Genomic DNA, 412,922 nt, shown 5'->3' on the forward strand with positions numbered 1-412,922 from the left:
GCTCCATCAGTGCAGTCAAAGCAGAGAACCAGGTAAGAGAGCTCCTCTGCACTGAACTGAGTGAGAGCCAACAACAATCCTACTCTGCACAATATCCCCACCAAATTAATCCTTAGTAAACCACCATTTAACCTTAGTAGTCACTGGCCACAATCCTGTTTCCAAAAATGGGCTTATAACAAATATGATCTATATTTTAATGGCTTTTCAAGAAACAATTGCAGCCCTGAATGTGCCATTGAATGTAAATATGCATGCCTCATGGATTACATGTAAATGTGCTAGAGCTCTGGAACCCACAAGTACAGACATCATGCTGTTTTTCAAGTCTGATACTTAAAAGTTAATTTATAAATGCAGGTTATAGGCTTGAATGTTTTACAATGGACAGTTATTATGACAGCAGTTTTTAAATCAATAGCATAATCTGGCCTTTAGTGTGTGGTGCTCTTTTAAAACGCCGTGTAATTTTGAATTTAAAGGTGGTGTGGTCTTTTCACACGAATGTCCTTGCATTTCATTACAGAAACACCCGCTATTCAGATAAATTGAATTTATAGATAAGATGGCACTTTCTTCCCAGTGTCTATAAGACACCTGTGTATCTCAAAAGGCATTTTCTTTTGACTGTTTGCAAAATAATTATGGCTTTAAAATTATTGTTGCCACTTCCTGGATTTGAACTGGCCTTATACCTGAATTTGGTATGTATACTTGAAAGGATCTGCAAGGAAATGTATATAGTGACAAAAACACCAGGACTTAACAATAGTTGACTTTCTAAAGGATTTTCATTTAAAGGAATATTCCTGAAAAAATAGTTTTGACCTGTCCATCATTTATATATAAAATTGTGGTTATAGTATAAAAATTACAATGAAAGTTAACTGGTCCAGTCTACAAACATTAAAATGCAGTTTCTTTATTGTGTGGATTAAATTACTCTATAAATGTCTGTCAGTGGCAGTGCAAATTTATGGATTCATTTCAGATTATTTTTGTCTTGGTAGAGGAACTTGGCAAGGCTGCCCTCTCCCACCTTTGCTTGTCCTGGACCATTAGCAGCCGCATTAAGAAAAGAGTTTGATTTTCCTGGTATTGTAGCGGAGGTGTGGTGCATTAACTTTTACCCTACACAGATTATTTATTTTTATTTGTCTCTAACCCTAAAAGATCTATCCCTAGCCTCCACAGATTGATTAACTCTTTCTCCAAATTTTCGTGATACAGGGTGAATTGGTCTAAATCGGAGGTACCGTCTCTAACAACATATTGCCCTACCACGGCTTTCCAACCTAGCGCCTTTCAATGACCAAAACAAGGCATTTGCTATTTAGGCATTTTATTGGCAGCAAAGAAGGTTAGAACTTATTTCTCGTGTGATGGGAAGGTCAATGTTATAAAAATGTATTGTATCCACAAATTCAATTATTTACTGCAGTTTCTCCCTCTAGAAGTTCCTCTTTATTATTTTAAACAATTTGATAGAATATCGAAGTCCTTTATTTGGAATGATATATGACCCTGAGTTTTATTACTATGCTTTTAATCTTAGACACTTTGCCCATTGGTCTCTTCAGAGAGAGCCCCTCTCTGGTACAACATTGAAAAAGCTGCCCTTGCTCCAATTTTACCATCGCAAATATTTATATTAAATTGCCAAGAGAAGTAAAAGTGCATCCCATTATTTCACACTTAGATTCAGTATGGGCAAAGGTTTCCTGTATGTTCAGTTTTGATATTTAGCTAAATGTTTCCTCAAGTATATGGATGAACCCCAAATTATGTATTAACAAGTCCCCCTTTTGCTGGAAAGAATGGATAGAGAGGGGTGTTGCTACACTTGGTGACCTTTATGAAAACAGAGCTTTAAGATCATTTGAAAATATAACACAGCAATTTGGGATTTCTAGGTCTCAATTTGTCAAGTATTTACAGAGGCACCATCTACTTTGTACTTTTTGTGTGGTAGTACACAGCCCCCTAAAGCTGCAGACACTCTGTATGGTGGTCACAGCCTTTGGAAAGGAGCATGAAGCTTAAGTGTATTATTCCTCATTGATTAAGAGTCTTGGTGATGGGGCCTTAACAGCTCTTAAGAGATTATGGGAAAGATATTTTAACTTGGTACTGGAGGATGGGGAGTTTGAAAGAATTTAAAATAATGTTAAAACTATGTCTAGGGATGCAAGGGTATGCCTGTAAAGGGATTAATGGAAAGGAGTTGGCGAGAACAGGCTTGAGAATATAAATAATATTTTAATAAAAAATGTAAACATAAAGACAAAAAAACAAAGGTGTCAGTCAGCTGTCCGTAAATTTCTCTCTCTCTCTCACACTGCAGCTTCCAGTCGGCCTTTATCCCTCTCTGAGGCTTGATTAGGGGGCGGGTGTGCGCAATCACAACCTGGCCCCGCCCTCTGCCCTGTCACATTCCTCCCTCGCTCTCTCAGGCCGGGTAGCCCCCGGCATGACGTACCCCCATACGCATAGTTTCTACTGGACTCCCTTTCGATTTTTTAGGCTTGGTTTAAAAGATACACCTACCTGCTTGCGATGTCAGTTGGAGGATGGAGACATTGCCCATGCTCTGTGGTTCTGCGCAAAGATTCAAGAATTCTGGTTAAGAGCCCAGAATACTATTTGTGAGGTTTTAGATACACAAATTAAAATATGCCAGATAAGACAGATAATTCTTCACCATCAATTAAAGAATGGTTCACTGAATTGGGCAGGGTGGTGGCATTTGAAAAGATGCCAAATAAACAGATTAGATGCAAATGGTTATAAATGGGACAAAACACATGACTTTTCTGGAAGGCTCTCGTTGAGGACAATGTGGAGAGAAACCCTTTTTCTCTCTTTCTTCATGTTTATATATGTATACTCAGGCTTGGACCACTGGAATGTTTGTTTGGGGTTGGGGACTGTGTATGCTTTATTCTGTATTGTGTTTGAGAATCAACCAATAAAAAAACACTGTTTCAAAGTTAAACCACAAGACGTAAACATCATGTGTGTTAACATGATTTTAATATGATTAAATCGCTTGCTAACCTTATCTGTGTACATTTATATCCAATATTACAAATATGTCATAATGACAATGTATATTGTGTCTTGTGTTGTGTAACAAGATGTGTAAATTGTGTTAAGTGTAAATCAGATGTTTATTTACTTGTCATACAGCTATGTTGCATGAAACTGCACCCAAGTCTTTCACCCACTGTTGCACTTGTGTATATGGTTGAGTGATAATAAAAAGAGATTTGATTTTAATTTGATTTGATATGAACTCTTAAACTGAATTAATGCTCATGATTAAAATGCTTTGATGTCCTGTTGATTATAACAATTGTTAGTGAATGTATTCAACTCATCAATAGGCTGAAGGGACAGGGGTAATCCAGCCCCCTCAGTAGATCACATATAAACTGCAATCCAGTACAGATTACAAATTACATGTATTACTTGCATTATATTTTTCAAGTAATCTAATCTGATTACTTTTGGATAACTTCTGACCTAACTGTTGTTAATTTAATATCACATGCATTTGAGTAGGATCATCTATACCACTTTGACAATTATTCATATATTAAGAAATTGTTTTTACTGAATCAAAATATAAGAATTGAGATAATGTTTTTATGTTTTACTTGCTATTTTTCTGAGTGAAATAACACTTAAAACAAACAAAAAAATAAATAAAAGAGTAATGGAACACAAATGTTTGTCCAAGATGGCAAAAAGATAGTGTGAATTATTCTTAATTAAAAAAAAAAATATATATATATATATATATATATATATATATATATATATATATATATATATATATATATATATATATATATATATACTATTGTCTTTTGGGTTTAAATAATTGTTTTCCAGACTACCATCTGCTTCATTCTAAATCACGAACAATGGAAATTAATTGGTCAAAAAGAAGGTTCAGAGTTTTATATGTGGGATCTTTTAAAATTGGTTTATTTAACAACAGTTTAAAGTATTAAGCAAGCTTAAACATGGTTGTGGTGGCAACACTGCCAATTACACCCCAGTTTTTGCTCTTTGTAGCCTTGCAACAAACATCAGCTGTCAGTCTCTTCCCACTCATAACCCACGGGCATCATGAACGTGAACACTAACTAAAAGAGCAACACACCCTCCAGCAGTCCTTGGGCACAGCTTTATGTGTGTGTTCCAATTATGGCATGCAAGCACATCTCTGACTGCAGCTGAGGACGTAATTCGATGTGCGTGTATGTAATGGCATGAGGGGTGGGTTAGGCAATTTAATGCACAATTCTGTTTCTAGGTCAAATTCTGCCTCTTTTCAGAACATAAGACTTGAGAATATTTGTTCCTCCTCATCAAACTTTTGGAAGTTTAAATGTGAAATATTTTATATTTTGTATTATCATTGAACAGAATAAACAAATGTTCCACCAAGTAATGTAGATAATTAGCCTAACTGTATCGACTTGTGCTTTAAAGGCATAGCCTCAGTCATTTCATTTTTGGATGAACTATCCTTTAATATAGAATTGAAATGATGTGCGCTCACAGGCATGCTTATTTAAAGGCTATTTTACAGCCGCCTCAAATGTGGCTCATATAATCAGAATGTAGTCTGGATTATCAGTTTTATTATATGGCCTCAGAGGCCACTTCACCAAAGTTTTACTAGCAAGTCAGTCCACTGTCTGCCATCTTTGGAATGTTCTCAGGAAGCTATTTCCAGTCATGTCAGTGCAACTCCTATCTAATTGAATAAAATAAATGGTTAGTCAATATTACGATCAAAGAACATATTTCAAATCAGCAATAAAATGTTATAATATTGGAATCATAAATTGTGCTTCTTTACATCATATTACGCCAAACAATATAATTTTCTCGTCTTGTATAGCTAATGTGCATGCACGTTAGTGAGTTGATTGACAGGTGAAGTTTTTATTAAAAGTTAATTGGCTCTTTTACCTGTACGGTAGGACTTCCATCTACATCCATTGACTGTTTGGGAGTTCCAATTTCTCGCATTCATTTAAATAGAAGTTATTTAAATGAATAAACAAATGTATACCCCACGCAGGTACATCTGCTAAACAGTCTCTGGTAATATCCATGGGTGGTTATTGTCACCTTGCTGAGCTGAAACGTGTTGTGAGAGAGTTGAAGGTACAGACACTGGGTGAGAAATGAGGCAAGTGTTTACTCTCCCCAGAGCACATGAGACAAGGAGGGGCCATAAAACCATTTGATGCCCTCAGCAGCAGTGGCAGCAGGCTCATGACTCTACCACATGCAGCTGACACATCATCTAACCTCTCTCGCAGATCCTTGACGACAGCGTCCCTCATGACTAACTGACACTTGTGGTCAACAGCCACTGTGTAATTGTTGCCGAATACAAAGGCTATCTAAGGGATCGGGAACTCAGCAGGTATGTTCACATCATGATGGAACATAATGGACATCAGAGTGTTGGGTGGGATCAGAGGGTTGTGGAAGGTATTTAATGCACTATAAGAGTAAAGCCAATGAATTGGCATCCTCAGGTTCAAAGGGGTGCACTATTTTAATGTTTACATTTAATATCACAGCACTGCTATTTAGCTAAACGTTAAAGCACCACAGAAAAAGAAATGATGTTTGTACGAGTTGTGCATTTGCATGGAGTCTGAATTGAATGTGATGACATAACATTTTTTATTGACACAAGACTTGGTTTTTGCACGCAAAAAAACAGTGACCAGTGTAGACTGATTCATTGGAGCTGGTTCTATTAATGAATCAGTCTTACAGACTCACAAGTTATCATTTGAATCAGTCTAATATATGACACAGTGAGTGCGTTTACATTAACACTGAATATGCTTAATAAGCCGACAACCTTTAAGGACATGCAAATGCTTATTATATTGGGAAAAGATCATAGAATGTTGAAGCAAAACCTGATCAGTACACAAACATTTTTGCCAATTACTCTGATTTCACTCAGCATGTAAACACCTTCGGTTCTTCACAATCGGAAGAGTGCAGCCTAGTTAGGCTGGATATTTCAGTGCCACGTCATGAAGCACCGTTGAAGGCTGTCTCAATTGTAAGGACACTTGGAAGCAGCTGGCCAAATATATGCCCCATGCAGGTGGCATTCAGTGACCCACAATTCAGATTTTCTTTTAAAGAGTATAACAGAAAACAAATTATGGATGTGTGCCCTCCTAGTAGCTTCCTCCATTTCTACAAAGTAGTTGTAGTGGTTCACAAATAATTTATTTTCTAAATATTCATGCCGTGACCGTGGAGGATGGAACTTTTATGACGTAGCCATGCGCACAAGACTGTCTCATTCTAGCACTGAATGCTGAGGAGGAGTCTAGCCTACAGCCTCAGAAGGTGTGGTCTATGAAGGACACAGCCTTCTAGGCTGCAACCTTTATTTGAGAAGCACCCCTTTACTGTTGGTGAATTTCCGAAGTAATTTATATTCGGGAGGTAAGTGATACCTGATTGGATGATTCAATAATATTAACCAGGAAAAGGCTACATGATTTGTCGGAGAAACGATAACCCTACCCCTAAACATAACCCTAACAAATCACATAGTGCTTTGTTCATAAATTTACATTTACATTTATTCATTTGGCAGATGCTTTTATCCAAAGTAAATATGACTCCTTCCCCTGCCATCCCACTTATCGGAAATGTGCTTACTGGCATTCTGGTTGATTATTCAATGTGCATATGTCTGATAACATTTTGATGTTAAAACAGCTCATTCGATTTTTTGAAAATTCCGTTTACATAACCTTACAAATTTTCAGGTTATGAAGCATAATCTGAGGTTATGAATGTAGGCTACTGTAATAACACACTCAAAACATCTTATTACACCTTTGCAGATTTAACATCAACAATAACTACTAGAGACCCTCATCTTTTCCACTGCTTTTTAATGTTATTTTCCAGTTGAACTATAAAAGGCAAACTCTGTCAAAGAAAAAAGTTCCCCAAGGGACTCATATACTGGCACTACACCACTTCGGCCTTTCATAACCCTGGGATATTGATCTTTGCTGGTGCTGTCATCATGCTCTGCTCTGCCATGTTCTATGATCCCCCGTTTGGAAAGAATCCTGGCCCTCTTGACCTGCAGTATGTCTTGCCGCAAAGAGCTCCGTTGGGGTTTACGCAGGCGGCCAGAAGCAGGATGATTACCCCAGGGAGCGAGCACTTTGTTTGCTGTTGGAGTCTAAGGAGGAAGAGTTTTTGGTAGACAGACACTAATTAACATCTGTCTTCTGAGGCGGGTGTGCAGTGTTAGATAAACCTTGGGGGTGCGACTGGCAGGGGTCAGAGAGGCTTGACCTCCTTTTTATTACACACAATATGTGGATATAAAAATCACAGCAGCCCCAAAAAACATCAAGGCTTAGGGCTCATGAGACTCCATTTAAAACAGCATAGCAGGTGCAGGGTCAAAGATTTAAAATGATTGGTTTGTTTGAGCTGTAATCATAATTTGTTCTGTACTTTTAGGTGGCATAGACACACAAAGAAGATGTAAGACACACAAAGTTGGATGCCATTTATGGTGAAAAGTATCACAATGGCAGAGAACGGCTGCTGATTTGGAAGCTCAGAGAGTTTTATGTATTTGAAAAGTGCAAAAGTGGAATGAACTACCAACTTTCACGTAAACAGCAGAGTTCAGTGCAATCTTCAAAAAACAGCTAAAGATATTCCTTCCTAGAGCACTTCATCAATTTTAATATAGTGGCACTAATTCTATTGCATTCTGCTTTAGATTCATTGATTCAGTTAAATTAATATATGTAAACACAATTAGTACAGATCTTTTGGGATGAGAGGAATGCATTGATACATTAGTATACTACTCATTTAGTACCATGTTATATATAATTATTACCATAGTATTACCACCTGATACCATCATTGCATCACATTACATCCACTGTATGTTTTGGTAAGGGTCTGATGTCCTCACAGATATCCTAAAATAGTGTCCCCACACTTCTTCAAATGCAATAAGAACTGAATTTTTGAATTGTGAAAAAAAAAAAAACAGTTTTACTCTTCTAACTTAGTCATAATTTAATATCTAAAAATGATTTGTAACTCAGGAGTAGGACCTTTATTTGCACTGTAATACAATTAAAACCCTGTTCATTAGCATTACTTAAAGGGTTAGTTCACCAAAAAACTGAAAATTCTCTTATCATTTACTCACCCTCATGCCATCCCAGAAGTGCATTATTTTTTTTCTTCGGCTGAACACAATTGAAGATATTTAGAAGAATATTTCTCAGCTATTTAGGTCCATACAATGTAATGTGAATGGGTGCCAAAAAAAAGTACTCCAAATGAAGCGATTTGATAGGTGAGGATGAGAAACTGTTCAATATTTAACCTAATTTTTATTTATTTATTTATTTTTTTACTATAAATTCTCTTCCCGGCTCAGTTAATTTCCACTTAATCATTCTCCTTCTTCTGTTTTTTGGTGATTCACATCCTTCTTGCATATCGCCCCCTAATGGGCAGGAGAATATATGACCAAAAATGACAATTCTTTCACGATTTACTCACCCTTATGCCATCCCAGGTGTGTATGACTTTAACAAATTAAGATATTTAGAAGACTATTTCAGCTCTGTAGGTCCTCACAATGCAAGTGAATTGGTGCCTGAATTTTGAAGCTCCAAAATCCACATAACGTCATCATAAAAGTAATCCATACTCCAACTTTAGTGGTTAAATCCATGTGTTCAGACATGATATGATAGGTGTGGGTGAGAAAATTTAATATTTAAGCAATGTTTTCTCGTAAATTCTCCTCCCTGCCCAATACGGGGCGATATGCATAAAGAATGTGAATCACCAAAAACAGCAGGAGAAAGTGAAAGTGAAGGAAAATGGACTTAAATATTGAACTGAATACAAAGTCATACACATCTGGGATGGCATGAGGGTGAGTAAATGATGAGAGAATTTACATTTTTGGGTGAACTAACCCTTTAATTGACCTGTTTCTCACCCACACCTATCATTTCATGTCTGAACACATGGATTTAACCACTGTAGTCATATGGATTACTTTTATGCTCCCTTTATGTGGATTTTGGAGTTTCAAAATGTTCACACACATTCACTTGCATTGTGGGGTCCTACAGAGCTGAACCTTTCTTCTAAATATCTTTTTGTGTTCTGCAGAAGAAAGAAAGTCATACACATCTGGGATGGCATAAGCATTTTCATTTTTGGGGGAACTATCCCTTTAACACTGTGTGCTGACGTGAATGAAAAAGAGACCTATAGACCTTATGCCCATTGTGCAAAGGTTCCACGGATTGTTCCTGGCAGACAGCAGATGCCCTAACCCACCCTCATCCTGATCCTAACCAAATGGAGCCTGTAGGGCAGAGGAGCCTGCAAGGAACAACAAATGGCACCTTTCCCCCATTGTGGAGAATTTACAAAGGTGATGCTGTACTTTTCATAACACCATCCAAATTATGCTTCCACAAATTTAGTTTTTATATAAAAACAACAAGAGAGACAGTAGACAGTTTCAAGTGAAACATTATTCAGGGCATCCCGTCTGTTGTTCAGACGAGAGGATATGGTGTATATATGATGCAATGACATGATGCATCTAAGTCAAGAGTAGCACCACATCCCAAGAACTATGGTATGAGCTGTGTGGGAGGCTATTTCTGTCATGCCAGTGCAGCTCCTATCTACTTGAATGGAGAAAGAACAAAATCTCAAAAACAATTGGTCAAGATTACGATCAAAGAACATATTTCAAATCAGCAATACAATCTGACAATGCTGGTACCATAAACTGTGGTTCTTTACCTCGTATTACGCTAAAAAACGAGCTAATACTCATGCACGTTCTGGAGTTGATTGACAGGTGATGTCTGATTGACAGGTGATGTCTGTATCTAAAAGGTGATTGGCTCCTTTCTACATTTGTTGACCATTGAGTCCTCAGAGCTCCTTGGTTGAGCATTCCAATTTATCCCATTCAGTATAATAGATGTGGCCCATCTGTCTGCTAAATAATCTCTGAACCCTGTTCCATTTGTCCAGACCTTTACAGTGGGTGGTAAACATCACTCATCACCATAGCAACAGAGGCCTTTCTCCCTCTTTGTTATCAGTCAATGAATGGTTTTCTTCGTCTGACACCTTCTAGAAGGGCAATTTTGAAAATGTCCAGGGAGGGGGCAATATTTGAGACAGAGAAACACAATGAGAGTTTGAAAGAAAGAGTGAGATGCACAGAGCAAAGAGATGCCTATACTCTGCAGTCAGTCTATCAGTTTTCTATTATTTCTGTGAGATTTAAGCTGAAATACGGTTACCTGCATCTGCTCATCTATGCCATGAAATGTTGAATCGATGGCAGATGAAAAAAAAGTACAAGTAGAAGTCAAAGTATGCCCACCTCTTCAGACACTACTACACCCCTGGGTGTTGCTATGCTGTTGATAAGGTGTTCCCAGTGTTTTTTTTAGCTGGTTGCTAGGGTGTTGTGTTCTGGATGGTAACAAGGGCATTGCTATGCAGTTGCTAAGGTTTTGAGTGTTTTGGCACTGTTGGTAGGGTGTTGCTATGTGGTTATTAAGGTGTTCCAAGTGTTTTTACCAGGTTGCTAGGGTGTTCTGGGTGGTTGCAAGGGCATTGCTATGCGGGTGCTAAGATATTCTAAGTGTTTTTGGCACTTTGTTGCTAGGGTGTTGCTATGCAGTTATTAAGGTGTTCATATTGTTTTTTTAGCTGGTTGCTAGAGTGTTCTGAGTGATTGTAAGGGCATTGTTATGCAGTTGCTATAGTGTTTTGCATGTTTTTTAGAAGGTTACTAGGGTACTCTCAGTGGTTGTAAGGACATTGCTTTGCATTGTTAAAATGGTATGAGTGTTTTTGGCACTTTGTTGCTAGGGTGTTGCTATGCGGTTACTAAGGCATTCATAGGGTTTTTAGCAGGTTGCTAGGGTGTTCTGGGTGGTTGCTTGAGTGTTGATATGCTGTTATTAAAGTGTTCTAGGTGTTTGTTGCAGGCTGGTGTTCTATGTGGTTGCTAAGATATGGTTTTGTGGTGTTCTGAGTGGTTTTTGGTGAATGGTATGAATAAAAGTTACATTTGTAGGTTTATGACAACACAGAGACCCCAAGTATGAGCAATTAAAAAATGTGATGCTTGCCTTAGTTTAAGCTAATGAATGACACTGAATGTTGATATTTAGGTGCCCCTCCCCCCATTTATGAGAGACCTGACATCGTTTATGGATTCTTCACAAGCCATATTCACTTTTCAGTTCTTTTTGTATGACACAGTTCTTTTCTGTTGCCCTATCATCCTTTGCACACCATTGTTTCAGAGACCACATTTACCAGTGAGTGGCCTGATTCACTCTCCCTCAATCATTACATTTCTCCTTTATCATTTGCACTGTGAAGACTTTACAATTTCCCCTTTTAAGTTCCACGAAAGAAAGAAACATTAATATGGTTTGAGGTGACAATGAGGGTGAGAAAATTATGACAGAACTTATTTCTGGGTGGACTATCCCTTTAAAAAGCTCTCATCACATCAGGTTACCTCTCATCAGTTGAGGCAAATATTAGCTTTTGCATGTTTTATGGCATTTTAATACAGCCATCAATACACTAATATTATCAATGCACTCCAACTTCTAGCCTGGAGGATGAATTTGCCCCTGGTAACCCGCTGTCACATTGTATAATTTCTTCATTCCCTCTAATGGTGTCGGTGGATGTTTATTGTAAAAGACTGCCTGATTAGTGATTAACATGTTTACAGGGGAAAATGGGTCCCGGCAGCAAGGCAATAAATGAATCCAAATTCTCCAAGACAAATGGCACAACGGCTGATGTCTTTTTAACAATATTTGCAGTGTGACCCCTCTCTATAGGGGGAGGAGTAATGCATAAAATCATAAAAACTGACTGAGTGCATTATAATTTTAATGCTGTTGGCCACAGATGAATGCGTTCAAAATCAGACCATATCAGACAATAGAGTTACAAAGTCATTGTAAGAACCTAATAGCTCCCTTGTCAGTTTAGCATATGCTGAAACATGGGGAGGCAGGCAGTGTCTCTGTTGAAGTTACTCTCTTGATCAGCATTAGAGGTTATTGATTTGTCATCCTTTTCTTAACCTCTCTAAGGCATTATCATGCATTTATCATGAACATTAGACATATGAGAACTCCTTGTCTGCAGGTTTTTTGATACAAAACTTATTGGTGAAGACAGTTATGTAACAAATGTTTATTAATTGGTTGTTACACACATTTATTCACTGTGTATATGCTTTACAGTGTTCTTCGCAGAGTCCAAAATCTTTACCCCGGTCACTGGCGAGTGAATTAAGAACATATTCTGGGCTTGAAATTTTGTATAATTATTATTTTTTTTTTATTTTATCCCCTTTTACTCCCAATTTGGAATGGCAATTCCCAATACTTAATAGGTCCTCGTGGTGGCGTGTTGACTCACCTCAATCCAGGTGGCGGAGGACAAGTCTCAGTTGTTTCCACTTCTGAGACAGTCAATCCGTGCATCTTATCAACTGGCTCATTGTGCATGACACCACGGAGACTCACAGCACTGGAGGCTCATACTACTCTCCTAGACTTACCACACACCCCACTTAGAGCGAGAAACACTCATCGCGACCACAAGGAGGTTACCCCATGTGACTCTACCCTCCCTAACAACCAGGCCAATTTGGTTGCTTACAGGGGTGGAAAGAGTACAGAAAAATCATACTCAAGTAGAAGTACTGTTACTTCCCAAAACCTGTAGTGTGAGTAGAGTAAAATAAGCTGTCCTAAAAACTACTCAAGTAAGAGTAAAAGAGTAGCTCATTTAAAAGTACTCATGAGTAGTGAGTATTGAGTACCGAGTTGCAAAACCTATTATAATGAACACTGTATGCCAACTTTTAAAATACATCACTTATCTATGATAAACACTACATGAATCTGCTTCCAAAAAATAAAAGGGAGACAGGATAACAGAAATGAAAAGATTAAAAAGTTATTTTCAATACACTGATCACCATTTTAAATCATAATGTATGAAACAATTACATTAAAATCAGTTTATGTGTAGGGTCTAAATTTCCCTTAATGCCAACAGAGCATTATTGTTGTGCATAAAACATGTTCAAACAATGCAAGGAATGCAAAAAAATGCTAAATAAGCAGGATCACTTGGCACATCATATCCTGCACAATAGAGGAGGTAGAGCAGACATGGGAAAAGTTGTTTAGTTGTTGGAATAATTCACCAAAAAATGAAAATTCTCCCATCATTTACTCACCCTCATGCCATCCTGGATGTGTATGACTTTCATTCTTCTGCAGAACACAAAACTAAGATTTTTAGAAGGATATCTCAGCTCCATACAATGAAAGTGAATCGGTGCTAAAATATTGAAGCCCCACAAATCACATAAATCAGCATATAAGTATTTTAATCCATGTCTTCAGAAGTGATATGATAGATGTGGAGAGAAACAGATCAATATTTAATTCCTTTTTACTATTAATTTTCCTGCCTGCTCAATCTCCACTTTAACTTTCACTTCTTGTGTTTTTGGAGATTCACATTCTTCATGCATATCGCCACCTACTGGGCAGAGAGAAGAATTTCTAGCAAAAAAAAAGACTTAAATATTGATCTGTTTCTCACCCACACTTATCATATCAATTCTGAAGTCATGGATTAAACCACTGGAGTTGTCTGTATTACTTTTATGTGCTTTAGCGTAAACATTTTGGTAATACTTCACCTACATTGAATGGATCTACAGAGCTGAAATATTCTTCTAAAAATCTTAATTTGTGTTCTGAAGATTGAAAGTCATGGACAGATGGCACAAGGATGAGTAAATAATAAGATAATTTTCATTTTTGTGTGAATCATTTCTTTCAGTTGCACATGGGGGGGCCACAGTGTCCTCCTTTTGAGATACAATGTTCAACTTTGATTTAGTTCTTGTATATTTTAAGCCCATCAATAGTTGTGTTCTCATTCTAATGCATGGTGCACAAAAAAGACGTTTGTGACTGGTGGAATATTCTGCCTGAAGTATTGCTCTGAAAATGTTGATACTTTTCTATCTTTATAAAGGCTAAGCATAATTATAAATAATTTTATCATCTCTACTTTCCTGGTAATTTATTATACCAATTAACACACTCTCTAGATCTGGGGTCAGTATTAGTAAAAAATTTATTATTAAAAATTTTACTTTTTTATTCTATTACATTAAGACTTTTAAAGCTACTCAAGTTATTCAGCCAAAGCAGAGAGTGGTTTTCTCGTTTCCTTGTTAATGTTGTTTGATTAATAGACTTTATATGACATGGCCTACTAGACGGTGCTCAATTCGGTTACATGTACACTTGTGACTTGAACATGTGACTTGAAGTCCAACATTTTGATGCAAATATGCATATAAGTGTATTTGACCATTTAGGCGCATTACCACATTAGCACTCAAACATTAGCTGCCTGTCAATCAAACAACACGCAGCTACAGACGTCAGGAAATAAAAAGTCAATCTTTTATATTTTATCTAGATCAACCAACCAGTGGTGCTCTTGCTTTCGCGATTGATGTAATGAACACCCTTGTTCTAGATTTAAAACATAGGCTAAATATAGATATCTACTCAAAAGTTTGATTGAGGACATCTCTCTTTTTTCCGATAAAAATCTAGATCATTTTATTGCCCAGCCCTATTGATAAAATTGCATTAATCTCTCACAGCAGCCAAATAATCTCAGTGATAGATAGTTCATTTACAGGCTACGTTATAGACACACAGAATATAGGAAGAAGAAATATGAAATTTACCTCAATATGTTTCTACAAATTAGAGGCAGGATTAATGCTGATATCTGCTTGAGCAAGTTAAACTCTCATGACACGATCAAGCAATTGGCCTTTTTCACTGTGAAAAGCCCTTTCAGGTGCGGCCAGTTATGTTCAGCTGTAAACTGTGCTTCAGGCATTCTCCACATCCATAACAGTTGGTGCCAGATCTGTAGCTGCCGTTCAAGTTTTTTACATGTGATTTGATTTGACAGGTGTCACGAGACTCTCCCTAGCCAATCATGTTGATAGATTAAAAAAAATCAGGACAGGGATGTAACGAACACAGATGGTGGGAAAATAGCGCAGTAAAAGTACAGTTATAGCACTTAAAATATATAAGTAGAAGTATACAATTTTTAAACTACTTAAAAAAGTAAAATTCTTGGGAAAATAGTTATTACAGTAACGTGAGAATATGTAATTTGTTACTTTACACCCCTGGTTGCTTAGGATACCTAGCTGGAGTCACTCAGCATGCCCTGTCCTGACTCTAGGGATGGTAGTCAGTGTCAATATACGCTGAGCTACCCAGGCCTCTGAAATTTGGTATATTGATTAAAAAAATATATTAGTACCTGTGACTATTGGATTATTCAGCTGTTTTGCCTTGTATATTGGTGCCAAACAGTGCAGGTCATTGTGTTACTCGATGACGCATTCATTGGAAAAACTGCACCTGTCACAAAAATCTGTTGTTGATTGTTGATACATAGCGGCATAGATGCAGCATAACACATAAATATAAGTTCACAGTTACCGATATCATTGTAAAAATGCCCTATTTGCAGTCAAAATGTTTCAATTTATTTCACGCAAGAAAGCAACATATTACAGGGGTTTATCGAGATAAAACTTGCAATATTCGTCTGATCACGTGATCTCAACCTGGCAGCACTCATGAATGTGCCCAGCACCATATGTAGAATAAAACATATTTTACTCCAAGACTGAAATGACTACAGACTTAAGCTCATGTGTAAATCAGTTTAAAAATATTTGTCTTTTAAAAGTTCAGCATTTGGCAAAAAGCCACTTTATTTTTGGATGCGGAAAGGTGATTGTGGCAGCGGGGGCGTGGTCAAGCGCCCGTCCGGGAGAGAAAAGCGGTAAGGGCGCTTACACCTGAGCTAAATTATGTCTAACACCTGTGTCTAATTGCAGTAGCATGAGGAGAGCGGCATAAAAAGCAACAGCAACAGAGCCTCGAGAGAGAGAACCCGACACCACGAGTAAGAAATGTGTGATGTCATTTGTTATAATTGTTAATACATATTAAAAGGAAAACCTTACCTTTGACTGGCGACCTGTCCAGGGTGTCCCCCGCCTTTCGCCTAATGTTAGCTGGGATAGGCTCCAGCCCCCCGCGACCCTGTACACAGGATAAGCGGTTGACGATGGATGGATGGATGGACCTTACCTTTGATGCCGTTTCCCGTCCCTTCCTTACTGGAAAGTTCTACAGTGATAGATCTCTGGATGGAACCTGCCCCATGGCCAATTGAGAGAGTACCTTCCTCACGTCGTTGAGACAAGCGGGACTCATGGAAATCTCAAAGAAGTGCACAATTGGGCAGTTGGAAGTATGGTATCTGGGCTTCCACTTGGGTCATGGGTATGTTTCCAAACTGATAAAACCGCAATGATTGCAGCCTGCCCGAGACCTAATTTCAAAAAGGAGTTGAGACAGTTCCTGGGGCTGCACCTGCAGGTGTTCACCCAGGTGAAAGCTGCACTTTGTGGTGGGCTGCTCTTGCATTACCCTGACTTCTCTCTCTCTAAATTTTGTTGCAGATGGATGTGTCGGACAGGGGGTTGGGGCTGTATTATCCCAGGTATTGGAGGGGGTGGTGTGTCCCGTGCTGTACATCAGTCGAAAGCTCCCTGTTCGAGAGATGAAGTACAGCACGATTGAGAAGTAGTGATGGCCCCCAGCCTGATTTGGGTTATGGGGTATGTGGTGATGTGGGTGTGGCCGAGAAACATCTGTGGAGAGTGAGACTGGGAGAAGGAGAACGGTAAGTATTGACACCTGTGGGAAAGTATCTCTAACAGCTGTTCTGTGTTTCAGTGAGAGTTGGAGGGGGATAAAAAGGGTGTCCAGACTGCCGGAGGAGAGAGAAAGATGTGTGTGCTGAAAAGCCACATTGTTTATTGTAAATAAAATAATACGCAGAGTCGCGCTTCCTCCTTCCAACAGATCCAGTGACTTGTTACAAGCCATTATCTGCCATCTGCTGTCTGAATCAGAAAAGCCTTTGCATGAGAGAGCATGGAGACAAAAAAGAAATCATGCTGGCACAATCACACCCGCAGTCACAGAACATTTATTTTCTGCGTTGGTTCTGGCCAAATGCTAAATTAAGATAATTTGTGTACCTCATTGAAGAGAGTGGGCTATCAGTGTTCTGTGTGTTTGAGTTTATGTAAATTTTTAAAGTTCACCTGAAAATTATAATTCTGTCATTTTTTGCTCACCCTCGTGTTGTTCTAACAGCTGGATAATGCAAATGACGCACTTTACTCTATGCACTTACAAAATACAATATGCACTCAGACATGTCGTGTATGAATTTTCAAAGTGTAGAATTGTTCTAAATGGAACACTTAACAGCTGTTTACTATTCGGAAGCATTTACCATTTAACAGCTGAAGGATATGACGTTTCAAACACATGCGATGTGTTACTGCTAGCTTTAGCATGTTAGCTAACCTCAGTTCAACACTTGATCTTAAACAACATATGCATACACACAGCGAGGGGTGATGCTTACATTTGGAAGGTGCTGTCTTCACAGAAGTTTTGCTAGTTGCTACATTCTCCATTATTTATTTATTTTGTCAGACCTGCAATGCAGCCAGGTAACTCCGCCCCTTTCTCTACATATGGCAAACCGCAAACGCAAAGTGCATGAAGTGCCCACTTCGTTCTGACAGTAAAAGAATTGCATCATCCGGGTACTCATATTACACTTCTTTTTGTTGCATTTTCAGTGTTCAAATACTATTCGCACTACAAAATGACGTCGATTAGTGCAGTGGTGTGCGGTTTTAGATGCAACTTCATGTCTTCTATGGAACACAAAAGGAGATGTTAGGCAGAATGTTAGCTTCAGAAAAAAAAAGGTGAATGAAAGTGAATGGTGACTGAGGCTAACATTCTACCTAACATCTTTTTTTGTAAATGATCATGGATTTGTTTTTTATTAACTATCCCTTTAAGAGAGCTCAAGCTGGGTAAGATGTTTAAAATTCACTGCATTCTTTTCCAATTCTCTTTACTTTCTCAGATTGGGTGGCCGTTTGAAGTTCTTGAAGGCTGGGCTCTGAGTGGATATGGCTTTGACCACAAGACGTCTGTGCAGAGGGTCTTATGTTCTTGTTTAAACCCAACTGATGTGACTGGGTATCCATAGCAACCGGAGGTCCTTGAGTACAGAGCTTGATAAATTCTGAGTGGAAGAGGGGCAACTGCTCTGTGTATTTGCCCCTGAAATTGATCCAATTCGCACCCTTTAGTTTCTCCTAAGCCACAGACACAACAGCTGCACTGAGGGTAGGGGAGCAGCAGGGAGGCGAGAGGCTGTCATTTCGGCGACAATATAATGAGAAAAGGCTGGGAGAGGTTAATCGTGAGCATTCTTCTGCTCCTATCAGAGTCATAATGTATTATTAAGGTAGAAGAATATGTCATAAATTGTTAGTGTGCACCGTGCCAGAGCATTGGGACAGTACTGGTACAGTGAGGCAGCCACACAATGCTTTCGGTGACATCTTTAGAGCAGGTCCTTTAACCAGGTGCAATATATCACAAGATGAATAGCTACATGGTGACGCCACAATAGCAGCTGCAGTGTATATCTTTTCCTAACCCCTTCCCATTAAATGCTACTTTCTGCCTCCCACGCTGCTAAACACTGAAGTGATTACCAGTGGAATTTAATTAGTCCCATAATTAGTATAAGGAGGAGGTGATGGAAGCAGATGGAACAAATACCAGGTGAGCCCTTTGGCCCCCTGAGAGGAGGGTTTGGGAGCACACTGGAGCCTGGGGGGCCAGTAACCGGCTTTAATTAGAGGATAAAAGCACTTGCACTGGGGCTTGGTTCCTGTCCTTCACCACTGCCCTACTCCATTTGCCTATTAACAAGTTAAGACACCTCGTTGAGTCTGTGTGACTGTGTGTGGGTGGGTGTTTTACAAGCCTGGTAGCCCTGTTGAAAAAACCAACACTGCTGGTCACCAACAAATGGGATTTTTTGTATGCTGGTACCTAGCGTGGGATTCTGGTGAGCTGGGGTGCCTACCAGGCTTGCTAACTAACTTAAAGTGGTAGTTCAATGAAAATTTTTAATTTGGTCATCATTTACTCACACACATGTTGTTTCAAACCGGTATGACTTTCTATTTGGCTGAAATGTTAACGTCAGTCACCATTCACCTTCATTGTATGGAAAAAAGGGTGCAATGAAAGTAAATGGTGACAGAGGCTAATGTTCTGCTTATTGTTTTATCCAGAAAAGGAAAGTCATGTTTGGAAACATTTTTGGGTGAACTATCCCTTAAACCAGTGGACTGCCCTTCGTCAACTAGCTTCATGAGAAAGACAATGCTTTATACCTTAATGTTTTGCTGATCCACCAGCTACACCACCACCAAACCAGCACTAAACAGTCTATTCCATCTTGCACCAGGATGGAAATTGGTGCTAGACTAAGGTAATCTTTTCAGCAGGGGAGAATAGTAGTGTCCACACTGCCCTGAGAATCCAGCGCTGATGATGATGTTTCTGTGGGTTGGCTGGCAATCAAGGATGAAGTGATGGTCCGGTGTGACCTACAAACAATGATGATTGAAGCATGGGAATTTTAAACACCAGGAAAGACTGTCATTACTTTTGCAAATATTTGTCTTTTTCATACTGACAAAATATACGTTGCACGAGTTATGAGCAGTGTTTGAACTCAACTTAAAAAAATTAAAAAGCTATTTTAGAGAGCCACTAAATGGCTGAAATTGCTAATGAATGCTATGACAGGGTTCCCACACTTTGTTGGCCAGTGACTTTCCATTACTATTTTATGACCTTTCCATTCATTTGTGATTTCCTGGATAAGGATATTTAAAAGTAATTTGGATACAGAACAAATCACCAATGAATCATTAAGCACATTTTGTGAACTGGTGTGATGATTCATTAAAATGAACAGACTCAAAAGAACATTTAACTCACAAATCGTACATCACTTTGGATTGCGACTGCAAGCAATGGATTTCGCAATAGCAATATCTGGAGGATTAAATATTTTAAAGCGTAGAAGAACTATACAAATATATATTCACTATAAGACTTTTCATGACTTCTGAGAATGTATACAATTCCATGACTTTTCCATTCCTGAAAAAACATTTAAATTTCCCTGATATTTTATTGTTTTAAAAAAGGTGCTCAATGAACTAAAGTGTCACCAAATATCAAAATGCCATACTTTAAAAAGAAGGAGGTGCAACACGCATTATAGAAACAAAAATAGAGCTTTAACTTTATTAAATTAAAAACTACATACAATTTCAGCCACCTTCAGGGCCTTTAACAGATGAGTGAGTGTGAGTGTTGCACATTAAATATTAAGGAATGCCACACATTTATTTTAATATTTTGCATGGGTTTAAAAGAAGTAGTTTTGCTTTTAAAGATGCTTTTAACTTCATCCTGAACAAATGTTATTGCAGCATCTGACTATTACAAAAAGAGACCTATTCAATCAAAATGATTCTTTTTAAAAGCCTCTAATAGCTTTCGGGGCCACTAAAATTTTGCTAAGATGTCTTATGTGTCGTCTCTGTTTTTTAGTTTTTTTGGTTTGTATGAAGGCCAAAAATTATTGATACTGTGATGGGCTGAATGAGACGTTGTGCAGATCCAATCGAAGAAGACAGTTCTGTGCAGCATGCTACTAGGTAACTGTTTTATATGGTTCCTCTCAGTTTCTTCCCTTCATACAGAACTTTATCTCAGTAGACTCTACAGCATTCTGGACACAGACCTGTGGATCTCTTGTCAGGAAACTGGAGGGTTTTGCCAATGGCAGTTTATGAAGGATTAAGTTTGCATTACACCATCATGGTGCTTTTCAATGATTGATGGGATTGTACTTTGCATTTGTAAGCTGTGATTGTATTACTTTTTCATCAGCCATCTGGATGGGAGACTTGAGTGTTTGGCACTGACGTGCGGTCTGGGTAGGCAAACTAGGCACTGCCTACCCTGCCAAAATTCAAAAATAAAATGTTTATTAAATAATAAACTTGTATTTGTATTTTTACTTTTTATTCTTGTGATTTATATATGCAATATGAGTGTTATTCCAATTGTTTAGACGTTATGATGACAAATGTAGCAGTTACGCATAATCAACTAAAAACAAATGGTAGAATAAGCAGTGCTTTTACGGTCCATTCATTGCAGACGACACGCGGAAAACCCATGTTGCGCATGCGCACTTCGATCCTGTATTCTTTAACATGTACGGCAAAAAGCACAAATCTGCTCTGCCTTTTGACGTAAATATGTTATGCCCGTAATCATCTCCGTTACGTATCAGACATGGACCAATTAAAATCAAGATATTCCTGGACATTTGCGTAGCTAACGTCATTACACCACAGCTAGCGTATGCCTAATCCCCGCCAAATTCAAAATCAAAATGACAGCACCGGCCGTAATCACGGAATTAAGAAATTTTTCCAAGCTCGATTTTAATTCCAAATATGAGTTAATTGCAAGAGGGAGGTCTACGCCAGCCTTAGATGGACTAGTACAGCAAAAGGGCCCAAAAATTATCCGATCATTTCAAACTGATTGGTATGTAAGAAAAGATTGGCTATGTGGCTGTGCTAACAATCAGCGGCTGTACTGCTATCCCTGCCTGCTTTTTTCAACCAGTCAGACTGTTTGGACTTCAGCGGGATATTGTGATTTAACAACCTGCCCGCAGCTTTAACCAAGCATGAAAAGTCGTCAGCTCACATCCAGTGTCAAATTACACTGAAAACCTTTGGAAAATCTCAGATCGACCTTGCACTTGACGAGCAAAGGAAGCTGTATATAACCTACCACAATGAAAAGGTAAAGGATTGTTGTATTGTATCTTCTGTTATAAAGATGAAGATTGCACATAAAAAAATAAGCACATAATGTTGTAAAAAATAAACAACTTATGTTCTGTTATATGTTCTGTGTTTTGACTACTGGATTTTGTATAATAATATCTAATGAAGATATATTAACAAAATCATATATATTATATATAACACATATATAAAATACATACATTTCTTGATATGCCGCGCTTGTGCGTGTTCACTGTGTGTGTGTGTCACTGTGTGTGTGTGTCTGTGATAGAGACAGAGAGTACACGATATACATCCTGATTTAAAAAAAAAAAAAAAATTTATTGACAAATAATTCATCCTGATTTGTACATTTCTTGATATGCCGCTCTTGTGCGTAACGTTCACTGTTATTACGTATTATTAGCTTAAACAATAAATCAGGTAATCTGGCTTTCAGTGCCTAGCCTCTTTAAGACATCACCGCACGTCACTGGTGTCACAGACACACACAGTGAACACGCACAAGCGCGGCATATCAAGAAATGTATGTATTTTATATATGTGTTATATATAATATATACGATTTTGTTAATATATCTTCATTAGATATTATTATACAAAATCCAGTAGTCAAAACACAGAACATATAACAGAACATAAGTTGTTTATTTTTTACAACATTATGTGCTTATTTTTTTTTTAACAGAAGATACAATACAACAATCCTTTACCTTTTCATTGTGGTAGGTTATATACAGCTTCCTTTGCTCGTCAAGTGCAAGGTCGATCTGAGATTTTCCAAAGGTTTTCAGTGTAATTTGACACTGGATGTGAGCTGACGACTTTTCATGCTTGGTTAAAGCTGCGGGCAGGTTGTTCAAATCACAATATCCCGCTGAAGTCCAAACAGTCTGACTGGTTGAAAAAAGCAGGCAGGGATAGCAGTACAGCCGCTGATTGTTAGCACAGCCACATAGCCAATCTTTTCTTACATACCAATCAGTTTGAAATGATCGGATAATTTCTGTGCCCTTTTGCTGTACTAGTCCATCTAAGGCTGGCGTAGACCTCCCTCTTGCAATTAACTCATATTTGGAATTAAAATCGAGCTTGAAAAAATTCTTAATTCCGTGATTACGGCCGGTGCTGTCATTTTGATTTTGAATTTGGCGGGATTAGGCATACGCTAGCTGTGGTGTAATGACGTTAGCTACGCAAATGTCCAGGAATATCTCGATTTTAATTGGTCCATGTCTGATACGTAACGGAGATGATTACGGGCATAACATATTTACGTCAAAAGGCAGAGCAGATTTGTGCTTTTTGCCGTACATGTTAAAGAATACAGGATCGAAGTGCGCATGTGCAACATGGGTTTTCCGCGTGTCGTCTGCAATGAATGGACCGTAAAAGCACTGCTTATTCTACCAAAAAATCACAAGAATAAAAAGTAAAAATACAAATACAAGTTTATTATTTAATAAACATTTTATTTTTGAATTTTGGCAGGGTAGGCAGTGCCTAGTTTGCCTACCCAGACCGCACGTCAGTGGTGTTTGGTCATGCAGAATCGTACACTGTAACTGAAATCCTGCTCAGAAAAAAATGTACTCTTTTTGAAGTACTGAAGCATTAAATGAAAGACTAATTCTGACTCTCAGAACATGAAAAATTGTCAAAAACAAAAATCTATTTAAAACCAGTGCAAAACTGTTATCTTTGTTTGCTATATAGAATTGAATTGAATTTAGGCAGCAAACAGGATGATTTTAATTTGTATGCTATGTAATTTATTTTATTTAATAATTAAAAAATTTATTATTTTATTTTAGTTCTACTTCCTACATAAAAATAAAATAGAATGAAATTCAAAGATATTCATATAATTGTTATAAGTTTATATTATATATATGTTTTGTTATATATATATTTTTTATATGAATTAACCATAAATATGTTTATCCTTGGTTATTGGGTATTTAGAGAAATATTAGATGATATTAATAATAAATGTTTGAAATGCCACCATAAAAAATAGTATTTAATATCTACACCGATCAGCCACAACATTAAAACCACCTGCCTAATATTGTGTAGGCCCCCTCACGCCACCAAAACAGCGCAAACCAGCATTTTAGATTAGCATTCTGAGATGATATTCTTTTCACCACAATTGTACAGAGTGATTATCTGATTTACCATAAACTTTGACAGTTCAAACAGTCTGGCGATTCTCTGCTGACCTCATCAACAAGGTGTTTCTGTACACAGAACTGCCACTCACTGGGTGTTTTTAGTTTTTTGGCACCATTCAGAGTAAATTCTAGAAACTGTTGTGTGTGAAAATCCCAGGAGTTCAACAAAAGAAATACTCAAACCAGCCTGTCTAACAACAACAATCATCCATGTGATTATATAATCAGCCAATCATGTGACAGCAGTGCAATGCATAAAATCATGCATATACGGGTAAAGAGCCTCAGTTATTGTCCACATCAACCATCAGAATGGGGAAAAAAATTTGATCTCAGTGATTTGGACCGTGGCATGTTTGTTTGTATCAGATGGGCTGTTTTGAGTATTTCTGTAACTGCTGATCTCCTGGGATTTTCACGAACACAACAGTCTCTAGAATTTATTCCAAATGGTGCCAAAAACTAAAAACATCCAGTGAGCGGCAGTTCTGCAGATAGAAATGCCTTGTTGATAAGAGAGGTCAACAGAGAATGGGCAGACTGGTGTGAACTGACAAAGTCTTCGGTAACTCAGATAACCGCTCTGTACAAATGTGGTGAGAAGAATAGCTAGAATGCTATTCTGAGATGCGGGTTGGTGCTGTTTTGGCAGGACGAGGTGGACTTACACAATATTATATAGGTGGTTTTAATGTTGTGGCTGATTGGTGTATTTCATTGTATACAATTAATTAACTTTTTAATGAATTAAATTAATTAATCATGTTATGGACCATGGTGGAAGATCTCTTTCTTTCCTAGAATGCATACATTTACTCACTATTGTATATAACATAATCAATAGATAAAAATGTTTTCATATTGATACATGTTCGTTAACAGAATATGTCACTAATCTGTTTGAGGGCTGGTTTAAATATTGTGACAGTACTGAACTTACTTTATAGAAACAGATTGAAAAAAATGCATATCAGGGATCAAATAGGCATAAATGATAAAAATGTATCAATTAAAATTTATAACAATTTATATTTTGTAATAAAACATAGATTGTTCCTGTTGTGTGAATATTTTACATTTCTTTAAATTGCAATTCAATTAAATCCTCATCCTGTTATTACAATTTAATTTCCAATTTATAAATTGAAAGGGAGCCAATTCTTAAATTCTGAATTTTCTCCACCCCTGCTGTTCAATCAAATAATGTGTCAGAATATAATAGGAAACCTGCATTCAAATATCCTCTTTCCTATCCTGAAGTGAAGAATAGTCAAAGAAAGTTTGTTCAGTAGACAAAGATCTTGACAAGTGACAGCACCTGAGGATAAACAATCAACCAACTCACTGTGTACATGCAACTCTCTACAATAGCAGGCACTGGCACCAGCCTAGGGAGACAGCGGGGGATGTAGCTCATGAGTATATCGATGTCCCCTCTATCCGTCTGTTTATCTCTCTCATCCAGTTCGGTCTCACTGCCCATGTGGTAACACACCTGCTCAGACACATGCACACACACTATGATACAGAAGAAAAAATCTGACCTATGATACATTACAGATCTGTGATGATCCACCACACTGTATGCTTGCAGGAGCAGCAGATACATGTGCAGAAACCAGTCTCCAGTGACTGGAGCAGACTTAATACATCATACATGACATGACCGCCATCTGTGCTCTCCCATTCAGCCTTGCAAAGTGTGATGAGACTAAAGATTCCTGCTGGGCTCTGCCACGTTCTGAAACCAAGCCATTAGTACCATGAAAACACAGACCAGAGGAGAGTGCTGCTTCTCTGCCTCTGTAAAAGCATCAAGGTTTGTGTATTCATTCAGAAGCTATAGATTCGCTTCAGTTTGCGCTTGCATATGATGTACTTGAAATCTCAAAGCTCTCAGAGTAGGAGATGTGTGGTGTAGAATTAGACATACATAAGGGAATTGTGGATTAATCAACAAAAGATTCAAACTATAATGACGGTGAACCTCTGTGGCTTTTTCTTATGAGATGTGGGCAGGATATTGCATTAATGAGATGGTCTGTTGTATATTGAGATGGAGTATCTAGGCTGTTTACAGTATCTACTGTATACACATATATATGTATACGTGTATACAGTAGATACTGTAAATAGCCTAGATACTCCATCTCAATATACAACAGACCATCTCATTAATGCAATATATAAATATGCAATAGGCTATATTAATTGTTGCTATGGAAAATGGTCTTTGAAATAAAAGAATGATGACACATGGTATTGTTAAGCATGGAATAAATACAACAGTCCTTTTACAGTCATTCTTGATACTATGGATTTGTAGGAATAAATGTATAGAGCTTGCAATGTCTAAATTCTAGCTATTTCAAATTCTATGAACAATTTTGGTGTGAGTATAACAACAAACAAATATATTCACTATGGAAATTTTCATGACTTTTTACAATTGTATTATTTTCAATGACTTTTCCAGGCCTTAAAATTTACAATTTTAAAATACCCTGATATGTCCATGTTTTCCATGACTATTAGAAAAGAGATAATATGTAAATAAGGGGGAACAGTATTCTTAAATTATGTAAGCCAGACTCAAATTCACATTGCCGTATTTGCACCATGCTCGAAGCACATGTTTAACACTATGCCATGGTCACAACTAAAGTTCTGCTTTTAAATATCAAGGCACTCACCTTCAGTAGTCATGGATACTCACTAGACGGAAGGCCGTAAATGTTGTACTCCCTGTCTTAGTTGGATAAAACAGGGGAAACGATGGCTGACATTGTTGGTGCCTACAACCTTTTCCTTCCAGTAGCACACGTTGATATTTACAACCTCCCATAAAAAAGAAGAGAGAGCTGAAAATGTTTGGTTACGTATGTAACCTCCGTTCCCCAAGGGAGGGAACGACACGTTGTGTCGGAGAAGCGACGCTAGGGGTCTCTCTTGAGCGCCGATATTCACCTCTGACCTATTGAAAAGGGCCAATGGGAGTTGGCAGTCAGTATTTGCATACCCCGCCCCCGTATACGGGTACTTAAGTGGGGCAAATACGGAAGTTTAGTCAGGATTTTTCTGAGGAGCCGGAAATGGTCTGGCCACAACAGTGGCTCGGTTCAGCGACATGGCGGAGGAAAGACACAACGTGTCGTTCCTCCCTCGGGAGCGGAGGTTACATACGTAACCAAGCGTTCCCCTTCTGTCGCTCTCTCCACGTTGTGTCGGAGAAGCGACACTAGGGGACCCATTCCAATCTTGCCATGTGCTGAACCATGTGCGTGAACTGCCGATACAGAGGCGGGCAGGGATTCATCCAGTGCCGCGCATCGTCTGTACCTGGCTGCACGTACCCTTCCCCAATGCCCCATAAGAACATCGGGATCCTTCTAGTTACCCTGAGAGGGGAACAAGGCGATGTTTGCCAACATGGGAACGGGCCAGCCTGGCTGGGCCTCTTTTCTCTCTATGTTTCTCGCATAGAGCAATCACGGCCGGGGCCCTTACACGCATATAGGGAAGGGGGTCTTACCCAGACCCTGCGGAGACCACACCTGCCCTTTTTCTTGGGGAGGAAAAGTGGTAGACACGTCACACGGCCGTCTTAGGGCTCGTGTGGAAAGAATGGTGCGGTGGTAGATCCAGCCTCGAAAGGGGGGAGTTACTACAGCATGGCGACCGGGGCAGCTGTAACTGCCTAAGGGAGACATGGGGGTACGCTCGTAAGGGGACAGAACCGTGGAGTTACACACAGGGGGAGTCCGAGCAGGAGGCCTTACCTGTGGAGCCTCTATACCAATACAGGGTAGCCATCAGGGTACCCGCAGTGGCTTGGGTCGGCGAGTTCCTCCGCTGAACCGCGGACCCGGAGGGCTGGGGAGGAATCGACCAGGGTCCCGACTTGGAGTGGGGCGCCCTGGGAAAAAAGGCGCAATACTTAACCTTGACGTCAGGAAAAGGTCAGTCTACGTGTTACCGAGTTTTACGGGCTCGGACCTGACAAAACACGAGATGCAACCGACTCAACGCGGAGGTTGTAAAACCTCACGAAGGTGTTGGGTGTTGCCCAACCCACGGCTCTACAGATGTCTGCTAGGGAGGTGCCCTTGGCCAGTGCCCACGAGGACGCAACACCCCTTGTTGAGTGAGCTCGGACCCGCAAGGGTAGGGGCACGGCCTGGGTGTGATAAGCCAGTGTGATGGCGTCAACAACCCAGTGGGCGAGCCTCTGTTAGGAGACGGCATTCCCTTTCTGCCGTCCCCCAAAGCAGACAAAGAGCTGCTCATAGCGTCTGGTGCTCTGTGTGCGGTCCAGGTAAATGCGCAGGGCGCGCACTGGACATAGCAACGAAAGGGCTGGGTCTGCCTCCTCCCGGGGCAACGCTTGCAGGTTCACTACCTGATCTCGGAATGGTGTGGTAGGAACCTTGGGCACATAGCCCAGTCGCGGTCTTAGGATCACAGACGTATCCGCCGGACCGCCAGACGAGGACGCCATATGCCCCAGGAGCCTCTGGAAAAGTTTTAGAGGGACCACCGTGCCTGGCTTGAAGGAAGCGAGGTAGTCCAGCACCGACTGAGCACGCTCGCTCGTGAGACGTGCTGTCATTGAGACCGAGTCTAACTCCAACCCGAGAAAAGAGATGCTCTGAACCGGAGTGAGCTTGCTCTTTTCCCAGTTGACCTGAAGCCCCAAGCGGCTGAGGTGCCGGAGCACCTGGTCTCTGTGTGTGCATAGTAACTCTCGAGAGTGTGCTAGGATGAGCCAGTCGTTGAGGTAGTTGAGAATGCGGATGCCGGCTACTCGTAGCGGGGCAAGGGTCCCCTCTGCGGCTACTCGTAGCGGCTACTCTGTCCCCTCTGCGAACTTCGTGAAGGCGCGAGGGGACAGAGACAGGCCGAAGGGGAGGACTTTGTACTGAAACGCCTGGCCGTCGAACGCAAACCATAAGAAGGGTCGGTGTCGTGGCAGAATTGAGACGTGGAAGTACACGTCCTTCAGGTCTACTGCTGCGAACCAATCTAGATGCTGAACGCCAGCCAGAATATTTCTCTGCGTGAGCATTTTGAACGGGAGTTTTAACAAGGCCCGATTGAAAACTCGCAGGTCCAGGATTGGTCGTAAGCCGCCGCCTTTCTTGGGTACAATGAAGTAAGGACTGTAGAAACCCTTCCTCATTTCGGTTGGAGGGACGGGCTCTTTGGCTAAGAGGGTCGCGATTTTCGTGCACAGGGAACTGGCATGCTTGCCGTGTACTGCGGAAAAGCGGAGGGGGGCGGGAGCAAGGCAAACTGAATTGCGTAACCGAGTCGAATGGTCCGGTGCAGCCGGCGTGATGCATTGGGAAGCGAAAGCCACGCTTCCCAGCTCTGCGCTTGGGGCACCAAAGGGACGAGTATTTTGGACGTACCCGGCGGGGCCTCGCAGCGGGGCGGAACAGGTAATGCAGCGTCGGGCGGCTTCGTTGCGGCCTGAGGCTGAGGTGCTGAGAATAGACTCAAAGCGCTTACCTTGCTCCGCACACCTGGCAGGGGGCGGGTTCGTGACTGAGGAGGAGGTCTGATGCTGGCGTCCTCTGGACTCGTCTGAACCGGCCGGCCGGGGGACAGTCGTGGGCAGGCGGAAGGAGGGATCGCCGCGTCCGGTGTACCGGGACTGTTGTAATCTGAAAGCAGATTGCCGTGAGAACGGCATTTGCGGGCCAGGTGACCCAGAGGCAAAGGAAATAGCTCTTATTGAGAATGTGGGTACCACAGCCCCGTCAGGGGTGTGGCAAATGAAAAAACAAAGGATTCTCCTCCCGGCCCTCCACCGGGGACGGAGCGGTCTTACCACCTCCGGAGCTAACGTCTTGGCTCTGGGTCGGCTGTCTCAGGAACGGCTTGGGAGCCTTCCGGGTCCTAGAGGGGGTTCGTGAGACAGGGGGTGTGCGCCGCCTGCGGGGTGCTCGACGCTGGGGCTGAGAGCTGGGCCCGGGTTGAGGCGGAGCAGGAGCTGGTTTCTTCGCAGGGGGACGCCCTCGGCGGGCAGTCGGGGCAGGGCCCGTAGCGACAGGTCTGCGGCAGGGCATGATGCTTGAGATATGGCCTCCGTCTGCTTCTTCACCGCGGAGAACTGTTGGGCGAAGTCCTCGACGATGTCGCCGAAAAGGCCAGTCTGAGAGACAGGTGCTGTCCGGTGCTGTCCAAGTGCCTGCGCTGTGGCCTTCGTCGCTCTCAGGGCGAGGTCGGTCGCTGAGCGCAGTTCCTGCAGCACATCAGGATCAGGCCAACCCCCGTGCATGTTTCTGAGTGCTTTGGCCTGGTGGACTTGCAGGAGTGCCATCACATGCAGGGCGGAGGCAGCGCGTCCAGCCAAACTGTAGGCCTTCGCGTTGAGCGAGGATGTTGTCCTACAGGGCTTGGATGGGAGTACGGGGCGGCCACGCCAGGAGGTAGGGCTACCGGGGCATAGATGGTACGCAACTGCCCTATCGACCTGGGGAATCGCCCCGTATCCGTGGCGCTATCCGCCGTCAAGGGTGGTGAGAGTGGAGCGGGTGGCACCTAGACGGGCGGCGAGCGGGGCTCTCCACGTAGACGTCAGCTCGTCATGCACCTCCGGGAAAAACGGGACCGGGGGGATGCGAGGCCGCGAACGGCGCGCTGCCCCCAGGAACCAGTCATCCAACCGTGAAGGCTGTGGGGAGGATGGAGGGTTCCAATCCAACCCCACGCTTACGGCGGCCCGGGAAAGCATGTCAGACATCTGAGCGTCGGCCTCAGCCTGCTGGCCCGAAGGCGGCAGTCCAGGGTAGTCCTCGGCATCAGACATCACACTCTCCGATGCAGCGGCGAGCTCATCTGCTTCGGGCTCGGGAGGATAGACAGCCTGGCCGTGAGGCGAGCCGCTATCGCCGCGAGCATGGACGGGGACCAGCGAGCGTGTCGGGGAACGGGAGGTTCGCGGGGGGCTACCCGGCGAAACTGCACCCGCTGCCGCCCCCAAATCGCCCCCAGCGCCAACCGCATCATCCTCAATCCCGTGGGAAGAAGGAGCAATGCGGGGTGCGCGACCGCAATGTGGTCATGGTCATGTTCTCGCAGTGAGAACATGAACCATCCACAAACGCCGTCTCGGTGTGATCTCGGCCCAAACACACGAGACAGCGCCTGTGGCCGTCTGAAGCGGAGAGCACTCTACCGCATCCAAGAACAACACAGGGGCGGAAGGGCATCTTGAAAAAGACGCGTTCTGAAAAGAACGTTCAACGCCGCTGTGTTTTGCTCTTTTAGAGAAATTACTCTTTTAATAGGAATTTACTCTTTTAATACACAGTGTGTGTGTGTCTGCGCTGTCGAAGCGCTCAGGGGCAACAAAGCACGCCGTGCAATGTAAAGGAGAAAGCCGCTGTTGTGCGCCGTCAAGATCCAACAGCACGCAGATCGTCAGAGGAAACAGGAACGTTTTAATGTGGTGTGTAACTCGCAGCAAACTGCAGACAGACCATCGGCTCCGAAGAAATTTTCTGACTAAACTTCCTTATTTGCCCCGCTTAAGTACCCGTATGTGGGGGCGGGGTATGCAAATACTGACTGCCAACTCCCATTGGTCCTTTTCAATAGGTCAGAGGTGAATATCGGCGCTCAAGAGAGACCCCTAGTGTCGCTTCTCAAAGTGGAGAGAGCGACAGAAGGAGAACACAAACCTTAATGCTGATTAAAGTCTTTTCACTACACAAATCATGATCCACCAAATCAGTTTCCAAATTTCCACATAAAAGTTCAAAGTAGACTGATAATCAGCATATTATAATGGAATTTGAATATGAATAAACATTTATAATCACATCAAGGTAACTCTAACAAGGAGCTAGGAAATGATTGTTCTAACTTTAAAGATTTGTCCAGCCTGCCTTCTCATTCAGAAACCTTCAAATTTCACCAGTGCACAAATTCATTGCTCCTTTATTGTTGTGCTCACCCAAGTGCAGACTTTCAAGCCAATCCTATTCTGAAAAATTCAGTTCCAATTCTAGGTCCAATTCGAAGATTAACTAACCCAGAATACTTTTCTCAGACTTCTCTTGTGGTGTGTGACACACAAGATATCTCTGTGGACTGGAGGCCAGTGGCAAGACCTGAGAGTTGAGTATAGGGTGGTTTGTTTACATTCACCAATGACTCACTTTTCATTCTGTCCAGCGGTGCAATCCAGATTAATCTACTGTATACATGTCTGTGTGTGTTTCACAAACTAGCCAATAGATAATATTACCACTTTTCAGAAACTGCTTTCCAACCCCGAAACATTCCAGTGTACTTCAGTGGGAGCTGTATTACTATATTTGTAATTAGTTTGTTGGCCCAGGGACCCGCTGTAATAACCAGTCTCCTTCCTCTAATCCTGACACCGTCATTACGGCAACCACATCACCAGGCTGAATGTCAATCACTTTCTCCCTGTACATTATCACACCGCCATTTGACAGATAAACCCCCTGTAGAAACATCAAAAGACAAACAATAAAAGTCACATTAAATACAAAGTTCAATCTTACAAACTTCACCCCGTGCTCAATGCTCTTCAATACATCCTTCCTATGACAGAAAAAATTACAATAAGTATTGTGAGGAGAGGTTGGTTTAATTTTAATAGGGGCTGAGTTTGACATGGAGAGATGTCAGCAGGGATCAGTTAAAACTGGAAAAAGCTGGTCAGATTGGGGCAACAGATAATGAAAGAGTTTCTTTAGTAAGAGCCTATAGGCAGAGCTTATTGAATCTGGGGAGTCATTGTGTGCACAAAAGTGCAGGGTCATATTCCCAAGATAAGGTGTAAGAAGGCTATAACAAGCTAGTCTGCAACCATATCTTATCTCTGACGTGTGTTGAAGGCAACAGTATAATACAGTTATGCACACAAAGAGCATAACTCAATGCCTTTGTTACACTGAAAAGTTTAAAAGAACATTGTACATAGAGAGAGAGAGAGAGATTTCTATACACAGTTCTCTTTTGTTCAACATATACTTGGTCTTCACAGAAGACTACTCATATTGCTTTAAACTCACTAAACTCTGTCTGGAAATAAATAGAATAAATTAATAAATACTGTATATGACATTTGATTGAGCAATCACAAGAGAGTTGGCAATATAGCATTGTCAAATAAAAGAAAGGACTATGCTTGCATAGTATGATGTCAACAAAAGACAGAAACTGCAAGCACATCCGACCTTTCTTCAACAGGTGCAAGAGATAGATCCGCACACTATTCCCTATTACTGATTAAAAACAACAGCAACGTTTCGATCAAGTCTGAAGAAGATCAGTTTGATCAAAACGTTGCTGTTGTTTTTAATCAATAAAAGGGAATAGTATAATAGTGTGTGGAAGTATGATGACATACTACAAACTCACATGAAGTTAGTGCAATGCATCCTGATTTAGCAAGATAAAACTGATCCATTGACTTAAGTAAGAAACAACTTTTCATGCAGAAAATACAGTAAAGTTGGTATTTCTAACATCATAGTTGTGGGAAGTAGGGGTGCGGTGGGTGCTGCAGCACCCCTGTCGGAATTGTAGCACACCGTGCTAAGTGTGGTCAAAATACTGAATGCATTAAAGAATTAATGACTATTAATTTTATTTGAAAACCATCTTATTCTGTTTTAATTTAGTTAATTAAAGTAATGACAAAAATGTTCAGGGGTATTTTTATTTCATCAACAATAACAAGGATGACATAAAAAAGATTATTTTGGTAATTAATGATTTTAATTAAAATCTTTATAAAAATGTGAGCTGAAAAAATAACACTGCAAGACATTAACAGTGCACTAACAATGTTTTCAAAAAGAATAATCAAGAAAGAATGTGTTAAAATAATCTAGGCATAGTGTTGATGATTTCCTCGCTTGTGAGTTGAGCTGGTCACCGCTGTTGTGCTGGTAAATTGATCTGTTTTAACGGGTGAATTACCTCTCTCACTCATAGGCTATGAGAGATCAATCAGCTATATCTACAACTAAAATGTAATATTTCAAATTTCATCTGCACAAACAATGACGCAAATAGAATTTAAACGAATTTAAACAATATTTTAAACTGTCTAAAACACGGAATTGAGATACAGTTCCTAAAACGATTAACAACATCCTAACTTATATAATATTCATACTAGCTAATATTTTACTATAGATAATCTTTATGTGCTATTATTTGAGGAGTTAAGGTTTTCACAAGGACAGTTTTCATATAGCCAATTATATATTTTATGATCATAAATCTAAATGTAATATTCATGGAAATGTTTCAATAAATGTTATACATTTTTCGAAATGTGTGAATAATTGGAGTGTGTATATTTGACTGACGTGTTTTTGTCAATGTTATAGCGGTTTAATAGCGTTATAGGGTGTTATAGCGCTATTTTAAATATAAGAATGAATGCTTTCTTTTACGCATGCTTTAAATTACTTAATAAGATAAGATAAGATAAGATAAGCACACTGTCAAAGAAAACATCTTGAAAAAAAGAAAGAAAGGTTTGGTAGGTTTTCAGTTCTAACATAATAGATATATTGTTCAAAATTAAGACAAAAGCATTAGGAAACACTTAAGTAATGAAAAACCACTGTATTCACACTGCTCAGACACCTTCATAGAGGTACATCCACCTTGGGACCAGTCGATTAAAAGCAATTGCCAAAATCAGTAATAAAAGTAATTTCTGTGACAAGGTTTTGCATAATTTTTTGCAGATGCCACTTGGTTTGATATTTATTTGTTTTCGAATGCAATAAAATTCATACATTTTTAAGTGTGAATTAAGTGTCCAAAAAATTACTATCTGTATTTAAATTAGATATCTATATTAAACTGCTGTGCAAGAATGAGAAAGTAATGGAATTAATTTACAACAGCAATCACTTCATCCTGATTGCGGTATAAGTAATTTGAGGCTCCATATGTATACATTTCATAAAGTGCCTTCTGTTTGGTGGTGGCTGCTTGTGATGCAGGTGTCTTATATCAGAAATTATGGCACTGTGGATGAGAGGTTGAGAACACAGGCTTTAAATCAACAATGTATGTGTGTCTGTATGATAAATGGTTGTGCTACTTTCGGTGGATACTGTATTCCAAGGCCTACTCAATCTGCCAGGCATCATGATGCATGGCAGCACCAGTTCATAGGTCCAAGTCATTCATCAGGGAATTTTATAACTGAATCCCCAGCAGTGTGTGTGTGTGTGTGTCTCATTGGGGACACTGAGAGAAGGACTCCATATCACGTGTCAGTGCCCTTGTCCCTAATAGCAAAAGGGCAGGTCACACCATGGCAGGGCAGGACCTTACCTGGTAATAATTGAGGACAATCTCTACTTAATAAAGTAAAATACATGCAGTATTCCTCTAAATCTTCCACATATTTTTCACACCCTGCCCGACAGTCTATGAGATGCTCAAGGGCACAGGTAGCCTCATCAGAACCCATCAGTCAGAGAGCTGAGATGGATACTGGAGAAAGAAAAGGGAAGGAGGCTGTGTGATTCTGCATCAAGGCTGAGTCAGCCTGATCCACTTGTGATCCATTACACTTCTCAGAGACTGTAAGAACAAGTGTGCCCCACAGTCTGTGGATGATGCTCAGGGACTAGAATGAAAATGCTCTAATGCTTTAAAGTGATGGTAAGGGCTATGGCAGTCTGCAAGGGCGGTTGTACAGTGTCTGCATGCAAAGAATGGCTCTCTTATTGCTTTGGGGAAGAACATTGAATTATTTCCTCTCTCGCACACACATACAGCATGTGTTTAACACCTGCTTCTTTCTAAAGCTGGGCAAAGAGCTCATAGCTTTCATGCATCATGTTTGCATAGAAATCTTCATCATAGGCTTTCTTTATAATTCTGGCTTGGCCATGAGAGCTCCCTCTAGAGTGGACCAGAACAAACTGGGGAGAAAATTTAAGAACTCTGATAATACCGGATGAAAATGCATTTCCTTTGTTTTGATAAACATGCAAGACATACAGTCTTAGGGCTCTGTTTTCAAGAGTGTGCAAAGCGCAATGACCGTGCGCTACGTCTTGTCCAGTTTTTGTGAGAGCACTAATTCTAATCGCAATTTTCCTGCCAGCGCAAAGCGCAAGTAGACGTGGGTTGGGGTGTTTGCACTATCTGTGGGTGTATGTGTGCAAACTGTGGGTGTATTGTATTTTATTGAAGTGGCTCAGAGACCCATTTGCTATTTTCCTGAGAAATTGGTCATTGCGCTAAGACATTTCAAAAGCAGGTCAGTTTTCAGTACTATGTCTAAATTCAGTTCCTAAATTTGTAGTTTGGACATTCCACCAGCAGGTGGTAATAGAGTTAATGTCCAAACTCTAAAAATTTAGTGGAACATCAAATTAAGTCCCTGACAATCACCGTTTTATTAAACAAAATTAGATTCATGTTAAACTATCTAAAGTTCATGGTTTAATTTTTAATTATTATTATGTTTGTATTTACAATTGTATTCATGAATATTTTGTATTTGTATTGGTATTTGTCCACCTGTTGTCGTAGAGTGATTTTTAAGTCACGGCAAAAGGGGCTGGTGGAAGAAGTTGGATAGGATATAAGGTTTGGATTTGGTATATGATTTTTTTTTTTACTATTTTGTTATTTTTATTAGATTTTTGTTTCGTTTGAAGTGTAATTATTTGAAGTGAAAATATATTTTTGATTTTAGGAAAAATGTAGGTTACATTTATTGTGTTTCAATATATTATTTAATTGTTTAAAATCAACTGGTAGATGTCAAGTGTGTACAGATACAATCGCTATTAATACTAGCCATGATTTGTGTGTCAGTAGATGAAAAATATGAATAATACTTACATTACCTATAATTTAACAGAGCGCACATCCAAATCCTGACAAGAATAACATTTTCTAAGCATATAAAATGAGCGTGTCCATATTTCTATTATTCTAATTCATTGCATACAGTCCATTGACACTACCAATTTCTTATGAATGTGCTGTCTTTGTTTATATGGCTGGTGCTTGAGGGAATAGACTATATAACAGGACGCAGATGCTGCAATAACCGGAAAAGAGCCTGAGAATTAAATTGCACTAGATCCTGGCCCAATTGCTCATTGCACGGGTGATTTCGGTAAACCCATTTGCTCTTAGACTTAGTGCATGACTGCACGAAAATACCAAAACTTCATTGCCATGTCCACTGACTTTGCACTTATGACTTATGGATTAGTGTTGCGCTTAGCACTCTTAAAATAGAGTCCAAATTAGAGTCTTGATTCTCACGAAACCTGTCAAGAAAATATCTAGTCCATTTGAATCCAAAATCAAAAGAAACAAATAAGAAATTATATTTTGCAATGTGAAAAAATTATATATTACTTAAATTGTAAAGCATATGCATCTTAGTAGTAGTCTATTTTGAACTGCCTTTCATTTTTACAGATTTTGTATAAAAAAAAACAATTATACAACAATTTTAATACAATAAAAAATGACTGTTAGGGCAATGAGAATCATCAATGACAACAATGGGAATATTGTTTTATTATTTTGGGAATGCGATAATGAAAGAAAATAATGTAACAATGCAATCTTAATTGTCCTATATGTATGCTTAATTTTCTTTAAGCAAACTATAACTTCTTTTTCTTTTTTTCTCATATTGATTTTGGGTTAAATATGACCAGCTCATTTTGATAGGTTTTGTGAGAATCACACAATTATTGTTTGATCCCAATCATTATTATTTTAAGCAAATTCTACAATAGGATGCAATTGTAGATGCAATTACACAATGTATATTCAGTTAACCTATACAAAAACTGAATTATTGATTACTTGAAAATTGATTATTCTGTTTAGAGGCTAAAGTGCAGCTAATTGTGTCACCATCACTCCCACATTAAAATGTATTCAGTCAAATTAAAATGTGCATGACTCTGTACATGAATCATGATTACTTTAATGGTTTTGCAATGTAAGCATCATAACAAATTATTCAAATACAGTAATATGTTAATGTAAGCCTACTCTATGCAAGTAATTATAGGGCAGGCTTAAAATGCAACACATATTTGTTAGCCTCAGACACTTCTTATTTTATGAAAAAAAAAGAAAAGATGCAATGAAAGTGAATGGTGAGAAAGACTCATCCTGCATAATACTGTATATCCTAATGTGTTGTATGCAAGACAGAAAGTCATCCAGGTTTGGAACAACATGAGGGTGAGTAAATTATTTCAAGTGTGAGTAGTTTTCATGTTTGGGTGAACTGCCCCTTTAAGGAGTTTTTTGTACCAATAGCTGAATCTGAGCAAGACTGAGTAAATAATTTGGGGAAGTTTTTAACAGTCGAAAGTCTCTTTAACTTGACACAGAATCTAAAACTCGTTGCTCCAGATGTACATACAAAGACAATAAAAATGCAAAATTGATTTGATTTGAACGGCCCCTAAGGCAACATGTTTATATGGCAACAGGAATAATGCCACACTGTATCTATGTGCGACTATGTTGATGACTGCAAAATATCAATACGTTAATTAATTCAAAGTCAAGTTCAAATGTATTTATGAAGCACATTGAAAAAAAACAACAATTGTTGAACAATCATAGTCACTGAAGGCTCAATTTAATATTAATGTAAGGACACAGCTCTCATTCTGAGTTAAACGCCAAAGAATAACAATATGTTTTATGGCAAATTAATCCATAGTTTGTGGGCTGCTACTCAAAAGCACGGTCAACCCTATGCTTCAAACTTGCTCTATAGGAACAACCAGAAGAAAGTGATCAGTGGACCTGTGATCTTGATGGAATGTGTGGTTATATAAGGTCAGAGAGATAGGCTGGAGCTAGCCCATTTGGTGATTTGATCACTAAAATCTTAAAATCAATCCTAAAGCCTACCGGAAGCCAGTACAGGTAAATGTGTTCTACCTTGCATGTTCCTGTTAAAAGACGAGCTGCAGAATTCTGCACCAACTGCAAACATAAGAGGGAGGCCTTTCTAATAACAACATAAATGTAAGCGCTGTGTAGTTCTAGCGGGAAGACTAGCAGCTGTACATCCCAGCCAATCACATGTAAGCCGTTGCTTTTTAAGTCTGCTCACAATCTATCACATTGCTGTTTCAGTGTGCTAACACGGCAACCTCCACCACCCCACCACCACCAGTTGAGTCCCGTCCTGCTCGGGGGTAGGCTCCTCACCCCTGCCTCCTATCTCCGGCAGGATATGACGGTTCCGAGTACAACTTCTTTGGACTGCCTACGCCAAAGAGAGACATTACTTTTCTGTTTTATATTCATCAAATAAATGTCATCTTAAATCTCACTCAAGTCTGCAAGTCTTCCTGATAGAAAGTGCATTACAGTAGTCAAGACGTGACAAGATAAAAAGCACGTATAACCCTTTCAAAGTTGTTAGATGACAAAAATGACTTGACTTTATAATCCCTTTTTATAGCCAGTTTATAATCACTGTCCATTATCACTCCTAGATTTTTTTACCGTGGGTTTCACAGATGGATGCAATGAACCTAGGTCCATATGTGGGGCCTCGCAGGCACCACTGGGTCTAAAAATCATTATTACTGTTTTACTCTCATTAGAATTTTGAAAGTTTTAGGCCATCCAATCTTTGATGTCCTTGAGACAATCCAACAATGGTTTTAAAGAGTCAGCACCTTTCAGTTTCAAAGGCAGGTAAAGTTGAGTGTCATCTGCAGAATAACAAAACAAGACACCATAATTACTAAGAATGGACCCTAAGGGGAGCACATACAGGGTGAACAGGATCGGCCCAAGAATTGAGCCCTGAGGAACTCCACAAGGAAGAGGAGCCAAAAAAAGTCACCACGGCAGACAGAAAAAAAATCTGTCAGACAGATAGGACCTGAACCACTCTAGAGCAGTACCTTTAAAACCAACACAGTGCTCCAAGCGAGTTATCAGGATACTGTAATCTACAGTGTTGAAAGCAGCTGTGAGATCTAGAATCATGAGAAGAGTGGAATCACCTGAGTCAGAGGCTAATAAAATACATTTTTAAAAGTGCAGTCTCAGTGCTATGCCGGGCTCTAAAACCGGACTGGAATACCTCTAGAAAACCATGTATTTGTAAAAAAGATTGCAACTGTACAAGTACTACTTTCTCCAATAATTTAGAAAGAAATTGGAGTTTGGAGATTGGTCTAAAGTTGGAGAGGATCGAAGTGTCCAGATTGGATTTTGAATCGATATTTGCACTACTGCATGTTTAAAGTTCAGTTATAAAACACCTGAGGCAAGACTGCTATTTATTAATTATTTGAATCTTTGGTCTAATAGTTTCACAAATCTCTTTTAAAAGGGACAACATCTCTAGGACAGGCTGAGGTTTTCATATGACATATGATTTCCCTCAAAAGAGAAAAAGATTCTGGCTCAAACTGGTTTAAAACAGCAGAGCAGGTGACAGTGATGGATGGGTCATTGGAAAGTGGTGAAATGTTAGCTCTAATGGTGGCAATCTTGTCAACAAAAAATTGGAGGAAGTTTTCACAGGTTTCTAAAGAAAAGTCAAAATATTAAAACATTTATTGATTAATTCATCTCTATATGTTCTTTCAAAATGTGAAAAATAAATAAATAAATAAACAATTAAACAAAGATAGAAAGTGTATCAGGTAAGAGTGGCTGTAATAAACAGAAAAATACAAAACTACCTTTTGGTCAATTTACAACACATGACTTCTTTCACCAAAGTTAAGTTTGCTTTAACATTATGTGATGTAATATGTTACTTTTCTCACTGTGATTATAACATAGAATATATACAGTTGAAGTCAGAAGTCATTTTTTTTTCAAAAATACAAATTCTAATCAGATATACCCAAGTTTTACATTTTTATGCAAGACTTAACTTCTTTAATGTTGACTTTCAGAATACTGAACAACAAAAAAAGTTTCAAAACTGTCAAATGACGAATTATTAAACACCTGGTTTTTTTTAAAAAAAATTGTATATTGTTTGTAATGATTATTCTGTATTTCTATGCCTGTGTATTCTCCTTTCTGATGTCATGACATGTTATAGTCTTTATTCATGTTGGACAGCCTCTGTATTGACATACTGGAATTGTAAAAAAAGAAAATTATAATAATTATAAAAAATTAAATAAAAATACAGTCACCGGTTAAACATTGTTTAACACCGGTTAAACAAGTGTAAAATGTTACCTAATGAGCTTTGCAGTGGCTGATATAAAGAATAATCAGAGGACATACAGTCTTTTCATGGTTGGCCAAAATAAACAGAAGTTTTTTATTTGTTTTTATTTTTGTGTTGTAACAAACTCACCACAAATTATTTAAATTGGCTAGTTTTAGCAATGTAGTAAAATGATTAAACAACTAATGAATATTTTGATTTAACACAGTCACTTCAAAGAAAGAGACAGGATGTTAACAGGACCAGAGAGACAGGTGATAGGGAGGTTAGGAATTCAGCAAATAATAGTGAATGTTACTCGACCAAAAGTTGTACAACTGACTTGAATATTTTCCTAGTTATATAATTACATTCCATTTAATTCCCAGGCCACCCTTTTTTTTTTGCCATTTTTTATCTAATATTGACCTTAACACATGCCAGTCTATTGCATGCTGTGGCAACACAATAACAAACACAAAGACAATGTTAAGCTTCATTTAACGAACCAAATAACTTTAAACTGTGTTTGATATAATGTCAAGTGATTTTCTAGTACCAAATTAGCAATTTTGCATGATTACTCAAGGATAAGGTGTTGAATGATGACTGCTGGAAATGGGGCCTATCTTGATTTCATAAAAAAAAAAAAGATTTCAAATAGTGATGTCCTGACTATACTTTGTGATCAGTTGAACAGCTAAATCTGTACATTTAATGTACATTATTCAAAATTTTGGCCACCAGTATATACAGTATATATACATAATTTTCCAATATGGGGGTATTTCTCCCCTACACATACAACCCCAGCCTATCCTAACTATATGAATGCCTTGCTTCACAATACTTTCTCTTCCATATTCAGTGATTTCAGGGAAATATAACTTCTTGTGCTCGATGTTGATGCATAAATGGTAATTCTATAGCAGATAATTATGACAGGCTGATGTAACAGAGAGGACTGTATCTGACAGGGTTGTGACAAGGTTTCCTCTATGTGTGACATGGTACTGTGGAGTCAGTAGAAGGCTGAGCAGATGGATCCTGTGGACAGGCAGGTCTGGAGAGGATCAAATGGTCTTGCCCCTCCTGCTGCTGAGGCCTGTCATGGACAGCTGTAGTTTCTGGTAGAGTGCTAATTATCTTTTCCACCTTATCATGCAAACAGATTTACTGAAGCACTCATAAAGTAAATAGACCTGATTCACACTAGCGCCATCTTTGATGAATGAAATGACAATTATAAAGTCCAGGGTCCCTGCTCATCTGCGTGAACTTGCCTTAGGCATTCTGCATGGAGGCATGAATGGCATGAGGACTGCAGATGTGGCAGGGCAATAAACTGTAATGTCCGTACTGTGAGATGCACTAAGACAGTGCTACAGGGAGACAGGATGGACAGCTGATCGTCCTTGCAGTGGCAGACCACGTGTAACAATACCTGCACAGGATCAGTACAATATCACACCTGCAGTACAGGAACAGGATGGCAATAACAACTGCCCGAGTTACACCAAGAGCACACAATCCCTCCATCAGTGCTCTGACTGTCTGCAATAGGCTGAGAGAGGCTGGACTGAGAGCTTGTTGGGATGTTGTAAGGCAGGTCCTTACCAGACATCACTGGCAACAACATTGGCTATTGGAAAAATCCCACCTTCACTGGACAGACAGGACTGGCAAAAAGTGCTCTTCACTGACGTGTCGCGGTTTTGTCTAACCAAGGTGATGGTCGACTTGCGTTTATCGTCAAAGGAATTGAGCATTACATCGAGGCCTGTACTCTGGAGTGGGATTGATTTGGAGATTGAGGGTCTGTCATGGTCTGTGGCGGTGTGTCACAGCATAATCAGACTGAGCTTGTTGTCATTGCAGGCAATCTCAACTGTGTGTTACAGGAAAGACATCCTCCTCCCTCATGTGGTACCCTTCCTGCAGGCTCATCCTGACATAACTCTCCAGCATGACAATTCCACCAGCTATACTGCTCATTCTGTGTGTGATTTCCTGCAAGACATGAATGTCAGTGTTCTGCCATGGCCAGCGAAGAGCCTGCATCTCAATCCCATTGAGCACGTCTGGTACCTGTTGTATCGGCGGGTGAGGGCCAGGGCCATTCTCCCCAGAAATGTCTGTAAACTTGCAAGTGCCTTGGTGGAAGAGTGGGATAACATCTCACAGCAAGAACTGCCAAATCTGGTGCAGTCCATGAGGAGGAGATGCACTGCAGTATTTAATGCAGCTGGTGGCCACACCAGATACTGACTGTTACTTTTGACCCCCTTTTGTTCAGGGACACATTATTCCATTTCTGTTAGTCACATGTCTGTGAAACTTGTTCAGTTTGTGTCTTAGTTGTTGAATCTTTTTATGTTCATACAAATATTTACACATGCTAAGTTTGCTGAAAATAAAAGCGGTCGAAAGTGAGAGGACATTTCTTTTTTTGCTGAGTTTATGTTAGTATTGGTCATTCTTAATTGTAAATTTGTATGTGTCAGACAAATAACTATTCTGTTGTCATGTTGTCTTTGTCAGCCTCATTCATATTCAGTTCAAACTCTTCACTCTCCAGCCTTTGAAAGATGGCTCCAAAATCCCAATTTACCCCTATCTTCCCCCCAGCTTGTTAGGCTGGATTTGTGCTCCATCAGACCGGTGCTCTCACCGAGATGCATCAGCCTTCTGAGACATATCTGGAAGCTTATTGATTTTGGCATATTAAGTTATGAGTGGGAGGCTGTAAATGGTGAACAGGCTGTTTCATTGTTCGAGCTGCTAAGCTGCTGTATAATTACATCTGTGACTGTAAAGCCTGCTGACTGAGTCCACAGCTGGCCAAAAGCACAGCTAGTGAAATAAGATGGTGCCTCGTGTTCTTTATGTGCCAGACCCTTGCAGGGACCCCAAAAGCACCATCTGCAGGCAGTGAAAGTTTATTTCTTCAAAGGCCCTTTGTGGTGTGGGCATGTACAGTCTCCCTGTGACATGATGTATGACAAGTCTCTTAAGGATTTTAAGGGTTTACTTCCTAGCTGTTCAGCAGTGTTTAAACTGCAGTGTCAAGACAATCCCATAAACATCCCCATGTCTCAACATCAATAACTATTTGAGTGGAGAAAATTATGCTGCAAAGATTTTACTGCCTTTAGGATGAAATTGCTGTCACACCACTTCTAATGCACACTCATCAGGGAATTGCTGTTTTTTCTAAGCTATGTGGAAAGGTTAAAGCAAATTACATGCAGGGACTGGAAAATATTTTGTTGACCAAAACAAAATAGTGATAGGTTGTGCTCTGCTCATTTGTTCGTTATTTACATATTAGTAATTTTCCAATTGAATGACCTATCAATTAAATGAAAATCATATTTTTCCATAGCAATATGACTTACTTTCTTCTATGAAACACAAAATGAGATGTTAGGCACATTGTTCTTTTCAGTCACCATTCACTTTAATTTTCCATATGTGGTGATGTGAGCGTGGCCGAGCAACACCTGTGGAGAGAAAGAATGGCAGAGGAAGAACGTTAAGGATTGACACCTGTGGGGCATTATCTCTAACAGCTATTCTGTGTTATAGTGAGAGCTGGAGAGAGATAAAAAGGGTGTCCAGCCTGCCAGAGTGGAGAGGGAGAGATGCATGCAGCAGTGATCGTGAGTGCCATTATTTATGTTATGCTGAAAAGTAAAGTCAGTTGATACCAGGGGTGTAAAGGACCACCACATGCCAAAGAGAGACATTACTTTTATGTTTTATATTCATCAAATAAATGTCATCTTAAATTTCACACATTCTTCCTGATAGAATATCTCTTCTGAAGACATGGATTTAACCACTGAAGTCACATGGATTAGGCTAGGCTACATTTATGCTGCCTTTATGTGATTTTTGGAGCTTGGAAATTTTGGCACCCGTTTACTTTACTAAAGATATCTTAATTTGTATTCTGCTGTAGAAAGAAATTCAGACACATCTGGGGTGGCATGAGGGTGAATAAATGATGAGAGAATTTTCATTTTTGTGTGAATTATTCCTTTGAAGCCCGATGTGGCCCCTGTACCAAACAAATGCTCTACCGCCTCTATTGTGCCGGACATGACGCGCCAAGTGACCCTGCTTTTTTATCTTTTCATTTCTGTAATCATGTCACCCTTTTATTTATTTTTTTTAAAAATCAGATTCATGTAGTGTTTACAGTATCATAGATAAGTGATGTATTTTAAAAGCTGTCAATCACAAACACTTCTATGGCAAACAGCCATAAAAGAAAATGTAAATTATGGTATGTGTGCTACATTTTTAAATGGCAGCATAGAGTTTTTATTATAAAGGGGAATAGCTTTCGCAACTAAGTTGCTTTTAAATGAGCTACTCTTTTACTCTTACTTGAGTAGTTTTTAGGTACTTTTACTCTGCTCAAACTACATTTTTTATGAATTAACCATACTTTTACTAGAGTATTATTTTTCAGTACTCTTTCCACCCCTGGTTGTTACACAGAAAAGTGGGAAAATAAAACTCACGTTGGATTTTTCACCTGGCTCCCGCTTCTTCCTTCAAAGCAGCAAGAGGTCTGTCACACCATACAATGAAAGGAATGGTGACGGAAGCTGTCATTCTGCCTAGCATCTGCTTTTCGTGTCATGCGAGTTTGAAACAACATGAGGGTGAGTAAATGATGACAGACTATTTCATTTTGGAATGAACTTCCTCTTTTAGGCTAATTATTTCATAATTTGTATTAAATAACTTGGCCTGCACTTAGGTTTGCAGCTCTGTAGACTGAGTATATTGTTACTGTTTGAGAGTGCGGTAATAACACTTTTTTTTTTTTACTTATAATTGTATTTATTAATGCATTTTTGTTTTTTTACTCCCAAAGTGTTTTAAAAGCCAAAGGAAAGAAAGTCAAGTGGCAATCTTCCAAGGAGAAGGTCATGCTTTGGAATAACAACAGGCATGTGGCTGTTGCACACTGTAACTAACATGCTGTGCTATTTACTTGGCATTTACTTCCACAGATTTATTCCACATCATCAATATCAAGTCTCGCTTGTTAATATTCATGGTCTTCCATACCTACAGTATGGGATGGTGCCCCATCCTGTCTAATAAATAACTTAAGACCTATGAATAATGCATTAGGAGTGGCTTACTTGCACTGTGCATTACTGTAGGTTTCCAGATCTCCATTGTAGAATAAACAGAATTGAACTTGGAGTTCTTGTGTGGCAGATTGTTGTCTTGAGATGTTTCTCTGAGCTTGCGGTGCTGTTTGTAATAGGCTTCTCCTGCTGTTAACACAGAGCTAATGACTTAATTTGACTGTGTGCTGTGTATGAATTTGTGTAGGATTAAAGAATTTAATCTCTTCATGGCCTCATTGGTGCCAATTTAAATGATTGTTCTTTATGAGTACATGTTGTCTCAGTGATCACCCAGGGAGAACAGGATTACCTTGAATGTAAAGTGGGAGGAATTTTCTCTCCCTATCATCTAGGTATTCTCCTAGGTACACTTGTGCACAGTTTTCAAGGTTGCTGGCAGATAGGCTGTTCCAAGCATCTTGGAGATCTTGGAACATATCTCTAAATATATGCTCATTTATTCTCTATTGCTTCTGTCTCTTTATGTAATCCCAGACTGACTGAGTGATGTTGAGATCCGGGCTCTGTAGGGGCCATACCTTCTGTTGCACTACTCTTTGTTTAACTTCAATGATATTGTATTTGCAAAAGTAATTTTAGAAATCTAAAATGTATATTTGCCATTGTCACACTAAAGCATCAGATATAAAATAACCATCTTAACACAAATGTTTTTGTGAAACATCTACTGTGCCTAGGACATTTGCACAGAATTGCATCTAGGGTTGGGGAGTAACGGAATACATGTAACAGGATTATGTATTTAAAATACAAATTGTAAGTAACTGCATTCCACTACAGTTACAATTTAAATCAGTGGTAATTAGAATACAGTTACATTCAAAAAGTATTTTGATTACTGAAGAGATTTCTTAAAATGTCGTTTTCCAAAGTGTATTTGAACAGCAGTGAAACCCTATTTTGATGATGTGTTACATTCATACAATTGACAGAGAAGTAAGTTTGAAGCACAAGAAATAGAAATAAACCTTGTGTAAATTGTCAGCTTTACGATAAGCTAAAATGCTATTTCTAGCCATTTTATATGCACATGTTACCAGGCATGATGATATTTTTTTATCAAGAAAATTCACATTGGATCATAATTTCTTTTTTTCTAGTAAGATCTTTGATATTAGGACAAAAATCATATTCTTGATAAAAATGTTTTTATTGTTTTCCTGTAAAAATATCTACAAATCCTTAAAACAAGATCAGTTTGATTAATCTTGTTTTAGAAACAACATTGCATAAGATATTTAGGTTTTTCAGAGAATCTGTTTTTAACATGTGTATTTTGTCTTACTGTACTGGCAGAGATTTTATTGTCAAAACAAGTGAAAACGTGCTGAAGAATTAATCCAAAGTATTTAGAATACGTTACTGACCTTGAGTAATCTAACAGAATACATTACAAATTTTATTTTACAGCATGTAATCTGTAATCTGTAGTGGAATATATTTCAAAATGAACTCTCCCAACCCTGACTCTATTGTAAATATCTATCCATCTCTCTCAGAAAGTTTGTGTTTTGCACTATAGGCCTACTCAGGGGTGTAAAGTAATTGAGTAAAAATAAGTTAAGTAATATAATTTATTAGTAGTAAATTATTTGAATTATTTTGGGGGATTTTTACTTTAATCGAGTGCCATTTAAACCAAATTCTTGTACTTTTACTTAATTACATTTCCAAATAATTGTTTTGAACTTTTTACTCCTTACAAATTTATTTAAACTTGAAAAGTACTCATTACATTTTTGCAGATCATTTTATTTCATCTTACTGGACTAATGCCACCTCTTTACTGCTTCAGACAAACAACAGATTGACAAATGGCAGAGTGTTGCATGGCGCTGTGTGTTGAAATATTTGTGCAACTCGAACGTATGTGACCGCCCAACTGAATGAGATGTATTCATTCAAATGAGCACAAAGTGTGAAACACTGACGGTTTTTGTACTAAATTTGATTCTAAACACCTGCTACTTCTACAGATTGGACACTTATACAAGTAAAAAATGATCATTCTCGTTGCAAATATATTTAAAAACAAAAGGCTTTTGTAATTAAATGTGTACATGTCATTTATTTCTACATTTGCCTTCATATTCAAATCAAATATATGAACTTACAGTAAACTCCTATTTGCTGAATTATTATTGTTGTTTGGCAACTATTAATTATAATTATAACTATAAAACCAGCAATAATGATGATGAAGATAATGATAATACAAATATAAATAATGGAATCTGAGTAAATATCAATTATCCATCTGCTCAACAGCAAGGTGTGGTAGTAAAACTTAGAAATCAGTTCACAAAACCAGCAGCATTACTAACTTTCTTCAAAGCTTCATTTGAATTTTTTTGATCTTTCTCTATGTCTCAAGGGGCTGGGTGTTCTGACATTGCAATTAGTGAGAGCCTTCACCCATGCTACGAACGTTGTGTGACTGGCAAAATCTTTGCAAAATAAAATTAGGTTGTTCAGTACACATCTCAGGACAGTTCTGTGGAGAAATGTCCACAGTGTGGAGCTAAAAGCGAGTGAAATCTTCTCTTAAACAGATGAGGTTATAAAGGTTAATGTTCTATCGAGATTGAAACTAACCTACCTCCCTACCCTAAACCTTAAACCGAAACCTAAACGATACGGTCAGAAATGCAAATGTGACATGAAAAACACAATTTCTGAAGCAACCATGTCTTTTTGTGGTGCTTCTATAACACAGCTTACTTACTCAAGTGCTCTTCAGGACTCGTACCCTGCCTTTTGTATTGCATGTGCAACAATCTATCAGTTGATAGTAAATGTAAATGTAATTGGTTATGTAATGCAAATGTTAAAATTTGTAATACGCTATAGTAAAAGTGTTTATATGTCATAAGATAGCATTGTTTGATAATCTGCCAATGTTGTCATTGTAACATGATTCTAGGACCAGGTTGCGAATACCACTGGGGAGAAATATGACAGTTGTCAGAGACAGTAAAATGGCGACTTAACAAACCAGTTGAATTTAACATCCTAACTCACACAGTCTCCTCTCTTGATTTCATTTTAGCTAGGAAAAAGTTACTTTTTACTTTTGAAGTACAAATTAATGTGAATACTTTTTTACTTTCACTCAAGTATGTTTTTGGATAGATACTTGGACTTTTCAATGAGTAAAATTTGTATTCAGTATCCATACTTTCAATTAAGTATAATTTCTGAGTACTTTTTACACCCCTTGACAACCTCCATACATGCTCATGTATTTTTCAAGTGTAGGCCTACAAGTACATGTAAATATATATATATATATAGTCACTCAAAGTATACTTACTGTACATTTATACATGAAGAGAAGGGCAGGCAAACAGAATCCTCTATACTGTGCTGCCAAATCATAAACTGAAATGCAGGAGAGTCTTAAATTATTCAGTTACAGAAAGTCTCCCCATGCACCGTTTAGAAACACCTCAGGGGTGAAATCACCCCTAGTGCTCACATTGCTACACCATCAGAGGGTAGCAGGACTCCAAGTCATGGAAGGGGACATCAGGTCAGAATGAAACATGACTGGAAGTGGAGTTCTTAAGTCATAACATGTGACCTTTTCTTTTTTTTTTTTAGGATTGTCTGCGCTGATTTTGAGTGAAAAACTGAGAATGTGGAATGCATGAAATGCAGCTGAGAAAGCTTAATTCTTGTTCTCGTAGCTGATAGCATAATCAAATTAGTCAAAATATTTAATAAACAAACATGCACATGTAGAATATTACAAATAATATTCATTCAGATTATTCACAAATCTGCAGAGCTTTTTTCACTCTCCTCTTTTCTCCCCAATTTGGAATGCCCAATTCCCAATGCATTTTAAATCCTCTTGGTGGCGTAATGACTCATCTCAATCCAGGTGGCAGAGGACGAATCTCAGTTGCTTCTGCGTCTGAGACAGTCAATCCGCGCATCTTATTACATGGCTTGTTGAGTGAGTTACCGTGGAGACATAGTGCATGTGGAGGCTTCACACTACTCTCCGTGGCATACACGCACAACTCACCACATGCCCCAAGAGCGAATTATGGCGACCACGAGGAGGTTACCCTATGTGACTCTCCCCTCCCTAGCAACTGGGCCAATTTGGTTGCTTAGGAGACCTGGCTGCAGTCACTCAGCACACCCTGGATTCGAACTCGTGACTCCAAGGGTGGTGGTCAGAGTCAATACTCGCTGAGCTACCCCCCCATTGAATATTTGTGGTATGTTTAGCATGTGCTTGTTATTGTTTTGAACTTATCAAAGAAAGTCAATTTTCATTATGACAAGACCTAGTATGGTCTTGTGCTTCTTTTTCAGTTCTAAAAAAAAACAAGGCTTTACCATTTTTCTGTTGTAGTCTAGGGATAGTTCACCCAAAAATGAATATTCTTGCATGATTTACTCAACCTCCTGGCATCCTAGATGTGTATGACTTTCTCTCTTCTGCAGAATTGTATGGACCTACAGAGCTGAAATATTCTTCTAAAAATCTTCATTTGTGTTCTGCAGTAGAAAGAAAATCATACACATCTGGTATGGCATGAGCGTGAGTAAATGATGAGAGACTTTTCATTTTAGGGTGAACTATTCCTTAAATGGACCTTAGCTAAGGTAGACACAATATTTATTTTTATGCAAATGAAACCAAGGCTGTTTAATACAACAATAAAACATCTAAAAAATTTCTTTGCAAAACGTTTCCATAGGACAAAAAATTTGGAAAAAGTGGGTTGTGACAATATTGCACAACAGTCTGGTTCTGGAAGTAAAAACACCATTCATTTTGTCCATAAAAATCATAATTGATTATTCACCATAACTTATAAACCTATAAATACAGACCTACTGGGAGCTCTAAGGTTGTTAATTGATTGCATATGTATATGCTTCTTTGAAGCCATCAGTCCAAGTTATTTCAATTTAATATTTAAAAATCTTGTTTCATACTGGAATTTCTAGTGAAGAACTACACTACCAGTGATCCTGAACAGAAAAGATCCACCAGTCGGAGAATAGTGTCAAACAAACCACATAAAAAATGAATTAGTATATGTTTTATTAACATTAACTAAGATGAATAAATGCTTTAAAAGTAATGTTCATTGTCAGTTCATGTTTAGTAATGTTGACAAATGGAACCTTTCTGTAAAGGTTCTGTTGTATTTCAACTAAAAAACAAAACAAAACAGAGCTAATACTGATTTGCCCTAAATCTGTCATCAACTGGAGGGAGACTATATTAAGCCCTCGTGGCTGTACAAAACCTTGGTGTAATTTTTGATTCCTCAATATCATTTGATGCTCATATTACAAAGATTGTAAAGACAGATTTTTTCACCTTAACATCTCCTGCATTTGCTCCTATCTCACCCACCAGGATGCTGAAACCATCACAAATGAATACATGCCTTTGTGACATCCCATCTGGATTATTTCAATTCACTTCTCATTGGTCTTTTTACAAAAGCTTTCAAATGACTACAATGTATTTGGGGGGGGTTCTTCTAGTACAAAGACTTCTGAAAAAGTGGGCGGTCACTGTTGCACTTTATTAGATGTGACCTTGGACTTGAAGACAGCACAATCTTTTTGAATGGACTATTTTTCTAGCCTCATTTTCATTTTGCATTAAATAAAATGTGTATCTACCTCACTGTGACTAAGGTCTATTTTGTGTGTTTTATACAGATGTGTCCAGCAGAGCTGTATCACTGAACCAGTAAACTCTTTGAACAGTCAGGTTTATACTGTCAGGTTTGTCCTAGACTCTTTAGATAATTTAGTAGATCCAGCACATACTGACCTCAAGGAACCAAGGCTACTCTTTGAGGGCAGTCTGAAGTCTTCTGTAGAATATGACCACAACATCGACTGAGCAGAAAAAGTGTGAATCTGGTCCCTTCACCCCGAGGCACTCCTATTTGCTCTGTTGAGCGCTGCCCTTTAACTTTTGATGTGAGGTTTGTGTCTTGGTGCATTGCCGGTTGCAGTGAGAAGCTTAGGGTCACTATCTACTCACAGATATATTGTTGGAATAAATAGGGGCTTAGAGAAAAAGCAAAATATAGTCTTCTGACAGTTCAGTGCTGTAGCCTGTGAGAGCGATGGGTTGAGAAATGCAATCATGCACTGCAGTTTGTCTTATTTTATTGCATCCCGAGGGAGTTTTGCTTGAATTCATTGCGCTCCAAAATTAATACATTTTGTGATTTTGAAAATATCTGCCAAATGTTGTTTTAAAAGAGTTCAGTGAGAGAAAGTACTTTTAAAGGAATGGATCACCCAAAAATACTAATTCTGTCATAATTTACGTGCCCTCATGTTGTTCCAAACCTGTATGACTTTCTTCCATGGACACAAAATGAGATGTTAGGCAGAATTATATCCTCAGTCACCATTCATTGTCCTTGTTTTGAGAATGCAATAAAAGTGAATGGTGCTGAGGCTGTAAGTTCCATACATCTTGCCTAACAACTTTTGTTTGAAGTTAAGTACTGTAAATGTTGAAAGTATTTTCATTTTTGGGTGAATTCTCCCTTTAAGCGTAGACAAATGAAGAGATTTTCTGGAGCGTGATAGTCTGATGTGTGCTTCTAGACCTTATAACTTATTGCTTCGCATAGCTAATTTAGAAATGAATGCATTGAAGTATAGGACCTTTGTGAAACACATACGTTTGTGCTCTAAAGTTGCAGGTTCAGTGATTTTTGTTCATCCCCATTCCATCTTGCATTTAATTTCCTACTCACTGTGTTTTCTTTTCTTTTTTTCTTTTTTATATTGGCCAGAAACCACAAACATTCCATGTGCGACAATTTGTTCTTTAGGACAGATGTCGCCATGGTGCAAGGCTTTCATTTCCTCTCAAGCTAGATGCTTTATGCTTGCCCCTGCATTTATGTGTGAGACAAAGCACGTAGCTAGAATGCTTGATAGATTCCTGCCTAGTCGGGCTGAATGGCTGCTGGGTCTATGGGTTCTTTGTAGCCCAATCCCAGGCTGGTTAAGCCTCATTCTGTACTGACGTGGCCACTGTGCACATCGCAATGCACCATGGGACTGGTAGCAACAGACCAATCTGATAGAATAGAATTTAACAGCTAGTTAAGGGCACTAAGTTTGTTTATACCTGCTGCAGAGTATTTAGGAAATATACAGTGAGGCCTTGAGGCTTTTATTTATGTCAGAATTATTTGTGTATTTACAATTTGAGTGCTGGTTCACTCATTCAATACAGATTTAAGATATATTCATGAACCGTTGCCTTACAGAAATTTAAAAGTGCATCATTTAATGTAGCTGATCATGGGATCAGCACATAAATTCAGATTCAGATCTTTTGATTTAGAATTAATTTGTTAACCAGTGTTCCAAAAAACAGTGTTGGTGTTAAATTGGTAAAACTTTACAATAGTGTTCCATTAGTAAACATTAGTAAACATGAACTAAGAATGAACAATAATTTATAGCATTGAACTAAGTGCAAATAGCGTCAGAAGAAGTGTAAATAGCAACCAAATACATAATCTTTACATTGAATGCAAATAGTGTCCGATGCTATTTGCACCCCAAATTAAATAATAACATACAGTATAGGGGCATCACTGCAATGTGTTTGTTGTATTTATTTAGATTCCCACAGACACCCTACACCAACCCCTAACCCTAACCTTCCCTGTGAATTTGTTAACATTAATAAATGTACTATAAACTAACATGAACTAACAATGGACAGTTGTATATTTTTTAACTAATTAAAACTAATAAATGCCTTGCCTTAGATGCGCTGTCTTGTCAGGCACTTCTCACGCACCTTACAGTCTAGCTGATCCCACAAAAGCTCAATGGGGTTAAGATCCATAACACTCTTTTCCAGTTATCTGTTGTCCAATGTCTGTGTTTCTTTGCCCACTCTAACCTTTTCTTTTTGATTTCTGTTTCAAAAGTGGCTTTTTCTGTCCTTGTTAGACTGTTGTGTACACCTTTGATTGAAATCTTCAGTTTTTTTGTTGTTGAAGGAATTGTATAGCCTTCATTCCTCAAAACAATGATTGACGGATGAGTTTCTAAAGAAAGCTGTTTCTTTTTTCGCCATTTTTACCTAATATTGACCTTAAGACATGCCAGTCTTCTGCACACTGTGGCAACTCAAAAACAAACACAAAATTCAATGTTAAGCTTCCTTTAACAAACCAAATAGCTTTCAACTGTGTTTGATATAATGGCAAGTGATTCTCTAGTACCAAATTAGCAATTTATCATGATTACTCAAGGAAAAGGGGTTGAGTGATGGCTGCTGGAAATGGGGCCTGTCTAGATTTGATCATAAATTACTTTTTTCAAATAGTAATGGTGCCGTTTTTTACATCAATTGATCAGTTGAATTCCACTTTGGTGAATTAAAGTGCCAAATTTCCTTCTGTAACAGAAATATCTGTACATTATTCCAAACTTTTGGCCACCAGTGTAAATATATTGTTAATTGTTTGTTCATGATACCTAATGCATTAACTAATGTTACATATGGAATCTTATTTGTAAAGTGTTACTGTTAAATTACTATTTTCATGCCATCTATGCTATATATAACTATTAATGCCATTATTTTTTAAACATCCTCACTATACAACATACTTCTCAACTACCTAAAACTTTTGCACAGTACTAATAGATGTAAATAATGTATATATTAAAATAAGAAAATAAAAAAAATAGCACAAAGTACTGTGCAAACGTTTTAGCCAGTTGTGAAATATCTTGTATAGCATCATTATAAAATAATGGCATTAATAGTTTTGATTCATTAATTAACTAGATATGATTTAAAGCAATCATAAAAAAAATAATATTTGGTGTAACCACCATACTTACTCCTTGTTCTACTATTCAATTTGCAAAAGGAATTTTTGGAAAATTAACTATTTCCTATTGACACATAAGCAGAAGATAACCGTTTTAATACAAATGCTTTTGGGAAACATCTATTTTGCACAGTACTGTGTGTGTGTGTGTGTGTATATATATATATATATATATATATACATATATATATATATATATATATATATATATATATACAGTATATATAAACTAAGATAAAAAGAAACGTCCCTTTTTCAGGAGACTGTATTTTATGATAATTTTGTAAAAATTCAAATAACATTACAGATCTTTATTGTAAAGGGTTTAAACAATGTTTTCCAGTCTTGTTCAATGAACCATAAACAATTCATGAACATGCACCTGTGGAGCGGTCATTAAGACACTAACAGCTTACAGACGGTAGGTGTTACGAATGAGGCAGCGAGGAGAGAGGATCTAAATGCAGGTTTCTTTATTTAGCAAAAACAAAACAAACACAAAGGAAAAACCCTCAATGGGGAAACAAACATAAACTAAGAACTCGGGCAGGGAAACACAGATCAGGCTTGACAACATTCAACGAACGACAAGGAGTGAACAAAAAGCAGGGCTTAAATAACCAGGGAGTGATGACTGAATTAGACACAGGTGAGAACAATGAACAAAATGGCAGTGGTGATGGCAGGTGGATTCTGGGAAGTGTAGTACATTTAACAATGACAAGTGAAACCCAGGGCAGACAACAAGGGAATCGTAACAGTAGGCAAGTAAGGTCACAGTTGTAAAAATTTAGGACACTAAAGAGACCTTTATACTGACTATTAAAAACACCAAAAGAAAGATGCCCAGGGTCCCTGCTCATCTGCGAGAATGTGCCTTATGCATGCTGCATGGAGGCATGAGGGCAATACATTGCAATGTCTGTACTGTGAGACGCAATAGGCTGAGAGAGGCTGGACTGAGGGCTTGTAGGCCTGTTGTAAGGACATCAGATATCACCGGCAACAACGTCACCTTTGGACACAAACCTACCTTCGCTGGACCAGACACGATTGGCAAAATGTGCCCTTCACTGATGAGTCAAGGTTTTGTCTCACTAGGGGTGATGGTCAGACTGAATGAGTGTTTCACCGAGTCTTGTACTCTGGAGTAGGATCGATTTGGAGATTGAGGGTCTGTCATGGTCTCTGGCGGTGTGTCACAGCATAATCAGACTGAGCTTGTTGTCATTGCAGGCAATCTCAACTGTGTGTTACAGGGAAGACAACCTCCTCCCTCATGTGGTACCCTTCCTGCAGGCACATCCTGACCTAACTCTCCAGCATGACAATGCCACCAGCTATACTGCTCGTTCTGTGTATGATTTCCTGCAAGTCAGTGTTTTCCTGTCAGTGTTCTGCCATGGCCAGCGAAGAGCCCGCATCTCAATCCCATTGAGCACGTCTGGTACCTGTTGTATCGGCGGGTGAGGGCCAGGGCCATTCTCCCCAGAAATGTCTGGAAACTTGCAAGTGCCTTGGTAGAAGAGTGGGGTAACATCTCACAGCAAGAACTGCCAAATCTGGTGCAGTCCATGAGGAGGAGATGCACTGCAGTATTTAATGCAGCTGGTGGGCACACCAGATACTGACTGTTACTTTTGACCCCCCTTTTGTTCAGGGACACATTATTTCATTTCTGTTAGTCACATGTCTGTGAAACTTGTTCAGTTTAAGTCTTAGCTGTTGAATATTTTTGTTCATACAAATATTTACACATGTTAAGTTTTAAGATCTGCTCAGTTTGTGGTATAGACAATAAGTCTAGCAAAAACAGTGACAGCATGGAGCTGCATTTGAGCTATGCACACACATTTTTAATTGTTTAAGGATCACTTGATCAGGAGGAAGTTGACAGACAGAGATCTGGCGGTTAGGCTTGGATTGCTTGGGTGAATAAGGATGTCCGAAGATGCTGAAATGTTATACAACAGATGCTGAGAAAACAATGGTGTCGTGACAGTTAGCAATCCTGTTCTCGATTGTTGTGGAGAGATCTGAAACAGGTTTCATTACGGTTGAAGTAGAAAGTATATTATTGCTGATACATCCTGATAAAAGGATGATAGAAGTTTTGTTTTTTCAGATTATCGAGACAAGCTTTGTTGAGCAGGAATGAAACTAGATACACTTATCTGTGCCAGAGTACTTTGTTAGAGTAGCTCTCAAGTTGTAAATAATTTGATTTGCATCTTATACAGTACTTTCCTGGGATTGTAAACATTTAATGATGAGAATTCTCACACGATAATAGTCCAGTGTACTTCATTCCTTTATGTCTTGGCTCGTCTCCTTTGCCAACAGTGGGGAGTTTTTTACACATTATGCCACTGTATGGCAGGGTGATTGGCAGGCTGTGTGTAGATGGGAAATGAGGCCCACATCCTATCTGGACTGGCTCAGCAGTGTAGAAAAGAATCTTATTAAACCGATTTAAACCCTGAATCCTTGTATTTGTTTTGCTATAATCGCAAAAATCAAGAGAAGGGATATTGTTTTTTTAAGGTGAAAAAATGACAGCTTTTAAAACAAAATTACACACAATCAAAGTTACAGTACCCACTTTGAAGCAGACATATTTCAAGTTTGCAGAGGAGGGTAATTCTTCTGAAGTGGCATGTCTGAAGCCCTGAAATACAGAAGTCTGAACCATTTCTTGTCATTAGGCCATTGCTAAGAGCAGGCTAAGCCAAGTACTTCTGAACAGAGAACTCACATCTTACACTTGTGTTAAATAAGTCACAGGCTGCCCACATTAGTTGCACATTTGATGAATAACTTTAGCCATGCTCTATATACTATGTTCTCAGCTGAACAGCATTGAAAGCTCACTAACACTATCATGAACATAAAACCCAGTTCAATAGTTATGACCAAAGCTATGACTAAATACATCACAGGACTGCTCCCTGAAAGCATCCAGAGCTCATAAAGCCTGACATTTTTTATTTTCTTCCAGCTGTGCACGAGGGCCCAAAACTGCATCATTTTGATGACCTTAATATTTAATTTGCATGCGTTATTGTTCAGAGTGGAGATTAGTGTGACTGTATTTGAATTTTGTTAATTTAGATAAACAACAATTTGTTGCTCTTTATTTATTGCAGAGGGTAAAATATTAATTGATTAATTATCATGACAATGAAGTAAAAATCATTGACATTTAAAATTGGATAAAACTTTACACAAAAAACACAGATAAAAAGATAAAAAAGATGGTAAAAAACGTGATTTTATCACACTGAAATCATGTTAATTAGTATATTGTTTACATTTTGTGGAGTATTTTGACATTTTCATATTGCACACTTTCACTTCATTGTAAATGCCTCATTGTAACCTCGATGTTTTGCTTTTTTTTTTGCCACAAATGCTGTTGATTGAGATCCACTTGTATTGAACCCAGGATTTTAGGCTTACCATAGCAATTACTAAATTGAACTAAATGCAACTAAATCAAAACAATACAAAAAGCTTCATTAAAAAGGGATAGTTCACTCAAAAAAGGAAATGTTTCAAACATATATGAAGATGTTATGCAGAATATTATAGCCTCAATCACCATTCACTTGCTCTATTTTTTCCATTCATTGGAAGTGAATGGTGACTGAGGCTGTCATCATGTCTAAAATCATTTTCAATAATTTTCATTTTTGGGTGATGTAACGAACCCCGCTCCTCTAGTTCGCTCCGCTTCCTCGGGCTCACACGTTCGCTCCCAATCACCCCCCTCGGGCTGTCACACTCGCTCCCATTCACCAGAGTATTAGTTTCACCCGCACTCGTCCCAAGCACTAGGTTATTCGTTTCACCTGCACCGCTCGTTTTTTCCCCTATATATATCACAACCCTTTCGTTTCACTCTTGTTGGTTATTGTTTAGTTTACCCCTTCGCTTTGCCAGCTCTAGTGTTCCCCTAGCTCCCCTGTCTATTCAACTAGTTTGTCTTATTCTACTTACCTGTTATACTGATTCTGATTTCCCCGGCTTCGACCTTACGCTTTCCTCGACCACTCTTCTGTAGATTCGCCCCTTTGCCATATCCTGATTCCCCGGCTTCGACCTATCGCTCCCCATTACTACTCTTCTCTGGATTTGCCCTTTTGTACTTTTGCCTGCTCTTTAATAAAAGCAGTTTTCTTTTACATTGTGACTGTCTCTTCTTGTGTGGGTTACAGGTGAATTTACTTTAAATATTCTTTATAAAAAATATTCTTACTGTTGCATTGTATATTGCTTTAGACATGACTTTACACACACGCAAAAAGGATTTAGACATTGTTTTTTGGTGATTCACATTCTTCATGCATATCGACTTGTACTGGGCAGGGAGAAGACGTTCAAACAAATAATTACTTAAAAATCTATCTGTTTCTCCACCACACCTATCATATTGCTTCAATAGGTATGGATTAAAACACTGGAGTCATATGGATTACTTTTATGATGTCTTTGTGCTTTTGGAGCATCAACATTTTGGCACCCATTCACTTGCATTGTATGGGCTTACAGAGCTACAATATTCTTCTAAAATCATAATTTGTTTTCTGCAGAAGATTGAAAACCATACACATCTGGGATGGCATGAGGGTGAGAAAATCATGAGTAAAGAAGATGTGCTACACTGTCATTGGATCCTTGGTGACTGAACATAAACAAATGTTCAGCCACATCAGATAAGATGCTAAGACAGCTACCAGACACCTCTTACAGGACCTTCTGCCCCCACCAACTCATTCCTAAGGTATGCAATAACTGCCATAAATTCCTTCAGGACCTTCCAGATGAAAGCAATAGAAGGCAATAGAGATCTATTCATACCTTAAGTTTGGAGGCCTTAATATAAACTACAACACATCCACTCCATTTCATGCAAAGCACAGTTTATGTAAATGGCTGTTGACTGTTAACAATTCACGGAACAGACCTATTAACAGATAAACGAATACATGGATGATGACTTAACCGTTTCTTATTGTGTTTGGTCTCTATCTGTTCCACACGATGCCTTTAATAATGTGAGAGAGGTCTGGTAAAGAAATTATGCATGAGTAAATCATTAAAGACACTGTTTTAACACTGTACTTTATGCTATGCAAATGAGTTCCACACTAGGGTGGGGCTACTTCAGATATCAGTGGCCAATCACACTCCAGAATCGGAAAGGCACCAGATTTCAATCTCCTCCTACATCAGAAAGGGATAAACATGTCCCCCGGGTAGACACACCCTTGTCCTGCGCAACTCTGCACCCTTCCCACTGCATGCTACCCGCATAACCAGTGGAAGATGTCTCTAGTGCTGGACTGATCCCCCGACTGTGTGGAACATATATAGAAACTTACCAAACCTCTTTCTAGAGACCTTGGCATTAGTTTGTACCTGCAGCATATGTTTTTCTAAATTGCTTAGATAACAGTTACTTGGGGTCAGCTTGTTACAAATAATAGGTATATTATTTGTTTAATGATAAATAAGCAATACTTATCACCATTTTGCCCAAGCCATTAGGTGGTTCCCCATAAGCAGCATTCCCATACAATTCTCTCCCATTGCTACATTCAGTTCAACAGTATTGCATTTATCCATTCTGTGTACAAATCATTTATTTGTTTTATTGTTTAATTCTGTACTTTCCTTTTTGGTTGTTTGTTTATAATCCTTTAGCAGTGCATATTCGTTATTAGCATTATTAATCGGTGTGGTATTTACTCTGGCATAGCTATTGTTAATACATTTCATACATTTTATTACAACTGCGTCTTCATTTTGTTGATGATCCTAGACTCTACTAGTTGTCCAGACTCTCACAAATCCTTCAGATAAATCAGCTGACCAACTTCCTCTCGTTTACATTAATTGTAAATTATTGAACAGCTCTTTTGGGAGTGTTCTTAAGTTGTTAAGATAGTATTCTGAACTGGTGCCCCGTATTGCAAAAGGGGAGGGGTCATCTGATACACTCATAACCACACCTTAAGTGACACGTGATCAAAAATGACTGCATCATCGGTGAATTGAGTAGAAACCACTACAACAGCTGTAATCAAGAGAGCAATCACTACCTCCTTGTTAACTTTATGTCTAAACAGGTCATAAATTGAGCATTCTCACATTTACAGTGTGCAATCCTAATTACCAGTTTTAGTTTCACCACTGAGCTTGAAATAGTAATTATGACACAGAGATGGAGAGAACATTTCCTGATAAACATGAGCGGGCTCAGAGGGAAATATAGTTGATTGAAGGTGATGATGGCTTCTTATAAATCCAATAATGACCTGCAAATGAGGGCTGCATTAACATTTGGTGGCTAACATTCATAACTCCTTAGCTCTGCGGCACCACTTACCATTTCTATATTATTGCCACAAAGTCCTCTCTGTCTCTCCTCATGTATATTTCATGATTGTTGCTCTTTTTCTTACCATTTAGTTCTTCGCAGAGTGCAAATATTGGAAACTGATGAGCAGATCATTGTATGGGTAATTTTGGGAGAGGCATGTTTTCACATTTTCATTTTCTCCTTTTCTTGTTTATAGATGGAAGCGGTTCGCTTGTAATTAGAAATTATTATTCACCAAAATGACCCATTCCAGAGGGAGACATAGGGAGACAAAGCAAACAAAAATGTCTTTACAGAGTCTCTGTTGCAAGTAGGCAATGTTATGTTGCTATAATTGAAAACAGTGTGCAAATTATACAATGACTCTCAAGGGGGAGTCGACTTTTCTACAGGAACTTCTGTCTGTAATTTTCAGGGAGCAATCTGTTGAGGTTCATCTAGAGCAAACCAAATTGTCTTTTGACGCCCCTAGCCCAGTTAAGCAAGCAATAACAATCTTAAAGACTTTTTTTGAACAAAACACAAAATAATGTGTGATATATATGTAAAGTATACTGTAACTATACAGTACAATAAAGTGATAAATTACAATACTTGTCATGTTTTGTTGATGCACCATTGCAAACCTTCTGTTTACAAGCTTCTATTTTTTGCTAAGTGAAAATGCACATTCTAAATAACTTCTAATTTATCTCTTGTGGTTACTGAAACATATATATATATATATATATACAGTATATATATACAGTTTATATTGTATATATGGATTTGACGAGGAGGAGCTGCACTGAATCAGCTGATCAGCGGGAGAGCGAGATAAGGGACAGCCAGAGATGCCGCTTTGAGAGAGAGACGCACGCGGCCATGTTGCATTTGTGTCTGTGACTGTTTATATTTGTTTTAAGATAAGTTTCTGATTAAACTTTACCATGACTATTCAGCCGGTTCCTGCCTCCTCCTTGCCCATCCATGAACTGTTACAATGGAATAAACCTTATTGTATAGTCTTAAAATAAATGTAATTTATATACAGCTCTGGAAAGAATTAAGTGACCACTGCAAAATACTGCAAGTTTCACTGCAATTTCTCTGGATTTACTATTTATAATATGCGTTTGAGTAACATTTTTTTTTTATTCTATGCGTCTTGGCCTGCTCTCTACCAGTCTTTCACATTTTCTTCCAGGGTAACCTTGTATGTGGTTTGATTCATGCGTCCTTCACAAAGACGAATCTGCCTGATTCCAGGCTTGCTGAAGCACACCCAGATCATCACCGATCCGCCACCAAATCAATGTCTCGCACCCACTGTGTAATTTCCTTCTGCTTTGACAATGTTCCCCAACTCTGAGGATTGTTTTTTTTTCCCAGCAGGACAATGCTCCATGCCACACAGTCAGGTCAATCAAGGTGTTGATGGAGGATAACCGGATCAAGACCCTGTCATGGCCAGCCCAGTCTCCATACCTGAACCCCATTGAAAACCTCTGGAATGTGATCAAGAGGAAGATGGATGGCCACAAGTCATCAAACAAAGCCGAGCTGCTTGAAAATTTGTGCCATGAGTGACATAAAGTCACCCAACAGTAATGTGAAAGGCTGGTGGAGAGCATGTTAAGATGCATGCAAGCAGTGATTGAATATCAGGGTCATTCCACCAACTATTGATTTCTGAACTCTTCGTAAGTTAAACATTAGTATTGTGTTGTTTAAAAATGTATATAAACTTGTTTTCTTTGCATTATTTGAAGTCTGAAAACACGGCATCTTTTTTTATTTTGACCAGTTGTCATTATCAGCAAATAAATGCTCTAAATGACAATATTTGTATTTGTAATTTGGGAGAAATGTTGTCAGTACTTTAAAGAATAAAACAAATCGTAGTAAATCCAGAGAAACTGATCATTTTGCAGTGGTCTCTTCATTTTCTCCAGAGCTGTATATATATATATACATATACATACACTGTATATACAGTATACTGTGTATATGCTGTGTGTAATATGATAACACTTTACAATAAGGTTCTATTCTTTAACATTAGTTAATGCATTAGGTATCACGAACAAACCATGAAGAAAATATTTTTGTTAATGTTAGTTAATAAAAATACAATTGTCCATTTTTAGGTCATTTTAGTTGGGCTAACTTAACATATACAACTTTTGATATACATTTTTTGTTTTACTGTACTTTAAAGTTAACATGAATGTTGCTAACTAACGTTAACAAATGAAACCTTATTATAAAGTGTTACCATTTGTATATAAAAATAATGTGTACTTTTTAAGCCCCCTGCAAGATTTATTTTAGACTCACTAAGAGGAGACTTGGTCTCCCTCAAACCTTATTTTGCCCCCTGATTGAAAAGTTATTTGTTAGAGATGTGTAACTTCTCGTATTAAGTTAATTCTATAAAAAACATACTGCATAAAATCTGTGTATCCTACTCTATTTGGATACGGGTTGCCCGTTTAGTCAGAACAATCCTTTGATATTGCAGAGCACAATCGACAAATTCCTTCATTCGCCCCAGTCAATAGGATAGATTTAAATATGAAATACACATTGTAATACTCGAGCCATTTAATCGAAGGGACTATTAGATTATGTACGGTACAAACTTTGTATGAAGCCTGAAGTTGTTCCAGTTGCAAACGCTAGGAGCTGTCCGTGGTCCTGAAACGACACAGCTCAGTCTGAGGAGAGGTGCTGACAGCACTCCGAGCGAGCGCAGAAATGTAACATTTTCTGCCTCTCCGTTCACAATTACAAATCTTATCAGCGCTCCCGGTCTCGCGAAGCGCCCTCGCTCCTCACGTGTGCGCAGCGGAGGTCTCACGACGAGCGGAACGTTTGTATCCCGCTTCGCTTTAATTATTCGGAAAGTGTTTTAATACAAGGACATATTCTGTGAGAGGAACACACTGCCGTGAACATGAACTCGACAAGAAATTACAAACCAAGCATGGTCATTCTGACGCTGGCCGTATTTGTTTGTGTGGTGATCGCACGAGGGCAAGGTAAGAATTTATATTTTTAATTCTGGAATTTGATATACTTGATCCGCTGTCCACGCGTTTAGCGGAAGTGGGTACATGCAGCTCCAGAGACCCCGACGGTTTGAGGATTTGAGCGCGAGAGCGGTTTCTCACTTGATTGTACGTTTGTTGGTGAAAAAAAAAAAAAAGAAAAAAAAAAAAGCAGAAAGCAGATTTGTGTTAAGGATGTTATTTTAGATATTGCTCAAGTACTTTGGTTTTAGACGAGCAGAAATGTATTCTCTCATCACGCATAGCATAACAGATGGACTCGTAAATCACAAAGTCATCATGGAATTGTGATAAATCCCGCGCAGAGAATGCACAGCACAGTTCGTAGCACAGTGTATATAAAATTTCATCCACGTTTTATGTAATAGCCTACGTATTTAAGCATTTTTGTTTTAATTGGAGTTAAAGTTGTCATCTTTCATCTCTCGATCTCCTTTTTTCATAGATGTAATAATGGCTGTAAATTCTCTAATTCAGTTTTAAGAATGAAAAATTGCAGAAAACTTTCCAGATTATTTGAGATTTCTCTCAATCATAGGCAATATTCACAGCGTGATTATGTCTGACAAGGTGAAAACTTTAAGGTTCAACAGGTTTTGCTTTTTAGATTCCAGGGTGTTAAGAGTAAGGGCCATCATTTATTTACTATAATTTAGTAGTGAAATAGCAAAAATCTTAGAGTAGGTCTTTTAGGTATTTTATTTAGAAGACTAAGACATTTCTAGGGTCAGGGTCAAGTGCAACACAGAGCAAGTGTCATAAAGTGCTTGCTTAATTTCTCTTGTAGACAGAAAATACAGTCATCTCAGAATATATGTGTTAAACATAAAACCACAAACATTTGCAATATAATTCTGATGTGGATGAGGTCAAAGTCAGGTTTATTGTCATTGTAACACAATACATGCAGGCATTAATCTGTCATAGTCCATGTTGAACAAGAGTACTGTAACAGAGCAATTAAGGTGATATTGTGTATATATAACCAACAATTATTGCACATAATTATAGCAACTATTGCTCATGTTGTTAATGAGGTAGGAATCATACACTAACAGTTGTTGCAAATAATAACAGTTATTGTCTATATCATGAAGGAACATGTGTGTGTGGTAATGTAAGCTTTAGGCTTCTTGCAGAACAAACATTTTTTTATACCACATATTTGCCAGGATAAAGTTTCCAGCAAGTGACATATTTTCTTCTAATTGTAATTTAACTGAGGAGAGTGTAACAGTCTTGCCCATAATATTTAGTTTTTACTGTTGACATTTCACAGTGTTGTCCGACAATTTGCACTAATGTTGAAGAATACATTATCCCTTATAGAGCAGAAAAAGTGTATAGTGATACTTTAAAACGTTGATTTAAATTACCATACTTGGATGTCTACATACATAAAAGTATAGAACTAAATAATATAATGTATATATCATGCATGGAGCTTGAAATCACTCTGAAGCTGCCTAAAATTGACATTATTTTTCAGACATTGTCCATGTTGCATTTCATTTTCACTTGTAAGTTGTTGTACTTCACCATATGAGAGCTGTGTGTTGTTTTAACTGCTGTTTATTTATTTAATTTTCCTTCTTGTAAAAGCTCCCTTTTCCATTTGTGAGCAAGACAAGGGATAATCTTGTGTTATTTGTCAAGTGCTTCTCCACACAGTATACTTATGTGAGTTGCACAGCACAATATTTTCTTTGTAAGTATTATGTTGGGTACCTTTTTCCTAAAGAAAGAAAGAAAACAAAAATTGATTTACACATTAAAAAGCAGAGGACTGTCAATCAGATCATTTTATTGCTAGTCATGGTTCATAACTACACTGTTTTACATTTATACACCATTTCCATTAAACATATCACAGCAGTCTTGATGTTCTTCTTCCAAAAATAGAATCTTAAAATTTGTACTCACCTGTCAACCGCTGCTGCGTAGCACCTGCGTAGCAATCATCTCACAAGTCCGTCATCATTCAGGAAGAATCTTTCATTTGCAAATGTGATATTCTTCATATAGTTTTAGCTGACAGTGTTTAAATTACTCTTGGTAGTTGAGACTGATTGAATGAAGCAGAGCTTTTCCATTCTTGCTCTTGTCTTAGACGCATCCAGTCTGTCTTTACTAATTGCATCTTGTGCTGTATTGCTTGTGTATTAGTGAACAGAACGATGACCTTTTGCTTTGAGAGGTATGAATCAGTGCGATCTGATCAGTCACCTTCAGGACGGGTGTGATGAGGCTTCAGAGCTGCATTCTGAATGGCTACTTACCTTGAAAAGCACTCTGACTAATGTACAGCTCCATCATTCCACACAGAGCACAGACAGCAGGCTGAAAGCAGCGCCCACCACTCGCAAATGTATGATGAGCTATACAAGAAACCGAGGAAGACCAGTGAGTCGATTTGTTTAAGTCATCGCTGTCCAAGTGATATACACAGATGTAATATGCATTTACTCTGTGCACACACACAAACATTCACTGGTGAAGATGAATGTTCAAGGAATAGTTCGTACACATTTACTCACCCTCATGTCATTCCAAACTTGTTTGACTTTCTTCCATTGAATTCTGTTAATGCCATTGATGTCAAACCTGATTCACTGTGTGTCTTAAGGCATCAAATTCTTTTTATGCGGGCAACGGAAGGCCAGATTTTTTGTGAAGACTTATTTTTTGGTTGGTTTCTCTCAAATAGCTATGGCACAGGCACTAAAGGAATGGCTCCCTAATTGCTAATGGAGTGTTTATAGTAGCGCTGTGTGGCAGGTGCTATTTACACATAGTGCAAATATTCACTCCTTTTAGTTTTTGGGTGAAATATACCTTTAATACTGTATGTAATTTGTTTACACATGTTACATGCTTTGCTAAATAAAGTGCATTAAAAATAATACATGTTTTCAAATTAGGTCATGGTATACTCTCACACAAATATACAGAAATTTGCTAGAATGGTCTAAGAGCCGAGTAAGTAACACAGTACATTTGCTCTTCAATAGCTGTGTGAAAGGCCAGACATCCCAGGTCTTTATTGAGAGACTAAGAGTGCCAGTGATTGGTCGACTTAACCACCTTCCTAGTCGAGCCATCTGAGATCAGCCCTTGAGGAGGGTGAGTGCCACAACCTGACTCCATTACCTGAAGCACCAGGGGAGGGTTCAGCCCCACTTCCACCCACTCCAGCTTATCCGGCTCAGAGAAGCCATTAGGGTAGGACCCTGTCTTTTAGGATCAAGCAATATCACTCAATCAGTAATACATCAGTGCTCCCTTTCTCCTGTGTGTTAGGCTGGGCAGTGCTGGAAAAGAAGGATGGAAAGGAAAGTGATTGTCTGCTTGACCTCTTGACTCTGCTTGACGCATTCACTCAGCTGCAGCTTTGCAGGGGCTACAAGGTTCAGCCTCTGCTCTCCTAGTCTTCATTATGGAACTGATAAATGAGTCAGGCGTGGGTCTGAATGGCCTCCCACAGCCACACTGGCAGGCCTGCCACTTCTGTAATGCTGATGAATGGTCAGCTAGTATGGTGCTCAGCAGACAGTACTGCTGGGAGGAATCTGATCGCTGCCAGGGTGCCTGCTTCTCCCACTGTCATCACAACTGGCACGCTCAGGCTCATACACACACACACACGGAAGGTCCTACCTTTACAAATCTTAAAGGGATAGTACACGCAAAAATGAATATTCTATCATCATGAACCCACGTTCATGTTGTTCCAAACCTGTATGACTTGCTATCTTCTGTGGAATACAAAAGGAGTTGGAGGATGCAAAATGTTAAGCTCAGTCACTCTGTTTCATAAAATCATGTTCTTATACCTTCATATTTGAAAAATGATTTTTATGTGGCTTGTTGTAAGTCTTGTGGTAGTTTCCTGGTGAAATGACCACTAGATGTGCTACAACAACTTTCATACCTTTTCACACAAATAATAATAATAATAATAATTCTTTACATTTATATAGCGCTTTTCTAGGCACTCAAAGTGCTTTACATAGTATAGGGGGAATCTCCTCAACCACCACCAGTGGTAACGAGGTAAACAACAGATTATCAGTTCATAAACACTTTCTCACGCAATGCTTCCTTATCACATCAAATTGCGTGGTTGGACTGAGAGAATTACACTAGCGATGCAAAAGGCTGAGGTATGTGTCCTGAAGAGCACGAGTCGACACTTGAGGCATAAATGTCATAGAAGATCCACAAAAAGACCTGGTTGCTTTAGAAATTATTTTTCATCTTACATTTGCTTTTTTATGACACTATTGGTTAGGCTTAGCTTTAAGGTTTATGGTAGGTTTTATTGATGTAATACTTGATTAAAGCATTAACCTTTAAAACCTCATCAGTTTGGGAGAAAATATAACTTTCTTATAGTGACCTCAGTACAGCTGTGATATATGTACAGAACCATGTAAACTCATTTTGCCAAATTTTCACCAAAATCACATAATTTTCAAAAGATCAGGTTGATTTTTTTTCCACAGAAGAAAAGTAATACGAGTTTGGAACAGTATGAGGGTGAGTAAATAATGACTGTATTTTTCTTTTTGGGTGAACTATCCCTTTCTCGAAGCAGACTGCAAAAATTCTGTTCTACATGAGCTAATATTACCCTGCATACATCACTAATCCAGTTAAAGACAATTTGAAGTTCTTTTGTGGCTTCCACATATGAACATTTGTGGAGCCAAGATGATCAATGACTTTGTCAGACATCCAGAGGCCAGATGGTAAAGATGGAAAAGTACAGAGTTAAGATACTGAGGTTGAAACCACCTGATTGCCATCCTGAACTTGTCAGCCATGTATTGTAATGGAGTCAAGCTATATATAAATGAAGTGAGGGCATACAGTAGCCCTGGAGTGTGACAGAACTGAGTCTAATTGTAAGATTAATATATATATATATATATATATATATATATATATATATATATATATATATAGTATATATATGTAGGCTCCAGACAAAAAAAATTAAATTACTTAGGACCCATTGGCTCCTTAACTGAAACACAACAGCTGTTTTTAGTCACCAAATCATATAATTGTTTTATTTAAATTGTTATTCAGAAATAAGATAGAAAGCAGAATAAAAGGAACACAGTTTATAACCCATTACTCTGAGGTTTAATAAACAGTACATATAGTTGAGAAGATATCAGAATCAGCTTTATTGCCAAGTATGCTTACACATACAAGGAATTTGTCTTGGTGACAGAAGCTTCCAGACTACAACAATACAAACAATACCAAAACCAGCAGCAAGATATAGGTAATTAAAACAAAAACAAAAAAGAATAAAAATAAATAATTATACATATACGTACATACACTCACCTTCATACATACCCACATACACACACACGTAGTGCAAATCTAATACAATCTGTTATATAAAGAACAAAAAAACAGTATATTATGTACAGAGCAATGTAAGTAATGGCGGAAGTGGATATGTTGGATAATATAAATAGACTTAAACTGTGCGTTGCAAATAATTATTGCTTAATGGGGCAATTTAATTGTTCATTAGATGGATGGCCTGAGGGAAAAAAAATGTTCCTGTGTCTGACGGTTCTGGTGTTCAGAGCTCTGAAGTGTCGGCCAGAAGGCAACAGTTCAAAAAGGTAATGGGCTGGGTGAGTGGGGTCCAGAGTGATTTTTACAGCCTTTTTCCTCACTCTGGAAGTGTATAGTTCTTGAAGAGGGGGCAGGGGGCAACCAATAATCCTCTCAGCAGACCGAACTGTCCTTTGTAGTCTTCTGATGTCTGATTTCGTAGCTGCACCAAACCAGACAGTTATTGAAGTGCAGAGGACAGACTCAATGACTGCTGAGTAGAACTGTTTCAGCAGCACCTGTGGCAGGTTGAACTTCCTCAGATGGCGAAGGAAGTACAACCTCTGCTGGGCCTTTTTTACAGTGGAGTCGATGTGTATCTCCCACTTCAGGTCCTGTGAGATGGTAGTGCCCAGGAACCTGAATGACTCCATTGCTGCCACAGTGCTGTTTAGAATGGTGAGGGGGGACAATGATGGGGTGTTCCTCCTAAAGTCCACAATCATCTCCACCGTTTTGAGCGTGTTCAGCTCCAGGTTGTTTTGACTGCACCAGACAGCCAGCCGTTCAACCTCCTTTCTAAATGCAGACTTGTCATCATCTCGGATGAGGCCGATGACAGTGGTGTCATCTGCAAACTTCAGGATCTTGACAGAGGGATCCTTGGTGGTGCAGTCATTTGTGTAGAGCGAGAAGATTAGTGGGGAGAGCACACATCCCTAGGGGGCACCAGTGCTGATGGTACAGGTGGTGGAAGTAAATTTTCCCTGCCTCACAAGCTGCTGCCTGTCCGTCAGAAAGCTGGTGATCCACTGACTGATAGACATGGGAACAGGGAGTTGGTTTAAATTTGTCCGGAGAATAGCTGGGATGATTGTGTTGAAAGCCAAGCTGAAGTCCACAAAAAGGATCCTTGCGTCTATACCCGGTCTGTCCAGATGTTGCAGGACGTGATGCAATCCCATGTTGACTGCATCCTCCACAGACCTGTTTGCTCGATAAGCAAATTGAAGGAGATCCAGAAAGGGTCCAGTGATGTTCTTCAGGTGACAGAACTGAGTGTACGTTTGCATTCCCCTTTGGTCTCATCAATGTTCACACCACTTTCCTAATTTATACAAATATAAGAGATAAAACAGTTTTGTATTTAGTACTGCCCTTCAGATTCTACAAAAGCAGATATTTAAATATAAAGCATAGTACACATATATTAGTGTGTTTCCTTCTTGAGCATCAATGAGTGTTTGCACCTTGTGTAAAAGTGGGGGTATGTATGAGTCCCTCAATTCTCTTAAGTATAAAAATCTGGATCTCATATATGTGTATATATATATATATATATATATATATATATATATATATATATATATATATATATATATATATATATATATATATATATATATATATATATATATTATATACAGTGCATCCGGAAAGTATTCACAACTTTTTCCACATTTTGTTATGTTACAGCTAGGGTTGGAACGGTATGAGATTTTCACGGTATGATACCGTCTCAGAAAATATTACGGTTTCACGGTATCACGGTATACGGTATTAAACAATTACTATTATCAGTGAAAACAGAAGGGTTATTTTATTTATTTATTTTTTGAGCAAACACTTTATTATAATTGAAAATTTAAACCATTTATTTTATTGAAGTATGTGTAAAAAAGTCTCCCTTTTGAAAATAAAATAAATAGAAAAAATAAGAATGCTAACAGAATTACAATAATAAATCGAATTATAAACATGATAAAAATGATAAAACATGTTATATAACTATAGCACGTTTGTTTACATGTTAAATGAACTACTAAATGAAAAATAACATCAACTGTGTGAGCTTTTAAAGTAATGTCCTATGATTATTAATAATTTACATATACTGTAGACGGCTCCTGTCTGTACCATTAACTCAGTGCTTACCAACTGGTTTTGCTTCAGGACAGATTTTACATTGGAAATCAAGTGGCGACCCACCATAGTAAAAATATAACCTGTATTTTTATGTATCCTGGGTTGCATTTCCTTTTATGTTGCATAGTTGTATTCCTGGTTTTCTAGTACAAGGACATGCATCAAGTGACATTATTTTTGTTGTTGATGTCAACGTTTGACTTTCAGCACACAACTGAATAACACAGACTGCATGATTAATTATTATTGCAAGAGTTAGATTAACATACAGGTGCGAAGGGACTTCAAGATTTCTCAATTGCACAAATAAAAAATACATATACATATTCGTCTCTGGCTTGCTTTTGCTCGCATGTCAATGATTACCCCTCCGTGTGTCAATGATGACGAGATCTACTTTTATATTTAATTTAATAACTGAGAAGGTTTAACTGCAAAATTAGTAGCACCAAACATCACAAGCAGCTTCAAGAATAGACACGGTGTAGCTGTATAACACTTTTCCTTGAGCAGAATATTGCACTACAGATCGCTAAGTTTGTTCAAAGGAGAAAGCGAGACGTGCATGGTTGCCAGATTGCACAAAATAAGTATAACATCAGGGGGAATGTTTCCAATTTGCGTAAGTATAAATCTCAAACTGGGGGTGTTTCGTCTCTTATCTGGCAACCCTGAGCATGATAAACGCTTGTAGAGACGCGTTACGTCCCAGTGCAAGTTAACTCAAATATCCAATTAAAAAAATATATATAAAATTAAAAAAATATAAATGACCCATGGGCAACATTAAACCATGTGGAGGGCCGTATGTTGCCCATGTCTGTTTTAGCTGTTTGCGAGATTATCATTAAATCTGCCTCAGCAGTCCTAAATAGTAGATCACTTGGGCGGCCGCCAAAATATCTTCAATGGGAGAACCATGGCATTGTTCTTTCCCTGCTGTCCGCGACCCAGTCCGAATAGACCAGTTGAGAAACACTGCTTTAACTCACACACACACACACTCATGTCAGACCCCCTCACCTCGCTTCTCTCAGGCATTTTCTCTGCTGCATTTGTGTGTGTGTGTGTGTGTGTGTGTGTGAGATGCAAGTTGACGAGTCTGACAGGCAGACAACGAAGAAAGAAGATGCTCACGCGCATGTGAGATTTTTTTTCTCAATACCGTAGATAAGCAAATGTACATGGTATGATAACCGTCAATTTTCAAACCCTAGTTACAGCCTTATTCCAAAATTTATTAAAGGCATTATTTTCCTCAAAATTCTACAAACAATACCCCATAATGACATCAGGAAAGTTTGTTTGAAATCTTTGCAAATTTATTAAAAATAAAAAACAAAAAAAAATCACATGTACATAAATATTCACAGCCTTGGCTCAATACTTTGTTGAAGCACATTTGGCACCAATTACAGCCTCAAGTCTTTTTGTGTATGATGCTACAAGCTTGGCACACCTATTTTTGGGCAGTTTCTCCCATTCTTCTTTGCAGGACCTCTAAAGCTCCATCAGGTTGGATGGGGAGCGTCGGTGCACAGCCATTTTCAGCTCTCTTCAGAGATGTTCAATCAGGTTCAAGTCTGGGCTCTTGCTGGGCCACTCAAGGACATTCACAGAGTTGTCCCGTAGCCACTCCTTTGTTATCTTGGCTGTGTGCTTAGGGTCATTGTCCTGTTGGAAGATGAACCTTCCCCCCAATCTGAGGTCCAGAGAGCTCTGGAGCAGGTTTTCATCAAGGATGTCTCTATACATTGCTGGATTCATCTTTTCCACGATCCTGACTAGTCTCCCAGTTCCTGCCGCTGAAAAACATCCCCACAGCATGATGCTGCCACCACCATGCTTCACTGTAGGGATGGTGAACCCTAACCCACTGCCAAGTGATGAGCGGTACCTGGTTTCCTCCAGACATGACGCTTGCCATTCAGGCCAAAGAGTTCAATCTTTGGTTTCTCATGGTCTGAGAGTCCTTCAGGTGCCTTTTGGCAAACTCCAGATGGGCTGTCATGTGCATTTTACTGAGGAGTGGCTTCTCTCTGGCCACTCTACCATACAGGCCTGATTGGTGGAGTTCAGCAGAGATGGTTGTTCTTCTAGAAGGTTCTCCTCTCTCTACAGAGAAACGCTGGAGCTCTGTCAGAGTGACCATCAGGATCTTGGTCACCTCCATGACTAAGGCCCTTCTCCTCTGATCGCTCAGTTTGGCTGGGCGGCCAGCTCTAGGAAGAGTCCTGGTGGTTCCAAACTTCTTCCATTTACAGATGATGGAGGCCACTGTGCTCATTGGGACCATCAATGCTCAAGGATGATCAGTGGAAACAGGATGCACCTGAGCTCAATTTTGAGTGTCGTGGCAAAGGCTGTGAATACTTATGAACATGTGATTTTTAATTTTTTTATAAATTTGCAAAGATTTCAAGCAAACTACTTTCACATTGTCATTATGGGGTATTGTTTGTAGAATTTTGAGGAAAATAATGAATTGAATCAAATTTGGAATAAGGCTGTAACATAACAAAATTTGGAAAAAGTGAAGCGATGTGAATACTTTCCGGATGCACTGTATATATAACAAATAGCTGTTCAAATAGCTTTCAACTGTGTTTGATATAATGACAAGTGATTTTCTTGTACCAAATTAGCAGTTTAGCATGATTACTCAAGAATAAGGTGTTGGAGTGATGACTGCTGGAAATGGGGCCTGTCTAGATTTGATAAAAATTACTTTTTTCAAATAGTGATGGTGCTGTTTTTTACACCAGTAATGTCCTGACTATACTTTGTGATCAGTTGAATAAAAGCACCAATTTGTTTCCATAAGAGCAAAGTCTGTACATTATTCCAAACCTTTGGCCACAAGTGTATATAGTATATTTAAAATATCCTTTGTCGTTTGCAGTCTATCCATTATTTTTTCTCTTGACCTGGATATGTCATTGTCTATATTCTCCTAATTGTACTCCATGCTGTTTATAGTGTAACACACACACTCATACAAACGCATACAAAAGGATCTTAACTGACTAAAGAAGGCATCAAGATTTTTCTCTTTTTTTCGGTTTTCTCCATTATTACTATTAAAAATGGGAGACTTCACTGTGGCATGCTCATCCTTTAACCTAGAGTGTATATATGTTTGTCTTTATTGCCTGCTTTAATCACTGGTCGTGGCAGAAGCACGGGTGTAATAGTGCTTTATGTGCTTGTCCTGCCCCTTCCATAACTCAGCCAGCACTGTTTTTTAAATCACGTTCTAAGGCATTCTAGGAAGCAAATTATGGTTTACAATTTAATTCAGTCTTGTCCTTCACCAGAAAATAAATGAGTGGAAATTGGAGATGAAAGCATGCTTCATAGATTAAACCTCTTATTTAATAAATCCAGAGTCTCATCATAGCTGATTGAATTCCCAAGCCCCCTCCCCTCCCCCTATAGACACACACACCGTTGTGTGTCTAAGGTGGCGAGATTGCGTTTGTATAGATTAACTGCAGATGTTATGAGAAAAAGGGTACTGGAGCCAATGTAGACAGATTTCTTTAAATAATTTAGAGACATTCAATTTAATTAGCTTACTGTATATTAGATATCATGTTAAATTCCATTAGGTGAGTAAAATACAGTTTGTGGAATCAGCCTGTAAATATATGTTGCAAACACTTACAGATAGGCCTGCCTACTTCAGTTTGTGTTATGTCAGGTATTTCCTGTCTGTTTGTAGAGATGTGACCTTTGTTTGTGTTTAGACTTTAGACATAAAGTATGTCTTTACTGCTGTTTCAAACCAAGCTGAAGGACCCCCAAATGCTTTGAGCTGCTGATAAACAACAAACTCCCTCTAACAGCCCCCCCCCACACACACACACACACACTCCAAAAGCAATTTGCTCATGGTGATCTGATGCAATCAGTTTTGCTTCATGGCTCTGAAAAAAAAGGGAGAAAAAAAGAAAATAAACAGAACAGAAAAAAACTTCACTATTAATGAAACCACACACTCCCGAGTTCTGATGATCATGTGTGCAAACTGAAAATATACAACATATTTTTTTTTTTTTTTATGATTAACCTATGCAGTGTGCCTCAGACTCTCATCAGGATCCATTCAGTGCATGCAGGCCTTCCTTTAACCGTCTTTTTGAAAACGGTTGCTTAAAAATGATTATTATTGTGCCTATGCCTCTACCCCTCCTTTAGGACAGAAGTTGTGAATCAGGCTTTGACAGTTACCAGGTGCTGAGGGACTGGTAAAGCTTTATCATGATCTCTCTCTCTCTCTCTCTCTCTCTCTCTGCCAAAACAGTCTCTGAGGCATGCCTGATGTTTCCACAACTTTTGTGAAGTGTATATCCCAATTGCTTTTTTCCAGAGCACTGCTTTTCTCAGGTTGTGTTTATTCTCTTCACAAGCCCTTTTCCATTTTGCCATGTGTATATATACACATTTTCCCCTCTCGTGCTCCCTCCTCATCTCACTCAAGAGCTTGTCTGATGCGCTAAACATCTATATTCTGACAAGCTTCCGTTTCCATTCACCTTCATTTGAGCTCCACTTCCATTACTGTGTTGCTGTTTTTCTTAAAACAATGTCAGTACAAGATAAATATAATGACAGCATTTTTTGCATAAAGTTGATTACCAAAAGAAACAATTTATACAGTTAGTAGCAAAAAACGTGATTACAGTAAGACACTTACAGTGGAAGTGAATGGGGCCAGTACATAAATGGTAAAATACACCCTGTGTCAAAAGTATAGCCACAAGATGTAAACATTATATGTGTTAACACCATTTTAGTGTGATAAAGTGATTTTATTTGCACTTAAAATCATGTATAATGTTTACATATTATTGCTATACTTTTATACAGTGCATATTTAAACACTTATATACCGGCCCCATTCACTTCCATTATAAGTGCCTTACGCTAACTATGATATTTATTTAGTAAATGAAGGATGAATTGAAATTCTTTTTGGTTATAATCAAAATTATGCCAAGATTAAGCGTAGCTTGTCTTGAACCCGGAACTTTTCTTTAAGGCTCAAGTTGTCTACATTAATTAAACTGACATCTCAATTTGTCACATGATTATGCCTTTCCAGCAGGGAAGTTTCTGTCCACCTCTCGATCTACAGCAGTCTTGATAGCGGAAGCAGTGGCAGTTCGGGCTTACTTAGTGCCCTAGGTGAGATTGGACATGGCACCCCTCCCCCTAACACCCCTTATTTATTTAAATAAATGGCACATTCTGTTAGCATTGACACTATACAGTATATACAGTATATAACTTAAATTGCACAATTAAATTATAGAGTCTATAAATAAAGTGGCAGAATTCTTACAAATGGCTGCTACTCGGTGCTTTTACACCTAAACCATAATTTAAAATGTAACCCTCTCCTCCTAGATTTCATTGATGCAAAATCATCAATGACTTCATCATATCTTCCCAGCAATCACAGATACAAATTATTGCAAGACCACTAAGAATATCCTGTGTCATGGTGTAGCCTGCCTACATTATGAACATCCATAATCCTAACCATATAGAGCCTTTAAGGCTGAGTAGCCTGTCGGGGTACCTTTCTCCCATCATGATCTTGGAAGATCTGTGAGGGGGTGGGGTGGCACAATTTGGGCCACCTTTCTCCCATTGCGATCTTGCGAGCCAGGGGCAGGGTGGCACAATTTGAGGTACCTTTCTCCCATTGCGAAATTGCGAGCTCTGTGTGGGGGCAGCCTGGCAGGTACCCTGTCGTTCCGCAAGCAATGTGATAACAGTGACACTCGTAAGTAGGCTGCAGGACTTTAGCAGCATGGCCATTAATGTGTAAATCATGAGGCTTTACATTAAAGGAATATTCCGGATTCAGTATAAGTTAAAGGTGCATTCAGTAGTTTGGAGCCAATTTAAAAAGTTTCACACATTAACAAATGAATTGTGTTTTTGTAAAGTTTGATCCGAATGGTGTACACACACATGAGATGATGACTGCACTCATAATAGTTTTCTATAAAAAGTTCAATGTGTTTTGCCATGTTGAAATCACATGAACTAAACGTCAAAGAAGAGAATCCTCATGCTCATTGGCTTCCGCCTGTGTAGATACTCTTGGTTATGCTTAGAACACTGTTGCTTGATGATACGAAGAGCAAAACGAATCAGAATGATCTTTATTGTCAAGTATGCTTACTGTATACACACAAGGAATTTGTCATGGTGAACATACACCATGAACATACTTATTTATCGTGCTTTAGCTGCAGAGACAACAGGAGATCCAGTAACAGTACTGCCAAAGAAGCAAAAAAAGGTCTGAAGCAACTTTCTTCATGCAGGAAAACAGCAAGTACAAAAAAACTAGAGTAAACATCAGTAACGGTTAGGCATCTACATCTTCATTCGTATAGTGCAAAGTAGCTTGGTACAGCGATTGTTGTGGAATTTGTGTAAACATGACATTTAGTAAAGGGATAGTGGTGGTAGTGTAGTGGTCTAAGCACATAACTGGTAATCTTGTAATCAGAAGGACACTGGTTCAAACCCCACAGCCACCACCATTGTGTCCTTGAGCAAGGCACTTAACTCCAGGTTGCTCTGGGGGGATTGTCCCTGTAATAAGTGCACTGTAAGTTGCTTTGGATAAAAGTGTCTGCCAAATGCATAAATGTAAATGTAAAGTCAAAATAAATTTAAGTGGTAATTAGCATTTTGCCACAAATGCTGTTGATTGAGTTTAACTTGTATTGAACCTGGAATATTCCTTTAAGGGCTTTCAACACACTTGTGAAAAAAATCTCCCATGCCATCGACTAATTTTCTAGCCATCCATATTTGGCTTATACTGGTGATCTATTACTGCCCTCCAAAAGTAAAATGCAGTAACTGCTCATTTTGTCAAAATTGAGTTATGAGTGAAATCAAGTCTTATAGATTATGATCTGTCCAATGACAGATGGTTTGGATTAACTGTGATCAGATTCTGAGAAAACGAAGATTATTTTATAATCCAACTTTGGCAGGGTATTCAGAAGGCTTGAAACCATTTTTCTCTCAGTTTCAGTGTTGGTGTTACTGCGTTGACTTTGTTGGGCAGTATAGTGTTCATACATTTTGTGGCACTCAGTCGCTGGGTTTAAGTGAAGCAGTATTGATGGAAGACATGTAAAGACAGCTGCTGTATTCACTAGCTCCGATATCTGAGATTGACCCAGACCTGGACTTCACCTCTCCTTCCCTCCTTCCTATCAGTCTAATTATTCACACTGATGTGCACCGACCCTAACAATGAGGCCATCCTTGCCGGATTGTAAGATGGAAAACATAAAACAAGAACCAGCTGTTGGTGTAACATGCATGCGGTGGCATAGAGGAGCTGCAATGTAGCTGGCATCAGGTAGCGTGTCAGCATTACGGCTATTCGTTGAGGATTATGCATGTTTTTGTGAGTCTCTAAGCAAGGGCTGTGCTAGGGCTGGGCTACCGGGGTTTATTCCATGAATATTTTCTGTAAAGGCCCAAATGTTTTTTATCATCTTGTAGTGATGTCAGAAGTACTGTACAAGTGCTTTGTAACAAATTAATACTAAATCATTTAATATTTTAACAATATATTTTATTATTAAGTAATATGTATACATTTATGGCTGCCACGTAATTTTATCACGTGGCTTGTTGAGCGCATTACCGCTGAGATGTAGAATATTATACACACATTATAGTGACCATGAGTAGGTTACCTCATGTGACTCTACACTCCCTAGCAACTGGGCCAATTTGGTTGCATAGGAGACCTGGATTCGAACTCGTGACTCCAGGGGTGACAGTCAGAGTCAATACTCACTGAGCTACCCAGGCCCCCCAGATGGAGTAATATTTAGGCATGAAAAAACATACATACAGAGGAATATGCAAACTTTAAGTCACGATGAACCAGGACATTTTCTAGTTAGTACCTGTTTTAGGATATTTACAGCCTGCAACTTTCTAATCACCTGAAAAATCAACAATAAAAAATGCTTCAGACAGCCAAAAGGGTTCAATATAGTGTTTTTTTAAATCATGTTTTAAAGTAGGGCGGCACGGTGGTGCAGTGGTTAGCACTGTTGCCTCACAGCAAGAAGGTCGTGGGTTCAAACCCTGGTTGCCTCGGCCTTTCTGTGTGGAGTTTGCATGTTCTCCCTGTGTCTGTGTGGGTACTCTGGCTTCCTCCCACCATCCAAAAGACATGCAGGCTAGGTTAATTGGTGTCTCCAAAAAAATTGCCCTTGGTGTGGAGGTGAGTGTGAGTGTGAGTGTGTGGCCCTGTGATGGACTGGTGACCTGTCCAGGGTGTCCCCCGCCTTTTGCCCAATGTTAGCTGGGATAGGCTCCAGCCCCCCACGACCCTGTACACAGGATAAGCGGTTGATGATGGATGGATGGATGTTTTAAAGTAGATACTGTTAAAAGAACACATTTTCTGATTTTCGTTGAGACGAAAAAAGTTAGTGGGAACTTTCAGTTAAAGTTTCAGGAAAATTTAAAGATACTAAATAAATAAATGACTAAATATATTACATCTCACTGATGTAACATTTAAACTTTTTTTTATAAAGTGTAATATATTCCAATATGTCATCGAATGATGGCCCCAAATAGGTCTGGACTAAGCCCTGAATATCCACTGACCCTAGAACCACCCCTGTCTCTAAGGCCTGGCTCCTCCTACATATCCATATCAATCCATTAGTCAGAGGAGAGAAAACAGTGGATCAGCCACTTCTTGTCCCCCATGGATTGGCAGACTGCGTATGCCTGGTTTATTGGGCATGGTGTCTTTGGCACATGCAGAACTGCATGCTCTCTGCCACAATTAAGCCTTCGACAACCTTCCCATTCCTTCCTTGCATTTGAAGTGCCATCTCCCATCTAGGAGCTACTTCATCTAGAGCGTTCCCCAGCAGGGTGCAGCAGTCAGAGATATGGCAGGTAATCACCAGAGGAACATTCTTAGCAGAACAGGAGTGCATCTCTTGGTTTCTACCCATAAAAGGATCAAGCAGAATTCTCTTGCCATACATTTATGTGGACACTATTATTGATGCCAAATCCTGAGAGGAATAGCAATGGGGTGTACAACTACTAAATCAAAATATGACTTAAGAGATGATTGATAGAATCTCCATAAATACAGTATTTACAGTGGCCCCCAAAATAATTTTTGGATGCTTTTGGACACTTATGTGAATATCATTGCATTTGATACAAAATATAAAACTGTGGCATCTGCAAACAAATGAGGCTAGAGCTTTTCTCAGAACTAACTTAACTTTTCTTAACCACTTTTAATAGCTATTAACAAATTGGGTTCAAGTGTATTTTTTACTTGTTCAAGCAAGTTGTGTTATAGCAGAGTAATCACAAATGTTGGTCATCACATTTACTATGAACCTTTTTCAATAAATCTGACAAACAGAATGTGTTCAAAAACGTTTGGTGTTTTTTTTAAACAATATTAAAGGGATACCTGCGATGGACTGGCGACCTGTCCAGGGTGTCCCCCGCCTTTCGCCCAATGTTAGCTGGGATAGGCTCCAGCCCCCGCGACCCTGTACACAGGATAAGCGGTTGATGGATGGATGGATGGATGGATGGATGGATTAAAGGGATAGTTTACTCATACATTCTCTCATCATTTACTCACCCTCATGCCATCCTAGATGTGTATGACTTTCTTTCTTCTGCTGAACATAAACAAATATTTTTTGAAGAATATTTCAGCTCTGCAGGTTCTCACAATACAAGTAATGGGTGCAAAATATATGAAGTTCCAAAAGCACATAAGAGTGGGTTTTTAAGTCTTATATATATTTAAGGAGTGGTGGTGTAGTGGTCTAAGCGCATAACTGGTAATCTGGTAATCAGAAGGATGCTGGTTCGAGCCCCACAGCCACCACCATTGTGTCCTTGAGCAAGGCACTTAACTCCATGTTGCTCCAGGGGGATTGTCCCTGTAATAAGGGCTCTATAAGTCGCTTTGGATAAAAGTGTCTGCCAAATGCGTAAATGTAAGTCCCTTTTTTACCTTCACTTTCAAATTCTTCTTCTATTGGTTTTTGCGATTCACATTATTTGTGTATATCACCCCCTACTGGGCAGGGAGGAGAATTAATAGTAAAAAAGGACTTAAATATTGATCTGTTTCTATTATTGATTATTAATTGATAATTATTGATCTGTGACCAGGGGTGTTAAGTTTGATATGAAGACATGGATTTAACAACTAGAGTCTTATGGATTACTTATATGATGCCTCTTACAATTTTTGGTACCCATTCACTTGCATTGTGAGGACCTACAGAGCTGAAATTTTCTTCTAAAGATATTTGTTTGTGTTCTGCAGAAGAAAGTCAGTCATACACATCTGGGATAGCATGAGTGTAAGCAAATTATGAGAACATTTTTGTTTTTAGGTGAACTATCCCTTTAATATTGGTTTATATTTTTTATTTGAAACCTAACAAACTTCTTTTGTCATACGTTTGCTTAAAAAGTGTGTTTGTGCTATATTTAAATAAATTGGTTATGGCTATTGGTTAGATATTTTGTTATATAACACAATATCATTCATGTGTTTTTAAATGTGGCTTAAGTGTCCAAATACTTTTTGGGGCCAGTGTAAGTTGTCATTCACTTGGGTTTTCAAAATGTTGGATTATCTGTTAATCATGAAGGATATTATTTGTAGCGTCTTCAGAGAGGAAGAGGGAGAGGGAGGGATTTGAACTAAGCTAGCATGGTTGGTGGCAGATCTCAGAGTAATTTCCCTCCCATCACATTTAGCATTTAACATAAAGTTCCTCATTCCCCATAAAGGACTGATTGATGGCATGCCAGGGATTATGCCTAGCATGTACCCCCTGCTTAAGGATATTCAAATCGCTTTGTGCCCTTGCTCTCACAGACCCTGCACTAGCAGAATGATTTAAAGGTGATAACAAGATGTGCTCCACGGTGCAAAATATTGAACACCATCAACGAAGCAGTGACTGAACAAAATGCCTGTCAGTTAAAGCAAGTTATTAGATCACAGATGAAACCTTTCTTCTCTTAGATTTAAAGGGATAGTTCACCCAAAAATTAAGACATCTTTTACTCACCCTCACTCCAAACCAACTTTATATGACCTGTTTTCTTACAATGAACACAAAAGGAGATGTTTGGAAAAATGACAGTCTCAGTCATCATTCTCTTTCATTTCTGTCTCTCTTTTTTCATTTTTGGGTGAACTATTATTTTACATCCTTTGCTTCCAAGTCCATTACACAGATTTTCTGTGTGCACATTTCTGAATGCAATCCTTCCATAAGGTCTTTTTTACTAGTATTTGATATCCATTAAAGTGTATTTACTTGTGTATTTGTTTTGGGAAGCCAGGATGAAAAAAAAAATTGCGCTGGCACAATCCAAAGAGATGACTCATCCGTCCAACAAAGAATACATTAACAACTTTTTATAACCCACTCTGTGTAATAGCCTACCTTGCAAAGTCTATTTCTGTTTGTCTATGAGGCAGTTATTTTTCTAAGACTAACGCAATGAGTGTACTGTGGTGGAGAAAGCTTGTTGTGCGAAGCTCTAGCGAATGAACTTAGTGTAAATGTGTGGAGCTGATGTCAAGCCCTTAAGACTCCCAGACATTGCCTTCATAAAGATGAATCATGCAAATCCAGGGTGCTCACGCAGGACTCCGTCGCTGTGAATCACACTGCTCATTATTTACCTTTACAATGTTGTCTGGAGCAATGCCACATTGCACCGAAATCTAAATAGATGGATTTGGAGGGGTCGGAGATAAGACAAACGTCCAGACATACTCTTTTAACATAATATCGCACCAAAACTATTACTTTTTGTCTTATATTTTCTCTTACATAAAAAGTTAAATGTAGGTTTAAAGGTATTCAAGAGAACTGAATAAACAGACTGTCTTAGACTAGAATGCACTTGTCTACTTGTTTTCCATTAAAAATATCTAAGCATCCTCAAAACAACATATATTTACTTGAGAAGGAAAATAGCATGATATTAAGTCTGTTTTTAAGAAAAATCGAACAAAGTTTAGTGAGGTGTACTGTATGCTTAAATCAAGAAAAACAAAACTATTTGCTAGTGAAGTAAGACAAATAAAGTCGTTTTCTCTTTGATAATGCTTATTGTGGAAAAAATTGTTTTAGGCACAAATTTGTATTTATTTGACAATTTCAGTAATCATTTACTCATCCTCATGTTGTTCCAAACCTGTATGATTTTCTTTCTTTTAATGGAAAAGCAAAGGGAAATGCAGAATGGCAGCCAGAGTCAACATTGACTTTTCGTTGTATGAAAAACAGGTGCAAAGAACATCTCTCTAGTTTAGGGCACTGATCAAGGAGTCAGCCATTTCTAGGTTTCAGTTGCAAAATCGTTGCAATGCACTGAAATGTTTGCTCCTTAAAAATTCCCAGAATGCACCCTAAAAACCAGGGAGCATCGTTGCGCACTATGCTCCCTTACCAGAAATGTCTTCAGGTCTTCTAGAAGTCTTTGAAATCGTTAGAAGACAAGCACAAGTGTAAAAAATATGAAGTCCAAGCCTTACTTTCGCTTTGAAAGACATGTTGCTTGTAATGTCTTTCATCCATAATGACCATGAAAGGGGAACACTATTTTAACCTGTTGATGTACTGGAAAACAAGACAAAAATACTGAGTAAGAAAATTATATTCTGAAGTGTAGCCTGGACAGATGTGGCAAATTACTTAAATCTGATTATTTTGCCCAACTAGCTGTCCCATCATTAGTGAAAGCACTGTGACAAGAAATCTCAAAAAGCCTTGGCCACAGCGCTCTGTCTGCCTGTTATGATTCTAATGATTACAGCTGAAGTTTTTTGGCTGTAATATGCCGTGCTGTGAATATCAAGGTTTTCATGTGATGTAGTAGATAGCAGAAAATGGGAGATTGGTGAATGGTGTTATTTGCCCCTTACTGAGGTCACATTAACTCAGCAGGCAGTGAAGTCTGTGAAGGAGCAGATGCGAGACTGGAATAGAGCAAATGCTCTGCACTGTACAGCCAGCTGCAGCATAGCAAACTCTGATTGGGGCCCTTTCTGCTTTAGTGCACTTATTCATTGATTGATTGATGCATTCAAACCCAGCCGCTCATTATGGGAACTTTTTCCACTTCCTCTGTGACTGAGACTCAAGAGGGATGTGTAGATCCTGAGAACATTGAAACTTCTTGCAGGAACTGGAAAAAGAGGACTGATAATGGGCACTGTTATGATGGGTGTTGAAGCAGGACAAGACGGAAAAGAGGTGCGGATCCAAATGCGGTTTTATTGGGATAAACACATAAGAAATCAAAGGTAAACACAAATGAAAGTCCACGATGGAAAAACAGGAAACTAAAACACAATGAAACAGATTAAACACGAGGAAAAAAAACTCAAACAAAACTAAGAACTCGGGTAAGGGACACAGACCAGGCTAGACAACATTCAAGAAACGAACAACAATCGACAGAGACTACACAAAGAACCGGGGTTTAAATACACAGACAAAGTGGAGACTGAACGAGACACAGGTGGAAACAATGATGAGTGCAGGCAGTGAGGGAGGCCGGTAATTGTGGGAAATGTAGTTTAACACACAGACAGTGAGACTCAGGGCGGACAACAGGGAAAACGTGACATGGACCGGGATCGGTGACGGCTGAGATGAAAAATACGGAGTGGACAACAAGGAAACGTGAAATAATCCTGATAGTGAAACCGAGAACAAAGGGCAGACAACACAGGAACGTAACATAACCCCCCCCTAAAAGGACCGGATTCCAGACGGTCCTACCGCAAACAGAAACCCCACAAAGAAGAACAAAAACAAAAGATCCAAGGAGTGAGGGGGTAGACCCGGGGGAACACAGACAGAGAAAAGTGAGCACAAGGGGCACAGAGACAGACCAAGAAGGCACAAGGGGCACGGACACAGACCAAGGGGGCACAAGGGGCAATTAGGCAGTCCACGGGGGCACAAAGGGCAATTAGGCAGTCTACGGGGCACAAGGGGCAATTAGGCAGTCTACGGGGCACAAGGGGCAATTAGGCAGTCCACCGGGGCACAAAGGGACAGGTTTAGGAGGCCAGGGAGGTATCGACCGGGCAGGGACAGGTTTAGGTGGTCTGGGAGGTGTTGACCGGGCCTGGACAGGTTTAGATGGCCCGGGGGCTGGCCATAAGGCAAGGGCTGGTTCAGGGGGCCTGGGAGGAGGCCATAGGACAGAGGCCGGATTTGGTGGCCTGGGAGATGGTCGTGGGCCAAGGGCCGGTTCAGGGGACCTGGGAGGTGGCCACGGGACAGAGGCCGGTTTAGGTGGCCTAGGGGATGGCCGTGGGGCAAGGACCGGTTCAGGGGGCCTGGGAAGAGGAGTGGCCACTGGGGAGGCCGGCGGAGCCGCATGAGGCGGAGCCAAGGAGGACCTCTGAGGCAGAGCCGAGGAAGGTTCAGGAGGTGGAGCCGAGGAAGGCTCATGAGATGGAGCTGAGGGCGGTGGCGCCGTAGGCAGCTTTAGAGGCGGAGGCCTGGAAGGCTCTGGAGTATCTGGGAGCAGGGCCATAGGAGGCTTTGGGGGCGGAGCCGTAGGAGGCTCAGAAGGCGGAGCCGAAGGAGGCTCGGGAGTCTCTGGGAGAGGAGCCGTAGCAGGCTCGAGAGGTGGAGCCGTAGGATGCTCGAGAGGCGGAGCCGTAGGAGGCTCGAGAGGCGGATCCGTAGGAGGCTCTGGAGTCTCTGGGAGCAGAGCCGTAGGAGGCTCGGGAGGTGGCGCCTTAGGAGGCTCTGGAGGGGGAGCCGTAGGAGACCTGGAAGGCTCGGGAGGCGGAGCCGTAGGAGGCTCGGGAGGCGGAGCCGTAGGAGGCTCGGGAGGCGGAGCCGTAGGAGGCTCGGGAAACGGAGCCGTGGAAGACTCGAGAGGCTCTGGAGGCGGAGCCTTGGAAGGCTCGAGAGGCTCGAGAGGCGGAGCCCTGGAAGGCTCAAGAGGCTCGAGAGGCGGAGCCCTGGAAGGCTCAAGAGGCTCGAGAGGCGGAGCCCTGGAAGGCTCAAGAGGCTCGAGAGGCGGAGCCCTGGAAGGCTCAAGAGGCTCGAGAGGCGGAGCCCTGGAAGGCTCAAGAGGCTCGAGAGGCGGAGCCCTGGAAGGCTCAAGAGGCTCAAGGGGCGGAGCCCTGGAAGGCTCGAGTGAATTGAGGGGCGGTGCCCTGGGAGGCTCAAGGGACTTGAGGGGCGGAGCCCTAGAAGGCTCGAGAGGCTTGAGAGGCGGAGTCCTGGAAGGCTCGAGAGGCTTGAGGGACGGAGCCCTGGAAGGCTCGAGAGGCTTGAAAGGCGGAGCTCTGGAAAGCTCGGAAGGCGGAGCTCTGGAAAACTCGGGAATCTCGGAAGGCAGCGCTCTGGGAACTCGGAAGGCGGAGCTCTGGAAAGCTCGGGAAACTCGGAAGGCAGAGCTCTGGAAAGCTCGGGGAACTCGGAAGGCGGAGCTCTGGAAAGCTCGGGGAACTCGGAAGGCGGAGCTCTGGAAAGCTCGGGGAACTCGGAAGGCGGAGCTCTGGAAAGCTCGGGGAACTCGGAAGGCGGAGCTCTGGAAAGCTCGGGGAACTCGGAAGGCGGAGCTCTGGACAGCTCGGAAGGCGGAGCTCTGGACAGCTCGGAAGGCGGAGCTCTGGACAGCTCGGAAGGCGGAGCTCTGGAAAGCTCGGAGGGCGGAGCTCTGGAAAGCTCGGAGGGCGGAGCTCTGGAAAGCTCGGGAATCTCGGAAGGCGGAGCTCTGGTAAGCTCGGGGGGTGCTGGTTCTCGGACGGTCGTGGCTACTGGCGCTGGCTCTTGGACAGTCATGGCTACTGGCGCTGGCTCTTGGACGGTCAGGGCTACTGGCGCTGGCTCTTGGACGGTCAGGGCTACTGGCGCTGGCTCTTGGACGGTCATGGCTACTGGCGCTGGTACGGTCAAGACCACAGGCGCTGGCTCAGGGACGGTCGAGGCTGCAAGCGCTATCTCATGGACGGACGAGGCTGCAGGCGCTGGTTCAGGGACGGTCGAGGCTGCAGGCCCTGGCTCATGGACGGACGAGGCTGCAGGCGCTGGTTCAGGGACGGTCGAGGCTACAGGCACTGGCTCAGGGACGGTAGAGGCTACAGGTTAACGGTGAGCCGCAGACCCGCAAAGTCATCTCCACGAAGCTCCAGAGAGTGTACTCGTGCGTTGCCGGTGGCAACCGTTCCCTCAACGAGGCGTTCAGGTTGCCCCTGAAGTAGACCACCAGGGCAGAGTCCGGGAAGTCTGAGACGCAAGCCAGCTTGAGGAAGTCGCCTATGTGGTTCAACGCCGGTCGGTCCCCTTGCTTAAGACAAAGTAGCCGATAGTTGGCCTGTTGGACCGCTGGATCCATTCTTTGGTCGATTGTTCTGTTATGATGGGTGTTGAAGCAGGACAAGACGGACAAGAGGTGCGGATCCAAATGCGGTTTTATTGGGATAAACACATAAGAAATCAAAGGTAAACACAAATGAAAGTCCACGATGGGAAAACAGGAAACTAAAATACAATGAAACAGATTAAACACGAGGAAACAAAACTCAAACAAAACTCAAACAAAACTCAAACAAAACTCAAACAAAACTCAAACAAAACTCAAACAAAACTCAAACAAAACTAAGAACTCGGGTAAGGGACACAGACCAGGCTAGACGACATTCAAGAAACGAACAACAATCGACAGAGACTACACAAAGAACCAGGGTTTAAATACACAGACAAAGTGGAGACTGAACGAGACACAGGTGGAAACAATGATGCAGTGAGGGAGGCCGGGAATTGTGGGAAATGTAGTTTAACACACGGATAGTGAGACTCAGGGCGGACAACAGGGAAAACGTGACATGGACCAGGATCGGTGACGGGTGAGATGAAAAATACAGAGCGGACAACAAGGAAACGTGAAATAATCGTGATAGTGAAACCGAGAACAAAGGGCAGACAACACAGGAACGTAACAGGCACAGTCAGTTTGGACAATTGTTTGGCATTAAATATTAGTTAATTAGCTCATCAATGATTTTGTACGCCTTTGTGCTGGATCAATACAGACTATGAATAGTGCTTTTCACCATACAAATTGTTTTTTTTTCAAAGCAGCTTTACAGAAAATAGAGCCTCATTGCCCTCAGTGAGCAAGTCAAAAATGAATGTGACAATAAAACAACAGCATGATGTTAAGGTTGAAGAGGGAGGATTGGTATAGGAACAAGACTTAACTGGGAGATCCCATCCTCCTCCAGCCAAGTAAACATTACAATAATTGTACTTATGCCAAATATTGTACAGTTACCAGGGTTTCCGTTAGCCTGTAAATACCATTGTTTGACCGTTTAAAAGTCAGACAAATAAAAAAATCTGGCAGCTAAAGACGTCTGTGCTATGTAAAATCAGAGGAAAATAATCATAAAAATTAAGAGAAAGAAATTAGCCAAGGTGAGAAATGATATGACATAACCTAACGAATTTGCTATTTTAATATTTCTTTGTGAATTTTAAGAAATTGCAGTTTAGCATTTTATTTGCACGTTGTTTTTGTTTTGAAAGTTGATTTGAATTAGACACTAAATCCATGAATTTAATGAACAAACATTTATTGTTCATTTGACTTGATTGTATCATTATTATATTGCATATTATGCATAGTCTATCACTTTAAAGCTCAAAATAATCTCTGAAATTATTATTTTTTTCTTCAGTTTTATAATTCCCGGACACGTTGGCTGGCACCAAAATGTCTTAGCGGAAACTATAATACATTATACAACAGTTAGTTCTGCTCCTGGAATTGGGTTGAACAAGTGGCATTCCAAGAGTGCTGATATACAGTCCAACAGCATAGAGACGGCTCACTATTTATATCACTCCACTTCTCCATGTTTGTGGCTTTCCAAATAGGGGTGGGGATTTTTAATCATTGTTCATTTTGATTTCATTAACTGATTTGTTCAGTGACCATTTCTGGAGATTGCATATTTACTCCAGTAGGTGCCACCTTTATTGTTAAGATTGAGCCACTCAATCATTGCCTCAACTGATTTGTTAAAAACCAGATTTCACCACCGTAACGTGGAAGTGAACGAGAACATTAAAAAACAATGACTTGTTTATGAATGAATCAATCCTAATTCAAAAAAAGAGAATGAGAGCAGTGCAGATACCAGAGTTGAGCTTGATGCTTTGGTCCCTTTTGGAATTTTTTTGCTGGTGCAAAAGAAAGGCACGAAATAACTTGCAAATATTTGTCTTTCTTTCATATGTAATATATTAGTATAAATTACAACATTGTAAACATAATGATTAAATGATTACTGTGGCATGGGGTGTGTGGTCGTGTGTCAGTCTGCGGGAGAGAGAGAGAGCGGTAAGGCTTGTCACCTGGTTTGTAATTACCTCTAACACCTGTGTCTTACTATAGTGATACGGAGAGAGACATTTAAGGAACGCCAAGTGTCGAGAGAGTTTCCTGAAAGCACGACAGACGGGAGAGATATACTGTATATATATACACTTTTGTTAGAGGTCTAAATTGTTATCGACGGTCAGCGTCGATTCTGTGTGCGAGAAAAAGCACGTTAAATAAAAGGTCTGATCTCGAACCTGCCTCGTTGTCTCCTGATTCCTCCATCGCTCCAATCAAACCAGTTCACAATTACACTCTCAAAAATGACTAGAATGAGGCAGGCAATGATCTGGCTAAGTTATAGCAGGCAGGCGTCACTCACAATATCATCCTAAAAACACATTGGGCCTTCATGAACATTTCGATAATATATGGCAACATCGGGAGTAATTTACAGTACGTGTAAACTGTAGCTTTCCGAATACTTTTCCGTTGGATTCACAAATGCTTTGTATTCCCCAGATTTGTTAGTAAAACATGTGTATATTAGTGAATTCAAAACTTAAATTCATAAATAGAGTGCGCGTGCATGTTAATTAATAATTAACATAATCCACGGCCATGAAAAAGGAAGGAAAGCTTCCTCAGACTCACTAGTAAATGAGAATAGGAAGCTTTTAACATCTATGCGCACAGTAATACAATTATTATTATTTTTTAAACGGAGTGCATTCACATCTTCAAATATTGCATCTTTCCATTAAACTTTTACCCCATTGCCAAGTGCTTCTGCTGGAAAAACAGTCAGCAGAGTTGGGAAAAAACTTTACTTTGAAAAAATAAATACAAACAGCAAAGAAACATTTCTAAATACTTATAGGCTATGGTTTAAAAAGGAAACAAAGCTTTTATTATTATTATTATTAGTAGTAGTATTCATGTAATTGTTTTAAGGTTAATTTCACTTATTAATTATTAGTACATTTTTTCATTACTTATTCAGTTTGACTTCTATCAAAATGCGATTTTCACATGTCGGAAGCAGGTGTAAATTTTGTTCGTAACTGACTAACATTTTGAAAATACAAAAACTTTCATGAATCCAAAAATTAACGCCAGACCGGCTTTACGAACTATTTGCACAAAAAACTCGCTCTTCTCGTATTTTATGAATGAGGCTCATTGTGAGGTATCTCATCATTTACAAAAGCTTGTAGTGCATACTTGAATAAAGTATACCTATGAAAATAAGTAAAGTGACACTCAAATATTTGATCATATAAAAATAAAATAAAATTGATAATATGAGGTCAAATGGATACTTAAATAAAAGCAAGCTCTCTTGTATCCAATAGAAAGACAAGACAATCCTTGTCTTGTCTTCTATGAAGAAAACCCAGACAAAATGGTTGATGCTTTTGTTAAGCGCTGACAGTTCCAGAGCACAGAGAGCACGTCTAGCCTCCGATAAGCTTTTAATGAATCGAGGGAGACCAGTGATGGTCACACAGATTACCTTTGTCATCCCATGCTGTTGACTTCTCATTGTGTTAGTGGCCAGCAGCTATGGGTTTTGATCTCACATGTAATGACTTACAGTTGAAGGCCTGCCAGCCACTATTCATGAGCAGTAAGCTGCTCCAATCAATGATTTTCACCGCTGTTCAAACCCCAAGCACTACAAAGAAATTTCTTCTCACTATTTTTGTTGTTCAGAAACTGTAAAATGGCAATTGATACAGCAACACGACGAGTGGCATTGACAGGAATCACTACATTAATATTAATCTTGATGTTTGCCATTTCTTCTTTTTTTGTTGGCCTGGCAAAAGTGTAATTAATGACTAGCTGGGGGATGGCAGGTCGTGGTGGTATTTCCTGTGGGTGTAGTTGCCCTTCTGTGGGAGCCAGTCATGTTCCAAAGAAATCTCAGCTGTTTAGCCTTTGGGAAGTTCAACGTTACAGCTGCCCTATTGATCCTGCATATTGATAGACCTGACAACAGCTCTCTGTACTGAGCGAATGTAATGCAGCTATAGTGGATGATCAGATTATACAGTACCTGGAAGGTTTTAAAATAAGAATAAATATCCAGAGTTCAGATAATCCACTCAAAGTTGTATGAATGGATTGGTTTATAATTTCACAGTCTCTTGATGGAGTTAAAGGGATACTTCACAAATAAATTAAACATTTTGTCATTATGACAGAATTTATATTTTTGGTTGAACTAGCCCATTAAGGGAAATAAGTTGAATAGTGGTGTTAGCCCCCATTTGCACTTTGTTTTGTTTTTGCTGATGCAATAATTTTGAGCAGTGGATCAGGGTGACAGCAGTCAGAGTGAAATGCTTAGCTCTGGCAATACTGCACTTAATAACATCTGTGAGAGTGATGTATCTTTTCAAATAATGCCACACTGATGAAAAAAAAATAAAAATAAAAATAAAAAATACAGTGCAGCATTTGAAATTACAGAGAGAGAGAGAGAGAGAGAGAGAGAGAGAGAGAGAGAGAGAGAGAGAGAGAGAGAGAGAGAGAGAGAGAGAGAGAGAGTATGCTGCTAGCAGAGAAGTTAGAGATTGTTTTAGTGTTGTTTTTGAAATGTCCTTGAGCCCTCAGGCTTTAGGGATTTTTGGATCTGCTTTGGAGATTTTTATAATTAGTCTCTGTTGTGAAAAATGTCTTTGGACTCAGAAATGCTTTTCAGAGATTTATTTGATACTCTATGGAAATATGGCTAGTGAAATATCGATCAGACTAACCAATTCATTCTTTGTTTCATTCTCTCTTTATTTCGGAATTTCTAATGTAAAATTACTGTATTACAGTAATGTGAATCTAAGAAAAACTTTCACAAAAAAAAAATCTAATATTTATGGATTTGTTTTGTACAAAAAAAAACTAAACTAAATGGAAAGGTTAAACATCTGGATGCATTGCATGAATTTTCAAGAGAAAATGTGCCTACTTGTCATGAAAATAATGGTAAAGCTTATTTTAAGGTTTTATTTGTTAACATTATTAAATTAGGGATCATCAACTAACAATGAACAATATTACTTAAAAAAATATTTGTATTAATCTTGGTTAATGTTAATGTAAGAAAATACAATTGTTCATTGTTAGTTCATAATGCATTAACTAATGTTAACATATACAAATTTGTATTTTAAAAATGTTTCAATTAATATTAAACGAGATTAATAAATGCTGTAGAAGTATTATTAATTAATAGTTAATGTTAACTAATGTAGTTAACAAATACAACCTTATTGTAAAGTGCTGCGAAAATCATGTCAAATTGCACACAAAAAAAGCATAATAGTCGTAATAATAGGCTTCAAATGCAATATATATATATATATATATATATATATATATATATATATATATATATATTTTTTTTTTTTTTTTTTTGTGACCATTTTGTGAGTTTCAACCATATATCCAGGGTTCGAGAGTAACAGAACACATGTAACAGGATTATGTATTTAAAATACAAAATCTTAGTAACTGTATACAGTTACATAAAAATGTATTTAATGTATTTGATTACTGAAGAGTTTACTTTGCATTTTATTGTAATTTGTTTAATTTAATATTTTGTCCTTTCAGATGAAAACATTTATACATATAAATGATGCGATCCAAAGTGCATTTGAACAGCGGTTAAACACTTTCTAATGATGTGTTACATTCATACAAGCAGACAGAGAAGTAAGTTTGAAGTAAGTCTGGAGCAGAAGAAATAAACCTTGTGTAAATTGTCAGCTTTATGCTAAGCTAAAATGCTATATTGTATCATAATTTCTTTTTTTCTAGTAAGACCTTTGATTTTAGGGCAAAAATCGTATTCTTGACAATTTTTGTATTGTTTTCCTGTAAAAAATATCAGAAAATCCTTAAAAGAAGGAAAGTTTTAGAAACAACACTGAATGAGATATTTGGGTTTTTCAGAGAATGTATTTTTAACATGTGTATTTTGTCTTACAGAGTTTTTATAGTCTCTCAAGTGAAAAAAAATCTACCAGTGCTGAAGATGTAATCCAAAGTATTTAGAATACAGCATGTATTCTGTAATCTGTAGTGGAATACGTTTCAAAAGTAACCCTCCCAACCCTGTATATATCAATGTTTTCACTTACACTATAGTGCCCTGAAACTGGCTAATTACTGTTACTGCTACATATTGTGTTCAATTCTACAGCATTCCGTCGCTTATTTTGCAGGTGCACAAAATGTGGTGTTATATATTTTGACTGACATAACATCAATCATATGAAGACTTTGAGGCAGGGCTCCAGACAGTGACTAAAACGATTGCAGATGTGAACAAAAATAATTGATTTGGACAATAATAATTGATTGCCATTGGCGACAGTCAGGTTGTATGCTTTCATATGTGGTTTTGTCAGATATCATCTCGTGAGTTATTGAATACATCTTTAGAGCGCCATTGTGTCTCATGCCGCTTTTCACCCTTTCTGTTGAAGATATGAGCTCGCTGCATGCAACAACAAACACATTGCGAGAGAGTCGTGACCAGATTACCCTTTTTCATGAATCACCCGAAAAGAAAAGGCTGTGAACTCAGGAGCTCAGGTTAGCAGTTTGAATCAGAGGCTTCTTTATAATTAAAAGTCTGCATCACATATATTTACAAATATACAAATACAATTATTTATTATATGAGATCCAGCTTTTGATACTTAGGACCATTGAGGGACACATACATAACTATTACAACAAGGTGCAAACACTCATTGATGCTCAAGAAGGCAACACACTATTCTATGCATACTATACTTTATGGAAATATTCTGAAGGGCAGTGCTAAATAAAAAAAAAATGTTTTATCTCTTGTATTTGTATAAATTATAAAAAGGGTGTGTACATTGACGAACGTATCTTCTCAAATATATATACTGTTTATTAAACCCAGATTAATGGGTTATAAGCTATCTTCCTTCTGCTTTCTATTTTGTTTCTGAACAAAAATCGAAATTGAGCAACTATATGATTTGGCGACTAAAAGAAGCCATTTGTCTCCTTAATGTTACAGTTAAGGAGTCAATGGCTCTTAAGTCATTTGTCTAGTCTGGAGCCCTGTGAGGGTATGATGGCAGTATATAGATCACTGTGTTGTGTGCAGCATCCCTCCACTCCTGCCTCCTTCCTTCCTTCCTTCTTTCCTTCCACATCATGATGCTGCATCAGAGAGGATATTTTCCTATTAAGGAAAATAGGAAAATATCCCCAAGATATTCAATGCATGAACAAGTACAGTTCATGTCTGGAGTGCCTCACTGCTATGTTGTGTGTTTTAAAATAAATCCTATTACTGTCGGTTACGGCTTTTCTATACGTCAGCTTAAATAATACTCACTTTGACAGCATGGTGTAAGGAAAATTTAGAAATCTTTTCAGCACAAAGCACTTGACGAAAATGCTCAGATTGGAGGGGTGTAACGTGTGTGTGTGTGCATGATTATGAGTTGGAGAATGTTGTGCATTGGGCTTGTAACGTTGTTGTAGGCTGGGTGTAAAGGAGGATTGGAGCTGACCCTGGGCTGCCTGTGGAAATGCAGGGGGCTTAACAGTTCAGCTCACAGGGAAATTGGCCAGCTCGTTGCAGCCCCCCCCCCCTCCCCCCATTCTTGCCCCAGTAGAACCTCCATTAAACAATGTGTCCGTTGTCAAGACTTTGCCATCTCCTCTGCGACCCCCGCCAAACCCAGCCTACTGCAGTGCAGTGAGCGCCCCTCGTTTTGATTGAACTGGCTAGGAAAGGGGGGTGGCTGATGCTGTGGGGATGTCGGTCTCTCAAATGTGTACTGCACACTGGATGATCTATTGAGGCTGTGGTCCATTTTTAAGTCTTGTCAGTTTTGTGGTTGAGATTATTGGTACTTTTAGCTTTATTGCTGCCCAAAGGGTTTGTCCTGCCAGATGTGGCTCACTAAATGTCAGGGTCACCGATCTGGACTGTCTAAAATTGATGTCTAGTGTACTCACAAAGGCCATTGTACAATTTGCACCCACAGAATTCCACAGAAAGTTCTGCTGATCACCCATCATTCACAAAGTGCTATTTATTTGTTTATTTATGATTTTCATTAACTTGATAATATTTTTAGGTACTGATAACACTGTGTCCTGACCAGTGGTTAAGTAACATACTTCTAGTGATAAGTAATTTGTCTGTGTACACAGACATGGGAACAAGGGAAAATGATGTGTGAAACGACACAATCACAGCAAATCAGAACACATTTTACTTTCAAAATGTGACATTGCATTACAGTACATATCAGAATGGAACCAGGTGGTTTGGAGGGAGGTTGAAAAAGAGGGATTGGTGAAGTCACTGAAAAGAAAATTTGTTTTAGAGGTGGAGCAAGTATTTACATTTTGATAAAAGATAACGAATATATTATAAAGATATTTTGTTTATTGGATTAACGTGCACCAAGGAATCACAGTTTCAGAAACTGTCCTGCAAACTCATCAATGTCACTTTGTGACTTTGCGTTGTAGTTGCAGTCAAGTACATTTTTGGCATGATTTTGATCACTGCTGCCTGATCTGCATAATTCCTTGAATCTGCCACTAAACCAGTGCAGATACAGTCGTGCATGCAAATAAACAGTGCCTTTACTGGGCACAATTAATTCTACGAAATGTCCACCCTATGAGTCTTTCAATTATAATATATAATGTTTTTGATAATATACTGCATTGTAATAATGTAAAACATAGGTAATATGCCCTTTACCGAAAGTAAAAATCCAATACAACACCCCCATTACAGACTAACACCTTTAGTATAACACTACACCATATGTTCAGAGTTTTTCTGCCTGCACTCAAAGGAGAGGCTCAGAAAAAGCAAGTGAAAAACACTGCTTTTCTTTAAATATTTCATACCTTTTGCTTTCTGCACTGTCCTCACATGCGCACCATCTTTGCATGCTTACTTGCCACTCTACAGTGGTCATGCTGAGTGGGCCAGGGTGTTTTTAAAGCATTCAGAAGCTGTCACTAAGTGTTTTGCCTTTGTAATCGCACACATTTGCTTGTGTGCAGTGTCCTCCCAGTGCACTGTGTCATTGTACCTGTGAGAGGATGAGACAAAGCTTGTCTTTTACATAGTGATGTTGAGAGCATCTGGAGCACATGGATTTGAATCAGATAGAATGGCAGAAAGAAAATGAGGTGACCCGCTGCCCTTAAGAGTTTGCTCACTAGCCCAGAACTCCTGTCACTTAATAGAATCATGCAGAATGAAACATCTCTTCACCGATCATCTTTACCATGTACAGCCTGATGTTTTACAGATATAGAGTACAAATGCACACAAAACTGCAGAGACCCTGCTCTGAATAAAACACTATGTTATTCTGTGTAACAATGGAGGAGACCCATGTACTGTAATATGTGAAACATCAAACTACTAGTAGATGTATTTTATTCAGGTAGCTGTTACATATCTACTCAAGCATGTTTAAAACATTCTAAAATTTGAATTAACAGCTTGAAATCAAAAGCAAAATGGAAAAATCCAAATCCCAATGGAATTACAGAATTGCTCCCATTACACTGCTTTGTATTGAATGGCAGGGAAACTGCCAGGCACCCCTTCTTGAGTGGGCAGATTTTAATCAATTTGTGAAAGGCCAAGAGCAATCTTACTGAGGAGAATGAGGCAGGGCCTCCTACACTGTAGGTCAGTGGAAGAAAAGAAAGAAAGAAAGAAAGAAAGAATGAAAGAGCTGAATGTATTTCTGAGGCAACTTTGCAGCAGCTCATCTCAGCAATTGCTTCTTTTCTTCCATAAAACCGTCCTCGCCCTATTGTTTGTGGGGCAGATTAAAGACACAGTCACACAGAGTGCAGATACGACCCAGAAACTGACCCACTATGATACTTGCCCTCTTCACATTGTTTTGATTTAATGTATGCTTTAGTATAAACTGTGGATGGATTAGTTGGCAAAGCAAATGACTTGAACTACGGAGCAGCTTGAGTGTATATCGGCCATATGCATTTAATTAACAGCCTCTTCCATTTGTCATAACTGTCATTCTAACAAATCCTATTACAAGACAACAGACACTTGTACTTTTTTTAATACACTCTCTGTCTATTTCTCAATTGCTGCTACTTGTCAGGTTTAAAAAAAAAAATATTATTGCAAAAACAGTTTTCAAATAAAGCAGTGTTAAATTTGACTGTTCCATGAGATCATTGTGTGTAATGTTTAACATTTTATTTTGAGGCAATTTTATCTAATATTTGCATTTTTTCTCAATTGCTTTGTCTCAATTCTCGAATGAGAATTTTTTTTTTCTCAAAACATTAAGTTCAAATCTCTGAAAAATGTTCACACCAGATTTTAATTTCTTATTCATTTAAGCAAATTGCATATGTTTTGGCACATGTGAGCAAAAGAGTAAGTACAATTGTCTATAATTTGCACAATAACTAAATGTACATGTTTTGCTGATCAGAACTGATGAGTAGATTCTCAGTGAAATGGTCTTACTCTTCACAACATCTAAACATTCTTTCATCGTGTGAGCCATCACATGCCAAATGATCCATTAAATTATCAAAATCTGTCAGACATACATGTATATTCCATAAATATCTATGACATGGAATGTTTATGATGTCTGCTAAATCTCTGTCCAGACCAACAAGAGTGACAGGATGTCCACCAAGAAGATGGGAACTTGTAGTGTTACATACTGTGAAGAGGTACAATTTATTGTTTTTTACAGAACTACCGCTGGGTTTTGTTTTTGTTTTTTTTTGCATGGATGTCATTTTGTGGCAATTTTCTGTTCACTATATTTCACTATATATGACTATAAAAATGGACATGCAAATGTGAATTTTCTGTTTACAATATTGTACAATATTGACTTTTCCCAGTAAACTTTTACCTACTGTTGAAATCGTATCTAAAAGCTCAGTGTGATACACAATAGCGTTCAGCTGGACAAAACTGACATTCTTGTACAGTACAGTACAGTAAGCAGTCTGTGTCAACAAAATGTTGAACAAAAATTACATTTGTATATAACAAACATTTCCAGGTTTGACTGAAATGGTGAAAAAACATTTTGACCAGTACGGCTCACACAATGACAAAAAATCTTTTGGTGAAAACTACATTTTGGTGGCATTGGCCAATTTACTGACACAATAATTGGGGTTTGAAGCATGAATTAAATGTTTTGGGTGAATTATTAAATTTTGCAGACATGCACTAGAATTGTGTTGTCCCATAAACAATTGTGATAATTGCAGTTTAGAGAATGTTAAAACTGTTTAAAAAAAATTAGCCAAAGCTATTGAGAATAACTGTAATAATTTTTTTAAATGTTGCAAATTTATCAACCTGGTCTCATAGAATGAAAATTATACATTTTTGCAAACTGACTTGTACATGCCGCTTTCAACATTTTGCTGCAGTTTCCAGGTGAAATGATCACTAGATGCATAACAACAACAACTGTGTGGTTTAATCATTGTCACACACATCACGAGAACAATTGCTGATTTTGATTTTATAAATACTTGTTTTTCACTCTTTACTCATCCAATGCTATGTTATGATATCAAAACACTTTTACTTTAATGCATGATTTAAGAAACAAAACATTTTAACCCTTGTTTTACAGACCCACCTATATATATATACGTACTAATTCCTATGTTTTTAGCTCACTTGGTAGCTCACCTAGTAGAATGTTGGACTTTGACCTTGATGGCAGAGGTTCGAGACAAAACAATTTTCAGTTTTGTTCAAGGAGATTAAATTAAATGATTTGAATAACTATACAATAAGTGAAGGATAGTTTTTGGGATAAAAAGCCCACCTGCTGCAAGGCCCTTAAAAAAAACATATTGTTTTTCTTAAGTTGGGGGAATAGATTTTTTATGAAAAAGTTCCTAAGTGGGCTCACATTAACTGATTCAATCTCAGTGGATATTAATTTGTTCATAAATTACTTGAGATGTTTTGAAATGTCAAATGTGATTGAAATTAACAAGAAATTGTGCACTGTTTACACCTTGATTTGTTACTAAAAAGCATCTTGCTGTCTCAAAATGATGTGGGGTAGGTGCGCGGTGAGCCTGCTGGTATATGTTGGCACGCCTGTATATTTTGCGAGCAATGTGCTCAGGCTATCTCCGGATGTCACCACACTATAGGGGGTGTTGATCTATCTGAGACCAGAAAAAAAGCTAATTTTCCTGAGGGTGTGCCTTTAGCCCGCGGTACCCTATAAGGGGCTTTATGTCTGGGAGCGACAGCATGTCAGACAGTTCTGGGAGGTAGTAGTAGCCAATAATTTTGATGACAGGCTTTGGCATTACAGAATGACCAGAGCAACATTTGAGATCCAATGCAATAATAGGTTTACTGGTCAAGTAATTTTTTTTAGCATTTTAAATATTTTAGCATCAAATGACTTCTAGGAATGTATTTAGTTCATGTGTTCCCATACATTTTGTGCATGCATCCTTGCAGTACATAAAAAAAATTATCCACATTAAGTGATTATTGCACATTTTGCACATTGCACATTTTAGATTTTTTTTGCACATCTCAGTGTTTTTCTATCCAGCATTTTTAATGTGATAATCCAAAAATGTGCATAAAACTCTTACTTTCTGTTGCATCTCTTCACTTATTAAAATGTCATATGCGTGTGCTCGTCTGTCTATATATTGGACTATTCGTTGTTCAGCTGATCTGGTCCAGTGTTCAGGAATCATATTATATATCAGAACCACATTGTCAAAGTTAACATTGTCCACAAATTCATTAAAATATTTCACCCTGTTCTTTGTTAACACAGTGGAGAATGGGTATGCTCATGAGAGATAAATGTGCTTGATGAAGTGTGCATGCTACCTACTGAGCTGCTCTTGGCCCTGGAAAAGCAGCCTCTTGTTTTTCTGCTGGGAGCTTTTGGTGAAGACAGACAGATGTGTTGGGTTCCTGAACAATTTTTCTCTCTGATTCTCTCTGGGAATGTATTTTTTCTTGCCCTCCATGAGCTCCTCCTAGACAGGGTGAGCACAAATCTCCTCAGCTTGGCTTAATCCAGCAGTGTTGACTTAACGAATAAATAAAAAGATAAGTTCAAAACCAGCACATCCTCTTTTTTTAGCTCATTTTTTCTCCCAATGTAAACATGCACCAGACTAACGTTATCAACCGTCTGTCTGTCTGTCTACTCTGTGGATGTATTCTCTTTAACTCCTCATCTTAACTGCTTCATCCCCTCCTCTCTTCACAAGCTTTGAAATGCAAGCATCTGTAGTGGTAGACAATTTAGGGCAGTGCATTAGCAGTTCCCTGGCCTAGCCTTGCTCCTCTTAAGCCTATGTAGTCCAGGCAGTTTTAGTTCCTCCTGTGGTCCTGCCTCTGCACCCTACATAACCATTTCACCCTCTGACCCCACTCATAGTGGAGGATTATCTCTGTGCGTGGGGAGAATGCTAGAGCGAGCTGCTGACCTTGTGTGAAAAACTTTGCTGCACTCTGGCCTGTTGCTTTCACTCGAACGTGGACTTATATTTCATGCTAGTGTGGGAAGGGTTGTGTTTGTAAAGTCTGAGAAGCAGTTAATATTCTGAAGGCTAACAGCTGCCTGAGATGCGTTTCGAGGTTCTTTGTAGAGCTGTGGTTTATCCCATCCTTACTGTGGCCCAGTTCCATAATGTATTACCCCTGTTGCGGTGCACACTGTGTTGTTACAATGGACAGTAGAAATGTCTAACTAGGGGGGTTTTAAGCTGTAGATAAACCTCAAGATTTCAGAATAGTTTGATGGTTTAAGCTAGCATAACACTTTAATACAGCAGCACACCCCTGTGTCTCTCTTCTTCAGTGTAAGGGTAAAAGCACTTCATAATGAAAAAGAAATGCGTACAATGCTTAATCAGCTTGCCAACACTGTCCTCATAACGTCATTTAAATGAATGGCTTTCTGAAGAATTAAGGTAGCAATGTCAAGAGGCTCCAAACATTGCAGGTTAGTATGTATACCGGTTAGCCAGACAGTGTCCAGGGTAAATAAATTTCACACCCTCTCACCTCAGACAGATGCCAAGTTGTAAATGAAAAGAAAATTTGCAGTCAGAGGAATACTACCCCAAGAGGGCACAAAGAACCAATTGGAAAGTGGCACAATTTATAGTGCCTTTCAAAAATCTATATTTTATTTCATATAGGTAGTTTTTCATAGCTAATTCAAGGTTCTCCCCCTTTTTGACCAAATAATTTCCTTGACTTTTCATTACTTTTTCAGGCATTTGTAATTTCTGAATAAAATATTTTTTGAATATTTGGACCGGTTTGTGAGCTTTTTTTTTTTTACTAAAGGCATGTTCACACCAAATCCATGACGATTTTGTGAGATGAACCTCTGACGGAAGATCTATTCAGACCGAGTATGTAAAAAAATGAAACAAAAAACATGTCACTCCTGTCCAGTATGGAGCGCTGTTGCGGTGCTGTTGTTATACCAGTCTCCTGTCTGTACATTCAGCTGTTAGAGATTAATATACAGAAAGCTGTGAAAGCATTTATTTACATAATTTGGTATAACTGTTTCATTATGTTCTTTCCATGGTGAAGAGCGCTGTTGGATATTTATTTGCACATGTATTTTGCTACAAGTACATTACAGATGTACAGAGCCCCTAAGAGGACAGGGCGGGAATTTTTTTTCTGAAATAAGTTTCTTTCTCTTTTACTTAACCTCACAATAGTTTTGCGTTCCTTCGCAATAAGTTTTGCGTTCTCTCTCAATAGTTTTGCGTTCCCTCTCAATAGTTTTGCGTTCCCTCACAATAGTTTTGCATTTCCTCTCAATAGTTTTGCATTTCCTCTCAATAGTTTTGCGTTCCCTCTCAATAGTTTTGCGTTCCCTCTCAATAGTTTTGCGTTCACTCTCAATAGTTTTGCGTTCCCTCACAATAGTTTTGCATTTCCTCTCAATAGTTTTGCGTTCCCTCGCAATAGTTTTGCATTCCCTCGCAATAGTTTTGTGTTCCCTCTCAATAGTTTTGCGTTCACTCTCAATAGTTTTACATTCCCTCCCAATAGTTTTGCGTTCCCTCCCAATAGTTTTGCGTTCCCTCACAATAGTTTTGCGTTCCCTCACAATAGTTTTGCATTCCCTTCCAATAGTTTTGCGTTCCCTCTCAGTAGTTTTGCGTTCCCTCCCAATAGTTCTGCATTTCCTCTCAACAGTTTTGCATTCCCTTGCAATATTTTTGCGTTCTCTCACAATAGTTTTGCGTTCCTTCGCAATACGTTTTGCGTTCCCTCTCAATAGTTTTGCATTTCCTCTCAATAGTTTTGCATTCCCTTGCAATATTTTTGCGTTCTCTCTCAATAGTTTTGCGTTCTCTCTCAATAGTTTTGTGTTCCCTCTCAATAGTTTTGCGTTCCCTCACAATAGTTCCCTATCGAGAGGTCTCTCCTATTGCGTAAGTAGCTTACGCTATGGGAAAACTCCGTTTCTCAAGAAATATTGAAGTCTTTATGTAAAACGCATTGCAGCTGCACAGCAGACAGTAATGAGCGAGGCAGCTCGGTCATTGGCTGTGCTGCGGCAACTGCTCGAACCAATGACGGGGCGACTCTGAACGCGTGACCAATGGGGGCGCGCCTCGCGTTCGCGCTCAGAGCCCGCCAAAATTATCATAGCCAGGCTATATAATGGGCACCCCGTCATACGAGTTCCTTTAGATTTAATCTCCTTCAGCGAACACCTTCTCTTCGCTGGATCGTTGGAGTCTTTCGCCGTCGAAAAGCCTACAGCAGGACTGCTTAGAGGACGCCGCCGCCTTCAGCCGCCTTCGAAGCCTTCTGCTACGCCATCCGGCGCACATCGCATATCCTTTACTGCAAGCGCTCGCCCCCGCGACGCTTTTTAAAGTAAAAGAGCAGTTTTTCAAGGCGTTGTTTCAAATGCCTTCAGCCTGCGCCTCGTGCAGAGGCCCTCTTCCTGACGGAGATCGGCACGTCATTTGCACTCGCTGCCTGGGACCGGACCACGCAGAAGCTGCACTCATTCAGGGCGGATGCCCCGAATGCGACTCCCTGGGCCTCGCCGAGCTGCGCGCTCGCTTTGCCGCTTTCGCCGCAAACGAGCCTGCTTCCACCATGCTGCCACCTCTGGTCGAGCCTCGCAAGAAAAAGCGCCGCTCACAGAGGCTGCCGGAGCACGTAGACTTCGGTGACGTCACGCCGGCCCAGTCCCCGCGTGCGTCACCGCTACCAGAGATCTCCCCGCCGCCAGTCCATTTCACGAAAGCGGACCTGCACCCCTCCAGCAGAGCGGTGGGTCCCGTCTCGTTTGGCACGTCAGGGGACGACGATGAAAAGGATGACAGCTTTTCTATCAACGCTGCATCCGACGACTGGCCGGAATCGTTCGACCCCGCGCCATCGACCTCAGCGGACACGAGCGCGGGCACCAGCATGGACTCTGAGATCGTCCGTATCCTGTCCAAGGCCGTGGAAGACCTCGGGCTCGACTGGTCTTCTCCAGAAGAACCCGCCTGCAGCCGGCTGGACGAGTGGTTCCTGCAGGGGCGCCGGCAGGCCCCCTGACAGAGACCCTCTCCTTTCTTCCCCGAAGTCCACGACGAACTCACGAAGTCGTGGAAAGCCCCGCACTCTGCTCGCCTAAAGCCTTCGTTTTCTTCCTCGCTCTCCTCAGTGGACGGCGCGAGAGAAAGAGGCTACGAGGCAACTCCGCCCCTCGAGGAGGCCGTGGCCAACCATCTGTGCCCACCCTCCACCGCTGGATGGAAGGCCAAAGCTTCTCATCCCTCGAAGCCCTGCAGATCCACGTCAGCTCTCGCCGGTCAAGCATACGCCGCCGGCCAAGCTGCATCAGCGCTTCACTCAATGGCGGTCTTACAAGTCTATCAGGCCAAACTTCTCCGCACCATGGACGAGTCTGGACCTGAACCTGAGGCTTTCAAGGACCTGCGCAGCGCCACGGACGTAGCCCTGTGAGCCACAAAGGCCACCACCCCATCCATCGGCCGGGCCATGGCTAACTTGACTGTCCTTGAGTGCCATCTGTGGTTGACGTTAACGGAGATGAAGGACGCGGATAAGGCGCCATTCCTTGACGCGCCTATCACTCCGAGCGGCCTGTTCAGACCGGCAGTGAAAGAATTCGCTGAGCGCTTCACTGAGGCCCGGAAGGATTTGCAGGCTATGCATCACTTCCTGCCCAAGCGCTCCAGCTTGTCTCAGAAACCGCCTCAGCAGCAGCAGCGAGCCAGGGCGGCGCCTCCCGTCTCCCAGCCAAGGAGCAGACCTGAAAAGGACGCGTTCCGCTGGCCGAAGAAAGCCGCATGAGCAACGAGGTCCTCGGACCAAGATCACACTGAACCCGGAGCCTCGTAAGTCTTCCTAGCAATAGGAAGAAAAAGAGAGAGTACGCGTCTCGCAAAAGCCGGACTACTCTCTCTCAAACATGTAAAACATTACCCAGTCCCCTTACAGGCGGCTGGAAATGTCTAACAGCAGTCAATGGGCCAGTCAAAGAACTCGCTCACCTGCAATCAAACGCCATTTTTACGGCGACACACAGAAATCACGAAAAGAGTCATTTTCTGCCTGTGTCACTAAGGGTTCACATGTCCACACTAAAGTGCGCATTCCCACATATCAATACTGTCCAAACAGTGCCAAATACCTCCCCAGTTCAGGCTGGACGTCCCAAAAATGTAGATCGTGTGCCTATTGTCATGTATGCACCACTACACACAAGCACTGTTCCCACAGTTATACACACTTCCCCAGTAAAAGCGGGAAATACTATAAAGGTAGCGAGCGTGCCTGCTGTGATGCATGCACCCCTACACACAAACACTGTATGCATGGCCAAAAACCCCGCCCCGAGCAGGAGGCTTTATGAAAGTGGCGCGCATGCCTACTACAGTATATGCACCCCCACCCATAAGCACTGCCCATACAGTTCTAGACAGTTCTCTAGCTCATGCCATGAGCATCACAGATGCGACGCGCGAGCCAAGAAACTCCCCGCTAAGAGCGGGAAGCTTTATGAAAGTGGCGCGCGTGCCTATTACAATGTATGCACCCCCACCCGTAAACACTGTCTATATAGTTTTCAAAAATTTCTCCAGCTCATGCTGCGAGCATTACGGAGATAGCGCGCATGCCTATGATTTCACACGCACCCCTGCACTCGGCACTCAACACAGCTGCTCAGCGCGTGCCCGCGCCTCTGAGAGCTGTAAGCTCAGTGTTAGCACATTTTCTGCCTGTGTCACTAAGGGGTCACGTGTCCACACTAAAGTGCGCATTCCCACATATCAATACTGTCCAAACAGTGCCGAATACTCCCCAGCTCAGCTGGACGCTCCATAAATGTAGATCGTGTGCCTATTGTCATGTATGCACCACTACACACAAGCACTGTTCCCACAGTTATAAACACTTCCCCAGTAAAAGCGGGAAATACTATAAAAGTAGCGCGTGTGCCTGCTGCCATGCATGCACCCCTACACACAAACACTGTATGCATAGCCAAAACCCCCGCCATGAAGCGAAGACTTTATGAAAGTGGCGCGTGCCTACTACAGTATATGCACCCCCACCCATAAGCGCTGCCCATACAGTTTCAAACAGTTCTCTGTCTCATGCCGCAAACATCACAGATGTGATGCGCTGAGCCAAGAGACTCCCGCTAAGAGCGGAAGCTTTATGAATGTGGCTGCGTGCCTATTACGATGTATGTACCCCCACCCGAAAACTCTGTCCATACAGTTTCAAGCATTTCTCCGACTCATGCTGCAAGCATTTTGGAGATAGCGCGCATGCCTGTACTCTCACACGCACCCCTGCACTCGGCACTCAACACGGCTGCTCAGCGCGCACCTGCGCCTCTGAGAGCTGTAAACTCAGTGTTAGCACAAGGCAATTTGCCGGTGGGGCCCATACGTCACTGCGACACGCCCCCAGCCAGCATTCAGCCCATATCTGTGCGAGCAAAAGCCTGGGAAAAATCCCCGACATGCCGAAATGGGTTTTGAACATAATAAAACACGGTTACTCACTTCAATTCGCCACGAGACCACCCCGCTTTTCAGCGGTGGTCGAGACGAAAGTGAGGAAAGATGTGTCACATGTTCTACGCACCAAGGTGCTCAAACTGATAGAGAAGGCGCTATAGAAACTCTTCCTCCCTCTATGAGCTAGGCGGGTTTTTACAGCCGCTATTTTCTCGTCCTGAAAAGGACGGTGGCCTCCGCCCCATCCTAGATCTCAGACATCTGAACAAAGCTTTAATGATTCGCTCGTTCAGAATGTTAACAACCAAACATATCCTCGCGCAAGTTCGCCCGGGATTGGTTTCTATCAGTGGATTTGAAAGACGCTTACTTTCACATTCGATAGCGCCTCATCACAGGCCTTTTCTGAGATTCAGCTTCGAGGGACAGTTATACCAGTACACAGTACTACCATTCGCCTATCATTGGCCCCCGTACATTCACGTAAATGTATGGACGCGGCACTTTCCCCCTGAGACAGCGGGGAGTGTGAATACTGAATTACCTCGACGATTGGCTAATCATAGCACAATCAGAGGGTCAGTTAACGACGCACAGATCTTGGATTATCAGCCATCTAGAATGCCTGGGTCTGAGAATCAATTTTGCAAAGAGCGTGCTATCCCCCAGCCAGAATATCTGTTTTCTGGGAATAGTGCTAGACTCAGTGCAGATGACAGCACGCCTCTCATCAGAGTGCACGCTCTCTATTCGACGCCTTGCAACATCATTCAGAATGGCCGCGCGCGCCCCCGTCAAACAATTTCAAAGAATGCTCGGTCTCATGGCCTCGGCATCAGCTGTACTCCAGCTAGGATTGTTGCACATGCGTCCTCTCCAGCGCTGGCTCAAGAGCCGTGTCCCCACTCACGCGTGGCGCTCGGGCCACTTTTTGATCAGAGCGAATCACGGCTGTATAAAAGCCCTGACGCCCTGGAAAGCTGTCAACTGGTATCAAACCGGTGTGAGTCTGGGCGTAAATATGCGGAGAAAAATGATCATGACAGATGCCTCCAAAATAGGATGGGGGGCCCTTTACGAGGGCAGGCCTGTCTCCGGCTTTTGGTCAAACCCGGAAATATAAACTGTCTGGAAATGAAAGTGGTCGCCTTGGCTCTCAGAGCCCTGCTTCCGTACCTGAAAAACGAACACGTCCTGGTCCGAACGGACAACATGACGGTAGTTTCGTATATAAATCGCCAGGGTGGACTCAGGTCAAGCTCCCTGCACTCTATGGCCAGGGAGCTCATCTTATGGTCACAGCACCACCTGCGCTCGCTGAGAGCAGCGCATGTGCCAGGCTCCTGAACCAGGGAGTGGACATGCTGTCCAGAGACAAGGTTCTCCCAGGAGAATGGTCTCTCCACCCCCTGACGGTTCAGTGGTTATGGCAAACCTTTGGCGAGGCAGAGGTCGACCTCTTCGCCTCCAGGGAAAATGCGCACTGCCCCCTTTTCTTCTCAAAGAGCACGGACGCGCTCACCCAAGTCTGGCCGAGCCGCCCCTTGTATGCTTTTCCCCCGATCGCGATGCTACCTCAGGTCATCAGTCGGATCAGGGAAGAGAAATGTGCAGACATGGTTTCCAGAACTGATGCAGATGATGCAATCTGCCCCATGGCCGATTCCGTTGAGGCTAGACCTCCTCAGGCAGGCCAACGGGATGATTCTTCATCCCCGCCCCGATCTGTGGGCCCTCCATGCATGGCCCCTCAACGGGTTCCCGAGAACCTCCCCAGTGGAGTTTTGAGAACCATCACTGAGGCGCGAGCGCCCTCTACGAGGCGCTTATATGCCCAAAAGTGGAAAGTGTTCAGTGACTGGTGTGATACCAAGAGCTTGAACCCCAAATCGTGCGAGATACCAAGTGTACTCACCTTTTTTGCAAGAGCTGCTGGAGGCGGGCCGCACACCCTCCACGCTCAAAGTCTATGTGGCTGCCATAGCGGCGTCACACAATCCTGATAAAGGACGCTCATTAGGGAAAAACGACCTAATCATTCGTTTCCTAAGAGGCTTAGGAGGATGAATCCTCCTCGCCCCCCCTCGGTGCCGATCTGGGACCTGGCCACGGTCCTGGACGCACTCAAGAGTGCCCCGTTCGAACCTCTCCTAACCGTGCACCTTAAACAGCTCTCGCTCAAAACTGCGCTCTTGCTGGCTGGCCTCAGTCAAGAGAGTGGGCTGACCTGCACGCGCTGTCATCAAGCGCTGCTTGCCTGGAATTTGGACCTAACGACTGCAGAGTTGCCCTTAGGCCAAAGCACGGGTATATTCCTAAAGTGCTCTCCACACCCTTCAGAGTACAGGTGATATCTCTGGCAGCGCTATCGCCCCCAGCAGACGAAAGCGACGCTAATTTACTCTGCCCGGTCAGGGCGCTCAGAGTATATTTGGAACGTTCTGCCCTGTTCAGACAGACGGAAAAATTATTCGTATGCTTTGGCGGCCGCACTAAAGGTCTCGCAGTTTCAAAGCAAAGAATATCGTGCTGGAAAGTGGATGCTATAGTGCTGGCTTATGAAGCCAAGGGCCTTCAATGCCCCTTAGGCGTCAGAGCTCACTCTACGAGGAGCATGGCCTTCTCGTGGGCGTGGTCGAGTGGGATACCCATTGAAGATATTTGTGCGGCGGCAAGCTGGGCCTCACCTTCGACATTTATCAGGTTTTATAACCTACAGGTCCCCTCATTGCATTCCAACATTCTATCAGCCTGACTATAGAATGGACTGGAGTATGTATATGCTGAGTATTATCTCCTCCCTTATAGGTCCGTCTCTGACTGACTTAAAGGATTTTTTATGCATATCAGTACATAGAAAACTCAGTACATAAGATATGTGCTTGTGTTTGTACTATGAGCGCCCCACCATGGACCACCTTGGAAGGCGCTCTATACTATCCCATTATGTAGCTCGCCGTTGGCCGGCTCGTGGAGTAATCACTATGCTTTAAGGCTCAGGCATCTGCCTCTGGCTTTATAGAGCGAAGTCAGCACGCACGGCATTTTGCATGGTGTTCCCATAGCGTAAGCTACTTACGCAATAGGAGAGACCTCTCGATAGGGAACGACTCGGTTACTAACGTAACCTCGGTTCCCTGAGAGGAGGGAACGAGTATTGCGTAAGCTGCCGTGCTAGTGCTTGGTCAGTTCGCTTCAGTCGATTGAACCTAAAGAACTCTCATGACGGGGCGCCTAATATATAGCCCTAAGCGACGCCCATCTTGGCGGGCTCTGAGCGCGCGAGCGTGTTCAGAGTCGCCCCGTCATTGGTTCGAGCAAGTTGCTGCAGCACAGCCAATGACCTAGCTGCCTCGCTCATTGCTGTCTGCTCTGCAGCTGCAATGCGTTTTACATAAAGACTTCAATATTTCTCGAGAAACGGAGTTTTCCCATAGCATAAGCTACTTACGCAATACTCGTTCCCTCCTCTCAGGGAACCGAGGTTACTTTAGTAACCGAGTTGTTTTACATTCCCTCGCAATAGTTTTGCGTTCCCTCCCAATAGTTTTGCGTTCCCTCCCAATAGTTTTGCATTCCCTCCCAATAGTTTTGCATTCCCTCACAATAGTTTTGTGTTCCCTCGCAATAAGTTTTGCAGTCCCTTGAAGTAAGTTTTACATTCCCGCCCAATAGTTTTGCGTTCCCTCCCAATAGTTTTGCATTCCCTCACAATAGTTTTGTGTTCCCTCCCAATAGTTTTGCATTCCCTCCCAATAGTTTTGCGTTCCCTCACAATAGTTTTGCATTCCCTCCCAATAGTTTTGCGTTCCCTCACAATAGTTTTGCATTCCCTCACAGTAGTTTTGCATTTCCTCTCAATAGTTTTGCGTTCCCTCGCAATAGTTTTGTGTTCCCTCTCAATAGTTTTGCGTTCACTCTCAATAGTTTTCCATTCCCTCACAATAGTTTTGTGTTCCCTCGCAATAAGTTTTGCATTCCCTTGAAGTAAGTTTTACATTCCCTCGTAATAGTTTTGCATTCCTTCCCAATAGTTTTGCATTCCCTCCCAATAGTTTTGCGTTCCCTCCCAATAGTTTTGCATTCCCTCCCAATAGTTTTGCGTTCCCTTCCAATAGTTTTGCGTTCCCTCTCAGTAGTTTTGCGTTCCCTCCCAATAGTTTTGCATTCCCTCACAATAGTTTTGCATTCCCTCACAATAGTTTTGCGTTCCTTCCCAATAGTTTTGCATTCCCTCACAATAGTTTTGCGTTCCTTCGCAATAAGTTTTGCGTTCCCTCTCAATAGTTTTGCATTTCCTCACAATAGTTTTGCATTCCCTTCCAATAGTTTTGCGTTCCCTCTCAGTAGTTTTGCATTCCCTCTCAATAGTTTTGCATTTCCTCTCAATAGTTTTGCATTCCCTTGCAATATTTTCGGGTTCTCTCTCAATAGTTTTGCATTTCCTCTCAATAGTTTTGCGTTTCCTCTCAATAGTTTTGCGTTCCCTCACAATAGTTTTGCATTTCCTCTCAATAGTTTTGCGTTCCCTCGCAATAGTTTTGTGTTCCCTCTCAATAGTTTTGCGTTCCCCTTCTGTCGCTCTCTCCACGTTGTGTCGGAGAAGCGACACTAGGGGTCTCTCTTGAGCGCCGATATTCACCTCTGATCTATTGAAAAGGGCCAATGGGAGTTGGCAGTCAGTATTTGCATACCCCGCCCCCGGACATACGGGTATTTAAGCGGGGCAAATACGGGAGTTCATTCAGAAAATTTCTTCGGAGCCGATGGTCTGCCTGCAGTTGCTGCGAGTTTACACACCACTATAAAACGTTCCTGTTTCCTCTGATGATCTGCATGCTGTTGGATCTTGACGGCACACAACAGCGGCTTTCTCCTTCACTTTGCACGGCGTGCATTGTTGTTCCTGAGCCTCGACAGCGCAGACACACATACACACTGTGTATATTAAAAGAGTTATTTTCCTTAAAATAGTAAATTTCTCTAAAAGAGCAAACACAGCGGCGTAGAACGCCCTTTTCAGTACGCCGTCTTTCTGAAGATGCCTTTCCGACCCTGTGTAGTTTTTGGAGGCGGTGATTTCTCCCCACCTCTGATGGTCATAAAACCGCCTGGCGTACCTATGTTACGTAAACACGCAGGCAGCGTTTTTATGAATGGTCTATGTTTTCAGTATGAAAACATAGCCATGACAGCATTGCGGTCGTAGGCTTTCTCTTGTAGTGAGAGAGCAGCTTCAGCCGCCCGCGCCTCGCCTCCTTCCCACGGGATTGAGGCAGGCGCCGCTGGCGATGAAAACGATCTGGGGTCAATGACGGGCTGCATTTCGCCGGTGAACCCCTTGAAACCCCCGCCTCCCCGCACGCTTGCTGTTTTCCGTCCGGCTCGGGATGAGCGTGCTCTCTAATGGGTTATGTTTTCAGCCTGAGAACATAGCTGCAGCAGCGTTGCGATCTCTGCTTTCTTGTGAGGAAGAAAGCCACTTCAGCCGCCTCCGCCTCGCCTCCTTCCTACGGGATTGACGCAGGCGCCGCGAAGCAATGAAGATGATCCCGGATAATGGCGGGCTGCGTTCGCCGGGTAAAACCGCCGAAACCCCCGCCCCCTGCACGCTTGCTTGCTCCCTCACGAAGCTCGGGATAAGCGCGTCCGCCTAACGGCCTGCCGCCCGGTCCCTGGAGCTCCCGGACATTGGATGACGACATCACCACTGCATCGGAGAGCGCCACAGCGGCATCGGATGCGGATAACTCGCCTGGGCCGCCACCTCACGGGTCTGCTTGCCCAGTCTGAGCCTGACGCACGGAGATCCGCTATGCTTCCCCGGCTTGATGATTCACGGGCTGGTGTGCCGCCCACAGCCGCCCTCGCTCCTTCCCGGACGTGCACGACGAGCTGAGCGAGCCAAGCTTCCTCGCCCTCCACTCTCACTACCCTCGGCGGTAGAACGGTCCCAGACCGCCTCCCCTGCATGCCATGGCCCCTCCCTGCAACTCCACCAGGCCAAGGCACTTCAAGATTTGCACTTGGGTAGTCCTGTTCTTGACGTGCAGCAGGAACTGCACTCGGACAGGCGATGTCCACCCTCGTGGTCCAGAAACATAACAAATGGACTGGATCTGGTCGTAGTACAGGAGGTAGACAAAGCATGCTTTCTCAAAACTCTCCAGTCTCCCAGCTCCATTCGGCGACACCACCTGACGACTCCACCCAGCAGTCCTCAGTGGTGAAGAAACAGATGGAGGCCAGGTCACACGTCCTGCCCCGCTGCAAACCTGCCGCCAGGGGCCATGCCCTGTCTGCTCGCCGAGGGCGTCCTCCTGCGGCTTTCAAGGAAGAAAGGAAGTGGTGCTCCGCCATCTAACGCAGAGCGGGCCTAGCTCTCAGCCCCGCGTTGAGCTCCCCGCAGAAAGAGGACGCCTCGCCTCACGGACCCCTCGAGGACCCGGAAGGCTCCCAGGCGCTCCTGAGACGACCGACCCAGAGACTGAGACGTTAGCTCCGAGGTGGTAAGACCTCTCCGTTCCCCGGTGGAGGGCCGGGAGGAGAATCCTTTGTTTTTACATTTTCCACATTCTCAATAATAGAGCTATTTCCTTTGCCTCTGGGTCACCTGGCCCGCAAATGCCGTTCTCACGGCAATCTGCTTTGAGATTACGACAGTCCCGGTACACCGGACGCGGCGATCCCGCCTTCCGCCTGCCCATGACTGTCCCCCGGCCGGCTGGTTCAGACAAGTCCAGAGGACGCCAGCATCAGACCTCCTCCTCAGTCACGAACCCACCCCCTGCCGGGTGCGCGGAGCAAGGTAAGTGCTTTGAGTCTATTCTCAGCACCTCAGCCTCAGGCCGCAACGAAGCCGCCCGACGCTGCATTACCTGTTCCGCCCTGCTGCGAGGCCCCGCCGGGTACGTCCAAAATACTCGTCCCTTTGGTGCCCCTAGCGTAGAGCTGGGAAGCGTGGCTTTCGCTTCCCAACGCATCACGCTGGCTGCACCGGACCATTCGACTTGGTTACGCAATTCAGTTTGCCCGGCTCCCGCCCCCCTTCAGGGCGTCTGCGGAAATCACGACCCTCTTAGCCAAGGGCGCGGTAGAGCCCGTCCCTCCAACCGAAATGAGGAAGGGTTTCTACAGCCCTTACTTTTCGCGCCGCTGGGGTTGATGCATGTGAGACCACTCCAGCACTGGCTCCAGACTCGAGTCCCGAGACAAGCATGGCACCACGGCACGCATCAACCCCAGCGGCGCGACCGCCGCGGAGGACGCCATATGCCCCAGGAGCCTCTGGAAATGTTTTAGATGGACCACTGTGCCTGGCTTCAAGGAAGCGAGGCAGTCCAGCACCGACTGAGCACGCTCGCTCATGAGACGTGCTGTCATTGAGACTGAGTCTAACTCCAACCCGAGAAAAGAGATGCTCTGAACCAGAGTGAGCTTGCTCTTTTCCCAGTTGACCTGAAGCCCCAAGCGGTTGAGGTGCCGGAGCACCTGGTCTCTGTGTGTGCATAGTAACTCTCGAGAGTGTGCTAGGATGAGCCAGTCGTCGAGGTAGTTGAGAAATGCGGATGCCGGCTACTCGTAGTGGGGCAAGGGCCGCCTCTGCGACTTTCGTAAAGACGCGAGGGGACAGAGACAGGCCGAAGGGGAGGGCTTTGTACTGGAACGCCTGGCCGTCGAACACGAACCGTAAGAAGGGTCGGTGTCGTGGCAGAATTGAGACGTGGAAGTACGCGTCCTTCAGGTCTACCGCTGCGAACCAATCTAGATGCTGAACGCCAGCCATAATATTTCTCTGCGTGAGCATTTTGAACGAGTTTTAACAAGGCCCGATTGAAAACTCGCAAGTCCAGGATTGGTCATAAGCCGCCGGCTTTCTTGGGTACAATGAAGTAAGGGCTGTAGAAACCCTTCCTCATTTCGGTTGGAGGGACGGGCTCTACCGCGCTCTTGGCTAAGAGGGTCGTGATTTCCGCGGACGCTCCTGAAGGGGGCGGAGCCGGGCAAACTGAATTGCGTAACCAAGTCGAATGGTCCGGTGCAGCCAGCGTGATGCGTTGGGAAGCTAAAGCCACGCTTCCCAGCTCTACGCTTAGGGGCACCAAAGGGACGAGTATTTTGGACGTACCGGGCGGGCCTCGCGAGCGGGCGGAACAGGTAATGCAGCGTCGGGCGGCTTCGTTGCGGCCTGAGGCTGAGGTGCTGAGAATAGACTCAAAGCACTTACCTTGCTCACGCGACCCGCAGGGGTGGGTTCGTGACTGAGGAGGAGGTCTGATGCTGGCGTCCTCTGGACTTGTCTGAACCAGCCGGCCGGGGACAGTCATGGGCAGGCGGAAGGCGGATCGCCGCGTCCGGTGTACCGGACTGTCGTAATCTCAAAGCAGATTGCCGTGAGAACGGCATTTGCGGGCCAGGTGACCCAGAGGCAAAGGAAATAGCTCTATTATTGAGAATGTGGAAAATGTAAAACAAAGGATTCTCCTCCCGCCCTCCACCGGGAACGGAGAGGTCTTACCACCTCCGAGCTAACGCCTCGGTCTCTGGGTCGGTCGCCTCAGGAGCGCCTGGGAGCCTTCCGGGTCCTCGAGGGGGTCCGTGGAGACGAGGGGCGCCCTCTTTCTGCGGGGAGCTCAACGCGGGGCTGAGAGCTAGGCCCGCTCTCGTTCGTTGAGGCGGAGCACCACTTCCTTTCTTCCTTGAAAGCCGCAGGAGGACGCCCTCGGCGAGCAGACAGGGCATGGCCGCGGCAGGTTTGCAGCGGGGCAGGACGTGTGACCTGGCCTCCATCTGTTTCTTCACCACTGAGGACTGCTGGGTGGAGTCGTCAGGTGGTGTCGCCGAATGGAGCTGGGAGACTGGAGAGTTTTGAGAAAGCATGCTTTGTCTACCTCCTGTACTACGACCAGATCCAGTCCATTTGTTATGTTTCTGGACCACGAGGGTGGACATCGCCTGTCCGAGTGCAGTTCCTGCTGCACGTCAAGAACAGGACTACCCAAGTGCAAATCTTGAAGTGCCTTGGCCTGGTGGAGTTGCAGGGAGGGGCCATGGCATGCAGGGGGGGGAGCGGTCTGGGACCGTTCTACTGCCGAGGGTAGTGAGAGTGGAGGAGCGAGGAAGCTTGGCTCGCTCAGCTCGTCGTGCACGTCCGGGAAGGAACGGGGGGGCGCGGCTGTGGGCGGCACACCAGCCCGTGAATCATCAAGCCCGGGGAAGCATAGCGGATCTCCGTGCGTCAGGCTCAGACTGGGCAAGCAGACCCGTAGGTGGTGGCCCAGGCGAGTTATCCGCATCCGATGCCGCTGTGACGCTCTCCGATGCAGTGGTGATGTCGTCATCCAATGTCCGGGATGCCTGCCCGGTGGGGAGTGGAGGCTTCACCCCCAGTCGGGTTGATGCATGTGAGACCACTCCAGCACTGGCTCCAGACTCGAGTCCCGAGACAAGCATGGCACCACGGCACGCATCGGGTAAGGATCACCCCCGCCTGCCTCAAAACACTCCGACCCTGGACAGACCTCTGCTTTCTACGGGCAGGAGTGCCCCTGCAGCAGGTGTCCCGACGCGTCCTGTCACAACCGACGCCTCCCGGTCCGGGTGGGGTGCCGTGTGCAGCGACTCAAGTCGCTGCGCTCCACTCACATCCCCGGCAAGCTCAACGTGATAGTGGACGCGCTATCACGACAACGCCTGCCCGGTGGGGAGTGGAGGCTTCACCCCCAGTCGGTCCAGCTGATTTGGGAACGGTTCGGAAAGGCCCAGGTAGACCTGTTTGCCTCCCAGGAAACCTCCCACTGCCCGCTCTGGTATGCCCTAACAGAGGCTCCCCTCGGGACAGACGCACTGGCACACAGCTGGCCCTCGGGGCTGCGCAAGTACGCATTTCCCCCAGTGAGCCTTCTTGCACCGGTGCTGTGCAAGGTCAGGGAGGACGAGGAGCAAGTCACATTAGTGGCCCCCTACTGGCCCACTCGGACTTGGTTCTCGGAACTCAGGCTTCTCGCGACAGCTCCTCCCTGGCGAATTCCCCTGAGAAAGGACCTCCTCTCTCAGGGACGGGGCACGCTCTGGCACCCGCGCCCAGACCTCTGGAACCTCCACGTCTGGTCCCTGGACGGGACGCGGAAGAGCTAGCCGGCTTACTGGCGACCGTTGTGAATACAATCAACCAAGCCAGAGCCCCTTCTACCAGGCACCTTCACGCCCTAAAGTGGCGCTTGTTCGCAGATTGGTGTTCTTCCCAAACTGAAGACCCGCAGAGATGCGCTATCAAGTCAGTGCTCCTGTTCCTGGAGAGGCTGGACAGGAGGCTGTCCCCATCCACCCTCAAGGTGTATGTTGCTGCCATTGCCACCCACCATGATCGTGTAGACGGCAAGTCTTTGGGCAAGCACGACCTGATCCTCAGGTTCCTGAGAGGCGCCCGGAGGTTGAATCCCTCCCGGCCAGGCCTAGTTCCCTCCTGGGATCTCTCGGTAGTTTTGGCAGGACTCCAGAGACCTCCCTTCGAGCCGCTTGTATCAATTGGACTCAGGGCCCTCTCTCTTAAGACGGCCCTGCTGATCGCGCTCGCCTCCATCAAGAGGGTCGGGGACCTGCAAGCGTTCTCTGTCAGCGACACTTGCCTGGAGTTCGGTCCGGCAGATACGTCTGTGATCCTAAGACCGCGACCGGGCTATGTGCCCAAGGTTCCTACCACACCATTCCGAGATCAGGTAGTGAACCTGCAAGCCCTGCCCCGGGAGGAGGCAGACCCAGCCCTTTCGTTGCTGTGTCCAGTGCGCGCCCTGCGCATTTACCTGGACCGCACACAGAGCACCAGAACGCTCTGAGCAGCTCTTTGTCTGCTTTGGGGATGGCAGAAAGGGAATGCCGTCTCCAAACAGAGGCTCGCCCACTGGGTTGTCGACGCAATCACACTGGCTTATCACACCCAGGTCGCGCCCCTACCCTTGCGGGTCCGAGCTCACTCAACAAGGGGTGTTAGCGCCCTTGTGGGCACTGGCAAGGGCACCTCCCTAGCAGACATCTGTAGAGCCGCGGGTTGGGCAACACCCAACACCTTCGCAAGGTTTTACAACCTCCGCTGAGTCGGTGGCGCCTCGTGTTTTCTCAGGTCCGAGCCCGTAGAACTCGGTAACACGTAGACTGACCGGCCGGGTGGATTGCTTGCGCTCAGCCTCTTTTCCTGACGCCAAGTTAAAGTAGTGCGCTTCTTCCCAGGGCGCTCCACTCCGAAGTTGGGACCCTGGTCGATTCCTCCCCAGCCCTCCGGGTCCGCGGTTCAGCGGAGGAACTCGACGACCCAAGCCACTGCGGGTACCCTGATGGCCACCCCATACTGGTATAGGGGCTCCACAGGTAAAATAAGAAGGCCTCCGGTTCGGACTCCCCCTGTGTGTAATTCCAAGGTTCTGTCCCCTTACGAGCGGACCCCCGTGTCTCCCTTAGGTAGTTACAGCTGCCCCGGTCGCCGTGCTGTAGCAACTTCCCCTTTCGAGGCTGGATCTACCACCGCACCATACTTTCCACACGAGCCCTAAGACGGCCGTGTGACGTGTCTACCACTTTTCCTCCCCAAGAAAAAGGGCAGGTGTGGTCTCCGCGAGGGTCTGGGTAAGACCCCTTCCCTATATGCATGTAAGGGCCCCGGCCGTGATTGCTCTATGCGAGAAACATAGAGAGAAAAGAGGCCCAGCCAGGCTGGCCCGCTCCCATGTTGGCAAACATCGCCTTGTTCCCTCCCAGGGTAACTAGAAGGATTCCGATGTTCTTATGGGGCATTGGGGAAGGGTACGTGCAGCCAGGTACAGACGATGCGCGGCACTGGATAAAATCCCTGCCCGCCTTTGTATCGGGCGGTTCACGTACACGGTTCAGCGCATGGCAAGATTGGAATGGGTCCCCTAGTGTCGCTTCTCCGACACAACGTGGAGAGAGCGACAGAAGGGGAACGCTTGGTTACGTATGTAACCTCCGCTCCTCGAGGGAGGGAACGACACGCTGTGTCTTTCCTCCGCCATGTCGCTGAACCGAGCCACTGTTGTGGCCGGACCATTCCGGCTCCTCAAAAAATCCTGAATGAACTCCCGTGATTTGCCCCGCTTAAATACCCGTATGTCCGGGGCGGGTATGCAAATACTGACTGCCAACTCCCATTGGCCCTTTTCAATAGATCAGAGGTGAATATCGGCGCTCAAGAGAGACCCCTAGTGTCGCTTCTCCGACACAACGTGTCGTTCCCTCCCTCGGGGAACGGAGGTTACATACGTAACCAAACGTTCACTCTCAATAGTTTTACATTCCCTCACAATAGTTTTGTGTTCCCTTGCAATAAGTTTTGCATTCCCTTGAAGTAAGTTTTACATTCCCTCGCAATAGTTTTGCATTCCCTCCCAATAGTTTTGCGTTCCCTCCCAATAGTTTTGCATTCCCTCCCAATAGTTTTGCGTTCCCTCCCAATAGTTTTGCATTCCCTCACAATAGTTTTGCATTCCATTCCAATAGTTTTGCATTTCCTTCCAATAGTTTTGCGTTCCCTCGCAATAGTTTTGTGTTCCCTCTCAATAGTTTTGCGTTCACTCTCAATAGTTTTACATTCCCTCACAATAGTTTTGTGTTCCCTCGCAATAAGTTTTGCATTCCCTTGAAGTATGTTTTACATTCCCTCGCAATAGTTTTGCATTCCCTCCCAATAGTTTTGCATTCCCTCCCAATAGCTTTGCATCCCCTCCCAATAGTTTTGCGTTCCCTCCCAATAGTTTTGCATTCCCTCACAATAGTTTTGCATTCCCTTCCAATAGTTTTGCATTCCCTCTCAGCAGTTTTGCGTTCCCTCCCAATAGTTTTGCGTTCCCTCTGAATAGTTTTGCGTACCCTCCACAATAGTTGACAGTGATATACATATTAAATTATGTACATAAAGACAACAAAACATAAGCAGACTTTCAAAAATAGAACTAGTTTATGTTTGCAATACAAAGGGTTCATGAGATGTAACTATTTATTTTTAAAGATATAATTTTCATGGGTGTGTATCAGCTGCCCGTACAGGATGACAGTATTTGCCAATTGATTAGTGCCTCCAACACGCTGGATTGAGCAGCTGGAGTGCTCATCTCATTGGTCAGTCAGTTTTCATCGCAGTCTGAAGGGAAAAAAAAGTCGAAACACAATTATCGGCGTACAATTTGTTGGACCCTATGTGCCATAGAAATGCATTGTGTTGTACAAAAGCTAGTTCGGAATGAACATTTGTACAGAAAAACAGACTTGGTGTGAAACGTTCTCTATTCATTCAAAACAAAGGACAATTCATCAATTAACTGGCAAATAAAACACCAGTGGGACTTGTAAGGTTTTATTTTCTTTCTTTTTTTACTCTACACAAGATCAATATCTAGCACATTAAATATTTAAGAACAGAGAAAACTATTATGTATATAACTCAACTATAGAAATGTCCATGACTTTTCCATGAGTTATGAAATTGTATTAATTTTCTTTGAATTTCTAGCCCTGGAAAACACAGTTTCATAGAAATCAACATTTCTCTTGACATTTCCCGATTTTCCATGACCATAGAAATTGGACACCATTCTAATTATATTGCCAGCATAACAATTTGAGTAACATTTCACTGAATTTCTGAATTTTTTATTAATTGTCATGTCCCCAAATACTCAAATTACAGCATTTATACAAGCTGACATGGGCACTGTAAGTTTGTGCAAAACCTGAAAAAAGATCCATATTATCTGGCATGATTTGAGAATGTTCCAAAAAGCATTTGCATGCTTCAATTAAATCAAAGAAATTTGAGCTTTCATACAAAGGTAATTATGTCAATATAACAGATTTTATTATTTTATTAGTGTCCTAGAAATAGTGCAGAATGTTAAATATTTACTTTTAATTTTACATCATAAATGTTTTGTTTTTTCAATTTGGATTTGTGAATGACACTAAATGTTACAAATGAAGCTCTTGCATGTAGGGGGGAAGTGGACTGGAAAGTGCACTGAAGATGGGCCGCTTTTCCTTTGCCATTACAGAGTTCACGAAAGTCAAATGTGGTGATGTCCAAGTTTCCAAATAAGAGCATCAATATAATAAAACAAAGGGAATGACATGATAAAGTTAATGAACTTAGGGTTTGTGATATTTTCTGGCAACCCATATCTTCCTGTGAACTCAAGATAAGAATGCTTGTGTAATATCAGCAGACTCTCAGAGCTAGCGTCTATACTTGACCTTTATGCTGGAGCTCAGTGACTGTTAATTCCATTGATGTCAGAGAGCCAAAGGAGCTGGCCACAAAGAGGGAGTTGTCCTGAGGCCCAGAGAGCACTGACTCCATTATTTTAGCAATTACCAGGAGTTGTTAATTAAAAACAAAACAAAAAAAGAGGAGATTCAGCTCTCTGTAATTAAATTCCGTACAGACTGCTCACAGTGTATTAGGGCTGCTGCAAATGTATTTACACTTTAGGCGCAAATTCACAAAGCAGCAGCACCACTTTAACGCAACTCTTTTATAGAACTTTTAATGTTTGTCGCAAAGCATGCGAGTTTACTTATTTTTTCTAAAACATTACCCGTTTACATGCTAAAAGTGGCATGATGCGGGTCTCCTTTGACTTTCAGCACACAACTGAATGCCACAGACTGCATGACTGTGATAAATATTTACTGCAAGAGTTAGATTAACATACAGGTGCGAAGGGACGTCAACATTTCTCAATTGCACAAATAAAAAATACATTTACATATTCGTCTCTGGCTTGCTTTTTTCTTGCATGTCACTGATTACCCCTCTGTGTGTCAATGATGCCGAGATCTACTTTTATATTTAATTTAATAACTGAGAAGGTTTACCTGCAAAATTAGTAGCACCAAACATCACAAGCAGCCTCAAAAATAGACACAGAGTAGCCGTATTTCACTTTTCCTTGAGCAGAATATTGCACTACAGATCGCTGTTTGTTCAAAGGGGAAAGTGAGATAGAAATAGCGCACTCGCGTGCATGGTTGCCAGATTGCACAAATAAGTATATCATTAGGCAGAATATTTCCAATTTGCGCAAGTATAAATCTCAAACTGGTTGTGTTTCGTCTCTTATCTGGCAACCCTGAGAATGATAAATGCTTGTGGAGACACATTAGGTCCCAATGCAAGTTAACCAATATATCCAATGAAAAAAACATTATAAATAAATAAACACTTTTTCGATAAATGAGCCATGTGGAGGGCTAAATGAGCAATTAAACCATGTGGAGGGCCTGATCTGGCCCGCGGGCCGTATGTTTCCCATGTCTGCTCTATAAGCTACATAAACACTCTCTTGCAACTTGACAGCTCTTTATGAATCAACAACAATACCTATTGACTCATAAACAGGTCAAGGTTTTCTTTAAATTGGCCAACTGCAGAGTCCATCTTGTGGTCTTTACCATGTGACTACTTATATTATATAGTATATAGGCTACATGCAGTGACTGCCTTAAGAGTAATAATGTTATAATGAAAACAGCTGCAGTTTCTAAAAGTATGATATGCAGAGGCAAGATTTTTTTTAAAACTGTGAATATGCTGCCTGCCATCGGCCTATAAATATATATCCCCAGAGTACTCCATATGCAAAGCACAGAACAGGTATTTTGTCAAGGCTGGCATAGAAATAGCTGCAAATTGGACATGGGAATGCATGCAAGTCTAGGAGTGCTGATGCAGTGTGGAATTCTTCATCCCGCATATTAAATTAATGTACGCTTTCCAGTATTGTGGTGTAAAAATAAATAAGATCAATCTATGGCTATATCTGTAAAAAGAATGTGTACAGACTGCGGTTTTTAGATCTATTATCTGCAGTGTCTGCAAGATGTTCATGGTCAAAGCTTGTCTGAATACAAACATTCACTCCCTTTATAAACTACAAACTCACTTCATGTGGGCACCTTTGATGCTACGCTGCTGTTCGGATTGCTCATGTGAGTGTGTTTGATGGTAGCAGCTTGCATAAAATAATCATAGTGTGCATAAACTGTATTTTCAGTACAAGAAATGCATGTAAACCTCTTTCGAAATAAGAAGTTGGGGAGTGCTCAGTTCTACATAATAACCACTCTCTTTGTTGATTGCAGAGATTAGTATCTAAAATGAAAATTGAGAATGACTCTTGTCCTGTTATGTTTAGAATGATTATGATCAAGGCCTTGTGTACAGATATCCTGATTTGATTTGATTCCAATTCACAAGCTCTCTATTCGACTCCTTTTTTTTTAAATGTTTTTTTTATTAAACAGCCATCAGAATAAAACCCCCAAAATACATTTTTGTGTCCTGTGTTGTTTCTTTACAACCACAGGCTACACAATAATCAACACAACCAAAACAACTTTAAAGTAAAAGTAAAAAAATGTAAGAATTGATATTGGGATCTTTCAAATGAAGATTGAGATTAACCGAAAAATAAAAAAATGTAACCAGCCCTAATATAGTTATGACCTCATAACTAATCATCGCAAGATGTCTAATAAAACATAATGTTCCTGTTTTAAGGAATAGTTCACTTCAAATATAAATTCTGTCATTAGTTTATCACAATGTCACCTGTATGACTTTTTTAAAGGCTTCTTATTGTTTATTTGCCATAATGCAAATGAATAGTGACTGCGGTCTTTCAAATAGAAATAAATAAATCAGTCTGTCAACAAAAGATAAACACCAAAAAATATTTTAAATAATCATTGTCATTAAAAGTAATCAATATCACTCAAAGACTTTATTCCAAGTGTTCTGAATCCATATGATCACTTAACAGAACTAAACAGATCTAAATTGAAGTCACTATTCACTCTCAGATTAAATAAAATCAGTAATAAATTGCTTAAATCAAATGTCAGTAACATCAAACCAAATGTCATGTAGCACAGTTGGTTGATGATAGCCATGTTATTTGATTTGAGAGTGAATAACGACTTACATTTTATTTCACAGAAGAAAGAAAGTCATGGGTTTATTAGGGTGAATAAAATAAAGACAGAACTGTCATTTTTGGGTGAACTGTTCTTTTAACATTAAAATGCTTTTATGACACAGAAATGCATTCTATACTTATGTTTGTTTTAAAGTAGATGTTTTATGATGATTTCAGTTCATCTGAGGGACAAAAGGCCAAGTTGTCTTTGTATTTCATGCTACATTTCTTGTCATCTGGCAAACGGCACATTTAACCCTCAGCTTATTTCTGAACAGAGGACGGAGCGGAATAATGGCTGTTTTTACACACTTGCATCCAAACGGCAATTAGCCTGCATTTCACGCCATATTGGCTCAGCACTTACACATGGGTGGAGGGCTCTGGAAACACGCAGTCCACCCAGATTAGGGGGGGAGAGAAACAGCTCCATTAATTCCCCATTTCAAAGTAATTTGTCTGAAAATACAACTCATCTTACTCTCTTCATTTTTCTCATCTGTTACACTTAACAAGGAAATGGAGGGGAAGCCCCCTGGTAGTGAGCATTTTCTTTTATATGGCCTGATAGAAACTCAAACATAATTTGCTGTTTTTTTTTAGGTTGCTTTTTAGTGTGATTTGTTCTGTTTTGAACAATTCATCCAGTTTCAGACTTGCCTCTTGTTTTATATTCAATTTAGTGGTTTTAGAATGGCAGTAGCTTAATGTGATCAATACAGTGTCAACACAACTCTCCACTCCTGTCAGCATGTTTACTTTTAAATCCTGGTTATTATTTCTCACTCTACGAACATGTATACTAATACTGCCTATCCTTTTAGATTTAGATAGATCTTTTGATTACAGCTAAATCAAGGAGGAAAGGGTCCCAAGATCAGGTTCTATCAAAGTGAGATAAGCTTATTCTACAATCGAAGTGGATTTTGTGCTGGCTCCATGACATTCAAGGTAAAGCTAGCTCTTGATCTCCATTTGCCATGCTGGCCCCTCTGTGGCAAGATCAAGTTGGCCATTAGATAAAGTGGCTAGTTTTAGACAAGTGGTGAATATCACTTCATTGTATAACCCAACCCTTTGAACTGGGTTGAATTCACTAAACATTTGTGCCTCTTTGCATAGCACACCACTTTGCAAGTTATTTCAGCTAAAAACCCATGGTCCCATGGAAAACAAGAAGGCATTGTGTTTCCTCTGATACACAGGTTTGGGTCCGGTGGAAACCAGGAAGTAATTGCATTCACATAAATAATGCTAAGCATGATTCAGAGTTTGCATTTGAATTTTAAATGTGCATTTTTACTGTACTGACGGTTAGGTTTAGAGTCTGCATTGAGCAGTAAGCTTAGTAAAACATGCAGTCCTTTTGACTGTATTACGTCAATTACTCAAAATGGAACTCACTTTTTGTGCCACCCTGTGGACATTTCGCCTCAACAACACTGCCAGCTTCAACCACTGGGGCAACGGTTTTGAATTTTGCCAAGCACAGACTGATTTCAGTAGCAGAACTGTTGACTTCCTCTCGCCATATTCACAGCATGATCAGACTGCTTATTTACTAAACAATTTACTAACCAACAATTCAGTTTAAACAGAGGCAATCTGTGCTGGTTTAGTGCTATACTATGGATGTTTAAATTATGTCAGTGTCATTCTTTTCTGCACAAAAGTGACTCCTTTATATGTAAATTAAGTTTATTATAAATTGCATTCTATTTACAAAAGTCAGCAATGTTTGCTAGGAGCAATTATTATTGTACTACTGGTAATACTGAAAGCAGGCTGTAAATGTATTTTCTTTTTAAAAGGATGCTTGTGTAAAAAATTTTATCAAATGATATAGAATATATTGGGGTATACAGTGTATCCAGATGCACAGTGTATATGAGTGCACTTTTGGTATTTTAAAGAGCCCATTCAGGTGCCTGGAGTGGTGGATTGATGCAGTACATTCCCAGCAAAGCATGCTATACCACAGTTGTCTGCTGCACCATTACCTGATTTGGATAATTCCTTTAGTGAATCAGGAGCTAAACTGTTGCAGACAGCAGACAGCAGATGCAAATAAATTATACTATCAGCCTCATTTTTAAATTCAGTGAATTCTCTCACGTGTCTTTTTAACATCAGGACCACAAGATAGGTCACCACTTAAGGTTGCTGACTGTACCACTCATAATTCCCCAGAGTCAAATACATCTGAATTATTTACTATAGATCATGGAAGTGCTTATGGCTACAATTTAATTCATGAGGTGAGAAGAGATGCCACTGAATATATGAGACAGCTGACAGATCCAAGGCAGCACCTGAGGTGCAGTGAATGTGTCAAAAGCAGCTATCAGCCAGCACTAGACATTCCTCCTTGGGTCTTGAATCAGAGATGTCAGCCATCTTCAGGCTGCCCCCTCTTGGCCTTACAATGACACTGCCAGCCTATAGGGACCTACTTTAATGCTGGTCACTTACTGTCTGGTATGATAAATAATACATCTTGCCATGGATTTTAGGTGGCACAGTTGTGGTGTGGCCCCTTAGGTGTGCTACAGAACATCTGTAAGTGCTGAAAAAAATATTTAAAAAACGATTATAAATTAGACTTATTTTGTAAGTAAAATAAACAACAATTCTAAAATGCTACTTCAAAAAACAGATGCAACTGCAAATTATAGTAATACAATCTTCTTATGATATGTATTATATAAGTGTATGACACACACACACACACACACATACACACACACACACACACACACACACACACACACACACACACACACACACACACACACACATATACCTACATATAGAATAAGAATACATTATTTATGTAAAGTAATGGAGCTTATATTTAATAAGTAAGCAACAATCAATAGTTATGATTTTAAATGGCTGCATTGCTCATTAATACTTCTCATGTTTGGTGTTTTCTTTGCAGTTAATGGGTTTGGGCATTTGTTTATATTTGTTTATCGTCTAGTCATCATTATACAGTAAGAGGGACATTTGTAATAATTTTTCAAATTCTGTGAGCATGCGGTAAAAGAACCAAATTGATGGAAGTTAATTAATTCAAATGAATTCAAGGAAATGGATGCACTCAAGCAATAGGTAATGAATAAGGATATAATTACAGAGCATCATTCTGTTTAGACATATGAATCTAAAACACTGTCAGTACAATGCATATAATTAAATGGTCATTATTTATATGCTCAAATGTTACCATGTTAACACTTCCTGTGTCTTAACATACATATAAACATTAAAGACATATGTCTCAAGTTCAGTAGCTGACCACATGGATTTTTGTTCCAGACAGGACAGCTTATAAAGTCACTGACATTTACTTAGCTTCCCATCATTCCAAACTAACATGTGATGTTTGGATTTTAAATCGTCAGCCTGACATTTTGACGAAAGCTTTGGTCAGGTCCTTGCATCTAAAGTAGACAATGGAGAGTATAGCATCCATATCACACAGCTGACTGTGTTGCTGTTAAATGGCGGGCATTTAAAATATTTACAATAAAACGTATTAATGGAGTTATGTCATTTTATTTGAATTCTTAAATAGATTAATTTTTTCTTTTTTTTTTTAATCTGTTGGGTCATCATATTTAATGGCAGTCATTTTAACCCTTAAATGCATACTGTGGGTCTTTAGTGACCCGGGACCTCATTCCACCCCCTGTACCTCATCCATTTTTTTTGGAGTTGTGCCCACTCCTCTTTAGTATTCCTCAATCTTTCTCTTCTAAATAGTGTAACACACAAAACAAAATTGAAAAATAAATAAATAAAAGAAAAAAAAGTATAATGGTTTAAGTACCAAAAGTGTATAGGTTCATTAGAGACACGAGATATGTAATAGTGTCTGGGTTTTTTGTTTTTGTTTTGTTTTTTGCACTTCCATAAACTATATTTTTTGTGATTATTTCATATCTATATAAGTTTAGTCAAGTCAAGTCAAGTCAAGTGGTTTTTATTGTCGTTTCAACCATATACAGTTAGTACAGTACACAGCAAAACGAGACAACGTTCCTCCAGGACCATGGTGCTACATAAAAACAACAAAGGACCAACATAGGACCACATGAGACTACACAACGAAATAAAATACCTATATAAACTACCTATATATACCTATATAAAGTGCACGTGCAAACATGTGCAAAAAGTACAGGACAGTACAACAAATTACTGACAATGAACAGGACAATAGACAGTGCAGCGCCGACCAGTACTCAGTAGTGCAAAAAGATGACAGTTTCTAAAAATGTAAACATAACATACTATGAGATAATGTTCTATGCACATAGCAGTTATTGAGGTAGCAGACAGTTAGCAGACAGTTATAAAGTGACAGTTATTAAAGTGCAACTCAGGACACGTGTGTGTGTCAAACCAGTCTCTGAGTATTGAGAAGTCTGATGGCTTGGGGGAAGAAGCTGTTACACAGTCTGGCCGTGAGGGCCCGGATGCTTCGGTACCTCTTGCCAGACGGCAGGAGGGTAAAGAGTTTGTGTGAGGGGTGTGTGGGGTCGTCCACAATGCTGGTTGCTTTGCGGATACAGTGTTTTTTGAAAATGTCTTTGATGGAGGGAAGAGAGACCCCAATGATCTTCTCAGCTGTCCTCACTATCCTCTGCAGGGCTTTGCGGTCCGAAACGGTGCAAGTCCCAAACCAGGCAGTGATGCAGCTGCTCAGGATGCTCTCAATAGTCCCTCTATAGAATGTAGTGAGGATGGGGGTTGGGAGATGTGCTTTCCTCAGCCTTCGAAGAAAGTAGAGACGCTGCTGGGCTTTCTTGGTGATAGAGCTGGTGTTGAGGGACCAGGTGAGGTTCTCCGCCAGGTGAACACCAAGAAATTTGGTGAACACCAAGAAATTTGGAAATTTGGTGCTCTTGACGATCTCCACAGAGGAGTTTACTATCACAGGATACCTATGTCTTTGTTTATTACAAGAGAAATGAGTACTGTATTCATACAAATAAAAACAATCTTACGTTGATTGTCTGTGCAACAATGGACAATTATCTGTATCCCATACACATGTAAACATACATATTATACATGCCATTTGTTACTCAAGGTGGTGCTCATTAGGTAATTTTGACACCTCTAAAAAGCACATAATATTGATCTGTTTCTCACCTACACCTATCATGTCGCTTCTAAAGTCTTTTGATTTAACCACTGGAGTCGGATGGAGTACTTTTATGCTAACTTCTGAGATTTTGGAGCTTCAAAATGTTGGCACCCATTCACTTGCATTGCATGGAACTACAGAGCTGAGAAATTCTTCTAATAATCTTCATTTAAGTTCAGCAGATGAAAGAAAGTAATACACATCTTAGAAGGCATGATGGTGAGTAAATGATAAAATACATTTAATTTATGAGGGTGAACTCATTTAAGTGTGAATGTAATGAAATCTGTTCTAGATTTGCCCTGATTTGTTGCATTATCTGTTTGATATATGAAAAATAAATCATCAAAATAAATTTTATTCTAATATTTTCTATTAAAAAAAAACAGTGCATTTTACACTAGGGTGACCAGACTCTCCCCATTTTCTGGGGACTGTCCTGGTTTTTGGTGGTCTGTCTCCAACTCGAGCTGTCCCCGGAAATCTCCCCATTTTTCCCGAGCATTCAAAACAGCGCGCTGAGTGAAATATTACATGGCAAGAAACGTAGCCCCTGTTACAATACCACCGTTTGTGGTTGGTCTTATCTACTTGCCGACTTGTCTTTCATATTTCCAGTGTTTGGCCACTAGTGTGCAAGTAGACGTGAAGACTGCGAGTGTGTGGATGACTTTTGATTGCACGTTGGGAGACTCGTAGACTTAAAGATGTTGGTGCTGGTTGCGACAGCTGTTTTTGTCTTTTCATTCAGCTGAAGACTGAATGTTTTTGGTAGCAGTGACTGTTATTGCCAACTTTAAATAATAAATAACTGAAATTTGACACGTCTTTTCATGTATTAATACATTACTGGTTGTTGGAAGTGTATTGTGCTGAAAAAAATATGAAAGTAAAACTTTTTATAATGTTTTTATTGTGTGAAAATAATTGTATTATTTTGATTTTCAATATTTTGCACATAAAAAACAATTTAACTGTCAAATTGTGTCATCCATAACAGCTGTAAAATATTAAATATAAGCAGTTTCTTTCTACTTTGTATTTTTATAAAAAAATATATATATATTAACTTGTGTGATCCATTAATAGCTACTAATACAAACCAATTAAATGCTTTGGCTTGTCATTTATAGAAGATGACTAAAGACTGCTTTACACTATTTTTCGGTATGTGGTTTCAAACAACAAATAAAAAACATTAAATTTATATTTTAAATAAAGATGAGAAAGAAGCTGTGTTAGTAGTTGATCCATTTTAAATTTAAAACAACATTTACTAGACTGGTTATTGTATGCCACACTGGCTGATAAATTACCAAAATCACCAGCAGTTTTGTATAGAAACTGTATAGAAAGATTGGCCTTCATAATGCTGGAATTCCCACACAGACTGCACAAACTATAACATGCTGGTTAAAATAATTGTATCTTTGATCATTGTGTGTTGTGTATCGGCCCACCATCACCTCTCCCTCCCTCTTACACTAGTAATTTCACACACTGACTAAAGAAAGTGTCTTCTCACATATTTTCTCATTTGTTGTTTTAACATATACACAAAATACATTTCAAAGAAGAATATGACATTAATAACATGGAAAAATAAATAATAATGTTTAATATAATATATGCAAAGAAATATACAGTTAGTCAGTACATCACAGCATAGATTACATTGTGCCTTGCAGGATAACAAGTGACTGACAAGGAGCACCATAATGCATAAGACTTGATAAAAAAAGGGTACGCAAACAGTTATGTAAATTGTTATTATTAGACCACTAAAATTATCAAGTTTACCTCATGTGTTTAAATTTAATTTAGACAAATGCTGTAGTATTCAATAGAGCATGATACACCACATTGTAAAAATTATTTCCATGATTTGTAAACTTTATATTTCTTTGCCACATCAACTTAGATTCACAATGTGTAGATAGTCTAATGTTCGATACCCCACGTTATTTATACAATGATCAATGGAAACATTCTTGGCAACACCAGCCCAATGTTCAAGCCAAATCTACACCCTAGTTGAAATGTCCTCATTTTTCATTTGAAGAAATCTGGTCTCTATCGGGTCTCTAAACACTTGAAAATGTAAGAGTGTTTGGTGAAATTCCCATGCATTTAAAGGGCAGTCAGTTGTTCTCTAGCTAGCATTAGCATTGCTCAACTTCATGTAGCTACTTTAAATGCTGGTGTGATAAGCATGATCATCTCTGCTGCCCCTCAGGTTTGTAATATCATTTGCATCTGGAAAAAGTCAGAGAGGTAATTTCTAAAGTTATTTCTTACTTCTATAATATAAATGCTTTGTATAAAAACAAACATCAGAAATCAAGGGAACATGCTTCTACTTTTAGTGATAGATTATTATTGTCCCTCATATCAATAATCTTTGGAGAATGTCTACGTTTCACGTTATTTCTAAAGACAGTTATTACCTTATATATACCTATAAGAGAACTGCAAAGCATAAAATAAACCTCAATTATCTAGCGACACAGAATGTTATGTTAAAGGAAAGATTGTTTTGATGATAAAATTTAGCCTGGGTAGCTCAGCGAATATTGATGCTGACTACCACCCCTGGAGTCGCGAGTCGAATCAAGGGTCTGCTGAGTGACTCCAGCCAGGTTTCCTAAGCATCCAAATTGGCACGCTTGCTAGGAAGGATAGAGTCACATGGGGTAACCTCCTCATAGTCTTGATTAGTGGTTCTCGCTCTCAATGGGGTATGTGGTAATTTGTGCGTGGATTGCAGAGAGTAGTATAGTAGCCTCCATATGCTGGAAGTCTCTGCGGTGTCATGCACAACGAGCCACGTGATAAGATGCACGGATGGACTGTCTCAGAATCGGAGGCAACTGAGACTTGTCCTCCGCTACCTGGATTGAAGTGAGTTACTGCGGCACCAAAACACAATCGCTATACCAAGCTACTTTGCACTAAACAAATAAAGACGTAGATGCCTTACAGTTACCAATGTTTACTCTAGTTTTTTGCCTTTGCCGGTCTGTCTGTCTTCTTGCTTGGAGCAAGATGCTTCAGACCTTTTTTTGATTCTTTGGCAGTACTGCTACTGGATCTCCCATTGATTCCGCTGCTAAAGCACGATAAAGAAGTATGTTCTATTGTGTTCTGCCACCATGACAAATTTCTTGTGTGTGTACAGTAAGCATACTTGACAATAAAGCTCATTCTGATTCGTTTCGCTCTTCGCATCACCAAGCAACAACGTTCTAAGCATAACCAACGAGTATCTACACAGGAGGCAGCCAATGAGCATGAGGATTCTCTTCTTTGATGTTTAGTGAAACTCAGCAGGTCATGTGATTCCAACATGGCGAAACACATTGAAGGGGGTGACCAGCACCATGTAGAATAAAACACTTTTTATAGAAAACTATGAGTACAGTCTTCATCTCATGTGAGTGTACACCATTCAGATCAAACTTCACAAAAACACAATTAATGTGTAAAACTTTTTAGATTGGCTCCAAACTACTGAATGCAACATTAAGCGGGCCATTTTAGCTTAAACAGCTAAGTTCGCTTAAACACCTTAGTTTGCTAGCTAGGGTCTAGTAAAGCTATGTGAAGTCCAAAAATGGTCTGTGCACACTTCATTAACAATTTGCTGTCAGACGTGGGCACCTTCTTAATCTCTACCACTGTCCAACCCATGCCATAATTTTTGGAAATTGTACCAATACCAAGCTAATTAAATCTGCTCAGGCTGAATAGACTGTGGTGACTGCACACTTAGGAGTAAAGCATTAGGGTAAAACACACACTTATACACACATACATAATCTTATTTTGGCAGAATTATTGCCACTGATCAGTGAGCATAGCAAAGAGCTGCTAGCACAGCATAATTGTGCTAATGTAGCAGGTTAATGTAGCATCACCTCTTATGTTGCATTCCATTAAAATAAGAAATGGGATATTCCTACTTGATATCTCAGATCTCCAACTATAATTGTATTTCATTGCAATATCATCGGAAGATGATGTTTAAGGAAACAAAACTGCAATGCTCCCGTTAGCATAGCTGGTGTTTGACTCTCACCAGAGATATTTCCAAGCAACCTAATTCATAAACAATTTGCTACGCAAGCATTTGTGCTACAAGTGTACGATTATCAAAAGAGAGTATAATTTACCATGTTTTGAACACGCTTTAATATCATGCAGTGTAGAAACTTTGACTCATTTATCAATATTATTTAATACAAGTGAATGTTATAAAAAATTTGTATATCTTCCTGGGTGCTGACATGAACGGCAAAATCAGAGTTAAAAATTTCCGCATGACATTCCAAGTTGGTATTACGACTTTGCACTTTTCCTAGCAGAAAGTTGGAAAATCTGACTTTCCAAGTTGAATGGAACACAGCATTAGCATAATATGTTCCATGTCAGTGGCTCACTTCAATGCCGTCAGCAAGGGGCTGGACTGGAAACCTCCATCCTCCCCAAAGCCTTCACGGCTAGATGATTGGTACCTTGGGTCCCGCCTGCAAGTTCAATAGGCCAAGACACTCAAAGATCTGCACTTGGGTAGTCCTGACCCCGATGTGTAGCAGGAACTGCGCTCTGCTACAGCCCTTGCCCTCAGGGCCACGAAGGTCACAGCGCAGACGCTCGGGAAGGCTCGTGGTCCATGAGCGTCATCTATGGCTAAACCTGGTCAAGATGCGGGATGTGGACAAAGCACCTTTCCTCAATGTCCCTGTCTCCCAGTTTGGTCTATTCTGCGACACCATTGAAGACTTCGCCCAGCAGTTCTCAGCGGTGAAGAAACAGATGGAGACCAATTCCCATGCCCCATCGCCATACCAGCACGGGCCGTGCTCTGTCTGCTCGCCAAGGGCATCCTCCAGCGGCTTCCAAATGACAGGCAGCTCCGCCTCAACCTGGGCCCAGCTCTCAGCCCCAGCGTCGAGCGCCCCGCAGGAAGCGCACGCCCCCGTCTCCCGAACGTCCTCCAGGACCCGGAAGGCTCCCAAGTGTTCCTGAGACGGATGACCCATGGAACAAGACATTTGCTGGTAGATAGACCACTCCATCCCCCGGTGGAGGGCCAGGAGGAGAATCTTAACTTAATTTTCTTTGCCCACATTCTCAATAATAGAGCAATTTCCTCTTTCCCTGGGTCACCTGGCCCGCAAATGCCATTCTCACGGCAACCCGGTGCCACACTCCAGCAGTCCTGGCACCCCGGACGCGGACCTCTCGCCTCCGGATCCACGACTGCACCCCCCCGGCCGGCCGGTTCTGACGAGTCCAGAGGACGCCTACATGGGACCTCCTCCTCAGTCACTAACCCGCCCCCTGCCTGGTGTGCGGAGGTAGGTAAGTGCTTCGAGTCTTCTCTTAGCACCAAAGCCTCGGGATGCGCCTTTGCCTCCCGACGCCACACTACCTGCTCAGCCCTGCTGCAAAGCCTCGCCAGGTACGTCAAAAACTATCGTCCCCTTAATGCCCCTGGCATGGAGCTTGGATGCGTGGCCCTCACTTCCCAACTCGATGCGCTGGTTGGCCAGGACCATCCGACTCGGCTACGCGATTCAGTTCACCAGGCCCCCGCTTTACCTCAGTGCATGACAAAGACGCCAACACCCTGCGTATGAGACCGCAACCATTTTATTCAAAGACGTGATAGAGACTGTCCCTCCAGCAAAGATAAAGAAAGGTTTCTACAGCCCTTACTTCATCGTACCCAAGAAAGGTGGCGGCATACAACCAATCAGGCCTTACACAAACTCCCATTCAAAAAGCACACGCAAAGACACATTCTAACTTGCGTCTGGCATCATGATTGATTTGCAGCGGTAGACCTGAAGGATACTTCCACATCTCTATCTTGCCTCAACACCGACCATACCTACAGTTCGCATTTGACGGCCAGATGTATCAGTACAAAGTCCTCCCCTTCGGCATGTCCCTGTCTCCTCACGTCAGAGAGGCAGCCCATGCCCCACTAAGGGAAGTGGGCAATGTAAAAGACAATGTACTTGACTACAACGGCTGATAGGATGAATTTAAAATTATGATTTAAAATACATTTCATGTCATTTTTAAGCAAAGAATTTCAAAATGGTGTCCCAGCTTGGTCGGTTGCTTGGGGCCTCAGAAATCATAACCCGCCCCTGCCTCTTTCTCCTATCTAGTTTAGTGTTCAATGTAGTGCTCAGTTCAGTGTACGTCTGGAGAAGTCTGCAACACAAATGGAATGTTAACATTGCCGAATAACCCCTTTATCGTGTAGAGAGGACAGCTTTCTGGAGTTGATTGAAGTCAAGGTGCCCGTCTTTACAAACAAGGCTGCTGAGCTTTTACCTAACACTTTATCTATAATAGGAAAAGCCTTTTAGAGGAAATGAGAGATGGAGATAAAATGCCCTTTACAATTCAATTAATGGAGACAAAGACTGAGAATCTAATTTACCCTGGTCAAGTGCGCTGACCACCAGAAAATTATTACTTAAAGATTTGGACATCAGGTTTACTTGATGTTATCAGTTATTTGATTAATCTAATATTAAATGAAATAAAGTGCAAATATACCTAGAAAACAGCATTTCAGAAGCACCTTTTCTCTTTAGTTTTACAGATTTGTTTTTACATGTCCTCGGTGTAATGGGTGTTATAGTTTAGAATATTTTACTAGTTTTATTTATTTTTTTTATTTTTTACATCACAAAATATTATCCGCCTGTGATAATACTTTTCAATCAGAAACTACTACAGCTCAAAATAATTAAGTTTAAGTTAAAGAGTTTATTTGTCAAATTGACATCAACACAGCATTCTGCAGCACTTGCTGACAATACAATCTACTATAAATATGCAGTTTTCTCAAATTTATTCACTTTGGCATCTCCAGGGCTTGTAGATATTGTGTCAGAAAGCCTCTACCAAAAGTACAACTAGTTATTGATTTGCCACAATTTGTGCCGTGACATGATGTACTGTATATTCAGGAATTTAGTTTGAGGTCAACTACTTTCATGCTGCCTTTGCAAAACCATAGTGGAATTAGGCTATTTGTTGTCACAGCTTTGCCGCATACTGGGTCTTTGGTGTTGTCCAGAGGACCTCTCCAGATTTAAGTTCTCCTAAACGTCATAGTAGTTACCCAACTATGGTCGTAAGTTCTATCATTACCAACATAGTTCAACAATTTGGTGTTTCCTGAAACTGTAGTTCAAACAAACATTCGCAAACACCATTGCAAAGTTGTGTGGTTGGAACTACAGCTCTATACCTGTGGTTAGAAGCATATTTCCTTGTTAGTTTGCTGTTTGGACATCATGCCATTTAGCGGAGGCTTCTAAATCTTTTATTCTGTATATGTCTTTCATTCTGTCAAGACTTTGATCATGTTTAAATGAAAGACTTGTTCAGGGTTTTGCAGAGTGTAGCATTCTGAAACATAATTTAAACATGAATGCAAACGTTTAAGTGCTTAAAGGTTTTTAAGAAAAAATTATTAAACAAGCGGTTTCTGTTGGAGAACACAGCCATGATAAGGCATTTTTGGCTGCGTTCCCAATGGGATAAATCAGCCTCCGAATGGAGGGATAACAATCATAATAGATAGCTTCAAACTCAATGTTCAATAAAAATGACTTAATAAGTGATCTCTTCTGAATAGAACGTGCCCATTTGAAGAGTGCACATGTGCGTTTGTGCTCAAGCGTGTCAGGGGAACCCAGAAGTCTGATGTTGAGAGAAACACATACTGTATATTGCAGCGCAACGCATCTGTCTCATTACACGGTGCATGCCGATTTTGTGTCTTTAGCAGCTTTCTCGCATTAAACGTCTTTCTGGTGAACCTATAAATGAGCTATTAGAATTTCAAATCCCTGGAAGTTATTACTCCATCCCCTGCATAAAGTTATTAATGACAGCTTTATGTTGTTGTATTACCAACGTGGTTTGAACTATGGATGTGCGACAGTATCGGGAAACATTCGTGAGTAGCTAGTTAATTTCTACAAGGATGCATCGTACTATGGTGGTTAAGCAGTGAGTTACATCGTTGTTTGGAAAATGCACCCCGATTAGTTGTTTTACATATTAATTTGATGGCCGCTTCTTGTCTAATTAGGCCATTCTTTTTACACTGATTGTCAGAAATCAGAATTGCGAGATTGATTAAATCAGTCCACCCAGCACTGATTTTAAAATATATGAGAACTAGCCATTTTCTATATGATTCTATGTTTTTGTTTGTATTGTATTGCACATTTATAGCTTGAGGTAAGGCTTTTTTTTTTGCAAACACATTTTCATTTTTATTTTAGTTAACGAACATATTTTTTCACTGCTGGTTTTCGATTTTGTGATTGTTTTTATGAGCAATTATAACCCTGCTCAGTATATGAATTTGCATCTAATGGTTGACCGTGGTTTTGTCCATTGAAGTAAGAACAGAGCATTTGTCTTGCCTGCTATTAATAAAGCAGCTGACAGCATGATTACACAGAAGAAGAGATGTGGGCAATGACATCCTTGCAGTGTATTGTTTGTACTATGCTGTGGAGAACATTTGAAAGCACACACACATTTGCATAGACAGTAAGGTCATTGTAGCTAATTAATGAACTCTTTTTACAATGTTTGCCGATTCAATCTTCACTTATGTTTTGACAGTTTTATGTCGATAGCTGTTACTAAAATGATTATTTCCATTAACACAGCGGCACAAAATTTACTTCCTTTGACAAGGAATGTTAAGTCAATGTCAGGAATGTCGGCAGCACTCTAGATTGCATCAATCATTAACATGAAAGCATACACATGTAGCTTGCCTGCTAATCTACTTCTTGAGATGCCATATCTAGATGTCTATATACATGTACCCTCGATTAGGGTTTACACAGCCTAGTCAACTTGTGGTTTTGTTCTGTCATATATTTATTCCAAATATATTTGGAATAAAAGGGATAGTTCACCCAAAAATGAAAATTCTCTCATTATTTACTCACCCTCATGATATCTGTCACGAACTCTAGTTCCCGAATCCACCCCGCCCCTTCCAGCTCTCACACTCGTTCCCAATCACCCGAGTATTAGTTTCACCTGTACTGTTTGTATTCTCTATTTATACCCTGCCCTTTCACTTTAGCTTTGTTGGTTATTGCTTGTTACTGTCTTTGCTTTGCTAACGTCAGTGTTTCGCTTAGTCTACCTGTTTGTTTGTTCTCGTGCTTTGTTTTTGTATACTGATCTCCTGGATTGACCTTGCTCTCGTCTCAACTACGCTCCTCTGGATTTGCCCTCTGTACTATTACCAGTTTGTGATTAAACCTGTTTTCTGCAACTGAATCCATCTCGTCCAGTTTCGTCACAATATCCCAGGTGTGTATGACATCGTTGCTTCACCAGAACACATTTGAAGAAAAATAGAAAATGTCTTGGCTCAGTAGGTCCTTAAAATGCAAGCGAATGGAGATTTATCTTTTGAAGCTCCAAAAATCACAGACAGTCAACATAAACGTCATCTATATGACTCCAGCAGTCAAATTAACGTCTTCTAAAGCGATATGATCACTTTGGTGCAAAAAAAGATAAATATTTAAGTACTTTTTAATTCTAAATCAGGGCTCTTCAACTACTTTCTTGCGGGGGCCTGATTATCCAGATGAAAACTTGGCGGGGACCAAAATTGTTTCCTTATTTACCTTAGCTAACTCTTTCATCGCAAAGAGTAATGTGTTCCTTTAACCCTCTGGGGTCTGAGGGTGTTTTGGGCCCTGGATAAGTTTTAACATGCCTTGACATTTGTGCATTTTTCAGTTGCTTAAAAACATATTAATGGCTAATGTCTGATAACACTGTATTCAGCACAAACTGGGCTACAATAATATGTGAGCGACATGTATGTAGATGATTGTATCTTTGAGAAAATAATGTTTATGCATGGTTTAAAAAAATAATAATTTAAGTAATTGAAATAAGGCCATATAACACATACTAAACATTTGTCCACAAGACTTTTGAGAACTAGATCTTGTAGCCTAGTGTTTTTGCTACAACATGATGTGAAACCCATCCTGATCACTTATTCATACAAAACAATATAGTAATTTTACTTTGGTAAGACACTTTTAGTGTTAGAAAGGTCATTTGCGAGGAGGCGTGAATGATCATAAATACTGTTTGTAATTCACACCTGAGACAAAGATCCCTCCCCTGGGCCTATCAATGAGGAATGTGACAGAAAGACTTAAAGGGCACCTATTATGGCATTTAAAATGTTCCTAATATTGTTTTGGGAGTCCCCAACAACAGTTTTACATGCATGCAATGACAAAAAACACTTTCATTGTCTTATAATATGAATTTATGTTTACCTGATTTGCTCACCGACTCCCAAATGATTCGTTCAACGATTCATTTTTACAAACCCCTCCTTTGCGTGATGCTAATCTGCGGTGATAGGTCAGATGACCCAGTCAGTTATGATTGGTATACTTTGTGCAGAGATTGTCGGAAACGGAATTTTGATGATTATGGCTTACAGCTTATGAAAACCCCAAATTCAGAATCTCAGAAAATTTGAATATTGTGAAAAGGTTCAGTATTGTAGGCTCAAAGTGTCACACTCTAATCAGCTAATTAATCCAAAACACCTGCAAAGGGTTCCTGAGCCTTTAAATGGTCTCTCAGTCTGGTTCAGTTGAATTCACAATCATGGGGAAGACTGCTGACCTGACAGTTGTGCAGAAAACCATCATTGACACCCTCCACAAGGAGGGAAAGCCTCAAAAGGTAATTGCAAAAGAAGTTGGATGTTCTCAAAGTGCTGTATCAAAGCACATTAATAGAAAGTTAAGTGGAAGGGAAAAGTTTGGAAGAAAAAGGTGCACAAGCAGCAGGGATGACCGTAGCCTGGAGAGGATTGTCAGGAAAAGGCCATTCAAATGTGTGGGGGAGCTTCACAAGGAGTGGACTGAGGCTGAGTTACTGCATCAAGAGCCACCACACACAGACGGGTCCTGGACATGGGCTTCAAATGTCAAACGTCTTACCTGGGCTAAAGAAAAAAATAACTGGTCTGTTGCTCAGTGGTGCAAAGTCCTCTTTTCTGATGAGAGCAAATTTTGCATCTCATTTGGAAACCAAGGTCCCAGAGTCTGGAGGAAGAATGGAGAGGCACACAATCCAAGATGCTTGAAGTCCAGTGTGAAGTTTCCACAGTCTGTGTTGGTTTGGGGAGCCATGTCATCGGCTGGTGTTGGTCCACTGTGCTTTATTAAGTCCAGAGTCAACGCAGCCGTCTACCGGGACATTTTAGAGCACTTCATGCTTCCTTCAGCAGACAAGCTTTATGGAGATGCTGACTTTATTTTCCAGCAGGACTTGGCACCTGCCAACACTGCAAAAGTACCAAAACCTGGTTCAATGACCATGGTATTACTGTGCTTGATTGGCCAGCAAACTCGCCTGACCTGAACCCCATAGAGAATCTATGGGGCATTGCCAAGAGAAAGATGAGAGACATGAGACCAAACAATGCAGAAGAGCTGAAGGCCACTATTGAAGCATCTTGGTCTTCCATAACACCTCAGCAGTGCCACAGGCTGATAGCATCCATGCCACGCCACATTGAGCCAGTAATTAATGCAAAAGGGGCCCAAACCAAGTACTGAATACATATGCATGATTATACTTTTCAGAGGGCCGACATTTCTGTATTTAAAATCCTTTTTTTTATTGATTTCATGTAATATTCTAATTTTCTGAGATTCTGAATTTGGGGTTTTCATAAGCTGTAAGCCATAATCATCAACATTATATCAAATAAAGGCTTGAAATATCTTACTTTGCTTGTAATGAGTCTATATAATATATTAGTTTCAGCTTTTAAGTTGAATTACTGAAATTAATGAACTTTTGCACGATATTCTAATTTTTCGAGTTTCACCTGTATTTCAAAAAAATTGACATTGGAGACCTAGAAGCTGCGCTGAGCGTAACTTACACAACACACACAAATACTTATTAAGCATGCTAAAAAACACATAAAAGCAACAATTATTAATAATACTTACAGGTTGTGATTCGGAGGAGGAAGCTGATCCAAATAAACTTGGTACTGAACCTTCCTTCAGTATCAACCGGCTCGCGAATCCACACTTGAAAGCATTAAAATGACGTGAACACAGCACAAGGTTCGGGCTATACTTGTGTGGTATAGTTGTAAATATAAACTCTAGCCACTGATTCTTCACATGCTCGTCCCTGGGCAGTGAAAAAAAGGTCGCTTTTGATATGCACTTCAGAACACAGCGTCTTGTTGTCGACATGATGTTTTCAAGTTTTCCCTGGTGTCTGCGCGCGCAATGAGTGGGCACGGCCAATTTGATAATTTTTCGTCTTGACGTCACAATGAAAAGGAAAATGACTCATTGGAAAAATGATTCATTACATTGACTCAGAGTCGACTCCTACTTTTGAGAGACAATAACTTTTTTTACGGTGAACTTTCATATATAAAACTTTGCAGGATGTTTTTGTTCACATAAATCTATGTTACACACTACATGAAAGGTAATTTTCAAAATTCCATAATAGGTGCCCTTTAATGATCAAAATCAAGTTTTAAGTTAAAAGAAGTAATCAGACTTTGCAGTTTCTTTACATAAAGACTTTACTTAATTTTAGACCTACATTACCGTTTAAAAGAAGTCTCTTCTGCTCACCAAGACTGCATTTATTTGATCCAAAATCCAGTAAAAACATTGTGTGAACTCATTTTACAATTTAAAAGAGCAGTTTCCTGTTTGAATATATTGTAAAATGCAATTTGTGATTCCTTCAGAAATCATTATAAGATGGTTATTTTCTAATATGGTCATATTTAAAGTGTATTTTACTCATTTACACCTGAACACATATTTGCAAGCACAAGCTTCATTGATGATAATGAGGCAGCATAAACACTAGTTAAAATATAATCTAAACATTCATATTATTTTTATATCATATTACATATCATATTTATATCATACAGCATACAATTTAAATACCTGCTTTAGCAGAAACAACATTTAAATGTAACTAAAACATGCCTATTAGGACATATTTCAAATGTCAATACTCTGAATCCTGGCTGGCAAGTCTGGAAACAGTCCCACTAGTAAAATATGTACATGTTTATATAAAATAGCACGTCAACTAATTAAACTCGTCTTACTCGTCCGAAATGTATTCTCGGCTGGATCAAGTCTCTCTTCAAAATACAAACATTCATCGGAGTCCCGCTCTTCTTCTGAGGAAAATGTTAACTCTTTGTCACTATCCAGGAGTTTTCTCACTTGTGTATTGTGCCATCTTCCAAAGTGAATGAACTTTATGTTTTTAAGACACAGTCGGGGGCGTTTACCATTTGCATTGATCGTCTCAGCACATTACCATATGAATAGCGCCCTCTGCCTGTGGGTGTGATCACATTAGGGATAATTAGCTGAGCCAGGAGAAATTGTACATCGCTTTGTTTCATACAGATTGTATTGCAGGAGAATATTTGTTTTAATTTTGAGTTGTTTTATTTAAAAGTAGACATTTTAAGCTTTCTTTAGACAGACTTTTGGAGGGGGGCCCTTGGAGATAATTGGTCCTGGGACCTTTGCAAGTCATAATCTGTCCAGGGTTAAAACACAGCAGTCTTGACCATCAAGATAATAGGCCGAGACCGAAATCCAGACCAAGACTTTAAATGTTGAGACCAAGACACTGAGTAATGAGACCCAGACCAAGAATACATTTATATGGTCTTGAGATGTCTTGAGACCAAGACCACAAGATCAAGATCCCACCTCTGCTCTGAACTAACAAATACATTTTAAACTTTACTTTGAATAAACATAATAATTTTAACATTTTAGGGCTATTATGAAAAAAGTTATGAAAACTGTGGAGAAACTACAGAAGTTAGATCTGCTAAAGCCCTCTCACAATATCAACCCACATAAGTAAACAATGGTCATATAAAATATCATTACTTTCTCTATAAATATAATCCTATTCAGTGAGGAAAACATTAGTCCTGCAAATATTGTGACTTTGCACACAATAGTCAGTGCAGGAGCCAGATATTTGTGCAGATAATCATTGGCAAAAGAAGAACAAACTGAGTTGATGCTCTTTATGATTGAGAAGGCTAACTCACAGCTATATATAATCTGGATATTTGCAGGTTCAATTTCACATTATCACTTGTTTTTTTTACGAACCTTATAGGCCCTGAATAGATGAGCCACGGCCGTTTAACTTTTCAGCACATTTTCATAGAACGTTTAGTTTTCATATTCAATTTATCTTTTGTTGCCTAAGATGTGCATATGTGCTGACAACATTTGATTTCTATATCAACTGCGGTGATAATTTTTTACATCTGTAGATTTGACCGCACTCCACACAACCAAGCAATTTTATATAAATACATTTGATTGAAAAAGACTCTATAAAATGTTCTCCCAAATGGTGTGATCCATGTTTAGCAAAGCAGTGTTACTGTCACCAGAAGAGCTTAAACGTGCGCTCCGGTCAGCACAATTGATGACGGCTTAATGCTGTTGCATGTGGCAATGAGTGTTTTTAAACTCACCGCTTATTGCTGAGATTTGCACAGAGAGCGCTCTGGTATTTCAGATGGCAAGACAGTTTGATCATCGCTTCCAGTAAGCTTCAGGAGAACGCTTCAGCGATGTATTCATGTTGCCATGGATACAGATGTTCTCCACTCAGGTGAGACATCCAGAATGAGCACACAAGCGCACCGTTCGTGAGCTGTTCGTGAGCAGCCAGTGAAGACCAGCGGTGTTTTTTTTTTTTTACCAAATTACGCAGGTTAGTACAGAAAGTACGTTTCTAATTACTAATGACTCGTACAGGTGTTCAAAATCAGTTATTTTTTTGGAAGTCAATAAATCCATTTGTTGTGCACTTCGATTTTTAAAACTTTGCAGACTTTTTTACATTCACAAACCGCTATATAACACACTACATGAAAGGTACTATTCGAAAAACCATAACAGGTGCTCTTTAACTGCTGGTGTCGCATGGATGACATTTATGCTGACTGTCTGTGATTTTTGGAGCTTCAAAAGAGAAATTATCATTTACTTGCATTTTATGGACCTACTGAGCTAAGATATTTTTCTTCAAATGTGTTCTGGTGAAGAAAGAAAGTCATACACACCTGGTATATCATGAGGGTAAGTAAATAATGAGAGAATTTTCATTTTTGGGTGAACTATGCCTTTCAGCTAAAGTAAATAGTAGCAAGTGAAGTACTATATCATACAAGGAGACACAGAAACCTAAAGAGCCTTTCACACGATTAGGGACACATTGCACTTGAATTTGCAAATTATATTCCTCTGTTGAATATGAAACTGATCCCCCCCCTCCCACATACTGTAGAGTAATTTCACTCTTAAGGCTGTAATCAGGCGAAAGGCGTGGTATGGTGCAGCAGAGACCTCCCTCTCCCTCCTTTTCTGTCTCCACACAGATGTCTTTACACACCCCTGGAGACAGAGACGGTCCCCTGAGTCCCTTGCAGAGATGTGGATGCCCAGAGAAAAGGCCGTTTATCAAAATGCCTTCAGTGGGCCATGTCCCACCGAGACTGCTTCTGGCAGTGAAGACGCATCTGTGTTAGAGACACTCATTCACACACAATTCTTCACACATACAGAGGCACACAGGTTTTTAATTGGATTTTATTACAGGGATCTCTGACACACTTACAGTAGAGTCTAGTATGCCACCCACTCCACCATGACAGCATTGTGCCTACAACAGGGGAGTTGAGTCTTTTGTCTGTTTTTGTCTCTGCAGCTACTACAAAGCAGAAAGCACTCATAAAAGCATGTGTGCGGTTACATAGAGACAGCTTCTTGATAAATATATCCACAGAGTGTAAGGGATTGTAGATCAATCAAGCTGGGCTCAGAAAGGGTTTTAGTTCGCAAATATTTAGAGAAATTAATAACAATTAATCATGGTGATTGTGAAATGCATTGCCATCTTTTAGCTTGTTTTGTATAATTGTAGCGCTCTGTCTGCCTATGGTGGTCTGAGTCCACATTCAAATCTGGTATAAAAATAGACTTTTAATCTGAAAAAAATTTGTTTTTTAGGATTTTGGAATATGTGCGACAAAGCAATATACTTAAAAATGAGAAATGGGTCAGTGACATAATTTTTGTTTTTAATCAGATTCAAAAATGCATTAAAAATGCAATTCACACAAAAAAATACTTAAATACCCCTTATTTTGATGAACACATATTCAAATTCTGACTTCAGTCATTCTGATATTTTTTTCTGGTTCTACAGTGGTGTAATGACCTGGAGACAGAAAATATTTTTAGTCTTATTTTAAGCTGAAATGAAAAAGAAAAAAAGTAGTTTGGAATAATATTTTATGATTATTTCTTTCTTAGAGCTATTTTGTTTTAAAATATAATTCATATTTTAAAAACTTTTGTCCACCAAATCAAAGTCAGGTGGTGTAAGAAACATGGTATTGACCTGTTTTAGTGAAGTCACTTTTCCCCACAGCTGCCATATTTGTGACATCAGTGGGAGGAAACAATGGCAGTGAATGGAAAAACACCCGATGCAACAAAAACCCACTCCTGAAGTGGGTTTTTGTTGCATCTCACAGGGCAGCACAATGAAGGAATATGGAATATGTATATATATGGAATATTGGTCACAAACCTGGCGGCGCAGTTATACAGTGACATTACATGAAACAGCTCAAAGCTATTAACATGCAGGTATAGCTATATTACACATGTATATTATTTAACTATGTTTAAATAACTTTTAAAATTATATATAAAAATGATTAATTATCTTCAAAATATCATCATATTTTATCAAATTTGTACATATTACATTTTGACATGACTAAGAGCAACTTGCAGAAAATCCCATATTCATTCAGCCCCTCCAAGAAATTCAATAAGTTCATTCACTGAAGGATTCGTCAAACTGATTCAAAATTAAAACTTGTGAGCTGGTGAATCACTGTTTTAAAAGTACCAGCTCATAAGAATCATTTATCGTACTAAACCAGTCACCGTGTTTGTTGTTGAGAACAGCCAGCGAACCCAACACAATAAAAAGGCGCACTGTTTTGGTTTTATTTCACGGTGCACACTTTTTTATGTCACTACATTCAATTCAGACTGCAATTTGCAATCTTCTATCATTTCTTTAGTGATGCTGGTAATTCAGTGGTGGAGCAAAGGAAAATTGAAGCATGAAAATAGAAAGAGGATGTTTTCATAGCTAACACTGGGGTAAAAAGATTTGTAAAAATTTCTCCACCAGCCAAAGTGGCTGTGAATGCCCAATTTCACCAGCCACTTTGATTTCTTTGGCTATTCATCATAAAGGTATATAAAACACCACTTCTGAAGCTGTAGTGAATTATGATGACACACATGACAATTAATTAATACCACTGCATGTTAATTGCTTTGTATGGTTATGTATTCAGCCTGTATGTATTTTGCGTTTAGAATGCATGTAAACGCAAACTGCTCCATGGAAATCAAGCAAACTAAACTAAGAGCACCTCTTGAGATGGTCTGAAATCATTTGCAGGGTACTCATGGATGACACTGTTCTTGCAGTTGCAAACTATTTCAGATGACTGAAACAGCAGAAACAGTGAGCACTTTGCATGAGGGTGAGAAGCCCTGCATTTATGGACGGCAGAGTGCCTCTGAATACACCGTGAATCAGAAACATCCATCAACGGCTTTATTCTTTCATCTGTTCTTCAAAATATTATCAGGTGTGTTTCTTCAAACACGCGTCTTTGTGTCTGACAGCATTTCTTGTCACATGTCACTTACTTATCACCTGCCACAGAAAGAACCCATCACTGCGCATAAAATATCCACATTTGGCGGGTGCTAGTTTTGCTCTGAACAAAAGGAAAAACAAGTAATTTACTAATTTCATTTAACCAGATACAGGTATAATCACAAATACACACAATTAGTTGAAGGGATTCAAGCAATAATATTTACAAGAAAAAGAGAGAACTGCTCAGTCTTTGGCTGGAGCCTGGAGATTTAGCCTCAATAAACCATCTGAAACCAAACATTAATGCCAAGGAACTGAAACCTGCTTAAAATTAATAATAGTTCAATGGGACTACAGTGAGAAAAATTAATTGTGGGAACGTGCAGGTGAAATTATGTCACCCCAGTCATGTGTGGCGTTCGCCAAATTTTTCTCCAGTGTGTATCGTCATTAAAGCAAAATAGTAAATACAAAGAAATCCGAAAGTTCTTGTACATTTTTAATTAAAATTTTCACTCAGATTATTGCAGATGACAATAAAAAAATAAAAATAAAAATAGAAGCATTTTCTCTAGTGGTTTCAGACCTTTTGAACGCCACTGTCGAAGCACACTTTTCTGTATACTGTAGTGTCACTTACAAGGCCATTAAATAGATATTCTGCCATTAATTGCTGATATAGGGGAGACCATGTTTTTAAACAGCACAGAGAATAAATTTGTTGAGATGTTCGCAGATTACACCTAATAGCACTTTCACAGGAATTATTATGCTGCGATGACTCTAAGAGTGTCACAACAAACACAATTGTATTTCAACATTTTTAATCAGCGTTATCCTGATTATGATATGTTTAGCATAAGTAATGCTGCATATTTATGGGCATTTCATTAATAACTGCAGGTGTTTCCATCTGGGTGAAACATGAGCAGCTCCAAGCTGGGATGTATGCGAGAACAGAGTGAGAAATGAAGCCCTATTTTGCTTTCTCCACAGGCAATTAAATATTTTGTATGCTGTGGGTTCTGTGAAAGAGCAATTACTAAGACAGTGATTTGAATTGGATTTATATTCAAAGATATTTTGATATGTGAAAATCATCCAAATCGAGCAGCATCCTTTTGCTGTCCCAGCACATTTGCTTCTAAATCAAATCAGTTGAGCTGAATTAGATTTATTAGACAAGTTAGAAGCAATTTCTTCAAGATGGCTTTGGTTCAGAGTGTTGGTGTGGATCTCTTTCTTCATTCTCCCTCAAAAGCATGTGATTCTTAATAGCCTGATTGTCCACTTGCCTTCTTTTGCAGTCTGGGCTTAGTAGCCCTTCTTTTTTGTTTTTTAAATACAATTAAAAATCATTACCACTTTAGAAAATGACCTCATGTGAAGGTAAAATATAGGTAGAAACACTTCTCTGTAGTTATTTTTGGACACAAATATTTTTACTTAGTTTTTGCTTTGTCCTACAGTCGATTGCTCATTCTAAAAATCTCTCCAGTTTCCTGGCAACATGGGTTCAATTATTGTATGTGAATTAAGCATAATTTCAATGTAAAAATACTCATCTTTAGCAAGATAACATTATCAATGATAATGTACTCAAGAAGAGTGGAATCTCAAATTCACAGCTCAAGGTCAGTTGTTTTCATTGTCCCCTGGAACAGGTTCTGACAGCTGTTTGGGAGTTAATGGGGGCTTTGGAGAGGGTGGGCGAGACGTTCAAATGTGTATGTTTAGTGGAGCTGAGTTGTCAGAATGCCCCGAGTGTAATGATGGTTAGATCTGTATAACTTTGGTTAACTAAGGCAATAGTTACTGATCCTCAGATCGCTAATTCCAGACCTATACTAGACAAAACTGAGAACATAAACTTCTGACAGGGTCTAAGGTACATAACTTCCATAAACTGAGGAGCAGGTCAGTGTATCAAGGAATGAAGTACATTCAGAATTCTCAAAGTCAGTTATCTTCGGTTAGTGTGGGTGACTGACGGTGAGGGAGAGCCTGGTGTTCTCCAAACCCATATGCTGTTTTGTTGAGAATTTCGAAAAATATTCACACTTCTGTTTTTGTGTGTTACTCACTTATTCATTAGTCATTAGTCATTCCTCTTTGATACAGCTCTCACATATGTTAAATCAAAAATAGCGCCTATTGCATCGGTTGGATGCCATGATGTTTAGTCAATAGATGAGCATGAACCAGTGATGTTTGGTATTAATGATGTTGCTGATACGCAATTTCTGAAGCCCATACCAGTGTTGGAGAAGCTACTTTAAAACTGTAGCTTGCCAAGCTACAAGCTTTTCATAACTTAAATTAGTCAAACTAAAACTACATTTAAGCTATTTTAATAAGAAAATATTTGCAAATTCATAATAATCAGATTATTATTATTGATTTAATTAAATAATGTCACCTGATAGTTAGTGTGACACACAAAAAAACCTTTTAACATATACTGTAAGTTTATATAAATATTAACAAATGAAACTAGAAAACTAATAAAAATATAGAAATAAACAGTAGCCATTAACTAAATATTTTGCTTAAAAAAAAACGTGACTTCTGCCATAATCCGTTTTTTGGGTGTGCAGGGACTCAAATGAATTAGTGAATCACTTATGTGAACTAGCTTATTAACATGAACCGCCGAACGAACCGATTCACTAAAAGGAATTTAAGTTTAATTTACGCTAAATATAAGTTAACTTTTTCTTTTAACCAGATAATTTAAATGAACTCTCTGAAAGAACCGATTCACTTAAAATATTAGAATTTGTGCTAAATACGATAAATGTAGCGTTTTGTGAAGCTATACTGCTACTCGTTGGAAAAAGTAGTTATTGGAAATGAAACAATATTGTGAAAATAGCTACACCTTGTTCAGTTAGTAATGTCACTACTTTTCAGTAGTTACTCCCCAACACTGATCCATGCTGCTTTTGTAGTCCATTTCAGAGCTACTGTGGAAATAAAGATTTATTGCGAATAACAACATCAATTTTGGCCTAATTGTCTCACAAAGGGTTCAGCATACTTTGAATATAGAGTTGTTTGGATTACTTTTATTGTGCTACTATGGATTCCTATTTGGAGCTTGACAGACTATCACTAGACAGTCAATATTAACTGTATGCAAAACAGCTGCATGTAAATTATCCAAAATTCTCCTGTGTTAAAAACAAAAAAGAAATACATTAATTAATAAATCAGTGTATACAGGTTTGGAGCAACATGAGAGTGAGTAAATAGTAATGACAGAATTTTTATTTTTGGGTGAACTATATATTTAATTGTCATTACCATGGTCAGTATCTCACTCTCACATTCTCACATTTCTGGATCATTGTCGCTGACACCAAAAGCTCTTCTCTGTGTAGTCATTAGGGCAGCAGGATGTATTTTCTCCTGGATTATCCTGAAGCTGAATGAGCTGTGAGGGAAATAGAGCTAAATCCCAATAGCCCTCAGGGAGATGAGGAAATGACTAAGCTGCATTCTTATAGTTTAAGAGATCTTTACCTTATGCTTCCATCTGAGCAAGCAAAGACTGGGCTCTTCAAGGAGCAGCGGACAGCTCCAGAGGCTGTTTAATTAAGATAAATCATTGTCCAGCAGAGCCGTCTAAAGGACTTTAGTTAATACTTCAGAGTTATGGCTACACTCACACAGTCATGTGGTTGTTTGGGATTGACAGCCATATTACGCATTTGGAACAACACGAGGATAAGTAAAGTATGACAGAATTTGTATTATTTAGGTCTATCACTTTACGCACTCTAAAGCCCTCACACTCTACTGTCTGACAACCATATTTTACTCATGTGTAAATGTCACCTATGATAGGTCCACTGAATTAGGTATTTCAAACATGATGTAATCCTGGGACTCTGCCTTGGACAAAATGAGATATTTTTAATCATAGCAACAAGAAAAGTGCAACAGACACAACAATGATGGACACTTAATGTCACAATTTTTTTTGATAAAATTAATTCAAGCTGGGTGACTGGGTGATGAACATTCACAAATCCGCACCCATGCACACTTGAACACTTGAACACTCACGTCTGCAGTCTAATGCATCTTTATGCTAAGTCACTTTCCCCATTCTCTGAATTTAATCATCAGCAAAGGCTGGCTATATGAGTAAGTCATCTTAGCCTTGACCAGCAAAGCCGATTGATAAATCTGCCTCTATTAAGAGTATCTCTCAGAAGCCCCTCTTCTAATCTATCTCTCTGTATCGCTCATGGTGAATCATGACAGAAACCACCTCTGGAAAACAGAATGGGTATTACAGTAGGGGGAAAGTGCAAATGGCAGCTGAATGGAAGCCCCCAACTTCAGCCAGTGCCATCGACTGGCTAGAACCTAATGATTAATAATTTTTGTGACAAAAAGTGCCTGGGCTCTCTGGGCTTGAATGTAGGCACGGGGAGCAGTTCATTGAAATGTCAGCAGGATTAAGATGCAGAAGCTGGCTAGTAGAGCAGAGGGTGGGCTCCTGAATGGCAGAATCCTTGCCCTGAGAAGAAAATACATTTACCTTTGTAAAATAACCTAAATGTACTATTAAATATTGGGTACAATTAATCTGAAAAAAAGTATTTTGTATCCATATTTTCTTTCCAATTATAGTTATTGTAGGTTTTTAACTAAATCAATTTTAGTTACTCACAAGAAACACAAAATTAATAGTTAATAATATTTATTGACCAACATGTGTAAACATGGGTTGACTAAACAAAAATCTTTCACAGAGAATCATCTTTGAATGTTTAAATGCATAATACAGTAAAAAATATACACATAAAAATCATCTGAGCTGGCATTCAGTACTTTAAAAACTGTCCTGATAACAGTGCACAAGCCTTGTTGCAGTATTAGTCAGTTCTTCATTGTCCTCAAAATGATAGCAAAAAACAGACAGAAAGATTTCCATATCACACAGGTGTATAACAGCTTATTCTGTGTTGAATTTAAATGGGCTGTGCAACTCGCACTGTGTTTACCACTGTACATGAGGGTGCGAGTGCAATGCAGGTTCATCAGGGTTTTGCTGCTCCTGTGAGAGACCGGTGGATGTCCCGTTCTGCTCTTGCGCTGTTGCCTACGAATGCACTGCACGGATTATTCCCGATGGCTAGACCATCCTTGTATCCCAGTCCAACAGTAGAAGAATAGTGATTTCTTCATTGCTTATATGAAACACATACCTGAGCCTCAGTGAGATGCTGGCAACTTTCTGTGATTTTTTTAACAGGAGGACCAACATGAGTAGAATTCATGGAAAAACTGAAATATTCAGAAATCCATAACATGATGAACATGCATTAAAATAGTCATGTCTTTAGTGTCTAAACAGAAATGTTCTTTTCTACTTACCCGTGAAACGTCTTGGGTTACATGTGTAACCCTTGTTCCCTGAAAAAAGCGGAACGAGATGTTGCGCTGCTAAGCGCTACGGGGAACAGCTTTAGGTGTGAGCCGAGCTGAATAATGTGTGGAACACGTCAATGAACATTGACCGGTATTTATAGCCTCGGCTGATGTAATCATTAGATGCACCTGAGGCCAGGCTATAAATGGATACGTCACCAGGTGTCGTCAGATACTTCTTTTTGAAGAGCAGTCCTGGGATGTCCCAGTGCAGCAAAGCAGCGCAACATCTCGTTCCGCTTTTTTCAGGGAACAAGGGTTACACATGTAACCCGAGACGTTCCTTTACAAAAAGCTTCACTACGATGTTGCGCTGCTAAGCGCTACGGGAACGCAATACCCACGCCGCGACTTGGGGCTGTCCGGACCCCTACGGTTGTGCAGTGTACTCACAAAAACGCGAGAGGTCTCAGACATGAGCTTCAGATGTCGACTCAAGGGCATAAGAGCCCGGAGTAGCATAAACATCTAAACCATCCAATTTTGATGAATGTGTGCGGAGAGGACCAGCCTGCCGCATCACAAACTTGTTCAGGCATGAGCTGAGATGTCGACTCAAGGGCATAAGAGCCCGGAGTAGCAAAGCATCTAACCCATAAAGTTCGATGAATGTGTGCGAAGAGAACCTTGTCGCAACACAAACTTGTCATAAAAACTGATGAATGTGAGCGGAGAGGACCAGCCTGCCGCATCACAAACTTGTTCAGCATGAGCTGAGATGTCGACTCAAGGGCATAAGAGCCCGGAGTAGCAAAGCATCTAACCCATAAAGTTCGATGAATGTGTGCGAAGAGAACCCTATTGCACCACAAACTTGTCATAAAAACTGATGAATGTGAGCGGAGAGGACCAGCCTGCCGCATCACAAACTTGTTCAGGTATGAGCTGAGATGTCGATTCAAGGGCATAAGAGCCCAGAGTGCAGAACATCCAAACTAAAAAAGGCCAATGAATGTGTGCGGAGAGGACAACCTGCCGCATCACAAACTTGTTTAGGCATGGGCTGTGATGCCGACTCAAGGACATAAGAGTCTGGAGTAGCAAAACATCTAGCCCATAAAGTTCGATGAATGTGTGCGAAGAGAACCCTATCGCAACAAAAACTTGTCATAAAAACTGATGAATGTGAGCGGAGAGGACAAGCCTGCCGCATCAAAAAACTTGTTCAGGCATGAGCTGAGATGTCGACTCAAGGGCATAAGAGCCCGGAGTAGCAAAGCATCTAACCCATAAAGTTCGATGAATGTGTGCGAAGAGAACCCTATTGCACCACAAACTTGTCATAAAAACTGATGAATGTGAGTGGAGAGGACCAGCCTGCCGCATCACAAACTTGTTCAGGTATGAGCTGAGATGTCGACTCAAGGGCATAAGAGCCCGGAGTGCAGAACATCCAAACTAAAAAGGTCCAATGAATGTGTGCGGAGAGGACAACCTGCCGCATCACAGACTTGTTTAGGCATGGGCTGAGATGTCGACTCAAGGACATAAGAGTCTGGAGTAGCAAAGCATCTAGCCCATAAAGTTCGATGAATGTGTGCGAAGAGAACCCTATCGCAACACAAACTTGTCATAAAAACTGATGAATGTGAGCGGAGAGGACTAGCCTGCCGCATCACAAACTTGTCCAGACATGAGCTTGAGATGTCGACTCAAGGGCATAAGAGCCCGGAGTGGCAAAACATCCAAACTATAAAAATCTAATGAATGTGTGCGGAGAGGACAACCTGCCGCATCACAAACTTGCTGCAGAGGGAGACCTCTAGCCAAGGTTTTAGAGGAGGAGAGCCCTCTGGTAGAGTACGCCCTGAAACCTACTGGCGAAGCTTGACCGCACGCCTCATAGGCCCGGGCAATAATGAGGATGCCTCTTTGAGGGCACCCCGCCCACCAAGCCGTGGCAAACCGCAGTGGCCACATAGAACCTGGCAGTGGCGTGGCAAGTGCCCGCTGACAGTTCTTTCTACAGAAAATCCAGAACTGAAGCAAACTGGCAGTTAGCTGGTTCTGTAATAAGAAATTTAGTAGAAGGAAACGCATGCAGGCGCATTTGCGTTACTACGTTCAGCCCCTCCCGAGGAGGAGGGGGGGACTGGGCGACTCGGGGAGAAGTAGAGGAGACATTGCGCTATCAACAGAGGCGAAGAGGTCCTCTTCTGCCCTGTAAAATCTACCCAGATCAGTTCCAAGTGGAGGGAGCCCTAGCACTAGAAATGGTCTCGATAACCCCAAGAGAAACCCCCGTGAACCCCATTTGGTACCCTTAGGGGCCAGAATGAAAGGTTTCATAATTCGGACCAAGGATGAGAAGGTCCTCCCTGTTCGAATCACCCAAGGCGAGCCGTCGAGGAGAGGAATTAGCTCCGAGAAAAATATCCTGTTCGACCAGCGCAAGCCATTAATACTGAGGCAAAACCCTTGCTGGTGAACATCGCCAAGACTCCGGGAGCAGAGAAACTGGGGAAAGAAATGCATACAGACGCATTCTGGGTCATGTATGTGTCTTAACGTCCAGACCCAAGGGGCTGGGTGATTTCAGGGAGAAGTAGAGGAGACATTACGCTATCCATAGAGGCGAAGAGGTCCTCTTCTGCCCTAAGATCTCACCCAAACTTGTTCCAAGTGGAAAAAGCCTGGCATTAAAAGGTCTCGATAACCTCAGGAGAAAGCCCTGTGTCCCTCAGTTGGTACCCTTAGGGGCCAAACATGAAAGATTCCACAATTTGGGGCAGGGATGAAATATTGCCCTGTGCCTGAGATAGAAGATCCTTCCTGTTCGAATCGCCCAAGGCGAGTCGTCGAGGGAAGAGATTAGCTCCGAGAACCAAGCCCTGTTCGGCCAGCGCGGTGCTATCAGTAAGAGGCAAAAACCCTTGCTGGCGAACTCTGGGCAACTATTACCTTAGGGTGGAGTTCTTAACCCGTTGGTATTTCCTGTCTGGACCGTAAATCTGCTCCCATATACGGGCATCCAGGGATATAACTGACCTGAGTGACAGGAGCTTACCCTGGGCCCTAAGGAGAATCCGACGTGTCAGAAATACAGCTGACAAGAACGTGGGTCTCCTTGAAGATTTATGTAAGAGGCTACCGCTGTATTGTCCACCGCGCCAAGACATGGCAGCCTCAGGAGGAGGTATTTCAGGGCCAGAAATACAGCCATCAACCCGAGACAGTGACTGTGACAACCGAGCTGACTGACCCTCCTATCCCCTTAAGCTGGACGACCACTTAAGGCCGCTACCCCGCCCGTCAGGGAGGCGTCTGTTGTTAGCAGTCTGCGACAACAAGACGCACCTAGAGTGGGACCCAAGGCAGAAAACCGGGTCTGAACCACATAGAAAGGGAACGAAGCCTAAGGCGCGTAACCCTATTTAGCCCAGGGGTTTTGGCCCTTGGAAGAAATCCCCTGGCTTTTGGCCACAACAAAAACGGTCTCATGAGCAGAAGGTCCAGAGGGATCACCGTGGACGCGTTCGCCCTGAGACCTGGAAATCGTTGATACTGATAACAGTGCAACCTTGACCTAGCCTGACTTTGCTCAGGGTGATCTGAATGGACTCAATCCTAGCGGGAGACAGTTGTGCCCGCATTGTGAATGAACTCCATACGATGCCCCGATAGAGAGTGTTCTGAGTGGGAGAGAGGACGCTTTTCTTGGCGTTGAGCCTCAACCCCAGAGAAACAGATGAGCTAAGACGATGTCCCTGTGCTGAACTGCCAGTTCCTGGAACTGCGCTAGGATCAGCCAGTCGTCTACGTAATTCAGAATGCAGATGCCCCGAGTCGCAAGGAGCCAGCTACATCATGCATTGTGAATGTGCGGGTAAAAAGGGCTAGGCTGAGTGAAAGAACCTGACCCTGGAAGACTTCGCCCCCAGAAGTGAACCTCAGGAACTTTCCATATTGTGGCAGAACTTCTAAATGAAGTATAGAAGTGCGTCATAAGATCGATGGTGACCAGCCAAACGAGTTGTAGGGCTTTAGACATGACCGTCTTGACAGGCATCATCTTGGACTTGAACACCCACGGGTAGTTCAAGCTTTAAGATCTAAGCCAGACGCCACCCCTCACCCTCCATGGGAAACGGGAAGTATTTAGTGTAATAACCTAACTCTGTCTCTCTGGAAGGGGAACACATACCATGACCCCTTTAACCAGGAGATTGAGTTTTTTTTTTTTACAAAAAAAGAAATCCGGTTACTGGTAGTGAGAACACGCCGTTGAAACACGGAAAAGCAGCGAGAGAATTAAATCCTGACGCCCTTATAAGACCCACAGAAAAGAATATATCCGGCAGAAGTTTCCACGCTGCCAGGATCTCTGAGATGGGTATTATATTTTAACACTTCCTGTTGAGGGTTGTCGGGTGTTTCAGCGTCCTGAATAAAATGCAGGAACAGCGAAAACACCCAATTTTGACAGAAGCCTCTGCAACCCGAAACACCAAGAGGTGGCGGGAATGGAGGGGCTTCGAGGGGTACCGGGAGGGGTGAAGTGAAGCACGCGCCCGTCCCGAGGGAGCTACCCCTAATCTAGGCGCAAGACCGTCAGGGTTTTCTCTTACTAGAATTTATAGTCCTGAGGTCTTGCTTGAGGGCTGGCGAGGGCGCGAGACTGTCCCCAATCCCTGGGAGGAGGAGCACGACTCGCCACGCTTGCTTTTGAGCCTCCCTTCAGTCAGGACCGAGGTGGGTCTGAGGCTTGCTCGTCAAGCGCCAGAACCCACACTCAGGTCGTCCAGGAGGTCAGCCTGGTACGCCTGAAAAACAGCATAGTGTGCAGAGCAGCACCAGCCTGACCTGCTGCTTGATAAGCCCTTCCCACTAAAGTGGAGGTTGTCCTACAAGGCTTTGAGGGAGAGAGGGCTTCTTAAGTGACGATGCCGAGCCCGGGAGAGATAGCCCATAGCGTCTCTTCGACCGGCGGCATCACTGAATACCCCATGCCTCAGCACCCACGATAGTCGAATATAATGACGTCGAGGGTATGTGAACACGGGAAGAAAATATATATATTTTATATATATATATATATATATATATATATATATATATATATATATATATATATATATATATATATATATATATTTTTTTTTAGGGGTTCTCCATGAGCTGAAAAAGCTCTTCATGGAGGTTATCAAAGAAAGGGAAGGGACCCATGAGGCGTTCCTTTCTTAGACTGGAAGATAAAATCTATCCCCTAATTTGGAGCGTTTGGGGTCTTTTTTCAGTGGCCAGTCCAATCTGGCAACCGCACGAGTAACAACATCGAGCAATTCCTCCGTAGATATTTTATCGCGGACGGAAAGCTCGAGGCGGAAGAGAATCGCGATCCACCTCATGATCCGAAGAAGCGTCGGAATGCGCTTCGAGATCATGTGAAGGACCAGCTGGGTTTGGGGAGAGAGTGAGAGAAAGGGGTCAACCCGTCTCTTGCTCCTCAGCCAAATCCATGCACGAGCCCCACGAACGATCTTTTCGTGAGTGCTGACTCCCGGAAGCAAGCGAAGCGAGCACGACGCACTCTGCCTGTTAAAGCAAATCGCAGTGCTCGCACCCACCCTGCTGCAACGTGAGAGCAGCGTGCTCTTACCCCCAAACAAACAGCAAAAACTGATGTGTGTCATCTTCAGCTATAGAGCGAGAAGAGGGGAAGAGGCTTTCGTTTGCGGCTTTCAGTCATTCTCTCTATTTTTTAGTTTTTTTTTTAGAAATATATATATATAATATTTTCTAAACAGAAGAGAAAAATAGAACAACGTTCACTGCACACTGCCTAACTGATTATATCTCCTAACAGAGGAAAGAAAGTTTTGACAGGGTGTGTGAAACACACAGAAACAGAATCGCTCTGAAAAAAGAGTTTCTGACGACACCTGGTGACGTATCCATTTATAGCCTGGCCTCAGGTGCATCTAATGATTACATCAGCCGAGGCTATAAATTCCGGTCAATGTTCATTGACGTGTTCCACACATTATTCAGCTCGGCTCACAGCTAAAGCTGTTCCCCGTAGCGCTTAGCAGCGCAACATCGTAGTGAAGCTTTTTGTAAAGGGAACAAAAGCATCTTGTCTATCAATATTTCTGGCCTTGCTTGATTTGAATTACAAAAGGCGGCAAAACCTGCAGCATCAGAAATACTCTGATTCAAAATATGCACCGCATGATAAAGTAAAGCTTGATCACACTTTAATTTCAAAACTTATCTGTGGCAGGGCAGAGGGCGGGGCTGGGTCGTGATCCTAAACACTCGGTCCCTTATTAGGTTAATCAAGCCTCTGAGGGATAAAGGTCGACTGCAGAGGGTCGTATGGGAGAGAGAGATCGTTAACGGACATGTCCGTCATGTGTGTGTTTGTGTCTTCTTTTAAGTTTATCATTAAACTATTATTTACATTGAAAAGCCGGTTCTCGCCTCCTCCTTTCCATTGATCCCTTTACATTATCACATTATCTTAACCTGTGATAAAGGATTTCATTCAGCCTTTTGTAAAATGTTCCTGAACTTTGATGAACTTGTAAAGCCTTGTCAATCAGATAAAACTGATATAAAACTAGCATCAAATGTCAATTTCCAAGTATAATAAATAAATAAGTAAATAGATTGTGTCCAAATAAAAAATGTTGTCGATCCTTGCTGGATATCCGTTATTTCTGTGTCTTGCCACGTCTCTCATTGTGGATAACGCATGTGCTCATGTGTACGTGAAGGACATTTTTTGAGGCTTTTGTATGTGGTAGTTTTTAATAAAATTATTAGAGGACATGTTGTGTAATTTTATCAAAGGAAATGTACTGCTTCTAATTTAATTCTAATTAAATGTTAACTATTAATTAAATCTATCTATAATTATTAGGTAAATTGAAGATCTTATGTCCTTGGCTACATTTTTACCAATGTGTAGGAAAAGTAATTAACACCCCCCAAAATGTTATTTTTTTTCAGCACACGCAAAACAAAAGGAGACATTTTCAAAGTCTTACCATTCAACGGCTGAAAAATAATAACACATTTTTTTTTACAAATGTATCATAAAACTAGTAGAGTGGTGTTGGTGTAGTGGTCTAAGCACTTTACCAGACTGGTAATCTGGTAATCAGAAGGATGCTGGTTCGAGCCCCACACCCACCACCATTGTGTCCTTAAGCAAGGCACTTAACTCCAGGTTGCTCCGGGGGGATTGTCCCTGTAATAAGTGCACTGTAAGTCGCTTTGGATAAAAGCATCTGCCAAATGCATAAATGTAAATGTAAGTTTGTGTGAGTAACAGACTAAAATTTGAGTTGTCATTCACTGTTAATCTTCACCTTCAACCCAGTCTCATGACAAGTCATAATAATAGTATGAGATGGTGAAATTAATTTGACTTACAAAACCCTACAACTTTTACTCCCATGGTGAAAAATAAATGAACCAACGAACAAAGATTTTTCTATTTTTCATAAGTTTGGTCCCCCCAATCTCTAAACCTAACCAAGATTTTAATAGGAAAATAACTTCAGTGTATCACGGAAGAAATAAACATAGCCATTTGGAATGAGACAATGGAAGCATGTTACAGGTTATTGACCATCATCAGTCATTTGTATTGCTTAAATTAATATGATAATGAATAATGAGAAACCAAACAAGTGTTGGATAGAAGGCTTGCTAAAATTTGATGCCTGTATTGTATCGATTTAAAATGTATTTTGCTAATTGGTTAGTCTCGATGGGAATGAAAGTTGTACAAGCTAAGTTGTACGATATCTAACAATTTCGAGTCGTCATGAGACTGTGTTGTCACCTCTGATGAAAATGGCATCTAGGCTGCTTTCTTATCCAAAATTCAGAAATAGTGCTTTGCATTCCACTACTGAACACAGCAGAACCAATGCTGACTGAGGCTGTCATTCTGCTTAACATCTCCTTTAGTGTTCTACAAAAGAAAGAAAGGTTTGATTAAATGATGACAGAATAAAAATGTTTGGTTAAACCAATCTCTTTAACCGAGTATGGAGTGCAGCGTTTGGGTTGCACAAAGACTACAGAAAACAAAACATCTGCTGAAACTCACATTCACATTCAAAATAGTGCACTGCATTCTGTTACTAAACATGTGAGAACCAATGCTGTTTCGGCAATGATGACGTCCTTTTTGGAGCTTGTCCATTGTATGGGGAAATTCCTAACTTTATTTTCCAAGGAAAGAAATAACCACGTTTTGTACCACATGAGGGTGAGTAAACTATGACAGAATACATTTTTGGGTGAACTGTCCCTTTAAGAGTGCATTATTTTCAACATACTGCTTTTAAATGTTTAAGTGGGCCAAGAGGTGGATGTGCACTGTACAACCAGGGCTCCATGCCTGATTATTTTTAGCCATGTTAAAGAAACAATTAGAAAAGGAAGTGGAAGCCTGTAGCACTCACTATATATACATAATGAGATGAGACTCCACTGGAGCGGATATCCTGAAGTCATGCTTTAATGCTTTAATTAGCATAGCCAAGCAGAGACGTCCAACAAGTTATTGCTCAGTGAAGCAAAAATAGAGAAAATCGAATAATTTACACAGCTACTTATTGGCCATGTTAAGAATAAAGCAAACGTCTTGTTATTTTGTGTGGCTAAGCACAGATATGTACTTTTTTTTTTAAACAATAAGATTCTGAAATAATAATTCTCAAACAATGAGTCACAATGGAACCAAGAAAAATCACCCAACGTTGATGTGAGTATTATAAATTGTGATTATAGTTCAATGACTGCAGACTGAAAAATACCAATTGATTTTTTTCTTGCCTGGAAATATTCTCTCTCTTCACCCTCTTGGGATCAGTGATGATGAATTATCCCGTTGTTCTAAAATTTACACTCTGGTAATGGCTCATAATGAGTATAATGTTGGAAAAAGGCATGAAGTATATTGTTGGAAGTTTGGACCTTTTAATGTGGTAAGAGTTTCACATCGGTCGAGTCATTATCATTTGGGTCATGCCGTAGGGGTGTGGAGGAGATTTGCAGTATCTACCCCAGGAGGATAACCGTAAAATCCCATTAAGCCACCTATATTTCCTGAGACAAAACACTTTCCTAACTCAATGCTTTGCTCTGTTTAGGCTTAGATCCATTCGCTGTATTCACAGCAAAGGCTGAAAGACTGCACAAATGTGACACCCTTTGTTGCTTATTGTGAATTGACCACAGCAGTACATTTTGCACTAGTTTGACCTTTTAAAGTGCACAGAATTTGTTTCGAAGCAAATAATAGATTATTAAGTAGAGTTGTGCTTTGAATTGGCTCTCTTAAGGACAATTTTAATTAACTGTATTTGTTTCACTTCAGTGTGACAGGCCCTGCCTCGTCCTAATAGACTATTTAAATCTTGTTATACAGAAAAGTGTATTTAATTGCCTTTCTTTTGGCATCAACCTTGCAGTTGTGTTGAGGAAAGGTGGGCCAATTACACGGGAGCAAACGTGTGTGGCAAAATACACTGCTAGTTTCCAGTCTGACTGCAAGATTTACCCAAACTCACCCTCTCTGCCCCCCTTCTATTCAACACTTCCAGCCTATCACCGACTCTGGCATTTTATCTTGCGCTGATACTTTTGTGTGTTTATCAGTTTAGAAGGTAAATCCTATAGTGGCATGGATTAAGAGTGGATCTCCTAAAGGCTATAATTATAATTGTGAGGGAGTTGAAAGAACACAAATTTCTTCCCTCTTCAGAGGCTTTCAAACACGATCTAATACTCACCACAATAGAAAACTGCTTTATCTGACACAGGCTTTTAAGAAAACATAGAGAATGAGTTCTGATTTGAAAATGGAATTGAAAGCTACCTGTATGACTTCATCTTTAGATTGCAGTGCTGGCCTTGAGATTGTAGAATTTGAGAGATTACCCAAAGTTCAATCAGTCTACTCAAGAAACCTCTTTGATCTGCTGGTAAATAAGAGGTAATTAGGTGACTTAGTTGCTTTAGACCCCATCACTTTTTTTCATCTTTGAGTTTTTAATCTTGATCAGGAATTCACTCACTTGAAAGCTCTTAATGGTTTTTCAATATAGATAAGGACTCCGGACAGATTTTCTTCTTGTGCATCTTTTATCACACATTTATAACAAAAGGGGGAAGAAAGAAGAAAGAAATGTCATGACAATAACACTGTTTGATAAGTATTTTCTTAAAATATACAGTACCCCCATTTTCAGCTGTCATCTTATGCCTGTGATAAATTCCCAGAGATTTTTTCCTAAAATAAAATCTCACTGAGCATGTTTGTGAACGCTTGCTGGAGAGCAGCTTATCTTACATTTCTTCTCCCTCTGTGTCATTAAAAATGTACGCAGGGATTAAATAAGGCATGATGGTATACTTTCTGAGCTTGAGCTGCTGAAAATGCTTTGACTGGGTGAAATGGGAACTGTGGGATAGTATTCACCCCTGCAGTGGGTCAAGCCAGATATCTGAAAGTGCAAGTCAACGAGGTGAAGCTAAGTCATATTTAAATAACACACAGCTTAGTGACAGACGTAACCTGTCTGAGATGCCCAAGAGTTGCAATTTGGAACTCTTCCTGATTTCAGCCTACTGCGAAATAGTCATCTCGGTGGGAATTTTCGCAATCAGAAATTTTGCGTGATGAACTTCCAGTGACAAAGAATTTTCCTACGCAACTTTTGTGTGGGATTTAAGTTTGTAAATGCAAAGTCGCAACTTTGACCAGTTGGAAGTTGCTTGGTCTTCACGTTGCCTCTCTGTTGGCAGTGCTTTGTAAACAGCTGAACTAAATATATTTGCAATGGATGAGAAAATCATTTAAAAAGCGAGTTTCTTAATAGCTTAAAAAGCATAAAAAAGATGGTAGAAGTAGTTTTTGCAGGTTTCACACTCACTTCACATTTACTTTGTCATCTGTGAAATTTAGCTGTGCAAAGGTAAATGTGACAGCGCCTTTGGACATAAATGACTGTTGATGTCTAGCAATCTGCATTGGCTTTTCTCATCAAGCTTATATCGCACAATCTGACAAGAAACAATTGTAAAATACAACAAAAATCGCACATGTGTGTACCCAGCTTTAGAACGCATAGCGTACGATAGGGTTTTGGTAAGAAACAAGTCAAAATGTAAGTACTTTTTCAGTGAATTACTGAGTAAATTCTGATAGGATTTTCTTTTTGTGTGAACTATTTCTATATTAAGTTAGTTCGGCTAAGTTTTTCACCATCATAAACCTTTACTTATTAATAAATCTTAACACAAGATCACAGAACAATTTTGACCAATTAACTTAATCAACATTTGTATCTCTGTGAATTAAAAATTCTTTGTTTGAGGCATCTGTCTTGTGTTACAAAAAGCCCTCAGTGCAGAGATAATGTCTGTGATTCTCAAACAAAGTGGGAGGAAGAGAGCGAGGGGTTGAGACGGAATGCAGGAGCCTCACTATCTCACAAGCAGATTAGCACACTGTCATCGATCACTGTGTGACTTCATACATTATCTTAGCCAGCATCACTGATCCCACTCACAAACTTCACTAGATTTGATTTGCATTATAATGGTGATGCTATGACAGCCCCATAGACACCCTAGCACTGCCTTCCTCTCATAGAGGATTATTTGTTTAGTGGAAGGGTGGTACAGAGATTTCATTGGAGTAAAATAAATGTCTTTTTCAATTCTAATATGGCATCATACTGTCAGAATGGGACTATATATAAAAATTTTAACCATTGTCAACCAAAATAAGTAACGAAACATATCAAAGGAAAATTTTGATATTTAAAAATGTGCAACATTGTTTTCTGTCCATGTGATCATAAACAAAATGACCTGTCAAACACCAAAATCTATCTGCTGCTTTAAATCTACATTATTTACAGGTTTCACATAATGTCCTTGGTTTAATGTGATTGAAATGCTTGAAAATAGCTTTTAGAAATATAAGCCAGTAAAATCATCTTGTTTTGTTGAAAATTGCTTGAAATTAGAACGGCACATTTCTTTCAACTAGTGTGTGTCCATCAAAGATGATATCCACACTCTCCACTTTAACTGAATAATGTGTCTTTTAAAATCATTTTTGTTCTTTACAGTCAGTTTTTAATAAAAAAAGAAACATTAATTTAATCACACATAGCACGGATGCCATAAAGAATCATGAAATCCTCTGTCGTTAATGTGCGTTCATATGAAACATTTCTGGGATGCTTGTTGAACTGCTGCCATTATTAAAGAGACAGTGGCATTTTAGCGCTTGTTATGCAAATGGATGTATTGTAAACTCAATGTAATTGCTTTAAAATTGTACACATTATTTCAATCAGTGACAGCTTATATCATTATGCATACAATTTTGGTTTGAAATTTACAATTTCAACCAAACCATGAAATAACTTTATCATCCTACCCCTATCAGCATTTATATTGTGCATAATCTACTATGCTCTTATTACCATACCTATTTCTTTTTCCCTGAGAACAGCAAAGTCTGTCAGGGGTTCAGAAAATTATTTAATAAACATAAAATGTTCTGAAATGTTCCTGACATTGTTGAACTCCATCACAAAAAGGCAAGAGGTTGTCAGAAACAACATAATTAATTTATTTTTGGCCTGCTCGACGACATGTCTTTATAGAATTCTGTACAGCAAGAATAAACAGCCTCAGGTCAGCCTCCTTCTCTTTTAATTCTAAATGAAAAAAGAATATATATATTTTTTCTGACATTTCTCACTGAATGACTCAGAAAAAATATTTAGCTAACTGAGAAACAACCTAGTGGAAATAAGGTCCAATGACTATTAGTCACAATTTCAACATTTCCAACATATTAGACATTGTGCAGTTTTATAGAACAAGTGAGGCATATGGGTTTATTTACCCAAAAATGAAAACTCTGACCTTCATTTTGTTCCAAACCTGTATGACAACTTTCAGCTCAATTTAGCAATTCTAACCAAAATGACTGAAAACCTGATCGAAGAGCAGAAGCCATTTGGAACAAATCAGAATGTATTTGGCCTGTAATGCGGCAAACATTTGTGGCTCAATACATTATTTACAGAAGGTTTACACTCTGGCAAAGCTAATTCCACACACTTATGAACTGCTACATGCTGCTCAGGCTTCTTCATCTGCCTAGCCTCTCAGGCCTGGTCAAGTGTTGTAAGCCCCACCACAAACAGGGTAAAAGGATCATAGTATCTGCGTCAGTGAATCGAAGATCTGTGGTTGGAAGCAGCCAGGTGCTCAGCCTCAAGGCTTTCTGTAGAACGTGTCAGAGGATCTTAACAAAGATGAATTGACCCTGGTATATTGGTTCAGCTCAGGTAAACAGGGGAATTTGCATTTTACAGATTCACCCCTCCATTTGAAATAAGACATCCCACAGGATCATTTGAATCTGTCACTGTAAGTAATGATGTTCTAGAGTGAGCTGGGCCATAAATCACTGTAATGTCTCCATTCCCACCTTAGGGACAACACCCTGGTGGGGGAACAGTATCACCAAATGTATTCCTCATATTTTGATGTTTATCTTTGATGGAGTCTGGAGACAAGGGCCAAAGTGCCATTTTCGTGGAACGGATAGAAAGATTTGGATCAGGTTTTCAACATTTTTCAGGCCAAGGTACCTTTGGTGAATAAATTGTTACATTTTGTATCAAATTAAAGAGTTGCATTATATGTCTGGCCCATTATAACATGCACATTGTACAATATAAATATATGTATGCATAATGCTTACATTGCAAAGTAGTTAAATAATCATTATTGATGTACATTTAGCCTAAATTTTAGCGTAACTTCTCTTTTTGTGTTCCACAGAAGAAAGTAAGTCATATGGGTTTGGAAAAACATGAGGGTGAGTAAATGATGATAACATGATCATGTTTGGGGGAATCATCCCTTTAACAGGGAGATGGCTGAGGAAAGAAACACATTTTCCTCGCTCACTGAATTTAATGGTCTCCGCTAAGTTTGTAATGACTTGAGTTTTGCAGTGATGTGAAGTGGAGAAATGATAGTGCAACTACACGTTAATTAATTTCGTTCCTTGCAACGGTTTCTTACCTCTAGACCCACACAGCTGTCTCTAAGCCTTTACCGGGGTGTTGGTTAATACGAGAGATAATTGCTTCAATCCAAGGAGGGGGAATCTATTTACAAATCTGAGAGAAGAAATTAAAATCCTTGGAGGGGCAAAATGGCCAGAGAAGGTTAAGCACCGGTCTTATCCTCACAAACTCTGTTCTGATCCTGAGGTAAACAAACAGTGAAGGAAGAGACACTGTTCTGAATTTAGAAACAAAACAACAATTCAGTGAATACTAGGGCAGACTGCAAGGATATCAGAGTCACTGAATCAAAAATAAATGGAAAAATAAAATGACAATAAAAGGTTAAAGCAGATTTTCATTAGTTTATAATCTTGCTTTTGTTAAAGACCATTTAGATTATGCTGGCGCCTTTCGTCATTATATATCATTACACATAGTATGTCATTAAACATAGTATGTCACTTTTTATGCAAAATGTACTATTACCATTTTCAATCATTATCAGCTCATAGTTTTTTTGTAAACGAGTTTTGGAGGCTGTGAAGAGGTCCGTTGGTTGGGAAATGAGGAAACGGGTAACTTTGGATTTCAACTCAATGGTAGGACTTTAATTTAACAAACTAAAAAATGGCTTTTCAGTATAATATTTAATTGATCACACAACAGGGTAGCTTTTCAGCATTCACAGCTCAACACAGTCTTTTTATGTATGGTAGCTCTCTTCCCTCGTCTCTGGCATGATCTTTTTTATCGATCTCCCCAGTGCTTACTGCAATTAGAAACAGGTGTTAGACATTATAGCACTCAGGTGTGTTCACTCTTACCACATTCTCCCTCTCTGGATGAACACTGCTGAAGCCCTAGACGACTGAGGTGCCTGAGCACCAAATCCCTGTGCATGCACAGCAACTCTCAAGAGTGTGCTAGAATCAGTCAGTCGCTGAGGGAAAAGCTGCCTGAGCTTTCGCCGCCGAAGGGGGACGCCCTTAGCGAGCAGACGGGGTGCGGGATCTTAAGCCGTGCTGGGGCAAGATGTGCTGGATGGCCTCCATCTGCTCCTTCACCGCGTAGAACTGCTGGGCGAAGTCCTCAACGGTGTTGCTGAACAGTCTGATCTGGGAGATGGGCGCGTTGAGAATGCATGCTTTTCGACGTCCCTCATCTCGACCAGATTCATCCACAGGTGGCGCTCCTGGATCATGTACATTGCCTGCCCGAGTGCTCATGCTGTGACCTTCGTCACCTGGAGGGCGAAGGTCGGTTACCGAGTGCAGCTCCTACAGCATGTCACAGGGCTGTTAATCAGAAGGTCGCTGGGTCGCTGGTTCGAACCCCACGGCCACCACCATTGTGTCCTTGAGCAAGGCACTTAACTCCAGGTTGTTCTGGGAGGATTGTCCCTGTAATAATTGCACTGTAAGTCGCTTTGGATAAAAGCGTCTGCCAAATGCATAAATGTACATGTACATGTACGATCCACACATTCATTACTTTTTTTTACTTTAAAGTGAGTCATTAACTACTACCATTGTATTGCAAAGACAAACCAGGATATTCGTTTTTATTTCCTTTTGTGTTCCACTTAAGAAAGAAAGTACATACATTTGGAACCACAGGAGGAGGAGTAAATTATGACTGAATTTTCATTTTTGGTTGAACTACTCCTTTAAGATGCTGAATTTCGAAGGAAGTCCTCTTATGATATTTTCTCTCTAAAATGTTGAAAAGTTTAATTGGCTGAAATAATCATGTAAACCTTTAATTCCATTTAAATCTCCCATAGTGCACAAACTAGTGCTCATAGTCCTGCAAACAGTCTTTTCTCATATCATTGTTACTTGTTTGCTTCCAGACTGACTCAGCATGTCAGGGTTGTTTTCATCAGGAACCTTGAAAATCCAATATGTTTGTTATCAATCACATCACTCAAGGGCATCTTTCGGTCAGTGTATCTTGCGAATCGATCAGCTTATCAGTTCAGCTACTTTCATTTACTTCAAGCCTAACACAACTAGAGTTCATTGGTCTCCACATTTGATTCTTTAGACTGTCTCACCCCATACAAGACTTATCACAGTCTTACTGGTTTCATCTCACACTTAAAATGTCACTGTACCATTGTAAATGGGTTGTTTCCTGCACATTGAAGGCATGTATATTTTTAAAGGTAAAATACTTTCTCGTATTCCACCTTAATATGCAGAAGCATGTATTCTGTAAACCATTTGCAGGTTGAAAATTAGGTAACATTTTCATGTTTGGTTAAACTATCCCTTTAACACAGGGAGATGGCTGAGGAATGAAACACATTTGCCTTGCTAACTGTATTTTAATGCTGTCCCTATTAAGTTTGCAATGACTTGAGTTTTGTGAACTAGGTTGATAATGGTGAAAAAGTCTAAACACTGCTGCGCCATCAAAACATTTCTCTATTTGTTTGAGCAAACCTTGACACAACAATGTCCCAACCAATGGCATGAGTTTGTATGACCATTGGTACCAGGTAATAAAACAATAATTATTTTTGTATTCTGTTTTGTTACGCTAGCTATACAGAAATTACACTTCCAAGTATGGAGAAGAATGAAAGAACATTCATTAAACGTTGATTTAGTTATGTGCTTGGCTAGCAGTTTGTGGTGAACAACAGACTTGTACTCTACAAACATTATTTAATAAATCTTAAACTATTGATTTAAAATGGTAAAGAATAAGAAACATGGATGACATTTTGTTTTCATTACTCATGCTGCGATATTTTAAATCCACTCTATTATACTCTAATCTACAGCTTTAGCTAAAGTGCCTAATCCAACTTGTAGCTAAGGTCCCTATGGCTTGTGCTTATGCACAAATAAACATTTGTTTATTCAGCGGAGAGGCATATGCAATTCAGATTGATTACACAGACATAAGAAAAACTTCCAGCCCCAAAGTGATGTTGTATTTCTCCTCCGACACCTTTTCAAAAGGCATGCATCAAAGTTGGGTGGGAGACCAGGTGCTCGTACCCATGCATTTCTCATACATATGTGTTTAAGTTCTTCACTTGAAGACAGAGGTGGGTAGAGTAGTCAAAAACTGTACTCAAGTAAAAGTACAATTACTTGAAAAATTATTACTCAAGTAGAAGTAGAAGTAATAACATAGATAATTATTGAGTGAGTACTCAAATATTGAGTAAATCATTACTTTCACAATTGACATAATGGATATTAACTCCCCTATATTCCATTACATAATACACATTTAACATGTATTACAGAATTATTATTATTATTATTATTAATGAAAATTCTGTCATCATTCACCATCATGTTGTTCCAAACCCTTTTGACTTTATTTCTTCCATGCAACACAATAGGAAGATATTAGACAGAATGTTTGCCTGTTTTGAGTCACTATTTACTTTCAGTGAATGTATTTTTTTCTCTATATTTTGAAAGTGAATGGTGACCAAGACTGTCAGTCTCTAACATTTTGTATAAACTCTTTTGTGTTCCACAGAATACAGAAGGTCACACGGGTTTGGAACAACTTGAGGGATGGGAAAATATGTTCGAATATAAAATTATGGGCGAGCTATCATTTTAAAGTGTTCGTTCACCCAATAATAGTAATTCTCTCATAATTTACTCACCCTCATGCCATCCCAGATGGATTTTGATTTGCAAAGGCCCTGGGGCCAGTTATCTCCAAGGGCCAGGGCCAGCTATCTCTAGGGGCCCCCCTCCAAAAGTTGTGTGTGTGTGGGGGGTGGGGTGGGGGTTGTTTTCATTGTTGATGTGTTATTGAACGGGGGATTGCAAAACTGGATCGCACAATCTTAAAGCCCAGGCCCCTAGTGTCACTACATCGACACAAAGTCTCGATCCCTCCATCAGGGAACGGAGGTTACGACAATAACCGAGACGGTCCCCTTCAGTCACTCACTCACTCAATGTTATGTCGATGAATTGACACTGTGTTACGTGAACTGCCGATGCAGGTGCAAGCAAGCTGCTGCGTGCGTACTAGCAGGTGCATCAGTCTACACGTAGCCTCCCCCAATGCCCCAAAATACATCATATAGTTTCCCACACACCTGAGGGGGGGAAGTGACATACGTAAATAGCATGGGAGCAGGCAGCGCCAGCCACAGCCTTTTCTCTCGATGTTTTCTCTCCACAAAGTATTCGATTCGGCTGGGGCCATCTAACGTTATTATACGTGCCGGGGAAGGTGTTCTTTTCCTTTCCTATTCTTTCGGGGGGAAAATTACCCACGGAGACCACATCCTCCCCGAAGGGGAGGTAACATGTGGCAATACGTCACGTGGGCTCACCAGCCACACATGAAAGAGGCACGGTTGTAGGTCCTGCCTCAAAGGGGAGGAGCTCTACAAACACTGTAACCGGGGGCAGAAAGAGCTCTGCCCAAGGGAGATGCAGGTCTGCCGACAGTGAGTCCGTCCCGCAGAAAATACATCAGAGGGAGTTACCGGAGTAGCCAGCACCTGTGGAGCACCTATCCCTGTACAGGGCATATTAGCACACATACTGGGTCCGGCAGTAAATTCCTCTGCTCAATTTGTGAGCCACAGGGCTAGGGAGGATGGATGTCCAGGTTTCACAGGATCATGAACTCACACGGGAGGATAAGGGCACGTCATCGCCTCTCTGAGGGGAAAGGCACTATATGCAAGTGATACACCTGGCCAGCTGTGCTGTATTGCCAAACTTACCTGTTTGTACCTGACAAAACATGGGATGAAACCGGCTCAATCCAGAGATTGTAAAATCTCGCAAAGGTATTGTGTGTTGCCCAGGCCGCTGCTCTGCAGATGTCTGCTAGATAGGTGCCATTGGCCAGTGCCCACGAGAATGCACACAATCCTTGTAGATTATGCTCATATTCCCAAAGGGGTGGGCAAGGCCTGGGCCTGGTATACCAGAGCAATGGCATCCACGTTCCAGTGGACAAGACTCTGTTTTTCAGACAGTTTTCCCATTCCACTGTCCACTGAAGCAGACAAAGAGCTGCTCAGAGCATCTAAAGCCCTGCATGCGATCCAAGTAGAACCCAAAGGGGCGGGCACAGCCTGGGCCTGGTATACCAGAGCAATGGCATCCACGTTCCAGTGGGCAAGACTCTGTTTTTCAGACAGTTTTCCCATTCCACTGTCCACTGAAGCAGACAAAGAGCTGCTCAGAGCATCTAAAGCCCTGCATGCGATCCAAGTAGATTCGCAAAGCACGCATCGGACACAGCAAATACAGGACTGGGTCTGCCCCCTCCCAGAGCAGCGCTTGCAGTCTCAACACCTGATCACTGAAGGGGGTCGTGGGAAACTTGGGCACATAGCCCAACCGGGGTCTCAAGATCACGTGATCAATCGATCACTTTTTGGACCGAACTCCAGGCAAGTATCGCTGACAGAGAATGCCTGCAGGTCCCCAAACCTCTTGATGGAGGTGAGGGAAATCAGGAGGGCCATCTTTAAGGGGAGGGCTTTTGCGGGGGGTGGGGGGTGGGGGACGTGACTGGGAACAGTGCCCTGACCCGAGGTACCAATCGTCAAGCCGTGAAGGCTGTGGGGAGGAAGGAGGGTTCCAGTCCAGTCCAGCATGTCGGCTATCTGCGCTTCAGCCTCATCCTGGGCAGGCTGACCCGAAGGTGCCAGCCCAGTCGAGTCCTCTGCGTCAGATGCCTGAACGCTTTCCAATGAAGCGGCAACATCATCATCCAATTCTAGGGGCTCGAGGGAGAACGCAGGCTGGCCGTGAGGCAAGCTGCACTCACCTCGAGCCTGGATGGAAGCAAGCGAGCGTGCCGGGGGGCGGATGGTTCGTGGGGATTTACCCGGCAAAACCGAGCCCGCTGCCATCCCAAAATCGTCTCCATCACAAGCAGGGTCGTCCTAAATCCTGTTGGAAGAAGGAGCGACGCGGGGGGTGGCTGAAGTGGCATTAACTTTAAGAAATGAAAGCCGCAACCGCAACGCTGCCATGATTATGTTCTCGCAGTGAGTACATAAACAATCCACAAATGCTGCCTCAGTGTGATCGCTACCCAGGCACACGAGGCAGTGTCTATGACCGTCAGTCTTGGAGAGATATCGACAACATCCAGAAACTACACAGAGGCGGAAAGGCATCTTTAAGAAGACATGTCCTGAAAAGGACGTTAACACCTGCTATGTATTGCTCTTTTGTGAGTGAAAATTAAACATATATGAGAAATAAACTCTTTTAGGAAAGAACACTCTTTCAGACAGAAACGCTGTTGAAGCACCCAGGGGCATGGACTGCACAGCGTGCAGAGAGGGAGAAAACCCTATCCAAGTACAAAAAAATAATTTTAATTGTGGCTGGCTTGAACGCAGTGACCAGCGTGCATATATAAACTATAAACAAATGTATAACGGTGAGTGATTTCAGAAAAAGAAAGAAAAAACACCTTTATTGGTATTTGCCATTGCCAGCTTGGGAAGATGCTCATGGAAGTTTTTTTTGTTTCCTGTTCGGGCGTCATGTTCCGCCAATGGAGAGGTGCCCAAACTAGCTCTTCTGATTGGCCAAAATTCTCTGATCTCTGAAAAGTGCCCGCCTGCTGCCTCTACAAATGCACAAATCACTTTTGCTCCATATTTTACACAGACATGTGGAGCAAAAGGGAGAGCGCATGAAAAGCAGTGTTTGAGACTCGTAGCAGCAGATTCAAGCAGTTGTAGTTTTGTACTTGTGTTTGTGCAAGAAAAATATCAAAGAAAAAAAAGATATTTGTGAGAAAATATTCTACAAGTGTGCAACTCTCATTGGATGAATTCACATACTGATTTGCGGATGAGCAAAATTTGTCTGTGACTTCACATTTTTTGATGCAGGTTTGTGAATGTGTTTTGCACCATATTTACTGTAGCAAAAATGTGAGCGTATGAGTTTCTTAATTTGTGATTCGTAGAAAAGGATTTGTGCACCTGCAATGAAGAATTTGAGAAGGTGTAACTGTTGTGTTGTGTTTGTGGGAGGGAAAATAAATCTACAAGCTTGCAACTCTTAAAATAAATTTCTCTGTGACTTCAAATTTACTGATACAAATGTGTGGCTAATCACTACAACTACAAATAACACTGTCACAGGTGCTCATTTGATTTGCACCAAAATTATCTTCATAATGTAGTGTGTTACTACCAACCTCTGCTTGAAGTTGGCACTGCTTTGAACAGCATGCCAGACACAATGATGAACATACCCTCTGCTGTAGATGAGACAAGACACCTCCTTGCTGGCTCGATTTTGCTCTTGCTCTTTGCACTTCACTGCATGTCTAGACTCCAAGCATCACAAATGATGGTAATTGTGCTTGAATCCACAATATAAGATGATTTATGGTGGAATTAAATATACATCAGATCCTCTGCTTTTCCACGACTTAGGGAGTGTTTACTATAATGTGAGGATAATGCTTACATTCTTCGGATGGATTGAGTGTCCTTGTGCTTTGTTTGAATACAATCCCTGATTTTTTTATTTTATTTTACTCAAACCAGCATTCAGGGAACTTATGAAATCTCTCTCTCTTTTTCCTGTGCTCACTCTCTGTAACGACCGCCTGTGGACAAAACTCAGCAGGTGGGTGCATTTTTACCTTCATTACAAATTCTTTTAAATTGCAACTTCCACACATCCTCCTGGCAGAACTTTCTAATGTATGCTTTTTTCATTATGTGAGTGTCAGAATGTCAAACTGCCCTATCATTTCAACATCTACATGTTACATTTTCCACATTATCCTGTTGTTTGTACTTACTGTAGGCCATCCACATACAAGCGAGACTCAAGTATGCTGTATATCACATCAAGGACAAAACTAATCAAATGGTTGCCATAGGGCCCTGAATCTCAGTATTTCTGTGCCTATGCTTTTCTGAAGAATCTTGTTTCGCCCCATCTATAAAATTACTTCTCTTAAACCACAAATCATTGGCTTACCTTGGGCAGACAGCACAAAAAGTGCTAAAACAATTTAATCTACTAACTCAAAACTAAATTCCAGCCTGGAACACATAATCAACATGCTAGCGTATGTGCTCTCTGTGAAAAGGAAACTTTACACCGGCATGTCTGGATGTCTCACAGAAAATGTTTCTGTCCTTGACAATCTGTCTTTCTATTCGACTTTGTCCTTTTCCCATAAAATGTTCATGAATAAAACTGCTGGTCGTACATATGCCAAGTTTTCTGAGACAGAGTGGGAATAAAAGAGACTTATATTCGGCTGCAAAACGCACACAAGATCGGTTTAATGTGCTATGCATCTCATGAGCACAGGGGGAGGGGGGGTGTCTGAGTGAACTGGGAAAAGATTTTGAAGGGTTATATATAAAAACTGAGGACATATCGAGAGAAGATTTAGGCTTGTGGCACTGTGCCAAGGCTGTGCACCTGTATGCAACCAAACTTCAAAGTGGCATCTGCCTGTCAAGTCTCAGAAAAAACATGTTTATTGAATAAAAGCTAAAGCTGGAGAGGGGGCAAAGGTGGTTAATTATGAATCTGAGCTAATTAAATTGACTAAATGGATTTGTAACTATGTTTGATTTTTTTTTTTGCCAAACCTTGGGATCACAGCATGTTAATTTATCTAATTAGCTGTTGTTTTTATATTATTGTTGCATTGTCAAAACAAGGCCTGAATATGGCAAAAACTCCACCCATTGAGCTTGTGTTTATTAGTCTTGTGGTCTAATGCACAGGACATATTTAAAACAGAGCTTAAGTGGTACAGTTTTGTATTTGAGCAATAGATTTTCATCAAGAAATTTGTATCATTAACATCCAATAAACAACACACTGTGAAGATGATAGCTTATGATTTAGCATTATCTTCACAGTATGTTGTTTATTAGCTGTTAATGATTTGAAGTTATAAAAATAGAATCTCACAATTTAAAAAGATCATTACCGTAATGAGTGTTTTATTTAAGATTATCAGTGTCATCAACGCAAATGGTGTTCAAATCGACATTTAGGATTGATACTCTACAGGAGGTCATTGTGTTAATCTTGCAGAGAACAATAGGCATAGTTTATTGTATTTTATTGTTACAACATACATTCTGTGAAAAAGTGTGTGTGTGTCTAATGCCCCAGTATAGTCACGGGGACACTATACTGTAAAAAAGCACCGTCTTTCGGATGAGATGTTACTGATCAGCCCGGTATGCCAGATTGCCAGTCCAGCCCTGATTACACATACAAGGACTTTGTCTTGGTGACAGGAGCTTCCAGTGCACAACAATATTTTTTTTTTTAAAAACAATACAAAAACAGCAGCAAGACATAAATAATAATAAAAAACATATTATACATATACATACATACACACAGACACACACCTTCATACATACACACAAACACATACGTAATGCAAATCTAATACAAATCCGTTATATAAAGTACAAAAATACAGTATGTTATGTACAGTGAAATGTATGTAATGGCAGAAGAGAATATGTTGGATAATATAAATAGACTGAACTGTAGTGCACATAACTATTGCTCAATGGGGCGGATTTAAATGTTTATGAGATGGATAGCCTGAGGGAAAAAACAGTTCCCTTCCGAGGGAACTCGCACTGCGTCGTTGAAAACGACTCTTTGGGGAACGCTCCTTAGTGTGCGCCTCTGAATTATGAATGAAACTATTCCAATCTTGATTGGTGTTGCGTCATGACGTAACATGTGACGGCATAACCGGATGCATAAAAGTGACGCCGGTACACACACACATCAGCTTTCGCTCTTCAGCAAGCGCTCTATGTTGAAATTGTTTGTCTTATTTGGTGTTGTTTGTCTGATTTAAAAATATTATGGCCACCGAACAGTTCAAGAAGTGCGTGCGCCTCTGCCCTCGTTTCATTACGGGTAGGGACACGCACGCTTTATGTGTGAACTGTTTGGGAGCGCAGCACGCACAGGCAGCTCTCGAGGGATCTGCCTGTGAAAGTTGTGAAGCACTACCCATGAGAGTGCTGCGCTCCCGGTTGGCGTGCTTTGATGAGCACGGTCAGGCTCGCGTTCCCCACGGTTTTGGTCCCGCGTCTGTTGAGGCAGCGCTCCGATTGAGATCGCGGGGTTCGCAGCGGGATTTTGCAGATGAGAATGAGACTGCTGCGGCACTTTCTCATTCTTCGTTTGAGGATCCCGAGCCTACTGTGAGTGGTGCAGAAGCCCGCGTCGCGGCTTCTTCTGCCCATGATCAGGTCCCGATGCTTGAGCTCACTGCTTCCGAGGAAGTGGATATGCTCAGCATCGATGCGGATCGACCGTGGAGCCAAGCACGCCAGTTTTTGGCCAAGCTTATGAGGAGCTGATTGAGGTTGTGACGCGTGCCATGGCCAGACTGAATATCAGCTGGCCACAAAATGAGCAGGGAACGCAAGTTGAAAGCAAATTAGACGTGCGTTTCCTGTGGCACAGATCACAACCTCAGCGCCGGGTTTGCCGCTTTTCCCGATCTCCACAAAGATATCTAAAACGAGATCGTGGGGTAAACCGCATTCGTCCCGTATCTCCAGCCCCAGTGTTTGATTACAGACGATGTTTTGGGGGCACGGGATATGGGCTAAAACCCCGGCGCTGCCTAGTAAGCCCTGCAGAGATACATCTGCTTTAATAAGTAGGGCTTACATGGCGGCACACAATCGGTGTTGGTTTCCCGCCGTCTCTGACGCTTTGGGCCACATCAATTTCCAGCGAACGCACACCGTGCCGTTCGTGTCAAAAAACAAAAACAAAAAATATAAAAAAACAACAAGCATCAATTGTGGTCACAAGAACCGTATCGACTAAATCCTGCCGGTCTCTCGCTTCAGGAAGTCGGGAACAGTGCTCGAAAAACACCCGAGACCAGCCTCGAGAGGCTGGTTCCCTTAGTTGAAGCTTCGGGAAAGAGGTCCTACCGAGGTGGTAGAACCTCAGAGGGCTGTCCCCCCCCCGCTGCAGAGCAACCGCGGTTGCTCTCACAGCAGAGTCCTCGGGAAATCGGTGTCGGTTCCCGCCGTCTCTGATGCTTCAGGCCACATCAATTTCCAGCGAACGCACACCGTGCCGTTCGTGTCAAAAAATAAAAAACAAGCATCAATGGTGGTCACAGAAACTGTATTGACTAATCCTGCCGGTCTTTCGCTTCAGGAGGTCGAGAACAGTGCTTGAAAAACACCCGAGATCAGCCTCGAGAGGCTGGTTCCCTTAGTAGAAGCTTCGGGAAAGAGGTCCTACCGAGGTGGTAGAACCTCGGAGGGCTGCCCCCCGCTGCAGAGCAACCGCGGTTGCTCTCGCAGCAGAGTCCTCAGGAAATCGGTGTCGGTTCCCGCCGTCTCTGACGCTTCGGACCACATCAATTTCCTCCTCGAGAGGCTGGTTCCCTTAGTAGATTTTGTAGAGGCATGGAATCATCTTCCCAACATATCTGCATGGGTCCTGCATATAATAAAATCAGGGTACAGACTGCAGTTCGGGCACCGCCCCCCCCAAATTCTCTGGGGTGGTGCAGACTACAGTGGTTCCGGAGCAGGCTCAGGTGATGGAACAAGAAGTGCAATCTCTGCTGCTGAAGGAGGCCATAGAATGTGTTCCTCATTCAGACAGGAGTCCGGTCTTTACAGCCGGTACTTTATAGTTCCAAAAAGGATGGGGGTTGAGGCCGATTTTAGATCTCAGAGTTTTGAACCGGCCTTTGAGGAGGTTCAGGTTCAAAATGCTTACCATTCCTGTCATCGTGAGTCAGATCAGATCCGAGGACTGGTTTGTCACGATAGATCTAAAAGACGCCTATTTTCATGTACCCATCCTTCCATGTCACAGGAGGTTCCTGAGGTTCGCTTCGGGGCTGAAGCTTACCAATATCGGGTTCTTCCGTTCGGCCTAGCACTCTCTCCCGCACATTCACCAAATGTATGGATGCAGCTCCTGCTCCTCTGAGACTTCAGGGCATCCGCGATACTGAATTATATCGATGACTGGCTCATTCTGGCCCAGTCTCGAGAAATGGCGGTTCGGCATCGAGATGTCGTCCTTGGCCATATTCGAAGTTTGGGGTTGAGACTCAACACAAAAAGAGTGTGTTACAACCATCCCAGTGCACAACGTTTCTGGGTGTTGTGTGGGACTCGGTTACGATGCAGGCACGCATGTCTCCTGCACGTATCGAGTCCGTTCTGGCGATGGTGTCCGGGTTAAAGCTAGGCCAGGCCATCACTGTAAAGCAGTTTCAAAGACTGCTGGGCCTCATGGCAGTGGCATCCAACATTATACCTTTGGGCCTTCTACACATGAGGCCCCTCCAGTGGTGGCTGAAAGCCAAGGGGTTTTCCCCAAGGGGAATCCATTTCAGTATAATCAGAGTAACGCCGCAGGTGCCTTCGTTCTCTGCTAATATGGAAGAAACCTTGGTTCCTGTCCCTAGGGCCAGTGTTGGGAGCGCCATGTCGCCGGAAAACCGTTTCGACAGACGCCTCCCTCACTGGCTGGGGCGCTGGTCATGGACGGCCGCTTTGCCAGGGGTCTGTGGCAGGACCATCATCATTCTTGGCACATAAACTGTCTAGAGATGTTGGCTGTGTTCAGGGCTCTGAGGAGCTTCCTTCCAGACATCTAAGGTTACCATGTCCTAGTACGTTCGGACAATACATCAGTGGTAGCTTATCTGAACCAACAAGGGGGACTCAGATCGCGCCCTCTGTGCAGACTGGCGCATCAGATAATTCTTTGGTCCCAAGGAAAAATACTGTCTATCAGAGCAATGTATGTTCCGGGGGTTCAGAATCAGGGAGCAGACATCCTGTCGAGGCAGGGGCTGAGGCCCGGGGAATGGAGACTTCATCCAGAGGTGGTCGATAGGGGACAAATTTGGACCATCGGAAGTGGATCTATCTGCATCTCGAGGGACGTCCCACTGTCCATTTTGGTTCTCCCTCTCACATCCAGCCCAACTGGGGTTGGATGCCATGGTACAGGCCTGGCCGAGGCCTCGCCTGTACGCATTTCCCCCGATCGCTCTGCTCCCGGGAGTCCTGGAAAGGGTCCGCCAAGAGGGCATCAGTCTACTTCTGGTTGCCCCGATGTAGCCGGCCCGAGTATGGTTCTCAGACATAATTTCACTCCTGATAGCTCCGTCACGGCAGATTCCTCTGAGGAGGGATCTGTTGTCTCAGGCAGGGGGCACAGTTTTCCACCCTCGTCCAGAGCTGTGGAAACTGTGGGTCTGGCCCCTGAGGGGTTCAGTACCTAAATGCTGGTCTATCAGCGGGGTGGTTGAAACCATACTTAGCTCTAGGGCTCCGCCTACTAGGAGATTATATGGCCTCAAGTGGAATGTGTTCTCCACTTGGTGTAGAGAACATGAATTAGATCCAGTTAACTGCCCGGTGGCTTCAGTTCTGGAGTTTCTTCAAAATCGTTTCTCTGTGGTCTCTCCCTTCCACACTTAAGGTGTACGTGGCTGTCATTTCGGCTTTCCATGCACCACTGAGTGATGGGCCTCTGGGGAGGCACCAGCTGGTCATTCGTTTTCTCCGTGGTACATGGAGGATGAGACCGACAACCAGGTCCAGGGTTCCTGCCTGGGACCTGGCGGTGGTTCTCGAAGGGTTATCCCTGGCCCCCTTCGGACTCCTTCAGTCGGCTTCGCCCAAGGACCTGACGTTCAAGATGGCTTTTCTCTTAGCTATTACCTCTCTAAAGAGGGTGGGAGATCTTCAAGCCCTGGCAGTAACACCAGCTTGCTTGGAGTTTGCCCCTGGCGGAGTTAAAGCCATTCTGCACCCGAGACCTGGCTATGTGCCTAAGGTGCCTTCTAACACGGCACGTGCCCACGGTCCTGCAGGCTTTTCATCCTCCACCTCATGTGTCGGCAGAAGAAGAGAGGCTCCATTTGCTCTGCCCTGTCAGAGCTTTGGGCATTTACCTCGAGAGGTCCTCTTCTTGAAGGAGGTCGGACCAACTGTTAGTGTGTTTTGGGTCACCTAAGAAGGGGCTCCCTGCCTCGAAACAAACCATTAGTAATTGGATTGTTCAGGCTATTATCTCGGCCTACAAGGTGCGCAATTTGCCTTCACCTTTGGCCATAAGGGCTCATTCAACTAGAGGCATGGCGTCCTCTAGGGCTCTCTTATCGGGAGTGCCCCTCCAGGAGATCTGTGAGGCAGCCGTTTGGGCTACCCGCAGCACTTTCATCAGGTTTTATAGTCTGCACCTCCCTAGTACGCCTGGCGACGTGTGCTCTCGTCCTAGTTGAGTGCCTGAGTTCAGTTTCACTCTAGGGCAGGCCTTTTTTCGGTGCGTGGCCTAGTGGGCATTCGTTCCCCAAAGAGTCGTTTTCAACGACGCAGTGCGAGTTCCCTCGGAAGGGAACGTCTCGGTTATGACTATAACCCTTGTTCCCTGAGAAGGAACGAGACACTGCGTCGTCCTGCCACGCCCTCAATGCCTGAGAGCGGCTTGCTTCATCGCTAGGCTAATGTGTGTGTGTACCGGCGTCACTTTTATGCATCCGGTTATGCCGTCACATGTTACGTCATGACGCAACACCAATCAAGATTGGAATAGTTTCATTCATAATTCAGAGGCGCACGCTAAGGAGCGTTCCCCAAAGAGTCGTTTTCAACGACGCAGTGTCTCGTTCCCTTCTCAGGGAACAAGGGTTATAGTCATAACCCGAGACGTTTTCCATTGCTGCCGCAGTGCTGTTTAGAATAGTGAGGGGGGGTCAGTGGTGGGGTGTTCCTCCTGAAGTCCACGATCAACGCCACCTTTTGAGCGTGTTTAGCTCCAGGTTGTTTTGAATGCACCAGACAGCCAGCCGTTCAACCGCCTTTCTGTATGCAGACTCATCTTCATCTCAGATGAGGCCGATGACAGTGGTGTCGTCTGCTAACTTCAGGAGCTTGACAGAGGGGTCCTTGGTGGTGCAGTCATTGGTGTAGAGGGAGAAGAGTAGTGGGGAGTGCACACTTCCATTGGGGACAGCAGAGCTGATTACATAGGTGCTGGAAGTGAATTTTCCCTGCCTCACAAGCTGCTGCCTGTCCGTCGAAAGCTGGTAATCCACTGACAGAGAGACATAGGAACATGGAGTTGGTTTAACTTAGTCCAGAGTATAGCTGGGATGATATTGTTGAAAGCCAAGCTGAAGTCCACATAAAGGATCCTTGCATATGTCCCTGGTCTGTCCAGATATTGCAGGACATGATGGAATCCCATGTTGACTGCATCATCCACAGACCTGTTTACACGATAAGCAAACTGAAGGGGACATAGAAAGGGTTCAGTGATGTCCTTCAGTTGGGCCAACACCAGTCTCTCAAATGACTTCATGACCACAGACGTCAGGGTGAGAGGTTTGTAGTCATTGAGTCCTGTGATTTTTGGTTTCTTAGGGACAGGGATAATAATTGAATGTTTGAAGCAGCATAGGGCTTTCCCCAGTGATCTACTGAATATCTGTGAGAAGATGGGAGCCAGCTGGATAGCACAGGTTTGAAGGCACATTGGTGATACGCCATCTGGGCCTGAAGCCTTCCTCGTCTTTGCTTCCGAAAGACATGGCACACATCATCTTATCAGATATTGAGTGTAGGTTGAGTAGCAGGAGTGGGGAGGAGGGGGGTTGCAGGAGGTGTTGGTGTTTGTGTGTACTGAATGTCAGAGTGGGTGTGGGATTGGGCCTTTCAAATCTGCAGTAGAACATATTCCGGTCGTCAGCAAGTCGTCGGTCCACCACAGGGTTGGGGGTAGGAGTCCTGTAATTAGTACGTTGTTTTAGGCCACTCCACACTGATGCAGGGTCGTTACCTGAAAACTTGTTTTCCAGCTTCTCAGAGTAACTTCTTTTAACCACTCTGATTTCTTTATTCACTGTGTTCATGGCCTTATTGTACAATACTTTATCTCCACCCCTGTAAGCATCCTATTTGGCATGAGGTGGTTTCAGAGTTTTCCTGTGAACCATGGTTTATCATTGTTGAATGATAAAAATGTCCTAGTAGGTATGCACATGTCCACACAGAAACTGACGTATGATGTAACAGTATCTGTGAGCTTGTCCTGGTCTGTTGCTGCAGCTTCAAAAACACTCCAATCAGTGCAATCGAAGCAGGCTTGTAGTTCCCGCTATGCTTCATTGGTTCATCTCTTTAACAGTCCTTACTACTGGTTTTGTTGATTTTAATTTCTGCGATTTCAGGTCGGAAGAAGATAAACCAGACAGTGATCAGAGAGTCCCAAATCTGCTGGTGGGACAGTGCGATAGGCATCCATTATTGTTTTGTAGCAGTGATCCAGTATATTCCTGTCTCTGGTACGGCATGTAATGTGCTGTTTGTATTTGGGCAGTTCACGTCTGAGATATGCTTTGATAAAATCCCCAGGAATAATAATAACTGAGTCCAAGTATTGTTGTTCTGTGTCTGTGATTTGATCAGCCAGATGTTGCAGCACTCTGTTCCCACACGTGTTTGGAGCGATGTAAACACACACCAGAATAAACTAAGAAAACTCCCACAGCGAGTATGGCTTACGGTTAATAAAGAGTGCTTCCAAATTAGGAAAACACATAATCTTTAACGTTGTTACATCTGTACACCAACTTTCATTGATGTAAAAGCATGTTCCACCGCTCTTGTTTTCCCCATTAACTCCGCGATGCGATCCGCTCTGAACAGCTGAAAGTCCAGCAGTTGTAACGCGCTGTCCGGAATGGCTTCACTCAGCCAGGTTTCTGTGAAACACAGTGCAGCAGAGTTTTAAAAATCCTTATTTGTACATGTGAGGAGAGTAGTTCATCCATTTTGTTTGGAAGAGAGCAGAGATTCGCTAGAAGAATGCTGGGCAGTGCTGTTCGAACGCCGTGCTGACGGAGTTTAACCAGCGCACCGGCTTGTTTGCCTTGCCTGCGTCTCGTAGCGCGTTTAAACAACACAGCTTCACCTTGGACTAAAATGTCCAGCAAAAAGTCAGAATATTTAAAAACCGGGAAACGATTATCTGGTATGTGCTGCCGAATGTTCAGCAGTTTGTCCCTGGTAAAACTGACAGAAAAAAGATTACTAAAGACAGAACAAACAAACAAAAATAGCAAAAGAATTGGAAAGCTCCACACCGATGCGGCCATTTGCGGCACCATCATTGTCAACAGCAACCCTACTCTTTACTTCAAGTAAAAGTAGTGGGTAAAATTCCCACATTGGCCCTAATCTATCACGGCCTCCTAATAATCTCCATCCCTGAATTGGCTACACAACTCTCCTCTCCACCAACAGCTAGAGTGTGGTAGGCGTTCTTGCGCACTAAGGCTGCTGTTGATCATCCAGTGGTAGTGGTTGAGGAGATTCCCCCTATACGATGTAAAGTGTTTTGAGTGCCTAGAAAAGCACTATATAAATGTAAATAATTATTATTATTATAATTATTCATTATTATTAATACAATGATACAATCTACACACAAGTGATGCTGAGCAATGGGAACGAGTGCGATAGTCAGACGCCGCCTTTGGATCAAAGTCAAACCCCTCTCTGCATTCCATTCAACATGGCCAAATCTCTGTAATGAAATCAACATTTATATTTGTTTTTATCTATTATTTTAAGTAGTACTAACGGAAATATAAAGAGTGGAAACATGGAATTCGAATGGGAAAAAGAGTGGGACAAAAGGCAGAATCGACCAGGGTCACTTTGACAACAGTACTCATTTGCACATTTGTCTTAACACCCTACACCACTGCAGAAACATATATTGTCTAGTTTGTCACATATTCCTCAGGTTTCACCAGACTATTGGGGTGCAAATAGCTGCATATTGTCGTGAGCACTGGCAGCAATTGGGGAACGTGGTCGTGGGCATGGGCAGAGACTGGGAAATGACCTCCATGGTCGGGAGCATAGGCAGAGACTCGGGACTAGGAGCCCTCCTTCTCCTCTTCTTCCAGACATCTTGGAGTGTTGTTACAGGAACGGCTACTGGCATTGGCATGGTCGATGCTACTGGCATTGGCTCTGGGATGGTCAAAGCTGCTGGCATTGGCTCTGGGGCGGTAACCATGGCAGGCTTGGGCACTGGCTTGTTAACCATGGCAGGCATAGGCACTGGCTCATTAACCGTGGCTGGCATGGGCACTGGCTCGTTAACCGTGGCAGGCATGGGTACTGAAATATTAATTCAAAAATAATGCTAAATATTATTAAGTGGATCGCTTCAAGTGCAGTCAATATTTTGACAACATAGCCTATGGTCCTCTGAGTAGCTTGGTATTCAGTTTCTGCATCTTTGTGGACATCTTGTTGGTGTCCAGCTTCATGAGGACTTTCTGAGTGACTTCAAAGGTTAGTCTGAATCCCTTTGGATATTTCAGGCTTAGTACATAGATAACCCTGAAGAGCATGGCAAATGCTGTTGCGACAGAGGCCAACTTGTTCAGGACTTCCACTCCCTCAATGGCAATCCCAATATCTTTGGGAAAATGCGAAAGATTTTCATTTCTCTGATGACAAAGATAGCCATGGTGGGCTGACGCAGACCCTGTTTGGCCTCATTTTGCTGTGAAACATGCAAAAAGCAATGCATATTGGGATTCTGTGATCGAATGTATGACATTACTGTATTAACCAATGGATTCCACAGCTCATTTCCACAAATATGAAATTGTTATAAAGAATCCTTTACCAGGTATTCTTTGATAAGGCTCACTACCATTTCACCCAGGTAGATGATAAGATATTTGAGTATACATTCTCTTTTAGTGTTGATATCCCGCTCCTGCATAAAGACACTCACAATGTTTATTATTTAAATTGCACAATCATGTTTACTTAAATTACAATGAGACAGCGTTAGAGTAAGAGACTCTTAGGGACACCTAAATCTGTAACATCCAACTCCCTTGCTATTTCCCAGCATGGCACCTGGTATTTAGCTCAACTGGCTCTCATCCAATCATCACCACCCTCGTCTTTGTAACTCTGTATGGGGTACAGTTCTCCTTTCCTTTCTACTCTTCCTCATTCTATTCCATTCCCTTCTCTCCTCTCTTAATTCTTGCATTCTTCATGACTGGCCTTCATCAAAATTTTCTTGACAGATACGTTTCATGGTTTATTATGAAATATTATACATCATATACCTCATATTTGTGTGAGGTCTTGTACTACGGGGTGTCACAAACAGCACCAATTAGTCAACCTATCTTTGAGATTGGTACAGACACCCAGAAATACCTGATCTAGAACCTGCAGAATCTTGGTGTCTTCTCTCGAACAGTTCCTTCCCTACTCCTGATGATCACATGCAGCTAAATAGTGTAATTGTCCAACTGTTCCATGAATCCCGCTTGCAGTGGAACAGTTGTTATCCAAAGAAATTCAGCATTGATCTAGAAACGAAATTGCAAATACAAGTGAATATTAAGCTATGTTTCCAAGCAAAAGCATTAGAACATATTGCTTAAAGATCCATCAAGTCAATGCAATCCTGTAAGGTTTTAGGTATAACAAAGACTACTATTTTTGTAGTCAAGCACTTGCTATCAAAACAATCTGTCAAATTTGCACATTTGTAGAAACATCCCTTAGAGTCAGTGTACCTCTTCCACCTGGCAAATTGCTGGCCATCTGTCTATGAAATCCTCAATGCTGGGTTGCTGATCTATAACTTCTGCCTCCTGTATCCAAATGACATCTTGGAGATCTTTTCTTTTATTATTTTCCCATTATTGTTCTTCTTAATTTCTGTCAAAAGGGATATTCTCTCTTTTTCTAGGTTTTCTGGAGTCTCACCACTTGGAGCGATGGATAATAATTAGCCTCAGCTTTTCTTGGTCTCTTAATGTTCTTTGCTGGGAAGGAGACTAGATCATGAGACTTATGTTTTAGAGACTTCACTTTGAACTCATGTGACGAAATCTTGCATTTCAGCCTTTGCTTCCATCCATAGCTCTTACTGAAAAAGCCTGGTTCACTTAGGCAGTGGTGTGCCTGTGTCAGAGCCTCTGCAACTACATTAAAGTAAGCATCTATAGGATATGCTTTGTAGGTATAGATTTTTTCTGCCACTTATTCCAGTATGTCTGACAGCATTTTTGAGCTGGGTGTCACTTTAGCCTGGCTTCTTATGTACTCTGCATTTCCTCTTTGTAGTTGACACTCTGTTTCATAGGAGAAAATAGGGATGGGGAACACTTTTGGCCACTGTTCAAATGCCTTGGAGGAAGAGCTGCTTAACAATATTGTATCATCTGACCCTGTAGATGTCTTCTATGACTAAAGGATTAACACTCATTGAGAAGACAACTGGCTCTAAGGTTATCATTGAAAATGCAGAGCCTAATTGATCAACTTAACAGTTGTAAGATCCTTTAGTTCAGAGGTTGAGGTCATGTTGACAAATGTCCCAAAATCAGTGTCTTTGTTCGGCAGCCTTAGATTTCCACTTAATCTACACAAATACTTGACCTCAATAATGGCCTCTTCAACGAAGTCACGGATGCCGTTCGGTAGCTCATTTCTGACACAGTTGTCCTCACTCAAGTTGTCCAGCAGTTAAACAGGTGTGGACCTCACCATTATAATCGATGTTCACTGAGAGAGATAGAGAGAGAGATATTTAAATATTATAAAAATGTAAACTACTGTAAAGTTATGCATATTTGTGCTAAATATATACCATTATATTTATTTACAGTCAACCACAAATACTGAGAGCTACAGTTTAACCCAAATACAAAATGCAGACCTTATATTTTTATATATCTTTTGAACGTAATTATCCACATTCTAATTACGGGTCCATCAGTTCAGATGGCTCAAGAACTTTAACCTCCTTTGTTGGGGACATTGTCAGCTCATAGGCCCTGAAGTGTTGCATGTACCAGGCTTCTGAACAATGAAAAGCAACTTCTCCCTCACAACAATCATCTGGATTATTTCTGTAAATTCAGGCAGCCCTGCCAGTAAACCAAAAGCAAGGATCATTCCAGTTTTGTTGTTTAACCCGTTATAGGTGACATTTTTAGCCAGGCAAACATTATTTATGTCTGGGTGCTTCTGCTTTACAGCTATAGCAATATCCTTTTTCAAAACTTCAATAGAAACAGTTGAGATGTTTGTCACTTCCAGGAGAGGTTTAGGAAAGCCACATATATAAAGCTGTTGTGCCATATGAAACTGGTGCCTCTCTGCCAAGGACAATAACACATTTTTGAAACAAGCAGTATTCTGCACAACTCTTGTCTTATTTGCCAGATTGTGTTGTGAATGCTCTCCAGTTTTGTCAGTCGGTTCCTGTTTGTTCCCGTTCTTATTTAGTTTGTTTATTATTCTTTCTTGCCTTGTCTTTTTTTTGTTTTCTCCCCTGTGAGAGTTTTTGTTTGCATTTTAGTTTTACTAGTCTTCTGTTATATTTCTCATGCTTCTTGCCTTTCTGCATCTTGGGTCCTTCCTCTAATTCTGTGACAGAAAGATCTGGCCAACTATGGAACCAGCGGAGGCATTATGAACATTTTATTGAACTCTGCTCCAGCCCTTGAGGAATCGGCCTCTCCGAGTCTTGCCCAGTTTCCCAACACCTGCTGCCAACCTCCAGGAGGAGGAGCCTGCTGCAGACAGCCAGGAGGCGGAGTGGCTTGCTGCAAACCACCAGGAGGAGGAAAAGCCTGCTGCTGGTCAGCAAGAGGAGGTGGCTGTTCTCGTTGCCAACCACCAGGAGGCAGAAGAGCCTGCTGCCGACCACCAGGAGGCAGAAGAGCCTGCTGCCGACCACCAGGAGGCAGAGGAGCCTGCTGCCGACCGCCAGGAGGTGGCAGCCATTGTCACTGGAGTCTGTCCAGTTCTCTGAGACTGTCGTTAAGCCTGTCCAGTTCCCTGAGACTGTCGATAAGCCTGTCTAGTTCCCTGTGGCTGTCGACGAATCTGTCTAGTTCCCTCAAACTATCAATAATCTGTCCAGTTCCCTGTGGCTGTCTACGAGTCTGTCCAGTTCCCTGAGGCCAATGACATGCCTCTTCTGTTCCCTGTGGCCATCACCGAGCCTGTCCAAGCCCCCGTGTCCAGTCAAGACTTCTCCACCAGTCGAGTGGTAACGTCAGGTCAAGCTGGCTCGTCAAGTCCAAGTCCAAGTCATCATTTCCAGTCAAGTCATCTCACAAAACCAAGGCAAGCAGAAAATTCTAATCAAGCCATCACACCAAGTCAAGCTCTCAAGTCAAGCCAAGCTATCACACTAAGTCGAACCGAAATCCTAAGCTGCAATGTCAAGCCGTCCAGTCAAGTCATAGAAGTATGAATGTGATAAATACCACTCGCCTTTAAAAACTCACATGTAAAAAAAAAGAGATGAGTTGAATCACTAAGAACATTTCAGGGTTGCTGAATTGCTGATTTCACTAAAGCATCAACTTAAAACATTTAGTCTGTACAAACAAAGAAATCATTTTCAGCTGTTCGAATGACAAAAAATGCATTGGATGATCAACAGCTTTGTAATACTTTTTACAGTGCAGCGGCAGAACAGGCACAGGTTAGAAAACTTGACTTGTTAGTAACAGTAATTAAAGGGAGCAGTGTATAACAGAGCTTTAGTTCCGCACCGAGGATATAGCTTTTTATATCCAAGCTCATCCTAATTTTCTCTTGGAATGTAAAGCGGAAAGGTTTTGACATTTACCGAATTTTAAAACATTGATGCGATATAGAAGCAAAATGTCTGCTGGTTGACAATTTTACCGTCCCCACGATATTTTTATTATAATTTGTATGATGTTATCAAAAGAAAATACTCAGGGTTGTAATCGATCAACAGTCATACTAATAATAACCACCCCTGCTTGGACATCTTGACATTTCATTTGGCGTGAGGGAGAGGGCAGCTGCAGAAGTGGCACTGGGGACTGCAGATCATGTTTATTATTTCCTGGGAAGTGATTTCTTCACCCTGCCGCTTCTGGAGAGTAAACCACACATCACTTACTTTCAGCGCTGCAGCCCCATCCACTGTGCCTCCATCTCCCCTCTCTACCTTGGTTTATTTATTCAGCCTTCTTTTCCCGCTCTATCCATGATGTTCGGAACAATCCCACCGAGAGTTTTCCCTCCGTCGCTTTTAATTGAGGCTGAGGATAAGGGCACGTGCACAAACAAGAGGTGACGTGCAATCTTCCTGGTGAAACGGGCCTGTGCCAGTGTCTGAGAAGTTTTTGTGCTTATGCAATCTCTAGTTTACTGCCTCATATATATATTTTTATCTATCTATGTCCGTAACCACCACAGACCCCCTTTCATGTCTGTCTGTCTGTCTATCTATCCATCAAGTTATTAAATCATGGGATGAAATCATGAATATAGATTACTGCCATACCTTAAAACATAATGTGTTTTTCAGTAAGTAAATGTCCACAGCTGAAATGGCACTTCGGTTTTATTCCTTTCCATTAGCATAATTACTTGTAGATAGAAAACCCCAACACTTTCATTAAAAAACAAGATTACTTCAGTTAATACTCCTGACATTTGTAGCAAACATTAATGGTTCAGTGGGTTTATCGAAAGGTTGGTAAAACATTTCTGTGGTTGTTTTCGCAGAGAGACTGGCTGAAAATGTTTAAATGTATCCTTATGTAGAATAACTGCAATTATAGCAAAAGGATGAATATTTTATGTTGGACGTTTTACAGTTTGCTTCTAGCAGAAAAAGGAGCAAGGTTCCCACAATCATGGAAACAGGCTTATTTCTAAGACTTATTGTCTATCAACAATCTTTCAAAACTTGTTTTCTGAACATTTTATTAGTAATTACAAGAATATACTCCAAACATAAAACAAAAAAATTTCCCTAACCATAAAAGTACTGAGACCAAAGCATTAACCAAAACATTCAGAACGAACACACCAATATCCTATGTGATCATGTTGTATGGAAAACCTGGAAAAATCAGAGAGTCTGGTTTATTATTGTGTTTTTCAGGCCTGTAAGTCATTGAAAATCTATAGTGAAGATTATTTTTATCATAATTATTTATCATAAATCATAAATGTTAATTATTATTTATATGCTAAACATTGCTCTTGTGTAGACTATGGGGGCTTTCACACAGGGCACGTTTGCTGCGGTCCGATTCCGAATGCGATTGTTCCCGGTGCCGCCCATAGCGTTGGTCTGGATTAATACTCACTTGATTAGATCGAACCCGGTCCATTTGCGTTCATCTTACGTCATCACAAGTACGCACAATTACGAGTCACATCATACTTTCTGTTTTTTTGTTATTTTGGTGCCATTATGCACAGCAGAGTGAATGACAACTGCATATATGTGCGCTTCATGGCGTAACTCATCAGATGTCCAGGGGAAGGCAGCTTGCTGCTGCTCGCAAACAGCATTTTTTGAGGAGACAGCTGATTGCAAGGAATTCATTTGCATATGTGTTTACACTGCACTCATGCACTCATGCTCGTGTCCAAAGTGGTTATCGTCACTGTTATCTCCTATTATACCCTGTATTTATAACCTATAATAGTATTTATATATAGTATTTATAAGATGTATAGATAGACAGACAGACAGTAATTATTGTGTTGATTGTACTTGTTTGTCATTGTGGTGCCATTACATTTTTGGGACTTTTAGGAATGTGTGGATCCTCGTGTGTTGTCGAAACTAATGATGTCTTCATCGGTTAAAACGCATGCACAGGTTACTTTACTTCCTGAAAGTGTTGCGCACCCGAGTCTGAGTTGCTTTCACATTCATGCGAATCGCGCTACAGTTCCATTGCAACAAAACTTACACCACCTCCTACAGGTAGTCTCAGGTTCGGTTCCACGGTGCTTTCACATTACCGTTTTTTTATGCGAACCATGCTCTGTTTCGAACTAAATTGCCAGTGTGAAAGCACCCTAAAACTTGCTCACAAGTCATAATGTAACGATGAATGAACAAGTGAATCCTTCTCTTGAGTCGGTTCTGTTCAGTAGATTAGCCAAATGGGTCTGGTTCTGAATGATTCATATACTGTCTGAATCTAAATAATTTTTTTAAATATACTTATCCAGTAATCACAAGCGACTGAAAAGGTCATGGAAATGCATTGGTCAAAAATTGTGGCAACCATGGAGAAGACAATCTACTCTGGAGCATCACCTTTAATTTCGAGAGTTTAACTCCCTGAGTCTGATCCCCAGTGATTGTACATGCTGCGGTAAGGGCAGACTAAATCATCGATCCTGCTCTGATGACATTTGGATTACATCCATGCGAGGCCTTTTAGTGAATGTCACCAGTCTTTGCTTTTGCAACTTGCTTATTTGAAAAGTTGTCCCTGGAGCTTCATTTGTGTCAAATTAACAGTGAGTCCAAAGAAAATCCATAGAGATGAATAGGCATTTTTTCAAGGAGCCAGGAGACAAATTAAGCATAGTATATTTGACACTTTTAACAGATTGGCAGAATCAGATGCACTGAGGTGCACTGTCAATTTACTTCCAGCTGTGAGATAACATGACGCTTGATAGTTTTTGGCTACAGCATGTACGAAAAAGTTTCTTTCAGCTGAGAAATCCCTCATCAGCAGGTGTCTTGCTACCCAGGGGTGTGCAGATATCTGGAGGATAGAGGTTTGGCTGTGAGGGAATCTGTGACTGAATCAGTTCCAGGCTTGTTTTAGTTATCTAGATGTGTCAAGGAAACGGGGCCTCTCTCCTTGCGGGTGTCACTTGTCCTGCATGTCTGTCTGCCAGATAAAGCACGGCTGCCTGTCACACAACACAATTACACCTCACTGGTTGAACACCACATAGATGGGACCCTGCCACTGTAATGGCTTCTCCTCATCTCAGGATGGTAGAAGGGATTAAAGAGTAAAGATATAAAGTGCTTCAACCAGAATACTTTTAATAAGTGATAAGGTGCAAAGCTCAACAATTTTCCCCTCAGTCAGTTTAAAGCCATACTTAGGGGCTGTTCACATTGAACACATTCTTGCAGTAAAAAATCTAGATGCAGCACCATACAATAGATCGAAGGTGTCTCAGACGTGTTTTTATAATAAAGTTCTTTTTAACTTGAAATGTGTCTAAAAAACGTGCCAGTCCTGTGCTGAAAAAACAGAGAGATATGATGCAACATTAAACAGCACGGAGAGATGCAAAAATTGTGTTTGATGTGAACAACCCTTTAATCCTGATATGTGTAGAGCAATGTTGTGTTCTGCACTGGTATGGCACTGAATCCATGCAGATAACTGGCATGGTCTTGCCAAATATACGGCAGTAGTAATACTTGCCTAAGGCCACGCACTTACAGTCCTGTTTATCATTTAGCTGTAAGTCTCTAGCATGGCAAAATTTGAGCAGAAAGTTTAATCACATTTATGGGATATTTTCTTATTTCATACTGCATTTATTTCTCTCACTTCTAATCATCAGCCTTCCATAAAAGCACCCTCAGACATTGGGATTTGAGTGGTAGGAGCTGTTGTGTGTTTATTGGATTATTCCCATGGTCAATTTTCCTTTCTTCACACTGTACTGATTAAACATCCATTTGGGAAATCAAGAGAAAGCAAAACTGTGACAAGGAAAACAAAACACTGGATTAAAAAAGTTTACCATTTCTTTCTTTCTATCTTTCTTTCTTTCTTTCTTTCTCCATTTATGATGCTTATTTTCTGGATTAGTGATGTGCACGGTTACCGTTTTTAACACGAGGTTTCAAGAACGGTTAATCGGTTTTGTCGTCGGGATGCGGAAACAAAGAATGTTTATTGCAATGGAATTTCCTCAAGAACTACTCAAAACAGCCGCAAATAAATTGCACAGAAAGCGATTAACCTAATTAGCACAGTACATGGATCTTCAAATTATAAAATCTCACATTCAACTCAAACAAAAATAATCAAACTGTCACTGATCGTTTATGCGCTCTGTCCAGGCTGGCTGACATTTCCATGACGGAGCAAATGCAAATATAATTGTCATGTGCGTGGAGTCACACTTCTGTGGTTAAATATCCTCTTCGGGGTGCTTTGATTTTGAAATGGTTTAAAATCAAATGGCATTGAATTTGTCTAACTATTGTACGAAAAAATATGCACATTAGAGCAAAAGGTCTTACCATTTGTAAAGCGTGGTGAAAAACAGAATCATGTTTAATGGTGTAACAGTCACAGTCCTCTTCTTTGCAACCTGTACTTTACTTGATGTCTAAAAATGTGGCGATCTTGCACGAGATGCTGAAAGAAAAACTTTTCATGTGCAATAGTTCAACTCTGTTTTACAGAAATAAAAAAAATAAACAAAAACATTATTTTTGGCACAATGACAAGAACACTGACTGTCATAAAGAACACTTATTTCTTCAGACTGAAAAGCATATTGATCTTGTGGTTATATGGCCGGTCATTGTTGTTTTTGTTGTTTGTTTTTTGTTGCTTTCTTCCTTTTACATTCATGATCTTATATACAGTTTGAGATATTGATGTCTGTTTCTTGGAACTATAAAGAAACTTGATTCAACTCTTTACAGAGCAGCAAGTCTCACGCTCATTTTCTTCCATCCAGCAGGTTGTTGGAACCAGGAAAAAGTGCACTGTTGAGTTCTGTTCAACTTTATAACAGCAGCACTTAAATCCAGGTGGTCTTCTAGCAAAGGAGTGCAAATTACACAGCAGAAAGAAAAACAAAACCACAGGAGACATTTCTGTTGTTTAGTCAAAAGAGTTGTTTATCCTATTTTAGAAGAGTTTTTTTTTACAAGGAGACAATTGACACCTTTATGAATAACATTAGGACCCTTAACACACTGCGAAGGATTGAAAATCGGAATATATTCCATACTTTTTCACAATTATATGATTTTACCATTGTCCTTAAAAGAATGTTTTAGGATTCAGCTGTCTATCCTTGTAAAGGGATCAATGGAAAGGAGGAGGCGAGAACCGGCTTGACAATTTAAATAATATTTTTTATGAGAAACTTAAAAGACACAAACAAACACATGATGGACATGTCCGTAAACTATCTCTCTCTCCCGCAGGATCCTCTGCAGTCAACCTTTATCCCTCTCGGAGGCTTGATTAGCCTAATACGGGACCGGGTCTGTAGGATCACGACCCGGCCCTGCCCTCCGCCCTGCCACAATCCTACAGCCATTACTGTAAATTAATTTTTTTTTCTCTTTAGTTGTCATTAGTTGTCTCTTTGGTTGTCATGTCACTGGACTGAATGTTGAAATGCCAACAAATCAGCTTTGGAAATTTGGAGACATAGGCCAAATCCACAATAATCTATTTTAATTTCGAAACCTCAATTTTCATCTTTTTTGAAAGTACGCAATAACTGGGCGTATTTTCAGTTTTCTGTGGAGGAAAACAGTGTTCTAGTTTGGAAGAGAGGCGTTAATGTAGTGAAATTAATGTGCTTTCTTTTGAAACCAATTTGTGTGGATGTGGCCTTGAGAAGCTCAACACTTCCAGGATTGTTCAATATTTATGTGTGAACAAAGCCGTACAGTTGTAAACCTCTGATGCAGCAGTTGAAAATCATTATAATCAATAAATGTCATTGAATTGTACAAATGCTAAAATGAAAGAGCTTTTCTTTTAAATGTAAAAGGTAAACTGTCAGTTTTACTACAACATAATGGGTTGAAAGAGGGATAATGGCTACTGGCAGAATGAAATCAGAGGCTGAAGCTCTATCCAATGTTCATTCACACTTCCACAGCCCAACCTCCCAAACCCCTCTTCTCATCTTAGCCTAACTACAATGACTCATCTGTGCAAGATTTCCTCATGCTTTTTTCACAGCACAGCCAAAGCCTAGCTCTAATGGTCTCTGCCTCTGCAAAAGTCTCTGGAATGGTTTAACTCCTAATGGCAAGGAGAAATCGCTTTCAGTGGCACAGAGATGCTATCTCTTGGGGGCACGCCCGTCATGAGAGGCTTTGTGCGTGGGGAGCAGGTGAGGAGAGGAAAGTTGGCCACACTCTCCTGCTCTCATCTCCTCCTTTTTCTTGGAAATTAAGGACTCATGTGCTATCACACTACTATATACGCACAGAAGGACGAACTGTGCACAGAAGTCTGATATTGATTTTTTTCTGCGCTAACTTGTGGAGAATCCATTCCAAGCACTTACTTGAGCAGTTAAAGGTTATGTTCTGATGTCAATGTAATGTGTTGAAAGACTTTCCAATGTTACAAGTGCATTGTACATGGTTGTACTGAAGTCAACTTTTTAGCGCTATTAGGATTCGTTTTATATGGGGACGTTGTGCAATGTAATAATTACCGCATTTTCTCAGTGATTTTAATCTTCTGCGAAACCGTCATGTCAGTAATTTTTATGGATGTTTTATGGACTGCACATTCCCAGTGTCTTTTACATTCTAGAAAACGGCCAGAAAAAATGGCCCCTGGTTAGACTAATCCAGTGCAAAGTGACATGCTGGTGAAAAGCCAGTGAGCCCTTATAGTTTTTTTAGTTTTTCAAATGCTTTTCAAAAGACACCAGAAAATGTAAGACGCATTTCACAACCTCACATAAGACTGGCGGTTGACTATGGACTGATGCATATTTTTCTTAAGCATTTTATGCCTTTGAGTGCTTTTTTCATTCATATTTCATTCATTTCATATTTTACAGTCTTTTTACACTTTCACCCAAAACGTCTTGGTTACTGTTCGCCAGGGCCCAGGAGGATGATTGTACTCCCAGGGTGCACAGCGTGCCCTGCACCTGGTATGCCAAAGCTATGGCATCCACAATCCAGTGGGTAATCCTCTGTTTGGAGACAGCCTTGCCCTTCTGCTGTCCCCCAAAACAGAAAAAGAGCTGCTCAGAATATCTAAAGCTCTCTATGTGGTCCAAGTAAACAAGCAAGGTGCGTACTGGACACAGCAACGACAAGGCTGGGTCTGCCTCATCCTGGGGCAGTGCTTGCAAGTTCACCACTTGATTCCCTAAAAGGAAATCAAATTTGAAAATGAAAGTGCCCCTTGGGCATGCTGCAAACAACAAAAGATGCTCCTCCTGGCCCTCCACCAGGGGATGAGTGGTCTGTGTACCACCTCCTGGTTTACAGTGGGTCTCCTCACCCCTGGATCGCCCATCTCAGGGACACTTCGAAGCCTTCCTGGGGTTCTTGGTGCCAGACCGCTGGACGGGGGGCATCAGCTCCCTGCAGGAGGCTCTCTGCTGAGGCGAAGCCAGTGTTGCTGTAATAGGTGGACACCCTTGGCAACGAGCAGACGGGGTGCGAGATCTACGCGGCCTGTAGGTGGAATCACACCTGGGTCGGATGTGTTGGGAACTGCTCGGCAAAGTCCTCGACAGTGTTGCCGAACAGGCAACCTTGAGAGATGGGGCGTCAAGAAAGCAAACATTGTCGGCATCCCACATCTCTGCAAGGTTAAGCCACAAGTTGCACTCCTGCCCAATAGCTCGTAGTGAGAACATGAACCATCCACAAACACTGTCTCAGCGTGACTACGACCTATACACGTAAGACAGCGTTCATGCCCGTCAGAGGACGAGATCTTTAAAAAGATGCTTTCCGCCAGTGCTTACTCTGTGTGCAGTGTGGCTGCTGAAGCGCCCAGGGGTGTTCTCTGCACTTATCTGTGCAAGAAAGGAGAACCCTCTGTAAATGCTCCATATATCCAACAGCCTTTTGAACACTTGTAGAGGTGAATGGAATGCCAGTGGATTAGCATTCAACACCGATAGGTTCCGAAGAACAAATTTGAATGAGTGGATGCAAGCCGTCTCCTTTTATACCCGTATGTCCGGGGTTGTGGCATCTGAATTCCACTCGCCAATTCTCATTGGTCTTTTCTCAGATATCAGAGGTGATTGGGGCTCCCAAGTTCGACCCCTAGTGTCACTACATTGGCACAACGTCGAGTGAGTGACAGATAGGGAACTTCATTTTCAATGCATCTAAAACTCTTCTGAATGAATAAAAGATATATCAACTATTTAATTTTATTTTGTTTTAATTACTAATAAAACTATAATTAGCATTAATATTCTTTGAAAAAATAAGTCATAAATCAAATAATAAAATAAGCTTCTATATTTTACCTGGGTCATTTTGGGCCCACATATGCATTTAATGGGGGTGAAGTTACAGATGCGTTCTAGGGTTAAAAGGTATTTATGTATTATACCTAATAATCACACAGTAAATATTACACCAGTAATATAAGTAGTTTTATAATTTGTTTAACATTTCTGTATGTTTACTTGAATACTTGATATTGTTATTAAATAGGCCTACTGGCCAACGAGTTTTACTTGATCTTTGCTCTATTGTTTTATTTGTTAATTTGCTTGTGATTTGCTTCTTTCTACATATTATATTACCAAATTTTGTTTTGAATTATTTCTTAGTACTTAAAATTTTTTTTTACTTAATTAAGAAATTTGCTACCTGAAGTGTTAGTTTTTGCTCTGTTACCGAAATTAGTATCGTGAATCATGAAATTTCACTAGTATTGCTACTGACTTCTGAATTTTTGTATCATGAAAACCCTACTCTTGGGGAAATCAAACTAATGGCTTACTTACATTAAGTTGGGAGAGAACAAAGTATTTTAACATTGATAAAATTACATAAACCAATCACCTTTTCAAAGTCTTTTATGATAACTCTGTGCACATGTTTGCATTTGACCCAGAAAGGAGTATGAAATGCACAGAATCTGAATGCATATACAATGTAATGTCTGCTCCGAGCTGATTATCTTGTGTATGGTGACAGCAACAGCATTTATTTTGGCAAAATGGAATTACTGCTTTAGACAATTCATCAACCATCAAGATGGGGTGGGGCGGGGACCAGCGAGCAGAGGGAGCCATGGCTGCTTGATCTTCCATGAAGCTGTCAGGCACTGCTGCATTTCCATTCTCCTGCCTCCATATTTCTTCATTTAATAGGATTTCGGCCTGTCAGGATCCAGTTTGTTGCCCAGGAAACATCTTCCCCAGAGCCAGTCCCGAGGAACCCAGTTTTCTAGATCTGCAGAGGCCATTTTTGCTCTCTTTATACAGTTTATGTAGTTCTTCATGGACTTGCCACAACCTGCCAGCCCTGTCCATTTACTGAGGCATGTAAAACTGGTGATGGGACACTGTCATTACGGAATGTCCCTCTGCTGAGCAGTGATAAGTTGACCTGGAATTAAAGCTGACAGAATAGAATGGTGGTAGACAGGCTGTGCTGGTATTCATGCATAGTCCACTGTTTTTCAACTGAGTCAGTCACAGACAGTAGATCATCTCTAACGTGCTACATAGTGTTAGTTTTTGTAGCATGACTGAGGCTTCTGACTAGATGGGACACTATGGCTACTCTGTTTCTGAAATACAATTTTGGATAAATGAGGAGGGCTTTGCTTTTTTAACTTCATATCAAAATAGACCCTATTTTCCAAGAAGCTGTTTAGAGTGTATTCTTGCACTAAAAAACAAAAACAAAACAGATGCAGTGCAACAAATGGAACAAAATGCAGGAGTTGTGAGATGCATTTGTAAAAGATCAAGTACTTTTAACTTGACACAGAGTAACTGTGACTGTCACGGATGCAATAACATGTTTGGTGTGAGCGCCCCTTATTCAGCAGTGCACTTCATTTCAAAGAATAATTTATTTTGTCTTTGTAATCTTTGTAATCAAAATGTAATAACTTGCTTTGCATCTGAAATTACATTCCTTATTTGCTGATGTCACCAATTGCTCATAGTTTTTAGCCCTTCTTCTCCTTTCACCATATTGAGATATACTCATATCCTGTAGACTGTCATATATTGTCTGAAAGTTGTAAAGTGCTGCTTTCTCTGACAGTTTATTGAAAAATGTAAGTAAAAAATCATGTCCAAATACAGTGTTTATCTCATCCTGAGTTACCTTCATCTGGTTGGGTTTTGAAGGCAGCAAAGATGGTTATTGGTGGAAAGAATGAAAACTGAGTCAGAGGAAATGTGAACTAAACGAAATATTTTTGCAAAATATTTGCTTGTTTATCTCTAAAACATGCCTTCATGTCTCTAGATCATGAGGCATGAAGTTGTGGTGCCAATAAAGCCTGTCTGAAACCAGTTTTCTTAGAAGGTACCTTCATCCATCCTACATTTGTTTCACATTTAAAATCCCTGTTTTTCTCAAGTAAAGTAAAAAAGATAACATTGAATTAAAATAGATTGTGAATTATTTTTACATTTTAAATAAAAAAAACAACTCTTTAATGAGATGTACGAAATCAGTAAGACTGTGTCATTGTTTCTAAAACTCTAATGGATCATGATCATCACCACACAACTTCAATATATAGTATATTTTTTCTGGCCAGTCCTTTGAGAAGGGTTTTCTTCTGAGGTGACCCAAAATCCTAAAAGCCTCTGATATCTTCACACATTAACATCATTACTCCTATAACACAAGCCGGCATATATAAACCACTGAACTCACATCATGAGAAACTGATGATCTCCGAGAGATTTAAAGCAGTGAGAAATTTTCAGAGCTTTGTGCCTTGAGAAAAATCCTCCTTTGTTAGTATGCATATGAGAGAACTCATTCCAAATTCCATATTGAAATTCAGTTTTGTTGGCTGTTCGACACAAGTTTCGAAAAGCTTTCAAGGGATCTGTGATCATACTTGAAAATGTACCTTTGTTTTCAGACTGTGTGCTCACCCAGAGACACGTTCTTATTTCTGCCCCATTGCAGCAGTTTGACATCTCTTCAACTTTCAGAGAAAAAGCTGTTAAACGCTATTAATGATTAATGCTTTTTTCACCTACTCTTGAATATAGCTTGAATGTTTCACAGCCATTAAAAACTCATATAATGTAATGTAATTATGAGAATAAATAGTGTAATTTTAGAGTTCCCTTGATCTTCTCATTCAGGATTATGCTAAATGTCTCTTCTGTCTTGAAAATCCTTAGAATAGTTAGCTCTTAAATGTTTCAGCCTTAATTGTTGTGTCTAATGAGCAGTACTGCGACAACCACCAGCATCTTAGGCTGTTTTAACACTTTGCTTGATTGCATGTTTCGAGCCTGAGTTAGATTCTTTCCCCTCACCCTCACACTGCTGGTCTCTTCATGTTGTGCTTTTTCGTCCAAAATGGAGTATGTTTGCATCACAAATGTGAGTAACATCTTGAAAACAACTGACATCGCTGTACCAATGTGGCTAGGCAGCATGTCACGATGACTCACGAAGTTGTCAACTTCACTGTTTTATTCATGTTTTCATTTTTCTGTCCCTTTGGATTTACCAAAATACCATTTACAAGTACGGAACAGCACTTTCTATGTTTTTCTGCTGTGAGTTCATTGCAAAAGTTTAAAATAATGCAAGCTGCTTTCCAAAGCCAATTTATTTGGAGGCAAGCAGTTATAAGAAATGCATTATAACATATACATATCTGTAACAGAGAACATGCAAAATGAAGTTATATGTCACCAATAGCGGGGCTTAACAATAGGGATCTTTTTGGATAAGGATGGCCCTGTCAGGCCAGAACAATTTATTTCTTGCCAAGTAAACATTTTCACTAGTTCCATTACCATTTTTCAACATTTCATACAATATTTTTTATATTAAATTTAATAGATCTAAATTATTCTTTTTTTAATAGGTAATAACAATGGGAAATTTTATAATTATAACTCCAAATCTATGAATTCATACATTGCTGATTCTTGAGATAAAGGACAAAACATGTTTTAAATTAATCAATTTAAATTAATTTGAAATGGATGAATTTGTAGACAAAGGTCACATCTAACGAGCCATGTAAGGGAACATGTTTTTATGAAATTGCTTTCATCTGTAAATTTCATTTATTCACTTTATAACTTTATTGTAATTTGTGTTGCATCAGACACACTAAAAAGCATGCTAGTTTAATTTGATCCATCCAACAAATCTTTAATTAAAGGTGTTTAATTATCTAATAAAAGTGTTCAGTAAAGGAGTTAAGTGATAAAATACATTCTGTAAACATTTGTTTTAACACTATTCTGAAAATTCTGACGGAGTTAACAAAATAAAAATAAAAAAAATTCCATCTTAATCATATGTTGTACACTGGAGCCATTTTGTTTTTTCCTCAGTCAAAAGTAGCTTCTACAAACTAAACTAAAATGCCCAAATTATTCAAAAATTCTTAACATAAATGATCTTAATGGGAATGATGGCATTGACATGTTGAAGCTGTAAATGCAGAGACTTTACTAGGCAATGTGTCAACCAGCTAGATTACACTGCCCTGGTGATATATTTAAATCAGCAAAATTCACAACAGCAGTCAATTCATCACACAAAAACAAATGTTAAATTTGCATGGCATAAAACCACAAGTATGATCAACAAGCATAAGATGATTGGACAAGTGACAATTTCATCACCTGGCCCCAAACTCTCTCACACTGGGCCACTGGAATAGTGCTTCACTTCCACAATTTGAGACAGATTGTGATCACATTAACCAACCGTTCCAGAGTTCACATGAGCCGTACCCTAGACCTGCTTTTCAGACTGTTCTCACAACACCCAAATACTGAAGACATAATGATTTTTTGTGGTGCCCAAAAACACATTCTTTCAGCATTTGATGTTGTATTTTTAGCAAGCTTGCATCATGCTGCAAGCTTCCGTAAAAGCAGAAAAAAACTCATAACTTTGAAATTTTGGTAAACAAAACACATGCTATGTGTGCCATGACAATGATGGGATTTTGATGGTACTAGAGTCTTTTCACAGCACATTACCTCAAACATTATTTTCCATGAAACTGCTCTTTCAGGGAACATGAAAGCATTGAGGCAAAATGCAGCCGTTTAACATGAATACCCTTAAATCAAACCATTACAATAACTTTGAAAAACCATAAGGGTAATTTCCCTTTCAAATTGACAGCGTGCATATTTCTGTCTCTAAGCACTGTGCCGTTGTGTGTTTACGATGGCGTCACTGTGCGGTGAAGAGTTACAGAGCTTGTGCAGTATGATATGTGATGTGTGTAGTAAGTTTGACAGGCAGCAGCATTGTGATGCCGTTACCTCCAGCATCCCACTCCTTCACTGGCACTTTCCATCTGCCATCTGCTTGGCTAAGTTTCAGCAGCGCTAGCAGCGTGTGCTAACGTGTTTATCAGCATTAAAGTGCCTGGGCATACGCTGTCATAAGTAATGAGCTTTCAAGAGGGGTCAGACTCGTTTTTATTTGGGCCCTGTTGATTGAAAGCTGGTTTGTGCCATAGAGGTGAGGTGAGATAATTGATATCAGAAAAAACGAAAACTGGCAGCCCACGCATATACTTTTGGTGCTCTGAATATGCAGCACATGTTATGAATCTTGCAGATTACTATTAATAACGCTTTTTGTCTTATGTCAGCGTGACAGTTGAAAGGAATGGAGTTAGCTGAAATTCAGACATTTTGCTCCTTTTCCTGCTCTGGCAATTAGATGGGGCACATCAGGGCATAGGCGACATAGGTGGTTACCTATGGTACATAATGACAGAGAATCGCCGACCGAGAGTTTTTTAAAAAAATTATCAGAAGTGCACCCTCTTGTGATGACTGTATACCCATATGTTGAGCACTAGTGCTACGTGATTATATTATTATTGGATCCTTATCATATGTAGACAAGATGAGTGAAAAAATAACCAAATTATCAGGTGCACAAGGCAGGAATGGCACAAAGAAGAGGAGCAGAAATAAAGAGCAATATAAAGGTAAGAATCACATGTTAAGGACTGTTCATGTCAGCCACTGATGTTTTTATTTTAGGTTACTTGACAATTTCATTACAGTGTACAAATGAGGTACATCCATTTGCAGGACCGATAGGAGTGTTCAGGAATCCTGTTTGAGAACATTATTTTTCCAATTCTGTTTGGTGCAAGTGGCACAGAAATTGCACACTTTACTTTTATTATATCCAAAAGCAGTTAAAGTGGTAGTGTGTAATTTGTGTGGCACTTGCTTTACCAAATGCAATTCCATAAATAAGGACAAGGGTTGAGAACCAAATCTTATTCAGAACCAATTATGGTAAATGGTCTGCACTTATGTAGTGCTTTTTTAACCTTAGTGGTTTTCAAAGCACTTTACATTTTGACTCATTCACCCATTCACTATTACACTCACACACACCAATGACGGCAGAGCTGCCATGCAAGGTGCTAGCCTGCCATTGGGAGCAACTTGGGGTTCAGTGTCTTGCCCAAGAACACTTCAGCATTTGGAGTTGTGTGGGCTAGGAATTGAACCACCAACTCTGCGATTAGTGGCCAACCCGTTCTACCACGGTGACGGTGTGTAGTTAAAGATGCACAATATGTATTTTATAAAAATAAATGAATAAATTAATTATTTTTATTAAAAAGTCTGTCAACATGTCATTTGCAAGAATCAGCTCTGTTACAATTTGAAATTATCATTTGATAAGAGACTGCTAAGGGCAGTAAATACAATAAGAATTGTATTTCTTACATGAATTTGTTTCTCAAAAGTACTAAAAGTATAATTTGATGAAACCGTTAAGCAACCAGAATTGTTAAGAGGAATTTGAACCAGAATCTTTCAATTCCTTACAATTTCCATTACGACTGTTCTTTTTATTTTTTTGTTCTTTTCTTCCCAATTTGGAATGCCCAATTCCCAATGCACTCTAAGTCTTCGTGGTGGCGTAATGACTCGCCTCAATCTGGGTGGTGGATGAGGAATCCCAGTTGCCTCCGTGTCTGAGACGGTCAATCCGCGCATCTTGTCACATGGCTTTTTGAGCACATTACAGCAGAGAACTCGCGACTCCAGGGTGGGTAGTCAGCGTCAGTACTCGCTGAGCTACCCAGGCCCCCAAAATGTTTATGACTGTTCTTAAACATGTTGTCTAAACACTTCCCCTATCTTCTATTGGTTATCTCTCTATTAAGCTCAGATAATTTACTTTTTTGCCTCATGGCCCTAATATAGTCAAATAGGGCTTCGTTTCTGAGATGGGAAACCATCATCCCAGATGAGAGATTGTTCTAAATGGACTTGTAAGTGCAAAGCTCTGTATCCTCTCGAGCCCTCTAACAAATATCTCTGTTTTGAGTTTGGGTGGTGGAATGAGTTTCTGAGAGGAAGCCAAGGAGAGAGTAATGAAGTGTAAAGAGAGCGATTAATAAAAAATCAGTGCAGGAGCCCATGCCACTGTTAATCCTGATTAAAACATAAATGCTGTTTTGGCAGCCCTCTCCGAATAAACTCATTAACTTTTACAGAGCCAATGAATGAAGCATAAGAAAGATACCCATATGAGGTAGATGGCTGATCTCTGTGACCTGGCCACTGGACTGTGAAAGAAACAGAGCAGAGGAAGTGGATCCACAAAACTATTTACGTATATGATGATAAGTCATGGTTTGAAACAACATGATGTGAGTAAATGATGAAAGAATTTTCATTTTTGGCTGAACTATCCCTTAAAGAACCATCCTTTTCTATTGTGGCATTTATTGTTTGTCATCTCTTCGGCACCCAGCTTGAAGATGATTTTTAGAAGGACATCAATATTAGCGGCAGCAGTTAAAGCTATTCCATGGGGATGGATCTTTGGCAGGCCTGAAGGGTAGCAGTGGCGATGGAATGCATCATGCTAATGTGTATTTAGGAGATGGTTTTCTGGCATTAACAAAAGGTTGTGTGAGATGAGCACATTGGAACCATTAGGATGCAGTTATTTGTCAGTCCCCGATGAGCCATGCTCGTGGCACCTAGAGGCACCAAGTGTAAAATGTTGTTTTAGCAGCTGTTATTGAAGCGAAATGAATGTGCTGACTGAGACAACATGGCGTCAGGTGGCACAGACTAGCCACCTGGCAAAATCCAATGCCCTTTGAAAAAGAAAGCAGAGTAGACATTCTCATTACTCATCATGTTATAGATGCTGTGTATCAGTGTTTTTTTTAAATGCATGCGGCAGGAAATAAAGTGACATTTTTGCACCGCTTGCTTCACCAGATGTAATTGAAAAAACAATAATTTTTCATTCTTTCCCAAATGCTCCCCTGCCTGCCATTGGCCAATCAAACAGATAATCCTGCCCCAAACTGTCACCATTGGTGGAGCTAATGCTAAAAGTGCAAGAGAGCCACACAGTTTACAATTTTGGGGAAATCAACATACAGTTAGCTTACCCTATAATTGCCACTGCATAATAGAATGGGATAGGAGAAAGTAATAAAATATACATTTTATTTTATATTTATATTTTTTCATTCTTGACAAGTTTAACATATTCGGATACAAAATCCAAGGAAATTGCAGAACTATTCGAGTGCAGACAGTGTTGCGGTCTGCATTCCTATCCCTGGTTTGAAGAGAAATTGGGTCTTGTTTTTCTGTTTTGCCTTCTCAGAGTAATGAGATAATGATGGCTGGAAATTAGAGTCTAATGCCATTCAACGTCTCCTCCTGTGTATTGCCTGAAGAGGCTGATTAGCCTGTTTTCAATGGCAAAGTGTTCCAACATTCCATTGAAATGCTGCTAGTGTTTTGTGGAAACCTTTTGTGTAGAAATATAGTGAATGCTGTTTAAACCCAATTCAGAATCTTTGACACCTGCTGGCATTTTAAAACTATTGCCTAAAATGTATAAAAACTAATATGTACATGTAATCAGTGGTGTAGCTAGACCCTGGCTGATAAGGCTGAAGCCCCAGATCTTTTGTTATTAGCATTGAATATTTTTTTGTAGAAAACAAAATGTATGGCTTAATGTCCATTACATCAGGTTACAAAAGCAACAAGGTAGGCTGCAATTCTGGCTTCTAATTTAAATTAATTCAAATCAGTGAGTCCAACCTGCATTAATTGACAGTTCGCACTTTGACTGCTGTTCATGCTCAAGTAAGATGAATAGTTACGAACGCCTCCTGTGGGAGCTTTCTATTTTCTCTCACAGGGGTGCATCTTTTCTGTATCAGATGCATTGAAAAAATTATTACATTCTTTTTCAGTGTGGGAAAATAACCTGGATCTCCCACTCAACTGACACAATGTGCTTCCAGTTGCCCCACAGGGGAAGGTAAACACATTTGAACCGATGCAAAAATGTTTGAAGGGAGATGCTGCTTGTCAGTAACTTGTACAAGGTACTGGAACATTCAGAGCCAACATTCTGACTTCCCGTGTGATCATGTTGTGTGGATAACATTGCTCAGTTAATTTGTACTTGGATAAATATGACTCTAAAAGAGGTCTTTTTCTCAGGATAAAAATCTGAGTCACAGGAGACTGAGGAGCAGGAGATAGTGTGTAATGTCTGCACCACTAGCATCATCAAATGGATTCAATAAAAAGTCCCCCATCTTCCATTGGTTATACATACAGAAAGTCCTGCCCCACACTAACGCCATTAGTTGAACCAGTGTCGCTTTGTCAGCCTGGAATGGGCTGCACAAACTAGCAGATGAATGTATTTTAATAGCATAATAGAGACACAAGATTTTTAACATAAAAAAATTACACACATCTTAAAACAATAGTTAATGATAATTACAATTAAAGATGTTTCATTTGTTAATTAAAATGGTAGCATACCATGTTAACAAAATTCAGACCATTGGCTTTAAAACAAGTACTGTAATTATTATGGCAGTTACATGTGGAAAAACTTTATTAGACATCAGATTCCTCTGTTTAATGCAATGCAATAAATTCCTGAGCACACAGATGACAAGGATTGGATGCCGAGAGCAGTGACTCCCAATTGGCAGTGTATATAAAACACAGGGGAGTATCTCTCAGTCTTGCTGGCACTGGCAAATAAAGATGAAATTAAATGAAAGTATGTCTGGATTAAAGCTTGTTAAGGGAAGAAGAGCCTTAATTGCTCTGTCTTTGTACAGCCCCACAAAGACTCAGCATTGCTAATCTGTTGCTCAAGGGTGAATGTTTTCTGCATCCAAACAAAAGGCTGTTATTAAACAGGAAGACTGAAGACCTGTGTTTCAGGAAGGGTCAACATGAATTGGAACAAAATTCTCTTAGGTGTATAAGGAGACACAATAGCTGATTGAATTGGGATGAAGTTTTTTTTGTTAGAATGAAAGGGGGCCATTAATCATTGATGTTTGGTTTGTTTTTATGCTCATCCTTTGATTGGTCAGGGGGTGTAAATAGGGCATCTTTGTTATTAAAGGCATAGTTTGACCAAAAAATGAAAAATCTGTCATTATTTACTCCTCATGTTGTTCCCAAACCATATGACTTTGACATGGAACACAAACAGTCACAATATTATTGATTGACAGTCTCTGGCACCATTCACAGGCATCTTTTTCTATACAATTAAAGTGAATGGTTTTTATGCCTAGCATCAACAGAAGAAAGACAGTCATATGGGTTTGACATGAGGATGAGTAAATGAATTTATGTCCTAGGAAGAGTTGGATTGTCTGTTTAAATGAACTTGAACTTTAAAGAATATAAAAAGCATGTTCAAATTCTTGAATTTTTGAAATATTAAATTGGTGATTGGTGAAGTGAAGGATGAAACAGATATATCATATCGATGAAACACATAAATTAGACAATAAACCAGAAGGAGACAAGTCTGCTTTTGGTTGTACTTTATTCTTAAAAACTTTAACTTGACTGGATCTGTGCATTAAAATGCTGTACTGATCATCCAGTTTCTACATTCGAAAATTGCTGGATTGACTCCTACAAACCCCTCTTAGGCCCTCATGGCCAACTCTAGAGGGCTTATTTTTTAAATTATGCACCACCAGAGCAAATCCCATTTTCCGTCTGTTACCCCATCCATACCTACATTCAGCCGCACTGAGTCAGGCTCTTTTCTCTTTTCCCTTTAAGCTTTCTCAGAAAGAGTTATTTGTCTTGTATGCTAATGATGCTCATTGACAGAGGTGTGTGCAAGAGCAAGGGCATAGATTTGGCTTGAACATTGGTTTTGATTAGTGCTGTGAGGACAGCTATGGTTTGCGTTTTTATCAGGTCAGTGAGCTCAGCCAGACTCTTCAACTCCTTGACAGTTTGTTTATGCCTATTTAGGTTGCACATCAAATTTTCACCATGATCTCATCAAGGCAGCTGTGTGACATAATGTGACATATTGAGGGCTTGTACCTCAAAATGATGTCTGATGCTGATATCTTATATTCTGGTTCCTTTGTTGCATCAGTTGCGATTTTAGTCTGCTAGATGTGTCTACTCTAGGTTGGCATTGATGACTATAATGTTACTAGCTTCATAATGATGTTAAAATGCCTGTGAAAAGTCTGCCCTGTTGCAAAATTAAAAAAGTTTAGTGGGCCGTTCAGACAGAACACATTCTTGCGTTAAAAAACAATAAGCAGCACAACAAATAGAACAGAAAGCAGGTGTCTCGAGATGTGTTCATCCATCTAGCACATGTTTACTTAGGGAAACAAATGAGAAACAATGTGGATAATGCAAAAAAAAGTGTGTTTGGTGTGAATGGAATGTGGTTAGCTTGTCCTCTAAACTGTCCAAGCTGTTTGGCTGGTCTGTTTAGCTGGTCTGTTTTTGGTCACTTGGTCATCTGGTCAACCTGGAAAACCTGCTGGCTGACCAGCTGAAAACTAGTTTAACAAGGCTGTGAGACCATAAACTAGACTAAGACCCGCATACCACCTTTTAAGCTGTTTGTTTTTAGGAGGGCTCACAAAGACTGGAACTGGTGAGAGTCACTAACTCAAACATTTACCATTTTCTTCCTTAATGCACACATGTATAAAAAAAAAAAGATATTAATTGAATAATTAATTATATTTACATTTCTATAATGAGTAATTTAATGAGTAAGCAGACACTTTTTTTCCAAAGCGACTTGTTAACATGTCAGCAATTGCCTGTAGTAATAATTTATTAGGTATATTTATTTTTTTTAAAAAGTCCAAAAACTATAAAATTGTTTCTAATATACTGTACCATGAATGAAATCTGGAAAAATTAAAGCATTTGAACATTTGCGTCTGTAAAATTTTGATGTAGAAGACATTATCATTCAACCAGTCGAGGCGCTGTCCTACATGCATACACTTTGAAGCTAGAAATTTGCAGAAGGCAATGAAAATGTCTGCAGTGTGGAGCTACTTCAACATTTCAAAAAAGGACAGCAAAAACACTATTTTAAATGAGTGTTTTGCTGTGGGGGTAATGCGGTTAAGACTTTCAGCATCTCAGATTCAATTTGCCACCAAAACAAGACGGAGGATTAACTCTAGACACATCGCTGTTTACACCTGGTTGGCTAAATGCGTCTCCTGTGACCACTTGTGTTTGGATTTGGAGGGGAGAGACTCTGTTTCATGACAACATACATCAATCACTGTGTCAGTGTTTCTCCCAGATACATCTGAAATTTAATCCAAGCACAAAAGCAACATTTCAAGCAGAATTGTCTTCTTTTTTTTTTTTTTTGTGGAATACCTCTATTAACCTGAGCTACAGATGTTCATGGTTCTCATAATGCATGTTGATCTGTGAAGTTTTCATGCTTGTGTATACAGTTCCCCTTCTGTCGCTCTCTCCACGTTGTGTCAGAGAAGCGACACTAGGGGTCTCTCTTGAGCGCCAATATTCACCTCTGAACTACGAAAAAAGGCCAATGAGAGTTGGCAACCAGTATTTGCATGTCCCGCCCCCGGACATACGGGTATTTAAGCGGCGCAAATACGGGAGTTCATTCAGAAAATTTCTTCGGAGCCGATGGTCGTGTCTGCAACTGCTGCATACTACACACCGAGTTCCTGTCATCCCTCTGCTGCATAACTGTTGGATTCCACGGCGCACAACAGCAGCTTTCTCCTGTTTGCACGGCTGTGCATTCCTGCCCCTGGGCATCGACAGTGCAGATTTAAAAACTCTCACGAGTTTTTTCCCTAAAAGAGTGATTTTATTTAAAAGAGTAATTTCCTCTAAAAGAGCAAAACACAGCGGCGTTGAGCGTCCTTTTAAGGACGCGTCTTTATAAAGATGCCCTTCCGCCCTTGTGTTGTTTCTGGATCGCGGTAGAGTGCTCTCCGCTTCCGGCGGCCACAGGCGCTGTCTCGTGTGTCTGGGTAGCGATCACACCGAGGCTGCGTTTGTGGATGGTTCAAGTTCTCACTGCGAGAACATGACCATGACAACGTTGCGGTCGCGGCTTGCTTACAACCGTGAGCAAGCCACTCCAGCCGCCCCCCGTATTGCTCCTTCTTCCCACGGGATTGAGGACGATGCGGCTGGCGATGGAGGCGATTTGGGGATGGCTGCGGGTGCAGCTCCGCCGGGTACGCCCCCTCGGACCACCCGCGCCCCAGCACGCTCGTTGATTCCCGTCCGTGCTCGAGGCGGCGGCGACTCGCCTCACAGCAAGTCAGCTGACCCTCTTGCGATGGAAGCCGATGAGCTCACCGCGACATCGGAGGGCACGGCATCTGATGCAGAGGACTCCCCTGGGCTGCCGCCTTCGGGCTTGCACGCCCAGGCTGAGGCTGATGCAAAGATGTCCGACATGCTTTCCCGGGCAGCCAACAGCGTGGGCTTGGAATGGAACCCTCCATCCTCCCCACAGCCATCACGGCTGGATGACTGGTTCCTGGGGTCTGCGTGCCGCTCACAGCCTCGCCCCCCCCGGTTCCGTTTTTCCCGGAAGTGCATGACGAGCTGACGTCTTCGTGGAGAGCACCCCTCTCCACTTGTCACACCACCACAGGCTCGTCCACCCTCACCACCCTCGATGGCGGAGCGCGCCAAGGGTACGCGGCGATTCCCCAGGTGGATAGGGCGGTTGCGATCCATCTATGCCCCGGTACCCATACCACCTGGCGAGGTCGCCCCGTACTCCCTTCCCGGACCTGTAGAGCAACCTCCTCGCTGACAGCGAAGGCCTACAGCGCCACTGGACGCGCCGCTTCCGCCCTGCATGCCATGGCTCTCCTGCAGGTCCACCAAGCCAAGGCACTTCGCAACATGCACAGGGGTGGCCCTGATCCCGACACGCTGCAGGAACTGCGCTCAGCGACCGACCTCACCCTGAGAGCAACGAAGGTCACAGCGCAAGCGCTCGGGCAGGCGATGGCCACGCTAGTGGTCCAGGAATGTCAACTGTGGCTGAACATGGTCGAGATGCGTGAAGCCGACAAGACTCTCTTCCTCAACGCCCCTGTCTCCCAGTTCGGCCTCTTCGGCGACACCGTCGAGGACTTTGCCCAGCAGTTCTCCACGGTAAAGAAGCAGACGGAGGCCATCTCTCACATCATGCCTCGCCGCAAGCCTGCCGCCACGGCCCATGCCCCGTCTGCTCGCCGAGGGCGTCCTCCCGCTGACCAGAAGACAAGCTCCTGCTCCGCCTCAACCCGGGCCCAGCTCTCAGCCCCAGCGTTGAGCAAACCGCGGGAAGCGCCGCCCCTGTCTCACGGACCCCTCGAGGACCCGGAAGGCTCCCAGGCGCTCCTGAGACAACGCACCCAGAGTCCAATAAGTTAGCTCGGAGGTGGTAAGACCGCTCCGTCCCACGGTGGAGGGCCGGAAGAGAATCCTTTGTTTTTCATTTGCCGCACCCCTTAACGGGGGCTGCGGTACCCAAATTCTCAATAAAAGAGCTATTTCCTTTGTCTCTGGGGCATATGGCCCGCAAATGCCGTTCTCACGGCACTCTGCTTTCAGACCTGAACAGTCCTGGCTCCATGGACGCGGTGTCCCCGCCTTCAGCCCCACTACTGTTCCCCGGCCGGCCGGTTCAGACGAGTCCAGAGGACGCCAGCATCAGACCTCCTCCTCAGTCACGAACCCGCCCCCTGCCGGGTGCGCGGAGCAAGGTAAGTGCTTTGAGTTTATTCTCAGCACCAGAGCCTCGGGATGCCACGTTGCCTCCCGACGCCACGTTACCTGTTCCGCACCGCTGCGAAGCCCCGCCGGGTACGCCCAAAAAACCCGTCCCTTTGGTGCCCCTAGCACGGAGTTTAGAGGCGTGGCTTTCACTGCCCAACCCGTTGGCTGCACCGGACCATTCGACTCGGTTACGCAATTCAGTTTGCCAGGTCTCCGCCCCCCCTTCGTGGGCGTACATTTTTCCGCAGTACACGGCCAACATGCCCATTCCCTGCGCGAAGAAATCGCCTCCCTTCTATCAAAGGACGGCGGCTTACGACCGATCTTGGACCTGCGAGTTTTCAATCGGACCTTGTCCAAACTCCCGTTCAAAATGCTCACCCAGAAACAAATTCTATCTGGCGTCCGGCATCTAGATTGGTTCGCAGCGGTAGACCTGAAGGACGCGTACTTCCACGTCTCAATTTGCCCTCGACATCGACCCTTCCTACGGTTCGCGTTCGACGGTCAGGCATATCAGTACAAAGTCCTCCCCTTCGGCCTGTCTCTGTCCCCTCGCGTCTTCACGAAAGTCGCAGAGGCAGCTCTTGCCCCGCTCCGAGTAGCCGGCATACGCATACTCAATTACCTCGACGACTGGCTCATACTGGCTCACTCTCGAGAGTTACTATGCGCACACAGAGACCAGGTGCTCAGGCACCTAGCCGTTTGGGGCTTCAGGTCAACTGGGAAAAGAGCAAGCTCTCCCCGGCTGTCTCAATGACAGCACGTCTCTCCAACGAGCGTGCTCAGTCAGTGCTGAAATGTCTCGCTTCCTTCAAGCCAGGTGCCGTGGTCCCGCTAAAACGTTTCCAACAGCTCCTGGGGCATATGGCATCCTCCGCGGTGGCCGCGCCGCTGGGGTCGATGCATATGAGACCACTTCAGCACTGGCTCCGGACTCGAGTCCCGAGACGAGCATGGCGCCGCGGCACGCACAACGTAAATGTTACCTCTGCCTGCCGCCAGACCTTCAAACCCTGGACAGACCTTTGCTTTCTAAGGGCTGGAGTACCCTTGCAGCAGGTGTCCCGACGCGTTCTGGTCACGACCGACGCCTCCAAATTGGGTTGGGGCGCCGTGTGCAACAGGCGCGCAGCTTCAGGCCGGTGGAACCGAGGCCCGCTGCGCTGGCACATCAACTGCCTAGAGCTGCTGGCTGTTTTTCTGGCCCTGCAGAAGTTTCTTCCGTTAATTCGGCACAAACACGTCTTAGTCAGGACAGACAGCACCACGGTCGTAGCCTACATAAACCGCCAAGGCGGAGTACGCTCCCTCCACATGTCACAGCTCGCCCGTCGTCTCCTCCTATGGAGTCAGCAGCGACTGGAGTCACTGCGCGCCACTCACATCCCCGGCAACCTCAATGTGATGGTGGACGTGCTGTCAAGACAAAGCTTGCCTGGCGGAGAGTGGAGACTCCACCCCCAGTCGGTCCAGCTGATTTGGGACTGGTTCGGCAAGGCCCGGGTAGACCTGTTTGCCTCCCAAGAAACCTCCCACTGCCCACTCTGGTATGTCCGGACAGAGGCTCCCCTCGGGGCAGATGCGCTGGCACACAGCTGGCCCACGGGGCTGCGCAAGTATGCATTTCCCCCAGTGAGCCTTCTTGCACAGGTGCTATGCAAGGTCAGGGAGGACGAGGAGCAAGTCACTCTGGTAGCCCCCTACTGGCCTACCTGGACTTGGTTTTCGGACCTCACACTCCTCACGACAGCCCCTCCCTGGCGAATTCCCCTGAGGAAGGACCTTCTTTCTCAGGGACGGGGCACGCTCTGGCACCCGCACCCAGACCTCTGGAACCTCCACGTCTGGCCCCTGGACGGGATGCGGAAGATCTAGCCGGTCTACCATCTTGTGTCGTAGATATAATCAATCAAGCCAGAGCCCCCTCTACCAGGCATCTTTATGCCCTAAAGTGGCGTCTGTTCGCGGACTGGTGTTCTTCCCGAGCCGAAGACCCGCAGAAGTGCGCAGTTAGGTCAGTGCTCGTGTTTCTTCAGGAGAGGCTGGAGAGGAGGCTGTCCCCCTCCACCCTCAAGGTGTATGTCGCTGCTGTCGCGGCCCACCACAACACGGTAGACGGAAAGTCTCTTGGTAAGCACGACTTAATCGTCAGGTTCCTAAAAGGTGCCCGGAGGATAGCTCCCTCCCGGCCTAACCTGTTCCCCTCCTGGGATCTCTCGGTCATCCTTACGGGACTCCAGAGACCCCCCTTCAAGCCACTTGACTCAGTTGGACTCAGGGCCCTCTCTCTCAAGACCGCCCTGCTGATCGCGCTCGCTTCCATCAAGAGGGTCGGGGACCTGCATGCGTTCTCTGTTAGCGACGCTTGCCTGGAGTTCGGTCCGGCAGACACGTTTGTGATCCTAATGTGCCCAAGGTTCCTACCACACCCTTCAGGGATCAGGTAGTGAACCTGCAAGCGCTGCCCTGGGAGGAGGCAGATCCAGCCCTTTCACTGCTGTGTCCAGTACGTGCCTTACATATCTACCTGGACCGCACACAGAGCACTAGACGCTCTGAGCAGCTCTTCGTCTGCTTTGGGGGACAGCAGAAAGGGAATGCTGTCTCCAAGCAGAGACTCGCCCACTGGGTTGACGACGCCATTTCCCTGGCTTATCACACCCAGGCCGTGCCCCCCCCTTTGCGGGTCCGAGCCCACTCCACCAGGAGTGTTGCGTCCTCATGGGCACTGGCTAGGGGCACTGCCCTGGCAGACATTTGTAGAGCAGCGGGCTGGGCAACACCGAACACTTTCGCGAGATTCTACAATCTCCGAGTTGAGTCAGTATCGTCCCGTGTTCTCTCAGGTACCGAGCCCGTAGAACTCGGTGGCACGCCCACGATCTGACCGGGTGAATCGCTTGCATCTAGCGCCCTTCCCCCTAACCAGGGGAAACAGTGCGCCTTCATTCCCAGGAGATCTCAGGTTTGGGACACTGGTTGATTCCTCCCTAGCCCTCGTGGGTCGCAGTTCAGCGGAGGAACTCGCCGACCCAAGCCACTGCGGGTAACACAAGCTACCATGCACTGGTATAGGTGCTCCACAGGTAAGGCCTCCTTCGGACTCCCCCTGTGTGTAACGCCACGGTTCTGTCCCCTCTGGCGAGTGGACTCCCGTGCTTCCCTTAGGCAGTCATGGCTGCCTCGTTTGCCGTGCTGTATGTTCCCCCCTCTATAGGCTGGATCCACCACCGCACCGACTTTTCCACATAGGCCCTAAGTCAGGCCGCTGATGGTTTTGCCACTTAAACTTGCCTCCCCTCTCGGGTAGGCATGGCCTCCGCAGGGTCTTCTCCGCCCTGAATAAGGGCTAAGACCCCCTTTCCTCAATGCGTGTAAGGGCCCCGGCCTAAGTTGCTCTATGCGAGAAACATAGAGAGAAAAGAGGCCCGGCCAGGCTTGGCCCGTTCCCAGGTTGGCGGCCAGCACCTTGTTCCCCCCTCCAGGGTAAGGATAAGGAATCCTGATGGCTTAAATGGGGCATTGGGGAAGGGTACGTGCAGCCTGATACAGTTGGTCGTCCTGCACGTAAAGATACCTGCTCGCTCCTGTATCAGCAGTTCACATACACGGCTCAGCGCGTGGCGCTTTTATAAGTGGACCCCTAGTGTCGCTTCTCTGACACAACGTGGAGAGAGCGACAGAAGGGGAACGTCTAGGTTACGTATGTAACCTCCGTTCCCTGATGGAGGGAACGAGACGTTGTGTCTCCCCTGCCACGTCGCTGAGCCGAGCCACTGTTGTGGCCGGACCATTTCCGGCTCCTCAGAAAAATCCTGAATGAACTCCCGTCTTGTTTTGCAGTGGTAGATTGATGGGTGAGCAGTGGCGCTTCGCTGCTGCCGGTATGCATACAGGGCGAATTCGAATTTACACCTCAGATGTGATGCGATCACATGCGTTTTTGACCACATTTGTATGTGATTTTTATTATTTGATCACAAGATGTTTAAGACACCGTTTAGACCTGAATTTAGCGCTGACCACAAGTGATGAGATCACCAAAAATGCATCTTAATACCAAGTGTAAACGGAGTCTAAAACAACTCATTTAAAGCAGTAACCAAGATTTTTGGTAACATTTTGGTAATTATCCAACAGATTTAGCCAAGATAAGCTCCGAAAAGCTAAAAAGCTTATTTTTGTAAAGAAAAACTTTCCCACTTTTCTGATGAAATAACAAACTTTAGGCTTATGTTCTTAGACAGACAACTGAACTTCTGAGGTTTTCTGAGTTTTGTAAATAATTTATGTTCTTTGAGTGACACAAGTGGGCTTTATTAGAAGATGCAAAATATTAATCCTGTTAGAATGTTCTGATTCGTTATTTGTTCATTTATTGTGTATTTCTTGTAGCCTGTTATGCAGACCAAAAAATCTAATCATTTTATTGTTTCACCATGTTCATTGTTTGTTCATTGTATTGTGTTGTAAGTGTTACAATCGAGTGTGAAGTCTAAGTACTGTGTTTTTCTATAACACCAAACACATCCAATTGGTAATCCACATTGGAAATGACTGAATATTACTACAGCAATATTTGTAGTTTTGTGATTTGTACTTTTTTAATTCAAAATAATTATTTCAAAAGCAAAATGATGAACAGATGACAAAAATTTAAAGTAGTGAATAAGTAACAAAATAATAGAATCTGCTTATAGTATTTTATTAAATTGGTTGAAAATGTCCAAATTGCACATTTCTGCTTAACACCATTTGTCACTTTATACCATGACAGTTGACTTTGACTCTTCACACTGGTTTGTTAATTTTCTTTCCACAAAGTAAAGGGAAGGCAATCAATACTTTGGCAGAGTAGTGCTGTATCTCTCTCTTTCTCTCTTTCGCTCTCTCCGTTTCTCCACTGGGAGAGAATAGGTGATGCCTGCCTGAGTGCATCACTGGCTGCTCTTGGCTGCTGGTCGATAAGCTGCCACTGATAGCAGGTGTCCTTGCATTGGTCTGCCCTTCTTGTTCTTTGTCTCTGGTCATTATGGAGATGTGATAGTGCCCTTTCCACTGTGCTGTGCAAAATGGAAGAAAGGATGGGTGAACAGGACTGGAGGGGCCAGCACTGCTGTTCTGTGCCAGATGGCACAGCATTTAGCCTCAGATGTAGCACACAAGTGAACTTATAGATATCTCGTGAAGACACAAGGGAGAGTGACAGTCAAAGAACAGAGTGATTGTCAGTAGTGTATGTGACTCTAAATCATGGATCAAGACAGAGAACAAGGGAGTCTTGAGAGCTGTGATACATATAAACTGGCGGCAAAAAGTTTGGAAACATTTACAGATTTTGCTGTTTGCTACATTACTGGTGTAAAAAAACAGCACCATCACTATTTGAAAAAAAGTCATTTTTGATAAAATATAGACAGGCCAAATTTCCAGCAGTCATCACTCAACACATTATCCTTGAGTAATCATGCTAAATTGCTAATTTGGTAATAGAAAATCACTTGCCATTATATCAAACACAGTTGAAAGCTAACTGGTTTGTGAAATGAAGCTTAACATTGTCTTTGTGTTTGTTTTTGAGTTGCCACAGTATGCAACAGACTGGCATGTCTTAAGATCGATATTAGGTCAAAAATGGCAAAAAAAGAAACTTCGTTCTCTAGAAACTCATCAGTCAAATTTGAAATTGCCCCCAAAAAACTGAAAATTTCATACAAAGGTGTACACTACAGTCTTCAAAGACAATGGATAACTGACTCAAACAAGGACAGACAAAAAGAAAAGGTTAGCGTGGGCAAAGAAACAGACATTGGACAACAGATAATTGGAAAAGAGTGTTATGGATCTTCACCCCATTGAGCATTTGTGGGATCAGCTAGACTGTAAAATGTGTGAGAAGTGCCCAACAAGACAGCACATCTATGTGTTGTGCTAAAAGTGCTACAGGTGTGTGGAGTGAAACGTCACCTGAGTATCTGGACAAACTGACAGCTAGAATATTAAGGATCTGTAAAGCTGTCATTGCTGCACGTGGAGGATTTTTTATGAGAACTATTTGAATTAGTTATGAAAATTTTCTTCAAATTGTAATAGTAATTTTTCGTGTTATTAATGTCCTGACTATACATTGTGATCAATTGAATGCCACTTTGGTGAATAAAAAATACCAATTTCTTTCCATAAGTGCAAAATCTGTACATTATTCCAAACTTCTGGCTGCCAGTGTTGATTTATAGCTGAAAGATATGAGATGTATCCATACTTGTGCTACATGGTAAACCTTGGCTGTGTCACAATGGCTTATAATTCAAAAAGGTTTAGTTCTTTGTAGAATAAATTCATAATAACAAACAAATAAAATATCTAAGTTTCAAACCATCAAAGTTTAGCCTGTTAGCTTCTGCTGGTAGATGTCCTAACTACACCATCTGGAAGAATTATTCTCCATTGGTGATCACTGAAAGTATAAAAAGTGGTCATTCAAAAGATTTGTATGCTGATGAAAAGTTATTTGTATTTGTATTTTTTTTGCAAGAATAATTAAAAACCAAAATATTTCATTATATAATAGTAGATATATATAAAAAATAGGGTTTGGGGGTTTGGGTGCTCTTTATATTTCACTCAAAATGGAAAATTATGTCATAATTTTTTTACACTAATGTTGCTCCAAAACCTATGACATTTCTGTCTTCTGTAAAAGACAAATGGAAATGTTAGGCAGAATGTTTTCGACAAATATTCACCATTCACCATACATTTTCTTTAAATGGAATTCTTCAAAATGTATCCCCAGAAAGCCATACAGCTCGGGAAAAACATGAGGGTGGATACGCGCCATTGAGAATAATAATAATTCTAATACTGTTTAAAGCTTTCTCCAGGAATTACAGACATCCTTGTTTCACACCTCTGTGTATTAAAACAATGCAGTGATCATGCAGTGATCAAGCAATTAGGACTACATCTACATTAATATGGATACAACAAAGTTTTCATTTTCAAAATGCACTCCTTCCACACTGCTCTTTCCAAACATTTTCTAAATGTTGCTTGTCTACACTGAAACATATGAAAACGCTTAAATTCCCTTATTGCTCATGCGAAAAAACTGAAAAGCAATTGTCCTCGTGTTCTGTTGCTAAACACCATTTCCAAGTAAACATCCTATTGCCTTTGAAGGAATGCAATGTGAACAGTGCTACTATAACATGAGTCTCCATCTTGAATGCTCTAGTTGAATGGATGACATGACTGCGCCACATGACAACAAAGACGTTATTGTTTTTAGATATGTCCATTTTCCTAGTTCACACTGCAGTGTGAAGACAGCATTTTCAAATTTATCCAATTGAGAGAGCATTTTCAAAAAGCTCAGTTTTCCTGACAAAAACGCCATCTCAGTGTGGATGGAAGAGAAAAAGATTAGTTTTCAAATGAAAACATATTAGTGTGGACGTGGCCTAGGATACACACAGTTTCCATAATGTTTACTATTAGATTTTCAAAGAGCCTTGGGAAGAATCTTGTGCTTGCTTTACTTCCATCAGAATGCAATGATTCAGATACACTCAGTTACTTGAGAGACTCAGCAATCACTATTACTTTCAACATGCATCCAACAACACATTATTTCATTGCCCAATTCACAAAAGGTCCTTCTCAAGGCAGACATGAAAGCAGCTTTAAAAAACAGCTTGTTTCATCACAATTTTAAAGCAATCTGATGTAAACTACTGGAGCAGTCACAGTGCTAACAGAAGAAAACAGAAAATACCCAAACTGAGTCTAGGGAATGCCATTGACAGACAAGTTATTTTTCACCTTCCTAGTCTCAGTGTAGACATCAGGCACCCAGTAGAATGCTATGGAGGATGTGTTTTCTTAGACCTTTTAATGCACTGATTACTTTATCATCATATTTTATTTGTATTGGGAGACTGTGTGCCTTCTTTGTGCATTGTAGGTACTGAAAATGGCCTTTGTTATTTTTGATGAATTGTGAGAGATGTCAAACCAACTCAGTGTGCTTTGTCTGGTAACTTGGATTGCTCTCTATTGTGACAGAATAGGGCTAAAAGAGAACACTTTCTCAGCCAGCTTGAAGTTTCAAAAGGGCCTTTGAATTATGTGTGACGGGGCTGAAGATAATGAATGGTGTTGGAACGTGTCAGAGCAATGCTGCAGGATTTGTCAGGCTGGTGCCACACTGAAAAACATTTACATTGTCATTGTTAATTAAAATATCTGTGCATGTGGGTTTATTTTGTGTGTGTTTGTGTGTATGGGTTTCTAGATGTATGCTTTGCTGGCATTACTTTAGAATGGTGATGTGTTATCCAGAGTGTTCTACTTCCATGACGTTCAGTTTCAATGTTTGTTATAAATGTGTGCAAATGATGGTGCTGTGTGAAAGACAGTTTGATCACCCACAGTATAATATGCTTACTTTAAGAAATTGGAATGAAGTGATGTGTTTTGACATTTAGGTCATGTTTTTGTCTAAAGTACATATGTTAAGAAACTATAAATACATTCATATATTTGAGAAATTATTTTAAATTGTAACTACTTGGGCATGGTAAGACAGATATTATAGTTAAGTGCTTTTTAAGAGACGCTACAGTATATTGTGTGTGTGAAAATGGAGTTAAAAAAATACAGTTTTTGTGTGTGATGACCACACAGTGTGTATGAACCAAATGCTGTGGAAGCGATTACTCAGCTCCCAGCCTTTCAGTGCGTGCATGCTCTCTCCATATAATTGGAGTCTGCTAGCTGCACATGGCCAGCTCGCTGTCATTCAAATAGATTCATTATGAAGCATTGTGTCTGTGGAGTGTATGTGGTGAACTGTGAGTGGGGAAGACACGAATCAAAGAAAATCAATTTAGTGGGTGATGAAGCCCCCTCATTTCACTACTCCCCCTAATTTCCCTCATGCTCTCTGAAAAGGCTCATCAGAACTGGAATTAAATTTTTTTTTTCAAGCTTCCTCTGAGGATAAAGAGAGTTGTTTTGTATGTGTGTGTGTGTGGGTGGGTGTAAACAGATGTAAACAGATGCATTTACTTATACATGGATCTAAATCAGTAGGACATATCCTTAAATAACCTACATTATGAAAATGTGAGTTTTGTTACTATTTGTGCCTATTTGTATATATGCAAGTGTACTCCTAAATATTGACATACTTTCAGAAAACAGACCAAAAATTGTTGTGACTTGTCTCATACTTAGTAAATAAGCTATTTATTTTTCACAGCTGTGATGTGAGCCAAAGGCTATTGGCAATTTAAAAAAAGAAAGAAAGAAAGAAAGAAAGAAAGAAAGAAAGAAAGAAAGAAAGAAAGAAAGAAAGAAAGAAATGAAAAGCCATTCGATATGTCCCAGCCCAACTTCTTTTTAAATGTTAACACAGATTAAAATAAAACGAGTTTGTTATAACATTTAATAGGGCTCATGTTTTCTCTATGTTCTGAAAAGCCTTTATGGAATTGTTTATTTTTATACATGAAATAAATAGCTTTTTTTATTATTTTGGAAAACAACAACAACTGTAGTCCGATCTTTATTTATTCAGTAGAGAAAATGTTGGGACAAATAGTGCTTTTAGTCCTTTCTAAAAACCATTCCTCCACGAAAAGAAAATGCTCAGAAATGTAATTAGCTCCATTTATTTAGAATTCTGGGGTTTGTTCAAGATAAGCCCATTTTTAGTTACAATTTTTGAAATGCTCAATGATAAACATCAAAGTGCCTCTCTTGAGGCAGTTCCCCATCACTCAGTGTCAACCTTTGTGTTTCCCCTTGTTTTGACTCCTGACATTGGCTGAAAGAAGAAGGTAGAGAGAGATAGATAGAAAGAGAAAGGAAGAGAGAGCTCGGAACTCGGTAACGCGGCACAACCGACCGGGTGTTCCGCTTGCACACAGCACCCTTCACCATGTTGATCCAGTGTGCCTTCTATCCCAGGTTAGCCTCTAAGCGTTACTCCATGGATGTTCTCCTCCCTAGCCTTCTGGCCTGCGAATTCAGTGGAGCAATTCGCGGCCAGACCCACTACGAGTCACAGGTGCTCTGTACTGGGGTCGGGCTCCACGGGCTTAGTTCCCTTTTCAGGCAAACTCCCTGTGATGTATATCCTCTGTCGGCGGACCCGTGTTTCCCTTGGACAGCCCCGCTGCCCCGGTCGCAGTGCTTGTAGAGTCCCCTCTCATTGGGCTGGACCTACCACCGCGCCATTTCCCACATATGGCTTCACAACCTTCGTGGCGTGTTTGCTACATGTTACCTCCACCTAGACTGGGCAGGATGTGGCCTATGCAGGGTCTTGAAAGAATAGGACCGGGAAAGAGCGCCTTCCCCGATGCATTTCATAGCGTTAAGATATTCCCAGCCGCTTCACATGAGAGACATAGTGAGAGAAAAGGCGTGGCTGCCGGGCTTGCTCCCATGCCAGTCATGTAGCTCCCATGCTAGTCATGTAGCGCCTGTACCCCCCCCAAGGGTGCGGGGAACCTGAGGTCTGTATGTGACACCACTTTGGGGGCATTGGGGAGGGCTATGTGCAGCCGACACAGTTGCCTCTAGCACGCAGTAGCCTGCTTGCACCTGTCTCGACAGTTCACGTAACACGGTCGTGCGTGGCGTTTTTTACATGGGACCCCTTGTGTCACTTCATTCAACACAACGTCGAGTGAGTGACAGAAGGGGAATGTCATGATTACTTTTGTAACCTCCGTTCCCCGAGGGAAGGAATGAGACATTGTGTCCCTCCTGCCACAGCACTAGACCTACCACTGTAAATGGCCGTTCCTTATTTTCGGCTCCTCAGTGCAACATCCTGACTGGCACTCGCTGCCACGCTTCCCTTTATACCCTTATGTCCGGGGCGGGGCATGCAAATCCTGTCTTCCAACTTGACATTGACCTTTTCTCAGGTTCAGAGGTACGTTTGGCGTCCCAGGAAGACCCCTTGTGTCACTTCATTTGACACAACATCTCGTTCCTTCCCTCGGGAATGGAGGTTACAATAGTAACTTAAGTTACAATAGTAAGTTATAATTTACCAATGTCTTGTAAAAATGCGCTATTTGCTTTTAGCCATTATTAATTTATACGGCAAGTGATAGTGTCTAATTTCGCTCAATTATTGAGATAAAGCGAGTAATATTTGGCTGGTCATTTGATCTCAATATGCCAGCGCTTGTGGTGAGACACCCAACACCAACAAATGTAGGTAGAACAAATATAAAAATATACAACTGATTTAAAGTTGTTGATTAGAAGTATAGAATCAGTGGACCCTATTTTAAGTGCGCTAGCGCTAAGCGCAATGCTATGCCATAAATCATAAGCACAATGTCAATAGGCATGGCCATGAAGTTTTGGTATTTTCGCTAAGTCTAGGAAAAGTGTGTTCGGCAATGTGCCGATAGACTGGGTCGATTGCAATTTAATTTGGACGCTCTTCTTATTACAGTATTTAGTAATTTCCCTAAATGGATTTAATGGGTTTTAATTAGTTTTTCCACTATATTTATAGAGTTTGGACATGATCTTTATTACCACCTGCTGGTGAAATCTCCAAACTGCAAATACAGGAACTGAGTTTATACTTTGCGCTGAAATAAGATGTAGTTTTAATAAGTCTTAGCGCAATGAACTATTTCTCAGGGAAATAGCAAATTGCGCCTGGTGCCAATTTATTACCCTTCAACGCACCCACAGTTTGTGAAACACTCCCACCCATGCCCACTTGTGCTCTGCACTAGCACAAAAATTGCGCTTAATATTAGTGATCTCACGAAAATTGTATAAGACATTGTGCACGGTCATAGCATGTATAACTGCGCTTTGCACTCTTACGAAAATGTATGTAGTTCTGTCTTTAATAGTTTATAAGTGAATATATAATTATTGTTAACACTTTTCAATAAGTTTCCAGTTAAAATAAATACAATTGTTCATTGTTAGTTCATAGTGCATTAACTAAAGTTAACTAATACATCTTTTGATTTGAAAAATGTATTAGCATTTGTTGAAATTATTATTATTTTTATTAATGCATTATGTAAAGCAGTGTTCATGTTAACTAATGTTGTTAATTAATGTTAATAAATAGAACCTTATTTTAAAGCGTTGCCCCTTTATTTGCCTAATTTTTTACTTGTTATTTGAATGGGTCCCGGCAGGCTTATTGCGGTGCTGATGTGTTTGTTTCCCTGGTGCATTATTGATGCTGTACACAATGGTGAGGGAATTCTTTGCCTTGCATTCTTTTGCATTTTTTAAAATGTTCTCTATACCTAGAAGCTTGTGGTTTCCTCTCTTTCCATCTATCTCTCCATCTCCCTCTTTCTCACCATCTGTCTGTCTCTTTTTCTTAAAAACATGATACCCACACCCATTTTGCTCTCCTCACTCAGCAGTTATCAAAACTCATTTAGGGCTAGGAAAAAGAAACATCCTGCCAAGGAGACAGAAATATCTTAATCACTGCAAACAGTGCAGAGCAAAATTGAGTTAAGGATTTGCTGAGTGGTGTGTGGATAAACATCATAGAAAAGTGCTGGTCTGCTGCCTGTCAACCTTTACTGTCAAAGTCAAACACACCCTCTTCAAATCTTCTGCCACACAAGCTTGGGGTGATGAGATGAACCAATATCCCTGTGTGTTTTGAAGGGATTTAGATGCCGCCAGTGTGTAGAGTGGCTGAACAAGTGCAGATTCTATTTGATCCTAGAGGAAATACATTAGTATGTATGCAGAACATAGATATTTGTGTAGTGTCCCCTTTCATCTGCCCTGTAAACCTGCAATAAACTTGCAGACCTCAATAAACCCTCTGATGTATGAGACCTGTGTATTTGAGCTCACAATCACCAAACAATCATCCATCAACCTATTGATATAGTGAGACACTGAATGTCTTTGATTCAGACAGATTCACCAATTGTTTTTACTGGTTCTTTAAAGAAAATCACAGTAATCAATTTCTGAGTAGGGTGTCCACGGATACTACTAAAATCACTATTCGGTTATTCTGCACATGCAATAGAGAACTTCTCCTGATCCAAATCTGACGGTACTTGAAAAAAAAAAAAACAGTTCCTTATCCTTCACTCACTCGACATTGTGTCAATATAGTGACACTAGGGGTCACGCTTGGGAGCCAGGAACACTTCTGATATTTGAGAAAAGCCAACGAGAAGTTGTGTCCCTCTTGCCACAACACTGAACTACCCGTTGAAATGGTCGGGACTCTGCCTCGTCTCCTCAGCACAAACCTGAATGAGTGATTGCAAGCCGGCTCCTTTTATACCTGTATAAGTGGCATGCAAATTCCACTTGCCAATTCTCATTGACCTTTTCTCAAATATCAGAGGTGTTTGGGGCTCCCAAGCGTGACCCCTAGTGTCACTATATTGACACAATGTCTCGTTCTCTCCATTAGGGAATGCAGGTTACAACAGTAACCAATGTGTTTTTCCAAGCATGACCAAATATAACAAATTAACTGAATGATACAAACGGTACGGTGCACAAACCTACCTCTTAGTTTACAAACCTCACAAAACTGACACAAATGCTGCAATTTCTTCCTTTGAAGCATGCATTCCTGTGGAGAGCTCCCAGATCTTGCCGCATCTATTAAATCAGTATGGATCAAAACAATTAATCTGTTACACACAAATGTTGCATGACGGTCAGTCTGTAACAAAAGCAGGCAGTGATCTGAGCCATGTAAACTGGAAACGGTCAGGAGATTGCTGCTATCACTGGATAAATTTAAAGCGCTTCATTTGCACTATAATATGTAATTGGCCGCTGTTATTGTCATATACACTGTGTGCTGTATGTACATTAGTTTAGGGAGGATTGCTGGTTCAAGCCCCTCAGAAAGCTTATGATAAAAGCATCTGCTGAACAATGACTTCTAAATTATGCTCTTCTTTACAGATGTTATGTCAGAGGGAGAACTTTTTGTCTAAAATTTGCTTGACATTGCACTTTTCCCTTCAGCTGTTATCTGCAGCTATTCCTTCTGTGTAGTGTTTTGCTCGTGAAGGCTCCTATTTACATAGGAGTTCAGTGAACATACCTATACCAAGTTAAGAGAAAATGCAATAGAGGGTAAAACAAACCTCCTCCACTCCCCCGCTCATTGTGTAAAAGTTTCTAAATCAGACTCATGGTCATTTAAAAGTCAGATCCATCCATTGAAAACAGTATTGTGCAGTAAAGACAGACTGAGATTCTGTTTATACTCTACCAGCACAAATGGAGCAAATCAAACAGGACCTCTTCCCCACAGAAGATCTGACTGTCCTTCCTTAATAAAATGCAACTCTTTGGTCTTGACTAAAGTTTTTTTAGGTGAGCATGAACTTGAAGAGTTGTATGAAGTGCATGAGGTATATGGAAATGCTTTCTGCCAAGAAACATTTTGGGACTTTTTTGGGACTCAACAAAAACAATTCCCTTGACACTGAGGGCGAGTGGCATTTACATGAAAAGAAAAAGTTACACTTTTTTAAACCATTTTAAAGCTGGAAGTCCCAAAATACAACATGTCATTGCCATTGCTTTCATGATGCATTTCCATCAAGCAGGGCGGTTACTATTGTTGGATCATGCTTTTCTGTACCGATCTAGGCTTGTTGTCACGATTACAGTTTCTTCTTCCATTGTGCTGCAAAATCATGATTTTAAATTACTGACTGGGCAAGTGACCAATCGAGAGAAAAAATTAGTTTTCTCTCCTGAATATGGTTAGCTAACCATGTTGAGAAATGCGAGCTGGGAACGGTTCGTAATCGTATCATACCAAACTGTGTTGTAATGGAAATGCCACAAGTACCATTAATCACTGTGCTCAGAAACGTTCGGCTCGACCCACCAAGTTCAGGGTGGAATGGATTAAAAAATATTTCATAATGTTTGGCACATTCATTACATTGAGCATGTCTAATTTAACAACCTTTAAATTTGACATCAGTTTTTTCATAATTAATCATGTAAGGTCACAGCAAAAAAAATTATCATCTAAGTGTTCTAGTAGAAAGATACTTTTGGATTTAGTCTACATATGACTGTATCCTTAATAGATGAGGTTGAGATTAAGGGCTTCTTGCCCTTTTCTTTGCCTCTCATGTGTCATTTGCATGGATCAGAGTAATGCTTTAGCTGTCAATGTGATTTTACCCACAAAGAGGAGTCAGTCTCTCAAAACACACATCACCTCTAAGAGAAACAATGTGCAACTTTGTTCCTGACACATTCGATACAGAGAAAATATTGTTCATCAGTTCCGTTCAATTTGAGATAGCATCCTTTCTCTTCTGAATATTTCTGATTTCCACACCACAATTTGTGATTCCTATTGAAACATTGGCTCATGGGAATGTGCTTCCAATATAGCGAGCTCCAATGTCGGAAGCGGAGAAACAGAAAGAGAGAGCTATTATGGTGCAAATTAAGTATTGTGAAATAAAAACTTTCCCGGTGATCTGGCAGCCTCCAAAAGACTGGCTGATTACTTCTCACCAGGTGTATGTGGGGAGATCCATTTCCCCCACTACAATTCTTAAAACCGCTCATTAAAACAAACTGCCTGATGAAGGTTTGTTCTCATTAATTGGCAAGGGGAGGAGAGAGAGTATTCAAATGAACAATTACGGAGAAGGAGTTTATCTTTTTTCCTCCCTGTGGTGCACAGTGTATTCATAGAATCTCCAGTCATAATCAATTTAGTGGACACCTTTCCATTTTGTTAATGTGCTAGAGGTTCTGACCTTGCAGTTTGAATGCTTTGCAATTACGTATGGCTGAACCACAAAGCATCAGCAGCATAAAATCCAAGCAGTCCTCCTCTCCTTGGGTGGTATAGAAAAATAATATGTTGTAGAAAATTCTGCTGTTTGCAAAAGGGAGGGTGCCTGACTGTGAAATATTTTAAAAGGATTAAAGCTGTTTGAGCAAACATGTTTTATTATAGTTCAAAACTGACTATGTGCTTTGCTTGAATTGAATGTCTTCGCCTGGTTCTTTTATAGATTAACAATAGTGTTGCATAATGCATCGCATTATTTACAGTAATACCATAATCATGAGTTGTACAGTTTAGTAGTCCATATATCCTGATTGTAGTAGCCTAATATTCAGGCTGAACTTGTTTGTGGAAGTAGCTATATAAAAAGCAGTATAAAAAGACTCTGTCTCAACATGGTAACGGCATGCATCTGAGCCCAGTGAATGTAGGTATCACAAGACGCCTTCCAACTTGACCCTTAATTGTTCTGCGAAACTCAGGGTTTTCATTGGACTGCATTGCAATGCTGAATGAAAGTTAAGAAATTGATACTGAAGTTCCAAACTAAGCAACAAATGGAACAGAATCCAGGTGTCTCAAGACACAGGATTTGGATGGCCCCTTAAAATGGTATCCTGTATAACTCTGGTTAACAGTCAGACAAAGATATTTTTTTAAAGGACTGAAGATGTTCGAACACACAAGTTCTAAACTAACTATAGATTTTATAATGATCTTTGCTTGAACTGAATGTCTCCTCCAGGTTCTTTTATGGATGGGAGGTTAGCAGTCACCCAAAAAGGAGGTCAGCCGGAGGCAGAAGATGGGTCCAACACATACCACACTACACAGGACCCCGAGAGAGACCTGCCCCTGTTCACCACTGCTCCCCCTTTTGTTAGCCTCGACCACCATCCGCCTTATAAGCCCTTCCTGCCTTACAACCCCCGACACCAAAACCATGAGCAGTACTTTCAGGACAGCGGAGGGATGGCTCATCATCCCACAATTCCATCCGCTACAGCCCATCACCTCCAAGATCCATCCACTCAGCTGGTCCCACACAAGGACACACCTTCATTCTCTGATGTAACGACTTCCAGACCCACCACACTGGCACCATCTTCTGCTGCCCTCACGCAGCCACACATGTCCAGCGTCCAGTATGAACCTTCAGCAGAAACACAAAAGAGAAGCTCCAAGGAGCCACCTGTGTTCACGACCACAGGATCACTGACCACTGATGCTCAAACATCCAATGAATTACATTTAGATGCAGGGGGCATCACTGTGTCTTCCAACAATGGGGCCAAACATGTAACTAATAAAGAAAAGGCATCAAAAATCAAGATAGAACATTATGCTCCAAGAAGTGATGTCTCTGCAACAGCATCATCTGCGGATTTGGATGACGAGACTACCACCTCCACCATCATCACCACGACGGTTATTACAACAATGCAGATACCAGGTATTACCATTCACACCGTTAGCATGACTGATGTTGATATTGTAGGTGTAGATTTACATATACATTGGTACCAAAAAGTACTTGGACACACACAAAACCAAGTGGCATCTGCAAACAAATGGTGCTAGAACTTTTCTTTCTTTTCAGAGCCAATTACTCAGATTTATACAGATGTCCTAGCAGAGTAAACACAGTTGACTGTTGAAATGTTAAATTAAAGGGATAGTTCACCCAAAAATGAAAATTCTCTCATCATTTACTCACCCTCATGAGACTTTCCTCTGCAGAACACAGACAAGGAGTTTTATAAGAATACCACAGCTCTGAAGGTCCATGCAATGCAAGTGAATGGTCGTCAGACATTTGTAGCTCAAAAAATCACATAAAGGACACATAGAAGTAATCCATAAAACTCCAGAGGTTAAATCCCTATCTTCAGAAGTGATATAATAAGTGTTGGTGAGAAACGTCAATATTTAAGACCTTTTTAAACCAAACCTCCACTTTCACTTTTACATCTGAAAGTCACGTGGTGCCGTTAAGTATCACTTTCACATCCGAAAGGGAAAGTTAATGGGGAGATTTAAAGTAAAAAAGACTTAAATATTGTTCTGTTTTCACCCACACCTATCATATAGATTCTGAAGACATTTAAACACTGAAGTCATATGGATTACTTTTATGTTCACTTTTTGTGATTTTTGGAGCTACAGTCTGATCACCATTCATTTGCATTGTATGTACCTACAGAGCAGAGATATTTTTCTAAACATTTTTCTTTGTGCTCTGCTCTGCTGATAAGAGGATTTTCATTTTTGGGTGAACTATTCCTTTAAGTTTACCAACCAGAATGTGTCCAAATACTTTTTGTCTACATTTCTTATTAAATTTTTAATTAGTTTTATCATTTAGAACCTAACAAATGTTTTTGCTAATTGTTTTTCTTGAAATATGTGTTTGTTCCATATGTCTTTAAAATAAATGCCACTTGGTTTGATATAGTGTTATGTACTGTATATCGCAAAAACTTTCATACATTTTAAGTGTTGCCGATACTGTCAAAATACTTCTGGTGCTACAATATTTAATGACACAAATCATCTTTGAATGTCCTGCCCTGCTTGTGTCTTGGCATGTGATTTTCATGTGATTTACAGATGTTACTGAATAATTGATATTGCTGTAGTGGGGAGTGATTTAGTCTTTCATAACCAAGACAAGTATATGAATCTATATGGAGTGAGTACTCAGTTAAAGAGAGAACATATCTCATGACCAGCAGCACTTAACTCTAGAGGGAGATAAAGAAGCCAGCAGAGCAGAAAGACCTTAAGGCAACCAAAAAAATACTCTTACCTGCAATTTCATCAGTATTGTCCTTCTGAGTCTACACGATAGGGCAGGAAAGCTGACCCTGTTGATCCAGACAGAAAATGAGAAAACCTTGAAAGACAATTAAAGATAGGTTGGAATTCAATGAAGTGAGATAGAGAGAATGAGAAATAAAGCTTGTTCTTCTGATGCACTCTGTCCTTCTCTCTTTCTCTGCCGCCACCTTTTCTTATGCAGCTCCGTGCAGCAGCAATTTCACAGCGCCGGGAGGCTACATAGAGACACCACAGCCAGCCAAGAGTTGGTACAATACAAATGTGGACTGCACGTACACTGTGGCCATCTACATGGGCTATGGGGTGGAAATTCAGGTAAATTAATGTCACGGTGCTGCTGTTATTGACCTGCATAACTGATTCATTTGGAAAAACAATTATTTGATAATCCACTTCTGGTATTTTATTCTTTCAGATGTGCTGTATGTTTTGTGTTATGTAAAGGTCACAAATAACTGGTTTTACAATTACAGGAGCCATACATACACAAGCTAAAATAAATTATTGATAGAAGCCACTTCTATGACTTCTGTTCTAATCTCACATAAAATCAGATTTTTCTTTAGTGAAATCGGTATACGCTGACTGAATTTGAAAACACTGCCTCCGCAGGCTAAAGCAGTAAGTGTTTCAGAGCATATAAATAAGTGTGACATCCATTTATATCCAGGAGAGGTCGACAGATGCCACTTGTAAAAATAATTGTATTGAGCTGAACAGGATGTAAAACAGTGAAGAGAAATTCTTATTTTATTTAATCTACCCCCCAACCAAAACCCATATCTAACCCTAACCATTAGTAGAGACAAAAATAAAATGTTAGGGATAAAAATGCAATCTCCAAATAATGCTTGTGATTGTTTATACAAATGTAATTTCTTCCTCGTTTGAATGGGGATTGAACGTCCTGGTTACTTCCGTAACCTCTGTTCCCTGATGGAGGGAGCGAGATGTTGTGTCGATGTCACCCTTGGGAGCCCGAGACACCTTTGATCTTTGATAAAAGGCCAATGGGAATTGGCGAGTGGTATTTGCATGCCACTCCCCCAGACATATGGTTATAAAGGAGCTGGCACATTCAGGTTTTGTGGTGCGGAGGGTTCAGTGTTGTGGGCCCTGTGCCCAAGGAAGATGCAGTTTACCAACAAGGAATCGATTTAATGGAAGACATACGTCACATGGGGTTACCTATTGGGAACCAGCACATGCGGAGCACCTACCCCAGTACAGGGCTTAGTTAGCATGTGTACTGAGCCGGCAGTGAGTTTCTCTGCAAACTCGTCTGCCACAGGGCTAGGAGGAAGTCATCCAGGGATCACATCATGTGAACACTACTTGGAGTCAACAGCGCACATTTTCAGCTCAATGGAGGTGAAAGTTGCTATGTGCAAGCGATACACCAGGCCAACTGTCCCAGACTTACCTTTTCATTCACTTACAGGCCACATTGCCCTGTGGCCATGCTGAGTTGAGAGACATCGAAGCACTTACCTGACCACTGGCCGCCCCGCCATCGAGGGTAGTGAAAGCAGGGGAGCCGAAAGATCATGATCGGCAGTGAAAGGTGCCTCCCACAACATTGTCAGCTCCTCATGCACCTCCGGGAAGAAAGTCATTGGGGCGGGGCATGTCTGTGAGCAGCGCCGTGAACCCAGATACCAATCGGCTACCCGGGAAAGCATATCCGTCATTTCCGAAACCTCTTTGACTGGGCCCGAAGGGGGAAGATCTGCCAAAGATCTGCCAAAGGACCTGGGGGCACTCTCTGCAGTGCCCTTGTTCAGAGTTGGGAGAAAGCCGCTGTAATGTGCCATAAGGATCCAGCAGAGGTGAAATCGAAGCCGTGGGAAATTCAGCTCACTGAATCATCAATCACTCGGCTCCGAAGGGAAAATCTGAATGAGCGGTATGCACGCCAGCTCCTTTATACCCGTATGTCCGGGGGAGTGACATGCAAATACCACTCTCCAATTCCCATTGGCCTTTAATCAAATATCAGAGGTGTCTCCCAAGTGTGACCCCTATTGTCACTACATCGACACAATGTCGAGTGAGTGACAGATAGGGAACTGTGGTCTCCCATACAACTGAAGCAACACGCTAACAGTCATGCCACAAGGGAAAGTAACTGTTGTTGAGCCATTCCAGATATATAAGATGGGTGATAGGGCATGTCAGTGAGTCAGCATACTGTTGCCAATCCTAGGGTACCAGAACTTTCGGAAACAGCATGCCGACTTCACATGTGATCATGTTGTCTATGAATGACTTGAAGGATTTTACAGATTTTATTCATATTGGTTTTCTTCTGAATTGCATGATTTGTCTTGGAAGGCAAGTACATAAATATCTCCCAATAATTCAATCTTCTGAACCAAACCTAGAAAGCTGCCAAACCTAGGCAAAATCTTTAGGCATCTTAGGGGCCATTCAGACAGAATGCGTTTTTATGCTAAAAAAGCTAGACATAGTATGGAACAGAACGCAGGTGTCACAACAAACATTTTTAATTGTTGATGTTCTTTTTAAAGTGACATAGTGTCTAAAAAAACACAGCTCTCCTGCACGAGACCCTGGAGAATCAGAGGGATGTGGCATGGTGTACATCTGGGGAATGTTTAGTTAGAAAAATATTTGAAAGGGATGCAGATGGCAAGTTTCCATTCAGTTTGAACAGCCTCTTGGGTGCACTCCTGACAAATAGGCGAATTCTAAACATTAGGCAACTACTGTAAATTATGTTGCATTACAAGATACCTCTTTTTGGTCAAAAAAGGCAGCATTGCATGTATAGATTGCAGATTAGGCAATTCCCATAATGCAATCCCAGAATGCATCAATTAAAATGTTAAACCAAGATGGTGGATGAAGTTGAGGGAAATGTTAATTATTTTCATTACAGTAAAGTATCAAAAGAGAATAGCTCCATCAAATTGAAATTAACTATTCACTTAATGAATATATCACTCAATATTTGTTGTGGAGTTTCAAGTGGTTAGCTTAGCAAAGGGGTGTAAAAAGTTAAGTATGTATACTAAGTGAAAATTTTACTCAATTAAATTTATCTAGCCAAAAACATACTTGAGTGAAAGTAAAAAAGTATTCACATTAAATTGTACTGCTGTAAATTGTTTCCTAGCTAGAATGGAATCAAGAGAGGAGATTAAGCAAGAAGATGTTGTTAAATTCGATTGCTTTGTTAAGTCTTTCCAAACCTTTGTACTGTCTAAGACGACTGTCATATTTCTCCCCGAGTGGCATTATGATTAAAAGTTGGCTAACAACTAAAACAGTTCAGCAAATAAGGAGAAGAATTTCAGAGATATGATTTAAATAAATTACATGTACAAATTTAATTACAAAAGCCTTTTGTTGCTATTTATATATATATATATATACAGTGAGGAAAATAAGTATTTGAACACCCTGCTATTTTGCAAGTTCTCCCACTTGGAAATCATGGAGAGGTCTGAAATTGTCATCGTAGGTGCATGTCCACTGTGAGAGACATAATCTAAAAAAAAAAATCCAGAAATCACAATATATTATTTTTTAACTATTTATTTGTATGATACAGCTGCAAATAAGTATTTGAACACCTGAGAAGATCAGTGTTAATATTTGGTACAGTAGCCTTTGTTTGCAATTACAGAGGTCAAACGTTTCCTGTAGTTTTTCACCAGGTTTGCACACACTGCAGGAGGGATTTTGGCCCACTCCTCCACACAGATCTTCTCTAGATCAGTCAGGTTTCTGGGCTGTCGCTGAGAAACACGGAGTTTGAGCTCCCTCCAAAGATTCTCTATTGGGTTTAGGTCTGGAGACTGGCTAGGCCACGCCAGAACCTTGATATGCTTCTTATAGAGCCACTCCTTGGTTATCCTGGCTGTGTGCTTCGGGTCATTGTCATGTTGGAAGACCCAGCCTCGACCCATCTACAATGCTCTAACTGAGGGAAGGAGGTTGTTCCCCAAAATCTCGCAATACATGGCCCCGGTCATCCTCTCCTTAATACAGTGCAGTCAGCCCTGTCCCATGTGCAGAAAAACACCCCCAAAGCATGATGCTACCACCCCCATGCTTCACAGTAGGGATGGTGTTCTTGGGATGGTACTCATCATTCTTCTTCCTCCAAACACGGTTAGTGGAATTATGACCAAAAAGTTCTATTTTTGTCTCATCTGACCACATGACTTTCACCCATGACTCCTCTGGATCATCCAAATGGTCATTGGCAAACTTAAGACGGGCCTTGACATGTGCTGGTTTAAGCAGGGGAACCTTCCGTGCCATGCATGATTTCAAACCATGACGCCTTAGTGTATTACCAACAGTAACCTTGGAAACGGTGGTCCCAGCTCTTTTCAGGTCATTGACCAGCTCCTCCCGTGTAGTTCTGGGCTGATTTCTCACCTTTCTTAGGATCATTGAGACCCCACGAGGTGAGATCTTGCATGGAGCCCCAGTCCGAGGGAGATTGACAGTCATGTTTAGCTTCTTCCATTTTCTAATGATTGCTCCAACAGTGGACCTTTTTTCACCAAGCTGCTTGGCAATTTCCCCGTAGCCCTTTCCAGCCTTGTGGAGGTGTACAATTTTGTCTCTAGTGTCTTTGGACAGCTCTTTGGTCTTGGCCATGTTAGTAGTTGGATTCTTACTGATTGTATGGGGTGGACAGGTGTCTTTATGCAGCTAACGACCTCAAACAGGTGCATCTAATTTAGGATACTAAATGGAGTGGAGGTGGACATTTTAAAGGCAGACTAACAGGTCTTTGAGGGTCAGAATTCTAGCTGATAGACAGGTGTTCAAATACTTATTTGCAGCTGTATCATACAAATAAATAGTTAAAAAATCATATATTGTGATTTCTGGATTTTTTTTTTTAGATTATGTCTCTCACAGTGGACATGCACCTACGATGACAATTTCAGACCCCTCCATGATTTCTAAGTGGGAGAACTTGCAAAATAGCAGGGTGTTCAAATACTTATTTTCCTCACTGTATATATTGGCAACATGAATTATAATTTTTTCCTTAAAACTGTCGAAGTAACAGGTGTAAAATAAAGTTTAGGACAAAAACTGTCAGTGTTTCTTACTTAGTGCTCATAGTTTAATGAATACATCGCATTCAGTCAAGTGGTCACTTATGGTCTAGTCGCACAAATATTTCTATGTATCTGAAGCTCAAATCAGATCCGAAATTCCACCTCTGCAAACATTCAGAACTCCACACAGCCGCCGTGCGACACTAAATTTGAAATGACTGACCTCTGGTCTGTCATCTGTCGTTTAACTGATGCAGTGGAAAGGCAGCATCAGTCCAGTAAGACAAAAGAAAATGATCTGTAAAAATGTTGTAAGTACTTTTCAAGTTTAAATTAAATTGTAAGGAGTAAAAAGTGCTATTTTTTTCTTTGGAAATGTAATTAAGTAAAAGTACAAATATTCCATTTAAATTGCACTTGAGTAAAGTACAAGTTCCAACAAACAATACTTAAATAGTTTTAAGTGTAAATTAAGTTTTTTTTTTTTCAATTACACTCCTGGCTTAGCACATCAAACTGCATTGGAATCAACTGTAAGTGATAGTTGAGTTCTCTATTTGAGTGGGACACGTCAGTGAGCATCAGAGTTGCTGCCTGCAAAGACCATTTAAAATGCCTATGAAGACAGAAGACAGTGAGGTAGCTCAATTGGATTTGGAACAAATCCATGACACAAGCCCTCAAAAGAATCACCCATATCATCCATATGATTAACTGCAGCCTGCTTTAATAGTCAAGTCAAGTGTTTTTTTATTGTCGTTCAACCATATACAGTTAGTACAGTACACAGTGAAACGAGACAACGTTCCTCCAGGACCATGGTGCTACATAAAAAAACATAGGACAAACACAGAACCACTTGAGACTACACAGACTAAATAACATACCTATATAAAGTGCACGTGCAAATGTGTGCATAAAGTATGGGACAGTACAATAAATTACTAAATATTAACAGGACAATAGGCACAGTGAGAGACAGTGCAGCACCGACCAGTACACAGTAGTGCAAAAAGATGACAGTTTCAAAAAGTGCCAAATGTAAAAATAACATACTATGAGATGAGTGTTCTATGCATATAGCAGTTATTGAGGTAGCAGCCAGGTAATTCATAATTAATAATTAATAATTAAAGTGCAACTCAGGACACGTGTGTGTGTGTGTGTGTGTGTCAGTCCAGTCTCTGAGTATTGAGGAGTCTGATGGCTTGGGGAAAGAAGCTGTTACACAGTCTGGCCGTGAGGGACTGAATGCTTCGGGACCTCTTGCCAGACGGCAGGAGGGTGAAGAGTTTGTGTGAGGGGTGTGTGGGGTCATTCACAATGCTGGTTGCTTTGTGGATGTAGTGTTTTTTATAAACATCTTTGATGGAGGAAATAGAGACTCCGATGATCTTCTCAGCTGTCCTCACTATCCTCTGCAGGGCTTTGCGGTCTGAAACGGTGCAATTCCCAAACCAGGCAGTGATGCAGCTTCTCAGGAATCTCTCAATAATCCCTCTATAGAATGTAGTGAGGATTGGGGGTGGGAGATGTGCTTTCCTCAGCCTTCGAAGAAAGTAGAGACGCTGCTGGGCTTTCTTGGTAATAGAGCTGGTGTTGAGGGACCAGGTGAGGTTCTCCGCCAGGTGAACACCAAGGAATTTGGTGCTCTTGACAATCTCCACAGAGGAGCCATCGATGTTCAGCAGAGAGCGGTCACTCTGTGCTCTCCTAAAGTCAACAACCATCTCTTTTGTTTTGTCCACATTCAGAGATAGATTGTTGGCTCTACACCAGTCTGTTAGCCGCTGCAACTCCTCTCTGTATGCTGACTCGTCGTTCTTGCTGATGAGACCCACCACGGTCGTGTCATCGGTGAACTTAATGATGTGGTTTGAGCTGTGTATTGCTGCACAGTCGTGAATCAGCAGAGTAAACAGCAGTGGACTGAGCACACAGCCCTGGGGGCCCCAGTGCTCAGTGTTGTGGTGGTGGTGGAGATGCTGTTCCCGATCCGGACTGACTGAGGTCTCCCAGTCAGGAAGTCCAGGATCCAGTTGCAGAGGGAGGTGTCCAGGCCCAGCAGGTTCAGCTTTCCAATCAGGTGCTGAGGAATTATTGTGTTGAATGCTGAGTTGAAGTCTATGAACAGCATTCAAATATATGAGTCCTTTTTATCTAGGTGGGTGAGGGCCAGATGGAGGGTGGTGGCGATGGTGTCATCTGTTGAACGGATTGAACAATATGTGAAATGCAGTGGGTCTAGTGAGGGGGCAGCTAGGTCTTAATGTGCCTCATGACGAGGCTCTCGAAGCACTTCATGATGATGGGTGTGAGTGTGACGGGACAGTAGTCGTTGAGGCAGAACACTGAAGACTTCTTTGGCATGGGGACGATGGTGGTGGCCTTGAAGTACGATGGACGGCGCTGCTCAGAGAGATGTTGAAGATGTCGGTAAGAACATCTGCCAGCTGGTCTGCACATCCTCTGAGCACTCTGCCAGGAATGTTGTCTGTTCCCGCAGCCTTCCGTGGGTTGACTCTATGTAGAGTTTTCCTCACATCAGGCGTGGTAAGACAGAGCACCTGGTCGTTGGGAGGAGGGGTGGTCTTCCTCGCCACCACGTCGTTCTGTGCTTCAAACCTAGCGTAGAAGTCGTTCAGCGCATCTGCAAGGGAGGCATCTTTGTCACAGGCAACTGATGTTGTCCTGTAGTTGGTGATGGCCTGGAAGGCCTGCCACATGCGCCGCGTGTCACCGCTGTCCTGGAAGTGACTGTGGATTCTCTGGGTCCTCAGCAGCACAAGCACCTCCGCAGTCATCCACGGCTTCTGGTTGAAGCATGTGGTGATTGTCTTGGAGAAGGTGACATCATCAATGCACTTGCTGATGTAGCTGGTCACTAATGCTGTGTATTTCGTGCTCTGCCCGGTACGTGCCTGGGATGTTTGTGTAAACAAGTTCAAGCATGTTCGCCACTCTCGTTGCAAAGTCAACATATTGATGGAATTTAGGGAGCACTGTCTTGAGATTCGCATGGTTGAAATCTCCGGCATCAATAAACAGTCCATCAGGGTGAGCATTCTGCAGTTCGCTCATAGCCCCATACAGTTCACAGAGTGCTTCCTTAGTGTTAGCGCTGTGGGGGAATGTAAACTCCAGTTATAATAACAGTGGTGAATTGCCGTGGTAAATAAAAAGGTCAGCATCTAACAGTCACAAGCTCCACCAGCGATGAGCAGTAACTAGAGACTAGCATAGAGTTATTACACCATTCCGTATTGATGTAAACACACAAGCCACCACCACGAGTCTTACTGCACAGAGCTGCATTTCTGTCGGCACGAAACGAGGCGTGCCCGTCTAGCTGAATGGTGGCATCTGGAACTCTGTCGCTGAGCCACGTCTCCATGAAAACAAAGACGCCGCAGTCTCTAAGCTCACGCTGCGTAGTCTGCTGGAGTCGGATGCAGTCCAGTTTATTGTCCAGGGAGCATACATTTGAGAGCAGGATAGATGGGAGAGCCGGCCGGCTAGGGTTTGTTTTTAGCCTAGCATGGACCCCCGCCCTCTTGCCGCGCTTTCGCTTCCTCGCACACTGCTTACGACGTCCCCTCCCCCGGGCACCGGCATCAGGCGACGCCGAGGACTGGAGGCCTGGTCTCCGCAGCAAGCTGAGTTCGCGTAGCAACTCCTGCAGATCATCATGCAGCTTGGCTGTTGCATAAATCTTATATTTTAACAGTGTCTGGCGATGGTAGAAACGAACACCGGTTGCTCTGATGTCCATGTGCCGTAAAAGTTGGGCTAATTGACAAAAATGTTGGATCCGGAGTGGCCGCTGCGTGCTACCGCACCGCCATCTTGGATCTAAGAGAATAATAATATACAATAGCCATTACATCTCTGAACTTCCAGATGGTTTGGCCAATATATCTTGAATAGTACAGTTTGCACATACCAAATCACTGTCAACCATACAGCACAGCTGATGTGGCATTTAAGCTGAGAGGGAGAGAGAGACAGAGAGGGAGGCAAGCTCTGTGTCTCATCTCATTCCTCCTCTCCTTGTACAGACTTGTTAACCTGGGACAGTGTATAAATATCTCTTTCTTTTCAAGCAATTATTCAATGTGACCGATATTTACGGAAACCACAGAGTTCAAAGATTTCATGTTTACACAGAAAAACAAAAAAACAGATTGCCGCAAAAATGTGTTTGTTGTGAATAGCCTTGCTCTTGGGAGTGCCTTTCATCTCTGATCTTTTGAGAAAATGCCAAGCGTCACTGAAACGGGCAGCCCAGGAATCTCGATAGCATTCCTCCTCTCCTTGTACAGACTTGTTAACCTGGGACAGTGTATAAATATCTCTTTTCTTTTCAAGCAATTATTCAATGTGACCGATATTTACGGAAACCACAGAGTTCCTCCCCTAATTAATTGCTTATGGATTATCTGTCCACTTCTTTTGTTTGTTTATGGTATGCTTTAATGCCCTCCTGTTAAACTGTCTCTCAGGCAACTCTTAACTTAATTAAAGCAGCCTCATCCTTCTGCTGACAGACAAAAATAATGTCTAATTCAGACAACGCAATGACCTGTTTTGCATTAGCAATGGTCTTCTGGACTAGTTTATTCGATCGGTCATGTATATAAAAAAACGTATCGGTTACCTAACGTAACCTCGGTTCTCTCTAGATGAGGGAACGAGTATTGCGTAAGCTAGCTTATGCTACGAGAAAGATTCTGTGGCAATATCTTTTCTGAGATATTGAAGCCAAAAAATTATCCTTAATTTTTGTATCCATTGTCAACGCAGTGCGGCAGCTGCAGACCTTGAGCTCATAGGTTGCTCTGCGGCAACTGCTGCAGCCTATAGACGAGCTTGGGCGAACTCGCATCCAATGAGAGGCGTCCGCGCACTCACTGCATCAAAGCCCGCCAAAATGGGCGTGACTAGAGTGCATATAAGCGTAGTTCGTAGGCTGGAACCCTGGTTTTCATTGACTGAAGCGAAAAGTCGCTCGTGGCGCGAGCACGGCCGGCTACGCAATACTCGTTCCCTCATCTAGAGAGAACCGAGGTTACGTTAGGTAACCGATACGTTCTCTTACGAGAGGTTCTCTCGTATTGCGTAAGCTAGCTTACGCTACGGGAACCCATTGTCAACGCCGTGCGCGCCAAGCATCCACTGTATGAGCCCCAGGGAATTAAGGGGGACCCGGGGAGCCCTTATGAGTGGGGAAATAATATTTGGCCGGCAAGAATGCGGGTCATTGATTGTGTAATACATAAGCACATAGTGGGAAGGGAACGACAGAGCGGCGGTGCCGGTCTGTGTGGAATGTGACCCATCAGTGCAGCTCACCAGGGGAGCTGTAGCGTATTAAACCGCTAGTAGTTTTGCCTGCAGAGCGGGCACTTCCATATTGTAAAATCTGACAAAGGTGGAGGGGGAAGTCCATCCCGCTGCCACACATATGTCATGAATGGAAATCCCGCTGGACCATGCCCACGAGGATGCCATGCCTCTAGTGGAGTGAGCCCTAATGCCCAACGGGCATGGCAGGTCTTTTGACGCGTATGTAGCAGCAATAGCGTCCACTATCCATCTAGATAGTGTCTGTTTCGAGGCGGCGAGACCTTTGGTGCGCCCTCCGAAAGAAACAAAAAGCTGCTCAGAGCGTCTGAAAGCGGCGGAGCGCGCAGTATACAATCTCAGTGCTCTGACCGGGCAAAGGAGATTGGCGTCGCGTTCGCTATCAGGTGCTGGCAGCGCCGATAGGGAAATGACCTGTGCTCTGAAAAGGAGTACCGATCACCTTGGGAACATAGCCGTGTCTAGGCTTTAAAATGACCTTGGAGTCACTTGGTCCAAACTCAAGACACGCAGCGCTGACAGACAGCGCGTGAAGGTCTCCCACATGTTTGACTGATGACAGGGCAGTCAGAAAAACGGTTTTGAGTGAAAGGTATTTCAAATCCACGGATTGAAGTGGTTCGAAAGGGGGGGCTTTCATAGTTTCGAGGACTATAGAAAGATCCCAGATAGGAACCGATGGGGGCGCGGGGGTTCATCCTTCTAGCTCCCTGAGGAAGCGGATGACCAGCTCGTTTTTACCCCATGACTGGCCGTGCAGGGGTTCAGCGAACGCCGCAACGGCCGCCACATACACTTTGAGTGTGGATGGGGATCTGCCCTTATCCAGCAGCTCTTGTAGGAATACGAGCAGCGACGACACCCCACATGTCCGCGGGTCCAGGTCTCTGTCGGTGCACCATTTTGAGAACACAGACCATTTTGACGCATAGAGTCTTCTCGTGGAAGGGGCTCTAGCGTGTATGATGGTGTTTATTACTCCTTCTGGCAGAGCGACGGGTAGTCGTTGATCACCCACGCATGCAGCGCCCAGCGCTCTGGGTGGGGATGCCAGATTGTGCCGCGAGCTTGAGAGAGGAGATCTGCTCTCACTGGGATGGGCCACGGCGCTGTCAGTGACAGCTGCGTAAGCTCCGGGAACCATGTCTGATTCTCCCAATGCGGGGCTATGAGGAGCACCGAGTGACGCGTTTCCCTGATCCTCTGCATTACCTGTGGCAATAGCGAGACGGGAGGGAAGGCGTAAAGCGGGCGTCTGGGCCAGTCCTGGGCCAGCGCATCCTCGCTTTTCGAGAAAAATATTGGGCAGTGAGAGTTCTCTTTGGATGCAAAGAGGACTATCTCTGCTCTGCCGAATAGGTGCCATAACGTCTGGACTGTTTGAGCGTGCAGGGACCATTCTCCTGGGGGAATATTGTCTCTGGACAGTCTGTCCGGGCCGTCGTTCAGGTGGCCTGGCACGTGCGTCGCCCTCAGCGAGCGCAGGTGGCACTGGGACCAACTCAGTATGCGTTTCGTCAGATGGAAGAGGTTCCTGGATCTGACACTGCCCTGACGGTTTAGGTAGGATACCACAGATCTGTTGTCCGAACGGACCAGGACGTGGTGACCCTGAATGACCGGGAGAAAGCGCACGAGCGCGTACTCGACCGCTATCATTTCCAGACAATTTATGTGAAGGAGCTTCTCCTGAACTGACCATAGGCCGAAAACCGGAGAGCCCTCGCAGACCGCGCCCCAGCCCGTGTTGGACGCGTCTGTCGAGATGACTTTTCGGCGAGATACAGCTCCCATTGTCACTCCCCGCTGATACCATTCGACCACTGTCCAGGGCTGCAGAGCTGATATACAGGTCTGAGTCACCTTGATGGGCTGGCGGCCTGTGGCCCAAGCCCGGCGAGACGCGCGGGTGTTTAGCCAATGCTGAAGCGGGCGCATGTGCAGTAAACCCAGCTGAAGTACTGCTGCGGCTGAGGCCATGTAACCTAGCACTCTCTGGAATTTCTTCAGAGGCGTGAGGCTGTTCATCTGAAAAGATGCGGCTAGTCAGCTGAACACGGCGCGGCTGTGTAGATAAGCGAGCCGTCATTGCCACGGAGTCTAGTTCTATTCCAAGGAAGGAAATTGTCTGACTGGGCTGTAGTGAGCTCTTGGTCCAATTGACTGCAAGACCCAAACTGTTCAGATGGCTGAGGAGAACTGCTCTGTGAGACAGAAGCTCCATATGTGACTGTGCCATAATCAGCCAGTCGTCCAAATAGTTCAAAATTCGCAAACCCTGACTCCACAGGGGTGCGAGCGCCACATCCATGCACTTCGTGAAAGTACGGGGTGCTAAGGACAGGCCGAACGGGAGGACGGTGTATTGATAAACCTGGCCGTCGAAGGCGAATCTCAAGAATGGCCTGTGACGGGGATTTATCTGAATCTGAAAGTATGCATCTTTCAGATCGAGAGAAATAAACCAGTCCCCCTCTGGCGCACATGCGCAAGGAGTTTCCTGATTGTAAGCATTTTGAACGGCCTTTTTGCAAGCACCTTGTTCAAAACCCTGCGATCTAATATGGGTCTGAGGCCGCCGTCTTTCTTGGGAACAAGAAAATAACGGCTGTAAAGCCCCGACTCGCTCAGAGAGGGTGGCACTTTCTCTATGGCCCTTTTGCACAGAAGGTTTGCTATTTCTGAACGAAGCATGCACGCTGCTTCCGTGTTCACATTGGTTTCGAGCCGCGCTCTGAAGCGAGGAGGGCGGCGATCGAATTGTAGCAAATAGCCCTGTTGTATTGTGCTTAACACCCACTTGGATATCCCTGGAATAGCTTCCCACGCTTTGAAGCGTAACGCTAGAATGTGAATGGCCAATTCGCTCTGATTGCCGCACACAGAGCGCTGAACAAAATGTGTGAGCGCGTTTAGTGTGTTCATGCATGATTGCTCGCAGACAGCATGAACAGGCTGTTTTGTGAGTGACTTCCGATTGGAATGAATGAGGAAAGAGTCACATCTGTTACGTGATGCGCAAGCATAGTCATGGGCACGGGACTTACACACAGAGGAATGTTTGCTGGCCGTGTAACAGAGCGGGCAGAGAATGGGCGCCGCGTGATTCGATGGGCGCATTTATTGACTCTAGCGCTTGAGCGGTTCAGTAACCGCTTTATGTGAGCGTGCTCTGGTGGGGACACGAGACATGCAGTGCTTGTGTGCAGAAGTGAACACTGGATTGTGGGCACATTTTCTACACATAGGGCTGGTCGTGTGACAGAGCGGCCAGAGAATGGGCAGCGCTGACGCATTTGTGGGCGCCTTCATTGACTCTGGCGCTTCGAGCGGTTCAGTAACCGCTTTATGAGAGCGTGCTCTGATAGCGGCACGGGATGTGTTATGCTTGTGTGTAGGGGCGAACACTGGGTTGTGGGCACATTTTCTACACATAAGACATGTTTGCTCTTTACAAGATTTATTTGGGTCGCCGTGAAAACGGCGTTTGAGTGCAGGCAAGCGGGCAGTGTCACCGGCTTGTTGGCTGCTAAATTCACCACTGTAGTAGCCTGAGAGAAGGGGACTGACAGGGGGCAAAGCTTTGGCGGTGGTCCGGCCGCGGCGGGACTGAGCCGTCGTTTGTTCAACAAAGTTAGGAAGACTTCGGTTGCTCTGGTTTCAGCATTACCTTAAATCGAGGCCCGCGGGGGGCGGCGGTCTGCGGCCTGCGTCGGCTGTCTGAGCGCGATCGAGGGCAGCCGCCCCGTCGACGCTGAGAAGTCTGAGATTGTTGAGCTGGGCGCTGTGAAGAGGCTAGTGCAGGAGGCTGATCACGTGAGCGGCCTGCAGAGGAGCTAGCGCGACAAGGCAGAAAGAGATTCGTGGCTTGTGTGGCTTTTTGGACCTCTGAAAACCGGTCAATGATACCACTCACCGCGGAGCCGAAGAGACCGGATGGAGAGAGCGGTGCGTTGAGGAACGTAGAGCGCTCTGCTTCTCCCATGTCGGCTAGCGTTAACCACAGATGTCTCTCGGTCACAGTCAGCGTGGCCATGCACTTCCCTATAGCTCGGGCTGCAGCTTTGGTAGCGCGGAGGGCGAGGTCCGTAGCACTCCGTATGTCTGCAACCACCTCTGGATGCCTACTTTCCTCATCCCACTGCCGCAGAAGGTCCGCTTGGAGGATCTGTAGGACGGCCATAGAGTGTAGAGCAGATGCAGCTTGGCCAGCGGCGGAATAGGCGCGGCCAACACAGGCGGAAGTTGTTCTGCAGGCCTTAGACGGGAGCACTGGTTTAGACCGCCACCTCGCGGAGGGCGGGCAAAAGGTGTGCTGCTACCGCATCCTCGACCGGAGGGATGGAAGCGTAGCCCTTCTCAGTGGCGCCATCCACCGAAGCAAGAGAGGTGGAGACGTGGGATCGGACCCTGGCCGAGAAAGGCACGTTCCATGATTTGGAAAGCTCGGCGTGGAGTTCCGGCAGGAAGGGAGCGGCCCAGGTAGCGGGTGCTGCGCGTGGCGGCTCTGTAGAAAGCAGCCGTCAAGTCTGTTGGGTGCCTGCTCAAGGGGCGGTGACCACTCGAGCCCGATGCGGTCGACGGCCTGTGTGAGGAGGCGTGTTAGTTCCCCTCGACTCCGGCGCGGGTCCTGCTGGATTCCTGGGCCGAGGAGGAGGCGTGTGAGCCTGACCACTCCTCGCTGTCCGAAGCCATGATGGAACAGCCCTTATCCTCCGCTTCTTCGTCCGAGATGGCAGCAGAGCAGCTGCTCGGCGGCAACTGCGCGTCCCGGGTGGGCAGGGAGGGTGAAGGCGATGCTCGAGGGATGGGCTCCGACGAGGCAATCGCTTCTACCATTGTTTCCGGCAGCCTTTGAGAGCGGCGCTTTTTCTGCGCGGCTGAACGGAAGGCGAGTCGAGCCCGCAGGGTCGACGTCGGCAGCTCCTCGCAGAGATCACATCCGCCTTCGGCGAGGGCGAGCTCTGCATGCCCCAGTCCCAGGCAGAGAGCGTAGATGATGTGGCGGTCTCCGGTGCTGAGAGGAGCGCGGCATGAGGCGCAAGTGGAGCGAGGCATCTTAAAAAAGATGCCCGTACTCTTTTGTGAAGTTCTTAAGAACTAGCTTGCTTTTAAAAAGGATACGTCGCCGGATGGCGTAGCTCGCAGGATGGCTGAAGGTGGCGAAGACGGCCGGCTTCTTCGAGCGCTGTCCATGCTTGCTTGATGCCCTTCGAACGGCGATGCGGCTTCCAGTTCAGTGATGCGAAGAGCTTCGCTGAAGAGATGAAAATCAGGGTTCCAGCCTACGAACTACGCTTATATGCACTCTAGTCACGCCCATTTTGGCGGGCTTTGATGCAGTGAGCGCGCGGACGCCTCTCATTGGATGCGAGTTCGCCCAAGCTCGTCTATAGGCTGCAGCAGTTGCTGCAGAGCAACCTATGAGCTCGCTAGATAGCCCGCTCAAGGTCTGCAGCTGCCGCACTGCGTTGACAATGGATATAAAAATTAAGGATAATTTTTTGGCTTCAATATCTCAGAAAAGATGAATCTTTCCCGTAGCGTAAGCTAGCTTACGCAATACGAGAGAACCTCTCGTAAGAGAACCTGGTTAAGCATTCCTCTAATCTTGACTCCTCTCTGAATAAACAGTGAGACGTGGTGCGACTGTCAAAGATTTCATGTTTACACAGAAAAACAAAAAAACAGATTGCCGCAAAAATGTGTTTGTTGTGAATAGCCTTGCTCTTGGGAGTGCCTTTCATCTCTGATCTTTTGAGAAAATGCCAAGCGTCACTGAAACGGGCAGCCCAGGAATCTCGATAGCTGCGCTTCAGGAGTTAGTAAGGACACCACTCCTTCCCCTGGTGGAGGGCCGGGTGGAGAATCTTTGTTTCCCTTTTCTTTTGGTTTTGCTGCATGCCCGATGGGCTGCTGTACCCACCTTCTCAATAAAAGAACAGTTTCCACAATTTCTGGGCCCTACACTCGGTGTGCACGGCCATTGTTTTCATGACCGCCAGGCACCGTTTGGCAGGTTTGGCCCCCCCGGGCTCAGGTCCCCTGCCCCCGCGTGCCCAGCTGTGGCACAAATCCATCCCTGATGTAGTTGCCTCCATGAGGTATGAGGACGTGGCAGTGTGGCATGCAAATTCCACTCACCAATTTTCATTGGCCTTTTCTCAAAAGATAAGAAATCCCAAGAGTGACACCTATTGTCACTTAATCGACATAACCTCCATTCCCTGATGGAGGGAATGAGACTTTAAGTTAGTAATCGAGACGTTTTGAGGAATGAAGGTTATACAATGCTTGCAAATGTCAAAAAACTGAATATTTCATACAAAGGTGTATAATAAAGTCTTCAAAGACAAAGGCCAACTGGCTCTAACAAGGACAGAAAGAGATGCGGAAGGCCAGATGTACAACTATACAAGAGGATAAGTACATCAGAGTCTCTAGTTTGAGAAATCGATGCCTCACATGTCCTCAGCTGAGAGTTTCATTGAATTCTACCCGCTCAACACCAGTTTCATGTACAACGGTAAAGAGAAGAGTCAGGGGTACAGGCCTTATGGGAAAAATTGCAAAGAAAAAGCCACTTTTGAAACAGAAAACAAAAAGAAAAGGTTAGAGTGGGCAAAGAAACACAGACATTGGACAACAGATAACTGGAAAAGAGTGTTATGGATCTTAACCCCATTGAGCTTTTGTGGGATCAGCTAAACTGTAAGGTGTGTGAGAAGTGCCCTACAAGACAGCCACATCTATGGCAAGTGCTACAGGAAGTGTGGGGTGAAATGCCACCTGAGTATCTGGACAAACTGACAGGATTGTTTGGTGAGAAGTCTTTGAAGTAGTTTAAGAAGTTCTGAAAAATGTTTTCAAATTATAATAATAATTTTTCACGTTATTAATGTCCTAACTATTAATTGTGATCAGATGAATGCCAATTTGGTGAATAAAAGTAGCAATTTATTTCCATAAGAGAAAAATCTGTAAATTATTTTTCTAAACTTTTGGCCACCAGTATATATAATAAATATAATTCAGATAATTCAAATACATTACATCATGTGCTGTACTGTACTGTAGTCATAAGTGTGTTGCTTTGCTTAAACTTTATAATAAGCAGACGAGGCGTATTTGCTGGTTTAACATTCTTTACTCAACAGCTTTCACATAACACTCCCATGCTACCCGCCTGGCTACCCCCGTTTCCTTCCTGCCCGGACCACTGTGGCCTGCCGGGTAATGGAGTTCTTAACCTACTGTACTCATAACATCACATCTTTCCCCCTTTAATAAAATAATATTTACCTCTCAATAACAAAATAACATTTATCCCTGTAGAAACATAACCATCTTCAAGTGCTATTATATTTATATATATGTATATATATATTTTAACACTTACCTATACATGTAAAGAACTTTTTCAGTTTAAACGTTTTTTTTTTTTATTTTATTTTTTTTTTTTTTTAGATATAGACAAACTTAAAGGTACATGTTGCTCCTTTGTTCCACCAACTAAACCAAAGAAACTTTAGCAACTTTCGATCAACCTTTTAGGTGGCTGAACATGTCTCTTAGGTCTAGCCTGTATTTCAGCAGCTGGCGATTTCAACAGTTTAGTAGGTGTCGCAGCTGTTGGTGACACAGACACTGCTGTTAGTCCCCTGTCAGTTAGCTCTGTAGATTCAACCGTGTCCTGCTGAACCATCTCCTGAGCTGTAGTGTCCTTTTCATTCAACTGCAGTTGAAGATCCGTGCGGTTCCTCCTCAGAAACACTCCATTCTCCGTCTGGATCCTGTAGGAGCGTGGAGCAACTTCCTCCTCCACCTGTCCCTTTTGTCTCCATGTGCCTGTAGCGATGTCCCTCAGACACACCATGTCTCCAGGCTTCAGCATTGGCAGGTGCTTTGCCGTTCGATCAAACCAATGTTTTTGTTTCGCTTTCTGTTCCTCTTTTATTTTTCTGACTTTATGAGCACTTTTTGGCGTAAGCAGGTCTTCATTTATTGGTAGGTTAGAGTGAATGCGTCTACCCATCAGCATTTGGGCTGGTGATAGCCCGTTCTGTAGAGGTGTACTCCTATAGATCAGTAAGCTTTTCTGAAATTCATCTCTGTCCTACGCTTTTTTCATCATGTTTTTTCACTGTTTTCACAGAGCTTTCTGCCAAGCCGTTGGACTTTGGATAGGTTGGACTCGACGTAGAGTGTTGAAACCCCCATTCTTTGTCAAAGGCAGCAAACTCGCTGCTGGAAAACTGGGGCCCATTGTCCGAAAACAATTCACATGGGACACCATGTCTGGCAAAGACAGCCTTGAGGTAGCTGATGACTGCCTTACTTGATATTGACTGCAGCGCTCCAACTTCTGAATAGTTTGAAAAGTAGTCAGTGACCACTATGTAACTCTTTCCATTACAGTCAAATAGGTCAGTTCCAACCTTGTAGTAAGGTCTGTGGGGCACTGGATGAGTCATCAGCGGCTCAGCTTGTTGTTTTGGCCTGTGGGTGCGACAAAGTTCACATGACGCTATTGTCTGGCTGATATCTTGGTTGATTCTCGGCCAGTACATTACTTCTCTTGCCCGTCGTTTACACTTGACTTCTCCGAGGTGGCCTTCATGTATCTTTTGGAGCATTTGTTTACGTAATGATGATGGAATAACAAACTTGCTCCCCTTCAACACTAAGTCATCCACCAGAGTGAGCTCGGCTCTGCAGTTCCAATAGTCTTTTATGTTCATGGGGCAATCCTTTTTGTTTTCAGGCCATCCTTTCTGTATTGCACGCTTGAGTTCTTTCATCGTTTCGTCTGCATTTGTCTCTCTCATAATTTGTTCTGTTCTGTCCGCTGTTACTGGCAGATTTGTCACAATCATGTCCACGTATGCCTGTATTTCTGCATTGCTCTCGCTGTCCGGACGTTCCCCTTTATCCACTGCGCTAGACAAGGTGTCGGCGGTGTACATGTATTTCCCTTGTGTATATATCATGTGCACGTCATATTTTTGCAGCCTGATTAGCATGCGTTGTATCCGTACAGGACAGTCATTCAGAGGTTTGGACATGATGGACACCAGAGGTTTATGGTAAGTTTCTACTTCAAAAGCTTGACCATAGACATATTGGTGAAAGCGTTCACATGCATACATGCTCGCTAATAGCTCCTTCTCAATTTGAGCGTACCTGGACTCCGCGCTTGTCAAGGCTCTGGATGCATAGGCGACAGGTAGCCACTGCTCGTTGTATTGCTGCAGCAGCACCGCACCCAGGCCATACTGTGACGCATCTGCTGAGATCCTTGTTCTATTTTCTGGGTCATAAAACTTTAACACGGGCTCCTGTGTTAGAGTCTCTTTCAGTTTCACAAAACATTTCTCCTGCTCATGAGACCAGATCCATTCATTCTTCTGTTCGAGAAGACTCCTGAGAGGTGCTGACTGCGCTGACAACTGTGGGACAAACTTGGCCAGATAGGTGACCATTCCCAGAAAACGTCTGACCTCATCTTTGTTGTTTGGTCTTTCCATGTTGTTGATTGTTGATGTTTTTCTCGGGTCAGGCTTCACTCCCTCTTCACTGACAACATCTCCCACAAAGGTAAGTTTTTTTCACTCCAAACTCACATTTGTCTTTGTTAAGTTTCAGATTCACTTCCCTTGTCTTGTCTAACACTTGTTTCAGTCTTTCATCATGTTCTTCTCGATGCGAGCCCCAGACTATGATGTCATCCATCATGGTCTCTACTCCTGGTATGTGCTCGAAGATCATGTGTATAGTCTTATGGTATACTTCAGGTGCTGACAAAATACCATACGGCAGGCGAAGAAACCTGTACCTGCCCTCAGCTGTGTTGAACGTGCACAGTTTCGAACTCTCCTCGTCCAGCCTCAGCTGCCAGAAGCCTGACGAAGCCTCTAGTTTACTGAACCATTTAGCTCCAGCAAACTGTGCCATGATTTCTTCTCTGGTTGGTAACTTAAAGTGTTCTCTTTTTATCGCTTTGTTTAAGTCCAAGCACGTTCTCAGAGCTCCTGTTTTCTTTTGCAAAACAACCAGCGAGCTCACCCATTCAGTTGGCTCATCTATTTTCTTGATGACCTCCAATTTTTCCATGCGCGCTAGTTCCTCATTCAGTTTTCCACGCAACGCGAAAGGGATTTTCCTACAAGGATGCACAACAGGAGGCACATTTTTATCCACACATATTTTGTGTTCTCCAGGTAGACATCCAAGTCCTTCGAAACAGTCCTTATACTCTTCCATGAGTGAGTCATGATCATTTGCAGTATCTGATGTCACAACAAACACTCTTTTAACTAGATTGAGCTTTGTACATGCCTTGAGTCCCAGAATCGGTTGTGCACTTGTATCCACGATCAGCAGCAATGCTCTTATCTGCTGGCCTCTGTGTTTGAAGGTTGCGATGCATCCGCCTTTAACAGGAACTACGTTCTCCAGTGTATCCTGTCACTTTTGTTTTTATATGATGAATTTAGCTTTTTACTGTCAATTTTTTATAGTCTTCAAAAGATAACAGGTTTACATGGGCACCTGTATCTAGCTTGAATGGTATTATTGTCTCATTCACCTTTATTGGCACAATCCACTCCTCTTTTTCTGTTTTATGGGCACGCACCACATCTACAATGAACTCTTCGTCATCCTCTTCATCCTCACCAACTGCGTGAAATTTCTGTTTAAAAGCTGACTTGCAACATCTTGCATAGTGATTGCTCTTTCCACATTTGTTACAGGATTTTCCATATGCAGGACATGATTTTGGCTTGTGGCTGCCTCCACATTTACCACATTTGAATTCTTCAGATTTCTCTTTCTGTCCTTTTTGCTTGGTAAATGTTTTCCTTTTCATTTGTTCTTTATGTACTGCATGCACTGTAGTTTCACCTCTCCGAAGCTCTTTTGCTTGTGCTTGAGTGGTTTCTGCTGCTCTGCACATAGTGACACACTTGTCTAATGTAAGTCCAGTCTCTCTGAGCAGTCATTCTCTAAGTGCATTGTCCACTGTGCCACAAACAATCCTGTCTCTCACTAGTGAATCTCTCAGGGTGCCAGATTCACATGTTTTGCTTAGTATGTGAAGCTCTGCTAAGTACTGGTCAAAAGGTATTCCTTGCTTTTGATCATGGGTGAAAAACTTATACCTCTCAAATGTCACATTCTGACTAGGCACAAAGTACTCTTCAAACTGTGTCATTAGCTCTGCTAAAGTCAGATTAGCTTCATCCATCTGAAAGATATTATATATGTCCAAAGCATCTTCTCCAATAACATGCAAAAGGATGTGAGCTTTCAATTTTTCATCCTCACCCCCTGCTCCGCTTGCTGCTAAATATATATTAAATCTTTGCTTAAAACGCTTCCAATTATCAGCAAGATTACCAGTCAGTTGCATGGAAGTGGGTGGACTTAGCCTCTCCATTACTGAACGTCAGGGTATCAGGACTTCCCCAGCCCTCTCCCGTTGCTGGATGTCCTCCGATTCGGGCACAAGATCCTCTTCTACTTGTTCGATCTGTCCCTCGTCCCCCGCTTCACTTCCACTGTCACTTGTAGCCATCACACGCCGTAGCAAACTCTTTTAGCATGTTGCCGTGTTAGCACGTTACACTCACGCGATATTTTTCTTTATTTTCCGTCGTTCTCCCGCGGCAAATCTTCCTTCCGTAGCTGCTCACGGCCACTTCTGACACCATGTGTTACTTTGCTTAAACTTTATAATAAGCAGACGAGGCGTATTTGCTGGTTTAACATTCTTTACTCAACAGCTTTCACATAACACTCCCATGCTACCCGCCTGGCTACCCCCGTTTCCTTCCTGCCCGGGGCTTCCGCCCATGCCCGTCACCACTGTGGCCTGCCGGGTAATGGAGTTTTTAACCTACTGTACTCATAACATCACAATAAGCTCTGTATTTCCAGGACAAAAAATCTAGTTAAATTAAATGTACATTTGAAACTTTGAAAAACACGTTCTGAAATCCATGCATTCTGTAGTGCTCCATAGAGCTGTAATGCAGCGACTGCCTGCTACTGCATGAAGGTTAGTACATCAAGCTTGAATTGCTCTGATGGTAGGAACATTCCTTAATACTGAATTAATGTGGCTGGGGGCATGAGTAATTGCATACATTTTGTATGCATTATTTTTCATTTAATTGATCACATGAAATTAACACTTTAAATTGACTGCCCTAATCAATATACTACTTTGTTAAATATTTGTGTGCTTTTTTATAAAATTAATGTTGACCCCAATTTTCTAAAAACCACAAGCCTTTGAACACCCGCAGGCCTTAACAAATAGCCTCTCGTGGCTTATCACTTTGTTAAACCATTTCTGTTATTTATTGGCTGGAAGATAGAAAGAGATTTGCTTTTTAATGCCTATAATGCAGTTTCATTTCTTGTTCATGCTGTGTGGCCATTGGCCTTCACCTGCTGAATTCCTTTGGGAATCAGGTATTACTGGTGCCGGGTGGTTGCTGACCTTGCATGTAGAGGGCTGTGCATGAGCAGAGGACTCATCACCTGTACACACCTGACCTGCTGAGCCAGGCCAAATGGCTAAACCCTCATCAGTCTGAGCTCAGCAGAGAGAGACCAGGTCATGGCTCATTCTTCCTTTAATACTCAGATCTTGAAATTTAGTCTCCACCTCCTTTGGCTGAACTCCCTTTATTTGAAGGAAATTAGTCTTTTGAGGAAGCACAACAGCAGTAAAGCTCTCGATTTTACTGAAGTTTAAATATCGCCACTCCAGAACAACCTTATGAGGATAGCTTTTAGATTAAAGTTAAGTTTTAGTTAAAGTTTTACCTAATTTGAACTTTACACATTGTTTTTATTATGTGGTTAAGTTGAGATGAATAAGAATGCTAACAGATAACTCTCAGAGAACATGGTAGACGTCCTTGATTTTACAAGATAATAGATATTGTAGTATTTCCCATAAATTGCTGTTTGACAGTGTTGCCAAATGCCTTGGAAATTGGACAGACTTACTTAAAAAGACTTATAAAAACAAACAATGATTCTTCTAATGTCAGAATCTCACATATTTGAGCAGGAATGTACAGATGAGCGTAATGATGTTTACACTAATATTACCCGCAAGCAAGACACATCTTGTCTATTAGAACTCAGCAGAAAGAAGAGCTCGCTCTCATTCTCAATTCTGTTTTGGACAGAGACTAGATATTTAATGTGGCAGCCTGGTGCTCGGGGATCACTTCTGTCCACTCAGCCATGGCAGTTGCTATGGCTCAGGGTATTATCACTGCTTGTAAACAATTACCAAGTTAATAAGAGAGCAAGATGGCACATTGGAAATTTAATGAGTCTGAATCTTGGGGTGCTAAAGAGAACAAGATTACTCCTAGAGCTTCTTGCTATGCTTACCTTGTTTGAACTCAAAACGCTATTGAACAAACCTTATAATACATTATTCTATCCCAGCTTATTGTGCAAAGACAACTATAAACAATTTGTAGGTTGGTTTCCCTGAAAAGTGTAAACTCTGTAGCTTGGTTGCGCTATTAAAAACATTGCTGTGTTTGTTTGAGTATCCCAACCAGCACAACAAAGCAACATTGACTCAACCAATGGTGTGAGTTTGGGTTCTTTTTGCCTGATCGACTGAAGAGAGGGGTGTGTTCTGGAAACCATGGTGCAGACATTACACACTTTACCTTTAATATCCTTTTTACAAAAGTTTTATCTAACTATTGTTGAAAATGTAAATTTTTTTCCATAAAATATGTGTGTCTGTGTGCTTTACAAATAGCTAATTTCTCATGCTGATGTAACCTCCGTTCCCTGATGGAGGGAACGAGACGTTGTGTCCAAGAAGTGACACTAGGGGTCTCTCTTGAGTGCTGAATATACCTCTGATCTATGAAAAAAGGCCAAGGAGAAGTTGGCAGAGAGAATTTGCATGTCATACGGGTATAAAGGCGGGGAAATGCGTCTGTTTCATTCAGGATTTTTCTGAGGAGCCAGAAATGGTCCGGCCACAACAGTGGCTGCATCTCGTTCCCTCCATCAGGGAACAGAGGTTACATCCGTAACCTAGACGTTCCCCGTCTGTCGCTCACTTCAATGTTTTGTCGAAGAAGTGACACTAGGGGTCCAATTGGAATCACGCCATGCGCTGAGCCATGTACATGTACTGCTGACACAGGAGCGGGCAGGTACTTGACATGCCAAAATAACCAGCTGTATTAGACTGCACGTACCCTTCCCCCGATGCCCCATAAAGTCATCGGAATCCTTATAGTTACCCTAGACAGGAGCCTAGCTGGGCCTCTTTTCTCTCTATGTTTCTCACATAGAGTCAATGGCTGGGGCCCTTACACGCATCGGGGAAGGGGGTCTTACCAAGTTTCCTATTCTGTCAGGGGAAAAAGACCCTGCGGAAACCACACCTGCCCAGAGAGGGGGAGGTAAGAGTGGTTACATACACCACATGGGCTTTTAGGTCACATATGGGAAGTGGCACGGCCACTCTTCAGAGGGAGGAGTTGCTACAGACATGGCGACCGGGGGGCAATGGGAACTGCCCAAGGGAGACGCGGGTCCACTCGTAAGGGGACCGTACCGCGGAAAATACACACGGGAAAGTCCACGTAGGAGCCCTGACCTATGGAGCACCTATTCCAGTACAGGGTAGATCTGAGTACCCGCAGTGGATTGGGTCGGCGAATTCCTCCGCTGAATTGCGGACCCAGAGGGCTAGGGAGGAGTCATCCAGGGAGCCAAGTGATTGGGATCGCCTGGGAGAAAAAGCACACAGTTTTACCTCAACCGAGGGAAAGGGCGCTAGGGGCAAGCGATCCACCCGGTCAGTCCGGCAGCATGTTACAGAGTTCTACTGGCTCGGACCTGAGAAACACAGGAAGAAACCCTGAGATTGTAAAATCATGCAAAGGTATTAGGTGTTGCCCAACCCGCTGCGCTGCATATGTCTGCCAGGGAAAAGCCTCTGGCCAGTGCCCATGAGGACACAACACTCCTTGTTGAGTGTGCTCGGACCCTCAAGGGGGGCACGGCCTGGGTGCGATAGGCCAATGAAATGGCATCCACCACCCAGTGGGAGAGCCTCTGTTTGGAGACAGCATTCCCTTTCTGCTGTCCACCAAAGCAGACAAAGAGCTGCTCAGAACGTCTAAAGCTCTGCATGTGATCCAAATAGGTGCGCAAAGAATGCACTGGACACAGCAATGCTAAGGCTGGATCTGCCTCCTCCAAGGGCAGCGCTTGCACGTTCACTACCTGATCCCTGAATGGGGTCATAGGCACGTAGCCCGGTCAGTGTCTCAGAATGACGTGAGAGTCTGCCCAACTGAACTCCAGGCAAGCGTCGCTGACCGAGAGCACTTGCAGGTCCCCAGCCTTCTTGATGGAAGTGAGCGCAATCAGGAGGGCTGTCTTCGAGAGAAGGCCTTTAGTTTGACTGACTCTAGCGGCTCAAAATGGGCTCTCTGAAGGCCAGAGAAGACAATGGAGAGGGGAACAGGCATGGCTATAAGGAACCTGAAGATCAGGTTGTGCTTCCCTAACGACTTACCATCCACTGCACTGTGGTGAGCCACTATGGTAGCTACATAAACCTTCAAGGTGGAGGGGGACAGCCGTACCTCCAGCCTCTCCTGTAGGAATGAGAGCACTGATCCGACTGCGCACCTCTGTGGGTCTTCAGATCGGGAAGAACACCAATTTTCAAATAAGCGCCACTTCAGGGCATAAAGCTGCCTGATAGAGGGAGCTTTGGCTTGAGCGATCGTGACCATGACGGCTGGTGGTAGACAGTTTCGATCTTCCACATCCTGTCCAAGGGCCAGGCGTGAAGGTTCCAGAGGTCTGGCCGCGGATGCCAGAGTGTGCTCCGTCCCTGAGAATGAGGGTCCTTCCTCAGGGGAATTTGCTGTCATGAGGAGCGTGAGATCTGAGAGCCAAGTCTGAGTGAGCCAGTAGGGGGCCACAAGAATGACTTGTTCATTGTCATTCCTGACTTCCCTGAGTGGGTGGAATCTCAGGGGCAAACAGATCTACCTATACTCTGCCAAACCAGCTGGACCACCTGAGGGTGGAGTCTCCACTCTCTGCTGAGCATTACCTGACGTGACAGCACATCCGCTGTGGTGTTTAGGTTACCCGGAATATGAGTGGCGTGCAGCGACCTCAGCCGCTGCTGACTCCAAAGGAGGAGATGGCGGGTGAGTTGCGATGAGAGCGAACGCCACCCTGGCAATTTATATATGCTAGTGTCACTGTGTTGTCTTGCCATGAATCTGCGCAGGACAAAAAATACAGCCAGCAACTCTAAGCAGTTGATGTGCCTACCCAGCCGGGGCCATATCCAGGATGCCAGCAGCTGCGTGCCCGTTGCACATGGCACCCCAGCCCGACTGGGAGGTGTCCATTGTAACTACAATGCATCTGAACACCTGCTGTTGGGGGACTCCTGCCTATAGAAAACAGGTCTGTCTTAGGGCTGAATAAGTGACAACAGGAAGGGGTGAGGGTCACACAGAATGTGCCGAGCAGCGTGACCGTCTTTGAGGATGCCATATGCCCCAGAAGCCTCTGAAATGGTTTCAGTGTAACCGCTGTGCCCAGTCTGAACAAGCTCAGGCAGTTCAGCACCGACTGCGCATGCTCGCTTGTGAGGCACACTGTCATTGAGACTGAGTCTAACTCCTTGCCGAGAAAAGAGATGCACTGAACCGGGGAGAGCTTGCTCTTTTCCCAGTTGACCCAAAGCCCTAAACAGCTGAGGTACATGAACACCAGGTCCCTGTGTGCACAGAGCAATTGTCGAGAGTGCACTAAGATTAACCAGTCATTGAGGTAGTTCAGTATGCAAATGGTCAAACTATATTTCCAACAGCGTATGCTCTTTAGAGGTGAGTGGAACAGCAGTGGGAAACACAACTGCTCGGCTCCGAAGAAAAAATCTGTCTGAACAGAAGCACACTTCCCTCCTTTTATAGGGGGGCATGCAAATTCTGTTCGCCAATTCTCATTGGCCTTTTCTCAAAGATAAGAGGTAACCGAGGCTCTCAGGAGAGACCCCTACATCGGCACAATGTCGAGTGAGTGACAGAAGGGGAACCCGCTGTGTCAAAAAGGTCAATGGCATACAACAGTATTGTATGAGATGGAGAGTAGAATTGAAATTATTTCTATCGGGAAGACAAGCAGGTTTGAGTGAAGTTTAAGATGCCATTTATTTGATAAATGTAAAACAGAAAGCAATGTCTCTCTCTTTGGCGTAGGCCCCGTCCAGTGGTCCGAGGGAGTTGTGCCTGGAACCGTCATGTCCTGCCAGAGATAGGAGGCAGGGGCGAGGAACCTACACCCTGCGGGACAGAGCTCAACTGGTAGTGGTGGGGTGGTGGAGGTTGCCTGTGTTTAGCACACTGAAACAGCAATGTGATAGATTGTGAGCAGACTTATAAAGCAATGGCTTACATGCGATTGGCTAGGAATTACCTAGCTAATGATGTGATGATGTACAGCTGCTCGTCTTCCCACTAGAACTACGCTGCGCTTCCATTTCTATCGGGAAGACACGCAGGCTTGAGTGAAGTTTAAGATGCCATTTATTTGATAAATGTAAAACAGAAAGCAATGTCTCTTTCTTTCGCGTAGGCCCCGTCCGGCGGTCCGAGGGAGTTGTGCCCGGAACCGTCATGTCCTGCCGGAGATAGGAGGCAGGGGCGAGGAGCCTACCCCCAAAAAGAGAGAAAGTAGTATACTACCCCCAAAAGAGATGATCCTGTTTGGTACGATCCAGGTCTTGTGTTCATTCTGAGCAGTTTGTTCTCCTTTTTTGTTCTCAAGTATGATTTCGTCCCTGTGCATTTCCTCTTTGTCCTCGAGTGTGATTTTGGGCACTCCGTCAAGAGCCCCTGGTTGAGCAGAATCTTTGCTTTAGGCCGGCATTGCTGTGCAGTGTCTTTGTTGAAAGATAAACAACATTTGATATGAAAACCCTCCGGTGAGGGAAAAGTTGTTTGAGGCATCTTTGCCGAAGGGGACAACGTGTGTAGAACAATACGATAATGGCGACGTTGCGTGCAGTCCCTTCATTGAAAGACGTTTGATATGAAAACCCTCCTGTGAGGGAAAGTTGTTTGAGGTATCTTTGCTGAAGGGGACAAGTGTGTAGAGCCATACGATAATGGTGACGTTGCGTGCAGTCCATTCGTTGGAAGACATTTGATATGAAAACCCTCCGGCGAGGGATAAGTTGTTTGAGGTATCTTTGCCGAAGGGGACAATGTGTGTAGAGCCATATGATAATGGCGACGTTGCGTGCAGTCCTTTCGTTGAAAGAAAACAACATTGAAACGAAAACCTGGTATACCTCGAAGGGTGCCCGTAGAAGCTGGTCTGTGGAACTCCTGCTAAGCGAAGGATGGGGTCAGAGACTACGTTGAAAAAACCGGGAATGTGTCTGGCTGGGATGATGAAGTTACAGGAAATGCTCTGCCATGTCAGACGTCTCATAGGGGACATGATGGTTCGAGGAGGGCCAGCCTTTACTGATTGGAGTGACTACTGCAGAATTGTCACATGACTACGATGCATTTGTTTTTCTGGAGGTAACCCATATGACGCTGGCCGCGACGATGGGTGTGGAATAAGAAAGGCCTCTTTTAAACTTCTCTTGTAGATGTAGCTTGCGGTGTCATCGTGAAACGAGGCTGCAGTGGTTCTGGGAATGTATTTCCTATTTCTGTACTCAAACATATATTTTACCCCACATAGGGTAAATAACTATTTCATTGGAGGGTAGAGGGGGAGGTTGTTTGCTGGACCATATGATGAAGTGCTGTACGAATGGCGTGGAAGGTTTTGAAGCTTGGGTCTCAGTGTCATTTCTTTCTTCCCTCCGCTGAGCCGCATCGAGATGGGGATTGTAGATAGAGAACATTTATTAAATACATTCAATTATGACATATCTAACGATGGGATTACTTTCAAATAGAGCGTCTGGAGCGTAGGAAGCTATATTGAAGAAAGTATAATTCTGGCCATTCCCCTGTGAACCATGGTCCTAGACGGCAACCCCTGAATCCTATGGAGGGAGCCATGTCCGAGAATAGGTGCGTGTCGTCCGGAGATTCTCGGCAGCCATCGGCGATTGGTGGGTAGGAGAGGCTGTCTATGGAATGAGCTAGTGTGAGGAGGCGGGAAACGTAGGAGTGGCCTTGAGGAATGGTAAGCATGGCAAAATTGAGGTGGCCTGGTAGGGCTGGAGATTGCGTTAGGAGACCCAAACTGACCAGAGAATGACGTGCAAATAAACCTGATCCTGTCATGTTTATTTAGGGGGGAAGCTTTCATGGTTAGACAATAGTGTGTGATGTCTAGAAATTCTAGAGACGTGCTCATTGTGTTTTTTCTCTCTCTCTCTCTCTCTCTCTCTCTCCTCCCTCTTATTCCTCGAGCTGGAGCAAATTTGGTGAGAAGAATAATTGTTGTTGGCTGTAAAAGGAACATAAGAGTCTTCATGTACTCCCGGCATAGAGCCCTGAAGATGCAGTGGACAGTTTAGTTTTTGAAGGAAATGTGCCCCAAAACATACAAAAATGTGTGTATGTTTGTGCAGATCATTTTGCACAAGACTGCTTTGTGAATGTGTGTTAATATGAATCGGAATCTTCGAGAATGTGATTCTCGAGCATGGATCAGTTCCAACTGTACATGTCCCACCTTTACGACCTGAAGATGCAGTATCGCACTTTATATTTTGTGAATATTTGCAAATCTCCTTCCGAATGTGCTTGATAGCTGATTCGACGGCTGATGTGCTAAGTTACCATTGTCTCTGAAGGTATTCCGGAGACCAGATACACACACGCACGCCTATACATGTATGGCTGAATTCCAGCATTTACGCTGTCAATCATATTGGTTCGGATTAGTTGTTGCTGTAGGGGTCTGACCACGATGAGTGAATTATTTGTGAAGACATGCCAACGAATTTCTGCACTTTGATGATGCCTGAATGATAATAAAATGTAAGTATGCCATGAGATGGGAATTACTTGCTGTATGACCTGATCATAGCGAAATGCCTTACACTGGTGATAGATAATCTGATGAATAAGGGGAAGCGGTGCGGAGCCTACCGCTAGGTGTCAGAGGCGCGCCACAACAGTGGTGCTAGCGATGAGAACATGGAAGTACGTCTGGAGTAAGAAAATGCTGCATTTTATGGATCGCATAAATGCGCCCTTGGAGGCGCTCTGGGAACCTCATTCGAAATGTTGTACCGAACGAAATAAATTATTTAATGAGGCTTTGGTGAAGGCTATATTAACCCGTTGATACGTATTTGTTCGCACTCGGGAGTGACGTCACTCTGCTTACGTTTAATATAATTGCATTCTGATATATACATGCATGTATATGTAATTAATGTTAACAGATTATACGTCTTTTCGAAGGTCTAAGTGTTCGACGTTGGTATCAGATCTCTGTTGCATGATAGCAATCCTCCAGAAACAGCAATTTGTTTATTTGTGCCAGAAGTGCGAATGAAAACATGCAATATCAAAACGGGACTTCATACCTTATGTTTAACACACTGAAACAGCAATGTGATAGATCATGAGCAAACTTATAAAGAAATGGCTTACATGCGATTGGCTAGGAATTACCCAGCTAATGATGTGATGATGTACAGCTGCTCGTCTTCCCGCTAGAACTATGCTGCACTTCCATTAATCGCTGGATATCTTCTCTTGATGCACTCCATAACGGCACTGTGATACCTCATCCAAACTGTACATCTCAAAATATGGCATGTTGCAAACGGTCACAAGACACTTGAGAGCCAATGAGCATTCAACATCACTGCCATAAAACCACAGGTCATAATGCTTGAGGCAGCAATTTTGTAATTTTGTAAAGCCGATGCGGGTTGATGGTTACAACAGGCTTGACAGCGCTGTGGCGTGTGGAGACGGAGGTCATTGAAAAAAGGCTTGAATTTGTGTCTGTTCTTCACAGAAAGCAGTCTGAAGATTTGGATTATAGGTAACAAATACAGTATATGGATAGATTTCATTATTGTTTTATGGTGCTTTTTCTGGTTTAATTTGTTTTGTTTTTTAAACTCCTTTTGTTTCCCAATTGTTGGCAAAAAAAAATATTATTAAATGCTTAATAAATTATTAAATTATTACATTTTAACATTTTAAAGTTTAGTCTTGGTTAAATTGATATATTCTTTTAAAACGTTGTATTGGGCAGCAGACATTAAATAAATGTGCTGGCATTTAACTAATCTCATTGTTTATAAATTAAATGTAATTAACTGATTAATTCTATGAATTATTCAATGCAATGAAAAAAGCAATGTGCTGAAATGTCTGCTCCCTTTGTTGGTCTGGCTTTTAACACACTCTTTTTTTTAGGATGCAAATTTAATAAAGTTATATCTTTTTGATAGACACTTTCCAGTCTATTTTGCAATTCAGTGTGCGTTTAGCAACTTTGATTTTTGAATTTCAACTTTAAACAAAAATTTCTTTACCAGCAGTAGACAATCGTTCACACTGCACTCGCACTTGCACATGACCTTCTTCATCACTGGCAAATGATTGAATGCTGCTGCAGGTTTTCTTTCAATTAATTAAGTCATTATCCACTTCATTTAGCACTGTTTTTGTTCTCTGTATTCTAAAGCATCCCGTAACCATTTTACTGCATGACAAAGAGCTTCAAATAATTCTGTCCGCACGTTAGACAAATACATTGAGAATAACTGACTCAAAAGAGTGATTATTTCATGCATCGGGCATTGCTCTGATTTACGAGTCCCGCTCTCTTTGGATGTTTTCACAATGGCATACTTTCCATACTACTCTCATTGTTTTTGGCAAACACAGTTATAACAGAAACAGTAAGAGTAGTATGGTAGTAAGGCATTTAGAACACGATCTATGGTCCATGGGGGCACCACAACACGTTATTGGAACGCACAAGGCACATTTTGTTCGACACAGATTGGACATGCAAAAAAAAGTTTTGGTAGATCTGCGCCCCCGAATCGATGCTGCCATAGGTGCTTGCCTATGTCGCCTAATGTGTTGACCAGCCCTGTATTAACCCCACTGTATATAAAGCAGATTTGTTGAAAATTATTTTTCATGAAAATAATAGAACATACCCAAAATAATACATTCTGCTACATGGTATCTGAACAATGCAAAGCAAATCAAAGATCCCAATAAAGAGTATGTCAGATTCTTAGAGAAATTACTACAGTGCATTTTCTATATTTCTGCCAGCTACAGTTTTTCTGCCGAGGAGCCGTTTTAACATTGAAATAGTTATTCAAGTATCATCCATGTGCTGGCCGTTTCACGAAGGCAACTGACATTAAAATGGATGGAGTAATCTGCTTCACAATTTGTAGAATTCTGCTTTTATATTATTCATTCTCGACTCCATCGGCCTTGGCCTATTACAGTTAGCATCTCAGAGCTGCATGAGCAATTTTGTCTTTTTAACAGTGCTGTTTCCACTTCACGCTGACTCATCAGTGCAGTCATACTGTAATGCTTTCTGTGTCCAGATTGTTCTCACTTAAATAGACTCACATACAGTACATTCCCAAGTGTGGGAGTGGAAATTCAGTGCATACCATGGTTTAATATGGTGATATGGATTGGATGCTTAAACAGCACTGTTAGCTGTGAGAGGTTCAAAACTCAAGCAGCTGTCCACCAAAGTGAGAGAGATCCATAAGTCTTCTCCAGAACCATTGGTGGTGCAATGATATTGACTGAGGGTCGATATTCTCAACTGCTCTGGATTAAGTGGCTCCTCTGTACAGTTCAATAAAATATACTTCTCTCTCCAGCCTTCCTGAGCTGATAGCTGACATTTATTTGGATGTATTTGTCAACCTGGACAGTTAAACACTCAGATGACTGTTGGCAGGGTCCCTCTGCAAAGAACATTGAGTCAGTTTAACATTGACAGGTTTGCTTAAAGTCTTACAGCCACTTGCAGAGGAGCAAAAGTCTCCTTAAAGGGATAATTCACGAAAATATGAAAATTCTGTCATTATTAACTCAACCTTATATTGTTACAAACCCATATGACTTTCTTTTTTCCATGGCACACAAAAGGAGAGTGAGTAATCGTCGAAAAAAAGGAGATTTTTTTCTCCTTTGCAATCTGTCTTGGATAATTAAGGACTATTTATGTATTTCATTGGATTTTGCACGAAATAGGTGCTCATAATTGGTAAGGGTCTGAGCCGATGCTATTTTTTTTTGCTTAAAGTTTTCTTTCTAATAACCCTTTGCTTTCTAATTTTTGGGAATTACAGTGTCAGGTCCAAAATGTATCTTTAGATAGAATCTCGCAATAACTCACATTTGGTCTCAAAAAATTAGATATCCTCATCCACAAGATGCAAGATGTCAAACCTTAAAGGGATAGCTCACCCCAAATTATTTCCCAGAAAATTAGGTGTAAATAGCACCTGCTCACACAGCCTGGCTATTTGGACTCAAATAATCTGATGGAAACAAAGGTTTTAAAGACAAACTGCGCCACCAAGTGTCATCAACCCCCCTCCCCACCCCAAATGAAATCGAAAGTGGGATGGTCCTCAAGTTTAGCCAGCCGTGGTGTAAACTGTGAACACATCATGTACATTACTGTTAATGTATCTACAGAAATGTAGCCAAAATCTGACCTTTCAAAAGAGAAAGCAGAGGAGAAAGAGTGAGAAGTAGCAGACAATTTTCTTAGAGAAAAAAGTCAACCATAACATTTCAACATTGCTACTTACTGTAGGTAAATATTTATTAGATTTCCATGAAAACAGGATCCAAAGTTAACAATAGACACATGCCAAATGACATAAAAATTGCGAGTTAATAAAAGCAAAATATTCACCAGCTGGCTGGTAACATTATTAGCAACTGCATCACATGCTTTAAAGTGAACTGTGAGACTAATCTGATGCCTGCTAAATAAAGTGACATGGATGATTAAAATCAAACTGTCTGTTAAAGGAAACATCTACTTGATTTATGATACCTAAGAGTTTTGTTTATCTCCAGAACTCCATGATACATGTGGATTTTACCTTCATTAAGTCACAGAAAGAATATGTGATCTTTTTTCAATCATTCATTAACTTTTAATATTTAAAAAATTGGTATGCAGCACCAACATTCAGCAAAAATTCAAAAAACTGCTTTTATAAACTTGATAACTTAAAAAACAATATCATAACATAAAATGAAATAGCTAAATAATTCCACTGTCACAGTGACAAAAAATGAATTTTAAATATAAAAAAATATAATGCAAAATTCAATTTTTCTTTCATAAATAAATTAATAATAAATACATTACAAATATTGTAATTAGTTTAATAGTATTTGAAGTTAATTTTGGACTCTGTGTAAATGTCAGTTAACAAGTTATATTTGCAAAAACTTCCTGAGAGCAGAAAAGCCTCAGTATAGACTGAACAACCAGGCACCCCTCTCATTTCAGAGATCTTATGGTGACTTTGTCAATGTAAGATCTTGTAAATTATACACGTATAATACATTTTGTTTGTCTGCATTTTTTGTTTACTCATTTATTGTTCATTCAAAGACTGTTTGTGTTTGAAAATAAAGATTTGAATTACTTATAAATTACTAAAACCATTTATATATAACCTTCACCACAAACCCATATTATTTAGGGGGCCCTAAAATAGTTCTATACCCGGGGTCCAACATTTGGTGCTACAACCCTGATGGTGTGGATGTGGATTTTTCGTGTGGATGGACCTGGTTCGATTTTCCCCTTTGTCACACTTTCCCCCATCCTGTTTCCTGTCTCCACTCTTATTATTTCCTATAATACTACTTATAATAATATATCACTGTTATGTCATTATATACTCACCCACATGTTGTTACAGAACAAACCCAAATGTCTTTCTTACAAAATCACTATTATATGGCTTTAGAAGACTTAGTCTAGTATAGACCACTTTTATGCTATTTTATATTTTTGGGATCTTGATGGCCTCAGTACTCATTCACTATAATTATATGGAATGAGTGGCCAGGATATTCTTTAAAAATGCACCTTTTGTGTTCAACAAAGGATAGAAAGTCATGCCATTTTGGAACAACATAAGGGTGAGTAAATAATGACATAATTGTAATTTTACGGTGAACTATTTCAAGTATTCATATAAATATTCATATCTATCTTTTTGCCTTTTTTGGATGTTGGCTGGAGGTTTTGAGCCAATTCATCTACTGTGCACAAACTATGTTTGAAGTATCATTCTCCTCAATGGCATGGATCAATAACCTCAGACAATTTCATATGTCCTCCTCCAATGCTCACTTATAACTCGCGGGCTAATGGTCAAGCTATATTAATAGCCTGTCACTTGTTTTCTTGATTCCCGTCCTCTTCGCTGACACAGTTTGTAGCAATGCCTGTACAATTGTAAATGCTGACATTTTGTACAAGAGTAGATATGTAGTAATGAGATCTTTTTGTTTTGCAGAGGACTTCCTCTGCTCTCATTTCCAGTTACCTTATACCTTGCAGGGGGAAAATTCAATGAGGCTTAATCCTTTGTAGATATAAGTTATAGTAAAGACCTTAAACAGCCAGGAGAGATTTGTGCTGAACTCATTTGATTGGAACAGTGCGCATCAGCAGTGGAATCAGGTTATAACAAGACCACTCTCCTGCTTTTCCGTTTCATGAAGGAGAATACGATGAATTAATTTACAATAATATAGTTGAAAAGGTTTTTGTAAATGCTGTCATTCATAAATCTTATCCATAATACAATTCAAATTTTTTGCCAAAGTAGCCACAGATGATCTTCTAATGGCACAAATTTCTACCATTTGTCACAGAGTGAGAGTGAGACAAAGAGACCCAAGAACATAGGAACAGTTCAAATGATTTATTTACAATAAATAGCAACTAAAACTCTGCTGTGAAGAATGGAGAACCCAGCACCAGCTGCAGTAGCATGGGGAGAAGCTTGTGGATGTGTGCGCACCATGGCAGCATGGTGGGCAGATCCTTGAGGATTCCATGAATAGTGTGTTCGTAGGCGAGTGTGTGCATCATGGTAGTCAAGAGCAGAGTAAAATGACGATGAAACACATGCAATTTCAACATTTTATCATCTTGCAGCCATTAAAACTACATTTTTTGCTCACATTAACTCTAAAGTTTAATGTGATCCAAGCAATTCCACTGTTAATTATGTGCATGTAACTTGGATCACATTCCAGCCATGAGACACCCTTTGAATGTTTACACCAATGTCATTTCACAGTGCCCTTGATTAATGCAGGGCGTCTATTGCACAATAAGCTTCTTGCATTAGAATGCAGGGGCACCTGAGTGAGGGAACTCAGTCAATTTATCAGTGTCCATCTGAATTAATTACAGATCCAAAGTGTGAAAGTCAGCTGAACCTATTCACATGGGCACAATGCCCCACAGCAAGTGTCATTTATTTGAAGGCACACTGCCCGTGGCTTATTCCAAACGAATGGTAGTGCACCAGCGTGCAATTCTCCTCTTGACTAATTGTGTTTGTCCTGACGCCATGCTTTTCTGTTTCACTGTTAACGCTCTGTTTCTCTTTGACTGATTGGTTCTGTCTTTTTCATCACAGATATCTGAAGAGTGGATGTCTGGGCAGAGAGTGTTGCGTTTCTTTGTTACTCGCTGTTTCTTACCGAGGTGTGATCAGCAAAAACTGTCTGCCTTATCTGCACTTCAGCAGCAAGCTTTCAGAGAGTTGGCTTGGCAACTTCATTCTCTGATTTTCACTGTGATCGGCAGTACTGGGTTGCTGTGCATTGTAGGCCCGAGTATGTTGCTCTTGTCCAGAATTATTTAAAATGTGGCCCTTGAGCCATATTTGTGAAGCTTATCTAATAATTGTGTTACTGTTTCTTTGAGTTTAACTCAAGTCTGTTATAATGCGAAGTTGTTATTGCACTGATGTCAGACTTATCTTAGATAAGAACAATTGTATCTTTTGTTTTGCATCCATCAGGTTCCAAACAAAAAAGGGGTACAGTTTTTTTGTGCAAGCATGCGCAAAGTGTAGGTGCCAGTGGGTTTGGTGACATTCTTCTCCAGTTTCCCATGTTTGCACCATATGCAATCTATTCATAAGAAGTTGGTAGTGCAAATGGATTGTATGCAATGAATTAGAAGAATAGAAAAATGGACTTGCATTCTTTTGCTCATTAACTGTGTCCTTGTTGAATGTCAGGCATATTTCAATGACAGTGGCACAATAATTGTATATGCGTGGATAATGTGGCTCTCATCAGGAGTAATTTACAACAATTGTAAATATAGCCTAAACACAATAGTAATCAGTGGTGGTTCTGTCTTGGTGACCTAGGCGAGACCTGTCTTAAAAAAATAAAAAAATATGGATTTTACTTCCACATCGGAAAGTGAAAGTACAGATTTATAGTAAAAATGTATCTGTTTCTTACACACACCTATCATATCGCTTCAGAAGACATTAATTTAACCACTGGATACATATGGATTACTTTTATGCTGCCTTTATGTCATTTTTGGAGCTTCAAATTTCTGGCCACAATTCACTTTCTTTGTATGGACCTACAGAGCTGAGATATTCTTCTAAAAATCTAAATTAGTATTCCGCAAAAGTGGTACGTTTTCACTCGATGATCATGCGCTGCATGGATGGGTTCAACAGTGATTGTTAGGGACATAATTTGATGTTCCATTATATTTTCAGAGTTTGGACCATTGGATGTTTGAACTTTTGCTTCTAAAATGCCACTTATATGCACATTTTGTGCACATAGACCCACAGATAGTGCAAACACTCCCACCCATGGCCACTTGTGCTTTTCCATTTAGAAAAAGCACTCTCACATAATTTTACAAGATGTAGCGCACGATCTTTGCGTGTAGAGCAATGCTTAGCGTGGTCACAAAAATAGAGGCAGGATTTCCAAATAAAGTGCCTTTCAAAGAATTGAAATCACTGGATCATTAAGAAAATGAGGAATATCATTCCTACATGATAATTTCTAGCAAAAATAACAATATTGTTATATAATCATTAGTGTGATATGCAATCACTCATACAGTAATACAACATTTGTGGTGACTGTGGTGATGGACTATATTTTTATTTATATTTTATTACACCGAAATTAAAATTCTGGGCCGAAACCGAAACTCCAGGATGCACTTTGCCGAAAACCGAAACCTATTTAAAAAAAATAAAATTGTGTATAATTGTATTAATATTATACTTTTTCATTAATTTCATGAATTTAATGAATCTGAATTGAAAAACTACAAACCAATAAAATAATCACACTTTTATTGAAACACCAAAATTGGACAGAAAATATATTAAAACAATATTAAATATTATTCTTCATTCAGTTCTTTAACAATCAAATTTTACAGATTTTATTAACAATTATCCAAATAATGTAAAGTTTTAGAAAACTATTATATACAAAACAACAGTCAAGTAATGAACTTAGTAAACTTAATAAACTTTCAAAAAGTTTAAATATGTAAGTCTTTTTAATTAAAACAACATGCAGAACACAGAATGGCAGAGGGCCTCTATTCCACTGATCTATTATATATAACTATAATATATAATTATATATATAGATCAGTGCTCTATTCTGTTTATGTAAACATATGTCTACTTTAAGTGAAAATTATTGTGCAAAACAACAGTGCATGACAGCAGTAATTGAACTAAATCCAACCTCAACTATAAACGACAGCTGTAGCCTCAAGTGAAGAACAAGTGTTGCAAGGCTACACAAATTTTAATGTAATTGCTATACACATCATATTGGACCGCTTTCTATTTAAGTACAAGTGACAGGTTTCTCTTCAAGAACAAAAGTTGCTAAACTTTCTGACAGTCTCTCCTGTCAGAAAGCTCATCAAGAACATGAGATGCTGCACTGAACAGTCTCTCACTCTCTGTGCTGGTGCTTGGGGCAGATAAATACCTGTGTGCAATCCACGCAAGCAATGGTAAGTGGTCTTTGTTTATGCAACCGTAGTCGCTTCTGGCAATGGGTAGTTCAGCTAGATACGTCTCAAGTTGTGTTGTAGCAGCGCTGGTTGTGGCACTGCTGTGGATCGGGGCACTTTTCTGTAGAATCTCTTGCTGTACTCTGTATATATATATCTCTTGAAATTTATGCTGAACAAACACTGCAGATCGCAAATTTGATGTCCTTATCAGAAACTTTGAAGAATTTCCACACCGCTGACATGATCAGCCTTTGTTTGCTAGCGCTGTGATAAGGGCTAGATTGATCCAGAGTGAAATCTTAGCACTGAGGGGCGGGGCGAGGAGGTATATATTTTCGGCTCATATTTTCGGCCTTTTTTCTCTTTCGGCCAAAAACCGAAAGTGCCTTTTTCGGCTGAAAATTTTTGGCAGCCGAAATTTCGGTGCATCCCTGATTTTTAGGTTTTCTGTTGTAACATTGCTCACACCTGTTTGCAAGTCTTTTTTCTTTCCATTTTTTTCTGTTTTTAAATGTCCTCCAATTTTTTTCCCCCCTTCTAACCTGCACACTTGTTTCCATGGTATCCGGTGGGTGTACTGATGTGTTTTTGTTAATAGATGCAATCAGACAGTGACAGATGGACTGATGATGAGTCCTCATTACAAGGGGTCACTCTTGTCTTTTGTCTTTACTGCTCCAGTGTCAATCTAAAATGTTTTTTTTCTTTCACACACCCCACACACTCATTTTCTTTTCACACACGGCCTCTCAGCTCCATTGCACTCTAGATTACAGCACTTTGTGTTTTAACCCCTTCTTTATCCACTCAAAACACTATTTTCTTTCTGTGCCCCCCAACCAGGGCCTAAAGATATAATGTGCATGCAAACAGCAACATTTTAGCTCCAGCCATCTTGCTCGGCTCATTATATTGTTGCCCTCATTCAGTGTATGCCTCCATGCAGAGAATGAATAGGGCCATGGAATGAAACCAGGCAGCAGCAAGCAGCCCTGCCTTCCAGCGAATTTTCCCCAATGCCTATTAAAACCCTGTCTGGTTTGGTGATTGCGTATGCGAGGTTAAAATTGGAAATGCATTAAATTGAACAGGGGGCCTTGAAACTAGGAACAAGTCTAAAGAGAATGTGATTGAATGGGAGTTATCCGCATGCTCAAGCCCAATAATGGATTTAATTTGCACTCAACTGTCGATAAATGTGAAATGGCTGCATATGGAGGGTGTGTTTTGGTGAAGGATTAAGAGTGAAGTATGGAGCTGAATGATTCATTGGAACATGGGTTTTATATTGGGTTACATATTGACCATAAGGAGGAACCAAACATGTTCATACACTTCCACCATCAGTAGAGCCAACTGTATGATTCATGCTCTGCTCACCCACACACTTTCCATTAAGTACAGGCAATGGTTTGGTCTAAAGTATGAACAAGTTGGCTGAGTTTCTCAAGTAAAGTAAAGGGCCAAGAATAGTCAACTTCAAAAACATGGACAGTTGCGTATCCTGGCAGCCATAGTGACATCTTTGATTACATTTTGTATGATCAATTAAAAATCACATTAGGACTCAAAGATACAGAGAAATAAAATTATGTTTAATGGGATATTTCACCAAGAAATAAAAATTCTGAGATACTTACCATTATGTTGTTCCAAACCTGTATCAATTTCTCTTTTCTGTGGAACACAAAAGGGGATGTTTGGCTGAGATGTTTGCCTCAGTCACCATTCACTTTCAATGTATGGACAAAAGATCCAATTAAAGTGATTAGTGACTGAGTCTAACATTTAGATTTTTATGCTCCACTCGAGTAAATTTAAACAAAGTAGATTAGTGCAGAATATTTATTTTGGGTGAATTATCCCTTCAAATGTAATTTATTGTCTATGTATCTTTGATTCTTTCATTTTTAATTGATTGTGCAATTTTTTAAATCTGTTTTGTGAAAGACCATTTCAAGGACTTTTCGTTGTTTTGAGGAAGGGATGTCTTTGTGCCTTGAACATTTCCTGCTAGTATTCAAACTCATTCAAAACAACAGCAGGAGGCGCTTCCTTTATGCCAACAAATTGTATGTTTGAGAGCTCTAAAAGTGACTATAGATAGCTCCCATTCTAATGAATGAAGCCACACAAGTAATTTACTATTACATTTAGTCATTTAGCATATGCTTTTATCCAAACCAACTTACAAATGAGGAATATACCAATCAATTTGTCACACAATTGTCAACAATATCTGCTACGTTTTCAGAATAGCTGGAGTAGCAGAAAGAGACAAGAAAAGTATTTTTATAATTTAAAAAAGAAAGCCTTATCTTGTCCGCAGGTCACGCCGACAGCTTCTTTTAACGGCTTCATTGATTATAATAGAAGTGATCCAACATTCCTGAACTTTCTGCTGGAGAAATAATTGTGAGCATCTAAACCACAATACAATTTCATCTCCTTTGTCGCATAGATGCTCAGTATCAACAACATGTATAGAGAAGTCACTTCAGGTAAACGTTTCATTTTATTTAAAGGATCCGGTAATGATATTTGAAGTTCTCGCAGGCCAGTAGCATTTTAATTCCTTTGTTATTATTTATATTTTTGAAATAGTCTATATTCAGAGGTCATTTCAACAGTCAAATGTTGGTAATGACACTGATCTCTCATATGGAGCTCTCACAGTTACGCTCAGTCAAAGCTCAACATCATCGTGTCTCCTTTTGTCTTTTAATTCTGTCTCCCCTTCTCGCTTTCTGCCTTTCTCACTCACTATTACACTCACCACATTTAATCTCTGACTTTCTGCTGTCACCATATTGTTATTGTACTTCGATTGTACATCTATTGCTTTTGCGAGGCTCTGCAATAATTCTTCAAAGGGCTGAGAGGAACACAATTATCAAATTATGATAATACCCTCATAACTCCACACGGGGGATGTGAGAACACAGAGATGCACTAAAAGGAGCCTGTGAATCATGATCTGCATTTCTCTTGTCAGAAATGCCCAGTGGCTCCAGTGCACCTGTGAGATGGTGCGAAACACATGGAATGATGGCGATGACTGTAGCCTTCCACCTTTCCCGTCTAAGCCTGAAGGCATTTAACGTGCACGCCATTCTCCTGAACATCAGACCGCATCTCCCCCCGCCCCTCCTGAAGGTCACTGGCCACCAAGGGCGAGTTCTTTCATGTGTAATCCTTTTTGACACCACTTCAGTGCCATTTTCATTCACAGATAAAACGCCACTGTCTACCCTACTTTGCTTTACCATAAAATCGTGTAAGACAACCATTAGAGAGAGCTTTCTCTTTGTGTCTGGCACTTTCTATGAATAGGTTACAAAATAGACCCTAAACTGTTAAAAAATTTACATTTTATTTTATTTTGCAACAGTCTGTTAAAAGAGGTACTTAACCTTAAAAAAAAGTGATCTCCAACCTGATTGTGATCACAAAATAACAACACTCATAAAACAAGGAGAGAACAGCACACTACTATAAATGCTCCCATGTCATTTAATAGAATAGACAATGTTTCGACCACTTGGGTCTTCTTCAGGCAATAAAAGCAAAAACACAACAACAAAATATTAAAAGACTATAATAAAAGTAGTTGTAAGCAGCAATTATCAGGGTTCAAACATTTTTATAGAGAACATGAACAAATTGCCAATTATTATTATTAATAATATTATTATTATTATTTATAATAATAATAATAGTAGGCCTAGTAGTATTCATTTTATTTTATATATTTCATTTTATTTCTAAAAACTCAAAGTTGCCATAAAAATCAGCTGAAAATTGACAAACCCTAATTAAAAAACCCTAAATATATATTTTTTTTAATAAAATAAATTAACTCAAGTAGCAGGGTTTCACATAGATATCACTTAGTAGTGACTAGCTAGTTTGGGGCCAAAAGATGGTTCATAGTTTTTATAAACTTATATTTCCGATATACACTAAATAAATAAATAAAAATACTAGTTTGTGTAACAAAGACTCAGGTAGGCTGGGATCCATAAGCAGTGTTTTATTGAAACTCAGATATATGCAGGCAATGGTCAGGCAATGGGGAATCAGGGCAAACGTAGGCAGAGCAGGAGCGTTGTGAGGGAAGCAGGATGTCAGGGCAGGCAGCTATGGGCAATCACGAAGAGACAGGCAAGGTTCAGGTAGGCAGGCAGTAATCAATCGTAGTCAACAGGGAAAGCAAGGTCGGTAGGCAGATAATCAAACAGGAATGGTAGTAGAACGCTCAGTAGTGTAGCCGGAACAAACAAGACTTCGCCCCGAGTGTGTGACTGCGTGTAGCTTAAATAGAGGGAGATGAAATGGGGATCAGCTGTGGATTGATCAAGCCCGGTATGTGAGTAATTAGAACTCAGGTGAATCGGATCTCCGGTGGCCGACCGCGGAGGTGCTCTCGAAAGCGTTTGTGACAGTTTGATAATTTTTTTCTAAGAATAATTATGGTAAGTTTTAATGGTTGAGCTTGACAAATGAAATCAGACTTTTGATGTGTTTAAAACCAGCCATAGTTCATCTAAAATGTCTAATAGGTCTCTGTGGCAGGGCGGAGGGCGGGGCCGGGTCGTGATCCTACGCACCCGGTCCCGTATGAGGGTTAAAGGCTGACTGCAGGGGTTCGTGCAGGAGAGAGAGATCGTTTACGGACATGTCCGTCATGTGTGTGTTTATGTTGTCTTTTATGTTTACTATTAAAATATGATTTATATCGTCAAGCCGGTTCTTGCCTCCTCCTTTCCATTGATCCCTTTACAGTCTCACACCAAACAAATGTAGCCAAAGTGTACACTTCTCGTGGAAACTGCCTTCTGTACTTTCTTTAAAGTGGTTGCTTTTTGCAGTTTTGAATAATATGAGTGATGAATACTTTGAATAGTACAAATTTTAAATCTCTCAGCCTCATTTGATCTTTTGACAATCTTTTGACAGGTTCCACAAAGCAAGCACTGAGTTGAAGTGTAAGGCAAAGTGTTCTTTTCTTGAATGTCTTGCACTTCCTCAGTGTGTTATTTGAAATAGCATTAAGTAGCCATTACCCATTACACAAGTATCCATAAGAGTTGAAATATATTTGAATCAGTATTGTTTTAAAGAAATTATATTTACTGAGTGCATAAGTGTTGATGTGCAGATCAGAATAAACTTTGGTATTTGTAAGAGCATTAAGACCTTGGGGTGAGCTGACATTACTATAACATATATCTGCTATTTCACCAGCATTCCTAAATAAGAATTGATAGTTTTCTCATAAAAGCACAGTACATAAATCTCACGTCAAGCTCTGAAGGGTCCACTGGATTGCAGATTCCCATTCCAGTCGTCACGCTCACCACTGACCCACTTGTCTGCTCTTTGATGATAGATTTATAGGGATGAATTGGCAAGTGACATCGGGTGTCTGTCATATCAGCTCAGCTTCTGGCTCAGATCTACTTTCATTAAATGGCTCTAATCTCTGCAGCCCATGAAGCAGCTGTGAGTTCTGGCTCAGCTCCATACCAGCTCCACCTTGTGCCACTGGTTCAGAGCACTGCATCCCCTAGCACGTCCCTACTGTCGAACCACCATGGGTCATCTCACAGAGAATAGTGAGATAAAAGAGATAGAAAAATAGATAGAAAATTATAAAGTTTCAATTGTTTGTTTTAAGTGTAAGTCAGTACAATGTTATGAGTGTATCAGTAAATCTACTTGAATCTCAATCGGAGAGAGAGAAAGAGACAAAAATAGAGAGGGAGAGATATAAATAAACTGACATATAAATAGGGAAAGATTCAGAGGAAGACAAATAGATTGAGGAAATGAGATACTGGCAGTTTCTGAGAAAAAGTCAAAGAGATGCATAGAGTTGGAGAGAAAGAGTAATATAAATGGAGATGAGAGAGATAAATAGTGAATAGTACAGTATTACTGTATTGCTAACTTGTGTAAATAGTGAAATTTAAACAGTTTAATTAATCATTTAGTGTTATTGTTAACGTTATTTATTTTCATTCTCAAGATTTAGAATACCATAAGTTAAATCAACTCTTTTTATTATTTTTTCCCCCCATAATATAGGCCTATAGAATATGAAGAACTGGTGGCATTTTTGCTCTGGGCCCACTTTAACCATTTTCACCATTTCATTTGTACCTTTTTGCCTTCTCTAGTTATTTTAAATGGTGCTATTGAGTGATACATTTTTTTCAAAAACTTTTTCATTAATTTTTTAACGTACAAAGAGTCCATGTAGATTTGCTGTTTGAGTGTAGCATGTCACGCCACTCGATATGTAAACTTCCCAAAAAACTACAGTATGTATATATGTAATGTTACCAGTGCTTTGGCAAAGTAAAACGTTTTTCTCATGCCAAAAAAGCTACACGAATCTTGAGAGAGGAAGAGAAATGGAAAGATGTACAGAGTAGGAGTGAGAAAGACAGAGTGAGAGAGAGATAGATTGAGTAATATAAACAGAGAAAGAGAGTGATTGAGAGTGGGAGAGGGATATAAAGTAATGTGAAGAGAGAGAGAGAGATGAGGGAGTCCATTACTCATCATCAGGCCTGCAGCTTCTCTTGCAGGACTCTTTTGTAGCGTGTTATTGTTGTGAGGGATTGGAAGTTTGTCCAGTGCGGCTGATGCAGGGTTTTTAGATGTTGAGAGTGCAGCGCTGTACTTTAGAAGCTTTTCAGGTGTGAGTATATTTGTGCCTGTGTGTACCTGTGTGTATGTGCTTTTTTTTTTGTGCTTTTTTTTTTTGCCTCGGCAGTTCAGCTATCAGCTCTCTGCAGCCCTCTCAGCTTCCTTTGATTTATTCTGTTGTGAGGGTGCTCCCTCTCTTTTGACTCGCTCTGCCCCCGGACTCCCAGATGTCACCCTTTTGGAAGATTCCAGCTGCAATTTTCTGCACCCTTTAAAATGCACATCTAGGCATGTTCACTCAGCCAAAAAGGGTGAATTGTTCAGTGAGAGAAAATTTAGACTAGTTTTTCAAGAGAGAGGTGCAAAGAAATGGGGGATAGCAAGTATGAACAGAAAATGGGACATCATTTCATTACTCAATTCATTTCATGTTACAAAAAGAAACTCTGAAGCTCTTGATTAATGGAAGGAAATGGGAAAAGGATACAATGAAGACAGAAGAGCTCAAGATGTTTATATACATTTGCAGACTTTACTGAATACTGAAAAATGAATAGGATGACACATCAATGTCAGTTGTTACAGAAAGACATTACATTAATACTGTAGTGGCGAATTCACTAAACAGACGTGCCACTTGCGCACAGTGTATCTCAGTTTAAAAGCCTGCATTTTATTCAGTAACAGTATTGTAGTTCATTAAATAGGCATCAAATAATGGAGAGGAGTGGTTCAACTGGCCATATATCCAGATGTGTTTTGTAATCAAGCTCACTTTCCTTACATTTTAAGGAGCCAATTCAGGTGCATGGTTCGCAATGGTGAAGTGATGTAGTATAGTCTCTGTGAAGTACAGTATGCCATATTGTGGAATCTGCTGCATGCTTCACAACCTAGCACTCAGAATGACCCGCATGATGGGAAAATGTTTGGGCACATTTGTGCAATTACCTAATTTGCCTAATTCCTTTAGCTAGTCAGGAATTGAAATAATGCAGACTGAAAGTATAATACACAATACTACATACATTTTCTAAGAACATTTGCTTTATATTTTTCTAAACTGTGCAAGTTATTTTTCTGATTGATTAATTAAAGGTTTGGTCTGTGGTGCCTCAGATTTTGATGGCGTATAATATTGTTGATTGATTTATGAGTTGTTTTTAAAGAATGGGTATTGGTTGGTGAATTTGCACAGCTTGCAGTCTGTTGTTTTTGGATTAAGTACAGCAGTTGAATTGATTGCGTTCCTCACCGTGCGCAGAACCTTTCGGCCTGATGGTGGAAAAGGTCTTAATTGGCTGTTTCTATTATCATGAGCAAACCTAGACCGAACATTAGCCACTTAATGTGAGCTTTGTGGAAGATGATATTTCCTATTAATAGACCTAAATTCAGTTTAAAAAATATTTAAAAGACATTGCATTACATTGACATATTACATACAATTTTTGTTATTAAAGACTCTTTCAAATGCAATTATAGTGTGGGATAACAAATGGACCATCAAAGGGTGGGAAATGCCTGCTAGTCCAACAACAAAACAAACACCAAACCAGCAGTAACCAGCATAAACCAGCATTAATTTCCATGCTATTGCAAATTGGATTTCAGTAGGGATGTGTAGAATTGAATTCAGTGACAGACATTTGAATTCTGCAGAAACCTGTGGCACTTACATTGGGGTTCTATGGGCACAGTTTCCATGTGGTCATAGCCAATACTCTCACAGGCATACAAATACACTAAATTATCTTCACAGGTAGCAGTGTGCAAGTAACTCATCACTTCAATCAAACAAAATTACAGATTTGTTTTCTAGAGAGAATATGAACACATTTCATGTAAGAAGAACAGATGACAGTGTTCCTAGCTGTACTGCCTAGTGTCATGATTATAAATGTTCCCTTTTTTCTCAGGCAGACAAAGCTAATGGAGAAAGAAAATCAATATTTCAGTGAAATGTCAGCTTTTACTTGTCTTTGTGGGATGCTCAGACCATTAATCTTTAAGGAGTGATTGGTTACAGTATATGCAACATAATGTAGTCAGTTGTTATATGCTCAATATATTTTTTAATGGTTTCTAAATGGTAACAAAAAGTATTTAGGAATATTCCACGTTCAATACAAGCTAAGCTTAATCGACAATATTTGTGGCAAAAATGTATTTCAGCTTGTCCATCCTTTTCTTAAAAGAAAAAATAAAATAAAGTAAAAATCGAGGTTACATTCAGGCACTTACAATGGAACTAAATAGGGCCAGTTTTTTGGAGGTTTTAAAGGAAAAATTAGAAGCTTATCCTTTTACAAAAGCACTTAGATGTATTTTATCCCTGTCTGTCGCTCACTTCGACGTTGTGTCGAAGAAGCGACACTAGGGGTCTCTCTTGAGCGCCGAATATACCTCTGATCTATGAAAAAATTTGCACGGCATCTAGATTGGTTCGCAGCGGTAGACCTGAAGAATGCGTACTGCCACGTCTCAATATTGCTTCAACATCGACCGTTTGCGTTTGACGGCCAGGCGTATCAGTACAAGGTCCTCCCCTTCGTCATGTTCCTGTCCCCTCACGTCGCGAAGGCTCCGAGAAGCCGGCATCTGCATACCCAACTACCACTCCCGAAATTTACTATGCGCCCACAGGAACCAGGTGCTCAAGCAACTCAGCCGCTTAGGGCTTCAGGTCAACTGTGAAAAGAGTAATCTCGCCCCGGTTCAGAGTATCTCTTTTCTTGGCATGGAGTTAAACTCAGTCTCAATGTCAGCGCGCCTCACCAACGACTGAGCGCAGTCAGTGCTGGAATGCCTCGCCGCCTTCAGGCCAGGCACTGCGGTCCCTTTAAAAATTTTCCAGAGGCTCCTGGGGAATATGGCGTCCTCCGCGGCGGTTGCGCCACTGGGGTTGATGCATATGAGACCGCTTCAGCACTGGCTCCAGACTTGAGTCCCGAGACGAGCATGGCGCCGCGGCACGCACCGTGTGATGGTCACCCCTGCCTGCCGCCAAACATTCAAACTTGGACAGACCTCTGCTTTCTGCGGGCAGGAGTCCCCTTGCAGCAGGTTTCTCGACGCGTCCTGGTCACGACCGACGCCTCCAAATTGGGTTGGGGCGCAGTGTGCAACGGGCACGCAGCCGCGGGCCGTTGGAAAGGGGCCCCGCTGCGCTGGCACATCAACTGCCTAGAGTTGTTGACTGTATTCTTTGCCCTGCAGAGGTTTCTCCTGCTGGTTCAGGGCAAACATGTCTTGATCAGATCAGACAGCACCACCGCGGTAGCATAAATAAATTGCCAAGGCGGAGTATGCTCCCGCCACATGTCACAACTCGCCCGTCGTCTCCTCCTATGGAGCAGCAGCGTCTCAAGTCGCTTTCTGCCACTCACATCCCCGGCAACCTCAATGTGGTGGCGGATGCGCTATCACGACAACGCTTGCCCAGTGGAGAGTGGAGGCGTCACCCCCAGTCGGTCCAGCTGATTTGGGAACGGTTCGGCAAGGCTCAGGTAGACCTGTTCGCCTCCCAAGAGACCTCCCACTGCCCGCTCTGGTATGCCCGAACAGAGGCTCCGCTCGGGGCAGACGCACTGGCAGACAGCTGGCCCACGGGGCTCAAGTACGCATTTTATGTATTTTACGTGTCCTCCCTGACAACTTTATGAGGCATTGGGGAAGGGTACGTGCATAGGCTCAGCACATGACGTGATTTAATTTGGACCCTTAGTGTCGCTTCTTTGACACAACGTCGAAGTGAGTGACAGACGGGGAACGTCTAGGTTATGGACTTATCCTCCATTCCCTGATGGAGGGAACGAGACGTTGTGTGGGTGAACAGATGTATTTCCCACCTTTATACCCGCGGGACATGCAAATTCTGTCTGCCAACTTTCTGCCTATTTTCATAGATCATAGGTATATTCGGCACCCAAGAGAGACCCCTAGTGTCGCTTCTTCTACACAACGTCTCGTTCCCTCCATCAGGGAATAGAGGTTACATCCGTAACCTAGACGTTTTGGGGTTTGTTGGCATTGGCTAAAACTTTACACAGAAGAGGTTAGTAAAAATCATGTTAACACCTATTGTTTATGTTTTGTGGCTATACTTTTAAAATAGTGAGTATTTTAACGTAAAAAAATTGGCCCCCATTCACTTCCATTGTAAGAGCTACACTGTAACCCAGATTTTTGCTTTTTTTTTAAGAAAATTAGGGGCAAGTCAAAATAAATGTTTTTGTTGTCAACTGATTTTAACTTGTATTGAACCCAGAATATTAATTTTATTGATATGTTAAGAAATGATATGAGCAGTAAATTTCAAGTGATTTCCTTTAAATCTCGAAAGTGGTTGTCAGAATCATCTATTTATTGTTCTTGTCAGAGAAATTTAAAATACCATAATGTTTATATATTCTTAATTCCCTTTTAAATTCCTTGCTTTCATGTTGAAATAAGGGGCAATTCAGGTGTGAACAGAGAGAGAAAATGTATTCTTATGTTTATAAAGCTCAACCAGATAGACAGTGTGGTTGTTAAATGAACCACATGAAGTAAAATGATAAGAGGATGATTTATCTTCAGGGAATTCAGTTGAATTGATTGCGTTCCTCACCGTGCGCAGAACCTTTCGGCCTGATGGTGGAAAAGGTCTTAATTGGCTGTTTCTATTATCATGAGCAAACCTAGACCAAACATTAGCCACTTAATGTGAGCTTTGTGGAAGATGATATTTCCTATTAATAGACCTAAATTCAGTTTAAAAAATATTTAAAAGACATTGCATTACATTGACATATTACATACAATTTTTGTTATTAAAGACTCTTTCAAATGCAATTATAGTGTGGGTTAACAAATGGACCATCAAAGGGTGGGAAATGCCTGCTAGTCCAACAACAAAACAAACACCAAACCAGCAGTAACCAGCATAAACCAGCATTAATTTCCATGCTATTGCAAATTGGATTTCAGTAGGGATGTGTAGAATTGAATTCAGTGACAGACATTTGAATTCTGCAGAAACCTGTGGCACTTACATTGGGGTTCTATGGGCACAGTTTCCATGTGGTCATAGCCAATACTCTCACAGGCATACAAATACACTAAATTATCTTCACAGGTAGCAGTGGGCAAGTAACTCATCACTTCAATCAAACAAAATTACAGATTTGTTTTCTAGAGAGAATATGAACACATTTCATGTAAGAAGAACAGATGACAGTGTTCCTAGCTGTACTGCCTAGTGTCATGATTATAAATGTTCCCTTTTTTCTCAGGCAGACAAAGCTAATGGAGAAAGAAAATCAATATTTCAGTGAAATGTCAGCTTTTACTTGTCTTTGTGGGATGCTCAGACCATTAATCTTTAAGGAGTGATTGGTGGCGGATGCGCTATCACGACAACGCTTGCCCAGTGGAGAGTGGAGGCGTCACCCCCAGTCGGTCCAGCTGATTTGGGAACGGTTCGGCAAGGCTCAGGTAGACCTGTTCGCCTCCCAAGAGACCTCCCACTGCCCGCTCTGGTATGCCCGAACAGAGGCTCCGCTCGGGGCAGACGCACTGGCAGACAGCTGGCCCACGGGGCTCAAGTACGCATTTTATGTATTTTACGTGTCCTCCCTGACAACTTTATGAGGCATTGGGGAAGGGTACGTGCATAGGCTCAGCACATGGCGTGATTTAAATTGGACCCTTAGTGTCGCTTCTTCGACACAACGTCGAAGTGAGTGACAGACGGGGAACGTCTAGGTTATGGACTTATCCTCCATTCCCTGATGGAGGGAACGAGACGTTGTGTGGGTGAACAGATGTATTTCCCACCTTTATACCCGCGGGACATGCAAATTCTGTCTGCCAACTTTCTGCCTATTTTCATAGATCATAGGTATATTCGGCACCCAAGAGAGACCCCTAGTGTCGCTTCTTCTACACAACGTCTCGTTCCCTCCATCAGGGAATGGAGGTTACATCCGTAACCTAGACGTTTTGGGGTTTGTTGGCATTAAGCCATTATGGCAACGAAGTTGTAAAATTGGCTAAAACTTTACACAGAAGAGGTTAGTAAAAATCATGTTAACACCTATTGTTTATGTTTTGTGGCTATACTTTTAAAATAGTGAGTATTTTAACGTAAAAAAATTGGCCCCCATTCACTTCCATTGTAAGAGCTACACTGTAACCCAGATTTTTGCTTTTTTTTTAAGAAAATTAGGGGCAAGTCAAAATAAATGTTTTTGTTGTCAACTGATTTTAACTTGTATTGAACCCAGAATATTAATTTTATTGATATGTTAAGAAATGATATGAGCAGTAAATTTCAAGTGATTTCCTTTAAATCTCGAAAGTGGTTGTCAGAATGATCTATTTATTGTTCTTGTCCGAGAAAATTAAAATACCATAATGTTTATATATTCTTAATTCCCTTTTAAAAAAATTCCTTGCTTTCATGTTGAAATAAGGGGCAATTCAGGTGTGAACAGAGAGAGAAAATGTATTCTTATGTTTATAAAGCTCAACCAGATAGACAGTGTGGTTGTTAAATGAACCACATGAAGTAAAATGATAAGAGGATGATTTATCTTCATGGAAGCTTTAGAGGAAAAATATTTTTTAAATGAAAGAAAAATTGCTGCGTGAAGGACTTTTCTTGCTGACTAATGTCTCTAGAGATTCTTCAACAGTGGAATTGGAAATTCCCCAACATCTAATTGAAAAGATCTTCAACGCTGAGCTCAGTGCTACTCAATACTGTGTCCAAATTAACTCTCCATTCTTCTTTCTGTTTATAAAAATCATTATTCAACTTCCATAATAGACCACTCGTCCCAACACACCCTTATTTATACTCCATGGATAATCGCTATTTTTTTTTTTTCCATAACCCTGCCCTTGTTTTCATGTTGTCAAGATTTGCCTTCCTCTGCAATTTCCTTGCCGTTATTCAGCCGCATCGCATAAAACCAATTTCTGGTGCGGCGTGCAGGGGATTGTAGAGATAATGAAAAAGAGACTGACTGAGGTGAATGTTAAAACGAGATAAGCGTAGACATGGAGTGTATGTAAATGCTCCGTCGGTTGGAAGGCCAGCGTCACTCCCTCCCATGACTCTTTGTTCTTGCCACACGTCCAGAACAACAGCAGGGTAATTGGATGCTGATAAAGTCTGTGACATTAGTGTGTGTGGTACATATTACCAGAATGAAGAGACTTGTATTGGCAGAGCTGGACAGTCAATAAACTAGAGGGCTTTGATGGCCCATATACAGTAGGTTGGTTAAGAACCACATTACTAGGTGATGGCAAAATTGTTGCCAATTGCTTATGAATTTAATGCAATTTCAGTCAGGATTACTTCCGTCAAATGAATAGGCTACTTGACTTGAATATCTGAATGATTACTTTAATCACTTATAGGCAATTAAAGCAATCTATTTATGTTGGTGGTAAGGTTCTGTTCTGGGAAAACTCTCTACCATCCATGCTGCCGTGCATGGTCAGAGCAGGGAATGCAGAGAAAAGATCCTGCAGAATTATTACAACATTGTTCTATTTTGTAAACATTCTGACAGTGCAATGACCTGAACTAATGCTTTGCTTGATTTCTTTAATTGCTTAGAGGTTGTTCTTTCATATCTAGAGATTAAAGCAGTTTTCAATAATAGTAAAGCTTATTCGTCAGCATTTGGGGCATAATGTTTATTGCCACAAAAATGTGTGTCATCTTGTCCCTACTTTTATAAAACAAAACAAAAAACTGGGATACAGGGAGGCACTTTCAATGGAATTTGATTTAAATGTGATAAATTCGCTTCTTAACCTTTTCTGTGTAAAGTTATGTACAGTTTTACAACTTTGTTAACATGAAGACGTAACGCTGTAAACAGTAAAACCACTGTAACAATGACAATTTAAAGAACTTTACAGCTCAAATATTACATGTTTTAACAGAGGAATTAAGTGAAGTGCCTTTTATAAAATATAAACTTTTGCATTTTATACCCTCCAAAAACTGGCCCCATTCACATCCACTGCAAGGGCTTCACTGAAACCTCACGTTTTAAACAAAAGAAGCAATGAATCAAAATAACGTTTGCAGAAATCACCATAATGCCATAAATGCTGATGACTGAGCTTAACTTGTATTGAACCCTGTATATTGCTTTAAGGGTAATAAAAATAGAAATAGAGAGACAATATGTTGGTATACCATAAAAATCACTGCTCAGATAATTTGGTTTTGGAAGAATTTAATGAGAAATGTTTAAAATTCATATTGAAATCTCTGACATTTGATTGCAGACTTTGGTATCTTGGCAAGTCAGAGCACAGTTCGAGACGTTGTTGAGATCTCTTCTGAATCTCAAGCGGAGACACATTACTAGGGCCTGATTCTCAGGAGAAAGATTCGAGAAGTAAAATTCTACTTTGGCTCTCAAATAACTTTGGCTCTTCAATTCTCTGTTTATTGTTGTCTAGGAGAATCTAAAGTTATTTAAAAATAATAATTCCTACCTGTATTTTTATTTCTCTGCTCAACTGAAATTAATGCCGGCATCTTTATGTTCAACGTGTCCTCCCTTGGCAGGCCAGAGCTTTGAAGATCTTCTGAAGAACATCCGTATTCATAGTGCAGATTCATTGTGGATTATTCAAGAGCTCAAAATAAAATGAAAAATTTTATATTTTTATATGCTGCTTTAGAGGAGCATATAAAAATATGCTACAGCAATATGCTGCTTTAGAGGAGAAGGTCATGCAAATGACATGTCTGATAATATGAGACACAATGGTACATAAACCAGACAATGCTAGTCTTTCTTCAATAATGTGTGAGGTGGAGAGGTGAGAGAGATAAGGGCTGTCAGAACTGGAGTCCATCTGTGGATTTTCACTGTCAGATGGATTGCCCAGGTATGGCCCTTCCAGATGGTACAGATGGGTCTCTTCATCTCTTCTGCATTCGAGGCACTCCTAAAAATAATACCAACACCCTGATCTCTCTGGGTGACCCTCTCTGCGAGCAGGATGAATCTCTCTCGCTCTTTCCCATCCTGTTTCAAACCATTCACACCTATGGCCCAGATCTGTAGAGTGTAAGGGGTTGTTCAGACCGAAAACATTCTTCCACAAAACAAAAAGCAGAAATCTTGAGTTGTTGAAGTTCTTTTTTAAACACTTTGTACGTATGATCAAACCAGTGTGATCACTTTAGGCTGGTCCCTGAGGCATGAGATCAAATCGGTGTAATCTGTATTCACCACATTGTTTGAACTGGCATTGAAGCTGTTGTCAGCCACACAATATTTAAATTTTTTTTGTTACCAACTTTAAAATAATAACAGAATTACTAGGATAAAAATTTATAGCTGTTGCTATTTTGACTTGGCTGTGTTAATACAGCTTTTAATTTCTTTAATTGACTTTTTTTTTATCAAACAAAGAACGTGATGGGTAACTAGTTAGTGCACTTGAGCTTTCTCCCAGTTCATCCATCATTCATTTTCACCACTTCTAGGGAAACAAATGGAAGGGCTACTTTCATATAACCATCTTTGCTATAGCAGACTCAGAATCCAATGCAGAATCCAATGCAGCATTGCAATGTAAATAACATGGCTGTGGACTTCTCGATTGCATCTTATCATAATCAATCATTAAACATATTACAATCACATAATATGTTTATTAAAGTGTTAGTTCATCCAAAAATGCTCACCCTCATGCCATCCCAGATGTGTATGACCTTCTATCCTCTTTAGGTCCATACAATGCAAGTGAATGGGTGCCAACATTTTTAAGCTCCAAAATCCACATAATGGCAACATAAAAGTTCTCCAGATGACTCTTCTGAAGCGATATGGGTGAACTATCCCAGTAATATACAATCAGCCCTTTGTGCGTCTGCTGCAAAGTGTAATGTGATTGTAGTGTGTGTTTTTTTTTTAAATACATTATGTTGATTTCTGCAAAAGTTATTTTGATTCATTGCTTCTTTTGTTTAAAACGCGAGGTTTCAGTGAAGCCCTTAAAGTGGATGTGAATGGGGCCAGTTTTTGTAGTGTTTAAAATGCAAAAGTTTTAAGTTTAATTTTTATAAAAGGCACTTAAATTAGATACACAGTAAGTTCACTTTAAATAACTCACTCTAGGGGTATTAGTAAGTACAGTTAACTTGACACGGCATCTAAAAATGCAGCACTTCTGTGCAAGACACTGAAAAACAGCAATATGTGGCACAACAGTTAAGACATAAAAAAAAAAAAATGTTTGCTCTTAATTATAGGCTGTAATTAGCAGCCTAAATACAACCATGTCTTTTCTGCCACAACCCTTACCCCTCTAGCACTCTGCTTGGTCTCTCTTGGCTCTTGAGGAATGGACCCTGCTAATTAGAGAAGATTTCATTCATTCCACTCATCCCAGAAAAATGGAGCCATGGGAGTGGATGAACAGCATGCAGTAGGCATTGAAAGAAAGAGAAAGAGTCGCACCACAGAGGGCTTTTGGGGTTTTTCTATTCTTATACAGTAAAGGGAGAGAGAAAATATTTGGCTTTTACATGACTTGGATATGCATATGAGAGAAACACCCTGAGAATTCACCAAATACACAAGCACATCAATCAAACTCAAACAATACACATCAAGCCCTGCTTTTATAAACTTGGTTTATAATAAAACTGACACTTCAACACTTGCCTGACAATGGGAGAGAGACTCAGAGAGAGAGTGGGTGCAATTGGTGACCACTTTATATCATATCATGAATGTCATCTGATGTCCTTCATGTTGGGAGAGCTTCAGGCATGTGTGACCCACATAAGCAGTGATATGCATAGAAGTGAATGTCAAACTGTACTGAGACTTTTAATGTTGCAACAAAAACTTCTTCACTGTGGCATTTTCTGCCACTGCAAGTAGACACATTTAAGCTGCTTGTTGATGTGCTTGTTGATTTGTTTGTATAATTAAAAGGGTAATTCACCAAAAAAGAAAATGTTATCACTCTTGTTGTGTACAAGAGAGTTAAGGCCTCAATATTCTTCCGGAGATGTTCCTTTTCATTTTTCGTTCAGGGGTAAAAAGAAGTTCTAAACATCCAAGCAACGGTATACTGTTTCTGAACATTCAGACACCCACCACACCACTGTGGGAGGCGTTTAGAAGTGCATTTAAATACGAGGACTCTACATGTAAAGCCTTAACCAATGTGTTAAACTAAAATGTGTTTAATTACTTTATGCCTCATTCTATGAGTAGACTTCACATGAGGTCAGTAAAAGAAGCTGTTTTAATAACTCAATGATGGTTTAAAGTAACATATACTATGCAGTAGAACATATTTATTTTGTATTAACTTTGTATATATTGTGAATTCATGACGCTAATGCACTAGCACGCTATTCGTGGCCATTATTTGTGCCGGTTATGCTGTTATTGTGATTTATAATGACAATTATACAATTGCAAAGATAAGTCTATAAAAGTGATAAAGTTCAGAATAAAGACAAAAGAATAATCATGGGTATATATTACTTTAGACATATGTGTGAATGGCTTTCGCTGCAGATGTCACATGAGTAAATGGACACTTGAGAGTGTTTGAGGAGATTTGATTCCTTTAGTAGACTAATTAAACAAAAGTAAATCTCATGACATGGTCTTGGAAAATATCTCTAAGTGAACGATTGTACAGATGTAAGATGCACCAGGTCGCTAATAACTCTACATGCTGATGTGTTCTTGTTGACTCATTTTGACTCACTAAACAACAAAAAACATATTTTGTTCTAAATTACGTCACACCTGTTCGTTCTTCAATTTCGTAGGAAGTAAATCGAGGCCTTTAGAGAGAATGGTAGACAGGTTTAGAGAAAGACAAAGCCAGTGTTCTCATTAGCTTTAAGGCATTAGAGATGATTAAAGAAACTCTGAGGGACAGACAGCTACTGAAAGGACAACGCAGGCCTCGCACCTATTTTCTTCTTTCTTTCACTCTCTTTTTATCTTATCTTTTCTCTCACGTTTTTGTTCCATTTTTTTATGATCTTTTTGCCTTAAATTTATAGGACAGGGTAGATGAAATGGAAAAGTGTTGTGTCCCTGTGAACACAACAGTTACTAATATGTCCTCAGCATGTGCATTGTTACTATACTAGTATACACTACCACTACTCTGTCTCTGTCCTTTCTTTTTGGTTTACCTCTCTCACTCATATCTGCAATGGTGATCTCTGTCACCTGCAAACAAAGCTAGTTTATTTATGAGGCATCACCTCAATTGTTCTAAATGTTGTATTGCTGTAAACAGGAAATCCGATTTGGCACAGCACAGGAAGGAGAGTTGAAAGCTGGTCTTTTTTTCAAACTCAGTCGTAGCTGGAGGGGTTTTCTGCTAATTCTCTGTTAATGTGACACTGCATGCATTTCCAGATTAATTAACCATCCGCCTGCCCTCAGAGTGCTGATACAGTGACTGTATTTTAGTGTCTCTCATAGGCCACTTACACACTGCAGCTATATGCGATTGTCAATCTGTCTCTTAGTGCTTAAAGGGATAGTTTACCCAAAAATGTTTACCCTCATGCCATCCCATATGTGTATGACTTTCTTTCTTCTGCAGAACACAAAGATTTTTAGACAAATATCTCAGCTCTGTTGGTCCTCACAATGCAAGTGAATGGTGACCAGAACTTAAAAACAAATAAAGGCAGCATGAAACTAATCAATGCGACTCCAGTGGTTAAATACGCATCTCCTGAAGCAATATGATAGGTGTGGGTGAGAAACAGATCAATATTTATGTCCTGTTTTAATATCAATCTCCACCTTTGACCAGCTCCAACCAGGAGGTGGCTGAATATGAAAGAGAAAGTCAAATCAACACCAGAATGTGGAAGTGAAAATGTAAATTCACAGTTAAAAAAGGACTTAAATATGTATCTGTTTCTCACCCAAAGCAATCATATCTGTTCAGAAGATATGGATTTAATTACTGGAGTCTTATATATTACTTTTGTTCTGCCTCTTGGGACTTCAGAATTCTGGTCACCATTCACTTGCATTGTGAGGACCAACAGAGCTAAAATATTATTTTCTTTGAATTATTTAGTATTTTGCAGAAGACATAAAGTCATACTTACAGTATCTGGGAAGGCATGAGGGTGAGTAAATGATGAGAGAATTTAAATTTTTGGGTGAACTATTCCTTTAATGCCGTTTAATGCCCTTTAAACACACAGCATTCTACAACCACAGTAACTCCTGTAAAATTCAAGGAAATGATAACTCGTGACTGCCGCCAAGGATACCATATACCCCAGGACCCTCTAAAAGTGTTTCAGTGGAAATGCTGTCCTCCGCCTGCAGTTCAGAACTCCATCAGTTCAGCACTGACTGCGCACGCTCAATTGTGAGGCGCACTATCATCGAGACCAAGTCTAACTCTATGCCGATGAAAGAGATGCTCTGAACCGGGAAGAGCTTGCTCTTTATCCAGTTAACCCTTGCTCTTTATCCAGTTAACCCTTGCTCTTTATCCAGTTAACTAGACGACAGATGTGCGTGAGCACCAGGTCCCTGTGTGCACACAGCAACTCTCGAGAGTGCGCTAGATTCAGCCAGTCATCGAAGTAGTTGAGAATGTGGACACCCACATTCTCAACTAACGGGGCAAGAGCTGCCTCTGCAACCTTCGTGAAGATGCGAGGGGATGGAGACAGGGGAGGACCTTGTACTGATATGGCTGGCCATCTAAAGCAGACTGTAGGAAGGGTCTGTGTCGAGGTAGAGCTGAGATGTGAAAGTACGTATCCTTCAGGTCTATAACCGCAAACAGATGTTGATGCCGAACGCATGACAAAATGCACTTCTGCATCATCATCTTTAACGGGAGTCTGTGCTAAGCCCGGTTCAGAACTCGCAGGTCCAAGATTGACCACAACCCACCGTCTTTCTTGGCACAATGAAGTCAGGGCTGTATAACATCTCGGCTGGTGGGACAGGCTTTATCGTGTCCTTCTGCAGAAGGACCGCGATCTCTGCATGCAGGATGGCGGCATTCTCACCCTTCACCAAATTGAAGTGGACGGCGCTGAACCGGGACGGGCGCTTGGTGAACTGAATCATGTAGCCGAGTCCTAGCCAGCCACCGCGACGGGTTGAAAAGTGCTAGACACGCGTCCAAGCTCCGGGCGAGGGACACTGAGGGGACAATCACGTCTGATGTACCTGGCCTTGTTGTGGGGGGAGCTGAAAACGCCACGTCGAGGAGCTACATTTCATCCCAAGTTGGATGTGCTGAGGGGAAACTCAAAGCACTTACATTGCTCTGAGTACCTGGCACAGGGTGGGTCAGCAACAAAGAAGTAGGGCCTTTTTGGCCATCCTTGAGACTCGTCACAACTGGCTGGCTGGGGGTGTGGGTGTGGAGCAACCGGGCACACAAGCCCTGGCTGCGAGTGCTCGGTGCCCAGTCACCGTGACAATGGCGGTCGTGGGCATCAGCTTTGTGACCCAAGGCGAGAGGAAACCACTCTTTTTTATTACATTGTGGGTACCGTAGCCCGTCCGGGGTGTGTCAAACACAAAACAAATGGGAACACAAGATTCTCTTCCCGGCCCTCAACTGGGGGACAAAGTGGTCTGGTCACCAGCTCCGGGTTGTGGCTGACATCTCCCTCCCTGTGTCATCCATCTCAGGGGCACTTAGGAGCATTCTTTGGGGCCTTATCGTCAGACCGTGAGGCGGGTGGGTGTCAGCTTCCCACAGCGGGCTCCACGCCGGGGCCGAAGTCTCACCTTGTCTGGGGCAGAGCCGCCTGGGCTGTCACCATAGCAGGGAGATGCCCTCTGCGAACAGACAGGGTACGCACTCTTGAGCCACGCTGGGGTCTCTTTCTTCACCTCCGAGAACTGCTGGGCAAAGTTCTCATTAATAGGCTGATCTGGGAGATGGGTGTGTTCAGGAAGCGTGCCTTGTCAGCATCCATCATCTCGACCAGATTCTGCCATAGGTGGCGTTCCTGGACCACCAGGGTGGACACCGTCTGCCCGAGTACCTGCGCCGTGACCTTCATTGCCATCGAGGGTAGTGAGAGCTTACGAACTGGGGTGTCGGGTACGGAAAGATAAAGGTGTCCCGCGTGACCTTGTCAGTTCATCGTGCACTTCATCGTGCACAGAGCTGAAATAGTCTTTTAAAAATCTTAATTTGTGTTCTGAAGAAAGAAAGTCATGGACAGATGGCACAAGGGTGAGTAAATCAAAATTTGTGAATTATTTCTTTAGGTAGCACATGGGGGGCCACATTGTCCTCCATTAGAGATACAATGTGCAACATTGATTTAGTTCTTGTATCTTTTAAGCTGAGTAGTAGTTGTGTTCTCATTCACATGATACCACAATTTTCTGAAGTTTGTTACTGGTGGATACTTTTCTTTCTTTATAAAGGCAAAGCATAATTATAAATAATTTTATCATCTCTACTTTACTGGTATTATATTTAAAAAACTAACCCACTCAATATATATATATATATATATATATATATATATATATATATATATATATATATATATATATATATTATATATATTATTATTAGTACATAGTATTAATATATATATATATATATATATATGTGACATATATATATATATATATATATATATATATATATTATTAAAAATGTCACTGTTTGATTCTATTACATTAATACTTCTAAAGCTACTCAAGTTATTCAGCCAAAAGTAGTGAGAGGTTTTCTTGTTTCCTTGTTAATGTTGTTTGATTAATAGCCTTTATATGACATAGCCTACTGGACAGTGCTCAATAGCAGCGAACCCGCAATAGCACTCAAGCATTAGCCGCCTGTCTATCAAACAGCGCACAGCTACCGACGTCAGGAAATAAAAAGTTAATTTTTTATATTTCATCAAGATCAACCAACTAGTGGTGCAACCGATAAACATCTAGATCATTTTATTGCCCAGACCTATTGATAAAATTGCATTAATCTCTCACAGCAGCCCAATAATCTCAGTGATAGATAGTTAAATTACAGGCTACCTTATCTAGAATCTAGTAAGCAGAAATATGAAATTTACCTCGATATGTTTCTTCAAATTAGAGGCAGGATTAATGCTGATATATATAGCTTGAGCAAGTTAGACTCACATGACACGATCAAGCAATTGGCCTTTTTCACTGTGAAAAGCCCTTTCACTCTAAAGCATATGGGCCTTCTGGGCATGCTAGGACTGCAGAGATAATTTATGTTATTTCCCTTTATTCTAAACCTGTCTGTTGTGCTCTGAGTTAAAAAAAACAGCAAATGTTTTAATCAACACTGACCCTGAATAGCTCCACAACTGCACGTTTACATGCCAACATCTGCGTCTGACTGACAGTCATGTTTATGCAAGGGATTACATGTGTGGAGTAGGCGGTCGGGCCCAGTGCCAACGCAAATTGGATTATGGCGAGCAATATTCTGGAAACATTTTATTATCCAAGGGCTTTTAGTGTAATGTGATTACTTTGTAATGCACTTTTGTTTTATAGACTGCTTCAGCACATTGCAGCTCTAGCTTTATTAAGCGTGAATTTATTCCTGTAGTACACATCCTCAGGTTGTCACCTGTTGCCTTCGCAGCACTCAGGGGACTTGGATCCAATCTATGCGTGTTTGCAGCAAGCCCCATTTAAATTCCATAGCAATCATTCCTTATATACATATTTAAATGGGAAGCTACAGTTGTGCTTTTAAAGAGACTTTTCTGATAGTAACTTGAGACAGTGCCATTATTTTGTGCTGTAAGTCCGAGGTGTCTGAAGGTGTTACGTGTGTCTAGAATGAGGGCAATGCATACATGGCGAGGCGAGGCCTCATTAACCTGTCGTCACATCTGTGTCTAGCCAGGATCCGTCCTCAGGTCAGATTCATTTACCTGCGTCTGATGAAAGACACTTTCATTACTTGAGAAGAGCACCAGGGCACATTCCAGCTTATCCCAGATCAGGCAAAGTGGCACGACTTCACCACGGCGCGCAAGGTGAATACATCTGACGGTTGTAATTATAATTATTCCTCAGACACATTTTCTCGACTACCTCCATATCTCGACTACCTCCCACGCTGCTGAATTGGCTATTGGCTCTTGCAGTTGTTGCATGTGTTGTATAAAGGGGAAGACAAACAGAACTAGAAGTAATGGGAGGCTGTGTATCAGTGACAGGTGAGGATATGCTTGCTGGCTTTTGCAGACAAGAGTTTGACCATGGTGCAATTACCATGCCGCTTGGCAGACAGGTAGGCCAACATTATTATGAGTGCAGTAAGAGTGGCAGAATATGTCACCCTACCACCATCTCTGCATATTCGAAAAACAGTCTATCCTTCTGGTTCCAGCTGCACGCTTGGGCATTGTCTAAACTTTCCACGTAACATGCTCCTCGCCTGTACCCTGACCCTCTTTAAAGACAACATGAAATAATTTAATGAGAGAAAAATCTTTCTTTCCAATGTGGAAATATTTTGTGTTAAAAAAGGAAGTTTGGATGGTATGTATCAAAGGGCTAGCTCCTTTTGATAGCCAATAGGTTTTAGTTATGCCACAGCCATGAACTATTATTTGCACTTGTTAGATACTGGTGGTACAGAGTGCAACAATGCCTAGCCACATTTTCAGACAACTTTTTTTATTTTTAAATTCTTCTATAGAGATTTCATAAAATCCTTCATAAAAGAGTTCTTAGCCATGAACCAAACCAACCAGCTCTGATCGAGGTGCATAACATCATTACAAGCTTTGATTTGAAGCAGAATTTTTTTTTTTAAATCAGTCAAACAGACAAAGGTACAAGACTATGTACTTAACCTCTTTCATAAGGGAATGATCTACAGTCCCATGAAGGGGGTCTATTGATTTTAACATATACGTATTAACAAAATATTCATATATATGCAAATATATAAGTAGTTTTAAAGTGTAGGGAGAAAGACTTGATTGCATCATTCACAACACCTGTGGAAATGGGCTGTCACTACAGAGTTCTCAATTTTCAGATTAGTGTATTGTTTCCCTTAGGATTATGGGTAATGTAGTTCTGCACCATGAAGTCCGGTATTAAACATGATTTTTTTTTTAATTAAGTTGAAATAATGTTGACTGATGTCTAAAACAAAAACATATACCATTGATTAATAACCTTTTTAGCTCATGGTAGGTCTGTCTTTAAAAAAATTTAAGTTATTGTTAAAAATCAATCTATGGAGAAAATGAATGGGAATTTTACTTCCAGAACCAGACCAATTGAGCTCTTTTTAGTCTATAACCTGTTCTGTGACATTGGTTTGACTTTACTCTATGCTCAATTTATATGTTCACCAGAGAAAACAGAATTAGGCTATTTTATTTTATAGTGAAGCCATGGTTCTGCTTTTGCTTACATTAGATGGCCTCAGATTTAATAAACATGGGCCAAAAGCCACAAAAGTATCATGCCATATTTAACCGTGTCCCTGATCACTCTTTTTTTACTCTCTTTGAATATTAAGGTGATGAATGTAAGCCTGGCTGAAGGTGACGTTGTCAGATTTGAAGACCTGGGTAGCTGGGAGCCTTATGTGCTGGCCAACGAGTCTATCTTGTTGAAGGGTCTGGTGGTACGCAGCTGGAGCAACCAAATCTCCATCCATTACCGCAGCCGGCAGCCGCAGTCCAGCTTCTTGCTTCTGCGTTACCAAGGTGAGTCGTCCTACACTTCAACCTCTAAGCAGCTGCTTAATCCACTTCCTACTAATTGTGCTTGTGCCAGTGTCTCAGGTTGGCACAGATCCAGCACGCTAGAGAAACCTGTTTATGAGTGTACACTTAATGATTAGATTGGCACGAACGATTAGGACTCTGTGAGTAGGGAGCTCTCAATCATTGCTTGCTATTAGGAGAGACTCTCTGCGCACTGAAGGGGAAACACTCCTTGTTATCTCATGTTAACATAATATGCTCATGTTCTCCTGAAAATGACAGCTGCTGTCAATAGGCCGCATAATTGACTTGGATAATTCTCTGCTAATAGTATTTTAACAGAGTCATCAAAGGGAGATTGGCACAACAGAAAAGGTTACAGAACGCTGATGTGTCCCTCCCCACATAGCAAAGTTTTCTCCTTCATCGCTCAGGGTGAGAAAATGACAAATGACTGTATACAGACAAATTCTTTTGTCTCTGGGAGCTAATGAACTGTGGCAGGTTTGCAGTGCAGTAATATCATTTTGTGAATCCTTAATATGCCTGTTGAATAACAAAGTCATTTACTCTCAGCCACTCTCTCTCGCTCTTCGTCTGAGTTTTTCTCTGCCTTTTTGGGTCTATGGGGTGGTAATTGGTGGTGTACAGCCTTCTAAATGCTACTGAGTGAAGCCTTAGCCATCCTCTATTAGACTCATTGCAATCATCCACAGGAGCCAGGCAGCACATATTTCATAATAGCTTTCTGTTTCTCTATAAAACTTCCAGTTACTTCACTCGGAAGGCCCTGTTTCGAGTTCAATTTATTGTGCTCCATCCGTTATGCTGGGTGGATGTGCACAAGCAAGAGGAGCTAATTTTGCCACTGGGTTTTACACTTGCCATGGCAATGATATAAATGGACAGCAGTAAGGAAAAGAAGCAAGCAGGGATTCTGGTATACTGTAAATACATATTGCAATATATAGCAACAGGATAGTTCCTCTTTGAGTTAATAGAAAACATTATGGTGCTCTTTATTTTGTGTAATCAGTGGTGACATGCTTTATTGCTCATGCATTATTTTCATTGCAAACTCTCTTTTCACTATGAGAAAATAATTTTGGTAGTGCAGTGGAAAAGGGTTATTTGTGTGATGTTTTTATTTGAATATCTGTTTTAACATAGCCATGTTAGGCATGTCTAGAAACAAAATTGGCTGCATTTCAGCATGGGTGAGCAAATTGTTGGTTTCCTTCTTTTGATCGCCTCGGCTTTCACTATGGCATTGTCTATAGCTTGCGTTTGATTCTGAGGGAAGTGGTGTTGTTATTCCTAGAGACATTTGAAAGTTTTTTGCCATCACAGGGAATCTGAGAGCACAGCAAATAGTAACATTTTGACCAAACATTATTAGGATATTATTAAAAATTCTGCTTACATCCATAGAATTCTGTCATTTTCTGTCATTGGCCTTTTCTCAAAGATCAGAGATGTCTGGGTTCCCAAGGGTTCATCGACGCAACTTCGAGTGAGTGACTGATAGGGAACTGTTGACATTTTAGTCATATTTTAGTAACATTTTGTCATATTGACCTTTTAGTCACTGAACACTGTAAACATTTTAGCCATAAAAGTATTATTGATAAGCATTTGTATAACTTGTCTATCCAAAACCTATATATATATATATATATATATATATATATATATATATATATACACACACACACATTTTATTGTTGTTGTCATTTTAGTGTTATTTTTCACATAAGATTGATATTATCATGATGATCTCATCAATGATGCAACACTTGCAACACTTGCAAGCTGCAGACAGCGTGGGTGAGAGACCCTTAGGGGGTGAGGGAACTTTAAATCTCTCCCGGTCTCGACTCCCGCTAAGATTGGGTCTCTTCCGCGACTGGTTGAAGCAGCTCTGACTGCACAGAGAATGACAGTTTTGAAGTTTGTGCTTATTTACATGTCACGCTCAAGTAATATTTGAACTTTAATTAAGGATGAAATAAAGATATATCGCCAAGCTGTGATCTGTGTTTCTATCAGACACAGATAAGTTAAAATGTGCCGCAGCATTATGCAGAACCACAAAACGGTGCCGCGATATGCAGAAGAGGACAGAGATAACCAATGACAATCCACCGAGTGCAACGTTTTTTAGTGTTTTCCATGAATACACCCACAAGAGTTTTGCAGACAGACGGAGGCAGCATGAAATTTGAAGGAGGTGGCCGCCTAGTAATTCTCTATGCAGGAAAAACCCTGCCATAGCAAGGGAGACAGCAGTAGCAGTCATAAACCACGTATTCCGCATTCACGTCTCTCAGTCGATGTAGTTTGTGGCAGAGGCACCCAATTTGTGAAAAAAAATTCATAGATTTCAATTTCTGAAAGTGAGAGAGAACTGTTTGAATGTGCTGCTTCTCTGTTGTTAAGGAAACTTTGGAAAAAAAAAAAACTTGGACCATTCATTTTTATTGAGGCCCACCCTAAAGTAATTTCCTGGTTACGGCCTGTGTGTGTGTGTGTGTGTGTGTGTGTGTGTGTGTGTGTGTGTGTGTCTAAGGGCACGAGGGGGAGAGAGACAGATCTCTGTGAATAATGCAAAAGGAACTAATGTCGAATAAAAATAACCAAAACGTAAATGTCACAACTCATATCCATCCATGTGCCAGATAATGTTTATTTACAGCGCAATCTCTCACTGGAAACATGAATTCATGTACCATGCGGTGAAGTTTTGTATAACATTCAAAACACTACATGAATATTTGTAGTAGTTTACACATTTTTACAGGTATATCGAGGTATGAGCTAAATCCTAGAACAGTGCACAAAAATTCTAACCAATGAGGGAACAAATTGCTCACATTTAACTTTTATTAACACCGTTTTGGTCCAGTTTCAGAACAAATCAAGCAAGATACTGGTCTGAAAACGCCAGAGATGGGGGACTCGAGTTACATGACTTGACTCGAGTCAAATTTAAGGACTAGTGACTAGCTTGACTAAATGAAGAAAATTACTTGACTTGACTTTGACCTGAGAACCAGTGACTCGAGACTTGACTTTGACTTGAACTGAATGACTCGACAATGACTTCTTTATTATTATTATTATTTTCAATATCTTATTATAAACAGTAATGAAATGTGTTTAAAAAATATTGCGACAACAATTAATTCAGATGCAAAAATGTAAGCCCGCCAGCACCTCTGATCTGCATCTTCACAGTTTATGCTCACAATGCGCCAAAATGACAGATGATTGTCAAGTTCCCAAATAGGCTAATCTCCTTTGGATATAAAGATTTCGAATTGGACCGTGTGAATAAAACATTTATGAAAATATGCAACGCAAACTTATCTACTACAAACAACACAACCTCGAATTTCATCAGACATTTCAAAAACCACAAGGGAAGTTAAGTAAATAATTTCATTATCATTTTATTATCCAGAAAGATTAATATGTAAAATTACTGTTCAAATGTTTGTGGGTTGTCAGTAAATTAAAATTACTCATGATTAATCTCATGTTTTGTAGTGGGACACGTTTTAAATGACCCGACACTGCCTCTAAATGTGTGTGTGCCTTTTCTAAACCTTCTCATCACTCAACAATATACCATAAACATTTGTTGGCAATATCAAAACATAACAGGCAGATTTGAAGTCATAACACTTTATTTAAAACGTGGCAAGTAGTATAAAATATACGGAATGACTCGTGATGAAATCCAAGTGCTCTCATATGGCTTCTGAAGACTTTAACTAAAGCCCTTGAATGCAATACCTTTATGAATATTTTATATAAATGTATCACTGAAGGGAACTGATTGTATTCAAAAAAGTTTTGATGTCATTTTCTTTTCATCTTACCTCCGTATAATGCAGGGGTCAGGAACCTTTTTTCACTAAGGAGCCAATAAAATAAAAATGGATTAATGCATTTTTTCGAAAGAGCCATACCACAAACAAATTATTTACTATTTTAAAAAACAATAAGTTTTTCAATAAAATAAAATGTTTATATTGCCCATAGACAACTAAAAAACAAACGAATATGCAAATATTAATAGGTAACATGGAATTGAGTACACGTGTTTGTGCGAGTCTCCATAAAATATTTTTTTTTAATTTTACAATTGTTCATGAAAAATATAACTTCCCTTTTGGGCTGGGTGATGTGTAAAAAATACTTGCGATATCCGATTATATGGTCAATCCCCAAGGTCAGTGAATATTTTTGCTTGATTGATTTTGCTTTAAAAATGTAATTAATTTATTGAAACACGAAAAACTTAAACAAAATACATTCTAAATTCAAATTGCACTTTAAATTAAAAGTGCAATTAAATTAAGCAATTAAAAAAAGTGATTAAAGAATTTTATATATAACCACCTCCCCAAATACAAACATTTACCATCTCCAACGGCCCCATTTGCCATCACGGAAGCATCCGTCATGACACCAGATAAAAAATTACTAATAGCCTATATGAAGAGCTAAAGACAATTATAGATGTAAAAATAATTATAATAATCATCTTAATAAATAAGCCTAATAAATTCCCTTGTGTTCCCAATAAATGCTGCCAAATGTGTGTACTTATCGAAAGTGTGTGTATTGCGTTTGTTAATACAGTTAATGCTGCCTAAAGAAAATACTATAGAACTCAATTTTATGTTCTAGGCGAACGTGTCTTGTATTACTTTATGATTTAATCATTTTCGTCTTTGTTTTTTTAATACAAAGATACCTGTATATATTACTGAACCTGCAGAGTTGCGTTCACAATGTGTAAGAGTGAACTGCACCATCACAGCACCTCACGAGATGATCGGAGATCATTTGCAGCATTTTCATAGATGACATTATTCTTCCAAACAGTTTTTAGTTGAATGACTAAATGAATGAAACAGAGAAAAAGGAGTGATAACTCTTTACATGCGCTTGTTTCACGAGACAGGGTCCCGTTGCACACCTCAGAACAAACAGCGAATCAGACACGAGCGCTGATGGCTTTTCTTTTGTCTGTTTTTAAAAATACAATAAAGTGTGTTTCTTCAAGCGCATCTTTTTGACTAACAGAATTTGTTGTCATGTGTCATTCCGAGACGTCTTACATGTCATCCACCTGTTGTGGGTAGATGAGCAAAATTACTTGCATGATATACATTTGGACGAGGAGCTCGCAAACTGGATTGAGCCTCATTGCATTTTGCGGATGGCGGGTGCATTATCACACCCTGGGTGTAAAAAAATAAGAAAAAATAATGAACATTCATAACAATTAAGATCAATAGTTATTGGGAAATGAGGCCCAGAACTCATATGAATGTTGGAGAAGCTCTTTTATTGCACTCAGAGCTCACTGGTTGTGGTACAGTTCATAGGAAAAATCTGTTCCACTCATTTTTCCTCCATTTCCTCAGTCCAATGAGGCTTTCTTGATACTGTAGCCATGCTAGTTGATGTTCTGTTGCAGGTACATCAGGACTCCTCCCACTGAAACTTCCAGTGCCCTGTTTCTTGCTCTCTCATTGGCTGTAGGTCAACTCTGCTATTGTATTCAGTCAAAACATATTTCACACTGTACGATTTGGAATCGCAGACGGGTCCAGATATTTAACATTCTAGATATCTCGCTGCCATCGGCGACGCGTTGGCGATTCTCTCAAATCCCGTCTTTGATAGTTCATACATTGTGATCGTTGCTCACGGGAGCGAGCCCTGATTTGCCCACAATTTCAGGCTTCAGATTTGTCGGCGATCTCCACAAAACTGTCTGCGAGCGAAAATCTAGCTTAAAATCTTGTAGTGTAAACTCTACATAACACACAGTTCTAACACAACACTCTGAGCATAGCACCTGTCCTGTCTCAACGTTCAGACTGGCAGCCACCTGTGCAGTTTGATGGATGATAGACTCTCTAAATGGGAAACTCCTTCAGAGTATGTACATCAAAGATTTAGATCTCTCAATAATTCATATCAGAATGAAAGTATGCCATAGCCCACCCTTGCCACCCCCACTTCAAGTCTGTATAAAGGTTAAACTCAAACAGCACAACTGATGGAGTAAAGTTCAAAATAGACGGTGTGGATTCTGACTGGCCTTTTAACAGGTAATCACCCAATTCACTGCACTGCTCTCGCCCCACCACTGAAATGTCACAAGCTGAGATTGATCTATCTGTCTATAGAAAAGGATGAATCTATCTTTTGTTTCTCACAAATCGTCAAACCTCTACGGGCATTCTCTTCCTTCACACACACACACACACAGACACACACACACACACATACACACACACACACACACACACACACACACACACACACACACACACACACACACACACTGTTAATGCAGTGTTAAACTTGCCGGAAACAGCAAAGACTGCTGTATGGTTTAAACCAACTCATTTCATAATGTAAACATTCACCCTACTGAATATTCAACTACTTTTGAGGACGACTAGTAAAAATTAGTAGTCAAAAGAGTTGTCATGCAAGCATACATGTGCTGTGGTTAAACTGATTCTGAGAACAGCTTAGAGTGGGTATTATGAACTGAGGATTGGTGTGCTGCCCCAGCAAAAGCTCAGTTGTGCTGTGATAAACTCAGCTGATCTGAGCTGAGCCCAGCCATGCGTGGCTGCTGTGTACAGAGATGGCTGAGGAAGCTGCTGTAATATCCTCCACCCTGCCTCTCGCCCCTCCCAGTGGAGATTAACTCTGCAGGGCAAAGAATCACCTGCCGAGATACACGCTCTCACCCACTGACACACATCCTCAGTGAATGCAGGGCTCCACTTCTCTCTCTTTCTACTGTTAGTGTGTACTCTACGCTGATCTCTACATTTTAGGGATGTATACCTTGGTCATTTTAACTGCTTGAGATAAACCAGTGATGGGTGATAGAGTGAGTTCCGCCTATGTGCACCAGGGTCTGAAATAAACCAGGGTTCAGGGCAGCCCCAGCTTTTTTTAAATGTGGGGACAATCCAATGCAAACATTACTATTTTTTTTTAATCTGTTTTCTGACATTTGCCTCTGCAGACACTCTGTAATGACCTGCAGTTGTCAGAAATATATTCACTGTCTGAGAGACAAATTTATTGCCTTTTTAATATGGAGGACGAAACCTGCAAAAATAATAAATAAATAAATAAATGTAATAATAATTACTAAGTAATAAGTATTCCTGAATTTATTATTGTATGACTTTTTTCCTTTATTTATTATTTTCTCTATTTATTTTAATTCTTATTCTTTTGTTTTTGTAATCTTTTTATTTATGCATTCATTTATTTTTATATTTATTTATTCACACGTATTTATTCCCATATTTAAACATTCACACATTTATTTTTGTATTTATTCTTACATTTCTGTCTCTTGTATGATAATTATGTGGGCTGGTCCTGCTTACCATTGATTTATCGTTGATTGATGTGTGTGCTCAATTACTCTTGACTTGTTTTGATGTGACGTCAGGTCATAGCCAAATCTCGTGTAGCATTAATAAAAATGAAAAATAAAAATCACATATATCTAGTAAGTAGCGCAACTTAGCGAATGAAGTCGATAACCACGCATCAAATGACTGTTTAATTTAGAGTAGAGGTACTTATTGATGTTTTAGGAGAGCTGTATGGCGGTATGATTGTCAAAGCACATCCTGAATTGTAAGACTCTCTGCAAAATGTGTCCCTGCTTATTCAAAATATGTGCGAGTCAGAGGGTTCTAAGGTAGGACGTCCATTTTATAAGTACTATTGAGCTCTAAACCAATGATGCACAGGAGCTATGCAAGGACTGCCTCCCTCATTTCCATGTTGCACACAGAAAAGTCTAAATAAATACATGTATATATAAATAAATATATATGGGAATATATAAATATGGAAATAAATATATGTGGGAATAAATAAATATAAAAATAGATGAACACATAAATAAAAAAATAAAAACAATGCAAAATAAATAAATTAATAAATAAAAGTTAAAAAGAATAAAAATAATGTTAAAAATAAATACATAAAATAATAAAGAAAAAAGTAATACAGTAATAAATTCAGGAATCAATTTAATTAAACACTAATTATATTTGTTTTATCAAGACATTTATTCCTTTATTTATTTTCTTATACATTTATTTATTATTTTTGCAGGTTTGGGCCTCCATATATTTACACATACTTTAGAAACACTTCTGCAGCATGTTCATTTTAATTTATTAGTAAAAAGCAAATGTACAGTGGCAAAGCGCAGTAACTACACTTTTTGTTAAAATTAGTTTTTTCCATCCCGCTCCCACAAGATTTTAACCCACACCCCAACGTCCTGCTTAATTTTATTCCATGTTCACCCACTGTCTGCCCACAGTGAGTTCCTTCCCAACCACTCCCGTTCCCGCAACCCCGCATTTGTTTTCCATATGGGTAAAAGCCATACAAATAGACAAGTGTACACAAATCACGTTTTATTTTTCTGTTATTGCTATTATCAGATAATGTGTGACATAATGCCCATCTTGCCTGAGGTTGGTTTATCAACACCTAAATTGACCATTTTCCAGTCCCAGTTTCACATCCTTTGATTTCACATTATGTCCATGTTTTGCTCTGCCATTCTTGTAAAGCGCTGACTACCTGTATACACTGCTCTAAATATTGGATAATTTGATGCATGTGTTGTGTGCATATTTTTAAGATGGTTTTCTGTTTATTGTTATCTAAAATAAATTAAATGTAAAATAAAATATATATTTTTGTTTTTCATTAATTCATAATATAAAAACTGTTTTCCAGGGTCTTCTCTGACTACCTATCAGGGGCGGGTTTACGATTTCTGAGGCCCCAAGCAACTGACCAACCCAGGGCCCCATTTAGAAAATGTTTGCTTAAAAAAATACATACGATTTTAAATGATCTTATCAGCCTTGTAGCTATGTATTTTCCAAATGTTTTCTGAAACATAAAAATCTAGTTAAATATAATTAATGCATGTTTTCCGGGTTTTCCACAATAGTGATAAAAAAACAATACTTACATGTATCTTTACAAAACACTTTTTTTTTTTTTTTTCAATTTTACTACACTCACTAACATTTTTAATTCAGTTTATATTTATTATTATTATAACCCAACAATTATTTATTGTTGTCCAGTTTGTCATTATAATTTGATACAGAATTATTATTATAACTTTTTTTGTATACAACAGTAATACATTTCTGTTTTATTAACTTTACTTTCACCTGGAGCTTATATTCTGACGCTGCAGTGTATTGTTCATTGTTGCAAAAGGCTGTATTATATGCATGAATCGTGGCAACATTAGTAAAAGTATTGTAACTGTAGACATACAAGGCACGGTGGCCCCTCAGCACACAAGAGCAAAAGAAGAAAAACCACTGCCGTTTATCAAGTGCTGAAAATTAGCTTGGTGCAGAATAATCTGGAATAATGTTAAATATTGTAACAGTCACCTCTTTGCAACCTGAACGTTTTCAGAATGTTAAATATTTGTGATACCTGCACTAAAAACAATCTAGATGCAGAAACGGCTGAAACAGAATGCAGGTGTCTCCAAATTTTTGAGACCTGAATTATTTGACACAATGTCTAAAAATGTGTCGGTCCTGTGAGACACTAAAGAAACAGCGAGACACGGTGCAGCAGGTGTGGACGTTCGTCCAGCGTGTTTACGTAGGAAAACAATGAAAAAAACGTCTACGTTACTTATGTAACCTCCGTTCCCTGATGGAGGGAACGAGACATTGTGTCGAAGAAGTGACCCTAGGGGTCTCTCTTGAGCGCCGAATATGCCTCTGATCTATGAAAAAAGGCCAATGAGAAGTAGGCAGACAGTATTTGCACAGCCCGCCCCCGGACATACGGGTATAAAAGCAGGGAAATACGTCGAGTTCATGTAGGATTTTTCTCAGGAGCCGGAAATGGTCCGGCCACCACAGTGGCTCGGCTCAGCAACGTGGCCGGGAGGACACAACGTCTCGTTCCCTCCATCAGGGAACGGAGGATACATATGTAATCTAGACGTTGCACATTTATCGCTCACTTCGACATTGTGTCGAAGAAGTGACACTAGGGGTCCAATTTAAATCATGCCATGCGCTGACAGAGGAGCGGGCAGGTATTTCACGTGCAAAGGTGACCAGCTGTGTCAGACTGCATATACCCTTCCCCAATGCCCCATAAAAGTAGTCAGAATCCTTCTGGTTACCCTAAACAGGGGAACAAGGCGACGTTTGCCAACCTGGGAATGTGCCGAGCCTCGCCGGGCCTCTTTTCTCTCTATGTTTCTCGCATAGAGCCAAAATTGCTAGGGCCCTTACACGCATCGTGGGAAGGGGGTCCTACGCAGTTTCCTATTCTTTCAGGGGGAAAAGACCCTGCGGAGACCACACCTGCACAGGAAGGGGAGGAAAAAGTGGCGAAATACATCACATGGGCCACTCAAGTCGCATGTGGGAAAATGGCGCGGTGGTAGATCCAGCCTCAAGGAGGGGGGAGTTGCTACAACATGGTGACCGGAGGGCAGCTGGAACTGCCTAGGGGAGATGTGGCTCCACTCGTAAGGGGACCGTACCATGGAAAATACACACAGGAGGAGTCCACGCAGAAGTCCCGGCCTTTGGAGCACCTATTCCAGTACAGGGTAGCCTCCTCCCGGGACAGCGCTTGCAGGTTCACTACCTGGTAGTGGTTAGAACCTTGGGCACGTAGCCTGGTCGCGGGGGGTTCTGAAGGCCCAAGAGGACCAATGAGAGATCCCAGGAGGGGAACAGGCTTGGCCAGGAAGGAGTTAACCTCCGGGCGCCTCTTGGGAACCTGATGATTAAGTCATGCTTACCCAAAGACTTGCCGTCTACTGCGTCGTGGTGGGCTGTGATAGCAGCAACATACACCTTCAAGGTGGAAGGGGACAGCCTCCCCTCCAGCCTCTCCTGCAGGAATAAGAGCACTGACCTAACTGTGCATCTCTGTTGGTCTTCAGCCCGGTAAGAGCACTAATTCGCAAACAAAGTTGCCTGGTAGAGAGGGCTCTGGCTTGGTTGATCGTGACTATGACGGTAGGTGGTAGACCAGCTAGCTCTTCCACGTCCCATCCAGGGGCCAGACGTGGAGGTTCCTTAGGTCTGGGTGCGGATGCCAGAGCGTGCCCCATCCCTGAGAAAGAAGGTTTTTCCTCAGGAGAATTCGCCAGGGAGGGGCTGTCGCGAGGAGTACGAGGTCCGAGAATCAGGCCCAGGTGGGCCAGTAGGGAGGTCCTCCCTGACCTTGCACAGCACCTGTGCAAGAAGGCTCACTGGGGGAAATGCGTACTTGCGCAGCCACGAGGGCCAGCTGTGGGACCCTTTCCAACAGCCCGCGCCAGTGTACCCGTTGCACACTGCGCCCCAACCCAATCTGGAGGTGTAGTTCGTGACCAGGACGTGTCGGAACACCTGCTGTAAGGGGACTCCTTCCCGCAGAAAGCAGAGGTCTGTCCAGGGTTTGAATGTTTGGCAGCAGGCGGGGATGACCAACACAAGGTGTGTGCCACGGCGCCATGGAACTTGAGTCTGAAGCCAGTGCTGAAGCGTTCTCATATGCATCAACCACAGCGGCGCGACCGCCGCGGAGGATGCAATATGCCCCAGGAGCCTCTGAAAAAGTTTTAAAGGGATCGCTGTGCCCGGCCTGAAGGTGGCGAGGCATTCCAGCACCGACTGCACATGCTTGTTGTTGAGACGTGCTGACAATGAGACTGAGTCTAACTCCATGCCGAGAAAAGAGATGCTCTGAACCGGGGCGAGCTTGCTCTTTTCCCAGTTGACCTGAAGCCCCAAACGGCTGAGGTGCCTGAGCACCTGGTCTCTGTGAGTGCATAGTAACTCTCGGGAGTGGGCCAGAATGAGCCAGTCGTCGAGGTAATTGAGTATGCGGATGCCGGCTTCTCGGTGCGGGTTAAGGGCTGCCTCTGCGACTTTCGTGAAGACGCGAGGGGACAGAGACATGCCGAAAGGGAGGACTTTGTACTGATACGCCTGGCCATCGAACGCGAACCGTAGGAAGGGTCAGTACGCGTCCTTCACATTTACCACTACGAACCAATCTAGATGCCGGACGCAAGTTAAGATGTGTTTTTGCGTGAGCATTTTTAACGGGAGTTTATGCAAAGCCCGCTTGAAAACTCGCAAGTCCAAGATCGGTCATAAGCTGCCGCCTTTCTTGGGTACGATGAAGTAAGGGCTGTAGAAACCCTTCTTCATCTCGGTTGGAGTGAGAGGCTCTATTGCGTCTTTGAGTAAGAGAGTAGCGATTTCCACGTGCATGGATTTGGCATGCTCGCCGTGTACTGCGGTAAAGCGGACGCCCATGAAAGGGGGCAAACTGAAATGCGTAACCGAGTCAGATGGTCCGGGCCAGTTGCACGCCAGGTGACCCTGAGACAAAGGAAATAGCTCTTTTACTGAGAATGTGGGTACCACAGTCCCGTCTAAATTCAACAAAGATGCTGCTTACCCGCTACAGAGCTAACGTCTTGGTCCCTGGGTCGACCGTCTCAGGAGCCGGGTCCTCGAGGGGGTCCGTGAGACGGGGGGCATCTGCTTCCTGTGGGGTGCTCGACGCACGGGCTGAGAGCTGGGCCTGGGTTGAGGCGGAGCAGGAAACTTCTTCACCACAGGAGGACGCCCTCGGCGAGCAGACGAGGCATGGCCCATGGCGGCAGGTTTACGGCGGGTCAGGATGTGTGAGATGGCCTCCGTCTGCTTTTTCACCATGGAGAACTGCTGGACAATGTCCTGGACGGTATCGCCAACAATACAACAACAACAAAAAGCTAAGGCTAATACTGTATAGAAAAAATGTAGACAACAAAAAAATCTTTGACGTTTCAATGTTGATGTTGTTACGGTGTTTTGGCTTTTGGGCAGAATAAAAAAATGCTGTGTTCCAATCATAAAATAAACATTTAAATATTAATTTTGAATTTAAAGAAAAATCTAGTACATTTTGGTATTTTTATCAATGATTATTGCTGTCACATTTGAGCACTCCTAAGTGTATTTGTGCCCTTACCTGCAACATTGTGCTTTATTTTACTTGGATGGAAATTGCAAATCACTGGCAGTGCTTTTTTATGTTGAGGCCATACATTTGTTCCCTTGCTAAAGACAAGATAACAAATGTGTTTACCATTTATGGAAACATTCTCCATTTTCATTAACATAATAAGAAATTTAAAAAAAAAGAAATAATTAGGTCATCTGAATAAATAATGCATTAAATCTCAATGATAAGCTGCAAGAAAACACATCGATTTTTCATTCAATATTTATCTCGAATCCACGATATCGATGAAAATATTTTGATATTTAACCTATCTTCTACATCTAGACGATCAGGTACTAAGTAGTTCGGCATTCTTAGACTATGAAGTTGCTAATGTTAGCTGCCTTGCTAGATTAGGCTACGCCAGTCACTGCGGTCTGGCCTGGTCCGGATCCCGGATTGATTCCATCCATTTCGCAATACTTCATGACGATAGTTGCGCCCTTTCATCGTCTCTAGTGAGCAGCGCGACAAAACAACAGTGCTGTGTACAGCTGATCTGATAATTTTGAATATTTTTCTCTAACACCGAACACGCTTCATTTATGCCCTGTCCCGCTCAGCACGCGTTGCCTCTTTTCCCCACTTATGAGTAGACATGAGGTGCTGCCGCACCACATATGTTAACATGGTTCCAGAGCGTCCTTAAACCATAAAGTTTTTTCCTTCTAAATGTAGCTTTATTTATCAGCATGTTATAAGGCTTTAATAATAAACAAATAGATTTCCGCTCTAATTTTGTTCAAATGTATCAGATGTTACCATCTCTGGCATGGATGACAAGGAAATTCAATAAAAGTTGCTACTAGTTGGTAGCATTTTTCACTTTAATGAAAATATAAAAAAGGTCCATACAGACTTTAAAATATCTAAATACTTTCTCTCATGGGACACCCCTGAACCTCCATACAGTATCATTCCTCCGTCACAAGGGCTTCTATGCCCCATACTTGGGTATCTGAATGTAACGAAACATAAAAATATATAATCTGAATGTAAAAATATTCTGGACTGCTGTCATTATGCTTCAGAACAAAACAGATGATATTTTAAAATCCATGTCCAACTGCGCTCGATTGGCAAACTCATTAAAATATTTTAATATTTTGGGAGAACTAGAAGATCCCTCAGACCCCACTGCTTTGGCTGTCTCTGGGCCCCCAATGCAGTTTTGTTGAGACTATGTTCAGACTTTGGCTGTTTAGGATTACAAAAATATATAAATAAATATCAATATCGAATGATACGAAAAAGAATATCTTGATTATATTTTTGGCCAGATCGCCCAGACCTTCTGTCAAAGTCATCCTTTGACCTTATTTGTCAGCAAGGTCTTTATGAAGGCACTATAAATGCAGGTTGTGTGCTGACAGGCTGGATTTGTGTAATAAATTAGAAAATTGTATTTTTATGTGTCTAGACATTCCCTGTCATGACTGTTTCACACTCTTGTCGTTTGACCGTGGCAGCCTGTACGGCATCAGACTAAGACGCCGAATCCAAATTACCTTGACCTCGCTGCGTCCAGATTTTTATTTTAGTTCCGCCCTTGCCGTTTATAGACATGTAGAACCAGTTCCAACAGATTTTGAAGTGAGCTTTATCTTGATACAGGTTTGTAAAGTAAAATCTAGTCATTACAGGTTTTTCCCTCCTCAAAAGGATCTGAGTGTGTCATAGATATTTCTTCATTCCCTTATGTGGATTTTTCCTGTTCTGGAAGGTGAAGCTTTGATGTCCCATTCTCTTTGATCACTAGGTTCACCTTGTCTGGTGTGAAAGAGTGAAAACATTTTCATTAGACAAGCGTGGCAGAGGAGATAGATCTGATTATAGATGGACATGCTGTCTCTGAGAGAATGGCTAATTAATTTCTTCATAATGAGCTGACTCTTTTGAGAGGTTGACAGGTTAATAAATCCTGCCCTCTCATCTTGAATTCACACAAAAAATATGACCTGGACTGGCGCAGTAAGAGGAGTCATGTAAGGTAATTTCAAAGCATGACTTTATGAGTGAACAATTCTGCAGGTGTGAACAAGGCCATCCAGATTGACAGATGAAAATAGAGCCATTCAAGAAATAAGTAAAAGAGTAAAGGAGATTTTCAAATGAAAGGGCTCCACAATCAAGCAGAAAGCACTCTATGTCCTCTGCATCTTTGTGGGTAATTGCTTTAACATTTAAAGAGTCAGTGACAGATAGATTGACTGTGTCCAGTATAACTCTGCATTTGCTCAAGATTAGAACGTTAAATGTTTCAGGGCAGCTGTATGACACTAAGAGGGTTTTCACACGGAATGCCGTTTTGTGGCGGTCTACAATGTTCCTCTATTTGTTTTCTATGTAAACTTGTGCTAGATAGATGTCTTTGACCATTGCGCTTCTGTTTTTTTCTTCTTCTGAGTCTTGCTTAGGAGTGCCTTGTTTTAATGTGTCAAGTTAAAAAGAATATATTTGTTTTTTAAACACACACGTCTCATGTAACCTGCGGTCTTTATTATTTGTTGCTATGCATTTTGGTTTTTCAGCACACAAAAAATCTGGCTTTATAGTGCGTTCTGTCTACATAAATACATTTAATTAAATGAGAGTCTGTGCCTACAAAATCTGTTCTGAACACTTTTTGCACGCCTCAGTTCACAAATTTGCGGGCAACTTCTGAGTGCTAGGTTAAGGAGGATACAGCAGTCCACCAAGATCTGGCATTTGACAACATGGCCCATCTGGAGATATGCCAGGTCTTCTCTATCATTTAATCATAATTTGATGAGTTTCTGTAAACCAACATCTCTTTTAAGTAAAATATACTGTTATGCAAAAATTGTTATACAAATATGGTGCAGCTGTGTAGTGAAATTCGCCCCATTGATTTACCCTTCCACAACAGCAGTAATTCTTTTCTCTTTTTTGTTTTATAAGCACCTTTTTATCCCCTTAACTTTTTGACCTGCCAGTCTGTACATTGTCTGTCACCTTTCTCACCTGATTAAGAAGTCATGTCATGTCCCATGTCTGATTTGCGGCTCTGAACCTCCTCGCCGCAAATGTTGCCCTTCTCTGTGATAAACGTCGAGATGAATCAGTGTCTTTGACGGCTGCGCTAGAAGACAGGCAAAGTTTCCGTAAAAGAGCTCTGACATTTAGTGCTGTCAGAGCGTTCGGCGACAGAGGTGTCAAAACAGCTTAAGGAACTATGCGGCCCAGGCCGAATTTCACCTTTATGCCAGGTTCACCTCTGCCTGAGGCCTACTCATTTCTGCAACATTAATTTTCCTGCTCTCCTGCCTGGTGAGACGGCCAATTATAAAAGACCATGCCGCCTTCGTGCTCAAGTCTATAGCAGATTTATGACTGATGAGCTTTATTTCCCTCTATTATTTTTTTTCTCTCTCTCTCTCTCTCTCTCTCTCTCTCTCTCTCTCTCTCTCTCTCTCTCTCTCTCTCTCTCGTTCTTTATTTGTCTCTCTCTCCTTCCCAAGAGAAATCTCTATAAATTGTCAGTAGGAATTTTCTTGCATAATGCACTTAACACAGAGATTAGGAAGTACCAATGCCATATAGCAGGGGTCAGGAACCTATGGCTCTCGAGCCACAAGTGGCTCTTTGTTAAAAATCAAGCGGCTCACCGGGTGTCTCACCATTCACCAACACATAATCGTATAAAACTTTCTAGAGATACTTTTCCAACAGAAAGTGTGGGTGCAAAGCTTGAAGTCAATGATACTGTTTTGGTTTCCTTCCTCCTGAATTTTACAGCCTACTTCTGGTGAACAAGGTTTGAAATGAACACCAGTCAAATGCGGATTTTTCATGCCGATGTACTAGCCACTGTGGAAGGCGACCTGAAAGACTTGTCGGAGAGAGATATATCAAGAAATTAGACACAAAGATGCGCGTTGAACGAAAAGTGATTATATTTTGACCAGACGAAAGAAAAGACTCTGATGCATGTCTGATTTGATGTGTGCGCAGTGAGCTCTGAGTGCAATGAAAGCGCTTCTCCAACACACAAACATTCATAGCGTTCTGGGACTCGTTTCCCAATAATTATTGATCTTAGCTAAGAGCATTAAGAGCATTTTCTACGAGCGATTTTTATGAACGTTCGTTATTTTTTATGTGCAACCAGGGTGTATAGTCTCGATCCAGTTCGCGAGATCCTCTCCAAATGCATTTCATGCACGAGTAATTTTGCTCATCTACCTGCAAAGTGGGGTAAAGTTAGTTTGACTTTAGACATTCATTTTCGCAGATGTAAGGGACCATCTGAAAACTCCACTCACTACTCTAAAACATAGGATATGTCCACTCATTCATTCAATTCACGTGCAAGTAAAATCGCGAGTCGCGAGGAGTACGAGGTCCGAGAACCAGGCCCAGGTGGGCCAGTAGGGAGCCACTAGGTTGACTTGTTCCTCGTCCTCCCTGACCTTGCACAGCACCTGTGCAAGAAGGCTCACTGGGGGAAATGCGTACTTGCTAACCGAGTCGAATGGTCCGGGCCACCCAGCGTGACGGGTTGTTAAGTGAAAGCCACGCATCCAAGCTCCATGCTAGGGGCACCAAAGGGACGATTATTTTTGACGTACCTGGCGGGTGCTTCGCAGCGAGGCGTAGCAGGTAGTACGGCGTCGGGAAGCGAGGACGCGACCCAAGGCTCTGGTGCTGAGAAGAGACTTGAAGCACTTACCTTGCCTCGCACACCCGACAGGGGGCGGGTTAGTGACTGAGGAGAAGGTCCTGTAGCGTCAGAACCGACCAGCCGAGGAATAGTCCTGGGGCTGAGGGCGGGGGGGGGGGGGGTCCGTGTCCAGCGTGCCGGGACTGTTGAGGTGTGGCGACAGAGTGCCATGAGAATGGCATTTGCGGGCCAGGTGACCCAGAGACAAAGGAAATGGCTCTTTTACTGAGAATGTGGGTACCACAGCCCCCGTCTATGAGCGCAACAGCCCTGTCCACATGGGGAATCGCCATGTACCCGTGGGCCACTCCGGTAGCGAGAGCGGATGAGCGAGGGGCTTTATGACGTGTGGAGAGGGGTGCCCTCCATGCAGACGTAAACTCATCATGCACTTCCGGGAAAAACGTGACCGGGGGGCGCAGCTGTGAGCGGCACGGAGCCCCAGGAACCAGTCATCCAACCGCGATGGCTGTGGGGAGGACGTCCAGTCCAGGGGCGGCAGCCCAGGGGAGTCATTAGTTTCAGACGCCGCACTCTCCGATGCAGTGGCGAGCTCATTCACCTCGAGCTCTAAAGATAGGCAGGCTGGCTGTAAGGCGAGCCGCTGTTGCCTCGAGCACGGACGGGAGTCAACGAGCGTGCCGGGGGGTGGGTGGTCCGAGGGGGCGTACCCGGCGGAGCTGCACCCGTTGGCGTCCCCAGATCGCCTCCATCGCCAGCCGCATCATCCTCAATCCCGTGGGAAGAAGGAGCAATGCGGGGGGCGACTGGAATGGCATGCTTTCTATTGAAAGCGAGCCGTGACCACAACATTGCCATGATCATGTTCTCGCAGTGAGAACATGAACCATCCACAAACGCGGAAGGGCATCTTTATAAAGATGCGTCCTAAAAAGGATGTTCAGCACCAGCTCTGTATTTGCTCTTTTAGAGGAAAATACTCTTTCAGAGAAAATAAGTGCAACAATAAATGCGCCATAGATCCAACAGCAGGCAAGCGTCAGAGGAACAGGAACGGGTGTGTAACTCGCAGCTGACTGCATACACTACCATCATCTCCGAAGAAAATTTCTGAATGAACTCGACGTATTTCTCCGCTTTTATACCCGTACGTCCGGGGTGGGGTATGCAAATACTGTCTGCCTAATTCTCATTGGCCTTTTTTCATAGCTTGGCGCTCAAGAGAGACCCCTAATGTCACTTCTTCGACACAACGTCGAAGTTAGCGACAGACGGGGAACTTATGTTTTCTGGTGGTGTGTTAAGATCCAAGAATTTTGTTTTTTGGGAGTTTTATGTGTGATGAATTGGGCACTAAAATTTAATTTTGCCCCAGACTCTGCATTTTAGGAGATGGGGCAGTCATAAATATAAGAGATAAACACATTAAAAAGTTGGTTCTAACCAGTTTCATTATCAGCAGACAAATTGTTTTAAGGGGATTGAAGTCTCTGGGTCACTCTAATTTCAAGAATGGTGCAGTAAGGAGAGAAGGAGTGCACAAAATGGTGGGTGTGGCTCTCGTGGAAAGTGTGTCACGTGAGGTTTCCGGCCAGAAAATGTGGCCGCGAATGTGGGTGGAGTGACTGGTTAATGGGTCTGCCCATTTCACATGTGTCTCTGCTGGTACGATAATTTAGACAAAAGCTGAGCTCTATCGCCAAGTTATCCTTTTGCAAACGTGTGCCCGGGTATGTTTGTGAGGGGTTGTGTGTGTGTGGTTAGTACAAGAGAGAGAGAACAGGGTGATGGCATCAAAGCTGGTTTAGTTATCGTGGGAGAGACAGCAACCATTAGTTTTATCACTCAGAGATGCGGTGAGTGGCTCATAATCCACCCACCGCGGTTGTTGGTTCTTTAATGGATAAACTCATTGTGCCGGTCTCACCCACGATGGCGGAAATGCACAAACAGCCCAACGTGGTTGGTCAACAGCACAACAAATCTCATTCATAATAACAGTAAATTACAGTAATACCTTGAGTATTATTAGCAGCAATGAGTGGACTTTGCGGTCCGTAACTGTACAAACAATAATAACACACTATAATAATCTATCTCTTCCCAGACGTAAACCTCTTACTTGAGTCGCGTGAGGACTTGGATAGAATGTGTGTTCATCCATCGTTTGATTTCGACTAAGTTCCTCGAAGCTCAGGTGATGACGAGAGGCCGTTTCCTTGCTCTGTCGGCCCGACGGTACGGCGGGTGATTCTCACCAGGTTTGCGGTGAAATCAGCGAAGTAGGCTCGGTTGAAGATGGAATAGAACTCTTCTTTATTCACTTCTGTAGTCAAAAGTGTGAGATGCAGATTGCTCAGCGGTCTCCATCGGAACCGTAAGCATGCTCGGTGGAACACGGAGAATCTCGGCTCGTCCAGCAAGATGGAGATTGTATTGCCAAAGTTCAGGTATGTATGTTACTTCCTTGGGCAGCGAGGCTACACCTGGGAGCAGCAGGGCTGCAAATAGACACGGCGAATACTGTCTATGGAACCAAGGCTTAGGAGGAATGTCCAGCGTTTCATCCAATAAGAGTTCGATCCCTCCGAATTTCACACCAAGGTGTAAAGTGAGCAAGGCTTGATGGGATCTCCAGTCTGTTTGGACTCCATCTGTTTGATTTTGGTGCCATTTTTTGTTATCAGGCTTTGAGTGTCCTACTAACAGGCCTCAGTCAGGCTTTATGACTGTGTGTAGGCCTGCCTTTGTCTCCTATCTGAGCACATGAGGCCCAACATATTTCTTTATTTCCTGCTATTTCATTAATAAAGTAATAAAAAAAATATAATACTTCGATTTTTAATCATTTTGATTAGCCTATTAATGGTCATATTTTGTATTAACTTACTGTATATATGTATAATTATTAAAAAAATTAATGTGTAATTAATGAATATGTATTCTGGAAATCGAGCAACTAGATGCTCACACAGGGCAAATAAAAATATATCTTGCATTTTTATTATAGGCATACGTTTTTGTCACTCTCGTTTTTTGCATGGAAGTAGTCAAGCGACTAGCATGAATCACAGAAGCAAAATTACCGCAACCCCGAACACATGTCAAAGGCAATCACTCCCGTTCGAACGCTTATGATTTTTTAATAGTAAAGCAGACATCAGATGCGTTGTAAATATTCTTGAATTCAATGCTCCTCATAAGCAGAAATTATATATTGGATATTTGTAAATGGGATCAAAATTGTCGTCACATAATTTTTATCGCAAATACGAGTAAAAATAGTCCTACTGCAATCAGTATTAAAAATTGGGCTTTACACACAAGACCAGGTGGTTGGAGAGGAGGTGTTGAAAATAAAGAAAAAATATTATATCAAGCCAAAAAGTATAGTCATTTCAGAGGAGGGTCAAGTAATATATATTTTGATTACAAGACATGTATCTATCACCTTTGGAATAACATGCAACGAGTTGTGCATAATAAAAACCAGGAACATGTATTAAGAAAGTTAAATTAGGTCAGTTTATATTTTACGTCGACTTTAAAGGTTTGTCTAGAACTTACAGTTGGCAAATGGCAATTGTAAGATGGTAAATGTGATTGTATGCAAATGCTTTTAAGCATCAAGATAGGAAATGTACTATGAACATTCACTGGCTTATTAGCTTGCCAGCCATTCTTGGAAGCTGATCAATAGAATTATGGCCCAAATTAGTCTGTCTTCCTCTGAGTAACAGCCCATCCACTTGATGATAATTCTGATGATAATGGCCTTGCCACAACACTTCTTGGCAGCTGTTAGCTAACCCATAGCTAATAGCTATTACAAACAGCGTGCTATTCAGGCATAATTGTAGTCACATCCAGACTCCTCTAAACTGATGGTGGCTGGTTGGTGGTAGAATAAGGACACTATCCTAGAGATCTATTGTATTGGTGTGCTGGACGATATTGACAAGTGCTCATGCACAAATGTTAGAGTGGCGATGGATAGATCTGATTGAGTAACTTCAGATCTTCCATCCATTTATTTATAAGTCCCCCCCAGAGAATTCTTTAAATAGGTAGAATCTCACTTCTCTGCCCACACCCACCTTTAGGACTACTCTCTAGAGGATGAAGTCTGCCCTTCCTCTGGTCCAACAAATTTCATTTGTCTAGCAAGAAGAACCGAGATATATATGACCCTTAGCAGCTGCTGCCAAGATTTCTTAATGAGGGTCAATTCAGTTGATAAAGATCCTGATTCATTCGTAGCTGGTGGATTGTACATGTTATTGTGTCTCTAAAGCTGCACATTTCAAGTACACGGGCAATGAGTAACTAGTACGTGGTGCCAGATGAATATCCTTTGATCCTAATCTTTAAGCTTAATGAAAACATCTGACCAGCCTACAGCTTTTATGTTTGTTTGGAGCGTATATGAGATTTCAACCATTTCAGTTGGATTCCTCCAAGGCGGGCGTCTGTTCACTGGTTTGGTCGCAAAAAAAGAAAGAAAAAAAAGAACAGTCCTGGCTCATCGTGCAAGGTTCAGTCATGCGATGAAGAAGAATAAAAAGCTATTTTAATTAGCCCCGTTGGCACAGTGTGTCCTTGTCACTGTCCATGACAGTGGTAGATAATTAGGTTAGCATGCCTCTTCAGGTTAGTTCATATCTGAAAAGTAGTCTATTTTGGAGGCATTTAAGTTTAAATGAAATGCAGACCATGTCTGGCCACACAGTTAAATGGCCAAAGCTTTCAATATCTGAATTACTTTGACAGTCAGGGAGTATTGAGGGACTTGTACTTCATCAGTGTTAAATGAGCTTACACAAGAAAACCAACGATCACAACAGACGCCCCCACTACAATCAGATCTGAAGGGCTCTTACTCCTGAAGTTTGATCTAATAAGAATGATGTGAATGTAACAAAGCAAGTGCGATGAGTGATGTACACTGTGTGCTTTATTTGACTGAAATGAGAAACAACATGAGCAGAATCCTCATTGGCAATTAGAGAAGCGTGCTGCACTGCCTAGATGGCAGAGAAAAGATCTGTACGCTGATGATATAGAATTATTAAATATGTGACTTAAAGTGTTGAAATGGAGTGTGTTTATTTTCCATATCTAATTATTAGTAACAAGCAATGGTGTAGAAACACAGTGGCTGAGGCAATCTCATGGTGAAGTTTATATTGTCAATATTATAATACTTTCACCCATCCCAGCTTAAAGCAATGGTCCTGGTTAAATTCAATAAAACTTCAAATCAGGAAAACATATATAATGTTCACATATTGTGACTATGCTTTTGAAACAGTGTATAAAGTATTTTAATGTGTATGGACTGGCTCCATTTACTTCCATAACAAGTGTCATATTGTAACAGCAATTCTTTTATATTTTATTTTATTTTTTGTCAAAATTATTATCTGTGGTAATTATCATTATCCCACAAATAATGTTATATGTACTGTAACATCCCACAAATAATGAGCATTCCTCTACAATGCATTTACAACCACAAATAAGCCATTCGTAGCTCTAAGATATGTGGACGGACCATTGGCAGACATAGGAGTGTTCGTGTAGAGAGTACAAACCTTTTTGAAAAAAAAAATATTTACAATTCCATTTGTTGAATCTATTTCATCTGTAGTGGCTTTTTTATTATTATTATTCTAAGGCAAGCATCATTATTTCTATCGCTCCTGTTTTGGGTTAGGGTTTAACTTTGGTGCGTAACCTTTACCGCACATTTGCACTTTGAACATTAATTATACCTCAAATTGTGAGGCTTGTTGAGGAGAGGTGAGCTACTACTTTTCTAAGTGATCAGACTTTTGATTTTTACAGGGCAGAGTTTTCTTGGGACCATAATTATAGACACTTGAGGTTGGGCTTTTTGTTACTGAAAGCAACCACTCATTGCAGCATTATGGCAGCAAGATTTGCACTTGCAAGCATTACTCGGAGATCAAAAGTTTTCCTGTGGAAATCGGTCTATGCTTACTGAAAATCGAATCAATGTCCCTAGTGGCTGAAACTGGAAGTGTTGTTGAACTTATGGACATGTGTGAGCTCCAGTTTCCAGATGAAATGTCCATTGGATGGTGCAAAAATGTAGATATGTTTATGGTAAATGATATAATATAGTCTTCAGTAATGCTTATTTAATTAACTGTACCCATTAACACAAACCCCAACACTAAACCTAATCGTCGTTGGAGTAAAAATTTAATTTTAGAGCAAAAATGCAACCTCAGAATGACTTCCTGGTTCCCACGGGACCCGAACTTCTGTCTCTGAGGTGGCTCACACAACAAGCTATAAATAGCTATAAATGTGTTCAAACTTAAATTGATGGAAATATATCTGATGGTGGATGGCGCTTGTCAGTAATTATGCTGAAGGGGTTAATTTCAGCATATGAACTTTCAGTATACAACTTGTCGATTTCCTGTTTGATCATATCTAGTTATATTAATATAGTCTTTCTGTTTACTAGTGATCTTGCTTTTTGCTCACACATGCACATGATCTAATAAAAAATGTCTTGTTTTGGATGGTCCAGAACTTATGTATCTGTCACACTGTGCAATGCAGGAAAAAAATTATTGAGGGGCCAGGATGTCGGTTATTACTGCAATTGTTTCCTTCTCTCACTAAAAGCAGCTCCCTCCTTCCTCAGAACTGTGAATAACAGTAATGATACAAAACCCCAGTAATTACATTAATGATTGGCTGTGACACAGGGTGCATGTTAGTGCACATAGTTTAACAATGGAGTGTGATCTCCCAGTAAGTGTGAGAGAATATCAAGATTTTTCATGCTCTTGTGTGCTGCTGGCTGATGCAACTGCGTACATGCATTCATGTCAACTGCTGTCCAGTACATTCTTACGCAATTGTCATGTTAAAATTAGCTAATTTCTTATATACTGTATTTCAGCTTTTTTTTTTTTTTTTTTTTTTAAATACACATACAGAGAGGGAGAGCCGCAGAGTTCTATTCATTCATATTCCAGTTTCTCTGGTAGGCAGATTCTGTTCCCTTTGGCTGCAATTGAAGATTGACATTCTGTTTAATATGTAAATCCTATCTCAATGAGCACATGTATGGCTGCAAAGTTCACTTTTCATTCCATGTAATTGCCTCCCTAAAACACTTTTGTGAGGATTGATTCACCGCTTGAAATAATCCATTGGATTTCAAATATCACTGTTTGAAGATATTTAGAAAACAATCAGTTGTTTACTGATTGTATGAAAAAGTATATCTTCATCCCAATACAATAGACCAGAAAAAAAAATCTGTTCAATTTTGTTCGCTACATACTGATAGAAATGCATTCACATCATTTTGTGCAGCTGCCAATGTGTAGATAATCTGTCACTGTATTGTGAATCTCTGACGCAGATAGACAGAAAGAGAGTGAGAGAGCGATGTTACTTGAGTCAGGGTGATAGCTGCTCTGGATTTGACCAAAAGCACATAAGTGCTCTGACGCACTGTCAGAGCGAGAAATGTCTCCCAAAGGAGATGAAATTTCTGAAATAGTCTTAGTCACCATTCACTGTAGATTTTATGGAATTAAGATGTAGTTAAAGTCAATAATGACTGAGCCAACATTGTAGGAACATTGTGCCTATTATATCCTTTTATGTTCCACATTAGAAATTAGGGGAGTGCAGCGACATAGATTATCTGTATGTGTGACATATGACAAATATTTCATATGACAAAATTATCTGTGTCTGTGTCTGTATTCCGAAAGAAACGGTGTGGTCAGGGTTTAAACCAGAAGTGCATCAAAACTAAATGAAAGGCCCATTTTTAAGTGTTAAATAATAGCCTGATTATAATAATAATTACTACTATTATTATTAGTAGTAGTAGTAGTAGTAGTATATTTAAAAAAATATTATTTTTCTTACCAGATGAAGCTGAATTTGTAGGCTAAATTAACTGTGGAATATGTTGTGCTTTTTCCTGGTATTTCAGATATTAATATCTGCATGAAACAGAATTTTCATTTGTCTGTGCATGTATAACACCATTATTCTGTTGGCAAGTTGTCTGCTCTGTGTTTCTCCCATGTCACCGTCCCGAACTACACTTCCCATAATCCCCGCCCTCATCACTGCCAGTTTCATTGTTCTCACCTGTGTTTAATTTAATCATTACACATAGAAGCGCACCATTAACAGAGATTGCAAACGGAGTGGAGACCACTCGATCCGATCATTTTCATTCATAAGGTTTACACATTATAAATATTATCTACACAGATTCATAAATTCATTTTAATTTTGGACATGTTTATGTAAAATGTTGTTTCATTCCTGTGCTTTTTGGATAATCAGTCCTACGAATATATTTTACATTATTCGGGTGAATCCGTTATTTGTTTTGAAGACATTATTCTTGCCTTTCTGAAAAAGGAATTCAGGCACATACCTATTGGAAAGAAAGTAATATACAATTGGAACAACATGAGGGTGAGTAAATTATGACCAAATTATCATGGCTGTTATACAGTGAAATTATACAATTTGTTAAATAAATGTTTGTAATATACTGTATAATATATTTTGCAATATATATCATTTTATATCATTTTAAATCATATAATGAAAAATAGTATGTTGTAATTATTGGTTTGAAAATGTAATGGTAGAATGAGACAATGCATATATGAAAATATTCATCCAAATTTTCATCCTATTTCTGGACTGTAGTGAACAGCTGAACAGCTATCTCTCTTTGGAGCTTTAAATTGTACAGCAGGGATATTATTATAAACCTTTGGCAACACTTGGATAGAGGAGCGCATATCATAAAATCACTTTAATAAATGTATAAAGGGCATTGTCTTAATCAAGTTGCAGGAGGCCTTTTTAAACAATCCACTGTCCCTAATTAAATTAATATGTTTTTAGGTTGTTATTGTAATGAATTATCAAATAATAATGATTAAAGGGTAATTACAGTTCATAATATAGAAAAGACAGACTGATGCTCTTTCATTTCCATTTAATGGATGAGATACAGCGTGAAATCTAACAGTGACAAATTCAATTAAATTGGAGTTGCTTTAGGGGCTGGTCAGGGCGTGCATGCGTAATTGATTGATAGCACCGACCACCTGCTCATCTGCCCAATTACTAACAAACAATATTCATTAAGAGCAGTGTGCCTGTGCGAAGAGTGTTCACAGTGTGAACCCTAACATTACCAGTATTTTAATATGAATTCTCTGTTACATCTTTTCTGTGTTTTTTTTATGTTAAAAATATCACAAACTAAATAATATACATGAAAAAAAATGCAAACTGAAAAAAGACGGTCAGAAGTTTCAAGCCATTATTTTTTTTAAATGTGTTTGGCATGATTACGACGTATTTTTTTTTTTAATGTTAATCGGGAGTTGACAAGGAGAATATAATAACATTTTGTGACAGCCTTTCACTTAATAGCTGGGTTTCAAAGTTTTGCATTTCTAAAAATTTGATGAAGGAAAATACGAATTGCTGCATGTTTCCATCCAATGTCTTGATCTAGCCATCACGTTATTTTCAGTGTCCCTGCCTTCTCATGATCGAGAAGCTAAATTACCTCGTTTGAGGAGATTTTATTTGCATGATTGGAGCAATTGTGCCTTGTTTAATTAGATGCTGCCAGGAGACAACGCAGAATAAGTGTAATATCTGATATAATGAGGGCTGAAATGGCAGCAATGCCCACAAGCTGCCAGACTCCGCATACCTGGGACCGGACATGCTCAAAAACTTTTCTGGTGGATTGTGAGGACCCACTTTAATGACCAGCAGTGGGTTAAATATTTCAGAATGTCAAGGGCTATGTTTGAAGAATTGTGTGCTAAGTCTGACCTTTCCTTGGGCCAGTCACATCAAGTTATTGTGTTACACCCCTGAAGAAGGGTAAAAACAGACAATTAAAAGAACTGGCATATGGAAGTTTATTGATTTCAAGTCATTTTCAAATACATGGCATGGACAAAAAGGTATGGAATGATTTTCCGGACATTATTCAAAAGGAATTGCAAATTGTATTTGCAATTGCGTTTTCAATTTGTGGACGCATAAAATGTGACATAATCCAAACGCAATTGCAAATCGCACATTACCGTTTGCATTTTCGTTTAAGCGAACGCACAGTGACTGCCAGATTTCAAATGGAAAACCAAAGACCGTTTGCAACTGTGTTTCCCATATCTTACGAGTTTTGGCCCTGTCATATTTAAATAGCAATTTCAATTACCATGGCTGCTTTTTCACTTTCTCAGCGTTGCGTATGTAGCCAGCCAAAACTCAAGTGGAATACTAATTCCCTTAGTATTTCCATTGATGCCTTACACGGAAACCTGTCAATCAGGGTCAAAGGTGGGATTATGCTATGGGGCGTGTTTGTCTTGGGAAGTGACGTCACTCACAGTCGACGGTCAAGAGTCATTATATAAACAAGCATTAAAAGTAATGGACCAGAAATCTGTAAGATGGCATCACTGCATCATTCTAAGGAAGCATAATATCTTGAGTTTTGACAGTTTTGTAAATTTTTCTTTTTAAAACTAATTTTTAAGTGTGTGAACAACGTTGCACCAGAAATATTCTGTCAACTAGTACATAAACAAAAGAGCGGAATAAGAACTAGAGGCACAATAAGTGGAAACTATAGCCGCAAAACGTAGAACAACATTTGGTCAGACATCATTTTCAGTAAGAGGCATACATTTGTGGAATGAATCTGAAATTAAAACATTGACAGACTTCAAGGTTTTTAATACACATTTAAAGCAATGGCTGAAACTGAAACAACTTTGTGAACACTGACTGTACAGGACATAACACAATGCATACAAACATAATGTTGCATATGTGAGCACACACAAAAAAAATGCACCCTTTTGTGTTCTTGTATTGTTAAATGTGTCTAGACTTTGATTTATAGTGACTTCCACATCTACTTAAGCCCATATCTTATTTCATATATGGGATGTATTTGTTGTATGTATTTTATTAATTATAAATCTTAAACTCAATACTCTGTAATTTTTGTTTTAAATTTATAAGCCTAACCAGGGACAGGGGTTGCAAATTAGTCATGGCTAGAAACATGTATGCGTGGCATCTACTTTGTAGGCCTATTCTTTATAAAGCAATGTTCTATGCATTTGTCCCTGTCAAATAAACATTCAAATAAATACAAAATAAATAAAGAGGTGATGCCCTGAACAGACGCCGGTTTATTTGATCTTGACCGTCAACTGTGAGTGACGTCACTTCCCAAGACAAACACGCCCCATACCATAATCCCACCCTTGACCCTGATTGACAGGTTTCCGTGTAAGGCATCAATGGAAATACTAAGGGAATTAGTATTCCACTTGAGTTTTGGCTGGCTACATACACGACACTGAGAAGGTGAAAAAGCAGACATGGTAACTGAAATTGCTATTTAAATATGACCGGGCCAAAACTCGTAAGATATGGGAAACACAGTTGCAAACGGACTTTGCTTTTCCATTTGAAATCTGGCAGTCACTGTGCGTTCGCTTAAACGAAAATGCAAACGGTAATGCGTGATTTGCAATTCCTTTTGAATAATGTCTGGAAAATCATTCCATAAAAAGGTATGTATATGTAAATTTAACTCTTTGCAGAACCTATGCATTAATACGTTATCGTTTCCTTTAACTCACGTCACACACGTTTGTTACAAAAGACAGTTTCTCACAGTTGACAATATAAACTCTTGAAAAATGAAATAAATCTTTTGTACAACCCTATGAATGGTATCTACTGTCACCACATGAACTTGAATATTAAAAGAGACCAATTAATCACAAGATGTATAATATAAGTCTCATGTGTCCCCAGAATGTGTCTGTGAAGTTTCAGCTCAAAATACCACACGGATAATTTATTATGCCATGTTAGAAATGCCTCTTTTTGGGTGTAATCAACAACAGGCTGTTTTTGTGTTTGTCTCTTTAAATGCAAATGAGCTCCTGCTCCCCGCCCCCTTTCTGGAAGAGGGCTGTGCCTTTACAGCTCATGCTTTGGATACGACAGCAACAATAATTCAGAACCAATATGACTGACACGTAAATACCAGAGTTCAGCCATATATTTATGAACCAGAATCTGACTCTGATAAGGTGACAATCACCTTACTGTATTGTGCATAATAAAGGTACGGTTATGAATTATACAGTGAGTAAGTGTAAAAATAAAGATATAGCTCTGGTCTCTGTGAATATAATTAGAGACAATGGAAACTGACAGTAAGCGTTTTCGGTTATTAAAAATGATGACATAGCTCTGGTCTCCATGAATACAATCAGAGACAATGGTAACTTTAGCTGCATTAGCCTTGAAATCAGCTAACAACCACATTCGGAAAGGCGAATTGCAAACATTCACAAAATATAAAGTGCGATACTTAAATCTTCAGGATATAAAGCTGGAACACGAACAGTTGGTACTGATCCATGCTTGAGAATCGCATTTTTTTAAAATCCTGATTTATATTGACCCTCATTCACAAAGCAGTGCGGTGTAAATTTATTTGCACAAATAGGCCTGAATGCAGGCGGTTGTGTAAATGATGGGGAGCTTGTATTTAAAGGGAAGGGCATAAGCATATATACATATATATGGCCAATGAATAGCAAGTGCTCTAAACAGAGAGGACTAAAACCTTGTGGAACATCTTGTAAGGACACACCATTCATCCATGCCCATAAGGAGGCCATACCTCTAGTTGAGAGCTTTAACACCAATTGGGCAAGTCTGACCCTGCAACTCATAAGCCAGTGTAATTGCATTGACAATCCAGTGAGAAAGTCTTTGCTTGGAGGCAGGCATTCCTTTTGTGCATCCTCCATAGCATATAAAGAACCGATGAGACAGTCTGATCTGGTAAGTACGCTCAGCGTATGCTTGTAGCGCCTGCACGGGGCATAACAAATGCAATGATAGCTCCTTATTTTAATTAAATGGAGGAGGGAAGAAGGCCTGCCCTTTGAAGTGTGTTATCAGGACCTTGGGAAAATAGCCTTTCCTGGGTTTGACAGTGGCTCTTGAAAGACCAGGGCCAAACTCCAGACATTAATTGTCGACTGATAGTGCATGCAGGTCATCTACACTGCATGTAGTGGGGTCTTAATGGAGAGCATGCGCAAATCAACAGAGTCCAAAGACTCGAAGGGGGGCCCTGCTAGAGATTTTAGGACTAAAGTTAAGTCCCAAGTCGGGACTGTAGCTGGCCGAGGTGGGTTTAATCATCTTGCTCCTTTAAGGAACTTTAACATTTAATCATGCTTGCCTATAGAGGTGCCAGTTACATGTGCATGAAACTCAGATATATTTTCCACATACATTTTGAGCATTGACGGGGTGAGTCCTGCGTCTAATCACTCTTGAAGAAATATTAGAATTTCATGTATGGGCCAGTTTACTGTGTCCTTGCTATTTGATAGACACCAATCAGTGAACACCTTCCATTTTAGTGCGTAGAAGCACCTTGTGGATGGTGATCTGGCTTGTAAAATGGTGTTCATGACTGAACGTATCAGTTCTGGCATGTGTAGTGCACCCCGTTCAGGGACCACACATGCAGGTTCCACAACTGGGGCTGGGGATGCCAGATTGTGCCTTGCACCTGAGAGAGTAGATCCCTCCACAGAGGTATTTCCCATGGTGAGCTGTACAGCATCTCCATCATTTCCGGAAACCATGGCTGGTTGGGCCATTTCGGTGCAACTAATAGAACCGTTTCCTTGTCCTCTCGGACTTTGCAAATGACAGTGCTATTGCTTCCGTTCCCAATGGGGCTTGGGACTTCGAATACCAAAGGGGACAGTGGGTATTCTCCACTCAGGCAAAATAAATCCTCCCAAATCCTTAACACTGTTTGAGGATTAAGTCTCCATTCACCTGGTATCACACCTTGGCTTGACAGTAGGTCCGTGCCATAATTCAGGTGGCCTGGGATATATGTCGCTCTCAGGGAGAGGAGATGACACTTGCTCCAAAGGAGGAGGTGATGCGTCATTCTCAACAGTGGTGGTGAATTAATTCCAACTTGGCAGTTTATATATGCCACAACTGGCATGTTGTCTGAGCGAACCAGGACACGACAGTTCGGTATTTCTGAATGAAAAGCCTTTAAGGCTAGAATTATAGCCAACAGCTCTAGGCGGTTGATATGCCACGCCCCCCTCATACCTGTCCAGGTGCCAAAAGTTGTGCATCCATCACACACCGCCCCCCCAACCTGTGTTGGAAGCATCAGTAGTCACCACTTTCTGCACAACTTGCCCTAGCGCGACACCTCGCTGGCAAAACACAGGACCTGTCCATGGTACTAAAGCAGCTATACAGTGGCGAGATATAGTGATGCGCATGCGCACTTGGCGCCAAGCATGTTGTGGCACACAGCGCTTCAGCCAGCACTGAAGAGGTCTCATGTGTAAGAGACCTAATGGGATGATGGCTGATGCTGTCGCCATAAATCCCAATTCTTTCTGAAACTGCTTCAGAGGAAGTTTTCTCCCCAGTTTGAACTGAGACAGGAACTGTAGAATGGCCTGAACGTGCATGCTCGTGAGGTGCGTGCACCCGCTCGTGGAGTCGCTGTGGACTCCCAAAAAGGAGATTGTTTTGGCTTGAAGAGAGCGTGCTCTTCGCCCAGTTTACATTGAGGCCCAAGATGTTTAGATGCTGAAGCAGTATGTCTCTGTGCTGGCATAACAGAGCCTCTGATTGCACCAGTGACAGCCAATCGTCGAGGTAGTTCAAGTTGTGTATGCTTTAGTCTCAGGAGGGGTGAGAATCGCATCGATGCACTTTGTGAATGTGCGAGGATCCAGAGACAGTCCGGAGGGCAGGACTTTGAATTGATACACTGTTCCCTCGAACGTGAATCTCAAAGACATCCTGTGGTGTCGTACAATTTGGATATGAACATACACATCCTTCAGATCGACGCAAAACAATCGTGTGGGCAAACATGCGATAAGATCCATTTCTGAGTAATAACTTTGAATGGCGGCTTTATAAGTGCGCAATATAAATGTCCCAGATCCAGGATTTGCAGAAGTCCGCAGTCTTACAAAATAATGGCGGTAAAACCCCTTTTGTGCTTGACAATTTAGCACAATCTGTATTGCGTTTTTTGCAATGAGATTGTGTATTTCGGCTTGTAACAAGGGCTCGTCTTCGGACAAAACCGTGGGTTGCCGGCGTGCAAATTAGATTGTATAACCATGTTCGATCGTTCAATCATTTTTTTGTACCCATTCTGAAATGCCCATTATGGCTCACAACACGTCCGCGTAATGGGACAGAGGGCAATTTGGTTTGCTCACCGTATGATATAATGCATCGCTTACCATAGGGAAGCAGTTGTGCATAATGTGTGTGCTTTGAAGAGGAAAAGGGCTCGTTTTTTTGAGAATGTATGAGCAGCTTGTGCGTTTGAAACAAGTGCTGTGTTCTTTGTTGCATTTTGTATAGCATTTTTTATTGCATAGGACAAGGAAACAACATTTTGCAAAACATTGTGAGCAACAATATTCCTCTCCCGATGAACAGAAGTGGGGAGATGGGGAACAGTGTTCTGTGTCTCCAATCGAGCCTTCTTCAGAGCACCGGAGGGAACCACTGGCTCCGTTTTCCACTTCAAAGCGATGCGCCCATTAGGAGCGCTTCCGTTGGGCGGGGGAGTTTCTCCCATCAGCGCAAAGTACTGGGATGGCTGCTACCATCTGGGCCACGGCTTGCGTGGCCTCACCGGTGGCTTAGCGGGGGCATCACTGCATGCTGAGAAGGGCGCGTGCCAGGACTTGGTTCGCAATGCATTTCAGGGAAAAACATGGCAGATCTGCGGGATGTGGCCGCTTGATGGTGTCCGGACTGCAAGAACCACTCATCAAGGCAAGACTGCCCAGGTTCCTCTGGGTGAGACCACTCGAGGTTGAGTTCTTCAAACACCCTTGCAAGGACACAAAGCATCTCCCTGTCAGTGGTGCATACACGGTCCTCGCCCTCGCTGGGGGGAGGGGTGGTAGCATCATCCACTGACCATTCGTCTGATGCGGAAAGAGACATGACATCGTCATTATCATCCTTATCATCCCCAGTGTCAGATCCACCAAACAAGACGATGCCACATGCTCCTTCAGAGGGCCGGAGGTCATCTCGCAAATTGCGTATTGGGAAACATGCACTTTGTGGATATTGAGGGGCTCGTGGGGCGTGTGCCGCCACGAAATCCACCTCAAATTCATCCTGCTCAACCTCGCAGCCCGACCGTGCCCCTTCGTGTGAATCCTCAGGTATCACAGAAGAGGCAGGTGGGAGGGCATGAGAGGCTGGATCATTCCTCAGAACGAGGGCGATTTGTGATCGAAGTGACTTAAGACTCATGTCCTCACAGTGAGGACAGTCTGTCTCCATGTGAGCTGACTCTGCGTGGGTACGACCCAGACAGAAAACGCAGCTCTCATGCTTGTCTGACAGCGCGATGTGTTTCTTGCACAAATGAACACTTACGGAACGACATCTTGGAACGAACACTCAAGTGTCTCTTTTAGAGATATATATCACACATATTACAAATGCTTTTAAAAGGATACACTACACCTGCCGATGAACTGCATAGAATCAGGATGCAGTGGCCCGTTCACCAGCGAAGCATCACGCGGCGAGACGGAGAGATGAGAGCTGTTCTGCCGTGAAGATTCCATCCGCTGGCTAGTGTGTATTGACGGCAAAGGGTAGAGGGCTTTAAGACAAGAGATGATCGCTGTCTTGAAGTAAGAAATTCTAAGGAAATGGTGTCTGTGCACCTGTTTTTAAAACAGGCGGGGCTCAAACACCATAGCCAATATTAGAATATTGGCGTTATTGTAGAGAGGTATCAAATAGGTAGTGTATGAAGGCACTCCCCATATGCGTAACTACACAAGGTCAAGTGTACTGTGTTGTAAGGGAACTAGCTATACTGCTTTTCTCCGTGAATTTAACTTAATATCTTGAAAATATGAAAACAAAAACAATAACTTCTTTGAACAACAGGCGATTTCAAGTTGTTAGACATTCAAAATGACAAAGTTAATCAACTTTCTGTACCTGAAGAAGGGGAAAAAATAGACAATTAAGAGAACTGGAACATGACACAAATTACACAAATTACAATTCAATTACACCAACCTTTTTCTACTCAGTTTCAAACTAAAAGCACTTCAATCTTGTATAGAGATGAATTCTTAACCCATTTTTATTCAATAAATGAATTGTTAATTCTTTACTCCTTGGGTAAATCATATTGATTTCCTAATGTATTCCATAAATTCCTTTTGGTTATACAAATCATATTGAGCTGATAACTTGTTCTATGAATTCTTTTGATAATGTGAATCATATTTGATTGTATACCACTACAATTGCACACTCATAACACATGCACAAATGGTCAAAACACATCATCATTTGCAAATAAACTGTTTCCATCACCTTAATACGCATTTTAACAAATGTGGAATTCTAGAAAATGCCTACTCTGCCTAGTGTATTTCATTTCAAGCAAATTTTGAGGGTTAATTTGCATATTAACAATTTACATTTAGGATTTCTTATGTGCAATTTAAAAATTTGCATAAAAATAGTTGGGTGAAAACCCAGCCAGTGTTTAAAATAAAATAATAAAGCAGGCAGCGTACAATTCTGAGCTCACATAAATCGTATATACTCAAGGAACTGCAAGACGAAGATATGCCTGACAGGCTTGGTATGAGCATTCACAAAGACGTTGGAATAAAATAAATAAATAAAGAGTGAGTACGAGAATTAATTTGACGTCAGGGACCAGGAGGTTGAACTTTTCACTGTAAGGTAGGCTTTGGTTTCTTACATTAATCAGAAATGTAAGACCATGTTGCTTTGTTAGTAATGTGATCAATATTGTGATTGAATTAGGTCTTACACATACAACATATGGGGTAAATAAACTGTCAATATAAGAGGTTTAAATGCAAGTTTATCATAAAATTTTAACTTCAAATATTTCAATAAAAGAAACTGAATTAAGAAAGCATTATGTAAACAAATAACTGCTTTTGTCTTCTGCGTACCATGGATCAGAATCCTGCGGACGCCCTTGATTAAGAGGACCCATTGTAATTATGGGTAATGATATTGGTCATGCTTTGAAAAAACAAGGACCATAAGTAGAAGTGAAGATGTAATCTGTTTACAGAGCGACTACCTATCAGAGCTTGATTAAAATTCTGGACATTGGGAGTAAAAGATAAAGGTCTGCAAGGATGCCATTATTATGGCATACTACCATGTATTTGGTCAGAAAGAACGACCCTGTACGATTGTGGCATGGTTTGACCGCCCCTATCTCTGTATAAAACGGATAGTTGACCCAAAAATAATAATTTACTCAATCTCATGTCATTCAAAACCCATATGACTTTCTTCCATGGAACACAAAAGGAAAGAAATTGAAGAATGTACTTGTCACTCTCTTCCATGCTATTATAATGATTGGGGACTGGAGCACTCATGCTTCAAAGAGAATGCAAAAGCACCAAAAAGTGGTTCATGTTACTGTGTATTCCTAGAGTCAGAATATCCTCCATATTCCAGGTCTTATGAAGACATATGATAGTCTTAGGTGAGAAACAGGCAGAAATAAAAGTTGTTAATCAATTATAATATGCCTCTGTAATTAGCTGTCAACAGGAGAACTACTGCAACCAGATCATTGAGTAAGATTTGTGAACGAATCATTCAGAATGGTTTTGTGAACCAGATCAACTAATTCACTAAGAAGATACAATGACTCAAAAGAACAATCCCCCTGCAAATCAGACAAATCTACAAGTAACTAGGGTGGATGTCAAGATTCTTTAGTGAATAATGACGTAAATTTAGGTGTATTGCTCATACAAAGCTATCGAATGGCTTTTTCAAAAATGTTTCCTTTTGTGTTCCACTGAAGAAAAAAGTTGTGTGGGTTTGGAACATGAGGAAGAATTGACAGAATTTAAATTTTTGTGTGAACTATTCCTTTAACAATGACCACAGTGGGTTCTCTGGAAAAACCTTTCTTCAAGAATCCAGTCTAATTACCTTGAATAAACAATATGATATCTTCCTAAGAGAAGTCTGCCTTCATACAGCACTCCAGCTATGTGAAAGTTCCAGAAACATTCGGCGAGCACATGTCAGCGAGAGCGCCTCAATCAAATCAAAGTCTATTATCCTCACCCACTACCATTATTTTAAGTCATTTCATATTTTACTGGGCCATAGGATGTTGAATGTCAAAGCTGTGCTTCAGTTCGGCCAGTTAATGAGTCTTGTCCTGCGGAGCAATTTGGCCGTGCTGTGAAACTTCATTTTTTTTGTCATTTATTTGACCCCTCTCTATGCCCTCAGATCATTAGCTGGGCTGTATGAAAAACATGCCAGCATGAGCACAAACCGCACTCTGCCACCAACTGTCTATTTGCTTTTATGAAATTGTTTTCGTTGGCACCGAGTGACAGGGGCGTGCTAGAGACAGACATTAGATGACATGAATCAACTTCAACGCTTCCATAAAAGAGAGTCTGACAATGAGCCATACATTTAATGAAGCAAAGGATTTTTACTGTTTCTATGTTTTGTCACTCCAGGTGTCAGTGCAAATAAAAAAGGTGTGGGTTGATTTTATTTCCATGTGGACAAGGCAGATTTTTCTTTGCTGATGAAATCTCTGCTTTCCATTTCTGCTCCTCTCTGTTTATTTGCTGCCACCTATGACCTCACTGTGCTCTTAAAAGTTAACAATTAAACAAAGTCATATTTGACTTGCACGCCCAGCCCCAATCGAGCTAATTATTCACGGAGAGGGATAAATGCAGTGGGATGCGGCCGTTCGGGAGAGAGAGAGAGCCACATGCAGCTGTAGTGTGTGTGTTTGTGTTCTGTGTCTTTAAGTTTTCATTAAACCATTATTTTGACAGTTCATGCGGTTCCTGCCTCCTCCTTTCCCATTGCGAACCTTGCTACATTGGTGCCGAAGCCTGGGAAGGAAGAAGGATGCGCTGTCTTGGAGTCCTTGCCACTACCAGCCAACTGAGGAGCAGGCGCGCTGCTGTTTCCCCCATAGAAAAAAAGAATAGAGAAAAAAAAAGAAAAGAGAGAAGGGGGGGGGGGTTGTAACAGTCTGCCCGTGGCCACCGGGGGAGGAGCGAGCTGTCGTCCACCTGAGGTTGAGGAGTGGCTGAGGGCCGGGCCATGACTACGCATTGGGTTAATTAGTCGAGGATAGGGAAAAGTGCTGTGGAATTTTGCAGTTTGGGAGAGAGAGAGCCACACGCAGCTGCAGTGTGTGCATTTGTGTTCTGTGTCTTTTTGTTTAAGTTTTCATTAAACCATTATTTTGATGGTTCAGCTGGTTCCTGGTTAAGTTACTTGATAGACACCTGGTAGCGTTTGTACAAACAAATTGATTAATTAATTTCAAAGTACTTTAATCTGGATAGGGGCACCCGGCAGGGTTACCCTCTTTCGTCATTGTTGTTCTGTCTTGTCCTGGAACCATTAGCAGCTGCTATAAGAAAGGAGGATGATTTTCCAGGGGTGGTGGCAAGAGGTGTGGCGCATAAACTTTTGCTTTACGCAGATGATGTTTTATTGTTCGTCTCTGACCCCACTAGATCTATGCCTTGCCTCCACAGAATTATTCATTCATTTTCTAAATTCTCAGGATACCGAGTCAATTGGTCTAAATCCAAAGCTTTGGCTCTGACAGCATACTGCCCAGTAATGGCTTTTCAGCCGGTGCCTTCCAGTGGCCCAAACAGATTAAGTATTTGTGTTATTTAGTTAGTTCATTTTGACCCCTTAATAAAAAAGTTTTTTGAGTGATGTGGGCAGGTGGGCTTCATTGCATTTATCTATGACTGGGAAGGTTAATGTTTTTAAAATGAATTGTTTTCCAAAATTCAACTGCCTGCTACAGTCTCTCCCTGTAGATGTCTCCTCCTCTTATTTCAAGCAATTTGACAGCATATGGCTGAACCAAAAATTATGTATTAATAAGTGTCCTTTCTGCTGGTCAGAGTGGATTGTTTAGACCCTAATAAATTTCGTTCAACATTTTGGGATTCCCGGATCTCAGTTTTTAGGTATTTAAAGCTGCGCCACCATACAATTTGGGGGTTGTTCGGGGGTTTTAGATGCTTATGTTTTAGATGCTTTCAGTACATTAATATTGTATGTTTCAATGTACATGTAAACTATATATGAATATCTATGAACATTAATAAGATCACCCAGGCTTAAAACCAGCCTGATCTTTGGAAAATTACGTGACTTTGGCAAACATTTTTGCAAAGTTATATTACATGGTTCCTTTTAACTTTTGTGGTAGTTCGGAGGTGAAATGGCCACAGAGTGGTGCTAAAAGCAAGTTACATTTTCTCCTAAACAGAAAAGATTTTTAAGGTTAAAAGACTTATTCAAATCAAATTTGTGATAAATTTGTAAGACGAACTGCAGACAAAAGGTCTTTTCACACTAAGACCGAAACAACTAAATAAAAAATGCGGCAATGGTGTTGTTCTACAACATATTTTATTTTCCTGCTAGAACCGTATTTAGTTGTCAATGCATAAGACGAATACTTTTAATGCTGTTAAGGCATTTATTTAACTCATTTGGCATAACTGTTTCATTTTGTTTTTTCCATGTTTTTAATGCATTTTAAGGAACATAGAATCTGTATTTTTATTCAAGTGAGATGATTAAAGAGCATTGTTGCATAAATATGCATCCTTTTTATATTTGCACATGTATTTTGTTACATGAATATTCCAAACAGACTCCTGAACCAACCTTCTCATTCTTTTTAATGCCTGGATAATATAACACAAGGTGCAGTGTTAAAGAAAATCACCTGGAATAATGTACAATAAGGGAAAGCAGGTATGGAAAATATGATGCATAACACTATAAATTATATTTAAGAAAACAGGGGCTCACTGTCTTTCGTTATTGAATTATTGCATACTGGTAACGTGCATCGTTACAGTAATACTTTATATGTTATTTTTGCAATAGCAGTAAGAAAATAGCAGTAAGGTTCTACAATTCGTTTGTCACCACTTGTAGTATAGTATTTCATATAAAGAGTCTTTTTAAGTGATATGTTACTACAAGCATAGTCCAAACTAATTTCAGAACCTCACTGCTATTGGTAAATGGTAGATTAATATAACAGACACAGTAATATACATATAAAATCACTTACAGTACTGTGCAAAAGTTTTAGACAGTTGTGAAAAATTTTGCATAGTGAGGATTTCTTAATAAATAATGCCATAATTAGTTTTCATTTTTCAATTAACATCATCCAAAATCTAGTATACATAAAAGCTAAATCAAAATTCGGTGTGACCAACTTTGCCTTCAATACAGCCCCAGTTCTCCTAGGGACACCTGGACACAGTTTTTCTTGGTTTTTGGCAAGATTTTCCAAGCTTCGCCCCAGTTCTTCTATGTATTTAGGCTGTCTCAATTGCTTATAACTTCATGTAATCCCAGACTGACTCGATGTTCAGTGGGGGGGGTTGTGGTCTCTGTGGGGCCATGCCAACGTTTGCATGGCTACATTTTCTTCTATTCTATTATATTCTATTTGCAGAAGGAATGTATGCATATTACCTATTGACACACTACAGCTAAAGATATAAATAACCATCTTAAGACAAATGTTTTTTTGTTAAATATATTGTGCACTGTACTGTGCAGACTTTTGCACAGTACTGTACATTAAGAAAAAATGCCAGATTTTATGAAGGAGCAGCACATTACAGTAATATTATAAAAAGAAAGATTGTGTTTACAGCTTCTGTATTATTTATTTACTGCATATTTGCATTGAATTCAGAGTTTTTGTGCATGAGACGAGTAAAAGAGCACAGCACCTGTGATAGCTAGTTGATTAGCCCCAATAAGACTTGGCATGTGTGAATTGCTCCCTATAATTCATAATATGTCAGTGCTCATGCAAAAGATTATATATTTTTATTAGCTCATGTAATATGCAACACATTTAGTAGTGCTCTCATTTCTGTTATTACTACACTAGTGCTGTATGCCTACTGAGGTAACTGCACAACACAAGTGTTGCCCAGATGACAATATATACACTCATCTCTCTCACACACTGGCACTTTATGCTCAGAATGGGAAATGAGCCCTGCTTCTCAGTGATTTTTGCAGTTATGCAGAGTACAAGCTCTGGCAGAGTTAAAGCTGTGGCACTTATGGACTTGAACAGCTCCAGTAGCTCTCGACATGTGTCAGAACAGACTGACATACAGCTGCATGTTGGTCACTGTGGTCTTATTAAACAGCAGACTGGGTCCAATGTGACGATAGCAAATATTGACCCAGCAGGCACTTCCTCACCAAAACCACCTCTGCTAACTTATCTAAAAGTGTCTTGGAAAAGTAAGAAATCCATAATATTTCAAGTACACATTTAAAAAAGGTTCTAATTAGAACCAGAAAGGGTCTTAGGGCCTGATGTCATTGGAGAACCTTTTAATGTTCCAGAACATCTTTGTACTTTATCTGGAAAGAGCACCACATATATATCAATGGTAGTAATATTCTTTAATATCCCTTGCCATGCCATAGCAATCACCCAAAACTGCCTGACAGTGCATACATATAAACAAGTATCATCATTTTTTATAAAAACATTTTACTTATTGATTTATTCATTATTGTGGAGAATCCAAAGACATTTTGACCAAATACAAGATTAAGATGTTTTTCACTTTTTAACTCCTAAATGGGTCCAAAATGACCCAAACGTATGGGTTAAAGGAATTTTCTGGGTTCAATACTTTAGTGATTGTGAATTGTAATGTTAATTTCGGTGCAATGCATTGCAAAATATACTTCCATTATAAGTGTATCACTTTTAAGATTAAGATTTAATCTTGTTTTTACAAAATGAGGGACGAGCCAAAATTATGTACTGTAGTAAACAAAGTTAAGCTCTATTGACAGTGTCTTCTGCATGCAGTCAAATAGAGCTCATCTTGTTTTGAACCCCAAACATTCCTTTAAAAAGAGTCCAAAAAAGATATAACCTATATGTACTGCATTTCTGACATTTTTCCCTTCAAAGCATGAAGAAATCATGTAAAATCAGACTCTGTAACATTTTCTGTAATGTAAGGTAGGTATAACTAAAAACAATGTAATGAGGAATCAGATACATTTTCCTCCTCTTGATATCACTTACAGCTATTCAATACATTGAACTGTTTTGGCACTCCACCTTCATTCCTCATTTTCTCCATTCTTTGGCCTGCCTTCAGAATATAGGGTGTGTTTGTGATTGAATTGCAAAGGCTTGTGTGTTTACAGCTGAGGATGCATCGAGTCAGAGGTGGATAACGTGTTTGTTTAGAAGGCCAAGATGCGCCTCGTGAAGTTCCTGACTTATTTTCAAAGCCTTCAGAGAGTTCCAGTGGGCAAATGGTCTGCTGTATATGGATGGAAATGTTTATACATGTGCAGCACTGAGACAGAACAAATGGATCTACAGTACCAGTTTTTGTCAGAACAAATAGATCTACCAGTGAGAGACAGTGATGCCTTCCATTCACCTGCCATTACTTTAGTTGTACATATTTGGATATATATATTTTAGGGATTCTTGCCTAGCTAACTCATCTCACTGGAATTAGATGTCTTGTTTGATTGGGGCTTAACTTCTGAACCCTGAAAGTGCTTGTAATGTAAAAAAATATATATATATATATATATATATATATATTTTCCCCATGGTTTGTGTACCATGGGGAAAATAATTAATTTAGTTTGGTGAGAGTAAATATATGTTGATAGAAAATGCAACTTAATTGTAGTGACCAAAATTAGACATGTAAGTGATGATTTCTGCCACAGCATTTTAGAAAGACACTTTAATTTTTTGCAAATTAGAAGATTTTTTAACTGCTTAGGAAGTGGCATTCAAAATCTATTTTCACAAATAGACACACATGATGGGGCGCCTGTGGCTCAGGTGGTAGAGCAGTTCGGCAGCTCGATAACCCTAACCAGCCCACATGCCAAAGTGTCCTTGGGCAAGACACCGAACCTCAGGTTGCTCCCAGTGGCAGGCTAGCGCCTTGCATGGCTGCTCTGCCACCATTGGTGTATGTGTGAATGGGTGATTGGGACACAATGCAAAGCGCTTTGGTAACCTCTAAATGTTAAAAAAAAGCGCTATATAAGTACAGACCATTTACCATGATGCTTGTAACATTTCTAATCAACTAAACTGCCTCATGATGATTAGACATACGTCTACCCACCACATCCACCTATGGGCCTTCCTCCAGGGCACCTAATGGTGGACATTATCACTGCATCTGTTGCTCTCTAAGCAGTTGCTAGCTAATCTCCACCATGCAATTGCCACAGAGTCATCTTCAGATTGCATTAAAACAGTCAGACTTTATGGCCTATGAAGCCGCAAGGCAACTTTGCGTGCGAGCATGTGATTTATAGTCGACCTCACTGCTCCAAATAAAGCCATCCTCCGGTGCCCCCTCGGTATTAGTCTAATTGAAATGGAAGCAGAGGGTAATAATGCTGTAACAACCCTGCAATGCTGGCGCACAGGCCCTGCTGTGCTGAAACAGCAATAATAAACCATAAATAAAAAAGATGGAGGGAGTGGAGGGCCCCCCATCTGCCTGCTCATTGAGTCGGTTAGAGGAGTGCTACCCCTCTCAGTGCAGAGATTAGACAGTCATCAGAGACAAATACCCTCTCCACATGCCCTGCCGCCGCAAGCACTGAGCTCTCACGCATGTGCGCCAATGTGAGAAGATGCAGTGGAAGTAAGCATGGCAGCACTCACAAACAGGGCATGAATACTGTTAAAGAGATAGTTCACCCAAAAATGTTAATTTGCAATGCATCTGAATGTTTGCTGAGACTAACAAACTGCATAACATCTACATCTGTGTTCCATGGAAGAACGAAAGGGTAAATGTAATGATGACAGAATTTTTATTTTTGGAGCAACTGTCCCTTTAAGATGCTCTGTATTATGGCTACAAGAGCGAGGATGCAAAGTTGACTCCTTAAATGCAGCAACCTACTCTATGCCCAGCACTTGAATTAGGGTATTTTTAAAATTGCTTCTACAGGGCTGTAGATGTCAGTCACTCTGTATAACCCTTGTTCACAGGCTCCTGTATTGTTGCTGAGGTGAACCACCCCATTACGCTGCTCCTCTCTGCTCTGCGAGGGAAAAGAATTGCAGTGATTTATCAAACTGTGGCATTCTTAGACACAGGAATCCAACCTGAGCCAGCAGAGGGGGGAAAAATTAAACAAAAACATTAATTCTGTTTGACAGGGCCCTCTACCTCTCTAAACACCACCACATGATCCGAGAGCAGAACAGAGTGATTCTTTCATGATTCACTTTTGCTATTACTATAAAATCAGATATGGAGAATCTGCGCTGTGAAAGCAATACTACAGGGCATTGAAAAAGTCAGCACGGTTTAATTAATACCGCACATCTGAAAAATTGCTGTAATATTTCAGGAAGGACTTGCTGGAAACAGCTTCTATGGCCTCTAATTTGAGATAACAGATGTTTGGGGAAAGGATAGCATCATGATCATAGTGTTGTTATACAACCTGATGCTTTTAGCTGTTATTTATAGGACTTTGATGTAATTGAAGACCTTGTGTTAGTTTTGTGCAACAAGCACTTTTAGAGCTCAAACTCTTTTTAGGCCCCTAAAGACTTGGTTATGTTTCAGACTGCATATTTGTTTTGCCATCCATATAACAGGTTACATCATTCACACTTCCTGTGTTACCAAAACAATGCTGTGTAGCACAAGCAGAATGTACAGAGCAAAGGCTATGTTTTGTGAAGGAACATATAATGGAGTAAACAGCTCACACTGTTTTTTCTTTCAGGCTTGATGCAAGTTACACATTCATTGACAGGCAAACATAATCAAACCACACTGGCATACATCCAGGCAAGGGCCAACTTATGAAGGCAGCTTTTTATTGAAAAGAACAACTTTAAACCTAATTTCACAAAAGTTAGGTCAGGGTATGTTGTCACATTTATATTGGGGCAGGTTATCAAATGTGTTTTAAATGTCATAAATGTATTACATTTTTACATATACAATATTTGTTGGCCGCCAAAGCAATGTTACGGTGGTGGTGGGGGCATGGTCGAGCGCTGATTTGTGAATGGAACAGGCATGGAGCGAGATGACAATGGTGAGAACTATCACCTGTCAATGATTATCTTTAACACCTGTTTCTCATTGCAGCGCGAGAGAGTCTGACACGCATCGAACACTGTACATATTTGTTTGAGGCTGTAAAGCAGAGTTTGATTTCCATTTACCCTGAAAAGTGACATCTGTATGATTAAAATAAAGCTCTAATCTGGACCCCTCTTCCTCCTCACACACAGCAAACCTGTTACCGTTACCTTTTCTATTTTTGTTGTTTTATGAATCGTTTTATTCCTCAAAATTGTTTACACATTACATTTTATGGAAAACCCTATAGGTTGCTAAATGCAGGTGTAGATTTAAAGAGATGTGTAGATTTTCTTTTGGTGATTGTGATCCATCAGTTTAATAGTAGGTTCCATTGTGACCGCTTACCCCACATAGTGTTATCATTTGTCCCACTCACATAAGGTCAATGTGTGTGTGGCAGCGGGGGCGTGGTCAAGCGCCCGTCCGGGAGAGGAAAGCGGTAAGTTATGTCTAACACCTGTCTCTAATTTCAGTGAGCACGGGGAGAGCGGCATAAAAGGCAGCCAGAGGGCCTCCCATGGGAGAGAGAGTGGCATACCAATTTACTGTGGTTGTGTGTGGTCAAAACTGACTGTTTAAAAGTGCTGTGTGCATGTTGTAATTAAAAAGAGAATAAAGAACCTCACCTCTGAGCCGCTGTGTCAAGTGTCGTCCCTTGGAGGAAGTCAGTACACTGGTGCCGAAACCCGGGAAAATTACGTTCCAAGCATGGAGCAAAGTCGCCCCATAGAGTCCTCCCAGCTGGCAGAAGTCCTCCAGTCCCTCGCGACGCTGCATCAAGGCCACCAGCAATCCCTGCTTGAGCTCCGGCAGGACCAAGATCGCCGGTATTTCGAGATCATGCGGGCTCAGGCAGAGGACCGGCACGCCATCCGGAGCCTCCTCAGCCAGGAGATGGAGCCGGCCACAGCCGCGACCCCGGACACCCGCGCTACGCTTCCCCCGCCCACGTTACAGAAGATGGGGGCAGCAGATGATCCTGAGGCCTTCTTCGACTTGTTTGAGCGGACGGCAGAAATCTGGGGCTGGCCGCCCGAACAGTGGGCAGCCCGCCTAATTCCTCTCCTGTCCGGGGAAGCTCAACTCGCGGCACAACAACTACCGGTGACAAATCTCCTGGTTTACTCTGACCTGAAGAGGGCCATTCTGCAACGGGTCGGTCGGAGCCCGGAAGAGAATTGCCAGCTCTTCCGAGGCATGAAGGTAGAGAAGTCCGATCCCCCGTTCGCGTTTGCTCAACGGCTCCGGGACGCCTGTCGGCGGTGGCTGCTCGCGGGGGACCGCGACGTCGAGGGAGTCATCGATCAGGTGGTGCTGGAACAATTCACGCAGCGGCTGCCCAGGAGAACGGTGGAGTGGGTCCAGTGCCACCGCCCGGCGTCGCTGGAGGAAGCTGTTCAGCTGGTGGAGGACCATTTGGCGGCGATCCGGAGGGCAGACGAGCCTTCTTCTCTCTCTCTCTCCCCTTCCCTTGTGTCTGCCCCTGCCCTTGCCCCCTCCCCTTTGTTCTCTCCTTCTGTTCTCTCCCCAGGGCCCGTTCCTGCCCCGCGCAGGCGTGGAGGGTTCCAGAGACCAGCTTCCCGGCCTTGGGAGAATGTACCCTCCCATTCCCCGTCTTTCAGCCGCTCTCCCCCTCAGGTGGGGGCGCCCGCCAGCACAAGTGCGGCCGCAACGCCTGGGCCGGCCTGTTGGAGGTGCGGGGACCCGGACCACTTCCGGGATCAGTGTCCGCTGATGGAGGTGGGGACGGTGGTGCGGGTCTCCGATGTCCCGTAGGCTGCCCCCTATCGGGCTGGAGCATACCGGATTCCGGTAAGGATCAGGGGGGGTATTTACCAAGCTTTGCTGGATACCGGCTGCAATCAGACCACCATCCACCAACGCTTGGTTCAACCCGGGGCTTTGAGTTTAGCTAAACTGGTGAGGGTGAGGTGTGTGCATGGGGATGTTCACAAGTATCCCATGGTGACTTTGGCGATTCAATTCAGGGGAAAAAACCATAGTGTGGAGGCAGCGGTTAGTTCCCGCCTCACCCATCCGCTAATCTTGGGTACCGATTGGCCGAATTTTAAAGATGTTTTAGAGGGTATTTGTGCGGATGGGTCCTGCATAAAGAGGTGTGCGGTGTGCGATGCTTTGGCAGGGAGGCGGAGCCGGGGCCGCCCTCGGCTGCTCGGAATGACGAGGGAAGGGGCGAGGTGGCCGCCCCTCCTCTCAGGGAATTCTCTGATGGGGACTTCCCTCTAGAGCAGTCGCGGGACGAAACCCTTAAACATGCTCTTGACCAAGTGAGAGTAATTGATGGTCAACAGCTCCGGCCAGGCATCGCCATTGCGTACCCATATTTTGCCATGATTAGAGATCGGTTATATAGAGTGACGCAGGACGCTCAAAGAAAGGAGGAAGTAACACAATTATTGATTCCACGGAGCCGCCGGGAAATGGTTTTCCAGGCGGCTCACTATAATCCTATGGTCGGTCACCTAGGGGAACGGAAAACACTTCTCCGTCTAATAGCCCGTTTCTATTGGCCGGGCATTGGCGGTGACGTCCGCAGGTGGTGTGCGGCGTGCCGTGAATGTCAGTTGGTAAACCCACCAGCCACCCCAAAAGCGCCATTGCGCCCTCTACCATTAATCGAGGTCCCCTTCGAAAGAATTGGGATGGACCTTGTCGGGCCATTAGAATGGTCAGCACGCGGACATCGCTTCGTGTTAATCCTAGTGGATTACGCGACGCGATATCCGGAAGTAGTGCCTCTGAGCAACATCTCCGCACGTAATGTTGCAGGGGCACTCTTCAAGATAATCTCCCGGGTGGGGATTCCGAAAGAAATCCTCACCGATCAAGGCACGACTTTTATGTCACGAACACTTTGTGAACTTTACGAGCCCTTGGGCATTAAATCGATTCGCACTAGCGTTTACCATCCGCAGACTGATGGCCTAGTGGAACGATTTAATAAAACGCTCAAGAACATGATTCGTAAGTTCGCATACACGATGACGCTAGAAATTGGGATAAGTGGCTAGACCCCTGTTGTTTGCAGTACGAGAGGTCCCACAAGCCTCCACAGGGTTCTCCCCGTTTGAGCTGCTGTACGGGCGACGCCCCGCGGTGTCCTGGATGTCATCCACGAGCGTGGGAGGAGGGACCTTCTAATAGCAAAAATGTAATTCAGTTCGTTCTCGATCTTAGAGCAAAACTCCACACACTGGGGCTGACTAACACAGGAGAATTTGCTCCAAGCTCAAGAACGCCAACGCCGGCTGTATGACAGGGGTGCTCGGCTACGGAATTTGCACCGGAGATAAGGTACTCGTGATTACTCCCAACATCGAAGCTCTAAATTACTCGCCAAGTGGCAAGGACCCTTTGAGGTCACACGACGAGTAGGGGATCTCGATTATGAAGTTAAACGTACCGATAGAGGGGGCGCATGTCAAATTTATCAACCTCCTGAAATTATGGAGGGAGGAGGCGGCCTCTGTGACATTAGCCATGGTAGTTCCGGAGAGGGCGGAGCTCGGACTGGAGGTAAACAAAAACTACAATCTTAACACTCCGGTTACTTGTGGAGACCAACTCTCACCGTGGCAACTCACAGAGGTTTCCGAATTACAAAAGGAATTTGCGGATGTGTTTTCCCCTCTACCGGGCCGTACAGACATCATACAGCACCACATCGAGACCGAGCCGGGCGCGGTGGTGCGTTGCCGGCCCTATCGCTTACCCGAACATAAAAAGAAAATAGTTCGGGAGGAATTAGATGCGATGCTTGATATGGGCGTAATAGAGGAATCCCACAGTGATTGGTCCAGCCCGGTTGTTCTTGTTCCCAAGAGTGATGGGTCTGTTCGATTCTGTGTGGATTACAGAAAAGTTAACGCGGTGTCTAAATTTGACGCATACCCAATGCCCTGTGTTGATGAACTGCTTGATCGGTTAGGTACTGCTCGATTTTATTCGACCTTGGATTTAACAAAGGGTTATTGGCAGATCCCCTTGACACCAATGTCCCGTGAGAAAACAGCCTTCACTACGCCGTTTGGATTACACCAATTTGTGACGCTTCCTTTCGGTTTGTTTGGAGCACCAGCCACGTTTCAGCGACTCATGGATCGGATCCTCAGACTGCACGCCGCATACGCCGCTGCCTATTTGGATGATATCATTTACAGCAATGATTGGCAGCGGCACATGCAACATCTGAGGGCCGTCCTGAGATCACTGCGGCGGGCGAGGCTCATGGCAAACCCTAAGAAGTGCGCGGTTGGGCGTGTGGAGGTACGGTATCTGGGGTTCCACTTGGGTCATGGCCAGGTGCGTCCCCAAATTGACAAAACCGCGGCGATTGCGACTTGCCCTAGACCCAAGACCAAAAAGGGGGTGAGGCAGTTCCTGGGGCTGGCTGGCTATTATAGGAGATTTGTGCCTAATTATTCGGACGTCACCAGCCCGCTGACTGACCTCACTAAAAGGGGGCTCCAGATCCGGTCCAATGGTCGGAGCAGTGCCAACAGGCGCTTATGCAGATTAAAGCCGCACTTTGTGGGGGGCCGCTTCTTCATGCACCTGACTTCTCTCTCCCTTTTATTTTGCAGACGGACGCTTCAGACAGAGGGCTGGGGGCCGTACTCTCGCAGGTGGTGGAGGGGGAGGAGTGCCCGGTGCTGTACATTAGCCGTAAGCTCTCCTTAAGGGAGACTAATTACAGCACCGTGGAAAAGGAGTGTTTGGCCATCAAGTGGGCGGTCCTCACCCTCCGTTACTACCTGCTGGGGCGGGCCTTCACCCTCTGCTCGGATCACGCCCCACTGCAGTGGCTCCATCGCATGAAAGATACTAACGCCCGGATCACCCGTTGGTATCTGGCCCTCCAGCCCTTTAAATTCAAGGTGGTCCACAGACCAGGGGTGCAGATGGCTGTCGCTGACTTCCTCTCCAGAAATGGGGGGGGGAGTGGTAGACAGGCCGGATGGTGCCCCAGCCTGTGTCGGGCGGTGGGGGTATGTGGCAGCGGGGGCGTGGTCAAGCGCCCGTCCGGGAGAGGAAAGCGGTAAGGGCGCTTACACCTGAGCTAGATTATGTCTAACACCTGTCTCTAATTTCAGGGAGCACAGGGAGAGCGGCATAAAAGGCAGCCAGAGGGCCTCCATGGGAGAGAGAGTGGCATACCAATTTACTGTGGTTGTGTGTGGTCAAAACTGACTGTTTAAAAGTGCTGTGTGCACGTTGTAATTAAAAAGAGAATAAAGAACCTCACCTCTGAGCCACTGTGTCAAGTGTCGTCCCTTGGAGGAAGTCAGTACAGTGTGTTCAATTAATTTTTTTTTCAGGGCCATAATGGTGAAAGTGTTTAATACCTCATTGGTAGCCAAGACTGTGTATATGCAGAATATGCAGAAACTGACTTTCAAAAATAAACCTACCTTTTAAACTAGAGCTGGGATCCCCTGTAAATATACAATATATTTTCTAGTTTTGCTCAGCTCTATAATATTTTATTGCCTAGATATTGTTCTCTGTTTGTCACTCACTTCGAAGTTGTGTCGAGTGAAGCAACACTAGGGGACTTTCTTGAAGGCCTCGGTTACCTCTACTTGAGAAGACAGAATTTGCATGTCCCTCCCGGACATACGGGTATAAAGGGAGGGAATCATGCCTCTGTTCATTCAGATTTCTTCTTTGGAGCGGAGCGGTTCTGCGATCAGCGAGCTGAGATCACTTACTGTTCCACTCACCTCTGTAGAGCTTATGGCACATGTCAGCGGTTTTCTCCTTCTCTGCGAAGAATCCTCATTTAAAGTTATTTTCTTTGCCACACCCCCTTCGGGCTACGGTACCCACATTCTCAATAAAAGAGCTATTTCCTTGTTTCCTTGGTCATCTGGCCTGCAAATGCCGTTCTCACAGCAACCCGGTGCCATAGTTCAGCAGTCCCGGCACCCCGGACGTGGACCTCTCACCTCCGGACCCACTACTGTTGCCCCCCGGCCAGCCGCTTCTGACTAGTCTAGAGGGCGCCTACACGGGACCTCCTCCTCAGTCACTAACCTGCCCCCTGCCGGGTATGCGGAGCATGCTAAGTGCTTTGAGTCTTCTGTCAGCACCAAAGCCTCGGGACATGATTTTGCCTCCCATTGCCACACTTCCTGCTCCGCCCACTGCGAAGCCTCACCAGGTACATCAAAAACGATCGTCCCCTTAGTGCCCCTTGCACAGAGCTTGGACACGTGGCACTCACTTCCCAACCCATCGCGCTGGCTGGCCAGGACCATCCGACTCGGCTATGCGATTCAGTTCGCCAGGCCCCTGCCCCATTTCGCCGGCGTCTGCTTTACCTTTGTGCACAACGAAGATGCCAACACCCTACGTGATAGAGCCTGTCCCTCCACCTGAGATGAAGAAGGGTTTCTACAGCCCTTACTTCATCGTACCCAAGAAAGGCGGCAGCTTGCGCCCGATCTTCGACTTACGAATTTTCAACCGGGCCTTGCACAAACTCCCGTTCAAAATGCTCATGCAAAGAAACATTCTCACTTATGTCCAGCATCAAGATTGGTTCACAGCGGTAGACCTGAAGGGTGCGTACTGCCACGTCAGGGCTTCAGGTCAACTAGGAAAAGAGCAAGCTCGCCCTGATTCAGAGCATCTCTTTCTTGACTCAATGATAGCGCGCCTCACCAACGAGCGTGCACAGTCGGTGCTGAAATGTCTCACTTTATTCAAGCCAGGCACAGCGGTTCCTCTAAAACAATTCCAGAGGCTCCTGGGACATATGGCATCCTCCACGCCGGTCGTGGCACTGGGATTGATGCATATGTGACTGCTTCAGCACTGGCTTCAGACTCGTGTTCCGAGATGGGCATGGCTCATCAGCAGACAGCACCGCTACGATAGCGTACATAAATCTCCACGGCAGCGTGCACTCTCGTTATATGTCACAACTCGCCCGCCATCTCCTCCTTTGGCGCCAGCAGGGACTCTTGTCATTGCGCGCCACTCACATCCCGGGCAGCCTCAACATGGCAGCGGACGTGCTGTCGCGACAAGTAACACGGAGAGTGGAGGCTCCACCCCCAGGTGGTCCAGCTGATTTGGGAGCGGTTTGGCAAAGCAAAGATAGACCCGTTCGCTTCCCAAGAGACCTCCCACTTGCTGATCTGGTACTCCCTAGCAGAGGCTCCCCTCGGGACAGACGCGCTGGCACACAAGTTGGCCCCGGAGGCTGCGCAAGTACGCATTTACCCCAGTGAGCCTACTTGCACAGGTTATGTGGAAGGTCAGGGAGGATGAGGAACAAGTCACTCTGGTGGCCCCCTACTGGCCCAGATGTTAAGTGGCCTACCACCTGATTTCGTAGACGTGATCAACCAAGCCAAATAGCTCACTGTACCAGGCAACTTTACGCCCTGAAGTGGGGCTTGTTCACAAATTGGTGTTCATCCCAATCTGAAGACCCGCAGAGATACGCAGTTGGGTCAGTGCTCTCGTTTCTGCAAGAGAGGCTGGAGGGGAGACTATCCCCCTTCACCTTGAAGGTTTATGTAGCCACCATATCGACTCCCAGGCCATGCCTGTTCCCCTCATGTGATCTCTTTGTGGTCCTTTCAGGCCTTCAGAGACCCCCCCTTCATGCCGCTAGATTCAGTAGAGCTCAAAGCCCTCTCCTTGAAGATGGCCCTCCTGATTGTGCTTGCTTCCATCAAGAGGGTTGGGGACCTACAAGCAGCAACTCTTGCCTGGAGTTCGGTCCAGTAGACACCCATGTCGTCCTAAGACCGCAAACAAGCTATGTGCCTAAGGTTCCTACGACCCACTTCAGGGACCAGGTAGTGAACCTGCAAGTGCTGCACCGGGAGGAGACAGACCCAGCCTCTTCGTTGCTGTGTTCGGTGTGTGCTTTGCGTACCTATGTGGACCGCACGCAGAGCTTTAGATGTTCTGAGCAGCTCTTCGTTTGCTTTGGTGGACAGCGGAAAGGGAATGGTATCTCCAAACAGAGGCTTTCCCACTGGGTTGTTTTGGCCTATCACACCCAGGCTGTGCGGGTTCGAGCACACTCGACGAGAATTGTGGCATCCTCAATGGCACTGGCCAATGGCACCTCCCTAGCAGACATCTGCAGAGTAATGGGCAACACCCAATACCTTTACGATATTTTAAAGGTATTTAAAATACACGGTCGCCGTGTTTTTAGCAACTCCTCTCTCTCAGCAGGTAGGATCTACCACTGCGCCATTTCCACGTGTGGCCTGAAAACCCATGTGACGTATTTCGCCACTCTTTACCTCTTTTTACCTCCACCCAGTCTGGGCAGGTGGTGGTCTCTGCAGGGTCTTTTGCCCCTGAAAGAATAGGAGTTGGAAAAGAACATCTTCAACGATGCATGTAATAGCATTAAGATGGCCCCAGCTGCTTTAACTCTATGAAAGAAACATAGAGAGAAAAAGGTTGCGGCTGGCATGGCCTGCTCCCATGCTTGGCACATCGCTTTGTTCCCCCCTTCGGGATGCCACGAACCTAAAAATTTATGACGATTTTATGGGCTGTTGGGGAAGGGTATGTGCAGTCTGACGCAGCCTGCATCAGCAGCGCACATACACGGTTCAGTGCATGGCATAACTGAATAGACCCCTAGTGTCGCTTCACTTGACACAACATCGAAGTGAGCAACAGATGGGGATTGTCTAGGTTACTTTTGTATCCTCCGTCCCCCGGAGGGGACGAGACATTGTGTCCCCCTGGCCATGACGCTGAACCGAGCCACTTCAATGGCCAAACCTTATTCTCGGCTCCTCAGTGCTAAACTTGAATTAATAGAGACATGATTCCCTCCCTTTATACCCGTATGTCTGGGGGAGGGACATGCCAATTCTGTTTGCCAAATTGTCATTGGCCTTTTCTCAAGTTCAGAGGTAACCGAGGCCTTCAAGAAAGTCCCCTAGTGTCGCGTCATTTGACACAACGTCTCGTTCCCTCCATCAGGGAATGGAGGTTACAACAGTAACCTAGATATTCTTTGTACTCTAAATCAGTTATTTTCAATTAACTGGCCAAACGGTTCGCAATTAGTTCTAAATGATTTATTGGCAAATAAGTCTTTATCAAAATGATTTTTAAAATTCCATAGGTAGTAATCACAAACATCTGGAAAAATCATGAAAATGTAATGGAAATGCCTTGGTCAAAAAGGGTGGGAACCTTGTCTCTTCAGAATCTATCAGTATGACAGCATAACACAAGCCTGATGTTGCAGTTATGCTGCTTATGTGCTGTGTGAAACGAGCCTTAGTGGTGGAAATGACAGTGTAAAATCTATGGACATCATGTGCTGGCTGTATTTCTATTTTAATAGATATGTACTCTGCCTGTTGGCAGTCAGCAAGAGAGGTAGAGAGCAGATATTACATAAATCTGAGCCAGGTCAGAGGTTATAATTTATCGCCCTGTGCATATTTTCTGGCCTCAGGCTTTGTTTTGTCATTTGGTGACAAAATCAACACCCACACACACACACTGCTCTGAATTTCAGCAGCTAACAAGAAGGCTGCCACAACCGTATCGAGATAGGGACAAATGAGCCCTGAAATTTCTGTCATAAATTGCAAAAACATTCTCGGAGGAAGATGTGGAGGAGGAAGAAAGAACAGTTTTTAGTTAAATGGGCACTTGCGGCGCGACCTGGATTTACCACCTATCGGGACCTCCCGGGGAACATGTGCTGAGCTTTTGTGATGAATGAAATGAGGGTCCCTTGCTTATCAAACCTCCTTCATATGCAGACACCTTTTTGTACTTAACTGGCAATTGAAATTCTCTCTGGCCTTGAATTCTGACCCATTTCATTTCAAAGAAAATATCTATGCCTTTTATGTTTTCAGTATTCACAAGGTTGCTGCTTGTTGAGTTTCATATGTAGAAAGGGTAGAATAGAAAAAGTCCTACATACAGTTGTAGCTTGAAAATAAATTATTACATCGCAATGTTTGGATAAAATGATCTTCAAGCATTTTGAACGTGTGAAAGGAAAAAGACTCACAAGCCAGCAGCGATAAACACTGAAATGGCTTTTGTGGCCATTGCTTGAGAAAGTATTGACAGCCTGGTTTAGTGCAGAGAGCCGAACAAGACAATGGTTAATAATGACTCACTTCAGAACTCTATCCAGAAGACCAGAAGCACTTTAGAGATTTTTTTTTGCCTGTCTAGTTATGAGGTGAAAGCTCTATGATAAATGCTTGCTTTGCAGTTAGATTCTGTAGTCTCTTGTAGTCATGTGGTCTTAATTGCAGTTTGTTCTGGCCAAGAACTGCCCACAGGAAAAGACTGTCTGACAGACATGTAAATCAACACCCCAGATTGTTTTGTTTGTACTTAGTGCTTAGGGCCAAGTTTTTTTTGTTCTCAGGTAGACTGATAAAAAAAGCCTGAGCATTCATCAGTCAATCAATAAATGGTCTATTGGCATGCAATCTGAGGGTGAGACCTAGTGACTGCAGTCTGGTCCAGGAATGTCCAGATAAAAGTGATGATGTTGTTTAACTACTTTGCATGGCTCTGTTTTGTGCACTAGTCTTATCAGTAAGATTTTGTAAAGCATGTAGAGGGGGTTTGCTCTATTGCAAGCATTAGGTTAAATGTGAGTCTGTCATTTTAGGCAGCTAATGATTGTCTCTATACATCCCAGCAGGCCCAGTCTGTCTGGACAAATGGACATGAACAGTGTTTAGAGTTTGGGCTTATTTGTCATCTTGGAGATGTCCTCTTCACACAAAAAAAAAAAGTTGACTTCGGTATGCGGGGCTGGAAGGCATTGAGAGAGGACATGCATTGGGAACAGACCCACAGAGACCATATTAAACTGAGAGAAAGACAGATAGATTTTGTTTAGATAATAAGTCTTCTTAAAATAAGTGAGAGTCGCCATAATGCAATATTCATAGACTCCCCGTAGACCATATTCTCAGTACAGATATTAGCTAATGATAGTCTTAGAACAGCTTCAGACATTTATTTAAACAAGTCTGTTATGCAGATCTGCAGTTTTAATTGAAAGACTGTTTGCCTCTCTCTCTCTCTCTCTCTCTCTCTCTCATCCATTACAGCCTTTGTGTTGAGCTGTAACTTCCCTGATAGACCAGCATACGGGGACGTGTCCGTGACGAGCCTTCATGCTGGGGGAGAGGCCTATTTCTACTGCTTCAATGGTTATAAGCTCCAGGGTCCCTCCACCCTGACGTGCCGCAATGCTACCACACCCTACTGGAGTGGAAAGGTGCCCCGGTGTCTTGGTGAGACTACATTCAAACATTCTGTTGGTATTGTGGGGCATTTTAACAAAATAGTTATGCCACTTATACATTTAATTCACTAACCCTCTGCGATCCAGTTTAAGACAGCGCTAAATGGAGAAAATAGTGCTGTGGCATGAGTATTTAAAATAAATAATTCATCCAAAAATACAAATTCTTTATTTACTCACCCTCATGTCATTCCAAACCTGTATGAACTTCTTTCTTCTGCAGAACAAAAGTAGTAATGCAATAAATACTATTTTGGTGTTTCTAATGATTTTGGTGAGAAACAACTAAACCTGTCAAGAAAATGTCAAAAAAAAAAAGAGAAATTCAATTCTGAGTGTCTATTTGCGCCCCAGTGTAAATAGCATCTGCCACACAGTGCAGCTATTTGCACCCCAATAGTCTAGTGGAACCACATAAAAATATGACAAACTAAACAATAGATGTCGCTGTAGTGGCATAGTGTCCTAGCGACCGCGGTTCGAATCCTTGTTTTTTTCCCCACTGTTTTTCCTATCAGATTTCCTGTTTCCACACTTAATATTTCCTTTAATACTACTTAAAATAATAGATAAAAATAAATATAAATATTGATTTCATTGCAGTGATTTGGTCACAGTGAATGTCGAGGAGTGCAGAGAAGTGTCGATCGCACTCGTTCCCGAGGCTCTGCATTGCTTGTGTGTAGATTGCATCATTGTATTACTAATATTGTAGTAACTATGTTTTTTTGCAGTTTCAGATTCGTAATTGGATTAAAATGAGGAAGCGGGACATGGTGATTCCAACTCAGGAATGTCACTTTTTATTAACAGAAAATAAACAAGTTTGTTTAAAGCGCAACAGTGAAGCTTCAATTTAAACACTCAAATGTTGAAACAAGGCAGTGGCTAACACACAAACAGCTTCTCAGCTGTGCTCTCTCCCTTTTGGTGGACTGGCCATCTTTTATCTTCCCCAACATGACCATGCACTCACCTCCACATATCCACATAAGCTTCCCGAACGCCCCCATCTCCCAGGCTGGCCTATTCAGCGTCACCGTCGGAGACTTCGCCCAGCAGTTCTCGACGGTGAACCAGCAGACTGAGGCCATTTCACACATCCTGCTCAAAAGCCTGCACCCTGTCTGTATGTCGCCAAGGGCGTCTCCCTGAAGCGGCTGCACCGTCTCCACCTCGGCCCACCCTTGTGGCCCCACCCCGGCATCGAGCTCCCCGCAGGAAGCAGACGCCACCTGTCTCACGACGGCCTGCTAAGAAGAAGAATTCCAAGCGCCACTGAGACGGGCGACCCAGGGACGAGAAGACCTGCTGTCCTGGAGCTAGTACACAGACCACTCTATCCCCCGGTGGAGGGCCGGGAGGAGAATCTTTTTTTCCCATTATGTTTTGCGGCACGCTCCAATAGATGTGGTTCCCTTACATTCAACAAAAGAGCAGATTGCTCATTGCCTGGGTCACATAACCAATGTGTATGGCCGTCACCCCGACCACCATCCACCATTTCTCTTTGGCAGGTCCTTGGCGGCAGTTCCCCCGCCCCCATGCACCAAGCTGTGGCACAAACATGCTCAACCCCGGACAGTTTCGACGGACCACGGGGACGAAGCACCTCCTTCCCCCTCCTCGACCGATCCGCTGGTGAGTATCAGGTGTCAGGTAAGTGCTTCGATGTCTCTCGACTCAGCACCGCCACAGGGCTCAAGCCCTGTAAATGTGGCCGGTACATCCGGCAAGATTGTTCCCTTGGTCCCCCTCGCCCGGAGCGTGGACACGTGGCTCACGATCTCCAACCCGTTGCGGTGGCTGACCCGGACCGTCCGACTCGACTACATGATTCAGTTCACTAAGCTCCCACCCAGGTTCAGTGCCGTCCACTTCACCACGGTGAAGGGCGAGAACACTGCGACCTTGCGTGCGGAAATCGCCACCCTTCTGCGGTAGCGTGCGATAGAGTCCGTCCCTCCGGCCAAAATGAGGGACGGAGGGACTACTTCATTGTACTGAAAAAAAGGCTGTGGGTTGCGGCCAATCTTAGACCTACGGATAATGAACCAGGCTTTACACAGTCTCCCGTTCAAGATGCTGACGCAAAAGCGCATTCTAGCGAGCATTCGACATCAAGATTGGTTCACGGCGGTAGACCTGACTGACGCGTACTTCCACTTCTTGATTCTACCTAGACACAGACCCTTACTGCGGTTTGCATTCGAGGCCCAGGCATACCAGTACAAAGTCCTCCCTTTCGGCCTGTCCTTGTCTTCTCGCATCTTCACGAAAGTCGCAGAGGCCACCCTTGCCCACCCTTGAAGGTCACAGAGGCCACTCTAAGGGAAGTGGGCATTTGGATTCTCATCTAACTCGACGACTGGCTAATCATAGCTCACTCTCGAGACTCGTTGTGCGTGCACAGGGACCTGTTGCTCTCGCACCTCAGCCGACTAGGGCTTCGGGTCAACTAGGAAAATGGCAAGCTCCTCCCGGTTCAGAGCATCTATTTTCTCGGTCTAGAGTTGATGTCTCGATGACGGCGCGTTTCACGAACGAGCGCACCCAGTAGGTGCTGACCTGTTTGAAGGCATTCAGACAGAAGACCATGGTTCCACTGAACATCTTTCAGAGGCTCCTGGGGCATATGGCATCCTCGGCGGTGGCCACACCACTCGGGTTGATGCATATGAGACCGCTTCAGCACTGGCTACGGACTCGAATCCCGAGATGGGCATGGTGCCACAGGACACATCGCGCAGCCATCATGCTGATCTGTTGCTGCATTTTAAGCACTTGGAACGACCTTGCATTTCTATGGGCAGGGGTTCCCCTAGTACAGTCCCTGGCCTAAGGCAAAGGAGGGAGGAGTTTGAGGAAGAGGAGGGCGGGGCGGGCCGTGACTACACACGCCCGGCCCCCAGTCAGGCTAATCAGCTGAGGAGAGGGATAATTGCAGCGGAATGCGGCAATTTGGGAGAGAGAGAAGTTTTCATTAAACTATTATTTTGACGGTTCAGCCTCCTCCTTTCCCATGAAGCTAGTAACATTGCTACATACACTTACATAAATAATTATGGAACAAAGAGTTTTGGTCATATTGATGTAACAATTGTGTCAGACCTTCATCAGACATGTGGCTTTGTATCAGATGTGATTTTGGAGTATTGTGCATTGTTTTGCATATAAGAAAAAAATTATAAATAATATTTGCGGCCACTATTCAAAATATTTGAATAGCACTATTTTTTTGTATTACAGTGATACGTTTTTATTCCTGAATAAGAAAATATCCAAGTGTCTACTTTCTTTATTTCCCCTGACTCTCACCACTTTCTCTCTCCCCAGATGGGCACTTGACCACGCCCTCACCTCCACACCAGGGTGCAATTAGTATCTACCATTATTTGCTCGAGTTGGGGTGCTGAAAATATCTGCCACTATTTGCGCTGGGGTGTAAATAGCATATACCATTATTTGCACAAGGGTGCAAATATCCTCTGCCAATTTTATTTTGCATAAAGAAAATTTAAGTCTACATTTAGGGCCATTAAGATTTTTTGCATTCAGGACACTTAAGCACATCTTAGCCCCAAATTGTAATTGCCACAACACATCTGGATGTTTTACTTTGACTATATCCATTGTCATTAATGATGATTCTCGTTATTATAACACTGTAATTTTTGTAGTGCAAAAAAGATGCTGTACGATGTTGTACAGTGATTTTTTTAAATAAAAGGAATTTAACAGAATAAACTGAATTTTAATTTTTGGGTGAACTATTGATTTGTCATTGTCATTGACCTTTTTTAAGTGCAAACATGCCTCCTTTCTATAGAAAATATTGTTTTATTATAGATTGTGTTTTGTTCAAAAAAGTGAACGCCATTTGTCTGATGTAATTAACATTGCTTGGAATATTATTAAAAATGTTTGCGTATTTTTTTTTTATGGCTTAAAATTCCGCTAATTGCATTCACCACACATTGTTTGGCTGCTTTGGAGTCATTACCAGATTTGAATAACACTAATGAATCAATTGCTAATGACACAATGCATGATAATAAAAAAATATATAAACTATCAGCTTGCACAATTCATTATTTGTGAATTCCCCTTTCTATTTTTAACCTGACAGTTATGGATCTGAGCTGATAATGATAATGGATGCAGGTAGACTCCAGGTGACAGTAAATCTTGAATTAGAGAGTAACTAAGATTTCACGCCATGTCCCTTTTGGTCTTGAGCTATACTCTTAATCTTAGTTGCTCCAGGGGGATTGTCCCTATATTGAGTGCACTGTAACAAAAGCATCAGCTAAATGACAGTTAGTTACCAAATCTGCAGTGTTTGAACTCTGCCCTTGAGAAATTCAATTATGAAGCAGGCCAGTGGCACTAGTAATTGGCACTGTTATATTTAGAATACATGAAAATCTTCAGTCCTCCTCTGAGTGTATGAAATAGTAGCTTAAACTTTTAAATGAACCTTATTTAATTTGCATATAGAAGCAAGGTGTTTGGTTTTGCAAATCTGCCTGCCAATCATAAACAACCTTCTCACACACACTTGCTGATTTGCATCATTGGGAAGTCACCCTGGACTCGCTCAGTAGCAATTATCCTCCCTTTTTTCTGCTTCTCACCAAAAACATACACCCCACAAGTCATGTCATTCAGACAAACCCTGCTAAGCACCTGATGCTTTCCACACAAAAACAAATCGAATGCCTGTGTAAATATTTTTTCCACACAGGCGTGATTTATCTAGATGTGGAGAGACTCCTGGTGCGGTTGCTCCCACACCTTTTAAGATAATTGGGGCTTGATCATTGATTTAGCCTGGAATGGCTAACTGAAGTGTTTGTGTAGAAGACAGTGAATATTAACGACCATACCGCCTCAAGGCAGCCCAATGTGACAGCCTAATTGACAGGCCTACCTCCTGTGCATAAATAAGGATTTTGTGCGCCTCTTCCTTTTCTGAGAGACGAATCCCAGAGCTGAGGAACTCTTCCTCTTGCATGATAAACAGGGAAGCATCTCCGATTCCAAGTAAGGCTGAGCTCCCTGAAGGAGGGCTGTTTTGATGATTTAGTGGTTTGGAGGCACAGCTATAGTGTGAATCGTGAGGAGGTTTAGTTAGCCTGCGGCTGCCAGACGTGGCCTACAGAGCCTGGGGTTTCTTACTCTCAGCATTGATTCAGAGTGAAATAGAATAATCGTGCCATTTAAGAAGTGTGTCCCTGCCATGCTGACATAGGGCTGGGCCAGACTGTCCGAGTCTGATTACTGATCAGCATGGGCAAGCTGCCTGAGAGCAGAGCTTTGGGTCCACTTTAATTACACTCTGTCAACCTGACTAACCTTCAGAGCTCAGAAACTATCTGCCTCTCCTTTCACAGGACAATTTTCAATTGCTGTCCATCTCTGTTTAACTATTCTGTGTCGTGATCTAAAGCAGTGGTTCTCAACTGGTGGGTCTGTTGTATCAGAGGCCTGTTTTGATTGAGTCTGGGACAGAAGAGAATAACAGTGGTAACTGCAAATTATAAAATGCAGCAAACCATATAACCTTGTATAGATAGGATGGCAAAATAAATGAGCTAATCAACTTTTAAAAGGGAGGAGAATACACATTAGATACCTTTTTTTATGTTAAAGGTCATGTTAAAATCTGCAGATATCAACATGGACAGGTTGTTTGACATGCTTTCATCCCCGTAAACCATGATCAAATGAAAATATGACCCAGACAATGTTCATATACAGGTTCATTTGCAACAAGTATGGTTGGTGGTTGGTTGGTGCCTGCCAACCACAGTTTGATAACAGTTCTCAGAACTGAATTGTAGGAACCACCCATTAATACATTTCAAGGAAATGTTTGTTTAAATTTGTACAATAAACTATATTTGGTATGGTGTTGTGTCGCCACTTTATGTCCATTGTAAAACTCTGGGTCCTGAAAGGGATAGTTCACCAAAAATGAACATTTACTCACACAAATACCATCCCAGATGTGTATGAGTATAAACACAAAGAATGATTTTCAGAAGAAGTACTCCACTCTCTTGATCCTCACAATGCAAGTGAATGGTGACCAGAAATTTGAAGGCCCAAAAAGGCAGTAATCCATACAACTCCAGTGGTTAAATCCATATCTTCTGAAGTGATATGATAGGTGTGGGTGAGAAACAGATCAATATTTAAATCCTTTTTTCTAAATTTTCACTTTCACATTCAACCACCTACTAGTTGGGGTTGGTCAAATGTGGAGAGTGATAGAAAAAAAAGGACTTAAACCACTATTCTCTATTTATATCTATTCAATCTATTTCTCACCTGCACCTATCATATTGCTTCAGAAGACATGGATTAAATCACTGGAGTGATATAGGTTACTTTTATGCCTCCTTTATGTAAATCTTTGATCTCGTGAGTTCTGGTCACCATTCACCTTGCATTGTTGACAAGCCGGTTCTCGCCTCCTCCTTGCCCATACTTTAACTGTTTTACATTGGTGCCGAAACCCGGGAAGGAGGAGGCGAGAACCGGCTTGATAATATAAATAATTGTTTAATGGTAAACTTAAAAGACAACAAAAACACACATGACGGACATGTCCGCTAACGATCTCTCTCTCACGCACGGCCCTCTGCAGTCAGCCTTTAAACCTCACGGAGGCATAATTAGCCTAATACGGGACCGGGTGTGTAGGATCACGACCCGACCCCGCCCTCCGCCCTGCCACATTCATTTTTAAAATAAATTAAAAAATTACAATTCTAACCACAAGCATGAAGCATAATTCTGCAATTGTAATGGAGCGCCTGTATTAAGTAAACTTCGGATGTGTATGCTTCACATGCACTGTGTTCCAAATGCCATAAATTATGCCTTTTTAGGGCACTTAGAAGGTAGAACAATCATGGAAGCCAAGCTGTAGGGTCGTTTCCAATAGAATTTAATATGAAAGACCCCACAACTTTGAGCTCTCTTAAGCTCTCACAGTAGAAGATAAAGCCTTAGAAGTGAATGGGACTCAGGGATAATCATGTGTGATTGGAACACACCTATGATCTGTGTTACTGTTGATATCAGGCATACAATATACAGTAATAACAAAAACAAATGTGATACTATGTTGGGTCGCCAATTTGTCCAATATAAAATCTGGGTTTGAGCAAAACCAGTTCAGAACCACTGAACTAAGGGGTTTTTCTTTTTTTCATACTTCATAACGGTGTCTGAAATCCCACTGGAAAAGCATTTCACCTTCACTTATTAGGTCTCCTTTTTTATTATTGTTATATTATTGGTTCTATGACAAAAGTCTCTTGTCACAAAACCTGTCACACAGTCTCGAAGGCCCTGCAATGTGAAAGAGTTTTGTTATCAACTGTTCAAAGTTCACTCTGAGGGCTAACTTGACTTCTAACTCTCTCTTTTTTCTTCTCAATGTCATATGTCTCCTTCCATTTGTACTTGGCACAGTGGCCTGTGGTGGAATGGTAAAGAATGCAACTCTTGGTCGCATTGTGTCCCCTGGTTTCCCTGGCAACTACAGCAACAATCTGACCTGCTACTGGGTGCTGGAGGCCCGAGAGGGTCAATGGCTCCATGTACATTTTGAGAAGGTGGCCCTCGCAGAAGATGATGACAGGTCTGTGCAACTCACTCAATGCTCTGCTACTATATTGTGTCAGCCACTTTACATTTAAACATTAATTAGTCATCAGATGTTCAAAGAGAGACATTTGGAGAAGCTCAGAGTGTCTCTTCACAGTATAGGCACACTCCAAATGTGGCGCTGCTCTTCATGGCATTATCTGCTATGGTGAGAGCTAAGTATGACAGGAACAGCTGTGAGCACACAAGCAAAAGTGGATGAAAGTTTCTGAGATCAGACACTTGCTCCCATTTAAAATAATTTAGAATAATCAAATCCCCTTGTATGAGTGTGAGAGAGCAATTAGAGCCCAATCCGGGGCCTCAGGAGTGGGATTAAGTTATTTTTATTAGCGGTATCCACTTTTTCTGCAGGCTTTTCTAACAAATGGAATTTTAATGAGGTCACTTGCTGCTCAGCTGTTCAAAATTCTATAAGGCAATTATTATGCAAACTGCCAAAAGACAGTACTAGAAATCTTAAGAATGAACGTAATCTACTGCCAAACATACTTTTGAAATCTTCACCTTGTCAGTGGAATAGCATAGCAACACTAAATCCTTATTTTCTGTTTGTGTTTATAGGTTTCTGATCAAAAATGGTAACCACATCGACTCACCAATTCTATATGACTCATATGAGGTGGAATACCTGCCAAACGAAGGAATCGTCAGTTCCTCCAGACATATCTTCGTGGAGTTTACAACAGATAGCTTCGGCACAAACACTGGGGTAGCCATCAGATATGAAGGTACAGACCAACAACACAGGTGCAGATATATAGAGTTCAGCTTTGGTTCACTGTACAGGTCCTTGCTGTCATGTTCACATCTGCATAGGTTAGCCTGCAGCAAGTGAACCAGCACTGTCTGCAGTGATTCTGTGCTGGAGGCTGATTGGTTAATTGTTACAGCAGGGAGTAGCCAATTTATAATCACTTGATAGTCTTCTTACAGCAATCTGCTCTCTCCTAATCAAAGGAGAGGTATTAACATCCATCTCTGGTACATCTCCTGTGACCACTCGTGATTGGATTTCGAGGGGTGGGTCTCTAATTTTGTGACCACATACATCATTCTTTGTCAATGTGTTACACTTACAGCATGTATTTACCGCTGACAACTTGTGATCAGTTCAGCTGAGATGGATCTTAAAGGGATAGTACACTAAAAAATAAAAATTCTGTCCATTCTAATTCATTTACCACCCTCATATTGTTCCAAACATGTTTGACTTTATCTCTTTATTGAGACACAAAAGGATAGTGTTAATGATCTTAAAGGAATATTTCACCCAAAAAAACTATTCTCCCATCATTTAATAACCCTCATGCCATCCTGGATGCGTATGACTTTGTGTCTTCTGCAGAACACACTGTTTTCAAAGATTTGGCTGCATTGTTTGGACCTAAAGTCTTGACCTGAATTCTTAAAAAGTCTTAATGTTTTTTTCTGCAGAAGAAAGAAAGGCATACACATTTGGGATGTCATGAGGGGGAGTTAATGATGAGAGAATTTTCATTTTTGGACGAACTATCCCTTCATTTACTTTCATTGTATCTTTTTACAATAAACTTTCACATGACACAAATATCACAGAATTTGCAAGCCACCATCTCTCTTTCATCCTGCACAGCACTCTCTCTGAGCCAGGACATACATGGTGGGGGTTACTGAGTTCAAACATTGTTTGTCCTTTACAGAGCCTCAGGGTTCAGATGCAGACAAAGAATGTACCTTCCGGCACATTGCACTTGTTGCTTCGGTTCACACCAAAGATCCTTTCTCCCCTGTGCAATATTAAACACTCCTCAGATTCCAACCTGAAATGAAATTTATTCTGATTAAATGAAATGGAAATCGAATGAACCGGGCAAATGGATCCCGACAAGGTCATTATAATGAGTTTTAACTGAAAACACAGAGCAGTTCTTTTGTACAGAAATTTTATTTCAATTCTCTTGACAGGTAAGTCGAATGTGTGCAGTTGTATTTGTTCACAGGGAAGACATACACACCTCTGGGCCCCGTAGTCATTATCCAGCAAGATCAATCTAATCTCATTTGCCATGGCACAACCCGATTACACTATCTACAATAAACGAATGTGCCTTCACAACAACCTGTAACAACACAGCTTGTCTTCTCACACTCCTTGCTGAATTTCACACCAGACAGAGCCCTCACATTTTAACTGTATTTCTGATTGAAGTGCGGTTCTCTTTTGTCTTTTCTTTTTTTTTTTTTTGCCATCACAAACAGAATATTTTTTTTTTTACATTTTTTAATTAAGAGGGTCAACTCTATCCTTTATGATAATTTTTATAGCTAACATTTTATGTATCACAAATACACACAAGTAAAAAATGTTTTCAAACTTTTTGCATAATTTGGCAAAATTGAAGCTTGATATTTAAACTGATTAATTTTTTTCTTCTTTGCAAATCACTTGTCTGTCACATTATTTCGTCTCATGCATGTACTTTACTGACACATTTGCCTACAAGTACATTAACTTGAAAATAAAATTATCATGTGCAACATTATTTGATGTAGTGCAAATGATGGCACAATTGTGGGACAGGCATCATTTTTAAAACAAATTATAAAAATTATTTTTACACAATAAATATATGTTAATGTGTATATGTGTTAATTTCACTCTTTGTTTAGATGATATATTTTTAAACATAATAATTTTGTATATATATATATATATATATATATATATATATATATATATATAAAATGGTTTTGTATAGTTTAATATTGAATTGATTTGTCTAGGGCAAGACTAAAACAGTCAAATCTATACATTAATGGCATTTGAAAAATTATAAAAAATAAATCATGAAGGCCTGGTGAATGTTTTTGTTTTAATGAGACCTTAAAAAGTTTGTATGAAATCCTCGGGCATGAAAGTGCCTGAAAAATATAAAAATACCCAGCTATGTCCACGCAACCACCCACAACACCCTAGCATTGCAGCAGTGTCTTTTGCACATGCAAGCACAACTCACATTTTCTTCAATAAATGTACAAATTCTGTTAAAAACTAGAACTTTGAAATACAGTACATTTGTAATGTATACCAATCAGTAAGGCTTCACACATAACAATAACCTAAAATTCACACTCCACATTAAATTACAAGCGTTTTGGAAATCATATTTCTATATCAATCTTACTTTAATGTCAAAAATTTATCTTCAATATTTATAAATGCTGTGGTTATATGGGAGAATGAATCAACAGGTGATTAAAATGGCTCAATTCAACTTGTTTTTGAGGCACTAGCTGGGTGAGGCTAGAGCTGAATAATGCATGTGTCTGGGGAAAGGGGTGATGTGGAAATGGTTTGCTGTAATTGGCAGAATCGCCGGTGTTTATTAAACAGCTGAATTTGGGTAGCCTAATCTAGCACATGCTTGAATGAGGCCGGACCTGGTGGGATATCAAAGTCAGTGTTTACCCACAGCCTCATCGTAGGTCCCCTCCTCTCCCCTCTAATCTCTATTCTACATTCTCAGAAAAGCACAACAACCAATAATGGTGCAGCCAGCCGTGTCAGTTTGTTGTTTCCCTCCAAAGGTTTTTTCATTCACATTTATTCACATTGTCGGGCCACCTCTCTTCCTTTATGCCTGTAAGTGGCCTTGCAAGTCTGGCTAAGGTTGATTTAACCAACAATCTCCTTCCAAGGGCAACACAAAACCTTGGGTTTGCATCCAAGAGGATTATGATGTGTGGAAATGTAAAGCACTGCATGGAGTGTCTCACATTCAGAAAACAAATAGCTTTAGAATGCCACCTTGAAACGCCTTTAAATTTGGATTCTGTGTTATCTGAATTTCAGATAAATTATTATTTGAAATGCTCATTGGCTAAACAGAGTGGACTGGTTGTCTGTGTGCTTTATGAAATCAGATGATTAGTGATAGTGTTTGGACAGTGATGTACATCTCGAGCAGGTGATTTATGGTTTTGTCCATTTGTCCTTTCAGCTTTTGCGGCAGGACATTGCTACGAGCCGTTTGTCAAGTATGGCAACTTCACCACCACTGACAGCACCTACACTGTGGGCACGGTTGTGGAGTTCACCTGTGACCCTGGCTACACCTTAGAGCAGGGCTCCGTCATTATCGAATGCATGGATCCCAGCAACCCTCAATGGAATGAGACTGAGCCCGCCTGCAGAGGTGTGTCTGTGTCTGTGAGTGATATGAGTGTGTACACTGTGAGGCAAATTCACTAAACAGTTGTGCCACTTTTGTACACAATATTTCACCTAATTCACTAACCATTAAATGCGCTGAAATAGTGCTTCACAATTTTTCAATTAAAGGAATGTTCCTGGTTCAATACCATTAAGGCTCAAATGACAGCATTTTTGGCATTATGTTCTTTATCACAAAATAAATGACTGTGTCCCAGGGGTGTAGAATACAAAACAAAATTAGCTAAGCAAACAAAAGTTAAAAACAAAACGGAATTAAACCACAGCACAACAGAGAAGTCACAACACAAACAAAGAGAGGCCAAAACACAACTAAATTAACAGGAGAAAAAAAAGAAACACTGCTTTTTAATTTGTGTGGCAGTTCTGATTCAATGCATGCAAGATTTTATTCAATCATAATTCTGTTGTGCTGTTGCTTAATTTTGTGGCCTTTCTGTTAGTTTTAGTTTTTAGTTTTTAGCTTATTTTAGTTTTTTTTGTGGCTTTTTGTTGTTGTTGTTGTGTTTCAGCTTCTTTCCATTGTGTTGTAGGTTTTCTGATGTGTTGTGGCTATTTTTGTTGTGGTTTATTTCCTTTGTGCTGTGACTTTTCTGTTGTCTATTTTTCTTTGTGTTGTGACTTAATTTTGTTGTGTTGTGGCTTTATGTTGTGCTGTGGTTAAATTTAGTTCTGCTGTGGTTCATTTCTGTTGTGTTGTAGCTTTTTTGTCATATTTTGGCTTATTTGTATTGTGTGTTGTGGCTTATTTTTGTTTTGTTGTGGCTTTAATTTTGGCTTCTTTCCATTGTGTTGTGGCTTTTTTTTGTTGTAATGTGGCTTTTTGTTGTTGTTGTGTTTCGGCTTCTTTCCATTGTGTTGTGGCTTATTTTTTTGTGTTGTGACTTTTTGTTGTTGTTGTTGTTGTTGTGTTTCAGATTCTTTCCATTGTGTTGTGGATTTTCTGTTGTGTTGTGACTAGTTTTGTGGTTTATTTTCATTGTATTGTGGCTTTACTGTTGTGTTGTGGCTTTTTGGTGTGTTTTGACTTATTTCTGGTGTTGTGGCTTTTATGTTGTGTGGTGGCTAAATTGTATTCTGCTGTGGTTTATTTCCTTTGTGTTTTCAGCTTTTATTTACTTTGCTAATTTAGTTTTGTTGTGCACCCATGAGCCACCGTAGTAAGGCACTGAAAATAGAAGTGAAGTTGACCAGTCCATAAGCAATTAAATACACAGTATTTCAAAAATATAGCCACAAGATGTAAACATTATGTTAACATGATTTTAATGTGATAAATCTCAGGGATTTACCAGTGGTAAGGCGCTTATTACATAACAGGGTTTACCGGAATTGCATCATCATGACAAAAGTGATTTTATTACACTAAAATAATGTTAACCCGTGAGTTTATCTTGTGGCTATACTTTAGAAACAGTGTATTTCATAACATTCATGAGTCAAATTGTTTTGTGGAAATCAACATTATGCCTCAAATTCTATCGACTATTGAACCTGAACCCGTTAAGTCATTGTCATTCTTCTTTTAGTTCAAGCACACATAATTTCTAAATTAGGCTTTTTACATTCGCTATTTATCTGGAGTCGCTATTTACGTGAAGCAATTCATGTTGTGCTATTGCCAACTGTGAAAAGAAATCTTGTTTACATAAAAATATATGTTTTTGTTCATTTCAAGTGAGTAAAGTAGCAGTAATTTGCCAAATTATGAACAAATTATAGAGAAGAGCTTAATAACTTAGCAAATATCAAGATGCTGCGTGCATCAAAACTGCGCTGCACACTTTTGTCATTTTAAAGAGTCTATCCAGGTGGCAGATTGCGGTAATCTCCTGCCTCCTCCGCAATTTAACATTTAGGACCAATCCACAAGACCTGAAACTGCATTGTGCAGACTTTTTTGCACCTTTATCTCATACGTGTAATTGCTCAGTTGCAAAATCAACGCAGACAGTGCATGCAAACAAATGGTGCTATCAGTGGGTGAAATGTTCTCTTAGTGAATGTATTTGAATAGGTTATATACAGAATAAAGGTTATTCATTTGTGTGTGTGTGTGTGTGTGTGTGTGTGTGTGTGTGTGTGTGTGTGTGTGTGTGTGTGTGTGTGTGTGTGATGTCACCATGTGTTAATGTATTTCACTACATTAGTAAGCTGCTAAGAAGCTTTACAGGCGACACGTGCAGATTCAGTACAACCACCCCACATCCTTTTAGTGCCTTTTTTATATTATCCTCTACATCCTCTGTCACCTGGATGGGTTTCAGCCAGATTAACACACCTACGGTAGCACTAAAAGCATTAAAAAGCATGGAGGCTGGAGATGCAATAATGTCGAAGAATGTGAGAGAATACCTTGCTCATAAAGCACTGATTCCACCCACACACATAGTGCCATCTTATCTGACACGGTGCTCAAATACATTACTCCAGCTTTACAATAGTGTTTGGATAGAAAGGATTTAATGATACTGGCTCCAGCATGCTTTCAGGGTCAAGACAACGGCTTTTGCCATTTGAAAATGTGTTTAGAACCAGCTCAGCCAGTGTACTGATGTGAAAGGAAAACAGAAAGTCTAGTTGTTTATTATGTTATATGGACTAAAATGTCCACTCTGAAATCCTTGGATTAATCTGGATCTTGACCTCTGTTCCAGGGCCGGGATACACCTATGGAACAAATTAGGATACAAAATGCCATAAACTTTTGAATATTATGTATTTTTATTTCTCTGTAAAAGTGTTCTTTTTGACCATTGTGACACACCTTGCTGTTTTTCAGTGTCTAAGCAACCTGTTTTTAAATGCCATGACAAGTTTAAAGCATTTCAACTTAAAAAAATAAAAAAATGTCTCAAGACACCTGGGATTTGTTTCATTCCACCATGCTCTATCTAGCTGTTATTGAATGCAAGAATGTATCCTGCATGAACGGCCCCAAATTGTTTTTGTACAACTATGTTTATTTTATCTTATTTTTTGCATTTTGCGAAAACTTTTGAGCATGTTCTCAGAGGTGAGAGCATTAATTCCTGTATATACACGGGCAACCAAAAGTTTGGAATAATGTACAGATTTTGCTGTTTCGGAAAGAAATATGTCGAAAATGGCATTCAACTTATCACAAAGTATAGTCAGGACATTAATGATGTAAAAAAAAAAAAACATTTGAAAAAAGTAATTTTTGATCAAATCTAGACAGGCTCAATTTCCAACAGCCATCACTCCCAACACCTTATCCTTGAGTAATCATGCTAAATTGCTAATTTGGTACTAGAAAATCACTTGCGATTATATCAAACACAGTTTAAAGTTATTTGGTTCGTTAAATGAAGCTTAACATTGTCTTTGTGTTTGTTTTTGAGTTGCCACAGTATGCAATAGTCCGGCATGTCTTAAGGTCAATATTAGGTCAAAAATGGCAAAAAAGAAACAGCTTTCCCTAGAAACTCATTATTGTCAATCATTGTTTTGAGGAATGAAGGCAATACAATGCTTGAAATTGCCAAAAAAAAACTGAAGATTTCATACACTAAAGTGTACCCTAAAGTCTTCAAAGACAAAAGGACAACTGGCTCTAACAAGGACAGAAAGAGATGTGGAAGATCAGATGTAAAACTAAACAAGATATGTACATCAGAGTCCTAGTTTCTGAAATAGATGCCTCACATGTCCTCAGCTAACAGCTTCATTGAATTCTACCCACTCAACAGCAGTTCCCCTTCTGTCACTCACTCAATGTTGTGTCGATGTAGTGACACTAGGGGTCAATCTTGAGAACCCCAGACACCTTCAGATCTTTGAGAAAAGGCCAATGGGAACTGGCTAGTAGATTTTGGATGCCACTCCCCACAACATACGGGTATAAAAGGGAGCTGGAATGCAGATTCATTCAGATTTCTTCTTCCGAGCCTACTATTCCATTCACCTCTTCAGAACGTGTGCTGTTGGATATATATGGCACATTCCAGCAGCTTTCTCTCCACTCTGCACTCCACTGCAGACTACGCCCCTGGGCACTTTGACTGCACTTTAAAAGAGTATATTTCCTCTAAAGAGTATATTTTCTCGTTGAACGTATTTTTAAAGATGCCCTTCTGTCTCTGTGCAGTTCCTGGATGTGGTTGTTATCTCTCCACCTCTGACGGTCATTGCGAGAACATGACCATGGCAACATTGTGGTCGCGGATTTCCTTCTTTCGAGGGAAAGCCACTTCAGCCCCCCCCCCCACCGGTCTTTCTACCTACGGGCCACCCTGGTTGACGCTGAAGGCGAATCGGGAGCTTCAATGGGTATGTTTCTACTGGGTAATACCCTACGGACCGCCCACTCCCCAGTACGCTTGTTTGCTCCTGTCCTGTTCTGGGATGAGACAGGCAGCTCGCCTCAGTGCCAGCCTAATGTCTCTTTCGGAGCTTGCGAGCCGGATGAGATGTCGATCACTGCATCGGAGAGTGCCTTGGTGGTATGGGACACCGAGGATTCGACCTGCTGCCACCTTTGGGTGTGGCAGCTCAGCCTGAGGCTGCCGCAGTGCTGACCGCCATGCTTGCGCAGGCAGCCACGAGTGTTGAGCTTGAGTGGAACCCTCCACCCACCCCTGAGCACTAGCAGCTTGACAACTAGTTTCTGGGATCTGCACGCCACTCACAGCCATGGCCTCCTCCAGTCCCCTCTTCCACTGAGCCTCTTCCACTGTGTCTCCATGCGTTTGTTGTGGCCACGAAGTCTTTGTTGAGTTGTGTTGTTAATCACATAAAAAAGTGCTACTTCTGCACAATCTTTGAGAGACGGCCTTCAAAGTTATCCTTTTTTAAGCATATTAACTTAGGTAACTACTCCTCAACTGGCACATGTGATTGTAAATTAAAAAAGTAACATCCAAGTCACACCCACGTCTAGTTTTAACCAATCATTAACACTCTTCGACTAGCCGAGATCTCCTTGAAGAAGAATTTCAGAGATGTGCTCTAACAGGAGAAATATCACAACGAATACCTTGACAGAACAAAATGTCATTGAGTCTTGTTATAATTTTTAGGCGAACTAAAGGAAACCTGTTCACCCAGGAAGTATAAATTAGCCTTACGTCGCTTTGGAGCATCCAGCACGACGAGCTGACGCGATTTTGGAATGCACCTTTCTCTGCCCGAACCCGATCCTTCAGCTAGTCCGATCTCACTTCCCTTGATGGTAGGGTGGCAGAGGTTTATGCCGCAATTCCCCAGGTGGATAAGGTGATCGCGGCACACCTGTGCCCACTGAGTGCCACCACCTGCCAGAGTCGCCCAGCACTCCCTTCCCGAGCCTGTAGGATGACGTCGTCTCTGGTGACCAAAACCAACAGCACTGCCGGTCAGGCCACTTCCGCCCTGCACGCCATGGCCCTCTTCCATGTCCCTCAGGCCAAGATTTTGAAAGAGCTGCACGAGGGTAGTTCTGATCCTGGTGTGCTTCAAGAGCTGCGCTGAGCAAAAAAACTCGCCCTCCTTGTGACTAAGGTGCACTCGGGCAGACAATGTCCATGCTTGTGGACTGAACCTGGTCGAGATGAGGGACGCAGATAAGGCACGGTTCCTTAACGCGCCCATCTCCCAGGTCGACCTCTTCTGCATCACCATCGAGGAATTCGCCAAGCAGCAACAGACAGAGGCATCCAGCACATCTTGCCTTGGCACAGCTCAAGAGTCTGCACCCCGGCACGAGAGTGCCGCTGTCCTGCGGGTGGAGAACACAGTCCTTCAGCAGAAGGGCGCGATAGGGTGCGATATAGGCCACTTTTGTAACAGAAAATCAAAAAGAAAAGGTTAGAGTGGGCAAAGAAACACAGACATTGGATAATTGATAACAATAACAGATAATTGGAAAAGAATGTTATGGATCTTAACCCCATTGAGCTTTTGTGGGATAAGCTAGACTGTAAGGTGGATGAGAAGTGCCCGACAAGACAGCCAAATCTATGGCATGTGCTACAGAAAGTGTGGGGGTGAAATGTCACCAGAGTATCTGGACAAACCGACAGATGTAATGCCAAGGATCTGCAAAGCTGTCATTGCTGCACGTGGTGAATAAAAGTACCAATTTCTTTCCATAAGAGCAAGATCTGTAAATGATTCCAAACTCTGGCCACCAGTGTACATTAGTGTGTGTACTTACATATTAAATGACCTAATATTTCTCTCTGTGGTTCCATTGCAGCTGTATGCAGTGGAGAGATCACCGATTCAGCTGGGGTGGTGTTGTCACCAAACTGGCCTGAAGCCTACGACAAAGGCCAGGACTGCATCTGGGGGATCCATGTTGAAGAAGACAAGAGGATCATGCTAGACATCCAAGTGTATGTATAAGTGAACAACATATCTACCCATTTTCTATCAGAAGCTCAGTATAATCAACACCATACAAATATTTCACAGTTTTGAGAGACGTCTCAATTCAAGTCAAGTAATTGTTAATTGTATAGTACTTTTCACTACAGACGTAATGTCTGTAATGTCTTGGTCATCATTGGGATATCTCATAAAAACGTGAATGTAGATTGTGCAAAGGCAACCATGGCAAGGAACAAAAAACTCCATAAGATGATGGTTATGGGATTAAAATATACTTGGGAGAATCAAGGCTCAAATTGGGGGCCACCCTTCTGGCTAAACAGCATGAATATAATACTAATCTTATTTATGTCTATTATATGTCATGGTTTAAGTTAGTATACTTAGTAAATGTTAGAGGCCAATGTTTATACAAAATTATTTTGTATGAATTGTAAGATTAGTGACAAAGTTTTGAAGTCCATCCTGGCTTAACTGTGAAAGTGCATATAGATGCAGTGTCTTTTGTTATTTGGCTGATGATTGCTTTAGCGATACAGAAACATTAGTTTCTTCCAACCAAGACTTTGTTGTCGGTTCGACTATCAAGGCCAATCTTAAACCACTTACATTGAGTAAAGCGTGGGGGAAATCAAATTTTCCCAATTCATGTATAACATTGCAGTTTTTGAAAACATCCTCTACCAATTTAAAAGAAGCTATTGTTATACTATGTACAAGATATGAGAGTAAAATGTATAGTGTTTCTGTACCTTAACTGGTAGAGCATTGAGCTGGCAAGGTTATGGGTTTGAATCCCTGCAAATAAATGGACAGATAAAAAATCTTAATGCCCTGAAAAGCCAAATTTATACCGTGGAAGAGGCCAAACTTTTCTTTCGAATTAGTTTGTTGTAGGTGACATCACAGTGTTAATGTACTGTTCCAGCCATGGAAAAAATGCTAATAATGCAGGTCTTTCTCTCCATGGATTTCCACTTTTATTGCTTCTTTGCCTTAATAAACTTTTCACAAAGCCTCTTCCACTGTGTCTCCATGCATTTGTTGTGGCCACGAAGTCTTCGTTGAGTTGTGTTGTTAATCACATAAAAAAGTGCTACTTCTGCACAATCTTTGAGAGACGGCCTTCAAAGTTATCCTTTTTTAAGCATATTAACTTAGGTAACTACACCTCAACTGGCACATGTGATTGTAAATTAAAAAAGTAACATCCAAGTCACACCCACGACTAGTTTTAACCAATCATTAACACTCTTCGACTAGCCGAGTTCTCCTTGAAGAAGAATTTCAGAGATGTGCGCTAACAGGAGAAATATCACAACGAATACCTTGACAGAACAAAATGTCATTGAGTTTTGTTATAATTTTTAGGCGAACTAAAGGAAACCTGTTCGCCCAGGAAGTATAAATTAGCCTTACGTCGCTTTGGATAGAAGCATCTGCCAAATACATGCAAAGTGTAAAATGACATGAACGTGTTTCATATTCCAGTTTGTTCTTTGTCTTTGGTAGCCATTGCTGAGCTTCTGTGTAATATCCACAGAGAATAGCTGATAACTGATACATCATCTGCATCCTTTATTCACCATGAAATGACAGTGTGGATCAAATCTACTATGGGGTCATCACAACTTTTCTGCACACTCCCTGTTCATCCATCAGACTCTAACTCTGCTTTTAACAGATTCAAACATGTATCACCATGGTGCTGACATTTTTTAGTCCACTGGTTTTGTCCTTGATGTGGCTGAGATTGCACCGCAGTTACAAGTATTGGTACTTTGTGTCATCTGCTCCCCACGGACCGATTCAACTCCATTCCACTCTCATCAGCCAAATGAAACACCCGTCATATCGCCTTGGGCATTTTCTTGAACTAAAGTGGCCTAGAACTCAATTGGCTTTTCTGAAGATCTCCCAGAGCATCCATCTTTTAAGTACTGACACCAAATCACAGCTTTCATGCACTTATTCAGTTCAAAACTTCTTTTAAATTAAGTGTGCATCCTTCAGATCTATCGACCCAAACCAATAGTGTGGGTGTACATGCGATAAGATCTGTTTCTGAGTAATAATTTTGAACGGGCACTTTGTGAGTACGCAGTTTAAATATCTCAGATCTAGGATCGGCCAAAGCCTGCCGTTTTTCTTTGGGACAACAAAATGATGGCTGTAAAACACATTTGGGCTTGACATTTTGGCACAATCTCTATTGTGCTTTTCACAAGGAGATTGCATATTTCGGCTCATAACACTGGTGATTTTGCACCCATTCTGAAATTCCCCTCCAGCGTAACAGGACTGAGGGCAATTTGGATTGTTTACCGTATCATATAATCAGGGTTGGGAGGGTTACTTTTGAAATGTATTCCACTACAGATTACAGAATACATGCTGTAAAATGTAATTTGTAAGGTCAGTAATGTATTGTAAATACCTTGGATTACTTCTTCAGCACTGGTAGATTGTTTTCACTTGTTTTGACTATAAAAATTCTGCCAGTGCAGTAAGACAAAATTCACATGTTAAAAATACATTCTTTGAAAAATTTTAATATCTTGTTCAGTGTTGTTTATAAAACAAGATTAATCAAATTGATCTTGTTTTAAGGATTTTTTATATTTTTACAGGAAAACAATAAAAAAAATTATTATCAAGAATATGATTTTTGCCCTAATATCAAAGGTCTTACTTGAAACAAGAAGTTATGATCCAACGTGAATTTTCTTGAACAAAACTTGATTTTCTTGATAAAAAACTTGATTTTGCCTGATAACGTGCATGTAAAATGGTTAGAAATAGCAGTTTAGCTTAGCGTAATGCTGACAATTTACTCAATGTTTATTTTTATTTCTTCTGCTCCAAACTTACTTCAAACTTACTTTTCTGTCTGCTCGTATGAATGTAACACATTACAAGAAAGTGTTTCACCGCTGTTCAAATGCACTTTGGATCGCATCATTTATATGTATAAATGTTTTCCATTGGAATGGACTAAATATTAAATGAAACAAATGACAATAAATGCAAAGTAATCTCTTCAGTAATCAAAATTATTTTTGAATGTAACTGTATTCTAATTACCAATTATTTAAATTGTAACTGTAGTGGAATACAGCTACTTATATTTTGTATTTTAAATATGTAATCCCGTTACATGTATTCTGTTACTCCCCAACCCTGGATCGCTCACAATAGGGAAGCAGTTGCACATAATTTGTCATGTGTAAGCATCTTGTGCATTTGCAACGAATGCTGTATTCTTTTGGATGGTAAGGATGGAGGATGTGCGTGTTGATACGCAGGTGACAGTGAGACAGCTGGTATGGGGCTTTAAGTCGGGCACTGGCTCGAAACTGAGCAACATAACTTATTCACAGAGCTGCCAAAGAGGCCGGCTGGAGACACTGGAGCATCCAGCAGAGTGGCTTTTTCCTTATCACTCATTTCTTTGAGGGTCAGCCATATATGCCGATCCTGAACTACCAGATTGCCCATGGACTTGCCAATGGCCTGCGCATTGAATTATGTGGCATGCAGCGCTAAGTCTGTAGCGGTGTGGAGCTCTTTGAATGTCTCTGGATCGTAGCTGTGCTTGTCCATTTCCTTGTGGAGCTTGGCTTGAAATACCTGGAGCATCGTCATTGCGTCGAATGCTGATCCAGCTTGTCCTGCCGCTGAGTAAGCTTTTACCATCAGTGCGGATGTTTGTAGACACGGTTTGGAAGGATGTATGGGGCGTGATTTCCACGGCCTGTTATTCACTGGGCAGAGGTGTGCCGCTACCGCCTCCTCCACAGGAGGTAGTTGGCCCTAACCGTTTTCTTCCCCATGATCCACATTAGAGAGGCTGGCATCACTGCGCAAGTGCCGAGAATGGTGCACGCCAGGACTTCGTTATGAACTTCGGGGAAGAATGGGTCAGATCGAGGTGAGGCTGTTCAGGTGAGGCTGTTCAGGTTCCTCTGGGGGAGACCACTGACCGTTAATCTTTTCGACCGCCCTTGTAAGGACACAGAGCATCTCCCTGTCAGTGGTGCGTGCATGTTCCTTGCCCTCACTGGGGGGAGGGGCGGTAGCATCATCCACTGACCACATGCCTTTTTATTATGACGAGACATGGCATCGTCATAATATTATCCAGCATCAGAACCACTGAACAAGACAAGGCCTCCCACACATTCAGAAGGCTGGAACTCGTCTCGCACATAGCGTATCAGAAAACATAAGCTTCGTAGAGATTGAGCGGCTACCGAAACCCTACCGAATCGCTGCAGGGAATCAGGATGCTGAGGCCTGCTCACCAGCGAAGCATCGAGTGGTGTGGCGGTGTAATGTTCGCCGGAGCACTGCAGGGGAGCAGAAAGTCTTCCCACGAAGATTCCGCCTGCTGACTCATGTATAACGACGTGCTTCTAGACAAGAGATGATCGCTGTCTTGGAGGAAGAAATTCTGAGGAAATGGTGTTTGTGCACCTTTTTTTAATAGCGGACTAATTAATTTTGCGCCAAATCAGGCAGGGCTCAAACACCATAGCCAATATTAGAATATTGCCATTATTGTAGAGAGTTTCAACTAGGTCATGTAAGAAGACACTCCCATATGCATTAATAAATGCAATGTTAAGTGTACTGAGTCGTAAGGGTACAGCCACAAACTGTACTTCTTTGGGTATTAAAAGCCGTCGAAAGTAAGAGTCGAAGGTGAACATTGCACATTAAAAGGATTCAGAAGTTGGATGTCCAAGGGTTAATAACAAACACTGCAGATCAACTATTGTTTTATTGTGTGTTTTTATGAATGTGAAATCAATTGTGTGAGCAGGGAAACAAGTGTTCAGTATAATTGCTCCATCAGGTGAGGAGCGGAACATGAGACTCTGCTGTGTCAGACCCAGATAGATTATTCATGCGTTCAATTATTTGGCTGCATTAATTAAAATTCACTCATTTGCATATGGTTCCTTTCGCATTTGTCATCGTCTCTCTTTCTATACCTTTCTCTCTCTCTCTATCTATCTCTCTCTCTCTCTCTCTCTCTCATTGCGAGTGTCCTGAATGCAGTGCTGCATTGTATGACTGTGTAATAAATGACATCCAGGATGTATTGCAGAAGATGCAGTCAACGTAATTAATTTTCCATTTATTATGTGGTGGAGATAATGGAGGGAGATGGCAACAACTCCCTGCCTGCTGTAAATGCTTCTGGTTAGAATGTGGTTGTATGTTTCTACATGAGGTTCTTGTGTCTTTAAGACCACATTGAAGAGCACAATTTGCTTTCCTTGGTTTAAATATTTCCTATTTTTAGCCAGTAGGCTTTAGTTTACATCATAGCCATGAAATTGCTGCTTGCAATTCCCAGTCGGTTTTGTTTCATATTCCAGAAAGACACTGGAAATTATAAGTGAGTACAAAAAAATCACAGTTACAGTAAATTAATTACAATGGTAGTGAATGGGCCCTGCGATGGACTGGCGACCTGTCCAGGGTGTCCCCCGCCTTTCGCCCAATGTTAGCTGGGATAGGCTCTAGCCCCCGCGACCCTGTACACAGGATAAGCGGTTGACGATGGATGGATGGATGGTAGTGAATGGGTCCAGTCAATAACATTAAAATATAAACTGCTTGTTTTTTTAAAGTATACTTGTTAACATGATTTTAGTGAGATTAAATCACTTACTAATCTCTGTGTTATTTCCAATATTAAAACTTAATTGTCATGCTGTTAAATCCTGTAATCTAGTAAATATCGTGTTGTTTTTTTGCTAAATACTTTTGTAATGTATTTTATTGTACTGTATGTTTATGTGCTGGCCCCATTCACAATTGTATGTACCTTGTTGTAAGCGCAATTATTTTATAAACAAGGGATGAGTCAAAATTATTTGTATAGTAGTAAACATTATGCCACAAATGTTGACGATTAAGCTTAAGTTGTTTTAAACTAGAAAAATTCCTTTAAACCTAATTTGGCCAAATTTATGGGTTCAGCAACACATGTATTGTCTCAACAGACATGGACTAAAAGCCATTTTGTGGGGTCTTTCAGACAGTTGTCCTAGTATGTACAAATTGATGGTGTGGCAGAGGGAGGTGGTGTCTGGTCTGGTGGTCTTGTTTCTGGTCAACTGCAAAGCCTGTGCCTCTACCATCCCAAACTTTATAATCAGGGGTGTAAAGTAATGTATTACAAATACTCTCGTTACCATAATTATGTAGTTTTTCACAGGAATTGTCATTTTTTTAAGTAATTTTAAAATGGGATAATACGTTTGGTTACGTATGTAACCTCCGTTCCCCGAGGGAGGGAACGACACGTTGTGTCTGAGAAGCGACACTAGGGGTCTCTCTTGAGCGCCGATATCCACTTCTGATCTATGAAAAAAGGCCAATGAGAGTTGGCAGCCAGTATTTGCATGTCCCGCCCCCGGACATACGGGTATTTAAGTGGCGCAAATACGGGAGTTCATTCAGGATTTTTCTGAGGAGCCGGAAATGGTCTGGCCGCAACAGTGGCTCGGTTCAGCGACATGGCGGAGGAAAGACACAACGTGTCATTCCCTCCCTCGGGGAACGGAGGTTACATACGTAACCAAACGTTCCCCTTCTGTCGCTCCACGTTGTGTCGGAGAAGCGACACTAGGGGACCCATTCCAATCTTGCCATGCGCTGAACCGTGTACGTGAACCGCCGATACAGAGGCGGGCAGGGATTTCATCCAGTGCCGCGCATCGTCTGTACCTGGCTGCACGTACCCTTCCCCAATGCCCCATAAGAACATCGGAATCCTTCTAGTTACCCTGAGAGGGGAACAAGGCGATGTTTGCCAACATGGGAACAGGCCAGCCTGGCTGGGCCTCTTTTCTCTCTATGTTTCTCGCATAGAGAAATCACGGCCGGGGCCCTTACACGCATATAGGGAAGGGGGTCTTACCCAGACCCTGCGGAGACCACACCTGCCCTTTTTCTTGGGGAGGAAAAGTGGTAGACACGTCACACGGCCGTCTTAGGGCTTGTGTGGAAAGTATGGTGCGGTGGTAGATCCAGCCTCGAAAGGGGTGAGTTGCTACAGCACGGTGACCGGGGCAGCTGTAACTGCCTAAGGGAGACACAGGGGTCCGCTCGTAAGGGGATAGTACCGTGGAATTACACACAGGGGGAGTCCGAGCAGGAGGCCTTACCTGTGGAGCACCTATACCAATAGCCATCAGGGTACCCGCAGTGGCTTGGGTCGGCGAGTTCCTCCGCTGAACCACCACACGCAACACCCCTTGTTGAGTGAGCTCGGACCCGCAAGGGTAGGGGCACGGCCTGGGTGTGATAAGCCAGTGTGATGGCGTCGACAACCCAGTGGGCGAGCCTCTGTTTGGAGACGGCATTCCCTTTCTGCAGTCCCCCAAAGCAGACAAAGAGCTGCTCAGAGCATCTGGGCATGCACTGGACATAGCAATGAAAGGGCTTGGTCTGCCTCCTCCCGGGGCAGCGCTTGCAGGTTCACTACCTGATCTCGGAAGGGTGTGGTAGGAACCTTGGGCACATAGCCCGGTCGCTTTGCAGGTCCCCGACCCTCTTGATAGAGGCGAGCGCGATCAGCAGGGCCGTCTTAAGAGAGAGGGCCCTGAGTCCAATTGATTCAAGCGGCTCGAAGGGAGGTCTCTGGAGTCCTGCCAAGACTACCGAGAAAAGAAAACCGAGAAAAGGAGGGAACTAGGCCTGGCCGGGAGGGATTCAACCTCCGGGCGCCTCTTAGGAACCCGAGGATCAAGTCGTGCTTACCCAAAGACTTGCCGTCTACAGGATCGTGGTGGGCGGCAATGGCGGCAACATACACCTTGAGGGTGGACGGGGACAGCCTCCTGTCCAGCCTCTCCTATAGGAACAGGAGCACTGACTCGATCACGCATCTCTGCGGGTCTTCAGTTCGGGAAGAACACCAATCTGCGAACAAACGCCACTTTAGGTGCCTGGTAGAGGGGGCTCTGGCTTGGTTGATTGTATTCACAACGGTCGCCGGTAAGCCGGCTAGGTCTTCCGCATCCCGTCCAGGGACCAGACGTGGAGGTTCCAGAGGTCTGGGCGTGGGTGCCAGAGCGTGCCCCGTCCCTGAGAGAGGAGGTCCTTTCTCAGGGGAATTCGCCAGGTAGGAGCTGTCGCGAGAAGCCTGAGTTCCGAGAACCAAGTCCGAGTGGGCCAGTAGGGGGCCACTAACATGACTTGCTCCTCGTCCTCTCTGACCTTGCACAGCACCAGTGCAAGAAGGCTCACTGGGGGAAATGCGTACTTGCGCAGCCCCGAGGGCCAGCTGTGTGCCAGCACGTCTGTCCTGAGGGGAGCCTCTGTTAGGGCGTACCAGAGCGGGCAGTGGGAGGTTTCCTGGGAGGCAAACAGGTCTACCTGAGCCTTGCCAAACCGTTCCCAAATCAGCTGGACCGACTGGGGGTGAAGCCTCCACTCCCTGCCGGGCAGGCGTTGTCGTGATAGCGCGTCCGCTATGACGTTGAGCTTGCCGGGGATGTGAGTGGCACGCAGCGACTTGAGTCGCTGCTGGCTTCATAGGAGGAGACGGCGGGCGATTTGTGACATGTGGCGGGAGCGTACGCTGCCTTGGCGATTTATGTACGCCACCACCGTGGTGCTGTCCGATCTCACGAGGACATGTTTGTCCCGAACTAACGGGAGGAACTTCCTGAGAGCAAGAAGGACGGTCAGCAACTCCAGGCAATTGATGTGCCAACGCAGCGGGCCCCTTTCCACCCGGACCGGGAGGCGTCGGTTGTGACCAGAACGCGTCGGGACACCTGCTGCAGGGGCACTCCTGCCCGTAAAAAGCAGAGGTCTGTCCAGGGTCGGAGTGTTTTGAGGCAGGCGGGGATGATCCTTACCCGATGCGTGCCGTGGTGCCATGCTTGTCTCGGGACTCGAGTCTGGAGCCAGTGCTGGAGTGGTCTCATATGCATCAACCCCAGCGGCGCGACCGCCGCGGAGGACGCCATATGCCCCAGAAGCCTCTGGAAAAGTTTTAGAGGGACCACTGTGCCTGGCTTGAAGGAAGCAAGGCAGTCCAGCACCGACTAAGCACGCTCGCTCGTGAGACGTGCTGTCATTGAGACTGAGTCTAACTCCAACCCGAGAAAAGAGATGCTCTGAACCGGAGTGAGCTTGCTCTTTTCCCAGTTGACCTGAAGCCCCAAGCGGCTGAGGTGCCAGAGCACCTGGACTCTGTATGTGCATAGTAACTCTCGAGAGTGTGCTAGGATGAGCCAGTCGTCGAGGTAGTTGAGAATGCGGATGCCGGCTACTCGTAGCGGGGCAAGGGCCGCCTCTGCGACCTTCGTGAAGACGCAAGGGGACAGAGACAGGCCGAAGGGGAGGACTTTGTACTGAAAAGCCTGCCCATCGAACGCGAACCGTAAGAAGGGTCGGTGTCGTGGCAGAACTGAGACGTGGAAGTACGCGTCCTTCAGGTCTACCGCTGCGAACCAATCTAGATGCTGAACGCCAGCGAGAATATTTCTCTGCGTGAGCATTTTGAACGGGAGTTTTAACAAGGCCCGATTGAAAACTCGCAGGTCTAGGATTGGTCGTAGGCCGCCGCCTTTCTTGGGTACAATGAAGTAAGGGCTGTAGAAACCCTTCCTCATTTCAGTTGGAGGGACGGGCTCTACCACGCCCTTGGCCAAGAGGGTCGCGATTTCCGTGCGCAGGGAACTGGCATGCTCGCCGTGTACTGTGGAAAAGCGGACGCCCCTGATGGGGGGCGGGAGCCGGGCAAACTGAATTGCGTAACCGAGTCAAATGGTCCGGTGCAGCCAGCATGATGCGTTAGGGTGTCTAACTGCGTTTTGCTCTTTTAGAGAAATTACTCTTTTAATAGGAATTTGCTCTTTTTGCGAATTTGTGTCTGCGCTGTCGAAGCGCTCAGGGGTTGTGCGCCGTCAAGATCCAACAGCATGCAGATCGTCAGAGGAAACAGGAACGTTTATAGTGGTGTGTAAACTCGCAGCAAACTGCAGACAGACCATCGGCTGCGAAGAAATTTTCTGAATGAACTCCCGTATTTGCGCCGCTTAAATACCCGTATGTCCGGGGGCAGGACATGCAAATACTGTCTGCCAACTCTCATTGGCCTTTTTTCATAGATCAGAGGTGGATATCGGCGCTCAAGAGAGACCCCTAGTGTCGCTTCTCCGTCACAACGTGGAGAGAGCGACAGAAGGGGAATTACATTTACTTGAGTACATTTTAAGGGCTGTAACTGTACTTTTACTGTGCTATTTTCCCTCTGTCCGTGTTCGCTACTTCCCTGTCCTGATTTTTTTTATCCATCAATGTGATTAGCTATGAGAATCTTGTGACTCCCGTCAAATCAAAACACGGATAGAAAACTTGAAAGTTTAGTGGTGCCAACTGCTATCATGGATGTGGAGGATGCCTCAAGCAGCAGTTCAACATCTGAACATCCACAGCCAAATCTGAAAGGGCTTTTCACAATGAAGAAATCCAAATGTTTGATCGTGTCATGCGAGTTTAGCTTGTTCAATCCAGTCGAGATAGCTGCAATAATTCTACATCTAATTTGAAGAAGCATATTGAGGTAAATTTCATATTTCTGCTTACTAGACTTTCTGTATCTATAACGCCTGTAAATTAGCTATCTATCACTGAGATTATTGAGCTGCTGTGACAGATTTATAATGTTAGCTAGGTTTTAGGGCTGGTGGATAAAACAGGAAAAAATCTTCAATATTGATGATAAACTTTTTAGTTGTATTTTATATTTAGCCTAGACCATTACATTGACTGTGATGGCAAGACAACCACTGGATGATCTTGATAAAATCTAAAAGATTGACTTTTTATTTCCTTGCTTCTGTATCCATGCTGTTTGACTGATATGTAGCTCGTGTGTGTGTGTGTGAATGCGTGCACGTGCTTTGCATGCACATGTGTTACTCCTAAATGATCAAATACACGCAACATATTCATGTAAACAGAGTCAGTTAAGTCTAAAGTCAATGTAACCAGTGGGACAAAAATAGATTTGTATCAAATAGTCAGACTTGAAGTGTAACTGAATAGACCACTGTCTAGTATGCCATTAAAAGGCTATTAATCAAACAACAAAACCACACTACTTTTTTTACTAATACATTTAGTAGCTTTAGAAGTATTCATGTAATATAATAAAACAGTGAAAAAAATTACATATATTTTTAATAACAGCCTATTGTTAATTTTTTTTTTAAATACCAATCCCTGATGTAGTGTGTGTTCTTTTGAATAACGGTAATAAATTACCAGGGAAGTATGGATGATAAAATAACAAATAATCCTCAGCCTTTCTCAAGTTTTTCTAATGCATGATGCACACTTTTCTGAAGTGGATTTGTGACTGGTGGAATGTTTTGCCTTAAGTATTGCTCTACAAAGGTAGATAGTTTTCTAAATCAATGCAAAACATTGTATCTCAGAAATAATATAATTGTAATGAATGCCAGGGTGAGAAAGGTAGATATAACCGCAGTGTTTAATAAAACTCAAAACAAACCCAAAATTGTAATAAATACAAGAAACTCAACAACTGGAACACAGAAAACACTACAGCCTACAAAGGAAAAGAACTGACAAAGACACAAGTAACATGAGGGAATTATATACACAATATATAACAAGGTTAACAAGATAAATTATCAAGACACACCTGGGAGCAATAAAGGGGAATGCAGAGAACAGAGACACAACAAAAACTAAATCAAAATTTAAAACTAAAAGTCTTACACTTCCTAGCAATCTCTAGTGGTCGCTAGGGAAAATGTCCCAAATATATTACAATAATGTGCCATATACTACTTAAAGCCTGATGTGGTCCTTGTGTAAGAGTTGAACAAATTATGTCAAAAGATGAATGCTGATGTTGTATTTCAATATGCAATGTTTATTCAGCAGTATCTATTCTGTGTTGTAAAGGATGTTGTTGTGAGGACTTTTATTATGACGGGGGTGGAGAAAAGAGGAGAGGGAAGAGAGAGGAAAAAGATAAAGAAGCTAAGAAAAGAACTCGTCAGTGTCCGAGGGTTTTATTTTAATATTTCTTTAGTCTTTTAGGATTAAGCCCCGAGAACACCCACAAGCAAGTATTACATTTGTACTAAAAAAAAAATTGTCCACCCCTGCTCAATACACCCTCTATTGTGCAGGATGTGACATGCTAACTGCCAAGTCACAGTCTTTTTCTGCCTTTTTTGTTGTTTTACATTCTTTACATTGTTTTGAAAAGAAATTATGCACAACATTAACTCGATCTGTCAGCATTAAGGGAAATTAGGCCCTACACATAAACTCATTTAAATGTAATTGTTTTATACATTGTGATACATTACGATTTAAAATATTGATCTGTGTATTAAAAATAACATTTTCAACTTTTCATCTCTGTAATCACGTCTCACTTTTATTTTATATTAATCATATTCATGTAGTGTATAGATAACTGATGCATTTTAAAAGTTGGCAGTCAAAAATCCTATAAAATATCTGTATTTTTCTTCTTTCTGGAAAACGTATTGAAATTGCAGCATGCATTGTTTATTATCGTCGCATTCGCAACCCAATAGCCTACTCACTACTCATGAGGTCTTTTAAATGAGCTACTATTTTACTCATGCTTGAGTAGTTTTTAGGACAGGTACTTTTACAATACTCGCACTACTTCTTTTGGGAAGTAACAGTAATTTCACTTGAGGATGATTTTACATACTCTTTCCACCCCTGCTTATAATCTTCAAATGACCAAATTTGTCAAAGGACATATGGGACATTATCAGTCAGGCGCATCAAATGAGATGTATAGATGGGAAAAATGAGTGAGGAGGGAGCCAGCCACAGCTGTTCAGCCCAGAGAGACAGAGAGAGAGAGAGAAATAAAAAATCTACTGGCAGTCGTGCACCCAATTTAATTATTAATCAAACTCGTTTCTGTCCATATATTCATGGATGCATCTTCAAACAAGCATTCACTGACCCATCACAAGTTCTTATTGCTTTGGATGCAACCTGCAGAGTGGTTTAATGCCTCTTGAATCAGGGGTACAGCAATGCAGGGGCCGGGTCTCTGCTGGAGGCTCATTAAGGGGCTGTAAGAACATTTTAGCCCAGTAATGAATATGCACCCACTCCTCTGTAATCATTCATCAATCGCTGTACTCCCAATTACCTGAGAATGTGGGGCGTAATGAAGGCTGATGAATTCATTTAGCAGGGAGGGTTTCTCATGCCCTGTGTGCCATGCGGTGAGTTGGAGAAGGAAGGAGAGAGGTGCACAGATGACAGCTGGGACACCTGCACACAGTCTATCATAGGCTTAGTTGCATAGCAGGGAACGCTGGGTATTTTAGAACCAATCAAATTGCTATAGCCCTCTACTGAATTTCTAGTGCACAGCTGTGTTGATTTATCAAATCCTGGATGTTCCTGGATCATCATTCTTTGCTGGTTCTGAAATAATATTCCTATCATAGCCCTAACCCTAACTGATGATGAAGCGTCCTCATTTGACCTGAATTATACTCAGGCTTGAGGAGTAACGGCATACTTGTAACAATGTTACGTAATCAGGATACAAAAATATGTAACTGTAATCTGTTACAGTTACATAAAAAATCCAATGAATTCAGATTACAGTTACATTTGGTAAAAATTGGGATTACTAGCAGGATAAAAAAAAATGTATAACAAAAACAATGAAAGATCCTCCTGACATAAAATGATAAAGACCACTGCTTGCTTTATAGTGAAACAGATATGATCAGATGCACGCTGGAGATCTCTTCTGTGAATCTGACATCACTTAGTGTCACGTGTGTAAATAACACCTGTCTCAAATCAACACTCCCGAGGCAAATGTGGTCAAACCATTAAAAGTGTTTCATTGCAATGGCCACTGGAGAAATAATAAAATGTTTGTCTAAATTCCAAAGTTTTTGTCACTTCAATGGAGAAAAGGCAAACTACATTACAGTTCAGTGCAATTTATACCTTCCAGCTGTGAAGTGCAGGGATTTTCCAAGGACACGACACATCATTTAAAGAAGTATTTAAAAGTAAGACCCACACGAAAATCATCGTTAAGAAGTTCAAAAGTATCAGTGAGGGAGAAATATTGGCAAACGTAACATTTGAAAACTCAAGACACACTAAAAAGGTCTATTTTGATCTATTCTTCAAAACAATATATTTTTTATAAAAAAAAAAAACATTTTATTTATTTTTTTGTCATTAAAATCCTCCTTAAACATGAACATATGTAAAATCACCCATAAACGTTAGCTTTTGATGTTTGACTGTGGATCATGAGCAACAGATGACAAGATGACAAGATGATGAGCAGCAGGCACTGGAGGCATTAATAATAATAACTATGATGACGATGATGATAGCCGGTGATCTACCTATTGCCGTTTGAAGTTAATGAAGTGCAAATTGTAGTCTACATGCTAACTGCAATACATGACAGAATTCAACTTTGCAGTGATTTTGAATCTGAGGAATATCCTGTTAGATTTTGTTTAATGTTAACCAAGACATAATTCAGTGCATCTGTTCTAACTGTATTTGCTTGATGAGAAAATAAACTATTTTCTGTAACAGATCACCTAATTTGTATAAAAATGCTGTTCTACATTTGAACATATTCCTGTTCTACATTTGAACATATTCTGTTTTCCTATTAAGAAGGCAGTGTCCCTGTTTTTCATTTTTTGTTTCTTATACTGTATAAAATAATAGCTACATCACAATATTGCTTTTCTATTAACTTTATTCACATATGCGATCTTGAGATAATCAAACGTAAATAAGAGTAATCTAATTACATATATTTCTTATTGATGTAACTGGATTTAGTTACTGACAAAAAAAATTTTACTAAGTAATCTGTATTTGTTACATTTAAAACGGAACCCTCCCAACCCTGATTATACTTGTTGACCATGAGTTGTTGATTGTGTATGATGTTATCCTGTCTCATTGCCCCAGTTTCTTCCATTCACGCACTCTTTTAATTTGCATTCTAATTGTCTTTCTCCTTTTCTTTAATTTTTGTCATTAGGCTGGCAGTTGGCTCTGCTACATTACTATGTATGGTGCTTGTGTGCAGTGTCCCTCAGAGAGTCACAGCCTTTAGCAAGATGGTAATAAATCATGGCTGTCTCATCCCCCCGGGCACCGAGCCAGAACCCACACCAATATTTAACTTTCTAATTAAAGAAGAGCTGCAAAAACAGAGGAACTCATTTCCCACCTTTATTTGAAAAGCATCGTTCTCTGTAATTCCCTCAGAAAATGTTGACATTCCAAATGAAAGTTTAGTCTTTTCCGACAGCCAACATTGTTTAACTGTTCATACAAAAGCAATTGGGTCTTTTCTACTTTCATATCGTTCAGCCACAAAAAGTCCTGTGTTAATTTGCCGGCTCTGCCTGGAATCCATTTTAAACAAATGGCTGTGGATTAAAAGCCAATCTGTAATATCTTGTGGCTCCGTAACAGGTTATAATGCATGTGGAATCACTCGCACATGCCAATGTTTAAGTCTCTCGGGCCATTGCACTTGCATTTTCAGTGTAAATATATTTTGCAAAATTGAGCTAGTTCACTTGGGATGCCTTGACAACAACCTTAAAGGAGTTCTTATGTGCTGCTTTTTCTTCCACGCTCTCTAACTCATCCATTAAAAACATCAATTAAACACGATTTTAGTTTTGTAAAGAAATTAATACATGGTCACAATTTATTTTGGTCTAAAAAAATAATTTAAAGCTTTTAAGCATAAGATTTTAGATGAAAAGTTCCTTAAGACCATGAGGAACATTAATTCATCAGGTGTGTCCAAATTTTGGCTGGTACCAAAGTGCCTTTCAAGTCAGTCTACTAGGTGACATCTTGGAAACGATACTGGCCAGCAATTTATTGGAAATAATCTGTAAAAAACAAAATACAAAAAAAAACTTCTATCTACTTGAATTGGGATAGACTGAATTTGTAGATTAAAAAATGGCTTACCCTGGGAATTTCACCCAGGGAATAAACTATGGTATGCAGAAAATGTTTCTTCTCCCCTGAAAGATATCACTGAAATAAGTGTCTTGAGATATCTCACCAGTCTCTGTGACAGCACTAGACTGTGTAAACAGCTAATAAAAATATGACTGTCGGTCACATGGGATACAATCTTTGATAAGACAACAAGAATATTTTGTTGTGTTTTCTGCCTGTCAATCATTTTGCATGTTCTCATAGTGTAGAACTTGAAGCGGAACGCTCAAGTTTAAAATCATATTCAAATTCATAACTGGTGTCTGCTGAGGGAGCTATTTTGCTATGTTATGTTAACTTCATTGGCAAAACCGCTGCAGGGGGACGCCCTCAGCGAGCAGACAGGGCTCGGCTGGATGAACCGTCGCAGAGGTAGGATGTGTTGGATGGCCTCCGTCTGTTTCTTCACCGCTGAAAACTGCGAACAGGGTAGTGAGAGCGGACGAGTAAGGAGGTCGGTTCTGGGAAGTAGAAGGTGCCCTCCACGATCTCGGTAGTTCATCATGCTCCTCTGTGAAGACTCGGTGGCCCAGGCAAGCATATCGGACATCTGTGCGTCAGCCTCGAACTGGGCGGGCAAGCACAAAGGCAGTAGCCCAGCTGAGTCCTCTGCATCAGATGCCACAATGCTCTCTGATGCAGAGGCGACATCCTTATCCTGCTCCATGGCACCGACGGAGACATCAGACTAGCCTTGAGGTGAGCCGGCCTCACGTCGAGCCCGGACAGAAGCGATTGAGCATGCTGGGGGGCAGGTGGTTTGTGGGGATTTACCTAGCGAAACCATTCCCGCTGAACTCCCCAAATCGTCTCCATCGCCAGCCGGGTCGTCCTCAATCCCGTGGGGAAAAGGAGCAATGCGGGGGACAGCTGGAGTGGCGTTTCCTTTGAGAAAGGAAAGCCATGACCGCAACAATGCCATGGTCAGGTTCTCGCAATGAGTACATGAACCATCCACAAATGCTGTCTCAGTGTGATCGCGACCCAGAGGCAGCGCCTATGGCAATCAGAAGTGGAGAGATATCTGCTGCATCCAGGAACAACGCAAAGGCGGAAGGGCATCTTGAAAAAGATGTGTCTTTAAAAAGACTTTTGACACCAAGTGTTAACACTTTTATTTTCTTTGAAAATAGTATTCTTTTAGAGGAGTTTTGCTCTTTTAGAGGACAACTGTGGAAGCGCCCAGGGGCGTGGACTGCACTGGCATGCAGAGGAGGGAGAAAGCCGCTGGCAATGCGCCGTAGATCCAACAGGAAAGCTCTTTAAGAGGTGAGTGGAACAGAGTGAGGTTTCAGCTCGCTGAACACACACAACCGCTCGAAGAAAGAATCTGACTGAACAGATGCACGATCCCTGCCTTTTATACTCGTATGTCCAGGGGCAGGATATGCAAATTCTGTTCGTCATTTTGGCATTGGCCTTTTTCATATTCAGAGGTATCCGAGGCTCCCGAAAGAAGCCCCTTGTGTCACTACAATCGACACAAAGTCAAGTGAGTGACAGAAGGGGAACTTCCATTTTACAAGTTTAAATGCTCAATGAAATCAAGTTGTGACAAAATGTTTTAGAACTGTGTTAATTTTATGTAAATTAAGTAAATTAAATAAGCAGCTAAATATTATTTGAGTGTATAAATCAATACATAGAGTACAAAAAACATATTTGTATACACACACGTGATTAAATTATGGTACATTATACATTACAACAACCTTTAAAAAAATCATCATAAATAAATCTACTTTTGTTCTAAAGGTTGTGGTAATGGTCACAAATTTGCTTATTTGATGAAGAAATCTGAAATATTTTGAATCTTAAATGATATTCAGAATCGTAAATGTTTCATATTAATTTTACATAATTTTATAATTTCCTTCTTGTACATTCATCCTATTACTTTCTTAATAATTCCAGGTAAAATTGTATTTTTATTTCTAAATTTAGATGTACACTAACATACAAATGTATGACATTTTAATACCTTTGTCCCTGTACAACTAAATTAGGCTGCTTACAATATTACATATATTAGAAAGCATGTTGGACACCTGTGTGACTTTTAACCGTTCATCCTACATCCTGCATCTTACGTTCAAGGACACATAATGGGATGCTGCACACTTAGAGCAAAGCTGTTGTTGGTATGATGAGCACAGGCCCACCGTGCCCAGCCCTCGGCACAGGGGATTTGATTGGAAATGGGTTTTTCCAGCAGGGCAATCATTCAGGTAGATGAATCTGCACTAAACAGACATGGGGAAGGGGAGCGAAGAATGTTCTAGAATTTGTTCACTTTGACGCATATAAACTCAATTTTTCTCAGTTATGCCCCGTCATCCATGTAAATTGCAGATAGGCTTGGTTTGCTTGACAGACGATGGATCATAATGGATTAGTTTTCCAAAGAGCAAACGGAAATGAATGTATCTCAATATGGAACCACCAAACATGTATTTTAACCACCTCTAAGATGCAGAGAATGTGAAAACGATTGACATTTCTTCTTTTTTTAATAGACCAGCATTTGTCACTTCCTTTTCTTTGTGCTGATTGGAGGACAATGTGTCTGGGAGCCCTATATGAGACTTTGATGCATTTTGATGGTAGTTGTGTTGTTGGCCAAATCAAGCTGAGCCTGTTTTTGTGATTAAACAAAATGAAATTACTGCCAGTAAATGGAAAGCATGATCGATTTTCTCGGCAGATACGGTGTGCCTCTATGCCAAGGCTTGTTTGACTTTATCACAACAAATCCAATAAGGGCTGACACAGTTTTACTCTATGTGGTCCTCAGAGCAGGTCAGAGGCTCTTTGGGCTTAACTGCTTCTCCAGTAGAAAAGGATACACAGAGTCTTCCACAGCCAGAGGCAAACAGTATTACAGGGCTGTTACGCAAATAAAATAACAGTAGACTTGACGTAGAATGGTGAATTATTGACTTCAGACTTGACTTGGACTCCTGATTAGACACTTGAGAACAACTAAATATATGAAATTGATTACATTGCTACAAGATTATGAAAATTATTATTAGGATTGAAAACTATAACCAAAAGACTAGAGACTTCAAGGTCAAGTGTGAGATTTCTGCGCAAGGTTAATTAAAATATAAGGTTGTTTGAGATGATAAAACTGAGAAATTTTTTAAGAATCTATTTTTAAAACACATGTATCATGTTAGAAATGTAATATTTGCATCCATGTTGGTTTCATACATTTAAAAAAAAAAACATTTATAGTTGGTTTATTTATTCAATTACTTTTAAAACATCAAGTGGTGTAACCATCAAGTAAAATACCTTTTTTACTCCTTGAATACATGAGTGTATATAATCATTTCAAAAAAGTTTTCAAATATATTTTCAATGCAAATTCTTTTTTTATTTTTATTTTTTACAAATATCAGTTTTTAGTCATGCATGTCAAGACATTTTCTAAAGATTACTTAATTTGACCTGTACATAATGTTCCTATTTATAATAATGTAAAAATAACAGATGATTGTTTTGTTTTTAACTTACATACATAATCATGAGTGTCTTTTTTTTTAAATGTTTTTTCACATGAGAACAAAACTTTTTCAAATATGCATATTTTTTTAAAATGAAATAGTTTTACTCTTTGAGGATTGAATTATTTCAAACTACTGTACTTATATTAACATTTCTCTTTTTTTTTTCAAGAATTTAAACTTTTATTGAGACTTTTATTTTATGTATTTATTTATTTCAAGGTCTATGGATGGTGACGCCACTTAGACATTTTTTTACATTAAACACCAGAAAATATAAATTGTCACGATTCCCCATTGTCTGCTCTGTGTTTATCCCCTGCCCTCATCACTGCCAGTGTCATTGTTCTCACCTGTGTGTAATTTAGTCATCATCCCTCTGTATTTAAACCCTGTTGTTTGTTCATTCGTTGTCGGTCGTCAAATCCAAATGGTAATGTTATGGTTGTCCTGCCCGTATTCCTGCCCGTATTCCTGCCCGTATTCCTGCCCGTATTCCTGCCCGTATTCCTGCCCGTATTCCTGCCCGTGTTCTCCGTGGATGTTCCTCGTGTTTATGTTTCGTTTCCCCCTCGTGGATGTTTCGTTTGTTCCAGTGTTGTTTAGTTATTCTGAGTTATCATGTTCACCGTTTGTTTCAGTCATTAAAGAACTACATTTGGATTCTCACTCCTCGTCTACCTTCGTCTGAATCGTAACATAAATTATATAAATATATGTAAATGTGTATATATAAATTACGTAAAATTCCAATTATTTAAAACATATTCATCATAGTAGATGTGCGTTCAAGGAATTGTTTTATGTGAATTGCTTTTTTATGTATTTTTGTATAACTTAATTGCATTGTCCAGACAAAATGTATTGACACAAGCATCACCAAACAGAATTGGCAGTTTTCAATAAGGATTAGTCAGACAAACAGGTAATCACACCCCAAACTTGTGCTATTGGTTGGTCCACAGAGTCACCATGATTACTCTTTTTGATGAAATCAACCCTTGAATTGTTACTAATAGTTGTCTGCATATTAAGCTGTGATAGGAGAAAATATTTTAACATCAGAAAAATGACACACTTTACCTTTAACTTATGTCAAAAGACTTGTGACTTGACTTGGACTTGTACCTGATAGAATTGAGACTGAATTAAACTCCACTTCAGAGACTCTTCAATTCATTGACTTGTAATCATCTTTATATATTTTACATAGACAGTAGATTTTGTGCATGTAGGCACCAGTGAGTGGCTTTCTCTAGCTGCGTGTGTGTATGTACTGTATGTGTGCGTGTATGTAGGCCATAATTTAAACATCCTGTCTTAATTTTGCCTGAATGTAACCATTCTGCCTCCTGCTACAGCAGAACGTAAATGATTAATTATTCCCCTCTCCTTAGTAATGACTTCCATTACTGCCCACTTGTGATTAATTATTGACAAGATAGAGTATGTATGCCACCTCCCTGCTTGCCTGAATCACACTCTCCCGCCATAAGTGATTGACCAGACTGTCTAGGTCTGGTGGATATCAGCCTCAATTACATATCCCATTCAGTCATATGTAAGCACTGTAATGCAACTCAATGCATCTCAAAAACTGTGATATGTGTCTTATTATTTTACAATAGAGTAAAGCAGTGAAACATGAAAATTAAGTTTAACCTGTCAAGGTAACACCTTTCAATTCACAACATTTCTATTGTAGGCTAGGGTCTATTGTCATCTTGGTGTATGCTGTCTTGACTTCTTTAAGGTAATTCAAAGAATCCTGAAGGTCATTTATTCTCCAGGCTTTAGAGCATCACACTTGGATTACCATCTCATCGAAAAGCTTGTTTCATACTTACAATGAAATCTAGGGACATGTTCCTACCAAAGTTATGTGACTACTGAATAATCCCTACTAATATTTCAGTCAGGACTACTTCTGTCAAATGAATACATGACTTGAATACTTGAATTAATAGTTTTTATGCACTTTATAAATTATTAAAGCAATCTGTTTGTGATTTTGTTCTGGGCAAACTCTCCCCCCATCCATGCAGCCATGCATGGACAGATCAGGGAGTGCAGCTTATAATACCCCCCAGGAGGAACAGAACCGATCAATTGTAGTCTTATGCCCCGTACACACTTGCAGCGACTTCAGCGACAAATCAACCTCATCTCATTCATTTTCAATGAGAGCTGGCGATTTCCAGTGGCACGAATAACAGCAACCTCTAGTGACTTGAAGTGACTTTTGGGAGTGACAACCAATAGAGTGAAGAGAGTGTCAGTGGAGATCACGTCATCCATCTCCTTTGAGATAATGGCGTTGAGTACAGACTTGACAGAGTAGCATTGTGATGTTTCTGTGTGGGATTTCACTGTTCATTGGTTTTTTTCTAACAACATGAATATAATAAAAAAATATATGTATGGGAAAGAAACTGTCAGCAGTCTGAGTGAGTTTGATTCATATATTGATAGATCGCTCATATTTTCTGAATTATTTGATGGAATGAGTGTAGCGACTGGGGGAATCAATGAAGGAATCATTAACTCGGCAGGTTCCGAACAAACAAGAACTTACTGTTGAAACTCCCCTAATTACTGAAATAGCGCCAACTAGTCTCCACAAGCACAATAAATGTATTGACAAAGAGACAATGAACCATTGACAGAGAACCGCATGTGACATCCGCATGCTCACCACGTGCTTATCGTGTGGACCGGAAGGGGGAAACTTTTGAACGTAAAAATGTGTGTCTTTCTTATAAAGCCTAAAAGGGCTTAGTTTTAATGAAATATGTTGTAATCCCTGTGTGCTATGTATTTTGGTGTAGATCAAAATTAGTAGAATTGTTTAGTAGTGTAGGAGAACTCATTATATCTAATAAGAGGCTTTATATTTAATAGTCTGAGTGTAAGAATGTTAAACCCACTTTTAAAGGTACCAAATATACCTTTCTTGGTATCAAATTAAACCTTACGATTTGTCCGAGCTGAATTCGAATAATATAAGATCTCTGTAGAATGATATTACGCGATGTTTTACTATCTTTTGAGTCATTCAGCCCAAAATCTCTTACTGTCATAAACATGCAAATGAGCCTTGACAAAGGAATCATTCTCCTGTCCCAATGGAAGGAGAATTTTACGACCTCCAAAGGAATGTTCAGAGAAGTGCTGACCCTCACTTCATTCTCTTACTGAGAAAGAGAAATGAACCCTGTTAATCCTATATATATATTCTATATATCCATGTGATAAATATTGACATGTATCTAATGTGCCATCTCACATTTTCCCTTAAATGTGCTTGATCTATGTTTTCTTGCAAACTAATGGGTTAATGTTTCAGACTTTGCATACTATGGTTAACCAAAATCATATGTGTGGCATATTTGGTCTCTATAACTTGGTATTTTGAAGATTGAAATGACTGTGTACATGATATGTCGATAACAACAACATATTAGTATTACAAGTATATTTCCTATTTTCTTTCTTGCACATGCAATGGGCAATTTTACAACAAAGAGCAATAAACCAAATTCCCGCCTAGAACTCAAACCCTTCTTATTGGTCGAGCCAATGAGAGGTGGGACCTGTTTCCTGAGGGTATAAAATTGCTGCGCCCACTTCCTCGCTCTCTCTTAGCCCACTCTTAGCCCTTCTCTTGTCTCTTATCTCTTGCTTCCTGCTCTCTTGCTTCCTGCTCTCTTGCTTCTTGTCCTCTTGCTGAATGATGCTAAACTAGAAGGCCCCAAGGACTCCCAAGCGTGTGCCAGGCTACGGCCTTGTCTCTGACTCCCACTGGTTCTCTCTCTCATCAAGACAACATCATCAAAGATCAACTCAAGCCATCAACAAATTGCATCAGGACAGTTTAATTCAAATGGGACATGCAAGTATCAAACTTAGTCTCATTATTTGATACATTAAGTATCCTTAACCCCTTTCTAAAAAGGGCGTGTCAGAACTAATATGATGGTTTGCTCAGGCTGTTGATCTGCTGAACTTCAAACAATGCTATGACTTCTTGCCTTCCTGTATTCTGCTTCAGCCCTCTTTCCCTTGGTAAACTGTATGAATGTATGTATATGTATGTTAGAGTAGTTTAAATGTTTAATCTAGTTAATAAAGTCTTGTTCATGTCACATGTAAAGTTGTCTGTGTCTCAAGCTCATATCTAAAGTCACTAATCATAGATTTTGACTACTTGCTCTTAATACTTAGTAAGAAAGACATTTCCCTTGCCCGGAAATGTACATTTCTATTAATTAATTAATTAATAACCAAAATTGAGTGTTCACGGGATGAACCGAGTATTTGGTTGTAATGTTAATGTAGCTACATCAAGTTAACCCGATTAACTGATCCAAATATTCATAATCGATTATAACAAGTTATGATTGATTATTAATATTTCATAGAGCTGATTCGCTACCTAATGGTGGAAGAATGTAGAGCTGATTCGCTACAGAGAATTGCTTGAGTTCATATAAACACTCTCCCCTGCAGAATGTGCATTTTTAGGGACAAGAAAACTGATTAATTGTCAAATTAGAAATAAATCTTAGTTTTAACTGCAGTACATCTCATCTATGATCAGATTTTCAAAAGACGTGCAGTTCACCAATAATGTTAAAGCAACAGCAGTAGAAACCACTTGCCACTAGTGACTTCAAAGTACAGAGACTTGGGACATCAAGCGATAAAATTGCTGCATGTGTGTGTGGGGGGCTTTAGTGTGCAGAATACACGACAGATGTAAAGAAAACTAAAAGGCATTCAACAAGTGGAGCTGGGATGGTGGAGGGTGTCAAATACAGAATGCATTGTAAAGGCAGCTAAGGGAATGAATAAATGGAGAACTTAAATAGATCTGCTCTGATAAGTGTCTGAATTGTATTTGGTAGACGTCATGATCAGCTGAGCATCAGATGCAGCTTGATTAACATGACCTGCCTGAACTGACGCTATGCTTGATTTCTATCTATTGCAGTTGTGAGTGAATGTAATTTAAATATATTATGTAATATAAGTATTGTATGATTCTGTGCCATGTTTTCATTTGTAAAATTAAAGTATTTATTCCCCTTTGTAAATGCAATTTATAGTTACTAGAAACACTGTCTAGCATGTGACTGTGTGACTGTGTAAGTTTACATTTAAAATATAACTAGGCTTAACTCATGCACAGTCGCTTAAAAAACAACGTCCCTCATAACTTCTTGAAATGGAAATTTTAAATGAGAATGGGGATTTTAAAACATTCCTAACTACGCCCTTGTATTACACTCTGTAATTCAAATATTCAAATCTATTAATAATTTTGTCAAACACACACACACAAAATAATTAAATTAATAAAAGCATGAACTTGGTTTAGATTGTCTTGAATTTTCCATAAGGAAGTTGCTAAATGGCTTCTCCATGGCTTGTATAAGAAAACTGATTATGCAGCTATTTCTAAACATGAGATGGAGACAGGACAATAGTGTCTCCCGCTGCTGAATCATTTGCTCTTTATACTCATTTGTCAGTCATTTGAATGCGGTTTGTGATTGCACTCATATTGAAACTATGTCCAAACGTGATTAACAAAAGCAGTGAGATAACATTAAACAGCAGAAAATGTTCTGTTTGCTGCAGTGACAAGGTAAGCAGTGATTATGATGCCGGATAAGAAGGACTAAAGTAAGAAAGGTAGGCTAGAATAAAAAGACATGGGAGGTCAGAGATCTGTCAGGGCCCCTGGTGCTCCTGTAAGGTGAAACCTGAGCATCTGTGATAGTGGATTAGTCTGGGATTGACCAGTTGTGTTTTATCTGCTCACAGTCTCCACATGGGCAAGAATGATGTGCTGACGTTCTATGATGGAGATGACCTGACTGCAAAGATACTGGGCCAGTACAGTGGCTCCAGGCCTCATTTCAAACTCTACACCTCCATGGCTGATGTCACTATCCAGTTCCAATCAGACCCCGCCACCAACATCTACGGCTACAACAATGGCTTTGTGGTACACTTTTTCGGTAATGACTTGTTTAAATCTTTCTTCCAAGTGAGTCAGTATCTCTGAGTGTGTAATGTAAGAAACTAGGTTATTACAGTTTTAAATTTTTGTATCTAAAGGTGCACTCAGTCATTTTTTAAGTGCAGTATTTCATCTTGAGCTTACTCTGACACCTAGGGAGCATGGATGTTGCATAATTTGCAAATGTTTTCTGTCATCAATGTCATTGAAGATGTTCACCATTCACAGTCAGCCATGATTAATACAAAATAAAGATATGAAAGTGTCTCAATACTGAGATTGAGGAAGTAGTATTTGTCTGGTCATGTGATCCTAACATGGCTGCCCCATGAGGGGAACCTCTCTATGTAGATTTAAACAGCTTTAACAAGGTTAATGATGATGACTGAAGTCTTCATTTCATGAGAATGGTCATGACTTTATACATAGGTTTCAAAATTAGTATTAATTTATTAAGTAGTAATACTTTTTTGTAGAGAGAAAATTAGTGTGCAACTTTAAGTTTTGTTTCTATTTTATTTTCAATATTATTTTCACTTTAGTTTAGTTTTCACTCTATGATTGTTATTTTTTCTATATATTTAATTCAGTATTTAATGCTTATATTAGTTTTTGTATTTTGAGGTTGTTAATGAGTAAAATTATAGTTCAATGTGCTTAACATCATTACATTTCTCATGGCTTGATATTGCTTTAATGAAGGAGGTTGTAAAGGTTTAAAATGTTATAAAATAATTTGTATCAAAAGCTTCATTTGAAGTCATTTTTATTTTAAGTTAGTATTGAGTCATGAGGATGTATTTTAGTTAAAAATAAATAAATAATAATTATTCTAAAAACTAATTATGTTCTTTTTTTTTATCAGTGGCTGTCCATGAGGACATTTTCTGGGGAGGCAAATATTTGAAACAATATTGATTAATAAAATGGTTTTAAATGGTTTTATCAATACAATGCATTATTTGTATTTATTTATTTTATTTGCTGATCTCTCCCTGATGTTAAAATAGTCTTGACAATTAGTTATTATCTTTTAGATCACCAACCCAACACTGGTTAAAAACATTGTAAATGAATGGAGGCCGCCATTGTGTCTGTTAACCACAAGGTTTGATAATGTGCTAAGGTGATTCTGGAAGCTGATTGGTTTGAAATGTCACCTTTGATAATAATTGGTTATATATATATATATATATATATATATATATATATATATATATATATATATATCATGGGTCTAATGAATGCTTGATTCTGATTGGTTCACGGATGTTCTAAGGTGTGCAATTATTTGACCATTTCATATCACTTCGACAAATTATTTCAGTCACTACAGGCTACCACAACAAAATAACCAATTAAAACAAAGACATTGGTTAAAGTTAATTAAGCAATGAAGAAGGTTAAGAACATCAAACCAATCAGAATCAATCATTCAACAGACCCGTTGTACAAAGCGGAAAAAGGCGACACTCGCTGCTTCTGAGAAGTGCTTAAAATTACATCTTGGAGATTGTGAAACTATGTTACTTCTGACAAGAGCTGCAACAAAACATTTAATCCCAGAAGTGATCTCTCTCATTTCCTGAATTTCTCTCTTCGATTCCTCAAAGACAAACTCACACACTAACTCATGCACAAATGCACTACCTCTTTATCCAGTAAGTCCTTGAGTAAAGCTACTCAAGCCTCGCAATCCTCTGTTGCTAGTTCTAAATTGACGTGTTTGAACTAGCAATGAAGGCTCGGACTGTATTAAAGCAAGATGCTAAATCCATGGCGAAAGAAAGTAGTTTCTCTCATTAGAGCAGTTTAGCTCTTATGATGAAAACCAGAACATTTCTTGAGATAAAACCCTGAACAATGACTTATGGTGTGGTAACCGTGGTATAGAAGGAATAATTGACTCCGGCCCGTTGAAAAATAATGCACACCCACTGCGTGTCATGACCGCATTACCACCTCGGGTGTGCATTATTTTTCAACAATTAAACGGTCCGTTGTCAATTATTCCTAACATATATATTTACACATAATACACAAATATATCAATTACATTATATACATATGTGTAAAGTAGTTCAATGGAAAGGAGGAGGCGAGAACCGGCTTGGCAATATAAATTATATTTTAATTATAAACGTAAACAAAAGACAACAACACACACATGACGGACATGTCCATCGGCCTTTATCCCTCTCAGAGGCTTAATTAGCCTGATTAGGGACAGGGTGTGTATAATCACAACCTGGCCCCGACCTCCGCCCTGCCACATTCCTCCCTCGTTCTCTCAGGCTGGGGAGCCCCCTGCCTGATGTACAAATGTCTGTGAAACTTGTTCAGTTTATGTCTTAGTTGTTGAATCTTTATATGTTCATACAAATATTTACACATGATAAATTTGCTAAAAATAAAAGCAGTTGAAATTGAGAAGACATTTATTTATTTGCAGAATTTATATAGCTTTTCTATTGCTAAATAACTGTTTACAATTGCAGTGAGTCGAGATGGAGTGCTGACTTTGCTACCAAGAGAGTTTGTGTGAGAGCGAAAGAGAGGGGGAGGAATAGCGTGGTGCTTTTGCCCACTGTTGCTACAGTATGTGAGGCCGATAAGTGCAAAATACATTAAAACATTAAAGTTATTTTGGATAATAAAAAATGTATCAATCAAGTTGCATTCAACAGACCCATGGTATAAAGTATAATTATTGGATCATGGACTTCGAAAAGTGCGGTGAGGAGATTATACCCCTTTTGCCTGAGAGAGAGAGAGAGAGAGAGAGAAAGAGAGAGAGGGGCAGAAAGAGTTATAGAATGAGACACACGGCTGGTTTAGTCCCTGCTCACCTTTCCCAGGATAAAGGGAAGGTCATTCCAATAGCTTTCCTTTTGTGGCCAACTACCACACAAGATCGGATAAAATCTAATGAGTTTTATAAAGAGTTAAGGTGAGAATGGCGCAATGCAGATGATGGCGAGGGAAAACCAAAGTGGAATGTTTTGCATTCAGCACAGATGGGAGGGGTGGAGGGGAATACACAGCCAGCTACTGCAGGTGCAGGGAATTGGCCTTGCAAAGGTGCTAACAATTATAGTGCATGTTTGTACTCATTAGCCACATTTGTTGGGTGCCGTGCCCTCCCCAGCTCTGCTGCGCTTCAAATGGACATCAGCAAAAAGCTTTCCAGCTGTCTGCGCTGCTCTATTCACATTTTTAATCACAGCCAAGATGATTCCTACAATTTGATTCAGCAGTCATTAGACACAGCACCTGTGGTTTGTTCAGGGACATGGTGAGAAACAAAGAAATTGTTTGCATGCGTTATTGCACATTGTCTCGCTCCTTTTCTCTCTCTTGCTGTTCTACTAATTAAACAAATTTAGTCTTTCTCTCTCTCATTGCAGAGGTACCTCGTAATGACACATGTCCAGAGCTCCCAGAGATCTCTAATGGATGGAAGACCACATCTCACCCTGACCTGGTGCATGGCACGGTGGTGACATATCAGTGTTACCCAGGCTTCGAGGTGGTGGGCACTGAAATGCTTATGTGTCAATGGGACCTGACCTGGAGTGGAGACCTGCCCAGCTGTGAAAGAGGTGAAAGCACTCACACACTCAGGCCTTTTTCATACATCCAGCATCTGTGGTGCATGTTCATTTCAGTGCCCATATTAACAGGTTAACAGGTGCTGCATTGCAGAACTGGCACAGAAAGTAGAGTTTCCAATTCAAGCCTATTTTTGCTGTGTGTTATGTGCGTTACGTGTCTAAATTGCGTTACGGTGAAACGTGTTTAAAGTGCACTGTAAACATATTTATCAACTTAATCAATAGCAATAAGTATTTTAGAAAGCAACATAAAACAATGACATGGACTATTTACCAATTGTTTGAAATAATACATATGTGTCAGACTTGATGCAGGATTTGCAGTGACAGGTAAACAAACACCAGTTTGGGGCGGTTTTATGGGGTTTTCAGACCTGTAGCTTGCTTGATTTGTTCTGAAAAAGGGGATAAAATAGTTACAACATTACAAGGCTAAACTCATACAGCAATAATTGTGAATGATTGTGTATTTATCCTGTCGAGGCTTGCTATAGGACACGTATGTCCTTAAGCAGCTTTCAGTGGGTGAAGACATCTACATTTAATAAAAACAGACTGTTGTGGCTCTGCTTTCTGATATCGTTGTAGTGTAGAAAAAAAATGCTTGGTGACAGATTTCACAATGGATTACAATTAGTGTTTGTGATGATATGCAGCTGAGTATGATGAAAATGTTGAGCTTGATGTCTTGTCAGTTCTTCAGTAAAAGAAGTAGCTCAATCGTCACTTGACAAGAACACAAGAAATCTCCTCGGTGACAGAACAATTTATTTTTTTCACTTTTTGAAGCCATGAACTCAGCAGGGAGTCCTGATGGTCAAGTGATTTACGACCTCCCTCTGCCAGACCCTAATGCAGGCTTTGTCTCCCTTCGCCTGGCCGGCAATTATGTTAATGAAGCTCACACCTGAAAATCAGTTAGTGTGGCTCTGGCTTATCTCAATCCAGACAATTTAAGCAGTTTAATTAATTCTTTGTGCATTAATATTTTAATGTAAACCTGATCTCCCTCCTCTTGTAAATGAGATTTCATGAAGATCAAGTTAGTTAATTCCTAATGGCTCACTCCTGATTACCATTTTTGTAAATATTCAGTGCAGTTACCCAGAAATCACTTTGTATTGTTTTGCATAAAGATGCAGCATTGTTACACAGTAGAAATGATTGCCTGATTTTGCAGTTTGGAGCCATTCTGAAGTTTAAAAAATGTTGCACTCCTACTCAGGACACAGCAAAACAAATGACAGTCATCAAGCGAATGTTTACATAGAAAAACAATTAATAAAACGGACACAAAAACACATTCAGTGTGAACAACCCTTTATACTGCAGCACTGCTTGCACACCATAGATGCTGGATGTGGGAAATAGGCCTTCTCGTAAATCCATTTTCAACACACACTGCCTATTGATCAAGAGAGATGCTCTGCTCCGAAACTACAGTAGATGAGCTTTTGAATTCCATTTGAGGGGTAGAATTTCACAAGTGCCTATTCGCCTCTCCAGTGCAGTCCCATTCAAGGACAGGCGAGGCGTGAAGAAGGGCTTTGTTGGTAATCACTCACTTTTCTTTCAAGTGCAACTTCACAAATGAAGCAGATGCTGTTTCAATTCACAGTCTTTCTGCATCCTCCCTCTGCTTATGCTTTACAACACAAACTGATTTAGCAAGAATTCGTATTCCACTTTATACCCCCTGGTAAACCTCTGTCAGTATCTGGCAGATACAATGAGTGTTTCATCAAAGGTGAAATTGTGACAACTCCACGACTGTCTTTTGTTGAATCCAGTTGCTCCAGTGCTTGAAATTAAATCTTGTCACCTGTGCTATTGTGTTGCCAGGACTTGCTCTGTGTGAGTGTGTAGTATTGCAGTTAAAGCGTGGACCGTTCTCCCAGGACGTCCACAGACATTCGGTGCTTGAATTGTGAGTGCCAGGAGGCTGTATGACCCTGGACTCCAGCTCCCAGTGCTGTCTCTCACAAAACAGCAGCAACAACAGCAGCCCAGAAGCAGCGGGGACCTTTATCTGGTTCAAAGCTCTCACCCCCAACAAAAACATCATTAACTCACTCGCCTCTCCCATACCCTTTTCCTGCCCCACTACTGCTGGGGAGAGAATTGGTTTGGCAGCTGGTCAGGGTGGTGCAAAGTAATCTTTTTATTATATTGCACTGTGTGCCTGGATGCTGCCCTGAGATCAAAGTCACATGTTCTTCTTCCCATTGGCTCCAATGCAAACTCGCCTCACACTGTCCAAATGGAATGAGTTGTGAGCCCCTGCCATATGGGCCCCTCTATGAAATAAGTGGTGAAGGCCAGAGAGCTCAGAACAGCGAGCATGTTTAGTAAGGTCACATGGTGCTTAAACCTTTTTCACCACATATATGTTTGGATAGGTAATCATTTGACCTGGCTCTTTATTTCATGTCCAGTTTAGCAACAAAGTAAATCAAAATGTGCAGAAAGGTGCATTTGTGTTTTTCATTTGTGTACTTTGGAGCATTAACATTCTACATGGTGAAAAAGAAAATTTACAATACTGGTGAAAAAAAAAGAAGAAGAAAAGGAAAAGAAAAGTGGAAACAGCAAACATCATTCTAAAACCATTGTGATCCATAGGTAGTGTGTGTTAATCACAAATATTTGTTCTTTAATTCATTGGTGCTACCTTCAGGTGACAGTGAGAACTGCATTAGATTCTGCTTATAAATTGACATTTAAATCAATGTCCTTCTAAAATATTTAAAATCTTTTTGTGTCTTTTTTGTATGTTTGATTTTTTTGTAGACTTGAGCATTTTGTTTACTACAGTTAAAGGAATATTCCGGGTTCAATACAAGATGAGCTCAATCGACAGCACTTATGGCATAATATTGATTACCAAGGTTGATAGGGCTTTCTCAGTTGCCACCCCTAAGCTCTGGCACAGCTTGCCCCTGCATAATCGATCCTCCCCAATCTAAATAAATCTAAAATCTAACCTAAAGACTTGTTTAATTCCTTTGACTTGGATTATAATTTATATATTGTTAATGTTGTCATTTATCTCTCCTTGTTGTATAAATAATTGCTATATATAATCCTTTTGATTTTTTGTGCTCGATGTTGTGCAGCACTTTGGCTCAACAGCTGTTGTTTTTAAATTTGCTTTAAAAATAAATGACCTGACCACAAAATAAAATACTTGCCCCTCCTTTTATATAAAAAGCTATAATCTGGTTTACAGTATGGCATTTACAAGTGAATGGGGCCAATTTCTGAATGTTAAAATACAATTTCTGAACGTTTTCAAAATTATAGTCAAAAGACATAAAAAATATGTGTGTTAACATGGGTTTAGTGTGATTCAATTACTTGCTAATGTTTTCTGTGTAAAGTTATAGCAACAACTTTGTTATCATGATGATGTAATGGCAACAAACCCTAAAATGTCTGAAATAATACATAACATAAGAATTAATCTAAGTGATTTATAAAATTACAGGCTTCAATCCTCCAAAAATGTACTTCACTTCCATTGCAGTTGCTCACTGTAACCTTGATTTTTGCTTCTTTTTTTAAGAAAAGGAGGAATGAGTCGAAATTCAATTCTGAGGTAGTCAACATTTTTGCCATAAAAGCTGTGTATTGAGCTTAACTTTTATTGAACCTTATGAGAATAAATGAGAGCAAACCAACATACAAAACTATTAATTCTGCTATAAAACACACATTTGTTAGTGTGTGTGGGAGACGGGCTCCTTAAAACCCAGGAAAATCGGGTGATCATACCGATCACCCGTGCACCGTCCACACCTGGCATCACTACCTCACCTAAGAAAAGGACAAAGTATAACCATTAGTCCTTCACCCTACTAATTGTGGAGCTCCTTTGACTCCGTAGTTTTATGCAGATGAATTATGAAGAACCACACGGCTGGGCAGGACCTACGCATAGGCCAACGGAACCCACCCCTACAGGCCGCACGTGCTAATGACCTCAGACCACCCCTTAGGTCACGGAACACCCTCCAGATCCACTCGACCGCCATCCGCCCACGAGACTTTACACGTTAGGGGGCCAAGCATAGGGTGTCTCCCCTATACCTTAACCTTTTAATAGGCATCTTTAAAGCATTTTTTTTTCATTAACAATTTATTTCTCAAGTTAACATAGAATCAATCTGTTTTAACCTCATAGACTAAAGAACAAGACAAATTATGTGAACTTTTCCAGAAAAAAAAAAATACTCTGTGTGATATTTGTTTTTGCTTGTCCAGTTCTGTCATGTGCAGACCCAGGCACAGTAGAGCACAGTCGCAGGGTGATGTCAGGGCCACGTCTCATCGTGGGATCCACTGTGCAGTACATCTGCAACAAAGGGTACTCATTGTCGGGTAACAGCCTCCTCTCATGCTACCACCGTGACTCCACCGGCCCCAAATGGAGTGAGAAACTACCTAAATGCATTCGTGAGTACATTTGTTATTTTATTCATAAATAATTACACAGAGCCACACACATGCACATGTTAATAACATTACAACTTTTACTTTTGCTCATACTTAAAGTTAGAAGTTTGTTCAAATCAGTTAATCTTCAGCACATAACTCGTCCTGCGCCATTTTTGGTATTAACATGAATGATTTATTTTTGGTTTATTTTTGTTTTATTTTTATAGTCTCATTGTATATACATAAATAGCAGTATTTTAATGAATACCCCAAATTTGTGAAAAATTCTGTTTATTTATGGTATGTGTTATATAGCTGATAAATTGGAGCTGTGCAGGAATCCTGGGACTCCCGCCTATAGCATCCAGAGCTCAGAGAAGCATGTGTATCAGGCAGGAGAGACTCTGCGCTTCTCCTGTCTGAGTGGGTATGAGCTCCAGGGTGAACCTGTTCTCAGCTGTATCCCCGGGCACCCTTCCAAATGGAGCCATCCACCCCCACTGTGCAAAGGTACATTCTGTGTATTGCAATTTTCATGGTGTGTGATGCGATCTGCAAAGTATATCATTCATAAGGCCCCTTTCCTGTCATTAGTGGATGTTTAGTTATGTATATGTTGTTTTACTACAGGTTAGGTAATTGGAATGACATGTAACATTTTCTTGTGTTAAATGTTTTCACTTCTCTCCCAGCTGTGACACTGGAGTACATAGATGAACGCAGGCTTGATGGTATGAAGGTGTCTTTAATTCTTGTATATACACATACTGTCTATACAGTATGTATAGCAGATATACTACTTAAATACTTTAATGTATATACCTCCGTTTTTAGTGGCCAGTGCAGACTTCAGTGTGGAGGGAGCCAGTGTGGCTGTTTCCATTTTCATCCCAGTGGCAATAATCATGATTATCATCATGTCAATATATTTCTACTTTTCAAGGTAAGTTGCTTCTCTTAAGATACACTTAAATATCTAGGAATGTCATTTGTGATTGCATTAGATAATACAATGTGACACCAATTGATATATATTTTAAGGTAGCACAAGAACACTTTTTTAGAAAAATATTTGACTTAAAGAAGTTTGTCAAGTCTAATATTTTACAACAATATAGTTTTATTTGGACACTTTCTGGTTGTCAAACATTGTGGAATATGTCCATAATTCATGTGATGAACTACACCTGTGATTACTCTGCTAGGACTCCTGTGTGAACTTGTGGGGAACTGACTTCAAACATTTTAAAATGTGGCTTAAGTGTCCGAATACTATGGGGTCATTGAACATGACATTTATTTTTGTTTGAATCTCATCTCAAATTGTTTTTGCATGTCTCTTCTCAGGGTGCAAGGGAAATCACTACGCCTGTCCATGTCCACATCACCACAATATGACCACATCAGAGGAGAGTCAGCTTTTGAAAACCCCATTTATGAGACTGCAGTAAGTAAAACATACATTCCATACATTCACCCACATCCTCCTCATCACTAGTAGCAACAGAATCTTATTCACACCCACATCCATTTGTGGTGATTTTCTTGGCAAGACAGAGCTACTCAGGTGTTTAGTCCTACGGGTGCACATCTGCACTTTGCACACCAGCGTTACCATATTGTTGGTTCATTTCTGTTATCTAATTAGCATTAAAGTGCCATTCTGGCACACAGAGCCATGCCCTCATCTCATCACCCCATTATTAGAAAGTCTATTGGCATATCATCTTGCTTTACCTCCACACATTGTTTAATATTCACATTCAGCTTAAATGGGTTGATTTGATTGATTTGATTTGATTTGATTTGATTTGATTGGAACCTTCATGTTTTGCCCCTGAAGGGTACCAACTGAGGGACACTGGGCTTTCACTGAAGTCATCGAGACCATTCTAAGTGCTAGGGCTCCCTCTGCTAGAAGAACTTACGCCAATAAATGGGGTGTCTTTGAAAGATGGAAAAATTGTCAGTAGGCACATGCCCCGCCACTCTCAGGGTTTACGTGGTCACTCTATTGGCTTGCCACGCCTTGATTGACGGGGTGCCGTTGGGGAGACATCCTCTGCTTGCTCACTTCGTTCGTGGAGCCATGTGACCTAGACCTCCTGCTAGGACGTGTTGCACACATATTCACAGCTGGTCACACCTAAAACTGTTCCCAAAGCGCTAAACCAGCGCAGCATCTCGTTCCGCTTTTATCAGGGAACAGGGGTTACAGTTAAGTAACCCGAGACGAGCCACAGCCTAACCTGGAAGGCCAATATCACTGTTAATACTTTTAAGTCATGATGTGTCAGTAGATGAAAAGGATTAATAATACTTTCATTCTCTATAATTTAACTGAGCCTACATCCAAATCCTTATAAGAATCACATTTTCCATGCATGTAAGGATATAACTGACATTCAACAAGTACACAGTCACGCAGTTAATGCATAAAAGAACTTAAGTCCATATTTGTATTCTTCTATTCATATACAGCCCATTTACATTACCAACTTCTTATAAATGTTCTGTCTTGGTGCTTGAAGGAATGGACTACATATATAATAGGATGCAGACCGGAGAATAACCTCCTAATTAAATTCCACGTGATCCAGACCCGTTTGCACCTAGACTTAGCGCATACTTGCTCGAAAATACCAAAACTTCATGGCCATGCCCATTGACATTGTGCAAATGAATTATCGCATATTGCTGCACTTAGCACTCTTAAAATAGGGCCCTATGTGTAATTGAGATTTCACTTTATTGCGTGGAAAGGAGCACCTGGGACATTCTGCTAAACATTTCCTTTTGTGTTCTATGGAAATAGAATAAAATCGCATGGGTTTGAATTACATAAATGTAAGTAAATAATTACAGAATTTTCAGTTTTTTAAATCCCTTTATCTCAGAGACAACAACTTATTCTGAGATTTTTTTGTCGTAGATGTTAACTTCTCAATCACTTACATTGCACTTTCTCTGCTCTCTCTCTCTCTCTCTCTCTCTCTCTCTCTCTCTCTCTCTCTCTCTCTCTCTCTCTCTCTCTCTCTCTGCATCGCTGAAGAACAATGAGGTGAGATTTTCTGAAATATTTTCTGTCAATAGTATTAGACTGCAATGTAGTCTTTTCCCTCTGCCTGCTGGTTCTAGCTTGTGATACATAATGCAGGTTATTCACACCTCTCAAGTGCTGCACTAGTGTCTATTCAGACCTCGCTGTGGTGTAGTACTCATAACTCAGTCCCAGCAGCACTCACTGCTTGCATGTACTAACCAGCTTGAAAACAGTTTCTGGCCCCAAGGGCTCAGTCTGTGTTTGAATGTTTCTAAGTGTGTGGCTAGCCATAGCATGTGTTTATGTGTGACTGTTCCTCCTGCACTAAAGCTTTGTACTCACATTATGTGTGTCAGTAAGTAAAAACGATGGAAACATAGGGTCATGAGCACCTTTATCGATAACTAGATGAAAATTAGATGAATAGAAAACTGACAGTCTAGATCGGTAATATATAACTAGTATTGTCTATTTACCATTCATCCACTGATTCAAAGGTAGGGCTTATCACCTTTCTTGTTGTGGAATTTTCCATACGATTTAAAAGTGCAATTAGCAAAAATTGCCATTTGGCAAAATTAACATTAGCACTTTTTGCAAATTGCTAAACCTTCAAACATAAATTAATAAATTTTATTTAACAACTAAAAAATTTAAATGATTTACACTCACATGGGATGAGGACTCTTGTCAAATCAGTCTTAGAGAAAAAGCTGCTTTTTTCTACATTTGGTGCTGGATGCACATTCATGGGTGCTGTCATCTTGAAATTACATGAGCAGAATATTACTAATTTTATTTTGATAATCCCCAGTTATTGGCATCATGGTGTGAATAGTGCATTTCTACCATGGCATGATGATGCATCTATGCTGCTAAGTGTCAGCGCAGAGTAAACAAAACCAGTTTGAGACGGATCATTTAAGGGATCACAGTACTTCAGAGATTTTTACTTAGCATGCTCTTTTATTTTTATTTATTATAAACATCAAAGCCTTTAGAACTATACTTTATAAAACATTTTATTCTCATAGTCATCTACTTTGTTTATTGGATCACAATTTAATCTCCAAAATCATACATTGTTTTTCCCCAAAAAAATCTCAAAAGTTTTGGTATTTCCTCTAACTTTCATCACGTTTCCATTGCTGATCATTATTTTTTAGGCATTTTCACGCTTAAGTTGCATGGTATTTTTGATTTATACAGAGACCTATGATTCAAACCAGCCACCAGAGGTACTCTCTAGGATTCTGTTGTAAAGAAAGAGCCTGTAAGGAGAGTTGATCAATGGAGTACCATCACATGGACAAGGCAGAGAAGGTTTGAACCACGGGTGTAGGGTGTCTCCGTCTTTTGTGTCTGTCTTTTGAGTTACATTGATTTTATGGCATGTCCCTTCCCCTCACAAAGTTGTGCACTGCTTTCATTATTATTCATTGTGTATATGTGCATATGTGCATATAAATGCTAAATATTGATATACTTTGGTATGTTTGTGTTTGTTTGGTATGCAGGATACAAGAGAATACGAAGTCTCCATTTAAATACAACAAAGCTAATTTTAGCATGGAGGACCGCCTGCCAACCTTTTCATCCTTTCCCATCTGCTGTAAATATCGCCTTGCTTCTAAGGACTTCCACAAGCGAAATGTGTGGACAACATGATATTATTTTTGTAGAGCTTCGATTGCCATGGCCTAGCAGAATTGTTTGTACAGTTTTTACCCTTAAATGAGCCAAATTAAATAAGGAATAAAACAAATGACTGAAAATGGGGAATTCATGTCATTTAGCTGATTGATGTCTCTTTAAACAGATTTATTTATTTATGTTCTTGATTGTTGCACTCTTGTTACATTTCAACACCCGAAAATAATTTATGGCCTGAAAGGGCATCAGTGATGCATCAAGAGTATAAAAATACAGTTTGTGGCTTATTCAGATGAGTTTGCCACAAATGTAATGGTAATCATAACATTTGACACCTGAATTACATGCAGGGAAAAATGAACACAATTATGTAAAACACAGCAACCATTAAACAATAAAACGTATGCATGGATAACGGTTTATTATTCATCTATTTTTTCCACACATCATGAAAATTAAACGTTTAATTACAAGAGCTGTAAGTAGCAATCTTCAAATAATATCTGCCAGTTTTATGAAATGTAGTGTTTTGCATGGGGACTGGTCTGGTACATGGCTCTCTGTCCATTAATGTGAAGTGGGTCCCTTTTTCATCGCTCTGAAGCCTTTATATTATCCTTGATTAAAAGTAGACTGTGTGTACAGTAAAAGACTAAGACTGTTGGGAAATTGGTTTCTACCTGCGCTAAATTTCACCTTTGGTTGAATAAGCCAAAGGTTTAAAATATACATGTACAGCAAGTTCATTTAAATCATCCCTCCTTCACTGATCAATTAGCTCTGATTTTATTTTTGACTTTTTGTTTTATTTAGTTTATTTTTGTATGTTTTTATAGAACAAAAGAACAATTGACTGTACTCTTTCAGCAGGCATTCTTAATCTATAAATATCTAAGAATGTACATAAACTTTTTATTAGATATGGCTTAAATGTATGTATATATGAGGTTTATCTATTATAGAATAGATCATCTTTCATCATTTGATACTGTCTGTCAGCATCATTGATATGGATCATATAAAAGCAATTATGTACATGTTCTCCATATGAATGTTGTCCGTATTGAAATCATTGTCATTTCAATGTAATTACCAGAATCTGCCAAAAACATCATAGTTTGTCATATGATACATGACAGACTTGCATCATGGATGTACATTTTGTTTCAGTGTTTCACTGTCTCCAGTTGAGTTTTGGAAACCTAAGAAACAACATTTAATGGATTTATGACTTAGAAGTCTCACAGAATTCAGAGCAGAATTAATTATTTCCTTGACAGTCCTCAAACTGAAATATTCATGATTCAAGATTATATACTGTATATATTTTTTGCTTTATTGTACTGTAATTATTTACCACATTGTCTGTGCATATCTTCAATTAAAAATGATATTCCATCAAACTGTGCTGTTTTGTTTTTGTTGTTACTTCAAATTTTGTCTTTGTTTTTAGAGTGAAATTTGTGTTTGCTTCACCTTTCATAAACCTTTTCAATCATTATTGGGTAGATTATTTCTGAATAATAATCTGGTACTGATTACACAAGTAACTTTTAATGAATTACAAACTTTTATATTACACTTTTTAGGTAATCTAATAATTACTTTTGGACTACTTGCTGTATGTTTTCTTGGAAATCTAACAATTTGCATTAAATAGCAAAATTACACTCCTTTCTTTAAACTTTATTAAGCATGAAATAAAAAACAAACCCCCTCCCTTATACAGCTGTTCAGCTATTATGTCAATTTGTAGGCAAACCCTGATGTCCAATTCCACATGGGTTCCCTCAGGATTGTCCTGTGGGTTTTTATAATGGGGGTTTTCAACTAATTAATAAAATAAGGTCTGTGGAAAACATCACTTGAAGAGACGTGAAATGTTTGTTCTACAACACGAATTACAAATTTTCACACCTCAAACATGAAAGTATACAATTTAATACAGCTTCAAAATTCGGTTAGACTGTGAGTAATTTATGATATAGGAGTCATCAGTTAGGTGGCTGTCCTGCAGATGGCGCTGTACCACACATAAAATCCGAATCGATTGCATCAATGCAGTAAAGTTCAAACATGTACATGAATGTGTTTTTACAAATATTTTGTTACCACACATGGATGGCGTTTGTATCGGCAAAATTGCCAAAGTAAAACATTTTAAGTGCCTTTCTTATTTTACTAAAAATCTGCCAAAAAGCAAGTAAAACACACACACACACACCATATCAATTCTCATGTTTTGATCCATTAAGCAAATTTTCTTTAATGCATTTATGCACCATTATGTCAAAATGCTACCATTCGTCCTACTCAAATGCAAGTGACATCAAATAAACACGAATTAGGTCATAAGGGGCGTAACTAGAGGGAAGGCAGGGTGGGGAGCCGCCGTAGGGCCCGGCGTGAGAGGGGCGACAAAAGAATCCATAAAAATGACTGTGGGCCCGAGGGGTGATGAAAAATGACCACGGCCCCCCAAGGAAGGGGCCCAACAGTTTCTTTGCACTGGGGCCTGCAAGATCCAAGTTATGTCACTGTTCAGATGTAATCCAAAAGTAGTCTAAAAGCAATCAGATTATATATAAAAATTATTCTACAGAATACGTTACTGTTTACAATTTTAGTCATGTCATAATAAGTACCAGATTTCAACTCAGAAGTAATCTACCCAGCACTGGCATTAGAGAAAACATGACCTGCAGGGTTGAAAAAAGTTATTTCTTACTTAAA

The 412,922-nt window shown here is 41.4% G+C and overlaps 1 protein-coding gene across 1 annotated transcript; it reads left to right on the forward strand.

The window, feature by feature from the left end:
• The first annotated feature begins 64,629 nt into the window (after positions 1–64,629).
• On the forward strand, positions 64,630–411,574 carry LOC127632213 (seizure protein 6 homolog). The gene is made up of 17 exons (XM_052110822.1): positions 64,630–64,940; positions 230,033–230,740; positions 232,310–232,443; positions 296,874–297,063; positions 353,379–353,564; positions 361,064–361,232; positions 361,823–361,989; positions 365,242–365,436; positions 371,674–371,812; positions 397,244–397,440; positions 400,850–401,044; positions 405,320–405,511; positions 405,809–406,003; positions 406,186–406,224; positions 406,328–406,436; positions 406,841–406,940; positions 410,054–411,574. The coding sequence occupies exons 1-17, from the start codon at positions 64,856–64,858 to the stop codon at positions 410,081–410,083; spliced, it is 3,030 nt and encodes a 1,009-aa protein (XP_051966782.1). The 5' UTR covers positions 64,630–64,855; the 3' UTR covers positions 410,084–411,574.
• The last annotated feature ends 1,348 nt before the right edge of the window (positions 411,575–412,922 follow it).

The sequence above is a fragment of the Xyrauchen texanus genome, chromosome 38 (genome assembly GCF_025860055.1).
Source record: "Xyrauchen texanus isolate HMW12.3.18 chromosome 38, RBS_HiC_50CHRs, whole genome shotgun sequence".
Classification (NCBI taxonomy): domain Eukaryota; kingdom Metazoa; phylum Chordata; class Actinopteri; order Cypriniformes; family Catostomidae; genus Xyrauchen; species Xyrauchen texanus.

What these genes read in the sequence shown, in the direction of transcription:
- LOC127632213 (XM_052110822.1), top strand. Translation starts at nt 64,856, where the DNA reads ATGAACTCGACAAGAAATTACAAACCAAGCATGGTCATTCTGACGCTG. An exon ending in AGATGAACGCAGGCTTGATG is followed by an intron (nt 406,225 to 406,327) that starts GTATGAAGGTGT and finishes CTCCGTTTTTAG; the next exon opens with TGGCCAGTGCAGACTTCAGT. An exon ending in ACCCCATTTATGAGACTGCA is followed by an intron (nt 406,941 to 410,053) that starts GTAAGTAAAACA and finishes TTTGGTATGCAG; the next exon opens with GATACAAGAGAATACGAAGT.